This window comes from Rhinoraja longicauda, chromosome 2, assembly GCF_053455715.1.
Source record: "Rhinoraja longicauda isolate Sanriku21f chromosome 2, sRhiLon1.1, whole genome shotgun sequence".
In the NCBI taxonomy this organism is placed as follows: domain Eukaryota; kingdom Metazoa; phylum Chordata; class Chondrichthyes; order Rajiformes; family Arhynchobatidae; genus Rhinoraja; species Rhinoraja longicauda.
In genome coordinates, this window is record NC_135954.1 from 39,198,021 (window position 1) to 39,734,508 (window position 536,488).

At 41.3% G+C, this 536,488-nt stretch overlaps 5 protein-coding genes and 1 long non-coding RNA gene across 11 annotated transcripts; 3 read left to right on the forward strand and 3 right to left on the reverse strand.

Annotated features, from left to right (window-relative positions):
* The first annotated feature begins 31,004 nt into the window (after nt 1-31,004).
* LOC144609388 (uncharacterized) lies at nt 31,005-35,958 on the forward strand. Its single transcript, XR_013549311.1, has 3 exons — nt 31,005-31,124; nt 32,475-32,547; nt 35,882-35,958. It is a non-coding gene; the product is annotated as an uncharacterized LOC144609388 (long non-coding RNA).
* Nucleotides 35,959-42,563: 6,605 nt separating this feature from the next.
* On the forward strand, nt 42,564-60,934 carry abitram (actin binding transcription modulator). Its single transcript, XM_078417863.1, has 7 exons — nt 42,564-43,073; nt 46,598-46,649; nt 52,202-52,331; nt 56,554-56,630; nt 56,896-56,965; nt 57,990-58,176; nt 60,228-60,934. Exons 1-6 carry the CDS (start codon nt 42,773-42,775, stop codon nt 58,164-58,166), a joined length of 807 nt encoding a protein of 268 aa, XP_078273989.1. The 5' UTR covers nt 42,564-42,772; the 3' UTR covers nt 58,167-58,176; nt 60,228-60,934.
* Nucleotides 60,113-326,177, reverse strand: ctnnal1 (catenin (cadherin-associated protein), alpha-like 1). Of its 3 annotated transcripts, none has more exons than XM_078417840.1 (19): nt 325,907-326,177; nt 189,459-189,648; nt 174,661-174,848; nt 150,361-150,480; nt 135,374-135,463; nt 118,351-118,521; nt 110,402-110,602; nt 99,393-99,479; nt 97,489-97,647; nt 92,129-92,221; nt 89,051-89,201; nt 79,321-79,358; nt 77,098-77,145; nt 75,848-76,002; nt 73,723-73,771; nt 72,439-72,495; nt 71,576-71,695; nt 65,099-65,182; nt 60,113-62,551 (listed from the first exon to the last, which is right to left on the reverse strand). In XM_078417840.1, exons 1-19 carry the CDS (start codon nt 325,991-325,993, stop codon nt 62,387-62,389), a joined length of 2,253 nt encoding a protein of 750 aa, XP_078273966.1. In that variant the 5' UTR covers nt 325,994-326,177; the 3' UTR covers nt 60,113-62,386. The 3 variants fall into 3 exon arrangements, with proteins under 3 accessions (XP_078273966.1, XP_078273956.1, XP_078273975.1); XM_078417830.1 differs by having other exon boundaries at nt 77,098-77,148; XM_078417849.1 differs by lacking the exon at nt 118,351-118,521 and having other exon boundaries at nt 77,098-77,148.
* A 53,928-nt stretch (nt 326,178-380,105) lies between these two features.
* On the forward strand, nt 380,106-398,379 carry LOC144609395 (shugoshin 1-like). Of its 2 annotated transcripts, none has more exons than XM_078427862.1 (9): nt 380,106-380,247; nt 387,230-387,401; nt 387,487-387,665; nt 389,393-389,499; nt 391,891-392,012; nt 392,899-393,480; nt 394,452-394,553; nt 395,694-395,862; nt 398,213-398,379. In XM_078427862.1, the coding sequence occupies exons 2-9, from the start codon at nt 387,260-387,262 to the stop codon at nt 398,355-398,357; spliced, it is 1,548 nt and encodes a 515-aa protein (XP_078283988.1). In that variant the 5' UTR covers nt 380,106-380,247; nt 387,230-387,259; the 3' UTR covers nt 398,358-398,379. The 2 variants fall into 2 exon arrangements, with proteins under 2 accessions (XP_078283988.1, XP_078283997.1); XM_078427871.1 differs by lacking the exon at nt 380,106-380,247 and adding an exon at nt 380,447-380,562.
* Nucleotides 398,380-412,610: 14,231 nt separating this feature from the next.
* kat2b (K(lysine) acetyltransferase 2B) lies at nt 412,611-465,046 on the reverse strand. Its single transcript, XM_078422295.1, has 18 exons — nt 464,648-465,046; nt 463,438-463,564; nt 456,968-457,113; nt 450,833-450,922; nt 448,643-448,824; nt 442,038-442,229; nt 440,140-440,243; nt 439,120-439,257; nt 437,919-438,055; nt 437,136-437,344; nt 436,291-436,417; nt 433,320-433,430; nt 429,233-429,376; nt 427,501-427,615; nt 427,328-427,364; nt 420,220-420,283; nt 420,030-420,114; nt 412,611-417,596 (listed from the first exon to the last, which is right to left on the reverse strand). The coding sequence occupies exons 1-18, from the start codon at nt 465,044-465,046 to the stop codon at nt 417,403-417,405; spliced, it is 2,601 nt and encodes an 866-aa protein (XP_078278421.1). The 3' UTR covers nt 412,611-417,402.
* A 24,219-nt stretch (nt 465,047-489,265) lies between these two features.
* On the reverse strand, nt 489,266-518,536 carry rab5aa (RAB5A, member RAS oncogene family, a). 3 transcript variants are annotated; one of them, XM_078417877.1, is made up of 6 exons: nt 518,379-518,536; nt 507,244-507,476; nt 499,809-499,960; nt 498,800-498,922; nt 493,112-493,205; nt 489,266-490,616 (listed from the first exon to the last, which is right to left on the reverse strand). In XM_078417877.1, the coding sequence occupies exons 2-6, from the start codon at nt 507,407-507,409 to the stop codon at nt 490,501-490,503; spliced, it is 651 nt and encodes a 216-aa protein (XP_078274003.1). In that variant the 5' UTR covers nt 507,410-507,476; nt 518,379-518,536; the 3' UTR covers nt 489,266-490,500. The 3 variants fall into 3 exon arrangements, with proteins under 3 accessions (XP_078274003.1, XP_078274013.1, XP_078274023.1); XM_078417887.1 differs by lacking the exon at nt 518,379-518,536 and adding an exon at nt 517,827-518,074; XM_078417897.1 differs by lacking the exon at nt 489,266-490,616 and adding an exon at nt 492,621-492,685.
* Nucleotides 518,537-536,488: the final 17,952 nt, after the last annotated feature.

The window sequence follows — 536,488 nt, forward strand, 5'->3', positions numbered from 1 at the left end:
TGCCCTGAAATGGGGGGACTATGTATAAACACTGCTGTAATTTTTATATGGTGAAACCAAAATGTATAAAAATGGCCTTTATTGAAATCTGACAATGTGCACTTTAACTACATATGATTTTTTTCTATTACAAATCTCAAATTGTGGAGTACAGAGGCAAATAAATAAATGATGGGTCTTTGTCCCAAACATTATGGAGGGCACTGTATCTACCTGTGTTTACACATTTAATGATCTGTGTCCCTGTACTCCAAGGTCCATCTATTTCTCAATGTAGGTCATCCCCAGATTACAGCAGCATTCCATTCACGTAAACTATTTGTAAACTAAACAGTTTGCAAGTTAGAAATGCGGTCAAAACCAAGTTTTGCGGAAGAGGCCTGCAGCCCCACAGCAGACAGTAAATTCATTCTGCTTGTTTTTCCAAATACTCGATTGTATATATGGGCTCTACATAAGTTAGGTAATCATAAACTGGGGAGAACGTGCATTCTTTAAGACTTTATCATTCATAGTGTCGGCCCATTAATACTATTAACTTTCTTCGCAAGATTTTGTGTTCAGAAAACAGTCTCAGTTTCTCATCTCATTCCTGAAATGGTTCCAATAAATATTCTTTGCAACCTCTTTAAAGGCTGGAGCGATTGGGCTTGTATACACTGGAATTTAGAAGGATGAGGGGGGATCTTATTGAAACATATAAGATAATTAGGGGATTGGACACATTAGAGGCAGATAACATGTTCCCAATGTTGGGGGAGTCCAGAACAAGGGGCCACAGTTTAAGAATAAGGGGTAGGCCATTTAGAACGGAGATGAGGAAGAACTTTTTCAGTCAGAGGGTGGTGAAGGTGTGGAATTCTCTGCCTCAGAAGGCAGTGGAGGCCAGTTCGTTGGATGCTTTCAAGAGAGAGCTGGATAGAGCTCTTAAGGATAGCGGAGTGAGGGGGTATGGGGAGAAGGCAGGAACGGGGTACTGATTGAGAGTGATCAGCCATGATCGCATTGAATGGCGGTGCTGGCTCGAAGGGCTGAATGGCCTACTCCTGCACCTATTGTCTATTGTCTATAATACATATTGTCATAAATGTGTAACAAAAGATTGTTGTGTCACCCTTCTGCTTCATAGAAACCCCTGTCCAACAATATTTGCTTCTTTCCTAAGAAGGTAAGATGAGAAATTATGTTCCATATAACTGCATGCACTTACTCTTGCCTAGCAAACAACTGTCATGAATACCTAACAATCTAGATTATTATTTAATGAACTGATAATTGCAGCACTGTAATTTTTCAGTTTGTAAATGAAAGTATGACTAAATGAGTCACTCATCTTCCTCGCAATTTCAGATTCAGATACAAATATTTGTCAGAAAAATGCTGAACTGTGTTTGCATAAAAGAAGACCAAGATTAAAGCGGGATGAAGACAATACGTTCCCCAGCTCATCAGATACATCCTTACGAGCCTTCAAAGAACAAGTCATTGGTGTGGAAGGAGAAATTGGTAAGACGGTTATGCATAATCAAGATAAAGCTGTACTTCACCACTCTGTTTTATAAATACACACATGTAAACATTTTCTGGTTATATGTTTTTTTTAATATATTAAAACAATATGTAAAAAGAAATATGTTTTGATACAGAAGTCAGGCAACTACTGCACAAATTTTAACCAGAAAAAATCATATGTAAATTATTTTTGAAAAATGTTCTTCATTTTTCAAAAGATGGTTCCTTACTAATTCCTAAATCATTTTTAATTTCTTCACCATTGTCATTTTCTCCATTAATTCACAAAGTTTTAATCATACTTATTTTTAAATTCCACCTGTTTATTCTTGTCTCAGAAATTAGCATTTAGTGATACAATTTTTTTTAAAGTTAATAAAAATGGGGAATAATGGTAATATTTTGGACATGCATATACTTTAAAGATTGTGTGTACTATGTGGTATGGCCTTTAATACATTGTTGTGTCAACCACTGCTGGTCGTAGAATGTGATTTGTCATCAATAAAATAATTTTACTGAAAGTTCGAAGCATATATATAATAATCTACCAACACTAACATGCCAAAAGGAATGGGATATTGCTACTGAAGAAATCTCAAGGCAGTAACAAATGCTTGGAAAGAAAGGATGGGATTCTTTGCAAGCAGCAGTAATGTGAGCAAGTGGTTATGTGGTCGGAACTGCAGATACTGGTTTATTAAAAAAAGACACAAAGTGCTGGGCACAAAAAGACACAAGGACACTAAGCGGGTCAGGCAGCATCTCCGGAGAAATGTTACTCCAACTTTTGTGTATTTTTATGGTTTCACGTGGCTGATCTGCTGCTGATCTGGAAGTGCACAAGAGTTTGTAGCCATTTGCAGTACATTTTAGATGGGCAGAGAAATATTCCTGAGAACAAATGACAATGTTGATATTTGAAAGGGAAAGAGTAAGTAGAGCAACATAGCTATACTACAACTAGTGCCAGGATCAGAGACGTGCAAAGCATCAGTTAGTTTAATAGTGAGATAAATTGCAATGTCCTAGTGGATATGTGAAGGGCACTTGAGTTGAGTGCCTCCAGACTTTTCATGATCAGAGAAGGTGGCCAGTAAATATTTCATTAGCTTAAAGACATTGACTGAAATGTACCATTTTCAGACTATTTTAGATTGGATCCTGCATGGTGTTTGGTATGCAGGCTGTCAAACTAAGGAATGCAGTCAAAATTCTTTGACATGCTGGACCTGATGTTCAAAGAAGCATGCAGAATATAAATTAATCCTCTGCCATTTTCGCCACCTTCAACACCCTGATTAACTCATCCCCTCTCACCCAAACCACCCCATCCCCAGGTATCTTCTGCTGCAACCGCAGGACATGCAACACCTGTCCCTATGCCTCCCCCCTTCACTCTGTCCACGTGGGGGTGGGGTTGGGGAGGGGGGTATGAAATAAGAGGGACCATCGGGATTATATTGAATACTTTTGTAACTTTGTTGTAGCCCTATACTCTTCGAATAATTGTGCAAAGCAAATATTTTCATTGTACCAAGTACATGTGACAATAAAGTATCAATCAATCAGTCAATCAATCAATCAGTCAATCAATCAATCAGTCAATCAATCAATCAATCAATCAGTCAATCAATCAATCAATCAGTCAGTCAATCAATCAATCAATCAATCAAGTGGCTTTGGAGATAGTTGTAATCATCAACACCTCGACAGATTGTAGTGCAGTTTCCACAGAGTAGAAGACAGTGTATAGTGCCTCAATATTTAAGAAAGGGAGATAGAGAAAAATTGGAAGCTATTGACCAGTTGGATTAACATCATTCAAAAAAAAGTTCAAATGTTTCATTAAGGAAGTGGCCACAGGTTTAATATATATGCATTGTACAGTAGAAATAATTTATTCCGTTTATTGGTATCTGTTCAATTAGAATTTGTGTTCAAGAGTTTATAACAGAACATCATCATGAATAGATTTATAAAAAATCTTTTAATAAATATCTCATCCCAATCAGGAATTTAACTCATTGAAATCTTTCATTTCTAGTTCCAGTTTTCTTCCATGTTTACTCAGTCGGCCAGACTCTTCAGTGCCTAACAAGGGATCTCTTATCTCAAAGCCTCGTGGATCCAAAGTTTAAGTGGATTGGCCCAAATGGACTAATTACTAAAGGTTTTGCAGAAATGTTATTTTCATGTGTTTTATTAGCTATTACCATATAGCCTGTTACCATATAGCCTGAATAGCAAATGAGTAATGGTTTGTGTCCTGGACCAACACTGTCACTGCTTTTTGTGTGATTGAAACATAAGTTTTCAATTAATCTCCCCTTAACTCTTCGCATTTTGCTACTGTGATTACTTTCATCCAAGAGTGTGATTAAAGAACAATTGGGTTTAGGTTTAGGTGTATTATTGTTGCATGTACCAAGCTACAGAGAAAAGCTTTGTTTTGCATGCATACCAGCTCCTTTACATAGTTGGTGTGAATTTAAGTTGATGTCAGTGATACTGTTTCTAACACTGGAATGAAATAATGGCAAATAGTTCCCTAATAGCTTTTAATCAACACATTGAAAGTGGAGCAGGACATTTATACGTTCAGATCAGTGCAGCTGTTCATAATTTGTCCGTCTAACTGCATATACCCACCATTTCCCCATATATCTTAATATTTTTTTTTAAAAGAATCTCAGATTTAAATTTAATTTGTCATGTGTGAAAGTCAGTTTCAAATTTCTGTCACCGTCTGTGAGAGGATCTCTATTCTAATTTTGCTCCTGAAAATACCAACTCTAATTCTTACACCTTGCAGAAATAGTTTCTAACCATTAACACTCCTGAAAATAATGAAACTACCACTGTTAAACAGTGAAATTGTGTAATCATTAACATTACTATAATTTTTTAACAGTCATGGGAAGATGGCACTAGTAAGGAGATGTGACACTACCACAATTATGTAATGCCATTATTCAAGCAGTGAATCTCTCTATCAGCAAATAAATATCCCTTTAGTCTGAGGAGGGGTCTCGACCCGAAACGTCGCCCATTCCTTCTCTCCCGAGATGCTGCCTGACCTGCTGAGTTACTCCAGCATTTTGTGAATAAATCGATTTATACCAGCATCTGCAGTTATTTTCTTATATCCCTTTATGAATCCAGGAAGTCTCCACATTTACTATTCATATTTTTTTGATATTGTATTGAAGATATTTTAAATAAATCAAAATGCTATATTAAAAGTAAGAATAGAGTGGCGTATTTTAATATGGTTCAATGAAACGTGACCTTTAGCCAAAGACTTAATTGTATCTTAACATCCAATGTACACTATCATCCAGTAAAATTGGAAGTAAATTGGTACACACAAATACAAAATAAAATTGGTAAAATTTGATTAAATATTTTAAAAAACAAAATGCAATTAGATTTTTTATGGTATAGATTTTTCACAAATTCACAAGTCAGAATTAGGTCATTCGGCCCATCGAGTTTACTCCGCCATTCAATCATGGCTAATCTCTGCCTCCTAATCCCATTTCCCTGCCTTCTCCCCATAACCCTTGAGGTTCTAGTTCTAATCTAGAATTTGTCTATCCCTGACTTTAAAATATCCATTGACTTGGCCTGCACAGCTCTCTGTGGCAATGAGTTCCACAGATTAACCACCCTCTGACTAAACAAGTTCCTCGGCAACTCCTTTCTAAAAGAGTGCCCTTTAATTCTAGTTTCTATGGTTTGATTTAAAATGTCAAAGGACAAAGATAAGCATGCAATCAGAACATGATTATCTTCATTATGCGACTTTAGAAATTATGGGAAATAGGAAATAATATGCATATCATTTGAACAATGGATATCAGTGTGGGTATTTAAAAAATATTTGTGGAATTTATCTTAAGGAACTGGAAAGAATCTCCTTGCCCAGGGCAAGGAGAGACACCATCTCATCCAGGAAGAGGTCCGAGCAGGTGTGGAGGAAGAGCGTGTGAGCAGGACGGTGGGGCTCAGGCAGCAGGGAGCGTGGACAAGGTGGGAGAGCATATCACAGCGCAGGATTACCTGGTCAAACATCAGATTTCCAGCGCGTCCGGTTCCTTGTCCAAGCTGTCTACGATGCCCTACCAAGCCCAGCAAACCTCCACGTCTGGGGCAAGAGCGTGACACCTTCCTGCCCACTTTGCACTGGAAGGGGATCATTAGAACATCTCCTCGGCAGCTGCCCAAAGTCCTTTGGTGAAGGTCGCTATCGGTGGCACCACGACCGGGTGCTTAAGGTGGTTGCTGAGAGCATAGCCACTGCCATCTGTAGCAGCAAACACCACCATGCCCTGAAGAAATCAATCACCTTTGTCAAAGCTGGAGAGAAGCCTCGACCATAACCAAAAACAAGGGCGGGCCTCCTCTACACGGCCACTGACTGGCAGCTGCACGTCGATCTGGGCAAACAGCTGAAATTTCCTCAGCACATCACAGCAACATCACTCTGGCCAGACATGATCATCACCTCCGAAGTGACAAAACAACTGATCATTCTGGAGCTGACAGTGCCCTGGGAAGAGCGTATGGAAGAAGCAAATGAGAGGAAACGCGCAAAGTACCAGGAGCTGGTGGAGATGTGCCGGCACAGAGGTTGGAAGACACGCTATGAACCCATAGAGGTGGGCTGCAGAGGCTTTGCAGGACGCTCACTCTGCAAAGTCCTCAACCAATTGGGCATTACGGGGGTGGCAAAGAAGAGGGCCATTCAATCCGCAAGTGAAACTGCAGAGAAAGCCACTAGGTGGCTTTGGATTAAGAGGGCTGATCCGTGGGCAGTTGCTGCTGGGACGCAAGTCGGGGCCTGATTAACCTCGGCTGGGTCGCCTGGGCGAGGGTGTCCGATGTGAGACCAGAAACACCCGATGACCCCAGGTCACATCACTGAGGATGCGTCCCAGTGCATCCAGAAGATGTATCTTGCACAAGGAACTGGAAAGAATCTTATTTTAAAGTATTTTCACAGGAGATGTTACTTATATCCTTGTCGCTCTGCTATCGGGTATACTGGAAAAGACATTTGGAGTGGAAGTTGTCAGTGGACTGCCTGATCACCTTACAATCGATTTGCTGTGTCAGTGCAATGATTCTACTGTAGATAGCGGATCTGTGCCCAAGCACTGAAGACTGAAATTTACCCCATTGTAATACTGTATCAGTATAAATATGCACAGGTGCAGAATAAGCAATGCTGCTCAGTATAGCGCCACAAGCAAAAGATTATTTTATTTCAGACTACTGATGTACAAGTGAACTGCTGCAATGCAGTGCAATATAGTGACAGACATCTACTATAAACCCACTGACTCGCACAGCTATCTGGACCACACTTCTTCCCACCCTGTCTCCTGCAAAAAGTCTATCCCCTACTCCCAATTCCTCCGTCTACGCCGCATCTGCGCCCGGGATGAGGTGTTTCACACGAGGGCATCAGAGATGTCCTAATTCTTCAGGAAACGGGGCTTCCCCTCTTCCATAATAGATGAGGCTCTCACTAGGGTCTCTTCTACATCCCGCAACTCCACTCTTGCTCCCCCTCCCCCCCATTCGTAACAAGGACAGAATCCCCCTCGTTCTCACCTTTCACCCCACCAGCCAGCGTATCCAACAAATCATCCGCCAACATTTCCGTCACCTACAACGGGACCCCCCACTGGCCACATCTTCCCATCCCCTCCCCTTTCTGCGTTCCGCAGGGACCGCTCCCTCCGTATCTCCCTGGTCCACTCGTCCCTACCCAAACCACCCCATCCCCGGGCACTTTCCTCTGCAACCGCAGGAGATGCAACACCTATCCCTTTACCTCCCCTCTCAACTCCATCCAAGGACCCAAACAGTCTTTCCAGGTGAGACAGAGGTTCACCTGCACCTTCTCCAACCTCATCTATTGCATCCGCTGCTCTAGATGTCAACTTCTTTACATCGGCGAAACCAAACGCAGGCTCGGCAATCGTTTCGCTCAACACCTTCGCTCAGTCTGCCTTAACCAACCTGATCTCCCGGTGGCTGAGCACTTCAACTCCCCCTCCCACTCCCAGTCTGACCTTTCTGTCATGGACCTCCTCCAGTGCCATAGTGAGGCCCACCGGACATTGGAGGAATAGCACCTCATATTTCGCTTGGGCAGCTTGCAGCCCAGCGGTATGAACATTGACTTCTCCAACTTTAGATAGTTCCTTTGTCGCTCTCTTCCCCTCCCCCTTCCCAGTTCTCCCTCTATCTTCCTGTCTCCACCTATATCCTTCCTTTGTCCCGCCCCCCTGACATCAGTCTGAAGAAGGATCTCAACCCGAAATGTCACCCATTCCTTCTCTCCTGAGATGCTGCCTGACCTGCTGAGTTACTCCAGCATTTTGTGAATAAATGCCGCAATGCAGATGTTCCTGCTAGAATTATTTTTTAATCAAATCTTACAATTAGTTCTTGGCTACAATAAACTTGCAAAAGGTGATTTCTCACCAGTGGATTTCTTAATTTTCCAATATTCAAAATCTGAGATTTTTACTGCTGAACCACATTGCTGGAGTTGTTTCCTGAGTCTGCAGTCATCCAAGAAGGCAGCACACCACCATCTTCTCAAGGGCAGTAAGTGGATGGACAGTAAATGGTAGCATATCTGCAAATGTCTGGAAAAACAGATGTATTAATAAAATAGTTACCTGAATGTGAACATGCAGGGAATAGTCGAGCCGCACCGGGCGCTGGAAAGTCCCGCGGCCGTACCAGGCAATGGAAGGCCCCGCGGCTGAGCCGTACCGGGCGATGGAAGGCCCCGCGGTTGAGCCGTACCGGGCGCTGTTAAGTCCGATATTGGAGGATATTGGAGGAAACCAAAGCACCCAGAGGAAATTCATGCCGTCACAGGGAGAACATGCAAACTCCACACAGACAATGTCCAAGGCCAGGGGCAAACCCGGGTCCCTGGTACTGTGGGCAGCAGTTCTATCAGCTGCGCCACTGCGCTGTCCAAGTTGCATCTGATTCTGGTGTATAGCAGAACAAGACCCACAAACAAGAATGATAAAGGTTCAGATTAGGATGACGCGTTGAATGTTGCCAACATTTTCTATTTTTATTTATGATGTCTTGCAGTTTTCAGCAGCTGACTTTCCTCGGCTGAGCATTTAAAAACCTTAACCAAGTGCAATTAATTCAAATTTAGTAAACCTTGCCTGGCTCCCTTGAGGTTTTCTGTCTCCATTACAACAGACACCTCACTGAGATGCTCCATTAATAGAGGCAATTCCAAAAATGGGAATCCTTGTCAGGCTTTGTTGATAAATTAATCCATTTTCTCAGTGTTTAAAATAACTAATTGAAAATTTAATTAAAGACACAAATCTAAACAAAATGTTCTATGTTTAATATTTGTGTAGCATTTTACTTCATTGGAACAAGACAACTGAATATTACTCATAGATATTGAGGGAAACACACATACATTTTACATAGTCAGGTTGACCTGGATGGACTGGTTTCTCTTTGAACTGATGCTGCTTGACTTGCTGAGTTCTTCCAGCATTTTTACTTTTATCACATAAAGGGAATGGGTAGGATTATGAGGATTTTTTCTGTTCCAAAGTAAAACAATCTGTCTTTTATCTTTAGCAATGTAGTATGATAGATAATATCTACGGGTAGATAATATCTATCATCGGCAGCCTAAACTGAACTGTTGTTCGGAATTATCTAAGATTAACTCATTTTGTGGAACTGTTTATGATATCACACAATTTATTATATTAATGTGTAAAGTGATGGTTGTAACACTGCTGTTTTGATTTGATTTAGAATCTCAAAGATTTGTCATCACAAACAATGGAAACTTCTTGTTTGATACCATTTATGTAGTTGATTCTGGAAATTACACCTGCAACCTTACATACAGACTAGATCTGAAACAAGAAACAAGATTGGTCAGATATACAGTCTATGGTAGGCTTTGCACTTTTTCATAAATGTTGATATGATACAAATGTTTTCCTCCATCATTTACTCATTAAAATTAATTTTCAGAATGTGTAATTACTTATTAGATTCTATTGTGCCATGTTGCTGTACGTGAAAAATTGAAGCATTACTAATTAAACCATTTCTGGAACCCCATGCAATTATTAAAATAACTGTGCAGTTGTGAAAGTTTTCAAATCATGTATTAAGTATATATTTAAATAATGAGTTTGCATCCTTTATTTGTAGTATATAAGGTCCAGACACTAAGCAAATGTTGCCTTATTTTGTAACATCTGTGTTTTTCTGTTGATCTTATTTAATTTTAATTCTTCTCTATCTACTTGCTCTCTCGGATATATTGACTGTTTACTTTTGACACATTTCAGAGATATTCTCGATCTAGACAGCCAATGCAGTAATTTCAAGCCATGCTGTTTTTTATTTGAAGATGTTTAAAAAATAATTACAAACTCTTACTCCACTTCACTCTTCTAATGGAATTAGCTTACATGGGCATCTTGGTCGGCATGGACAATTTGGGCTGAAGAGCCTGTTTCATTACCTTATGACTCTATTACTCATAGTGCAATCACTGTAGTCGGATTTTTTTCCTCCTTTTGCTATCATCAGATATTACGGCCAGCTTCTCGTCTTTCTTATAAAGTCCCAACGCTGCTGTTGACGGAGGATAGTGGAACGATCTCGACACAAATAACCAACAACAAAGAGATCTCCACGACGATTCAGTTAGTTAGTCATTTATTTGAAGTTGCAATAACACATATTGGCGCATCTCTTGTCATTAACCTGTTATTGATTAGTTTGATAAAAATCTAATATCCTACCATTGATCCTTTGTGACTTATACGAACTACCAGACCTTATATCCATTAGGCACTTCTTGTATTTTCTTTGGGCACCAAAATCTTATTATTTTAGTAGGCTCTTATAGTTAAAATCCTTCTTGCCGACCTTCTTTCGGCAGGTTCTTCGCATGAACTGAAGCATTACATCAGTGCTGGAAGATCTCTGGCTCCGCCCAGACCATATACATAAGCATAGTGTTAACCTCTTAGTGTCCCAAATAATACAGCAGGATACAAAATGGCTCCTACATCAACATCTGTGCCTGAGTATCTTTTTTTCAGCTGTTGCTTTTCACACTTGGATCATGCAAGCACTAACTGGATAACTGGCTGGAAAGAACCAGTCAACCCCAGGATTGATCCTGACCACGGATGTTCAGAGTTTGTATGTTCTCCCCGTGACTGCGTAGGATTTTTCTGGGTCCTCCCACACTGCAAACATGAACAGTTTTGTAGATTAATTGATCGATGGTCAGCGCGGACCTGGTGGGCCGAAGGGCCTGATCCGTGCTGTATTCTAAACTAAACTAAACCCTTCAAGTCTACTCTACAATTTAGCAAGAATTATTGGTATTACCAATAATCTTGGTATTAGTATTATTTTACCATTGTTATGTGTGCTAAGAGACAGTGAAATCTTTACTTCGCGTGTTATCCAGGCAGTAAGGTTATGGGGTGAAGGCAGGAGAATGGGTTGAGAGGAAAAAATAGATCCCTATGATGGAACGGAGTCGATGGGCTGAATCATCAAATTCTACTCCTATATCTTATGGCCACAACATGCTAGATTGGAGCCTTGGGAATTCATTATCATATTGCATGGAAACAGCTGGATGCGGGGTTTGGTGTTGGTTACCTAAAACTGGAAAATTCAATCTTAAGGTATTGGTTGTAGGCTGCCCAATCGGAATATTAGGTGCTGTTCTTACAATTTGTGTGTGACTTCACTCTGGCAGTGGAGGAGGCTGACGCACGTGAATTGGAAAGGGATTTCAATGGCGAGCAACCATGAACTCTGGCTGGCCCTGGTGGACAGAGAACAAGAGATTGGCATAGCAATTGCCCTGTCTATTATCTCACCAAGAAGCCAACAAATGGATGAGGTTGAAAGAGGTGTAAGCAAACCGCTAACTCACCTGGCAGGGTTGCTAGGGACCCTGAATGGAGGTGAGGCAGTGTAGAGACAGTTGTTGCATCTCCTGCAGTTACAGAGGAAAGTGCCGAGGAAGGGGGAGGGCTGAGCAAACCAAGGAGTCATGAGTGAGTGGTCTCTGCAGAAACCAATGGGGCTGGGAAGAAGTGACTGATGGTGGGATTGTGTTGACACTGGTGGAAATGTCAGAGAATGATGTGTTGGATTCTTTGGCCGGTGGGGTAATAGGTGAAGGCCAGACTAACTCTGTCCTTGTTCTGTCAGGTGGGGTGGGAGGTGCAGGGGCTGAACTGCAGGAAACGTAGTAACGCAGGTGAGGGCTCCATCTGCAAATGTGGTTGGGGTCGGGGGGGAAGCCATGTTTATTGAAAAAAGGAAAACCATGTTCATTGTCTCGGATGTTTTAGAGTGGAAAGCCTCATCTTGATAACAGATACAGCAAATATGGAGACACTACGAGAAAGGGATGGTGGCCCATGCAAGAGGCAAGGTGTGAAAAAATGTAGTCAAGGTAGCTGTGGGAACCGGTGGTTGTAGAATGCAGTAGTTAAGAAAATTAATTTTGGACCTATTCTCTTCTCTCTCAGACTGAATACATAAATCATAGTTTATACCTAAGGATGCCGTTGAGATGAAGTAATTAAATAATCCTATGTCTTTGCTTAGTATAGCCTGCTTTTTGATTGGATCCATGGTGCTGTTCGAAGAAACTATTCCAAAACATACCATGAAATCCAAATTACGATGAGGAATCTTCAAACTGAAATGTCAACTCTGTAATATTTTTCAGAGATGTTGCCTAAGCTATGTGCTTCCATTATTGTTTAAAGCCATGCATTGTTTGCTAACCTTAACTGTCGTGTGCCAATTCACACTTTTCTTTTGTCATAATTCAGAAATTATTATCTTTGAGATTCAGCATCTTATTTTAGTGTTTAGCTCACTATTCTTCCTTGGCCCTGTCAATGTTGTTGGAACCTAGGTAGGCCCCCCTCGGTCATGGCTGACCATGGGTGATGCATCCTAGTTGTTGGCCATCCAAACCTTGGCTAGAGCAGCGTCGCTTATGGCTGAGGAGACCAATGCGGGAGTGACAGTCTCTGTCACAAAGGTCACATTTGTGTGTGGTCTCTGGTTTGTTGAAATTGCTGCGCTCCTTTCTGCATGCCCGCTTGTCTGCCGCTGCGTTCATCAGTTTCTCTTCCCCTGTTTTGAGATGTTGGTTCAGGGTGCCTCTCCACCTCGTGCAAGGCTCTGGAAGCATTTCATTAACAGAGTTGGAACGTGTAGGTAGTTTTTAGAGACAATATCTTGGTTCATTATTGTGGGCATTTGTCTCATTGTAACCTTAGAACCCACACAGCTGAAGCACGAAGGAAAAAGGGGATTCACATAGTTCTCTACTACAAAGAGGACCATATGCATGCCTGGTGCAATGATTTTGGATATCTGGTCTGGGCTGGAGATGAATGTTACGAGTAGGGTCTGAAGAAGGGTCTTGACCCGAAGCATCATCCATTTCTTCTCCAGAAATGCTGCCTGTCCCGCTGAGTTACTCCAGCTTTTTGTGTCTATCTAGGGTCCAGTTGATGCTGTGCATGTAGGTCCCAAGAGCCAAGAGGAGGAGAAGAAGCTGCTATTACCCTGGAGGTGTGTGTGTGTGTGTGTGTGTGTGTGTGTGTGTGTGTGTGTGTGGGGGTTGTAGTCCGGTGATAGTCCGGGGCTCTGAGGTCGGGCGGGAGCATGGACTACACCTTCCGGCAGGCAGTGCGGCAGTGGAGGCATGCACAAGATGGCAGAGCAGATGAGGAGGAGAAGTAGGAGAGCGGCTGCCATTGTTGTTGGAGTCATCGACGACACCGTCGGTTGAAGCGGGCACCGGAAGAGACGCGGGAGGTGGAGGAGAAGAAGCTGCTATTAGCCTGGAGGTGTGTGTGTGTGTGTGTGTGTGAACCGTGCTGCCCACTGCGGGTTGTAGTCCGGTGATGGTCGGGGGCGCTGGGGCTGGGCGGGAGCGGGGACTCGATGACGCCGTTGGTTGAAGCGGGGGCTGGAGGAGACGGAGGGGAACTCGGGCAGGTTCCGCCTCCCTCTGAGCTCCCATTGGTCAGATCCCGTCCCGCCCTCGACCCTCATTGGCTGGGCTGCTATTTGGTTCCTATTGTGATGTCGAACATGGCTGACGGGCAGGGTAAGTTGAAAAGGGATTTATTAAAGTTTAAAAAGTGATTTTTTAAAGTTTAAAAAGTGAAAAACATTTAAAATGTAACAAACATTTGAACCGCAGGACAATGGTGAATAAGGTGGGCCTAAAATTGTTGCGCTATCGTGTACCGTTTTGGCTGTATTTCGGAAAAATATATATCCACAAACAAGATGAGAGTTTTAGTAATATATTATCTGTTTTCATTATTACAGAGTCAAAGAGCATGGAAATAGGCCCTTTGACACTTGTTCATGCTGACTAAGTTGCCCCATCTAACCTAGTGCTATTTGCCTGCTTTTGTCCCATATCCCACTAAAACCTTTCCTATCCATGTGCTTGTCTGAGTGTCTTTTAAATTCTGTTATAGTGTGTGCCTCAACTACTGCCTCTGGCAACTCATTCCATATACCCACCACGCTCTGAGTGGAAACATTTGCCCCCCAAGGTTCTTATATAGCCAATCATTTTTGATTCCCCTAAAAGTCTGTGCATTCACCCTAACTATCCCCCTCATGATTTTATACACTTCTATAAAATTACCCCTCGGCCTTCTGCGCTCCAAGGAATAAATTCCTAGCCTGTCCAACTTCTCCCTATAGCTCAGCCCCTCAAATCCAGACAACACCTTCGTAATTCTTTTCTGCACTCTTTCTAGCTTAATGGCATCCTTCCTATAACAGGGTGATCAAAACAGAACATAGTATTCCAACTGTGGACTCACCAATTTCTTGTACAACAGTAAAATAACATCCAAACTTCTCTACTCAATACCTTGACTGATGAAGGTCATTATGCCAAAAGTCGGCTTGACCACCCTATCAAGGAACCATGTATCTGTACTCCTAGATTGCTCTGCTATACAACATTCTTCTAAGCCCTAACATTCACTGTGAAGATTCCGTGGTTTGATTTCCCAAATTACAACACCTCATACTTATCAGCATTTTACTCCATTAGCATTTCTACAGCCCACTTGCTCAGCTGATTAAAAGCCTAATTTTTGATAACCATTTTTGATACCACCCAGTTTAGTGTCATCTGCAAACAATCATGCCTTGTACATTCTCATCCTAATCGTTGAAAAACAACAAACAAAAAATTGTTGACAAACAACAATGGGCCAGCACCGATCCCTGAGGCACACCACTTGTCACAGGCCTCCAGTCTGAAAAACACCCATCCACCAGCTGCCTCTGCTTCCTTCCATGAAGCCAATTTTGTATCCAGTCAGCTAGCTCTCCCTGGATCGCATGCGATCTAATCTTCCGGAACAGTCTACCACGTGGAACCTTATCAAAGGTCTTGGTGAAGTCCATAGAGACAACAATCTATGACATTGTCCTTGTTAATCTTTCTGTTTTCCTTTTTTAAAAACAATCAAATTCATAAGACATACAAAACCGTGCTGTCTATTCCTAATCAGCCCTTGTCTATCCAAATGCATATATATTTTATCCCTCAGAAACCTCTCCAGTAACTTGCCTTTCACAGATATTAGGCTCACTGGTCCATAATTCCAAGGTTTTTCCTTGCAGCCCTTCTTAAATAAGACACATTAGCCACCCTCCAGTCATCTGGCACCTCATCCATGCCTAACAATAATTCACATATCTCAGCCAGGGCTTCTGCAATTTTATAAATTAATTAAAAATGTGTTGTATCATCAGGCAGATTACTAACAAATTTGTTGTTACTCATATATTTTTCAGTATATCACAATCCAAAAAAAAGTGTCCGCCTGGAAGCAGATTTCTACACAAATAAGTGCAATAACAACGAGATTACTAAGTTTGAAAAACAGTTGCAGAAGCAGTTAGAAGATACTGTCCAGGACTTGCAGTGCGAGGTGCACCACTGGAATTCTGCCTGCCACAGTATCAAACCCTCACAAACACCAATGAGCCATATATTTAATTTTCAATTCATTGGTAGGTAAACTTTATTTCAAATAAATGCACAGTTTCACCTACATACTTTATAAGACTTAAATTAGACTCAGTGAAAAACAAGAATGATTCTAGGAACGAGTGGGTTAGCATATGATGAGCTTTTGACAGCACTGGGCCTGTACTCGCTGTACTTGCTCGTTTAGAAGGTTGAGGGGGGACCTCAATGAAATTTACAGAATAATGAAAGGCATTGAGTGGATGTGGAAAGGATGTTCCCACTGGTGGAAGAGTCTAGGACCAGAGCCTCAGATCTCTCAATAGCCTCAGAATTAAAGGGCGCTTTTAGAAAGAAGGTGAGGAGGAACTTCTTTAGTCAGAGGGTAGTTAATCTGTGGAACTCATTGCTACAAAGAGCTGTGGAGGCCGTCAGTGGATATTTTTAAAGCAGAGATAGACAAATTCTTGATGAGAATGGGTGTCAAGGGTTATGGGGAGAAGGCAGTAATATAGGATTAGGAGGCAGAGATCAGCCATGATTGAATGGCGGAGTGGACTCGATGGGCTGAATGGCCTAATTCTGCTCCTATATCTTGTGAACTTGTGAAATATATAATAATTTTATTGTAATTGAAGCAATAATTTTCTCCTGCAATGTTACTTTTTTCCGTTATAAAGACGTGGCAGCATCGTCCAATACAGTTTCACACACTTGATGATTTGCAGACGCAGCTGCAAGCTACTTAGTCAAATGTCAACTATTAATATGGTCCAACATCAGTATATATTTCAAGTTCAAGAGTAAATAGCTGAATTTGTTCACAAGCAACATATTCACTTGCAGTAAATAATAACTAATTTAAGTAGAGTGATTTATGGATGAAATGGGTTTTCAATGGAAGGAAGCGACTAAATGTCAATTCTGGATGGCAGTCTGCATAATGATAAAGTGAGGCCATTAATAAAATTATCTGGGAAGGCAGCATGGTTGTACAACAGAACAATAACTTTCAAAGGAGCTCAGGAGTCTTTTTTGATAAAAATGGACACCACAAATATTTGGACAAGCAATCACAGCAATTCTTAAATGAAAGTGAAATTAAATTACCTACTTGAGAAAGCAAGCTCTCTCACCTCTAAGCAAAACATTATGCGTTGATGGCTTCACTTTAAGGTGTCCCATTATTCGATTAATAGTAAGACTCATAGGGAAATCTCGTACTTTTGTTTAGAAATGTGACCTTTGCAGGTATGAAGTATAATTGTGCTGAATCCAAGAATGCAGGGATCCCAGATCCCAGTGCAGGTATTAAGAGCTCTTGACACCTTGTGTGATCAACGAAGACGTCATTGGAATGCTGAAGTAGACATCAAATCTCTGAATATTGAATGGCGGTGCTGTCTCGAAGGGCCGAATAGCCTACTCCTGCACATATTTTTCTATATTTTTAATAAACATGTGGTGCTTTACCATTAAGTTAAAGTATGAATGTATTGTACCTGCACAACTTTAGCATGGAAGGAGGTTTTACCATAGATTAAAAAATGACAAGGGATTACAAGGAGTAGAATTAGCTGCAGAAAAGAGCATGCTGTTAAAATCCAAACAGCAAATCAATATTATGGCCTTTCAATAACAACTGGAAGTTAAATAACTTTTCTTGAGAACCTATGAGGGAATGTAAGAAAGCTGTTGACAAAGAGAACTGAGGAGAAGCATAATGGCCTTTTATGAATTGCTTTTTTTAAAAGCCTGCATTGAAACCTAAATAGAATGTTGTTTGGTTTTAAGCAAGATGCAGAGCAAAACGTGATGTGAAAAATACAATGTGTTCTTCTGGTTGAATACTTGTTGTATGAAATTGATTAAGAATAAATTAACGTTTAAATTGTGATTAATAAATCTAAAAAACGTTGATAGAAATAGTTTACCAATTTCCACGTTGTCAATGACTTGTTTCCTTTAATAATCTGCAAAATCTTACAACATCTTGTAAATCCTGTGAGACTTTTCGCAAACCTAACAGCTCATTTGAAAAATCACAGTCTGTGTAAATGGTGTGGAATCGTAAAATGTACCCACTGTGCTTGGCATTCTTTCCTGTGAGTCAGTAAAACATGGCATTAGACTCAAGCAATGAAGAGGTGTGGCACTGAGGGTCCATTGTTTGAATTGCTTTTCTTAGATGAGGCATTGAACTAAAACTCCTATTTGTTAAGGTGGATAAAAAGAATCTAACAACTTCAAAAAGGAATATGTGACCTTTTCCAGTCTATTCAACAACTTACTAAAATTAACATTTTCAAAAACAAATGAAAACCTAAATTCTAGAATGTAAATGGGTACTCAGCAGGTCAAGCAGCATCTGTGAAAAAAAAGAGTTAAGATTTCACATTGATGAACTTTCTTCAAAACTGGGAAATGTTTGTAAACATGTTTCAAGTTACAGAGATAGAGAGGATAGAGAGAACAAAGGGTAAGTCCTTGATAGGAGAATGTCTAAATGACACAAGTGATGATAGTGGCAAAGGCTTGTTGATAACAGATGATTTGTCCGAACGAGATGTAAACTAAAGGAGATGACTGAAATCAAAGAACATATTTTCTGTCTTGTAACCTGCAGGCATAGGCTCCTGTATTTGCAAATAAAGTTAATGTTCACTGTACTCAAGAAATATTTCCTTACGTCAATAGCATTTACAAAATTCTGAGAGTGTGAAAACCATGATAAACATAAAAGTTCTTAAAATCTTTTCATATAGCTAGTTTTTCCGAAACAGCTTATGGAACAGAATAATAATGCAACTAAATTGTTTTCTTTTTTGCCGTGGAGAACAAAACCCTTAAACGTAGATGAAAATTTCAGGCTGCAGAAATTACAGCGGGTAAAAAAAAATTATATTCCTAAATTATTTCCCACGTGCCCATTGTCGGGATACAGATTTCAGTATTTTTTAATGTTTAAATCAGAAAGCCAGGTACATTGGAAATTTAGCTGCACTTAATGCATATAATTCTGACCATCGATCTAATTAATCAGAAAATCATTTGTAAATACCTATGTTTTGAAATCTACACACAGTAACATATTTTGAAATGTTCATTATTTATGTAATCGTGCCACCTGTGTACTCCAATAGTTAGAGATACATCATGGAAACAGCCATTTTAGACACCCAAATTCAAGGCAGTTCTATGTTCTCCCACTTTCCCAACCATTCCCTACACACTAGGGGCAATTTACAGAGGTCAATTCACCTACAAACCTGTATGTCTTTGGAGAGTGGGAGGAAACTGGAGCACCTGGGGAAAACCCACGCGGTCACAGGGAGAACGTACAAATTCTGTACAGACAGCACCCTTAGTCAGGATCAAACCTGGGTTTCTGGTACTGTAAGGCAGCAGCTCTACTGTCGACCACTATGTTGTATTGCAAATTTTCTCCTGTTTGGAACAAATAATCATGTATATCTCAATATGATATTGTTACTTCCAGGATAAACCTACAATTTACAATTTACAATTTACAAATGGAATCAAGGGATATGGAGAGAAAGCAGGAATGGGGTACTGATTTTGGATGATCAGCCATGATCATATTGAATGGCAGTGCTGGCTTGAAGGGCCAAATGGTGTACTCTTGCACCCATTCTCTATGTTTCTATGTTTCTATTTACATATGATCATGAGGAAACAATGAAATATTGCAATTTGGACAATAATGCTAGTGACCCCGCAGTTAGATCATTGTTCTTTCTAGGGTGGTTCAATGTCTTTCGATTGCCCTGTTAAGGTGAAGCAATATACCTGTTTGAGAGAAAATGAAAATATATAATAAGATAAAAACATCTTTTCCAGTGTTTCCATTTGCACTTGGTTGGGCTGATCAGTGCAATGATACATATTGTGACCAGCAGTCTGAAGACCGTGTGAAAAAGGTAATATTATGTTCACCATGGAAGAAATTACCTCATAAAATGTGATTATAATTGCATCATTTACTGTAATAATCCTATTGTGTTAAATTTACCCAATAACATCTGAAAGATTAAAATGTGAGATATTTAATTGCACTTTTTATTAACTTTTAGTTTTCTCCCATATTAATCTTGCTGGCACCCACATGACCATGAACATTGAAATCACTCTTTTGTGCATTTATGCTGATAGTGTTTGAAATGAATGCTGTTCCAATTTTAAATGAGTTATTTAAAGCACAATGCAGGAGATGTTTTGCAAGAAGGATAGAAACTTTGAACTATCTTAGGCCAGGCTAAAATCTACAGGATCAGAAAACACAAATCAAATAAAAGATATACTGAAGGGAACCATTGCCAACTTTGTGCTTCTGCTAGGAAGTGATTTGGCTGCATATCATGCATTTTGAGCTTACTTCAATAAGATTTTCCAGATATTTTAATATACACTTTTGTCATTGATGCTCATCTTTTAACAGTGCCATTCTCCTTCCTAGATGTTCTTTATAGGTTGGTCATTACAGTCTCTATTTTTTAATGTATAACTCTGAATCTTACACTTAATATTTCTGCTCTTGAAGGGACACTAAGCTTTCTGATATCATGGATATTTTCCTGCAATAAATGGGATTTAAGGAAAAAGATTAATTCTTGGTCACTATTGAAGGTGGTGTTCCAAATGTTGGAATTAAATCAAATAAATGACAAACTATGAGAGTGATGTATATAAAAGCAAATAAATATACAAAAATATCACATTTCATTGATTGATAATACATGCAGTGTAAGAACAAGGAAAATCAGAGGTCTCAAGAAAATTTAGGCTGGAATAATGTGATCTTTCCTTACTTTGCATTAGATTGCATTTATTTTTATCAGCAACTACTATTGCAAAATGACTTGTTCAATATAAAGGAACTCACCAATGAAATACACCATACAGATCTGTTTTAAAGAAGTGTTTAAGAAATCAGAAATATTCTTCTTGTTATTTGAAATCATCTTGAGATGCAGTGTTCTTTAACTGTGTATTTAGATTGTTAATTCTTTGATACTGTGGATTTTGCCTAGATTCTTCAAGTTCCACAAAAGGTAAAATTGGGAAGAAGTCACAAAGATCTAGCTATTTCAAATTAACTTGCATTTACTATATGGATGAGAGAAAAAAATTTGAAAACAAAAATCATGTGTAACTTGCATTCCATATTGTACCCTTTCTTTTCATAGTAATACAGCAAGGAAACAATCCCTTTGCCCCAACTCCATGCTGACTAAAATGCCCATCTAAATTAATCCTGTCTGCCCATGTTTAAACCATATCCCTGTAAAACATTTATTTTCCAAGTATCTGCCCAAATGTCTTTTAAATGTTGTTATAGTACCTGCCTCACTTCCTCTGGCAGTTCGTTCCTTCTTTGTGGAAAAAGTTACCCCCGAGGTTCCTATCAAATCTTTCCCCTCTCACCTTAAATCTCTGCCCTTGATTCCCCAACCCTGGGAAAAGGGTTGCATTTACCCAGTCTAATCCCCTCATGACTATAAATTCACCCCTCAATCTCCTACACTCCAAGGATTAAATTCCCAGTCTCTCCAACGTCTTCCTGTAACTCAGCCCCTTGAATTCTGGCAATATCCGTGTAACTCTTTTCTGCACACTTTCCAGCTTTTTGGGATGGCTTAGTGTTAATCGGACAAATATTCCTTTCCAATTACAACCATTGTGAGTTCATCCAGGCACTACCAAATTATTATTGGTACATGATGTGAGTGCTGGAGAACAGATTCACTCAGTGTCAGTGGAGGCCCCTCAAATCACAGAAACAAAGTGAAGTTTTGTCAATTTGAATCTTCACTGATTTTAAAACCTACACCCAGATATTCTCTCAGTAGGATTCCAAATTTTCTGTAAAATGCAAAGCAAAGCTACAAACAATTTATGATAAATAGATGTATAGTTTTGTTGTACTTAGGTGGGTAAAGACATCCATAACATATCATCAGATTTATTCAGGTAACTTGGAGCATTCTACAAATTGGAATGAGATTGATCTGTTTACACTTTAGAGGACAGCGACTGCCATCAGAAAAGGGCACTTCTCTGTTATAGACGGAAGATGTGAAAGTAAATTATACCATTTGATTTGATTGCATTTGTATTCCTAATAATGATAATAATAATCCATGGAGAATTATAATTCCTCTTTCTCTCATTGTCTGTCGGGTTCTCTGTGATTTTCTCTTTCTCTTTGAGTGGTTTAGAAAACAGGAAAAAGAACAAAGCAGAAGAAATAATGGCCAATTAAAAAAAAATCCCCAGTGCAACTTGTGTGAGCAGCTCAATTTTAGTTTAGTTTAGAGGTACAGCGTAGAAATAGGCCCTTCGGCCCACCGTTACCACGAAGACCACAGCATTCACATTCGATGTGATCCCAATTTCTCATCCACACTTTACACACTAGGGGCAACTTGCAAAGGCCAATTAACCTACAAACCCATACGTCTTTGGGATATGGGAGGAAACTGGAGCACCTTGAAGAAATCCACACGGTCAAGGGGAGAATGTATGAATTCTATGCAAACTGCACACAACGTCACGATCAAACATGGGTCTCTGACACTGTGAGGCAGAAGCTCTACCGACTGTGCCACTGTGCAAACCAAATGTCATAATTACTTTAAAAATAACCATAACAGCAGTCTGTATGCAACTAATATAGCTAGAGATAGAACTTCTAATGGGTTTTTATCAATTTCTTTGTGTGCCCAAAAACCTGCGAGAAAATATCAGTCGTATCTTGTTTAGTGCTCAGGATATGCCCCCAAGAACAAGAGCACTGGTGAAATCCATACTAAAACAGGTCATCAAAGCATTATAAATGTAGAGAGATCTGCTACTGGCAACATTGCTGTGCCAGGAATCTGGCACAAACGTTTGCCCTTCCTAGTTTTCCGTGCATAAAAATGATTAAGTTCTATTGGTGACAATCATTGAGAATATAATCTTTGTGAAGTAAAATAACTTGTAAAGCAGCAAAAAAATGAAACTAGTTTATTTCATTCATGTAAAGTATGGTGTTCTATATGGTCCAATAAACCAATGAAAGAAGGGTGTGAACCTCACTGCTTAAGGTTTTAGTCAGGACTCAGTGACTGAATTCATTCAATTTAAATTTACTCACCAGGAATGAGAAAGTTAACCTATGATGAGCATTTGTCGGCACTGGGCCTGTACTCGCTGGAGTTTGGAAGAATGAGGGGGGACCTCATTGAAATATACAGAATGGTGAAAGGCTTGGATCGAGTGGATGTGGAGAGGATGCTTCGACTAGTGGGAGTCTAGGACTAGAGGCCATAGCCTCAGAATTAAAGGACGTTCTTTTAGTAAGGAGATGACAAGAAATGTCTTTAGTCAGAGGGTGGCGAATCTGTGGAATTCTTTACCACAGAAGTCTATGGAGTCAGTGGATATTTTTAAGGCAGAGATAGATAGATTCTTGATTAGTACAGGTGTCGGAGGTTATGGGGAGAATGGCGGAGTTGACTTGATGGGCCGAATTGCCTATTTCTACTCCTGTCACATGACATGACCTTAAAAGGCATTGTTAAATTTCTGTGTGAATGAAACTACTCTGTCTCCCTGGAAACTTCAGAGATCTTGTTTTAGCAACCCAATTTTATTATCATTCATTCCATTCATTCATTCATTCATTCATTCATTCATTCATTTCCATGAGTGAACCCGTGTATAACCTGGAGCAGAATCTTTTCAATTTAATATTGGTAATGAGGGAAGGCTGCAAGCTGACTGGCTTAAGTTTAACCCTCTGTTGCTTTTTCAGGCTGACCACAGTATTGTGTAATATTGGTGTCCAGTATCATTCTATTCCAACTACGTTAACCAAAAATATACCATCAACATTTTATTCTACGTTACTTCCCATCTGCTATCAACCTTAATTGGATGCTGTATCTGCTACCACAACATTTAAAATAATTCAGTTTACCTATGAGTCTGTCCATTCATCCACAGCCTAATTCCTTTTTTAACTTCCTTAAGCCTTGAATGTCACTCAGTGTCATCTATCCTTTCTCTCTATCCTGCTTTGTATACCTGCTTTCTCCACTCAGTATTTATTGTCAGAGCTAAGAGCCTTTTCCCCCAGAAATTTAATTCCCTTCTCCATACAATCTGAATTACTAAGCTAGCAAAAGCCTCTTCAAAGTTTGTTTCTTTGAGTTTGCCTTTGGTTACTTATTCTTCGTCTATTTTGATTTGTATAACATGACCAAGAGACATTACTACATTAAAGGGTTTACTTGAGGACAAATCTAGCCTTACACAGTCAGCCCATATGTGAATCCAAACACAAAAATTTGTTTTGACTTTGGTGCCACATACAACTTTGATTGACTTTTAACTATCCTCAAAAATAGCTTAACAAAACACTCAATGGAAGGTCAGTTATGAATGGATATTAAGTACTGATCTTCTCAACAAATCACACATTCTGTAAAATGAGTGATAAAAGCATTATTGTGTTTAGTTCTGTCATTTATCTATAGCACGTTTTTTTTGTTTTTTTAATTTTTTTTTTTTTAAATATTTTTTATTTTTGAAAAGCATATGTACAAATAGAAATAAGAAAAAAACACATTTGTTACAAAGTTCTTACATAGCTTCAATTTTTAAATTTTTGAAGAGAGAAAGTAAAAATAAAAATAAAAAACTATAAACTTGGGGAGAGAGAATAAGAGGGTTTAAAAAAAAGGATCTAACAATAAAAATTAAAGGGAGTAGATCCGGGAGACAATAACCACAGTTGTACATCCAACCCCTAACTCAAGTTTCAACTTTTAATTTAAATTTTTTATTTTAGTCCTGTGCCAAACCCATTTACTTTTCTAAAAATTCAATAAATGGAGACCATATTTTTAAAAATAACTCAGGTTTGTCGATTAAGGCAAACCTTATTTTTTCCAAATGCAGGGTCTCTGTCATTTCCGTAGTCCACATTTTAATTGTGGGGGTTATTGGTTTTTTCCAAAATTTAAGTATTAATTTTTTCGCAGTTATTAGACTGTAATCAAGAAAATGTACCTGACTTACTGTAAAATTTGTAGTATGTTCTGATAATCCTAATATAATTAATTTTGGGTCCATATCTAATTTTTTATTAATAACTTTAGAAACTATTTTAAAAATCTCCAACCAGAAGTTTTGCATTTTTATACAAGTTACAAAAATATGAGTTAAATTAGCTTCTTGAAATTGACATTTATCACAAATAGGAGAGATACTAGGAAAAATCCTATTTAATTTCGTCTTCGAATAATGTAATCTATGTATTATTTTAAATTGTATTAAGGAATGTCTAGTATTCAATGAACATTGATGTTTATGTTGTAAGCTTTCATCCCATATATCTTGCATTATAAATTGATTCAATTCGTCCTCCCATGCTCGTCTATAAGATTCTGATGACGGAATGTCAGTGTCAAGGAGAGTATTGTAAATAAAGGATATTAATTTATTTGAATTATAATGTCGATTCAGGCATACATCAAGTGTTTCTGGAACTCTAAACTTATATTCTTGCATGTGTGATTTTACATAATCTCTAAGTTGTAAATATCTAAAATAATTATTAACATGTAATCCGTACTTCTGCTGTAAATCCTGAAAAGAAAGAAAAGTTCCCTTATGATAAAGATCTCCCACCCTTTTAATTCCATAACTTTTCCATTGAGCAAAGCCTCTATCTAAGACAGACGGTTTAAAAGAAGGATTATTCGCAATAGGAAGGAAAACAGATAATTTACTCAATTTTAACGTAAGCTTTAATTGTTTCCAGGTACGGATAACACTGTGTATAATGGGATTACCTCCATATGTTTTTTTATTTAAATTTATTGGAGCTAAGAGGATCGCACCAATATCGAATGGTAAACAATCCTCTTTCTCCATCTTTAACCAATCCGGTTGTTGATCAGAATCATCCAACCAGCAGGTTATATTTTTAATATTAACCGCCCAATAATAAAATAAAAAGTTAGGTAAAGCAATTCCTCCATTAATTTTAGACTTACATAGATGTCTTTTATTTATTCTATGAGTCTTGTAGTCCCAGATAAAATTAGTAACAATTGAATCAATTTTAAAAAAAAACTTTTTTGGAAGATAGATCGGAATTGCTTGAAATAAGTATAGTAGCTGTGGAAGAAAGATCATCTTTATAGCATTACTACGACCAACTAATGATATAGGAAGTGTTTTCCAAAATTGGATATTTCTGTGTAATTTAGTGTAATTTAGTGAGTAAAGGAGGAAAATTTAATTTAAATAAAGAAGTATATTTCCTAGTCACGTAAATTCCAAGATATTTAAACTTTTCATAGGCAATTTTAAAAGGAAATTGTTGAAGTATGGCCGGATTATGCTCCATTATTGGCATAATTTCACTTTTATACCAGTTAATTCTATAACCTGAAAATGAACCAAATTGAGTTATGAGATTTAATAAATTCGGAATCCAAACACAAAAATTTGTTTTGACTTTGGTGCCACATACAACTTTGATTGACTTTTAACTATCCTCAAAAATAGCTTAACAAAACACTCAATGGAAGGTCAGTTATGAATGGATATTAAGTACTGATCTTCTCAACAAATCACACATTCTGTAAAATGAGTGATAAAAGCATTATTGTGTTTAGTTCTGTCATTTATCTATAGCACGTTTTTAAAGGTATGACTTTAGTTACCTTTTTGTTCACAGTGAAGCGGCGTGTTATATATTTACCTTTATTTATTCTGATTTGCAGTAAAGATTAATTACAGACAAGGGTTTCTAAGGGAACATATCTATGGATCTTTTCACAGAATCTTATATTAGATGCGTTCTCTAGTCAACAAGAAAGGAAGAAAACCCAACAGCGAGGGAATGTCTTGTACATGCAGTAAGGAAAGATCACATATTTTGGCTTCTAGCCTGGAGCCTCAAAGGGATGAGCCCCTCTCTGATTTTCCTGGTTGTATAGCTTACTTCAAACCATGGTCTGTAGACCTTAATCTTAAATTTGAAGAATGATGACCACAGTCAAGAAAGGTGGGTAATCAATCCTTTACACGTGTCATAAATAATGAAATATTTGCACATTGAGCTATTTTTGAAATGCTAGTGAAACTTACATCAAAGCTATTGATACAGAAAGAATCAAGCTGAAGTTGTCTGGGTTCTAGGATAGCCAGGCAATATTGTGTACTATATTGGCTCTTAGCAGGATGCATGGTTTTATCTTTGTAACATGGAGTATACAGCACAGAAGCAGGCCATTCGCTCACCCAGTCTCTGCTGGCTTTCTCTGCTCCATTCAGACCACCCTTCCTTCCCATAAAAATTCAATCAGCATTCCCCAAAAGTCTCTTCTCATATACTAGTTTCCCCTCACCTGCATTTATTTTGTAAGGAGGACCACAACAATCATCAAGGAAACAGATCAGGGTCGTGAGAGCTAGGAATTAAAACGTGAGAATGAAAGACAAGTGGGAAGATTATTCTGGTATCAGAATGGGATTCTGAAATAATTGTTGTTTTCCAGTTGCAATTTTTTCATTTTGAGATGCTATCTGTTATGCAAATAATCTGAACCATATCAGAAATGCAATAAATAGACTGAGGTGTTTGAACAATTACCCTTAAAGGGCTTCTGCTCCAATTTAACTAGTGGTTCATTTCTGAATTGAAGAGCAACTCAGAAGAAACAACAGAACAGCCTCCTTATTTAAAAAGAGAATGCTGGAAATGTTCAAGAACACAAGAAAATGGAAGCAGGAGGAGGCCACGAGGACTTCAAGCATGGCCTGCCATTCAACTTGATCATGGCTGACTTGCCCCAAGCCTCAACTCCTCTTCTGTGCTTGTTCCACATTCCCTTCAATCCCACGATCTTACAAAGATTTATCTACCTCGTCATGATCTAACCACCTGCAAGACAGAAGGGATAGAGAATTCCAGACATTCACCACCCTCCACAAGAGTTTAAAAAAACGCACACCTATGTTTTAAATGACCACTGCCTCATTTTGTAACCCTGTTCCTTTGATCAAGATTCTCCTACTATTGGAAACATCTCAACATCTATCCTGTTATGCTGCTTTGGGATTTTATAGGGATTACAATAATTTTCATTCTCCAAACAAAGAATAGTGATCCAACATTTTTAGTTGTTTGTGATAGGATAACGCCCGCTTCCTCAGAATTAGCCAAATTAATCTCTGCTGGTCTGCTTCAAATGCTAGTGAATCCTTTCTTAAATAAGAGGACCAAAATTGAACACAGTGATCTAGGTGTGGCCTCACCGACATCCTGTACAATTGTAACAATACGTCTCTATTTTTTAATCTCAACTCTCTAATAATAAAGGTAAATATGCCATGAGCATTTGAAATTAGTTCAAATGGAACAAAAGCTGTGAGAACAAAAGCTATGAAAACAAAACCTATGAGCTGAGGGTAGTTAAAGAGTGGGAATGCAGGCAAAGGAACATGAAAAGATTCATAGGACTATGGATCAGGCTGCCTTCATTGCCTCCATTCCATTCTTTGCCCCCATTAACCCATTATTCAGATGAGGTCAACAATTTATCCATGGGGAAACCATACTAATCACCCTTTTAGGGATATTTCCACTGTCACATCTATCTCTCCTCCACCTCTCTGTAACTTTCTCCCATTCTGGTGAAGGGTGTACAACCTAAAATGTTCACACTGTTTTTCATTCCCCAGATGCTGTTTGCTCAGGGTTTTATTTCAGTTTTCTAGCAATTTTAGATCTACAGCCATTTTACTTTCTTACTCATTATGACACCAAACATGGTCATTTGGCTGTTGATGTTCCTGTTGGCTTCCATCAGGTCAATCCCATTTTTTCATTCCCTTTCATTTCCTTGCAGCTTATTTCCTACTTTTTAATTTTTCCCCACTTATTGACATTAAGAGGCAATTTACAGGAGTCAGTTAACCTATCACCACATCTTTGAGATGTGGCAGGAAACAGAAGTATCTGGTGGAAACCTACATGATCATGGAAACCATACAGACAGACCTTGGAGCTGTAAGATAGCAGCACTAACTGCACACACCCACTCAATGTGGGTAACTTTCTATACTGGATGAGGGAAAGGATGTTTTTTTGGCCTGAAAGTACTTATATCATCCACAATATGCAATAGCTATAAGAGAAGGTACATATAAGCAACCCCTCTCCTTCCCCCTCCCATCCCCCCTCCCCCCCCCCCCATCAGTTTTGGACAATATCCATTTTAAGAGGAGAGATTTGCATGGGCAATGCAGGGATCTTTAAAATGATTACTTCAAAAATCTAAACATTCTAAGACCATACCCAGTTCAGGAAAGAGTTATTGGAGCCACTTTCTCATGCCTATTTTATTCATGAGAAGATGTCTAACGTCTGTTGCTTTACAGTATTTATATCAGAAAATCTGTTAGTCATGTTATTCAAGCAAATAATGTCTGTGGAAGATGCCGTTACTAAGAAAATGAGTGAGAGATATATTAGGTATATCATTAACATTATAATATCATAGGTTTATTTTTGCTCTTCAACAGGCATACATGCGAATCAAGTCTTTCATTGAGGACCATCCTTTGAAAAGAAAGTTCCAAAATATTGACTACATTGCTAACTCTCTAAATGGTGTGAAAGTAGATCACTGCAAACCAGGATTTGGCAAAAATATTATAACAAGTATTCACTGTGAAGGGTGCTGTGGTAAGTAATAGTTCAACAAATAGAATCATAACATTAGGCAGCAGAGCAGGCCCTTCGGCCCAGCTCATCCACACCAATCAGTGGGCAACCTTCTGTATTAACCCTACCATCCAGCAGCTGGCCCATAGTCTATACCTAAGTGATTTAAATGCTCAACTAAACATTTCTTAAATGCTGTCAGAGACCCAGCTTCTTGCAGGCATTTTTTCCATTTTTTACCACTCTCTGGGTAAAGAAGGTGGTATCACCTCCAAATCTCTTCCTCCTTACCCAAAACTATATCTTCTAGTTTTATTTATCTCTGACAAGGGGAAAAGTTTCCTGTGCCCCAGTTCATCATGGGTACTAACCTCCCCACCATCGAAAGGATCTACAGGAGGTACTACCTCAAAAAAGCAGCCAGCATCATCAGAGATCCACACCACTCTGGCCACATTCTCATTTCACTCCTACCTTTGGGAAGAAGGTAGAGGAGTCTGAAAACCATGACCACCAAGTTCAAGAGTAGCTTCTTCCCAACAACTATTAGGCTCTTGAACACTACACAATATTAACTTCACCTATGAACTATAGACTGCCTATATTTATAGCGTTTACATGCCTGTTAAGCTGCTGCAAGTAAGAATTTAATTGTGCCATTATCGGTACACATGACAATTAAACACTCTTGAGTGGTGACTCAGACACAACGGCCTACTCTTCTTCTATTTATTGCCTATTTTATTGTGAGTTCTAGACCTTTTTCAGCATAAGAACACTGTTAGCTCTAAGTTTCTTACACCATACAAAACTGAACACATTCTCATATTTTCATGGGGTAAGTATGCTGGAACTTTATTTAGCTGCAGTATGGGAGCAGCTTGCATGTGGTTTAAAGAGAGAGGATGCAGACTCACTAAACAGTGACCAGTTCAATTCCTACAGACATTCAACTTTTTTAATTTCAGCTTGTGTATTATTATTGCAGCGTATTTCAGCTTCAGGTCCATATTAACATCTTCCTGTTAATCTAATCTGAATCCAGGTTCTATCCCTTAATTTTTATGAAAGTAATTTTCTTGTATCTTTCAAAATAGTTCTGATTCAATTTCCCTATGGATATCACTATTGACCCAATTTCATGTAATTTTGCCCTACACTTTTTAATCCAAGAGCCTACAGCAAATGTTCAAGCTGAACTACTACTAATCATGCTGCAAAAAAATAGATTCTGGGCTGAATCTTAACTGTCAGTATGTTTCCAATGGTAAAATGAGCCGTTGAGTTGATCATTTGGCCATAGTTGAATGTGACCCTGTCAGTTTTGATAGCTGGGCCTCATTAAAATCTCAGTAGCCAAAATGTAAACACTTAGCCTGCTCACTCTCAATACTTCAAAGAACCTGGTACATAATTAGTGAATATGTTATTTCTTGTAGCCTGTTTAGGAGGACGGTAAAGTGTTTTTTTAAAAATGTGAATGTTCAAAATATGTAAATATAGCAGGTGATTCTTATGTCAATTAATATTGAATTTTACACTGTGGTTTTGATGCATTTTTGCTCTACTCTTGCTATTTGTTCTCCCCATAAACAGTGGCATGTCCACCTGGACACTTCAGTGCAAGACAAGACACAATCTGCACTCCCTGTGCCTTTGGTTCATTTAATAGGCATTATGGAAAGACTGAATGCACGAACTGCCCACATGATGAAGCTACCAATAGAAGTGGTGCAACTTCTCAACAGGAATGTCATTGTAAGTTTGTTTTGTTAATTATTCATAAAAAGTGTTTTTCCAATTCGTTGGTTGAACAATATGTTTGGTCGTATTTACTTGGCGCTGCACATCTGTCATCTTGTTGTGCCCACACGGTCACAGGGAGAATGTACAAACTCCATATAGACAGCCCATAGTCAAGATCGAACCCGGGTTTCTGTAAGTCAGCAACTCTGGCACCACTTCCTCTGGCAGCTCATTCCATATACCCACCACATTCCGTGTGAAAAACCCTATCCCGTCGTTTATTTTTAAATCTTTTCCCTCTCACCTTAAATCTATGCCCTCTAGGTTTACATTCCTCTTTCCTTAGAAAATATTCCTCTTTCCTTGGAAAATATCCTCTGCCTCTCATGACTCCATCACCAAGACAATTTTGCATTCAATTGCGAACCTCACCCTGGATTCCATGTGATCTAATCTTCGAGGCCAGTCAAGATTGCAGGGAATCATCAAAAGCCTTGCTAAGTCCATGTTGAGAATGACTACTGCCCTGCCATCATAAATCCTCTTGGTCACCTTTTCAAAAGTCTCGTTCAATTCATGAGAAAAAAAAATCCACACACAAGGCAGTGCTGACTACTACCCCCAATCAGCTCTTGCCTTTCCAAATGCAGATGGACCTTGTCTTTCAGAATCCCCTGTGGTAACTTTCCCACCACCAATGTTAGGCTCATCAGCCTGCATCCTTGAAGCCCTTTTATAAAGCCACAACATGAGCAACCCTTTAGTCTCCCAGTATCTCACTCTGAGATGAATCATATATCTCAGCCAACATTCCTGCAATTTCTTCCCTTGGTTCCTGCAACATTCTTGGAGCACTTATTCACGTCCTTGGGATTTATCCCGCCTTATCCGATGCATTTGGGGTGCCATAGAAAAGCTAAAGCATGGTGCTAAAAGAAACAAAGTACTTTTCTAATTCACTCTGGTGTGCATAATGAAAATAGTGTAATCTTTCTGATATTTAAAGAATCTCCACAGGGTTTTTACCAATTTGAAAATAAGAAACCGTGCAGGTTAATTGTTAATTTCACATTTAAGATCATAAGGTCATAAGTGATAGGAGCAGAATTAGGCCATTGGGCCCATCAAGTCTACTTCGCTATTCAATCATGGCAGATCTATCTCTCCCTTAACACCCATACTAATCAAGAATCTATCTATGCGTTAAAAATATCCATTGATCCACATCCATTTAACTCAGCATTAGAGGAAAATCCAATAAAAAAGTTGTCAATTGTGCATTACAACATTCTCAGAGTTTCATTCTTAGATTGGTAAAGAGTGTTTCAAGACATTATAATCAAAATCATCTTTGTCTTTCAGGGATTATATACCCATGGATATTACCTGTGGCCTCTTCAATAGGAACTTGCATCTTATTTATAACCATTTGGATGTAAGTATTAGTCATTTCTAAAACACCAGAAATGTTTTAAGTGTGTTGTTTATAATTATTGAGAGGAGGGACATGAGCATGATTGGACCTTCATTGATCTTCTCAGTCACCATCTTAAAAATCACATACAGAACAAATATAGCACAGCAGGAGGATGTTTGGCAGGTCAAATCCATCAAGTACAGTCGAGCTAGTCTGCACCTCTTCCCTTTCCCTGGATTCTTTCCTTTCAGCTATTTATCCAATTTGCTTTTGAATGTTACAATTCCATTTCTCTTCACTACTACCCGGGCAGTGTATTTTAAACCTTAACCACATGCGGCGTCAGTCTTGGTTCTTTTGCCGAACACATTTATTCTTGTCGCTTAGTTCTTGACCTTATTGCCAATTGGAATAATTTCCCTCTAACTGGTCTATTTAAGCCCATCATGTTTTTAAATATCTCTAACAAATCCCTTTGCAACCTGCTGTCTTATCAGAAAAACAAGTCCAAATTCTCCACTCTTGTTTGAGTGTATTTTTTCAGAGGATATGGATAACTGGCAATTCCAGCCTTTATTTTTCATCCCTAACTGTTATTGAACCGAGGAGGCTGTTACCTTTGGGGGGTACCTTTGTGAGGAAAATGAGTGAGCCAAATAGGTTTCAATTATCATCCAATAGTATCCTAATTAATTTTATTGTGAGTAACTTTTCTCTCTTCATTCTTTTTACGTTAGTCATTTGAAGTTAACACAACTTCAATTATTTTAGTGAAGCTGAACATCTTCCCCAATGCTCAAGTTGTTGCTGAATCAGTGTAAAGGATCAAATGTTATTTTGAATCTAATATTTTATCTAATTCTAGGGACTTGTTTGCAACCACAAATACTTCTTCCTCCCCTCTCTCTCTCTCTCTCTCTCTCTCTCTCTCTCTCTCTCTCTCTCTCTCTCTCTCTCTCTTCATGTTTCTACATACTTTATACAATGTATGGGACAGAATACATATATTACCAAAGAAAGGCACTAATAAAGTATGGTATTTAAAACAAGTAGAGGGAGAATGAAGGGGGTAGAGAGGTCAAGGATTTGAAAGTCTGTAACAGATTGCTATAGCTATTTAGCGAGAGGGAATGAGAAAGTACATACAGATAAGGGTTAGCTCAATGAGAGAGGAAGAGAGGGGGAGGTGGAGAGGATAAGGGGAGTGAGAGAAAGTTTGAGAGCCTGCAGTCTAGAAACAGGATATCCGGACTGTATCTCTAAAATTTAATGTCTAAAGACCACAAGAAATTGCAAGACAGTTATAGATGCGGCCCAGTTATAGATGCAGCCCTAAACAGACTTCCTACGATTGACACACTGTCTCGGAAAAGCAGCTAACATAATCAAAGACTTGTTCCATCCCAGTCATTCCTTCTTCCTCTCCCTGTTTCCTTCCGGCAGAAGGTACAGAAGATTGAAAGTATGCACCATCAGACTGAAGAACAGCTTCCTCCCCTCTGTTATCAGGCTTCTAAATAGTCCTTCCATGATCTAGGGTACAGTCCGATTCACCTCCCCATTGCGGACATTAAACTTTGTCTATGGAATTGATGTGCTACAGTGCTCAGATCTATATTCTGCACTTTGTATCTTCCTCTTCACCTATTGTACTTGAGTTTGACTTGATTGTATTTTGTATAGTATTATCTGACCTGACAATACAAAGCTTTTTGCCGTACACATTACAATAATAAACCTGAACCTACATCAAAGAAGCAGGCCGTTTGACCCACCATGTTAATGCGAATAATCAAGAGCCTTCTAATCCCTGTCCTTCTTTACCTTGGTGATTTAAATGCTCATTGTGAGTGCAACTGTCTTCACCAGCCACTGAAAAAGTTATTTGGAAGGGACCAGCCCTTCAAAACCTCTTATCCCTTATTGCAAACCTCTGCTCTCTTATTCACTATATCCTTTTTTGATAGTATTTTGTTGAGTTCAGTGATCTGTGAATCTACTATTTCTAGCTTTTCAGCACGTTTAGAATACTCAGATCTATTGTTTGTTAGCTGAAACTTGATTGGCTCACACTTAATTCAAATCTATTTGCCTGTTTTGTAAACTTGAGTTGCGTTTAGTTTATTGTCATGTGTACCATTGTACAGTGAAAGGCTTTTGTTGCATGCTAACCAGTCAGTGGAAAGACAATACATAAGTACAATCAAGCCACCACAGTGTACAAATACATGATAAAAGGAATAACATAAATAATGTTTAGTGCAAGATAAAGTCCTGTAAAGTTCAATCAAAGATAGTTCGAGGGTCTCCAATGAGGTAAATAGTAGTTCAGGGCTGTTCTCTAGTTGTTGGTAGGATGGTTCAGTTGCCTGATAATCGTTGGGAAGGAACTGTCCCTGAATCTGGACATGTGCGTTTTCACACTTCGATACCTCTTGCTTGATGGTAGAAGAGGGAGTGGCCATTGTGCGACTCATCCTTGATTATGCTAGTGGCCTTGCCGAGGCAGCATGAGGTGTAAATGGAGTCAATGGAAGGGAGGTTGGTTTGGGTGATGGTCTGGACAGTGTCCACAATTCTCTGCAATTTATTAATGCCAACTTGCCTACACCATATCTATCTTTATGCTTTCAGCTAACTTCAATATGTGAGTCTCCATAGGTTTAACTTATCTATACACTAAAGCTCTTGTTTGTCTGTTCCTGAACTACAACCAAAACGGTACACGATAGCACAACAAATTGAGGCCCACCTTACTCACCATCGTCCCATTTGGTGCTAATGGAAGAAGTTTCATTGAAATCAGTGTTGTATTTTTAAAGTTATTCACATTTTAAAGTTTAAATCTATCTCCTGGAGAGGGAAGGAGGAGGGAGGATAAGGGGGGTCGAGGGGGGGGAGGAGGGTGGGAAGGGCGGGGAAGGGAGGGGGGTAGGGGATGGGGGGAGGGGAGGGGGGAGTGGGGAGGAGAGGGTGCTGCACTAATGCAGGAGAGGTTTGGGCCCAACATGTCCACTTGGTCTAGTTTATTAATAAAAATAGTGAATAGTTAGTCTGCACCAACCATCAATTCAACACTAATCCTACATTAATCCCATTGTTTTATTATCCCCACATTACCATTGACTCCCACCAAATTGTACCATCCGCTGCACACGAGGGGCAATTTACTGTGACCAATTAATTTACCAACTGTACACTTTTGGAACATGCTGGGATGTTCAGCTGTACAGATAGCATACGTGAACAATAAAGCAGAGTTTATGTTTCAGATTGGCAACACTTCATTAGAACTTGAGTTTTGACATCTTTTGTTCTGTAATCTTTTAAGATATTTATGTGCACTTTACAGATTATGCCAGAAGTATCGAAAGGCACGTGTGAAGGGAAAATATGTTCAGGTGAAAGATGAAGAAGTAAAAGAAGAGGTGAAATCACTGGCAAATATTATTAAAAGTGTTGACCTACTGGAACAGAAACGCAAATTAAGGCCATCTGAATTTATTGTTAGGCACTCACCAGAACATCGAGTGGGATTCTCAGATGATCAATGCATTGATCTACTTAGTGATACCGACACTGAAACAGGCAAGACTTTTGACTCTTTAGAGTCTGATGAAACTACGTGCCTGGAAAGCAGTGTGGAGGAATGCGGATCTATATACACATCAGATGATTCTTGCTTTATGTCAAGAAGTTCAACTCCGCAAAAACTGGAAGCAGTCTTCAGGCATGGAAGGTAGTAGTGTTCGTGAATTTTGTGCCAAAATCTGTACAAAATGTGGTCCCACATAGATAATCTGTAATTTGTAGACCCTGTTGCACATTGTTCTTTGAGTATATACTGTAGATAATGCTAAAAGAAAAATCTAAGACTGGAAGTCGTATCATCTTAAAGTATCTATTTAAATGCTTAATTCATCAACATGAAAAAAATGGTTTAAATTATATACTTATGGAAATATAAACAAGGGAATAAAGTTCATATATTCTGATATAGCAAAGGTTGTTTTTCTTACTGTAATAACATTATTGTTGATGAGATAATCCTGGTTGCTTAATTTGTATTGGTTAATGTATTGACAGTTCAACAGTTTTCCTGAGATTAATATGTGAGATTGAGCACTCTCAGGAACTTTAAGGGTTGCTCATTGAATTTTGAGTTTGAAATGGTTAGTCTATGTTGCATTATGCTCATGCTTTAGAATTACATATCTTTTTCAAACAAAAATATATTTTTTGAAAATAATGGAAGCAAAATGGTGTGATACTATGATAAAAGAATCAAATGTGTTTTATGATATCAGTCCTTTCAATATCATAGGCAAAGTTAAATGAGGAACATTATATGATACTTTTGAACTTCATATTCTTTGACATATACTTTTATGATTTTTTGCAAGTTAAAATCAATCTAAATATGATAGAAATGGAAAAAATTGTGTGCATCATAGGAATGAATGGCGATGTACTGAATTGGGCTTGAAAATTCTTACGTTTCCAGAGGGGGGTGGGGTGGGGGTGTGTGGGTGGGGGTGTGTGTGTGTGTCATGACAAGGACAAACCACTATTTCTTACCATAATTAAAATTTCTCTATCACCCATTCTTAAAGCATAGCTTTTTCATATTAAATACGCTTTTAAGAATGTTCAGCATTAAATCTTACATATTTAAATTCTATCCTATTGTTCTCTAGATGGTGATATTGAGTGATAGCAATGGTGTAAAAATTCAGTGAGGAACTACCAACATTACAACAAATTGTGGAAGAAATTAATTTAGAGGGAAATTAAAGGAAAATGAAAAGCGGAGACTTCGCATGTTTCCTTCAAGAGACTTTATTGCATGATATCATGGAGAGATGGCGGCAGCTAACTGCTCACCAGTTCTCTGACTTCACAGCAGAATTAGCCGATAGTTATACTCTGCAGTAAACAACTTTTGTTTTTTGGTAGATACAACTATACGAAAATACACTTTGTCCTGTTATTACATGGGTACCAATTATTTCATGAGTCATAACATACTTTTTATCTATGTTAATCTTATTCAATAACAGATGGTTAATACAAGTCAAACATAATACATTATTCTATCTCACCTTCCAAGCAGACCACGCCACTATCCCTTCTGCGAGCCGATCATAAACCCCTATTTACTGTAATGTATCTAGGCTACTAGCGGTAGGGGGCGTGGGTGGTCTACTGTAACTCGCTGCTGAGAAAACAAGCTTCCTTATCTCCGTTCATTATTTCATGTTTACATTCACTATCCACCATTTAACACATTCCCAGACAAGAGCTAATCTGTCTAATCTCACTTTGCTAATTCCCATTAAACTCTTCTACACCTGGTCAACGAGAGATGCCAATTGCCACGTTCATATACCCTTTCGTTACCTTGTTCAATTCCAATCAGAATGTAGTGAGAAAGGATTTTTATATATTCTTCCACACACAGTCGGTGAAAGGTTCTTAATTCTCATTCTTCATAGTTAAATTTACACTGAAATATTTGTGAATAATTTAGTATTGTAAAAAGAAAAATACTATTTGAATTAGGATAAATAAACCAAATATTGAATATTATTTATATCACAAAGCTTTAATAGGTGTTATATATTCAATTGTAAATGTTTTTGGTAAGGACTCGTCCTCACGTATGGGCAAATTAGATTGACATTCCTGAGAGGCATTGGGCTATTTAGCAGTTGGTATTGAATTAAAAGAATTTTATAATATCAGTTTTTGGTCTTCCTTTTTCACTATTAGACACAGCTCAATACAGAGATTGGAACGGGACTACTGTAATAGATAGAAATACCAACTTTTGTCTTTTCATCCTTTGTTCGGCCGACCTTTGTTCAACCATCTGCCTATCATAAACCTCCCTCACCCGTATCCACCTTTCACTTCTCTGGCTTTGTCCTACTCCCCCCTCCCTTTCAGCCTTCACCCGTCCACCTCACAATCACTTTGAAGAAGGGTACCAATCCGAAACGTCACCTATCCATGTGTTCCAGAGATGTTGATTAACCTACTGAGTTACTTAGTGTTTTTTTTGTAAACCAACATCTGCAGTTCCTTGTAGAAAAAATGTCTGAAGAAGGGTCCTGACCAGAAACATTACCCAAGCATGTTCTCCAGGGATGCTGCCTGATCCACTGAGTTACTCCAGCACTTTGTGTCTTAACTGCAGTTCCTTGTTTCTCGAATACAGATCCATGTGGTGATTGAATTTGATCAGTGTGGTACAGTAGTCTGTGAAGCCTTCAACCACTGCATTAGATTCAGAAGATTAAATCTGGGACAGACTAATTTGGGGTAGTTTGGAATATAAACAATAGCCAAGTTTAGAGGTTTTATGCCATGGTGTAAATTCTTACTTCCCTGCACTCTATGTTTCCATCAGCAATATTGTTCTATGGAGACATCTGAAAATAAACAAAAATAATTTAAAATATGTGTTTGCATCCATGCATTATGCTCCTACCATCAAGAAGTGATAGATTCAGTCAGCACAGGAGAGCACTCCATCCATTGAGATCTTCCAACTGATTAGATCTTTACAATTACTGATTCTCTTTCTCTTTCATCATTTCCCTGTGCAATCTTTCTTTGCACGTTTGTAAGCGGCGATTGAATCTGCTACCAACACCCCATGTCATATTTCATAATGGCCTAGGCCATTCAGCCCATCATTTATGTCAGCTCCTACAGAAATTTACTTTATTTGGTACACATTCCAAAAGTCTTCAAACATCATAAAGTTTCACTATCTTCTTCTTGCGTTTGAGGCAGCAGAATTTATGTAACGCCCTTCAGGCACTGTAGCCAGTGCAATGTGCTGTTGTCGAGGGCCATGAAGTCTACCCCTCCACCAGGGGGGCGGAGGACAGAGCAGTCGAAAATGACGTGATGCGCTGTTTGCTGGTCTGCTCCACACACGCAGGCTGCTGATGGACGCAACCCCCACCGATGCATGTTGGCGTTGAACCGGACGACCCCTGTGCGGAGCCGGTTCTGGGCGACCCACTCTTTGCGGGGCATGTCCGAGCCGGGTGGGGCTGTGGTGTTCGGTGCGACAGTGAATTAAGGAGGTCGCGAAGTCTGTTCCCAGCTGGTTCTCCATGCTCCTGGTATGTTGAAACCGGAGCCACAGAGGGTCGCTGCATGACGGGAGAAGGGGCGACGAGATGACAGGCTTTGAGGTCCCAGTAGCTGTGAATCCTGGGCGAGGTGGTGCAAAGGATGTTTGGCATCCGATGGGACCTTGCACACCAGCTTATGAGTGAAGAACTCTCTGCGAAGCTTGGCGGATGCGATACCTGCGAGCACCGGCAGGAGATCCGTCGGAGTAGGGCGTAGGCAGCCAGTGATGATACGCATTGTGTTGTTGAGGGTGGCATCTAGTGTGCTAGTATGAGCGCTGCGGCACCATGCTGGGGCGGCGTACTCAGCGGCGCTGTACACGAGTGCAAGAGCACTGGTTCGGAGAGTAGATGTACTGGCACCCCATGACGATCCAGCCAGGAGGTTGTTCCGTGCCAAGACTTTAGCACGGAGAGCTTCAAGGTGTTGCTTCAAGGTGTAGGTGTTCCTACAAGCAACGGAAATGGGTTGTAGGGGTGACCCATTGAGGGTGACAGTTAGCTGACGTTGAGCTTCCTTGTTGTTCAGGTGAAAGGCCGTTGTGGTGGTTTCTGCCACACTCAGTTTTAGTCTCCAGGTCTTAAGGTAGCCTGCGACAAGTTCCATATCCGTCGCGAGCACATCCTCCACATTTGACCAACTCCTGTCCGAGTGCAGTAGGGCCAGGTCACCTGCGTATCCGTACTGGCGCGAGGTTGTGCGTGGCAGATCGCTGATATAGAGATTGAAGAGCATGGGGGCCTTGTACCGAGCCTTGGGGGACTCCGTTTCTTAGGCGTCGCAGTCGGCTAGATTGTCCGTCGCTGGTCTTGAGTACAAAACTGCGGTTGGCAAGAAACCGCACTAAATGACGGTCAGGGATGGTTTGGGGGAGCTTCAAGATTAGGCCCTGGGGCTCATGTTGTCGACCTCCCCGTGGTATGCCCTGTCAACTGACCTCAGTCAGGCGAACGACAACAGACAGCAGAAGCAGAAGCAACAACTGCTTGCAGCCCAAATGCAACCTCAGTCGCTGCAGCGGGCACCTACGGATGTTGAACCAGATGGCATCACCCTGCTGCAGCTGAATGCGGAAGGCCTCACCAAGGCAAAGACCACCATCATTGAACATCTGCTACAGACCCACAAAGTCACTGCAATCCTGCTCCAAAAGACTCACAAAAGTGACAGCTCCCATCTGAAGATCCCTGGTTATACCCTGGCCGCCTACACCGAGAGCAACACCCACGGTATTGCCACTTTTGTAAGGAACACAGCAAAATGGAAAGCGATTGCAGCGTCCCCTCCTGACTCCGACGTGGAATGGGCGGCAACGCAAGTCGCAGGTGTCACTGTCATCAATGTATACAAGCCACCTTCTACCAGGCTCCACAAAGACTCCCTGCATGTACGCTGGAGACTTTAATTGCCACAGCACCACCTGGGGCTACCATTCAACTAACTCAGATGGCGCTGCACTAGAAGACTGGACCTCAGCTACTGGCGTTCAACTCCTTGCCAATGAAAATTATAAACTGACTCTTTGGACTCATTAGTTTGGTCAAGCATAAAGCTGCTGACAAGTACATCTTCCATGTTCATCAGCATTGCAAATGTTTTATGGGAGAAAATGTAATTTGCCTTAGCATCTCATTACTCGATCCATTCTATTTTAAAGGTTCCAGCATCTCTTTCCTTAAACAACAGTTTTTAAGTTTATTTTGTACCATTTCAAACTCTGTCTAATTTACTTCTCTTGTCCAAACTGTTTTCTAACTAGACTGCAATCACTCTTACCATTCTGCTTTATATGTTTTAATGTCGAGTTTGGAAATTGGATTGAAAAAATTAAGCCATATTTCGTCCTTTGCTATTTAACTGTTGGATTAGTATCAAAACAGAAACATTGTAATTTTGGGTTAGGCATTAGATATCCATTGCCACCATTTACTTCAATTTATTTTTTAAACAGGTGGGACTGCAGTTAGTTAAGTTCTCCGTTTCAATCCTTGCCTGACCTGCTATCTGTATGTCAAGTCAAGTCAAGTCAAGTTTATTTGTCACATACACGATGTGCAGTGAAATGAAAGTGGCAATGCCTGCGGATTGTGCACAATGGAGTTTGCCCATTCTCACTGTGACCATGTGGGTTTACACTGAATTTTCTAGCTACTTCTCACTTCCCATAGACGAGCTGGTAGATTAGTTGGCTATTGTAAATTGTCCGGGGGGGGGGGGGGGGGGGGGAGTGTAATAATAAAAGAATCAAAGGGAAATTCATAAGCATAAAAAAAAGTTGTGGAGCTGTAGGAGAAAGCGATGGGGAAAGGGACTGGTCTTTGCTCTGCATAAGTTGCATTTTGAGCTGAACGACCCCGTGTCATTTTGAGTAAACAAGTCAAAGCTCTCACGAGTTTGTGCAATAAGGCTCCATATTTGAGTTTTCCTCTTTGATAATGTTCAGTGAGGATTAATATTGGCCAGGATACTTGGGGTGACTATCTGGCATGTCTTTGAATAATCTAACATGTATCCAAATCTCTGATGCCTAACTCCCCCGTATTTCACCTACAATGGCCAACCCAGGGTTTGAAAACCTCCATAATTTAACCCCCCAGGGCCTCATCTATCCGAATCTGAAATCTTACACAGGCCTGGCACCTTCCTAGCTTTTTCACTCGGCGCATATATATATATATATATAGAACATCAGGACACGGATTTCAGGAATGGGGCAGGAGATTGAGAGGGGGTCTGGGGCAGTTCAGAGAATGGATGAAACATGTTCCTCGCTGCAGGAGGCGGAGGGGGGTTTAATTTAGATGAGTAAAGGAAAACACCAGTCGGACGGTGCAAGATTGGATTAATATTGATAGATCCAACATCTGGAGTTTTCTAATTTTCAGTTCGGTTCATGATGGCCAGTACAAACTGGCTGAAAGGGTTTGGTCCCGGGTTGTCGCCTATTCCTTGTCTCCGCCTGGCCCGCTGAGTTGCTACAGCTTTTTGTGTCTGTCTTGGGCTGAAAGGCCTGTTTCCGTGCCGCAAAACTCTTAAATTATCCGCGCAACACAAAAGGTGCAACTCGAGCAGCGAAGGTAATTGAGTCGTGATGCAGGGTCCCGGGTCGGGTCGGGCCGGGCCGCTGACCTCCTCGGGCGCCGGCCTGCTGACCTCCTCGGGCGCCGGCCTCCTGCCGCAGCTTCACATCCACACCGGTGGCGAAAAGGCGGCCCGACCCGGCCCTGCCCCGGCCGTCATCAGGGCACCGGCCCCCGGGCGTCATCAGGGCACCGGCCCTGCCCCGGGCGTCACCTGGACACCGCCCCGTCATTTCCGGCGTGAGATGGCGGCGACGAGGACGTGTCCGCCGTCAGTGGTCGATCGTTACTTCACCCGTTGGTACAAGACAGGTAGGCGGCAGCGCGGCTCTCGGCTGCGTGTACTGGCAGATGAGATCCATGGCATGGCGATGCCAATCAAAGATAATAGAGCGGAGCAAGATGAACCACTCATTCGAAATCGCCTATACCGAAGTGTAGTCCGCAAAGGAGCACGTCCGCCATTTTAGTAAGCAAAACCCGCCGACGCTCTACCTCTCGCAGTGTAATCAATTGTGAGGGAACGGTATGTGTGATGATACCATTAAAATGCAGAATATATCTCATCTATCAAATCACATTTTTTTGTTATTTTAATTTTTAAATGTTTTTTTCCTGCTTAATTTCTTACTGTTTCTGCCCATTATTTCCCTCCCGTTCTACCTCCCCAGCCCCCTCTTTTGGGCAGTTTCCCATGTTGTTCAAACACACTGCACAAATTTAACGTATGTGTGTGTGAGAGGCAAGATAGAGATAAATAGATCTCAAAGTTCCTTCTCATGGATCATGGATCAGAAGCAACTTTGATTTAAAGCAACGCTCTATTTCTCTCTTCATCTTATTTTTCACATGATTTACATAAACCATAAAGGCGATTCGACCTTTGTGGTTTATGTATGTACACACACACACCCACATACATCTCTAGTTTATTTCTTGTGATTTCCTCTAATTATTTGTTTAGCAACCATTTTCTTTCAATATCTATCTCTCTCTATATATATATGCCATGTGCTGAGAAGTATGTGCATGACATATGTATATCAGTCACGCACACACTTCTCAGCACATGGGTCTCCCTCATGATCACTGTTCTCTCACATACATTTCATTAGGGCCTACCCATACACATTCACAATAAGTGACATCAAACGTATTTCCAGAAATCCTAATATTGTAAATAAAATAGCTATGAACACATGTCAAGATATTTTTTCATTCTATATTAGTGTAATAAAATGTAATGCATACATACCTACACTGATACAGAAGTGCTAGCTTTAGACATGAATAATGTACATTGCTACCATAGTTTAGTTTTGAATTTAACATATAATTGAGGGGCAACATGCAATATAGTGCTAACCCTCACTTTTGTGAAAAATGAATTACATGCATTAACACGATCCTTACCCACTTCCCCACTACCCTACAACCTGCAAAAATCACATATTTAAATTAAACCGATAAGTTGGTCAAATAACATAGGCTTGTTTTTTTTGTGATTTATGGATTTTTCAAATGTGAATATCTCATAATGACACATTTGTGGGTCAGCAGTACATCGCACCAACCCCCTTCAATTTTACACCATTCAAAAATGAACTTCATAAACAAGGATAACACTTTTTATTTCTGTCATTCATGGTAAGATTTACATCATTTTGTGTGCAAGATATACAGGGTTGCACTGTTTCGCATATCAGCTTCCCAATGAAAAGATCAGGTCCTGATTTATACCAGCTCTTCACCTTCCCCCCTGAAACATCTGAAGAAGGGTCCCAACCTGAAGCATCACCCATCCTTTTTCTCTAGAGATGCTGCCTGACCTGGTGATTTACTCCACCACTGTCTATTTGAATTGGATTCATGCTTCTGTACTACGTCAGGCAGCATTGGTCATTTCAGTGGCAGTCAAGGGTTTTTAACTAATCAATTCACCAATTCAAATTTTCTTGGCTCTAAGTATTAAGTTGAATGTCTTTTCAATTATATTGTGGATACAGTAGAGTTCTATTGTTTGCAAATGCCTAATCTCTGCTTCCATTAATTTTTTTAAATAAAACAAAAAGAGACAGCTCGTGGAGATGAAATTAAAATTAACAGAGAAAGCAAAGAACAGTTCATTAAATATGCTTAATTGGCCAGATACAGACAGAGTGGATCTCTAGTGCAAATATTCAATCAGTAACATCCAAAGTTTAAAGATCACGAAGCAGCAACTCTTCAAGAAATAGTTATAAATGTCAACTATCAACTTATCCAAGTTGAACAAAAGTAATTGTTTGCAAACATTTTATATACGAAGAAATCACAGAGTTGTGAACACTGCCCAGTCCAGCACACAGAATCTGCCTACTAAAATGGCGCTGAAATTTACCCATGACCTACGGTTTTTAGAGTCGAGTGGTCTATCTTGCTCCTCTAGGATCTTTGATGCCAATGGAAAAATGCGAAGTTACGGAGAGGAGGGGGGAAATGGGGGTGTCAAGAGTGTTTTATTGTCATATATATCCCAGATAGAACAATGAAATTCTTACTTGCTGCAGCACAACAGAATATGTAAACATAGTTCACTGCAAACAATATGATAAACGAGAGGGAAAAAAAATTCAGTGTGTATATATACACAGGGAGAGGGGTTGTTCTCCAAACCCGTCATTTGGACAGGTACATGGATAGGAAAGTTTTAGAGGGATATGGACAAGGCAGAGGCAAATGGGATTAGCCTGGATGGGGCATCATGGTGGATATGGATGTGTTGTGCCAAAAGATCTGTTTTCGTGCTGTATGACTATCAATGGCACTGTGAGGTCCATTGATTAGTGGTACAGCATCAAGTTCTGAGAAGACTTATAGGCTTGTGTTGTGCTTACTGCCTATTCTCTAAAGTACAGCAAAAATAGGAAAAGGAAAGGTACGAGAAAAGATTAGCTGCCAACATAAATGGGAATCCAAAAGTGTTCGAAAGGTATATCATTATTAAAAGGCTAAAAAGTGTAGAAGAGTGAGGTTGATCAAGGACAAAAATGGACAAAGATATTAACTTTGTCTCTGTTTTCACCAGTTTCTAAAATAATGAGGAGATTGCCAACATTAGATATCATTAAAGGTGATCGCACAGTTATTAGAAAAGATAGCTGAACTTAAAAGTAGCGAAGTCGTTATAATGTGTTGCTTTTGAGTGGTATAAGAGGTAATCGGGGGAGCACAGATCATAAAATCTTCCAATGTCCTTTGAATTGGAGGACTGCAAAGAATGAAATGTCTTTCTTGTTCAAAAGGAAATAAGTGTACAATCCAGTTAGTTTAATGTAGTATTAGGAAAGCTGGAAATACTGATCTGGGACAGAATTTAAGCAAATTATCACAGATGATGAGCAGTAATTATGGAGTGCAACTGAGATTGAGAAAAAAATATTTTTGATGCAACCTGTATATTGGAATCTGAACAGTTAGCACAAATGGTGGAGGTAGGTATAAATTATGTTTATGATTAACCCGTGAATAGTTATCAAAGGTGACAGCAGTTGGGCAAATGGGTCAATGGAGTTTAATGCCGTAAATGTAAGCTGTTGCATTTTGGGAAGTCATACCAGGGCAGGACCTTCACAGTAAATGGCAGGGCCTTTGAATGAATGGCAGACTTTTTTTAAGGCAAGAAAAACAAGTAGTTTGTAGAGAAATAAAGTTATGGGTAGCAGAAATAATGAACAAAGTGAAGTTTCGAGTATTTATAAAGGGATTTTTCTTTTAACAGTCATCTGAGATTGCCTTAATGAGTCATTATGAAATTATTGTTTTATTTTTAAGAATAATTCTGGTTGATCTTTCAGATGTAAAAGGAAAGCCCTGTGAAGATCATTGTATCTTGCAACATTCCAATAGGTAAGTTTAAATGGTGCTTTATCTTTGATGGAGCATTGTGGAATGTTTTGCACTGCAACAATTGTTAATGTCTTCAATAGAGCAAACTATGACACTTAAGAGTCATACAGCATGGAAACAGACCCTTCACCCCAACTTATCCACGCTGACCAAAATGTCCCATCTAAGCTTATTCCATTTACCCATATTTGGCCCACATCTCTCTAAACCTTACCCATTATGTACCCGTCTAAATGTTCTTATTGCACCTGTCTCATCTGCTTCCTCGGATAGCTCGTTCCATAATGCCTCTATGTGGAAAAAGCTGCCCATCAAGTTCCTATTAAATCTTTCTCCTCTTGCCTTAAACCTATGCTCTCTAGATCTTGATTCCAATAACCTGGGCAAAAGACATTTTGTATTCACCTTATCTATTCCCCTCAGAGGCGTGGTTTTATATGCCTCTATAATCACCCCCCAGTCTCCTACACTCCAAGGATTAAAGTCCTAGCCTGCTCAACCTCCCCCTACAGCTCAGACCCTCGAATCCTGGCAACATCCTCGTAAATCTTATCTGCAGATTTTTCCGTTTATATTGTATCAATTTCTTCAACATGAGATCGAGGAAGGAGGGTTGGTTTAAACTGAACGTATTTTAACCGCAAGGGTCCTGACGGGTAAGGCAGATGAGCTTGGGGCATGGATAAGTACAAGCGACTGGGACGTTGTAGCCATGACTGAAACCTGGTTAAGGGATGGGCAGGACTGGCAGCTCAATGTTCTGGGGTACAGGAGCTTCAGGAGAGCAAGGGATGAGGGAAAAAGAGGAGGGGGGGGGGGCGGGGGGTTGCATTGTTGGTTAAGGAAGATGTCACGGCTGTGTTCGGAGGTAATTATGGACGGTTCGTCTAGTGAGGCTTTATGGGTGAAGCTGAGGAACAAGAAAGGGATGCTCACCTTGTTGGGGGTGTACTACAGACCCCCGAATAGCCAACAGGAATTAGAAGAACAAATGTGCCGGGAGATTGCAGACAGGTGCAGGTCAAATAAGTTTGTTGTAGTAGGGGATTTTAACTTTCCCAATTTAGACTGGGAAAATCATAGCGTGAAGGATTTAGATGGGGTGCAATTCCTCAAAAGTTCAGGAGAGTTTTCTTAAGCAGTATGTGGAGGCTCCCACACGTGAGAGGGTAACACTGGATCTAGTATTGGGGAAATTGGAAAGGGCAAGTTAATGAAGTGTGTGTGGAGGAGCCTTTTGGGACCAGTGACCACAGTTGAATTAGGTTTAAGATAGTTATGGATAGGGACAGAGAGGGTCCACAAGTTAAAATGCTCAACTGGGGTAAGGCCAACTTTAAGGGTATGAGAGAAGGTTTCGCTCAAGTTGACTGGAGCAGGTTATTTGAGGGGAAAGGGACATCGGCCAAGTGGGATGTTTTTAAAAGTGTAATGGAAGCTCAGGATGTGTACGTCCCTGTTAGAGTGAAGGGCAAAGCAGGCAAACGTAAGGAAGCTTTGTTGACGAGGGAAATTGAGACGTTAGTCAAAAACAAGAAGGATGCATGGAACAGGTACAGGGAGTTGGGATCAAGTGCATCAGTGGAGGAGTTTCGGGAACTAAGGAGTAAACTAAAAAAGGAAATCAGAAGATCAAAAAAGGGTCAGGAGATAGCTGTAGCAGGTAGCATTAAGGACAATCCCAAAAGATTTTATTAATACTTAAGGGGGAAAAGGGTAACTAGAGAAAAAGTGGGACCTCTCAGGAATCAAAGCGGTCACCTCTGTGTGGAGCCACAGGAGATGGGCAAGGTCCAAAATGAGTATTTCTCCTCTGTATTTACCGAGGAGAAAGACAGTAGGACAGAGGGAATTGGAGCAGTTACTGGAAGTGACGTGAGCAGTCAGGGTTACCGTCGAAGAAGTACTGAAGGTACTGTTGTGTTTGAAGGTAGACAAATCTCCAGGGCCTGATCAGATATATCCGAGGACATTGTGGGAAACTAGAGAGGAAATTGCAAGAGCCCTGGTTGAAATTTGCGAGTCATCCTTAAATACAGGAGAGGTGCCGGAAGACTGGAGGGTGGCAAATGTTGTGCCTTTTTTCAAGAAGGGCTGCAGGGAAAATGCTGGGAACTATAGGCCGGTGAGCTTAACATCTGTAGTTGGTAAGTTACTGGAGAGTATCATGAGGGATAGGATAGACATACATTTTGGGACGTCGAACAAGGGCAGGACCTACACAGTAAATCGTAGGCCTCTGGGAAGTGTTGTAGAGTAGAGAGATCTAGGAGAACAGGTGCATGGCTTCTTGAAGGTCGAGTCGCAGGTAGATAAGGTGGTCAAAACGGCTTTTGGCATTTTGGCCTTCATCAGTCAGAGTATTGAGTACAGAAGTTGGGAGGTCATATTGCAGTTATATAAAACGTTGGTGAGACTGCATTTAGAATATTGTGTTCAGTTCTGGGCACCATGTTTTAGGAAAGATATTGTCAAGCTTGAAAGGGTTCAGAAAAGATTTACGAGGATGTTGCCAGGTCTACCAGGTGTGAGCTATAGGGAGAGGTTGAGTAGGCTGGGTCTCTTTTCCGTAGAGCACAGGAGGATGAGGGGAGATCTTATAGAGGTATACAAAATCATGAGAGGAATAGATTGGGTAGATGCACAATGTCTTTTGCCCAGAGTAGGGGAATCGAGGGCCAGAGGACATAGGCTCAAGGTGAAGGGGAAAGGATTTAATAGGAATCCGAGGGGTAACTTTTTCACACAAAGGGTGGTGGGTATATGGAGCAAGCTGCCAGAAGAGGTAGTTGAGGCTGGGACTATCCCATCATTTAAGAAACGGTTAGACAGGTACATGGATAGGCCAGGTTTGGAGGGATATGGACCAAGTGCAGGCAAGTGGGACTAGGGTAGCTGGGACATTGTTGGCCGGTGTGGGCGAGTTGGGCAGAAGGGCCTGTTTCCACACTGCATCACTCTATGTCTAAGCCATCTGAGTGTTTTCAATTTTTTAAGTTGTTCCTTGCAATGTTGCAGTCTTCACAAAAGTTGAGTTAAGAAAGGATGTGGTGACTTTAGAGAGAGTGCAACAGTTTTACCAGTATTCTGGCCTGGATTAGTTGGTATTAGCTAGGAGAGGTTGGACAATTTTGGATTGTTTTTTCCGGAGTGTCGGAGGCTGCGGGGAGACCTAAAATATATATTTTTAATTGAGAGGAATAGATAGGATAGGCAGTCAGAACCTTTTTCTGAGAATAGAAAAATCAAATCCTGGAGACAATAACTTTAATGTGAGAGGGGGAAAGTTTAAAGGAGATGTGTGGGGCAAGTTTTTTTAAAATACAGAGTTGTGGGTGCTTAGAGTGAGCTGCCAGGGGTGGTAGTGGAAGCAAATGTGATATTGACAATTAAGAAGCTTTTAGATAGGCACTTGAATATACAGAGAATGGAGGAAATGGATCATGTAGAATTACCATAGATTAGATGATGAATATTGCAATGTATTACAACTTGGTTTGGCAACAGCTCAGCCCAAGACCGCAACACCTTAGCCCAGTCTATCACATCAACCAGCCTCCCCATCCCACCCCATCCATTTCCACCTGATTGCTTTATGTTCACAAGGAATAGGAGTAGATTTCGGCCATTTGGCCCATCAAGTCTACTCCGCCATTCAATCATGGCTGATCTATCTCTCTCTCCTGCCATCTCCCCATAACCTCTGACCTGTGTTCAGTAGTCTGTTAGAGTGGTAGAAGCTGTTCCTGAATCTGCTGGAACATGTATTCAAGTTTGGTATCTTCTTGATGTTGCCTCGGGAAAGCAGCCAACATAAACAAGGACCATTTCCCCCCAGTCATTCCCTCTCCTCTCCAGTTGATACCAAACTTGAATACATGTATCAGCAGATTCAGGACCGGCTTCTACCACTCTAATAGACTACTGAACAGTCCTATCATAAGCTTAGTTTTAGTTTAAGCTAAGGGTGTCGTCTTAATCTCTCAACCTACCTCAAAGCACTTATTTTATTTTATCTGCACTCTCTCTGTAGATGTAAGGCTAAAACATTATATTCTGCACTCTGGTGTTTTTCTCTTGGCACTACCTGTTGTCCTTGTGTACGGTTTGATTGCGCTATTGTTCTGTGATTTGACTGAATAACGTGCAAACAAAGCTTTTCAATGTATCTTAATGCACGTGACAATGATAATCAATACTAATGCAGCTGCTCCTCAACTTACGATGGGGTTACGTTCCAAGAAACCCACCGCAAACCAAAAATACCGTAAGTCGAAATGCATTTAATACACCTGATCACGTGGCCGGAAGCGAGCTGCGGCTGCCATTTGCACCATTGCAAAGTCGAAATATCGTAAGTCGGGGAGCATCTGTACCAATGTGCAGGCAGGCGGGATTAATTTAATTTAGCATCATATTCAGCACAGATATTGTGGGATGAAGAGCCTGTTCCTGTGATGCATACTTTTATGTTCTTAAATAACGACAAGATGTGATAGCAAATTGCTTGAAGGAAATGTTGTACATTGCAACCTTGCTTTTTGAAAATGCATAGAACTGGGTAAAGTTGTCTTCATTAGTACCCGCAGTTACACTTGCTACTATGTGCTACATGGTTCTTGGTCAGTCACAAAAGCCAAATTTTGGTTTTTATCAACGTTCATGTTTAAACATTTTTGGACAAGCCAAAATTGTCCACCAATGAGTATTTGTCTAACACAAGCTATTGACTTCAGTCTCTACTACAAACTCTATTGCCAAGTTATAAACTCTGGCAATTGCCTTAAACTGGAAAAAAGCTTATTTACAGCTTTCTCCAACTTGAGCTTTGGGTACAGGACTGCATTATGACCATCACTATTTTCCACTTCCATAACATCATCTAACTCCAACCCTGGCATGGGTCACCTTGGCTAAAATCTTCACCAATGCTCATGTTACCCGCATACTTGACTATTCCAAAGCATCTCTTTGCTTGTGTAAAGGTGAGGTCGTCCAACGCTTCCTTCTATATCCATACTTGTAGCAAATCCCATTTAATCCTTGCCCCTGTATTTGTTGACCCACATCAGAACCTATCTATTCTTATGTTATTTAAAAAATATCTTGTTGGTCTTGCCCTTTTCTTTATATTCATGCTTATATATGCTATATGCACCTGGAATATTTAGACTCCTACATTTCTGGCCATTTATTTATCCCTGAATGTCATTGCTTCATACATAGATTCAGCTGCTAACAACCGAAAGGTTGTAATTCCTTCCCCATAAACCCTTCCATTTATCTCTTTTCTTAAATATAAGTCGAATAACACAATGATTTGAGCAAGCCTTTGTTCATTTCCCATTATAATTCAGTGTCAATTTTGTTAAAGTTATTGTAAAATCCCAGAAAGTTTGTCCCAGCTGCAAAATGGGGAACGAGAGAGAGATATCATTGAAATGACACTAAATGGGATAAATGTTAATGTTGTTACAATTGGCAAATAAAGTTAATTTGGAATTCTACTTTCTATAAGATTCCGATGAAAATCTATTTTTCCTTTGCAACAGGATATGCGTTATTACTGTGGCAGAATCTCACCCTGTGTTACAGAGTGCAAAAAAAATAAAAAGTGTTAGTTACCAAATCAGTGCCAACTGCAGCCGATTACAAAACAAGGTCTCAGGAAAGTCTAAGCGGGTAAGTTAAATGCACATTCTATTTGAATCTCCAGGTAGTCTGGCGTGCTGACCCGCACTGATGACCCCTTCTCCCGTCTCCAACGGACCCCCTCCACTTTTACCCCCCAGTATGGCCTACTACCCCCACTAGAACTTTTTATTTCAAACTGCCGGCGTGACATCGGCCGCCTCAAATTTTCCACCCCCCTGACTAACTCTAACCTCTCCCCTCCTGAACGTGCAGCCCTCAACTCACTCTGCAACAACCCGGACTTAATAATTAAACCCGCTGACAAGGGAGGGGCTGTGGTAGTCTGGCGTGCTGACCTCTACCGCACCGAGGCCAGACGACAACTATCAGACACCTCTTCCTACCTATCCCTGGACCATGACCCCACCGATGAACACCAGACCTTCATCAGCAGCACCATCACCGACCTCACCAACTCCGGCGAACTACCCCTCAGTGCCTCCAATCTCATAGTTCCCCAGCCCCGCACGGCCCGATTCTACCTCCTACCCAAAATCCACAAACACAATTGTCCCGGCAGACCCATTGTCTCTGCCTGCTCATGCCCCACCGAACTTATCTCTACCTACCTCGACTCCATCCTATCCCCCCTGGTCAAATCCCTCCCCACCTACGTCCAAGACACCTCACACGCTCTCCATCTCCTGGATAACTTCCGGTTCCCAGGCCCCCACTCCCTCATTTTCACCATGGATGTCCAGTCACTCTACACTTCCATCCCCCACAAGGATGGTCTCGAAGCCCTCCGTTTCTTCCTCGACCGTAGAACCAGCCAATCCCCATCGACCAACACTCTCCTCCGCCTAGCAGAGCTGGTTCTTACCCTCAACAACTTCTCCTTTGACTCCTCCCACTTCCTCCAAACCAGAGGCGTAGCTATGGGCACTCGCATGGGCCCTAGCTACGCCTGCCTCTTTGTCGGGTACGTCGAACAATCCCTGTTCCAGACGTACACTGGCCCCATCCCCGAACTCTACCTCCGCTACATCGACGACTGCATTGGTGCTACCTCTTGCACCCATGCAGAACTCACTGACTTTATACACTTCACCTCCAATTTCCATCCTGCCCTTAAATATACCTGGACTATCTCTGACATCTCCCTCCCGTTTCTGGACCTCACCATCTCCATCACAGGAGAAAAATTAGTGACGGACATTTATTACAAGCCCACCGACTCGCACAGCTATCTGGACTACACTTCTTCCCACCCGGTCCCCTGCAAAAAGTGTATCCCCTACTCCCAATTCCTCCGTCTACGCCGCATCTGTGCCCGGGATGAGGTGTTTCAGACTAGGGCTTCCGAGATGTCCTCGTTTTTCAGAAAACGGGGCTTCCCCTCCTCCATTATAGATGAGGCTCTCACTAGGGTCTCTTCTACATCCCGCAGCTCCGCTCTTGCTCCCCATCCCCCCACTCGCAACAAGGACAGGATCCCCCTCGTTCTCACCTTCCACCCCACCAGCCAGCGGATCCAACATATCATCCACCAACATTTCCATCACCTACAACAGGACCCCACCACTGGCCATATCTTCCCATCCCCTCCCCTCTCTGCATTCCGCAGAGACCGTTCCCTCCGCAACTCCCTGGTCCACTCGTCCCTTCCTACCCAAACCACCCTAACCCCGGGCACTTTCCCTTGCAACCGCACGAGATGCAACACCTGTCCCTTTACCTCCCCCCTCAACTCCATCAAAGGACCCAAACATTCTTTCCAGGTGAGACAGAGGTTCACCTGCACCTCCTCCAACCTCATCTATTGCATCCGCTGCTCTAGATGTCAACTCATCTATATCGGCGAAACCAAGCGCAGGCTCGGCGATCGCTTCGCTGAACACCTGCGCTCGGTCCGCATTAACGCCACTGATCTCCCGGTGGCCCAGCACTTCAACTCCCCCTCCCATTCCCAGTCTGACCTCTCTGTCATGGGCCTCCTCCAGTGCCATAGTGAGGCCCGCCGGAAATTGGAGGAGCAGCACCTCATATTTCGCCTGGGCAGTTTGCGGCCCGGTGGTATGAACGTTGACTTCTCCAACTTCAGATAGCTCCTCTGTCCCTCCCTTCCCCTCCTCCTTCCCAGATCTCCCTCTATCTTCCTGTCTCCACCTATATCCTTCCTTTGTCCCACCCCCGACATCAGTCTGAAGAAGGGTCTCGACCCGAAACGTCACCCATTCCTTCTCTCCCGAGATGCTGCCTGACCTGCTGAGTTACTCCAGCATTTTGTGAATAAATCGATTTGTACCAGCATCTGCAGTTATTTTCTTATACTATTTGAATCTCCTCTCCTTTGCTGAAAAATGTAATGAATGTAACACGAAAATTGTCACTGTGCAATTTCAATTTTTGTAGATACAATATTAACTATTTTGCAGATACCGTTACTATTTGCTACTGATATTACTTCTAACTTTAGTGTAACGTAAAGGTAGAGACAATTTTTGTTAATGACAATTATTTTTCAACGTTTGAAAGATTGTCTAAAAGGCTGCCCAATTAAAAGTTGGAGGAAAAATAAGCTTTATTTACAAACAGGGCAACTTAGAGCTGTTTGTGGTCTATTTGCTGCATAGTTCTCTCCAACATCCCACCATTTACTGAGTAAGTCCTGCCTTGGTTTAACTTCCCAAAATGTACCACCTCCCACATGCAAGGGTTGGTATCCAACACAGAAACAGACCCTTTGGCTCAACTCATCCATGTCAACCAAGATGTCTATCTGTGTTAGTCCTGTTTCCCTGCATTTGGCTGTTATTAAACTTTTTCTAACCATGTACCTGTCCAAACTTCTTTAATACCGGACTCTACAACTTCCTCTGATAGCTGGTTCTATATACCTACTATCCTCTGGAAGAATGTGTAGGAAAGAATTGCAGATGCTGGTTTAAATCGAAGGTAGACACAATGCTGGAGTAACTCAGCGGGACAGGCAGCATCTCTGGAGAGAAGGAATGGGTGACGTTTTGGGTCGAGACCCTTCTTCAGACTGAAGAAGTTGTCCTTTAGGCTCCTTTTAAATCTTTGCCCTCTAGTTTCAGACTTCCATTGAGACTTCCCAATAACTTCCCATGATCCTTTTCTGCAACCTTCCCAGTTTATTGGCCGACATCCTACAGCTGGGCGACCAAAGCTGCACACAGTACTCTAAGTGCAGTCTCACCAACGACTTGTACACTAACGACTTGTACACTAACAAACTTCCATACTTCATGCTCTGCTCATCCAATCTACCTGTGTCACCATTTTCAGTGAACTATATCCCTGTACCCCTAGTTCTTTCTGTTCTATAACACTCTCCAGGGCCTTATCATTTACTGTGTAAGTCCTGCTCTGGTTTAACTTGCACAAGTGCTACACCTCTAACTTGGCCGAGTTAAATTCCATCTGGGCCCACTTCCCCACGATCAAGATTCATTTGTCATCTTGGATACCACCTTCACTGTTCACTACATCACCAATTTTACATCAAACTTACTAACCATGTTAAATCATTAATATAGATGACAAACAGCAATGGACCCAGCACTGATTCCTGCAGCACATCATTGCTCACAGGTCGTCAATCTGAAAAACAACCCTCTACTAACTACTCCAACTCCTCATGCAAAACCAATTTTTGTATCCATTTGGCTTGCTCAACCTGGATCCAATGTAATTTCATCTTCCAAATCCCATCCTGCCCATCCCCCCATCTCCCTCCAGAGGCGTTCTCGCTCAATTCCCCCTCCCTCTGGCAGCTTTCCCGCCCACCCAATTGCCAATGGTGGAAGATTAAATCCAGAGACAAACAGAGCCCCAAATGGAGAACTTTCAGTGAGCTCTTTCGGTGGAAGGTCTCGGTTTTGGATTTAATTATTCAAAATTGATTTTGGCAATTACCAACCACTGAGATTTGCTCCTTGCTATCCGTTTCACATAGAATTTATAAAGATAAGTAGTGTGCAAACAGGGCCCTACGGTCTGCATCAACCATCAACCAACGAATTACACTAATGCTATGCTAATCCCATTCATTATTCTCCACACATTCTCATTAACTTCCTCCAGAGTATTATTCACCGACACCAGGAGCAATTTATAATTGCTAATTAACTATAACATTTTAAGTTATTGTTAGGCAATTATCAATTAAATGGAATAGAATAATTTTTGGAATTGATACCAGATTTCTCTCTGTGATTGCAAATTATTTGTGCTTAATTTTCAGGGTGGACAGTTTCTGACAGGACTTGCCCCATTGTGCAGGATAATGTGTGAAAATGGTGAGGAGTACACAATATATAGGTATGTTTTTTTAGAAGATTTATGATAATGAATTCATTTGATACTGTAAATGTCACAGTGGAATTATATGTTTTGTCAAATAATTGCCAATTATCTATATTTGTGTCACATGATCTTGAATAGCTTTCATTCCTAAATCCCGTGATAAAGCCGGTGAAGTGCCAGTATTAGCATTGCTAAGCTCTCTTAGTACCTCTTAATCAGAGAGCTACAATAGGAGCTGTACAAAGTGTTCCACAGTTAACAAAGTACCTTTTTATTATAGCTGTATCAGGGGACGTTTATTGGAAGTAAATGAAAATATTCTCCAGAACCCCAGCCTTCTACAAGAAAAGGTAAAGTGGAATTGTGCAGACTAAGTTCCTGCTTAATTTTATTGAATACTAGCCCATTCCCACACCCCCCATTCTCTCCTCCCCCAACCACAATCTTACTCTCCCCACACCCCTCCTTTCCCCACGACCTCCCCTTTTCCCAGTACCCCTATTTCCCCCATCACCAAGCCCCCTCCGGACGACCCCTGTTGTCCCCTTCCCCAGTCCCCATTCTCAGACCCCGCCACCATTCTCTCTCCCCCACCCCCCCTTTCCCCAGCACCCCTTTCCCCTACTCTCTCCAGCACCAACAGGTCCGGGGGGGGGGCATCAGTGAAAGCTCCGGGGGGGAGGGGGAGCGCATTAGTGAAAGGTCCGGGGGTGGTGGAGGGCGGGGGTGCGCATCAGTGAAAGGTCCGGGGGGGGAAGCGCATCAGTGAAAGGTCCGGGGGGGGGGGGGGGGGGGGAATAGCGGGGAGAGGGTCTCCCGGGTGTGGGAGAGAGGAGAGAAGCAAAGGGAGAGAGGAGAGGGGAGCCCATACGCACCACGCTGAAAGCCTTCAATAAATCAGCAGGAGGGGGGTTGCACGAGCTCTTGTCACATGGGCATTTTGACGTCACACGCTGAAGGCCATGGAAAAAACGGCTGGAATTTTTTATTTATTACTAAAACCTCTGTAACTTAAAAAATACACGACCGAATCAAATAAAAATATCATTTTCCAGCAGCGTTCAGCGTGGTGATTAAGGCGGTGCAAAAATCGTGGCGCTACGGTTCACCGTTTTTGCCGAAATCAGCCGAAATAACTGAGAGAAAAAAAGTTTTGGCCTTTAAACCTCTGTAACTTAAAAAATATAGGACCGAATTAAATAAAAACATCATTTTCGGCAACCGTCCAGCGGTGTGATTAGGCGGTGCAAAAATCGTGGCGCTACGGTTCACCGTTTTGCCGTAATCAGCCGAAATCACTGTTACAAACATATATACTCTTCTGAGTTTTAGTATATTAAGATAAGATGACACTTTTTCTTTCCTAATTTTTAGCCCTCCACAGAAGGATACATTGCCATTGTGCTACCCAAGTTTGAAGAAAGCAAAAGCATAACCCTAGATTTAATTAGCCAGGAGATGTATGATGACATTATTTTGAAGAGAGACATTTTGGCAGCAGAACAGTTAAATACTGACACCAGTGATGCAGTAACCCTCAGTGTAGTTTGAACAACTGAAGGTATATACTTTTTTTGTGTAACTGAAAAATGAAACTTATTGCTTTCCATCATGTGATAGAATTGTACACTGTGATTCACTGTGTCATAGCATAGTGTGGTCTTTGCAGAAAAATGCTTACCTTTTATATAATGCAGCTGCCACTGATTTAGTTTAAAGCATAACATGCTTCGTATAAGTTCCCATTGATTCCAAATACAGAAATTTAGTTCCATTGTATGTTTAATATGAATTGCTGCATGGTTGCTCATTTAAATAGGGAAAATAAACTAAAAGTAGTGCAATGAGACACAAGGCATTGCAAATACTGGAATTTTGAATAAAACCCAGTGCCAGAGTAACTTAGTGGGTCAGATAGCACTTCTGGAGAACATGGATAAGGTTGGTCCGGGACCTTCTGAAGATGGGTTCTGACCCGAAGTGTCACCTATCCAGAGATGCTGCGTGATCCGCTGAGTTACTCCATTACTTTGTGTTTTACTTAACAGTTGTACAATATAGGTTTATTATTGAAGCCAGTGTATAAAACATGATATACAGTAAAACTTTATCTGGCTTATCAACACTTGACACACCAGGTTATGTTTGCAAGTTGCACTTGCAGGTACTCATACCAGGGCCTCAGGCTTGCCAGGCTTAATGAAAGTCTAATGAAGAGTTGAGAAAAAATATCAAGGTAGTGAGGGAAAAGCTTCTAGTTTAGCACCACCATGCAGAATCAGAGTTTCACAAAAGTATAATTTATAGTGCACTATAGGTTTCGCCTTTGAGTCCAGGAAAGCTGCTCAGGATTTAACAATATACATTTGCCAATTGTGCTTATTTTCTTCACAGACCAGACAGCACACTAGTCTGGTCTGTGAAAAAAAGTGACCACAATTGGCCAAGGTATATTATTAAAATACTGAGCAGCAAATGCAAACTATTCAATTTGGTATTCTAAAAATGATGTGCCCTTGATTCCAGTTTATTTTAGTCTTGAATATGTGAAAGTAACCATGAATGTCAAACCCATCTGGTACACCAATGAACTTTGGATAAGGAGGACAGCGAGCTTTCAGTCAACTGGTCGCCAGGTTAATGTAGCCCCACATTAACCTGGCTGATTCTCTGAAACAATCTACTGGAGGAACTTGGCAAGTTGAGCAACATTTGTGGAGGGAGGGTGGGGGACTGTTTATGTTTTAGGTCCTGATGCAGCTTTTACCCTGAAACATTGGCAGTTCCTTTCACCTCCCAGTCCCCTGCCCCACTGATGCTGCTCAATCTGCTGACTTCCTTCAAAGATAGTTGAATTCAATATTGAGTTGGATAGAAAAATAACTGCAGATGCTGGTACAAATCGAAGGTATCACAAAATGCTGGAGTAACTCAGCGGGTCAGGCAGCATCGCTGGAGAGAAAGACTGAGCATCTTCAGTCTGAAGAAGGGTCTTGACCCGAAACATCACCCATTCCTTCTCTCCAGAGATGCTGCCTGACCCGCTGACTTACTCCAGCATTTTGTGATACCTTCAACAGGTTGGATGGTGCATAAATGCAAGATGAGGTGCTGTCCCTCAATCTTGCATGGAGTGTCATTTTAACAGTGCAATTGGATGAAATCCAAGTAGTTAGCTAGATAAGATTAGTTGCTTGCCTCTGTTTCTTAGAGTTTCTAGTCTGATTTTTACTTTTTGTAGTTATAAACACAGGAATTATACAATTTGGAGAAATTATCATGGGCTAACGTTATTTGAACATCTGCGCGATTGGCTGATTTTGAAACAATAAGCTGTAAAATTCCTTTTAAATGCTCTATTTCAATGTTAGCTTTAAAAAAAGAATTTGACCCTATATGCATGATTCTTGATGTAGATCTGGGTAAAATGTTTGAAAATTGAAATCCAAAAATAGGGACTAATGATTGGTCAGATTTACTCTTTATTTCATTGTGAAACAAATTCTGTGCATGTGAATGCAATAAGGTAGCAATAAAGAATGCAATACATTAAAAATTACATGACATTGAAAAATGTTTTTTTTTTTCCATATTCTCTTTTTCTGCACTTAGGTCACCATTTTGATTCTGAGTTGCAAGGAGAGACTGGGGTGCTTTCCCCTGGAACATAGGAGGCTGAGGGGTGACCTTGTAGAGGTATATAAAATCATGCAAAGACAAAGTGGATGTTGTCTTTTTATAAGAATGGTGGAGTTTAAAATTAGAGGGCATAGGTGAGAGAGGAATTATTTAAAGGGGACAGGAGGGACAACTTTTACCATGCAGAGGGTGGTGGGTGAGTTGTCAGAGCAAGTGATAAAGGTGGGTACAATTACAATATTTAAAAGACATTTGGACATATGGATAGGAATATTTTGGAGAGATACGAAGCAAATGGTACAACTCTGATAGGCATTACCTAGTCGGCATGAATAATTTGGCTGAAGGGCCTGTTTCCATGTTGTATAACTGAATCTATAAAAGTAAAATAGAGCATGACAATAAAAATTGGCAAGAATTTCATGAAAGGCTTGGTGTTAATGTGTCAAATACTTATCTGCTTAATTTATAGGCGATGTGTAGGTCCAGCATAAAATTAAAAAAATCCAAAACTTGGAATAACAAACTCTTTAGTAGCGCATACTAAAGCTGGTCTGATGAATTCCTAGACATTTGATATGTAGACGGCAGAAAATCCTTGCTAACATGGGAAATGCATTTTAGTGATTATTATCGTGTGTCGAGCTGCACCTTAAAATTGTTTTGAGTAACCAGGTTTGTCCCTTACATCCTCAAAGGATTTTATAGCTCCAGTTTTAAAAATAGGAAGTGCTGAAAATAATCACCAGCTCTGCAACTGTGGCAGAGGAGTTCCAGTAAAGCTACACCAGGTATGAGGATTAAGAATGGCAATTTTTTTATGGACCAATTGTGACATCCTGCAAACATCAATATGATAAAACCATCACAAAGATAAATTGTGAAAAACTATTAAGCTTCAAATAATAATATTAAGTATCACAAAATGAGGCATAGGGCTTATTGTTAGGCATATGATAAGATAAATAATGTTTAATTAATTTATCACCAATAAGACATCTCTCTGTACGTGAAGTCCATTGAACAATACACAATGTAATGATGATTAACGAATTAGAATTTTATTTTTAAAAATATAACTTTGCATGTTAATTGTCAGAGAAATGTAAAAAAACTGCCTTTACAGGTAATACAAATCCAGTCCAAGTACTGTATTCAATACTTCCAGCAATCCATACATCAACATTCAAACCCCACTGCACTACAGTATTATCACCAGAAAAAGTGAAATTAGTTACAGTGTTCATGTGCGAAGAGCAGATTTGAGGGACACAACACAAAAACTCGTGATCTGCTTGATGTATTAATGTAGATTTTAAAGCATTATCCAGAATTTTTAAGTTTGAAGAGGTTGGGAGGGGAAAATACGAGATCTAAAACTTAGAAAACTTGAGCATAAATAGCAATCTGATTATGTTTGGATAAATTTTACTGGGAGGAAGACTACAGGTGCTCCTCAACTTACGATGGGGTTACGTTCCGATAAACCCATCGTAAACCGGAATTATTGTAAGTTGAAATGCATTTAATACACCTGATCACTCGGCCGGAAGCAAGCTGCGGCTCGCTGCCGTTGCCCAGCTTTTGCACCATCGTAAAGTCGAAATATCGTAAGTCGGGGAGCATCTGTATCTTCTTCCAGAAAATTTACACTTAGCAGCAGAAGAAAGGACAGTGGCGAAGTGAATGATAAAATATGTTGCAATAACTTGACTGCGAATATAATTTTGGTTTAATTAATTTAGACAGCAGTAACACATGGCTGTCCTATCCAGTTTTGTTCTTGCACATTTGTGACCGTAGCAGCATCAAATAATTAATCACATCAGTAAAATATTCACAAGAGATTTAGACATTAGCAGGACAAGGTAAAAATCCAGCAGTAATACACTTCAAAGATACCTAACCAAATTATCTATTCTCTCGGTATTACTTCAGATGACTACCGAATTGGAAAAAAGTTTAATATAGATCTTAAAACATTTGTATCCATGTTAGGGACATGGCTGCTATTTATATCCACATTAAGTACTATAAATGCAACAGACATTGATTACTGTGTACTATGCACTGACAGACTTTACAGTACACCTGACAATGTATGTGTTGCAACTACACTAGATCTTTCCTCTTCATTGGCTCTCTAAGAACGTCAAGTTTGCCATGTGTCTTTCCAGAGATTTCACGCCAAATGTATCTGTGTTCTTCCCCTCTAAGGTTTCACCATTTGCAATTGTCTGCAGTTGGTTACCTCTCCAGCTGTGGGGTGAGCCCATAAATGTCTGATCTACTGTACACTGTAAAAGATAAACCATATTAGAACCACACATACAGAACATATTATTGAATGTGAAACATACAAAATCACATTTAACATAAGAGACAGAGTGATACAGTGTGGAAATAGGCCCTTTGGCCCACACTGGCCAACAATGTCCTAGCCACACTGGTCCCACTTGCATGCGCCTGGTCCATATCCCTCCAAACCTGTCCTATGCATGTACCTGTCTAACTGTTTCTTAAACGATGGGATAGTCCCAGCCTCCACTACCTCCTCTGGCAGCTTGTTTCATACATCCACCACCCTCTGTGTGAAAAAGTTACCCCTTGGATTCCTATTAAATCTTTTCCCCTTCAGCTTGAACCTATGTCCTCTGGCCCTCAATTCCCCTACTCTGGGCAAGAGACTCTGTGCATCTACCCGATCTATTCCACTCATAATTTTGTACACCTCTATAAGATCACCCTTCATCCTCCTGCGCTCCATGGAATAGAGACCCAGCCTACTCAACCTCCCCCTATAGCTCACCCTCTAGGCCTGGCAACATCCTCGTGAATCTTTTCTGAATCTTTCAAGCTTGACAATATCTTTCCGATAACATGGTGCCCAGAACTGAACACAGTATTCTAAATGCGGTCTCACCAACGTCTTATACAACTGCAACATGACCTCCCAAATTCTCTACTCAGTAATCTGACTGATGAAGGCCAAAGTGCCAAAAGCCTTTTTGACCAATTTATCTACATGCGACTCAACCTTCAATGAGATTTTTCCAATTGACAGTTGAATTTTTCAAAATGATCTCATCTTGGTTATACATAGCCATTTTATTATGTTTGATCTAATAAAGGTGTAATGTTTTGCATTTACACAGTTAGCAGCTTAATTTTTCCTTTATTCATTCTCGTTGGATCAAGATTATGTTCTTCACTCGTCCTGGCAAAATTTCTCTATTGTAGATTATTTTCTAAATGGGGAGAGAATCCAGAAATCGAAGGTGCAAAGGGACTTGGGAGTGCTGGTGCAGGACTCCCAAAAAGTTAATTTGCAAGTCGAATTGGTAGTAAGGAAAGTAAATTAATTTATATCACGATGACTGGAATACAAAAACAGAGATGTAATGCTGAGGCTCTAGGGCACTGGTCAAGCCGCATTTGGAGTACTGTGAGCAAATCTGGGCCCCATATCTGAGAAAGGATGGACTGACTCCAGAGAGGGTCCAGAGAAGGTTTACAATAATGATTCGGAATGAGTGGGTTAGCATATGATGAGCTTTTGACAACACTGGGCCTCTACTCGCTGGAGTTGAGAAGGTTGAGGGGGGACCTCATTTAAATTTACAAAAGAATGAAACGAATAGATAGAGTGGATGTGGAAAGGATGTTTCCACTGGTGGGAGCGTCTAGGACCACAGGTCATAGCCTCAGAATTAGAGCGAGCTCTTTTAGAAAGGAGGTGAGGAGGAACTTGGTTAGTGAGAGATAATTAATTTGTGGAACTCATTGCCACAGAGGGCCGTGGAGGCCAAGTCAGTGGATATTTTTAAGGCAGAGATAGACAAATTCTTGATTAGAACGGGCGTCAAGGGGAGAAGGCAAGAAAAAGGGATTGAGAGGCAGAGGATAGCCATAATTGAATGGCAGAGTGGACTCGATGGGCCGATTGGCCGAATTCTACTATAACTTGCGAACTTGTATCAGCAGTTGTGTGTAATCAAATAATCAATGCAGTTTAATTGTCTGCTAATCTGTTTTGCAGTGGTGGTCATGGATTATATTTATATAGGCTATTCTTATCAATTACTGAATGACTATTTGTCTATAATTGTGCTTTAAAAATAAATATTTACCTAAAGAATAGCCAATTAATCAATTTTGATGGTGAACAGGAAGTTGGAGCTATTATTGAACCTAATAATCTGAACCTGAACTAATGTTTATGATATATCTTTATTGAACATAGAATATCATATTCCATCACAACATTAACGTTTCCTCAAACAAATATTGAAATAATTGCCAAATCTTGAATTCATTCAGTTAATCTGTTATCTGATAATTAGATGTGCAATGTTACACTTAATGCTGGAATAACTCAACGGTCCAAGCAGCATCTTCTGTAGAACTTGGATAGGTAACATTTCGGTTCAGGACTTGTCCAAAGAAGGGTCCCGACCTGAAACATCACCTTTCAATGTTCTCCAGAGATGCTGTTTGACCCACTGAGTTACTGCAGCACTTTGGGTCCTTTTGTGTGAACCAGCAACTGCTGTTCCCTGTTTCTGCAATGTTACACTTACAACCAGATTTTGAAAATAATTTATGGCTTCTCCTCTTGCCTGATGGATGTTTACAAAAATGCCAGCAAATTTTCATACTTGACAACTGTTTATAATATGGCCACAAATGAAGAGTTGGATCTGACTGAGGTAACTACTACTTCTTTCAAGAATAGGCAGGTGCTAGATTCCTCTAGTGAAACAGGACTTTCCAAAATATTTGTTATTTTTATGAAACGATTAATTTCAGAATTCACTATATAACCTTGGTTAGGATATTCTTACCTTTTTTAACAGTTTGTAACAAAGAGAAAGAGCTTTCATCAATACAGTCATCATGTTTATAGTTTCCTGAATGATAGTGTCAACCTAGAAAGGGAGAGGTGTTGCAGAATTATTGCACACTGAATATTACAACTTCTGTAATTAAAATGTTAAACAGTTTACCCATCAATTGCATTACTGCCCGTCATATCCAAATTTTTGCAATGCAATTTACTAATTGTAACTTTAATGTTCAGATTTGCATTGATTACTGTACATCGCCTATTGCAGTTCCTTGCCAAAACTATGCCAAAAACACCTTCTAAACCCATGGTCTCTGCCACAATGAAGGTAAAGGATAGCAGGTGCATGGGAAAATCACTATGTTCCCTGACGTCACCACCTCTACAAGTAGAAGGTAGGCACAAAATACTGGAGTAACTCAGCGGGTCAGGCAGCATCTCAGGAGAGAAGGAATGGGTGACGTTTTGGGTCGACACCCTTCTTCAGACCTCTACAAGTAGAGTATTCTGTGCATTTCTGGTTGCTCTATTGCAAGAAAGAAGGTGGAGGTTTTTGCTCTATGTAAGCTGGTCCCATTTGGCCCATTTCCCTCAAAACCTTTCCGATCCATGTACTTGTCCATGTGTTTTCTAAATGCTGTTAAAGTCCTGCCTCAACTACCTCTTCTGGCAGCTTGTTCCATATACCCACCACCTTCTGAAAAAATTACTCTTCAAGTTCCAATTAGATCTTGCCCCTCTCATCTTAAACCCATGTCCTCTGGCTCTTGATTAGACAATAGACAATAGGTGCAGGAGGAGGCCATTCGGCCCTTCGAGCCAGCACCACCATTCAATGTGATCATGGCTGATCATTCTCAATCAGTACCCTGTTCCTGCCTTCTCCCTATACCCCCTGATTCTCCTACCCTGGGTAAAAGATCTGTGCATTCACCCTTTCTATTCTTCTCTTGAATTTTTACACCTCATAGAGTCATAGAGTCCTACAGCACAGAAAGAGGCCCTTCGGCCCATCGTGTCCGTGCCGCCCGCTACCAAACTCAGTCTAATTTTAATCCCATTTTCCCGCATTTGGACCGTAGCCCTGAATGTTGTAGTATTTCAAGTGCCCATCCAAATGCCTCTTAAACGTTGTGAGTGTTCCCGCCTCCACCACCACCCCAGGCAGCGAGTTCCAGACTCCAACCACCCTCTGGGTGAAAAAGTTCTTTCTCACATCCCCCCGAAACCTCCCTCCCCTTACCCTGTATCTATGTCCCCTCGTTGTTGAACCTTCCACCAGTGGAAGAAGTTCCCCGCCATCTACCTTATCTATGCCCCTCATGATCTTGTACACCTAGATCATGTCCCCTCTCAGCCTTCTCTGCTCCAGGGAAAACAACCCCAGTCTGCTCAGTCTCTCCTCATAGCCGAGGCCCTTCATCCCTGGCAGCATCCTGGTGAATCTCCTCTGCACCCTCTCCAAAGCTATCACATCCTTTCTATAATGTGGTGACCAGAACTGTACACAATACTCCAGCTGCGGCCTCACCAGTGTTCTGTACAATTCCATCATTACCCCCCTACTTTTATATTCGATGCCCAGGCTAATGAAGACCAGTAACCCATATGCCTTTTTGACCACCCTGTCCACCTGTCCTGCTGCCTTCAAGGACTTGTGTACCTGTACTCCAAGGTCCCTCTGTACCCCTGTCTTCCCTAGGGTCCTTCCATTCATGGTGTACTCCCTCTCCGTTATTCCTGCCAAAGTGCATCACCTCGCACTTTTCAGGATTAAATTCCATCTGCCACTGCTCCGCCCATCTAACCATCTCATCTATATCTTCCTGCAGCTTGCAGATCCCTTCCTCGCTATTCACCACCCCCCCTAACTTTGTGTTATCTGCAAACTTGCTGATCATGCCCTGTACGTTGACATCCAGATCATTAATGTAGATTATAAACAGTAAGGGACCCAACACCGATCCCTGCGGCACCCCACTGGACACCGGCCTCCAGTCACAGAAGCAACCTTCTACCATCACCCTCTGCCTTCTGTCACTAAGCCAGTTTTTTATCCATTTTGCCAAGGTGCCCTGGATCCCATGGGCTCTTACCTTCTTGACTAGTCTCCTGTGTGGGACCTTGTCAAAAGCCTTACTGAAATCCATGTATACCACATCCACTGCACTACCCCCATCTACCTCCTTGGTCACCCCTTCAAAAAATTCAATCAAGTTAGTCAGACACGACCTTCCATTAACAAAGCCATGTTGACTATCCTTAATTAACCCTCGATCCTCCAAGTGAAGACTGATTCTGTCCCTCATAATCTTTTCTAGCAGCTTCCCCACCACCGATGTCAGACTCACCGGCCTGTAGTTCCCAGGTTTATCCCTACTGCCCTTTTTAAATAATGGCACCACATTAGCTATCTTCCAGTCCTCCAGTACATCCCCTGTTGCAAGAGAGGCTCTGAAATTTGTGCCAGAGTCCCAGCAATCTCCTCCCTTGCCTCTCTCAGCATCCTGGGATACATCTCGTCAGGGCCCGGATACTTATCCACTTTTAAGCCTGCCAGAGCCTCCAGCACAGCCTCCCTGTCAATAGCAATATGCTCAAGAACATCGCAACCCTCCTGCTCCATTTCTAAGTCCGCATCGGCCTCCTCCCTCGTAAAAACAGATGCAAAAAATTCATTTAAAACATCTCCTACATCCTCTGGCTCCACACACAGCTTTCCACTATGGTCCCTGATGGGCCCCACTCTTTCCCTCGTTATCCTCTTACCCTTGATATTCTTATAGAACACTTTGGGGTTTTCTTTTATTTTGCCCGCTAGTGCTATCTCATGGCCCCTTTTTGCTCTCCTAATTTCTTTTTTTAAGAACCGCCCTACACCTTCTGTATTCCTCTAATGATGCCTGTGCCTTAAGTTCTTTATGCCTTCCAAAAGCCCCCTTTTTTTTCCGAATCAATCCTACTATATCGTTCGACATCCAAGGTTCTTTGGACTTGTTTGTCCCACCCTTAAACTTTAGGGGAACATGCTTCCTCTGTACTTTTTGAATTATTCCTTTGAATGACTCCCACTGTTCTGATGCGGTCCTCCCCACGAGAAGCTGATCCCAGTCCACCAGGGCCAACTTTTGCCGTATCAGATTAAAATCGGCCTTGCCCCAATTTAGAAATTTTCCCTCTGGTCCCTCTTTATCCTTTTCCATTACCACCTTAAATATCACTGAATTGTGATCACTGTCACCAAAGTGCTCTGCTACTGATACTTCAGCCACCTGTCCGGCTTCATTTCCCAAGATTAAGTCCAATACCGCCCCCTCCCTTGTTGGACTTTCAACATATTGGCTCAAAAAGCCCTCCTGGATGACCCTTAGGAACTCTGCACCCTCTGGGCCCTTGACACTTTGGCTATCCCAATCAATATTCGGGAAGTTGAAATCCCCTACTATTACTACCCTGTTGTTTTCACACACCCCCGAGATTTGCCTACAAATATGTTCTTCTATTTCCCTCTGACTGTTTGGGGGTCTGTAGTATACACCCAGTAAGGTGCATGCCCCTTTTCTATTTCTCAATTCCACCCAAATAGCCTCATTTGAGGAACCCGCTAATATGTCATCCCTTCCTACAGCAGAAATAGATTCTTTGATTAATACTGCAACACCCCCTCCCCTTTTTCCCTGCTCTCTGTCTCTCCTGAAGATTCTATATCCTGGAATATTGAGCTGCCAGTCCTGCCCTTCCTTCAACCATGTTTCCGTAATGGCAACAATGTCGTACTCCCATGTGTTCAGTAACACCTTCAATTCATCCCCCTTGCTTCCAATACTCCTTGCATTAAAATAAATGCCGTTTAGACTTGCCCTACCCCATTGTGCTGGGGCATTCTTGTTCTGCCTCGCAATCTGACCAGTTTTTTCCTCTATATTTTCCTTCTCCTCACCCCCTATACTAGCTCCATGCTGTATCCCAACCCCCTACCAAATTAGTTTAAACCCACCCCAACAGTGCTAGCAAACCTCCCCGCCAGGATATTGTTAAGGTGGAGACCGTCCGTCCGGCCTATACAGTTCCCACCTTTCCCAGAAACAGGCCCAATTATCCAGAAAAACGAATCCCTCCCCCCTGCTCCAACTCCTGAGCCACACATTAAGCTGCTCTATCCTCCTATTTCTATACTCACTAGCTCGTGGCACAGGGAGTAATCCAGAGATTACAACCTTAGAGGTCCTGCACTTCAATCCTCTACCTAGCTCCCTAAATTCTTGTTTCAGCACCTCATCCCTCGTTTTACCAATGTCGTTGGTTCCAATGTGTACAATGACCTCTGACTGGTTCCCCTCCCCCTTCAGGATGCCCTGCAGCCGTTCCATGACATCCTTGACCCTGGCACCTGGGAGCAAACTACCATCCGGGTCTCCCGACTGCGTCCACAGAATCGCCTATCTGACCCCCTCACTATAGAGCCCCCTATCACTATCGCTCTCTTCTTCCTTTCCCAACCCTTCTGAGCAACAGGGCCAGACTCCGTGCCAGAGGCCCGGGCGCCGTCGCTGCCCCCAGGTAGGCTGTACTCCCCAACAGTACCTAAACAGGAGTATTTATTGCCATGGGGTACATCCACTGGGGTACTCTCTAGTCCCTGCCTCTGCTCCTTGCCCCCCCTAACCGTGACCCACTTGTCTACCTCCCGTGGTCTTGGAGTGACCACCTCTCTATAACTCCTCTCTATAACCTCCTCACTCTCCCTGACCAGACGGAGGTCATCAATCTGCCGCTCCAGGTTCCTAATATGGTCCCTTAGGAGCCCCATCTCGTCGCACCTGGCGCAGATGTGGATGTCTGGAAGACTATCAGACTCCCAGATTCCCCACATCCGACACCCAGAACAATAAACTGCCCTGGCACTCATACTCCCCCTTAACTGGGAACGTTGCAGAGTGGTCCGCTCCAACCGCTCCTGGGCCGCTGTAAGAACAAAGCCCCGTGCTCGGTTTCCAAAAACTACTGCCCGGACGCTACTCCAACCGCCCCAACTGCCCACCCAAAAGAACTGAGTGATCTCCTGGGAGAGGCGAAAAACCAGATTAAAAAACCCAGGCCAATTTGGGGGGAAAATCCGGGAAATTCCTCTCCGACCCTATTATTCGACGCTCATACAATAGGAAGAGTGTGATTGCATTTGGAGAAGGTGCAGAGGGAATTCATCAGATGTTGCTTAGAAAGAAGTGTTTTTGTAACTCTTGATAAGCTGTAGTTATGAGTAGAAGAATTTAAGGGAGATCCTGCTACAGACGTACAAAAGTAAAATAGGGCATGGATGGAGTCTAAAGTGAGAAACATTTTCACATAGCTGAGGTGTCTAAGACTACAGGGTATATAGGTTTAGAGTAAGGAAAAGAGATTGAGGGGATCTGAGAAACTATTTATTTTGCATAGATGGTGATTGGAATTTAATGCACATTAGTTGATGGGATAAAGAAGATAGAGACTCTCAGAACATACAAGTACCATCAAGTTGAGCACTTGAATTACCAAGTCGGGGTTACAAAGCAAGTGATTGTGAATGGGATCAATATGGATGGGTACTTGATGGGATGAACGGACCATTTCAATGCTCCTTGGATCAATGGTTTGGCGTTATTTATGGCTCGATATCCTGAATTGGGTGCTAAATTACCTGGTCTGGCCCTAATCAATTTGCTTTCTTTCCTGACAGATTACAACATCTTGGTCAAAGGATGAGACTTTAGAGGAATATATTAAGGAAACAAGCATTTGCAAATGGAGGGAAATTCTATAATTTGGGTTCTGGTACAATACAGACATAATAGTAGAATAATTAAAATGCACAAGCGGTTAGGAGTGCAAATAACTCAGCAAGAACAAAAGCTGTAGAGCCATGCCTAAGCAAGGATTTAAAATAAGAATGAGTTTTTTAAATAAATGTGTTCTCTGCAAACAATCGAATGATAGTGAACATCATCATCATGCGGTTTGGATGCAGTTCAAATGTCATAGTCCTTGGAACTTGCAGAGAATAGAATAGTGCCTTCCATAGAAGATAAAGATCAGAGCACTTGTGGTATGTTGTAAATGTAAAGTATCTGAAACATTTAACAACACAAGAGGACACTGGGTTCACACCAGTCCCCATTGATTCCTTCTTGCGCATGCCTGTTAACTCTATTTGATTCTTTTTTTACCATTAACCTACACTAAAGGTAATATATTGGAGCAAATTTAACCACTAGTCACATCTTTTGGGACAAGGCAGGAAACACATAATCTTGGTGAAAACATGCAAGCTCCTCAGCGTCAGAATCTGTGGTCACGAGTGAAGCTGAAATCCCAGAGCTTTGAGGCAGCAGCATTAACTGTGTACAGGGGCACCCATACTTGTGAAATTTTATAGATACTTCTTTGCACACCAAACATGACCCTTCCATGCATCATTTTCTATGTAAAAAGAACAGACCTTGGTAAAGGTGGCGGCTTTGCCATGAACAGGGGTTCTGCAGGTCATGTGTAGTTGCTGACAGAGAGCAGGCAACCTCTCAGCTTCCACCAGCAATGATGATTTCTCATCCTCTTCCAGCTGAGGAGATAAAAACACATTTAGTTCAGGCTCTTTATAACAATCAGAATACAATACAGGGGAATGTTTTTGAACTCATTACTATCAGAATTAAATATTTGAATATTGACATTTACATGAAATACTTAAGATGTTGAAGAACCTTCCAGCTGCAGTCTTATTGAATAAACTTCAGTTTCTACAGATTAGATTTTACAGCTAATAAACACCCAGGCGGAGTTGATCAAATGAAAATCAAGAATAGCTGCCCATGATAATTTTCTTCTGCATTTTTCCATAGATTATACGTGCACATAAATAAGAATATGCTGTATGCCTCATAGTAAATTTATCAGACAAGTCATCGAAAGTGAATTAACATGATTTAAAATACTGGATTCTAATGAATTTTAAAGAGAAAATGTTCACATGCAAGTTTATTAGTCAAATTACTCCACAGGGAATGAATACCAGCAGGATTTTGGTAAATTGGTACAGAACTGTTCATCTTATTTTCCAGCTTTTAAAAATATTTTAATGTAAAATATTTAAAGTGCATTTATGTAACAACAAAATTAGGAAAATGAAAGAAATGCCAATTTATATAGAAAATGTTGACTATAATATTCTGGTATGATAAAGGTGAACACCTGAATTAATTACCTGTTTTACTTAAAAGTTTAACTGGAACTGAAATTTTGACCAGTGCAGAAATATTTTGTATTAGGTAAAACTTGAGTAATTTCTATAATCCATTAATGTACCTGAATTGAGAATGAATGTAGTGATGAATGCAGTCTGAGACCTTCTTCAGCAAAGATCTATGAGGAACACAAAATATTTGCAAATTATTCACACAATCTTCCACAAAATGTAATGTTTGCATTGGTGTTATACATGTATTTTCAGGGGCACATTTTTTTTTAGGTGTCCTTGAAATTGTTCATTGAGAATGACAAGAGTTTTACATTTTCATACAAACTTATCGTGTTTGTGATTACCAGCTAGAAACATTTTCAATAAAGACAAGAAACTACAATTTTAATCATAATGAGTCTGCAGACAATAGTTTAAAATGGAGTAGCTATTACGATCAATGTTAATCTGATCTGATTTTCTGGTGGATTTAATTCTATGGCCAGAACTAGTGTCGAGGATCTTGCAGCTTCATTTATTCTCATTGCACTCACATTTTGACCAATGTGACTGTTCATATTCCTACTTCCATGCCTTTGGTGGTATAAATCAGGTACAGCCATTTTCAGTAACAAAGGTATCATTGTTGTATTACTCTTTTTGCCAAGGACTTGGTGCATGATAATAGCAGCTAACTACTCGTTACATTGCTGCCACAGAAGAGATATGCAGTACAGTACTTAGTGGTTACTCCTGCTTTTTCCTCAATACAATTATACATCATGTATGTAACAAAATGAGTGCAGAAAACTTTTCTGATCACCAAACCTTAACATTAATCCAAATGTAACAGTTCATCACAAAACTTCTGCTTTTCTATTATATTTCCAAATGATGGCTACCAGTATATTGTTCAAATCCCATGGTTACCAGCTTTTAGAAAACATAAGTCGCTCTACTAAAAATGCTTTATAAGCAATTATTCATAATGACAGTTTTAACATGTAATGTGGAAACAGGGAACTGCAGATTCTGGTTTACATTAAAAAAGGATACAAAGTGCTGGAGTAACTCAGCAAGCCAGACAGCATACCTAGAGAACATTGATAGATGACAATTTGGGTGGAAAAACGTCACCTTCAGACTTATTTTGCAAAACAGTTAAGGATACCTCAGTGTTCCAGTATTCAGATACAAGTGTAACATTTGTTGGAACAAGCGGGGAATATGGGATATAAACCATGTGCAGCCAGGTGACTAGTTGAAATTGGCATCATGGTTGACACTGACATTGTGGGCCGAAGGACCTGTACCTATGCTAAAAATGGCTGCCTCTTACTTAATCCATCCCAGGTTGGAAGGAAGGTTTGAAGTTTATTCAAGAAAGATAAGACAGCAATTAGCATCCTTACTTCAGCTTGGTGAAACAAATCCTGTGTGGTTTTCAAAAGGCCTTCCCCTCTGAAATAATAAGAAAAATGTTAAATATAAAAGTAACATTCTTAGAATGTATTTTAAATGTAATTATTTTAACTAATTTAAAATGTCAACATAAGATGACTAAAACAATGTATAATGATGAAAGAGCTTATAAAATTGACTAAGATTGTTAAAACAATGCATGAATGAGGTTATATTACAGAGCGGTCGGTAGGGATCAGCCTTGCAAGTTCCTGATTTCAGCTGTGTTGGAAGAAGGAAATGACAAAGGGTGAAAACTATTATAGACTGGAAGTGCAAAAGAAAAGTCAGAAAAATTTACCCTGAATTACTATTATCCAGCAGTGGAGATCAGCAAGAGTTAGGTGAAAGTTGACTTCCTGATGACTGAGAAGTGGTGTATCACAGTGGGAGATCTAAAAATATTAAAAGGCTGTCTAGATTTAATAGATGTATAATATATGTAATAAAGATCTTTCTGATGTGAATAAATTAAAACAATCCCACTCTTTATGGCAATTATCCTATTAAGCTTAAAGTAAAATTGGATTTATAATGGTGGGAATTGATGTTGGTTTAATAATGGTGCTGAAAAAACGCTGCTCACACAAGCAAAAAAACTGCAGATGCTGGAAATCAGAAATAAATACAGAAAATGCTGGAAGCACTCAAAGGGTCAGGCAGAATTTTTGGTTCTGACAAAATGTCTTCAATCTAAAACGTTGATTCATTTTTCCACAGATGCTGCCTGATCCGAGTGCATCCATCATTTTCTGCTTTTATTAAGCATTCAAATCAGATGTTACACTGATTCAATGGTACCTACCCATACCCTTAACCGGTTATCTATAATGCATTATCTCACACTTATTAGGATTAATTCACAAAATGCTGGAGTAACTCAGCAGGTCAGGCAGCATCTCAGGAGAGAAGGAATGGGTGACGTTTCGGGTCGAGACCCTTCTTCAGACTCTTATTAGGATTAAAGTCCATCTGCCATTGCCCGGCACAATTTAGCAGATGATCAACATCATTCTGTAGTCCAAGACTGTCCTTATCCACAGCACCATCATTTTTTATGTACACTGCAAACTTATTAATCAAACCTCCCACATTCACATCCAAGTCATTAATGTTTATAACAAACAACAATGCTTCCAAAACAGATTGCTATGAGATGCCTACTCGTTACAGCGTTGATGTGTGACAGATGGACTGCGTGTGTGTTTGTATTTGCCTAAACCCCGTAAATAGACATGATTTTATCTTTAATCAGACTTTACTGTACTTTAGCTTGTGCTCAACACTATTCCCTTTACCCTCTATTCCCTTTACACTGTGGATGGCTCAATTGTGATCATGTTTAGTCTTTCCGCTCACTGAATAGCACGCAACAAAAAGTTTTTCACTGTACCTCAGTACACATGACAATAAACTTATCTAAACCTGCCTGTGTCTTATGTTTTTTGTCAAAGAACAACAGTAAAACTGTAAAAAGCTATTTGGTCAAGGAATGTATAAATAATGTGACAGTCTGATATAGCTGGAAGGTGCAATGCAAGCCTGAACCCATTGAAGGTTCAGAAAAGGACCAGCTACATTCTAGGAACATCACAGCTGAATGCAATGATCAGCAACATGACTGAGCAAGTGTTAGAAACTAGTATGTCAAACCTGTTTATACATAAGAAATGTTAGTGCATTCTGGGAGTCTCAGACTGAAGCAGGATGTGCCATCTTTGCCAGTTGTCAAATACAGATCAAGTTCCCTAAACGGGAACTACCAGAGACCTGGCACTAGTAGAAGGTAGTAATGGGAAAACCGCACAGCTATTGCCTTCAATCCACATCCATACATTTAAAATAACGTCAGGCATTTTTTTCCTTCAGCGACATTTCATTATAGGATTTCCTAATTTCTACATCATTAGGTTTTATGATTAATCTTATAATAATTTGTAATCTTATATGTTCACTAAAGATCAGCTGAGAATGCATGAATTATCTCCAACTAATTAATTTTTTCATTCAGTTGTTGCAAGATATTAATCTATTTTTAATAAACCAACAACACTTGTATGGGGTTGTCAATATTACCTTGTGAAAAGATACATCGAATATGCCATACTAGACATACTCTGTGCCTGCCGAAGAATCTCATTCTCTTGGTCCTCCCATCGTTCTGTTTCTGCGTCTACATCTGACGTGTGCAATCGCAGCTCCAACCCTAATTTTGCTATCTTTGCCTGTTCCTATATTTAAAACAAAAATATTTTCATTCCAGAGGTCATTAGGCACCAAGTGGGTTTAATTAAATATGAACAGAATAAATAGGACTGGAAAGTACTGCAGGTCCTCCAGGTTTACAGCAGACTTCTCTTCAAGAGAACCTCATAACCTGAACAATTTGCAAGTTGGAAATATGGCCACAAATGGAGTTCCACATGGCACTAAATGCTTACAGAAGTAGGCTGTTCCATAGGAATACAGAGACGAGATTTTAAATCTCCTTTTGCCGTTCTTAATAACCAAGCTGATATTAACAAATTTAGCCCAAGCTAATAACGATATTCTGTTAAAAGATTTTATTGCAGATGAGGTTTTAAATGCTGTTGATAGTTTTAAGAAGAACACTTCTGCTGGCCCAGATGGGGTGTCTGAATAGAATTTACAAAATGGACATGTTAACTAGAATTTATTCTTTCTGGATGCAATGTGGCAAATTCCAGCAAGTGTCAAGAACAGTCATGTGCAGCCCTGCAGCAGCCAGCAAATCTATCCCTCCCGTCTCCCAAACGCTCATCAAATGCACAAGCTGTACATAGTACAGCACAGGAACGAACCCCTTGGCCCTCAATGTTTGTGTCGAACATGCCTAGTTAAACTGATCTCAATTACCTGTACCTTATCCATACGCTTCTATTCCCTGCACTTCCATGTGTCAATCTGAAAGCCTCTTAAACGCCACTATCATATCTTCCTCCACTACCTCCCACGGCAAAGAATTCCAGGACTCCACCATTCTGAATAAAAAAACTTGCCTACTCTCACCTTATGCCCTCTGGTGGTGGACATTTCTACCCTGAAAAAAACAATCTGACTGTCTACCCTATGCTTCTCATAGTCGATAAGTCGAACATTGGTAAACGGGTGATGTCTTGTACATACTGATTTCAACTAGCATAGCTAATACATTGTATCTGTACAGAGGACACCATTCAGGTTAATGCCTGTCTGCTGGTTGAAAGAGGCTGCCCAATTGGTCACACTCGCCTGCTCTTTCCCCACAGTCCTTTGAATTCCTACACAATCAATGTCTAAGACAAAAACAAAGCTGTAACTCTTACCTCAGCATCTAGTTTGACTGCTTTAACTACCTTCATATTTGTAGAGTGCTTCTGTTTCAAAAGACAAAAATATAAAAAGCATAAAAATACACCATTCTATTTTTAAAAGAGTGCAACATATGACCAGAACAATATTAAATTTACTATGATTAGTCTTCATGTGATTTCTTGGTAAATTTCTTCGTCTTAAACTATGCAAAACATTTAATCTGGTGATTAATTCCATCAGAGTCGTGTCTGGGTTTTGCGGGATTCCAGAGTAATACTTTGTACGCTTTCATAAAAGAATGTCAAACCTGAAAATGTATTAGGTGCATATCGTGCTTGAAAATAATTTGTCTATCGTGCGGTTTGGATGAATTTGGACAAATTATGTTAGAGGGAAACAACTGACAAAAATCTAAGCAGGCAAGGTTAGGAGGCTGGCAGGCTACGCAAGTTGGTGAATCTGTGGAATTCTTTGCCACAGAAGGCTGTGGAGGCCAAGTCAGTGGATATTTTTAAGGCAGAGATAGATAGATTCTTGATAAGTACAGGTGTCTGGTTATGTCGAGAAGGCAGGAGAATGGGGTTAGGAGGGAGAGATAGGTCAGTCATGATTGAATGGCAGAGTAGACATGATGGGCCAAATGGCCTAATTCTGCTCATTATGACCTTATAAGCTAAGAATTCATTCAAGTTCTATGAAATTTATTATCTCATCCCATCACCATTAAATCTCATTGTGATACAGAAGCATTTTACTTGATATCAGTTAATCTTCCCTGGCACTATTCACAGGTTGTTTGAAGCTTTGTTGCCAAGTTAGTCTATCCCTTTAACATCACTGCCTAATAATGATGTCTGGAGAAATAACTTTAATAGCTGCGAACTAGTCAGGTTCTAATGGTTGTTGCTGGAGGTTTCTTAGTTGGCACTTAATTTGCTCCGCTTAGTAGCTCTACTTTATCTCAAGCAGAATAAGTAGGGTAATTCTGTTCTGTTTTACTTGAGTTCACTGAAGTCACATCTGAGTGAGGGAGCCAATTTCAAAACCTACGATTATAGAATTACTGAGTCATGTGTTTTATGCTATTTTACCTAAAACAAACTTGAGATATGCCATCTATATACAAAACTCTGTTTGTATGTTCCTGAACTACAGCCAAAAGGTACATGATAGCGCGACAATTTTAGGCCCACCTTACTCACCGTCATCCCTTTGGTGCTAATGGAAGAAGTTTCATTGAAATCGGTGTTATATTTTTAAAGTTATTCACATTTTAAAGTTGAAATCTATCAGTTGAAATCTATCTCCTAGGGAGGGGGGAGGGAGGATAAGGTGGGTTGAGGGGGATGGAGTGGGGGGGGGAGAGGAGGAGGAGGAGAGGGGGTGGGGGAGGGGGGAAGAGGGAGGGGGAGAGGGGAGGGGAGGGAGGGGGGGAGAGGGTGCTGCACCAATGCAGGAGAGGTTTAGGCCCAACGGTAGCGCAGCGGTAGAGTTGCTGCTTTACAGCGAATGCAGCGCCGGAGACTCAGGTTCGATCCTGACTACGGGTGCTGCACTGTAAGGAGTTTGTATGTTCTCCCCGTGACCTGCGTGGGTGTTCTCCGAGATCTTCGGTTTCCTCCCACACTCCAAAGACGTACAGGTATGTAGGTTAATTGGCTGGGTAAATGTAAAAATTGTCCCTAGTGGGTGTAGGATAGTGTTAATGTACGGGGATCGCTGGGCGGCACGGACTTGGTGGGCCGAAAAGGCCTGTTTCCGGCTGTATATATATGATATATGATATGATGATGGTCTAGCTTGTAAATAAACGTCACTCATATATGGGCTACCCTGAGAATTGCACTGCCATGACAACCTGGTCACCTCCCACATGATCTCCAGTATTCCTCACATTTTGCGGTTGATCAGTTATTGATTTTGGACACAGTATCTCACGTATTTCACAGATAAGTGCATAAATGCAATTAATTGAAAAACCCTTGCTTTCAGAAACCACAATTAACTGCAAGAAAAGGTAACAAGTTTTTCAGAGAAGCCGAAACCCAAAGTTAGGCAGATGTGTGGGCAATTTTGAACATTACACAACTATTGCATAAAAGGATCTGATGATTTGCAATCGTCTATTTTATGTTACGACACAGTCTAAATTATCTAATTGTGTGTGATGCCTGAAAGTGAATTTTAAGCTAAAACCTTATCTTAACTCTAAAACTTTAACTTTGTAAACTCACCCCTGGTCTTGGTAGTGAAAGGTATGCACGCTTCTCTCCTAGAAAACATAAGCCAATAAACAAATGTGAATGAGACAAATTATATGCAAAGAAATGCATCCACATTTTCAGTTATTTTTGCTAAATCTTAACTTTTAACACCTTTCAAGTAGTAAATATTCATTACAGAGCATTTTTTTATTGCAACAAAAACAGTTTTGCCTATTACTTATAATCAGAATCAGAATATTTTTCTTTAAATCTAAATCTAATTTTCTTTAAATCTAATGTGCAAATCTTTAAAATAAATTGCACTTTTTAAATGTGTTCTGTCAAATATCACCCATCTGTAATTTCTTTCTCTAAAACATATAGTTTCAGATGGGTGAACAGTGTGAAAATTGGATGGGAAATACATTCTATAAATGTGGTAGCCCAAAGCACACTGTTTAACATAACCAACTTTTCTCAGAGCATTAAAAGTAACACCACTGGACATGTTCGAGACTGAACACAAGCACCTAAAACTGCATCTGCCAAAATGGACTTGTAATTGTCAGGTAGTATGGCAACAGTGCAGTATAATGACCTAACTTAGAACTAATTGAAGGCTATGAGGTTGCAGACTGACTTGGACAGGTTGTGTGAGTGGGCGGATGCATGGCGGATGCAGTTTAATGTGGATAAGTGTGAGGTTATCCACTTTGGTGGTAAGAATAAGAAGGCAGATTATTATCTGAATGGTGTGAAGTTAGGAAAAGGGGACGTACAATGAGATCTGGGTGTCCTAGTGCATCGGTCACTGAAAGGAAGCATGCTGGTACAGCAGGCAGTGAAGAAAGCCATTGGAATGTTGGCCTTCATAACAAGAGTAGTTGAGTATAGGAGCAAAGAGGTCTTTCTGCAGTTGTATAGGGCCCTAGTGAGACCGCACCTGGAGTACCGTGTGCAGTTTTGGTCAATAGACAATAGGTGCAGGAGTAGGCCATTCAGCCCTTCGAGCCAGCACCGCCACTCAATGCGATCATGGCTGATCACTCTCAATCAGTACCCCGTTCCTGCCTTCTCCCCATACTCCCTCACTCCGCTATCCTTAAGAGCTCTATCCAGCTCTCTCTTGAAAGCATCCAACGAACTGGCCTCCACTGCCTTCTGAGGCAGAGAATTCCACACCTTCACCACTCTCTGACTGAAAAAGTTCTTCCTCATCTCCGTTCTAAATGGCCTACCCCTTATTCTTAAACTGTGGCCCCTTGTTCTGGACTCCCCCAACATTGGGAACATGTTTCCTGCCTCTAATGTGTCCAATCCCCTAATTATCTTATATGTTTCAATAAGATCCCCCCTCATCCTTCTAGATTCCAGTGTATACAAGCCCAATCGCTCCAGCCTTTCAACATACGACAGTCCCACCATTCCGGGAATTAACCTAGTGAACCTACGCTGCACGCCCTCCATAGCAAGAATATCCTTCCTCAAATTTGGAGACCAAAACTGCACACAGTACTCCAGGTGCGGTCTCACCAGGGCCCGGTACAACTGTAGAAGGACCTCTTTGCTCCTATACTCAACTCCTCTTGTTACGAAGGCCAACATTCCATTGGCTTTCTTCACTGCCTGCTGTACTTGCATGCTTCCTTTCATTGACTGATGCACTAGGACACCCAGATCTCGTTGAACTCCCCCTCCTCCTAACCTGACACCATTCAGATAATAATCTGCCTTTCTATTCTTACTTCCAAAGTGAATAACCTCACACTTATCTACATTAAACTGCATCTGCCATGTATCCGCCCACTCACACAACCTGTCCAAGTCACCCTGCAGCCTTATTGCATCTTCCTCACAATTCACACTACCCCCCAGCTTAGTATCATCTGCAAATTTGCTAATGGTACTTTTAATCCCTTCGTCTAAGTCATTAATGTATATTGTAAATAGCTGGGGTCCCAGCACCGAACCTTGCGGTACCCCACTGGTCACTGCCTGCCATTCCGAAAGGGCCCCATTTATCCCCATTCTTTGCTTTCTGTCTGTCAACCAATTTTCTATCCATGTCAGTACCCTACCCCCAATACCATGTGCCCTAATTTTGCCCACTAATCTCCTATGTGGGACCTTGTCGAAGGCTTTCTGAAAGTCGAGGTACACCACATCCACTGACTCTCCCCTGTCAATTTTCCTAGTTACATCCTCAAAAAATTGCAGTAGATTTGTCAAGCATGATTTCCCCTTCGTAAATCCATGCTGACTCGGAATGATCCCGTTACTGCTATCCAAATGCTCAGCAATTTCGTCTTTTATAATTGACTCCAGCATCTTCCCCACCACTGATGTCAGTGGTCTCCAAATTTGAGGAAGGATATTCTTGCTATTGAGGGCGTGCAGCGTAGGTTTACTAGGTTAATTCCCGGAATGGCAGAACTGTCATATGTTGAAAGACTGGAGCAGCTAGGCTTGTATACACTGGAATTTAGAAGGATGAGAGAGGATCATATCGAAACATATAAGATTATTAAGGGGTTGGACACGTTAGAGGCAGGAAACATGTCGGGGGAGTCCAGAACCAGGGACCACAATTTAAGAATCTCCATTTAGAACGGAGATGAGGAAAAACTTTTTCAGTCAGAGAGTTGTAAATCTGTGGAATTCACTGCCTCAGAAGGTAGTGGAGGCCAATTCTCTGAATGCATTCAAGAGAGAGCTAGATAGAGCTCTTAAGGATAGTGGAGTCAGAGGATATGGGGAGAAGGCAGGAACGGGGTACTGATTGAGAATGATCAGCCATGATCACATTGAATGGTGGTGCTGGCTCGAAGGGCCGAATGGCCTACTCCTGCACCTATTCTCTATTATCACAAAATGCTGGAGTAACTCAGCAGGTCAGGCAGCATGTAGGAGAGAGGGAATGGGTGATGTTTCGGGTCGAGACCCTTCTTCAGACTGATGTCAGGGGGGCGGGACAAAGAAAGGATATAGGTGGAGACAGGAAGAACTAAAATACCACAGTAATAAATGTTTCCTCATTCACATTATTTTCTTTTGGAGTCAAAGTCATACAGAATGGAAACAGGCCCTTCGGCCTGACTTGTCCACACCGACCAAGATACCCAAACCAAGCTGGTCCCATTTACCCAAGTTTGGCCCATATCCCTCGAAATCTTTTCTATCCATATATCTGTCCAAATGTATTTAAATGTTGAAAAAAGGAACTACTGATGTTGGTTTACACAAAAGGACACAAAGTGCTGAAGTAACTCAGCGGGTCAGGCAGCATCTCTGGAGAATATGGATAGGTGACATTTTGGGTCGGGACCCTTCTTCAGGTTTAGTTATTCCAGCACTTTGTGCCCTTTTTTAGATGTTGTTATTTTGACAGTGCTGCAAATGTGTACTGAAAATCCCCCTTGTTAACCCAACCAGAATAATGTTACAAAGCAATTTCCAAACATTTTCTTTGTCCATCACATTGTGTTCCTGATGCCGTTGCATTACAGTACACAGTTTGCAAAGAAAGAACTGGGTCTCCATCTTGGAAAGGAAATATTTTGCTGACACACAGAAAAGCACCAGATTGTATAAAAAACCATAAAGAAAGTTTGTTATTTAAATCGGGATTATTTATTATCAAAATTTTGACAACCAGCTAAATCGAAGCTATGGTCAAGAAAGCACACCAGCGCCTCTATTTAGAATGCTGAGGAAGTTCGGTATGTCCCCAACAACTCTCACCAACTTCTACATCTTATCAGAAAACATCTTATCAGGACGCATTGCTGCCTGGTTTGAAAACGACTCCATCCAAGACCACAAGAAATTGCAGAGATTTGTGGATGTAGCCCAGACTATCGCACAAACCAGCCTCCCTTCCATTGACCTCATCTACACTTCACTTTTCAACATAATCAAGCACCAGTCTCACCCCAATCACTCTGTCTTCATCCCACTCCCATCAGGTAAGATGTACGGTAGTTTGAAAAAGCATACCTCTCGATTCAGTTTCTTCCCAGCTGTTATCAGGCAATTGAATGGTCCTCTCATCAACTAGAGTGTGGGCCTGACCTCCCATCTACCTAATTGGAGACCTTCGAATGATCTTCAATCAGATTTCAATGTTATATCTTGCACTAAATGTTGTACCCTTTATCCGTGCATGGTGGAAAGCTTGATTGTCTTGATTCAATTCAATTATACTTTATTGTCACATATACCTAGGTACTGTGAATTTCTTTGTTTTGCATACAACCCAGTAAAATTATGCAGCAAATCTCACCTAGGCAGTACAGAGTCGCCACATTTCTGGCACCGACAAAGTGACAAAAGGTTCATTAAACAGTCTTATCTTCCACTCGCAGCGGCGAGCCAGGCCTGCCGGCACACATGGCCAGAGGCAGTCCCCCGCCGATCTCCCCTTCATCTTCAATAGCACGCAAATACCTCAGCACACGTGACAATAATAAACTAAACTAAACTTGCCAGGCTTTGTCCCTCTTTTAGCTTTCTCCCCACAACTACAATCAGTCTGAAGAAGGTCCTGATGCGAAACGTCACCCATACATGTTCTTCAGAGATGCTGTCTGACCAGCTCATTGCTTAATTTTTTTGAATCATCTTGGGAACTCCAAAACCATTGTGTGCCACAAAACTTTTCTGAAGACTATTTCAAAATCGTATTGTACAACAAGATGCCAGTCAAATTGTGCATAATCAAGTCCCAATAATCAGAAAAATAATGAACAGGACACAGGTAGAATAGGCATTATTACGGCATGCTTCTTCAAAGTAGACAAAGTCTAAAGCAGGGTCTCGACCCGAAACATCACCCATTCCTTCTCTCCAGAGATGCTGCCTGTCCCACTGGGTTACTCCAGCTTTTTGTGTCTATCTTCATTATTAAGGCATATAGGTAAGATATAGTTGATATATGAAATTGGGGAGCAGATGGGCTCCAGAAGGAATAGTAATTGAGGTGCATTAGACATCTTTGATTTGTTATGGTTGAAAAAGGAAGAGATCTTAATGGAGTTTCTTTCGTCCCTTTTCAGCACGATTCCTAGTTAAGTGCTAATAATAACCATCGGATGGTTCCAGTAGATGGAGATGTTGCACTGTGAAAAATGTACACAGCAACACTCATTTGCAGTGGCTCTATTCTTCATCCTGAGGCTATCTTTACTTTGTTCACAACAAACTGAGCATCACATGAATATTCCCATCATCTACAGCAAAGTTTGCCATACATATTATTATACAGCATTCAACATTTCAAGATAAGATCCCTTAAAATACTGAGCAGCAGATATGTGGAATTACCTTTGAATCAATTCAATACCACACAGTAAACACAGAATGACAATTACTGCTTAGCAGCTAAAACCTCTCATATAATGCCAATGTGTTTTTTGACAAAAGTATTTTTACTGTATTAAACACTAGGTATTGCTACAGTTCTGATCCATTACACCAGGTACAGCACTACTAATTAAATTAAGTACTTCAGTGCAAATTTTCACAATTCTCAAAATCTGGTATAATTGTCCTGACTTTTTGCACCTCTTAAAATGTGCACACCTATAGATATTAATTGCAATATTCAGACTAATTGTATGGATACAGGGATCTTATCATGTTTATGTGAAAATGCATAATGCATTTAAGTAGAATAAGCACATTTAGAGTGAAAGAATAATTTTGACATGAATGTGGCAGAAAAGTCATTTCATCTAAAGTTTTCTACTGAAGGACACAAAGTGTTGGAGTAACTCAGCAGGTCAGGCTGGAAAACATGGCGAGGTCATGTCTCAGATCGGGACCCTTCCACAGACAGTCTAAAGAAATGTCCTGACCCGAAATGTCACCTACCCATTTTCCCCAGCACTTTGGGTCCTTTTGGATAAACCAGCATATGCAGATCTTTGTTTGTAAAGTTTTATTCTGGTCTTGCACATATTAAAATTGTATTCTAAAATATATTCTGTGGAAGCCATCATTACTGAGATTCCAATATGCTCAAGAAAATAACAAACTTCAATTAAATAGTTACATCAATTTCAGAGAGCTTTGATACTGCCCTTGAAGGGTGGAACTCTTTTCACAATTAGAGATATAGCAAGTGTCATCTTGTTACTTTTTCAACAGAACAAATCAATCATCAAAAGCAACGCCACAAGAATCAAGAAGAGAGTTGTGGTTGAAACTCAACTTGGTCTGTGCCAACTACGAGCTACATTTAGTATTGGGCTTCAGATAAGCAGGACAAAAATGTGATAAATCTCCAAAGAATGGAATGAAGCTGGTTTCAGGCTGATGTCTCCACATAAAAATTAGTTAGAGCCAAAATAATGTTCTGTACACTTGTAGTCTAAGTTCGGCATGCAGATCACAAGTAAAACCAGGAACAACATTCAGGAAAAATGCTAATTTTCTCCATTCCTTATACGAGAAGGGATTAAAAATATATAAATATCATATTGGTGGGGTGGGGTGGCTGGTTATTGGCTCTAAATATTGTTAGCTCCTCAGTGAAAACTGTTGGTGCCAAATCAAAAGTTGCAGGCAAAAGAAGGCATTGCATGTACACCGTGGGATGCAAGATTAATTGAATTACACAACATCACAAGTGGGCTCACAGCATGGATGGTGAGATGTTATCATTCACGGGTAGTCTCAAACGAGTGGACAGAATTTCAAGCGCTGGTTACTTAAAACTGAGGCACAACTTTTTTTTTCCCCTTGCAGAGAATACACCAGGAATTATCGACCTCGGAGAGATGAGGAGATTGAATCATTAAAAGTATTTAAAGTGGAAGCAGATACCTTTTAGAAAGATAGGAAGATTAAGGGCTATGGGGATCCAGCACAAAGGAGGAATTGTCGCCTGGCGTTGATCAGCCATGCTCACATGGAAAGGCAGGACAGGACTGAGGGGGCCAAAGGTGATCTGATCTTGCTTCTATCTTCTTGTGCACCATTCGTATCAACCTCAACGTACAAAGTTAAGCCAGATGTTGTCATCATTATTTCAATTTGGTAGTAGCATGTGCCCTTATTACAGAATTATAATTAATCCCTCAGTACGATATAAAAATCTATGCCACTCCCTGGCCACTCCCTCCCCCCCCCCCCCCCCCCCCCTCTCCCATCAGACAAAAGGTATAGAAGTGTGAAAACGCACACCTCCAGATTCAGGGACAATTTCTTCCCAACTGCTATCAGGCAACTGAATCATCCTACCACAACCAGAGAGCAGTGTTGAACTACTATCTACCTCTTTGGTGATCCTCGGACCACCCTTGATCGGACTTTGCTGGCTCTACCTTGCACTAAACGTTATTCCCTTATCATGTACCTTTACACTGTAAATGGCTTGATTGTAATCATGTACTGCCTTTCTACTGACTGGATAGCACGCAACACACGCCTTTCACGGTACACATGACAATAAACTAAACTGAACTGCTTTGAAAAATACAAACAATAGATATAAAAACTGTGGCTTATTTCAGACTCCAACCGACCACTCCCCCCGATGCGAAGCCTTGCAAATACAGTGCCCTCCATCAGGTTTCGGACAAAGAGCCATCATTTATTTAATTGCCTCTGTACTCCACATTTTGAGATTTGTAATAGAAAAAATCACATGTGGTTAAAGTGAACATTGTTAGATTTTAATAAAAGCCATTTTTATACATTTTGGTTTCACCATGTAGAAATTACAGCAATGTTTATACACAGTTCCCCCATTTCAGGGCACCATAATGTTTGGGATACAGCAATGTCATGTAAATGAAAGTAGTCATGTTTAGTACTTTGCTGCATATCCTTTGCATACAATGACTGCTTGAAGTCTGCGATTCATGGACATCACCAGTTGCTAGGTGTCTTCTCTGGTGATGCTCTGCCAGGCCTGTATTGCAGCCATCTTTAGCTTATACTTGTTTTGGGGGCTAGTCCCTTTCAGTTTTCTCCTCAGTATATGTCATGTTCAATTGGGTTCAGATCGGGTGATTGACTTGGCCTCTCAAGAATTGACCATTTTTTAGCTTTGAAAAACTCCTTTGTTGCTTTAGCAGTATGTTTGGGATCATTGTCTTGCTGTAGAATGAACCGCCGGCCAATGGGGTTTGAGGCATTTGTTTGAACTTGAGCAGATAGGACGTGTCTACACACTTCAGAATTCATTATGCTACTACCATCAGCAGTTGTATTATCAATGAAGATAAATGAACCAGTACCTTCAGCAGCCATACATGCCCAGGCCATATCACCCCCACCACCGTGTTTCACAGATGAGGTGGTATGCTTTGGATCTTGGGTAGTTCCTTCTCTCCTCCATACTTTGCTCTTGCCATCACTCTGATATAAGTTAATCTTCGTCTCCTCTGCCCACATGACCTTTTTCCAGAACTGTGGTTGCTCTTTTAAGTACTTCTTGGCAAACTGTAACCTGGCCATTCCATTTTTGCGGCTAACCAGTGGTTTGTATCTTGCAATGTAGTCTCTGTATTTCTGTTCATGAAGTCTTCTACGGACAGTGGTCATTGACAAATCCACACCTGACTCTTGAAGAGTGTTTCTGGTCTGTCAGACAAGTGTTTGGGGATTTTTCTTTATTATAGAGAGAATTCTTCTGTCATCAGCTGTGGAGGTCTTCCTTGGCCTGCCAGTCCCTTTGCAATTAGTAAGCTCACCAGTGCTCTCTTTCTTCTTAATGGTGTTCCAAACAGTTGATTTTGGTAAGCCTAAGGTTTGGCTGATGTCCCTAACAGTTTTATTCTTGTTTCTCAGTCTCATAATGACTTATTTGACTTTCATTGGCACAACTTTGGTCCTGATGTTGGTAAACAGCAATAAAAGTTTCCAAATGTGATGGAAAGACTGGAGGAAAGACTTGGTGCTGAGAGCTCTCTTATACCTGCATTAAGGAGGCAATTAAACACACCTGAGCAATTACAAAGACTTGTGAAGCCATGTGTCCCAAACATTATGGTGCCCTGAAATGGGGGGACTATGCAAACACTGTAATTTCTACACGGTGAAACCAAAAGGTATAAAAATGGCCTTTAAGAAAATCTGACAATGTGCACTTTAACCACATGTGATTTTTTTCCATTACAAATCTCAAATTGTGGAGTACAGAGGCAAATAAATAAATGATGGGTCTTTGTCCCAAACATTATGGAGGGCACTGTAGTTAACCAGTGCCACGTGTATAGATTAAAAGGCTCCAAGATGTCAATATTTGTAAGTCAGTTTAGTTATATGCTATTTACTACTATCATCTAATACTAATATTACAATTCTTCTCTGTTGTTCATCCATATAGTCATCCAGCGTGGAAACAGGCCCTTTGGCCCAACTTGCCTATGCCAACCAACATGCCACATCTATACTAGTCTCACCTGCCTGAGTTTGGCCCATATCCCTCTCAATCCATCCTATCCATGTACCTGTTTTTTAAACATTGTGATAGTACCTGCCTCATCTAACTCCTCTGGCAGTTCGTTCAAAATGCCCACCACCTATTGTGTAAATAGGTTGCCCCTAGTTCCTATTAAATCTTTCCCCCCTGAACTTAAACCTCTGTCCCCTGGTTCTTGATTTCTCTACTCTAAAAGACTGTGCATTTACCATATCTATTCCTCTCATGACCTCGTACATAGCCCTACCTTATTTTTTCCTCAGAATCCACAGTGCATAGAACTTTAATCCAATTCTAATACAAAGAATATTTAAACCTCAGATTATTTACCTCTTCGTCCTTCAAACACATCATTAATTTCCTTCAGCAGGATGGACATATCATTCAGTTGTGACTCCCAGGCCTCACAAAAGACTTCCAGATTCTCTTTGGCAATCTTACTTGAAGGGTGAAGACCCAAGGTCTGTGCAGCCGAAATGATCTGAGACAAAGCAGAATAATTCACTTGACAGTACAAAGGAAATCTATTATTGACCAGGTATTATTAAAGATGTAAAAATAGTAAGCATTAGAACATTGCATGTCAAAGATTCCTGCATTCGCATGGTAAATAAAGTGTGCTCAGATCTGCATCATAGCTGTGGACTGAATTCAGAAGGCACCTTAATGTGGCAATCATAATGTATTACTATGTGGTGTGAAATTAAAGCAAACATTAACATAGATAATAAAACATTACAATCTATGTTATGAAGCAGTACTATTCTGCTTCACCTCAACGCCCATCCCTTCACTGACTGAATAACACCAATCTCATCCTATAAGGAACTATTAAGCAAAATGTAGCCACTTCATTAAAAGCAATATTAATTGTTCTCATTAGTTGGTCTTCTTTCATACATCTTCTGATTACTCATTACTTATACTGAAGCAATGTGAATAAATGTTAGGAATACATTGCCTATTCACCACAATCCCTTACAATTGACCTCCCAGAGTCCCCCATGGTAGGCTGATTCAGAAGATTAAGATGCACGAGATTAATAATGACTTCGTCGTATGAATTTGGGCTTGTTAATTAATTTGTAACCAACAAGTTAACTAGGGTTGCACGCCAGGAAGACTGTCAAAGTATACAGTGCCATAAAGATCAGCTACAGAATGGGTGGAGAAATGGTGGATGAACTTTAATCCGAGAAATTGTGAGGGGGGTCAAATGCACTTTGGGAGGTCAATTGTAAGGGGAAAATATACAATTAATGGCATGGCCCTTAATAGCATTGATGTACAGAGGGATATTTGGGTTCAAGTCCATAACTCCCTGAAAGTGGCAACACAGTAGATAGAGTGGTAAACAAGGCATATGGTCTGAAGAAGGGTCTCGACCCGAAACGTCACCCATTCCTTCTCTCCAGAGATGTTGCCTGTCCCGTTGAGTTACTCCAGCTTTTTGTGTCCATCAAGGCATATGGTGTGGTTGCTTTCATAGGTTGGGGCATTGAGTACAAGAGTCAGGAAGTCATAATGTAGCTTTATAGGACTTTGATTAGGCTACATTTGGGGCATTGTGTGCAGTTCTGGATGTCCCATTACAGGAAGGATGTGAAGGCTGTGGAAAGAGTACAGAGGACGTTTAGCAAAATGATGCCTGGATTAGGGGGTATTTGCTTTAAGGAAAGATTGGACAGACTGGGTTGTTTTTTTCTGGAATGCCAGAGGTTGTGGGGAGACCTGATAAAAGCATATAAAATTATGAGTCATAGATTTGGTGAACAGTAAAAATCTTTTTCCAAGGATGGTAAAATCAAATACTAGAGGGCAAAGCTTTAAAGTGGGAGGGACAAAGTTTAAAGGAGATGCGCAAATTCTTTTTACACAGAGGGTGGTAAGTGCCTGGGGTGGTGGTTGAAGCAAATATGTTAGTGACATTTAAAAAACTTTGGGAAAGACATATGGATATGCAGATAATGGAGGGATATGGGTTACGTGCAAGTAGATAAGTGATGGTCTAAGCATCATTTTCGGCACAGACATTGTAGGCCAAAGGATCTGTTCTTGTGCGAATCTGTTCAATGTTCTTTGTAAATGTGGTGTCTGGAAAAAAGCGGAAGGCTTAAATGCATGCTTTACAATATATATATTTTTTGAGGGTGTAACTAGGAAAATGGACAAGGGAGAGCTGGTGGATGTAGTGTACCCGGACTTTCAGAAAGCCTTTGATAAGATCCCACATAGGAGATTAGTGGGCAAGATTAGAGTACATGGTATTGGGGGAAGGGTGCTGACATGGATAGAAAATTGGTTGGCAGACAGGAAACAAAGAGTAGGGATTAAAATGGCAGGCAGTGACTAGTGGGGTACCGCAAGGCTCCGTGCTGGGACCGCAGCTATTTACAATATACATTAAAGACTTTGATGAAGGGATTAAAAGTAACATTAGCAAATTTGCAGATGGCACAAAGCTGGGTGGCAGTGTGAACTGTGAGGAGGATGCTATGAGGTGGTAAGAACAGGAAGGCAGATTATTATCTGAATGGTGTCAAGTTAGGAAATGGGGAAGTACAAAGAGATCTGGGTGTCCTTGTTCATCAGTCATTTAAAGTTAGCATGCAGGTACAGCAGCCAGTGAAGAAAGCTGATGGCATGTTGGCCTTTATGACAAGAGGAGTTGAGTATAGGAGCAAAGAGGTCCTTCTGCAGTTGTACAGAGCCCTAGTGAGACCGCACCTGGAGTACTGTGTGCAGTTTTGGTCTCCAAATCTGAGGAAGGACATTCTTGCTATTGAGGGAGTGCAGTGTAGGTTCACTAGGTTAATTCCCGGAATGGCAGGACTGCCGTATGTTGAAAGACTGGAGCGACTAGGCTTGTATACACTGGAATGAGAGGGGATCTTATCGAAACATATAAGATTATTAAGGGATTGGACACGTGAGAGGCAGGAAACACGTTCCCAATGTTGGGGGAGTCCAGAACCAGGGGGCACAGTTTAAGAATAAGGGGTAGGCCATTTAGAATGGAGATGAGGAAAAACTTTTTCAGTCAGAGAGTTGTAAATCTGTGGAATTCTCTGCCTCAGAAGGCAGTGGAGGCCAATTCTCTGGATGCTTTCAAGAGAGAGCTAGATAGAGCTCTTAATGATAGCGGAGTCAGGGGGTATGGGGAGAAGGCAGGAACGGGGGGTACTGATTGTGAATGATCAGCCATGATCACATTGAATGGCGTTGCTGGCTCGAAGGGCCGAATGGCCTACTCCTGCACCTATTGTCTATATGGTCAAAATTAGAAACTAAAACAAATTCTGAACTAAACTAAAGATGTAAATCCAAGTTCTCAAATCAAACAACATGCATATCACCCAAAATTACCACGTCATTACTGGAAAATGATGAACAGTAAAGAACTCATACCTGTGGAACAATGACCTGAAATGTTTCTTCTGCATGTAAACAAGTAATTTCCAAGGGTTCAGTTCCTGAAACGTGTCGCAGTAATCGAGAAGTCTGCATGGTTTGAGGTGGAGGAGGAGGGGGAAGGTGAGGTGGTGGAAGAAAGTACAATGACATAAGACTTCATGTTCAAATCCCTCCACAGGTTTCACTAAATCCAGCTCTGATAACCACAAATGATCCATTCATTAAAAAAAAATGGTTTCACAATGAGAATCTATGCTATTAGCTGATATAGTTAATTAGAGATATTGATATTTTGTTGCAGATAGTTGAGATGGTTTCTTTTGTTGTTGTTTTAGCTAATATAAAATGAATGCTTATTTTCAGTAGAAAGCAGTAAGATGGATGCTTGTGGCAGAAATGTTATCCTTGGGAATGGAATGTGTTTGTCCCTTTATGAATGTAGATTCTCAACATCATTAATAGTGATACAGTATGGAAACAGGCCCTTCGGCCCAGAATGCCCACACCGGCCAACTAGTCCCACCCACCAGCATTTGGCCCATATCCCTCCAAACCTGTCTAACTGTTTCTTATATATTGGGATAGTTCCTGCCTCCTCTGGCAGCTTGTTCCATACATCCACCACCCTTTGTGTGAAAAAGTTACTATTAAATTCCTATTAAATCTTTTCGCCTTCACCTTAAACCTATATCCTCTGGTCCTCGATTCACCTAGTCTGGGCAAGAGACTCTGCATCTATCCAATCTATTCCTCTCATGATCTTGTTCATCACTATAAGATCACCCTTCATCCTCCTGTGCTCCAAAGAATAGAGTCCCAGCCTACTCAACATCTACCCATAGCTCGGACCTTCTAGTCCTGGCAACCTCCTCGTCAACCTTCTCTGTACACTTTCCAGCTTGACATCTTTCCTATAACACGATGCCCAGAACTGACCACAATACTCCAAATGTGGCCTCACCAACATCTTATACAACAGCAATATTGCCTCCTAACTCAATACTCTGGCTGATGAAGGGCAATGTACCAAAAGCCTTTTTGACCACCCGATTTCCTGCGACTCCACTTTTAGAGAACAATGCACCTGCACTCCTAGATCCCTCTGCTCCACAACACTACCCAGAGTCCTACCATTCACTGTGTAGGTCCTGCCCATGTTAGACTTCCCAAAATGCAACACCTCACGTTTTTCTGCATTAAATTCCACCTACCGTTCCTCAGCCCACTTGGCCAATTGATCAAGATCCTGCTGCAATTTTTCACAACCATCTTCACTAGCTGCAAAACCACCCCCTTTTGTATAATCTGAAAACGTGCTAATCTTAATGCTTGGACTTTTTCCACACAACATAAATGCTTCAAATTTAATGGAAAAGTGCATTACATAACTGAACCAGTATGTTAAGGTTCATAATTTCCAATCCTACAATGGCATCTTGTAAAACTGCATTTAATAAGTGTTAAATTTATTGGCTGGCACCCAAAAGAGAGAAAACTGCCAGGACATTAAATTCACTATTATCCACAAAAGTGAACCACCACCCTTCTCCTGCCAGATGTACACAATAGCTTGGACCAGATATTTTGTTCTTAATGCCCTCCGAGTTAGCCAGCAAGCAGCTAAGTTCTGGACATAATTACTTTTGGCGTTACATGCATTGTGAAAATACTTTAATTTTAAAAGATACATTATTTTTAAATGTTGTCATCACGCTAAATCTTTTTTTTCTCTAAGTGCGAGATGTTGCATTTTGCGAAGTCAAACCAGAGTGGGACCTTCAGTGAATGGCAGGGCCCTTAGAAGTTTTTTTTTAAAGAGCAGAGGGATCTAGGAATATAAGTGCATAGTTTCCTGGAAGTAGCATCACAGTGGTTAGAAGGCTTTTAGTACACTGGCCTTCATCAGTCAGGGAATTGAAAATAGATATTGGGAGGTTATATTACAGTTGTACAAGACGCTGGTGAGCTGTGGAGACGATGTGGAGTATTGTGTTCAGTCTTAGTTACCTTGCTGTAGGAAGGATATTGTTAAGCTGGAAAGAGTGCAGAGAAGATTCACAGGGATGTTGTCAGGACTTGAGGGGTTGAGTTATAGGGAGAGGTTGGTCAGGCTAGAACCTTATTCCTTGGAGCGCTGAAGTCTGAGGGGTGATCTTATAGAGGTGTATAAAATCATGAGGGCAATACATGGGGTGAATGCACAGTGTCTTTTACCCAGAGTAAGGGAATCAAGAACCCGAGGACATAGGTTTAAGGTGAAGGGAAAGATTTAATAGGAATCCGAGGGGAAACCTCTTTGCACTAATGGTGGTGGGTACAAGATGTAGAGGAGGTGGTTGAGGCAGGAACTATAAAGAAATTTAAAAGGAATTGGGACAGGTACATGGATAGGAAAAGTTTAAGAAGATAGATATGTGTCAGAGACGGGCAGTTGGGACGAGCATAGATGGGGCATTTGGTCGGCATGGGCATATTGGGCCAAAAAGTACAACTCTACGTGCAGCAACAACATTATGGGTCTTAGGACCCTGCTGTTGTGAATTTGGTTAATGATGTCAAAAACACATTTGATGCTCAAGAATCACATCGTTGCCTCACTACAGCTAATCATCTAATACGTACCCTCCTGCAGTGCTTAAGATTTCCCTGTCTGTCTTTTGATCAAAGGCTGGCTCCTTTTTACCACCCAGTGCAGACTCTACTTAGTGTACATTGTAAAAATGGATTCTAGACCAACAGATAAAATTACAGGATCCAGCTACAGTAATTTATATGTGTTCTGGAATTATACAGCACAAGAAGAGGGATGACTTTAATAGCTGGCGTCAGGGATCAGCAATTATTAATGGAGTTGAATTTTGAGGTTTCAGGGAGTCTTGTAAAGGGGCATGTTCCAGGACTCTGTTTTTAATGATTCTGCATTGATGGAAGGGAGAAGAACAAAGAAAGCCTATTCCCACACTGACCTTTCTACCCTGACCCTCCTCCATGGCCAGGGTGAGGACACATAGAAACATGGAAGAACAACACCTCATATTCTGCTTGGGTAGCTTGCAACCCAATGGTATGAGCATTGAATTGTACAGTTTTGGGTATCTCATTTCAATCTGTGGTAGAGCTGCTGCCTTACAGTGCCAAAGACCCAGGTTCAATCCTGACTATGGGTGCTGTCTGTACGAAGCATGTACATTCTCTCTGTGACCATATGGGTTTTCTCTGGTTTCTGCCCACACTCCAAAAACATACAGGTTTGTAGGTTAATTGGCTCTGGTAAAATTGTAAATTGTCCCTAGTGTGTAGGATAGTGTTAGTGTATGGGATGATTGCAGGTTGGCGCGGACATGGTAGGCCAAAGGGCCCATTTCCGCGCTGTATCTCCAAAATCTAAAACTGATGAAATGCTTTGCATTGGCTAAAACTTTTCAGTCCTAGCAATACCCTGGTACATCATTTATTATCCAGGTAGGTAGTTAATAGCCTGACAGATGGCATTGAAATTGTCACGAAGAATCAGTTGGTTCCCCATTTAATTTAGTTTCGTTTATTATTGCCACGTGTACCGAGGTACACTGAAAAGCTTTTGTTTGCATCCTATCCAGAAAAGACTACACATGAATACAATCAAGCCGTCCACAGCGCACAGATAAAGGGTACAACATTTAGTGAAAAGATATAACATTGACGTCTCATAAAGTCTGATAAAGGTAGTTCAAAGGTCTCCAATGAGGTGGATGGAACTTGTCAGGTCAGGGCCATTGGAACTTAAGATGGGGATTTCTCAAAACTGGGTTGGAATTGACTCTCTCTCTCGCACACACGCACACACACACACGCACACACATACCATTATTTTGTGCAAAATTTCCGAAAATATAAATATTAGATGAAATCAGGAGGTGACGAATGGAGCAAAAATGTAAACATTTGGGTGTGAGGGGCTGTTCCTCAGATATAAATTCTATGCAATTTTGTGCTGCAAGTGACATCTACAACACAGGCTCCCAACATCGGACATGATGGGATCAAGAGTGTAAATACAAGCTACTCAGTGGGCCAGGTTGCAACTGCAGAGGAAAATTCAATGTTCACAATGTCGGGTTATAGGGTACCAGACTGAATATTGGGTGCCATTCCTGTAGGTTGCGATTGGCCTCACCCTGAGAGTGGAGGAGATCAAGGACACGCGGCCATCTTGAGCTCCGGGTTGCAAGCCATTTCAACTCCCCTCCCCATTCCCTCGCCAACCTGTCTGTTGTTGGCTTCCTCCAATGCCAACGCGAGGTCAATATCTGCTGTCCTTTTCTCTCACCTCCTGATCCATCGAGGTCCTCCCCTTCTTTTAAATCCTCCCCCCTATGCCCAGCCACCTGTTACTTTGTTTCTTTCCACTCCACCAACTAGTTCCTCCTGCCTGTCACCCACATACTCAGTCCATTTGGTCCCCTATCCCCTTCTCTCCCCCCACTGTTTCCATCTGCTCTTATCCAGTTCCACTCATCACTTCCTTTTGTATCAAATTCCATAATCTGTCCCCCTTTGTTTTTTCATTAATCATCTCCCAGCCTTTGTCCCTATCTCCATCTATGCCACCCAACCCCTCCCCCCTCCCTCCACCCACCAACTCCAGCAGTTTGCATCTGCCCATCAACCTCTCCTCTCTTGGATCCACTATCAATGGTTCGTTATTACTTGCTAGCAGTTGACTCATTTTACTCCGTCCCCTTTTCCACTTTATACTGGATATCTTCCATTTACACTCAGTCCTGATACAAGGTATGAACATGAAACATTGAATATTCCTTTGCCTCTACAGATGTTGCCTGCCTGCTGAGTAACTTCTTGTTTGACCTCTGCAATAATTGCATGCATGTGAAGACTTGCCACAAAACAGTGACTATTTTTCAGGTTGTTTCAATAACCTGGTATCATTTTACAAGTAATATCTCTGAGATTATTCAATGGTAAATATTTACCCAACAGAAACCGTTATGGTACTGATATACTCACAATGTTCCCTGGCAGATTCTTTGACTTCTGGGTTACAGCTGAAAATATTACTTCACTGTTTCCTGCATGTGTTTGTTCACTCACTCCAGAAAAAAACGAATGTTAACATTCAAAAACTCTTTAAGTGATGCAGTCCTAATTTTAAAAAAGCAGCACCAGCTTCTCAAAGGATATAAATGCTATCACTAATTAAATCCAAAAAGGAAAATCAGATGATCTTGGGAAAATGTGGGATTTGTCAGAACCAGGAATCCCAGTGCAGAGGCTAAGATCCATAACACATTCCACAGATTTATTCCACATGCATTTTCAGTACTTTCAGACAACAAACATGTTTCAACCCCCACCTCAGAGAGCTGTTCCTTCTGTTCAGACAATTTGCTGGTACCTTCTGCTAGTGCCTCCAAATTCCCTTCAACCCCTGCTGCCTTCAGGGCTTTGAGGACAATGTGCTCTGCGTAACATTTTAGAAGCTCCCCTGCTGACTCCACAGCAGTGTTTTGAAGCTGAGGAACAAAACTTGAAGGATTAATGCACACCTATGCAATAAAAAGACATATAGCACGAGCTGAGCAAAATAAAAACATTTTATTATTAGAATTAGAATTTTTCAATTGTCATCTAATTTTAAACAATCTTGATTATGGATATTAGGTTTCAAATTAATCTTATCCAAACATAAACAATGGAAATACTGGGGGATCTCATCAAGACGATGCTATCGAGATTAGCGAGCTGACAGGTTTGGTTTTCCAAACCTGGGATTTCCATGTTCCTTGTGCACAATACAAACCAGGCTAATAAATTTGAGGGTATTAGCTGTAAGGTGAGGTTGGACAGACTTGGATTGGTTTCTCTGGAATGCCGAAGGTTGAGGGTGGACCCGATAGATAGTATATCACATTATGAGAGGCATAGTTAGGGTAGACAGAACAATTTTCCCCAGGATGAAAATATCAAAGACTCGAGAGCATACAATAAGGTGAGAGGGGTATACTTCAAAGGAGATGGGGAGCCATGCGCGCGGCAGGAGTGTTCCGGGGAACAACCGCGCCGCCAACTGGAACTCGCCCCGGTAGGCCTCCCAGGGGGCTGTGGTGAAGCCAGGCGGTGAGGCCTGGCTGGGCCGAAGGAGCCTCAGTGGTGGCGGCGATGGGAGCCTCGGCGACGGCAACAGGAGCCTCGGCTGCGGTGGGGCCTCGGCAGCGGTGGGAGCCACGATGGCAGTGTGGGCCTCTGTGGCAGTGGGGGCCTCAGTGGCAGCGTGGGCCTCGCGGTCGACCTGCAGATGAGCGGTCGATGAGCGTGAGGGGGGGGGGGGGGGGGGGGAAGACAATGGGGATCTGGCGTGGGGGGACCATCGTGAAAAACAATGGAGGACCCGGTGTGGGGGACCGCCGTGGGGAACGGTGGGAGAACAAAGGGGTCCCGGTGTGGGGGAAGGGAGGGGCACTCTAGTTTAGAATCCTCTGCCATGGGGATAAGTCTGTGTTCATTTGTTTGTTTGTCCATGTGTTCCGGTGAGGGCGCTGTGCACAAGGCAGCTAGCCAACAGTCGCTTGTCTTTTTCTTTTTGTTTTCACTTTTAATTTCAGGTTTTTGTGTACCATTGTGTGTTGTGACTGTTGGCAGACCAATTTCCTTCTGGGGATAAATAACGTTTTATCATATCGTATGTAAGTTTCTCTTTGACACAGAGGTGGTGGGTGCCTAGAACATCTTACTCGGAGTAATGAAGGAGGCAGATAAAATTGTGGTGGTTAAGAGACTTTTGGATATGCATGTGAATATGCAGGGAATAGGGGGATAGGGATTATATTCTGACAGATTATATTACTTTATCTTGGATCATGTTTGGCACAGACATTGTGTAGCCTGTAATCGTCCATGTTATCAGCAGGATTTGGGATAATAGTTCTACGAACAATTGCTACATACAGTTCATTTAAGAGAAAGAACTATACACAAAGTTCAGCTAACCAGGAAATAAATGCATTTTTCTTTACTTAAATCTAAATGGTTAAAAGCACAATTTTACATTTTAACATCAAGAACCACAGCAGCTCAGCATGATTTTACTCTGGTTATCAGCTTGACCTCTGATCAGTTTCAGCAGTGTGAACAAATATTCCGCTGGCATTTTCAACCACAATTGAAAATTATATGAGATTACATCTTAAATCTCAGGTTTAGGAGCAGAGCTTACAGCTCCTATTGGTTTTGGCTTACTTCAGAACGATTTATCACTTACCTCTCTCCTCAATTCACTCATACACTGTCTTGTCTTAATAATGGCCAGCTCCATATCTTCTGTGGCTTCTTTGGCTTTCAGGCATTGCTGTTTGAAGAGGATAGGGCATGTTGAAAGACGATCAAAATTAAACCACTCTTTCTGTACATAGCTTAAAGTGAGCTGAATACTGTCAACATTTTATCAGATTCTTTGCTTTACTGAGAACTTCTATTCCTCCCCACATTCAGTAGAAAGGTTTGGTGAAGATAATAGATTTCATTCTTCAAACTCAAGTTTCTTCATAACACGCTACAAAATAAAGAAACCGCCAACCCACTAGAAAAGTTTTCATAAAGCTGCAGCCTAGAAAACAGGATCCATCATTTGGCATTCTGATTCCCTTACATCCAAGCGACACCATTATGCATCATTCCTGCTTAGCTGCCTGGAGGACGCATTTTAATGCACTTACTCATCAAACATAAATCCTCTAATATGGCAGCCTTCTGCCAAATAGTCATTAATACATGAATTCAGAATATTTTCAATAATAATGCAATACTAAGAAAGACAGGATGTTGACATATTTAAACCTTAACCACATGACTTTGGAAGTTAAAGACTTTATTCTTAAGTGTTCCACACCGTCATTAGATCAGCTACAGAGCACCACTTATATCAATGGCATGTAGACAGATTTGCCATTTACATCCCTGTGAAGCACTGAGGCTCAGGAAAAGTACTACAATCAAACAGTAGGAATAGTAATGAATATTTAAGAATAATCTGACTCTTTAGGTTATTCATTTTCCACAGTTTACCACATGTATAGTAGAAAGAGATAATTTAAAACTTTAATTAGACTTTATAACAGCTCTGCCAAACTGTCTGTCTGCTCCCAACTGCAACGGATTTAAAATTAGAATATGTTTTAATCATAGATCTTTGCGACACCTTTCCATTTTCCAATGATAGATATTCTAACTATTTATGTTTCATCACCATATTTATCCAATGTTTTGATTGCAGAGAACACAAAAATGTACCGGAACCTCATTCTTAATACAAAAGGGTTGCTCTCCCCTCCACCATTTCTATGCAGCAGAAATTATCTATCTAAATATTACTAAAACTCTCATCTTGTTTGTTTGTATATTTGTTCGTTCGTAAATATATTTATACCCGAAATACAGCCAAAACGGTACACGATAGCGCAACAATTTTAGGCCCACCTTACTCACCATTTGCCTGCGGTTCAACTGGTTGTTATGTTTTAAACTTTAAAAATCACTTTTTAAACATTAATAAATCCTTTTTCCACTTGCCCTGCTTGTCAGCCGCGTCTGCGCAGTAATACGTCACAATAGGAACCCAATGGGTCCGCACCTGCGCAGTTGGGGCCCGTTGATCTAATACAGATGCTCCCCAAAACTTACGATGCTTCAACTTACGATATTTCGACTTTGCGTTGGTGTAAACAGCAGTGGTGGGGGGGGGGGGGGGGGAAGGAGAAGAGGGGGGTTAAGGGGGGATGGTGGGTGAGTGGGGGGAGAGGAGTGGGGGAGTGGGGAAGGGGGGGAGGGGAGGGTGCTAGACCAATGCAGGAGAAGGTTGGGCCCAACTAGTCCACCCTTTACTGGAAATAATATAAAACCTAAAACAAATTTAAAAACTGTAGTGTATATAATGGTTACTGTAACTTTAAGAACTGAGTATGAGAATGGTATAATTTGTGTCATGTGGTATATTCTATATCTTATCAGTCTCGTGAATATGTGTGAGTATGTGCAGTGTACTTTTGTGAAATAAAGGAGACCCACAGTGGCAACAGCGTGTACTGAAAGCCTGTGCTTGTTTCTATCTACATGTCTCCAATACTTCTCCAGAGTACGCTTTCAGCTGAATGTCTGTTTCTGTGATAGGCATATTGTAAAACATGGATTCATAGGTGTCTTTGCTTATAATTGTGCAATCAGCAGCGGTATCAATATGCATAGTAATGTATTGATTGTTCACTTTGACCCTTGTCTGGAAGTCTTTCTTTCCAGACCCACTTTTCGTAGTGTAGATGCCGTACAGTCCAAGTTCATTACTCTCTGACTGTTCTTCGAGGTTGTGAATCCCACGCATTTGGTTTTGCTTTGTCCTGTGATGGTGCTCTGCTTGCTGATGCAATATGGCCTTTCTTTTGACAGGTGTAGCACGTAGAGTCCTTGAACTGGCACTTATTTGCTTTGTGTTGACCATTGCATCGATAGCGGGTATCTGCGCCTTTCCCAGAACTTTGCTGTGAAGTCCTTTCCCCTGTCTTGTCAAGCGTGTTTTGGAACTGCCTTTTGACTGTTGACTGTGCCAGCATGTGTTGGTCGAAATTCATGTGCACTTTGACATGCCATCCTCATGGCCAAAGCAGTTTTGCATGCCAAATCAAAGAAGGGCTGGTCCATCCAGCATTCCACATACAAATCTATCAAGCAAAGCTTGATCCAGAAATGTTGCAGTGTAGAGACAATTTCTTCCATGAGATAATGTACTCACCCACAGTCTCACCAGACTTCTGGTTTCTTGTGCGAAATTTGTAACTTTCTGCAATCTCTATGGGCTTAGGGTTGAAGTGAGCATCAAGTTTTGAAAGAATAGTCCAAAATGAAACATTCCTTGCTTTCTCTGGGGCTCAGATGTTGGTGAGAGTTTCATAAACTTCAGGACCAATTTCAGTTAATAGAATGGCTTTCTTTTGTTCCTGGATGGCCTTGTTTTGTGCTCTTACCTACACTTGATCATCATCCTCTGTTTCTTCAGCTTCAATATGTAATTTGCAATAAAAAACATTTCCATTCGCTCACAGTACGAGGTAGAGGTTTCACGGTTCTTGTCGAAAGTCCCTCGTCGGCCTATGTATCCCAAGGACACCAACTTGCGCCGTAGACACAACACAAAGATAGCCTGACAAACTGTAGCCAATTTGTACAGCTGCCGTTTTAAACCACAGTCCCATGCATAGAAGGATCTGTGGCCTATCGTGTCCAGTTCGCAAACAGCTGCAACACAGCTCCGTATTTGCTGTTTAAAATGTTAAACAATGCTGCATATTGCAAAACAGTCCTGCAATGTATTTAAAGGTTGAGTTCACAAACTCTATCCCATCCTTGTCGCCATTGTAAGATTTTACGGCTTCAGCATGTTAATAGAAACAAGCACGGGTTTTCAGTACACGCTGTTGCCAGATCAAATGGGTTTCTATCTCCAGAACCAAGCAACAACTATTGGCAAATATATGCCACAGTTAATTCCTTCACAAATTGTGAAAAAAAAATGTAGGATTATCTGGTTAAATATTCAGACTAAAGCAAATAGCCCCAACTTCCCTGGGAATGGTGAACCATCTGTGCACACTGCTCACCAATCCACTAAAGCTATTCCTTACCCTCAACTAAATACCCCGAGCAAGAAGTGTAGGAAAGAACTGCAGATGCTGGTTTAAATCGAAGGTAGACACAAAATGCTGGAGTAACTCAGCAGGACAGGCAGTATCTCTGAACTGTTACCCATTCCTTCTCTCATTCCTTCTGACCCGAACTGTCACCCATTCCTTCTCTCCAGAGATTCTGCCTGTTCCGCTGAGTTACTCCAGCATTTTGTGTCTACCCTGAGCAAGAAACCAGCACTGATTCGACTGGTGAAGCCTTGCCTGAATGCAGGCTCTTCTGTTTGTGAGTTTCACAGAATGCCTTGACAGCCAGTACGGTCATGATCTGGGCTGAAACAGCTTTCCAAGAACTTGAAATGATTGTGACATCCATGGTTCAAAAACTCATAAAAATGAAGCATACTACCTTAACCATACGACCAACCTGCAGGAGAAGCTCATGATGTCCTTCTATCGCTGCTCCATCGAGAGTGTGCTGGCATACTGTATAACCACATGGTATGCCAGCTGCTCAGAAAAGGACAGGAAGGCCCTTCAGAGGGTCATCACGACGGCCCAGAAGATCATCGGCTGCTCACTGCCCTCCCTGGAGCACCTGTTCAGCCTACGCTGCCTCAGTAGAGCAGGCAAAATAATAAAAGATCCATCCCACCCCGGCCACCGTCTGTTTGTTCATCTGCCCTCTGGTCGACGTTTCAGGTCGATCAAATCCCGAACAAACAGACTTAAGAACAGTTTTTACCCCAGGGCCATACGAGAACTGAACACTACTTTCTGCACTAGGCAACACTGTTAAAACTTTTGTACTTAATATAATTGTATTTATTGTTTTTGCATTTATTGCATATATGTTTTTACGCACCGTCAGGATTGGATATTTTTTTTATTTCGTTGTACTCGTTGCAATGACAATAAATGAATATTATTATTATTATTATTAAATGTTTAAAATTACTCAAAAATTAATATGTGTAATATTTAAAACCACTGGAAAATCCAAAAGCAATTAAATAAATTTAAGCTAGCTCAAGCCAAAAATGTAGATTAAACTTGCTTCTTTTCCTCCAAGTCATTCTCTCCCTTGAAATGAGTGGAGTTGCTGAACCTAGCACAGATTCAGTGTGCAAATCTCATGTGTTTACTGCTGGGAAACTGCCCAATGCTCCTCCACTGGGTTCCACAAGAAGCGTGTCCTGCATGTTGGAGCACACACGCATGGATCCCAAACATTGACAGTTATGTTGAGACCGGTGGGGCATTGCACACAGATCTTCTGTCATCTTCTCTACAGTATATTCACCCTGTGAAAACCTACAAGATGTCCTAATCAACTCGTCTCCCGTTCTTCTGAGCTCTGTTGGATACAAACCTCGTCTGTCCAACCTTCCCTCATAAGGCAAACCAGTTATACTCCCTGATGTCAATCTGATAAATCTTCTCTAAACTGCTTCCAGAATGTTCATAATTCTTTCAATAAGGAGGCCTCTCCTATACACAGTACTCCAAATATGTTTGCAAAAAATGGCAAAATGAAGCTGAACCTCACTACTTACATAATAATACACAACTTTATCTATTTGAATCCTCTAACAGTAAATGCTTTCCATATTACTTGCTACACCTACTGTATCTTTTGTAATTCATGCATCAGGATGTTTTGATCCCTCTGCACCTCTGAGCTCTGCAACCTCTCATTATTTAAAGAATGCATTTCTTCTTTATTTTTTCTGCTATGAGGACCATTTACTATTTCCCCGCATCTCATGCTATTGCCAGATCGTTGCCTATTCGCAAAACCTATTTATACCCCAAGGCCTCCCATTACCCTCTTCGCAACTTACTTTCCAACTTGCTTTTATGCCATCAGCAAATTTAGCTACAAATATCTGCAAAGAACTCTGATAAATTGGCCAAACATGATTTTCCTTTCATAAGACGTCACCTTTGCCTGATGATAGCAGAGCACTTAGAGAATGTCAAGGTAATGTTTACAATAAAGCTTCTCACATTTCCCTTCTGTCAAGATGTTATTCCAACTGTGTAGACGTGCACCGGATTCCACCCACACTCCAAACACATATAGGTTTGAAGGTTAATTGGCTTCGGTAAAAAAAAAATTGAAAATTCTCCCTAGTGTGTAGGATCATGCTAGTGTACGGGGATTGCTGGTCGGCGTAGATCTGGTTGGCTAAAGGGCCTGTTTTTGCACTGTATCAGTAAACTAAACTCATCAAGGTTACCTTTGCCCATCAGTCTAATTGTAGATCAAAATTCCTCATGATTACTGCCATACCCTTCTGACAAGCTCATGTCATTGCTTTCTTGATACATACCTTACATGTGACTACTGGCAGGTGGGACTAGTGTGGATTGGGCTTGTTGGTCGTCGTGGGCAAGTTGAGCTGAAGGGCCTGTTACCATGTTTACCGTCATTGGATATGTACACCACTCGCAAGATGAAAGTTTTGTATTTATTATTTGTCATCCCATCCCATCCAATCCAAACCAATTCTACATCCTGATTTTTTAACTCAGGTCAACCTTCCTATTGACTTAGACCATTATTGATTTTAAAAAAAATCAGTTTTGCAGTTCATTGATTCTTATCCATCTGTAGAAAATTATATTCCTTGAAGCCACAATCAGGCAAATGCTGCCTTAATGTGTTCAGGGAAGCAACCACAAGCCTCGATGAGTACACAGACACTGTGACATCCTATGTCAGCTTTTGCGAGGACAGTTGCATTCCCACGAAGACCCGGATCTGGTTCAACAACGACCGATCTACACAGACATTTTCAACCAGTCCCTGCAAACCTGCACTGCCCCTGCCTGCTTCAAGGTCTCCACTATTGTCCCTGTACACAAAAAGACAAGGATCACTGGTCTTAATGACTACAGGCCTGTCGCACTTACCTCTGTAGTCATGAAGACCTTTGAAAGACTTGTGCTGGCCCAGCTGAAAAACATCACAAACCCCCTGCTGGACCCCCTGCAGTTTGCATACAGGGCCAATAGATCGGTGGACGACGCAGTCAATCTAGGCCTGCACTTCATCCTCCAGCACCTAGACCACAAGGGGACCTATGCCAGGATTCTGTTTGTAGACTTTAGCTCTGCTTTTAATGTGGCAATTGGCATCTTTCGTGGATCAGGTGCAGAAGAAGATCATGGGAATTTGGCAAAATAAGTTTCAGATGCATTATTCCTTCTAGAATTGACATTATACCTGTTTTTCTCTTGTCTGGGAATGCGACAGAGATAAGGAAACCTGTTTCTCAGTGGAAAGTTACTGACAGTTACTCAGTGGAAAGTTAACCCTGGAATGTCAATAGCTGGTGTGATCAAAAACAGCATAGCAATAGCTGGGTAGACCACCCGCGCCGCCTACCGCTAGTAGTGTGGAAACGTTGCAGTAAATAGGGGCTTATGATTGGCTCGGAGAGGGAGCAGTGGCGCAGTCTGCTTGAAAGATGAGATAGAATAATGTCAAGAGGCCCTTGCATTATGTTTGAATTGTATTAATCAACTGCTGTTGAATAAGATTGACATAAACAAAAAGTATGTTATGACTAATGAAATAATTGGTACCCATGTAGTCGATAGTCTTGACCCGAAACGTCACCCATTCCTTCTCTCCCGAGATGCTGCCTGACCTGCTGAGTTACTCCAGCATTTTGTGAATAAATATAGTCGATAGTAATAACAGGATAATTGTATCTCACAAAATAAAGTTGTTTACTGCACAGTATAACTGTCGGCTACATCTGCTGTGAAGTCAGAGAACTGGTGAGCAGTTAACTGTGGCCATCTCTCCATGATATCATGCAATAAAGTCTCTTGAAGCGCAACTCGAAGTCTCCGCTTTTCCTTTAATTTCCCTCTAAGTTAATTTCTTCCACAAGTTGCTTGTCTTTAGCGCTCAGATGGTGGAAGCCACCACCACTGAGGATGGGAATATTAAAGGGTCTCCTCCCCTTCCCATTAGTTGTTTAATTGTCTGTCCCTATGTGTGACAGGAAGTGATAGAGCTTTGATCTGATCTGTTACTGAGCCTTTTGTGTGATGATTTTGCTCTGAGTATTCACATCATACTTTGTTGCAATTTCACAGGGCTGGCACCTCCTTATTTGATTAGTTTAGTTTAGTTTTATTATTGTCACAAGTGCCAAGATATAATGAAAAACCTTTTGCCATATGCTGTCCAGTCAAAGAAAAAACTATATATGCCTGCAATCAACCCTTCCACAGTGTACAGATACAGGATAAAGGGTAGAACATTAAGTGCAGGACAAAGTCGATAAAGTCCAAATAAAAATATTTCAAAGGTCTCCAATGAGGTGGATGGGAGGTCAGGGGCACACTTTAACTCGTGAGGGGACTGTTCAGTTGCTTGATAACAGCTGGGAAGAAACTGTTACTGAATGTGACAATCCAAGTTAGATAGATCCGGACAAAAGATGCTGTCTATACGGAGCTTGTACAATCTCCCTGTGACCGTTTGGGTTTTCTCTGGTTCTCTCCCACATTCCAAAGATGTACAGGTTTGTCGGTTAATTGGCTGCTGTAGATTTTCCTTAGTGTGTAGGATAGAACTAGTGTATGGTTGGTTGTTGGTTGGCGTGGACTTGGTGGGCCGAAGAACTTGTTTGCACGTTGTATCTCTAAATAAACTAAATCTGGAGGTAGACACAAAATGCTGGAGAAACTCAGCGGGACAGGCAGCATCACTGGACAGAAGGAATGACCTCCAGCCGTATGGGAGAAGGGAGATGCGTGGTGAGATTGATCCTTGATTATGCTGGTGGCCTTGCCGAGACAGCATGAAATATAGATGGAGTCAATGGAAGGGTTGTGATAGTCTGGGCTATTTTCACAACTCTCTGCAATGTCTTGTGGAGAGCTTGTGCTGCTCCCAGGATGCTCTCTGCTCTCTTCAATAAACCAGAATAGGTTTCATCTGTAAGAGGCGGGTTGATGACAATGAGGTTTAGTAGTATAAGAAGATAACTGCAGATGCTGGTACAAATCGAAGGTTTTTATTCACAAAATGCTGGAGTAACTCAGCAGGTCAGGAAGGTCGACCCGAAACGTCACCCATTCCTTCTCTCCCGAGATGCTGCCTGACCTGCTGAGTTACTCCAGCATTTTGTGAATACAAAAATGAGCTTGGGTTGTGGTGTTTTGGGGGCTCTCTTCCTGGAGTGGTGGACCTCTGCTTGTGAAATGGGCTGTTTGCTGCTGGTCTTCAGATAATGTCATTCTGCCATGGTACGCTGCCTAGTTCGGAGTTGTAGTAAGTGCAGGTTGACCCAGGTTGTCGTAGCTTGTCGTAGTCCCTGTCGTAGTGGACGTCCTAGGTCGAGAAGACTGGGTCGCCGGTTGTCAGCAGCTTGCCGTCGCCTAGGTGGTAGGTTGTCGTAGCTTGTCGTGGACATTGTCGTAGACATTGTCGTAGACATTGTCGTAGGGTAAAAAAAATTAATAGTTTTTCGGCGATCTGCTACAACTTTGACAGTCGCCGGCAGTCGCTTTAAAAATCGCGTAACTGGGACAGGCCCTTTAGTCTGATGATTCCAATCTTACTAAAGGTTTAAGGATACAGATTAAACAACATATTATTCCAATACTAACAAGTTGAAAGAGGAACTTTTTTCCTCGATTCTAGGTTTTAATTTTCTACAGTTTATAATTCACACAGCATTAAAGAGATAAGAACAGATGGAACTGTTTTCCTTTGGCAGCTGATATGCTGTCAAAATATAAAAAACCTCGAAGTTCTTGTTAACTGTTTAAATTAAATACATATACAGGAAAATCATGACTGTTATCCATTAATTCAATCCACTAACAGAAACGGCTTACTTTGCCAAGCATGGTTCTATAATCTTCAAAGCTGAACTTTCTCGATAAGCACAGCTGAGGCTATGATGTTTGTAATCCCACACGTAATTATGCTAAATTGAAGAGTTTATATTTTGTTATATATATTATTTACTTGGCCAATTTTCAGTTGATGATCATTAAGCCGCATCTTGACTATATTGGAATAGGATAATAAAGTGACTACTTTGTGACCAAACAAACTGGGATACCACAACACCCTATGTTCACATTCAACTCGAATATATAAACTGGTTGGATGCTTTCCAAAAATTCACACTTGGAGCCATGGAAGAACAAGATTGTCAATAGAAAATGAACAAGTTAAAAAAGTCTGAGGAAAATATGAATGTCATTCTGGTAGAATTGAAACCAAACATCAATGGAATAGCATTTAGCTAATTTGTGCAAGAATGATTGTTATTCTCGCCAGATGCGAGTAGAAATAGTCTTCCGTTCCATGGTGGTAACTTCAAATACCAAACATAATAAAAAAGATTCCCAAACAGTTCAGTGGTTCTTTTCGCATGTGTAAATACTTTGGGAGTACTATTTACCGCATTTACTGATCTGTATATTGCAGTAACCAATTTATGTTCTTGCTTAAAAAATTAGATCAAGACTTCAGCATCTGATATTAACTGCCAGTGCAGAAGAGACGATTTAGTCCACAAACCCTGAGGTATGATTTTAAATGGAATGTACAGTTAATTGGAAATCTTAATAGTCATTTAATTTTATAGTGCACAGGAGCAATTCGACATGACTGATTCAATGATCATTTAACATTTGATTGGCTCAAATCAGTTAGAATTCAATGGAATTCTCAACAAATCATCAGAGATTTATGTGGTACTTGAATAATTATCCACATTAACTTATTGACCTTTGTTGTCAAATGTTCAACAAGCTACAATTATATTTTTTCTCATCTAGATACCATTCTCCACCACAGAAAACTGAAATATGAAGTCTAAATGGTCAGGGAACAAAGTTTTGCTCTCTGTAGCGAGAATTATTTCATTGTTTTGCAATGAATTCTCCTGAATGATCCGAATAGCATAAATAACCTGAGCATGAATGAATTTGATCAATTCTTGGCAAGATCAATCATAAGCAATATTCTCTTCTCCATTCCCAGGTGTCCGTTCCTGCACAGAAATATCAATGTACATTTTTCAAAAAATTCTCAACGAGAGCAGTTTTGCAGCCTCCTCCTGCTCGGCAGCTTACTAACTTTGGGACATATCAACTTCTCAGTTGGACTAAAAGATCTTCCACCAGTACTCATCCTTGTAGCAAAGCTTTTCAAGATCCAATCATACTTAAAATAATCTTCTCCATCGCTTTCTGTGATGATTTCAGATTGATAACGCCTCAACCAAAGAAACAGGGTTTTTTTCTGAATCAATCTGTTAAAATTATTTACAATTTTAGAGATCTTTGTTAAACATTCTATTTACCTTCTCCACATCAATGGAAGTATTCTCAGAGTCCAAAGTTTCTTCCCATAATCATGGTCTTCCTTTAAATATCATTTTGGTGAACCCACTCTATATTATTGTTTTATAGTCATTTCTACTTTGGGAGCCTAAAACTGCAATGACCCAATTGTGCAAGAAACTCCATATATTGTGCACCCAAAGGACAAAGAAAACATAACCAGATTAAATTGGGAAAAGTATTCAAGCTTTATACATAAACAAAATCTTACTGCCTGTTTCCACACAGCGACCAGCTGCTCCAGCTCCACTCGGGTCTGCCTCGATAGTTCCAATATGTGTTCTCTGTGTTCATGGCTTGTATATGCAGAGTCTGTGAAGTCTTCTGTATGCTCCAGGATTATTTCTAGCATTGTCGTCAGGTTTTCCTTTGCAATTCCTTGTAAATTGTCTCGTAAACTTTCCACCTTCATCTTAACAAGAAAGGTTAATTAATAATGTGAATGGTAATGCATTGAGACTTAGCATGCGCTAACTCAAGTTTACTAATCTTCTGCCTCGTGGATCGTAGTTTCTTTCAAGACACAGTCTTCTGCCGGGATTAGGGAACCCTGCACATTGGTGAGGTGCAGGACCTCTTGCCAGTGTGAGTGGCTAGCTTTAAGGTCTTACTGCTAGTCCATAATAAGCCCCACCATTGCCCAGGTGGCTGGCATGTAGTTTAGTTTAGAGATACTTCATGGAAACAGACCCTTTGGCTCACTAGTTCCATCCTACACACTAAGGACAATTTACAGAGGGCCAATTAACCCGCAAACACACGTCTTTGGAATGTGGGAGGAAACCAGAGCACCCAGAGGAAACCCACGAGGTCACAGGGAGAACGTGCAAACTCCACACAGACAGCACCCATGGTCAAGATCGGAGCCGAGTCTCTGGCGCTGTGAGGTAGCATCTCTATCGTTGCACCAGTACCACCCTGTTCAACCTATTGTTTCAACTGTTTTCCAATATTAGTGTTTGACATTCACAAATCACTAAAGATGTGTCAAAAATATATTGATTTTTTTTAAATGCTGAAAGAATAACAATATACACATATATACAATTAAATCTTTTAAAATTAAAATGACCTTTGGTAACTTTTCTCCCAGCAGCTGATTTCTGTCAATCTTTAGAATAAGCTTAATGCAATAGCTCCGGGTTATTTTTCTGTGGGTTGAACCAGCAGATATACTAGCCTGAGAGCTGGAAGATCTGTGGAAGTTCCATGAGAGCACTATCCAAGTAGCTCAGAGATTCTGCAGCCAGTGCCATGCTGAGCAGAAGGCTGCAACACAGATTGGGCTTGAGAGCTGCCCAGTTAAGTTTTGATATTGGTTTATTTTTGTCAAGTGTACGGAGAAATAGTAAAAAGCTGTGTTTGCGTGCTATCCAGTCAAATCATACCATACACGAGTGCAATCAAACCATGCACATAGAACAGGTAGAGCAACATACCAGACGGAAGAATAAAGTGTTACAACATTATAGCCTCACAGTTACAGAGAAAGTCCAGATTTAAAAAAAATGTAAGGTGGGCAAACCTGCCTGCAAATGCACTGTGGATATCAGTGCAGGACTTGCCCTTTGAGAAACATACAGCATATTTAATTGGAAATGTTGAAATAAAACACAGACACCTTTGGATGTGATAAATTCATGACCACTTAACCGCAGGTCAGTTAAAAGTCAATAGAATTATTAGCCAACCTTCTATGGCCTTCACTGCAAGAGGTTTTGAATCGAGGAGGAAGAATGTTGCACTACAATGCTACATGAATATAGACACTTGGTGAGACCACACCTAGATATTTGTGGAGTGTGGCATGGCTCCGGTCTGTATGAAAGATTACACTTGCTAAAAGATGAAATTGGGTTGATCGGGGCTGAATATATTTCAGAGTAGAATGAAAGAAGATCCCATGATTGTATGATTCTATGATTGTAAGAGAAAGCTAGAGGTAGTGAGGTTATGCTTACAAATGACAGGGCAATATATGTTACCAGATTGAGGCAGAAAACAAGACTAAACGAGGTATAGAAAATAGACAATAGGTGCAGGAGGAGGCCATTCGGCCCTTTGAGCCAGCACCGCCATTCAATGTGATCATGGCTGATCATTTTCAAACAGTACCCTGTTCCTGCCTTCTCCCCATACCCCCTGACTCCGCTATCCTTAAGAGCTCTATCCAGCTCTCCCTTGAATGCATTCAGAGAATAGGCCTCCACTGCCTTCTGAGGCAGAGAATTCCACAGATTCACAACTCTCTGACTGAAAAAGTTTTTCCTCATCTCAGTTCTAAATGGCCTACCCCTTATTCTTAAACTGTGGCCCCTTGTTCTGGACAAAAGCTACTAAAAGAGGCAGGTTTAAGCAGGCATGTAACATTCTTAAAGCAAGCGATCATGGTTCATATTGGCATTAACAGCAGAGGTAAGAAAAGAGATGGGATTCTGCAAAGGGAAGTTAGGGAGAAAGTTAAAAGTAGGGGCTCCTGAGGTGTAATCTCACGATTACCCCCCTTGCACTGGTCGGTATAGAAACAGGAAAATAGGGCTAATGAATGGGTGGCTAAGCTGCTAATGTATGTGGGAGGGGGGGAGGGCTTCAGGCTTGATGATGATTGTGTCTCTTCTGGCCTGACCTGGAGGGGGACCAGTATGACTGCAGGGAGGTTTACTGGTTACTACTCAGAAGCATTTGAACTAAAGAGGCAGGGGAGGGGGTGCACCCAGAATAACAGTGCAGCAGGAGGAGAGGCAGATTCATATGTAGAAAATAGAATAGACAAGTCCAGTGGGAAGAGCAGGCTAAGACTGGAAGGAAAACAAGAGAGGGCTGGTAGGCTTATCTGCATTTCCTTTAATGCAAGGAGCCTCACAGATAAGACAGATGAGCTGAGAGAGTGAATCATTGCGTGGCATTATGATATTGCTGCAATCATGGAAACATGGTTGAGGGGCAGGATTGGCAGCTCAATATTTTAGGGTATACAAGTTTCAGGTATGACAAAAACGGGTGCAAGAGTGGGGGTGGTATGGTACAACCTACCAGAGAGAGCATTATAGGGGACTGGATATGCTGGAGGTCGCAGCCATTGAAGCTATATGGTAAAAACCTAGCGATAAAGAAAGGGGTGGTGCCTTTGATTGGGCTAAATTATTGGCCTCCCTAAGGTCAGTGGGAATTAGAAGAACAAATATATAGGCAGATACAAAAGGCTCTAAAAGCAACAGGGTTGTAGTAGTAGTGGATTTTGACTGGGATTTCTGTAGTGCAAGGGGGTCAAATGGGGAGATATTCAAGAAAGTTTATTGAAGCTCTATGCAGGGAGGCCTACTAGGGAGGGGCCTGTACTTGACATCTTAGGAAATCAGGACAGGCAAACGATTGAAGTGTCTGTGATGGAACACTTTGAGAACAGTGATCAACTGATCATAGATAGTTAAGATTCATGGTAGTAATGGAAAAGGATAAAGTTTCGATCGTCTTCAAATTGTGGCCCTAAAGGCAGATTTCCATCGTGTAAGACAGGATCTAGGAGGAGAGGTTTACTGAGAGCAGTTGTTAGAGGGGGAAACAACATCTGCTTCGTGGGAAGTGTTTAAAAGCAAGTTTGTAGGAGTTCAGAGTCAGGATGCCTGGTAAGCATGAAAAACAAATGATAAATATGGGGATGCTTAATTAGTGAAGAATATTTAATGTTTAGTCGGAGAAAATAATAAAATGTACCAAGGTACCAAGGTAGAGAATCGACCATGCTGGTATTGAAAGGCAAGCAAGCTCTGAAGACTGAATGACATATTCCTACTTATCTTTTTACATTTCTAGTCAGGATTTGTGTAGCATTACAATACTCATTGCCTTTACTATTATCAAATACTTATCGTGCTCCAATTACATTTCCCTGCCCAATAGCTATTCTTCATCATATACAGAGATATAAAACAGAAATATTCAGTGAATAGATTTCCACACATTCTTTAGAACCATTTCATTGCTCCAGGGCAATGACCCATGAATGATCTGAATGAGATAGCTAATCTCTATACGAACACTATTAGATTACTTTTTAGTCCTCAATACAACATGTTAATATACTAGACATACTTTGCCTAGTTTTCTCCATTATAAGTAAAATAATGGTTCATTTTATACTTAATTTAAATCTGGGTTAGATAAGAGATGGAATCGTTTTCCTGAAACTGCTTGGCACAGTTTAACATGCTATATCTGATAGGAAAGAGATTCAATCAAAATCAAGTTGACTGTATGAATATTCTGTCGCTCAACCTTTAATAAAAATAGGTTTGGAAATTTTTGAACTAGCTCTCTTTGAATACAGACTCACTCATTAAACTGCTCATAATTTGGCACTAAATTAGTAGTTTCAGTCAAGTAGGTCGTAAAGATGACAGATGTACTTAGGAAGTGGTCTTCTGAGAATAAATTATACCATATCCAGCCATCCTTAATACATATATGAAAACAGCTTCAGATTTGGTCAAATTGTCTATTATTAATTAGGATGTGTTTATAAGCACAAATCAATAACATCTTTCATCTGTGAATCATAGTACACAGGAACATACTGTTCTGCTAGTGAAGTCTGTACTATTGTTTATCGTCATGACTCATCCAATCTTCCTCCCACCCTCATACGCCTAAAAAATACCACGTTTAAAATCCATTGTCAAACAAGCTGGTTGATATTAAAAGATTTTACATAGAATTGGCTTTAACAATAGCTTGGAGTATGTTTGGCTGACTTACTTCCTCTAATACAACACTGACTGCACTTCCAAAGTATTTCATTGGATTTAAACACTTTGCAACATTTTAAAATCAATTATTGTCAACTTGTTCCTGACCCACAACATTATTGGATATTGGGTGGAGTTAGTAGCAAAGGGTCTAGAGAGGAGTCCTACTTACACAGAACATTGAGTTTGATAATTTTGTGAGAGGGGACCTTTAAAGGCTTTATGGTTCATTTTCTTTATAAAATGTAGTTACATTTTGCATTTGTATTAAAACCTAGCTGGGTTAAGTTAAAGTAACTGTTAGTATGTAGTTTGCTCTGCAATGAAATGTGCCTTTGTCATCTGTCCATTTCCCTCCACATATGCTGCCTGACCTGTTGAGTTACTCAAGCACTTTGTTTTTACATTAGGTAGACTCTATATAGTAGAGTATACAATTGGTCTCACACAAAACTACAAAATTTGGATCAGTACGAAAACAATAAAGGGTTTGAATCTAAGAGAGATTTAGAAACATAGAAACATAGAAAATAGGTGCAGGAGGAGGCCATTTGGCCCTTCGAGCCAGCACCGCCATTCATTGTGATCATGGATGATCATCCACAATCAGTACCAGTGCCTGCCTTCTCCCCAAATCCCTTGATCCCACTAGCCTCTAGAGATCTATCGAACTCTCTTTTAAATTCATCCAGTGAATTGGCCTCCACTGCCTTCTGTGGCAGAGAAATCCACAAATTCACAACTCTGGGTAAAAAAGTTTATTCTCACCTCAGTTTTAAATGGCCTCCCCTTTATTCTTAGACTGTGGCCCCTGGTTCTGGACTCCCCCAACATTGGGAACATTTTTTCTGCATTTTTTCTGCATCCTTCTAAACTCCAGTGAATACAAGCTCAGTTTTCCTAATCTTTCCTCATATGACAGTCCCACCATCCCAGGGATTAACCTCGTGAACCTACGCTGCACTGCCTCAATAGCAAGGATGTCCTTCCTCAAATTAGGGGACCAAAACTGCACTCAATACTCCAGATGTTGTCTCACCAGGGCCCTATACAACTGCAGAAGGACATCTTTGCTCCTATACTCAAATCCTCTTGTTATGAAGGCCAACATGCCATTAGCTTTCTTCACTGCCTGCTGTACCTGCACGCTTACCTTCAGTGTCTGGTGTACAAGGACACCAAGGTCTCGTTGCACTTACCCTTTACCTAATCTGACACCACTGAGATAATAATCTGCCTCCTTTTTTTCGCCGCCAAAGTGGATAACCTCACATTTATCTACATTATTATATTGCATCTGCAATGCATCTGCCCACTCACTCAAACTGTCCAAGTCACCCTGCAACCTCCTAACATCCTCTTCGCAGTTCACACTGCCACTCAGCTTTGTGTCATCTGCAAATTTGCTAGTATTGCTTCTAATTCCATCATCCAAATCATTAATATATATTGTAAATATTTGCGGCCCCAGCACCGAGCCTTGCGGCCCTCCGCTCGCCACTGCCTGCCATTCTGAAAAGGACCCGTTTATTCCTACTCTTTGCTTCCTGTCTGCCAATCAACTCTCTATCCATGTCAATACCCTACCCCCAACACTATGGGCTCTAATTTTGCTCACTAATCTCCCGTGTGAGGAAGGATATTCTTGCTATTGAGGGAGTGCAGCGTAGGTTCACGAGGTTAATTCCCGGAATAGCGGGACTGTCGTACGTTGAAAGAGTGGAGCGACTGGGCTTGTATACTCTGGAATTTAGAAGGATGAGAGGAGATCTTATTGAAACATATAAAATTAAGGGATTAGACATGCTAGAGGCAGGAAACATGTTCCCGATGTTGGGGGAGTCCCGAACCAGGGGCCACAGTTTAAGAATAAGCGGTGGGACATTTAGAACGGAAATGAGGAAAAACATTTTCACTCAGAGAGTTGTGAAACTGTGGAACTCTCTGCCTCAGAAGGCAATGGAGGCCAATTCCCTGGATGCTTTCAAGAGAGAGTTAGATAGAGCTCTTAATGATAGCGGAGTCAAGGGATATGGGGAAAAGACAGGAACGGGGTACTGATTGTCGATGATCAGCCATGATCACGGTGCTTGGCTGTGCTGGCTCGAAGGGCCGAATGGCCTACTCCTGCACTTATTGTCTGTTGTGTGGGACTTTATCAAAGGCTTTCTGAAAGTCTAGATACACTCCACTGGCTCTCCTTCATCCATTTGCAATTATTTCTACCGTAGCCTTAAGCTACAATGTATTTACCAGCTGTAGTCTAATTTCAATTTCAGGATGTGAACTTAATAGTGACACAAAACTGCAGGTTGTGTTTCTGATCAATATACATTTTTAACACCTCCACATTTTTGACAAACAATCCCAAAGGCAATGAACTAAACTATTCTCTAAGGTAGCCACATGTTTGCACATTTTATTGCAGAGTAAACCACATAGCAACGGCTATTTTTAATTGCAGAGGGGGATCTTATTGAAACATATAAGATAATTAGGGGATTGGACACATTAGAGGCAGATAACATGTTCCCAATGTTGGGGGAGTCCAGAACAAGGGGCCACAGTTTGAGAATAAGGGGTAGGCCATTTAGAACGGAGATGAGGAAGAACTTTTTCAGTCAGAGGGTGGTGAAGGTGTGGAATTCTCTGCCTCAGAAGGCAGTGGAGGCCAGTTCGTTGGATGCTTTCAAGAGAGAGCTGGATAGAGCTCTTAAGGATAGCGGAGTGAGGGGGTATGGGGAGAAGGCAGGAACGGGGTACTGATTGAGAGTGATCAGCCATGATCGCATTGAATGGCGGTGCTGGCTCGAAGGGCTGAATGGCCTACTCCTGCACCTATTGTCTATTGTCTATTGTCTATTAGCTTCTCTGCAGTTCTTTTAGCTCAGCAATGTTTATTTCAAAACAGAAACAAGAGATTTCAAGCAATAATAAATTGAAGTCATTTTAACAAATTGCATAAAATTTAAAGTGCAACTATCCACTATTTCATCAGGTACATCAACCTCTGAGAAACAACTTGGTTATCATCGTTGTGAAAATGATGCACAGTTGAAAGTCAAATAAGTACATTAAGCATTTGTCCAGTAAGATCAGAAACTGCAATAATGATTTGGAGTCACGAAACTACACCTTGATCAAAACACAAAGTGCCTGAGGAACTCAGCAGGTCAGCCAGCATCTGTGGAGGAATGCACAGGCAATATTTTGGGTTGGGGCCTTTTTTCAAACTGGAATGTAAAGAAGAGTCCTGACCTGAAATGTCGCATGCCCATTTCCTCCAGAGATGCTGCCTGACCCCTGAGTTCTTCCAGCACTGTGTGTTTTGAATAAGACTCTTGCATCTTTGCTCCATTTAGTTGGCACAAAGAGCCTGCAATTTATAATCTTCATTTGGGATTATCTTTCTTACTTTAAATTCATTGATGTCAGCGTAGATGCTCGTGGGATGGATTTTGTGTTCACCATTTGATCTTGAATCAGTGACAATTTCTATCACTTGGTCTAAGGCCAACCTCATGCGATGGAAAACACCAGCCTTGTTTATTCTTGCTGAATCACAATCTGGATGCCGAAGGCAAGTCTAGGAAATATAACATTGCATTAATATCAAATACTCACACTGGCATCATTCTGAGTCCATGTTGCATGCATCTCTGGATTGTGGGTTTTACTGTACTCCTATACTTATTTTGAATCATTTCCGTATCATTTTAGAATTCTATAATGCTCATGTCATAAGTAATAAGTAATAGGAGCAGAATTAGGCCGTCCAGCCCATCAATCATGGCTGATCTATCTCTCCTAACCCCATTCTCTTGCCTTCTCTGTATAACCTCTGACACCTGCACTAATCAAGAATCTATTTATCTCTGCCTTAAAAAATATCCATTCACTTGGCCTCCATGTGATTTACACACCAGTTTTAAATGACAATGTTCTTTAGTTTAGCTTAGTGATACAACGCGGAAACAGGCCCTTTCGGCCCACCGGGTCCGCGCTGACCAGCGATCCCCGCATATTAACACTATCCTATACCCACTAGCGATAATTTTTACATTTGCCCAGCCAATTAACCTACATACCTGTACGTCTTTGGAGTGTGGGAGGAAACCGAAGATCTCGGAGAAAACCCACGCAGGTCACGGGGAGAACGTACAAATAGACAGCCCCCCTAGTCGGGATCAAACCCGGGTCTCCGGCGCTGCATTCGTTGTAAGGCAGCAACTCTACCACTGCGCCTCTTCTGTTTACATATTTTAGATTTCTTCCATGATGCATGTTGAGATGTGCTTCACAGTAAATTCTCATTTTGTGTACATTTTCAACCACTTTCATAATCACAACAAAAAAAACATTCTCCTCTTCATGGGTGCCAGGTAATTCCACTATATCATTCCATGCAACTGTTTAACATAACATTCCTGCTTTTGAGGTGAAAAAATATCCCAGAGTGACTATACAATAAATAATATACACCTTGAAGATATTTTGTATGATTGTTGAAATGATTCCTGTATAAAGTGCAGAAACAAGGAACAACAGATGCCGCCTGACCCGCTGAGTTACACCAGCACTTTATGTCTTCCATTATAAAGTGTTCTTGGTTCTGAATGTAGATTGTATGCAGGTTAAAGGATTTTTCAACCAAATGCATTAATTGCTACACAAGAGGCCGGTATTGTTGATTTCTTATTGTATTCCTTATAAGGGCACAATTTAAAAAAGTACATCAAAACAATGTAGGTATTTATGGAGCATGAACAAAAATTGGAAACTATGTATCCTTTGTTAGATTCTGAACAGTACAACTGTAATTCCCAAAACACTTCAGCCCATATAATATGCTTCAGGCTGCACATTTGTCTTGGGCTTCATATATTGTCCTGCTTTTCTGTTTAAAGCTAATGAACCAAAGTGCCAACTGGGAGCAACCGAGGACAAGTGAACACACAGTTGAATGCACTAAAGGTTCTAAGGTAGTGAAGACGTGCAAGAATTGGAAATTATTTTCCTGAATCAGAGGAAGGCAGATTCCAATATGGCAAAAGTGGAGGGAGAAACTACTTGCAGGTCTGCACATGTGGCCGAATGCGTCAGGTAGAAATGATCAGGTGAGGCTTTGATGTATTCCCTTACGAATGAAAGGCAAGGACAACAAAGCAGAATCAGAATCAGTATAACCTTTATTGTCATCCAAAAAAACATGTCTTTTGGACGAGATTTTGTCACCCACAGTCCAACAACAAGAGCAATAAAAATAAGCAATAACACACACAATCACAAACCAACACAAAACAAAAAGAAACATCCATCACAGTGAGTCTCCTCCAGTCACCTCCTCACTGTGATGGAAGGCCAGAATGTCTTTTCTCTTCCCCTGCCGTCTTCTCCCGCGGTCAGGCTGTTGAACTTGCCATGTTCCAGGCCGCGCTGGACGGTGAAAGGTCCGCAGCGGGCCGACCCAAGCCCCGCAATCCAGGGCGGGCGAAGACGCTGCCGCTGCACGTCAGGGCGGTCGTGGCTCCCGACATTAAACCCCCCCCGCCGGGCAGAGAAAATCCCGTGGCCTATTCCAGGCCGCGCCAGACGGTGAAAGGTCCGAGGTGGGCCGACCCAAGCCCCGCGATTCGGGGCGGGCGAAGACGCTGCCGCTGCCGGAGCTCCCGATGTCGGCCCCCACCCAGGGCAGGGCCTGCGGGCTTCCGATATCCAGGCAGCCCACACCGAAGAAGCCTTCGGAGCCTCCGAAGGCGAGTCGCAGCCGCTCCCGCGGCGCCACCACAGCCTCCGAAGGCAGCCAGCTCCACAGATGGTAAGTCCGGTCCGCGGGCTCTGCGAACCAGAGCCCAGGTGGTCCCAGCTGGAGGTCGCCAGCTCCAGGTGTTTGGCCGATGGTAGGCCGCAGCAGGAACGGAGACACGACCCAGAAAAAAGGTCGGGTCTCCGTTCGGAAGAGACAATTTTACAGTTTCCCCCCCCCCAAACATAGTACACAACCAGGGACATTGGGCCTATTAAAAATTAAGATGGCCATCTGTGTGAAGCTGCAAGACAGAGATAAAGATTTAAATGGTTTAGTTTAGTTTATTGTCACGTGTACTGAGGTACAGTGAAAAGCTTTTTGTTGGGTGCTAGCCAGTCAACAGAAAGACAATACATGATTACAATCGAGCTGAACACAGTGTACAGACATTGGATAAAGGGAAAGTAAGAAATACTGATGTTGCAGTAGAGGTTTCAAAAAGGTGGAGCGATTGTAATGAATGATTACAGATCTGCTTCTGGGACCAGCACGCAGAGAATCGCATGGGTGCTATGATTCTTCTCATCTCAGGTGAAGAACATTGTATGAGGCGAATTTTGGGGGAGGGGGGGCTAAGAGTGGAATTTTATAACAAGTAATCATTGAAAAGTAAGAGGTAGTCGATGTCTCAGGTGGCTGAAAGGTGGCTAAAACTTTGGTGCAGAATGAGATTGCTGAGGTTCTGTCAGTAATGTTATTATCTTCTCTGACCACAGGTCAGATGCTAAATAACTTGAGGACAGTGAATGTGAAATATGTATTCTAGATAAACCAGGTAATTACAGGCCAGTGAATCAAACGTCAAAGATAGGGAAATAGTTGGAAAAATGTTTGATGATACAAAATTCATTTGCACTTGGAGAAGTAGGGATTAATCAGGGATACTCAGCAAAATGTTGTTAAAGGGACCACCTATCTGGATTGTTGACTATTTAGCATTACAAAGTAATTTAATTAATTTAATTGTTTAGTGCAAATATTTTTAGCATTTTAGTTATAAAAGAGCAGCAATTTTAATTGTTCCCAAATGGCAAAAATCATTCACAAACTTTCAAGCTCAGTGAGTTGGACATCAGCCTTGTCAGCTTAGTACCATTTTGGCTCCGTATGATCGGAATGCTGCCGTGTGGCATGGTGCCACACTGGGCTTCTGGGAGCCAGTCTTCTGGTGGGAGACCAGGCCCTAGAAGATACAATGTTCCCAAGGTCAGGCAACTAGAAGCTCAGGGTCAGCAGAAGATTTGGCCCTGTTATATCGGTGTAGAACTGCTGGTTATCGGTAGGTTGAGCTGCAGTGCCTTTGAAGAGCTGAAACCTTTTTGGTGCATCCTGAAAAACGGAGAAATGAGTAGGGAGCATTGAAGTCATCTACGGAAAGTGTTATAGTGCTTCTGGTTTCATCCCCAATCCTCCTCCTCCTGTCAGCATTGCTGCAACATGATAGTGCTTTGAAAATGGTTGTCAAAAACTAGTCTTACTCTGCTTCATGAAATGACAGGCATCAGAGCAATAACTTCTAGACTGACAAACCACCTGGACTTTTGCCAAATAGCCTAACTGAGGAGTTGTAACAGCTGCTAGTTCAGCATTTTGTGGTGTTCTTTCATTGAAAAATAACCCAGTGATCACACTCAAAACCCGCAAATTCCAAATGCCCGAATTAGCTTAATGAAAAACAAATTGAAGCAAGTTGCCTTTCCAGAGGAGAGAAACGTAGGTAGTTGGAGAAATTATTGTTCAACTATTGGCAATTTTAATTAACAGGTATTGGCTGCAGGCTTTCTGTAAGATCATAAGATCATGTGTTCGGAGCAGAATTAGGACATTCGGCCCATCAAGTCTACTCCGCCATTCAATCATGGCTGATCTATCTCTCCTTCCTAACCCCAATCTCCTCCTTCTCCCCATAACTTCTGACACCCGTACTAATCAAGAAGCTATCTATCTCTGCCTTAAATATATCCACTGACTTAGCTTCCACAGCCTTCTGTGGCAAAAAGTTCCACAGATTCACCATGTTGTTTATTTCGTCCCTCCAGAAGAGGTGACAGGGCGGCACAGTGGCGCAGTGGGTTGAGTCGCTGCCTTACAATGCCAGAGAACTGGGTTCGATCCTGACCTCGCCTTTGTGAAGTTTGCACATTCTCCCCATGACCGTGGGTTTCCTCCGGGCGCTCTGGTTTCCTCCCACATCCCAAAGACTTCCTTCCATGGAGCCAATTGGTTAATTGGCCTCTGTAAATTGCCCCAAGTGTAGGGAGTGGATGAGAAATTGGGATAACTAGTGTGATGGTCGGCGTGTACTAGGTGAGTGTGTACTCCATGCTGTATCTCTAAACTGAAATGGGATTGATGACAATGAGCAAAAAATACAGCATGGACATGAATGGCTGAAGGGCAGGGTTTTCATGTCATATAACTCAATGATTCTTGGAGGTGATGGAAGTAAAGCAAAGCAAGACTTGCATTTATATTGCATTCTTTAAGGTCTCTGAATATTCCAAGGCACGTTACAACCAATGTAATGCAGCCAGTTTGTACACAGCATGGACCAAACATCATGATAATAATCAACGATCTAAATTTTCTTGAACAAATGTAAGTGTGTAGACCATTGGGGTAATTAAACATCATTCTCAAATAGTGTCATAGTCATAGAGTGATACAGTGTGGAAACAGGACCTTCGGCCCAACTTGCCCACACTGGCCAACAATGTCCCAGCTACACTAGTCCCACGTGCCTGCACTTGGTCCATATCCCTCCAAACCTGTCCTATCCATGTACCTGTCTAACTGTTTCTTAAACGATGGAATAGTCCCAGCCTCAACCACCTCCTCTGGCAGCTTGTTCCATACACCCACCACCCTTTGTGTGAAAATGTTACCCCTCAGATTCCTGTTAAATCTTTTCCCCTTCACCTTGAACCTATGTCCTCAGGTCCTCAATTCCCCTACTCTGGGCAAAAGACTGTGCATCTACCCCATCTATTCCTCTCATGATCTTATACATCTCTATAAGATCCCCCCTCATCCTCCTGTGCTCCATTCAATAGAGACCCAGCCTACTCAACCTCTCCCTATAGCTCACACCCTCTAGTCCTGGCAACATCTTCGTAAACCTTTTCTGAACCCTTTCAAGCTTGACAATATCTTTCCTTCAACATGGTGCCCAGAACGTAACACAATATTCTAAATGCGGTCTCACCAACATCTTATACAACTGCAACATGACCTCCCAACTTCTATACTCAATACTCTGACTGATGAAGGCCAAAGTGCCAAAAGCCTTTTTGGCCACCTTAACTAACTGCGACTCGACCTTCAAGGAACCATGCACCTGTACTCCTAGATCCCTCTGCTCTACAACACTACCCAGAGGCCTACCATTTACTGTGTAGGTCCTGCCCTTGTTCAACATCCTAAGGACGACTTGTAAATTTCAATCAGGGCTCCCACAATTTTCGCTCTAGTTTCCCACAATGTCCTCGGAAATATCTGATCAGGCCTTGGAGATTTGTCTACCTTCAAACACGACAGTACCTACAGTACTTCTTCTACAGTAATCCTGACTGCTCTCAAAACACTTCCAGTGACTGCTCCAATTTCCTCCGTCCTACTGTCTTTCTCCTCGGTAAATACAGAGGAGAAATATTCATTTAGGACCTTGCCCATCTCCTGTGGCTCCACACAGAGGTGACCGCTTTGATTCCTGAGAGGTCCCACTCTCTCTCTAGTTACCCTTTCCCCCTTATGTATTTATTACATCTTTTGGGATTGTCTTTAATGCTACCCGCCAGAGCTATCTCCTGGCCCCTTTTTGCCCTTCTGATTTTCTTTTTTAGTTTACTCCTTAACTCCCGAAACTCCTCCAGGGAAGCACTTGATCCCAGCTGCCTATACCTGTCCCATGCATTCTTCTTGTTTTTGACTAACTTCTCAATTTCCCTCATCAGCCAAGCTTCCTTAAGTTTACCTGCTTTGCCCTTCACTCTAACGGGGACGTACACATCCTGAGCTTTCTTCAGTACACTTTTAAAAACATCCCACTTGGCCGATGTCCCTTTCCCCTCAAATAACCTGCTCCAGTCAACTTGAGCGAGACCTTCTCTCATACCCTTAAAGTTGGCCTTACCCCAGTTGAGCATTTTAACATGTGGACCCTCTCTGTCTCTATCCATAACTATCTTAAACCTAATTGAACTGTGGTCACTGGTCCCAAAAGGCTCCTCCACACACACTTCATCAACTTGCCCTTCCCAATTTCCCAATACTCGATCCAACATTGCCCTCTCACGTCATGGGGCCTCCACATACTGCTAAAGAAAACTCTCCTGAACACTTCTGAGGAATTGCACCCCATCTGAATCCTTCACACTATGATTTTCCCAGTCTATATTGGGAAAGTTAAAATCCCCTACTACAACAACCTTATTTGACCTGCACCTGTCTGCAATCTCCCGGCACATTTGTTTTTCTAATTGCCGTTGACTATTCGGGGGTCTGTAGTACATCCCCCAACAAGGTGATCATCCCTTTCTTGTTCCTCAGCTCCACCCATATAGCCTCACTTGACGAACCGTCCGTAATGTCACCTCTGAACACAGCCGTGACATCCTCCTTAACCAACAATGCAACCTCCTCTTTTTCCTCTACCCCTCTCTCTCCTGAAGCTCCTGTCATTGGTTTACTTAAATCCAGTGGTTCACTGAAATCCAATGCACAAAGCACAAAGGAACCCAGATGATCATCTCATCCAAAAGATGCACTTCCGATAATATAGCACTTCCTCCATAATGCACTGGACAGCCAGCCTTTATATATTTTTTTGTGCTAAATTCTAGGAGGATGACCCATTACCTTCTGACTCAGATGAGAAGTAGGTATCAAATGATCTGGCTAACAAACCAAAATAATGAAAACAAAAAGGAAAAATTGCTAACTGCTTATCCAATTTCATTCCTTGCAAACTTATGATTTAGATAAGTTTTCCATTTACATAAAATGTTAGCATATTCCTGTAGTAATTTGATCACTGTCCTCAAATTCTCCCTCCTCCAGCACTGGACATCTGTTGTACTATTTTGAAGTCGCCTGCGCTGTATCGTGTTGCCTCATTTTGGTAAAGGTTATTGGAGCTGGACTTTAGACTTTAGAGATACAGTGTGGAAACTGGCCCTTGAGCCCACAGAGACTGCGTCAACCAGCGATCAACCCGTACATTAACACTAGGGACAATTTACAATTTTACTGAAGCCGATTAACCTGGAAAGCTGTATGTCTTTGGAGTGTGGGAGGAAACCGGAGCACCCAGCGAAAACCTACATGGTCACAGAAAGAACGTACAAACTCCATACAGACAGCCCCCTTAGTCAGGATCAAACCCAGGTGTCTGGCATTGAAAGGCAGCAAGTCTACGCTGTGCTACTCCAGTGGCATGCAGAGAATACAAATTCACAAAGAACATAAAGCATAACAGAATAAATTTAGGAGCAAAACCTTTAGGAGCAGAACATTGTGGAACCAAACTAAACTCGCCATGAAATAATTTCATATTATCAAAGTGAAGCCTTATCTGAACTGATTTTGATCAACTACATAAAGCCATGAACATTGAATTGAAACGAGAAGCACAAAAACGGAAATTATATTTTTTGCAGCATATTATGATATTAAATTATATTAGTGACCAGAAGCAAGTGAAAATTTAAGGGGTAGTCAGATAACCATATTTCAGCCACTTCACAAAATAAACAGACGGATATGACAGGCTTCTCATATGAAATTTGATAACTGCGATTGTCAACTACACAGCAAAGTATTTCAGTGAACTCTGTGGCCTGCCTTAAATCAGGAACAGGACACCAAGACGGAACTTAGATTTATATTAAAACTAGACTGAGGTGGACCCATTGGGTCCAAATCTCTCCTGCGGGCCTCGACTGGGGCAACCCTCCCCCAACTGACGATCCTGTGGGCCTGGCAACCCCCTCCAACTGACGAAGCCCGTTGCCGGGTGGGGATGTCCCCCGGGGTCGTGGGCGGGCGAGGGGGGACAGCGAAGGGGAGAGGGTGCCACTCACCTCGGCCCCGTGCCGCCAGCGCTGTAGCCAGAGTGAGCCGTGGACCCAAAGCCTCTCCTGCATTGGTCTAGCACCCTCCCCTCCCCCACTCACCCACTCCATCCCCTCTCAACCCCCCTTGTCCCCCCTCCTCCCCCACTCCATCTCCCCTCATCCCCCCTCCCCCTCCCACCCCCCTCTGCCCCCCTCCCCTCCCCTCATGATCATGTTCAGGTGGCCAATCAGTAATGTTGGGAGCTTGCATCTTCAGAACTATCAGAATAACTTTCTTCCACATTGGAAAGTCATTACTATCACATGGTTAGAATCCTAAAGCACAAGAAACAGGGTGATTATTATACAGTCATCATTATCACTCAAGAACATTGCTCTGGTGACAAGAGTGAAAAATTGCTGTAAAGGCTCCAGAATTTTCTTCAGAATCTTCTCTTGAGCACTAACGTTTTGAAGAAAATCATATTTCATATACAAAATCCTCCAGTTGGAAACAAAAGTAATTTTCTTCAGTTCCAATCACCTTCAGCTCAAGAGTTACTTTCTTAGTATAATGGAAGCTTCCATCACCTACTCACAATAATTCTGCTTCTCCAGAGTTTGAACATCAGCAACAGGATTGTTATTTTGTCTGTTTGAGAGAGTTCTGACTCAATAGGTCCAAAAAACGAAGGTTTATATGTCATTTAAGAGATGGTTTGATTGGCCTGGTCATCAGTATCATGAGCGCGAGAGAGATGAAAGTTCTCCAAATGTTTTTAAAGTTTTTCAACAGTACAGCATTATGATCTTGGAGTTAAATAGAATATCCTCTTTATTCCCCATTATAATATTAAGATGTGATAGATCATTGTCAATAACAAATACAGATTATTACGTAATGAATATGACGTGATATGAAATAATGGGACCTTTCAACCCACACCTTTCACTTAAGCTGGTTTCATCAATTCTGAACAATTCGTTGCCTAAAACATTTTGCTGTTTAATAAATTAAAATGTACCCGATTATTTACATACTTTTGATTGTTACAGTGAGAGAAAGTCTATTCATAATGATGCTCCTGCACCATTGCCAAGTGTTTTTCTTCAAAGGAAATTCAAATGTAAACTAATGCTTCACTTGGCTGTTCTATCCTACATATGCAGAAATAACTTTATCAATATCTGTCTCAACAATTACCTTTCATTACTTCATATTTTGATTGCATCCTATTCATTATCTTAAGTAACGCCATTCTGCCATTTGTTTCTGGCAATTGGAAAAACAACTTACTGTTTTGGAATCTATAACTTTTACTTAATTTAACAGATTACCCTATCATACAAAAAAAGTTCATTTTAATTTATTTATTCACGTTATTTGAACAATACTGGCAAGGTTGGCATTTACTGTCCTACCCCTGTTATATTATACCACCTGATGTTCCTCATTTCTCAAGATCCAGCGATTTACCAATATTAACATGTTGTTTTCAACCACAGGTCTAAATCATCTATGAGAAACTTATTTTTAATATTTTAATTTAAAAGACACTGGGTTTTAGGAAGAGTAAAGATTAAACGTGACAAGGCTTTCCATTCCTATTAACCATTTCCCTTTCTAGAACCAATTACTTTTATTACAACTCTGTTACATTGAAGAATTCTTCCAAGCTCCAAAGATAAGATATAATTATTGTGACTAGCAGAAGCCCTGGTGACAACCTGTCAAATACTCAGCTGGTAACATCCATCAACTTGAGCTACCAGAACTGTTCATTGCTAGCAGCTTCGTGTTGAACAATTTATTGTTAATTTACGGGTTTTACTAATGTCCCCAAGAGTCTCAGGAGCTTCTCAGAGAATTTATGTTTGCAGATGACAGGAAAATAGACAGTGAAGATGGTTATCAAGAATTACGGGGGGATCTTGTCCAGCTGGCAAGTGGTCCGAGGAATGGCAAATGGAGTTTAATTCAGAAAAGTGTGAGGCGTTGTGCAAAATCAAACGATGGACAGACCTTCACTGTGAATGGTAGGACACTTTGGAGTGTTGTAGTGTAGAGGGATCTAGGAGGTGAAATATCTAGTTCCCTGAAAATGGCATCACAGGTGGATAAGGTGGTGAAGGCAGCTTCTGGCATGCTGACCCTCTTCAGTCTGGATATTGAGTGTACAAGTTGGAACATTATGTTACAATTGTACAAATTGTTGGTAAGAACGCACTTGGAATATTGTGTTCAGCTTTGGTCACCCTGCTGTAGGAGAGATGCCATGAAGCTGGAAAGAAAGCAGAGAAGATTTATAACAATGCTGTCAGCATTCGAGGGCCTAAGCTACAGAGAGAGGTTGGGTAGGCCAGGACTTTTTTCCTTGGCGTGCAGGTGGCTGAGGGGTAAACTTAGAGGTGTATAAAATCGTGAGGGGAATAGATAGGTCGAATGCAGAGTCTTTTCCCCAGAGTAGAGAAATCAAGAACTAGTGGACACAGGTTTAGTGAGAGGGGAAAAGATTTAATAATAATTTGAAGGGCAGATTTTTCACACAAAGGGTGATGAATATATGGAATGAGCTGCCAAATAAAGCAGTTGAGGCAGGTACAATAACAACATTTGAAAAGTATTTGAACAGGTACATGGATAGGAAAGGTTCAGATGGATATGGACCAGGTGCAGGCTAATGCAACTAGCTTAGACGTGGCATCTTGGTTGGCATGGACACGTTGGGCTGAAAGGCCAGTTTTCATGTTTACAACTCTAAGATGCTAATTCAGAGTGATTTTTTTCTGTGCTTTTCAGTCTTCCTGCAATTGACCACACCACTGTTTTTGGAATGGTGTGCACAAGGTTAAGGGAGAATTCATGGGCCTGATGCTTTTTTCACCACAGACAGATATATCCCTCTTCATTCTGTCTAATGTGTCCAAGGTTGAACGACTCCATCAATAGTTCCATGACTGGCCATAAACATTTACTGGATGCCCACCTGCTGACTAATCTGAAGGAAGTCTTGCAATCAACATGAAATAGCCTACTTCTCTAATAAGCCAATGGAGATCAAAAGCATTATCCAACACAGTGCTGGCAGGTGACTTTCTGAATAAAGGTGTCAAATTAATAAATCAATTACTTGGTTACAGTGGTGTAGCTAACGTTGATTAGCATTGCAACCATCACTTGTCAGGGTGTTATTTTCCTTGAAAGAACCTGCACTGCTTTTCAAAACACTGATAATAAAAATACATCTTTCCATTTCATTGAGTAAAATTATTAACAAATCAAAAGCAACTAATATAAATTACTTTTCTAATCAAATCTGCTGATTTGAAATATTTAAATTATTTTATTTGTTTTTTTTAAATCAACACATGATTTCTAAATTCCAAAAGAATAATTTACGTTGGCTATTGAGGTCCAGGTATTGAACTTCATTCATTCCATTTATCCTCACATTGCATGCAATTAATTTCCATCTTCTCCAACAAGTGTCCAAATTCACTCAATTCTAGTCTAGTTTTTAACCTCTAGTATTGAATTTAATTTTCTTCTTCACTCAAACTGGGTCACCACAAATAATAAGCATAATACCACTGTCGTACCATAATTTACATTTCAAATCATTTAGATTCACATCACACAATTTACATTTCATAGATGTTTCAGTAGATCTATAAATCTATTCAGAACAATTTAACACATATGCTGTCTTGATGGACTGGGCTACATCCACAATTTTCTGCAATTTCTTGAAGTCTTGGATAGAGCAGTTGCCAAACTACACTGTAATGCATCCTGATAGGATGCTGAATAAAGAACAAAAGACTATGTGGGGCAGCAAGGTTGGTGTGAAAATGGTAAGAGGAGCTTATGTGGGAGGAGAAAGAAGCGAGAGGAATTCAATGAACTAAAAGAGAGAAAGAATGATTAATGGAGATAGGTATTTAAAAAGCACCAGAGGATACCATGCTAATCAATGTACGTGCTGGAGTAACACAGAACGAGTACCTTGCTTCAAGACACTGTGTGATAATCTGGGAGAATCTTAATTTAGAGACAATGTCATCAACAGGTCCATCGAGGTCATGACAACAACCAAAACGCTCGTATTAAATGAGAGGGTGACAGAGGCCTTGTTGCAGATGAAAGGGAATTCCATCAAAAGATGTAGTTGGTAGCTGATCTGATAGAGTCTATTGAGGTGGATAAATCCCTGGTGCCTGACGTAGTGCATCCAGGATGTTGTGGGGTCCAAGGAAATACATTTTTAGAGCTCAGGCAGAGTACTTTGTATCGTCCTTTGGTAGGGGTGAGATATTGGAAAAGAGGAGAATGGCTAAGGTGGTGGCTTTATTTGAGAAAGGCTGCTAGGAAAAGCCGGAGAATTGCAGCGTATGAGCCCAACATGGTGCAGAAGTTACTGGAGGGGATTGTGAGAGACAGGATTTATTTGGATTTAGGATAGTCAGCCTAGCTTTGTGCATGTAATTGAGGTTTTGGAAAAGACGACCACAGGATTGACGAGGTCACTTTGCAATACCTTTGACAAGGTCCCACATAGTACACTGTTCAGGAAGGTGAGATCACATAGGATCCACAGAGAAATCGGCAATTGGATACAAAGCTGGCTTGGAGGAAGGTGACAAAGGGTAACTGCGGAGAGATATTTTTTAGATTTGATACAGTGAACATTGGGGCCTGTGGCAAGAAAGGAAAAGTGGGAAGAAAATACGACTTCAATTGTGATAAGGACATTGAATGCTTTGAAAGGTGTTGGAGTCACTGACTTGTGCAGATCCAGTGTCCTCCATAATTTTTGGGACAAAGAACCATCATTTATTTATTTGCCTCTGTACTCCACAATTTGAGATTTGTAATAGAAAAAATCACGTGTGGTTTAAGTGCACATTGTCAAATTCTATTAAAGAGTATTTTTATACATTTTGGTTTCACCATGTAGCTGTGTTTATACATAGTCCCCCCATTTCAGGGGGCACCATAATGTTTGGGACACATGGCTTCACAGCTGTTTGTAATTGCTCAGGTGTGTTTAAATGCCTCCTTAATACAGGTATAAGAGAGCTCTCGGCATCTGGTCTTTCCTCCAAACTTTCCATCACCTTTGGAAACTTTTATTGCTGTTTATCAACATGAGGACCAAACTTGTGCCAATGAAAGTCAAAGAAGCCATTATGAGACAAGAATAAAACTGTTAGAGACATCAGCCAAACCTTAGGCTTACCAAAATCAACTGTTTGGACCATCCAAAATCCAAATCCAAAATCCAAAATAGCTTTATTTGTCATTCGATCCGAACGAGATTACTTAGCCAGCAGTACAAAAAACACAAGACACAACCCCAACACAAACATCCATCACAGTGACTCCAAACACCCCCTCACTGTGATGGAGGCCAAAAACTTCCCCTCTCTCTTCCCCCCATGCCCCTCCCACGTACAGACAACTCGACCCCTACCGAGGCGACCGACCCGCACAGCCCCCGCAAGGAGGTGGAAAGTCCACGCGGCCGAGCCGCACCGGGCGATGGAAAGTCCCGTGGCCGCGCCGCGCTGGAAAGTCCCGTGGCCGAGCCGCGCCGGGCGCTGTTCAGTCCCGCGGCCGCGCCGCACCGGGCGATGGAAGGCCGCGCGGCCGAGCCGCACCGGGCACTGTTCAGTCCCGCGGCCGCGCCGCACCGGGCGATGGAAGGCCCCGCGGCCGAGCCGCACCGGGCGCTGGAAGGCCCCGCGGCCGAGCCGCACCGGGCACTGTTCAGTCCCGCGGCCGAGCCGCGCCGGGCGATGGAAGGCCCTGCGGCCGAGCCGCACCGGGCACTGTTCAGTCCCGCGGCCGCGCCGCACCGGGCACTGTTCAGTCCCGTGGCCGAGCCGCACCGGGCGATGGAAGGCCCCGCGGCCAAGCCTCGCCCCGAGGAAGAGACCTAAAAAAAGAAAGATTTCCCCCACTCCCCCCCCCCCCACACATACACAACCAAAAACAAAACACCCCAACACCAACACACAAACAAAAAAAGGACAAAGGACAAACAGACTGCCAGAGAGCCGCAGCCGTTAAGAAGAAACAGAGCTTACTAATTGCAAAGGGACTAGAAGACCAAGGAAGACCTCCACAGCTGATGACAGAAGAATTCTCTCTATACTAAAGAAAAATCCCCAAACACCTGTCCAACAGAGCAGAAACACTTCAGGAGTCAGGTGTGGATTTGTCAATGATCACTGTCCACAGAAGACTTCATGAACAGAAATACAGAGGCTACACTGCAAGATGCAAACTGCTGGTTAGCCGCAAAAATAGGATGGCCAGGTTAGTTTGCCAAGAAGTACTTAAAAGAGCAACCACAGTTCTGGAAAAAAGGTCTTGTGGACAGAGGAGACGAAGATGAACTTATATCAGAGTGATTGCAAAGCAAAGTATTGAGGAGAGAAGGAACTGCCCAAGATCTAAAGCATACCACCTCATCTGTGAAACACGGTGGTGGGGGTGTTATGGTCTGGGCATGTATGGCTGCTGAAGGTACTGGCTCACTTATCATCATTGATGATACAGCTGCTGATGGTAGTAGCATGATGAATTCTAAAGTGCATAAACACATCCTATCTGCTCAAGTTCAAACAAATGGCTTAAAACTCATTGGCCAGCGGTTCATTCTACAGCAAGACAATGATCCCATTCATACTGCTAAAGCAACAAAGGAGTTTTTCAAAGCTAAAAAAGGTCAATTCTTGAGTGGTCGTCAATCACATGATCTGAACCCAATTGAGCATGCCTTTTATATGCTGAAGAGAAAACTGAAGGGAACTAGCCCCCAAAACAATCATAAGCTAAAGATGGCTGCAATACAGGCTTGGCAGAGCATCACCAGAGAAGACACCCGTCATTCGTCAAGAAGTCATTGCGTACAAAGGGTATTCAACAAAATACTAAACATGACTACTTTCACTTACATGACATTACTGTGTCCCAAACGTTATGGTGCGTGGAAATATGGGGGGGGGGGGGAGACACTATGTATAAACCCTGTTGTCATTTCTACATGGTGAAACCAAAATGTATAAAAATGGCCTTTATTAAAATCTGACAATGTGCACTTTAACCACATGTGATTTTTTTCTACTACAAATCTCAAATTGTAGAGTACAGAAACAAATAAATAAATGATTTATTTATCCCAAACATTATGGAGGGCACTGTATATCACGGCAGATGTACGGCCAAAGGCATGAGAGTTTCAAAATATAATTTTAACAAACTCAGGGAAAAAGAATCCCCTCCCACATCGATGGGATGGATGCAACAGCGTGGAAAGAAGTGAGCGTGGTGGGAAAGACAAGAACAAAAGATTGCAGCTGGAATAGTCTAAAGGGCTCTGTACTAGAAAAAATTGATCCAAATGTTTTGCCTGGAGAGGGTATTGGTGGCTGCTACGTTTGTACACAATTCTGTGTGGCCGCTGAACAGATGGACTTGACAACAGATGATGGTTTCCATGTTTGTACAGCTGAGATACAAGCTGAACAAGAGCATGCTAGCTGCTCAATCACTCAGTGCATTCTTATAGTGACTGAAAAAGGCAAAAAGGAAAACAAAAGGGTAATTGAAGAAGTACAAGAAGCCTCTTCAACGAGAACAAAAATTGGTTGAAGGTTATAATGTAGCATGTCATGAGGATAATGAGAGAAATGAAGCAGGACGAGTTGCAACTTTTAGCCCCAAGGACAAATTTACACAAAACATTATACTAAATAATCTATTCACCAGGACTTCAACGGCATTCAAGAGGTTTTCTCAGAATTAATACTGATAACCAAGGAAACAGTGCTCTTCCAGAAACCAGCGACTGCCTGAAAACAGCATTCTGCTGAGTTTGAGTCTGAAGGAAGAGCTAAATGTGCGGTTAGACAAATTGCTCAATAAAACTAAGCTAAAAATCCTTAAAAAGCACTAATTACCAGAAAGCGAAGGCCACGTTACGGGGTCTAATGAAAGGTAGTGCAGCTGGGATCAATGATATTTGTGGCAGATTCCTAAAGGTTCCCGCCACAAGAGAGGGTGAACTCCAGCAATGGACCAGCAGAGTTAGGAGAGGCAATGTGCATGCTATATCTTTATGGATCTCTGTGGTCTACTTTCTGCTAGGTCAGGAGCAAGAGCCAACATTGCCGATTCCAAAATCCCGAGATTAACACTATTTCTTTCAGAAACAGACCAAACTTCAGAATTTCCAATAATCTGATTTTTGATTCCATACTATAGTCAACTAGATCTTAAGCAAAATAGTGTTGTATGTAACAATTAAAAAAAAGTAAAGTTCTTCCTGTCTTTTATTAAGTGAGCAGCCTATTTATCAACCGGACGGCAATTTGTGTAGTGTGTCTGGTGCCAAGTGAAATGACACCATAAACTGTCACAATTACCATTATAAGTGGAAGCTTCCTGCCAAAATGATTCCATTACCACATCTCATTAAACTTCAATGATTTAAAATAATCAAATATAAACAATCAGAAATGAGCACTGAAAGTTGTTCTTGGGCTGATATTACCCAAAGGATAGTTACCTTTGAGGCTGTGAGAAGCATCATGGTACATTTCTCCAGTATTGCCCTGGCAGCTGCCATCCTCGCTTTCTTATTTTCATCCTTCAAATCCTGAAAAACAATAGGACAAATGCAACATGTACACAATTAATGTTAACTTAATAGGTCCGATGCAATTAGTTGCCTTATCTATGCTGCAAGACTTTGGAAATCATAGATGGAAACCCAGGGCAGCGACCTTTATTGTAATGTATAAAATTGGCAAAGAACAACTGCCTTTTTATTTATTCCTTGAAATATACATGATGTTGGAAAACCCAAGATTTATTTCCCATCCTCACGACCAATGAAGTGATTATAAAGGATATTTCAGACTAATTTTGTCCAAGTTGTCATGGGACTGAAGTCATCATAAAACCAGAGTGGCCAAAACCAAAGTAATTCCTTCCCTCAAGGCCATTGCAATCTTGCAGCAATCCAGAAAGTTAATTGTCACTTATTTTCTTAAACTAGGTTTTCATTTTATTTTTTGGATTCAACTTAACAGAAAATGCTGGAACATCTCAGAAAGTGAGACTGCATCTGTAGAGAAACAGAATTAATGTTTCAAGTCAAAAACATTCATCTGAATTCTGAAAATGGTGCGGAAAAAAGCAAGTTTAAAGTTAAAGAAAAGGGGAGGAAGAAAGAACTAAGGGTAAGGTCTGTGACAGAGTGGAAAGCAGCACGATTAAATAATGCAAAGGGTGAAAGTGACAAGGTAGCAAAAGCATTGGGATTAAAATGCAGTACAATTATCTGAAATTACCAAAAGAATTAGGAGAAATATTGAACTCTGGAAATAAAATTGTTAGAATGAAGATTATTTGAAATTGTTATCTTCAATATGGAGTCTGGAAGTCTGCTACATGCTCAGTATTAGTTGAGATATGTTCCTCATGCTTCTTCAGAACAGTGCAGCAAAGCAGAGATCCGAGGGGCAAAACCGGGAGTGAGATTGTGATAAATACGGTTTCAAAACTCCAAGGACAGTTTCTCACTTGGCAACAGGATGCTCAAAATCATATTTTCAGACTGAAGCATCTGCAAAGCAATCACCTAACCTGTATTTGCTCCCTTCAAAGTAGAAGGGACCATGTTGTGGGCACGGAGTAGACAGTACGTAATCAACAGTAGCCCAGGTAAACCATCATTTCATATGGAACACTAGATAACAGAAAAGGAGAAGATGAGGGCAGGCATCTCTTGCAGTTGCAAAAGAACGTGCCATAGAAAGAGGACAGAAGAATGCCATATGTCATACGGGAACGAATAGTCCCATTGGGATGCTGAAGGAAGAGAGGGGAACATATGCCTCGTAACATCAGATAGTTGAATAAAATAGTCTTTGTCCAGACTAGATATTTCCAAACCTGAGATATGACGACTGATCACAGGCTTCACTTGGTTCATGGTACGCAAGAGAACTTTGGTCCTTGGTCCTGTAATGTTCAGCCTTCTCATCAAACTTTCTGTGCAAAAGGTAGATGAACTTCCATGATCCAAAAATGCATATGTTTGCAACACTGTACTCCCCTTGTGGCTCTTCACTTGTACTGGTACAATGAGAAGATGCATGTTTCATCACCGGCCCCAATATGACCACATTTGAGATGAGAGAACAGCATCACTTGCAATTGGTTTTTCATTCTGTTCTGTATGTTCTGGTTTCTTTTCTTTGTCCTTTTGTTCAATGTGACATATTTCAGGATGATTTTGGTTGCACACCATCAGAAGCCAAACGACTCTTGCAGTCTTTGCTCATGTGACTTCAAGTTCAAGTTCAAAAGTTCAAAAACACTTTATTTGTCCCCGTGGGGCAATTTACAAGCCACGTGGAGTAGTACAAAAACTATTGGGGGAGGGGGGGGGGGATTAGCAGGGTGAGCAGCAGGACAGGGGTGGTTGGGAGTTGAGGAGCTGAACAACCTTGGGGACAAAGGTTGCCCTTCTCATCTGTGTCCTTTGACTTTGTCTATTCATTGTCTATTTATCTTGCTCTCAACATGAATATATTATACAGTGGATTTAATGTAATAATACAAATGTGTTTTTTAAAAAATATTCTGTACAATAAAACTAATTTCATTGGATCCCATGATGAAATTCAAAGTTTAATAATGGACCAAAACTGTTCAGTTATGCTTTTTCATCCTTGTCATTTTCCCCTTTTACTTACCTTTTAGCTATCCAGAACCACCGAGTTTTGGTCACATGCTTGCATAAACAACAATCCACGTGCAGTATTTAAATATGAAACTTTCATAACTCGATACTCCTCAACATATATGTACATGCAGGCATACATATACACAGACTTAAATGTTGCAACTGAATTATGCCCATTCCAACCCAAAGGCATTGAGACCAATTGTGACCTTGTGTCCTGATTGAGATAAAATTATTCCACAAGTCGCAAGAAATTTCTATAGAAAGAATGAATTGGTATCCATTGGATTAACTCAATAACTGACAGTGAAAGATTCTTGTTACTACAATTTCAAAACAACTGCAGATGGAACTGGCAACTAGATTTTAAAAAATATTTAGAAACAAAATTTAAATACACAAACAAAAAATCTCAACAAAGAGTACATGAAAGTTATTTGCCTTGGTGTAATATGTTTAGAACACAGGTTTACTTCAAGCATATAACTGAGGAATGAAGAATACATCGCTGGTTGCAGGAGAACAATGAAATATGCATGAAACAAGTGGCAGTTCAGTATTAGATTTCCTAATATCTGTGTTCCTTTCCAAAATAATGCAAACTGCAATGCACTTAATGCTGGTAATAATAGCAGTTCAAAAATCCAAGGACACTTTTTCACTTTAAGTTATCAGTTTAAAGCCAACAGATTAGTAATTGAGAAGCAAAAGACCAAAACAACATTCCAAATTGCTGAGACACTGATAAGTAAATAATAAATTTAGATGGTTATATAAATTCTTTGAACTATGTCAAAGGAAACTGAAGTTTAAATAGCCTGATTAAAATTTTATTTGAAAAGGAAGAGTTGTCAAACAATATCAGAGAACAAACATCGAGTATCATAAAATTACAGGTAAGGATCAATCAAACTGTTCAGGATGTCTGCATTTGGATGTGCCCAAAACTGCTGGCACTATATGTTGGCAATGCACTGCTGGCTAACCCATCAAATTCCAGGCCAATGTCATTCAGAACTTGCATATCTGTTTACAATACTGCCAACAATAATATAGACTGACTGCAAAACTCGAAGTGTATAAAGTGAAAACACATGATTAAAAAGAGATTATTTGTTCCCACACAGCAACCAGTGCTGATAAACTCATTTGCACAAAAAAAGATTAAGGAAATGAATGAGTGAGCCATTCAATGGCGAAATGTTTCTGGATAAAGTCTATATTTAGATTTTACATGTTTACTAAATTATATTGATAGTTAAAATTCAATGAAATTTACCCCAGATTTTTATCTTCTTCAGGATATTAAATAAAATTGGGCAGTTTCATGATAAGAAAGCTGGACATTGACTGTCAGAAATCATATTAAAACAAGTTATAGTTTCACGTTATATCACGTTATCTCAGTAAGAAGTCCACAGCTAATTTGGATATATCAAAGAAGTATCTAACGGGCCTGTCCCACCTCGGCGATTTTTAAGGCGACTGCCGGCCGGCGTCTAGGCTGTCGCCGCACGGTCGCCGGTGTGTCGCGGGCATGGTCGTGAGTAGTCTCCAATGAGTCGTAGCTTTTCTCGGGTCGTCGTGTAAATTTCTCTCTGCTCGAACATTTTGGGCGACAGCTGGCTTGACGCCAATGATCGTAGCTTGTCATATCCTGTCGTGGGAGCTGTCGTAGGTTGTTGCCAGGTTGTCGCCAGGTGACTTTGGTTGTCGCCGGTGCTGATCCACCTTTTATAAGAATTTTGTTTGTTTGAATAAAGTTAATTTTGGACATTTTGACCAACGATTGATGTTTGAAGTTATTGTATTTCAGAGTAGTTTCTCATGGCATCTCTTTCAAATATTTTAATTTCATTTATTTTGACCAATAAAATAAACACAAACACAAGCATTGCACTGCATTGAAAAGCGAACCCTTTTCATTTATATTGATATTGCACTGCATTGGGTCTCTTCAGGGACAAGGGCTTCAACCACACAGACCTCTTCTTGGGCTTCCCCTTCCCTAATCTTCATGTCCTTGTGTCTTGCAGAATTTTAAGCATGATGGCCGCTGCAAGCAGAGGGGCCTGCATTTGATGTAAGAGCAATGCCATCATATGTTGCTTCCTGGCAGTCATGATGCTGAATGATCGAAGACCCTACCCAAACCCATTTCTGCACCAAAATTACATGAAATAGCGACCGTTGTCATCAGTTGTGACCTGACAGGGCCGTACCTTGTCGAGGGTGAAGGTAGGTTGACTTCGGTTGTCGTAGTCGCTGTCGTAGGTGGACGTCCTAGGTCGCGACGACTGGGTCGCCGGTTGTCGGCAGCTTGCTGCACGCCCTCAATAGCAAGAATATCCTTCCTACAAATTTGGAGACCAAAACTGCACACAGTAGTCCAGGTGCGGTCTCACTAGGACCCTATACAACTGCCGAAGGACCTCTTTGCTCTTATACTCAACTCCTCTTGTTATGAAGGCCAACATTCCATTGGCTTTCTTCACTGCCTGCTGTACCTGCATGCTTCCTTTCAGTGACTGATGCACTAGGACACCCAGATCTCGTTATACGTCCCCTTTTCCTAACTTGGCACCATTCAGATAATAATCCGCCTTCTTATTCTTACTACCAAAGTGGATAACCTCACACTTATCCACATTAAACTGCATCTGCCATGCATCCGCCCACTCACACAACCTGTCCAAGTCACCCTGCAACCTCATAGCATCTTCCTTACAGCTCACACTACCACCCAGCTTTGTATCATCTGCAAATTTGCTAATGGTGCTTTTAATCCTTTCATCCAAGTCATTAAAGTATATTGTAAATAGCTGCGGACCCAGCACCGAGCCTTGCGGTACCCCACTAGTCACTGCCTGCCATTTATCCCCACTCTTTGCTTTCTGTCTGCCAACCAATTTTCTATCCATGCCAGTACCCTACCCAATCAATAGTCAATAGTAATTTATTTGTCACATACACATAAATGTGTAGTGAAATGAAAAATTACCCGCAGTTCAACAATAAGACCAATAAGAATAATCAATAAAAATGCAATAACACATACAATCATAAACTAACACCAAACAAAATAAACATCCATCACAGTGAGTCTCCTCCAGTCACCTCCTCACTGTGATGGAAGGCCAGAATGTCTTTTTCTCTTCCCCTGCCGTCTTCTCCCGCGGTCAGGCTGTTGGAGTTGCCACATCGGGGCGGTCGTGGCTTCCGAAATTGAAGCCCCCGCCGGCGGAAAAAAACCCGTGGCCTATTTCAGGCCGCGCCGGACGGTGAAAGGTCCGCGGCGGGCCGACCCAAGCCCCGCGATTCGGGGCGGGCGAAGACGCTGCCGCTGCCGGAGCTCCCGATGTCAGCCCCCACCCAGGGGCCTGCGGGCTTCCGACGTCCAGGCCCACGCCGAAGCCTCCGGAGACGAGTCGCAGCCGCTCCCGCAGCCTCCGAAGGCAGCCAGCGCCGCAGGTGGTGAGTCCGGGCCGTGGGCTCTGCGAACCAGAGCCCAGGTGGTCCCAGCCGGAGGCCGCCAGCTCCAGGTGCATGGCCGATGGTAGGCCGCAGCGGGAACGGAGACAAGACACAGAAACAAAGGTCGCGTCTCCGCTCAGGAGAGAGAATTTTACAGTTCCCACTCCACCCCACCCCCCCCCCCCCACATAACATACAAACACTACACCATATTTAAACTACAATTCAGACAAAAACAACAAAAAACACAAAAGACAAACGGACTGCAGGCAAGCCGCAGCTGCGAGGGCAGAGCTACCCCCAATACCATGTGCTCTAATTTTGCCCACTAATCTCCTATGTGGGACCTTGTTGAAGGCTTTCTGAAAGTCGAGGTACACCACATCCGCCGGCTCTCCCCTGTCAATTTTCCCAGTTACATCCTCAAAAAATTGCAGATCAGTCAAGCATGATTTCCCCTTCGTAAATCCATGCTGACTCGGAACGATCCTGTTACTGCTGTTTACATTGTTTGCAGTCCAAAGGCTTTCCTCAACACAGTCGAGTACTTTTATATTATTTAGAATCTTTTTTATCATGCCTCCTATTATTTTGGTCTAATATATATTACATAATATTACAGAATATTGCCTAGTAGTGAGTCCGTTGGGAAGTCCATAGATACCAGCCTTTCATTTGTGAAAACACGAGCCAACCAATACCCATTGCTTCGTGTTCCCGAAACAACTTTGAATCTAAATAGCCAAACTTCCTTAGATTCCATGGGCTTCAGCTTTCTTTGAACAGCTCACTGTCAAAAGCCTTGCAAAAAACCAGGTGCTCAGGCAGCATCTGTGAAAGGAAATGGGCAGGCTTTGGGTCAGCAAATGCTGCCTGACCTGCTGAGTTCCTCCAGCACTGCCTTTTCTTCAAGATTCCAGCATCTACGATTTCTTGCGTCTCATGGTGAAGTTGACATAGACTATATCAAGTGCAGTGCCCTCATCAACGTTCCTTGTTACCACTTCAGAAGATTACATTGAGAGCCAGAAACTACTGTCCCTGAATAAATCTTTGCTGACTGCTTCAAATTTACCTGTATCTTTCTAACTGCTTTTGTACTAACCCTGAATAATGGAATTCTGTTTTTTCCCCCACTATTGACGTCTCACACATAACTGGCCTGCATTTTGTTTACCATTTTCATGTTAAAGAAAATCACAATGTGAGTGGTTCTCCAATCCTTTCGGTTCAGTCCAATAATTGAGGAGGATTAAAAAACAGTTTTCTTCCATTTTTTCCAATAGTTAAGGGAATAAGGCCAGCAAATTATAATTTTCACAGATAATAAAACACCTTAATACTTCCTCTTTTATTATGTTCATCCCATTCTAAACTTCACAAACTTACAGTTTACATCTCGACTTCACATACTTAAACTTCACGCCTCAACTTTCTGCCCCACAGACACTAAAATCAATGAGGATAGATAACAACACCCCTCCACAATAATTCTCAACATTGGCGCCCCACAAGGATACGTTCTCAGTTCCCTACTGCCTACACATTCATGATTGTGCAGCTAAATTCGGTTCTAATTTCATTTACAAGTTTGCAGATGACACCACTGTTGTGGGCTGGATCATGTACAATGATAAGACATAGGAAGGAGCTGGAGAGCTTAGTAATGTGGTGACAGGACAACAGCATCTCCCTCAACATCAACAAGACAAAAGACCTAGTTATCAACTCAGGAAATGTGGTGGAGTACATGCATCAATGGTACAAAAGTGGAAATGGTTGAGATCTTTTTGGTGTTAATATTACCAGTTGGGGACAAACATGTGATGGCTATGATGGCACAGCAACACATCTACTTCTTTAGGAAACCAAGGAAATTCAGCATGTCTCCTATGACTCGTACAAACCTCTATAGATGTACCATAGATGGCATACTGTCGGATTACACCACAGCTTGGATTGGGAACAGCTCTGCCAAGACCACAAGAAATTGCAGAGTAGTAGATGTAGCCCAGTCCATCACAAACACCAGACTTACCACCATTGATTCCATCTACACTTCACATGACCTGCCTAAGGCAGCCAACATAGTCAAATATTTGTCCCATCCCGGTAATTTCTCCTTCTCCCTGCTTGAAAACAGCACCAGATTCAGCTTCTCCTTGGTTATCAGGCTTCTGAACAATCCTTTCATAAGCTAGAGTACTGTTCAGTTCACCTCCAGGGCAATGGGTATTGAACTTTGTATATGGAACTATTGCGCTACAAATGCACTTTGCAACTTACCCTTTGCTCTACCAATAGTACTCGAGTTTGATGTGACTGTATTACCTAATCAGATTGGATAACATACAAAACAAAGCTTTTCACTGTACCTTGGTACACCTGGCAATAATAAATCTAAACCTAAATGCAGTATTCGCATTGTCCATCTCTTTGTAAATTTCAGTCACAAATTATTCATTGAAACCTACATATTTGATCTCCACACATAAGTTGCCCTTTTGGTCTCTCGTGGGCCTATCCCTTTCCATTGTTGTCTTATCCTTTATGCACTTAAAAAACATGTTAAAAGTTTTTTAAAAACATGTTAAATGTTATTTAATTACACACCCTCTCTTAATTATTTTCCTAATTACAAACCTATCTGCTGTGCTGCCACTGCAAGTGATAATTTCATTGTTCCTTTTCGGGACATATGACAATAAAACAGTTCACTGTTGAATTTCCCTTGTTAGTTCACTTCTATATTCCTCTCATGTTTCTGCTGCTTTAAGCTCATGGAGTGTGATGTAAGCTTCCCTTTTTAGGTTACATCTCTCCCTCTATGTACTTTGTATTCTTTAAGCTTTGGATTAGTCATCTCCACTCTTTATCTTTGTGAAAACATGTTTTCTGTAAACTCTTTGAATCTCCTTCTGAAATAGCTTCCATTGCTCTACACTGATTTACCTTCAAGTAGCTGTTTCCAGTCAGATTTGTTGAAGTACATCTCAGCCTCATTCCTGAAAAACTAAATTTACAATTCACCTCCTTTATTGGAGTTGCAACACACTGGATAAAAACAATGCAATTTAGAAATGATGCACCCTGCATACATTTTACATTGGTCAAGCCACCGTTAATAATAGGTTAACTGAAATCCAACACTATTACTACCATGGTGCAATCATTTGTCTGAAACGTGCCTTAAAATTGGCTCCATGTCCCACCCTCTATGTTTTAATTGTTTTACATGCAGAATTAAAATTAAGTCTACATGTCAGTTTTCCTGATCACAACAATCCAATCAGTAAATTTGTCTGGAATACAACGTGCCGGAGAAACTCTGCAGTATCTCTGGAGAACATGGATAGGTGATTAGTTTAGTTTAGTTTAGAGATACAGCGCGGAACCAGGTCCTTCGGCCCACCGGGTCCGCACTGAACAGCGATCTCCTACACACACTAGGGATAATTTTTACATTTACCAGCTAATTAACCTGTACGTCTTTGGAGTGTGGGAGGAAACCGAAGATCTTGGAGAAAACCCACGCATAGGTCACGGGGAGAACGTACAAACTCCTTACAGACAACACCCATAGTTGGGATCTAACCCGGGTCTACGGCGCTGCATTCACTGTAAGGCAGCAACTCTATCGCTTCGCCACCATGTTTTGGGTTGGGACCTTTCTTCAGACTGATTGTAGTCGGGAGGGGGGAGAAAGCTGGAAAAGAGGTGGGGACGGGTTACAACCTTGCAAGGGATAGGTGGATACAGATGAGGGAGTTTACATAGGCAAATAGGTGGATACAGATGAGGGAGTTTACATAGGCAAATAGGTGGACAAACAGATGAAAAGAAGACAAAAGGGGACTAACAGAGATATGTGCCTGCTTGAACCAACTAACACAACAACATAACACCGTTACGTAATTATGCTTGTACTCACTACAATGTCAATCAATTATATTGCATTTTGGCATCGTTTTTCTTTTCATTGACACGTTTTTTATTTGGAACTTTTTAATAACACCCAGAAGAGTAATTTAAGAAAATATTATTACAAAATGTGGGATGCGCAGCACACTTCACAACTGTATAGTTAAATTAATCAACCTTAAGAGCTCCAAACAGGACATTAATTTCCTGTCCCTCCACATGAACACATGCAACAGTAACGAATGACAGTTACTTTGAAGGTGCCAAATCAATCATCTCACAATTCTACAAAATAAATCAGTATCAATATGCTGGTGGCATTCCAATGCACATTCAATCACTTCAGCTGTCCTGACTTAATAATGAATGTTTGTGGTAATACATAATTCATTACTATGTATTGCTGCACGTGACCTTGTCTCACACCTGCCTTATTTTAAATGTTTTGCCTTTCCTCCTGCAATACTTGTTTAAGCAGTTGCCATGCAACGTGTCCATTTAACTTGTTAAATGAATCATTTATACAAAAAGAAGCACTTTAAGATACGAAGAATGCAGTCATCTGTAAATGTTGCCCACTGTGTCATCTAAGGTTTGCTTTTCAATGTAATATGATTGGAATGTTTCATTTTCTCCCTATAGCATTAATATTTTCTCCAAGATTACTCGCAATAGTGAGCAGTTCAATTATAGTTTGAATGCCTAGCTGTAAGGAATACACCCTTTATATTTTCTGAATTTTATATTCTCATATTTGTTGTTCTTGAGACAAAATGCACAAAAACTGGTTCCAGTGGGACTACTGCCCTCTACGATGCTCACAGCCCTATTTTCCTGTGATACGTATTGTGTTTGGATCAAACTTTTCCCACATTCAACTTATCCGAACAGAATCCAAGCTGTTGTTCTGAAATAATTTGAACATATTCTCCAAATCAACTGAGCTAAATAGGGGTTCAATTGTAGAATTGAACTAGACACAAACCGATATATATCAGCACACTTCAAAGCAAAGTAATCTAAAAGTTTACTTAATTGCCTAGAAACCAATGTTTAATTTTCACCACCTTTAATCACACTTAATTTTCATCAAACTTGCATTGAGCTTATTAGATAACAAAAAATCTCTTAGGCACAGATCTTCTGCAATGCAGAACTTTTTATGTTTCATGAATGGCTTGGAAACTTGTACAATAGGAAGGATCAAATGTAATTGTAAATTTAAAGAGAAAATTCTGGAAACACTCCGTGTGGAAAGTAAAATGTGTCAATGACTTTCTAGAATCTTTCTGATAAACTTCATTTCAACTTTATTTCAAATTGCCAATATTCAAACGTTTAAAGCAATTTATCCACAAAGTTATATCCGATTGTTTTTCTTAACATGATTTACAAAATGACAACATTAAATGGACCAGGTTAATGCAGGTGCAAATAAGGGATTGGACTATAACTGCGTGTGGGAGAAAGGAAAAATAACCTATTCTGAAGCAGAGTGGGAGGAAATTTGTGTGGAGAACAATCAGGCATAACTGACTGGCGTTTGTGTTGTAAACTCAAAACAATCCACCACATCATTGGTAAGCAGTTAGCACCAAGTGAATTTTAGTGAAGAGTCCCAAAATACACTGAATGCGTCTGACTCATTAGCAAAGCACTTTGGAAATGTCAGCATCTACTGATTATTTGTGGCTCTGAAAGTAGGATGAAGTGGTTGGCCAACTGCTGTTGATATCGTTGTTATTCACCACATTAAACATATTCACATAGAGGTTCTGCTATGGATACAATTGATAACCACAGAGCAGAGCATGCTCAGAACTTCATTTGGGAGACGATTGAAATTATGTGCAAGTTTCCAATCAAGTATTTTGCATAACCTTAAACAACCTTTCATTATTCTGCAGACACAAAGAACTGCAGATGCTGAAATCTTGCCTAGAATGCAAACTGCTGGAGCATCTCTGGAGGACAAATATTCTGCACGATTTCTTTACGATCCTTCCATGATATTCTTCCATGATTCTGCCCAGTTGGACAATGCTTTATCCCAATTATGTTTTTTTAAAATCTTTCAAGCAATTGAAAGTGGTTGCCTGATGAGTATTCATTATCAGAGCTGAAACGGGGGGAGGGGGGGGGGGGGGGTTACAATTACAGATTGGAATGGGGGGGCAGGGTCATGTTTCCAGAAAATCGTCCATATCACGATTTTCAAAAATACAAAAATGACACCTTCAATCCATGCGCCAAAAAATGCAAGTTGAAAATAAAATAAAAGTTAACACAAATTCTGTGAGGACAAATTTTTATTCTGTAAATCATATTTTTTTAGTTGTGATTTGTGAATTCCCTAAGGGCAATTTTCCATTATATAAACTTGTGCAACACTGGAGTTCCCTTAATAATTGTTTGAATAAATGTGTGTCGACCTGAATTTAAATGACATTATATTGAACTATTTCCTAATTTCTCTGATTTAGCCAGATTTAAAAAAAAAAAAAAATTAAATTCTATAAACCTTCCTTTGTATGTAAATGAGTTCAATTAGCAGAAACACTTTGCTGATTAATTATGCTCATGACTGTTGAAGGTCAATGAAACCCAGCCTCAGGGCATTACTGTGGTAATTCCTCAGGGCATTGTTTGAAACCCAATCTTCTTTAGCTGCACCATTAAAAACCTTCCCTCCACAATTAGATCAGAAGAACTGTACAGCACAGGAACAGGCCCTTCGGCTGAGAATGGCTGTGTCAAACATGATGCCAAGTAAAACTAATCAACTTTGCCTGCATGTGATCCACATTCCTCTATTCCCTGCATAACCATGTGCCTATCCCAAGGGCCCCTCAACTGCCACCAGCATATCCGCCTCCACCAGCACTCCCAGCAATGCATTCCAGGCACCCTAAAAAAAAACCTGCCCCACACATCTCCCTCAAACCTTGACCCTCTCAACCTAAAGCCACATCCTCCAGTCCCTGACACCTCCACCTTACCAGGGTAGATCCACCCTAGTAAAAAGGCTCTACACGCCTACCCTATCCATGCCTCTCATACGTTTACACACCGTGATAGGCAAGAAATGATGGCTTCCCCATCAGCACTCCCCCATCCCCTCCCTTAAATATGTCGATGAGGGAGCTAAAGATGGTTTGACTCAGGACCCTTCCTGGAGGAATGCTTGTCAGTGACGCCTTGGGCCAGGACCGCTGACCCACTCTTAGCCTGCTGTAGATGATGGATTTCCTCCCCCACCCTCCTAGAGGTATGCAGTGGAAAGCACACTGACTGGTTGCATCACAGCCTGTTTCGACAACACAAACGGGATGTTAACTGATAATTGGATAAAGTTCAATTTCATGCAGAACAGCTCATAAAATAAAGACAGTCTTTGCATGTATGCTGCAAATCTGTGATGCAGACATAGGGTGAGAAGTTGCAAGTAGCAACGGTGTCACATAAGCAGTAATCAACAAACATCTCCAACAAGACTCCAAGCACCATATCTTGACATTCAATAACATTGCTGTTATGTTCTCCAGAGATGCTGCCTGTGACCCGTTGAGTTACTCCAGCATGTTGCTTCATTTTTTGTAAACCAGCATCTGCAGTTCCTTGTATCTCCAACATTACTGTCATTATGTGCCTCACCATCAAAATATTGGTGGGTCATCACTCACCAGACGAGCCACTATGAATGTCACAACTGCAAGATTAAGTTGGAGATAGGGCTTTCTGCATTTCATGACTCATAAGTGCCTTTCCACCATCCACAAGGTATGTTTGGAGCATAATGCAGTGAACTTTATGTGCCTGGAAGAATGCAATTCCAACAACTTTCAAGAAACCGTAGATCATCCAGGGAAAAGCTGCCATTGCAATTTGGACAGCATCCATCACACTAAAATCTCATAATTTCCATGACCATAGTGTATGCCACTTATAAAATGCACTGCAGAAATTCACCATAGTTTCCTTAACAGCACCTCCCAAACTTGACTTCTACCAGAAAAAAGAACGAGGGCAGCAAACCTGGAGCAGACTCTGCTGCCAATCCTTCATTGAGTCACTCATAACCCAACAGTAATCTGGAAGTACTTTACCCGAAGGACTACAGTGGTTAAAAGAGATGGCTTATCCCTGCAGGGATAATTTTGCAAAAGAGCACAAATTCTAGCATAGTCAGTGATGCAAACATCTCCCAAATGAGTAAATAAAAACTTTGATCTGGAGCATTGGCAGTTCTCTGGACAGAACTAGCCTACAGTAATTTTTTTTTAATGACAAAAATACAACTATTGCTGGACACAATGAGGATTGAAAATTTCCTAATCTGTTAAAACAATTTGGCTGAATTTATATGAAATGCAATGGTATGATTGCAATATTATCTAGTTTAAATTGGATTCTGCTAGTGCACATTTGCAGAAATCACTATGGAGAATATCACGAAAATGTAGACTATGTATCAGTACATTAAACAGATCCTATGGCTGATTTACCTTTACCTTGAAAGTTCCATTGGCCGTGCTCTAACAAATATGGCAGTCACTGTTGCAAGAGTCTGTTTCATAGATCCATTCGTATAACTGAAATCAACTGTTCAAGTTGAATGAGCATAGATAGTGGTGACTGGAGACATAGTGATTAAATTAGGCTTCAATTTTTCCAGAAGAGGATCTCTCATCAAAATAAATTAAATGTATTCCAACAGCTTTGGTGTGGCTCAGTTATTAACACTCATAAAGAAGCCTTTATATGGTTTCAACATCGTGCCACACATGCAGGTTTTCAAAAAATAGTTCATGTTCATAGCTTCTAAGCTATAAAAGCAAGAGAATAACTAACATCTTTCAATAATTTTTCTCTGGACTCAAGTAACAGAAATGTGTTTTTTTTTAAAATATGAAAAATCTTAAACTATTTAAAATCCAAAACTGCAGTTAGCATAACATATGAACACACTTAACAAAAGAGGAAGAAATACATGGGCAATACATTTAAATTACAACTCACTCATAAGAAGAATATACTGGAGAGGTTTCCAGCAGATAATTTGATGGTTACCAGTTAGGTGGCATGGGTACAGTTCAGAACTGTTGTGAATGGAGAAACTCTCTCAGAAAAATTCCCATCCATTTTAAAGGTTTTGGACCAAGCCATGTTAAAAATGAAGACTATATGTATTCAGGGCAAAAATTGGCCAGGATGCAAAGAATTTGGCTGAACTGCAACAGCTGATGAAAAACAATGGGAAAAGAAATTCAACACAAATTATCATTTGTACTTTTATAGTGCTTTCATTGCATTAAAACACTTTAAATCATCTGAGAATTGAAAAAGGTTCAATAAAATATCAACAAATCAGCTGCCTTTCTTATTGCAATGCATTTATAACCTACATTTTGTCTGTCTCCCGTCAAATGGGCAAATTCTACCATCTCGTTTCCAAACTGACTGAAGATCTGTACAAACTCCTGAAAGCTGCTAACTTTTTCCAAATGTTCCAAAGTTGCAAGAACCTGTAAGAAGACAAAAAATAAATAAAAATTACTATATAAAGACACCATGACATGCTAAGCAAGTTAAAATTAGAATAAGACAATCTTACCCTGAATACTATACTAGCACCTCAGCACATAGCCCTGAAATCATCATTTAGAGATGTGACCCCCATAGGAACAGTTACCCACACAAAATGAAATCAGAACTCGAGGACATTAGTGTTTACTAATCCATTCAATGCTTTGCCTAACAAAAGATAAGCTTATTCCAGAATTGTTCTGGTGAGGAACCTTCCTCACAATCATCTCACACAGCACAGCCTCCAATTCAGCACCCACAAAATTGGTTCATTTCTTGCCTCTTCATTGATTTGTTCTCCTTTCATTTACATTCTTTCTCTGAGCCAGGGAAAAGGCCAAGACTGGCCCATCATCTGCTAAAAGCAAACCAAACACTTGAGAATTTCAATGTTTGATTCAAGTTTCATATTACTACAGCTCATCCTACATCTGTTGCCATCTGAGGAACTGATTTCAAAATATGAGGTGGAAAATAAACACATCCTTCTAAAACTTACCAGTTTTAGCTTGATTAAGTGCAAAGCAACTGAAAATTTTGATTACTCCCAGTCTCAGCAAGGAGCCAATTTCTAAACAACTACTTTTGCAATTCATTTTAAATTCATATTAAATTCTGAGCACATTTTAATGAAGAATGAGCAGATAGTAATGTGGACAACAAGGAATTACTAAGTGACAGCTTGAAGGAACTGAATACATATAGTCAATAAGCAGTCATTAAACAATATGTCACAATTATTGTGTCATTTTTAAATAAGGATAATTTTAGCTCTCCGGCTTTGTTGGGCTCAGGTTCTGTTTAAGACAGCATATCTCATATTTACAGAGCTGGATTATCAAGTTCTGTTTATTCATGATTAGTTTGAGAGAAAATTAGTGCAAAATTTTAATAAATCACAACTTTACACAATGATTTCTACACCTCTGGTTAAAATATAAAATGCTGTTTCTTGAAACCTTTAACTGAAAATGGCAAAGAAAAAAAGGAAAATCACATATTTGCCAAAATATTTAACAATTATCCATGGAGGTTTTGCTGCAATGTGACGCATTATCCCAAATTAATACACTCTGTCCTGGCAGTATAAAAAAAAACTGAGTCTGACATCAAATCATTTTTTCTACTCCCAGGGCAGAGTGTATCAAAGTCTCTGGATAGAAAAACGTAATTTGTTGCAAACCGCATACTGATCCAATTTTATGGGAAGCGCAGTTTTCTGTGGGCATTTTAGAAAGCAGGAATGACTAACATAAAAACTGATAAAGAGGAAGAGGACAGAAATAGAGTTAATCCAGCAACAAATAAAAACTTTAAGTACATCTACAATTATATAAAAATGTGCCTGAATCAAAATAAGAGTTCTCCTGGAACCAAAGACAGGATAAACCATAAGGGGCAGTAAAATAAACAGATTAAAATTCTGAAAGGTAACAGCAAAAGGAGTGAATTAAATGAATGAATTCCAAAGTTCCTTAGATTCTGGAACCATCCAAATGGTTTGCATGGCAGCAAATATGACAACTAACCAAAGAGGGAGACAGAACATAGCCTGATTACAGTTGAAGAAAAAAACCTGAAGGATCCATCACTAAAAGTATGATAACAAGATGTCTGTAAGTCATAAAAACATATTACCGTGCCCAATAATTTTATTAAATGGAAAAAAAGTGCTCAAACCTTTCAGTGCTTTTTGGGAAATTATTAGATATGCAGAAACCAGTGAATGTAATTTGAAGGTAAAACATTAGCTTGGACAGAACATTATAAGGAAAGAAAACAGGACAACTAAACAGAAGGTAGACACGAAATGCTGGAGTAACTCAGCGGGTCAGGCAGCATCTCTGGAGAGAAGGAATGGGTGACGTTTCGGGTCGAGACCCTTCTTCAGACTGATGTCATGGGATGGGGCGGGACAAAGATAGGATGTTGTAGGAGGCAGGAAGACTGGTGGGAGAACTGTGAAGGGGGAGGGGATAGAGAGGGAAAGCAGAGACTATCTGAAGTTAGTCAATGTTGATACCGCTGGGGTGTAAACTACCCAAGCGAATTATGAGGTGCTGTTCCTCCAATTTGCGCTGGGTCTTACTCTGGCAATGGAGGAGGCTAGGACAGAAAGGGAATGGGAGGTGGAGTCAAAGTGTTGAGCCACCGGAAAATCAGGTTGGTTGAGACGGACTGAGCAGAGGTGTTCAGCGAAACGTTCGCCGAGCTTGGTCTCGCCAATGTAGAGAAATTGACACCTGGAAGAGCAGATACAGTAGATGAGGTTGGAGGAGGTGCAGGTGAACCTCTGCTTCACCTGCGAAGACTGTTTGGGTCTTTGGATGGAGTCAAGGGGGGAGGTAAAGAGACAGGAGTTGCATCTCCTGCAGTTGCAGGGGAAAGTACCTGAGGAGGGGTGGTTTGCGTGGGAAGGGACGAGTGGACCAGGGAGTTTCGGTGGGAACGGTCCCTGCGGAAAGGAGAAAGGGGTGGAGATGGGAAGATGTGGCCAGTAGTGGGATCCCGTTGAAGGTGGCGGAAATGTTGAAGGATAATATGTTGTATTCGACGGCTGATGGGGTGGAAGGTGAGGACAAGGGGGACTCTGTCCTTGTTACGAATAGGGGGAGGGGGAGCAAGAGCGGAGCTTCGGGATATTGAGGAGACCCTAGTGAGAGCCTCATCTATAACAGAAGAGGAACCCCCATTCCCTAAAGAATGAGGACATCATCGATGTCCTTGTATGGAACACCTCATCCTGGGCGCAGATGCGGAGTAGACGGAAGAATTGGGAGTAGGGGATAGAGTTTTTTACTGGAAACAGGGTGGGAAGAAGTGTAGTCAAGATAACTATGGGAGTCAGTAGGTTTGTAGTAGATGTCGGTCACTAATCTGTCTCCTGTGATGGAGATGGTGAGACCCAGAAACGGTAGGGAGATGTCGGAGATGGTCCAAGTATATTTAAGAGGATAGAAATTAGTGTTGAAATTGATGAAGTCAGTGAATTCTGCATGGGTACAGGCAGTAGCACCAATGCCGTCGTCAATGTAGCAAAGGTAGAGTTCGGGGATAGGGCCAGTGTACGCCTCGACCAAGGATTGTTCAACGTACCCTACAAAGAGGCAGGCATAGCTAGGGCCCATGCGAGTGCCCATAGCTACGCCTTGGATTTGGAGGAAGTGGGAGGAGTGGAAGAAGTTGTTAAGGGTAATGACCAGCTCTGCTAGGCGGAGGAGAGTATTGGTAGATGGAAATTGGCTGGTTCTGCGGTCAAGGAAGAAACGGAGGGCTTTAAGACCATCCTGGTGGAGGATGGAGGTGTAGAGTGATTGGACATCCAGAGTAAAGATGAGGGAGTGGGGGCCTGGTAAATGGAAGTTATTGAGGAGATGGAGAGTATGTGAGGTGGCTTGGACATAGGTGGGGAGGGATTGGACCAGGGGGGATAGGATGGAATCGAGGTAGGTGGAAATTAATTCAGTGGGACATGAACAGGCAAAAACAATGGGTCTGCCAGGACAATTCTGTTTGTGGATTTTGGGGAGAAGATAAAATCGGGCTGTGTGGGCCTGGGGAACAATAAGGTTGGAGGCTTTAGAGGGCAGAGAGCCGGAAGTGATGAGATCAGTAATGGATAACTAAACAGATATTTCTCAAGTTGGCAGCCCTGTTGTACACAAACTCTGGACTGGGCTCTTGGACGTTTACTATCTATAATAATAACAGATGGAAAAAAATGTGAGATATTATTTCTGATCCTACAAATCTAGGTAAGAAACTGATCTGTGATGATAATGCAAAGATTCTGCACAGATGCCTTCATAACGAGAGGATTTGCCTTCATAACGAGAGGATTTCAGTATAGGAGTAAAGAGGTTCTTCTGCAGTTGTATAGGGTGAGATCACATCTGGAGTATTGTGTACAGTTTTGGTCTCCTAATTTGAGGAAGGACATCCTCGTAATTGAGGCAGTGCAGCGTAGGTTCGCGAGATTGATCCCTGGGATGGCGGGACTGTCATATGAGGAAAGATTGAAAAGAGTGGGCTTGTATTCACTGGAGCTTAGAAGGATGAGAGGGGATCTTATAGAGACATATAAAATTATAAAGGGACTGGACAAGCTAGATGCAGGAAAAATGTTCCCAATGTTGGGGGAGTCCAGAACCAGGGGCCACAGTCTTGGAATAAAGGGGAGGCCATTTAAAACTGAGGTGAGAAGGAACTTTTTCACTCAGAGAGTTGTGAATTTGTGGAATTTGCTGCCACAGAGGGCAGTGGAGGCCAAATCACTGGATGAATTTAAGAGAGAGTTCGATAGAGCTCTGGGGGCTAGTGGAATCAAGGGATATGGGGAGAAATTGGGCACAGGATTACTGATTGTGGATGATCAGCCATGATCACAATGAATGGCAGTGCTGGCTCGAAGGGCCGAATGGCCTCCTCCTGCACCTATTTTCTATGTTTCTATGGAGGCAGACATAATAAATGGCAAGAAAGTGCAGATAGAGCTTTATATAGGATAGGAAAACGGGACATTATGCACTTCTTAGTAATTGCAGCCCCAGGGACAAGACCCCAGTTTATGCTGAACTCCATCGGAAATTACTTCTGTAATTTATTCATGGTTCTATTTAGCACTTTTACTGGATGCTGAAAAGTGGATTTTTTTTTACAATGACTTCATCTGTCCATAACATGGGGAACACTGTGGCAGAGCTAGCAGAGCTAGCAGAGCTGCTGTTTCTCAGCTCCAGCATTCTAGGTTCAATCCTGGCAACAGGTTCTTCTGTGTGGAGTTCGCATGATCTCTCTGTTATTGCATGGGTTTCCTCCCATGCACCAAAAATATGGGTTGGTAGGTTAATTGGCTACTGTAAATTTTTCCAAACGTAAACCTGAGTTATAAAATCTAGTGGGGGGGGGGGGGGGGTTCTGAAGGGAGTATGGAGGCAAGGAATGGATTGGAGTATGGGCCAGGAATGGATTGGAGAATATAAAAGGTTGTAAGATGTGTAACTGGTGCTTGATGGTCTGTATAGACTTGGTGGATCAAATAGCCCATTTCCATGCTGTGACTTAAGATTAAAATGCCAACACATTCCCATACACCCTTTGGAAAAAGCAAGAATCACATAGCATCAGAGTGCCAAGCACATTTTGATCGTTGGTCCGCAAGTAATCATTTTAATTGCGTCTAATGTACATGAGACGGTTGCTCCACATACATCTGGAAAACTAACTAGAACAAAGGCTATTTTAGATCTTGTACTGTGAAAAGGGATACATTTACAATCTTGTACATAAGAGGACTTTAGGCAATGACTAACATTTAAAGAATTAATAGTTTATTAATAGATATATATCCCTTTAAGGCTGAAAAATCCAATAAAAAAGTGGCCAACTGGGCAAACCTGAAAAGTTCAAGATGCAAAGGGAAAAAGTTCAAAGGAAAAGGTTTTAGATTTTAAAATTCAGCAAAGGACCAAGACATTGATAACGAGTGGGAAAGTATAACGAGAGAGAAGGTTAATAAGAAACATAAAATCAGATTGTAAAAGCTTATGTTAATATGGTAAAGATCAACAAAGGTTTACTTAAGACATTCAGATTGTGAAGAAAATAAACCATAGTGTAATATCTGAATCTGGGCGGTTGAATATAAAATTAGGGAAGTCATTGAAGACAAGAGTCACGACCATGTTGCAGCTGTATTAAACTTTGGGTAATTGTGTATTAAAGTATTGTGTGTATTTCTGGCTGCTGCACTCCAGGAGCGATGTGGAGGTTTTGCAGAGGGAGCAGAAGAGGTTCACTCGGATGCTGCCTGGATAAGAGAGTATTAAGGACAGAGTGAATAAGTTATTTCTTGCATAGGTGACGGAGAGGATTGATATGGGCAGGACTGTAGATGTTTAACAAACATTTTCACAATGTGCCGTACGGTAGACTTGTCCGGAAGCTTAGATCACATGGGATACAAGGTGAGCTAAACAATTGGATACAAAATGGGCCCCGTTGAAGAAATCAAAGTGTGGTAGTGGAGGGGTATTATTCAGATTGGAGGGCTGTAACCAGTGAGGTACTACAAAGATTAGTGCTGGGCCCACTGCTTAAAGTCTACATTAACAATGATGTTAACATGCTGAGTATGTTTGCAGATGACACCAAAATTGATGGTGCAATGGACAGTGAAGAGGGTTATCTATGTTTACTACAGGAACGTTATGTTGCAATTATAAAAGTCATTGGTACAATAAGGTCATAAGGAATAGGAGTAGAATTAGGTCATTCGGCCCATAAAGTCTATTCCTCCATTCATTCATGGCTGATCTATCTCTCCCTCCTAAGCACATTCTCCTGCCTTTTCCCCATAACCCCTGACACCTCTAATAATCAAGAATCTATCCATCTCTGCCTTAAAAATATCTATTTACTTGGCCTCCACAGCCTTCTGTGGCAAAGAATTCACCACCCTCTGACTGAAGAAAATTTTCATTTCCTTCCTAAAAGAACGTCCTTTAATTCTGAGGCTATGACCTCTAGTCCTAGACTCTCCCACTAGTGGAAACATCCTCTCCACATTCACTCTATCCAAACCTATCACTATTCTGTATGTTTCAACGAGAATACTTGGAGAACTGTGAAGAACTATAGAGCATTTGAAAAACTGTACAGTTCTGGATGCTCAAACGCAAAAATAACTGCAAAGAGATTTTTTTGAGGAAACATTTTGGTCATCATGATGACCTCTGAAACGGAAACATATATCCAATTTTAAAGTATCTGCTCTCAACTGAACAACTAGTGCTCATTTTCCTCAGAACCTGCACTTCAGGATCACGCTCAGTTGCCTTCATGAACACGCTAAACCGAAGCACAGAGGCCCTGGGACAAAATCCAGATACAGTCAGAATCTTTTTCCCAGGGTGAAATGTCAAAGATTAATTTTTCTTTTTGTTTTACAGAGAGTGGTGGGTGCCTGGAATGCGCTGCCAGGGGTGATGGTGAAATCAGATGCGATGGAGGCATTTAAAAGGCTTTTAGACAGGCATGTGGATATGAAGGCAATGGAAGGATATGTGATTGCATGAAGGGGAATGAGATTAGTTTAACTTGACATCGTGCTTGGCATAGACATTGTGGGCCAAAGGGCCTGTTCTTGTGCTGTACTGCTCTATGTATGTGCGATACAGGTGAACTCTACTTCTTCTTAAATATTCACTTGGGATCAGGGTGGCTTACACTAATTTTACTCAGTGGAATTGAGGCCAGTGTGGGAACCACAGATGATCACACATATGGGATGAGTGGTGGCTGACTGGGAGAGCGGGTGCATAGTTTGTTAGGTAGATTGCTTCTTCTGACACTAACATGGGCCCATGTTAGCTCCCAATGTATAGCCTCAAGGTTCTCAATACCATCCCAAATGCTCTTTCTCTTCAAGTCGTTATGGGCCACAGATTCCCTGGAGATGTTGCATTTCTTCAAGACAGCTTTGAGCACATCATTGAATTATTTCCTTCATCTGCCTGGTAGCAATTGAGCCCCCTTTTACTGAAATTGGTGTCACCTGCCCAACATAATGCACTGAGTTTTTAACTAGGGCCTCAATGCAAGGGAATAAAAAGATTTACAAACTGCAGATGCTGGTAATCTGAAATATAAACTGAAATTACTGGAAAATCTCAGCAGCACAAGTAACAAATGTGGAAAGAGAAACAGAGTTATTGTTTCAGGTCAAAGATCTTTTATCAGAATGTGTAGGAAGGAACTGCAGATGCTGGTTTACACCGAAGATAGACACAAAATGCTGGAGTAACTCAGCAGGACAGGCAGCATCTGAAGAAGGGTCTGAAGAGGGGTCTCGACCCGAAACATCACCCATTCCTTCTATCCAGAGATTCTACCTGTCCTGCAGAGTTACTCCAGCATTTTGTGTCTATCTTTTGGAGTCATAGAGTGATACAGTGTGGAAACAGGCTCTTCGGCCCAATTTGCCAACACCGGCCAACATGTCCCAGCAACAAGAGTCCCACCTGCCAGTGCTTGGTCCATACCCCTCCAAACCTGTCCTATCCATGTACCTGTTTAACTGTTCCTTAAACATTGGGATAGGCCCAGCCTCAACTACCTCCTTCGGCAGCTTGGTCCATACAACCACCACCCTTTGTGTGAAAAAGTTACCCCTCAGATTCCTATTAAATCTTTTCCCCTTCACCTTGAACCTATGTCGATTCCCCTACTCTGGGCAAGAAAATCTGTGCATCTACCCGATCTATTCCCCCCATGATTTTATACACCTCTATATGATCACCCCTCATCCTCCTGCGTCCCAAGGAATAGAGACCCAGCCTACTCAACTTCTCCCGATAGCTCACACCCTCTAGTTCTGGCCACATCCTCGTAAATCTTCTCTGAACCCTTTCAAGCTTGACAATATCTTTCATATAACATGGTATAACATATAACATATAACATATAACTGAACACAGTATTCAAAATGCGGTCTCACTAACGTCTTATACAACCGCAACATGACCTCCCAAGTTTTATTCTTAATACGCTGACTGATGAAGGCCAATGTGTCAAAAGCCTTTTTGACCTGCGACAAGACCTTCAAGGAACCATGCACCTGCTCTCCTAGATCCCTCTGCTCTACAACACTCCCCAGACCTACCATTCACTGTGTAAGTCCTGCCCTTGTTAGATGCCCCAAAATTCAACACCTCACTTTTCTCTGTATTAAATTCCATCAACCATTCCTCAGCCCACCTGGCCAATCGATCAAGATCCTGCTGCAATCTTTCACAACCATCTTCACTATCTGCAAAACCACCCACTTTTGAATCATCAGCAAACTTGCTAATCTTGCCCTGTATGTTCTCATCCAAATCATTGATGTAGATGACAAACAGAAATGGGACCATTGCCACCCCCCCCCCCCCCCCCTCAAGGCACTCAACAGCCTTGATATCACGCACATATGGGGATGGGCTATACAAATATAAACCCTGCAGCTCATTTTGAGAGATTTTAAATGTCTCACAAATATATGCACAGCCAATTAGTTTCCATGATGATGACAGGAAAGCAGTGAATCAGGGTAGCTGTGATAATGAGCAGTTCACACTGTTCAAACAGTAAATAACCCAAATTCATTTTTTTAACATTGGAGTTAACATAAAATGCAAATAATTAAATATGAGCACAACAGAAATTAAATTTTAAAGAGTACTGTCACTCAGTTATCATGGGTGACTCTAATCTACATATAGATTGGGCTAACCAAATTGGTAACAACACTGAGGAGGAGGATTTCCTGGAGTGTGTACAGGATGGTTTTCTAAGCCAATATGTAAAGGAACCAACTAGAGGGCAGGCCACCCGAGACTGGGTATTGTGTAATGAGGAAGGATTAGCTAGCAATCTTGTTGTGCAAAGCCCCTTGGGTAACAGTGACCATAATATGGAAGAATTCTGCATTAAGATGGAGAGTGACACAGTTAATTCAGGGACAAGGCTCCTGAACTTAAAGAAAGGTAACTTTGACAGCATGAGATGGGAATTGGCTAGGATAGACTGGCAAATGATACTTAAAGGGTTGACGGTGGATATGCAATGGCAAAGATTCAAAGATCACATGGATGAATTACAACAATTGTTCATCCCTGTCGGGCGTAAAAATAAAATAGGGAAGGCAGCTCAACCGTGGCTAACGAGGGAAATTAGGGAAAGTGTTAAATCCAAGGAACAGGCATATAAATTGGTCAGAGGAAGCAGCAAACTGGAGGACTGGGAGAAAATTAGAATTCAACAGAGGAGGACAAAGGGGTTAATTAAGAGGGGGAAAATAGAGCATGAAAGAAAGCTTGCGGGTAATATAAAAACTGACTGTATAAGCTTCTATAGATATGTGAAGAGGAAAAGATTAGCGAAGGCAAATGTAGGTCCCTTACAGTCAGAGACAGATGAATTTATAATGAAAAACAGGGAAATTGCAGACTAGTTAAACTAGTACTTTGGTTCTGTCTTCACTAAGGAAGACACAAACAATCTCCCAGAAATACTAGGGGACCGAGGATCTAGTGTGAGGGAGGAACTGAAGGGCATCCACATTAGTCAGGAAATGGTGTTAGGTAAACTGTTGGGACTGAAGACAGATGAATCCCCAGGGCCTGATGGTCTGCATCCCAGAGTACTCACTAGGTGGCCCTAGAAATCGTGGATGCATTGGTGATCATTTTCCAATGTTCTATAGACTCTGGATCAGTTCCTGTGGACTGGAGGGTAGCTAATGTAACCCCACTTTTTAAGAAAGGAGGGAGAGAGAAAACAGGGAATTATAGACCAATTAGCCTGACATCAGTAGTGGGGAAGATGCCTGAGTCAATTATTAAAGATGTAATAGCAGCACATTTGGAAAGCAGTGACAGGATCAGTCAAAGTCAGCATTGATTTATGAAGGGAAATCTTCTGGAATTTATTGAGGGTGTAACAAGTAGAATGGGTAAGGGAGAGCTAGTGGATGTGGTGTATCTGGACTTTTAAAAAGCCTTTGACAAGGTCCCACACACGAGATTAGTGTTCAAAATTAGAGCACATGGTATGAGGGGTAGGGTATTGACATGGATAGAGAACTGGTTGGCAGACAGGAAGCAAAGAGTAGGAATTAACAGGTTATTTTCAGAATGGCAAGCAGTGACTAGTGGGATGCAGCATAATGTGGATAAATGTGAGGTTATCCACTTTGGTGGCAAGAAACAGAAGGCAGATTATTATCTGAATGGTGTCAGATTAGGAAAAGGGGAGGTGCAACGAGACCTGGGTATCCTTGTATATCAGTCACTGAATGTAAGCATGCAGGTACAGCAGGCAGTGAAGAAAGCAAATGGCATGTTGGCCATTATAGCGAGAGGATTTGAGTATATTGTTAGCAAGGAAGTCCTACTGCAGTTGTACAGGGCCCTGGTGGGACTACACCTGGAGTATTGTGTGCAGTTTTGGTCTCCTAATTTGAGGAAGGACATTCTTGCTATTGAGGGAGTGAAACATAGGTTCCCCAGGTTAATTCCCGGGATGGTGGGACTGACATATAATGAAAGAATGGATCGACTGGGCTTATATTCACTGGAATTTAGAAGGATGAGAGGGGATCTTATAGAAACATATACCGGGGCGTGTTAAATTCCCTGCTAGTTAAAATTCCCCGCTGTTTATTTTGACTTTTTTTTTTTTACAGACATGCTAGAGCGACGCCCCCGATGAGCTCCGGCAGTACTGCACCTCTGCTCAGGAGAATTTGAACTAGGTTGACAGGGATTGGGTTCCATTGCAGTTGTCAGGCTGGTGGGAGGCAGGAAGTCGTTGCAGAAGTCAGGATAGGCAGGGGCTTGGCAGGGAGCAAGCAAAGCTGGCTGGATTAAATTACATTTATTTCAATGCAAAGCCCTGATGGGTAAGGCGGTTGAAGGCGTGGATTGGTATGTGCACAATCTCCCATGCATTAAACCAGGCTGACTATCCCAAGTCAATCCCTACCTTTCCAAATGCATGTATATCATATCCCTCAGAATCTTCTCTAATAACTTTCCCAACACAGAAGTTAGGCTTTACTGGTCTATGTTCCAGTTTTTTCTTTGCAGCCCTTCTTAAATAGTGACACAACATTTGCTATGCTCCAATCGTCTGACACGACACCCGAGGCAGTTTCCCAGATTGGAATCTCAGCAAGACAGGGTTTGCGGCTGAACTCCAGTGGCAGAGTGACTTGAAAAATTTGGCCTTGCAAAACAATCGGCAAGTCCCAATCTTTCACGTTGCACAGTGCAAGCACTGGAAATCTAGGACTTACTCCAGTTGCACTGGCTGAATGCCAATGATTTTAAGCAAGCTTCTGCCTATTAACTGGACACAAAGACCTTAATGAGCAAAATAATGGGCAGTAGAAGGGGAAGAAAATTCCAAATTAGCTCAATATTTATGATGAATGAGGTGTGCAAGAACCAGAGGAGCTTTGGTTGAGTAATTTTCTGGATCAAGAACAAGAACGGGATCTCAGGTGACAAGTGTGTGCCTCGTTGAGAGTTTAAACTAGTAATACCCATGCTTGAAGTTCAGGTTTATTTTTAAACTAAAGGGAACATTAACTGGATAAAGAATCAGGAGTATTCTCTTCTCCCATTTAGTTAATGCCCCTATCTCCATATTTAAGATACTATATTAATTCAATTAATCACACACAACCTAGAGGACAATAAGCACCATTTTAAAACTGGGAATGTGGGGGGGGGGGTGTTATGTATGCAGCTAATTAGTTTCCATGATGACAGAAAAGCAGTGAATCAGAATAGCTGCAATAATGAGCACTTCACATTGCTCAAGCAACTAAGCCGGAAAATAATTAGTTTAGATTTCAATTAGTTCGGCAATCCAGCTGTTCTCTGAAAAATCCTGAAAATATTTCTTAACAACAAGTAGATCCTGATGCAACACGTAATGGAACCATCATTTTAGACTGCACAATGGCAAAGAACATGTCCGTGAGTTTCTAATCTGTGAAGTTGTGAGCAAGATGATCTCAATGGAAATGTTCATTCCACTGTTCTGACATGAAACGTTGTGTTTAACATACATAGGCAATTGCCAGCTGTGATTATGAGAGAATTGTTACTCGTGGTGAGAAAACAAAAACCAATGAGGAACAAGACAAACACAAGCAGCAGATGGATTGCAAGGTTGATAAGTGTGAAGTGATGCATTTTGTTAAAAAAAGACAACAGTAGAAATTATACACAAAATGATAAGAGAGTCATTGCTGCAGAAGAGTAAAAGGATTTGGATGTACAAATGGACAGGACTTGAAAGACCGCACCTCTGGTTGATAAGACAATTATAAAATAAGTTAAACTTTTTGACCTATTGCGCTATAATTTTAAAACCAAGAGATAATGATAGCCTATGTTTAAAACAAAGTCAGAATACTACAGGAGCCCATGGTACAGATGGGTATCGAGTTTCTAAAGATGCACATTCATCATTATATTACCTAGTACAAGAAAAGACAAAGAGGAATGATTTGAAAAGATAGAAGAGCTGAAATCAATACACATTACAAGCTGCAGTAAGAAATGTTTGAAATTATGAAAACATGAGTTAGGGCAGATGGAAGCCATAGATGCAGGATGAAATAGATCAGAGGAGAGTAAATCAGCTTTTCTTTTACAACCGTGGCTAGGCAATTGATTTTCAGGCATAATCACACATGCAGAAACAGTCAATGTCTGTCTAAGGTTTATTCGAAAAAGTGCAGGAAAGGACTGAAGAGTTATGAACAAATACGACTCCTTGCGTGAAATGCGGCAACAAGCTGTGTTAATTCTGTAATATCTATCCAGCCTTGTATAAAACAATGAACAGGCCATATTAAATCCCTGATCAATAAACAGTGGGTAAACCGACACAGCTACCTTGTCCAGCAGATTGGAAATTTCATCCAGCGATTTTGGGCGCCATGATTATTGCACTACATTGGTTACACGCACTTCCACATTTCAGACTGTTCCAACGTGTTCTGCCCTAGTTTTTACTGCTTCCCAACTCCACCCAATCTGATTCTGCTTCATCATTTCAGAGTTGTGAATTTGATCCTTCACCTCTCCTGCTTCTATATCATTCTTTAATGGTCAGGAAACCCTCCATCTTTCTATTCTGTTAATCTCTTTTAAGATAAATTTTCTGCAATGTTTATTTCCCAATCCTGTTGAATCACATCTCTAAACTTTCAATTTACCTGTTGCTATTTATTTCTATTTGTGCCCTTAACTCACATACTTTGCTAGGCGCATTCTGATAACAAATCTTCAAATTGTTGGTGTTTTTGTAACATTTTCCCCTTATCTGGCTCTTAATTGAAAGTATTCTCAAATATTTATATGATCTGTCCTTTTCTATCATTAACCAGGTCATCCCTCTACACGATCAATCTTCTCAGGTTTCCCCTCATGAGAACCCTCCACCGAACTAGTTGATTTTAAATATTTTCCAGAGCCCCAAGTTATTCCATTGCCTAAAACACTGGTCCCACCCAACAGAAAATAACCCTCTCCCCAGTTCCACTAACCCAAGTGTAAGTTTGCATGCATTCAGGTAGTAATCCAAAAATTATTAACTGTATGGCTCTGATTATTAAATTTTGACCTAGCCTTTCACACTTAGCACAACCTCCTCTTCTCAATGCACCCAAAATGGTACCCAAAATGGCGGTGCTGCCCTAGCAGCTGCGGCTTACCTGCGGTCCGTTTGTCTTTGTGTTTTGTTGGTTTTTTTTTGTCTTAATTGTCGATGTGATGTCATGTTTTTGTGTTTGAGTACTATGTGTGTGTGTGTGGGGGGGAGGGGGGAACTGTAAAATTGTAAATTTGTCCTTTCCGAACGGAGACCCGACCTTTGTTTTCTGGGTCGGGTCTCCGTTCCTGCTGCGGCCTACCATCGGCCCAACTCCTGGAGCTGGCGGCCTCCATGGCTCTGGTTCGCATAGCCCGCGGACCGGACTCACCATCAGCAGAGCCGGCCGTCTTCGGAGGCTGCGACTCGCCTTAGGCTCGGGCCGCGTGGATGCCGACATCGGGAGCTCCGGCAGCGGCAGCGTGTTCACCCGCCCCGGATTGCGGGGCTTGGGTCGGCCCGCTGCGGACATTTCACCGTCCGGCGCGGCCTGAAATAGGCCGCGGGATTTTTCTCTGCTGGGCGGGGGCTTCAATGTCGGGAGCCACAACCGCCCCGCCGTGCAGCGGCAGCGTGTTCGCCCGCCCCGGATCGCGAGGCTTGGGTCGGCCCAATGCGGACCTTCCACCGTCCGGCGCGGCCTGCCGCGGGAGAAGACGGCAGGGGAAGGGAAAAGACATTCTGGCCCTCCATCACAGTGAGGAGGGGACTGGAGGCGACTCACTGTGATGGATGTTTCTTTTTTTTGTGTGTTGGTTGGGGTTGTATAATTTGCTTATTTTATTGCTTTTACTGTTGGACTGTGGGTGACTAAATTTCGTCTGACTGTGGGTGACTAAATTGTAAATTTGTCCTTCCGAACGGTGACCCGACCTTTGTTTTCTGGGTCGGGTCTCCGTTCCTGCTGCGGCCTACCATCGGCCCAACTCCTGGAGCTGGCGGCCTCCAGGGCTCTGGTTCGCAGAGCCCGCGGACCGGACTCACCATCAGCGGAGCCGGCCGTCTTCGGAGGCTGCGACTCGCCTTAGGCTCGGGCCACGTGGATGCTGACATCGGGAGCTCCGGCAGCGGCAGCGTGTTCACCCGCCCCGGATTGCGGGGCTTGGGTCGGCCCGCTGCGGACATTTCACCGTCCGGCGCGGCCTGAAATAGGCCGTGGGATTTTTTTCTGCTGGGCGGGGGCTTCAATGTCGGGACAAATAAAGATATCTTGAATCTTGAATATCATTGGTTCGCACAGACTACAACAATTTGTTCTTAATATAGAAACATAGAAAATAGGTGCAGGAGGAGGCCATTCGGCCCTTCGAGCCAGCACCGCCATTCATTGTGATCATGGCTGATCGTCCCCAATCAATAACCCATGTCTGCCTTCTCCCCACATCCCTTGATTCCACTAGCCCCTAGAGCTCTATCTAACTCACTCTTAAATCTATCCAGTGATCCATCCAGGGGGTGAGGGGGGTGAGGGGGGGGGGGGGGGGGGAGGTGCACCAATGCAGGTTTGGGGACAATAGGTCCACTTGGTCTAGTAATAAATAAATATCAATACCAACCAATAGTGGGATTTACTACACTGTGCCTCAGCAGAGCCCACTGACATGTTCTAAGATATCCCAAGTGGATGACTCTGCAATTGTGGGCTGCATCAGTGAGGGGGGGGGGGGGGGGGGGGGGGGGGAGGAAGCTGAATACAGAGGTGTAGTCAATGACTTTGTTGAGTGGTGTGGGCTGAATCACTTGCAGCTCAACACCAGCGAGACCAAGGGGTTAGCAGTGGACGTTAGGAGGAGAGGAACACCCCTTTCTCCATCAATGGTGTGGATGTGCAGTTTACCAGGGAGTACAAATGCCTTGGAGTGTACCTGGACAGTAAACTGGACTGGCCCAGGAACGCTGAGGCCCCGACTGGTCCAGGAACACTGAGGCCCTGTACAAGAAGGGACTGAGCTGGCTGTACTTTTTGAGAAGGCTCCGCTCCTTCAACATCTGCAGCAAGATGCTGCAGATCTTCTACCAATTGGTGGTAGCCAGTGCCGTCTTCTTCGCTGGGGCAGCAGCGTGAAGGCCGTGGACGCCAACAGGATTCAGCAAATGATCAAGAAGACTGGCTCCGTCCTGGAGGCGGAGTTGAGTTCACAGGAGGTAGTCTTCGAGGGGAGGATGCTCCTCAAACTGTGGAGCATCTTGGGCAATACAGCTCATTCCCTCCAAGCCACATTAGTCAACCCGAGGAGTGAGGAGTACCTTCATCAACAGACTGGTTCCACCATTCCCCGTGGATTGTCACCTTGTCGTGGTGGAGAAGCTTGTTTGGTCCTGAGAGCGATGCCATCTGGACCTAGGCTCCTGGTAGGGTCACCCATGGCGGTAAGTTCGAGGGGGGAGGTCCCTGACAAAGAGCAATCCAACCAAGACCTCAATGGTGGAACAGGCGGAGGATAATGACTGGCTTAAGTGGAGCGTCACAACGGCTGGGAAGGCGGATGAAGGCTGCAGCAGAAAAGGGTCCCCGGTCGTCTTGGACTCCATGCCACTGGATCCTGACCCAGATCTGTCAAGGACCATGTTGTGGCTGTCTGTGCACCAGTCTCCCCACGTTAAACAAAGTCACGCACAGGCATCCTCTATGGAGAGGACAGTCATACTCACTTCGAGTGACCGCCGATGATGATGGTTCCACCAAGATGAAGTACAGACCATCACAAGAGATCCTTCTTCCCTGTGGCTATCAAGCTATACAACCCCTCCCCCTTCTGTCGCGGTGTAGACTGACTCCCCTCCCTTCCCCCACCCCCACTCCACCCCCAAATCTTTGCACATCCACAATCCTTTCCACTTGTCACTTTAATTTCATGTTTCATGTATCGTGCTTTATGGCTGTTGGCAGATCAATTTTCCTCCTGGGATAAATAAAGTTCTATCGTATCGTATCGTTCTTTGTCAGCTAGCTTCGGTTAACTGGTTCTGGATGATTAAGACTAGTTATCCATGTTTATCCTTGTTTATCCTTCAAATGAAATTCAAAGCAAATGAAATCTACAGGCTTAAGAAAATCCAACATTTAAAACCAAATTAATAAATAAGTATAGAAATAGACATTTAATAAATAGAAATTATTAGATTAATATTTAATAATCTTCCTCACTAAAGCCTACTCTCTAGAGGTAGTATATGTTATTTGCAACACAGTGTAGTTGGTAAGGAGGAGGTTTCCTTGCCCATGTTTGACCCATGCCATGAGACTTCATGAGGCTGGTGTCAACAATGAGGACTTGCACTTGTTTGCTCTGGACCATCTTTGACAGGGACGATCCTGCTCATGGGTACATTTATCATGTTGGTGAATGACTAGTCTCTGGGACAGCTCTCGACTAATTCCGAGATGCATGACAATGTCTGATGCCTATATTGGGAGGGCTGGGCTTGGGGGAACTTTGTGGTGTCTATATCAGATATCTAGGTCAAAGCCAGGTGGTCCTTCTGGTGCAACTAAGCAGCTTGATGGGGCACTTCAGAAAGCAGCTGAGAGTCAACCACATTGGTGGCTCTGGAGTCAGTACATGGACAGACAGGCAAGAATCCGTTTTTCTTTTCCTGAATGGCATGAGTGAACCTGACGCATTTTTGTGACTTTTCCGTTGCTATTGTGATCATCATTATTAGTGAATTGTTTTCAAGTAATTCCAGATTATTAACTGAATTTAAATTGCACAACTGTGGTGGTTGGTCTGAGTTCAATAGACAATAGAAAATAGACAATAGGTGCAGGAGTAGGCCATTCGGTCCTTCGAGCCAGCACCGCCATTCAATGTGATCCTGGCTGATCATTCTCAATCAGTACCCCGTTCCTGCCTTCTCCCCATACCCCTTGACTCCGCTATCCTTGAGAGCTCTATGCATTCAGAGAATTGGCCTCCACTGCCTTCTGAGGCAGAAAATTCCACAGATTTACAACTCTGTGACTGAAAAGGTTTTTCCTCATCTCCGTTCTAAATGGTCAACCCCTTATTCTTAAACTGTGGCCCCTGGTTCTGGACTCCCCCAACATTGGGAACATGTTTCCTGCCTCTAACGTGTCCAACCCCTTAATAATCTTATATGTTTCGATAAGATCCCCTCTCATCCTTCTAAATTCCAGTGTATACAAGCCTAGTCGCTCCAGTCTTTCAACATACAACAATCCCGCCATTCTGGGAATTAACCTAGTAAACCTACGCTGCACGCCCTCAATAGCAAGAGTATCCTTCCTCAAATTTGGAGACCAAAACTGCACACAGTACTCCAGGTGCGGTCTCACTAGGGCCCTGTACAACTGTAGGTCTCTGGATTTTTCATCTAGGCTTCTCGGTTACTAGTTTGGTAATTGATGCGTTGCACCACTATCTTATACATGAAAAGCATGTTTCTTTCCCACAGAATTGAGAATGCCACAGGGTAGGAATTTAGACCGTACAGAGTTACATCTTCTCACATCAGAGTGAAGAGAAAATGATTAGGTGCTGAAATTACAATGTGTCGTTTCATTTAGCTGCGGATTTCATGACATTGGAAGGCAACTGCCCACATATTCTTCAACTCTCACTATCAGCAGTACCATACAACCATTTGAGCGTGCTGTTTAATTTTTTAGACTTGTAAACTAATTACTGTAACAGAGACAAATTAAAAATTCACGAAAGAATGTCAACAACCAGGTATATATCTAAATTACCTTTACATTCCATTCAGTTACATCTGAGAGAAATTCTTTGCCAACATAGACCTATCCTATTATTAATACCTCAAGTGGGAAATTAGCATTTTCACATGCAGTAAAAGCAGTGAATTTCCAGAATGTATTTACAACTGTTTTCCAGGTAAATTATTTTTGTACTGAAGTGGATACAGGAAATGAAAAAGCCTATAATGAGTAAGGAAGCAGAATTAGTTATTAATCTGTGCTATGAAAATACTTTGCAAATTGTGACCTTAAGAACTGTGAGGAATGAACTAATAGAGAAAATGAATGATTTTGATAAGAGATGATATGGATAGAATGGTGCTGCATAATTAGAGACCAGTATACCAGATATTTATCAAGGGATTCAATCGGGAATCTGGAAGATAGATACAAAGTGCTGGAGTAACTCAGCGGGTCAGGCAACATCTCTGGAGAAATGGAACGGCGACATTTTACACCAGGACCCTTCTTCAGACTGATTGTTATAGGGGGCAGAAAGCTGGAATAAAGGTGGGGCCAGACAAAATAGAGCACAAACACCAACATGGACTGGTTGGCCCAAATGGCCTTTTGTTTCGCTGTTTATACAATTAATGTTATCTGCTAATAAAGTCTTACACAAATGCAAAAGAAAATTCCTTGGAGTGCAGGGGGGTGAGGGGCGATCTTCTTGAGGTATACCAAAGCATGAGAGGAATATATTGGGTAAATGCACAGAGAGTCTTTTGACCAGAGTATGGAAATTGAGAACAAGAGGACATGGTTTTAAGGTGAGGGGGAAAAGTTTTAATAGAAATCTGAGGGGTAACGTTTTTACACAAAGGGTTTTGGGTGTATGGAACGAGCTGTCTGAGGAGGTATCACAAAATGCTGGAGTAACTCAGCAGGTCAGGCAGCATCTAGGAGAGAGGGAATGGGTGACGTTTCGGGTCGAGACCCTTCAAGTTGAGCAGATGCTTAAGAAACATTTGGACAGGTACAGTACATGGATAGGACAGGTTTAGAGAGATATGGGCAAAATGTAGGCAGGTGAGACTCGTGTAGATGGGGCATGTGGTGAGTGTGAGCAAGTTGGATTGAAGGGCTTGTTTTCACGCTGTATGACTATGGCTCTGAGTTACTTCAGCATTTTGTGTCTTTTTTTTGTAAACCAGTATCTGCAGTTTCTTGTCTTCTTTATTCCCTGTTATATTCATATCTACAATTATTTGCAATGGACGCACAAGCCACTTTGCCACTTTTTTTAACCCGATGTTACCTATAATTTACCTTTCAGATTGTTTTCTCCTTATTCTATTCTGCAGCTCTTACAAATTTGCAGTTTATTTGTTACTTTTTATAACTGTCCTACGCTACTGGATATCCGCATTTGGAGTAATGTGAGCAGTTTTGGGCCCCATATCTGAGGAAGGATGTGCTGGTGTTGCAGAGGATCCAGAGGTGGTTTATGAGAATGATCCCAGGTATAATTGCGTTAACATATGATGAGCGTTTGATAGCATTGGGCCTGTACTTGCTGGTGTTTAGAAGGATGAGGGGGGACCTCATTGAAACTTACCAAATAGTGAAAGGCCTGGATAGAGTGGATGTGGAGTGGATGTTTCCACGAGTGGGAGAGTCTAGGACCAGAGACCTTGGACTCAGAACAAAAGGATATAGGTTTATAAAGGAGATGAGGATGAATTTCTTTAGTCAGAGAGTGGTGAATCTGTGGAATTCATTGGGGAGGCCAAGTCACTGCGTATTTTTTAGACACATATTGACCAATTCTTGATTAGTCAGGGTGTCAGGGGTTATGGGGAGTAGGCAGGAGAATGGGGTTAAGAGGGAAAGATTAATCAGCCATAATTGAATGGCGGAGTAGACTTAATGGCCAAAATTCAGCTCCTATAACGTGAACATAATGAAGTCCAAGTCTGCTCGACCTCTCCCCAAAGCTCAGAACCCGAATCCTGGCAACATCTTCGCAAATCTTCTCTGCACCCTTTCCAGCTTGACAGCATACTTCCTATAAAATGGCAACCAAAACTGAACACAATACTCCCAATGTGGCCCCACCAACCTCATATAACTACAACATGACCTTCCAACTTGTATACTCAATACTCTCACTGATGAAAGCTAATGTGCCGAAAGCCTTTTTGACCACCCTAGTTATCTGTGATGGCACTTTCAAGGAACTATGTACCTACATTCCCAGATCCCTCTGCTATACAACACTCCCCAGAGCATGACCATTCATTGTGTAGGTCCTGCCCATGTTAGGCCGCAAAATGAAACACCTCACATTTCTCTGTATTAAATTCCATCAGCCCACCTGTCCAACCGATCAAGATCCTGCTGCAATTTTTGACAACCATCTTCTCTATCTACAATATGACCCATTTTAGTGTCATCTGCAAATTTGCTAATCATGTCATGTCCAAATCATTGGGCCCAGAATCGAACCCTGAGGCACACCACTTGTTGTAGACCTCCAGTCAGAAAAATAATCTTCCACTATCAATTATCCTCTGCTTCCTTCCTTGAAGCCAATTTTCTATCCATTCAGCTATCTCTCCTTGGATGCCATGCGATCGAACCTCCCAGAGCAGCCTACTATACAGAGCATTGTCGAATGTGCTGCTCAAATATACACAACGTCTACAGCTCTGACACAACATCTACTGTCAGGCAACATCTCTGGAGAAGATGGATAGGGAATGACGAACATTTTTTGAAAAATAGCAGATGCTGGAAATCTGAAATAGAATAGAAAATACTGGAAACACTCAACAGGTCAGGCAGGATTTGTGGCATGATAAAGTCAAGTTAATGCTTTAAATTGAATCCCTTCTTCAGAACTGGAAAAGAGAGTGGGTGTGGTTGGTGGTGGGGACAGACTTTCAAGATAAGGGGCTGGTCATTTAAATTGGTATAAAGAAATTTCTTCTTGCGGAGGTTCGTAAATCTCTGGATTTCTGTGCCCCCAGTAATGGATGATAGATTATTTGAAGTATTTAAAATAAAGGAAGATACATTTTATGAAGATCAGTTGTTGTAGGCCCAGGGGATCTGACACAGAGAAGGAATCGTCCTGAGGTAGATCAGCTATTTATCTTATTGAGTGGCTTATTCAGTAACTTATTATTTTCCCTCTTTAGCTGCCCCTATTAACTGTTCAACGGTATAACTCTACAAATTTTCTTCATACCTCATTTCCTCTGGCCTCATCTTATTAGAGACATTTCTTTACCCCATCCATTTCTTCCCTATTTTTCTGCAACTTAAAACTAACTTATTTCTCTCTTTCCCAGTTCTAATAAAAGGTCTTTAACCCTAAATATTAACTCTGTCTCCCTTTCCACAGACTATAAGGAAATGGCAGACTTGTTAAACAAACATTTTGCATCTATTTTCACAGGAAGGAAAAAGTGCAAAATACCAGTGATTTACGATGAACAGAAATCTAGGAAATCTAATTGTTTTCCATCCTGGGTAATAAAATAAATATATAAGGAAACTGCAGATACATTCATCAATTTTTCCAAAGCTCTTCAGACTGAAATATTGCAAACACTGGCACTTTATTTACAGATCAGTCAATTTAACTGGAATCTATGATAATGATAACTACTGGAACTTATTATCCAGACCCACTGGCCAAGTACATGGACAAATATCAGTTAATCAAGGCAAGTCAGTATGAACTTCTGAAAAATATGTCATGCCTGGCTAATCAAGTTATTTTTTTCTAAAGCTGGCACTTACACATTGGATTAAAAAATAATCTATAGATGTACATGTAAATTTACAAAGTCTCATTTAAGATGTTTTCCCAAAACTTAAAGTATTACAGATTTGAAATTAATTTTGTTACACAGGATTGTGGAAAGACAGAAAATGATGGTGATATTTTCCATAAATATAAGGGCAGATTCCACATACATACTTTGCATTTCCTTGAGTTTTCTTAAATCAAGATTTGTTTGAAATGATTACATAGATACTTATATTATTTTGTGGTATACATTAAAATTGATTTACTCCAATGGGAAAATTCGGTGCAGAAGGATGGAATCTAAATATTAGTTAAGTGCTTTGGAGTGAAATCCAGAAAAAAAATCAGGAAGGGTGGGAGAATTGTAGCATTGTTCCCAACATCCCCATAGTTTGTGAATGCAGAGTCAATTTACTGAATCATTATTTTAAAGTTTTTGTTGTGCAATGGCTGGTAAGGGAATTAAGAGTAAAATTGAATAATTGGATAATTCTGCCACAATACAAATGAACGGTGGAACATTCAACATGCTGAATTGCCCATTCATCATCCTCCTCTCCAGAGTATATTTTATTTGACTTGAACACTAAATGTTATGCAAGAAGCTATAAAAGGCTTCAGTGGTGGTTTTCAGGCATCGGTATTGTACTTGGCAATTTATCACAATTTCTCCATTCCAAAATTCCTTTTGAAAGCACAAACTGAGTACAGTAACTAATTATATTTGTTTTCGGTTGCATTTATGTAGCTGATTTTTTTACGTTTGGAAATGTTTTGGAAAAAGGTCTCAAAGTTGCTTCACCGGATAATTTACTAAGACTTCAGTTGTCCTTAAAATGTCAAATCTTGTGTTTCCTATAGTTATATTTTCAAATAACAAGCAAAGTAAACAGGCATCGTGCTTAGCCATGGCCAGCAGGCTGCTGAAGCCATTTCAACATTCTTGGCCTGGGGAGAAACAATTTTTCTAAAATATGATAAAACAAAATAAGAATTAAAACTAACAGCTTCTGAACTTGTCCAGCCATCTTGCCAAATGTGGCCATTTTGTACTTGCTTACTTGGCCAATGAGGCTGCATTACATCACTGGCACTCAGCCGATGAGAGTGCAATATACAAGGGCCCTTTATAGAGCTGATTCAATCAGCACTCTCATTCTCAAGAGCGTTTCTCAAGTGCAATACCTTCGTGGCCAGTTTTGTGTAATATTAATTTCCATTCTAACTATGGAAAATGCAACACTACCTGTAATATTTAAAAAGAAAAAGCACTACTTTCATCAAAACCAGATGTATTATTTTGAAAAGGGGCACACTATTCATTACATACTAAGTTACCAATTTCTTCACTTAATAATTCAGACTCACATTTAGATTTTGCACATGGGACTTTTCGATGTAAAGCACTTGATTTAAATAGTTACAAACCTTGCTTCTAGAGTTGATTATTTGCTTTATGACGACCCTGTCGGCAAGCACCAATACTTTAGTAACAGAAGACAGCAGTAATCGTGCAGCTTTTATCATTCCAGTCTTATCTGTGTAAACTGTAGCCCTTGCATCTGATTCTGGCTGGTCAAAGGAGCCCACATCAGTCAACTGTGCAATGCTCTCCCCTATAAAGTGACAGAAAAATAAAATAAAACATGCTTAAATATATTACGATGTTAAAACATCAGGTTTAAAACCTATTTAAGTGAAAAATGCATTTACTTATCAAAACAATTCTCATATACACTTTAATCCAGTAATTTACAAAATGAAGCAGACTACTTCAAATATGCACTATGTTTATGACCTTTTCATGTGGAAGAAACAAGTTAATTGAAAATCTAAAAGTTATTGTTTAATGTAAGAGACGTTAATCATAATCTTAAATTTTGTTCTTATTTGCATCGAACATACCTGTATCAGCAAATGTTGACAGTTTGATATAATAATTTATTCCTGCCTCACAGATGAGATTTAAGTAACAAACTGGAAGGAAAGAGACAAAAAGTTGCCAATTTATGGAAGGTAAATACCCTGAATAATTGTTAATAAAAGTACTAGTAAGGGAAGTCAAACATTCATATAATGCACAAACACCACACCATTTTTTTCTCTCGTCTTTTGCATTAGACGGTGTCATAGAGATGCACTGCACAGAAACAGGCCCTTCAGCCCATCTTTCCCACTTCGAACAAAATGCCCCATCTAAGCTAGTGCCATTTGCTCACATTTAGGCTATATCCTTGAAACCTTTCCTATTCATGTACCTGTTCAAATGTTTGTTTAGATGTTGTTATTTTGTTGTTGTTGTTGTTACACTTGCCTTATCTACTTCCTCTGGCAGCTGGATCAGCTTGATCCACTCAAGCCCTAGGCTGCTGTCAGACCTGCTGCGGCCCATTCCACTGACACATTGACCTGCGACCGTGCCATCCCTCACCTCACACAGTCACTGTTCAACCTCCGCGCCCCGATACACCTCCTGCAGCCGACCTCACAGCACCCAGAGTGCCTCCGAGGGTGCAGGAGGTTAGACCCCAGCCCGCTGACCAGCACCATTCATTTCCTGTGTCCACTGCCACCACTGCCAAGTTGAACTGAATGATGCCAAGACTTAAGGGCAGAGTTTTAGGGAGAGGTTGGTCTTTATCCCTTAGAGTGTAGGAGACTGAGGAGTGACCTTATAGAGGAATATAAAATGATGGGATAGATGAGGTGACTGCAAATGGTCACTTACACAGGATAGGGGAGTCAAGAACCAGAGGAAATAGGTTTAAGGTGAGAGAGCAAAGATTTTGAAGAAACCTGTTCACACCAGAAACCCGAATTAATGCGTTTTTTACGTTTCCCAAAGATTTTCTCCTATCCAACTAAAAATATTTTGTTTAGGAACCAGAATGCACCAGGGTTTGACCTTGAATATCTAATTTTATTTTATTTCCAGTTTCATTTTGCCATATTTCTTGAAATATCTTCCACAATCAATTGCCTCCCATTAGTGCACAAACCACCAAATTATCCAATGGTAACATTTGGGTGTCCAAGGCATAAACTTCAAACTGGCAATGTTTGTTCAACTCTGGGATGTGCTTAGATACTCCAGATCTACAGCACTCCATCCACTGGTCCTCAAACAAACCTCTAGCAACCACCAACAAAACATAGCAAGTCACTCGTTTTAAGTTTTATATGAAATCAGGTAGCACAGGCATTCAAATGACATCTGAAACAGGCAAATTTTGCAGGGATTAAAATAGCAAACACCATGGGGGCACTTAATAATATTGCAAACATAAAACACAACTTCCAATGATCCATGAGCCACCTCCTTCAGGCTCGTATTACAGTCCTGCTAATTGTATATCTCATGGTGATGTTACTATCAGCAGCTTTGATGACCCTATGATCCTCCCAATACTTTCTCCAGTAAGCTCTCAAATAAATACACTTCCACAAGATCAATCTTTAAAGAAAAACGGTTCCATTCTTTTCTTATTTGTTTAATGGCTTCGTTTTCTATTATGGTTTATAAATTCTGCATTTAACTTAAGCTTAATACATTGCTTTCAGTTCTGTATTTTGCTTTAACCTAGATTCTGCCTTTAGTAAAAAAGCAAGCAAGTTCAATGTCTTCACATGGACAGCTTCAGCTATTTATCTCAATCTGCGAAAGTTAAGATTGGTGCAAAACAACATGGACAGTAAAAAAGACTGAGCAAGGTTTTGTCATTAAAACAACTGAAATGGAAAAAAGATGTTCAAATTTAGAAATACCAAGCAGTACAATACAATATTGTATAGAAATACAATACCTGTTTTTCAGCTATGATTAATTTGGGTACTCACATGGACAACACATTGACATATGTGTCAAACAATATTTGTCCTTCACTTTTATGAATGCACAAAAAGAAGTTCCAATTGGAGATTTAGGGTGGCCCTAACCTCATGGGCTAACCTTCTATTGATATTAGTCCAAAGCAGACACATCCAGCCTTATCAGCAAAAAATAATGTTATGTAAATCAATTTTCCATGTTCTTTAAACACTGGTTTCAAAAGTCATTTTGCCTAAAGCGACCCAGCTTGTGAAACCAGCTGCACCAAGAGAGTGATATCATGAAGAGCATCAGTTCAAGGATGTTCTTCACACTGAGCTGTATTTTGTTCCACTGCAGTGGCACTAATGGGTACATTACATGTTTTTTTCATCTATAAAAACTTCATGCAGAAATCGGCAAGTGCATACTAACAGAATGGGTAAACAGCTCAGTATGTTTTTATAAACACTTATTCTCAGTTACTCAAAATCTAGTATTCAGAAGAAATGCTGGGCATCAATTACAGTGGTTATTTTTGCATTAAACCCACTTTCAGTTCATATTTTGATAAGACACAACAAGCAATATATCTGGACTCTTAGAGCATTCCCGTCAATTCTAATTTTCCTGCTGGCACATCTTTGGGTTGTGGGAGGAAACCAAAGCCCTCAGTCGCAGGGAGAACAAGCAAACTCCACACGTAGCACCTGTGATCAGAATCGAACCAGAGTCACTGGAGCTACAACTGCGGTGCCCATATGCCAGCATACTAATAAAACTGCACCAGATTTACACTCTAATTTAACATTGATTACTGCCTGCGAAAATATTTAAACAGGAAACACAGAAAACAAAATTAATTTCAATTCAAATAAATAGCATAATTTCAAGATCAATTTGTGCCCAGTTTCCTGATTTCATTAGAAATGTTCAATGGATCGATGGTAATTTATTGGCACATGTACCCAAGTACAGTGAAACTCTTTTTTTTTGCATATAATTAGTTCAGTGACAATCCTACTATACTTCAGGTACAATCATACTAAGGACAAGAGTATAAGGCAGTAGGCCACACCAAGACAATAACACAAGTCACCACGTTTCAGGCACCACCTTGTTTATTGATGGGTGTGTGCCTGATACTTAAATATGTTCACCAAATTTACAATCGCCAATCATGGTCTGAAGAAGGTGTCCTGACTAGACACATCAATCATCCTTTTTCGCCAGAGATGCTACCTGACCCACTGAATTACTCTAGAACTTTGTGTCCATCTTTGCAATGGCCTTCTTTAAAGTTCTAACGCAGCTAGGTGTAGCCAGCCATGCTCACCAGCTTTTGCCCAAGACATCCACTCTGAGCAAACGGGTGAGTACATCGATATATCTCTGACAGCAGGAAGGTGGAAAGGAGCATCGCCAAAAGAAGGCCAAAACAGCTGGGAGTGGTACTGTCAAATAGGTTGTCTCCCTCCACCATTGATCCTAATCCTCAAAATAATAATAATAATAATAATAATATTCATTTATTGTCATTGCAACGAGTACAACGAAATTAAAAAATAGCCAATCCTGACGGTGCGTACAAACATATATGCAATAAATGCAAAAACAAATAAATACATAAATACAATTAAATACAATTATGTTAAGTACAAAGATTTTTTAGTGTTGCCTAGTGCAAAGGTAGTGTTCAGTTCTCGTATGGCCCTGGGGTAAAAACTGTTCTTAAGTCTGTTTGTTCGGGATTTTATCGACCTGAAACGTCGACCAGAGGGCAGATGAACAAACAGACGGTGGCCGGGGTGGGATGGATCTTTTATTATTTTGCCTGCTCTACTGAGGCAGCGTAGGCTGAACAGGTGCTCCAGGGAGGGCAGTGAGCAGCCGATGATTTTCTGGGCCGTCGTGATGACCCTCTGAAGGGCCTTCCTGTCCTTTTCTGAGCAGCTGGCATACCATGTGGTTATACAGTATGCCAGCACACTCTCGATGGAGCAGCGATAGAAGGACAACATGAGCTTCTCCTGCAGGTTGGTTTTCCTGAGGATCCTCAGGAAGTGGAGTCTCTGCTGTGCCTTCTTTACTGTGGTGATGGTGTTGGTAGACCAGGTGAGATCCTCTGCGATGTGCGTACCCAGGAACCTGAAAGCTGGTACCCTTTCCACACAGACCCCATTGATGTAGAGTGGGTCGTAATCTCCACTGGTTTTCCTAAAGTCAATTATAAGTTCCTTTGTTTTGGAGGAGTTCAGGACCAGATTGTTCACTGAACACCATGCTGCCAGCCTTTGGATTTCATCCCTATAGGCTGTCTCATCTCCTTCTGAGATGAGTCCAACCACAGTCGTGTCATCCGCGAACTTGATGATGGTGTTGGTGGGATGGGTGGGGGCGCAGTCGTGAGTGTAGAGGGAGTAAAGGATGGGGCTCAACACACAGCCCTGTGGTGAGCCGGTGCTCAGTGTAATGGTGGAGGAGAGGTGAGGGCCTATTTTGACTGTCTGGGGGCGGTTGGTCAGAAAGTCCTTGATCCATTTGCAGATGGTTTGGGAAAATCCAAGGTCGGAAAGTTTGGTGACCAGTCTGCTCGGGATGACCGTGTTAAAGGCAGAGCTGAAGTCGAGGAAGAGCATCCTCACATAGCTCCCCTGGTGTTCAAGGTGGGTCAGTGCAGTGTGAAGAGCAGTGTCGATGGCATCCCCTGTAGACCTATTTGCTCTGTAGGCAAACTGGTGTGGGTCATATCTTAACATATGGGAACATATTGCATTGGGAAAGGGGGAAAGCAGGCAGGAGCAGAGGGAATAACAGGTCAAGGATCAAAGAAACACCGGGGCCAGGAATAGCCAGGCATTTGGACTGAGTATGTGGCCACAGTGTGATATAGAGTGGGTATGGCTGCACTTCTCTTACATGATTGCAATGGGGACTGGTGTTCAGATGCAGTGCAGTGAGAACAAAGCCAAGGGTGTTGCGTGAATGGGGTCAGGTGTGCAGACAGAAGCTGGGGCTGAAGCAGGAATGTAGAAAGATGTGTCGGAGAGAGAGCGAAATGCAAGGGTTGAGAAAAAGTATTTTTGTGGGAAGGTAGGAAGAGGACAGAGCAGGAGGATGGTGGGATACTCAAGGGAAGAGACCCAAAGATGGAAACTGAAAATATTAGGACTCTTGGGCTGTACTAATCCCTGCCATTCTACATGGTTCTGAGACATGGACTACCTCCACAAGACATGGAAAAGGGCCAATGTTGTTTCTACAAAGTCCTCTTAACTGGAAGGATAAGCAAATGAAGGACAGCATCCTTTTCCAAACTGACATCCTCAGTATCAAGGCCACAACTGCACTCTGTCGGTTCCACTGGGCAAGCTCGTTATTTGCATGCCAGACAGTTGCTTCTCAAAACTGTCTATTCTGAGCTCTGTCACAGGAAAAAATTACTGTGGTAAAGCTTGTAAGACCCACATTGGTCTCTTCAGTATACACAGAATCATAACAACCAGAGTGAGAACAAGACATGTCTGATTCCGAGGGACTGTGTCTAAACAGGTTAAATAGAACATTGAACAGTACAGCATAGGAACAGGCCCTTCGGCCCACAATGCCTATGCTGATCATGATGCCAAGACCAAATCTTATCTGCCTGGGCATAATTCATATCCTTCCATTCCCTATATATCCATGTACCTATCCAAAAGCCTCTTAAATGCTGCTATCATTTCTGTCTCCACCACCACCACCACCCCTGGAAGAGCGTTCCAGGCACTCAACACTCTCTGGCTAAAAATGTTGTTGCACATCTCCTTTAAACTTTGCCCCTTTCACCTTAAAGCTGTGCCTTCTCTCCTATTTGATATTTCCATCCTGGGTAATAGGTTCTGACTGTCTACCCTATCAATGCCCCTCATAATTTTACATACTTCTATCAGGTCACCCCGCATTCCAGAGAAGACAATCAAAGTCTGTCCAACCTCTCCCTGTAGCCAATACCTTCTAATCCAGACATCATTCTGGTAAACCTCCTCTGCACCCTTCAAAAAGCCTCCATATCCTTCCTGTATTGGGTCGATTTGAACTGCCCACAATACTCCATATGCCGCCTAAACAAAATCCTATAAAGCTTCATCATGATGCTCTGACTCTTATACTCAAGGCCCCGACCAATGAAGGCAAGCACAGCACATGCGTTCTTTACCACTCTATCTACTTATGCTGCCACTTGCAGGGAATTAATGTCTTAGACCCCTTGATTCTTCTGTACATGTTGTACAATGTTGTAAAAAATCCTGCCATTAATTGTATATTTTCCACGTACAATCGACTTTCAAAGTGCAACACCTAAATCGAAAGCATTAAAATAAAATGCAAATACAGACAGCTAATGCACTTCAGAATCTGATATTTTTGTTATTTTATAACTTCGGCAGTAATTATTCTGTTTTTTAAATTTTCAAATTGGATGTTTACTCTGCGGGTCAGAATCAACAATAGAAGTATTATTCATTTAGGTTTCTCAATTGCATATAAATCCTCCAAGCTAATCAACTTAATTAAAATGCTATTAGCTCATTTGCACAATAGTGTCATACAGAGTTATCGTAAAATAATGCTTTATAGCCAATGATAATAAAACCATCATTAAATTCTCCCAGTTGCATACATTTCTAATTGATATTTAGCCCGCATGCATCATAATGAAAATTCCATTCTTTATTTAGACCAGAGATACAGCGTGAAAACAGGCCCTCTGGCCCACTGAGTAGGTACTGAATCCACGCCAACCAGAGATCACCACGTACACGAGCACCATTCTACACACTACGGACAATTAAACTTTACAGAAGCAAAGTAACCTACAACCCTGTACATCTTTGGAGTGTGGGAGGAATCCAGAGCACCCGGAGACAACCCACGTGGTCACAGGGAGAACGTACAAACTCCATGCAAACAGCACCCGTAGTCAGGATCGAACACAGGCCTCTGGTGCTGGAAGGCAGCAATTCTACCGGATACCACTGTACCACCTGTATTGTATTCTCTTCCTAAACCACAAAACCTCTTTGAAACCACAGAAATATGCTTCATTTCTGAATTTCTCTTTGAAGTTGAGATGGTTACAAATTAAGAGAACTACAAAGAAACAATGAAATAAAAGAAGAACAATGTTCCCACAGGGTCTTCCTCAACAATCCAAGATGTAGACTGATGCCACACAATGTCCTTAAATATTTATATTGCTGGAATGAGATTTGAGTGCACTCTTTGGACATAGAAGTGACTGAAGTTTTGTCAAACCAAGAACGAGCACAGCAATATAAAATATTGCATTACATGCAAAATTATAGTATTTTAATGTATAATTTGCAAATCATACCTGGCACACTTAACAGATTATCAAATAAATCAAAAAGGTCAACTCAATGGTCATTTTGCGATTTCAAATTGATTCATAATGGGACACTACAATTACCTTAGTGTGCGGTTGCGAAGAGGCAAATAAAGGCCAAAAGTGCAGTTTCTGAATACTAATCACTGAAACCAATGGAAAAGCATGTCTCACGCATATACTAATATCTCCAAGTTTGCGGATGGCACAAAGCTGGAACATCTCCAAGTTTACAGATGACATAAAGTTGGGTGGAAATGTGTGGCTGTGGGGCTGTGGATAGGTTGGGTGAGTGGACAGATGCATGGCAGATGCAGTATAATGTGGATAAATGTGAGGTTATCCACTTTGGTGGCACGACAGGAAGGCAGATTATTATCTGAATGGTGTCAGATTAGGAAAAGGGGAGGTGCAACGAGACTTGGGTGTGTTTGTACATCAGTCACTGAAAGTAAGTATGTAGGCACAGCAGGCAGTGAGGAAAGCTAATGGCCTTCATTGTTGGCCTTCATTGCGAGAGGATTTGAATTTAGAAGCAAGGAGGTCCTACGGCAGTTGTACAGGTCCCTGGTGAGACCGCACCTGGAGTATTGTGTACTATTTTGGTCTCCTAATTTGAGGAAGGACATTCTTGTTATTGAGGGAGTGCAGTGTGGGTTCACCAGATTAATTCCCAGGATGGTGGGACTGACATATGATGAAAGAATGGGTCAACTGGGCTTGTATTCACTGGAATTTAGAAGGATGAGAGGGGATCTTATAGAAACCAATAAATTCTTAAAGGATTGGACAGGCTAGATGCAGTAAAAATGTTCCCGATGTTGGGGGAGTCCAGAACCAAGGAATCAAGGGATATGGGGAAAAAGCAGGAACAGGGTACTGATTTTAGATGATCAGCCATGATCATACTGAATAGTCGAAGGGCCGAATGACCTACTCCTGCACCTATTTTCTATGTTTCTAACACCAATCTTGAGGATACTCGAGATGTCCCTTCCAGTTAAGTAGCTTGATGGCACACGTGGCCACACTCTCAAATACACAAAGGTTTCTAGTTGAGCACCATAATTCATTTCAAGTTCCTATAGAACTGTACTATGAACTGTACCATTTAAACAGAAATGTTATAACAGTTGGGTATCTGTCTACTGACCCGCAGGTGAGATTTTCAAATGGCACAGACTCAATCGTCTACTGTGTGATAAAATGTAATTATAATTCATGGGCAACACTGAGTTAATGATTTCTGTTTTCTGGGTGTATGTTTTGACAGAAACATCAATGAAATAACAATGCTGTGGAATTTTGAAAAAAAAGCTTAGTGTTTATGAGATAAAAAGTCTAATTTCCTCCTTATTTTATTGCAGATTATTAATTTCTAAAACAAATGTTACAATCTTAAAAGTGAACCAAAAAAAACTACCATGTTCTGGCATCAGATGGTATTCATCCCTCAACCAGTAACCACAGCAACAGATCGTAAAACAACCCTTCATGGCAATCAGGAAAATTACCTTTGTTAAAAACAGAGGATAAAGGATAAGAGAGCACACTACTTTATTTGTTCAAGCTAGAAGGGCAGTCAAAAGAAATCCTGGAGTGCTAAGATCCAGAGTGTCCCTCAGGAAATCCTGTCTTCAAAGACTGGAAAATCGAGTACAAACTCACATAGAAAGCAAAAGAAGAAGTTTCACAAAGTGATCATCTCAATGATAGATTTATAAAAAAATGCACTTACACAGCATCCTTCAAAGTAAAAAACAAGATGAAAGGTAATAAAATGTAATAAAACAGTTTTATGAAATGTGTGCACTAGTCTTGCAAAGATCACAGGAGCAATTAAATGTCAAGGTACAATTAGAGATTCTGCATTGGCAAATAAATAAAACAAATTAGAAGGGTCTCGACCCGAAACGTCACCCATTTCTTCTCTCCAGAGATGCTGCCTGCTCCACTGAGTTACTCCAGCTTTTTGTGTCTATCTTCAGCTTAAACCAGCATTTGTGTTTCGTTTTTATACATAATTATAATTAAATCTATCATCGATGTTGTTCATTTATCTGGAAACCAACAAGCTGGCTGTTTCTTTTACTATGAAAATTAAAATAGGCATTGACCCTGTAGTTCATGCCCACAATTTGCAAATAAATTCAATCACCAACATGCCTTTCCACATTTCTCACTGAACTCTGTAGCAAAATGTGGCATCAAAATGTCCTTAAGATGGCTCCAGCTTACTTCTAATTGAAACATTGATTATTTGACCGGAATGATTTGGCTCTTGAGACTCAGTATCTTATTCTTTGTTTTCACCTTTGTTGTCACAATCTTAAGATTGTATGGCAGGAAAATTGAGGCACCTTCTCCTTCATGCCTACTATAAAATGTTCTATGATCCAACTGAATATAATGCTACTTTTTTGACAGAGCCTCCTGCCAGCTTAACAGCAGGTTAAAAATGGACTTGCACGATCCAACAAGTTCTGCAACAAGTGGGCAACATAGCATTTAGCTCTCCACAAATTCAGATTCCACCAAGCAGCTAAATTTAAAAAAATAATCTATCTAATTTAGCAGATTATTTTATTAAATTTTGTTTCAATCGAAAGAAAAAACCCCTTTAATTTAATATTAATATCCAGATGCACAGGAGAATCAAATGCTTCCATTAAAAGATTAAACATGCTAAAAAAGCATTAATCTCCCAGGCTCCTGATCAAAAAGATTGTGTAGATTCAATTGTGCATTTCTGACATTCTTAAAAGGAGAAGCCAAAAATAACAATAACCTGGGGAAATGATTACAAACACATGTCAAGTGCTATTTAATGCAAGAATTAAAATCTAGCTCAGAAGTTGAACTGTATTTCCCTTGTAGTCTGGTGACAACACTGTATTTATTTCAATTGCCGTTCAAACCTTTCTCAACGTTAATCAGCTCTGAGCTCCAGCAGCTGCCCTATCATCGATGCTTCAGGAATCAATTTCACTGCAACACATAGCTAATCTGTTGCGCTACATATGCAGACTACGAAGATAGATCCGAAATGTCACCTTTGATCAACAATTCAAAACAAATTTTAACTATGGATGTGCTGAAAGGTCACTTCCCAGTACAGGTAACATTATCTGTGTCCAACTGAGCACAGCTGCTGATGGCGGAAATTGCAAATTGCTTGTCCAGACATTAAAGGCTGTGCGAGATTTCTGAGCGTGCAAAATGCCAGCAACAAAGCAAATTTTTAATTTCAATTCATAGAGAAATGCTTGGCTTCAATCATGTTCATATTAATTAAAAGCATAGGATTCTTCAGATAAACGGTTGGTAATTCATCATAAATACAGCTGCAAATAAAATGGGTAACATTACTATTTCAGTTTAACAGCTCTATTTGGTTATTCTCCTTCAATTTCTGAAGTAATGGATTTGGCACCTGCTGTACCATTGCCTGATTTTAAGTCTGCATTTGTCTTTTTTAAATTCAGTTCATGAATGATGAACATTTCAAAAGCATTTTCATTTAAATCAGAAATATGACTGACATCAGTTAATGTGTTGGAGGTTCTGACAACCCCAAATTTCGTGGATTTCTGCACATACTAAAACTAACACCAAAAGAAAATAATTGCGCATTTGTATTCTGGAGATGCAAGAATTAAAATTTGGGCTACAAAATTAAAATTGTACCAAAATTAAAATTGGACCACTTTTAAATAACAGTAAAAAGAAATCATGTTTAAGAAAAAAAATGATTGAAATAGCACATATCAATCAGGCAAAGTATTTAAACCAATACTATGACTGTATGATGCTGTAATATGATACTATTCCGATATTAGCATTGACAATGAAATTAACAGGGTTTCTAGGCTGTTCATCATTCCAGTGCTGCTTAGAGCAATTTATTCTAAACCAAACCCAAGTTTGGAAGGACAAAATTAAATGATTCATTTATTTTTCCATTGTTCAAACTTACACCACGATATTTTTTCTGACGCTTCTCTCCTGACATAGAACTTCAGCAGTAGAGAGTGCACACAGTTCACTGGAAGGGTAGCCATACAAAACCATGTCAATGATGCACATAACGACTCCTTCGGTCGCCTAACAATCCTATATCTCCCTAGACATGACGAAAACATTTAACATTAGGTGTTCTATGAAAATGGTAATAAGAAAAAAAGGCAAAATATTAATGTAGACGTGTTGTTGACTAAATCAAATAAAATTATAAAAGCGACCAATTCAAAGATTCAGTAGATGGTAGCAAAAGCTGTCAATCAGTAACCAATCCTTACACCCCCCTCTCCCCTCAAAAAAAATGAAGCCCATACCAGGAAGCACCAAAATTTTGATCAAGTGCGTGCATGAATCAAATACTCTTTAAGACACTATTTGTATCTATAATACAGATGAAACAAAAATATATTTATATATAAACAAGGGCAGGAAACAACCATCAAGCTTGCTCTCATCAGACATGGGCGGGAGTGAGTTGGAAAGGAAAAGAGATAGGAAGATTGATCAAATGTGAAGAAACAAATGTTGACAAAAGAGATTCATATACTGTAATACAAGATAAAGACTTTATTACGATACAATAGAACTTTATTTATCCCAGGAGGGAAATTGATCTGCCAAGAGTCATAAAAACACAAAATACATGAAACATGAAATTAAAGTGAAGGGTGGAAAGGATTGGGGATGTGCAAAGATTGGGGGGGGGGGGCAGGGGGGAAGGGAGTCAGTCTCAGTCTACCCCCGCGACAGAATGGGTAAGATTGTACAGTTTGATATTCTCAGGGAAGAAGGATCTCCTGTGGCGTTCTGTGCTGCATCTTGGTGGAACCAGTCTCAGGTTGACCAGTGTGCCATGGAGGGGGTGAGCTGTATTGTCCAAGATGCTCCGCAGTTTGAGGAGCATCCTCCCCTCCAAGACCACCTCCCATAAATCCAACTCCGCCGCCAGGACGCAGCCAGCCTTCCTGATGAGCTTGTTGATCCTATTGGTGTCCGTGGCCTTTGCCCTGCTGTCCTAGAACACTGCAGCGAAGAAGATGGCACTGGTTACCACCGATTGGTAGAACATCTACAGCATCATACTGCAGACATTGAATGAGCGGAGCCTCTTTAAAAAGTACAGCTGGCTCTGTTCTTTCTTGTACACGGCCCCAGTGTTCCTGGACCAGTCCAATTTACTGTCCAAGTACACGCCAAGGTATTTGTACTCCCTGGTAAACTGCACATCGCTGGGGAAAGGGGAAAGGGGACAGGGGTGTTCCTCTCCTCCTAAAGTCCACCACTAACTCCTTAGCCCACACCATTGAACAAAGTAATTGACTACACCTCTGTATTCAGCTTCCCCTCATTGATGCAGCCCACAACTGCAGAGTCATCTGAAAACGTCTGTAGGTAGCAGGTGTCCGAGTTATATCTGAAGTCTGAGGTGTAGATAGTGAACAGGAAGGGAGAGAAGACCGTCCCCTGTGGGGCCCCTGTGTTGCTCACTACCATGTCCAAGACAGTTCTGTAGCCTGACATATTGTGGTTGTCCAGTCAGGTAGTTGATGATCCAGGACACCAATGGAGCATCCAACCGCATCTTCGTCAGTTTGCTCCCTCGCAGTGCAGGCCGGATGATGTTAAAAGCACTGGAGGAGTAAAAAAACATGATTCTCACAATGTTTCCCTGCTTATCCAGGTGAGCTTAGGAATGATGGATCAGGTGGATGATGGCGTCCTCAACCCCCATCTTTGTTTGGCAAGCGAAATGCAGGGGGTCCAGATAGGGTTTAACCAGGGGTCGCAGGTGAGTGAGCACCAGTCTCCCCAGGGACTTCATTGATGTGTGAAGTCAGCGCCACCGGTCTGTAGTCATTGGAGGAGCTGGGGTGCGTATTATAGGATTATGGTGAAATAGAATGGGGCATACAGAAAGTAGGGAGAAAGTACGTGTTTAGTATCATTATGCAGGTATGTCCAAAAACACTTAATTCACAATGGATTCATTTTTGGTTCTACCAAATGCAGCAGCTATTCTGTTTTGCAAACAACAAATCAGATCAATAATCAACTCATCTTTTCTTAGTGAAACATTTAATAGGAGAGAAACAATGAAATTTCCCCTAGCTTTTACAAATAATGCAGTTTAATCATTAATATCTGTCTGAACAAATAAGCTGAAACTTGGAATCTCTTCTAAGAAATCTTGGTTAACGTATCGTTGTGTTCAGAAGGATTCTGGAGTGACAACCTAGAATAAATATTAGATGACAAAATGAAGTTGTTTGTTGTTAAAGAATTCACTATGGCATGTAAAATCATGTTCTGTGACAGCCATTATCCAGCTCTATATAAATAAAAGCATGGGGCAAATACAGTTTCCAAATGAGATTAAAAATTACACAAGGTATCATTATGTCATATGAAATTGGGAGTATACAAACCCATAGTACGATTGCAAGAAAATTTCACATTCCCACCATGACCCATTTACCTTAATCCTGGTAACAACAACATCGAATATTGGATTGACTTAGAGAAGAATTCACTTTTGGAGGGGAGGCAAGATTGGAAAGGGGATGATTTGATGCTAAAACGAAACTGGCCCTGAAAATAAGGCATCAATTTTTATTTATTTTTTATTTTTTTGACATCATTTTTGGCACCTGATTTTAACTCAAAATTCTTTTGGCTTATTAGTCCTGGAAGCAGAAGGTGGTAACTCTGCCTTCCTTGATGAACAAAGAAACACGGAAAAGATACAGCTAGATTTAAGTGTAAGTAAATAGATGATTATAATGGGTAAATTCAATCAAGGGATGCAAAGAAAGAGAAATGAAGAAAAAGATTAGTTTGTGAAAGGGGAAAAAGGCAACAAAATGGAAAGGAGATTAAACAAGATGACACTAAAAGAGTTTCTCTGCAAGTTGATGACTTACATGCTCACATTATTAATGGCTCCGTTTTATTTCTTTCTCTTTAAATTATGTATGATAGAATTTGGTGTGGACCACAGGATAAACGTACCTGCTCGCCTTGTCTCCTGACAGGCAAAGTACATTTCTTCTTTTAACTCTTCATTTTCACTTGCTATGGCTTCACCAACAGCGACAAATCTTCCAACAGCCAAACTCACTGCTTGCCCGACCCGTTGAATTGCTCTCCAAGTTTTCTCAGATTTCTTTGGTTTTTCTTTGTGATTGATAAGTGTTGTGATCTACAACCAATGAAAAAGAAGATTGAAGCAATTAGGTTCTAAAATCTCCTACAGATATAATAAATTATTGTAATTATTTATCTGGATCAATAGCACAGATTAAAAGTTGAAGTTGAAAAATCCATATTGGGAATGGCAGTGTGGAGGCTTGAAGCATCACCTTACTCTGAATGATTTATGCAAAATCAGATACACTTCTAATCATTCCTTTACTGAATGCAAAGTGTTAAAATATTAAAATTATCAACTTGATAATAGAAGCAATGAAATCTAAATAGTGGAACAACGATGCGCATTGGCAGTGGTATACATGGTGTACCTCACAACGTTGCAGGGATTTAACTTCTTCACGATAAAGTATTTTTCAAACTTCTATCGATTTGATTAACAAATGCTGAAATTATTTTTTCACCCACAGATCCTACCTTTTCTTCTCCCCACTCCAACCCCTCTCTCTGCAACTTAAAATGTGTATCTCTATTTACAATTTTAAAATATTATCAATCCAGCACATAATCCTGCTCCTAAGATGTCGACTGAACATGTTGCGGATTATTCCCAGCATTTTCTGTTTTATTGGAAGAAATTGATCTCAACCACAAAGGCTAAGCTGTTTCATCTCTCTCCCATTTAGGGGCGTGGCTGTGTTCTGCAGCTGCGGCTCACCGGCAGTCTCTCCGTTTTTTTTGTTGTTTTTTTTTGTCATTGTCGATGTTAAATGTACGTTTTGTTTTATTTTTAATTCTGTGTATGTAGGGGGGTGGTGGGGGGGGTTGGGGGAAACCTTTTTTAAATCTCCTCCTCAACGGAGATGCGACCTTTACCGTGTCGTATCTCCGTTCGCGCTACGGCCTAACATCGTGGAGTCGGCGGCCTCCAGCTGGGATCGACCTCGAAGACTCCGGTCGCAGGGCCTGGACTTACCATCTCGGAGGCTTCGGCCGTGGGCCCTGCAGACCGCAACATCGGGAGCTCGCAGGTCCCTGGCTGGCGACCGGCTTTTGGGAGCTCCAGCCGTAGCAGCTTCGACCGCCCCGAAGCGCGAGGTACGATCAACCCGCCCGCAGGCCCTTCATCGCCCTGCGTGGCCCGGCCGCAGCACTTTACATCGCCCGGTGGGGGCTCAGGACTTTCATCGCCCTGCGTGGCTCGGCCGCGGCATTTTCCATCGCCCGGTGGGGGCCCAGGACTTTCATCGGCCTGCTCGGCTCGGCCCTGGGACTTTCCATCGCCCGGTGGGGGCTTCAAGGGGTTGGGAGCCTCGATCGCCTCGTGGCGCCACGGGAGAAGAATGAGGAGGAGATAAGACTTTGCCTTCCATCACAGTGAGGGTATGCCTAGAGCAATCACTGTGATGGCTGTTTTGTGTAAAAAATTGTATCTGTGTGTCTTGTGCTCTTTAATGTCTACTGCCGGACCCTGACGTGAGAGGACGCTGGCGTTGATTATTCGCCGCTTTTCCGTCAGGATAGTTTGTCTGTTTGTTTCTATGTTAATTGTATTTGTAAAGCGCTTTGAGCATGTGATAAGGCGCTATATAAAATAAATATATTATTATTATTATTATTATTTAAAGTTATTGAATCTGTTCAAAATGCAGGAAGATAGTGCAGAAACCATGTTTTCAGTTTTCTTTTGTATAAAATTATTGAGTTTATAAAATTAGCAAAACCAATAACGCAGTGGCACAATAGTTTTATGAAGGAGTTTACAATGATTTAAGAGGAAGGAAATATTTACTGACAAAAAAAGGATGTATAAACTGTCCAAAGTATGTAAACTGTCTAAAGCATGCAAACAAAGAGATTCAACATAGCACTAAATACTTTATGAATTGCTACTGATACACTGCAGAAAATAACTTGACTGGTTGACTGCATCAAGGCCTCATAAAGCAATTTCAACACACAGGAACACTATAGGCTGCAGAGTGTGGTGGAGTCAGCCCCTCCATCACCTCCACACACCTTCTAAAGCATCTACATAAGGTGCTGTCTAAAAAAGGCAGTCTGTCATCGAGGATACCCATCACCCGGGCCATGCTCTATTCTCACTGCTATCATTGGGCAGGAGGTATGGAAGTCCCACACTACCAGGCTCAGGAATAGCTATTTTTCTACTACTATCAGGTCCTTGAATCAAGTTGACAACCTAAATCCTACCTTGGCAACAGAACACTATGGATCAGCTCTTGCACCACCATGGACTTGCTTTGTTCTAATTTATGCAGTCTTTTTCTTTTCATGTTCATATATGGTTCATGTATGTTTCATGTTTTATGCATTGCCTAAGTCTACGTGCTTCTGATGTTGCTACAAGTAGGTTTTTCACTGTACTTGTACATCACGTACTTGCGACATGACAATACATTCCACTTGAAGCAACTTGACTTAATAGATCTTGGCAAAAAGGGTATAGCGTTAGAAACTTCATGCAGCATTAGATCTCATCAATTCTCCAGTTCTCATTTGCATTTGTTCTCACCATATCTCAATGTATTGTTTACGAGGAGTCTTTTTTAAACAATGATCAGGTCGCAAATTAATGATAAAAATCATCACTGCATAACCAACTTTATATATACATTATTTTATGTGTGCCTGCTGACGTGCCATCCTTCCTCCCAAATATTCCAACACAACTTGGTTTGATTAGTTTTTAGACATTACTTATCTCTATCATCTAGTTATGATAGACAAACTGCAGCTGAAATACAAAGTATTTTTAGCATTTTTTTTTGTTTTCAGATTACTAGCAACTGGCCCTTGTTATCTACTGGCTGGAAAAAAATTAGAGAACATTGGTTCAGTTGCAGTACTCCACTGAGTCTGAAGGATCCCGACCCGAAACGTTGCCTATCCATGTTCCCCAAAGATGCTGTTTGACGCGCTGAGTGACTCCAGCACTTTGTGACTTTTTGTAAACCAGTATCTGCAGTTCCGGGTGTCTGCAATGCTCCACTATCTAGTTAACCGAAGATAGACACAAAAAGCTGGAGTAACTCAACGGGTCAGGCAGCATCTCTGGAGAAAAGGAATAAGTGACATTTTGGATCAAGACCCTTCTTCAGACCCTCATGACTTGTTTCACACATACTAAGATGAACATCTTTCTATCATACAGTGAATCATATTGGATTACTTTCTTGCTGATTAGTCTTTCATTTAAGATCTTAAAATTGCTGCAGAATTGTGAAACAGGATTAATGCTCCAAAAAAAACAATTTAATGTTACTATCCCAATAACTTTATACTTTTGTACATCTTTAACATTAACAATATTCAGTGTTTGAAGCATTGTAATGAGAACCTAGAAGGTTTACAAAGCATAGAAGTCTTCTTTTTTTTTTAAATGGCTGTTCACAAAAATAATTGCAAAGACAAATTATTACTCATAGGGATCAGCAAAAGAGGATAATGTGTGGGGTGTAATGACAGGAGTCATTTAGATATATTTTATATATATATTATATATATATACATATATATATAATATATATATATATAAATATGAAACAAAATGATCCTCAGTCTCTGTTGCGGCCAATTTCACCTCCAACACCATTAACTGAAGATCAACAAAACATGCCTGGGGCGAAGAAAGGTGGAGGACGTGGACAAGCTTTACTCCGCCTCAGAAAACAGTTAAACAAATGGTAACATTAAAACAAATTGAATCGAGCGTTTTCTGTGTTGAAATATTGCCTCAACAGTCTGACAAGTCAAAAATTGAACTGACATCTTCGAAAGGCCATAGAATGCAGAAACAAAGCAAACAAAACATACACGTTTCAGAAATGCCCTCTCCACTAGCTCTTCACCTTATCTCTGCATTTTGAAACATCCAATTAGAAGATTGGTGCCCTTTTAGAAGCAGATCTGAATAAAGGCCAACTCAAACTTCCTAACATGAAAGAATGTATCATCAGCAAATACTGGAGTTCTACAAGATAGAAAAAAAATGCCAGCTCCTCTTAATAGAGTAAAATAATACCAATAATAAGATAATGTAAATACAATTTAGCAATCATTTTCAGGCATCACATGAAGGAAGGATTGGAGATTATCCTAATTTTAATCAACTTTTTACGGCAATTCAGTACAATTGTTATTCTGCTAAACACTTTAACATTTGTTAGTAATCTAATAATGGAAAACAGTGTGATCGACTATTTCAAGACTTAAGCCTGAAGCCTTTTTGCTTACAGAACAAAGTTAATATGTTGACCGTGAAAATGTGCCAACTGAGCCTTTAAAAAGAAAACATTAATTTGTAATTGCTTGTTATCTAGCTTTCATTTATTTATAATTGCAGTTTTTTAACGGGTATTTTTAATTAAGTATTACGAAAATGTTTCCTTTTTTTTTTAAAGGTCGCTCAAGCTGGAGAATTTAACACATGATATGGACATCTTTGAGATGATTTTTTTTTAGACAATTCTGGTCTTCTGATATGTTTTACCCTAAAAGCTCTGATCAGCAACCTCAAGTGTGTTAGAATATTTTCAATCCATTATTATGCTTATGCTTCCGATCTTAATTTGCATATGGATACAATTGTTTTAAGTGCCTTTATTGCAGGGTGAGGACAGAGGGAAAATTTATACAAGGCAATATGCTCTCTGGTTAGTTTAATTTAGAGATACTGCGGGAAAACAGGCCCATCTGCCCACCAAGTCCATGTCGACCATTAACTTTTTATAGCAATTCAGTACAATTGTTATTCTGCTAAACACTTTAACATTTGTTAGTAATCTAATAATGGAAATCCATATCACTAAGTTATCTCACTTTCCACTCCCTACACAATAAGGCCAATTGAATCTTTCAGTATATAATTCCTGTCCTGCCTTGCCCTTGCAAACAAATCCAGAACTTCACCAGAAATAAAAGTTGGCATCAGCAAAAGTAATTATAAAGTTTTTAAAATGTTGTTAAACTCAGTTGGCTCAGTAACATTCGGAAACCAAATCCAATGTCTCCTATTACTCCCTTGTCTTCATATTTCATTGGACGGATATAATTGCTGCAAATCAAAGTGGCAGGGGTTTATTTACAACAGATGATTAACTATTTAAATTATTAATCTAGAGCCTCCCAGTGCAAACTGAGCATTCCAAACTATTTGCAAAATCATGATACTGCCTGATACGCAGTTGCACGGTGTACCTATTGTCCAGTAGTATCACGATGTAAGTACACAACCGCTACCAAGAGACCAACATGTTCCATAATTAACCATAACGCTCAGTTTCTGGAGTGAACTGGCCTTGCAAGCTGTGCTGTGGTACTGAACTGCAATGAAAAGAACCTGATATATTTCATATGACAGCCTTATAATGTCAAAGAGTCAGAGTCACACAGCAAGGAAACAGGACCATCAGGCCGACTCGCCCATGCCGAGCAAGTTACCCATCGACTTCTCTACTATGACGAGACGGAGTAGACGAAGGAAATAGAGGGTTTTAAGACAACAGCCTCACCATCAACAAGTGCAAAACAAACAAGGTGATCATTGGTTTCAGGTAGCAGGGTGAGTACTCGCCCCAGTTGCACCACACAGATCCTCCAGTGTAGAGATCATATTGTGAGTACAACACACAATACACTAAATTGGAAATATTGCGAGCGAATTGCTGCTTCACTTGGAAGGATTGTTTAGGTTCCGAGATGGTGAAAAAAGATGAAATAGAAGCGACTGTTGCAATTCCCACATTTACATAAGAAGGGGGAGGTGAAAAAATGGTGCTAATGGTACTTTATTGTCAAAGGTAGTAAAACTCTTACTATACATAGACACAATCAAACTTAAGTTTGCATTGATGGTGCCAAAGTAGAGATGGTTGAAAAATTCAAATTCCTCTGAGTCAATATCACCAACAACTTCTCCCGGACCACCCATATTGAAGCAACGACCAAGAATGCCTCTGGTCCTTAGAAGGCTTGGGAAATTTGGCATGTTCCCCTCCAACTCTCATCAACTTCTACAGATGCACCATAGCAAGCATTTTATCCGGATTCATCACAGCTTGGTTTGGGAACAGCTCCATCTAGGACTGAAAGAAATTGCAGCGAATTGTGGACCCAGCCCAGGCCATCACATAAACCAACCTACATTCTATTGCTTCCATTTAATACCTCACGCTGCCTCGGCAAGGCCAGCAGCACAATCAAGAACGAGTCGCTCCCTGGTCACACCCTCTTCTCCCCTCTCCCATCAGGTGAAAGCTATAGAAGTGTGAAAACGCACGCCACCAGATTCTACGACAGTTTCTTCCCAGCTGATATCAGGCAACTGAATTATCCTACCACAACCAGAGAGCAGTGCTGAACTACTATCTACCTCTGATGTCCCTTGGTCTATCCTTGACCAGACTTTGCTGGCTTTACCTTGCAATAAACGTAATTCCCTTATTATGTATTTACACAATGTAAATGGATTGATTGTAATCATGTATTGTCTTTCTGCTGACTGGTTAGCACACAACAAAAAGTTTTTCACTGACAATAAACTAAACTGAACTTAAGTACAAGAATGAAAGATAGTAGATTCCACTGAAGCAGTATACAGGAGTCGCCACGTTTCCACCACCATCTTGTATCCTTCAAGTTCAGAATTATTAAAAGTGTTAGAGTCTTAACTTGTCATAAAGTCCATTATCCTGGTGGCGGAACTGGGTTGGGGTTGCAGAATTGGTCCAGCCTGGCAATGTTGATACCTTTCATCACCATTCCGTGCTGCTGCAGGCCATGGCCGATCCTCGTACTCAGCCACTTGGAACGGTGCCTGATCTAATCGAGTCCCAGGCTGTTGAAGGCAGCACTCCACTGACTCCTTGATCCAGGCACATCGACCCATGAATGCATCCCTCGCCTCACATGGCCACCACTCAGTCTCCATGTCCCGGTCCACCTACTGCGTACTACCTTGGAACACCCACAGCACGTCTGAGGGTGTGATAGGTAAGACCCCAGCCACCACACAGGCAATGTTCTTTTCCTCCATCCTCTGAAGAGTGATCCAAGGAGTCAAGTGGGGCAAAGGATCCTTCCAAATGATGAAAGAGACAGGGGCTAAGGAAAAGTTTCAAAGGTATGCTCAAAGATTCCCCGGAGATATGTAAACATCTTTACTGACTCACAGAACCACTGAACCAAAATGGAAGAGGAGCATTGAGGGCAGTTTAGAGAACCTTGAGGCCATGCATGAGAGCATTAGCACACAGAGGCTCCAGGTAAGGGCAATAGGATAATTAGACAACCAGTAAGAGACTTGATCAGCTATTAAGCAAGACCTTTTACCTCAATGCCGTCTTCGTGTAATTTTTACAAAGGTTGAGATTGAGAGATAATGTCACACGTTTTTGATTAACCACGATACAAAAGATGAGGTGGTGGTGGTCATTATGCAAGTTAGGTGGATAAAGCTCCAGGACCTGATCAAGTGTAACTCTGAATAATGTGGAAAGTTAGGAAACATATTGCTAGGGTTTGCTGCATTTGCTGCATCATCTTTAGCCGTGGGTGAGATATCAGAAGACTGGAGGGTGGCTAATGGTGCCTTTATTTAGAGGGTCTGCAAGGATGAGCCACAGAGCTACAGGCTAGTGAGCCTAACATCTGTGGTAGGAAAATTACTGGAGGTGTTCCGAAGGACAGATCTTACAACATTTGGAAAGGTAAGGAGTAATTAGGGATGATCTGCATGGTTTTGTCGGTGAGAAATTATGTCCCACAAATTTGAATGTTTTTTTAAAAAGAGGAGACAATTAGGACTGATGAGGACAGGGCAGTGGAACCATGTTTGCGTGGGTTTTAATGAGGCCTTTGATAAAGTCCCACGTTAGTCTGGAAGATAATATCACATGGAATCCAGGATGAGCTAGCCAATTGCATACAAAATTAGCTTGGTGGAAGGAGTCAGAGGGTGGTAGTGGAGGATTTTTTTTTCAGACTGGAGGCCTCTGACCAGTGGTGTGCCACAAGAATCAATGATATCCACTGTTGTTTGTCATCTAGAAAAGCAATTTGGATGACAAAACTGTCAACATGGTTAACAAAGTTTGCAGATGACACCAACATTACATACACAGTACTGTGTACTGTGGAGAGGGTTATCTAATATTAGAATAATATATTCCTTTATTCAATCAGGGAAGTGGGCCAAATAATAGCAGATGAAATTTAACTCAGACAAGTGCGAGGTGTTAAACTTTGCAAATTAAACCAGGTTAGGATTTACACATTTAAGGTAGGGCCATGGAGATTGTTATAGAACAGAGAGACCTAGAGGTAAAGGTACAGAGTTTCCAGAAATTAGAGACATGGTAGATAGTATTGAAGAGGCATTTTGCATGCTTGCCTTTTTCAGTCAGGTCAATAACTACAAGAGTTGGGGCATCATGTTCCAACAGTATAAGTCATCAGTGAGACCACATTTAGAGTCTTGTATGCAATTCTGGTCACCCGGCTATAGGGAGGACATCATTAAGATGCAGAAGAGTTTTGCGAGGTTGTTACTCATACTGGAGGGCTTGAGTTATAAGAGGCTGGATAGGCTGGGATATTTTACCCTGGAGTGTAGGAGGCTGATGGGTGACTTTATAGAGGTATATAAAATCATGAGGAGCATTAATAAGGTGGATGGTCACAGTCTTTCTCTAGGGTAGGGGAGTCTGAAATAGGGTTATAATGAGAGGGAATGGTATCAATGGAGATGAAGGGCAATCTTTTCGCACACAGAAGGTAGCCGATATATGGAACAAGCTGCCAGAGTAAGCTTTAGAGCGGGTACAATTACAATGTTGAAAATATATTTAGACAGTAACATGAATAGGAATAGTTTTAGAGGGATATAGCCCAAATACATACAAATATAACAATCTCAGATAGACAACTTGGTCAGCAAAAAGGGACCTTTTCCCTGCTGTGTGACTATGACTCTTGGCACGTAAATGTGTGACACTTGACACATAACACATTAGATGTCGTGAAAGAATCCAATTATGCTTCTGTTCATTTCCCTACAAATGAAAAATAATTCAACTGGAGCATTTTTTTAAACTTTAAATAATATTTTCTCCTCTCATTGTAACCAATGCAGAGATTCTACAGACGTGTGTACGTGTGCGTGTTCGTTTAGTCATAAAAACTCGAGCGCAACAGAAAGATTCAACCTGCATGTTGCTCAAATTACTTAACTTTTGCAGGAAAATTCCTCCCATAGTTAATACTTCAATTGTCCAATATCCTTTGATCGCACAGTAAAAGAAGTTAAGAGATTAAGCAGATTATAAAATCATTCAGAACACATTGAAAACAGTGGAGCCAACAAATCTGGCAAATGTCACTCATTGTAAGTGACAAATTGCTTTTTTGCTTTACAATGTAATTCCTTCTTACAAAATTAATTCCATTGAACGAATATAGATCAATATGTTTAATTGTATTTTCACTGCAGCTATTCATAAATATTTAACCTATTTTTTTTATATGAGGGATTCCACGTTTGCTGGGAACAGATTTCAGCATGAAGAAATGAATAAGAAAAAAATGTATCCAACAATACTTTTTATTCACAAAATGCTGGAGTAACTCAGCAGGTCAGGCAGCATCTCGGGAGAGAAGGAATGGGTGACGTTTCGGGTCGAGACCCTTCTTCAGACAATACTGATATCCAACAATACTGTTACTTCCAACAAGTCATTTACCATGGTCAATATAAACCCATTCTCTCTTCACAAAAAATGATCAGATGTTACCAAAGTAATGGTGAAATGATATCATATTATTTCATACATTTATAAAAATGCAATAAACAATATTTCACTAATATAGCTGGAGCAAAAATTCTGAAAACTAAACTCTAAGCAGCAGGAATAACAGAATAGGTTTGCAGTTGTATTTGTCTATCATGATTGATATGTTCTAACAACAGGAGATCGTAACCAGGATGTTCAGTGCCATATCAATCGTTTGCAGAGCAATATGCCAACCATTTTGGTTGTGGGATTGTTACCTACTATTTCAGTGGTACCCAAAGCTAAAGATATTGACTGCTACCAATTAGCTTCACAAAAGGACTTTTTAAAAAGGTATTATGCCACCGCGAAGAACTGGAAGGAAAAGAGATAATCTTTGGTCATGGGAACAGTGAAGAACCGAGCAGTAGGAGAACAGTTGATCTTCATGGGAATGGCAGTGTATAGGCCAAGATTTAAAGTGGAAGATCAAATATCAGAGTCTAGTTAAGGACGAAATCAATTGTAGAGTCATACAGCACAGTAACAGGATTTTCAGCCCAACTTGCTCATGCTGACCAAGATGCCCCATCTACGCTAATCCCACCTGCCCATGTTTGGCCCCACACCATCTAAACTTTTCCTATCCATGTAGCTGTCCAAATACCTTTTAACAAAAGTCAGGGCTGAGAGACAGAGAGAAAGAAGTGTCAGTCAGTGAATGTGTTAAGAGACCACTTCAGATTTTCAGGTTCGGCAAGGCCTGCTCTAAACTGTGCATCTATCAAAACACAGCACTGTTAATACCTGGTGGAGCTGACTGTGTGTAACAAGAGATGTGCTTTGGAAAAATGTGACCCAGATTCTCCTGGCATATACTGAAGAGGATACAGAAAGATGCAATTACATGCACATCTGACAACGAAAACATCCGATCAGCATAAGATTGATTTGCTACAATAAACGCCAGGGCTGATTTCTGATCTGCAAATCAGTGTAACCAAACTTGGGACAAATTAATTTTCAGTGGTGCAACACAAAACAGATACAATACAACCACATTTCTCAACTTGCCTTAGTTATCGGCAGTCAGCAAATACGGAAATAAATTTCCTGGTGGATAGATTTGTCTGGACAATCATGTTTATAGATATCCAAATCTTTGAACATGATCATAGTCTAAATCAGGGGTCGACAACCTACAGACCGGGGGTTGGATCCGGCCCCTAACCTGAAATTAGCCGGCATGCAGACCCTAAGACAAAATATTATATCAACCCGGCACGCAGGCATATTTTTTTTTCTGGTTATTTACTAATACATCTGATTCCTAGATTAAGATTCACGAGATATGGTTTTATTAAGGCGTCTGTCTCTAAAAGTTGCATAACACACACACAACACTTATCCGAGAATAGTTCACACACACGCAGCCGATTCCACATCAGAACACCCGTCGACTCACGCTCTCCCGGTCCGTACCCTCCCACATGCTCTTGCATCCTCCCGTCCTTACCCTCCCTCCATTCCGCTCAATGGCCAATCACAGCATGGTTTGCAGACGAGATATGGGGCAGCGAACGAAGCGTTAGGAAGGGCATGAAAAGACGAGAGATCGAGTCCAGAAATACTATGGGGCGATGGTGCTTTCATGTTACTTTTAGCAAAATCTGGTACAATGCCAATAAATTTAAGATGATTCTAACATTAGTTATACTGTTATAGTAATAGTATAGCAGGAGTCTTTCGAGCGAAAAACAAAATCAAGTGTCACACTAACTGCTATGAGACAGACAGATAAACAGACAGACAGAGGTGTGGGTAGGTTCAATATCAGTGTCTCAAACTAACTGATAGATAGAATAGAATAGTTAGAATAGAATAGAATAGTTCCTTTATTGTCATTGTAACATGAGCCATGTACAACGAAATTGTAAAATGTCAGCCAGTCAGTGCACCATTCAAACATTTCTAAAAGCTAACGATACATACAAGGTAAAATATTTTAAAAAAGATAAACAACTAAAATAAATATCATGAAAATAGCACGCATAAACACCCAACCCTACATCCTTCTGTCGATTTCACAGTCTCTTATTATGTATCGCCCCTGCGTTCCTTGGCGGCTACATTTAGTGCCTTTATAGCAGTGGGGTAAAAACTATTTTTAAGTCTGTTTGTCCTTGTCCTTGTAGATCTGTACCGTCTGCCTGACGGTAACAGTTCAAACAGGGAGTGTCCGGGGTGGGAAATGTCCTTTATAATACTCTGGGATTTTTTGATGCAGCGGGAACTGTGTAAGTCCTCCAAGGTAAGTAGAGGGCAGCCGACAATCCTCTGGGCGTTGTCAATGGCCCTCTGGAGCGCTTTCCTCTGAGCCGCTGTGCAGCTGGTGTACCATACGCATACACAGTATGTTAGGATGCTCTCAATGTAGCACCGATAAAAGGACAACAGCAGTCTCTGAGTGATGTTATTCTTCCTGAGCACCCTCAGGAAGTGCAGTCTCTGCTGGACCTTTTTCAGCAGCGCAGAGGTGTTCACGCTCCACGTCAGGTCCTCCTCAATATGGATTCCCAGGAAGCGGAAATCCGCCACCCTCTCCACACAGTCCCCTCTGATAGTTAATGGTACCATGTCCGTTTTATTCTTTCTGAAGTCTATTATTATTTCCTTTGTCTTTAAGGTGTTGAGGAGCAGGTTATTTTCTCCACACCACACTGTCAGCTGCTCCGCCTCATCCCGGTAGGCGTACTCGTCCCCCCCGGTGATGAGTCCCACCACCGTAGTGTCATCCGCAAATTTGACAATGGTGTTGCTGTGGTGGGCGGGGGTGCAGTCATGTGTATAGATGGTGTAGAGCAGGGGGCTCAGCACGCAGCCCTGTGGAGAGCCGGTACTGAGGCTGAGGGCCGTGGATGTGTGATGGCCCACTCTGACTCTCTGGCTGCGAGCTGACAGGAAGCTATTTATCCACATGCAGGTGGAGTGTGGAAGTCCCAAGTCCCCAGTCCCAAGTCCCCAGTCCCAAGTCCCCCAGTTTGTCCACCAGTTTATGGGGAAGGATGGTATTAAAGGCAGAGCTGTAGTCCACAAAGAGCATCCGCACGTAGCTCCCCGGCTGCTCCAGGTGGAACAGTGCAGCATGGAGGGCTGTGGCTATAGCGTCCTCTGTGGATCTATTCGCTCTGTACGCAAACTGGTGGGGGTCAAAGCTTCGGGGCAGGAGTGATGTGATATGACCCCGGACCAGTTTTTCAAAACACTTCATCACCACTGGTGTGAGTGCGACTGGCCGGTAGTCGTTGAGGCTGGAAATGTGGGGTTTTTTGGGCAAGGGGACTATGATTGCGGACTTCAGACAGGATGGAACAGTGGACTGGGCCAGAGACTGGTTGAAAATCCTCGTACAGACTCCAGCCAGCTGGTCAGCGCAGTCCTTCAGCATCCATGATGTGTTCAGTAGACATAATATTGCTTAAATATATAAATATAAGTCAAAGTTTAGTTAGTATGTATTATTATTACCTCCATTTATTAACTATGATGCTAGATGTGGCCCGCCATCCGCTCACATACATGGGCCCTGGCCCCTATGCACAACAAGGTTGCTGACCCCTGGTCGAAATCAAAGCCATTAGAACAACAGTGGACACAAAGAACTGTGGATGCCAGAATCTTGAGCAAAAAACAGAAAGTACTGGAGCGACTCAGCGGGCAGACAGCATTTCTGGAGAACATGGAGAGATGACATTTCAGGCGGGATTTATTCACAAAATGCTGGAGAAAGCTGGGAGAGGTGGGTGCGGAACAAATCCAGGTAAGTGATAGGTGAGGAAGGTTGATTGGCAGATGGATGCACAAAGGCCAGAGATGAGAAGGAGACAAAAAGCTGTGAGCCAAGCTTTATTAGGTTATTATTATTAATTATTGTCACCTATACAGAGGTACAGTGAAATGCTTTTCTGTTGCGTGCTATCCAGGCAGCGAAAGGACTTTACAAGATTACAATGGATGTAGGTGGAAGGGGTTGGGGATGGGGGAGGGGGGGGGGATGGGGGGGTGGAATAGTGGGAGAAATAGGTGTGCATCCTGGTGCACATTAGAAAAACAAATGGGATTTTATGAGTTCTGGGGAGAATGAATACAAACGGCATCAGGTCGTGACAACCATGGAAAACAGTGTCTCAGTTCCATCTGGAATTCCACACTTTGGGCGGCTTGCCAAGGAATCTGAAGAATGTCCAGGCAGATGACATATGACATGAGAGGTGTGAGCAATGAGGAAAGGCCAGTGCAATAGCTGCTTTCTTTCAAAATGAACAGAGATTTAGCAGAGATTTTCAATGTTCAAAGAAATAGTCCAGATAATGCGATAATTCCTACTGTACAGTTAATTGAAGGCAGAAGGTCATAATCTCAGGATAAGCACGATTTACAAAAAGAGGGAGAGTGGAAAAAGGGGGAGAATTTGGAAAACTAACCTGATTAAAGCAGATGCAGGTAGAGTATAACGGCGTTCATGCATGTTAAAAGAGCCATGCTCCTGAATTTCTAAAACTTGATAAATGAATCTTAAGACTGAAAGGGGAAATATCTGCACAATGATTGCACAGCGATCTGGACAATAAATTACTTTGAAGTTATTGAAAACCAAAGCAGATATTTTGTGCACAGCAAGAAGATGAAAATTAGATAGTTTCTGGCCAAGAGGATTGGGAGGATCTAATGGCTTTGTTTCGAATGGAGCTGTGCTTGTTTTATAGGGGAAAAAAACAGCTGCCGCAAATGTCCCAGGCAGAACACATAGACACATTCACATTCAGATGTGTTTATTGTTATGTACACCAGGGTGAAATTAAATTCCTTATTCACATTAAGCTCACCAAGTAAAGTACATACGTACAATGATGATAAATACAACAATAAATACGTTCTGAACCAGAATTCCATGCTGCCATCTTAGAATTACATTTAGGGTGAATGAAGTACTCAACATGGTTTGATGTTCCTCTATTGGTCATAGAGACATAGAAAATAGGTGCAGGAAGAGGCCATTTGGCTCTTTGAGCCAGCACCGCCATTCATTGTGATCATGGCTGATCATCTACAATCAGTAACCTGTGCCTGCCCATATCCCTTGATTCCACTAGCCCCTAGAGCTCTATCTAACTCTCTTTTAAATTCATTCAGTGAATTGGCCCCCACTGCCTTCTGTGCCAGAGAATTCCACAAATTCACAACTCTCTGGGTGAAAAAGTTATTTCTCACCTCAGTTTTAAATGGCCTCCCCTTTATTCTTAAGACTGTGTCCCCCTGATTCTGGATTCCCCCAACATTGGGAACATTTTTCCTGCATCTAGCTTGTCTAGTCCTTTTATGATTTTATACGTCTCTATAAGATCACCTCTCATCCTTCTAAACTCCAGTGAATACAAGCCTAGTCTTTCCAATCTTTCCTCATATTACAATCCCTCCATCCCAAGGATTAACCTCTTGAACCTACGCTGCACTGCCTCAATAGCAAGGACATCCTTCCCCAAATTAGGAGACCAAAACTGCACACAATACTCCAGATGTATGTAGGTATGTAGGTTAATTGGCTGGGTAAATGTAAAAATTGTCCCTAGTGGGTGTAGGATAGTGTTAATGTACGGGGATCGCTGGGCGGCACGGACTTGGTGGGCCGAAAAGGCCTGTTTCCGGCTGTATATATATGATATGATGATATGCTATGATGTGTCTCACCAAGGCCCTATACAACTGCAGGAGGACTTCTTTGCTCCTGTACTCAAATCATATTGTTATGAAGGCCAACATGCCTTTAGCTTTCGTCACTGCCTGCTGTACCTGCACCTTACTTTCAGTGACTGGTGTACAAGGACACCATGGTCTCGTTGCACTGCCCCTTTACCTAATCTGACACCATTGAGATAATAATCTGCCTCCATATTTTTGCCGCCAGTCTGCAGTGAACAGACCCATTGCTTTCAGTAAAATGCCACGGTTAAAATTGACAAAACTCTACACAAAATACTGGATAACTCAGTGGGTCAGGCAGCATCTTTTAGACTTTAGACTTTAAAGATATAGAGTGGAAACAGACCCTTCAGCCAACCAATTCCATGCCAGTCACCCCATATACAAGCACTATCCTACACTGTAGGGACAATTTTTAAGAGTTTACCAAAGTCAATTAGCCTACAAACCCGAACATCTTTAGAATGTGGGAGGAAACATGACCACCCAGAAAAAACCTACACAGTCACAGGGAAAACGTACAAACTCCGTACAAACAGCAGCCGTAGTCCGGATCGAACTTCAATCTCTGGCACTGTACGACAGCAACTCTGCCATTGTGCCACTGTGCCACCCAATCTCTGGAGAAAATGGATAGGTGACATTTTGGGTCGGGAACCCTCTTCAGACTGATTGAAGGGGGAGGAATTGGAAGCAAGGAAAGACCAGGACAAATCCAGGAGAGTGTTTGTATAAATTACATAAAATTAGAGAATTCAACGTTCATACTGCTGGGTGTAAGAAGTTAGCGAAAATTTTCAAACACACCCCTCCCCCTCCTCCAATTAAAAGCCAGCTACCCAGTTCACAACGATGCATCCCTCTTGGGATCACACCAACCCTAGTCAACAATCAGCCTATCAGAACTCCCCTGCCTGATGTCATCTGTTGCCGGCCCTGATTTGTCCTGGTTTAGGATTAGGAGCTTGCAGTCCCTAGCCTACTACATATAATCAGTCTGAAGAAGGGTCCCAAACCAAAACATCACCTTGTGGCGGCGCCCGGGGGCTAGGCCACTCCCTTGGTCATTCCACTCGGCACTCTGTGGACGGGAGGGATTAGGTCACCTCCTGGGTCAGTTCCCTTGGGTCAGGTGGTCTGGGACTATAAAAGGTTTTGTGTGTGTCGACTCACGAGTTCTTGAGTGCGGTGTGTGTGCCTTGCGAAATAAAGTATAGCTACTACTCACCTGGCGTCTGGCCTGATTTCCGCGGTGACCGCACCCACTACAACCTATCTATTTTCTGTAGAGATGCTGCCTGACCTGCTGAGTTACTCCAGTATTTTATGTCAATCTTTGGTATGAACCAGCATCTGTAGTTCATTTTTATTAAACTTTCTACACTCTTGGCTTGAGCAAACAGTCTCTTCAAATAGTGCATTGGTTTTTTTTCAACATCCAATGGAACCAGTGGAATGGGTAGACTTGATTTGGTACAAAAAGTTGGCAACAACAAAGCAATATGTTTTTACTGTGTGATGAAAACTAATTTCCTTGGGTTTCGACATAGATTCTAAAGTCATATCCTTCTTATTTAGAAGCTAGTATATTATCACTTTCCAGTTGAGAAGCTGGAATTGCGTATTTGCTTATGTGCAATGCATACCCAAGGCGTAAATTCCACACAAAAAAAACCTTATCAAATGTTCATTACTATGAATGTTAACCAACTACAAATTCATACTTAAATTTTAAAAACCTCACAATTATATTAAAGCAGTGACCACGTCCAGAGGAAGGAAAACTAATTTAGTTGCTTCAAAGGAATTTCCTTTAGCAAATTACATGCTTTACACATGTTTAAAATCACTTCATTTTGTCTTTTGCTAACTGTAGTCAAATTAAAAGTACATAAAGTAAGTGCAAAGTGTGAGCGAATGTTGCAAAAGGGATCATTTTAACATTGAAACCAATCAGACTCTGTCATTTCCACCCACAGAAGGCTGGGTCTCATCACTTTTGATGAACTCATGAGAAACAGATAGGTTAAGATACATGACACACTGTAAACTCTCATCTACACGGTCAAGAAATCTATCAACAGTAGACACCAGTCACTTCAGGGTGAGAATCTGAACATCAGTTTTTTCAGTTTTCACCAAAACAAGTTGACAGCACAGAATCTTTTTGTGAGGACCTAGCTTTAGGAAATTTGGAAATGATCAGACACTCCAAGGTACAGCAAGAACTCCTGATGATTCACAAGACAGTATACATGCTGGAAATGCACGCTGCCTGTCACTCTGACTCACTGTCAAACCCACACAATGCAACACTGCAGGGGCTGCTCATTCAACAAACCCAATTGTTAATCCATGCCACATCAAGATGTACCAGATCACCTAATTGCCCAATTAACTAAACGACTCGGAAAGAGAAAAAGTTTCTTTAATCACTATTAAAGCAGAAATCCATTCTAATTGCAGCTGGTCTTTTATAATTAACAAAGTAATTTGTAAAATTTCCAGTACCATACTAATGTTTATATATATTTAAAATATATATGAATATATATATATTTTTTTTTTAAATAGGTTTTGGAGGTACTTACACTTCTTTAGGAAGTGTTGACTTCAACAATGCAGGGGTAAAAGTGGGTGGCAACAAGTTCATGAAGGCCAATTTATAAATAGCAAGGTGTTATTGAAGTGCTCTGACAGTTGTCATATTATTTCTGTTTCATGGTGCTTTCAAGTTGAGTCAAGTGGGAAGAAATGTGATAGTTTTATTTTCAAACAGCAAGTTTCTGAACAAGATCTCAGTTCAATAAAACTTGCGTAAATAAACAAAAATAACAACATGCATAACTATTTTGAACTAACTAATATCTTTGTTTCAATAACATTATTATCATTACCACCATTCTCATGACAACACAAAAAGCTGGAGTAACTCAGAGGGATGGGCAGCATCTCTGGAGAGAAGGAATGGGTCGAGACCCTTCTTCAGACTGATTTGACTCGTTGGCTTTCCTGTCAACCTCATGACCATCACCCCACTCTCTGCAACTGCTTATTAAGACCTTGATAAGCCAGAAAGGGGATTTTTCATGGATTTAGCCCCTGATGTATTCAATTATTCAGGCACCGCTTAAATCATAAAACAAGACACGTCAAATTAAGATCTTGCAAAGGAAACTGACAGAATCTTCATTCAATTAAACAGAAGAAAACAAAAGCAGGAAGGCTCCTTTGCAGACATATATGCTGCAACTCAACAAAATACCCTACATCATCCCCAAGCCTGATCGTGATATCCATCACACCTTTGTAATGTGTGACCCTTCAACAACCCTCTCATCCTTAACAAATTTACATTTTTATTTTGCATTCCTTTTATGTTCCAGCAGACATCGCTTCTTCAGACAAGGTATCTCATTCTGCAGCAACCTCCCTCAGCACATCAAGCTTACAACCTCTTTTGCGAACTTCAAATGCTTGCTTATGGTGCTATTTAGCTCGTTTTTCTCTACCACTATTTACTCCTCCCATCACCTACTCAACATTGAAACATCATCCTTAGCTGTAGGTTGGTTTACATGATGAGTACAAAAGCTGTTTTGAAGAATCTTCATTGTGTTGTTAATACGTTAATTTTTGAAATAATCCATACATGACGTGAAAACATTCCAGATCATTGTGTTATACTGTTATAGATCTCTTTAAATCAAATCTAGGTACAGAAGACATCATACTGTAATTTAAATGAGCTTTTTCTCGCAAGTTCCCCAGTCTAATTCTATTGCTGAGTGCCCTTAAGTAATTGCCTTTTCATGTGTGTGTTTCATTTTTTTTAAATGGTTGATTACCTCAGTCTTGAGTGGTCATTTATTTTCAAGTTTTCCACATCCTAAGAACCTGTTCTGTGAAAACTTTCCTTTGGTCACCATGTTAATACTACTATGCCATCCACCTACATTTTCAGCCAAATAAATTATCGATTAAAATATTTATTTTCTTATCTACAATTTTGGAGTTTGCATTATATCTTCCAGAGCGGGGCTACTGAAAAATACAAATATAGTCAGTCATTTTATTTCTCCATTAAAACTATTGAGTTCTATCAATCTGAAAGAAAATCATTCGAGAATATTCAGAAGTCTGAAGAAGGGTCTCGACCCGAAACGTCACCCATTCCTTCTCTCCAGAGATGCTGCCTGTCCCGCTGAGTTACTCCAGCATTTGTGTCTACCATACTTGAGAATACATATGCTAAGGTTTTACTGGTCTGCATATTTCTTTAAGTGCAGTTGTCAATTCATGAGCAATGCAGCATCAAGTTTGGACATGGCTAATTAAAGGTCTTCAGTACACAACACCTGCAGCTGTCATCTACTGCAGAAACTCTTCAGCATCTTACATCTTGCAACCTCATACATCCACTTTCCCATAACTTAAGCTTATTATAGCAATGCTAACTTACACCACAATGACCTTGCCACAATTGGACATTAAATAATTGAAGTTGGTGTTTTTGAGGCAAAATTACCCAAAATATTTAGCAGGAAAATATAGGTTCAGAAGAGTTGGTTTTGAACATATCATGGAAACAAATCTAAGCACAGTCTTAGACTTGCCATATAAAACAGGATTAAACCTAAAACAATGGTTTAGGTTTATTATTGTCATGTGTACCAAGGTACAGTGAAATAGTTTGTTTGGCAATAAAAAAGGGTTAAAAGCTAAGCACCTGGATTTTAAAGTACAAGGCAAAATGCAGGTTTTCCATCAATAATGACATTGTGCTTCTCCCAATCTGAAATGTTGTATGGTACTTCCTTTGCAGCACAGGTTAGAGATATAAAGGAATGAGAATACTGAATACTCCCACCACTTCCCTATTATCAAAATAAAAAATAATTAACTTTTCACAGCACTTTCTACACCTTCCAATCAGAATATTGTGCACTGGTTTTACTACAAAAGCAGCCCTAGAATTCAGTAATGAATGGGTAAACTACAAACAAGTTTAGAGCTGCTGTAGCTCACTCACTCTTCCCCTCCCACAACCTAATTAATACCATCTTGGAAACGGTGACAACCTGGTACAGAGCTGCTGGAGAGAAGTAAAATCTCATCTGCATGACTAACAGTGGAATTTCTGGAATTCTTAAGCCATTCCATTTGGCTTGTTTTGTGAATGCTAGTGGGTATGTTTCACTGCCAAAGAAAGAGATTGGCAACCATGCCATACTATTCAACCTGAAGCTGATTTTCTGACCCCATCTGCTCCCCCAAAGAATCTTTGCCTAAGTCCATGTACTGTTTAAACTTGAATGTTTGCTGTGCAATTCTAAACTGATTTACAATGGTCACCTTCCCTTTGTAAATCAAACGTGTAGAGAAATCTGCTGCTCATCCTACACCAAGTCTTTGGTACCATTATTTCAGTTTCTGCTAAATCAACAAACTCTCAGTCATAAAATGCAGGAGTAACTCAACGGGACAGGCAGCATCTCTGGAGAGAAAGAAAGGGTGACGTTTCGGGTTGAGACCCTTCTTCAGACAAAGGGCCTCGACCCAAGACGTCACACATTCCTTCTCTCCAGAGATGTCCCGCTGAGTGACTCCAGCATTTTGTGTCCACCTTCAATTTAAACCAGCATCTGCAGTTCTTTCTTACAAACTCTCACTCATCCAATTACTTAAATCCAATAAATAAATATCCTCATTCATTTTGTCTCCAAATCCAACTTCTTACCTCCTTTATAATCACTTGTGTATCATGCATTCTCTTTGCAGCATCATTGATGTTCATACCTTTACTGGGCTTGGTGTAACACTGTGAAATTTATTTTCTAAATCTCTCCCTCTCCCGTCCTTCCTTAAATATTTTCCTTAAGATCCTTAATGTTGACAACATTTTGGATGTTGAAATGAAATTCGCAGTATGAAGTGCACATTTCAAATGATCAATCCTGGAGCCCCACATAGCCAGAGTCATTGCCTGTATTCAAGGCCAAGGAGGGCAGATTTTGATTTACTGGGAAGTTAAGAGTTACAGGACCTATGTAAAAAAATGAACCAGAGGCCAAGATCAGATCCAACATGAATGCCAGAGCAGATGCTAGGGGATGTTTGGCTATCCTCTGCTCTTATTTCTTATGTTTTGGTCATTTCTGCTCATTTCCTGCTATTAATTCAGTATCTATTTTCTCCTCTCTTTCCAAAGTCTTAAATCATATCTTAGTAAATGCTGTCTTCTGCAGACAGTTACCTTTATAGGCAATCTCAAAGGTGTTTCCTCAAATGACCTACTTATGGAGTTCCATCCTGCAAAGAATAACTAAACTCATCACATTACACAGAGGACAGACACAAAATTCTGGAGTAATTCAGCGCGGGATTGGCAGCATCTCTGGAGAGAGGATATGGATGACATTTTGGGTCGAGACCTTTCTTCAGACTTATTGCATTACACATGTATCTTGAGGAAAAAACATGAATCCTTCAACCTCTAAACCATCTAATAACTTTTTCAAAAGTAGTTTTTCCAATTAAATCCAGGGAAGCCAAAACCATTATTTTCCAATACCAAAATCTCTGTTCCACAGACAGCCGTGTTTTTCTCCTTTACTTTTGATAGGTGGTCCCTCATGGTTGAGGATGATGCTTCCAGTCCAGGTCCCTGTTTTCTTTTTAGGTGTGTGAAGTCAATCGAAGACATTGCCATGTAGAAGGCTGGAGGTCCTTGCAGGTGGCTGGGTAGTTTGGGAGATGATATACTCCTTCGTCCATTTACACTGGGGCTCCGTGAGCTCCTAAGGAATGGACAAGGTTTGCAGTGTTATCTCAAGTACTACTCCATTTTGTGTGGTCATGGACCAGTAATTCCACAAATCAGTGATGATGTTAGCATTGTCGAAGAAGCATTTGAATTATTTCTTCTGTTTAAATGGAAATCACTTCTGATGACTGGGCTCAGAATCGAGTGACTGCTTTAGAATTCCAGTGTTGGACACGAAACGCGAGGTCTGTCCATTAGAGCTGAGTGAATGTAATCAGGGCCCCAACACTGGGGAAGTCGGCCTGGAAGAGGATAACAACAATGGATCACTTAACTTGCCAGTGAATTTGGAGGAATTTATAGAGGCAGAATTTTGATAGCTCACCAGTACTTTGAGCTGCGAACTGTGGTAATTGATAAATTCTAAGCATCTACAGAGGTACAGACCAATACTTCCCAGTAGACCACAAGCTATATTTTTCAAGATCTTGATCTTCAAAACACCACCTCAGACAACCAAAGGATATTCTGATGTACCGAAGGCAATGGAGTTTTTCATCATTAATGTCTTGTTGAGCAGAGGCTCACATGATATGGGAAATAGTTCATTCTTTGCAAGATCATGTTGACAGGCTCTGAAGTGTATTACAAGTCAAATGTTTTCAATCGCTGACACTCAAGTGCTAGCGGGTATCAGTGAAAAGCATAGCCCTGATTGATTTTACTATTGCCGTCAAGAACTGCAGAAATAAATACAGAAAGTTGGTGGAGGTGGGTATAGACAAATACAATTAGCCACACTTTTATTAAAAATAGAGAGTAAATATTTGGGTGTAGTCAGCAAATTTTCTTGTCAAGGGAATATGAAGCTGTTCACAAAGCTAAATCTAGTACGTATGAATCTGAAGTATGTTTGATTACAAGTTAAAACAAGTATTCCTCTATCCTGCAAAATTGTAGCTCTATACATACTTTTGCAATTTTAAACAGTGTCATAAAATACAACGATGTATAGCTAGAGTTCAAACAAAGGTAGAGCTTTTGGATTTGCAAAGATTAAAGCTTGCATTTGTGCTGTACATTTCATGGGGCGGCACTGTGGCGCATTGGACAGCACAGTAGTGCAGTGGAAGAGTTGCCGCCTTACAATTCCAGAGACCCGGGTTCGATCCTGACTACAGGTGCTGTCTGTACGGAGTTTGTATGTTTTCCCTATGACCACGTGGGCTTTTTCCGGGTGTTCCGGTTTCCTCCCATTTAAAAAAAACATGCAGGTTTGCAGGTTAATTGGCTTCTGTAAATTATCCCTAGTGTGTAGGATCGAACTAGTGTATGGGTGATTGCTGGTTGGCATGAACCAAGTGCTGTATTACTAAACTATACTAAACCTCATGACATTCCATGGCACTTCACAGTTAGTGAAATGATCTTGAAATGTTATGATTTTTAGGATGCCAAGAAACAGTGGAACACGCAAGGTTCCACAAACAAGAAATAAATAGCTACTCCAACAATTTTAGTGGTACCAACTGAAGGCTAAATATAAGCCTGTACGCCGGGGAGAACAGCCTACTCTTTGACTGCTACTACCGAGATGGTATTTCTTTATTTACACTTAGTTGAGAGCATTTGTGAATTTAGTGCAACTCACATTTATCTGTTCACTTCACCATTTGTCATTTAGTTGTGAAGAGGGAATAAGTAATGGGATCAGTTTCTAAATGCATTGTTTTTGACGCTTTGCACAATTTTGCACAAAAAATGTATAAAATCCGATCCAGCAACTCATTTTGTTGAATTGATCTATTTGAAAAATATATTCAAGAATGCGTTTGCATGTTATGGACTCACAAAACCTTTATATGTTCAAGTGAATATTCAGGACTAAAGTAGCCATTTACAATACGATAAAACTTTATTCATCCCAAGAGGGAAATTGGTCTGCCAACAGTCATAAAACACAAGAAGATACATGAAACATGAAATTAAGTGACGAGTGGAAAGTCCCAGATTATGGATGTGCAAAGATTTGGGAGGGGGGCAAAGGGGAGTCAGTCGACCCCACGACAGAAGGGGGCAGAGTTGTACAGTTTGATAGCTATAGGGAAAAGGGATCTTCTGTGGCATTCTGTGCTGCATCTTGGTGGAACCCGTCTGTTGCTGAAGGTGCTCCTCAGGTTGACCAGTGTGACATGGTAGGGGTGAGCTGTATTGTCCAAAATGCTCTGCAGTTTGAGGAGCATCCTCCCCTCCAACACCACCTCCAATGAATCCAACTCCACTCCCAGGACAGAGCCAGCCTTCCTAATGAGCTTGTTGATTCTGTCGTCGTCCACGACCTTTGTCCTGCTACCCCAGCACACAGAGTAGAAAAAGACCAACCATTGTTTTAAACATCCACAGCCAAGGTCTGTGAATGCAACATCCAAAGTTTAGGCCCTCACAGATTTATCGCTTATGGTAGATTTGTGAAAGAAAAAATAATGCCATATTAATACTATATAAATCTTGTATGCAAATATAATTTAGTGAATGGCAGTGTACATGTAAGTTTGCAAATGTTACAAATAGAATACATTTAAGGGGGGAAAAAACTATACAGAAGAGGAAAAAGTAATGGAGAGGACAGAACATTAAGAACATCAAGACACACCCATCTATAAATTTGCTGCAGTAGTAACACTGTTAAAAATATCATCATCCTGTCATTGTCACTGGTTCAAAATCTTGGAATCCCCTAACAGTAATGCAGATTTACCTTTAAAACAAGAACTCCAGTTATTCCAATTGGCAGATCACCACCCTGTTCTCAAACATGGGCAATAAATGTTAGCATTTATAGGGTCAAAACATTCTTCTGTCCATATCTGACTCATGTTGAGTCTTGTTCACCAATCTCTTGTGTTCATTGGCTAACACCATCTCCCATTTCTGCAACAGCTCAAATATGACAATAGCATCTTTTAAAAATCTGTTCCTTAAATTTTTTTAATCTTCAGCAAAGCTTTCAAATAACTGTTAAGGTTTCAAAATCAAATTCGGAACAATGCTCCAATGCATCACAGTGGAACATTTTAATATACTAACAGCAGTATTAAATGTAAGACAACAACATGCAAACATTTTGCTTCTGTTATAATATTGTTCCCAGGCCCGGCTTGCCTGCCGTGGACCAGGAACCCACCCGGAAGGTCCAGCTCGCCCGCCCAGACAGGAAAGTCGGACGGAGGGCCGGTGAGATCAGCTGCGGGAGTGAGTGTGCTGCCTCGATGGAGGAGTGCGCTGCTGGAGGCCCTTCAACAGTCTGGCGTTCAGCTGGATTGGCTGCAAGAGGCTGAGCACGTAGATGGATGCGTCCTGCGGCGGTGAAACAGCGGCAGAGGAGGGGCAGAAGACACCAGTTACGCTTCACCAGACCGAACCAGCAATGCTGCCAGGACAACAGGACTTCATGGTCAGGTCAAGAAGCCTGCATTTACAACAGGGACTTGAAAATGCTGCCAAATCTGGTGACTCTGTATACTGTCTCTGTACTGCGGAACTACTACCACACACTTGTACTGAAGGTATTCACAAAATGCTGGAGTAACTCAGCGGGTCAGGCAGCATCCCTGGAGAGAAGGAACGGGCGATGTTTCGGGTCAAGACTCAAATGTTACTCCAGCATTTTGTGTCTACTTTCGATTTAAACCAGCATCTGCAGTTTTTTTCCTACACACTTGTACTGTATCTAAGATGCTTTTCTAAGATGTATCTAAGTGCTTATGTATAGTGATACTGAACTGTATACAAAAACGAATTTCACTGTACATATAACATATAACATATAACAACTACAGCATGGAAACAGGCCTGTCCGGCCCTACCAGTCCACGCCGACCATTCTCCCTGACCTAGTCTCATCTACCTGCACTCAGACCATAACCCTCTAATCCCCTCCTATCCATATACCTATCCAATTTACTCTTAAATAATAAAATCGAGCCAGCCTCCACCACTTCCACCGGAAGCCCATTCCATACAGCCACCACCCTCTGAGTAAAGAAGTTACCCCTCATGTTACCCCTAAACTTTTGTCCCTCAATTCTGAAGCTATGTCCCCTTGTTGGAATCTTCCCCACTCTCAAAGGGAAAAGCCTACCCACGTCAACTCTGTCCGTCCCTCTCAAAATTTTAAAAACCTCTATCAAGTCCCCCCTCAACCTTCTACGCTCCAAAGAATAAAGACCCAACCTGTTCAACCTCTCTCTGTAGCCCAAGTGCTGAAACCCAGGCAACATTCTAGTAAATCTCCTCTGTACCCTCTCCATTTTGTCGACATCCTTCCTATAATTTGGCGACCAGAACTGCACACCATACTCCAGATTCGGCCTCACCAATGCCCTGTACAATTTTAACATTACTTCTATACTCGATGCTCTGATTTATAAAGGCAAGCATACCAAACGCCTTCTTCACCACCCTATCCACATGAGATTCCACCTTCAGGGAACAATGCACAGTTATTCCCAGATCCCTCTGTTCCACTGCATTCCTCAAATCCTGCATTCCTCAATTCCCTACCATTTACCCTGTACGTCCTATTTTGATTTGTCCTACCAAAATGCAGCACCTCACACTTATCAGCATTAAACTCCATCTGCCATCTTTCAGCCAACCCTTCCAAAAGGCCCAAGTCTCTCTGTAGACTTTGAAACTCTACTTCATTATTAACTACACCACCTATCTTAGTATCATCTGCATATTTACTAATCCAATTTGCCACACCATCATCCAGATCATTAATGTAAATGACAAACAACAGTGGATCCAACACAGATCCTTGGGGTACTCCACTAGACACTGGCCTCCAACCTGACATACAATTGTCAACCATTACCCTCTGGTATCTCCCATTCAGCCATTGTTGAATCCATCTTGCAACCTCACTATTAACACCCAACGATTTAACCTTCTTAATCAACCTTCCATGTGGAACCTTGTCAAATGCCTTACTGTATACCTTGGTATATGTGACAATAAAGTACCATTGAACCATTAATATGAACACTAAAGTGGTATTTCCATATATTTTCATTACCTGTAGCTTCATATATTTTAATTGTAATTTCATTTTATATTGAGAGATGACTTTTCCAGCACTGAACATAAAAATGGTAATTGAAATAAAAAGCTGTGAAAGGCAGCTGACAAGTAAACAGGTGAGATTAGCTTAGAAATGGCATGTTAATGAGTGATTTTATCGTTGTTATGATCAATTCTGTATTCATAATATACTTGTCTTTTTTTCTTTCCCAATAAGCCACTGGGCATTGAGCACCAGGGGGATTTTACCAATAAACTAACCAGATTCAAATGGGTTTTTTTTTAAATGTGTGCGAGTTAGTTATGTAGTTGCCTTTTACAAGTTCTGTAGCAAAACATGTATGAACTAAAACATCTCTTACAGAGTATGCTGCGATCTTACCAGAGGGCATCTTAACTAATCAACAATGTTTATTTTGCTTATAATATTACATCATTGCTTTATATGCCATCATCTATTGCATCTACTCAATGGAATGTACTTCAAAATTGTATGAATAGGAAGTAAACACAGTACAAAGCGTTCTCAAGACAGACTTTAAATGCAGTTCAAGCATATCATGCCACATATAGTTGGAATGTTTGGCAATTAAGGCAGCCAAATCACTTACCATCTCAGCTAATAATATAGTCCCAATAATGACTTACAATTCAGTAATAGCACAAGTCTGTAAATCATTTAGCTTACTAGTTTGCGAACAAATTTAACCACACAGATTGTTGCATCTTGAGGCCACATGTCTGCTTATTCAGAAACAAATTCTCGCTCAGTTGTGAAGCTGGGGTTGAAAGTGGGGTCGGGTAAAGGAATTGTTTCCCACAACAGGGCTGTTCAGTTGCATCCTCACCCAGCTGAAGAGGAGCATTGTCATTCAAGTCTCATTCCAAAAACTTGAACGCAAAAGCCTTGGATGACACTTCAGTGCAGTACTGCACTGGAAAAGGTGCCACCTTTTGGATAAGGCAATAAACTAATTCTCCATATTCCTTTGTGGGTGGTTGCAAAGGTCCTGTGGCAATATTCTGAAGAGATGGTTTAGTTTTCTACAATGACCTGGCCCATGTTTACCTCTTAATCAGTGCCACCAAAATAGATTCCCAGAATATTACATTGTTTAGGACTAAGCTGTACACACATTAGTGGGTATCTTTCCAACATTACAACAGTGTCTAACTTTAAAAGTATTATTCTTTAGGCACCTCAGACAAATCTTCAGTTTTTTTCCAATTAATCTGAGTGTTAAGAATATTTCTTGGACTCAATATTTCTTTTTCAATATCAGCAACCATTTAAGGCACTTAATATCTGAAAAGCATTTCAAAATCTTTTTCCAGGAACATACCCACTATCCTCTGTGTTACCCCTCTTTTCCCCCTCACCTTAAACCTATGTCCTCTGGTTCTTGATTCCCCCACTCTGGGCACGAGACTCTGTGCTTCTACTCGATCTATTCCTCTCATGATTTTGTACACCTCTAAAAGATCACCCCTAATCCTCCTGCACTCCTGTTGTGCGAATAGAGTCTCGCCTGCTCAACCTCTCCCGATAACCCAGGCCCTTGAGTCCTGGTAACATCCTCATAAATCTTCTCTGCACCTTTTCCAGCTTCTTTCCTATAACATGGTGCCCAGAATGAACACGATACTCTAAATGCAGCCTCACTAAATGCAGTCTAATATAACTGCAACATGACCTCCCAACTTCTATACTTGTATTATTTGTTCTTACAACAAAAATAACACTGAACACTAAACATAAATTTAAAGAATTGCAGCAAAATGATTGAAAGTAAAATTTGATTCTGCACAGATGATTTGCTAGGACAGATGAGACTTTGTAGCAAAGCATATAATAATAATAATAATAATAATATTCATTTATTGTCATTGCAACGAGTACAACGAAATTAAAAAAATAGCCAATCCTGACGGTGCGTACAAACATATATGCAATAAATGCAAAAACAAATAAATACATAAATACAATTAAATACAATTATATTAAGTACAAGATTTTTTAACGGTGTTGCCTAGTGCAAAGGTAGTGTTCAGTTCTCGTATGGCCCTGGGGTAAAAACTGTTCTTAAGTCTGTTTGTTCGGGATTTGATCGACCTGAAACGTCGACCAGAGGGCAGATGAACAAACAGACGGTGGCCGGGGTGGGATGGATCTTTTATTATTTTGCCTGCTCTACTGAGGCAGCGTAGGCTGAACAGGTGCTCCAGGGAGGGCAGTGAGCAGCCGATGATCTTCTGGGCCGTCGTGATGACCCTCTGAAGGGCCTTCCTGTCCTTTTCTGAGCAGCTGGCATACCATGTGGTTATACAGTATGCCAGCACACTCTCGATGGAGCAACGATAGAAGGACAACATGAGCTTCTCCTGCAGGTTGGTTTTCCTGAGGATCCTCAGGAAGTGGAGTCTCTGCTGTGCCTTCTTTACTGTGGTGATGGATCAAAGAAAGACCAAGTTACGACTGCAGACATAAAGGATTTTTATTTTGAACACAGACTCAGTGCTCTGATGGAAAACTGGATTAGAAGATCAAAGTTGGCTCACAATCAATGTCTCATTGAGTCATATAGAGTGATACAGTGTGGAAACGGGCCCTTCGGCTCCTTCAAAACAAATTCAGACACTACATTAAATATACAAGTTGGCATTCAGCATCTCTAAAGAAAAAAAGGTAGGCTAATGGTTGAAATGTATGCTTCACCAAAAAGTTCCACAGCCTAAAATATGAAGCCAAAGCAAAGTACTTGGGCAACAATAGCCAAAGATGTGCTTTTTGTATTGAAGGATAGGTACATTTTGAGGGATGGAGGAAAGCCAGAATATTTTGAGATTGTCAATGCTGACAAACATGGCGAGTTAGCAGAAGTTTGCTAACAAGGATGTGATTCAAGAGATTATTGAGAGTATGCAGTGAGCGACATGAATTCATAAGTCATGAAGGTCGAAAAACCAGATACTTTAAGGAAACGGGGTCTAAATCAGGAAATTCATGACAGCAAATGCATCTTGCACTCAGATTAAAATTTAGTATATCTATTCTAGACTTAATTGATTTTACTGCTCCTCCAGAGAGTAGATCTCACATCACCCCTGCAGCAAACTGCAATCTCTGTTTTCTGACCCGACAGGATCTTGTCTCCTTGGTAACTCACATATCCCTACTCCACCTACCTCTTCCTTCTGGATTTTATTGCAAGCTATAACAAAAACAGTTTTGAAATACCATATTGAAACTGATTGCCCAAATTCTTTTTTAACAGATATAGATCACATACAAAACACCACAACATTATTTTTGTTTTACAATTTATAATAATAAATATTGATAATTGAATCAATCAAAAGGCTTTAGGTTCCATTTCTGGCCCGACTGCCCGTTTCTCATAATTCATGACCAAGAGGTCAATTGGTTGTTTAAAACTTCAACTTTCTTATCATTCCTGGCAAATGTTGCAATAGTAATATAAATTAACATTATTGATTGTCTCATCCCTTTAAACACAACTGCAAACATCAGCAAATGGTTGGTATTTCCAAAATGATCCACCTCTGTAATTCACAACTTAATAAGTACTCGTGTTTAGGACAACAGCCTTCTTTTCAAAAGCTAGAAAAAGCATAGCTAGGCACTCATATTAAACTCATACGGCATTCAAATTTGTCCAATACTAAAAATATTACTATTCATTGAAACATTACTCAAATCTGTGCAGACTCCCATTTAAGTCAGAGCCATCACTGAATTCATTAGAAAGGCCAGGGGAGCTGGGAGACAATAAAAGCAGCTGAAAACACGGCCCCAAGTTTAGAAACAAATAACTTCAAAAACAAAAGATAGACACAAAAAGCTGGAGTAACTCATCGAGACAGGCAGCATCTCTGGAGAGAAGGAATGGGTGACGTTTCGGGCCGAGACCCTTCTTCAGACTAAAAATTTTTTAAACTTCAAAAACAACCTCATAGAAACATGGAAAATAGGTGCAGGAGGCCATTCGGCCCTTCGCGCCAGCACCGCCATTCATTGTGATCATGGCTGATCGTCCCCAATCAATAACCCGCACCTGCCTTCTCCCCATATCCCTCGATTCCACTAGCCCCTAGAGCTCTATCTAACTCTCTCTTAAATCCATCCAGTGATTTGGCTTCCACTGCCCTCTGTGGCAGAGAATTCCACAAATTCACAACTCTCTGGGTGAAAAAGTTTTTTCTCACCTCAGTTTTAAATGGCCTCCCCTTTATTCTAAGACTGTGTCCCCTGGTTCTGGACTCGCCCAACATTGGGAAATTTTTTCCTGCATCTAGCTTGTCCAGTCCTTTTATAATTTTATATGTTTCTATCAGATCCCCTCTCATCCTTCTAAACTCCAGTGAATACAAGCCTAGTCTTTTCAATCTTTCCTTATATGACAGTCCCGCCATCCCAGGGATCAATCTCGTGAACCTACGCTGCACTGCCTCAATTTCAAGGATGTCCATCCTTAAATTAGGAGACCAAAACTGTACACAATACTCCAGATGTGGTCTTACCAGGGCCCTATACAACTGCAGAAGAACCTCTTTACTCCTATACTGAAATCCTCTTGTTATGAAGGCCAACACTCCGTTAGCTATCTTCACTTCCTGCTGTACCTGCACGCCAACTTTCAGTGACTGGTGTACAAGGACACCCAGGTCTCGCTGCGCCTCCCCCTTACCTAACCTAACCTAACTCCATTGAGAAAATAATCTGCCTCCTTGGTTTTGCCGCCAAAGTGGATAACCTCACATTTATCTATATTATACTGTATCTGCAACGCATCTGCCCACTCACTCAAACTGTCCAGGTCACCATGCAACCTTCTAACATCCTCTTCACAGTTCACACTACCACCCAGCTTTGTGTCATCCGCAAACTTGCTAGTGTTACTTCTAATTCCCTCTTCCAAATCATTAATATATATGGTAAACAGTTGCGGCCCCAACACCGAGCCTTGCGGCACTCCCCTCGCCACTGCCTGCCATACTGAAAAGTACCCGTTTACTCCTACTCTTTGCTTCCTGTCTGCCAACCAATTTTCTATTCATGTCAACACCTTACCCCCAATATCATGTGCTCTAATTTTAGTCACCAATCTCCCCTGCGGGACCTTATCAAAGGCTTTCTGAAAGTCTAGATACACTACATCCAATGGTTCCCCTTCATCAATTTTACTTGTCAAATCCTCAAAAAATTCCAGAAGATTAGTCAAGCATGATTTTCCTTTCATAAATCCATGCTGACTTGGACTTATCCTTTTACTGCTATCCAAATGTACCGTTATTACCTCTTTAATAATTGACTCCAACATTTTTCCCACCACCAAAGTCAGGCTAACTGGTCTGTAATTCCCCGTTTTCTCTCTCTCGCTCCTTTCTTAAAAAGTGGGATAACATTAGCTATCCTCCAATCCTCAGGAACTGATCCTGTATCTATTGAACATTGGAAAATGATCACCAATGCGTCCACTATTTCTAGAGCCACCTCCCTGAGGACCCTGGGATGCAGACCATCAGGCCCAGGGGATTTATCTTCCTTCTGTCCTATTAGTCTACACAATACAATTTCTCGCCTAATGAAAATTTCTTTCAGTTCCTCTATCCCCCTAGATCCTCTGCCCTCCAATACATCTGGGAGATTGTTTGTGTCTTCCTTAGTGAAGACAGATCTGAAGTACCTGTTCAACTCTTCTGCCATTTCCTTGTTACCCATAATAATTTTACCCGTGTCTGCCTTCAAGGGACCCACATTTGATTTTGCTACTCTTTTTCTCTTAACATATCTAAAGAATCTTTTACTGTTCTTCTTTATATTCTTGGCCAGCTTCCCCTCGTACTTCATCTTTTCAGCCGTATTGCCCGTTTTGTTACCTTCTGTTGTCCTATGAAAGTTTCCCAATCCTCTGGCTTCCGGCTACTCTTTGCTGTGTTATACAACTTTTCTTTTAGTTTTATTCCATCCTAACTTCCCTTGTCAGCCACGGTTGCCTCCTACTCCCCTTAGAATCTTTCTTCCTTTTTGGAATGAAATGATCCTGCGTCTTCCGGATTATGCCCAGAAATTCCTGCCGTTGCTGTTCCACCATCATTCCTGCTAGGATCCCTTTCCAGTCTACCTTGGCTAGCTCCTCTCTCATGCCTTCATAGTCCCCTTTCTTCAACTGCAACACTGACACTTCCGATTTAACCTTCTCCTTCTCAAATTGCAGTTTAAAACTAATTACATTATGATCACTACCTCGAGTTCTCTTATCAAACCTCATTTTAACTTAATTGCTAATGTTGCAGATAATCAAAATAATTGGTTAGAAAAAGTGCTTCATGGTGAAGAATTGTTCAGCTTACTCTTCCTCTCCAGAATTGGAGAAACTGTTTCCAGTAAAAGCAAAATCTAAAATAAGATAATCTAGCAACAAATTGAACACACAAAATATTTAGAAGATGCAGGTATAGAAGTTTCATCAAGCAGAGTGAAAAGGATCTGGAAAAAAATGAAGCTGAAATATTAATTAAGATTAGATTGGAAGGTGAATGAAGGATAAATGGTATGGGAACATTATGGGTAAATATGCCTAGGACTCATTCGGGTCCTTCTTTTATCATAACTTCTATAATGATAGTCAGCCTAGACTCAACTAATAAAGTCAAATCCACAGATGTGCTTGCTTTCTGAGAAAATTATGCTAGTGGGAAACATTTTCCAGGTTTTATTTTGGGATAAATATGTGGAAATAAAGTCAAACAAGGTGCATTATATTTAAAATGAGGATTCTGAAGATATCGACGATGAATACAACATCCTTCTCAAAACAGCTCATCCTGCAACCTAATATACGGTGTGATCCATTTATTATTCTCTGATGCTAAAGTAGTTATTTTTAGATTTTTCCATTAATTTTTCAGATGCTTTCACTTTTGGAATGAAATTTCAAACAGATATATAGAAAATATTAACCTTTTGACAAGTAATTCAGGTCAATATCAGGAAAGCTCAGATTTGCACATTATAGTGAATACCAAAAGTCAGCAATATTTGTATCTTCATTCATGCAATGACATTTATTTTGATTGAGTCGCCACATTTTAAGTACTGTGATGCAAATGACTGAATTACCAACAGTGATAATACCTCCTGCAGTAGTCAAACAAAATAATTTTATGACTATTAGAGTGATAAGCTAAGGCTAAGAAGAGAAAATGAAAAATCTAAACAATGATGCTCACATCCATAGCCTGATGACTAATAAACTTGCCTTTCTTAAAATATGAAATATGCCTTAATGTAAAGGGAAAGAAAAATTAATATGTTGAGCTTGGTATTAGAAATACCACTTTTCAAGTATTTTTTAATGTTTTGATCTTCTCTGGTGTTGCTCAAAACGAAGCAGACCCTTTGGCCCAACTCGTCCATACCGACCAAAGTGCCCCATCAGTCCCATTTGATTGCAATTGGTTCATATCCCTCCCTCTAAACATTTTTTATCCATGAACCTGTCCAGTAGTCATGTTGAGATAGTTATCTGATCAATGGACTAATGGGGGCAATTAGAGAGGGAGAAAATGAACAAAAGTTATGAAATGATGGAAAAATGTGGACCTCCCTTCCAGCTTTCTCCCCCACCCCCCTCCATAATCAGTCTGAAGTAGGATCCTGACCCGAAACGTCACATACTCATTTCACTGCCTGTCCCACTGAGTTACTCCAGACTTTGTGACTTGTTTTGTAAACCAGAACCTGCAGTTCTTTGTTTCTCCTCTTCATCCCTGAATGTGACCCCACTGGAAAATAACGTGGTGAAGAAAGCACCACATTGCCATCTTCAGCCTGGATCTTATTAAAAACATGATCTTATAAAACCTTAAATAGGCGACAACTGGAGTAATATGCTTAGTTTAAGTTGTCACTTCACAAGAAGGATGCATGTCCACAGAGAGATGCTGTGGAGATTCACTAGGATATCAGAGACACGAGAAACTGCAGGTGCTGGTGTACAAAACAAAGACACAAAGTGCTGGAGTAACTCAGCAGGTCAGGCAGCATCTCTGGAGAAAATGGATAAATGACGCACAGAAGGAACTACAGATGCTGGTGCCAAAGGGTCCCGACCCAAAACATTCACTCCAGTACTTTGTGTTATTGCTTTCACCGGGATATTGGCTGGACTGGACCATTTCAGTTGTGAAGAGTGGCTGTAGAGGTTGGGTTTGCTTTCCTCAGAGCAGAGGATGATCAGTGGGTGGGGAGGGGGGGGGGGGGGGGGTGATGGTTGCAATCTGGAATGTACCGCCTGAGAAGATGAAAGGAGCAGAATTAGTCTACTCCGTCTTCAAGTCTACTCCGCCATTCAATCATGGCTAATCTATCTCTCCCTCCTAACCCCATTCTCCTGCCTTCTCCCCATAATCCCTGACACCCGTACTAATCAAGAATCTATCTATCTCTGCCTTAAAAATATCCATTGATGGCCTCCACAGCCTTCCATGGCAAAGAATTCCACAGATTCACCACCCTCTGATTAAAGATTTCTTACTTTAATAAGAATCTAGATGGGCAGTTGAATTGCCAATGCCTAGAAGATTACAGTCCAAGTGTTGGTAAATGGGATTAATAAAGACAGGTACTTGGCGATCGGGAGTCATAAAGGCATAGACTCACACAGTGTGGAAACAATCTCTTTGTCCCAACTTCCCCACATCGACTAACATGTCCCATCTATTTTAATACCACCTGCCTGCGTTTGGCCCTTATCATTCTAAACCTATCTTGTCCATGTCCTGTCCAAATGTTTTCAATTGTTGTAATAATACCTGCATCAACTACTTCCTCTAGCGATGCGTTCCATCCTTTCTATGAAAAGGTTGCCCTTCAGGTTTCTATTAAATCTTTCTTCCCTCACCTTAAATCTGTGTCCCCCATGGTGGGCCAAACTGCTTGTTTATGTGCTGTGTGACTCAACAGTTTTGTACATATGACCAAAGGAGCCCCATCTTCATATTGAGGATATCTGCTACTGAATAAGTTCTACAGCTTCACGCATAATATTAATGGAACACTGTCGGCCATTGGCAGAATTCAATTCCACAATAAACTGTGCCCTCTTGGACTGCCATTTGCCTCATTCTAACACACAGTTAAGTCACAGTCACAGTCATACAGAACAGAAAGGGGTCCTTCGGCCCAGCTTCTTCACGTCAACTGACATGCCCTATCCAAATCTAGTTCCATTTGCCCGAAGCTGGCCCATACCCTCTAAACCTTTACTATTTGTGTACCTGTCAAAATGTCTTTTAAATGTTTAAATGTTGTTACTGTACCCACTTCAACTATTTCCTCCGGCAGCTCGTTGCATATACCAACCACCTTGTGTGCAAAAGTTGCCTCTCAACTTCTTATTAAATCTTTCCCCTCTGACCTTTGACCTATACCCTCTCCTACCCTGGGATAACGACTGTGCATTCACCCCATCTATTCCCCCTATGATTTTAATACCTCTATAAGATCACACCTCAAAATCTTGTTCTCCAAGGAAAAAAAGTCCTGCCAAACCTTTCCCTATCTCAGCCACTCTAGTCCTGGCAACATCTTGATTATTCTTTCCTTTATGTACCCTTTCCAGCTTAATAGCATCATTTCCTAGATGATGGTGACCAAAACTAAACACAATACTATAAGTGCTGCCTCACCAACATCTTGTACAATTGCAATATAATGTCCCAACTTCCATACTCTATCTCAGAGTATCAATGACGGATGAAAACCAGCATGCCAAAAATCTTCTTCACCACCCTATCTACGTGCAACACCACTTTCAAGGATCTATGTATAGGTGTTCCTAGATCCCTCATCCCTATCAAAATGCCATGGTGCCAAACCTAGTTCAATGAATGTAGAATGAATGAAGGAATACTAAAATAAGCAACATTCAACACAGAACTGCATGCATGAAGCAACAACAGATGACAGAGAACAAGGATATGTTACAGTTAATAAGGAATCAACGTTTAATAGCCGAAATAGTGGTGGACAGTACACCACAAATCGTAGATTTCATGAGCATTCATAACTTTAATAACAGCAAAACCTAATTTTGTATCAGTGCAAAAATTAAGGTTGAACCATTTCAACCATCTTCTGTTAGATGTGCCAAGTGAATAATCCCTCAGATATTATTTCCAAGATCCCTATCATCCAATTCACTTCACTTGATATCAGTGAACAGTTGAGCATCCTGAATATTGCAAAGGCTGATTGAAAAGGCAGTATGTAAATTCTAAGACTAAAGATATTGGCTCAAGAACTTGCCATCCCTCCATCTACATTGTTACATTAAAATTGCAATGCTAATATTTGCCTAACAAATGTAACGTATTGCCCAAGTAACCTATCCACACAAAAGTACATCACATCTAATAACAGTACAGTATTTACTGCCTCAGTTAATTGTCAACCAACAACAAAGCAATAAATCAAAGGGAATTTTATAGCATTCATGTGTATATGACAATAAACTAATCTAATCTAATGATGGACGGTGTCATGAACAGTATTATCAAGCAGTTCCTGCTCACCAAAAAGATGGAGAAGGAAATCCAGAGCCCGAAGGCACAGATGCCATGGATGAACTGATTAAGTTGAGAATGCACAGCACATATCTCAGAGGGTTGTGGGCTTGGAGTTAGTTACAGAGATCAAGAGGTACAAGCTCCTTGCTGGACTGCCATATGGAAAATTGACATCTCTCAAATATGGACATCAAGTTAATGAATAGCCTGGGTCAGTCAGGTTGAAATGTAGTCGATTGTCAGAATGGAAGTTGCAGTGAGAAACGAGGCTAATGGATCTGGTGTCTTTGGTATCCTCAATACATAGCAGGAAATAAAAATTCTGCTCATCGAGCACTGCATGTCAAGCGAGAAATCTGTTTAGAGCTACTGGAAAGGTCAAGAGAACATATTACCAAGTATCATCAGCATTCATTCCATGTCAAAGAAGACAATCAAACTAGTCAGTGGGGACTGGACAAAAAGTATTTGCTACCATATGACATTTTATCTAATCTTGTACCACCTTTTAAAATACTGATAAAGTTGTGGGCTGATCTGCAAGAAACCAATTGCCTCAACACTGTGTTTGAATTCAACTCTTGCTCTTCGTCATGAGTGTACAATTAAGGCAAATCATTCCGAAATGTAATTGTGTTCTACTAGGTTATGGGAATCTTAGTCAGGACCTATTTTCCTTTCAGAGACATCAGTAACCATGTGGGACAGATTTAGGATAATTGACACAAAGGTAAGTGAAGAGTTGTGAAAAATATATATTTCACACAATGAGGGTCTGGAACAATCTGCATGAAAAGGTGGTGGAGGCAGAAACCCTGACCACTTTTAATAAGAAAGATAATTTGCAGGACTGTAGAACAAGAATTTGGAAGCAGAATTAACTTAAATTCAAATTGCCTCCTCCTGCAACATGAATTTCTAGAATAAATTACTGTTCTGCAGTATTGTGTCATTACTGTAACAATGGTAGAATTGCGTTTTGATTGTATTTGATAAAATATTTCTTCAATTCCCATCATTTAATCCTTCAGTGATCCTTCAGTGTTGTCTGTGATACCCTGTTGTGCACTACATGGCCATTACATTCATCTACATAACTACTTTGCTTCTAAATGAAACGGTGATATTTGTTTGTGAGAAACATTATATAAAAATCTTGCATTCACTTTGATAAGCACATTGATCTTATAAAAATCCAAACTAGATTACAAAAATCAAATAAATAAATGCATTGTTTCCAAAGATTATGCAGGGATGTATGTTCTAACTAGATGACCTTATTGTTTGTAATCATCATTAGCAGGCAATAGGATATGATACGATATGATAGGGCTTTATTCTTCAACTGAACTTCAACTTCTTAGTACTTTAACCGAAAGACAATCGATGCACAAAAGTTCAACAATATCAATAATTATTTCAAAACTTTTGATGTGACTATTCACTTAACTCTCATATAACGTAGTTGGAATAAATGTGTAGCCAATTTCTGAGCCAAGAGATTTTAGCTAGATTTCCAGCAATTAAATTTGGTGCATTTTTTCCACTAATATTTTCATGCTTGCAAATTTCAATCTCACACATTCCATTCCCTGGACAGCAGACATAAAAATGGGCTGCACACATACACTACTGAAGCAAAAATATTCTGCTGTGCATTAGCTTCAGCTGTTAGCAAATAGAATATGATGTTGGTATTTCCTTTCATGGTGTTGTTCATGTTTCATAGTGCATCCTTAAACAGCATGCACCTAACATTTTATTAATCTTCAGTTTCAAGTGGATGGGTTTAGAGCTAATAGCCAACATCTTACAAGATTCAGTTCCCTTTCCAGCAGCTCATGGCTGAGTCACAGCACGAAGCTATTTGATCACCACATGCATGCTCTTAATATAAAATGTCCTAGTTTTATAATTTCCTTCTCAAATTTCCAACAGGGAAGATAATTAGTAAATATGAAAGCCAGTAGACATAGATTATTTATGGATAATTATGCTCTAAACCAACATACACGTATGATTGCTGTGTTTGCAAAAATATAATATCTGCATATATATAAGAAACTGCAACTCTGTGTGATTTAACCTTTACATTCCCAAATATAGCAAAAAGCAATTACTATATATTTTTGAGAAAATAATGCATTGTGAAAAGAATCTTATTCTGGGGGATCGGACCAACAAACGCATTTCAATGGGAAGAAAGAGAAATTTGCTGCACAAAAGCTGGCTTCATAAAATTCTAAATCTTCTCAATGCACGCTAGCTACACTTTATAGACAATAGACAATAGGTGCAGGAGTAGGCCATTCAGCCCTTCGAGCCAGCACCGCCATTCAATGCGATCATGGCTGATCACTCTCAATCAGTACCCCGTTCCTGCCTTCTCCCCATACCCCCTCACTCCGCTATCCTTAAGAGCTCTATCCAGCTCTCTCTTGAAAGCATCCAACGAACTGGCCTCCACTGCCTTCTGAGGCAGAGAATTCCACACCTTCACCACTCTCTGACTGAAAAAGTTCTTCCTCATCTCCGTTCTAAATGGCCTACCCCTTATTCTTAAACTGTGGCCCCTTGTTCTGGACTCCCCCAACATTGGGAACATGTTTCCTGCCTCTAATGTGTCCAATCCCCTAATTATCTTATATGTTTCAATAAGATCCCCCCTCATCCTTCTAAATTCCAGTGTATACAAGCCTAATTGCTCCAGCCTTTCAACATACGACAGTCCCGCCATTCCGGGAATTAACCTAGTGAACCTACGCTGCACGCCCTCAATAGCAAGAATATCCTTCCACAAATTTGGAGACCAAAACTGCACACAGTACTCCAGGTGCGGTCTCACCAGGGCCCGGTACAACTGTAGAAGGACCTCTTTGCTCCTATACTCAACTCCTCTTGTTATGAAGGCCAACATTCCATTGGCTTTCTTCACTGCCTGCTGTACCTGCATGTTTCTAATCAAAATGATCACCCATCTCGAGTTGATCTTCCTCGTTCAACTTTCACATGGAATTGCTCTTGAAATATCTTTGGACCCTCCTAACACAGCAGTTTAAGGTTCCCAATCCAAATCTAAAATATATGGGCTGGTTCACGTTTCTCGTCCCAGGGTCTGGAATAGAAATCGGTTCTCACGGATCAAGTTATAAAGAGCGTCTCAGTGACATACAAAAATATTCTTCCAGGAAAGGATAGCTGGAATCCCCACAGATACTTACCCACATCCAAGTTAGTCTAATTGCAAAGTACAGTTCTACTAAATTTGGATCTGGTTTGCCTTTCACAGCAATACTTCTGTTTGTAGCAGATAATAGTCAGTTACCTTTGTGGGTAATAAGCAATTAAAGTCAATAAAAAGACAAGATTTTTCTTTAAATTACGATGTTTATTTTATGGACTCAGCTCTCCACCTCCGCAAATTGGCCTGAGTGTTTTATTCAATGTAAAATATAGAATATTTTCTAAAAATGTTAATACAAAAATCAAAGCTAAATGTCATAACAAGCATGATGTTTTGAGAACACAACATAATTTTGAGCTTCTTTTCCAAAATACATGGAATGTGTTTAATGTGATCCTAAATTATTATTTATTATGCACTAGTAATTTCTACTGTCATTCGATTATAGAAAGACAACTCAATGATGTATGGTGCAAGGATACCAACACTGATGAGATTATTCTCTGCAACAATTTATTTTCTAGATAAAATCCAACGATAATCGAAGTACGATTGGCAAGAACAAATAAAAATCATGTTTTCACTTTAAGAAAATGTTACATATCTAAGCCATCTTTTTATCACAGTGAGTGTTATCTGGGAACCAATTGAAACATAGGGCATGACAAAAAGGCTTGGTGTCCTACCCCCTCAACCAAAAGCATGGACAGATAACCACGTACAACATACACTTTAACCAGCAATAGACTACAGTACTTTAAAATTTGCACACTGTTTTGAAAGATGATGGTTAAATGCTGCATGAAATAGCATATTGATTTGCGTGTCATTAATTGAATTTGTTCTACCTTGTAAATGAGCTGTATGGATGCTTTGCACAAAGGAAGATAAAAAACATTCAAGCCCCAGTAGAGAAGTCAAATTTTATTAACTAATATGGTTTGTTCTGAAACGAACTGTGGTCTTGGGCACTGACGCATTGAAGTGAAATATTATTATAAGAGGAACTGGATAGAAGTTGTTATTACCAAATATCACTGAACATCAACACTAAAAAAACATAACATCCAAATGCAAACAGAGGTCTGAATCATATTTGTTTATAATTCACAACAGAGTACTGACAGGAAAAGGATATGTAGAAAATTGATGAGCATTGAAAGAGAAATGGCTGGCAGAGAAGTGGTGCTTCTTGCCAAAACACAGCAGTATTTATTTTAAATGTTACTCCAGTGCAATTCAAAACATCAGTTAATGAAGAAATACTGTAAATATCTACTGTGACCAGATTTATAGATCTCTCACTTTTGGAGTGGAAATTGTTTACATGTTGGTCCTAATTGTAAAATCGGAAGGAAAGCATGAGAAAAAACTGATGTTGAAATTATCAAGACAGGAACAGGTGGGACCAACAGTAAAAACATTGGCTTTCTCATTTGAAAAGCAGCATAATCTGACATACTTCATAGTTCTCAGCACTTCATCGTGTATCTTGTACTGCACAGATTACATCCTGTCTCCTGTCTCACCAGAAACAACACTAATTTTCCATCTGTGCCCTCTGGTACAACAACAGATCCTATCAGTCTACAGACTGACAACTTAAATGAAATAATAAAATAATGGACTGAATCATGTTGACTGTAGCCTGCAGTTCAAAAAGGAATTGGCGACAGTCGGCTATTTAACCCAAAGTCGCATGCACTTATTGACAGTCCCCAGCACTGCCCTGGGATAATCTGTCCTCCAACCCTGCACTGTCTAGACCTGGAAATGGAACTGAGATCCTGTTGATTTCAACTGGGGTCTTATGCCATCAGATTATCAGACAAAGGGGAAGGATTTTTTAATAATTATTTGGCATTTTATGATACAATGTTTGTTTTAATTACATTTGTTTTTAAATTAATCTAACTTATTTCAAGTGCAGTAACTTCATATGTTATAACATCAAAAATATTGGAAAATTGCTAATGCCCATGACAGCATTGACAGAAGGCAAAGCTGAGGGGAAGAGTTTGTATGGGCATCAGCACTGTGCTGTGAAAGGCCCAGTTACTGCATGGACTTCATTCCTGGAGTCTCTCCTAGGCAATCCCTTGTGATTAACAATAACTAGCCTCCACGTGCGATGAGGTTGAGGGTTCTGAGATGACTGCCGAGATTAATGTGTGAACCAGAGAATCTTCTGCAGATTGAGCCAAAAGTGCACACCAAAGTAACACAGCCATTCCAAACTGCTCCTTTATTCAATAGAATCATGGCTGATCCATTCATAACTTCAAAACTGCTTTTCCACTCTTTCCCCACATTATAATCACCCCGTTCCATACCCCATGAAGCGAAGGCCATCATTCTATTAGCTTTCCAAATTATTCATTGCATCAGCATGCCAACTCCTGGTGTTTTATTTACCAGGACCTCCAGATCCATTTATTGTCTGTTCAAATAATAATTTGCTTTTACTTTTTACTCTTTCCAGTTGACAATCCCACATTTACCGCATCTAAACTGTTTGTTGGCTCACTTTGCAGATTTTGCCACCTTACAACTGCCCAACCCACCTATTTGTGTATCAGTAGCAAATTTGGATATCATACACTTGACCCTTTCACAAAATCATTAATAACGTTTGGAAATCATTGAGGCTTCCAGCACTGATCCACACAAATTCCAATCTCCTGACATTCTGCTAGTTAACCAATACTGATAATCTGTTAGTAATCTGTTATTCCCTACCCAGTGTGCTTTTGTTCTATGCACTAACCTTTTAAGTGGCATCTTAGCAAATAGGTTCTGGAAGTCCAAGTACACTACATTTACTGATTTCCTCACTATTCTCCCTGTTTGATAGATTCTCAACAAACTTTAGCCAACTTGGGAAGTTTGGTAGATTATAATGAATGCAGCTTTCATCCCTGCAGCCACTTCTTTTAAAATGCTAGGATGCAAACAATCAGGTCCAATGACTTGTTGCCCTTCACTTACATTAGCTTGAAGTTTCTCTCTTGATTATCTATAATGAATTGTTACTGCGATGTTTTTAGTGTTTTCCAATGGCAGATCCTAATAATCTTATCTTTGCAAAACTACTGCTGACTCAATCCAAATCCAAGCCAAAGAGAAAGTTAACAGGGTGATGAATCTCAGAAATTATCTACCCCAGACTTTATGCAGGATAGATCATTGGGGGATTTAAAGAAGTAGATAATTTTTGAGAGATCGATGAATTGAGGGCTATGGGGAACTGGTGCAGAAGAGGAGGCAAGGCCATGGTCATACTGAGTGGAGGTGGGGTGTGGGGTGGGAGGGAGAGGGTTATGAACAGTAAGGAAGGTTACACACCTTGGGGACAGTGGAAGTTTACGAGTTACATCAAACAAAAGGTCATTTGATGAGAATAAAATGAGGCCCTAATTTAATTAGTAGGCATCAATTTAATTTAATTTCAAGTAATTAGAGGAGGTCTTGGCAGGAGAGATCGAATTGGTAGCATACCCCTCATGCACTAAGTAGTAAAGCAGGGACATTGTAACTGTTGCTGGTGACACTGTACAGGATATGTATCCAACTGCAGTTGTTATTTTATCTCCTTATGATATTAGGGATAGATAGAATCATTGGGCTGCCTCATCCGCAATACTGAGACGTACATACAGTGGTTGTCATTTTCACACTGCAGGTGAAAGGAATAGAAACTGCCAGCCAAGTGAAATAAGACGATCAGTGCGTGCGGCCATCCTATTCTTAAAAATAAAAACTGCTTTATATCGCTGGGACAGATAACTTATCAGGAAAGCAGCAGCAAGCAAGTTCATAGAGCCACGGGTGGCTCTGTTACACAGGTGGGGAGGAAAAAGACTGGAAGAGCTTATAGTGATTAGATATTGAATTCTAAGTTCCAGGCAAGCAATTCTGCAGCTCGAAGATCAATTTCAGGATGGCAATTTCCTTCCTGCTACTCAGATTTAGGATATCTCATGGTGGCTGCGTGGCATTCTGGAGGACAAGAGCGAACAGCCAGTTGTTTGGAAAGGCCACCAGTAAAACCAAGGACCAGCCTCACCCCGATCACTCCCTCCTCTCCCCTCTCCCATCAGGCAAGATGTACAGAAGTTTGAAAATGCATACCTCCAGATTCAGGAAGTTTCTTCCCAGCTGATATCAAGCAACTGACCCGTCCTCTCACCAACCAGAGAGTGGTCCTGAACTTCCAGCTACCTCATTGGAGACCCTCGGACTATCTTTAATCAGACTTTATCTTGAATCAGACTTTATCTTGCACTAAACATCATAAGCTTTATCCTGTTGCTGTACACTGTGGACAGCTTGATTGTAATCATGTACAGTCTTTTCGCTGACTGGATAGCACGCAACAAAAAGCTTTTCACAGTACCTGAATACACGTGACAATAATTAAACTAAACCAAACCAAACCATGATACAGGTTAATAAAAGTGGATGAGTCCTACACACCAAATGTAGGACCCCAAAATGTTGTAACCAATACTAACACTGCCACATACCAGTCAGAGCAGAAATAGAAGGGTAAATAGATGACAGGGGGATGGTGTAAAGATAAAGGATTTAAATCCCTTGGACAATGAAACAGATACTTGGGGAAGTGGGACCAGTGCAAGCTGTATGGGCTGCACCTGGGCAAGGCTGGGAAATGTTGTCTGGATGTGACTTGCAATTAAAAATATTTTATTGCAATCTTATTGTGCAAGGCCCCATGAAGAGGAGGGACAATAATATAATGGAATCTTTCATTAAGAGAGAAATGACATAGTTGATTCTGAAACCAAGATTCTGAATTCAAATAAAGGAAGCTGTGATGGTAACAAGCCAGGGTTCTTTTTGATGAACATTATTAATGGGGTTGATGATGGATTACAGCTAACATTTAAGGAACACATATGGATGAACTACAATGATCATTTACTCTTCACTAGAACAAAAACAATAAAGGGTGGCTCAACTATAGCTAACCTGGGAAATCAATATTAGATCCAAGGAGGAGACCAACAAAAACAGAAACCAAGAGGAATGTGAATAGCTTGGAACTTAGCAAGGAACCAAGGGATTAATTAAGAGGGGAGAAATAGATTGAGAGTAACCTTGCCAGGAACATTAAAACGGAATCAAAAGCTTCTTTAGATACGTGAAGAGAAAACAATTAGTAAAACTAAATGTAGTTTCCTTACAGTCAGAAACCAAAGGGTTTATAATAGGGAACAAATAAATGGCAGACAACGGTGCACATATAGAATGAGATGCCAGAATAAGTGGTTGAGCCAGGTTCAATAACAACATTTAAAAGACATGAACAGGAAAGAGTAGTTTAGAGAGACATGGACCAAATGCAGGCAAATAGGACTGGCTTAGAAACAGGCTCTTGCTCAGTAGAGATAGGTTGGGACAAAGGGCCTGTGTCTGTGCTATATTAGTTTATGAATCTGACTCTAAATAAATCTTCCAGCTACCTATTTGTACACAATAATCACTATCCCCTCCCCCCAACTCGCATTTCCTTCCCCTCCACCGCAATTTGTGCTATATCTGGTGTAAGATTATTCTAGTTACTTTGATTTGGATCTTTGGAACTCCACCATTACCACAACACTTACAATTGTTAACATATTTTCACACATAAAACATTGCAGGTGGTTTAAACATAGATTATCTGATGACTCTTATCAGGACATTAAGATGTCAGCAGAGGTTTGGTCAAAAAAGAGAGATAGGTTTCATTTAGAGTATCAGAGGATGGCAAAAGAAGTGCAGTGGCAAAGCCAAAGAGGCTCAGTGATAGGATTCCAGAAGTGGTCAAAATAATGAGGCACCAAAACTTTGCCAATAATTTTTCTTTACACCGAAAAAAAATTCCCAAGCCAATTGAAGCAAGTTTTTAGTTATGTCCTCTTCTCCTCTATTTCTATCCATTTGCCTACCTGTTTTACGTCTTTTTTGACATTAAAACAAAAATATGTTCTGGTTATTATAATAGCAATTAGCGCCACAATACAAATTTAACAAATGGCAATTTGTTCATTTCTGGTCCTGAAGAAAAAGTTAAGAATATTTCTGAATAGCAAGTGTATGTGCAAAATTTTGAAGAGTCATGAAAGATGATTTTTTTTCTGTAAATAGAGATGAGGCACCATTAAAGGCAATTCCATTGTCCAGTTCTAAAGGGAAAAAATGCATATCTACCTAAATAAATTATCTTACTTAGGCAATTCTTTTCAATGGTGCCATTGTGGAATAACAAAAAACAATAATTAAAAAAACCCACCAAATATGGGAAAAATTCAAATATTAACAATATGACCACCACCCCTCACACCACAAGAAATGTAGATTTTTACTTCAAGTGGTAGTTGAAAATAGGATTAATACTCCTATTTAGAAATTTGTATCTACAGCTTTGGGCAAAATCAGATCATCAAGAACAAAAATTGAATACAAGTACAAAAACAGTTTGTCCATTTCAACATTGAAGTATTGCTTCACATTGGTATCCTTTGCTTCAGTAAATACAAAGTATTTATTCATGTTTCTTTATAATATAACCATAGAATATCATGGGAGGAAAGAGAGGCAAAGACAGTTCACCAATAGCATTTGTTTCCCTCTCCCCGGTAAATGTGTTACCAAAATGATGCTAGTAGTATTTCAGACCACTATTTTGGTATTAAAGATCTCTCACCCATATACAAATTGACATATTATTATTTAACTCTTGTTCCTACCCATGTGAAAGGGAGCTGTGGCATTTTATCTATTCACATTAGGTTCCATAAATATTCCTTAGGTGCAAAATATTCCTTAGGTGCAAAATTAGAACTGAGATGAGGAAAAACTTTTTCAGTCAGAGAGTTGTGAATCTGTGGAATTCTTTGCCTCAGAAGGCAGTGGAGGCCAATTCTCTGAATGCATTCAAGAGAGAGCTGGATAGAGCTCTTAAGGATAGCGGAGTCAGGGGGTATGGGGAGAAGGCAGGAATGGGGTACTGATTGAGAATGATCAGCCATGATCACATTGAATGGCGGTGCTGGCTCGAAGGGCCGAATGGCCTCCTCCTGCACCTATTGTCTATTGTCTATAATACATGTTGGCTGCAATTTAAAGGCAGGACCCCAGGATATCAAAGTTCTTTATTGTCGGTGAAATACATTATGATGAGCAGTCTCTTGGAATATTAGAAAAGTGGCAACGATCAATAGATTACTTCCATTGAAATAGACAGAGGTAAAATTATTAGTCAGGGTATTAGGAATGTCTTTGAACTTGTCATGGGATCATTTACATCCACCCAAGTGTGCATACGGAAACTAGTTTTAAGATCTAACCATGAAGGCCTCAAGTAACACATCACTGCCCAAATGCAGTATTAGATTCCAGTCTAGAACTTTACACTCAAGATTCTGGTGTTGGGCTTGAACCCAAAATTCGCAATTTAAGAGGGAAAGCCACCATGAACAATTGAAACTACAGCAGTCATAAAGTGTCCAATTCTGTAGATACAGATTCAACAAAGATGCAAGCTATTCTGGACAGAGTGATTATCATCCATCTGAACAGTATAACCTTGCTTTTTGTGTGCAAGCACCACTCTAAATTTGTGCTGCATTTACAGTATTATGTCCATATATCAGACAAAATACTGCAAATGCATTGCAAATTTAGAATTTCTAGGTACACTGTGGACCAATCGATTCAACTTTAACAAATCAAAATCATTTGAGGTACAATAAATTTGAAGTACAGTGAAGAATTTGATGATTTATTTCCAGCTTTCGAGACAATTGAGTTGTAATGAAATCAGAGGGAAAACTGACCTGAGAATTTGTTGACCAATGGTGTGAATGAGCCTCATTAATTACCTTGCCACTAATATCATTATGTTGTTTTGGAAACTCTGCAATTTCATTAGTTCATGTCATCATGGAGTATTGGTAGCTCCAAGCTAGTTTCATTACTTAGGCAAAGTAGTCACATTAAGCAACTCTGACATATTGGATTTAAAAAGAGGCGGTGGTGGATCCTATTAAAATTGTAATAGAATGTTTAATGAGTCCTGCAATAAAGAACAATGCAACAATTAATGAACGCAAGTAAAATTATTCTTACCAGCTGTGAGGAAAAGTATTTCTGATGTGCAATATTTCTTCATCTTGCGTTCGGCAACTGTAGAATCTTGCTAAAGCCGTTACATAAATACTGTCGGAGATGTTAAGCTCTTTTGCATGTGCATTTTACTTTTAGCTTGTTAAACAGTTATTTTATGAAGGAGTAATAGCTCATTCTTCAGTTTAGTTTTGATTAAGTGCCAAAGGTTGGTATAACTTTGAGTACGTGATGAAGCAAAAGATCTGAAACAAATGCCAATCCTAAAAATCTATCTATGCAGGATGCAAGAAATATATCCCTTTTTTTAGATGCTCCAATGCAATTTGAAAAAGTGCCCTTAGAATGGTTATCAAATGTAACCCCTTTTAAATAGCTTTGAGGCCAGTCATTCTACATGCATGAGCCGGTATTTCAGTTTACAAGTGATCCAGATCACAATAACGACTGCTTTGTTGAAGCACGGACCATGTCGATCTGTTTCTCTGCAAAATCTACATATAATTGTGAGCTCATACAATTTAAGTACACGTTAAGGTATTTGATAAGGTTCCTCATGGTAGGCTGACCTATGTGATTAAGATGGATAGGACTTGCTGGTCTTGATTCAGAACTGAGCTACCCATAGAAGATAAAAGATAGTGATGGAAGGGTGTTGTTCTGGCTGGTGGTTGTGACCAGTGGATCAGTGTCGGGATCCCTGTTGTTTATGACATACATAAATGACAATGATGAAAATGTAGATTGGTTGATTAGTAAGTTTGCAGACAACACGAAGATTCAAACAGTGAAGAAGCTGTCAAAGATTGCAGAAGGATACAGAACAGTTACAGAAATGGGCAGAGAAGTGGGCAGATGGAGTTTAACCTAAGCAAGTGTGAGGTGTTGCACTTTGCGAGGTCAAATGCCAGAGGAACATATACTGTTAATGGCAGGACCCTTAACAGCATTGATGTACAGAGAGATCTTGGACTAGAGCCCATAATTCCCTGAAAGTAGCAACACAAGTAGATAGAGAGGTAAAGAAGGTGCATGATATGTTTGCCTTCATCAGTTGAGTTGTCGAGTATGAAATTCAGGAAGTCATGTTGTAGCTTTATAAAATATGGTGAGGTCACATTTGGAATATTATGTGCAGTTTTGGACCCCCCCATTACAAGAAGGATGTGGAGACTTTGATGAGGGTGCAGGATACTGCCTGGATTAGAGGATATTGCCGATAAGAAAAGGTTAGACAAACTTTGAATTTTAGAAGTATATATAAATTAACCTTTTTCCCTGGCTGAAAATGTCAAATACTAGAGGGTGCTGGTTTAAGATGAGAGGGGGATGTTTAAAGGAGATATGATTGGAAAGTTTTGTTTTTTTTAAATCAGTGTGGTAAGTACCTTGAATGCACTGCCAGGGGTAATGGTGAAAACAGAAGCGATAATGGTGTTTAAGAGGCTTTTAGATGGGCACATGAATATGAAACAAACGCAGGGATATGGTTCACATTCAGGCAGAACGGATGTTTAATTCGGCATCATGTTCAGCATTGATATTGCGGTCCAAAGGGCCTGTTCTTGTGTTGTACTGTTCTATGTGCTATTTAATTTTATGCATTGGATTTTATGTTGCCCAAGGTACTGGAAACTCCCAAAAGGTATTTTGGCTTGAGGTATTGGTTTATTATTGTCACATGCACCGAGACCCAGTGAAAAGCTTTGTTTCTGTGCTGTCCAGTCAAATCATACCATATATGAGTATAATTAAACCATGCGTAAGCACAGCTGGTAGTGTAAAGGGAAAAGTACCAGAGTATTATCGTGTTGCAGAGTTATAGCTTTACAGGTATAGAGAAAGGGGAATTGGGAAGGAAGTAGCTGTTGCTTATCAGGGCTCAGCCAACTGGTCACGAGGAGGAGTATATTATCCTGCTGGTTCGGCAAGACTGCTGCTGCATTGTGCATCACTCCACACTCCCCCTCCAACTGCCTCGATAATAGGAGAGATTACCCTCAGTAATGGCCCTCTTTCAATTCCTCCTGTCTGGCCGCTGGCCACTAAATCTAACCAACTGCTATGTAGGATGTGAACTTTAAGAAACTATGCTCAGCATTTTGCAGTGTGCCTTCTTGTCAGACCACGACCATTGTATTTAACATATTCAACTGATAAAAGTATTGATTGAAAAATGCATTGCTACCCATCTGCATGCTCACTTTACTTCCGAGTTATCTAATTTTTACTTTGTGTTTTTTGCTTGGTGAGGAGTGCAAGTCTGCATCCTGTGCTATTGCTGATTTAAATCTTAAGTGGTAAAAATAACCACTTTTTGCATATTCTAAGCTTGTGATTTTGCTTAACAAGGTCCAAATGAAACTCCTGTGAATAGCAAGTCCTGCAGGAAGAAGCACAAAGTGCAGTAAGTCAGGTATTCACAATTAATTACTCTTTATTGTCGAGATTTAGAACCAGACCAGGATACATAATTGAAAGCTATCAAGCAGCATAAACCTTTGCTTTAGGTTAAGGCAATAATTAGTGTAAGCAAATCAGGACAGTTAATGGCTCATAAGCTAATTATTTCCTGATTTTTCTCCCAGGTATCTGAAGGGCATGCCTTAAATTAGATTACTTAAAATCATTTATGATAAGATCTATTAGGGCCAAACATTTGGGCAAGACTGTTACAACATGACATAACTTGCGATTGATGTTTGAAATGGAAACAATCTAATTGTGATGGATATGATAACTAAATACCTCAAACAGCATTCCACAAAAAAAACTGATGCTTAATCTATTGGTCTTGATTAATTAATTATGGAGTACTAGAATTCTTCCTTGCCAGGGACAGACTAAAGTCTTAACAGATTGGATGTGTAAGAAGGGACTGCAGATGCTGGTTTAAACCAAAGATAGACACAAAAAGCTGGAGTAACTCACCGGGACAGGCAGCATCTCTGGAGACCCACGGGTCTCGACCCGAAACGTCACCCATTCCTCCTGAGTTACTCCAGCTTTTTGTGTCTATTAATAGATTGGTTGTTGATTTTAAGTCACCAATGCCATTCTCCAACATCACACACCAGACAAGTTCCCTGTTTTACTCTGATAGCTAAATCCTAAGTGGTAGAAAGAACCACCCATTCCACATACCAATCCTATTTCATACTATCGTTAAAGTTTGTTCAGAAGTTTCCCACAGTTTGGGAAAGGTTTAATTAGCCGTTCCAAGGGTCCTGACAATTAATTTCTTCTGTTGCTGTTCACAATATGTTGATGCAATGGTGGAGTTTGTGCTGATAATGGAGCATAGATTAAAAAGTAGAAAGCCCTGGCACAATGGTCACGGTTGAGGAGAGAAGAGCACTCAAACAGGATATATCCTTGACAGGTGATTAAGGAGAAATTATCACAAATTCAACCACTCCAAACTGCCATCACTTCACAGAAAATGTCTGCAACAGAAATTTGGAACCTCAATTTCGAGTCACAGCAAGGACAGCATTATTATTTTTTGAGGAGGTGACTAGTAAAATTGATGAAGGCAGAGCAGCAGACATGGTTGACATGGACCTTAGTAAGGCTTTTGACAAAGGCCATCATATTGGGCAAACTAGATCCAAAGTTGGCTTGGTAACAGGAGGTCGTGGTGGATGAGTGTTTTTCTGATTGGAAGTCGGTGTACTACAGGGATCTGTGATAGGACCTTAGTGTTGTTTGTGATAGTTGTTTGTATATAAATGACCCGGATGCAAATGTAGGTGGAATGATTATAAAGTTTGCAGGCAGCACAAAAGATTGGCAGTCAGAGACAGCAACAGAAATTGTGGAGTGGTGGGGGCCTAGAACACACTACCAGGGGTGGTGGTGGAGGCAGATATAACTGTCGTGTTTAAGAAGCTTTTAGATAGTGACATGAAAGTGCAGGGAATTGAGGGATATGGATCATGTTCAAGCAGATGGGGTTAGTTTAACTAGGCATCGTGCTTGGCACAAACATTGTGGGCCAAAGAGCCCATTCCTGTTCCTGTGCTGCACTATTCTACCTTCAATGGTCCAAGTGTGAGGTAATGCATCTTGGGAGGTCAAATTGTGGTAGGATATGTAGAGTAGACCTTATAAGCATTGATGTTGACAGAGACCTTGTTGTGTGTAGTCCATGTTCATAGTTCTCTGAAAGTGGTGACACAGATAGATAAGGTGGTGAAAAAGGTATATGGCATGTTTACCTTGGTTGGCCAAGGCCAACAACCTCTTCCCAGAGATGATGATGGGTATAGGGAATGAGCTGCCAGAGGATGTAGTTGAGGAAGGTGCTATAACAACGTGCTGGAGTAACTCTTGAGAACATTGATAGGTGTCGTTTTGGGTTGAGACCCTTTCTTCAGTCGGACCTGCTGAGTTACTCCAGCATTTTATGTCACGTAGGTGTTCGGAATGGAGGCTGGCTTTATTCTCATTGAAATATCGAAGGATGAGGGGTGACCTTATGGAGATTTATAAAATTGTGAAGTGCATAAATAGGATAGATGGTTGAAACCTTTTTTTAGAGAGTAGGGGAAATGTGGAACTAGAGAGCACAGGATTTAGATGAGAGGGTAGAAATTTAAAAGAGATCTGAGGGGTACGTTTTTCCACAAAAAGAGTAGTGAATATCTGGAATGAGCTGCCAGAGGCTCTAAGAGGCAGATATAATTACAATGTGTAAAAGATATTTAGACAGGTATTTGGATAGAAAATGTGCAGAAGGATGCCAAAGACGGCTGTGGAGGCCAAGTCAATGGATATTTTTAAACGAGGAGATTGACAGATTATTGATTAGTAAGGTTGTCAGGGGTTACAGGGAGAAGGCAGGAGAAGGGGTTGAGAGGAAGAGGTAGATCAGCCATGATTGAATGGCGGAGTAGACTTGATGGGCTGAATGGCCTAATTCTGCTCTTCGAATTTATGAAGGATACAGACCTAATGTGATCAAATGGGATTAGCATAGATAGGCATCACGTTTAGCATAGACAAGGTGGTCTGAAAGGGCCTGTTTCTGTTCTGTATTATTCTCCGATCATCCGTGGGCTGCCCAGGTAATCATGATTCTTAATTTTAATGTTTCTGGCTCATCAAGCAGCTGCTGTAAATATAAGCCAAGTCTGCAATGCACTGCCTTTCCTAATCATTGCCATAATCTAAAGCAGAATTGTACTGCTTGGTAGCCACTAAATTTTGTCATTCAATTCTGTATTCAAGGTCTGTTTCTAAACAAACAATAAAAAGTAATTAATGGGGAACAGCACACTTATTACACTTTGTTCTCCTTCCCAGTACTTTTTACTCATGGTAGACAACAAAAAACAGTCTGACCTTCCCTAGTCAAGGGTAAAATACTTAATTCCCTCATGCCAGAGACAAGCAAGAGTAATTTTTTCTCCATGTTGCAGGGTGCCATTGATTGCGCATGTTTGCTCATCAGTCAAGCTCTGCCACTACAGAAAGAGACTCCACAGCCTCAGTACACAGTTGTTGAACAACCATAGTTCAGACAACAATCACAGAGCTCCCATCCTGTGGCAGTGCACTATTCCATCTGTTTTTGAAGCAGTATAAATATCAAAAACTGTCTAATGGGTGACAGAGATTATTGCTTCCTAGCTTGGTGCAAACATTTCTGACCCACGATAAGGGCCATGCTACCTAAATAAACATTACACAATGAGCTCATATCACCCCTGTTCTGAGGGAGCAGCACAACACCCAGCTGTTCAGGCATGATCTGTGCATTTTGGGATGAATCCCTGGCATCACCTATCAAGCAGAAAATGTGCAATAGCTTAAACACAAAACGATGAAGGATAAAGTGTTAATTCACTTGGCCGTTCTCAAATGAATGGGTTGTGACCCCATCAAACCTCATTATTCATAACGGTGCTACACTCTTTACTTTTCCCTGTTTACCAACATCACTTGTACTGTTTCAGGCAGCAAAAGAGTAAATAAAAACATGAGAAAATGCACCATCAAATTCAGCTTTATAATTTAATTCAAAAATACACTCAAAATAAAACTGATAATTTGTGTGCCTTTCCTCAATAACTGTCTTCCATGTGCCTTTACCCCTGCTGATATCCCCAGTGGCTGTAACATGGAGGGTGGAAGGTTTCTCCATCAAGGAAGCTTGTCTGTTGTGTACAATTATGAGCAATGGTGCATCCTGATCCACAATCTTATGAATCATTACCGAGATCCACATGGGGTTTCTCGTCGTGTGAGAGTGCTGTTATGGGGAGATGGACCAAACTCCATTCAAAAACTCTCACAGAACAGTAACATGCATTTTAATATCACTCACCTCACAAGAAACTTGTGTCCCAACAAAGGCTTCTTTAGTTTCACAATATTTTCATGTAACGAAGGTTGCAACTTGCAAGATTCTCTAAAATCTCAAGTCAAATCAAATCAAAAAGCACATTGTTTTTAGAAGTGTAGAAACAAAGAACTTCAGATGCTGGTTAATACACAAAAGTACGCAAAGTGCTCGTGACTCAGCAGGTCAGGCAGCATCTCTTCAGCACTTTGTGTCCTTTTTGTTTTTTGAAATGTTCAGTGGCTTGTGTAGTACACATGGACAGCAAAACATAGTTAACAAGGCAAAGCTATGGACCGTCAAGTATCAAACCTCAATTACCCTCAATTGTCATAAGTTGCAATTATCATCTGGGCAATAATATTAACTGTGGGGGTGGCACAGTGGCACATCTGCTGCCTCACAGAACCTGACCTCGGGCACATTCTGCGTGGATTTGCACATTCGCCCCAAGACCGTTTCCTCCAGGTGCTCTGGTTTCCTCCCGCATCCCAAAGACGTGCGCAATTGTAGATTAATTGGCCGCTGTATTTGCCCCTGGTGTGTAGGGAGTGGATGCGAAAGTGGAATTACACTCACCAGTGTGAATTGGGAATCAATAGTCAGCATGGACAGTGGGCCAAAGGGCCTGCTTTCATGTTGTATCTCCAAACTAAACTTCCACTTTCACTCTCAAATCAACTTTGATTTTAATTTCTTGTTTCCAACACTTGTATTATTTTCATATTAAAACATACAGAATTGGAGCAAAGTCTTGATTTACAAAGAAATTTTAGCATATACATCATGTATTATTCATGTTGAACAATGTTTCGCTTGTTGATCAGAGATGGAGTGATAGAATGGCCACATTTCTCTCGATGATTTATGCCCAAATAATTTTATTTTATGACTAGTTTGAAGAGTACCCACAGCAGGAAGGTAAACAACTTACAACTGTCGAGATGATTAAAATCCCATTTTATCAAATTGTTTCAATCTAGAAAAATTTGTCTGAAAAGTTAAAGTAGAAATATCATTCTATAACTTTCTCATTTAATGTCACAGATTGCATCTGAACACTTTGAATGCAGTTTGTGAATGGACAGAAGTTATTATCAACTTAAGAAAGCCTTTCAGATCAGCAAGTTAATGCCAACTCTTGGAGCAAATCTTTCACCCCACACAATTCCCTCCAACTAATTCTCCTACACATGCCTGGTAACACTCCATGATTCTCTCACCAGCCACCTCCTCTCGGGGTAATTTACAGTAGTCAAATAGCCTAACAATCGGCATGTCTTAGGATGTGGGGATACATTTAAGCACAGGGAAAAAAAACTCCACAAATTCAACACAAACAAAAGTCTAGGCAAGAATTGATCCCTGGTAGCCAGAACTCTGAGAAAGCTACACTAGCTGCAGCAACAATGTGACACCCCATACAAAGAGGATATTGAATAGACACTTATATTTTCTTTAGAAAAATAGCTTGTGCTTGATCATTGAACAACTTAACATTGAACCAGATAACAAATAACAAGATAAAGCACTTCCTCAAAAACACAATTACAAAAAAGTATGAGGGCCAACTCCTACAGATGCACCACTGAAAGCATTTTAACAAGATGCATCACAGCTTGGTTTGGGAACAAATCCATCTAAGACCGTAAGAAATTGCAGCGAATTGTGGATGCAGCCCAGACCATCACACAAACAAACCTCCCTTCCATTGACACCATTTATGCCTCATGCTGCCTCGCCAAGGCCAGCAGCATAACCAATGACGAGTCACACCTTGACCACTTTTCTCCCCTTTCCCATCAGGCGAAAGGTATAGAAGTGTGAGAATGCACACCTCCAGATTCAGGGACAGTTTCTTCCCAGCTGTTATCAGGCAACTGTATCGTCCTACCACAACTAGAGAGCAGTCCTGAACTATTATCTACCTCATTGATGACCCTCAGACTATCTTTGATCGGACTTTACTGGCTTCACCTTACACAAACGTTATTCCCTTATCGTGTATCCATACATTGTAAATGGCTCAATTAAACATAGAAACATAGAAAATAGGTGCAGGAGGAGGCCATTTGGCCCTTCGAGCCAGCACCGCCATTCATTGTGATCATGGCTGATCATCCACAATCAGTAACCTGTGCCTGCCTTCTCCCCATACCCCTTCATTCCACTAACCCCTAGACATCTATCTAACTCTCTTTTAAATCCATCCAGTGAATTGGCCTCCACTGCCTTCTGTGGCAGAGAATTCCACAAATTCACAACTCTCTGGATGAAAACGTTTCTTCTCACCTCAGTTTTAAATGGCCTCCCCTTTATACTTGGACTGTGGCCCCTGGTTCTGGACTCCCCCAACATTGGGAACATTTTTCCTGCATCTAACTTGTACAGTCCTTTAATAATTTTTTTTGTCTCTATAAGATCCTCTCTCATCCTTCTAAACTCCAGTGAATACAAGCCTAGTCTTTCCAATCTTTCCTCATATGACAGTTTCACCATCCTGGGGATTAACCTCGTGAACCTAAGCTGCATTGCCTCAATAGCAAGGATGTCCTTCCTCAAATTAGGAGACCAAAACTGCACACAATACTCCAGATGTGGTCTCACCAAGGCCCTATACAACTGCAGAAGGACCTCTTTACTCCTATACTCAAATCCTCTTGTTATGAAGGCTAACATGCTCTTCGCTTTCTTCACTGTCTGCTGTATCTGCACGCTTACTTTCAGTGACTGGTGTACAAGGACACCCAGGTCTCGCTGCACTTCCCCTTTACCTAATCTGACACCATTGAGATAATAATCTGCTTCCTTGTTTTTGCCACCAAAGTGGATAACCTCACATTTATCTACATTATACTGCATCTGCCATACATCTGCCCACTCACTCAACCTATCCAAGTCACCCTGTAACATCCTCTTCGCAGTTCACACTGCCACCCACCTTTGTGTCATCTGCAAACTTGCTAGTGTTACTGCCATCATCCAAATCATTAATATATATTGTAAATAGTTGCGGCCCCAGCACCGAGCCTTGCTGCACTCCACTCGCCACTGTCTGCCATTCTGAAAAGGACCCGTTTATTCCTACTCTTTGCTTCCTGTCTGCCAACCAATTCTCTATCCATGTCAACACCCTACCCCCAATACCATGCACTCTAATTTTGCAGACCAACGCCCTTGTGGGACCTTATCAAAAGCTTTCTGAAAGTCTAGATACACTACATCCACTGGCTCCCCTTCATCCATTTTATTTGTCACGTTCTCAAAAAATTCCAGAAGATTAGTCAAGCAAGATTTCCCCTTCATAAATCCATGCTGACTTGGACCAATCCTTTTACTGCTATCCAAATGCACCGTTATTACCTCTTTAATAATTGACTCCAGCATCTTCCCCACCACCGATGTCAGGCTAACTGGTCTATAATTCCCCGTTTTCTCTCTCGCTCCATTCTTGAAAAGTGGGATAACATTAGCTACCCTCCAATCCACAGGAACTGATCCTGAATCTATAGAACATTGGAAAATGATCACCAATGCATCCACTATTTCTACAGCCACCTCCTTGAGTACTCTGGGATGCAGACCATCAGGCCCTGGGGATTTATCAGCATTCAGTCCTATCAGTTTACCCAATACTATTTCTCGCTTAATGCAAATTTCTTTCAGTTCCTCTGTCTCCCTAGATCCCATGTCCTCTAGTACATCTTGGAGATTGTTTGTGTCTTCCTCTCCAGCTTACCCTAGTACTTCATCTTTTCAGCCCCTATTGCCCTTTTTGTTACCTTCTGTTGTCCTTTGAAAGTTTCCCAATCCTCTGGCTTCCCACTACTCTTTGCCATGTTATACACCTTTTCTTTTAGTTTTATTCCATCCCTAATTTCCCGTGTCAGCCACGGTTGCCTCTTACTCCCCTTAGACTCTTTCTTCCTCTTTGGAATGAAATGATCCTGCATCTTCTGGATTATGTCCAGAAATTCCTGCCATTGCTGTTCCACCGTCATTCCTGCTAGGATCCTTTTCCAGTCTACCTTGGCCAGCTCCTCTCTCAGGCCTTTGTTCAACTGCAACACTGACATTTCTGATTTAACCTTCTCCCTTTCAAATTGCAGATTAAAACATCACATTATGGTCACTACCTCCGAGCGGTTCCTTTACCTTAAGTTCCCTTATTAAATCTGGTTCATTGGCCAACACTAAATCCAGAATTGCCTTCTCTCTGGTAGGCTCCAGTACAAGCTGCTCTAAGAATCCATCTCGGAGGCACTCTACAAAATCCCTTTCTTGGAGTCCAGAACCAACCTGATTTTCCCCATCTACCTGCATATTGAAAAGCCCCCATAACCACAGTATTATCACCTTTGTTACATGCCAGTTTTAACTCCTGCTGTAATTTACACCCTATATCCAGGCTACTGTTTGGGGGCCTGGTGATAACCCCCATTAGTGTCTTCTTACATTTACAATTCTTCAATTCTATCCACAGTGACCATTGTAATCATGTATTGTCTTTCCGCTGACTGGTTAGCACGCGACAGCTTTTCACTGTACCTCGGTACACGTGACAGTGAACAATACTGAAACTGTCCACTTCAAATGGATACATGCATTCTAATTGAAAAGCACATTATAATCAGATCTAAATAGTCCCTTACTGAATTTATGAAAAAATTTGAATCAAACTGCTTTCAATGTACAATTCCAGAACCATTCTTATTAGGGACTGAAGAAGGGTCATGACCCAAAATGTCACCTATCCATGTCCTCCAGAGATGCTGCCTAGCCCACTGAGTTATTCCAGCACTTTGCGACTTGTTTTAAGGAAATCTATCTTAAGGGCATTGGTAAACCAGCAGAGTCATTAATGACAATTGTGGCATCTGTTTGGTCGTCACTTAATTCCTGATGTACTTAATAATTTGAATTTAAATTTATTTGTTACCAATGAAGGATTTAAATTCCTGTTCATTAGGTCCGGAGTTTAAATTTCTGATTGAAAATGTAACCACTGTGCTATTACATTTTATCATTATTGATGTTACCATGAACACCATTCTAATTTATGTTCTTTAATCAAGTACAATGCACATTTATCCCACTTGGGCAAAGATCGTTGCCCTCCCTTCTTCAGAATATTTTTATTTCTCAATTGCTCGACTTCACATTCTTTCAATAGATTTAATGAAACTTTTTTTAAAAACTCAGTGCACAACAGGCTAGCTCATTGCATTTTCTTTTCAGTAATTCCGCCTTGATTAAACTCTTTCACATTCCAACTTATCGGTCCCTGATTCAAAGCAGGCAAAAACTCAAAGCATGCAGACATGTTGCAGCAGTTTCCCATTGATATCACACACGGCAGATCATTAAAACTACATTTTTTGAAAAAATGTTTCCGTGAACTCTTCCTCCCACAACCTCTACCAACTCATCAAGTAGAAGCAATGTTTTGCGTTCCACTAAACAACAACGATAAAGGAGGGAAGAATTAGCAGTGATATATCACCACATACGGCCTCAAAACAGCGTACTATGTTTACATATCTGTTGTGGAGCTGCCGGTAAGAATTCCATTGTTCCATTTCAGGACGTATGACAATAAACACACTTTTCTTTTGAAAGCATGCTAATCAGGTAGAATGGCTACTGCAATAATACATGGAACAGTACCGCACAAGAAGTGGTCCCCTGGCCCACAATGTCTGTGCAAACCATGATGCCCAATCCAACTCTTATCTGCCTGCATATAATCCATATCCCTCCATTCCCTACACATCCATGTGCCTATCCAGAAATCCCTTAAATGCCACTGTCAATAGACAATAGACAATAGGTGCAGGAGTAGGCCATTCAGCCCTGCAAGCCAGCACCGCCATTCATTGCGATCATGGCTGATCACTCTCAATCAGTACCCCGTTCCTGCCTTCTCCCCATACCCCCTCACTCCGCTATCCTTAAGAGCTCTATCCAGCTCTCTCTTGAAAGCATCCAACGAACTGGCCTCCACTGCCTTCTGAGGCAGAGAATTCCACACCTTCACCACTCTCTGACTGAAAAAGTTCTTCCTCATCTCCGTTCTAAATGGCCTACCCCTTATTCTTAAACTGTGGCCACTTGTTCTGGACTCCCCCAACATTGGGAACATGTTTCCTGCCTCTAATGTGTCCAATCCCCTAATTATCTTATATGTTTCAATAAGATCCCCCCTCATCCTTCTAAATTCCAGTGTATACAAGGCCTCACTCTTTAAAAAACTTGCCCTGGACATATCCTTTAAAGTTTAAAAATAGAAACATAGAAAATAGGTGCACGAGGAGGCCATTTGGCCCTTCGAGCCAGCACCGCCATTCATTGTGATCATGGCTGATCATCTACAATCAGTAACCTGTGCCTGCCTTCTCCCCATATCCTTTGATTCCACTAGCCCCTAGAGCTCTATCTAACTCTCTTTTAAATTAATCCAGTGAATTGGCCTCCACTGCCTTCTGTGGCAAAGAATTCCACAAATTCACAACTCTCTGGGTGAAAAAGTTCCTTCTCAATAGCCTCCCCTTTATTCTTAGACTGTGTCCCCTGGTTCTGGACTCCCCCAACATTGGGAACATTTATCCTGCATCTAGTTTGTCTAGTCCTTTTATAATTTTATACGTCTCTATAAGATCCCCTCTCATCCTTCTAAACTCCAGTGACTACAAGCCTAGTCTTTTCAATCTTTCCTCATATGACAGTCCCTCCATCCCAGGGATTAATCTCGTGAACCAACACTGCACTGCCTCAATAGCAAGGACGTTCTTCCTCAAACTCTGCTCCTCTCACTTTAAAGCTATGCCCTCTAGTATTTGAAATGTTCATCCTGAGAAAAAGATTCCGACTGTCTACCCTATCTATGCCTCTCATGAAGTTTGTATACTTCCATCAGATCTCCTGTCAAACTCCAGTATTCCAGAGAAAACAATTCAAGTCTGTCCAACCTCTCACTGTATCTAATCTCCCAACCCAGGCATCACCTCTGAACCCTTTCCAAAACCTCCACATCCTTTCTGTAATGGGGTGACCAGAACTGCATGCAAAAGTCTAAATGCAGCCCAACCAAAATCCTATAAAGCTACATCATGACTTCCTGACTCTTATAATCCATGGCCCAATGACGGCATGCATACCAGATGCCTTCTTTACCACTCTATTTACTTGCAATGACACATTCAAGTAGTTATGGAATTGGATCCCAAATTCTCTTTGTACATTAATGCTGTTAAGGGTCATGCAATTAATTGTATATTTTCCTCTTACATTCAACTTTCCAAACTGCAACACCTCACACTTGCTCGGATTAAACGGCATCTGCCATTTCTCCACTAATAAAAAGCAAATGGATAACCACCAGGAGAAGCTGGTCAATGTGTTGATTGAGGCTTATTACAGTCGTAATAATGAGAACCATGAGCCTGATATCGACAAGGAATCCCTTACACCCACCTCACAAGACAGACCTCCTCCTGTCCCTATAAAGTTTGTTCAGGCTAAATTAAGTGTCCTAGTGCCACATGGTTAAAGTACCGAAAGCCACAATTCCTAACAGAACACTCTTTCAGTAAATTTACAACTTTGGGAAGAAACAGAGCAAAAAAATCTGGTCAAAAAATCAATAATCTGTCTATTTTAAAAGTAGCCATTTAAATGCACACTCTAGCATTCAAAGCACCTCGCTGTGATGACAATGCGAGAAAATGAACCCACATTCTCATTCTTCCACAGTGCTATGGGCAACGTCTTCCCAATATGCCAATTAGCTGCCTCCGATAAATAAATTGCAATATGTTCATCTGATTATTTCTTTCTACAGCACACTAATTTCAGGTCTGCAACATAAACTTGCCACAGATAAGTTCAGTGATATTTTGAACATGAATACATGAACATGTTATATACCAAAATAGACACGAGGTGCTGGAGTAACTCAGCGAGTCAGGCAGCATCTCTGGAGGACATGAATAGGTGATATTTTGGGTTGAGACTCTTCTTCAGACTGATTGTACAAGGAGGGAGAAATCTGGAAGGGAGGTGCGGGCTGGATAATGCCAGGCAAGGAGATACAAATGAGGGGGTTTGTTTGGCAGATGCTTGGACAAAGGCCAAAGATGAAATGACAAAGTGCTGTGAGATAAGGTGATAAGGAGAGAGAGGCATGAAATGTAAACCCAGAGGAAGGGAAAAAAGTCTCACGGGAACAGTGCCGAGAAGGGATTGTGGGTTAATGGGTGCACATCCAAATAGGGGTGTAGGGAAGAGAGGGAGGAAAAAAGAGTGCGGGAGAGGGGGGGGGGGTATTTGTTGGTTAGTTACCTAAAATTGAGGAATTCAATATTCATACCATTGGGTTGTAAGCTACCCAACCGGAATATGAAACGATGTTTCTCCTGTTTGGCAATGGGGGAGGCCCAGGACAGGAAGGTTGGTATGGGAATGGGAGGTGGAGTAAAAATTGTATTTCCAGCTGGCCTGAAGGTCCCGACCCGAAACGTCGCCTCTCCATGTTCTCCAGAGATGCTGCCTGACCCGCTCAGTTACTCTCACATCTGCAGTTCCTTGTGTCTACGTATCACTTGCCTGGCTTTGTCATGCCCCACCCCTCTTTCAGCTTTCACCCTCCTACTACATTCAGAAGAAGGGTCTTGAGTCAAAACATCACCTATTCATGTCCTCCAGAGATATTACCCAACCCGCTGAATTACTCCAACACCATGTGTCTAGTTCTGTAAACCAACATCTGCAGTCCCTTGGCTCTCCAGTTTATAGATTAATTTCTGGCATGTTAAAATCATGTTAAATCTTGAAAATGTATTACAAATGGCAAACAAGGACAATTGACAACTAGTGCAAGTTATTTATGGGTTTTTTCTTATCAAAGGGCTTTCATTTTAACATGTTATGTAAAGTTATCCCTCCTCATCCAAGTGCTATTTAGAGATTGTGAGTGCAATCATGCTATGAAAAGGAAAGCCCTCGGACTGGTTGCTAAAATCAGATGAAAGATAGCTACATTCATAGAGCAGATTTATTATGGATGAGTTAGTGATATTAACTTATTTTTTAAAATTAGCCAACAGCTATTCTGCTACAGATGCCATCATTAAGTCAGGACATTTTATAGTTTAGCAACTGTATATCAAATAGTTAAGGACCTCCTGTTCAGTATTAATCAAGCCTGACTAGAATGGTTTGTTGAACATCTCTCAGATGTACCTGTTAAATATTGCTATCATATCTGCTTCACCACGACCCCAGGCAATGCATTCCAGGTACCCAACGCTCTATGTGTAAATAAAAAAAACACCTCAAATCTCCTTTAAACTTTAAATCTTCAAGCTATTTCGTCTGGAGTTTGAAATTTCTACCCTGGGTAAAAGATTCCTGTTGTTTGTCTCTCATGCCTCTCATAATTTTATAAACTACTATAAGGTCTCTCCTCAGCTTCTGACACTCCAGAGTCGAATCTCTCCTTATAGATAATACTCTCTAATCCAGGCAACATCCTGTTGAACCTCTTCTGTACCCTCTCCTAAGCCTCCACATCCTTCCTGTAATGTGGTGACCAGAACTGCATGCAATACTCCAAATGTGTGCTACGCCATAGTTTTATACAGCTGCAACTGACTTTTATACTCAGCATCCTGACTGATAAAAACAATTATGCCATACACTGCCTTACCATCCTATCCATTTGTGTTTGCCACTTTCAGGGAGCAATGGACGAGCATCACAAGATCTCTATGTACATTGGCGAACCTAAAGGTCCTACCATTTACTGGGCATTTCCTTTTATATTTGACTTCCTAAAGTGCAACTCGTCACACATCCATCAGCCACATTTCTCTCCATCTGCCACTCCCTTCTCACATTTCCAATTGGTCTCATTCCTGCTGAAACTGATGGTCTTCTTCACTATCCACAACATTTCAAAGCGAGTGTGATCAAGAGCAGAAAAGGAACAGAAATGTGCTGATGCAAGAGACTGCAGATGCTGAAATAAGAATAAAAAACAAAATGGAGCAACTCAGCGGGTTGGGCAGCAACTATGGAGGGAAATAGAGAAATAGGCAGACACCCTTTCACGACAGAACCCTTCTTCAAGACAAGACATTAACATGCATGTGAAATCTTATCTTTATTGGGTAGAGATATTCTACTCTCACTCAAAGATTTCAAAATAAGAACTTAGCCATGTGACAGCCACTTTTTTTATTTTAAAAGTGACAATAAACTAAACTAAAAAAAAATCAAATTTTCTTTACCCAACTAATTTATCATAATCTTGCAGTACTATTTCTAAACTGCGATATTCTTGCCTCATCTCCCAACCATACATTTTCTGTCCTTTATTCATGCAGAAATGTTGATGCAATCATCAGCTAAGTGCTGATTTGCTGAGCTGACAGAACTCCGCACAACTAGATACGAAGGTTAAATATATCATCTGAGATGTCACCAGCGTTGAATTTACAAGAGTTATTTTCTCTTAACAAGACACTTAAACTGTCACCCTATCTGCATGGTCAAATGGTTCAGAAGGGCGTTGAGGATCTCATTGCAGAGATCAAGAAGTTTACTTGGCACCCTGTCCATTTTTTCTTTCTTCAAACAATACTACCAAAAGAAAGCTTGGATTGATCAGTTTGTGTTTTAAGTAATTCTTTCCAAGATTATGTCACACCACTTCAAAACATTTAATGTTAAAAAATACACAGTTGGTTAGCAAGTCGTAAATGTCGCCATGAACTTATTTTCCCACATGGAAGATGACTGCTGGCCCATAGCAGGTGTCAAATGTATCCCGCCAAACTCCCACTGGCTCATTCATATACACAGACTGTACATGAGTTGGTCTTTGTAAGCTGGGAAGGACCTTGTTTTCATGATCACTTGTGTAAACTAAATATTATGGGAGTACTAAAATATGAAATAACTACAGGTATTCATGGATAGAATCTGCTGCTAATTAATGCATCCAGTAATGTGCTAGGGACCTCACTGCATTACTGAAACTTTTAAGGAAATTCATACATACAAAGTTTTGAAAGTTACTTTCTCATCACTACAACAAAGGTCAGAAAATCTCATCCACACTGTAATAAAGATCTTTTTTTGCAGACATACTGTCAAAATTGTCTTCCATATATAGAGCCACAAATACTTGCAGTACCTTTTAAAAAGCAACAATAAAGAATTCTCTCCAGCATTTTTTTAACTTTCTGAACTCATTACAAATAATACCAGATAAATTGTCGAAAACAGTGGTAATGGTAAAAACATGATCACACAGGTCAAAAAGCACAAATAAAATTGAATACATTTCACCGGCATTAAATTGTCAACAGTAGGCATTCAAGTGGTAATACACAGGAAATATGGGCTTTTAGTTGGTCTTAAGCACAGTAACAGATGGGAGTATAAAGTCAACAAGCACTTGCAGCAATGGTCAATTAAACTCTTCAATTTCTCTACAGTGACATTTGCCATTTGGCTCATGCTAAGCAAACACATTAGTTTTAAACTAGATGAGCAGCTTGAAGTTTCAACTTATTAAAAAATCGTTCAAATTAAGTCTTAAAATATCTAATGCTCTCCGCAGTCCTACTCTAGCATCAACCCCTCACAGAGGCCTGGTTAGATTGCTCTGTGGACCGTATATTTGAATTGCTCACAATCAACACCTGCTGCACAAGTGACCAAGTGCAACTGAGACCTGAAAATACATTAATGTCTGGTAATCTGAACTGATTCCATCCATAATGTACAGGAAATAACTTAACCCTCTGTGCAAAAGATCAAACAAATCATGGCATGATCATTTTCAAAAATGCACTAGAATTTTAATTATCCACCTTAAATATCTATTATATTTGTAGCCAGCAGGGATTCAGTGGCATGAGCACATCGCCTTTCCGAGAACACAGGGACTGGATATACTACAATGCTCAGTTTTCCTTTTGGGAGGTCTGGGATACTTTAGAAAAATATGCAATTATTGTGTCAGTAGTAGCTTCTAGAATAGTTTGGCTTTGTTTAACACAACATAATTTATGCACTTACCTAGAAATACCTACTTCCCTTTTTTGATCTAGTTAAAGCATATTGCCAGACCTGACATAGACCAATGGTTCTCAAAAAACCCTTAAATATTATTTTCATGCCTGTAAAAGGTATATTTTTTTATTAAGATCTCTCAGTTTTATTTCAAACATGCTTCTGAAAATATTATGTACTCTCACTACCGCATTGTTTCTTCAAAGCCTTTGGCCTTATATCACATGACCTTCCTTAACCTTCTATAGTACATAGCATCTGCATGTTTCAGCTACATTGCTTGCAAATCTTGCACCTCGAAATCCTTGTTTGTCCAAACTTCAATTTCTTGCCCGATGGACTGTTCTCAATTTCCATCCATGGCCACATACCTTAAGTCACCACATGCTTTATCTCAACGTCTCAATAATCCACCCTGAATTAGTATTTTCCTTTGTTTCACTGGACCTGTAATTTGGAATCCTGAACTGCCAGTGTTTGTTAGTTAGAGATTTCTTGGCATCCTCCAAGCCTATCTGCCCAAATCAGCTTGTAGAGGACCAGTGTACCTTAAAGCATGAACAACTCCCCTACCTCTTGCTGGTCAAGGCCATGATCCTTTTAAAAACCAAGTGGTTCAATTCATTCCGAGATATGGAAAGAAATAAAGTTATCAAGCAAGCTCTGAGGATATCAGATTAGATATCTGATATGAGGATACCAGATTATTGGTCTGTTCTACAACGTCTCCAGTAGTCAATTTCCATCGTTGAAGATAATAGATAATGAATGGATATTTCTATGAGTTCTAGCTGGCAAAGGATCTCAGGAACATGAAACGGAACCTGATTAGTCACTTTGCAGAGAAGGAGAAGCAATTAAGTTCATTTTATAAATGTGAACATCTGCAACAGCTATGTCATATTCATCAGCTGCCATTGTACCAAACACCCACTTATCCATTATGTGAGAAGATTTGCTAAATGTGGATAAAGCATGTGTATTCATGTTAAGCGATACGGAATTTCCATTACTGACCTTGAAACAAATAAATTAATCACATTTGTAGATAGCTACCAGTATCATGTATTGTATAATGGAAACAATGTGTAAATCAATCGTAATTTTAACCAATTATCTCGAGTAAATGACTCATGCTATTGTGTTTCTGCGTGCACATTTTATGACAAAACAAAGGTCCTTTGTTCTTCTGTTATACATGATGTTCTGATCCAGTTACGTTCCTACTTAAATTTTTCATGAGGTCTCAGAACTATTCAAAACTGTTGGTTAAGGCCTTGCTCTCCAGTAAAATAACATTCTTATCAAGGTTAGTACGAGAAGCATGTAATCAAGTCTATAAATATTTCAGTCTAACATTAAAGCTTCTACCAGGCAAAAAAATGTTGCAATTGTAAATCAATTCAACCCTTATTTGGCAAGCCAAAACTAAATACTCATAAATATCTTATACAATAGAACTAGGGTCCTGTGGTAACCTAGAGATAGTACAAAGAGTTTCAAAGGGTAAGTCCACAGAATTCGGTCCCAGACAATATAGCTATCAAATCTATCCATCAAAACTGGAGTACACTGTGATTTTGTGCTCAATTATCCCCAGAGTGCCCTCTCTTCCAGTGAATAAAGTAGAAAAGGCAGAAGTTTGAAGAATGTTTGGAAATCCATTTGTAAATTATTGCAGAAAAATATCCTTAAAGCTTAATAAGAGATGATCACTAAGGACTCATCTATGGTTTGGATTGTATAATCATTATGCATTAAAGTAAATGTAAAAGTTTCCATCTCAACAACCCCTCTTTATTTCTTCAAATGTTCTTTGCTTTCATAGAACACAGAATAGTACAGCACAGGAACAGGCCCTTTGGCCCACAATATTTGTGTCAAACATAATGCCGTGTTAAACTGATCTCATCTGTCTGTACAGGATCCATATCCCTCTATGTCCTGAACATCCATGTGCCTATCTAAAAGCCTCTTAAATGCCACTCTCATATCTTCCTCCACCACCACCACTGGCAAAGAGTTCTGGGCCCCCACTATGCTCTGTGTAAAAAAAACTTGCCCCGCACATCTCCATTAAACTTTCCCTCTCTCAACTTATCGCCATGCCCTCTAGTGTTGGACATTACCACCCTGGGAAAATGATTCTGATTATCTATTATATCTATACCTCATAATTGTATACTCTCTCAAGTCTCCCCTCAACCCTCATTCTCAGGGTATTGCTATTGCTGACAAAGCCAACACATTACCCTGGACGTGATGAGCATCTTGGGACAATGAGGTCATGTGGTGAAACTGCTCCCATAGTGCTTAAGCAGTAAGTTTCATAACATTTGGCTAAAGAAAATGCAGGAACAACAATGAATGTTCACATATGTAACTGGAAGTTCTGAACGATGATTGTACTTCCATAAATATAGTCATTAAGCGTGGAAACTGGCCCTTCGGCCCAACTTGCCCACGCCGACCAACATGGCCCAACTACACTAGTCCCACTTGTGTACATTTGGCCCATATCCCTCTAAACTTGTCCTATCCATGTACCTCCTCTGGCAGCTTGTTCCATACACCCACCTCTTGTGTGAAAAAATTACTCCTCAGATTTCCAGTAAATCTTTTCCCCTTCACTTTTAACCTATGTCCTCTGGTTCTCGATTCTCCTACTGTGGGCAAGGAATTCTGTGAGTCTACCCGATCTATTTTATACACCTCAATGAGATCAGATCATGCCACATGCTTTCCTCTAGCTGCTGGAATGTCAGGTTTCTGAGCTGCTATCAAACATGCCTTGATGAGTTGTTGCAGTGTGGCCATAGTACATTAGCTGGTTCAAAAAAATTATATCTGGACTTACAGATGAAGTGACAGTCAAGTGGTGTGCTTAGTTTAGATGAGCCCATGCATTACCCTAACAATTCACACATGCAGCCTGTGCTCAAGTACAAGTTTCAGTCAAGAGTGCTTGTTACTTCAGTCAAGTACAGCAACTGCATCCTCCTCTCACCCAATGTTCACAGAAGTGTACTTTTGAAACAGGAGTCACCAGAAAGCAAATCAAGGATAAAAGTCCTGATTCTTATTTCCATATTATAACTTAAGGCTCCCAATGTCAACCTCATTAAATTGGAATTAAAAAGACGAGCTTCAACACAGCGATAGGAATGGATCTGGTAACTTCTTGTGCAGATAGTAACAGAATTATTACTGATGAAAGTGAAGCTGAAGCATAGCATAGCATAGCATAGTTATATTCACAGCAGCAGCAGTGTCACTTGCAAATTAAAGCAACATCTGACTAAAAATAAAGTGGTATTTTTTAAAACAATAAAAGGTCTTATTGCCTAGCTGAATACCAGAGGAACACCCAAACTTCAACTCCTGGATTATTTACAAGCATCTTTGACCAGCATAGATTCCGCTTTCTATATTCTTCAAGAACTCTATCCATACATTAAGATTCTAATATCTGATAATTTCACTGTACAAGGGATTACAGTCAAATACATTTTGCAGCATAAAGTATTTCAGTTGTGCACTCTTTAAGAAGAGTCCTCAATGGGAACCCAAAAGCTTAATTGTGTGCCTGTCTCTTATTTTGTACCAAATGTAGAATCCTTGTAGAAGGATGAGAGGGGATCTTATCGAAACATATAAGATTATTAAGGGGTTGGACACGCTAGAGGCAGGAAACATGTTCCCAATGTTGGGGGAGTCCAGAACCAGGGGCCACAGTTTAAAAATAAGGGGTAGGCCATTTAGAACGGAGATGAGGAAAAACTTTTTCACTCAAAGAGTTGTAATTCTGTGAAATTCTCTGCCTCAGAGGGCAGTGGAGGCCAATTCTCTGAATGCATTCAAGAGAGAGCTAGATAGAGTTCTTAAGGATAGCGGAGTCAGGGGGTATGGGGAGAAGGCAGGAACGGGGTACTAATTGAGAATGATCAGTCATGATCACATTGAATGGTGGTTCTGGCTCGAAGGGCCGAATGGCCTACTCATGCACCTATTGTCTATTGTCTAAATTAAGCAGTGTTGCAATTATACTACAAAGGTTTATTCCATGCCCTAAACCGCATATATGCCTGCTCTCTCCAAGTTCCCAGTGTGAACAGACATTTCCTGAAGTTGATATATAGCTTCCATGCTACAACTCTTCAAAACTCTATTTCATCTAGTGCCATTATAGTTTATTTCTTCGTTCTCAAAACAATCCGCTGCAAAGGTGATATAGCCGTCTCCACCAAAAGCATTTCGTAACTTTCTTTGGCCAAAGAGCAGGATGTTCCTTTATTCTTGCTTTGGAAATGAAGCAGCCAAGACTGCGAAGTGGACTCACAGAAGGCAAATTGTTTAATTGCTTGCAAAGAGGTGCTGTCATGGTAGCGACTTGCTTGCAATTGAGTAATTCTGCTCTGAAAGTGATGTGATCAGCTTTGAAATTAAAGAAATTTATCTTTGGAAACAATGCAGATGCGTGAAAGGAAAAATGACTTCAAATGTTCACGCATTTTAATTTAAATGAATTATAATTGCCATTTGCAGCGCAACTAAAATCTTAAGGAAAAAAAATGTGAATTATCGTTTGCTTTTATAATTTAACAATCCACCAAGTCACATACACATATAGTTTGCAATGTACAATTTCCAAGACCAATATTTTTCACAGGTTAAAACTGGTAAGTAATAAATGGGCAGTTCTTCATTTTCAAAACAGAATTTAATAAGTTTCTACCAAGTTTGTTTTATGCTCTGAATATGAATTCTATATTTTTTGAACAATTAGAAGAAAATTTAATATAAACTAATACAATCACTATTTTGGATCATCAGCAGACACTAAAGCAGTACAAACATGCATACCTACTTTACATTCTCTTGTTGTTTAAAGACTGCACATTTTGGACAGGAATGATTTATACCAAAGCCAAATCCCAATATTCATGTCAGGAAAACAAGGACTTTGTTATAGCTGCATCATAAGGACCTATATGTAGGAAATAACTACAGATGTTGGTTTAAATCGGTTTAATCACAAGGACCTATGTCTATTTGAAAGATGTGGCCCACAATTCTTGGACCACATCTCTCATACATTGAACATCTGTAATATGCACAAAATGATTTGAATACAGAGGTAATGTTTAAATTGCTGAAACAGTCAGAAGACCTCAAGATGATAAAAAAATTCCACCTTAACCAATGGTTTCAATTTCACTTCTCCTTCAGGACTCTGAAATTTTTGAGATCCATGTCAATGACTAAGCAAGCATCTGATCATTTTCCAATCATGGAGCAAGATGCATAAACAAAAGCGAAAAGATGGCATGAATCTCACTTTGCCACTTCAGTGAAGCCATGTACTGAGTATCACAAGCTCACTGGGAGGAAAAAGTAACCACCTTCCTCCATAAAAATTGATTTTAAATTTATCCAAAAACATGATATATAGTTGAGATTCATTGTTTTTGATAGGATGGACAAAACAAGAAGTTTATTATGTGCAGCCAAGACCAGAATCATCTCATTTCATAATAAAGAATGTGACTTTGGCTTATGCTACCTGTGCCAGCTGGGGGGTTTCTTGTCCATGTCCTCTGGTCTTTACAAATGCTCTTCCTTTTTTTCAATTATTTATTTACTGCTTTAGAAAAACCTATTAAAAATCATGTTTTCATTATTTATTCTGGAAGGTCTGCAAGAACATGTAACACTGCAAATCGAAATAACTCGTCATTGATTTCAGAAAGTGATGTGGAAGTACACATCCCAGACTTCATCAATGGTGTTGAGGTAGAGAAGGTCAAAAGCTTCAAGTTTCAAGATATAAATATCATCACAACGTGTTTTGGTCCAACCATATTGGCACTGTGGTCAGGAAACCATATCAATGCCTCTACTTCCTCAGAAGTCGAAGGAAATATTGCACGTATTCAATGTCTCTTGCCAATTTCTACAGAGGTATCATAGAAAGTATCCTATGAGATCATGCCAGAACTTGCTTTGGCAACTGCTCTGCCCAAGACCACAGGGAATTCCAGAGAGATGTGACTTCAGCCCAGTCTATCACACAAACCAGCCTCCCCACACCCTGCCCACCATCGACTCCATCTATACTTCACTCTACCCATGGAAAACATACAACATAATCAAGGACCACCGACTCCTCATTTCCTAATCTTCCCTCCTCTCTCGTTGAGCAGAAGATACAAACGTTTGAAAGCACATACCACCATGTTCAAGAACTGCTTCTTCCCTGCTAAGGATGTATTCCAAATTTTTCACTTTACCTTGTAATAGCCATTGCACTGGGTTTTTTTTATCTTCACTTTTTCTGCAGCTGTGACATTATACTCTGCACTCTGTTTCCTTTCTCTTTTTACACTGTTTATTGCCTACGGTTTCATTGTACTCATGTATGGTACATGTCACAATAATAAACCAATACCAAAGAAGATGCAACACCCAAACATGAAATTAATTCTCCCTTCACCTTTTTGTGATGAAATTCACCTATGTCTGTGTAGGAGCCATTTTGCAGTTATCAGTTATTTTTGCTTATTGATATCATTACCTTGTATTCTGCTGTAGTTTGGACACTATAGAGTTACGTAGGGGCTGGGCGGGCGGAGGGGCTGGGCGGAGCCAGAGTACGGGCAGTTGGGTACGTGCTGGCACAGAGTTCATGAGCCGGGAGGTGCTGACAGAGGGTCAGCTAGAAGCTCCGCCAAAAGATTTATCAGCCATGATGTAATTGTCTGTAAGTTTTATTAACAAGAAGATTAATACGAACTGTGTCGAAGTTATATCTGGCAATTCGTAACGATCGCATAGACTGTGGTAAGATATGGAATTTCACCTAGCAATTAATAACCAGTCGATGACAAGAGATATGCCAATATGTTTATTGCACCTTCAAATAAAGAAGACTAACTATTAAACGTCTGGGAGGATCTCTGTTATTAGTTGTTCGAGTTATTACACTTATCGCTGACCCGGTCTATGCAAGTGGCAGCTTGGGAGCTAATTGAGATAGACGAGAAGCTGGCCGCTACAGTCTGTTTTCTCAAGCTGATGCAAAAGATTCCATAATAATGTCTCAGAGACTAGGACTATCCATGTCAAAGCGCAAGCCTCTTTCAATCCCACAAATAATCATTGAATTATATTATCTGAGCATCATGCTACAGTTTGAGAGAAGTTAATATTTATGTTCCTTTTATCAAAACTGGTTGCTCTCTCCTTAGCTGTTGCCTGACCTGCTGTGTCTTTCCTGCATTCTGTTGATAATGCAGCTTAAAGCTGGGAGGAGCTGTCAAAGACCAGAGGAGATGAACGAAAATTATCCTGAACCACAAATAGTATATTGTGATTGGAGAATTCAGAGAGGGGGACTGTGAAAGTCAAGAATATGGTATCATTATAAGGAGGCATTATGTGTCTTAGCAAGCTTCAAGGTGAGTAAAGAAGGCCCAGGGCCTGGTGAGATTTATCCCATCCGGCACTTCACCTGTGGCTGGCAAAGATTTAAAAATCTTGTAATAGCCATCTGCTCCCAATCTTCACTAACCACCGGTGAAGTGCCAAAGGACCAGATAACAGCAAATGTGGTGCCTTTATTCAAGATGGTCAGCAGGGATAAGTCAGGTAATTTTTAGAGGTACAGGCCTATGGGTCTAACATCAGCGGTAGAGAAATTATTGGAAAAACAATCTTGAGAATCAGGATACTATTTTCACAAAGCTGAAGGTAGAGCAGCATTTCTCAGGCAAGAAGTTTTGGATTCCTGTTATGCCGTGCTTATTCAGGCCCTTCCCTGAAATCACTGCAGTATTTCTGTATAAACATTAATATAAAATGTATTAGCTTTTTCCATGAATTTGGTAGTAAATTACAGCACCAAATTTAAACAAATACCAAAAGAAAGAGGCTTTAATTTCTGGAAAACACATTCCAACATCATCAAGTGACCAAAAGCATATTCCAACACTGCTTGGTATAGTCTTTTCGCTGAATGGATAGCACGCAACAAAATATCTTTTCACTGTACCTCGGTGCTCGTGACAATAATAAACTAAACTAGCAAAGGAAGAAAATAGAACATCAAAATAATGGAACTAATGCAGCATCTTGGGGCAGCATGAGAATTCAGTAACTGGTCAAGAGTTCCATGTTCAAATTTTTTTTAATGGATTTTGCAGGGTTTCAAGTATCCTGATCCGTATGTTTCCACATTGCTTAATTTCAATGCTTAAAGTGAGACTGGGGTTTATTTAATTTAGCAACAATTACAATTGCATAAAGACAACTGGCTGATTGATTTTGATTTGAAACAATGAACAAATATAACATTGTAAATAAAATGCAGAACATTTTTTTCTATGTTTAATATTCTCCACCATTATTACACAAAGAAAACAGGTGCCTGGAGCATGAAACATTGTTATAATTCAATACTAGGGTGGAGATGAAATTCAAACAAAGATAGAATGTATAATGCCCATAACCAGTAACTGAACCCTGGGAGCCTTTTCACTTACTTCCAGGCACTTATTTATACGATACAATACGGATTAGAAAATGTTCTTGTCATTTTGCATTAAGCAAAATAAATGAATGGTTTAAAAGTTCACAAAGAACCCCAGGTACAAATACCAACTATTATGCAAGCCCCAAGGAGTGCCAGCAAGCATTACAAAATCTGTATTATTACATTTCAGCAGACATCTACATTTTATTCATCTTAATTTAAATGCCAAGAGGATTCCTATTCATAAAAAAGAAATTGTTTCACCTCGAGCTGCAATAAGTTTGAGTTCCTACAATTTGATTTTCAGAACTCATGTATATTTTCCTCAGCAGTCAAGTGTTCAGTAAAGTACAACACCCATGCAGGAATCTCTGCCCTCACAATGAAACCTTTGTCCCTTTTCTGCACCAACACAACACTTCGAGCAGCATGAAGGAAAAGGAAAGGATATTTTCATCCAAGTCTAAAGAGCAATTAGAACATACTCCTGAACAAAAACCATTAAAGTATTGATTACTATCTTATAATTAATGTCTGATTGTGAATGGACATAGATATTCACATGAAACAATGTTTTCATCAATTCATCAGATATTACATGAAATATATATTTTTTTTAATAAGTTTCTGGGACTACATAAAAGAAATTACATTTGCAGGTCAAGTGCTTTGGAACAGAAAACTAAGTTTAGATGCAAATCTGGAAGACATTTTGAATGTGTATTTTTTAAAGTACTTGCACTGTACCTAAATCCAGTATAACTGCGGCACACCAGCATCTGAACTCAGCTGCAGTTCAGTTTATGCAGTTGACTTAGACGCTGGCTCCAACATTTTACTGGCATAAAGGCACACCTCCAGGTTTCATCTCTCCCCACCCCCACCTCCCACATTTTTATTTGGAGACATGCCAGCACCTTAACAAAGAGGAAACTAAAGTTGTCATGTGCTGCTATAATTGAAAAGGTGGAATGCAAGGGGAGACCATCAGGCCCATTACATTAATGCTGATCACAAACAAAACACCTGGCCCAATCTTACCTTCCCACACCAGGTGAATAGCTTTGCAGGGCCTCTCTTCAAGTACATGCCCAAGCACTTTAAAACATGGTGAGGGTTTATACCTCTACTAGTATTCTCATAGTGAGTTCCAGATATCAAACACCTTCTAGGTAAAAATATTTTCGATCATTTCACATCTAATCTCCCTGGTTTTTGACTCTTTTGTCAAAGGGAAAAGATATTTCCTATTTTATCTCGGCCTCGCACTGTAATCAAGTCCCCTTGCAGCTTTCTCCATTCCAAAGAAACCAAATCAACCCAGCCAATCCGATCTTTGCATGTAACTACAATTTTCCAGTCCAAGTTACATCCTTGTAAATCTCCTTGGCACAATCCAGTCTAATCTTTCTTGTGTCATGGGGGTTAGAACAGTACACAATACTCAAGATTTGATCCAACACATACAATATGTAATTCTAAAGTAACCTGTTTGTGACTTTGCCTCCTGTAATAGAGAAAATCATGTTGATTTCCCTTTTAAACAACTTTATCTAAATGTCCTGCTATCTGCAAAAATATTTACTTTTCAAGAAATGTTTTGAGAGGATTATCTTTAATCGGACTTTACCTTGCATCAAACGTTATTCCCTTTATCCTATCTCTGTACACTGTGGATGGCTCGATTGTAATTATGTATAGTCGATCCGCTAACTGGATAGCACTCAACAAAAAAGTTTTTTATTGTACCTCAGTACATGTGACAATAACAAAACTAAACTAAACCATAGACATATAGCCCAAGTTTCCTCCAATCCACCACATGCCCCAATCCCAATATCCTTCCAGTTACTGTATATTTCCCTATCTCAATACCGCAGCCTAATATGGTCCAGTTAGTTGTGGATCATTTGAGCTATGGCATTTTCCAAGTATATTTTTCCTTTTTGGGAAAAGGAAAGATATTAAAAGTTTAGTGAAAAATATAGCTTGATTGAATGTTGGCACTTCTTGGGATTTAAGAAATGATTGTCTATATGCAAAACAAAATAAAAACACATCCAAAGAGTAACAACCTTAAAATTCAAAACCAGTGAAATAGGAACACAATGTAATTAATGTTAGGAGCTTAATTAGTTTGCCATCGGGTACACAACATTTTATAATTCAATTAATGATCTTTCAATAGATTACATCAGCTTTTCAATACTCTTCTGTGATTTCACCAGCAGATGGTTGTTGGTGGATATGGAGTTTCAAGTACTGGCATCAAGAAAAGATTTAACACTTCTCCCTCAGTCGTGATTAATTACTCAGGAGTAATAAGCTTTTAAGAAAACAAGTGATTAAACAAATCCTTTGCAATGCCTCCACTGTTCAGAGACTTTATCCTATTATCCGGTTCTTAAATATATTTGTGGTTCCTATTCACGAGACTATCTAACCATTCAAACCATGTCAAGTCAGTGATACAATTATTTTACACGGGCATGAATTTAATTAAATAAACATGAATCAGGAAAACACCGTTACAGTTCTAAAACGGGGCATTGATGGCCTCATTATTGGAAAATTGACTACTTGCCACCTAGACTATAGAGTACATCCTTCATAGCTACACATTGATTTAACAACTACCTGCATATCAGTGGGGCCCAGAAGCATAGCTGGTAGAGCTGCTGACTCACAACTACAAACCTACTGACCCCCACAGCTATCTTGACTACACGTCTTCCCACCTGTCTCCTGTAAAAAGTCTATCCCCTACTCCCAATTCCTCCGTCTAAGCCACATCTGTGCCCAGGATGAGGTGTTTCATACTAGGGCATCAGAGATGTCCTCATTCTTTAGGAAACGGGGCTTCCCCTCTTCCATTATAGATGAGGCTCTCACTAGGGTCTCCTCTATATTCCACAGCTCTGCTCTTGCTCCCCCTCTCCCCATTCGTAACAAGGATAGAGTGCCCCTTGTCCTCACCATCCACCCCATCAGCCAGCGTATACAACTAATTATCCTCCAACATTTCCGTCACCTCCAATGGGATCCCACTACTGGCCACATCTTCCCATCTCCTCCCCTTTCTGCTTTCCGCAGAGACCGTTCCCTCCGTAACTCCCTGGTCCACTTGTCCCTTCCCACCCAAACCACCCCCCCCCCCCCCCCCCCCCGGTACTTTACCCTGCAACCGCAGGGGATGCAACACCTGTCCCTTTACCTCCCCCCTCGACTCCATCCAAGGACCCAAACAGTCTTTCCAGGTGAGGCAGAGGTTCACCTGCACCTCCTCCAACCTCATCTATTGTATCCGCTATTCCAGATGTCAACTTGTGTACATCGGCGAGACCAAATGCAGGCTCAGCGATCATTTCACTCAACACCTTCACTCAGTCCGCCTTAACCAACCTGATCTCCCGGTGGCTCAGCACTTCAACTCCCCCTCCCACTCCCAGTCTGACCTTTCTGTCATGGGCCTCCTCCATTGTCATAGTAAGGCCCACCGCAAATTGGAGGAACAGCACCTCATATTTCGCTTGGGCAGCTTACATCCAAGCGGTATGAACATTGACTTCTCTAACTTCAGATAGTTCCTCTGTCCTTCTCTTTTCCCTCCCCCTTCCCAGTTCTTCCTCTGTCTTCCTGTCTCCAACTACATCCTATCTTTGTCCCGCCCCCTCCCCTGACATCAGTCTGAAGAAGGGTCTCGACCCGAAACGTCACCCATTCCGTCTCTCCTGAGATGGTGCCTGACATGCTGAGTTACTCCAGCATTTTGTGATACCTTCGATTTGTACCAGCATCTGCAGTTATTTTCCTACACTCCAGCAAGCAGGGTTCAATCCTAACTTCTGCATCTTTGACTGTGTGGATTTTCTCTGGTTTCTCGTTTCCTCCCATATCCCAGAAGTATACGGGATTGCCCTTTGTAAACTGTCCCTAGTGTGTGGATGAATCTGGTGGGGGAGGGGAGTGGAAGGTGGGGTAGTTGAAGGCAAGGTGAGAAGAAGCTTGGAATGGAGTAGCATTAGTGTAAGAGGGTGCTTACTGGTTTGTATGGCATAGTTGGGTAGGCTGAAGAGTCTGTTTTCATGCTGTATTTCTCCATGACCCAATGATTCCTGACGCTGAATTTATCAAGAGAAGTCGTGATGAGATATAGATGAAAGGAGGAAACTGAGAAGTTTACGGTGGACAATAATGGATCCTTTGGGCGATACCAGTATGTATCAATGTCGGTGAGGAAAGGGATGCTGGGATCTGTCGGCGAATGTGTCTGCAATTAATTGGCCCAAAGTGGAGAGGTGTCAGAGAAGGTTGGCATTTTGCAGTCAGGAGAATAATGAAGGCAGTAAAATTGCTTGGACAGTGGGTTAACATTTATTTTTGATACTGAGCTAATAGAGATCAGGAAGAGAAGTTGCAGTTTGATGCAAAGAAGTTAAAGCCATCTGGGGGTTGGACCATGGACAAGGTGAGCTTGCACATGACACACAAGGAGATAGGTGAGGAAATAGGGAAAGGTACATGGCTGGGAGTTTGATAGATGCATTCAAATCAGGGCAGGGAATTTGATGATAAATGCCTGCAGGACCGGGTCTTATAACTTTGATTACATAAACCCAGGAGTCCTTAACTTTCTTGGCAACAGTGGATGTCATGACTTTCAAGACACTTTTTATTTATTTGCTTTATAAGGAACTTTTAGCTAATTTTCAATTGAATAAAATATTTACTACATCTTAGTTTTAATTGTTCACTTTCAATAGCTTTTAAATGCCTTTATATGTTAGATGGATTTCGATACTAAAACTTCAAAAACAGAGGGAATATATTTTGACTTTTTGAACATAGTACAGGGAATAACATTTTAACAATAGAAATGAGGAAGAAATAAAATTCCTGTGCCAATGGCCCATGTTAATTTGAGCAGAAAAAAACAATTTAGGATATTTGAAAGTGTGAAATTATATATTTCTAATAGATTACTTAATTTTCTTTATTAAAAGCATCAACATCTGCCAAAGATACAGTTCAATGGTGCAGTCCTTAACCAAAGCTCTGAAGCTGGCTTACTTGACAGGAGGCAAAAGTGCGTTACTACATAGATTCACGTTTGGGATAATTTCTCTCACTGTAACCAAATCCAGCATTCAAGATGAAAGTTCATTGGTATGAATCCAATGGTAATTAAGAATACTGACTTTTTTCAACAACATCACTCAACCCAGAATTGTAATGGGCACAATTGTTTAAGGTTTCCTCTACCTACAACTGCATGCCGGGTCCACGAAATAGGCATCCATGTTGCAGAATCAAGCCAAAGCCTATGAAGTACCAGAAAACCTTAAAGGTAATTAGAGTCCAGATCAGATTCAATTCTCTGTGAAATTAGTCCAACAACTTTGTTTCAGCTTATTCTCTAACTGCAAAAGGTTCATTCTTTCTACCTGAATCATGTAGAAACATATTTTTGCCTAAATCTTAATTCCTACAGAGTAACCGTTGATGTACGATACATGCAGTCTCGTCAGTTAATACACCATATTCTGCTATTATAGGATTGGAGAGATCCACAGAAGATTAACCAATGTAATGCTTTGAACTTCACGGAAAAGTCTAAATCTAATGCCACATCATTTCAAACACTCATTCTTTGGAAAATCAGGTCTAAAATTTAGGTTTAATATTTCTTCTCTATCTTGAAATAAAAGCAAGAGTTCCAAGACTGGAATTTTTTTTCAGTTCCAATTCTAACCATCCTGGATCTAACCTGAGAAAAAGCACATCCAATTTCTATCTACAGTGCCCTCCATAATGTTTGGGACAAAGACCCATAATTTATTTATTTGCCTCTGTACTCCACAATTTGTGATTTGTAATAGAAAAAAATCACATGTGGTTAAAGTGCATATTGTCAGATTTGAATAAAGGCCATTTTATACATTTTGGTTTCACCATGTAGAAATAACAGCAGTGTTTATACATAGTCCCCCCATTTCAGGGCACCATAATGTTTGGGACACAGCAATGTCATGTAAATGAAAGTAGTCATGTTTAGTATTTTGTTACATATCCTTTGCATGCAATGACTGCTTGAAGTCTGCGATTCATGGACATCGCCAGTTGCTGAGTGTCTTCATTGGTGATGCTCTGCCAGGCCTGTATTGCAGCCATTTTTAGCTTATGCTTGTTTTGGGGGCTAGTCCCCTTCAGTTTTCTCTTCAGCATATAAAAGGCATGCTCAATTGGGTTCAGATCGGGTGATTGATTTGCCACTCAAGAATTGGCCAAACTCCTTTGTTGCTTTGCTGTAGAATGAACCGTCGACCAATGAGTTTTGAGGCATTTGTTTGAACTTGAGCAGATAGGATGTGTCTTTACACTTCAGAATTCATTATGCTACTACCATCAGCAGTTGTATCATCAATGAAGATAAGTGAGCCAGTACTTTCAGCAGCCATACATGCCCAGGCCATAACACCCCCACTACTGTGCTTCACAGGTGAGGTGGTATGCTTTGGGTCTTGGGCAGTTCCTTCTCTTCTCCATACTTTGCTCTTGCCATCACTCTGATATAAGTTAATCTTCGTCTCATCTGTCCACAAGACTTTTTTTCCAGAACTGTGGTTGCTCTTTTAAGTACTTCTTTGCAAACTGTAACCTGGCCATCCTATTTTTGCAGCTAACCAGTGGTTCGCATCTTGCAGTGTAGCCTCTGCATGTGTTCATGAAGTCTTCTGCCGACAGTGGTCATTGACAAATCCGCACCTGACCCCTGAAGAGTGTTTCTGATCAGTCAGACAGGTGTTTGGGGATTTTTCTTTATTATAGAGAGAATTCTTCTGTCATCAGCTGTCATCTTCTGTCATTACTGGCCTGCCAGTCACTTTGTGATTAATAAGCTCACCAGTGCTCTCTTTCTTCTTAATGATGTTCAAAACAGTTGATTTTGGTACGCCTAAGGTTTGGCTGATGTCTCTAACAGTTTTATTCTTGTTTCTCAGTCTCATAATAGCTTTTTTGATTTTCATTGGCACAACTTTGGTCCTCATGTTGATAAACAGTGATAAAAGATTCCAAATGTGATGGAAAGACCGGAGGAAAGACTAGGTGCTGAGGGTTCTCTTCTAACTGCATTAAGGAGGCATTTAAACACACCTGAGCAATTACAAACCCCTGTGAAACCATGTGACCAAAACATTATGGTGCCCTGAAATGGGGGGGTCTATGTATAACCACAGCTGTAATTTCTACATGGTGAAACCAAAATGTATAAAAATGGCCTTTAATAAAATCTGACAATGTGCACTTTAACCACATGTGATTTTTTTTCCATTACAAATCTCAAATTGTGGAGTTCAGAGGCAAATAAATGATGGGTCTTTTTCCCAAACATTATGGAGGGCACTATGTGAGACTGTCTAGTCTCATTGTTTACTGCGTGTTTTTTTATCTGACTCACCATGACCTACCATTTACTGCCTCCAGTAATACAAGGTGATAATGATTCGGAATGCTGAATATGAGACAGCACCAGTTCTGAAAACATCCAAACATTCCAGACAAGGTATACAATGTCCTTCATCTGTTGACTGCCAGGGTCCACAGAAATGTACCAAAAAAAAGATCACACAGAAAAACCATACACAATAAGGAAAATCTGAAAATTGCAATAGCCACACTAACCTTGAATGGAACACAATCTAAAAAAATGAGTTACCCAAGAAATGTTTCAATACATAAAATCAAGATGTTGTGATATTGTACCACACACAAGGTCAATGGGGTTGGACCATATAGAACAGTTTTCTAAATGAGGACAAAAGCCATTGTTCCACAGTCTCCCACCAAAGCATAGTGTGGTCACAGACTATTGAGTGTGTCATAGAGTATTGAGAGTATTGAGTCAAAATGTGTCAAGCAGCTTATCGAAGGTGGAAGCACTGCTACACAACAATGGTATGGAATGGGGATGATGGCAATCACTAGCTGTAAAAGTTAAAGAAGAAAATTATCAGAACTCCCAGGTAATGGCCCAAAAAAGATTGGTTGCTTCATTTTATACTGAATTAGATCTCCAGTTAAATCATATGCACGTAAGGTCTAGATCAAATATGGGAACACAATTTGAACAAAACTTTACAATCACTTCTCCCAATTAAGTTTTTGATAAATAAGATTGATATCACACGTAAACGCAGCATTATGCAAGAGTCGAATGTATCCATCACACATGGCCCATATTGTACCTCGGTGTAAATTATGTTTAGTGATTGATTTAGAGCATAGTAACCGGATGATACATAAAATTCTGACCGTTTCAGGATAATAACACTTAAAATTTTATTACTGAATTGTCCAATTTACATATATATATATTTTACTCCCACCATCTCTTGTACATGGAAAATCAAGTTGCCAGGAAATTTTGATTTCAGATTTTATGAAAGCGCATAGAATGCTGCAACCATTCAAGAAGTAAATATGAATATAATTCTTGAACCAGATATATAATATTAAGGAGGGCACTGAAAATGATTAAGATGACTTAGGTCAACCACCATTAATTCTATTTTCCCTTACAAATAAATTTTGAATAGTATGAAAATATTTAGGATATGATAGTTATATGACTGAGAATTTCAAATCTCCAACTTGATCAGGATTTGCCAATAAAGGCATCACATTAACCAAAATGATAGCTTCAGGGACAGGCACAAACATTTAAAGATAACTGCGCTCAAAACATGTACACTTGATGTTAGATTTTGGACAATTAATGCTGAAAATACACTTGAACATTTGTAGGCTTTATATGATATTGTACATTTAATTTTAGAGCCAAAGGTTGAATCCCTGTTGTTATCAAAATAATAACAAGCATACCTCTAAAAGTTAACTTTCAGCCCCCGATTGTGAAGAAACTTGAGCAGCCTAACCAGCTGCAATGTGGCGCGACAGTGAGCTGCTGCCTCACAGCTCCACAAACCAGGGCTTGATCCTCACTTTGGGTGTTGTCTATGTAGAATTTGCACATTTTCCCTGAGAGATGCATGGGTTTCCTCTGTGTGCTCTGGTTTCCCCCTCCCCTCATCCCAAAGACATACAGGTATACCTCTGTAAAAATTCCCCCTAATGTGAAGGGCCTGAATGAGAAAATGGGGCAACATAAAACTAGTGTGTGAACGGGTGATTGGTGGTCAATGTGGATTCAGTGGGACGAAGAGCGTGATCCCATGATGTATCTCTAAACTAAATTGTAACTGTGTTCTTACACATGCAAATCACAACAAAAACCATAGGCTAGAAATTGGAACCATTTGCTCAGGCAGTGGGTAAATAGCATTTTGTACCTGTTGTGAAGCGATTGTGCCAATTTCCTGTTGAAACCACAATCAGCATGGATTTATGAAGGGGAAATACTGCTTGACTAATCTTCGGGAATTTTTTGAGGATGTGACAAATAAAATGGATGAAGGAGAGCCAGTGGATGTAGTGTATCTGGACTTTCAGAAAGCTTTTGATAAGGTCCCACACAGGACATTAGTGGGCAAAATTAGAACACATGGTATTGGGGGTAGGGTATTGACATGGATAGAGAATGGGCTAGTAGACAGGAAACAAAGAGTAGGAATAAATGGGTCCCTGTCAAAATGGCAGGCAGTGGCGAGTGGAGTGCTGCAAGGCTCGGTGCTGGAGCCGCAACTATTTACAATATTTCATTAATGATTTGGATGATGGAATTAAAACTAACACTAGCAAATGTGCAGATGACACAAAGCTGGGTGGCAGTGTGAACTGCGAAGAGGATGCTAGGAGGTTGCAGGGTGACTTGGACAGGTTGAGTGAGTGTGCAAGATGCATGGCAGATGCAGTATAAAGTAGATAAATGTGAGGTTATCCACTTTGGCGGCAAGAACAAGGAGGCAGATTATTATCTGAATGGTGTCAGATTAGGAAAAAGGGAAGTGCAGCGAGACCTGGGTGTCCTTGTACACCAGTCACTGAAAGTAAACATGCAGGTACAGCAGGCAGTGAAGAAAACTAATGGCATGTTGGCCTTAATAACAAGAGGATTTGAGTATGGGAGTAAAGAGGTCCTTCTGCAGTTGTATAGGGCCCCGGTGAGACCACATCTGGAGTATTGTGTGCAGTTTTGATCTCCTAATTCGAGGAAGGGAATCCTTGCTATTGAGGCAGTGCAGTGTAGGTTCACGAGGTTAATCCCCGGGATGGCGGGACAGTCATATGAGGAAAGATTGAAAAGACTGGGCTTGTATTCACTGGAATTTAGAAGGATGAGAGGGGATCTTATAGAGACGTATAAAACTATAAAAGGTCTGCACAAGCTAGATGCAGGGAAAATGTTCTCAATGTTGGGGGAGTCCAGAACCAGGGGCCACAGTCTAAGAATAAAGGGGAGGCCATTTAAAACTGAGATGAGAAAAAACTTTTTCACCCAGAGAGTTGTGAATTTGTGGAATTCTCTGCCACAGAAGGCAGTGGATGCCAATTCACTGGATGAATTTAAAAGAGCGTTAGATCGAACTCTAGGGGCTAGCGGAATCAAGAGGGATGGGGAGAAGGCAGGCAGGATTAATAGACTTGGTTGTATGGATTCGGAACCAGCTTACTGATAGAAAACAGAGGGAGGACATTATTCAAGCTGGAGGCCTAAGACCAATGGAGTTCCGCAGGGTTCTGTGCTGGGCTCGCTGATGTTAGTGATATATAAAAATGATTTAGACCTAAATGTGGACGGATTGGTTAATAAGTTTGCAGATGACACCAAGATTATTGGGGTTGCGGATTGTGAGGAAGGCTGTCAAAGTATGTAGTGGGACATAGATCAATAAACAGAAATGGGCAGAGAAATAGTGGATAGAGTTTAATCTGAGCAAGTGCAGGGTGTTGTACTTTGGGACCATGAATGTAAGGGGAAAATATACAATTAATGGCATGATGTGCAGAGGGATCTCCGGTCCAAGTCTAAAGCTCCCTAAAAGTGACAACACAAGGAGATAGGTCACCATACATCGGGGCATTGAGTATAAGAGTCAAGATGTCATGATGCAGCTTTATAGGAGTTTGATTAAACCACATTTGGAAGTTTGTGTACAGTTCTGGTCATCCCATTGCAGGAAAGGCATGGAGGCTTTGGAAATGGTGCAGAGATTTACCAGAATGTTACCTGGATTAGAAACATAGAAAATAGGTGCAGGAGTAGGCCATTTAGGTCTTCGAGCCAGCACCTCCACTCAATATGATCATGGCTGATCATCCAGAATCAGTATACTCATCAGACTGACTAATGTGAATTTCCTTCAGTTCCTCTGTCATGCTAGATCCTCCGTCCCCTAGGATTTCTGGGAGATTGGTTCTGTCTTCACTAAGGAAGACACAAACAAAGTACTTGTTTAACTGGTTTGCCATTTCCCCATTTCCCAATATAAATTCACCTGTTTCTGACTGTAAGGGACCAACATCTGTTTTCACTAATCTTTTCCTCTTCAAATATCTAAAGAAGCTTTTGCACTCAGCTTTTATATTCCCTGCAAGCTTTCTTTCATGCTTTATCCCCCCCCTCTTAATTAACACCTTTGTCCTCCTCTGTTGAATTCTAAATTTCTCCCAGTTCTCCAGTTTGCTGCTTCCTCTGGCCAATTTATATGCCTCTTCCTTGGATTTAACACTTTCCCTAATTTCCCTCATTAGCCACTGTTTTATTTTTACGCCAGACAGGGATGAACAATTGTTGTAATTCATCCATGCGATCTATAAATTTTTGCCATTGCATATCCACCGTCAACCCTTTAAGTATCATTTGCCAGTCTCTCCTAGCTAATTCCCATCTCATACCATCAGTACCTTTCTTTAAGTTCAGGATCCTCGTCTCTGAATTAACTGTCACTCTCCATCTTAATGCAGAATTCCACCATATTATGGTCACTGTTGCCCAAGGGGCTTTGCACAACAAGATTGTTAACTGATCCTTCCTCATTACACAATACTCAGTCAAGGATGACCTGCCCTCTAGTTCCTCCACATATTGGCTTAGAAAACCATCCCGTATACACTCCAGGAAATTCTCCTCCTCAGTGTTGTTACCAATTTCGGTAGCCCAATCTACATGTAGATTAAAGTCACCTATGATAACTGCTGTATTTTTGCCACATGCATCTCTAATTTCCTATTTAATGCAAATATTAGAGGATATTAGCTACAGGGAGAGATTGGACAGACGTGAGTTGTGTTCTCTGAAATGCTGGAGGTTGTGGCGAGACCTAGGGAAAAGTATACAGGTGCCCCTCAGCTTCCAATGGGGTTCCAAAAGTATTGTAAGTCAAAATGCATTGTAATACACGCGATCACGTGGCCGGAAGCGAGCGGCAGGTAGCTGTCGTTTGCACCATCGCAAAAAGAACAAAACAAATACTAAGCTTTTAAGTGGGAGGGGAAATGTTTAAAAAAGATATGCGGGGCAATAATGACTTATAAGAAGCTTTTGAATAGGCATATGGATTTGCAGATAGTGGAAGGGTATGGATTATGCACAGGTAGATAAGATATGGTCTTGGCATTATGTTCAACATGGACATTGTGAGTCGAAAGTCCTTTTCTTGCGTTGTACTGTCACGTGTGAGAATTCTAAAACAAACACATAAAACGCTAAAAGAACTCAACAGTTACGGTGGTATACATGGAGAGAATTAGAGTCAATCAGAAAAATTATGAGAACACGCATGTTTTAATGGAGACGCAGAAGACTGCAAATGCTGGAATCTTGACTAAAAAAAAACTGCTGGAGGAACTTAGCAGGTCAGGCAGTATCCGTGAAGAAAAATATCTGAAGCAGGGTCCCAGCCCAAAATATAGTCAGAGTCCAAGGAAGGGTCCTGACCCAAAACATTGTCTGTTCATTTCTCTCCATAAATGCTGCCTAACATTTTTTGTTCAAGCATGTATTAAATTGCAGACAGGGAGAGATGCAGATGGTAATTTGTGTATTTTTAGGTTTGTACTATTTTGTCCTTGGTCGGAGTGGAAGGATTGGGTGCAGGAGCTCAGACTCAGAAACACAACACAATACAATACAGGAGGGACAGCAGTCTGAAGCAGTGGCTTCCAATCTTCCCATCTCCATCCCTTTCCGCCTTCCGCAGAGACCGTTCCCTCTGCAACTCCCTGGTTAACTCGTCGCTTCCCACCCAAATCACCCCCTCCCCAGGTACCTTCCCCTGCAACCGCAAGAGATGCAGCACCCGTCCCTATACCTCCTTCCTTGACTCTGTCCAGGGACACCGACAGTCCTTTCAGGTTAGGCAGAGGTTCCTCCTCCTCCTCTAACCTCATCTACTGTATCCGTTGTTCAAGATGTGGACTCATACACCGGCGAGACCAAACGTAGACTGGGCGATCGTTTCGCTGAACACCTTCGCTCAGTCCGCCTAAACCTACCTGATATCCCGGTTGCTAAACACTTTAATTCTCCTTCCCATTCCCACACTGACCTTTCTAGGTCTCTTCCATTGTCAGAGTGAGGCTAAACGCAAATTGGAGAGGAACAGCATCTCATATTTCGCTTGGGCAACTTACAGCCCAGTGGTATGAAAATTGATTTCTCTAACTTCAAGTAACCCCAGCATTCATTCTCACTCCATCTCTCCCCCACCCAAGTTTCACCAGCTTCTCGTTTTCACCCAACAAACAGCTAACAATGGCCTGTTTCCTTTATCATCGTTACTTTTTTGCAAATCCTTCATTCATTGTTCTTTATCTCTCTACATCATCTATATCTCTCGTTCCCCTTTTCCCTGACTATTCTGAAAAAGGGTCTTGACCCAAAACCTCATCCATTCCTTCTCTCCAGAGATGCTGCCTGTCTCACTGAGTTACTCCAGCATTTTGTGTCTATCTTCGGTTTAAACCAGCATCTCCAGTTCCGTCCTACACACTTCAAAATTACTGACTGAATAAGCCAAATAAGAACGGAAGATAAACAGATGAAAATTAATTGTGGGCAAGAGGACATCAGATAGAAAAGGCAGTATACATACACGGAGAGAATTGAAACATCTAAAATATGAAGTGGAAAGATCCTAAATGTCTTGGCACACTCACTGTGTCAAAGCAATGCACTGCAGAAATCAACAGAATCAACATTGTTTTCCATCAAGTCACCGAAATGTGAGGTTATCCACTTTGGTGGTAAGAATGGGAAGGCAGATTATTATCTGAATGGTGTCAAGTTAGGAAAAGGGGACGTACAACGAGATCTGGGTGTCCTAGTACATCAGTCACTGAAAGGAAGCGTGCAGGTACAGCAGGCAGTGAAGAAAGCCAATGGAATGTTGGCCTTCATAACAAGAGGAGTTGAGTATAGGAGAAAAGGGGTCCTTCTGCAGTTGTACAGGGCCCTAGTGAGACCGCACCTGGAGTACTGTGTGCAGTTTTGGTCTACAAATTTGAGAAAGGATATTCTTGCAATTGAGGGCGTGCAGCGTAGATTCACTCGGTTAATTCCCGGAATGGCAGGACTGTCGTATGTTGAAGGACTGGAGCGACTAGGCTTGTATACACTGGAATTTCGAAAGATGAGAGGGGATCTTATTGAAACATATAAGATTATTAAAGGATTAGACACGTTAGAGGGAGGAAACATGTTCCCAATGTTGGGAGAGTCCGGAACCAGGGGCCACAGTTTAAGAATAAGGGGTAGGCCATTTAGAACGGAGATGAGGAAAAACTTTTTCAGTCAGAGAGTTGTAAAGCTGTGGAATTCTCTGCGTCAGAAGGCAGTGGAGGCCAATTCTCTGGATGCTTTCAAGAGAGAGCTAGATAGAGCTCTTAAGGATAGTGGAGTCAGGGGGTATGGGGAGAAGGCAGGAACGGGGTACTGATTGAGAATGATCAGCCATGATCACATTGAATGGTGGTGCTGGCTCGAAGGGCCGAATGGCCTACTCCTGCACCTATTGTCTATTGAAATAGCTGTTAACAAAGGATATTACCCAACCCATATAGTAGTGTCAGACCACAACATGAAATCGGTCATCAAATCTGGACAATCTGGGGAAAAATATTACTCACAAAGTCATACTTCTAAGAAATTAGATTGTTTAATTTAGAGATACAGTGTAGAAATAGGCCTTCAACCCACCGAGTCCATGCACACCAGTGATCCCCATACTCTAGCACTATCCTACACACTAAGGACAACTTACCAAAGCCAATTAACCTACAAACCTGTATGTCTTTGCAGTGTTGGAGGAAACCGGAACACCCGAGGACAACCCAAGCGGTCACGTGGAGAACATATATACTCCGTACAGACACCCCCCTTAGTCAGAAACAAACCCGGGTCACTGGTGCTATGAGGCAGCAACTCTATTTTTAAATACTTTATTAAGTGCATTTTATAGCATTGCACCTAATGAACATCAATGATTCGAAACAATTTCACATTTTGCAAATGAAAAACTATGGCCCTGATCATGCTGGATTCAGCTGCTGCTTGGAATTGCAGCTCACCCACACACATCCAGATCAGAGGCAAAGCGGCAGTCTCCTGACCCTCTGCACCCGTGTTGGTGCACGGACGTCTCAGCAACATGTAGGCTTCAGGCTGTGTGCTGGTGAGGAACCCCCACTCACCAGCAGCTAAAACACTGACCGGAAGATGGGGTGGAGCCGTTCGGCAATTTTTAAGGCAACTGCCGCGACTAGGCTGTCGCCGCACATTTGCCGGTGTGCCGCCGGCATGGTCGTGAGTAGTCTCCAATGAGTCGTAGCAGTTCTCGGGTCTTCGTGGAAATTTTATTCTGTTCAAATTTTTTCGGCAACAGCTGGCTTGGCACCAATGATCGTAGCTTGTTGTAATGTATCCTGTCGTGGGCGCTGTCGTGGGTTGTCGCAAGGTGAATTTGGATGTCGCCGGTGCTGATCCACCTTTTATAAGAATTTTGTTTGTTTGAATAAAGTAAATTTTGGACATTTTGACCAAAGACTGATGTTTGAAGTTATTGTATTTCAGAGTTGTTACTCATGGCATCTCTTTCAAATATTTTAATTTCATTTATTTTGACCAATAAAACAAAATAAAACAAAATCAAATAATTTAATTTCAGATGCTGGTTAAACCGAAGACAGACACAAAAAGCTGTACTCAGGCAGCAGGTCAGGCAGCATCTCTGGAGAAAAGGAATGAGTGACTTTTGAAGAAGGGTCTCGACCCGAAACTCCACCGATTCCTTTTCTCCAGAGATGCTGCCTGGCGCGTTGAATTACTCCAGCTTTTGTGTCTCTCAGGTGTATAGGTTAATAGGCTTCAGTAAAATTGTAAATTGTCCCTAGTATGTAGGATAGTGCCAGTGTATGGGATGATCGCTGGTCGGCGCGGACTCCGTGAGCCGAAGGGTCTGTTTCCATACTGTATCTCTGAAGTCTACTTGTCCCAAAATGACCACTTTGCGTAAAGCGGGAAATCTCCATTCTTTCATGGGTCAGGAAAGTATCGCGAATGAGCACCTGGTGTGGATCGACGTTGCTGTCGAATAGTTTTTTCTCATGCGTGTTTGTCATGCAAAGCGGCCGAGCAGAGCACGGCAGTCACTTGTGTAGGTGTCTAAATGATCTTGGCCTATATCCGCCCTCGGGAAATGAAACAAAGACATGCTGCATCCGAGTGATAATTCTATACGCCCACAATTGTCAAATGGATGAATATTGTGTGAAATGGGAACTGTGTTTTCTCCTACAATCCTCGTGCCTTTTTTGTGAGATATACTGACCAGTACCATTATCTTATCGTGGGTCACCGGTTGTCAAGCTACGACAACCGGCGACCCACGATAAGATAATGGTACTGGTCGCCTAGGTGGAAGGTTGTCGTAGCTTGTCGTAGACATTGTCGTGGTCATTGTCGTAGACATTGTCGTAGGGTTAAAAAACATCTCCGGTTTTTCGGCGATCTGCTACGACTTTGACAGTCGCCGGCAGTTGCCTTAAAAATCGCTGAAGTGGGACTGTCTCCCACTACATTTAAGATACAGGATAAGGGAATATCGTTTAGTGCAAGATAAAGTCTGATTTAAGATAGTCTGAGGATCTCCAATGAGGTAGATGGGAGGTCAGGACTGCTCTCTAGTTGGTGGTAGGATGGTTCAGTTGCCTGATAACAGTCGGGAAGAAACTGTCCCTGAATCTGGAGGTGTGCGTGTTCACAGATTTCATTACTACTGGTGTCAGGGTTATGGGGAGAAGGCAGGAGAATGGGGTTAAGAGGGAGATGGATCAGCCATGATTGAATGGTTGATTTTTCACCCAGAGTTGTGAATCTGTGGAATTCTCTGCCACAGAAGGCAGTGGAGGCCAATTCACTAGATGTTTTCAAAAGAGAGTTAGATGTAGTTCTTAGGGCTAACGGAATCAAGGGGTATGGGGAGAAAGCAGGAATGGGGGAACGGGGGACTGATTCTGGATGATCAGCCATGATTATATTGAATGACGGTGCTGGCTCAAAGGGCCGAATGGCCTACTCCTGCACCTATTTTCTATATTTCTGTCAAAGCCGTGAACCACTTTAACACTTTTATTTTTAAATTGCACTGACATTTCAAAGGTAGTAAAATTGATGGAATTAGTTGAAGTAAAAATGAAAGACGAAAAGAAGTTCATCAGGACGTATCTTTAATAACCTATAATTTTTTTCAGTTTAGGCCTGTTTAGTTTGGAGATTGAGCATGGAAACAGGCCCATTGGCCCACCAAGTTCATGCCTGTCACCCATTCACATTAGTTCTATATTATCCGACTTTCTCATCGATTCATTTGACCTACAAACCTTCACTCTTTGGGATGTGGGAGGAAACCGAAGCACCTGGAGGAATCCCGCGCAGTCGTAAGGAGAACGTACAAACTCCACACAGACAGCACCCGAGGTCAGGATCAAACCCACGTGACACTGTCAGGCAGCAGCTCTATTAGCTGTGCCACTGTGTTGCCCAAAGTGAAAACATTAAAATTATTCATTTCTCTTCCTTATTCTGGGCACTGACAAACTTCATGCTGATCAAAAACATATTTTACTGGCCTCCAGGTTTGATCAGGGTAGAGTCAGAGAGTCGGGTGTCCAGTGTAATGCAGAAAATCCCGCAAAGACTGGGCTCCACCACCAGACCTCATGTGGAGATAAGTAACAGAGGTATGCAACATCCAGAACACAATTCCTTGGGAATTCCTAAATACTACCTCTCGCCACACCCAGGAAGATTCATCTCAATGCATTAACAACAACGTTAATTAAAAGACAAATTCAACTTTGATCACAAGGTTTTCGGGAGTGCTCATCATCATTATTATTTAGTATAGTTTAGTAATACAGCGCGAAACAGGCCCTTTGGCCCACCTGGTTCACGCCAACCAGCAATCCCCGCATATTAACACTACCCTACACCCACTGGGGACAATAAGTTCGGAAAAGGGGACATACAAGTTAGGAAAAGGGGACGTACAATGAGATCTGGGTGTCCTAGTGCATCAGTCACTGAAAGGAAGCATGCAGGTACAGCAGGCAGTGAAGAAAGCCAATGGAATGTTGGTCTTCATAACAAGAGGAGTTGAGTATAGGAGCAAAGAGGTCCTTCTGCATTTGAACAGGGCCCTAGTGAGACCGCACCTGGAGTACTGTGTGCAATTTTGGTCTCCAAATTTGAGGAAGGATATTCTTGCTATTGAGGGCGTGCAGCGTAGGTTTACTAGGTTAATTCCCGGAATGGCGGGACTGTCATATGTTGAAAGACTGGAGTGACTAGGCTTCTATACACTGGAATTTAGAAGGATGAGAGGGGATCTTATCGAAACGTATAAGATTATTAAGTGGTTGGACACGTTAGAGGCAGGAAACATGTTCCCAATGTTGGGGGAGTCCAGAACCAGGGGCCACAGTTTAAGAATAAGGGGTAGGCCATTTAGAACGGAGACGAGGATAAATGTTTTCAGTCAGAGAGTTGTGAATCTGTGGAATTCTCTGCTTCAGATGGCAGTGGGGGCCAATTCTCTGAATGCATTCAAGAGAGAGCTAGATAAAGCTCTTAAGGATAGCGGAGTCAGGGGGTATGGGGAGAAGGCAGGAACGGGGTACTAATTGAGAATGATCAGCCATGATCACATTGAATTGTGGTGCTGGCTCGAAGGGCTAAATGGCCTACTCCTGCACCTATTGTCTATTGTCTAATCTTTACATTTACCAAGCCAATTAACCTACAAACCTGTATGTCCTTGGAATGTGTGAGGAAACTGAAGATCTCGGAGAAAACCCATGCAGGTCATGGGGAGAAGGTACAAACTCCGTACAGGCAGTAGTCGGGATCGAACCCTGGTCTCTGGCACTACATTCACTGGAAGGCAGCAACTCTACCGCTGTGCCACCATGCCACCCTTAATTATTATTTCACAAATTGCTGAGTAGCTCAAATGTTCGAACAAGGAACTGCAGATGCTGGTTTACAAAAAAAGACACAAGGTGCTGGAGTAACTCAGTGGGTCAGATAGCATCTCGGGAGCAGTAAAATGTAGAAACAAGGAACTACAGATTCTGCTTTTAAAAAATGTTTGTTGCTTTACCATCTTGTATTTTTAAACCTCTTTTTAAAAAAAACAGATTTTGCAAGCGGATGATTACTGGTGACTTACACATGTGATAACTGTGTGGTTCAGTATTAGGCAATGGAATATTTGTGGTTTAGCAACAAATGTGCTGGGGTCTGCTCAGGAAGCCAAGGAAACACCCAAGTTTGGTAACATTGGTGTTGGAATGTGAAGGTCGCTTTACTGAGTAATGAAGTCTTGAACACCGATGTCAAGATGCATTAAGTGAAAGCTTACCTTTACAACAATATCTGAAGTGGCGAGATTAACAGAACCCTCGTCAAATAAATAAATAATATTGAAGCTATTGAACCACACGTGTTTATGGAGTTAGATCACTCATCAGCCGGGAACGAATTAGTTAGAAAAGTTCAGAAGAAACAAATGAACTATCCTTTCTCCTCCTAACCACGAGTTCTAGGATCTAGCGTAATTAGGGGAAGAGGAAACATGGCTTCCTCCCACTGTATCCTGCACTTCTGCTCTCACCTCACCTCCCTCCAGACTGGAGAGTGATAGAGATGCATTCATCCTTACTTTTCATCCCACCAGCCTCACTAATAATTCCACCCAGCCCACTATTACCATGTTTCTGTACCCTCCCCATATATCCAACGTCCATTGTCGTCTCCCATTTGCCTCAATCCGCCTGTTTAGTTCCATCTTCACCTTCCTTTCCTATCAGATTCCAGAAACGTTTATTCTCCACTTATCTCCAGGCCTCCATTTATCATTTCTACCCTTCCTTCCCTCACCTGACCCAATCAACCCCTCCTCACATGTATTCATATATTGCTTGCTAACTTTTGCCCCACCTCTATCCCCCACCTTTTTATACTGGCTACCTCCGCTCTATTCTTTCAGTCAAGATGAAGGGCCACAATCTGAAACATTGACTGTTCCTTTCCCTCCATAGATGCAGCCTGACTCACTGAGTTCCCCCGTAGCGTTACTGGATTGGATTGAATTGAATTGAATGATATAGCATGGATACAGGCCCTTCAGCCCACCGAGACGGTGCTGACCATCGATCATCCGTAAACACGTTCTACGTTATCCCACCTTGGCATCCACTCCCAACACACTGGGGCAATTTACAGAGGCCAATTAACCTACAAACTTCTATATCTATATCTTTGCAATGTGGGAGGAAATTTCAGCATCTGTGCAGTCACAAGGTAAATGTGAAAACTCCACAGACAGTAAACATAGAAGGTATCACGAAATGCTGAAGTAACTCAGCGGGTCAGGCAGCATCTCTGGAGAGAAGGAATGGGTGACGGATATATCCTTCCTTTGTCCCGCCCCCCCTGACATCAGTCTGAAGAAGGATCTCGACCCGAAACGTCACCCATTCCTTCTCTCCAGAGATGCTGCCTGACCCGCTGAGTTACTCCAGCATTTTGTGATACCTTCGATTTGTACCAGCATCTGCAGTTATTTTCCTACACTCCAGCATAGAAACATACACTAGAAACATAGAAAATAGGTGCAGGAGTAGGCCATTCAGCACTTCGAGCCGATCATCCAAAATCAATACCCCGTTCCTGCTTTCTCCCCATATCCCTTGATTCTGTTAGTGTCGGCCCTAAGAGCTATATCCTGTTTCTGTACCCTCCCCCATCTGCCCAACGTCTATCCTGTACCAAAGGCAAGGATCAAACCTGGGTCTCTGGCGCTGTGAGACAGCAGCTCTACCAACTGTGCCACTGCGCCGCCCACTACTGTTTTTCCCACCAATTTTGGTATTATCTGCAAACTTACTAACCATTCCAATGACATTCTCATCTAGATCATCAATATAGATGACAGAGGACCCATCAAAAATCCCTGCAGCACACTGCTGATCACAGGCCTCCAGATTGAAAAACAATCTGCCACTACCAGCCTCAGACTCCTTCCACCAGGCTAATATTGTATTGTGGCGAGTCCAGAAGCGGGTGAGTGTTGAAGACGGAGTTTATTTGCATGGGCAAAAACCCCGTAACAAACGCAATACTCACAACTGTAGACAACCAACGTATACGTCCTCACTGGACGGAGTTCAACACTAGACTGCTTGTCGCTCCCGCGCTGGCACACCTCGTGACATCGTTAGCCAATCCGAGGGTTCGAACTCCCAGCCAATCCCTATGTCCCTACAGTATTCAATTTGATAGATCACACTGGATTCCATGTGATCTATCTTTCTGAACCAGTCTACCATGCAGGTCCTGGACAAAGGCATGGCTAAAAGACAAAATAGACAACGTCCACCACCGTGCCCTCATCAATACTCTTGGTGACCCCTTCAATCAAATTAGTAAGACATGATTTCCCCCATACAAAGCCATACTAAATATCTATAATCAGTCTTTGTCTTTCCAAGTGCTGGTAGATACTTCCCCACTGCTGGTGTTAGGCTCACTGGCTTGTCCTTGCACCCTTCTACGAAGGCACATTAGTCACCCTCCAAGCTTCTTGTACCTCACCTATGGCTAAAGATGACACAAATGTCTCAGCCAGGTAGCACTCTGCCACTTGACAATGCAGGCCCAAGAACTTTGGAGGGCATGACAGCTGGATTTCATTGCCAGTGGATCTGAGGCACATCAGCGATAATGTTATCACTGACTAGAAAGCAAAGATTTTTTGTTTGGGGAAGGGAGACTGATGACCCAAAGGTGAAGAGATAATCGTGTTTCTAGCTTCAAATAAAACGGGCCCAGGCAGCAATGTTATTAAAACATGGCCTTTCTTAAAATGGTCAATGATGGGTTTAGTGCAGGTGAAGTCAAAGGTCCCTAAACGAATAGTCAAATGCTGTTTGACTACAGAGTTACACCAGCACTTGTGTTTTGCTCCATTTTCCAGATATTGCCCTGAAGGACCATTGGAAGAGAAATTACATCATTTTATGCACATCTGATTCAGGAACTACATCTTTGGCACAAGGGTAAATCATGACCACTGGCAAAATGTTATTCCACTCCTGAATTTTTAATTGTATTCATAATCATAATGTTGGGATTGGGAGAGGAAATGGCTGTGAGATTAAAAAATACTCCAGCCAATTTTACATAAAACAAATATGTTTAGTTCCTATTATCACTAAGTTAGAAAGACATTCAAGATTTCATATTTCGACCCAAAGAGTCTATGCCAGCTCACAGTGAAATACCATTCCTCCACTAATTTTTCCTATTACCTATTCTCCCCACACTTCCATCAACTCCAAAGTGATTCTACTACATACGAACAAAACACATAGAACAGTGCAGCACAGGAATGGGACCTTCAGCCCACAATGTTTGTGCCAGATAATGATGCCAAGTTCAGCTGATCTCATCTTCCTGTGCATGATCCATATCCCTCTATTTCCAGCACTGCCATGTGACTATCTAAAAGCCTCTTAAACACCATTATTGTATCTGCCACCACCACCACCCCAGACAATGTGTTCTTGACCCGCACTACTCTTTGTGCAAAAAAAATTGCCCTGTGCATCTCCATTAAACTTTCTCCCTCTCATCTCATAGCTATATCCTCTCGTGATGCACATTTCCACCCTGTGAGAAAGGATCAGATGGTCTACCCTATTTTGCCTCTCATAACTTTACATACTTCTATCAAGTCTCCACTCAACCTCTGACATTCCCGAGAAAACAATCCAAGGCTATCCAACTTCCCTCTGTAACTAAAATCCTCCAATCCAGGCAGCATTCTGATAAACCCCCTCTGCACCCTCTCCAAAGCTGACACGTCAGTCCTGTAATGGGGCAACCAGAAATGAATGCAATATTCCAAATTTGGCCCAACAAAAGACCTATAGACCTGCACCATGACTTCCTGGAGGGGCAATTTGCAGTAGCTAACTAACATATCATCCAAATAATTGTACTGGCAGATTACATCAAAGGAGGCTATTTTAGTTAAACCAGTCTAAGGCAGCTCACAAAGCAATTCAGTTCTCCACTCATAATTTTTGTAAAACAGAATGGATCACTCCTAGCCAGTTAACTTTGAACCCAGAATGCCAACGGGAAATCACATGGTCACAGAGAGAACCTGGAAATTCTATACCAACAGCACCATAGGTAGCAGCTCAACCAACTGCGTCATTGTGCTGTCCCTGTAGTAACCCCTTTGAATGTCTGTCTTTGTCGAAATAATGCACGGCCGAGGGCTTTTATAATATGGATATTTTTTAACTTAATTGCATGAAACAACCAAACACAAATATTAATGCAGCTGCATGTAATCTTTAACAAAAAGGCAGGATTGGGGATATAAAATATGGAAGCAATCAGATCATTGGTTGAAAATGTAATACGATCTATAAATCAAGATAATCAGGCATTTACTAATTGTGAGAGTTGGTCAACAGAGATTGGGTACCATATATTTCAAAGCAGCAAAAAATGGGATGCAAGGTAATGTTGAATTTTAACAAACATTTTAGATTAAACAGGTTATGCTTATGGAATATGCCTGAAATAACTAACTCCATTTGACAGCATCCTTATATAAATTTCAATTATAACTCTGAGAAGAATGCATGTGGTTAAAAGCATTCAACTTTCTAAAGGAATAAGAAACTTTAATTAAAAGCATTAATGACATAGGGCTCCACAAAATTATATTAAAGGGAAAGTATTATTTCTAGGCAAAAGCAATCCATGACAAACACAATTTATCAGTGCATTCTGTTTCAAAGCTAGACCTTTTGTTTGTGTCTCTACATCTTCATCGGGCTCAATTTAAAGTACTTTTATATTGTCCTTCATGTAATAAATTTTCTTAAAGCAGGGCATTTATGTTCTGGCTTCTGGGAGGTAACATTAAATTCACTCTCTAAACTTACTGCAAATAGACTCCCTGCAATTTAATATTCGAAACAGGAATTCAAGAGGTATAAAACAGAAACAGAAAATGCAGGAAATACTCAACGGATCAGATCGCATCTTTGGGATGAGAAACAGTATTAATGTTTCAGATTGAAGACCTTTGTCAGAACTGGGAGACAAAAAATGTTTTAGATTTGCAGTGTCTGCCTTCCTTTTAATTTTCAATTCAACAGGTGTATTTAATAGCCGAAATGCCAGGATTAGATCTTCCTGAAATTAAATAATTACTGAACAGGCCACACACAGAATGTTTACAGTTCCAGCCAGTGATCAACATTATGGTAGTTAATCTTGTAATTCAGAAGTTTGGACAAATAGTCTGGAGACATTATTTCAAATCCCATGAGAGCAGCTGGGTAATTTAACATCAGTTAATTAAATAACCTGTAATTAAATTTAGAAATAAAATTTTAGTAATGGTAACATGAATATATTGCATTATTATATAAAAATAAACCATTGTCTTTCAGGGAAGGAAATCTGCCATTTGGCCTATGTGTATGTCCTACATGTGTTGCCTAACAAAGAACACAGAACAGTACAGCGTAGGAACAGGCTCTTCAGCCCACAATGTCTGTGCCAAACATGCCAAAATAAACTGATCTCGTATGTCCATGATCCATATCCATTCATTCCTCCATATCCATGTGGCTACCTAAAAGCCTCTTAAATGCATTGGAAATAGGTTGGCAGATGATTTCTTGCCTTTCTCACGTGCAGAATGTAGCCCATCTTTTCATGCCTTTAAATGAAGTCAATGAAGACTTGAAGCTCAGCCTCTGCACATGCATATGCATATGTGCAAGCATCACCTGCATGTTGTACACTGACAATTACCAAGTTAGGTCCTTCCCAGAAAAATAGGATACATTCAATTTGGTTAAATATTAACAATCCAGAGATATTAACAAGCCATAATCTATATTTAAATATTTGTATAGTGCATGTTCTCAAAAATGACATGCTTCACTTCTGATTTTCATGAATGTAGGGAAACATCACATTCATAATAGATGAATGGCTCTACATTTCATAAAGTACAGTAAATGGCAGAACCATTGGAAAATTGATGAACAGAGTAATGTTAGATTGCAATCCCATTGCCCCCTAAACGTTTCGACACAAGTAAATAAGATGCTAAACAAGGCATATGATATGCTTAGGAAAGAACTGCAGATGCTGGTTTAAATCGAAGGTAGACACAAAATGCTGGAGTAACTCAGCAGGACAGCATGGTGGCGCAGCAGTAGAGTTGCTGCCTTACAGCGAATGCAGCGCTGGAGACCCGGGTTCGATCCTGACTACGGGTGCTGTCTGTACGGAGTTTGCACATTCTCCCAGTGACCTGTGTAGGTTTTCTCCAAGATCTTCGGTTTCCTCCCACACTCCAAAGACGTGCAGGTATGTAGGTTAATTAGCTTGGTAAATGTACAAATTGACCCTAGTGAGTGCAGGAGAGTGTTAATGTGTGGGGATCGCTGGTCTGTGCGGACACGATGGGCCAAAAGGGCCTGTTTCCCGGCTGTATCTCTAAAACTAAAACTATAAAGACAGGCAGCATCTCAGGAGAGAAGGAATGGGTGACGTTTCAAGTCTGAAGAAGGGTCTCAACCCGAAACGTCACCCATTCCTTCTCTCCAGAGATGCTGCCTGTCCCGCTGAGTTACCATATAGTATGCTTACATCATTAGATGGGGTGTTGAATATAAAAGTCAGGAAGACATGTGCTAGGTGCCTGGAATACACTTCCAAGGGTGTGGAGGGGGTTGTGGTGGTGGAAGCAGACAGAATAGTAATGTTTAAGAGGCATTTAGACAACCCCATGACACAGAGGGGTAGGAGGGATATAGATCATGTGCAGACAGATGGGGTTAGTTTAATTTGGCATCATGGTCGGCGTAGGTGTAGGCAGCTGGGATGAAGTGAATCCCTTGAGGAATATAAGAAATGCAGGGGTTCATTTGAGATAGAAATCAGGAGGGTTTAAAAAGGACAAGATACCTCTCTCATTCAAAATAAAGGAACATCTTAAGATATTCTCCAGGAATAAGCACAAAAGGGTAATAACGTTCTATTCCAGAGGAGCAAGCAGAAAAAACTAAGCCGACACTTCAGGGCAGTATATTGGAATGCTGCACTGTTAGAAACGTCACCATAAATCCAATCTTGTCTAAAGTCTCAAGTGGGAGTAATATTCATTGCAATATTTTAAAGAAATCTTTGCTGGTGTCTAACTCAATATTTATCCCTGCTTATTCCTCTTTGTAACCACAACACAACTTCTCGTTATCATTTTGCTACCTTTAGGAACTTGATGCAACTTGGCCACATGACTACAGAGGATTCAGATGTAACACATGAGCTGTAAAGCACTGTGCAAGGCATGATAAAAACGCCACGTATTTTCCTCCCGGATGGTTGGAAATGGATTAACCAGACGCAAATGGATTAACGAACAAAAACACACACAATTCTTGTTTTGTTCTTGGACAAAAACATAATTGATTCTCTCCTGGCACTTTAAATGGCATTGAACGGATGTATTTTTAAAGATAGAACTTGTTTATACCTAAAGATTATCCAGAGAAATCAATCTGACCAAATTTTGCATTAGAAGAATAAGCGAGTTCGGTATCTCGATAAACACAAGGAATCATGGGATTTGTCAAAGGTCATTCGGGATAAACGATGAGCGTTGTTAGTGAACTTATTGGCTGATGTACACTGAAACAATGGTTGATAAATGATTAAATGAAATGAAAGAAATTAAGAGTTGTATGAACTTCAGTACATTTACTGATTGAGTGCTGGATTTCAGTTCATATCAAATCTGGTTGAACATAAAGTTGAACTTCTAATCAAAATGATCTGCAAGTGCAACAACATCTCATTTACACACCAATGGAGGCAGTAAATTAGATGATCGCTCACCCCAAGCTTTTGAAAAGAATGTGATCATGTCGTTTGGGGCAATTTCAACCAATAGTTTCACAGTATTGTGTTTTTTGTAGTTGGACCATGTCAAAGCCTGCAACTCTAGATGCCTTGGTCGTTCAAGAGAGAGCTGGAGCATTCAAGAGAGAGCTGGATAGAGCTCTTAAGGATAGCGGAGTCAGGGGGTATGGGGAGAAGGCAGGAACGGGATACTGATTGAGAATGATTAGCCATGATCACATTGAATGGCGGTGCTGGCTCGAAGGGCCGAATGGCCTCCTCCTGCACCTATTGTCTATTGTTCTATAAATATCTTTGTGCAGTCGAGAATGCATCTCAGTGCTGGGCATTTATTTATTATCTGTTTCGGCTGCGTGGACCTTATCAAATCACGATCTGTAAGCATGTCCACAAGTTACAATGGACAAGAAAATGGTTCAAGTATATTGAACTAATTTATACAATCACAAAATTGAAAATTAGAATGTCAAATACTGATTAAAATTATCCAATGTAATGGGAATCAGAAGCGACATGATTAGTCAGGAGACTCATGACTAAGTTTTGTACTACACAACTTTACTTACAAATGTACATGCAGAACTCATTCAGAAGTCAATACACGTGGACTCGTATAGTAAGAGGTGAAAACCCCACAAATACTTTTCAAATTATCAATTGATAGTTATAGAAATCATACATTTCATATCATTCTCTCCCCCCCCCCCCTCCAAAACAAAAACAATTAAAAATGGTTGTTATTAATCGTCACGATCTCGCTCACTCACCAAAGCGGGCCAGCAAACGATCAATTAAACCATCAAAATCATTGTAGTTTTGTACAAATGAACCATAAATACACCTAGTTAATAGTTTTGAAAGCAGTATTTTCTTACCTCGAAGAAGCAAAACTGGAAAATACGTATGAAAGTCAGGTCTGCATACACTCAGTAGCTCAGCTGGCGAGAATGTTTATCCCGAATGACCCATGACCTGGGCATGCACAGTTGTAACTCCGAACTCGCTTATTTCAAGGCATATTTTCGATCAGCAGGCTTAATGATGAAGAGAATATTGATCCACGTTGTAGATTTCCTTTAAATTTCCTCATTCAAATAATGTTTTATCCAATATCATAATTGAAAGCTCTCAGTGGATCTTGCATGATGTTATTTATTGTTGAAGAAATTTGCTTTGCTATGAGAAGTGTACCATATAAAAAGCAACAAGAGAATAATTTACATATTATTTCTGCAAACTTTAGTTTTACTTTTCAGTTTAGTTTAGAGATACAGCATGGAAACAGACCCTTCGGCCCATCAAGTCAATGTCAACAATCAATCACCCATTCACACTAGTTCTATGTTATCCCACTTTCACGTCCACTCCCTACACACTTGGCGTAACTTATGGAGGCTAATTAAAACCTCAATAGACCCGCACATTTTTAGGATGTGGGTGGAAACCGGAGCACATTGGAGGAAACCCATGCACTCACAGGGAGAACGAGCCAACTCCACACAGACAGCACCCGAGGTCAGGGTCAAACCCATGTCTCTGGAACAGCGAGGCAGCAGCTCTATTAGCTGCGCCACTAGGTCACCATAAAATGTTTGCATTTTTAATTCAGTTTTAAAGTTACTTCAGTTTTAAAGCCACTTCGTGGAATATCGAACAGTACAGCACAGGAACCACAGGCCCTTTGGCCCACAATGTTTGTGCCAAACATGATGCAGCTGTGGACACGTGTTTCCTCAACACCTTATCAAAGACAAGAGGGAAGCAGAAACCCGGAGAGTGAACAAGGAACGAGAGGCTGATGCAAACATAATCAGAATGGTCTGGAAGAGAAGTGGTAGTGAACTTAATTACTATTCAAACCAAAAGGATGGGATGGGAGAAGAGGTTGGTTATAAATGATGTTATATAGAAAGAAAGCAGACGGTCATATGGTAACTTGGGCTTGCTCCTCATGGTAACTCATGGCTGATCCCATCTTGGTCTGAGCTCCACCTTGTGTCTGGTCTTCACAAACCTCAGCCGTCTACCCCCCCCCCCCCCCAACCCCCCCCCCCCCACCCACCCAATCCCTGCAGTATATCTTAGTTTTTAAGATGATTAGGAGGGTCAACCATTTGAATTTTAGAGAGTGGTAGGTGCCTGTAACACGCTGCCAGAGGTAGTAATGGAGGCAGATATGTTGGTTGTGTTTAAGAGACTTTTAGATAGGCACATTGATATGCAAGGAGTGGAAGGATATGGATCACATGCAGGCAGAGGAGATTAGTTTAACTACGCATCATGTTCAGCACAGACATTAAGGGCCAAAATGATTGTTTATGTTCTATGTTCTATGAATGGCACTGGTGAGATGCCATAAACCTCAGGACCATAGTAATTACTGTTTAGGGTGTGCATAACTAATTTGAAGTTAACATAGCTTTCTTCGTGCAGACAGTAACAAATTTTCAAACAATAACAAACAAGACAAAAAAATACAGAATAATCCAGAAAATGAATGGGACAGAAGCCAATAATAAGAAATATGAGCAAAGACAGGAAGAGAGAAAGTGACATCAAAACTCTCAAAATTGTAATATAAAGATCTTAGGATTCATATGGGGCAGTAAATGAAAAAACGTTGTATTAATGCAGTAATCATTGTAAGAAAGACTAACAATATCTCAATATACATACGTACACAGAGTCAGAACACAATTCCAGTGGCAAACATAAAATAACTGGATAGATGTTTGAGGAACCTAGAGGCTTGTAAAATAATGGCACAGAATTTGCCATCCATCGGCTTTTGTACCAGAATATGCCAAGATAGTGAAGTTTCCAATAAAAAAAGACATATTTTGAGAAGATGAACATCAAAAAATATAAAATATTACATGCAAAGAAATTCAAGACTAGGTATGGATTACAGATATAAAAACACAGATATATTACTTAAAGTAACCATATAACCATATAACAATTACAGCACGGAAACAGGCCCGTTCGGCCCTACCAGTCCACGCCGACCACTTTCTCTGACCTAGTCTCATCTACCTGCTCTCAGACCATAACCCTCCAATCCCCTCCCATCCATATACCTATCCAATTTACTCTTAAATGATAAAATCGAGCCTGCCTCCACCACTTCCACCGGAAGCTCATTCCACACAGCCACCACCCTCTGAGTAAAGAAGTTACCCCTCATGTTACCCCTAAACGTTTGTCCCTTAATTCTGAAGTTATGTCCCCTTGTTGGAATCTTCCCCACTCTCAAAGGGAAAAGCCTACCCACGTCAACTCTGCCCATCCCTCTTAAAATTTAAAAAACCTCTATCAAGTCCCCCCTCAACCTTCTACGCTCCAAAGAATAAAGACCCAACCTGTTCAACCTCTCTCTGTAGCTTAAGTGCTGAAACCCAGGCAACATTCTAGTAAATCTCCTCTGTACCCTCTCTATTTTGTCGACATCCTTCCTATAATTTGGCGACCAGAACTGCACACCATACTCCAGATTCGGCCTCACCAATGCCCTGTACAATTTTAACATTACATCCCAACTTCTATATTCGATGCTCTGATTTATAAAGGCAAGCATACCAAACGCCTTCTTCACCACCTTATCCACATGAGATTCCACCTTCAGGGAACAATGCACAGTTATTCCCAGATCCCTCTGTTCCACTGCATTCCTCAATTCCCTACCATTTACCCTGTACGTCCTATTTTGATTTGTCCTACCAAAATGCAGCACCTCACACTTATCAAAGTAAATACTATTATGATCACTACAGTATTTTTTTAATCAAAAATGGTTTTAATGGCTCTAATAATCTACTCAGAAAAACAACTGCACCAGTACTAACACAGTACATAACATCAGACCTTTTTGCCTTTGCCAAGGTGGATTAAACAAAAAAATCTAAAAAGAGAAAAAAGTCTGAATACTGCTGAATTCAATTGATACATTAACAGGCATCCAAGAATGATTCAGCGGCCACAACTCTCCATGGTTATAAATGATTCACCAACCAAAGAGGAATTTCCATCGCATGCCATTTTAAGTGAGCAACCCATTGCTTGGAAACTTTGTCCTCATTTTGCAAAGAGTTTTCAGCAGTTTCAACTGTTGTGGGGAAAAAAAACCCTATAAGACACTGTATGCCACAGTCTGGCATGAAATTAACAAACTTCCTCAGACAGTGCTGCCAAGGGACTTGATGCATTTAATCCAATGTAGTGTGGGTCCTTTTAAGTTTAGGATGGGACTTGTTTTTGGCTTGCAGTACAGAGCAATGTGGTTCAGAGGAGCTCAAGGTTGAAACTATTCTATTCCCCATCATAGCAAACCCAAAGGAATAAAGAAAAATGAAAAAGAAAATATAAAAATACAATATTTACAATATTTGATCAAAATATTAATATTTGTTTTGTTTAAAGAGGGTGCTTTGACCTTCAGAGAAAGAACATTCATATGTAATTCTTTAAATCTTTCCACAATCCAAATCTGCTGTATGTAGTATAGGATTAAAATAATAAACATTAACTATTTAAAATGTAGTTTTTAAAACTAAGTCCAGCCAAGGCGGAGGGACAGGTCTTGCAATTGAGCACACAGGAAGTACAACGCGCTCTGCAAAGGGTCAACCCACGCAAAGCTGCAGGCCCGGATGGAGTTCAAGGAAGGGGACTTAGGGACTGTGCTGAACAGTTGGCTGAGGCATTCACCAGGATCTTTAACCTGTCGTTATCTCTGGCTAAGGTCTCCAAGTGCCTGAAGTCGGCTATCATAGTTCCGGTGCCGAAAAAAGCAAAGATCACCAACCTGAACGACTACCGTCCGGTTGCCCTAATACCGATAATCATGAAGTGCTTTGAAAGGCTGGTCGCAACTCGGCTGCGGGACTTAACACCGCCCGGTGCGGCTTGGCTGCGGGACTTTTCACCGCTGGTGCGGATCGGCTGCGGGACTTAACACCGCCCGGTGCGGCTCGGCTGCGGGACTTTTCACCGCTGGTGCGGCTTGGCTGCGGGACTTAGCTGCGCAAGGCTTGGTCGCGGGCCTTTCATCGCCCGGTTCGGCCGCGAGACGTTTCAGCGCCCGGTGCGGGGACTGTGCGGGTCGGTCGGGGACGAGCTGTCTGTCCGTGGGCGTGGGGAAGAGAGGGGAAGTTTTGTTGCCTCCATCACAGTGAGGGGGTGTTTGGAGTCACTGTGATGGACGTTTGTGTTGGGGTTATGTGTCTTGTGTTCTTTTTTTTTCTATGACTGCTATGTAGTTTCGTTCGGTACTTCGGTACCGAACGACAAATAAAGCTCTGTTATACCTGTTATACCTCTCACACATCAAATCCAGCATCCCCGACTCACTGGACCCACATCAATTTGCATACAGGGCAAACAGATCCACAGAGGACGCCATCTCCCTGGATCTTCACACTGTCCTGACTCACCTGGAGAGACAGTTCATGTACGTGAGGATGCTATTCATTGACTATAGCTCTGCCTTCAACACGGTCATCCCCACCAAGCTCATCCCCAAACTCCACCAGCTAGGCCTCAGCTCGTCGTTATGCGACTGGATCCTTATAGAAACATATAAAATTCTTAAGGGGTTGGAGAGGCTAGATGCGGGAAGATTGTTCCCGATGTTGGGGGAATCCAGAACCAGGGGTCACAGCTTAAGGATAAAGGGGAAGTCTTTTAGGACCGAGATGAGAAAACATTTCTTCACACAGAGAGTGGTGAGTCTGTGGAATTCTCTGCCACAGAAGGTAGTTGAGGCCAGTTCATTGGCTATATTTAAGAGGGAGTTAGATGTGGCCCTTTTTGCTAAAGGGATCAGGGGGTATGGAGAGAAGGCAGGTACAGGCTACTGAGCTGGATGATCAGCCATGATCATATTGAATGGCGGTGCGGGCTCGAAGGGCCGAATGGCCTACTCCTGCACCTATTTTCTATGTTTCTATGTTTCTATCCTGGACTTCCTCCTGGAGCGACCGCAGGCAGTGAGAATGGGCCCGCACCTGTCCTCCACTATCACCCTGAGTACCGGCACATCACAGGGCTGTGTTCTGAGCCCCATGCTCGACTCCCTATTCACACACGACTGTGTTCCTGCATTCGACACCAACTGTCAAGTTTGCAGACGACACAACGGTGATCGAACTGATCACCAACGGTGATGAAACAAACTACAGAGCGGAGGTGCAGAACCTGGCGGACTGGTGCTCTGATAACAACCTGTCCCTAAATACCACCAAGACCAAGGAGCTGATTATCAACTTCCGTAGGTCACACAACGGGGAATACGCCCCGATCCTTATCAATGGGGGTCAGTGTGGAGAGAGTGTCCAGCTTCAAGTTTCTGGGCACTCACATTTCGGAGGACCTAACATGGTCCACTAACACTGCTGTGCTGGTCAAGAAGGCACAGCAACGACTGTTCTACCTAAGAACACTGAAAAAGTCTGGTCTACCCCAGCAGCTGCACCATAGAGAGCATCCTAACACATGGCATCTCTGTGTGGTATCTCAGCTGCACGGAGGCAGAGAGGAAAGCTCTTCAGCGGGTAGTCCATAGAGCTCAGACGACTATCGGAACACAGCTACCAGCCTTGGAGGGCATCTACAACACACGATGCCTCAGAAAAGCCACCAGCATTCACAAAGACTCCTCACACCCCTGCAATAGTCTGTTCTACCATCGGGAAGACGCTACAAGACATTCTATGCCCACACCTCCAGACTCAGGAACAGCTTCATCCCCAAGGCCATAGCTGTTATGAACCGGTCCTGCTGAGTCGGATGGTCACATCGCACAGTGAACCGGCACAGATCTACTTGCACTTTATTCTGTTTTAAAACTGTTCTAATTTGTTTCACTGAGTTGTTTAAATTAATACTGATTAGCTAATTGATTTATTGCATCGTATGGGAGGCGCATTCCCAATCTCGTTGTACCCCTGTACAATGACAATAAAGATATATTGTATTGTATTGTATTGAGTATAAGGTTTCAATAACCAAATGACAAAGCAAATTTAGCAGTTTGTGGAAAATCAAATAGACAGTCTCTTGCATAGTTTCATGCCTAGAGTAGGTGAATCGAGGACCAGATGACATAGGTTTATGGTGAAGGGGAAAAGATTTAACAGGAATCTGAAGGATAACTTTTTCATACAAAGGGTGGTGGGTGTATGGAACAAGCTGCCAGAGGAAGTAGTTGAGGCAGTGACTAACCCAACATTTAAGAAACAGCTAGACAGGTACATGGATAGGACAGGTTTGGAGGGATATGGACCAAATGCAGGCAGGTGGGACTAGTGTAGATGGGACATGTGGCTGGTGTGGGCCTGTTTCCACACTTTATCACTCTATGACTCTATAACAACTAAAAGGCCCTGGTGACTAAGAGTTTAACTGCTTTGCTTCTACCACATTCATTTAACATTTGTCTTCTCTCTTGTTTACAATTCAACAAGTGAAGGCAAATAAATAGTAACACGGAACTCTAGGTGTTGGTTTTAAAAGAAAAGACAAGTGCGGGAGTAACTAAGCAGTTTAGGTAGCATCTCTGGAGAACATGGATTGGTGACGTTTCAGATTGGGACCTTTCTTGAGACTGAAGAAGGGTCCCGACCCAAAACGTTACCTATCGATAGGTAACTGAGCAAACAAGTAGCTCACCGAGCTAACGTTTGATCCATGGGCCAATAGAATAAAGCATTATGCCAGTTTTGCCTATTTTTAAAAATATATTATCTGTGCTGGATTAAATAACTATTTTTCTTAAATTCTCATGATTTAGAGTTTAGTTTAGAGGTTAGAGACACAGTGTGGAAACAGGCCCTCAGGCCCGAATCCGCGCCAACCAGCGATCTCCATACTACCAGTACTATCCTACACACTAAAGACCATTTACAATTTTTACCGAAGCCAAAATTAACCTCCATTTGTATGTTTTGGGAGTGTGGGAGGAAACGGGAGCACCCGGGAAAAACCCACAAACTCTGCACAGATAGCACTTGAAGTCACGATCGAAACCAGGTGTCAGGCAGCAACTGTACCACTGCGCCACTGCACTGAATTATCTCATCTGCTCAACAGATAAATGCAAAAGTATGGTACATCCAACTAAGAACTAGGAAGTTCAGAGATTTGGTCTTATTGTGTGCTGAGTAAGCAGATCTCAGCTGTCGCAATCACAGCAGTAACAGTGGGGCTCTGCATTGTCGGGCCACTTAAATACAATTAGTGGAAAGCATGAAGTGCACCCCAGCATGAAGCACTACTTTCATATAAAAGCCAAGAGGAAAAACAAACAGTACAATTTATTACAACACATTAAGTTAGTGAATTCCTGGGAATACCGATTTGCACTCAGTCCTGGAAAATGACACAAAATCTGACAAATAAACCTCTTTAAAAGTATATTAATCATTCCTACCTAGCATCATTGAGATTTTAAAATGCTGTCAATCTGTTCATGGATAAATTAGATTTGCAATGAGATTACATTGTAAAGAGAACATATTTGAACAACGCCAGAATGTTGGTTGTTCTAAAACTTTGGGGGAAAAAATAAAGCAGATTAACACTCCCACCAAAGCTCAGTTTGAAATTTCTACATTCTCCGGGCCGATTCCATGTCTGATTAGGAAGACTGCAATGTTAACAAGTTTCCACAAATTGCAATGCCTACTCAATCCCAACTTTATTTATTTCACACGTTGAGAGGCCAACAACCTCTGTAGTCAATTAAATTATTTTAATCAAGAGGTTCATGTAGGTCACAGACTTGGGAATCTTGGTGCAGTATTTTCTTTTGGCAATTCACAATACAACGCAGTGTTATTCCTGTGTAGAAACAAAATATGGAATGAGAGAAGTCCATCCAGGTTAAACAATCATTTTGTTTCAACACAAATGTTTTTTAGTTTGGTCCAAAATAAATGAATCGGGGTATTGAAATTACTTTTTCAATATAAAACAGACAATATCATTGTAAATCAGATTCCAATGCGCCAATTAACCCATTTTATTGCAACGTTAGTTTTGATACTTAGTCACATGTTAGCATAATCCTTTTAATAATGTTTCAAAAGATTATAACAACCTTGTGATCCTATCAAAACTCTCATTTCAAAAATACCATTTTAGAATCAGATCAGTTCAGATTAAGATTTAAATCAGTTTTTTGTCACATACACCAGCCTGACAAAAAATTCCTTGTTCGCAGGAAGCCGATAGAGTACATATAAATGATGAAAGACACTGCATTAAATACAACAAACGCAAAACAGCAGAATAGTGCAAAGATTGTAGTTTAATCTGAAGTAGTGCAAAAAAAATACTAAAGTGCAATAACGAAATAGGTAGAGTCAAGAGTAAGAGTGTGTGAACAGAATATTCCCGGGGACAGAAAGAGGTGACTGGTTCGATAGCAGTGGGGAATAACTATTCTTGCATCCGAATATACAGACTTTCAAGCTCCTGCATCGTTTCCCAAGAAGAGAGAAAAGGAATGGCCAGGGTTGCAGACTTCCTTGACAATTAAGGTTTTTATTCACAAAATGCTGGAGTAACTCAGCAGGTCAGGCAGCATCTCGGGAGAGAAGGAATGGGTGACGTTTCGGGTCGAGATCCTTCTTCAGACCCTCCTTGACAATTAGCTTGAATGGGCTTTTCACATTCCATATTTTCAATTCGCACAAGAATACATTGTGCTGTATTGTGAGCCTCTCAACTTTTGAAATAAAGTTGATTTGGGGTCAGTGTTCATGATGATACTTCCAGCCTTTCTGATGGTGTATGCAGTGAGGATGGACTGGATGAGAAAAGTGACAAGATGTGCTGAGCCATGTCAACCACTTTCTGCAGGTACAGGCAGTTAAGGGCAGAACAGATACCATGTTAGGTTGAAACATATTCTATCAGAATGCCTTCTATAGCGCATCTGTGGATGGTCGAGAGATCTTCAAGGACATGCTGAATCTTCTCATACACCAAAGAAAATATATGCATAGATGCATTTTGTTGATCACCGCATCAGAGAAAGGGACCAAGCAAGGTAGGTTGCTGGTGATATGGGTTCCCAGGAACCTGAAGCTGTCGAATGAACACCATCCTGACAGAAATGTTCTTATTGTCAAGGTGATCGAGAAATGAATGTGGCGCAAGAGAAGTGGCATCCTCTGCAGACCTATTTCTCCTGTACACATATTGCTAGAAGTCAAGATTTTCCAGAAGACTGGTGCAGATGTGGCCCATTACCAGTCTTTCAGAGCATTTCATCATGATTAATATTAGAGGTACTGGGCAGGAGTCATTGAGAGGTCACTTTACCTTTCTGGGAATTGGAATGATGGAGGTTTCCTTAAAGCAGATGGGGATATCTGATTCAGATAAAGTAAATGTAGGAAGGAACTGCAGATGCTGGTTTACACCGAAGATGGTCACAAAAAGATAGACACAAAAAAAAATCTGCAGGTCAGGCAGCATCTCTGGAGAAAAGGAATGGGTGACATTTCAATAGACAATAGACAATAGACAATAGGTGCAGGAGTAGGCCATTCAGCCCTTCGAGCCAGCACCGCCATTCAATGCGATCATGGCTGATCACTCTCAATCAGTACCCCGTTCCTGCCTTCTCCCCATACCCCTCACTCCGCTATCCTTAAGAGCTCTATCCAGCTCTCTCTTGAAAGCATCCAATGAACTGGCCTCCACTGCCTTCTGAGGCAGAGAATTCCACACCTTCACCACTCTCTGACTGAAAAAGTTCTTCCTCATCTCCGTTCTAAATGGCCTACCCCTTATTCTTAAACTGTGGCCCATTTCGAAGGGCTACATTTCGGGCCAAGACCCTTCATCAGGTAAGTTCAGACCCTATAAAGGTAGGTTGAGATAAGGAATGTACTTCTACAGGTTGAATACCGATTTTCCGGCAACTGATGGTCTGCCCACCCCTATAATCCGGACTAAATTACGAGAGCTCAGTTGAAATTCCATGAGCGGCCACAGATGGCTTTGCGAATGGCAAGTGTTCTTTTGGGTATTGTCCCGCCGTTGTGAAAGAATCAACTCTGCGCACAATCTTCTCACCTAACTGATTCGAAAAGACAATACATTAAACTCTCATTTTAATGGAGCCCTTATAACAGTCTGAAGAAGGGTCTCGACCCGAAACGTCACCCATTCCTTCTCGCCAGAGATGCTGCCCGTCCCGCTGAGTTACTCCAGCAGTCTACCTTCAATTTAAAGCAGCATCTGCAGTTCTTTCCTACCCTTATAACAGATGTTGGATATAGCGGGCAGACCTGCCGACCCATCACTAGCTCCCACCGTCTCCCTCGCCATTTAGAGCCCTGACTTCCAACCCCACTCCCATCTCACAAGGTGCACCAGTAAGCCCTTCTTCACCCACCTAAAAGACACAAAGTGCTGGAGTAATTCAATGGATCAGGATCTCTGGAGAACACTGATAGGTGACATCAGGACCCTTCCTCAGACTGCTTCAGTCAGCTGAGTTATTCATTCCAGCACTTTGTGTTGTTTCACTTTAAAACTAGACATCAAAGCCACAGTTTAAGAATAAGGGGTAGGCCATTTAGAACTGAGATGAGGAAAAACTTTTTCAGTCAGAGAGTTGTGAATCTGTAGAATTCTCTGCCTCAGAAGGCAGTGGAGGCCAATTCTCTGTGCATTCAAGAGAGAGCTGGATAGAGCTCTTAAGGATAGTGGAGTCAGGGGGTATGGGGAGAAGGCAGGAACGGGGTACTGATTGAGAATGATCAGCCATGATCACATTGAATGGCAGTGCTGGCTCGAAGGGCCGAATGGCCTCCTCCTGCACCTATTGTCTATTGTCTATTGAAGCTGCCAGTCTGCACCAGCTAGTTCTTCTCCCGGGTTCACACGGCTGTTGTGGCTCACATAGTAGCCTCTGGGCACAGCGCGTTCTTCGGTGTGCCCCACACCAACAGAACGCACTCAGTCACCATGGGGCGCCTTCCTTCTCACCTGTTGTTGCTTCCAAGGTGGAGTATGTCAGCGACTCTGCTAGAGGAGCAAGATGGAGGAGAAAGACAGCACTGTCCCCAGGGGCTACAATGGGAGCCGCAATTACAGCCGTGTCACCGAACCATGCAGTGGGCGAAGAAGGGCTCACTGGTGCACCTGACGAGCCAGAAGTGGGGTTGGAAGCCTGGGCTCTAAATGGCCGAGGTGATGGTTGGTGCTGGGGATGGGTCAGCAGGTCATTCCATTCACATTCAGTTTACGTTTTATATTTGTTTTATTTAAGTTTCTGGCACCCCATGAAGTTTTTCAAACACAGGAGGGGTGTCATTAGTGGGCTTGGGGTGTATTGTTGTTTCATTATCACGTAACCTCTATTGGTCCAGGAAAATGGATAATCCAGAAAGGTTCCGGAACTGAGGGTGCTGGAAAATTGGTGTTCAACCTGTCTCAAACATGTACACACAATTCAGAATATCAACGAAGTACAGGTGCGGAAACATGGGAAGCTAGCCTACTTTTAAATTATAACTTCTGGCAATTCCATGCTTTTAATCTAATTTGTGACATTAAGCTCATAATCTGCCTTATAATTTTCTCTTAAAGCTTACAAGATATTTAAGCCTTGCTTCTGAGATAATGCTCACTTCTCTATATCAGTTCTCAAATTCAAATTCGAGACCAGCTAAATGTTAAATCAAAAGACCTGCTGCCTCTCAGATGAATGTCATAGGTTTCATGGCAGTAAATGAAAACCAAGGCCAACCCCAATGTTTTGATCAATATTAATCACCGATAATAGCATCATACAAAAAAACAAATTATTCGATCAATAATTTCAACAAGGGTTTATAAACCCGACTTGTGCAAAAATAAGCTACCATTACCTACAATAGTGATTACACATTACAAGACACATTGATAAATTCTCAGATCATCAAAAGTGCTGTGCAAAATCAAGTTTGTTCTTTCAACTTGGTATCCATAGTGCACACAGGTATATTGTTTTTTATTCACAATAATAAAAACCTGTGAATAAAAACCTTCGATTTGTACCAGCATTGTGAATAAAAACCTTCGATTTGTACCAGCATCTGCAGTTATCTTCTTATACATTGTTTTTTACATCTATTCATCCATGCAACATCTGATCATTATTATTGAATACGTTCTCTACATTTTGAAGTGTTGCCACTGTCAAAATTTATAAACACAAAGCTGCAGTGAAATATTTTTGTTTTGAATAAGACTAGAATTGCAGTAAAGCATAAGGGAAGGCATCAAAAAAATTGTCTAATTGAAATCTGGCAAGAGATCCCTCTGTTTATATAGATTTTACTTTTATCTACCATCCTCGAGTTGTGCCCAGAGAGAGAAAATTCTGAATTACATTGTATTTCATGGTCGCAGGCCAATCATTAGGAGACAGTGAATTAAGTTTATGGCATGAGTAGCACATCAAATGTGAGTTTATGGCATACTTGGGTTTATATGCAATTTTTACACATATGCTGAATAAATCTAACAAAAATCTAATGTTGATTGCTACTAGTGACACTGGCAGCTTTAGAAGCACCTTGCTAGCCTATTATTCACTTAAGGTTAAGCTATGGATGCAGAAGTCAAAAGTGAATTCATACACACATATAATTCACCTCAATGAATATCACTTTTCCTGGATACATGCCAGTCAAAGGAAGACTTCCTTCAAGAGGGCCTACCTTAATTCATTTCTACCTCACTAAATGTGATAAAAAAGTTGTTTATTTTATAACTACTTCATTGTCACATGTATAAGTAATCAATAGTTCGGGTGGCACAGTGGCACAGCTGGTGCCTCACAGTGCCAGAGACCCGGATTCGATCTTATCCTTGGGTGCTGTCTTTGTGGAGTTTGCATGTTCTCTCTGTTACTGCATGGGTTTCCTCCAGTATCCTCCCACACCCCAGACATGTAAATTATCCCTCGTGTGCAGGGTGTGGGTGAGAAATTGGGATAACATAGAACTAGTGTGAAAAGGTGAACGATAGCAGTGTGGACTCAGAGTGTGGCGTAGGGCCTGTTACCATGTTGTATCTTACAAGTTCTATTTGCACCATTTATTCCATGGGTGAGATGTTTTAAACTATTCTTTTTTTTAAGACAAAGTACCACACTGGACATGGATTACATTTCTACGAAGTGCAAAGGAATTCCTGATTATAATTCACTTTAAACATTATTGAAATTTCACACTTGATCCTTTAGGAAGATACAGGGTGGGAAAGATTTGCATTTAGCATTTAATTTTCTAAATAACTGACAATTTTTCAACTGCATTTACAGTGTTTTGAAATCAAATTAATTTAAAGTGATTTTAAAAAGGGATGTAAAACAGAAAGATGCAAATGTTCCCAAAATCAAGCTGCATATGTGGGGACAGAAACCAATTTAACATTTTGGGTTGTTGATTGATCATCAGAACCAGAAAAAGTTAACAGATAAAACAAGTTGCAGAGATAGGAGGGGGCAGGGGGGGGAATTGGAGAAGTTTCTGATACGGTGCAAAATTGATTAACAACGATGGGGTGGAGTGGTAAAGGCTAGTGCTCAATAAAATGTATGCCTATGCCTGAGGGAAATATAAACGGAAGATGATGAGTGAAATCTGAAATTACAAGAACAGAGATTGAAATAACTCCCGGTAACAAGACTAGAATGGCTCATAATCTAGAAGTGCACAGTGTGGAAAGTCTGAGATAGAACAGAAATCCTGAATTTAAATCTTACATAAGCATTCAGATCACTGCATGATTTTTAAGTTAAGGTGTAAAATAAAATTAAGGAAACTAAGTGAGAAAATTGTGAAAGAACTGATGAATTTAACCAGTAAATAAATCAGGGTGCTTGATAAAACTGAATATAAGAACACAGTGTCAGCAGATTCATTAAGGCATGTTTACAATAGTTTCTAGAAAGCACATCACTTAAATCAGCAATGTTATAGATCCCATTTTTAAACCGTATTTGAGATATTTTACAGGAACTCGGGCGGTCATGCAAGATCTCAACCAAAACATTGACCTGCAGAGATGCTGCCTGACCTGCTGAGTTTCTCCAGCAGTTTGTTTTTTTGCTCCAGATTGCATCTGCAGTCTCCAGTGTCTCCATTTGAAATCACTTTGTTATGATTGAGCAGTTTCAATATTATAGAAACATAGAAAATAGGTGCAGGAGGAGGCCATTTGGCCCTTCGAGCCAGCACCGCCATTCATTGTGATCATGGCTGATCATCCACAATCAGTAACCTGTGCCCAACTTCTCCCCATATCCCTTGATTCCACTAGCCTCCAGAGCTCTATCTAACTCTCTCTTAAATTCATCCAGTGATTTGGCCTCCACTGCCCTCTGTGGCAGAGAATTCCACAAATTCACAACTCTCTGGGTGAAAAAGTTCCTTCTCACATCAGTTTTAAATGGCCTCCCCTTTATTCTAAGACTGTGGCCCCTGGTTCTGGACTCCCCCAACATTGGGAACATTTTTCCTGCATCTAGCTTGTCCAGTCCTTTTATAATTTTATATGACTCTTTAAGATCCCCTCTCATCCTTCTAACCTCCAGTGAATGAATACAAGCCTAGTCTTTTCAATCATTCCTCATATGACAGTCCCGCCATCCCAGGGATCAATCTCGTGAACCTACGCTGCACTGCCTCAATTACAAGGATGTCCTTCCTCAAATTAGGAGACCAAAACTGTACACAATACTCCAGGTGTGGTCTTACCAGGGCCCTATACAACTGCAGAAGAACCTCTTTACTCCTATACTGAAATCCTCTCGTTATCAAGGCCAACATGCCATTAGCTTTCTTCACTGCCTGCGGTACCTGCACGCCACCTTTCAGTGACTGGTGTACAAGGACACCCAGGCCTCGCTGCACTTCCCCCTTACCTAACCTAACACCATTGAGATAATAATCTGCCTCCTTGTTTTTGCCGCCAAAGTGGATAACCTCACATTTATCTATATTATACTGACAATTATACTCTTAGACTCTTATTCAAAGGTCAGATTATTCAATTTTACCCTTTGAGCATTTCCTCAGAAAATGAGAAACAAAGAAATGCATTTGATGCAAATCAGCTCTGCAGTTGGAACATGTATTTACTCTCATGATTTATGCTGCGCTCTGGCTGACCTCCTGCCAGACCTTCATTGCTCAGATTAATTAGTGAAAGGTCAGTATTTAATGTTTTATGATGACTAACTGATATCACCATGGAAGAACTTGTTTATCTATTCACTAAATCTAAACTCCATCCATGATCAACATACAGACCTTGAATTCTGACAAGCTTAGCCTAATAGATGTTGGTTAATGGTACTTTTATCGTCACATGTGCAAAGTGCAAATGCACAGTGAAATTCTTTACTTACAAACAGCCCAATAGAATATTGCCATATCCAAGCATATACCCGATTAGCAAATTGTACAGAAATAGTTTACTGGTCCCACATGCAAAAGGCACCAAGTTGAATTATAACTGGCAAATTAAATTAATGGTAGATAAGTGGAAGAATTTTATTTTCATATTTTGAACAAGACCATGTATTCCTTGGAGAATAGGTGTATGTGTGAAGTCAATGCAGAAATCACTGCAACTAATGACAAAGGTGAATAAGGACACCAAATATTATCACCGTGGTTCACTTCTCGAGAGACTTCCGAGGAGGGAAATAAGCCCAATCTGGAATAGAACCTCAGCACTGTGAAGGTGTTTTAGTCTCCCTGTTATCGCATTGAATAGAAAAGTTGAAAATAGTAAAATATCAGAATATTAGAACAGAGAGGTCATTGCAAACATAGAAGACTGCAGGGATGGGAAGGAGTGTGGTGAGCTGGCAATCATCACAGCTGCATACATGTTTAATAGGATAGACCTAGAGAATAGGTTTCTACTTTTGGACCAGGCCAGACCTGAAGCAGAGTCTATAAATGCAAGATGCTTGCTAAAATCCAAAGATGAAATCCAGGAGAACAGTGGTTGGAACATTGACTGTGGCATTACTGCGAATGGCATTATGCATTCTAGGTGTTATTTGAATAGCGAATGTACTTGGTAAGAATTGGTTATTAAATTTAAGTCATGACTTATAAGAACAATATCAGGAAATATTTAAATGGCTTACAAGATATGTTTCTCCCCAGACTTCGGGCTGATGAAGACAGAAAGCCTGAAGAATGTTGCATTTAATAATTTGTTGATATATTATTAACAGAATTGTATTCAATTTTTCACTGTGAAAAATATACAGATGAGTACGTGGATACATTAAAATTAAACTGTAAACAAAGTTTGAGAATCAGCCAAACTCAGAAGTGGGACTTCATGTAAATTTTTAGATTACATTTTCCAGTATTGCAACAAACTCCCTGAAACAAGCAAATGTCAGTGAGAAAATGAACAAGGATAACCAACACGTTTGCGCACTTTATCACCAATCTATGCTGAATTAGCTGATTAATTGAGCCTATTAGTGCATTGGACTAAACCTGGCAGTACTGTTGTGTAAACCAGAATGAGGAAGCTCCCAATTTTAATTTCTCACCTCTGACTTCACAACACATCAAGGCCTTCCCATCCATTCACATCTTTAGTAATCTAGTTTACAAATCAATCAATTTTGTGCTTTCAGAGTCAGGCAGCGTCTGTGGGGAGAAATAGACAGCCAATGATTCGGGTCTAGTGTAGATGAAGGTTCTTGGCCTGTAACGTCAACCGTCCATTTCCCCCCCACAAATGTTGCATGGTCCCAAGTTCCTCCACTACCCACCTTTTGTGCCCCAGATTCCAGCACCTGCAATTTCACATACCTCCCTGTTACAGTCATAATATTGTTTTTGACTTTTGTTAGAAGGAAGCTTGAGAAATTACATGGAACAAATATTTTTTTTTAGTTTTGAGAAGAAAGCAAAGTCTATTTGATCCAGCTGTCAACAAAACATGCAAAATCATATTCTTTAATTTGACTTAAAAGAAGAGGCATCATGCAGAAATCAGGAAGTGAGAAAAAGTTTTATTCGGGAAGAGATTCTAAAAGCAAATCAACAACTTGAGTGGTCTTCTGTTCACCATAATACTCTTGTATGGATAGTTTGCGAGTCATTTGCAAGGACAGATGTAAGTATCTCTGAGGACATGCATTTTCTTGGATGGATGCAAATGGTAGGAGCAGTTGAGAGATATAAAGAGATGTGGGTAATAAAATTTACAAATAAGTGGTGTGATCAGGAATGATCTTGTCAGTGATGGAGTGCATGGTGTCCAGTAATGCTATAAGGAGGCCAAGGTCAATGACTAGCGGTTATGAATTTGAATGGGAAAATTAGGTAGTGAATTTCCAATACATTGTACTGCAGGATAAGGAAGATTAAAATCAGAGGGCAGAAAGAGCAAAGAACTGAGGATAAAGTGAAAGCTGGTTGCAGCAAGAATGTAGGCAAAGATTTCAATGGGGGGGGGGAGATAATTGAGAACATTTGCAAATGATAACAAAACTTTATTTAAATATTTTTTTTTGAGGATCTGGACATTTCAGGCAAAGTCAACATTTATTGCCTATCCTCATTTAGTCTACAGAGGAGCTGGTGAGATGCTGTCTTGAAGCAATGCTGTCTTTCTGTGCTATTTGAGAGTTCCAGGATTGCCAACATTGCCAAGTTAAACTAATCTCCTCTGTCTGCACATGTTCCTTATGCCTCCATTCCCCGCATATCCAGTTACAATGAAGGAACGACATGGTACTTCTGAATCAGGATGGGTGAGACTTGGAGGGGACCTGCAGGCAGTGGTGTTCTCTATGCCGAACAATCCCTTGGAAGCAGCCTGGCAACAGCACCTCAGTGAACTAACTTATTGCAGTAAATTGGTGTCAAAAGAATCAAAATCTCATTTAATATAAGTGCACCACTAGCCAGTGGAATTAAAACAGAAAATACTGGAAACAACTCAGGTGAAGCAGCATCTGTGAAGAGTGGACCAAGGATTATTGTTCCACGTCAAGGCCCTTTCCACTGTTCTGAGGGGCATGTACCAAGAGACGAAAGTAAACAGTCAAGAGTGTTTAATTGTCAAATGTACCGACAACAGAACAATGAAAATCTTACTTGCAGCAGCATAAAAGGCCTGTGAACACAGTATTCATAATAGATAACATATAATAAACAAAAAAAGTTTAATAAATTAATAACCCCAAAACAAGTACAAAAAAGCCAGAAGTCAACACTAGTTAGTAAACATTCAATGCAATCAGTTTAAGTGGGCAAATCAGCAATGTTAGCAAATCAAACATTCCAGAAATAAATTTATTTTCATCCTTGGATATATCTGCAGGAATAGCAACATTATTGAGGAATTTGAAGGATCACTCCTACTGTACCATAGAACATAAACAGAACATGAAACAGAGCAGCACAGGAACAGGCCCTTTGGCCCACAATATCTACACCAAACAAGTTGCCAAGCTAAACTAATCTCCTCTGTTTGCACATGTCCCATATGCTTCTATTATCCTCATATGCATGAGCCTATCTAAAAGCCTCTTTAAAAACAACACTATTTCACCAAGAATAATTTTCACTTTTCTTCTCCTATAGAGCCATATAAAACCCAACCATGCATAATCAGAGCAATGCCTCTCCTTTAAATTGGTGGTCAGTCATATATGCAATCAATGAGAGGAACATTTAAAAAAAACATTTAGAAAGGTACATGTATAAGACATGTTTAGAGGGGTATGGGCCAAACGCAGGCAGGTGGGACTAGATGGGACATGTTAGTCGGTGTGGACAAGTTGGGCTGAAGGGCCTGTTTCCATGCTGTATAACTCTATGACTATAACAGCATTTAAAAGATCCTTAGACAGGTAATGGATGGGAACAATCTAGAGGGATGTGGGCCAAACGTGGGCAAATAGAACTAGCTTAGATGGGGCACCTTGATCTGCATGTATGAGTTGGGAGGAAGGGCCCGTTTCTGTGCTGTATGACTGTGATTCAACAGATGATAACCTTTCCACTCCATTCTCCACCCACAATTTAATTATCTAGACACCACCATCCCATTTCCAACAGATGTAGCCAAAGGTAATTTTTCCCGTGGAGTTCCAGCATCCAGCTCTCACCCCTCTCCCCCCTCCTCCCTTTTTTACCGCTGCTACTCATTATATTCAGCAAACAATATATATTTGCTTTGCATCAGAAAGACTGACATAGAATAGATACGGAGCTAAGAGGCTACCTGTAGCCATTAATGATTAAGTAATATACTGTCAACATTAATCAAAACATTATGCGCTTTGAACAACAAACTGGACATCACAAATGTGTGGTGCATCTTATTTTCTTTAAATACGCCAAAGCCTTTTCAAGTCACGGCATATGCTCATCAGAGATTTCAGTGGAAAATATTTCATTTAAATTCAGAATCTAGCCTTTCTGAAATGTACATTCGACACACAGATCCATTACAACAATAACTCAAATTCATATATGATCTTGAAAGATTTAAATACCAATATGCTTTAAATGAGCTTAATCAAACAAGGATACTGAGCCTCATAAGGAGTTATTAGAGATGACAAGAAGCTTTATTTAAAGGAAACAGGTTTTAAGAAGCATGTAAAGGATGGAAAGAGAGGAAGTGAAGTGGTTTTAGAAGGGAATTTTAGACCTTGGTAAATGAAAAGGCAACCAGAAGGGATTAAATTACTTAAAGAGGAAAGAGGTAATGAGAATAAATTAGAAAGAAACATTACAGACAGGTTGCAAGAGCTTCTATAACTATGTGAAAAAGTGAGATAAACATGAATCCTATGGACACAATTACAGTATAAATTGCATTGTGGAATAACTGAGGCACTGATCAAATATTGCAAGTTCATTTCAATTGCAGAAAGCATAATGAATCAGCAGAAATGGAGAAGTAAGAGTGAGAAAAGTGGGGCATTTAAAGTAATTAAAATCACAAAAAAGAAATACGAAATAAATTAAGGGGTCCCAAATTAGATAAGCCCTCTGGATGTTAAGAGTTCTGAAGAGATTTTTTAATATCAAAAGTAAATTTTATTCAGAATAAAAAAATATATTCAAAACAAGAACAATGCAAAATCTATTCATACATTGAAGTGATCTGTGCTGGGACCTCTGCTATTTGTGATAGATATAAATGACCTGGATGTAATGTAGATGGGTTGGTGAGTAAATTTGCTGACGACACCAAAATTGGAGGAGTTGCAGTGTGTAAGGGTGTCAAAAGGTACAGTGAGATATAGATCAGCTGCAGAAATGGGCGGAGAAAAGGCAGATTAAGTTTTACCTGAGCAAGTGTGAAGTGTTGCACTTTGAGAGGTTGAATGCGAGGGGAAAGAATATAGTTCATGGTGAGACCCTCAACAGCATTGATGTGCAGAGGGATCTTAGAATCTAAGTTCATAGCTCGCAGAAGGAGGCAGCACAAGTAGATAGGGTGGTTAAGAAGGTGTATCGTATGCTTGCCTTCTTTGCTAGGAACATTGAGTATAAGAGTCAGGAAGATCATGATGCAGCTCTTGGACTTTGGTCCTGTATTTCTTTTCTGTTCAATTTTAACTACTAGAAAACTAAAGCAACCTAAAGATAACTATTGAACAAATAGCAAAAACATAAAAGATGCCCGTGGTGTTCAGTACACAGGAGTAAAAAGCCTTTGAAACCAATTGACAACACCTTATGGACTGCTCAGACTTGAAATGAATGATTCCCGTCTTCTAACTTCATTAAATAAAATTTAAACATCTTAACAACTGATTCTAGTGATGCAAGGCATAGCGAATTATGCTTCCAGCAGGTGATTTGAGAGCAGAAACACTGACACTCCAATAAGCAGCTTATTTTTAGTTTGGGCTATACCAGAAACACTGCATTCCAGACCTAATTACAGTACGGCAATTAGACATGGAAATGGACGAGAGGTATGAGCTGCAGCCCTGACAATCAAAGCTGCATCTGACCACATATGGTACCAATGATTCCTCATAATCTTTGGGGCACCAGAAAAATGAATTCAGCGGTCTGGCTCATGGAAGCGAATCACTGACTGGAACACTGGTAATGGATATTGACAGGAGAGAAAACGCTGGTAATACTCAGAAGGTCAAGCCATATCTCTGGGAAGAGAAATAGAGTCAACCTCTCAGGCTGACGACCTGTCAGTAAAACTGGGAACAAGAACAAGCTGTTTCTGAGAGGGTAAAATCATGATGACTCAGAGAAAAGTTTGGTTATTTAGTCAATGAGTAAATGGGACACCTAGAGAGAGTGAGAGCATAAATACAAAATAAGAGTTGCAAAATGCATGGCATGAAGGCATGCCCAGCAGGTCAGGCCTGGCTTGAAAAAAAGATTAAAAAACACAAACAAGCTGAGCAAATTGCACAGAGGTATGACTGATACAGTCAGAGAAATCAAGGTGACCTGAAGTTAGAAACATAGACATAGAAAATAGGAGTAGGCCATTCGGCCCTTTGAGCCTGCACCGCCATTCAATATGATCATGGCTGATCATCCAACTCAGTATCCCATACCTGCCTTCTCTCCATACCCCCTGATCCCTTTAGCCACAAGGACCACATCTAACTCCCTCTTAAATATAGCCAATGAACTGGCCTCAACTACCTTCTGTGGCAGAGAATTCCACAGATTCACCACTCTCTGTGTGAAAAAAAACGTTCTCATCTCGGTCCTAAAAGACTTCCCCCTTATCCTTAAACTGTGACCCCTTGTTCTGGACTTTCCCAACATCGGGAACAATCTTCCTGCATCTAGCCTGTCCAACCCCTTAAGAATTTTGTAAGTTTCTATAAGATCCCCCCTCAATCTTCTAAATTCCAGCGAGTACAAGCCTAGTCTATCCAGTCTTTCTTCATATGGAAGTCCTGCCATCCCAGGAATCAATCTGGTGAACCTTCTCTGTACTCCCGCTATGGCAAGAATGTCTTTCCTCAGATTAGGAGACCAAAACTGTACGCAATACTCCAGGTGTGGTCTCACCAATGCCCTGTACAACTGCAGCAGAATCTCCCTGCTCCTATACTCAAATCCCCTCGCTATGAATGCCAACATACCATTCGCTTTCTTCACTGCCTGCTGCACCTGCATGCCTACTTTCAATGACTGGTGTACCACGACACCCAGGTCTCGTTGCATCTCCCCTTCTCCTAATCGGCCACCATTCAGATAATAGTCTGCTTTCCTGTTCTTGCCACATAAGTGGATAGCCTCACATTTATCCACATTATACTGCATCTGCCATGCATTTGCCCACTCACCTAACCTATCCAAGTCACGTTGCAGCCTCCTAGCATCCTCCTCACAGCTAACACTGCCCCCCAGCTTCGTGTGTACAATTCAAGGAAGAATGTGATTCAGGTAGTGAGTGTGCAGAAAAGATTCACAGGAACATTGTCTGGACTGGAGGGCTTGAATTATAAAGAGAGATTGGATGGGCTGGAACTGTTTTCCCTGGAGCAACGGGTAGGGGAATTTAAAACTAGAGGGCATAGACTGTAGAGGAGATCACATTCTGGACACTAAATGCAGTACACTAGATTGAAGAAGTGAAAGTAAATTGCTGCTTCACCTGGAAAGACTGTCTCAATCCCTGGATGAAAATATGGAAAGAAATGAAAGGACAAGTGGCGTTTCAGATGTGGTTGCATGGGACGGGGGTGGTGGTGGGAACCAGGGAGTCATAAAAGAAATGTGAAATGCAGAAAAGAGTGGTGAGAGGAAGATGTTTCTTGTGGTGGAATCTCTTTGAACATGGCAGAAATTGCGTCGAATGATTTGTTGAATGTGGAGGGGTGAACAGCGAGGACCAGGAATAAGAGTGGATGAGACCAGAGGGATTAAGGGATGAGATACGATCAGTGGCTTTGCTAGAGGGGAGGTTATGGTTCATGAACCCATCTGTATGGAAAGTCTCATCAGTGGAGCAAATATGACGGACACAGAGAAACTGGGTGACCATGGCCTGATGTATGATGGTGGATTAATGATCCAAAGGGAGGTATGAGGTGATGTCTGAGATGTCTGGCTGCTGCAAGATAAAGGTCAGTTAGCCAGACCACACCTGCAACACATCGGTCAGCAGTTTTGATGGCCATATTAGGGTTAGCTCTCAGTGAATGGACTGGTGCAAGTTCAGAAGGGAGTAGGTTCAAACACGAGGGGTCTTTCTCCTTCATCTCCACTCACTTTCTTCAGATCATATTTTTGTGCACTTGCAAGGGCCCAAGCAATAGCAGTCCTTTTGTGGGATATATGGAACAGTCTTTATTTCAGTCCTATCCGGGCCCATTCCTTCAAATACTGCTTTTTTTCCGGTATAATGATGACTGCATTGGTACTGCCTGCTAAACACTCATGCAGAACCGCTCAATTTCATTACTTTTCCTGTCAACTTCCCTCCAGCCCTTGTCTTCACTTAATAATAATAATAATAATGCATTTTAATTATATAGCGCTTTTCATATACTCAGACGCTTTACAGAGATTTAGAGAACATAGGGAAATGAATAAATAGATAAATAAGTAAATAAGTAAACGAACAGAGAAAGGAGACAGAAGGTGAGGTGACCTTCAGTGGTTGAAGGCAGTACTGAACAGGTGATTATCCTTTTTCTGGATCTCAATCCATCTCAAGTCATGGGCTAGCTACTAACATCAATGCAAATTAATTCTTACTATAATGACAGAACAAGGATAGAGTTCCCAAGGTCTTCATCTTCTACCCCGCCAGCTTTCGCATTGGGAAGATTGCTCAATGCAGTTTCCGGCACCTTCTATGAGATTCCACTTTCAGATGCAAAGATGGTGCCAAAGCCAGGCAACTTTCTGCTTGCTGGTCCCAGAAACGGATCTTCAATCATTCATTACAAACGCTCCACTCTTTTAAACCTCTACTCCAACAGCAATATTTCTTACTTTAACTATGCTCTTCTTAATCTCCTCTCAGATCTGTCCATTCTCCAACTCCCAGGATGAAAAGACACAGGCAACTGAACCATCCTATCACCAACTAGAGAGCAGTCCTGAGCTACCATCTCTCTCATTTGAGACTCTCCGACTACCTTTAATCAGATTTTACTGGACTTTATCTTGCACTAAATGTTTTTTCCTTTATCCAGTATCTGTACACTGTGGACAGCCTGATTGTAATCATGTTTAGTCCTTCCACTGACTGGATAACACATCTGTGGGGAGAAGGCAGGAGAATGGGGTTAGGAGGGAGAGATAGATCAGCTATGATTGACTAGCAGAGTAGACAAAGGGCCGAATGGCCTAATTCTACTCCTATTCCTTATGACTTCAACAAAAACTTCACTGTATCTTGGTACACGTGACAAGAAACTAAAATAAAGATACGTTTTCCCATCTCCTCCCTATCTGGCATTTTGCAGGGTCCGTTTCCTTTGTGACTCCCTGTTTCACTCCACTTCTAACGGTATTTTCCAGTGCAACCACAGGTGATACAACACTTGTCCTTTCACCTATTTCCTTAACACCATCCAGGGACCCAAACAGTCTTTCCACATGAAACAGTGATTGACTTGCACTTCTTCCAATCTAGTGTATTGCCCTTGGTCTCTTATCCAATGAAAAAAACAAACACAGATTGGGTGATTGCTTTTCAGGACACCCCTGTTCAATCCACACAGTAACAAAGAGTTTCCAGTTACCTGCCACTTAAATTCCTCATCCTACTCTGATTTATCAATTTGTGTCACAGTGAGGCCCAACACAAGCTTAAGGAACAGCACCTCATTTTTCATCTGGGCATGTTGCAGAGTTCTGGACTCAATATTGCACAACTTCAGGTAACTTGATCTCTGTCTGCATCTGTCATCCTTTTGCAATATTAAGTCAGTTTGGGTTTTTTTTCATTTTCCCTAGTTTCTCAATGGAATGGAAGACTTATCAAACCTGACTTGCCAGGTATTTCTTCCTACTCTGCATTGTGCAATTCTTACATTCTTTCATCTATGTTCTTAGTTTACATTCTCACTCCCTAACTGTTCCCTTTCATTCATTGACCACATAATCTTGTTTACACCTTATATCCATAGTCACCACTATAGTCACCCTGGTTTCATGCTAGAGGCATCCACTGGCCCTACCACCCCTGTAGTTTAACAAGCTTCTTTTGCCCCCCTCCCAGTTCTGAAAAAGGCTCTTTCATCTGAAACGTGGACTCTGTTTCTCTTCCCATGGATGTGCCCTGACCTGCTGAGTATTTCCAGCATTTTCTATTTTTGCTTTATATTTCCAGCATCTGCAGATTATTTTTGGATTTTTGCAACATATCGGTAGTAAAGCTATTTACTCCCAACTCTACAATGTGCATTGATTTTAGCAGTTCAGATAATAGAAAAGATTATGCCTACTTACAGAAGAAGCTGAAACACAAAAATAAGATGGTATTTATGTCATGCACGGTGCTGGCAACAATATTCTCCAATATCAAAAAATAATGAAATCAATAACAGAACATAAACACAAGCTACCATTGAAACCCAGGTATCATCCCTAGCTGGAGGTTTGAGTGGATCAGTCACACAAACAAATCAGGCAGAGGCAGCTTTAAAACAAACTAGACCAATTGGACCCATTGGGCCCAAACCTACATTGGTGCAGCACCCTCTCCTGCCCTCCTGCCCCTCCCTCTCAACCCCCTTATCCTCCTTCCTTCCTCCCTCTCCCCACCCCTTCCCTCCCTCCTCCCTCCCTAGGAGATAGTTAAACTTTAAAATGTGAATAACTTGAAAAATATAACACCGATTTCAATGAAACTTCTTCCATCAGCACCAAAGGGACGACGGTGAGTAAGGTGGGCCTAAAATTGTCGCACTATCGTGTACCGTTTTGGCTGTAGTTCAGGAACAAACAAACAAACAAATGAGAGTTTTAGTGTATAGATGTCTCAAACCACAGATGCTCATGGAGGCAGATAAAATAATGGCATTTTACGGGACTTTTGGATAGGCGGGGAATGGAGGCGTATGAATTATGTCCAGGCAAAAAGTGTTGGGCTTGACGTCATGTTCGGCATAGACATAGTGGGCCGAAGAACCTGTTCCTGTGCTGTTCTATGTTCTACGAACTGAGTCTACCAGAACCCGATAGTAGTATATAAAATTATGAAAAGCAGACAGGGTAGACAGTCAGAAACTGACGCTAGCATTTATTTCAAGAGGAATAGAATACAAAAACAGGGATGTAATGCTGAGGCTCTATTAGGCGCTGGTCAGGCCGCATTTGGAGTATTGTGAGCAATTGTGTTCCCCATATCTGAGGAAGAACGTGCTGACGCTGGAGGGTCCAGAGGATTATCCCAGAAATAAGTGGGTTAACACAGGATGAACGTTTGACGGCACTGGGCCTCTACTCACTGAGGTTTAGAAGGATGAGGGGGATTTCATTGAAACTTACCGAATAGTGAAAGGTGTGGATAGAGTGGATGTGGAGAGTATGTTTCCACTCGTGGAGGAGTCCAGGACCAAAGGTCATACCCTCAGAATTACCCAGGTTACATTATAACGTTAGAGGCAGGAAACATGTTCCCAATGTTGGGGGAGTCCAGAACAAGGGGCCACAGTTTAAGAATAAGGGGTAGGCCATTTAGAACTGAGATGAGGAAAAACTTTTTCAGTCAGAGAGTTGTGAATCTGTGGAATTCTCTGCCTCAGAAGGCAGTGGAGGCCAATTCTCTGAATGCATTCAAGAGAGAGCTGGATAGAGCTCTTAAGGATAGCAGAGTCAGGGAGTATGGGGAGAAGGCAGGAACGGGGTACTGATTGAGAATGATCAGCCATGATCACATTGAATGGCGGTGCTGGCGCGAAGGGCCGAATGGCCTCCTCCTGCACCTATTGTCTATTGTCTATTGTCTATAACTTCTTAATAGCACCATTACTAAATTGTTATCACAAACATTATCTTTTACCAAAGGTTCAAGTCCTATCCTTTGTCAAAAGGTATTAACTGAAAACAGTTACATCAGGATATTTTACAAATGCAATAATTCGCTTACAAGCTATTTTGTTTCTGCATTTAAGACCTGCTCAATCACAAATATCACGACACCCAACTTTTTTTCTATATAATCCTTAGAGCAAGTCAAATGTTAGTACTTTATCCACTGTAACTAGAATAAGGGGTATGCCATTTAGAACGGAGATGAGGAAAAACTTTTTCACTCAGAGAGTTGTGAAGCTGTGGAACTCTCTGCCTCAGAAGGCAGTGAAGACCAATTCCCTGGATGCTTTCAAGAGAGAGTTAGATAGAGCTCTTAATGATAGCAGAGTCACGGGATATGGGGAGAAGGTAGGAATGGGGTACTGATTGTGGATGATCAGCCACGAATCACAGTGAATGGCAATGCTGGCTCGAAGGGCCGAATGGCCTGCTCCTGCACCTATTGTCTATTGTATCTCCACCAGAACCCCCCCCCCCCTCTATGCCTTAATTCGGTTGCATCAAATACAACAGAATTTTCAAATAACAAATAGCCACCACCTTAATAAGCAGGTTTACTTTCATAGCTTGCGAAATGAAGACACTTTCTTCAGTGGTTTGCCCAAATGTCAGGTATTCAAATACGTAATCTCATAATTCAGACACAAAAGGGCTGTCAACTAAACCAAGTTGAACCACGAGTGTTAAGGCCCGTGAAGTTCTTTTTAAAAAATGCTCAGTTTGAGATTTTATGCAAAGATTTAATTTGTTAATTTTGTATATGACTCCATGATTAACCTTCCTTCGTCTATTATTGGCCATTACAAAAAAAATCTACTCTGAAATTTATTTTTAAATAAAAATATTTTAAAAAGTCACTAATGCAGTAACTAATGCTAATCACACATAAGTTGCTCAGTTGAGACAGAACAATGCACAACGTAGTGCACAGCAGACCACTCAGCCCATTCTATCTGCATTGGATTTCCATAAGATCTAAGTATTTAGACTCATTCCTCTGCCCTTTTCCTGTAATTCTGCATTTTCAAATGCATCTTATGTTTGTTTATGTGTACTTTCATAAGCAAAGTATGAAAGACATTTATATCAAAAACATTATTGTAAAATAAAAGCAGTTACATCCAATTACGTTAGATGTAACAAATCAATATTAATCAATTTGATTGTCAACAATATTCAAAGCCTATGCCATCAATTGAGTGACATTTTTAGAATCTTAATTTAATATCATCTTTCATTTACAGAAATATTACATATTTAACAACTTAGTGGAAATGGGAAAAATATTATTAAATTAATTTCAATATTTTCTAAACTTCTGACATGGATTAAATGAAAATGGTCCCTTGTACATTTCAAAAATAACTTATTTGGATAGAGCATTTTGTGGACATAATGCTTGATATTTGTATGCACACATACATTTTGAAATGGGTTTGACTCTGCTAATATGAACAGCAAAATACTCATGATAACTATAGAACAAGAAGCACATTATTTTTATACTTAAATGAATGGCCTCTGAGGGAAATTGAAAAGCAAGTATAGAATGGCCAAAGAACACCTCAGGAATTGTTAGCAATGCCAGTGCACAAGAATTATTAATACGATTTTGTTTCAAGTTTTCAAACATTGATAGGATGTGAAAAGCACATCACAGCAGAAAACCTATAATCTAGCTTTGTGGTACATTTTAAAGAGTGAAATATCCAGTCGCACTCAAGCCATTGTGGCCATGCTGGTGATATTCCAGCTATTAGCAATAACAAGTCCTCAAACATCAAAAAGCTGAACTTCCTCAATCAAGAGAAATCTAGTTTATGTGGAAAATCAATCTCAATAGATATTATTAAAACAAAGTTTGTTAATTGTACAATTGCTATGCTCAATTAATGCTTAATCATGCTTAAACAATACATAACAGTAGAAAGTTTGTGATATTGCAAATTAACAGAGCAAATTTGACTGCAATGGAAATTGCTCGTAGTAATTTGCCAATGATATTGTCAACTTAAAAGAAACTATATTTGAAAAAACACAGTTCAATAGAAAAGATTGGAGGGCTTAAGTAGCCAACAATGATCAAAACATTTGAATTATTTAAACTGATAATTATATTTATTTCCCCCAACTCATCCCGCCACTTAGGTATTCAATAGAGATTCAAAGATTTCCTTAAAATACAATTAACCCTCTGTTCATGAAAATGCAGTCTCCAGATGGTTTTTTTAAAATTTGGCCATAATTTGATGTGTATCTAACAACACTGTCCAGTGAGCTTGGTCTTGTAGACTTAATTTTTTTAAATTATTTCTTAGCAATTTTCAGATAATGTCTTATCGAGGGAAGCTGGGCACGTAGGAACCAAGTGAACAGTGCAAGCAACTGTATCTCATTAAGTAATCAGATTAAGTTGTGAAATTAATGCAAACCTCAAGGAAATGTAAACTTCAGTGTGGAAATTCAATGTCAATGTACAGTTTATAGAAAAAGAACAGAAAAGGGATTAATAAAAGAGGAAGTATTGAAATATAGTTTGAAATTTCAAATTTTTAAATCTGAAGGAATGAGAAAGCAAACTAAAACTGCATAATGTTCAGTTTAGAGTGGTTTCCAGGCAATATTTAACACTTAGCATGTCATTAAAATGTCATTCTGCTAAGTGAATACAACTTTTTGTATTGTTTACTCCATGCCTACCGTACAGGTACAGTATTATTTACTGGACGGAATGCATGCCAATAATGAAATGAACAGCAAGACTCAGTGGTAGGGCTTGAAAGGGAAATTTTGTAAATTCCAAATTTAATCACATATCTGTCCTTGCCTGAAGTTGGCAGAGCATTTTTTCCAGGATGGCAAATAATATATACCTATGGTGATACGATAGGGCATTTAGGATGCTTTTAGAAAGGCACGTGGAATTGATGGTATGCATCACGTGCAAGCAGATATTAGGTTAACTTGGCATCATGTTACGTACCGATTTTGTGAGCGGAAGGGGCTGTTTCTGCGCTGTTCTATGTACTGTTCTGTGTACGTTCTAAACATTCCTGCACATTATTAAACATTTTAGAGGAATTATATTTTTTAAAGATAAAACTCCATCAGTTCTGCAGGTATCACTGTGTATTGTTTATAACTCATATGTCATGATTTATTATCTCCTTAGATTATTCCTCAGATCTACCTTCCCTGTATTCATCCGAAATAAATATGTATTTTGCAAGGAACATAAATATTCCTACCAAATTAATTTAGAAGAATCCAAAAGAATGTAAAAATTTGGGGAATGGTTTTGCACATTTCTAACATTGACAATATTTTTATTTAATTAACATCCCAGCTCTTTCTCCTTAACTGCTCAAATATGACCGTTGGATTATCCAATTCGCTCAGAGTCGGAAGCTAAAGTATAGCATGGGCAAAAGGTTTAAATTGAGGAAGCAGGCGTTTTGAATATTGGTTCCCTACTTAAAACACCTGCTGAGACTCGAGCGATCGAGACTCCCTAAAACCTCGCAACTATCACTTTCTTTGTTGCCGGTGTCAGTTTCATAGTTTTAAGTTAGCAAGCACTCTAACTAAAAGTCAGAAAGATCCTTAATGCAAACCAGAAAACCTCTAGCGGACTGTGCGATTAATAAACTTGGACCACTTGCAATTAAGAAACTCTTCTCGGTATAGTATAGCAGGAAATAAACCTTCCTGTTCTCCTGCGAAAGTCGCACTGCCCTCTCTGAAAGTAAGTTACGGAGCACGAACTTTGGAATAAAACGGCGGCTCCAGTCTGTGCAGCGCCTCCCTCTCTCCAAACCAAGTGTTTCAAGTCCCCTGTGGGGCAGCAATAAACCCTCGCGTGTGGCCCTGCTCTCTCTCTCACTCACTCTCTCACTCTCTCACTCTGCCGCCTGCAAGGTGACTGTGAAGCGGGGTCTCTGTGTGAATGCTGCTTGTGCTAGAGAGGCAAGTGGTGTGTGGGACCCGGGACTGACTGGGGACAATGGGAATGGGACTGTCACTTTCACCCTATCTCTCGCAACCTTGTACAACTTATGTCGCGGCAAGGTCCTTTTGCTAAGTCGGGGGTTAAAGATGTTTAAAGTCTAATTTCACCCAATACCTGGTCTTGTGAGGAGCCCACGCCACTGCTGCCCTATTCCATGCCCGGGTGGTGGGCAAGGGTCCTCTGATGTGGCTCTCTACTGGAGGGTCGGGATACTCACCTCAGCCCGGGGGTGTGGGGGGTGTGAGGGTGTTCTCCACTCTATGTGGGATCCCAGGCCATCCTTTGGTGAGCTGGAGGGAAGAGAAGCCCCTCGCCCTCATCGGGGATCCCACCCTGATCCCCTTCCCCCTCACCCTTGGACTCCACTCTGCCTGTCGCTGAGATTGCTCCCTTGACTCTGTGTGTGTATATGTGTATGAGAGTGAGAGAGAGAGAGAGAGAGAGACTCCCCTTCTCTCCCACTCTGCACCGTGCCGTTGTCCCCCAAACGTACCTGGGTCACCAGGGGGATGAGGGTCTGCTCCACCGACCGGGTTTTAATCTCCAGTCCTGTATCGGCGTTGCAGTACGAAGAAGCCATGATGCCCCGGTGCCGCTGGTGTTGCAGAGGCAGAGGCAGTGCCGAGTGCGTCTCTCGCTCTCCCGGCGCCTGACACTCAGTGAGAGGAGGGCGGGAGGGAGGGAGGGAGGGAGTTGTGTCTCTTTCCGGCGGTAGGAGGGATTCAGGAATGTGAGTGTGGGTGGTTGAAGGGGGGGGTGGTGTTTGTGTTTTGTCCTTTTATGCATCCTCTCTGATTACAGTGTGTGCTCTAATTAAACCTGTGTGGGGTTTGTTTTTTTAAAACGCGGACATTAAAGTTAACTTCCTTCGCGCAGCCTCTCTGATCACTGCAATGTTGCAGCGGGAAGGGGCGCGATGCCGATGCCGATGGCGCGGAGACGAGTGGCTCCGGCTCGTGGTGCGGATCAGAGAGTCCCTGATCCTGGAAGCTCCAGGGGGGGGGGGGGTGTGGGGCGCGAGCGAGTGCGGAGCAACTCAGTCAGCATCGCGCCGGCTGCAAATGCAACGCTCGCATGCTCAACTTTAGCACCGTAAAGTTGTGCCGTTAACATTGCTGGAAGAAAAAAGGGGGCAACAAACAACCAGCAAAAAAAAAATGTGCAACTCATTGGTTCAGTCGCCGCTGCCAGCAACCTTGGCGGGTTGCAGCGAAAGGTTACCCGCCGCCCCAGTCGGTTTGGAGAGCAGAATTTCAATAGCCCGCGCCTTTTCATTTCCTGCCGGGAATGTGGTTTCAAGCGTTCAGCACCTTGAGCATTTGTGGTTGGGTTAGCTGTGTTTTGATTTACATTGTTGTGAGTTTGTGTGTGCGAGGTTTACGGTAGGTGTCAGTGTCACCGCGTGCCGTGAATCCATTTCTACCTTCACATCTTGCGCTTTTATTTTTTTCACCAGAGACATACATAATAGGGTTTTAAACTTTGTATCATTATGTATTGACATTTTATTATACGCCTATCCTTCCATCCATACTCTACCTTATGCATCACCAAGACGACGATTTTGCCGACAAATTTCAGAGTCACTGAAGGGAGTATGAATTCAAATTATTTCGGCAGCGCCGAATTCGCCGCCACAGTGCAAATAAATAACGCAGGGGTTGTTCTTCGGACTCGTTCTTAATTTTTTAATTACTATCTGGATTTGGGTTGCATTCAATGCAGATTGATGAAATTTGAAAAGTATATTGTAATATAATGTTCAGTCGGTCACGGAACTGTAAAATTAGTTAAACAATGTCAGAAATTATGCATAAAAATCATGAAATCAGGTGGAAATAAGATAACATTGTACATTAGAGAAAATTAGGTATATATTCATAGACGCAAGGAATTGCAGATGCTGGTTTACAAATAAACACAAAGTGCTTAAGTAACTCAGCAGGGCATGCAGCATGCAGCATGCATCAGCATGGACAGGTGAAGTTTCGAGTCGGGACCCTTCAGACTGATTGTAGTCGGGGGAGAAAGGGAGGTGGGTGGGGCAAAGTCTGGCAAATGTAAGGTGGATACAGGCGAGGAGGAACCGATAAGTGGACAAAGGCTAGAGACGAACAGGCAAAAGGGTGCCAGATAAGGAAAGGAGAGCGAAGGGTGACACCAAAATAAGGGATACTGGTGGAAGGGGAAAAGAAGAAGGATAGTGGGTGTAATGAGTGAGGCACATGGGAGGGAGGGAAAAGGGAAGTGTGTTACCTAAACTGGAGAATTCAATGTTTACACCATCCCAAGTGGAATATCATATCATATCATATATATACAGCCGGAAACAGGCCTTTTCGGCCCACCAAGTCCATGCCGCCCAGCGATCCCCGTACATTAACACTATCCTACACCCACTAGGGACAATGTTTACATTTACCCAGCCAATTAACCTACATACACACCTGTACGTCTTTGGAGTAGAATGGGGTGCTGTTCCTCCAATTTTGTGTGTAGCATCATTTGGGTAATGAAAAAGGCCAAGGATAGAAGGATCGGTATGGGAAGGAGAATTAGAATGGTTAGCAACATGGGAGATAGAGCAAACCTTGATGGACAGAGTGTGCGTCCGATGGAATGGTCGCCTCATCTACACTTGGTCTCGCCGATGTAAAGGAAGCCACAACAGGAGCACTAAATATAGTAGATGGACAATAGGTGCAGGAGGAGGCCATTCGGCCCTTCACGCCAGCACCGCCATTCAATGTGATCATGGCTGATCATCCACAATCAGTACCCAGTTCCTGCCCTCTCCCCATGAGGTTTGACGAGGTGCACGTGAACACATCTTACCTGGAAGGACTGCCCGTGATGCATTGATGGGGATGAGGGAGGAAGTATAGGGACAGATGTCACATCTCCTGTGGTTGTAGGGGAAAGTACCTGGGGAGGAGGCCGGTTGGGTGGGAAGGGGTGAGTGAACCAAGGAGTTGCGAAAAGAGTGGTCTCTGCTGATACGGGTGGGGAAGATGTGACTGCTATAGTGGGATAAAGTGGCACCTGTGTGACAAGTAGATCATGTTCTTATGTGGAAGCAGGATGTGAAACCAGATATGAACTCAGTAAATGGATAGAACTGTGCCTTGCAAAGTTCCTTGCAGGGTAACCTCCAAACAGTTTAAAATTGGGAGACACGAGGAATTGCAGATGCTGGAATCTTGAGCAAAACATAAAGATCTGGAGGAACTCAGCAGGTCAGACAGCATTTCTGAAGGGACCCTTCAAAACAATTTTGTTTTGTTTAAACTCTGATGATTGCAAGAGAGACAGGGAGTCAGTAGCTATAAAACCACCAAAGAAAATGGCTTCAGTCTTCCCAAAAGTTAATTGCCAATGCATCCGAGGGCTGCATAAATCTAATGCATAAGCATCTTTACTTTGTATTTCAGTCCTTTACGTCCAAGAGATTGAAATATTCCATTATTTTTTTAACTTTTAAAGCCAATCATTTCACTTTCAGTTATTTGTATATCTTGCAGACATCTTGTGTTGCTTCATTTTTTTCTTATCTCTTCCAACCTTTCTTACTTGGATCCAAAGTAATTGCCACATACCTCCTGACATTCAACCACATCTTGGTTTTGCCTATTCACTCATTGCAACTTCCCTATGCTATCTACACAAGTTGCTGTAGTGGCTGTTTAAGTCTTATGTTTAATTTTTATGTGGTTATATATCGTGTTGCCTTTTTGTATGACTGTTGGCAAATCAAATTCCTTGTACATTTACATACTTGGCTAATAATAAATTAATTACAATTATATTTTTATGAATAAAAAATATTTTTGAAATCCAAAAAATCAATCTAGTATTTCTTTTCTGTACCATAAACCTCTAGCGTCAACACTGACCCATATATTCTGATATTATTTATATTCTAATTTGAAACATTCTTATTTCATATTAAAAATTCGGGCATTTTAAAAAATCTGTACCATATTTTCACATTACCTCATATTACTCATTTCCTTAGGTACTGAGATCCTTTGTTTCTTTAATGTCTCTTGTTTCTCGTGAGTTCTTGGCATAGATGATTAATTTTATGTCACCTACAATTTCCTAGCATAACTCAATTTCTTTTTTGGGTAAATATTACTAAAGTCTATGCCTACAATCTCAAATCCACATGTGATGATTAACCACCAGCAAGTTTTCACCTTTCTGTTTTCACATAATATTCTAAGTGGAGATCATCTTCCCAATTGGTTTGCTACTTCTCATCCAATGCCTACCATTTCTAACGTGAAGCATCTTGACAACGAGAAGACACAAAGATTTGGGAAAAACTAACTTCAAATCAGAAGTCAGAAATGTGGAAATGTTCAATGGGGAGCAAAGAAGGGGCAGACCAATTAAACACATAATTTGGTTCTGACTTTACAAAGGGTATTAAAAGCCAATAAATTTTCATGGCCTAATAATCCACATTCCAAAGTACTAAGGGAATAGTTCTAGAAAAATAAAATGGATGCATTCCTGGTCATTTTCCAAGTTCTAGAGAACCTGGAACAGGTCCAACGAATTGGAGAGGAACTAATGTGATGGGGGAGAAAACAAGAACGGGCTGATGAATTTGGATGATCAGTCATGATCAACTCAAGTGGCAGAGAACCATACAGAACTGCCTAGCCTCCAGCTGATTTTCTCTGTTACTAAGGGAAAGTTTATAACATAGGGGGTGCTATATATACGCAAAGTGATAAATTTAAAAGTTTTAATCCATGGTTAGACACAAAAATCTGGAGTAACTCAGCGGGACAGGCAACATCTCTGGAGAGGAGGAATGGGTGTCGTTTCAGGTCCAGACCCTTCAGACTGATTAGGGATAATCGAAATGAGAGATATAGATGCTGATGTGGAGAGATAAAGGACAATGAATGAAAGGCTTGCAAAAAAGTAACAATAAAGGAAACAGGCCATTGTAAGCTGTTTGTCGGGTGAAAATGAGAAGCTAGTGCGACGGGTGGGGGAGGGATAGAGAGAGGGAATGCCAGGTCTACCCGAAGTGAGAGAAATCCATATCATACCACTGGGCTGTAAGCTGCCCAAGCAAAATATGAGATGCTGTACCTCCAATTTAGCTTCACTCTGACAATGGAGGACAGAAAGGTCTGTGTAGGAATGGGAAGGAGAATTAAAGTGTCCAGCAACCGGGAGATCAGGTTGGTTCACGCGGGCTGAGCAAAGGTGTTCCGTGAAACGATTGCCCAGTCTGCGTTTGATCTCGCCGATGTATAAGAGTCCACATCTTGAACAATGGACACAGTAGATAAGGTTGGAGGAGGTGCAAGTGAACCTCTGCCTGAAAGGACTGTCGGGGTCCCTGGACAGAGTCGTGGGAGGAGGTATAGCGACAGGTGTTGCAAATTCTGCAGTTGCAGGGGAGGGGGCGTTTGGGTGGGAAGGGATGAGTTAACCAGGGAGTTGCGGAATGTGGAAAGGGATGTAGATGGGAAAATGTGGCTAGTGGTGGGATCCCGTTGGAGGTGGCGAAAATTTCAGAGGATTATGTGTTGTTTGCGACAGCTGATGGGGTGGAAGGTAAGGACTAGAGGGATTCTGCCTCTTTTGCTACTAGGGGGAGGGGGAGCAAGGGCGGAGCTGCTGGGTACCGAGGAGACACGAGTGAGGGCCTCATTTATGATGGGAGACAGGAACCCCTGTTCCTTAAAGAATGACATCACGGGTGTTCTAGTATGAAACACCTCATCTTGGGCGCAGATGTGGCGTAGACGGAGGAATTGGGAGTAGGGGATAGAGTCTTTGCAGGAAGCAGGGTGTGAAGAAGTGTAGTCGAGATCGTTAATCCTTGGTAATTGCTTAATAATAATAATAATATATTCCTTTATTCGTCCCACACCAGGGAAATTTACAGTGTTACAGCAGCAAGACATTATAAATAAAAGTAAAGACAAGGATAAATTGTCATCAGTATTCTGTGTGTTCTTAACTGTTACTGTTGACTCGTCTGCTGGGAGCAGTGCTGGTTGAGCAGTCTCACAGCAGCCGGAAGGAAGGACCTCCTATATCTCTCCTTCATGCACTTGGGGTGAAGGAGTCTGTCACTGAAGGAGCTACTCAGTGCAGTGACAGGGTCCTGCATGGGGTGGGAGTCGTTGTCCAGCAGCGATGTTAACTTTGCCATCATCCACCTCTCTCCCACCACCTGCACTGAGTCGAGGGGGCCCAGGACAGAGATGGCCTTCCTGACCAGCTTGTCGAGTCTCTTCCCTTCCGCCACTGAGATGCTGCTGCTCCAGCAGACCACTCCATAGAAAATGGCTGATGCAACCACCATGTGGTAGAAGGTCCTTCCTTAGGAGTGCCCCCTTAATGGATGAGCACCTCAGCATTTACTGCAACCAAACATAAACCATTTCAACTATTCAGTAATACAGTGCCATGGCAACAAATGAATATATTTTTAAAAGTCCGCGGTCTTCAAAATATTTGTGGTGTCAGCATGAAGTTGGATTATTGGCTTGGGAAAAGGCATGATATCAAAGAAAAATACAAAGTTGAAGAAAAAATGATCTGGCACTTAGGTTAAAGCAGTAAGTGAACTACAGAAGAAAATATTAATTCCTGCACGAATTTTAAGTGGTTTGTTACACCAAAATAAAGTTATTAATCACACATTTTCAAATAGTTAATGTTTATCATCAATCATAATTAATGCTTATTTAACTAACATTTTTATTCCTTACATAAAAAGTCAATATACACATTTTCACCTGATGATGCTCCTCAGTATAATCTTGGTCAGTAATAAGAAACTTACCACAGAGAGCAGTTATTTATAATAATACACTAATGGCAAATATCAATTGGAACAACATATTAGTGAGTTAAAGATTTTGGATAATAGAGAATTAATTACAGATCAAATAATAAAACTGATCGGAACAGACTTTGATTTTTACTCTGGGTATCCGTATAAAATAAAAAATGATAAAGAACATAAATGTAGCTGCCAATCAGTTACTAATTACATAAAATGAAATTATTGTATAAAAATAAGGGTAAAATGTCTTGACTAAAACAGGAAAAAATGAGAGGTAATTTATTTAAATTTTAGTTTTGTTTTCCTCTCTACTGGTTGTATTTGTGGCATTCAGTTCTTATTTCAAAGTTATGTTTGTTTGTTTATGTTGATCAAATCGTAGCTCATTTACCATTCTTCACCTAAATACTACATTGGTCTTCATGCCAGTGGGTAGCATCACAGACAAGTTATTTAAAGTCTTCCCTTTAATTTACTACATACTAATACTGTGCAAGCTGTTTTGAGATTTAATTCCCATTCATCACTGAACTTTGCTTGTTCAAGTTATTTCTCCCATATTATTTTTACTGTGTTTCTATTTCAAGTCGACATGAAAAAGAGAGGAAATCTTCTAAAATATAGTTACCTCGTTCTCAATTGTCTATTTAAAAGAGATGACAAGGATTTTCTTTCCTCTGAGTATCCTGAATCTTTGGAATTTTCTACCTTAAGAAGTTGATACGGTTGAATCCTTGATGCGGTCTTTAAATCGATTTACAAAGGTATTTACAAACATGCTGCTGCAACAAAGAATTTCACTGTTCTGTTTTAGCACAAATGACAATTAAAAACTCTTGACTCTCTTGAATCAGTGGCGAAGAGATTAGCTCAAAGATTGGACTGATGAATGCATTTACTCATAAATTTCTACGGCCTGTCCCTGAATAACAAATGGGTTCAATTTTTACACGTTAACAAGCTGATTTTGTCTGTAAGCCAGAAAATACATAAAAGTAAACTCAATAGGTTACTGATGAAGTATCGCTGACCTGAAACAATAACTTTGTTTCTCTCCGCATATATGCTTTTGAGCATTTCTAGTATTTTTCTGGATTACGTTTGGCATTTTCCTTCACCCCAGGATAGCTGTGGGATGTATTAAAATCGCTCCCTGTACTTTCAGCAGAAGGACAAGAGCAGAAGGCCACTGATTCATTTAACCCTCATTACTAATTTTGCATGTTTCAAATTTCTGTAAAATTAGTAGCATATTACCATGCAGTGCATTTGGCATTAAATGGCTACATACAACAAATATGCAAGGTAACTCAATCATTGCACTGAATATATCCACTGGTGTATTGAATTTCAAAGGGGTATTTTCACTTACTCCAGACCCTAATATCAGAGTCGAATGACCTCAGTCAAGTGGAACTTCTGATCTTACGCACGTGATCATTTGACTTATTTAAAGGCCTTGATATCACAGAGGATCCATGTTTCCTTGATGACTGCAACTAAATTAATTTTCAGTTGGAAATTGTCAATTCTTTTTGAAGCAGCATTACTTGAATCCAGCAATTATAAAAAGCAAAGAATAAACAAACTGCATGTGATTTAAAAAGCAGTGCACGGAGAAGTATGATACAAATATTAGATGGATTAGGTATCATCATGTCATTAGTGCATGTAAAATAGTGTTCTAAGCTTAACGATAAGCAAAACCCTTTTCCAATGCAAAGGCCATCTGATGACAGATCATTGACCTGTAACATCAGCACTGTTTTATTTACTCCACAGACAGATGTTGCCCGATCTGCTGGGTATTTCCAGTATTTTCTGTAATTGTATAGGTTTACAAATGATTATCCATTTATATGGTTTGTATGAACATAAACATTCAAGTAATGACAATGCTTTAAATTCAGCATCTGTCCAAATTAATTAGAGTTATAGAGTTGTTCTGTTCAGAAACAGGATCTTTGGCCCACCATGTCCTTGACCTTTTTGTCCATCTACAATAATCTAATTTCACTACACTGGGTACACATCCTTCTACTCCTTGCCAACTTAAATGCCTGCCTGAATGTCTCTTAACTCCACCCCCTCCTCTGGAAGCATGTTCCAAATATCACACTCTCTTCGTAAAATACTTTTCCTTCAAATCCACTTTAAAACACCTTCCACTCATGTTAAACATGTCCTCTTGTTCTTGATACACCTAATAAAAAATACTATCTACTATATGGCTCTTACAATTTTATAAATCTTTTTTCAGGGCAACTCACAGTCATCTTCATTCCAGGGAAAACAAACCCTTGAATCTTTGTTTCATTCGAAACACTCCCTACTTGGAAGCGTTTGGAGGGGCTTAAACATCAGAGTAGGGATTTTTATGCTACTGCCAACTGGAAACTAATACAAATCAGAACAATAGATAATAAAAGCAGTGGAAATAGTAGGTCATAATTCAGTGAAGGTAGAGTCAGGTGAAAATTCAAACATCCAAGCACACACAAGATGGTAACTAGCATTTGGAAAGTACAGGCATTCAGGAAAATTCTCTGCTGCTATTTTCTAAGTCTATCCAATCATTCCCCTTTTCTAAAGTGCTCCAATCCAGACAACATCCTGGTGAATCTCCTCTGCACTCTCTCCAGCATAACCACGTCCTTCTTATTGTATGGCAACCAGAATGGCAAACGACTCTTCAAGTGTGATCTAACCAGTCTTTTATAAGTTGAAACATACATCCCAGGTTTTTATATTCTATGCCCGGACATATGAAGGCAGACATGCCTTATTCTTTCTTCACCGCTTTCATCTGTCTGTAGAGTAAATAAAACAGTGTTGATGTTGCAGGTCAATGATCTTTCATCCTTTGCATTGGAAAAGGATTTGGCTTATTGTTCAGCTGAGAACACTATTATACATACACTAATGACATGATGATACCTAATCCATCTAATATTTGTATCTCATACTTTCTCCATTCCTTCATCATCAATCTACCTGCAATGCCACATTCAGGAAACTATGGACATGAACCTCAAGGTCCTCTGTTGATTAGTATGCCTCACTGTCCATTTTACTGCATATTTTCCACACCAACTTGACTTCTCAAAGTGCATCACCTCGCATTTGTCAAGATTAATTCCATCTGCCAATGCCCCACCCAACTTTCCATTTGATCTATGTGTTGCTGTAGCCTTAATCAATCTAGCTCACTATCAGCAACACCACTTTGTGCCTTCTGCAAACTTACAAATCATACCTTCTATATTCACATCCAAGTCGTTGAAAATTTGCATTAGAACTAATCCAAAAGCTTGTTCTGACAAGGTTGTGTTTCAAGCTATTTAATTATTATTTGAAGTGTGTTATGTGAAAAGGAGCTAAATGAGACACATGATCTAATCGGAATGAATAGTAAAGAAGACCAGCTGTCAGACAGCAAAGGTTGTAACCAATATCTCTCATTACTGAGGAAGAAACCTAAATAATTTAGGTTTGGTACATTGTTTATCCCTTTGCAAATTGCCAATTCAAAGCCAGGTTGTACAATGTACAAGATCTTAGATATTTTTCTCTGTAGAAATGCCTGGTACAAATATATATCTGTTCATAATAAATTTATCTAGTAAAACAACAATGAGATGACACATTTCCGGTTCATCAGACCTCTACTATCTTAGGTATACTTTACATTTTAAATTTTTTTTGGAAAGAAAAATGATTATGTATCAACCTTTTAAAGCACTGGTTGAATAGTTTCTCTCCATTATAAAACCTCACCCGCCCCATGCTTTCTTTTGAGTGCAAATCAAAATCCTCTGGCTCTGTGTTTCATATTGATATTGATATGATAACAAAATAATAAAAGCTTGTCTTCTGAGTGAGATCATAATCTGCACATAATGTTATAAACAACAGGTAATTAAAGCGATTGAATCCTTCCCTTGTTCTGACATGACTACAATATAAATTCTGTTTACTGGAATGAGTGTGATACTAGCCATCTTGAATGAGAAACATATTTATTAGTTCCTATCTTCTACTTGGAAGGTGACAGGGGGAAGGGGAAAGGAAGAAATGGATGCACTCTTGGTGGGGCACAGGGAGGAGAGGGGGAGAGCGGAAGTGTGCGGAGAAGGGTGTTGGTGTTTGCAGACAGTTACCTAAAATTGGGAAATTCCATGTTCATGCTGTTGGGTTATACGCTACATTAGCAAAATATGAGATGCTGGGAGAGGGGGCGGGGGTGGGGGGCTGGTGTTTGTGGGAAGTTACCTAAAATTGGAAAATTCCATGTTCATGCTGTTGGGTATACGCTACCTAAGCAAAGTATGAGGTGCTGATGCTCCAGTTTGCCTGTGGTCTCACACTGACAATAGAGGAGGCCCAGGACAGAAATCCCAGTACGGGAATGAGAAGGGGAGTTCAAATGGATTACCAGCCTTGGTGGTCCGAACACAAGTGTTCAGCAAGAGAGTCACGTAGTCTATATTTTCTCTCGCTGATTTAAGGGAGGCTACACTGGAAGTTCTGAATACAGTAGAAACATAGAAACATAGAAAATAGGTGCAGGAGAAGGCCATTCGGCCCTTCGGGCCAGCACCGCCATTCAATGTGATCATGGCTGATCAGCCAAAATCAATACCCCGTTCCTGCTTTTTCCCCATATCCTTAGATTCTGTTAGCCCTAAGAGTTAAGTCTCTCTTGAAAAAATCCAGTGAATTGGCCTCCACTGCCTTCTGTAGCAGAGAATTCCACAAATTCACAACTCTCTGGGTGAAACAACCCAGTGAATTGGCCTCCACTACCTTCTTTAGCAGAGAATTCCACAAATTCACAACTCTCTGGGTGAAAAAGTTTTTTCTCATCTCAGTCCTAAATGGCCTACCCTTTCTTCTTAAACTGTGACCCCTGGTTCTGGACTCCCCCGACATCGGGAACATTTTTGCTGCGTCTAGTCTGTCCAATCCCTTAAGAATTTTATATGTTTCCATAAGATCCCCTCTCATCCTTCTAAATTCCATTGAATACAAGCCCAGCTGACCCTTTCTTTCATCATATGTCAGTCCCGCTAACCAGGGAATTAACTTTTTGAATCTACGCTGCACTCCCACAATAGCAAGAATGTTCTTCCTCTAATTAGGAGACCAAAACTGCACACAATACTCCAGGTGTGGTCTCACCAGGGCTTTGCACAACTGCAGTAGGACCTCCTTGCTCCTATACTCAAATCCTCAGTGGATGAGCTGAGAGGAAGTGCTTGTGAACCTTGTCTCATCTGGAAGGTCTACTAGAGTCTCTGGATGAATGTGATTGCAGGGAAAAGTACCTGGGCAGCAAGTGGTTTATGTGGGAAGGGATGAGTGAACCACAAAGATGTGGAGAGAATGGTTTCTGTGGAAAACAGGAAGGGATAGGATGGGAAGATGTCAAAACGATTGCATTGATTAGAAAGGCGGCAAATGTAATATCCTCAAACTCTTTGACAATAGACGCAGGAGTAGGCTATTCGGCCCTTCGAGCCAGCACCACCATTCAATGTGATCATGGCTGATCATTCTCAATCAGTACCCCGTTCCTGCCTTCTCCCCATACCCCCTGACTCCGCTATCCTTAAGAGCTCTATCTAGCTCTCTCTTGAATGCATTCAAAAGGGGGCGTGGCTGTGTTCTGCAGCTGCGGCTCACCGGCAGTCTCTCTGTCTTTTTTTTGTTTTTTGTCTATTGTCATCGTTAAATGTACGTTTTGTTCTATTTTTAACTCTGTGTATGTGGGGGGGTGGTGGGGGGGTTGGGGGAAACCTTTTTTTCTAATCTCTTCCTCAACGGAGATGCGACCTTTACCGTGTCGTATCTCCGTTCGCGCTACGGCCTAACATCGTGGAGTTGGCGGCCTCCAGCTGGGATCGACCTTGAAGACTCCGGTCGCAGGGCCTGGACTTACCATCTCGGAGGCTTCGGCCGTGGGCCCTGCAGACCGCAACATCGGGAGTTCGCAGGTCCCTGGCTGGCGACCGGTTTTTGGGAGCTCCAGCCGTAGCAGCTTCGACCGCCCCGAAGCGCGAGGTACGATCGACCCCCTCGCAGGCCCTTCATCACCCTGCGTGGCTCGGCCGCAGCACTTTCCATCGCCCGGTGGGGGCTCAGGACTTTCATCGACCTGCTCGGCTCGGCCCTGGGACTTTCCATCGCCCAGTGGGGGCTCAGGACTTTCATTGGCCTGCTCGGCTCGGCCCTGGGACTTTCCATCGCCCGGTGGGGGCTTCAAAAAGTTGGGAGCCTCGATCACCTCGTGTCACCACGGGAGAAGAATGAGGAGGAGATAAGACTTTGCCTTCCATCACAGTGAGGGTATGCCTAGAGCAATCACTGTGATGACTGTTTGTGTAAAAATTGTAATTGTGTGTCCTGTGCTTTTTGTTGTCTACTGCCGGACCCTGACTTGAGAGGACGCTGGCGTTGTTTATTCGCCGCTTTTCCGTTAGGATAGTTTGTCTGTTTGTTTTTATGTTGATTGTCTTTGTAAAGCGCTTTGAGCACCCGATAAGGCGCTATATAAAATAAATGAATTATTAATTATTATTATTATTCAGAGAATTGGCCTCCACTGCCTTCTGAGGCAGTGAATTCCACAGATTTACAACTCTCTGACTGAAAAAGTTTTTCCTCATCTCCGTTCTAAATGGCCTACCCCTTATTCTTAAACTGTGGCCCCTGGTTCTGGACTCCCCCAACATTGGGAACATGTTTCCTGCCTCTCACGTGTCCAACCCCTTAATAATCTCATATGTTTCGATAAGATTCCCTCTCATCCTTCTAAATTCCAGTGTATACAAGCCTAGTCGCTCCAGTCTTTCAACATATGACAGTCCCGCCATTCCGGGAATTAACCTAGTAAACCTACGCTGCACGCCCTCAACAGCAAGATTATCCTCCTTCAAATTTGGAGATCAAAACTGCACACAGTACTCCAGGTGCGGTCTCACTAGGGCCCTGTACAACTGCAGAAGGACCTCTTTGCTCCTCTACTCAACTCCTCTTGTTATGAAGGCCAACATTCCATTGGCTTTCTTCACTGCCTGCTGTACCTGCATGCTTCCTTTCAGTGACTGATGCACTAGGACACCCAGATCTCGTTGTACGTCCTCTTTTCCTAACTTGACACCATTTAGATAATAATCTGCCTTCCTATTCTTACCACCAAAGTGGATAACCTCACACTTATCCACATTAAACTGCATCTGCCATGCATCCGCCCACTCAAACAACCTGTCCAAATCACCCTGCAACCTCATAGCATCTTCCTCACAGTTCACACTACCACCCAGCTTTGTATCATCTGCAAATTTGCTAATGGTACTTTTAATCCCTTCATCCAAGTCATTAATTTATATTGTAAATAGCTGCGGTCCCAGCACCGAGCCTTGAGGTACCTCACTAGTCACTGCCTGCCATTCTGTTCAGGTGTTCAATTAATCCTTACAGTATTTTTTATTATTCATGGAATGTCCATTATTAATGTTTCTTTCAGCAGGCATATATGAATGTTCCCCATCGCTTGGTCTTACTTTCACCACTTTCATTCTATTACTGTTTATCTTGTTGAAATCCTTTTACATTCCAACCTTTGTTTTCATTCTTTAATACTTATGTTAGTTATTCCAAGCCCAACCCCACCCAACATCATCACCACAGATCAATGTTACCTCCCGAACATTTAAGATTTGTGCCAGGGACAAGATATTTCAAATTCAACAACTCAGAATTGGCAAAAGAAAACTCATGGTCTACTATACAGCAGTGACCGCTGACCTTTTATGTTTCTAAAACCTGATTAACCTACAGCAGGCATCTTAAAGCACTGGAAACATACCAACTACAATGTTTCCATAAAATCCTCCAAATTCTCCAGAAGAATATGCAAATCAACATCAGTACCCTCTCCCAAGCCAACATTTTGTGTAATGCGGCTTACGTTACACTCAGTTGCATTCTCCCACAATGTCAGCAAGATGTATTGCTAATTATCGACTTCAGGAAGAATGGTGGAGCCAATGAAGCCAAAATGGAAATTGTTGAAAGCTTCAGGTTCCATGACGTTAATATTACTAATAATCTGTCATGGACAAACCACATTGATGTGACAGCCAAGGCGGTACTCCAATGCTTCTACTTCCTGAAGAGACTAAAAGGGCCTGTCCCACTTAGGCGATTTTTTAGGTGACTACAGGTGACTAGGCTGTCGCTACATGGTCGCCGGGGTGTCGCCTGTATGGTCGTGAGTTGTCTGCAAAGAGTCTTCCTGGTCGCCGCTGGATTTTCAGAATGTTCAAAAAATTTCAGCGACAGTGGGTTTGACGCCAATGAGCGTAGCTTGACGTATCCTGACGTAGGAGCTGTCATAGGTTGTCGCCAGGTGACGTAGGTTGTCGCCGATGCTGACTTCTGTGAATTCCAAGTGTGGACTTGATCTGATCACCCATCAGTGTATGTGTCCATAAATGATGTTAGGTTTTGTATGTTTTTGCACTTGTATTCTGTTTAAAGTTTGAATTTTAAAGTTTGAAGTTTATTGAAATTTATTGAAGGTTATTACAATATTTTTGTATGCACTGTTGTATGTTCTTATCAACCTTTTAAAGAAAATTGTGTGTTTCAATATCAATAAAGGAAATTCTTGACATTTTGACGGAAAATTGATGTATGAAGTTATTGTATTTCAGAGTAGTTTCACATGGCATCACTTTCAAATAGTCATGATGCAGAATGATTGGAAACCCTACCGTACACCCCCTTTTATAGGGAAACTGGGTGAAACGTGAATTGTCTTCTGTTATCTTCAGTCTTCAGGGTCGTAGCTTGTCGTAGCTTGTCGCGAGTGGACGTAGGTTGACTTCGGTTGTCGCCTCTATGGTGGTAGGTTGTTGTAGGTGTCATCGTAGGTTGTCGTAGGTGCGGTCATAGGTGGACGTCCTACTCGCGACGATTGGGTCGCCGGTTATTGGTAGCTTGATGTCGACTAGGTGGTAGGTTGTTGTAGCTTGTCATAGACATTGGCGTGGGGGGGTCCAGTCACCGTTTTTTCGGCGACTTGCTACGACTATGGCAGTCACTGGCAGGCGCCTAAAAAATCGCCTAAGTGGGATAGGCCCTTAAGGAAATTCAGCAAGTCTCCTGTAATTCTTACAAACTTCTTCAGATGCACCATAAAGCACACTGTTTGAGAACAGCTCTGCCCAAGACCCCAAGAAATTGCACAGAATTATAGATGCAATCCAGTCCATCACACAGACCAGACTCTCCAGCAACGATTCCATCTACACTCCCCGCTACCTCAAAAAAACAGCCAAAGACTTGTCCCATCCTGGTCATTCCTTCTTCTCTCTGCTCCAGTCGGACAGAAGGTACAGTTGCCTGAGAGCGCACACCACCAGATTCAGGAACAGCTTCTTCCCCTCTGTTACCAGGCTTCAGAACAATCCTTTTATAAGTTATCATACCGTTCAAATGTCAATGCCATTGGATTGTAAACATCCCAGGTTCAATATGAATGTTAATCCTCTAGTTGTGTTGGGTTGCCCCCTGGCAGTGGAGAGGTCTGAGGATCGAGAGGTCAGGGTGGGAATAGTTCGGGAAAGTAGCATACATTAGGGAGCAGATAACAGTGTACGGATAGTCCCTCCTGTTTCTATGCACCACTGCACAATTCACCCAGAGGCTCCCCTCAGCCCCTAGCAACTAGTTTCATCTGCCATTCATCTTCTTGACAATGGTTCCCATTGTTACTTTCCTTGCACATCAGACCCCTGCACTGATAACTTTTTTGTCCCTGCTTCTCACCCTTCATCAACTGTGTCCTCCTGAACACTCCCCTCCCACCACCTAGCTCTATCTACCTACAAACCGACTGACCCCCACAGCTACCTAGTTGATAAATCCCCAGGGCCAGATGGTCTGCATCCCAGGGTACTCAGGGAGGTGGGTCTAAAAATAGTGGACGCATTGGTGATCATTTTCCAATGTTCAATAGATTCAGGATACATTCCAGTGGATTGGAGGGTAGCTAATGTTATCCCACTTTTCAAGAAAGGAGCGAGAGAGAAAATGGGGAATTACAGACCAGTTAGCCCGACATCAGTGGTGGGGAAGATGCTGGAGTCAATTATTAAAAAGGTAATAACGGTGTATTTTGATAGCAGTAAAAGGTAAGTCCAGCTCAGCATGGATTTTGAAGTGGATGTTATGCTTGACTAATCTTCTGGAATTTTTTGAGGATGTGACAAGTAAAATGGATGAAGGGGAGCCAGTGGATGTAGTGTATCTGGACTTTCAGAAAGCCTTTGATAAGGTCCCACATGGGAGATGGTGAGCAAAATTAGAGCACAAGGTATTGGGGGTAGTGTTGACATGGATAGAGAGTTGGTTGGCAGACAGGAAGCAAAGAATAGGAGTAAACAGGTCCTTTTCAGAATGGCAGGAAGTGGCGAGTGGAGTGCCGCAAGGCTCGGTGTTGGGGCCGCAACTATTCACCATACATATTAATGATTTGGAGGAAGGAATTAGAAGTAACACTAGCATGTTTGCAGATGACACAAAGCTGGGTGGCAGTGTGAACTGCAAAGAGGATGTTAGGAGGTTGCAGGGTGACCTGGACAGGTTGAGTAAGTGGGCAGATGCATGGCAGATGCAGTATAATGTAGATAAATGTGATGTTATCCACTTTGGCGGCAAAAACAAGGAGGCAGATTATTATCTCAATGGTGTCAAGTTAGGTAAGGGGAAAGTGCAGCGAGACCTGGGTGTCCTTGTACACCAGTCACTGAAAGTTGGCATGCAGGTACAGCAGGCAGTGAAGAAAACTAATGGCATGTTGGCCTTCATAACGAGAGGATTTCAGTATAGGAATAAAGTGGTTCTTCTGCAGTTGTATAGGGCCCTGGTAAGACCACATCTAGAGTCCCATCAGTCTACCCAATACTATTTTTCGCCTAATGCAAATTTCTTTCAGTTCCTCTATGCCCCTAGATCCTCTGTCCTCCAGTACATCTGGGAGATTGTTTGTGTCTTCCTTAGTGAAGACAGATCCGAAGTACCTGTTCAACTCTTCTGCCATTTCCTTGTTATAATAATTTCACCCGTGTCTGCCTTCAAGGGACCCACATTTGTCTTTGCTAATCTTTTTTCTCTTAACATATCTAAAAAAGCTTTTACTGTCCTTCTTTATATTCTTGGCTAGCTTCCCCTCATACTTCATTTTTTCAGCTCGTATTGCCCGTTTTGTTACCTTCTGTTGTCCTTTGAAAGTTTCCCAATCCTCTGGCTTCCTGCTACTCTTTGCTGTGTTATACATCTTTTCTTTTAGTTTAATTCCATCCCTAACTTCCCTTGTCAGCCCCGTTTGCCTCCTACTCCCCTTAGAATCTTTCTTCCGCTTTGGAATGAAATGGCCCTGCAACTTCCGGATTATGCCCAGAAATTCCTGCCATTGCTGTTCCACCATCATTCCTGCTAGGATCCCTTTCCAGTCAACCTTGGCCTGCTCCTCTCTCATGCCTTCATGGTCCCCTTTGTTCATCTGTTCTCTGATGAGCCTTTCCATTCCAGGATACCTGAGACTTCCTCTTTCTTCAGGAAATGTCCACCTCAACTTCCCAAGGTGTGGATGGAGTCCTTACTCATTTCTCCTTTGTTTCCCACAGTTCTGACGTTTCCGGTCAGGATGGAAGAAGGTCTGAAGAAGGGTCCCGACCCGAAACGTCACCTGTCCGTGTTCTCCAGAGATGCTGCCTGACCCGCTGAGTTACTGCAGTATCTTGTGCCTTTCTTTAATATTTCAGATTGGTAAATTTCAACAAAGCACTGAAAGACCAATTGACTTTAGTTTAGTTTAATTTAGTTTAGAGATGCAGTGTGGTACCAGGCCCTTCGGCGATCCCCAAACACTAGCACTATCCTACACTAGGGACAATTTACAATCTTTACCGAATCCAATTTACTTACAGGCCTGTTGTCTTTGGAATGTGGAAACAGGAGCACCAGGGGAAATCCCACATGGTCATGGGGAGAACATACAAACTCTGTTAGCACCCTGAGTCAGAATAGAATCTGGGTCTCTGGCGGTGGCCGCAACTCTACCACTATGCTACTGTGCCACCCCTATTGATTTGAAATTGGCTAGGAATGTTAACTCTGCTGTCTGACCTACTGAATATTTTCCACATTTTCCCTTTTTAATTTAAGACAACTAAATGTTTTTCTGTTCATCTTTGCTGCTCTACATCTATTTCCAGATTTGACAGAAATAAAGATTAGGGAAGAATATTTCATGTCATTTAGGCACAATGATATTTATTTGTAGAATCTTGGCTTATTGCCCATTTCATTGTCAGCAAACTGTTTGATGCATCTTTGGCATCATTTACAGACTTTGCACAAAGCTTGTAATCAAGCTGATCTCCCATCATCATTGATCAATACTGACATTCTCAGCTGTTCTAGGTACTAAAATGCAAGTCAATTGGTGCACGCAAGGGCATCAGTGGTTTGCCAGGCCAAATGGAATTCAACTAATGTGACATTTAAATTTACATCTTTCAAATGAAGTGAAATGTGACAGATGCATTTTGAACCACCTCTTCACCCCAACCCCAATGATTAAATTCAAATCAATATGGCAAACTAAAACCACTCCATAATTTAAAATATGTAAATGATCTGGAACTGGCATTCTTACATGATGACTGACAAGCATTATGGGAAAGAGTATTTTTTGGCAGCGGGGGTGTTATTAGAATAGTGCAGCAGAGGAAAATTGAGAAAACTAGGAGGTGTAAACTGCAAAACAAGGTACTGGCAGAAAAGAGGCAAATGAATTAAGAAAGCAAAGAAGAAGAGATTTAGTTTCCAAATGCATATGTTGATTGAGGTATCAGTTTTTGCAATCCCACATGGTACAGGGCTCAGCAAAGCTGAAAGGAAAAAAATGACCCACTCCGTGCAACATAGTTAAGGGGCACTAATTTTCCTATAAAACTACAAGGTTAGCAGGAAGCTGCAATTGAAAACAACATAAGGTATCAATTTCCAAGCCTGTGATGGACTGGGCAATGTTTACCACTCTGCAGTGTACAGGCAATCAAGAGAAGAGCATTTGTCATTTCAGGCTAAGATGCATCTCATCAATATAGTTTCTACAGTGAGAAATGTTTTTACATTTTGAGAAAGTCATCATGGACATGCTGAATCTTCTCAGATGCCAAAGAACGTGAATATGCTGTTGTGATTTCTCCTTCACCACATCAGTGAAGGGACCAGGTTACGTTGCCAATGATATAGATACCTAGGAACTTGAAGCTGTCAATCACCTCTAAAGCAACTCCATTGATAAGGACATGATGGTGTTCACCCTCTTACTTCTTTAGATTCACAACAAACTATTTTGCCTTGCTGACGCCATGGGTTAAGGTTGTTCTCTTTCCTCTACTGTCTCCCATCGTTGTTGTTGACAACACTTGGCTACACAGTCATGAGTGTATAGGGAGTAAGAAAGGCAGGGAGACTTAATAGCTAAAGGCAAGGCACTGTACCCTGGTTAAATTTGGGATGCTAAGTTTGGATTACATCAGGACTAATCAGACCTGGGGTTCATTAAACCTTGATGGATATCTGGAGGAAAGGGAGGAATGAATGTTACTGGCCTACAAATCATGGGAGCATTTAATTGAATGTTATGTCATGGAGTGTCATATCAAACCAGAATCAATAGAAATGAACAGGAAAATTCTCCACTGGCTGAAATCTAAACCAAAAAAAAATCACAGAAATTATGATGTTTGCGATTGTTGGAGTCCCCAAATCGACTGAGTTCCTCCAGGCTATATCCTAGCCCATCCATTTCAGCTGCTTCAGCGACAACTTTTCTTCCATTACAAGGTCAGAAATATGGGTGTACAAATAGAGTAGAGTTCTCCAAATATTACTTGCCTCCTGTCCTAAAGCATTCCTACCCACTGCAAGGCACTAACCAATGGCAGTGATTAAATATTTTTGCCTTTCCAGCTGAATGGTGTTGCAATAATGCTCAAGCAGTTTGTCACCATTCAGACTGAAGCTGTCTTGATGACTCATCCGTCACCTTGAATCTTCTCTCACCCCAAAACTAACAAGTGGCAACTGCAGTGCATATTATCTACACGAAGGAATTCACCGTTACTTCATCCCACAAGCTCTACCATACAAACTTGAAGAATAAGATAAGGGAAAAGGAACAATGCCATCTACAAGTTACCCTCCCAGTCACAAGTATTTTTATTTGTACAAATATTGTTATTCCTTCATTGTCACTGGACTTTCTCACCTCACCTTTCTGTGGTTTGCAGCTAGAGGTCGTTGATTTGAAAGTAATTGAGAAAAGACCCAAAAGGAAAATAAGGTGAAATACAATTGCAGAAAAAGTTGTTAACATCTGGAATGTATTACCAAGAATATTCCACAGGAACTTCTAGAAGGCAATTGGATATGGCCATGAAGAGGATCAATTAGCAGTTATTGGTAATAAAGTGGGCTGTCAGACTAAATGGGCAGAATCAGAAGAGACCTAATTGTATAAAATTCTATGACTCAATTGTCATAGTATTCTGATATAAATGTCATCTTTTATTTAAAAGTTTTTTAACATTGTCTCAACAAAGCTCCCAATGTAGTTTAGCAAATGGTGTCGTGATAAACGAATTTGGAGTTTGGTGGCATGATGATATAGATTGCAATATAGTTTGTTAGAGTTGTTCAGAATTGTTTGCAGTGAAATGTTACAGAAAACAGCAGCTGCTAATGGTTTAATTAACCCTCTCCCACTGAGAACGACTGAGAATGGTCATCACATTATTTCCAAAGAGCAGTCACAGATGGCTTCCAACAGATTTTCTTTGTAATTTTTTTAACAACCAATTACATTGTAACTTCACGTTGACATGATTATAAACTATAGCTTTGAGCCATTTGTCAAAATTAGTTAATGCGGTTTGAGAGTTTTCGTTTACGGTGTTGAAAATAAAGAACGCTGTAGATTCTGGAATAAGAATATCCACATTGTCAAATAACCAATGGACAATATTAATAAAACTGTACAATGTGTTCTCTGTCTCTGTTCAGTCCATAAACTATCTAATTTACAAAAACTGTGAGTCTCTTGGCGAGTTGTAAATTTGATTGTTTCATTTTCTGAAACATTTAACTCGAACAAACATTCATAACCAAAATCAAACAATCAAAATCTACTACATTTTTTTACAACTTCAAGTTTGAAATTTAATTTCACGCTAAGTAGAATCTTCTTCCTCTATAATCTACTACCTCCTGCCAAAATGCAATATAAGTATACAAGGCATATTTGTTTGAATTGATTTCAAGAATATTTTTAATAACTGTTTTGAATCATGCAGCTTTCTGCCATTCTTCATTATGCCACTGATGAATAAGCTGTATTAAAAATGTGCTGTTTGCTGCAGGAAATATTTTTTGGATGGAGACAATAGAATTAAATTCTTAATAAAAAGCATTTCTAAAACAAATGGTGTTAACATTTTCTGTCAGTTACCTTTCATCAAAACTTGGAGAATACAATAGTTTTGATTTGAATACAGCTTATGTGGTGAGTTATTAGTAGCATTTTATATTTAAAATATCAGACACAATTAGCAAAAGCTCTATTTTATAGAATCAATCCAATCACTATTTAAAATATTGGATTCAGGTCATCTGTGTGTCCATGTCATCATTCAGTTTCCTGACTGATAATTGGATTTTATTGATCTTTGGTAATTAAGAGACCAATACCCCTTCACAGTTCTCCAAATAACAAGTGAATTATGTGATTCATTCCTTCGATGTTTGCCAGCCATTTATGATCACAACATCTACAGTGGGGAATTATCAGTGCACAAAAATATGCCAGCCTTCCAACAATGTTCCGATTTAACTTACGCATGAATTAAGTGGGAGAGCCAGAAAATAGACTGGAGTCTGACCTCTGATTTTTGCTGCAAGATCCCAAGACTTGAATCTTATTTACGTGGTTAGTAAATGCATTCTCTTTCACACTTTCATGGATAGCAGCAGTTTCTGTGGTTTGGACTGCTGGACTCCTCAGAGGCATCCATTATGGAACAAGCACCAATTGCTAATTAGGTGGCTTCACACTGGCCTTGTGTGCTCTGGTGTGATACCGTCTTAACACCTACCATTTGGATTACTGGTTTGGGGAGCTAAAAACATTTCTAAATATCGTCTTTTAATTACATTTATTTCTAGACTCAACTGATTTTTGTTTACCTCACCTTCCCTATACTACTCCAACACTCCAAATTACAGAAGTGCTATTAAGCCCATTATTTTAATATCATAACTAATTATTTTAAATGTACTTGTTGGTACAATAAATATTCTAATTTATTACTATCATTCTGTCTTAGAGCCATCTTGCCCGCCACATGTGAACTTGCAATTATATTGTTCTCATTACATTTTTAATTCCAGGCACTTTTCTTATTTCAAAATTAAATGTTTTATATCAGAAACCCTGGATGACGAGAGACGTCCAAAACTTCTTAAAAACTGCAACACCGCCTTCAGGTCAGGTGACCGAGCCCAGTACAGCACCGCGAGAGCTGACCTGAAGAGAGGCATAAAGGAGGCCAAGGTGACCTACAAGAGGAGGATCGAGGACCACCTGTCACACAACGACCCACGAAGAGTGTGGCAAGGGTTACAGCACATAACCAACTATAAAGGCAGTACCAACTGTAAATGCCGACACGGAGGAGCTTAATCGTTTTTTCGCCCGGTTTGAGGCTAATAGGCCTACTGCTGACTCGCTGCCGCCACCCGCCTCTCACACCCACACACTCACACTACAGGAACAGGATGTGAGGCGTGTGCTGAGGTCGGTAAATCCAAGCAAGGCTGCTGGACCTGATGGAGTACCGAGTAAAGTACTCCAGGCATGTGCTGACCAACTCGCTGGGGTCTTCACAAAGATTTTTAACATCTCTCTGTCACAAGCTATTATACCACCCTGCTTAAAGTCAGCCACTATCATTCCTATTCCCAAAATTATAGACCGATTGCGCTTACACCAGTGATTATGAAGTGCTTCGAGAAACTCGTCTTGCATCACATTAGAACCAGTCTACCTTCCTCCTTCGACCCATATCAGTTTGCCTATAGAGATAACAGATCGACTGAAGACGCCGTAGCCATAGCAACTCACACCGCACTGACCCACTTGGAACATCGGGAAAGCTATGTGAGGATGTTATTCATTGATTATCGCTCAGCATTCAATACAATGATTCCGGACATTTTAATCAACAAATTGATTGGCCTAGGCCTCTCACCCTCCATCTGTACATGGATCAAAGACTTTCTCACAAACCGCCCACAGAGAGTTAAAACCAGCCCCTACATCTCCTCCTCCATCACAGTAAGCACTGACGCATCTCAAGGCTGTGTGCTGTCCACTCCTTTACTCCTTATACACCTATGACTGTACACCCGCCCACCCGTCCAACACGATTATTAAATTTGCTGACGACACAACTGTCGTCGGGCTTATCTTAGGGGGGGACGAATCAGTATACAGGGATGAGATACAGCGACTGTCAGAGTGGTGTTCGGTAAATAACCTGACACTGAACACAACCAAGACAAAGGAGCTAATACTTGATTTCAGGAGGAAACGGGACGCGGACCAGGCCCCGCTCTGCATAAATGGGGCGTGGGTGGAGAGGGTGCAGACCTTTAAATTCCTCAGAGTCCTCATACCTGAGGACCTCTCCTGGTCGGCCAACACCACTGCAACTGTCAAGAGAGCACAACAGAGACTCCACTTCCTGAGAGTGCTCAGGAGGCACAACACCAGGAAGGAGCTGCTGGTGGCCTTCTATCGGGCGACTATTGAGAGTCTGCTGACATATTGCATGTCAGTGTGGTATGCCAGCTGCTCTGCTGAAAATAAGAAAACGCTCCAAAGAGTGGTAAAAACAGCAGAGAGAATCACCGGCTGCCCACTGCCCTTTATGGAGGATATTGCCATCTCACGCCACCTCAGCAGAGCCACTAACATCATTAAAGACTCCACACACCCCGGTCGGTCACCACCTGTTTGAACTGTTGCCCTCTGGCAGGCATTATAGGTCAGCCAAAACACGCACCTCCAGACTAAGAGACAGTTTCTTCCCCAAAGCAATCTGCACACTCAATATGAAAAGCTACTGAATAATACTCATGCTGCACTCTTCCATGCTGCTACCTATCTCGCATCTTACCTTACTATCACCATTGTTTATTGATATATTGCAATATTGATTATTTATTTATCTTAAGCCCGAGTTAAATAACATTGTTTTTAAATTGTGTCCTGTGCTTTTCTTTGCCTTCCATCACAGTGAGGGTGTGCCTGGAGCAATCACTGTGATGGTTGTCTGTGTTAAATTGTCATTGTGTGTCTTGTGTTCTTTATTGTTTACTGTCAACCATTTACTGTTTATTGTTTATTGTCAACCATTTACGCCGGACCCTGACTTGAGAGGACGCTGGCACTATTTGTTCGCCGCTTCTCCGTCTGGATAAATCTTTTGTTTGTTTGTTTGTTTTTATGTCTTGTTTGCTCTGTAAAGCGTCTTTGAGTTTCCTGAAAAGCGCTATATAAATTAAATATATTATTATTATTATTATTATTATTATTATTATTATTATGTTAGTATATTATACACCAATGGAGTGGCAATAATAATTTCTTTGTATGCAGTGCTTTCAACGACAAATAAAGGCATTTATTTTATCACAACATCCATTTATTACCCAGTAATCATTGTATGCCCAATTTATTACATTGTCCTATGAGGAGCACAGTTCAACCTAGATTTTTAAAAATCATTATATCAACAGCTATTTGAAGATTCACAAACTAACTTTTGAAAAAATCAGCAAATATTTTATTTCGTGACCTGGACGTTTGATTTGTGAGTTTACCACTCTTTCTTAATGATGTATTTATGTGTGTCATGGAACCATAAGGCACCCAATATATGTGCTCAAGTAGTATTATTTAATGATAAGCAAAGTAGAGTAAATATTTCAACGAATTAACATTTATTCCAGAGTTAGACATAGAAAATAGGTGCAGGTGGAGGCCATTTGGCCCTTCGAGCCAGCACCGCCATTCATTGTGATCATGGCTGATCATCCACAATCAGTAACCTGTGCCCAACTTCTCCCCATATCCCTTGATTCCCAAAACTGTTAATCTCTTTCATGTTTTGCTTACAGTCACAGCATGGAGGACTTTCCTTGTTAATCATTAGCAGCACAAAATAAGTTACATAAATAAAGCTATTTGCATTTTTGGCAAGTTTCATCTTAGGTTTAGGTACAGCGATTGTATTGGATGATATTTCAATATGCAGAAAAGGAAAATGTTAGATAACATATTACAGATATTCTATGGTTGTAAAATTAAACAAAGTAAATATAAATATTTCTAATGTAATTTTTTTTCTTAGTGACCCTGTTTGCAATTTGCATACCAAATTTGTTCAAAAAATGTAAATGTCAACCTTGACAAGAGTGCACTAAGAATGTCAGAAGTTCGTACTGTGTAAAAAAAAACTTTTTTTTTAAGCAGGTGTAAAAGATCACTTTGATTTTAATTCCCATTGGATATCTCCAATGCCCTCTTCAGAATTTATGAAGAAACACCATTTTACAAAACAATGCAGTGAAATTAACGTAATAGAGCAGGAGAGATGGGCAGGAAGAAGGAATGGATAAGAGTGGTTTTCTGAAAGGGGATGGGCCTAAGAATAGTATTTCACCATGTTTGTTGTGGGCTCTATTATGGGAATGAACGTACAGTAAGGCAGCTAAGCATGGGTGGCTAGGGTGGAACTTCTCTTTCAGATCATGGCCTCCAGACAATGCTAGCAAAATATTGCCAACTGAGTCCACTCTAATCCAGCTCCTTGCATTCAAGCTCCTGAAAACTACAGGGATTCACAAGGAACTGCAGATGCAGGAATTCTAAGTAAAAAACAAAGTACTAACTATGTAATTCATGGGAAAATTCTCGAGAGGTTACTTGGACCATGTTATTAAATGACCATGTTATTTGGTTGAAAGTATAATCAGCCAAACACATTCAGAGAACAAAATCCACTGAATATTTGTTTCTTATTTGTCTACTGTTAATGGAACTTGTAAGAACAAAATGTTTACATGTTTTATGAATCAGACAATCAACTATCCATATAAAATTGTTTACACATTTCACAGGTGAAATGAAACAACATACAATAAAAGTATCCGAAGGATAACAAAAGGATAATGGGAAACATTGTTATAAATTGTTAACTATGGCAATAAAAGAGCTCCTTGCTTTTCTATCATGCAGTTGTCACACTTTCAGAAGAAGCCAATAAGCAGAATTAGAGGGTTAGAAGGTTAATTCTCTATGACTAGGAATTTAAAAATGTGGATGCATCATATCTTGTTATATAAGGATAAGGGGGTGGAGTGGGGGTTAGGGGCAGGGGAAAGGAGGGGGAGGGGGAAGAGGAGAGGGTGCTGCACCAATGCAGGAGAGGTTTGGGCCCAACGTGTTCACTTGGTCTAGTGATCTTATATATTTCTATCATGTTTCCATTCAGCCTCCTGCACTCCAAGGAATAAAGTCCAAGTCTGCCCAATATCACCCTAAGCTCAAGCACTCAAGTCCTGGCAATATTCTCGTAAATCTTCCTTGCACTTTTTTTTAGCTTAACGACATCCATCCTATAGCAGGGTGACCAAAACTGAACACAATACTTCAATTGCCGCCTCACCAACATCTTGTGCAAATGTAATATAACACCCCTATCTTCTAAACTCAATACGCTGACTGATGAAGGCCAATGTACTGAAAGCTTTCTTGACTCCCCTATCTATCTGTGTTGGCACTTTCAAGGAAAAATGTAACTGGAACTCCTATATCCCCCTGCCATACAATGCTCCCCAGGGCTCTGTCATTCAGTGTGAAGATTCTGCCCTGGTTTGACCTCAAAATGCAACATCTCACTTATGTGCATTAAACTCGATTTCAAATTCCTCAGCGCACTTGCCCAGCTGATCACATCCGCTATAATTTTTGATAGCGATCTTCACTATCTGCAATAGCATCCACTTTAGTGCCATCATGACTTACTATCATGCCTTTGCATTCTCATCCAAATCGCTGATATAAACCACAAACAGCAATAGGCCCAACACCGATCCCTGAGGCACCCCACTAATCCCAGGCCTCCAGTCTGAAAAACAACCTTCCACCATCAGCTCTGCTTCCTTCCATGAAGCCAATTCTGTATCCAGTTGACTAACTCTCCCTGGATCCCATGTGCTCTAACCTTCCAGAGCATCTACCATGCGGAACCTTATCAAATGCCTAACTAAAGTCCATATACACAACGTCCACAGCTTTGCCCTCGTCAACCATTTTGGTTACTTCTTCAAAATATTCAATCAGTTTCTAAGAGTCTCCCGTGTACAAAACCAAACTAACTATCCCATATCAGCCCCTGTTCATCAAAATGGCTAAATATCCTATCCCTCAGAATCCCCTCTAGTAATTTGCCTACCACAGATGTTAGTTCCACTAGTCTGTAACTCCCAGGCTTTTCCTCGCAGCCCTTCAGTAACAGAGGCATATCATTAGTTACCCTCCAGTCTTCTGGCACCTTACCAGTGTCTAATGCTGATTCATGTATCCCTGTCCGGGCTCCTGCAATTTATATTCTAGCTTCCCACTGTGTCCCCGGATATATCTGATCAGGCCCGGAAGATTTATCTACCTTCATACGCCTTAGGATGTCGCAATAGGGACTGTCCTCAAGACATCTCCATTGACTGTCCCAAGTTCCCTAGTCTTCATGTCTTTTTCCATAGTAAAAACAGGAGAAATACATTAAAGAACTTGGCAATGTCCCCCAGCTCCACACAGAGTACACTGCTTTGGTTTTGAGGGGCCCTATTCTCTCTCTGGTTACCCTCTTTCCCTTAATATACTCACCATTTTCACCTCATGACTTCCTTCTTACGTATGCTCCCCAGTTCCCGAAACTCCACCAGGTCTAAACTTGATTCTAACTGCCACTTGCCAAGTTTTGTCTAGCCCCCGCCTTTCTTTTCCAGTTTTCTCCCCCTTACTACAATGAGTGAGGAAAGGTCCTGACCCAAAACGTCCATTTTCCTCTGTCCATTTTCTCCATAAATACTGCCTGACTCTCTGAGTTCCTTCAGCACTTTGTGTTTTGCTCATGATTCCAACATTGGCAGTTCCTTATGTTTCCATTTCAATATATTTATATTGCAAACATTTCTATAACACACATATACTGTGCACCTGCCCACATACCTGGTCGCATTTACATTTTTGCAATTATACTAAAACGACTTTGTTATATTAGAGGCTAGATGGTAAAGATAGATGATAGATAGATGATACTCTGGGATAGATGATATCCTGAGACCATCACTCAGATCCCCAACACAGACATAATTTTGTTATAGGCTCTGGCTCAGTACCTCTGACTCAGTCTATAATATAACATACGAAATAGTAAACACAGGAATTGGCCCTTTGGCCCACAATGAATACGCGAACATTATGCTTACCAACTATTATCTGTCTGTACATAATCCACCTCCCTCCATATTCTGCATATCCATCTACATCCAAACATCTCTTAAAAGCCACTACCGTATCTGTCTCCACCATAATTGTTGCCATTGTTTTGAATCTTTACATTTCAATTCTCTTTATATGAGCTTGTACATTTTAACTTTCTCCAGATAAACTAGTTTTTTAAAAATATTTTGTATCATCATATTCAAAACTCCAAATAAATAATTAATAATATCCCTAGCCCATAAATCCCTAGCCCTTTTACCCACTGCTGAAATGGAAGAAGTAAATGAGAATTGTAAATAAAATGCACGGTGGTGTTTCAGCACACTTATAAAGAAGTGAATAAATGGCTCGGGGTACATATCAAACATAGTTTCTATTCTAAAATATGCAATAAATAGCTACACAGACCTCCTCACTTTCAAGTTAAAATTTGTTCCTGAAACAGTTTATCAATACAACAGCATTACTATTCACATGACAGAATTTAATATCCTGTTTGTTTCATAACGAAGAAGATAATGTCTGTTTTGTTTGATGAGCAATATTTAAGGCATTCTGATAGGTTTACACAATATGGCAAATATCTCCTTCATTATCTCATAGATGAAGTAATCTTGTTCGACAATGTTTTTGAAGTATGCTGAAATTGTAGTCAGTTTTATTTAATGAAGCCTTGGCATTCATTATTCTGTAAATAACTAGCATGTCTTTGGCAAGCCAATATCACATTATTTGACCTTTGATGTTTTAACTGCATATTTTTCACCTCTATCACATGCCCTCAGATAAACCGTTTGATAATCAAGCACATGAATCCTCAAGAACAACGTCTTCACAATTTCTAGTTCTTTTTAATATTCTAAGGTGATTTACAAAAGCTTACAAAATGTTTCCACTCAAGGTTCTCCTTGCTTTCTCTTCCAAATGATAAATACAATATGTTGAAATTCACCATATTTGTAAAGAACAAAATTATGCATTTAGTGATTGTGCACAAAGAATGTTTTAAACATGCTATAACATCTATATAGATTAACTAGACCAAGTGGTCCGTTGGGCCCAAACCTCTCCTGCATTGGTGCAGCACCCTCTCCTCCCCTCCTCCCCCCTCCCCTCTCCCTCCCCTCCCCTCCCCCTCCCCCTCATCCTCCCACCTCTCCCTCCCTCCTCCCCACCCCTCTCCCTCCCTCCCTCCTCCCTCCCTAGGAGATAGATTTAAACTTTAAAATGTGAATAACTTTTAAAATATAACACCGATTTCAATGAAACTTTTTCCATTAGCACCAAAGGGACGACGGTGAGTAAGGTGGGCCTAAGATTGTTGCGCTATCGTGTACCGTTTTGGCTGTAGTTCAGGAACAAACAAACAAACAAACGAGAGTTTTAGTATATAGATTATATACTAAATGGCATTATTTGTTTAAATATCTGATCATATGTTTGTTGCACCTGTCAAATTAATAATGAATCAAATAGATCTTTTTTTTTTCTCCGTGTGACTCTGGAAGCAAAAATAATATGAAGTGTGGATGAAGCATTGTCTAGAGATTTTAGGTTGCAGAGAAGGGAAGCATAGGGGTTGGCTGAGAGAACAAAAGGAATGCTGATGAGAGGTTGTTACCAAGAGAGACTGAATAATATGTGCTAGGGCCAGCTGAGAGAGGGTGAAAGTGGATTGCGAACCACAGCGGATTTGTCTGATGAATCTGTAATTAAAGGGAGATGAATTATCGCAGAGGCAAAAGAAATAAAAGACAAACCATGGAGCTCAGAAATGCCAAATCAAGTCAAGATGGGTTTATTGACAGGACAGATAGATACAGGTACAATGACAATCTTGCTTGCAACACAATCACTGCACATACTCAGAAAACACACACAACAAAACAGTGATAAAGTGGGTAGCGTTGTAGAGCAGAGGGATCTAGGAGTACGGGTGCATGGTTCCTTGAAGGTCGAGTTGCAGGTAGATAAGGTGGTCAAAAAGGCTTTTGGCACTTTGGCCATCAGACAGAGTATTGAGTATAGAAATTGGAAGGTCACGTTACAGTTGTATAAGACGTTGGTGAGACCGCATTTAGAATATTGTGTTCAGTTCTGGGCACCATGTTATAGGAAAGATATTGTCAAACTTGAAAGAGTTCAGAAAAGATTTACGAGAATGTTGCCAGGACTTGAGGGTGTGAGCTATAGGGAGAAGTTGAGTAGTAGGCTTGGTATCCATTCCATGGAGCGCAGGAGGATGGGGGGTGATCTTATATAGGCATACAAAATCATGAGAGGAATAGATCGGGTAGATGCACAGTCTCTTGCCCAGAGTAGGGGACTCAAGGACCAGAGGACATAGGTTCAAGGTGAAGGGGAAAAGAGTTAATAGGAATCCGAGGGGTAACTTTTTCACACAAAGGGTGGTGGATGTATGCCAGAGGAGGTAGCTGAGGCTGGGACGACTATCCCATCATTTAAGAAACAGTTAGACAGGTACATGGATAGGACAGTTTTGAAGGGATATAGACCAAGCGCAGGCAAGTGGGACTAGTGTAGCTGGGACATTGTTGGCCGGTGTGGGCAAGTTGGGCCGAAGGGCCTGTTTCCACACTGTATTACTCTTTGACTCTATGGCTCTAAAGAAAAAAAAGGCATTAGTGCAAAAACACAATTAGATAACAAGTCCACGGTTGTCCATGAAGTGGTCCGCAGAGTCCCGTGGCCGAGGCAGGATTAGGGTTGTGCAGGTTGGTTAAATACCTAATAGCTGTAGGAACCTAGCTGTTCCTGAACATGGTGGTATGGGACTTCAGCCTCTTGTACCTCCTGGCCAATGGTAGCAGGGAGAAGAGGGTAAGGCTGGGGATCCTTGATGATAGCTGTCACCTTTTTGATGCAGTGCCTTGTGTAGATATTTTCGATCGGGAAGGCAAGGGGGGGGGGGGGGGGTTGGGGGGGGGGGACTGTGCCAATGAAGGATTGGGCTGAGTTCACTGCTCTGTGGTCAAGCAATGTCTGTGGAGAGAAAAAACTGAGTTACTGTTGCAGGTTGAAGATCTTTCATCTGGTTAACTGAAATTGCATTCAATGCTGAGTCCTGAAAGTTCTAATGTGAACAGTTGGAAAATGAGCTTAAAGAGTCATGGGGTCATTGGATTGTGCAGCACAAAAACATGTCCTTCAGACCAGCATGTCCATGCCAACCTTTTTGCCCATCTACACTAATCCTATTTGCCTGCATTAGGTCTGCATCTTTCAATACCTTGCCTATTCATGAGAAGGTCCAAATGTCTTTTAAATATGGTAAATCTCCCACATCCTCTGACAGCAAGTTCCAGATGTCAATCGCCCTCTGTGTAAAATTCTTTCCCCTCATATCTTCATTAAAATTCCTTCCTCAAAGACTAGGCCCTCTTGTTTCAGATATCCTTCCAATGATAAAATTATGTGCTTATCTACCCTATCTACGCTTATTATTTTATATGCCTCCATTAGTTTGGGGGGGGCGGGGATTGGACCAATGTTCTTGCTCTGCTTAGAGCTGGCATAGCCTCAAATAGCTCAAGCGATTGTTTTTTTGACGTTAATTTAAGTAAAATGCCAATTCTTGTTATATTTCTATGAATGCAGTCTGATTTGCAGCATATTTGCAGCATTTTATCTTGGTTAAATCAATCTGCTTGTTGCTTTTCACATAGTGTGTTTTGTTTTAATGCAGCAGAAGTATTTTAGTAGGCATGTTTGCACTTGCTCTGAAATTTATCATTTCTGTGAAAACAACCACTCATTGTTTGAGACAGGATACACAACATACAACATAATATAATCATTCTCTATGTTCAACTTTTGACTTAATGCTTCCTGACAGCATATCAAAAATACTTATCAGCATAAAGTAACAACATGGCACACTCTGTAGTGATAATCTGCTACACCCAGAACAATTAACAAAATCGAAGCTTTAAAATAGTTGTTTCTATCCCATTGAAGTTAATGAGTTAGCGTGTGTACTAAAGCTGTCAAAGCAATAAAACCATGTGCTGCCTTTCCTCAGGATGACATTCCTCAAAGAGAAATATCCAGCAAGAGAAAGAAAGTAATGTTTAAACTATTGCCTGAGCAATCCAGAAATCATGACTGATGAGACTGGCATCTAGATGAAGCATATGTACAATATGGCAGTCACTGGATGTACAATGACTGGTTTGTCTTCTGACCCTCAAAAACCTTTTCCATTATCTACAACTCTTGAGTTAGAAGTATTATGGAATTATTACCCAATGACTGAAGACAGACACAAAAAGCTGGAGTAACTCAGCGGGACAGGCAGCATCTCTGGAGAGAAATAATGGGTGATGTTTTGGGTCGAGACCCTTCTTCATGTCTGGACAGGTGCAATGTGAAACAAATTCAGTATCATCCAAGATAACAGTCTGATCGATCAGCACCTTTGCAATTGCCAGTGCCCATTCATGTCTCCTCAATCAATGTTAGAGAAGCACGTAAATGCAATGTCAAGTAAAAGTTCAGATTGCTTATTTTAGATAGCACATTCTGCCAAGAGGACGTACTTAATTGAAAAAAAATATGGATGTCGTTTAATATTTTGTCTTGTGACACATTTTTAAACATATGACAACTAAATGGTGAATTACTCCCCAAATGCTGCTGAGTAGTACAGGATTTTTACTCAGTGACCCTGAATGAAGAACTATTTTCAAGTCAGGATGTTATGAGGGTGCACCTTTTAGAGTCATAGATTGATACAGTGTGGGAACAGGCTCTTTGGCCCAACTTGCCCACATCGGCCAACATGTCCCAGCTACACTGGGCCCACCTGCCCGCATTTGGTCCATATCCCTCCAAACCTGTCCTAACCATGTACCTGTCTAACTGTTTCTTAAATGTTGGGATAGTCCCTGCCTCAACTACTGCCTCTGGCAGCTTGGTCCATATACCCACCACCTTTTGTCTGAAAAGGTTACCCCTCAGATTCCTATTAAATCTTTTCCCCTTCACCTTAAACCTCTGGTCCTCGATTCACCTACTCTGGGCAAGAGACTTTGTGCATCTACCCAATCTATTCCTCTCATGATTTTATACACCTCAATAAGATCACCCCTCATTCTCCTGCACTTCAAGGAATAGAGTCCCAGCCTAGTCAACCTCTGCCTATAGGTCAGACATTCTAGTCCTGGCAATATCCCCGTAAATCTTCTCTGTATCCTTTCCAGCTTGACAACATCTTTCCTCTGACATGGTGCCCAGAACTGAACACAATAAATGCGGCCTCATCAACGTCTTATACAATTCAACATGACATCCCAACCTCTATACTCAATACTCTGACTGAATTTTAGATTTTTTTTTAGATTTAGATTTAGAGATACAGGGCGGAAACAGGCCCTTCGGCCCACCGAGTCCGTGCCGCCCAGCGATCCCCGCACATTAACACTACCCTACACACACTAGGAACATTTTTTACATTTTACCCAGTCAATTAACCTACATACCTGTACGTCTTTGGAGAAGGCCAATGTGCCAAACGCCTACTTGATAACACACTTTCCAGCCACAGTGTCATAGTGCAAGAAGGACTTTGTGTTTAAAGTAATAGAGGCAATGTCAATCAAAGGGAGTCTTTTGTACTGGATTGCGTCAAGCCGTTGAGTGTTGTTGAAATTACACTCATCCAGGCAAATGGGAAATGCACACCGCCAAAAGCTGTAACTTCAATGTCTGACTTGCATTTATTTTTTAATTATTCATTCTAGAGATGTGGGCTTCACGAGTTGAGTCGGCATTTAATTGCCCATCTCTAATTGCCCTTGAGAAAGTGCTGGTAAGATGGAAGCAGAGATAGTTCGTATAAAGAAGGAGAGTGAGTAATAAAAGGCAGATAGAGCCTGATGAGGGGAGGGGACATTGACGGTGAAGACAACTGCTGATAGGTGATAAGCAGAAACACAATGGTTTCCAGTGCTGGAATCTGAGAAGTAAGGAAGGTGATAACGGGAACCATGAGGGGAGAGATGAATGGCAGATGGAACCAGAACCAGATGGGGGAGTGGGCAGAAAAGACCTGTGAGTGAAATGTGTGTGAAGTAGGTGGATGGAAGCAGGAGGAGGAGGGGGACAAAAATGGGTGATAGGGGGTAGAAGTGGGGTGCAGGAAATTGGAGAAAACATGGGAGCACTGGGGAAGGACCAGGAGGAGATAGAGAGGGAGGAAATAGACAGGAGGGTGGGTTACCTAAAATTCCAAAGTCAATGTTCATACCATTGGGTTGTAGACTACCTAGATGGAATATGAGGTGGGTTGACCCACTGAATTTCTCTAGCAGATTGTTTGTTGTTCCTTTGTGCGAATAATAATTCCAACCAGCGATGGATTTTCCATTGACTCACATTAAATGCAGTTTAGCCAGAGCTCCTTGATGCCATATTTGATCAGATGCTGTTTTGACAAAGTCAAGGGCAGTCACTCTCACTTCACCTCTGGAGTTCAACTCTTTTATTCATGTTTGGACCAATGAAGTCAGGAACTGAGTGACGTTGACAGAGTCCAAAATTAGCTTCAGTGAGCAGATTGTCGTTAAGTAAGTACTACCTGTTAGCACAATCAATAATCTCTTCCATCATTTTGCTGATGTAGTGTAGACTAAAGGAGCGGTAATTGGCTGGGTTGGATTTGTCCTGCTTCATGTGGAAAAGTTGTACGTAGGCAATTTTCTATATAGTCAAGTAGATGCTAGTGTTGTAGCTGTACTGGAACTGCTTGGACAAGGTTGCTGCAAGTTCTGGAGCACAGGTTACCAAAATATTACCTTTGATGTACTTAATGTCTTGAGCTGTTTCTTGATATTATGTGGAGTGAATCGAATTTTGCTGAAGACTGGCATCTATCTGGGGAGCAATGGCAAATGTTGAGATGGCTCATTCTTCCATTACAATCAAACTAAGGGATTAAAACTGGTTCAATGTGGAGTGCAGAAGGGCACTAACTAAAAGTGAGTGCCAACCTGGCGAACTCTATGAGTTGACATAGAGTGCTGGAGTAGCTCAGCAGGTCAGGCAGCATCTCAAGAGAACATAGATAGGTGACGTTTTGGGTCAGGACCCTTGTTTCTGCATCACACATGATCTAACCAACATGCAACAGACAGAACGAAGCAATACCACTGTGGATCAGATCAAGACTCCATAATCCTGCAACATCTAGAAATTTCTGGCGGTGGACAATTGGGCAGGTAATGGGAGGAGGATGTTCTGAAAACATCCTCAATTATGGCACACCCAGTATATAGGTGCTAAAGTCAAATCTAAGGAATTCATAATGATATTCTGCCAGTGCAAAATAGGTAATGCACCTTTCTCCTAAGATGCCAACCACCACAAAAGCCAATTTTTAGCCAATTTTCTCCATATGGTATCAAGAATCCCATGAGAACAATAAATACTGCAAAGGCTCTGGATTAGACAACAGCCCAGCCGCAGTACTAAATACTCATATTCCAGAGCCCACTTTGCCTCTAGCAAAACTTTCCAGTGCATCTACAGCCCTGATATCTACCTGACAATGTGGAGAGTTGCCAAAGTGCATCCTGTTCGCAAAATGCAGGAGACATTAAATCCAGCTGATTAAAAACAAAATGCTGCAAATATTCAGCAGGTCAGGCAGCATATATGGAGAGAGAAACAGTGTAAGAAAGAACTGCAGATGCTGGTTTAAATCGAAGGTAGACACAAAATGCTGGAGTAACTCAGCGGGACAGGCAGCATCTCTGGATAGAAAGAATGGGTGTCTGAAGAAGGGTCTCGACCCGAAACATCACCCATTCCTTCTCTCCAGAGATGCTACGTGTCCCGCTGAGTTACTCCAGCATTTTTTGTCCACCTTGGAGAGAGAAACAGTTGTTTTTTCGTTCAGTCACATTTTTTTCAAAGGCCAAGTAATCAGCATTGGTGAACAGTAGTTGACAGTGCTATCAAGAATTAAAACATATTCTTTATTTAGGAATTGGTATTGCTAGCAAAATCTGCATTAATTATTCTTGAACCGAGTAGCTTGTGAGACTTTTCAGAGGACCTAGCAAACCAACTACAGTATATTGGTGTCATAAAATGCTGGAGTAACTCAGCGGGGCAGGCAGCATCTCTGGAGAGAAGGAATGGGTGACCGTTCGGGTCGAGACCCTTCTTCAGACTGATGCCGGGGGAGGGGGGAGGGCAAAGAAAGGATACAGGTGGAGACAGGAAGACAGTGGGAAAACTGGGAAGGGGGAGGGGAAGAGAGGGACAGAGGAGCTATCTAAAGTTAGAGAAGTCAATGTTCATACCGCTGGGCTGTAAGCTGTAAGTTCCAACCTCATCTATTGAATCCGCTGTTCCAGATGTCAACTTCTCTACATCGGCGAGACCAAACGCAGGCTCGGCAATCGTTTCGCTCAACACCTTCGCTCAGTCCGCCTTAACCAACCTGATCTCCCAGTGGCTGAGCACTTCAACTCCCACTCCCAGTCTGACCTTTCTGTCATGGGCCTCCTCCAGTGTCATAGTGAGGGCCACCGCAAATTGGAGGAACAGCACCTCATATTTCGCTTGGGCAGCTTCCAGCCCAGCGGTATGAACATTGACTTCTCTAACTTTAGATAGCTCCTCTGTCCCTCTCTTCCCCTCCCCAGTTCTCCCACTGTCTCCCTGCCTCCACCTATATCTTTCTTTGGCCCGCGCCCCCACATCAGTCTGAAGAAGGATCTCGACCCGAAATGTCACCCATTCCTTCTCTCCAGAAATTCTGCCTGACCCGCTGAGTTACTCCAGCATTTTGTGATACCTTCGATTTGTACCAGCATGCATTTATTTTCCTACACAGTGTATTGTTTTGGAGTCACACACAGACCAGATACCTATGGCAGATTCTGCCCCACCTCCACTTCCAACTCTGCTTCTGAAAGACATGTGAACCAAATGGGATATTCACAAAATCTGATGGTGTTGTGGACATCGTTGCTAATGACTGGCAAGTAACATTAATTCCACAAAAATGCCAGGAAATTATCATCTCCATCAGAATATATGTTTAACCATCAAACCTACACCTATTCTTAAATTATCTACACACCGGTACCCAAATTAGATTTCACAAAAATTACTCCTCTCCAGAACCCTTCATAAATATAGTCCAAACAAAAAATGAACTCCAAACTGAATGTCAGAGATGAGGTGAGAATGGCATCATTGTGTCCTTCTAAAACTGAAGTCAGTAGGAATCTGGAAGAAAGCACTGCAATTGTTATTATCATACCTTGAATAAAGGAAGATGGTTGTGACTTTTCAAGTTCAATCAAGTCCCAAGACCTCACTGCAGAAATACTTCATGACTGCTCCTAAGCAAAATCAACTTAGCTGTCTCGTTTTTTGACCTTTCTTACAGCATAAGATCAAAAATGGTGAGATAATTGCAGTATTCAACTTCATTTAAAACTCCTCAGCAAATGAAGTATTCATGTGTGCCTACATGCAATAAGAGCCAGACAATACGAAGCATGTGGCACTCTCATCATGCAAGTGCCAGTCAATGGCCATCTCCATTAAAAAATGGGGATGGCCACCTAACTTCAACATTCAGTGAAATTCTATGTTTTTGATGGACGTCCCCTCCATCAATATCCTGAGGGTCATGGTTGAGCAGAAAATCAAATGGATTAGCCATTTGTGACAATATTGTGTTGTGACAACAAGAGCAAATCAAAGGCTGGGTATCCGGTGAAGAATGACGCACGTTATGATACCCCAAACAATTTCTACCATCTACAAGGCATAGATCACAGGCATGATAGGGCACAACCATTTGCCTGGTGAATCTAGTGCCATCAACACTCCAGAAGCTGTAGACCATCTGCGGAGAGTCAGTCTGCTAGACTAACACCCCATTCTACACCCTAAACATTTATTTTTCTGTAACTCCCAAAATGTGCCTGCCTTGTTTTGCAATTTGCATTTGCAAGTGCTCTTCAGGTAATTGCCAAGACCTCTTCAACAATACATCCAAATTTGCAACCTCTTTCAACAGGGTCACAGGAGGCATGAATGAATGAATGAATGAATGAATGAATGAATGAATGAATGAATGAATGAATGAATGAATGAATGAATGAATAAGTTTATTGGCGAAGTATGTGCATATACAAGGAATGTGCCTTGGTGCTTCGCTCACAAATGACAACACAAACATACAGTTAACAATAAGGATACAACATTACAGTCTAAACATGTGGGTGAAAATAAACCAGAGCAAAAAAGAGACTACAGACTTTGGTTATTGAGTAGAACTATCACTCGTGGAAAAAAGCTGTTTTTATGTCTGGCTGTGGTTGCTTTGACAGTCCGGAGTCGCCTTCCAGAGGGAAGTGCTTCGAAGAGTTTGTGGCCAGGGTGAGAGGGGTCAGAGATGATCTTGCCCGCTCGTTTCCTGGCCCTTGCAGTGTACAGTTCGTCAATGGGGGTAAGGTTGCAGCCAACTGTGGTAACATTACTAATTGCAGTTGCTCCCTAAGCTTTAATCCTGGAAGTCTCCATTACAGACATACTGTATCTTGACCAGAAGGACTGCAGTAGTTCAATGCAATGGTTCACCACTATCTGCTCAAGGACAATTAGGGATGGGATTAAATGCCAGCTCTTTTGGGGATGCCCACATCATGAAAAATGAATAAATAGAAAAAAGATTTGATTATATTCCTGTTGGTGCCTTATAGATTGAAATGATCAATCTATACCTCACATGAAGGTTGAGGATATTCTACAGTTCAGCAGGCTTAAAGTGCCAAATATCTACTAACTCTCCTTCGTTTCCTAGTCTCGTAACCCTAAACCTAGAAATATTTTCAGCTTAACATACTAAAAGCATTACCACCAAAATAAAGAAGATGAACGATACACTGCAAAAAAGTTGTACTCGTTTATAGTAAGGACTAATTGATTGCTGGTGAATCTACCATGAACAATAACTTCTGTAGACTTCTGATGCTACCTAAAGGCTTTTCAGTGTTACTGCAGGTGTAAGTGAAATGTAAGGCAAGCTGTGTAGAACTGAGTTTTTCCATAACGATGCTCAATTTAATTGAATTATAATTGATGTCTCTGAATCAATTCCACTTGTCCTAGTTAATTCACTGAAACATAGGTCAATACTAGACCCTTTATTAGTAGTATGTCACATACTTGTTAAAAATGTTCTCTTGGGTGAATTTTAATATTTTGTCCTTACTGCATACGTTACTCTGCCAGATCCATTTGATGTTAAATTGTTGAGAATCCCCACTAGTTTTTTTTTTAGTTTAGTTTATTGCCACGTGTATTGAGGTACAGTAAAACCTTTTTTGTTGCGTGCTATCCAGTCAGCGGAAAGACTATACACGATTACAATTAAGCCATCCATAGTGTACAAATTCCTTCATTATTTTTGTACTGCTTAGAAACTTGCTGCACACTTGTTCTTCGATCTTCCCTTTAAGGACCTGTAATTTATGTCAAGCAATCTGACTGCTATTTTTCATATTCTTAAGTTCAACCTACATGTTCTCATTTGTTGACGGATTTTGTCACATACATCTTCGGTGTAAACCAGCATCTGTGGTTCCTTCCAACACATGTTCTCATTTGTTGATGCTTTTAGAAAGTTATCTCTCTTCACAGCTATTATTGTTTTCTTAACTGATACTACAACCCTTCATCTTTTAATCCCGATATCAAACTAAGCCAGTTGCCTTGCAATCAAGATCCCACTTGAATATATGTGCCTCTATTCATTACTTTTATTTCCGAGACTCACTGCATTAAATTATAGACAATTAACCAAAATTAACATACTGAAGAAAATTAGGAGGAAATTAATCCTGGTGTCCTGGTCTCAAACCAATATCAGGCTTATGGGAACTTGGTGTTTCCAAGCTGACTGCCTCATTTTCTATAATATAATCGTGATTATACGTCTAAAGTAGGTCATTGCTGCGGATTAACATGGCAATGTACTATACAAAAGCAAATCTTTTTTTTAGAAAAAGGACAATGGAACAAAAGGACGTCAGACAGAAAATCAAAGGCAGAGAATCATACATGTTGGCCCAATTTCCCCGCCGACCAAGATGTCTATCCAAACTCCTCCCATTTGCCTGCATTTGGCCTACATCCCTCGAAACCTTTCCTATCCATATCCATGTACCTGTGTAAAGGTTTTTTTAAATTGTAATTGTATCCACCTCTACAGCTTCTTTTGTGTGTAGCAAGTTTCCAAAAGCCCTCTAGTCCTGGTAGCAACCTCTTGAATCTTTTTAACCCTCTACAGCATCCTTCCTATAACTAGGCTATCAGAAATGCATACAATTTTGCCAGTGTGGTCTCACCAAGAATTTGTACAGTTGCAACATTATATTCCAACTCCTGTACTCTGTCCTGAATGATGAAGGCAAGTTGGTCAAATGTGCTTTCACCACCCCGTCTAGCTTTTAGGGAACTATGTACCTGTACTCCTAGTTGTGTAGGAAAATAACTGCAGATGGTGGTACAAATCGAAGGTATCACAAAATGCTGGAGTAACAGCGGGTCAGGCAGCATCTCTGGAGAGAAGGAATGGGTGACTTTTCGGGTTGAGACCCTTCAGACTGATGTCAGGGAGGGGCGGGACAAAGAAAGGATATAGGTGGAGACAGGAAGACAGTGGGAGAACTGGGAAGGGGGAGGGGAAGAGAGGGACAGAGGAACTATCTAAAGTTAGAGAAGTCAATGTTCATACTGCTGGGCTGTAAGCTGCCCAGGCGAAATATGAGGTGCTGTTCCTCCAATTTGTGGTGTGCAAATTGTTACTCCAGCATTTTGTGATACCTACCTGTACTCCTAGGTAATCTCTGTTCTAAATCACTCCAGAGCCATATAACTAACTGTGAAGTGGTGCCTTTGTTTTATTACCACATTGCAACGCCATGTATTGGAGGCCAGATGTCTTGGTGACCCTGTCCGAGGGCAGAGGGAAGTTGGCGTGTGCAACCAGAAACTTCGAGTTTAGGGTGGAGCAAAGAGCCCTGCAGTCATCGGTTCGACTCCCCGAGGGAGCCACACTGGCATGTGGGTAGGATAGCCAGGGTATTTCCAATGTCGACAGAAAAAGTAACATAATGGGAGACCGAGACAAAAACATGAATAGGGAAGTTGGGTCATGGGATTGAGAGGTGCCATACCACCACCTAATGACAGTAAACTTGAAACTACAGCCTGAAAGCAAAATAAAAATGATGATATATTTTTTCATATTAATAAATTGGCGAATAGAAAGTAAGCAAACCAAAGAATAATTTAATCTTGGTATACTATCATAATTGCTTACTCATATTAATCTCAGGGTAAATCTATTGCTGATTATAAATCAGAGGCTAAAAAGGCAAAGTCAGGATTCAGGATTCAGGATATCTTTATTTGTCATCCAAAAAACAAGTCTTTTGGACGAGATTTCATCACCCAACAATAAGAGCAATAAAATAAGCAAATTACACAACCCCAACCAACACAAAACACAAAAAAAAAAGAAACATCCATCACAGTGAGTCTCCTCCAGTCCCCTCCTCACTGTGATGGAAGGCCAGAATGTCTTTTCTCTTCCCCTGCCATTTTCTCCCGCAGTCAGGCTGTTGAGGTTACCACGTTCCAGGCCGCGCCGGACGTCCACCAGCAATGAGTAAACAGAGACACTAAATTTTAAGTTTAGTCCAAATAAAAAAAATACTTACTCTTCTAGAAACACAGAAAAGGTCATTTGGCCCACCTTGTTCCTGCTGACCAAGTTAACTAGTTCCATTTGCCTGCATTTAGCCCACAGCTGACACATTGATGTAATCATAAAGAAACCCTGCCAATCTCTCAACTTCCTTAAAAGATTCAGGAGAGTTGGTATGTCGACAAATACTCCCTTGATCCTCGACAGTTTTAGAGAACATATTGACTGGTTGTATCATGGTCTGGTTCAGCAACTTGAATACCCAGGAACGAAGTAGTGAACACTGCCCAGCCCATCACAGGTACTAATATCCCACCATCAAAAGAATCCGTAAGAGGCGCCATCACAAAGAAGTAACCAACATCATCAAGGACTCACATGCCCTGGGTTTCACTAATTTCACTTCTACCATTAGAAAGAAGGTAGAGGAGCCTGAAAATTGTAACATCCAGGTTCAGGAACAGCTATTTCCCAACAACCATCAGGCTACTGAACACAACTAACTCCAACTAAATTCCGAACAACGAACTGCACTAGGGACTTTGAGCTTTGTTTAGTTTTTGCATTATATTAAGGTTTTTTTATAGAGCTTTTTTGTTTGTTTGTCATGTTATCTATTGAGTACTGAGTTTACAAACCTGTTGTGCTGCTGCAAGTAAGAATTTCATTGTTCAATTTTGGGAGATATGACAATAAAACACGCTCTCTCCTTACTATCACTTCATGCACCATCTATGCACTGAGAAATAGAGTTAATATTTCACATTAATGACCCTTCAACAAAACTGAGTAGAATTATAAATCACGTATTTCAACTTCTAGTTCACAAAACCAAAGGGACAGTTGGTTGTAGGAATGCAGACCAAGAAGAAACTGAATGGCACAAATGCTAGTGGTGTCAGGAATGAGAGGGAGGTGATCATACGAAACAGTAACTGGAATAAGTCATTTGGCCCTTCGAGACTGCTCTGCTGTTCATCAAGAATATGGCTGATTTTCTACCTGAAATCTAGTTTGCCGTACTGTCCTCAAATACCTTGATTCTCATAATATTCAGTAACCAATTAATGTCTTTGGTGGAGTTGAGGACAGTGAAAGCAGCTGTGGAAGGATGCAGCAGGACAATAGATCAGTTACAGTTCTGGGTGGAGAAATGGTGTTTAATCTGGGAAAGTTTCAGATGTGTATTTTGGAAGGTCAATAGACAATAGACAATAGACAATAGGTGCAGGAGTAGGCCATTCAGCCCTTCGAGCCAGCACCGCCATTCAATGCGATCATGGCTGATCACTATCAATCAGTACCCCGTTCCTGCCTTCTCCCCATACCCCCTCACTCCGCTATCCTTAAGAGCTCTATCCAGCTCTCTCTTGAAAGCATCCAACGAACTGGCCTCCACTGCCTTCTGAGGCAGAGAATTCCACACCTTCACCACTCTCTGACTGAAAAAGTTCTTCCTCATCTCCGTTCTAAATGGCCTACCCCTTATTCTTAAACTGTGGGAAATGGTAATCTCTTAATTCTCTGCATAATTGCAGCCGCAAACACAAATGCCATCTGTGAAAGTTGGAATTGCACTTTCAACTTTATTCATTCACAGAAAACGGACATCATTGGCTTTGCCAGCATTTATTGTCCATTCCTAATTATCCTTGAGCTGAGGTGACAATTAAGCATCAACCAATAGATTTACCCTGAGATTAATATGAGTAAGCAATTATGATAGTATACCAAGATTAAATTATTCTTTGGTTTGCTTACTTTCTATTCGCCAATTTATTAATATGAAAAAATATATCATCATTTTTATTTTGCTTTCAGGCTGTAGTTTCAAGTTTACTGTCATTAGGTGGTGGTATGGCACCTCTCAATCCCATGACCCAACTTCCCTATTCATGTTTTTGTCTCGGTCTCCCATTATGTTACTTTTTCTGTCGACATTGGAAATACCCTGGCTATCCTACCCACATGCCAGTGTGGCTCCCTCGGGGAGTCGAACCGATGACTGCAGGGCTCTTTGCTCCACCCTAAACTCGAAGTTTCTGGTTGCACACGCCAACTTCCCTCTGCCCTCGGACAGGGTCACCAAGACATCTGGCCTCCAATACATGGCGTTGCAATGTGGTAATAAAACAAAGGCACCACTTCACAGTTAGTTATATGGCTCTGGAGTGATTTAGAACAGAGATTACCTAGGAGGATCCCTGTTATATATATTTGCTCGAGTCATTATGCTTATCGCTCACCCAGTCTATGCAAGTGACAGCTTGGGAGCTAATTGATTGACGAGAGCTGGCCGCTACATCGCGTAAAATTCCTTCTTAAGCTGAAGTGATCAGCTTGAATCCACTCCTTCGGAAAGTTCAGGGAACGTGCCTTCGCAATAGACGAAGTGTGAGATCTTATCTGAACTGGAGTGATTCATCGTGAAATCTGCCTAAGCTGGAACGATTTATTGGAATTTACTCTTCGGAAAGTTCACAAAGCATGACTTCGCAAGAGACGAAGGCTACAAACGTTTACTGACCAGGGAGAGATTTATTGCCAAAAGCTGAAGCATTATATCTGTCTCTGAGTTATTTGAAGAGAATTAGCTCTTGAATAGAGACTGGGGAAAAAACAGCAGAAATCGTAGTCTGCTTTAAATTGTTTTTTCTATATGAGAAAACAAAGCTGTTTTCGAATGATCAAGAGCTTGGAATGCGGACAGCGTAGCAACGACCTTGGGAGTCCCTGGTTACCAAGTCTTGGTGACATACCAGGCGATAAGGAGAAAAGAAAGCAGATCTGGCTTACGTTAACAAGCTCAGAATGTCTGAAATTAAATCTGATGTTCAGTCACAAGGTAGTGATAGTGGAGCACGGCCTAAAGTGGAAAAAAGGGCCATTAAGCTTACTCAAATTGGCAAAGACATGGCTTATGAAAGCAATGAGAAGCTGAAGAAACATAAATATAAGATGGCTGTGAAGACCATGGAAAATCAGGAAAGAAGGCAGAGGTGGAGCTCAATCTGGATCAACTTAACCACCTCAAGGATGAAATCTACAGCATCTATGAAACATTGAGAGAGCTACAGTTAACACCAGAAGACCAGGATGAGCAAGACAAATGGATGCGGCAGGTGGTCGAAAATCTCGATGGATTTATTCAAGATGTTGTTGAATGGCTAAGCCAAGTAGGTCATGAGGCTGCACCCTCCAATGTTGATGGCGCCTTATGCCAGGGTGGCGATGATGTAGACTCCATCGGACCTGGAGATAGTGCTTCAAATATTTCGAACTCTAAGTTGAGCATCAAATCTCGTGCATCTTCGACGCTTTCTGATCATAAGGAGGCTGAGGTGGAACTGGCTGTTCTTGCAGGGCAAGCTGCGTTCATGGTACAGAAGCACGAGATTGAGAAGCTAGTAGGCCAAATGGAGGAAGATAAGAGGCAAGAAGAAGCATGGAGGAGAAGACAACTGCTAGAAGAAGAAGAACGGAGGAAAAGACAATTAGATTACAAGAAGAGGAGTGATCAATTGAAAAGAGAGAAAGAACAATTGGAGTTGGAGTCTAAAATGGCAGCAGCCAAGACAAAACTCAGTGTACTTAGCGCTCCAAGATCAAGAAGCAGCTCGATAGTATCCGATAGGATGAGTTCTTATCCAGGACAAGGAGCGGCCCAAATCCAGGTGCCAGTTGGACGGGAACCATCCGCGACTGAACCCTGGCATGAATTGGAGCCACAGGTTGTTAGACCGAAGCAAACAACTTTATGGGAATATTGATGAGGCCAAAACACCAGCAGCTGCTAAAGGCCCTACCTCCAGTAAGTCAAGAGAGAAGCCGAGGATGACCAAAAGCAGTTTTGCTATGGCTGCCGAACCCATGGAAGAACAGGCCCAAGGGAACCTGACAACTAAAGGAGAGAAAGCTGACTCACCTATCAGCAAGCAGCAAGATCCTTGTCTGTTCTGCAACATGAGGGGTCACACACTGGAGAAGTGTCGGCAGATCAAAAAGAAGGAACTAAAGGAGAGAAGAGAATTTATAAAGGAGAATAGAATTTGTTTTGGATGTTTGAAAGAAGGTCATATGAGTAGAAAGTGCAAGAATCGTTTGACTTGTGCTGTATGCAAAGGATAGCATCCTGAGATACTTAATTTTGAACAGAAGGTCAAAGAAGGGAAACCCGAGTAGCCAGCCAAGGAAAAGGCGAGCCAGAGTGATGCCACTCCTCTTTCTCCGATGTGTGGACATATCGGGGCCGGTGAAGAAACTTGCATCCTCTCAACCGTACCAGTGCAAGTGAAGAGCTACAATGGGAGCACGGTGTTGCAAACGTGTGCTTTCTTGGATGGTGGAAGTTCAGTTACTTTCTGCACCGGAGGCCTGGTAAGAAGGCTGAAGGTCTCAGGACAAAAGAAGAGGTTTACCCTGCATACCATGAATCAAAAGAAGTCTATAACCAGTTGTGTTATTTCAGGTTTGGAAATATCTGGTCTGGACGGCAATGATTTTGTTCAACTACCAGACATGCTTACCAGTACGACCATTCCTGTTTCACGGTTAAGCATTCCTACACAGGAAGATCTGGAGTAATGGCCTTATTTGAAGAATATCAAGATAACTGAAATAGCCTGGTATTGACTTACTCATTGGAGCTAATGCTTCCAAGGTATTGGAACCTTGGGAAGTGGTCCACAGCAAAGAGGATAGACCGTTTGCCATGAAAACCTTGTTGGGATGGGTTGTTTGTAGTCCACTGAGAGAGGACCATGACAACAGCGTTGGAAAAGGCTTTCCTACAGCGGTTGTTAATCGAATATCCGTTGTTAATCTGGAGGAACTTCTGGTCAAACAATACAACCATGACTTCAATGAAGAATCCAGCAAGGCCAAGAAAGAAATGTCAAGAGAAGAGGTAAAGTTCATGGATATTATGAATTGTTCGGCAAGGATGACAAATGGACATTATTGTCTGGACTTACCTTTCAAGCAGGAGAATACCAGCATGCCTAAAAATCGTTGCATTGCAGAGCAGCGTGTCCAGAGTTTGAAACGCAAGTTTAATAAGGATGAAATGTTTTGCAGTGAATACATATCTTTCTTCACGGAAATGATCGATAGTGGTTATGCTGAAAGGGTATCAATGGACCAGCTGAATCGCAATGATGGGAAACTCTGGTACATCCCTCATCACGGGATGTATCACTCGAAGAAAGGAACCATAAGAGCGGTCTTTGACTGTGCAGCAGTCTTTAAGGGGACATCACTTAACTGCCAGCTGTTACAAGGTCCAGACCTAACTAACTCACTCATTGGAGTCCTCATCAGATTCAGGCAAGAGTCAGTTGCTTTGATGGCGGATATTAAAGCAATGTTTCATCAGGTCAAGGTATCGGAAAAGCATGTTGACTATCTGCGATTTCTGTGGAGGCCCGACGGTGATGTGCAGCAAGATCTTGTGGAATACCGGATGAAGGTGCATCTTTTTGGAGCCGTGTCATCACCAAGTTGTGCAAACTTTGCATTGAGAAAGACTGCTGAGGACAACGGAGCACACTTTTCGGAAGAGGTGGTAGACACGGTGAAGAGCAACTTCTATGTGGATGACTGTTTGAAGTCCATGCCTTCGGAACTAGAAGTAGTCCAGATGGTAAAAGACCTGACTGACATCTGCCACATGGGAGGATTTACGCTATCGAAGTGGATCAGTAATAGCCGTGCTGTACTAGCATCCATTCCTCAAGCAAGTAGAGCTAAAGAGATCAAGGAGTTGGACTTGGAGCAGGACAATCTGCCGTTGGAGAGAGCACTAGGATTGTACTGGTGCATGGAAACCGATGGGTTCAAGTTCAAAATTGATGTACAGGAACGACCATGCAACAGACGTGGCATCCTGTCAGTAGTTGGCTCTATTTACGATCCTCTAGGATTTCTGGTACCATTTACTCTACCTGCTATGCAGGAATTCTGCAAGGAGAAGCTTGGTAGGGATGACGATATACCCCAAACTTTCCATCAGAAGTGGACAGGATGGCTGACGGATCTTGATTACGTCTGCTACTGGAAGCTTATACTTGACTTAACATGGACTGATGATTTTGTTGATTGAATAAATACTGTAATAGATTAGACACCAATGTATAGTGCATGCTTTGATTATGTATGGAGTTTTTTTTTCTTTGGCTCCTCTTTTTTTTTGTATTAGTATTTGCTGCGCTATACACTTATAACAATTAGGGGCCGGTGTGTAGGAGCCATTTTGCCTTTATTAGTTATTTTTACTTATTATTATTATTACCTTGTATCCTGCTGTAGTTTGGACACTATAGAGTTAATGCAATGCTTAGGTAGGGGCTGGGCGGAGCTAGAATGCGGGCAGTTGGGTACGTGCTGGCAGAGTGTGTGAGCCGGGAGGTACTGACAGAGGTTCAGCCAAAGGCTCCGCCAAAAGATTCATTAGCCAAGATGTAATCGGTTGTAGATCTTATTGACGAGAAGATTAATACAGATTCCGCCGAAGTTATATCTGGCAATTCGTATCGATCGCATAGACTGTGGTAAGATAAGGAATTTTACCTAACAAATCAATAACCAGTCGATGACAAGAGATTTGCCAATAAGTTTATTGCACCTTCAAAATAAAGACTAACTATTAAAACGTCAAGGAGGATCTCTGTTATATATATTTGCTCGGGTCATTATGCTTATCACTCACCTGGTCTATGCAAGTGGCAGCTTGGGAGCTAATTGATAGACGAGAAACTGGCCACTACAGTCAGAATATTTTACCCAAAGCGGAAATGTCAAATACTAGAGGGTATCGCTTTTAGGTGAGAGTGGGAAAGGTAAGAGTAGGCAAGGGAACTCTGTTTTTCCTTCCGCAGATGGTGCCTGACTCACTGAGTATTTTCATTATTTTTTATTTTAATCAATGAAAGCTGTAAATAGTCCAACAGTATAGAGCAAATGTAACAGTAAAACACCATTTAACATGGATAATCAAAGGCCTCATAAATTAAATAACTTGTCTTTGCATAGAGGCTGGCTGAATTTTCCCAGCATTTTCTGTTTTCATTTCTAATTCCAGCATTTATGATTTTATTTATTCTTTGACACACCATAAAAGATATAAAGGAATTTGTAAAAATATCACCACAAAAATTAGATATTCTGAATTACTGTGAAAAATAACAAAAATAACAAAAATATCCCAAGCACCATCATTGGGCATATGATATGATACGGTAGAACTTTATTTATCCCAGGAGGGAAATTGATCTGCCATCAGTTATAAAAACACAAAATAAATGAAACATGAAATTAAAGTGACGTGGAAAGGATTGGGGATGTGCAAAGATCGGGGAATCAGTCTCAGTCTACCCCACGACAGAGTTTGAGGAACTCTGCAGTTTAAGGAGCATTCTCCCCTCCAAGACCACCTCCCATGAATACAATTCCGCCCCAGGACGGATCCAACCTTCCTGATGAGTTTGTATACCAGCCGATCAGAAATAAAATTCAACCAATACTGAAAAATATTAATAAAAGTTCTCACTTTCTTTGGTGTACAATCATGAGTTTCTGCTATACTCTTCTTTCCGGGTAGTCCCCCTGGGTTGAGGATGACTTGCATTAACTGAAGTTCTGTGTGTTGGGAAGTGACTGGTGGGAGCTGTGAAATCTGCAGACTTTGTCACGAGTAGTATTATTACTCGTGACAAGGTAGGATGTGATCTGCCGCACTCTTACAATTTTCGCTGGGCTTCCACATGTTCTCGGAGACTCAATGTTCTCAATACCATCCTAGTTACTCCTCTTTTGATCAGTCAGATTTTTTTTCAAATATCTGAGAATATTCCACTTTCTCAAGGAAGCCTAGTGTATTCAATTTCCTGTCCTCCTGCCATGACAGATCGCAGAGCAGTGTCTTTGTCAGGAGTCTGATATCATGTAACGCAAACACTAGGGCCTGCCCATTGGAGCAAGGCATATATAATTAAAGTCTTGATACTGTTTTTTTAAGTTTAGTTTACGGTCACATGTATCGAGGTAAAGTGAGATGATGGTTGGTATGTTGGTTTGGAAGAGGTCAATGCCTTTGATTTGATATTGCTAATGAAAGGTTAGCAGGGTGGATAAATACCTCTGCAATGCTTTGTTTATGGTGTCTGCTGTTGGTAGGACCAATATCAGAACAGGAAGGAATGGATGATAACTGTCCACAACACAATACGTTTTCTGCCATATCCTTTCTCAGATAGCCAGAGGCTGTGCTGGTGCATTGGAGGCAACCATGCGCTGATAACTGATAACTTCCGAGGTTTGAATAACCCAAGTAAACTGGGACAAGCCAATGTTGTGCCACAAATCTGACCGTATGTTGCACAAAGGGCTCGAAGGGCCGAAGGGCCGAATGGCCTCCTCCTGCACCTATTGTCTATAAACTTGCAGTTTGTATCAAAATAGGAAGGGAGGAGGAATGAAGGGGACTGGCTTAAAATTGTAGAGTATGTTGTACAAAATGTAAAGAGAAACTGCAGTGCCGTATGCAGAAAGAGTGAAAGAAAATCCAAGCTCTTCAAGTTTAGTTTAGTTTATCTCCACATGTACCAAGGTACAGTGAAAAGCTTTTGTTGCACGGTATCCAGTCAGTAGAAGCCCTTTGTCCCGACCCCCTGACATCAGTCTGAAGAAGGGTCTCGACCCGAAACGTCACCCATTCCTTCTCTCCCGAGATGCTGCCTGACCTGCTGAGTTACTCCAGCATTTTGTGAATAAATCGATTTGTACCAGCATCTGCAGTTATTTTCTTATACTACTTGTTGCTCCACTGCGAATTCTCCTCAAGGTATGTCCATTTTGAAGAAGTTTTCCTCCTCTCTTCGACGAGAGTTTAGCAACATGCTCTCTCGCTGCTCCCCCTCTGTGATTTCTCCTGCCCTCCTACTCTATGACCACATCTTGACCCAGACTCGCTACCACAGCCACATCTGGCCTTTGTCCCGCCCCCCTGACATCAGTCTGAAGAAGGGTCTCGACCTGAAACGTCACCCATTCCTTCTCTCCCGAGATGCTGCCTGACCTGCTGAGTTACTCCAGCATTTTGTGAATAAGTAGAAAGACAATAAATGATTACAGTTGAGTCATTTACAGTGATAAGGGAATAATGTTTAATGCAAGATAAAGCCAGCAAAGTCCAAACAAGGACATTCCGATGGTCACCAAGGAGGTAGATTGTTCAGCACTGTTCTCTGGTTGTGCTAGGATGATTCAGTTGCCTGATAACAGCTGGGAAGAAACTATCCCTGAATCTGGGGAGTTACATAGGATATCTCAGAAGCCTCCTTGAGGAAAATATGTTCTTACAGTAAAAAAAAAGGTTCTTCCATAAATGAGCCAACAGTGGAAGCATTCGGCTCCATGCAATCTTGCAGTAAGTCGATCTGGAGGCCCAGATGGTATATCTGGAGGAGTAATAAAGTCTTGTGCTACTCAGCTTGCTCCAGTGCTCACCACAATATTCAACCTCTCCTTGGCAAAGTCCGTGGTCCCTGCATGCTTCAAAAGATCCATCATTGTACCGGTGCCAAAGAATGCCTCTCCAGCATGTTTAAATGACTACCGACCGGTGGCCCTCACCTCGGTTGTCATGAAATGCTTTGAGAGGCTAGTCAAGAAGCACATCTGCGCCCTCCTTCCTCGCAACATGGACCCACTACAGTTCGCATACCGTCCGAACAGGTCCACGGATGATGCGGTCTCCTAGGTTCTACACACCGCTCTCTCTCATCTGGACAGCCAGGGGGGCTATGTGAGGATGCTGTTCATTGACTTTAGTTCAGCATTCAACACAATAGTCCCCAGCAGACTGGTTGAGAAGCTGCTGAAACTGGGGCTTAGCACCCCTCTGTGTGCCTGGGTCCTGGACTTTCTCACTGCCAGGCCCCAAGTGGTCAGGATGGGGGAACACACATCTAGCTCCCTCACCCTGAACATAGGATCCCCCCAGGGCTGCGTCCTTAGCCCCCTACTGTACTCCCTGTACACACATGACTGTGGGGCCAGGTTCAGCTCAAACTCCATCATCAAGTTTGCTGATGACACTGTGGTGGTGGGCCGGATCTCCAACAACGATGAGAAGGCCTACCGGGAGGAGGTGGCTGATCTGGCACTCTGGTGTCAGGACAATAGCCTCCTCTTGAATGTCACTAAAACAAAGGAGCTGATTGTGGACTTCAGAAGGGCTAAACATCCAAGGACGTACACGCCACTGGAGATAAATGGGTCTACTGTGGATAGGGTGAGCAGTTTTAAATACTTGGGAGTCCGCATCACAGAGGATCTGACGTGGGCAACGCACATTGCCGCACTGGTGGGTAAGGCTAAGCAGCGCCTTTACCACCTTAGACAATTGAGGAAATTCAGAGTGTCTCTGAGGATCCTTCATTGCTTCTACTCTGGGGCTGTAGAGAGCATCCTGTCCGGCAACATTACAGTCTGGTTTGGGAACAGCTCTGCCCAGGACAGGATGGCCCTGCAGAGAATAGTGCGTTCGGCAGAACGCACCATGGGAACTACACTCATCCCCCTGCAGGACCTATACATCAGGAGGTGCAGATCCAGAGCAAGCAAGATCATGAGGGACCCCTGCCACCCCAGTAACGGACTTTTCCAGATGCTACGATCAGGCAAACGCCTCCGCTGTCACGCTGCGAAAACGGAGAGGATGAGACGGAGCTTCTTCCCACAGGCCATCAGGACAGCACGGTAGCGCAGCGGTAGAGTTGCTGCTTTACAGCGAATGCAGCGCCGGAGACTCAGGTTCGATCCTGACTACGGGTGCTGCACTGTAAGGAGTTTGTACGTTCTCCCCGTGACCTGCGTGGGTTTTCTCCGAGATCTTCGGTTTCCTCCCACACTGCAAAGACGTACAGGTATGTAGGTTAATTGGCTGGGTAAATGTAAAAATTGTCCCTAGTGGGTGTAGGATAGTGTTAATGTACGGGGATCGCTGGGCGGCACGGACTTGGAGGGCCGAAAAGGCCTGTTTCTGGCTGTATATATATGATATGATAGGACTGTCAACTTTTATAACCCCAGAGACTAAATTTTTGTCGACACTAATAGTAACTTATTAACTTTATTTATATGCTGTAACTGTAATTCTTTTTTGTGCACAACCCGCAGGCATTGCCACTTTCATTTCACTGCACATCGTATGTGTATGTGACAAATAAATTTGAATGAATGAATGAAATGAATGAATGAATTCCAACATCGACGTCTGGAGACTGGAGATTGACTGCGCTCTGGACGTCGCGACGTGTGACGTCATGCGCTCGGCTCACGGAGACCCAATCAGCTGTGGCCGCAGCGGAGCGAGCGGTGACGCCGCGCACTCGGCTCAGGGAGAGCCAGTAGGATGCGGCCATGGCCGAGTTTAAATCGTTTGTTTGGAACGTGTGGCGGTTGAGGGACGAGGGCGCGTGAGTGTGGAGAGTAACGGCCGAGGTCCGGCGCTTCACAGGCTGATCCGTCTTTCTTGTAAGTCCCTTTCTCTTCCCACTACTCCCAAGGGAACGTTATCGGGCGTTGATTACTTTGAGCGCCATAGTTTAACTATTAATTGATTTAACAAGCTTTCAGCAAACTGATCGTCTTAGTGAAGAGGAGCGAGTGTGTAGCGGGGCTTGGACCGTACGGTTCACGGGCGAGCGGACAGTTTTCTTTCGTGGAAGCCCACTTCGGCAAACAAAAGAAAAGGCAAACACCACCCGCGTAAATGCTGAACTCCAGCACCCCGAGAGTTTAAATAAAAACGGAGGTATCTACTGGGGTGACTGCGACGCACGACATCGGGTCAGTACCTCCACGAGTTCTGGTTTCTGGTTGATTACTGCGCAAACACCTCATAAGTGGATGTCTCGCGCAGGTCGGCGTGAGTACAGTAGTGATTAAATTTTGAAGTGGGCCTTTCTGACCAAGTTGAGGAGATCTAGTTGCTCAATCCCCTTTTTAAATGACTGAACATCGGGAGCGGCACGTGTGTTGGGTGGTAGCATATCCCATTCCCTTAACGTTCACTGACAGTGCCAGTGACATTTCATCTTGAGAGGGCAGTTGTGTAGGAAAATAACTGCAGATGCTGGTACAAATCGAAGGTATCACAAAATGCTGGAGTAACTCAACAGGTCAGGCAGCATCTCTGGAGAGAAGGGATGGGTGACGTTTCGAGTCGAGACCCTTCTTCAGACTGAAGTCAGGGGGCCGGGACAAAGAAAGGATATAGGTGGAGACAGGAAGACAGAGGGAGAGCTGGGAAGGGATGGGGAAGAGAGGGACAGAGGAACTATCTAAAGTTAGAGAAGTCAATGTTCATACTGCTGGGCTGTAAGCTGCCCAAGCAAAATATGAGGTGCTGTTCCTCCAATTTGCGGTGGGCCTCACTATGTCATGACACTGAAGGAGGCCCATGACAGAAAGGTCAGAGTGGGAGGGGGAGTTGAAGTGCTCAGCCACTGGGAGATCAGGTTGGTTAAGGTGGACTGAGCGAAGGTGTTGAGCAAAATGATCGCCGAGCCTGCGTTTGGTCTCGCTGATGTAGAGAAGTTGACATCTGGAACAGCGAATACAATAGATGAGGTTGGAGGAGGTGCAGGTGAACCTCTGCCTCACCTGGAAAGACTGTTTGGGTCCTTGGATGGAGTGGGGGGGGGGGGGGGAGGGGAGGTAAAGGGACAGGTGTTGCATCTCTTGTGGTTGCAGGGGAAAGTGCCTGGGGAGGGGGTGGTTTGGGGTATGAAGGGACGGGTGGACCAGGGAGAAGGTTTCTGCGGAAAGCAGAAAGGGGAGGAAATGGGAAGATGTGGCCTGTAGTGGGATCCTGTTGGAGGTGATGGAAATGTTGGAGGATAATTTGTTGGATATGTTGGCTGATGGGGTGGAAGGTGAGGGGGACTCTGTCCTTGTTACGAATGGGGGGGAGGGGGAGTAAGAATGGAGCTGTGGGATATAGAGGAGGCCCTAGTGAGAGCCTCATCTGTAATGGTGGAGGGGAAGCCCTGTTTCCTAAAGAATGAGGACATCTCTGATGCCCTACTGTGAAACTCCTCATCCTGGTCGTAGATGCGGCATAGACGGAGGAATTGGGAGTAAGGGATAGACTTTTTGCAGGAGACGGGGTGGGAAGAAGTGTAGTCCAGATAACTGGGAGTCAGTGGGTTTGTAGTAGATGTCGGTCACTAGTCTGTCTCCTGTGATGGAGATGGTGAGATCCAGAAACGTAGGGAGATGTCGGAGATGGTCCAAGTATATTTAAGAGCGGGATGGAAATTAGTGGTGAAATGTATAAAGTCAGTGAGTTCTGCATGGGTACAAGAGGAATCGGGGACTGACCGTATTGTACAACGAGGAGCCGGTGTGAACACGAGTCAGAACAGAACTACATGTAACGCTAAAAAGCACGGACTGACCATCGAGCCTACGCCACTGTTCAATATGTCACTTTTTTCCAGTCGGCTTCTCATCGTGTTACTATTCTACATTGCGGTGAAAGGTCGTTGATCCCAACGGTTACTCTCTTTACAGATGTAAGATATTACAGCTTCAGCATGTAGATGGAAACAAGCATAGGTTTTCAGCACACGTTGTTGCCAGTGTTAGGGGACAAGGACCCATCATTTATTTATTTGCCTCCACTCCGATTTGAGATTTGTAATAGAAAAAAATCATGTGGTTAAAGTGCACATTGTTAGATTTTAATAGAGACCATTTTTATACATTTTGCTTTCACCATGTAGAAATTCCAGCAGTGTTTATACATAGTCCCCCCCCATTTCAGGGCACCAGAATGTTTGGGACACAGCAATGTCATGCAAATGAAAGTAGTCATGTTTAGTATTTTGTTGCATATCCTTTGCATGCAATGACTGCTTGAAGTCTACGATTCATGGACATCACCAGTTGCTGGGTGTCTTCTCTGTGATGCTTTGCCAGGCCTGTATTGCAGCCATCTTTAGGTTATGCTTGTTTTGGGGGCTAGTTCCCCTCAGTTTTCTCTTCAACATATAAAAGGCATGCTCGATTGGGTTCAGATCGGGTGATGGAATTGGCCACTAAAGAATTTACCCTTTTTTAGCTTTGAAAAACTCCTTTGTTGCTTTAGCAATATGTTTGGGATCATGTGTATCGAAGGTAGACACAAATGCTGGAGTAACTCAGTGGGTCAGGCAGCATCTCAGGAGAGAAGGAATGGGTGACGTTTTGGGTCAAGACCCTTCTTCAGACTGATGTCAGGGGAGGGGGCGGGACAAAGATAGGATGTAGTCAGAGACAGGAAGACTAGTAGGAGAACTGGGAAGAGAGAGGGGAAGCAGGGACCACTTGAAGTGGGACAAGTCAATGTTCATACCGCTGGGGCGTAAACTACCCAAGCAAATTGCTGTTCCTCCAATTTGCGCTGGGCCTCACTCTGACAATGGAGGAGGCCCAGGACAGAAAGGTCAGATTGGGAATGGGAGGGGGAGTGGAAGTGCTGAGCCACCGGGAGATCAGGTTGGTTGATAGATAGATAGCTTTATTTGTCATCCAAATTGGACTAAATTATGTCACCCACAGTCCAACAACAAAAGCATTAAAATAGGCATTAAAATTACACAACCCCAAAAACACACAAAAGAAGAAACATCCATCAAGAAAACATCCATCACAGTGAGTCTCCTCCAGTCCTCTCCTCACTGTGATGGAAGGCCACAATGTCTTTTGAGACGGACTGAGTGGAGGTGTTCAGCGAAACGATCGCCGAGCCTGCGCGTGGTCTCGCTGATGTAGACACGTTGACATCTGGAACAGCGGATACAATAGATAAGGTTGAAGGACGTGCAGGTCAACCTCTGCATCACCTGGAAAGACTTTCGGTCCTTGGATGGAGTTGAGGGGAAGGTAAAGGTACAGGTGTTGCCTCTCGTGCGGTTGCTGAGGAAAGTAGCTGGGGAGGGGGTGGTTTGGGTGGGAAGGGACGAGTGGGCCAGGGAGTTTCGGAGGGAACGGTCTCTGCGGAAAGCAGAAAGGAGTGGACATGGGAAAATGTAGCCAGTGGTGGCATCCCGTTGGAGGTGGTGGAAATGTTGGAGGATAATTTGTTGTATGCGATGGCTGATGGAGTGGAAGGTGAGGACAAGGGGGACTCTGTCCTTGTTATGAATAGGGGGAGGGGGAGCAAGAGCAGAGCTGTGGGATATTAAGGAGACCCTAGTGAGAGCCTCATCTTTTATAGACAATAGGTGCAGGAGTAGGCCATTCAGCCCTTGTAGCCAGCACTGCCATTCAATGTGATCATGGCTGATTATTTACAATCAGTACCCCGTTCCAGCCTTCTTCCCATAACCCCTGACTCTGCTATCATTAAGAGCTCAATCTAGCTCTCTCTTGAAAGTATCCAGCGAATTGGCCTCCACTGCCTTCTGAGGCAGAGAATTCCACAGATTTACAACTCTGACTGAAAAAGTTTTTCCCCATCTTCGTTTTAAATGGCCTAATTCTTAAACTGTGGCCCCTGGTTCTGAACTCCCCCAACATTGGGAACATGTTTCCTGCCTCTAATGTTACCAATCCCTTAATAATCTTAATGGAAGAGGGGATCTCCCGTTCCTAACGAATGAGGACATCTCCGATGCCCTAGTATGGAACACCTCATCCTGGGCGCAGATGCGGCGTTGACGGAGGAATTGGGAGTAGGGGGTAAGAGTTTTTACAGGAAACAGGGTGGGAAGAATTGTAGTCGGGATAGTTATGGGAGTTAGTGGGTTTGTAGTAGATGTTGGTCACTGAACATTATCTTGCTGAAGAATGAATCACCGTCCAATGAGTTTTGAGGCATTTGTTTGAACGAGCAGATATGATGTGTCTATACACTTCAGAATTCATTATGCTACTACCATCAGCAGTTGTATCATCAATGAAGATAAGTGAGCCAGTACCTACAGTAGCCATACATGCCCACGCCATAACACCCCCACCAATATGTTTCATAGATGAGGGTGGTATGCTTTGGATCTTGGGCAGTTCCTTCTCTCCTCCATACTTTGCTCTTGCCATCATTGATATAAGCTAATCTTTGTCTCATCTGTCCACAAGACCTTTTTCCAGAACTGTTGTTCCTCATTTAAGTACCACATGGCAAACTAACCTAGACATCCTATTTTTGCAGCTAACCAGTGGTTTGCATCTTGCAGTATAGCTTCTGTATTTCTGTTCATGAAGTCTTCTGTGGACAATGCTCTTTGACAAATCCACACCTGACTCCTGAAGAGTGTTTTTGATGTGTAGGACAGGTGTTTGGGGATTTTTCTTATTATAGAGAGAATTCTTCTGTCATCAGCTCTGGAGGTCTTCCTTGGCCTGCTAGTTGCTTTGTGATCAGTAAGCTCACCATGCTCTTTCTTCTTAACGACCCAAACAGATGATTTTGGTAAGCCTAAGGTTTGGCTGATGTCTCTAACAGTTTTATTCTTGTTTCTCAGTCTCATAATTTCTTTGATTTTCATTGGCACGACTTTGGTCCTCGTGTTGATAAACAGCAATAAAAGTTTCCAAAGGTGATTGAAAGACTGGAGGAAAGATTAGGTGCTGAGGGCTCTTGTATCTGCATTAAGGGGGCATTTAAACACACTTGAGCAATTACAAACACCTGTGAAGATTTCTGACCATCCACACAAGTTTGTATACTTGTTTTAGCACTGTCCTTTTGAGTTTCAGCAGCAATTTCAACTGCTGTGACTGGAAAGTCATTGTCCACTGCTTCTGTGATGTAGATAGCACCTTCAGTGCACACATCTGATTCTTCATGAGGCAAACGTGACAATGCATTAGCGATAGTATTTTCTTTTTAGCTGTAGTCATACTGTAACAGGAACTGCCCAACACTGCATTCTTGAGGCTGCCATTGTCGGTATTGCTGACTGAGGACCAAGAATAGCGGGAAGTGGCTTATGATCAGTAACCAGATTTCAGCTTCCACTTTACTTTTCAGCGAATATGGCACTGGTCGCGGTCTGCAGTAGACAGTTGATTGTTGACTTTAGAAGAGGAAGGCCACAAACCCATCTTCATTGATTAGTCGGTGGTGGAGTCAAAAACTTCAAGTTCCTGGGGGTGCGTATCTTTGAAGATCTGTCCTGGACCTAGCATATTGGTACAATCAAACAAACCCTATCAATGCCTCCACTTTCTTAGAAGATGAGGAGATTCAGTATGCCAATGAATACTCTCGAACGTATACAGGTATATGGTAGAAAGCATATTGTCTGGTTTCATCGCGGCCAGGTTTGTCAACTCATTCAGAAACAAAGGAGATTACAAAATGTGGTGGACACTGCCCGGTCTATCATGGGTACTGACCTCCCCACCATCGAAAGGATCTATAAGAGGTGCTACTTCAAAAAGGCAGCCAGCATCACTAAGGACCCACAGCACCCTGGCCACGCTAGAAGAGAGATATACAATAATTAAGGGTGGCAGGTGGGGATCAGTCTTTAGGATTTAAAATACACAGAGTGGTACGTATATGGAACTAGCTATGGAGGTGGGTGAAATTAAAATGTTTTAAAGGCATTTGCACAAGTACATGGACAGAAAAGGTTTAGAGGAATATACGGACAAAACAGGAAGAGACATTGTGATCAATATTGAGTTGGGCCAAAGGGCTGTTTCTGTTTTGCATAACTTAGTAACTCTTTAAATATAATCTAAAACAAAAAAGCTAAAACTGCTCAATATGTTTAGCAGCATTTGAGTGAAGAGGAATGGTTTTCATTTGAGATTGATGAGGTTTTCTGTTTTTAGGTCAAATAGGACTGCTGGAGTGCTCGAAGGGATGGCTTGATTTGGAAGCTATAGACTTTCCCCACAGTCGTTCAAGTCAAAAGTGTTTAATTGTTATATGCACGTGGACTAGAGCAATAAAATCATTGCTGCAGCTTTACAGGCGCAATAATGCAACAGCACAAATCATTTATTGTACTATTGATATATTTATCATAGATTTGGTCAACAGACTATAATAGTGCAGGCCGAAGTTCGTAGTGCAACCTTACACAGTAAATAGTAGTACCCTTCTGTGCCATACTTTAAGTGTCTGTCTCTTAAATATACTAATGGTATCTGATTCCATCCCCAACTCTGGCAGTGTTTCATCAACCATTCTGTCCCCCTGAAAATGTGGTGCCTAGGCTGGGCTTTAGGCGGTCGATCCCAACTTAATTGGGACTTCCACGCTGATCGGCGGATTGAATTTGGCCCTTGCAACCGGGGCTCTGGAATTCTGGCCGATCTGTTCCCATAGTTGACTTCCGTGGCCTGCTTTGCCCCCTAAAGGTCGTGACTTCTGGTTTGGCAAAGCGGATAATACGCCAGGGCTCTGGAACCAATGGTGCCAGAAAATCGGTGGACCGGTAGCAAAAGTGCAAAGAACAAACTTTTCTCGCCATTTTTCTTACAACTTCAATAATGTTTAATATCTCTTTTGTAGCGAAAAACTATTAAAGGATTAAGAAAGAAGATGGCTTTTGAAAACTGTCAAAAGATGTCATTCCAAGAAAATCTGGAAGCTATTAAAGAACGAATGAAAGAAAAACGAAATCAGAATCAGGCCAAATTCAACAGATCTAAACAGTGTTCAAAAGTTAGTTCCAAAGTACTGAGTAAGTATTGAATTATATTTCTATGAAAATTTCATTTTCAGTTTCTTCCAGCACTTTTAAAACTTTTTTAAAAAACATTTTACAGATAAGAGCTCTTTCACTAAAAGTATCCAAGCAAACAATCAAAGCCTAGCTTTGTCTCTACAAGCAGAAAAGAAGAAACTGAGGGTTGCATCTGATATCATTTTGGCCTTGAAAAAAGAACGACAAGCAATGATGTTCTACATTCTTATGCTAAAAAAACAGCTTGGAGGTCAAGTTGAGGTATCCAACCAAATCCAAACTTATTCATTTTTAATTTGTCGTCATTAATTAATAATAAATGCCTTTAAGTTCTACTGTATCATGTTATGGAAACTATTTTAAAGTCTTGGATTTTTTTTCTCAGTGTAGTTTATGAATGTTGGCTCTGAAATGATTACGAAGCACCAAAATAAAAATGAGCAAATGAATGATCAGTACGATTTTTAATGTTTGAAAAGCTTGTAGCTTTGGTGAAGGGAAGTTAGTGTTTCAATCTTCTAAAAAGTATGACCACATCCTTGCTGCTTGTGAGTGGTCAGTGGCAAAATTGCTTGACTGCGAAGCTCAAAGATGTGGAGACCTTCAGGCCACAGTCTTCTGCACTTTTTAGTTTAGTTTATTGTCACGTGTACAATGAAAAGCTTTTTTTTTTGTGTGCTAACCAGTCAGCAGAAAGACAATATATGATTACAAATGGTCCGTTTACAGTATATTTTGCTAACCCTTGGGTGAAGATTTTTTTTCTCATTCCTGTCCTCTGTGATGGTCTTGTGTAAATTCATAGATCTTGTATTCCATTGCCAGGCATTTCGGTTTTGTAAATGGGGAGTAACATTTGAAAATATTACATTTGTTGAAACTGATAAATGTTCCATTTGTTCATCCAAGTTAGATGTGTTGATAACAATTCGAAATATTTAATAGACAATATGTGCAGGAGTAGGCCATTCGGCCCTTTGAGCCAGCACCGCCATTCAATGTGATTATGGCTGATCATTCTCAATCAGTACCCCGTTCCTGCCTTCTCCTCATACCCCCTGACTCCGCTATCCTTAAGAGCTCTATCTAGCTCTCTCGTGAATGCATTCAGAGAATTGGCCTCCACTGCCTTCTGAGGCAGAGAATTCCACAGATTCCCAACTCTCTGACTGAAAAAGTTTTTCCTTATCTCCATTCTAAATGGCCTACCCCTTATTCTTAAACTGTGGCCCCTGGTTCTGGACTCACCCAACATTGGGAACATGTTTCCTGCCTCTAACGTGTCCAACCCCTTAATAATCTTATACGTTTCGATAAGATCACCTCTCATCCTTCTAAATTCCAGTGTATAGAAGCCTAGTCGCTCCAGTCTTTCAACATATGACAGTCCAGCCATTCCAGGAATTAACCTAGTAAACTTACGCTGCACGCCCTCAATAGCAAGAATATCCTTCCTCAAATTTGGAGACCAAAACTGCACACAGTACTCCAGGTGCGGTCTCACTAGGGCCCTGTACAATTGCAGAAGGACCTCTTTGCTCCTCTTGTTATGAAGGTCAACATTCCATTGCCTTTCTTCACTGCCTGCTGTACCTGCATGCTTCTTTCCCAGATCTCGTTGTACGTCCCCTTTTCCTAACTTGACACCATTCAGATAATAATCTGCCTTCCTATTCTTACCACCAAAGTGGATAACCTCACACTTATCCACATTAAACTGCATCTGCCATGCATCCGCCCACTCACACAACCTGTCCAAGTCACCCTGCAACCTCATAGCATCTTCCTCACAGTTCACATTGCCACCCAGCTTTGTATCATCTGCAAATTTGCTAATGGTACTTTTAATCCCTTCATCCGTCATTGATGTATATTGTAAATAGCTGAGTTAGACACATTTTCAAGTAAATAGCTTGAGTTAGACACATTTTCAGCAAAGCAGAAAGAATGAAGAACCATTGTAATACACAGTGTTATGTTTGTTACAGAATTTGAGATTAATCCCTGATCCTGTAGGAGAAAATCTAAGCATCTTGGAACAGGATTTGGTGCATAGTTTACCATATTGTTCGTTTCCCATTGAACCTGTCATTCAGTAAGTATGTTTTGAAATATTAGAATTGGGTGTGGGATGGAGAATTTAAATATCAGGTGACTGGAAGCTTGACTCCACTATCAATGTTGACAACAGTACCTACTATATTTCATTTAAGGACTCCATTCCATGCCCCTAGTTTCTGTATTTCCGTTGTTCATGTCCTTTTGACGATAGTGGCTTTCCTTCTTCCATAGTTGATGAATTCCCTCACCACAAATCATTTATTATCTATTATCTCTTGTCTCTTCTTCCTGGCTGAGGAAAAGGTTCCAGTGATCTTCACCGTCCACCTCGGCAACCCTTGCACTCAAGACATCTTTGCATTTTCTGGCAACTTCAAAAGGATTCCATCCCAGATGCACCTTTGCTTTCAACAAACATCTCCAACAAACACTTCCTGAGGGAAATGTGACGTAATACCTGCTTTTGTTAATATAGCCTTTTTATAACTACAGTACCCTCCATAATTAGGACAAAGACCCATCATTTATTTATTTGTCTCTGTACTCCCACAATTTTTGATTTGTAATAGGACAAAATCACATGTGGTTAAAGTGCACAATGTCAAATTTTAAAGGCCATTTTTATATATTTTGGTTTCACCATGTAGAAATGACAGTAGTGTTTATACATAGTCCCCCCATTTCAGGGCACCATAATGTTTAGGACACATGGCTTCACAGGCATTTGTAATTGCTCAGGTGTATTTAATTGCCTCCTTAATGCAGTTATAAGCGAGCTCTCAGCACCTAGTCTTTCCTCCAGTCTTTCCATCACCTTTGGAAACTTTTATTGTTGTTTATCAACATGAGAACCAAAGTTGTGCTAATGACAGTCAAAGAAGCCATTATGAGACTGAGAAACAAGAATAAAACTTAGAGACATCAGCCAAACCTTAGGCTTGCCAAAATCAACTGTTTGGATCATTAAGAAGAAAGGGAGCATGGTGAGCTTACTAATCACAAAGAGACTAGCAGGCCAAGGAAGACCGCCACAGCTGATGACTGAAGAATTCTCTCCATAATAAAGAAAAATCCCCAAACACCTGTCCGACAGATCAGAAATACTCTTCAGGAGTCGGGTGTGGATTTGTCAATGACCACTGTCTGCAGTGGACTTCATGGACAGAAATACAGAGGCTGCACTGCAAGATGAGGGCGGCACGGTAGCGCAGCGGTAGAGTTGCTGCTTTACAGCGAATGCAGCGCCGGAGACTCAGGTTCGATCCTGACTACGGGTACTGCACTGTAAGGAGTTTGTACGTTCTCCCCGTGACCTGCGTGGGTTTTCTCCGAGATCTTCGGTTTCCTCCCACACTCCAAAGACGTACAGGTATGTAGGTTAATTGGCTGGGTAAATGTAAAAATTGTCCCTAGTGGGTGTAGGATAGTGTTAATGTACGGGGATCGCTGGGCGGCACGGACTTGGAGGGCCGAAAAGGCCTGTTTCCGGCTGTATATATATGATATGATACGATATGATATGTAAACCACTGGTTAGCCGCAAAAATAGGATGGCCGGGTTACAGTTTGCCAAGAAGTACTTAAAAGAGCAATCACAGTTCTGGAAAAAGGTCTTGTGGACAGATGAGACGAAGATTAACTTGTATCAGAGTGATGGCAAGAGCAAAGTATGGAGGAGAGAAGGAACTACCCAAGATCCTCATCTCATCTGTGAAACACGGTGGTGAGGGTTTAATGGCCTGGGCATGTATGGCCGCTGAAGCTACTGGCTCACTTATCTTCATTGATGGTACAACTGCTGATGGTAGTAGCATAATGAATTCTGAAGTGTATAGACACAGCCTATCTGCTCAATTTCAAACAAATGCCTCAAAACTCATTGTCTTGCTGTAGAATGAACTGCCAGCCAATCCTCCCAAACATACTGCTAAAGCAACAAAGGAGATTTTCAAAGCTAAAATGGTAAATTCTTGAGTGGCCATCTGATCTGAACCCAATTGAGCATGCCTTTTATATGCTGAAGAGAAAACTGAAGGGGACCAGCCCCCAAACCAAACATAAGCTAAAGATGGCTGCAATACAGGCTTGGCAGAGCATCACCAGAGAAGACATCCAGCAACTGGTGATGTCCATGAATCGCAGACTTCAAGCAGTCATTGCATGCAAAGGATATGCAACAAAATACTAAACATGACTACTTTCATTTGCATGACATTGCTGTGTCCCAAACATTTCTATTAAAATCTCAAATTGTGGAGTACAGAGGCAAATAAATAAACGTTGGGTCTTTGTCCCAAATATTATGGAGGGCACTGTAGTTTGAATTATTTTGAAAACATCTGGACAAATTATCTTGTTTTGTATACAAGTGTAAAAAATATATACCTTTTTGTGTAATGTCTTTCTTTTTAATGGCTTTTTTCAGGGATGTTGCAAAGGATATTCCATTGGAAAACTCCAGAGCTGATTGCAACACACCTGCAGAGAACCTAACTGTATTACCCAGTCTAGAGGACATACAACCTACTTCAGTAAATATATCAAGTGGTAAGACTATGCACAATAAATCTTAAGGATGAGAAGAAAATACTCTCAAATCAAGAAAAAGTTCCCTCCATGATGTTCCAGTACTCTTGGCAGGAGTACCTGTCGTATTTGTGTGTTACATGATTTGCCTGGATAACATGCAAGATTTTTCCACTCTATCTTGGCATATGTGACAATAATAAACTAATACCAACCCTACATCATCACCACTCTGGGTATTCTATGTAGTTTGGCTCTAGCAATAAATTTTGGGTGGTCTGGTTCACTTAGAATACCTAATAATTCATTGTATATTTATCATTGATGCTTCTAATGTGCCAGTAAAGCTGAAGCAAATAAGAATTTTGTGTAAGAAGGAACTGCAGATGCTTGTTTAAACTGAAGATTGAAGACACAAAAAGCTGGAGTAACTCAGTGGGACAGGCGGGACTGACGAAGGGTTTCCACCTGAAGCGCCACCCATTCCTTCTCTCCGGAGATGCTGCCTGACCCGCTGAGTTACTCCAGCATTTGGTGTCTATCTTCGCAAATAAGAATTTCATTGTTCCAGTTCAAATTTAGTGCATATGACATAAACACTCTTGATTCTTAATTTAAAGCAGTTTATTGGCCTTAAACCAACTTGCCATGATTTTGATCATTCATGGAAAATGTTGGTATCAGTTTCAGCTTATAGGTCCAATGCATATTTGACCTGGGAAGTGTGACAAACCTGGATTCAATACTGCAAAATCAATTTCTGCAGCGAACAAAAGTGAACTTTGCGATGTTTTTTAAAAAAAATTCCAATTGTATAGGTCTGTTTCCCAAATGTATTTGCTATTTAAACAAAAGGATATTAATCTGACTTTGATTTCTAAGTATTTCACTTTTTGTTTTCAAAAAGGGAGAAGATCTACATGTCATCTCAGTCCAGACTCTGATAGCAATGCAGTAACTTCATTCGATGTATATATTGAAGGACTCGGGTTGCCAAAGGGGGTTTCAAGGAGGAGGCGAACTGGGAGGAAAACCTCCCGTTGCCTTGAACACTTGGACACTTTTCACATTTCTGAAAATGACTCTGAAATGTCTTGGGCAAATGAAGAAGAAAAGTTTGCAAGGCTTAGACCCCGAACAAGCAGCAGAGATCAAAGTCAAAACACAAGATGCATCACGAAAGAAAGACAAAATTCCCTGGATTGCAGTGATACTTATAATTTTGATAATGAAGAGTGCATTCACCTTACACCTTTTCGCAGGAAAGATGAATCAATTGCAGTTGGGAATGTGGACAATACCTGTTCAGAAGATGAGTCAGATGATAGCCTTTATATACCCCCTGCTGATAAAAGACGTAGAAAATCGAATTATAATCAAGCTAAAAATGAAGGGACAACAGCTTTAACCACCAGCTCCAGATCAAGCAGAACACTCCAAAAAAGGGTGCACAAAGATAGTGAAGTTATTAAAGAGGAGCAGATCAATGGCAAGTATAAGTGAAATTGTCATTTTGATCGGTTGTTTAACACAGTTATTTGAAAGCCTTGCTCTGGTTCTGTCGACCTATTTTTCTGATAACTACTTATTCCCTGGCTACAATACTGGGTAGGAGCTAGATATCCACAGCATTAGGCCCTTGCTTTGTGTACAATATATATTCCAAGATTCCACTGAACTGGAAGTGCACTGCATTGAAACAACCTCCTTGCTGATTTCTGCATTAATATCCTAGTGCTCCTGCTTCATTTTTCTTCTATTCATACAAAGTGGACACCCATTAAGGGTGATATGGGCAGGAAAAGGCTGTTGTAAATTTGGAGCTATTCGTATGTGCCTTGGTACTGTGTTATGAGGAAATCCAATAACTAGTTACCTGGTACTGGTCAATGGTGTTTTTTTTGTATTTTGATTTCCTTTCCTTGAAGGATAATATAAAGTAGTTTGAAGCATTCACAGATTTGTAAATAACTGTAATCAAGTGTTTAGACAATCTCAAAGTGGTTTGTGTACTTGGCTGCCTTTTGTACCAGCTGATAATTGGTCAAGAGAGCTTTCAACTTACTGCAATGCTTGTGATAGGGGAGAAAGGCCAGCTCTTTCCTGGTGTGATTATCTAAACAGATGCTGGGCCAGGATTTAGTTTTGAAGTTCTCACTTTAATCCACTGCCATACTTACAATAGACTTGCACCCAAATAGAGAGCATTCCTGCTTTAAAGTCATGGTATCAATTGACCAGTGGCTTTTTCCCATCCAAGAGAGCAAGGAATGCAATCTGCTTTAATTGTCTTATTCCTGGAGTACATTTTCATAAATATTCCTTTTACAATGTCAGCTTTTTAACTGAAACTCTTGAAATGGTATTGACATTAATTATTTGAATGTCTTTATTTTACGGATAATAAGTTGTACAGGGTAACAGTGAAAGTAAGTGGTTCTAATTTATTTTATTCAATAGGTATACCCAATGAATATGAAGGTTGTAAAAAGACTGAAAAGGATGTGCAGTTGCATATTGAGTCTGGCAGTACACCAAGAAACATTTCTGTCAAACCTCAAGGTGTGAAGAATTTTCTAAATTCTGAAGGAAGCTGTATTGTTGAATAACTCAAACCTGTACTGAAGAAATGTTTATTACTGGAACGAGAAGGGGAGAAAATTGAAGATGGTGGGATGGCTAAGGAAACACATAAATTCTTAAAGGGACAGGGTGTGGATTTTATGTATCAAATTGTATTAGCTCGAGTAGGCGGCACTCACATGGTGGTAGAGTTGCTGTCTCACAATATCATATCATATATATACAGCCGGAAACAGGCCTTTTTCGGCTCTCCAAGTCCATGCCGCCTAGTGATCCCCGTACATTAACACGATCCTACACCCACTAGGGACAATTTTTACATTTACCCAGCCAATTAACCTGCATACCTGTACGTCTTTGGAGTGTGGGAGGAAACCGAAGATCTCGGAGAAAACCCAGGTCACGGGGAGAACGTACAAACTCCTTACAGTGCAGCACCCGTAGTCAGGATCGAACCTGAGTCTCTGACGCTGCATTCGCTGTAAAGCAGCAACTCTACCGCTGCGCTACCGTGCCGCGACTGGTTCGATCCTGACAGACTGGTTCGATCCTGACTACAGGTGCTGTCTGTGTGGAGTTTGTACGTTCTCCCTGTGACCGCATGGGTTTTCTCTGGGTGCTCTGGTTTCCTCTCACATTCCAAAGATGTGCAGGTTAATTTGCTTTGGTAAAATTATCCCTAATGTGTAGGATAGAACTATTGTACGGGTGATTGTTGGTCAGCATGCACTCAGTAGGCCAAAGGGCTTGTTTCCATACGGTATCTCTAAACTAAATTAGACTAGCGTGAAAGGAAATTATACCGATAGCAAATAAATGCTCTGTTGGATTTATTTCCTGTACTGGTTAGTATCATTTTAGTTTGAGGATATTTATTGAACTTTTAATTTATATAAGAAAATTAATGAGAATTTTAAACTTTGGTGTTGGGATACTAATTAATCAAAATGATTTAAAACAAAATATACTAACAATTCCTTATCAACAATGCTCATTTCTGGTAAATGGATTTTTTTTAAATCACTAATGTCCATTGGGAAACTATGCCTAGAGCACAGCTGTATTTAAAAATAAATATTTTTAAGATGTTTTATTCATGCAAACTTTTTTTCTCAACAGTGAAAGGCTTTGGAAGTCGTTTCAGTTTGAGCGATGTTACCAATTGTTCATCACTGCCCGCTGAAAACATGAAAAATATGGTAGAAAAAACAAATACGATTTCACCCAAGGCTGCTCATAAGCGGCGCTGCACCATCCTTATAAATTACAAGGAACCAAGTCTCCATTTGTAAGTTATGCTTATCCTTGTATATCCAAAAAGTTACTTCGGAACAGGTAGCCTTTGTGCGAAGGCACCTCCAAGCTCTTATTGTAGAATTGTGCACTCCAATTCCACTTTAGGAACCTTTTCCACACATTCTTAAGTTCCTACTAATGAAATGGCTTTTGTTCTTTTATTACCATTTTTTATTCTTTGTAATTATCTGCCCCTTTTTACTTATTCACTTAATAAATCTTAAAGCTTGTGACCAGGCGGCTACTTGACTTGGCAGGGAAAGAAAAATTCTTTCCATTCTCCTTATTTTAAAAGACAATGGTGTCTAATTACTTTGAGGAAGCCACGTGGATTTTTTTTTCTCTGCTTCCCAATTTCAAAAGTAACTTAAGTGATTTTCTAGTTCTTGGTAAAAATCGCATAATCAATTAGACCTGTGTAATACAATAATAATAATAATAATACATTACATTTATATAGCGCTTTTCTAACATTCAAAGACGCTTTACAAGGTTTACTAAGACATAAAAGAAAATAAGTAGATAAATGAGTTAACGAAGAGAAAAGGAAAAAGAAGGAGAGGTAACGGTCAGTGATTGAAGGCAGTGCTGAACAGATGAGACTTCAGTGATGTTTTGAATGTTGATCATGTAATTTATATTGTGGAAATGTGCATTGTAGCTGAAATATGTATCTTTATTTGAACTTCTAGCCGAGATTCGTTAGAAGACTGCACGAGGATGCAAATAATGAATGCAGATTTGATTTTCTCATCTTGAGTAACATTGAACTAATTAGATTCAATTGATTAAACTCGCAAGGGAAGGTATCACAAAATGCTGGGATTAACTCAGCGGGTCAGGCAGCATCTCAGAGAAGGAATGGGTGACATTTTGGATCGAGACCCTTCTTCAGACTCCAGCATTTTGTGATAGCTTCGATTTGTACCAGCATCTGCAGTTATTTTCCTAAACTTGCAAGGGAGATTAAAATATGGAACAAGAGCTTCCATTTAATCCTTATCTGTGTCTTTGTTATCCATGCACTTGACCAATTCAAAACCACCTAGGCTGACCTAGCACCTTCCATAAATACAATCACTTCCAAATTCCACCTGTGTTCCAGTTCACATGAACACCATAATTGATAATTCTGAGCTCACAAAGCAACATTCACTCCTGGTTTTGCAGAGTGACAGTCTGTAAAAATGTCTTCCTAGTTTGCAAATTCCACTGTGCTGTAATCAAGTGTAGTCCTAAAAGTCTCAAATTCCTATCTTCCAGTTCTCATCTTGTGGGTGCCCAAGTTTAATCACTCTTCTATCCGCGATGTAGTGGCCAGCTTCTCGTCTATATCAATTAGCTCCCAAGCTGCCACTTGCATAGCGATAAGCACAATGACTCAAACAATAATAACAGAGATCATCCTTGACGTTTAATAGTTAGTCTTCTTTATTTGAAGGTGCAATAAACATATTGGCATATCTCTTGTCATCGACTGGTTATTAATTGCTAGGTAAAATTCCATATCTTACCACAGTCTATGCGATCGTTACTGGTTGCCAGATATTACTTCAACAGTTTGTATTAATCTTCTAGTTAATAAAACTTGCAGGCAATTTATCATGGCTGATAAATCTTTTGGCGGAGCTTCTAGCTGACCCTCTGTCAGCACCTCCCAGCTCACCCACTCTGCCAGCACGTACCCAACTGCCTGTACTCTGGCTCCGCTCAGCCCCTATGTAAGCATTGCATTAACTCTATAGTGTCCAAACTACAGCAGAATACAAGGTAATAATATCAATAAGCAAAAATAACTAATAACCGCAAAATGGCTCCTACACTCAATAAAGCTCTCAGCCAGCACTCTCTTTCCACCAATCTCCCCTTTATTTCCTTTTACAATTTTGAACATCTTCCCTCATGATTTGAAATATTTAATAAATGCAGTTGCAATGGAAACTGGTTTGAAGCAAATGTTACTGTATGTTGAACTTCCTCACTTTCCTGTTGATTAATCCACAAAGTAGATTGCCCTGGGGAGTAGAATGATGTTTGCCAACTTGCATCAGTCTTGAGCTCCTCTGGATCAGTTTGGATACCAAAAAAGCACAATTACCAACTTGAGTAGTTGTGCTGTCTATTTCAGATATTTGTGATCATGTTGAATTCATCAAGTTTTGTGCTGTGTTGCTTGTAGATCTATCCACATCTATAAAATCTAATGTCCATCCAAACCCCATAACAAATGAAATTCTTGCATCAACAGTAACAAAATTGGTTATGGAAGTGGCCAGCATTATTAAACATGAAGAACTAACACAGACATAAGGATTAATTGAGTTTTTTTATCTGTCAAACAGGAAATTGCGAAGAGGGGACAAATACACTGACACGCAATTTTTGAATTCGCCAATATTCAAACTGAAAAAAACTGATGGATCGAGGCGCAAATCTGAGAAAAAACAATCTTTAAGTTGTTACGACGAAGTTTTTGTCGGCAGCTGATAGTTTCCACTAAATATGAACTGTGAGATCATGTTTAGATTTGTAATTTATAATATTAATTTTGGTTAATGTTTTTTTTCAGACTTATTAAAATTAATAGTATTATTTCCTGTTAAACAACCTTTCTTGTCACGCATTGTTTTTGCTTTATCATTTTATCTCTCTTTTGAATGGACTGACTATATTCTGCAGATATCAATAGGTGGTGACAGTGTTTGGCCTTCATTGGAAAGGGTATTAAGTACAAAAGTTGGGACTTTCTGATACATCTGGTCTGAGCACACTGTACTCTGCAATTCTGGTCGTCCAATTATAAGAAGGATACCATTGAGTTGGAGAGGGTGCAGAAGAGATTAACCAGGATGCCACTTAGATTAGGTGGTTGAGTTGTAGGGAGAGGCTGGATAGGCTTGGACTTTTTTCTTTGGAGCTGAGGGGTGACCTTATTGAAATGTTAAAAGTCAATTGGTGTGTATAAAGTGAATGTCCAGTCTTTGTCCCTGCGTAGAGGATTCTAAAACTAGAACGTATGGCCTTATGGTGAGAGGGTTAAAATTTCACGGAGGGTAATCTGTGTCAGAAATAAGCTGCCAGAGGAAGTTATAGAAGCAGATACAATTATGACATACAAAAGACATTTTGACATATATGGATTGAAAGGGTTTAGAGGGATATGGGCCAAATGCAGGCAAATAGGACGAGCCCAGAATGCCAATTTGGTTGGCAAGATGTTGGACCAAAGGGCCTGTTTCTTTGCACTGAGAACTCAATGTCTCCCCAAACAACTGGAAGTGGCAAGATACTTCTCTGAAAGTTTTTAACCAGTGGGTAACAAGCTAGCCAAACAATTGTTACTTTAACCCATCACCTCCATGCCTTTCCTATCTTGGCTGAGGATCACTATTCTGGTTCGAAGTGAATCCCTAAAATTCTACCATGAGTTTCAAAGTGGAGGAAAATGCCAGAATCCAGTTGCAAAGTACAGTTGTTCTGCTACAGTGCAATAATTACATTCCTAAGTAAACTTGCAGGAGAGAATTGTGTTATTTTTTTTTTTTAATTGTCAATAAGGAAAAGGGATTAGAACCTAGTGTTTCAGACTTGCATTAAAAGTCTCTTCTCTCCCTCCCCCTCCCCCCCCCCCCCCCAGCATCATTTTCAAAAACATAGAATATTTTAATACCCATGTTTACTTTTGTTACTGCACCTAAAGGCTTTGTTACATTGTTAAGAAAGTATAATTGCACAAGTTGTCAATGGAAGCAGTAAAACGTAAATCAGAAATGAGGTATCTACCTGGTGAAGCTGCTTCATTTGGGCGCAGGTAATAACATTTCTCATCGCCCCTGTATAGGATCAAAACTGGAGTTCTGCCATACCTAGTTGTGAATAGTGGTAGCTAATTAAAACAATAAAAAGATTCAGAACATTTCATTCTCTGATGGCATAGGAGTATAAGAGTAAAGCATTTTGCAGTCCTGTTCACTCAGTCAACAGTGCAAACAAGACATTGATGCAAAAAAACAAAGTCCATGGTAGTGCAAGAGTCCATGTTGCCAAGGTAGGATTTGGGTGGTACCGATTGATTTAAGAACCTGACATAGTCATAGGAAAGTAGCTCTTGCTGAATCTGGTGGAATGGAATGTCATACGTTTGTACGCGCTGCCTGACAGCAACAATGAGAAGAAGGCCTTAACCAGATGGTGAGATCCACATTGCTGCCTTGAAGCAGTGCCTCGTGTAAATGCTTTTGATGGTGGGAAGAGCTGTGCCCATGACAGGCCAGGCCTTCTCTGCTGCCTGATGTGTTCCTGTGCATTTGAATTGCAGTGCCAGGCCATGATGCAACCTGTCAGAATACTTTTTCCATGCATCTGTAAAAGTTTGTTAAAAGTATTCTGTGTTATACGAAATCTCTTTAAACATCTAAGAAAATAGAGATCCTTGTGTGCATTCTTCATGATTACATCTATGTGCTTGGCCTAGGACAGGTCCCTGAGATATTGACGCCCCAGGAATTTGAAGCTGCCAAAACTCTCCACCACTGACCCACCAATAAATACTGACGCCCAATATCCTGATTGAAGACAACAATTAGTTCCTTGGTTTTGTTGACATAAAGGGGGAGGTTTTTGTTGCAGCATAACTCAACTTAGTGTTCTCTCCTGTACACTGGCTTATTGTCACCTGTGAATTGACCAATAACAATAGTGTCAGTAAATTTATAGATGGGATTGCAGCTATGCTTAGCCACGCACAGTGAGTAGAGCAGAGGGCTAAGCTCTTAGCTTTGAGGTGTACTTCTTTTGATATTCAGTAAAAATGAGATGTGGGTCTGCTGAAAAGGAGTACAAAGATTTAGTTGCAAAGGGATGCACAGAATATTATCCCATTTTACTTCTGCACATTCCTTTTGTATTTGATCTATATAATGGCGAATTTGAAGGTATCTATAGAAATCATCATTATTCAAACCAAATTGCCTCTTCAGATTCTCAAAGCTGTTCATAGACCCCTTATGTAAAAATGTGCAATATGATGTCAAACCTTGAGAACTCCATCTTTTAAAACTAGTGTCCTGTCTTTTTGGTACAAAATCTGGATCAAACGTGCACCATCTCAAAACCTTCACAGCATCCCTCAGATGATTTTGGGTAACGACCTTATTCCATACCTTAAGTGATAATCGAATCCATGAGTTTCCCAAATTAATTAACTTATTTGTTAACGCCTGAATCGGAAATTCCTCTGTTATAGCAATCTCAATCTCCTTCCATCTAGCACAATAGTCGGGGTTGCACCAATAAATTAATGTTCTCAGCTGAGCAGCTGCATAATAGTCTTTCAAGCACGGGAGTGCAACCCCACCTTTATTTTTGGTCAGTTGTAACCCCTGGTATCTGATTCTTGGTCTTTGTCCCTGCCAAATATACCTCGAGATATGTTTATCCCATTCTTGAAATTGTTGGTCTGATATATCTAGTGGAAGTGATTGAAAGAGATACAACAGCCTCGGTAACATAACCATTTTGACCGATTCAATACGAGATCCAAAATTAAGATAAGGTATTAGGTCCCACCTCCTAATGTCTTCCCTGATCTTATTGTTTAATGGGAGGTAGTTAAGCAAGTGCAGTTTAGTCAGATCTATTGGAATGTTTATTCCCAGATATCTCATGGATTCAGCATCCCACCTCAAGTTAAACTTTTCCCTTACTTTTACTGAGGGGCTATATTTGAAACTAAGAATTTGTGTTTTTATGACATTTAACTTATAGCCAGAGTAGGATCCATATAACATATAACAACTACAGCATGGAAACAGGCCTGTCCGGCCCTACCAGTCCACGCCGACCATTCTCCCTGACCTAGTCTCATCTACCTGCACTCAGACCATAACCCTCTAATCCCCTCCTATCCATATACCTATCCAATTTACTCTTAAATAATAAAATCGAGCCAGCCTCCACCACTTCCACCGGAAGCCCATTCCATATAGCCACCACCCTCTGAGTAAAGAAGTTACCCCTCATGTTACCCCTAAACCTTTGTCCCTCAATTCTGAAGCTATGTCCCCTTGTTGGAATCTTCCCCACTCTCAAAGGGAAAAGCCTACCCACGTCAACTCTGTCCGTCCCTCTCAAAATTTTAAAAACCTCTATCAAGTCCCCCCTCAACCTTCTACGCTCCAAAGAATAAAGACCCAACCTGTTCAACCTCTCTCTGTAGCCTAAGTGCTGAAACCCAGGCAACATTCTAGTAAATCTCCTCTGTACCCTCTCCATTTTGTCGACATCCTTCCTATAATTTGGCGACCAGAACTGCACACCATACTCCAGATTCGGCCTCACCAATGCCCTGTACAATTTTAACATTACATCCCAACTTCTATACTCGATGCTCTGATTTATAAAGGCAAGCATATCAAACGCCTTCTTCACCACCCTATCCACATGAGATTCCACCTTCAGGGAACAATGCACAGTTATTCCCAGATCCCTCTGTTCCACTGCATTCCTCAATTCCCTACCATTTACCCTGTACGTCCTATTTTGATTTGTCCTACCAAAATGCAGCACCTCACACTTATCAGCATTAAACTCCATCTGCCATCTTTCAGCCCACCCTTCCAAAAGGCCCAAGTCTCTCTGTAGACTTTGAAAATCTACCTCACTATCAACTACACCACCTATCTTAGTATCATCTGCATATTTACTAATCCAATTTGCCACACCATCATCCAGATCATTAATGTAAATGACAAACAACAGTGGACCCAACACAGATCCTTGGGGTACTCCACTAGACACTGGCCTCCAACCTGACATACAATTGTCAACCGTTACCCTCTGGTATCTCCCATTCAGCCATTGTTGAATCCATCTTGCAACCTCACTATTAATACCCAACGATTTAACCTTCTTAATCAACCTTCCATGTGGAACCTTGTCAAATGCCTTACTGAAGTCCATATAGACAACATCCACAGCCTTGCCCTTATCAATTTCCCTGGTAACCTCTTCAAAAAATTCAAGAAGATTAGTCAAACATGACCTTCCAGGCACAAATCCATGTTGACTGTTTCTAATCAGGCCTTGATTATCCAAATAATTATATATATTGTCCCTAAGTATCTTTTCCATTAATTTTCCCACCACAGACGTCAAACTAATAGGTCTATAATTGCTAGGTTTACTTTTAGAACCTTTTTTAAACAAAGGCACAACATGCGCAATGCGCCAATCTTCCGGCACCATCCCCGTTTCTAATGACGTTTGAAATATTTCCGTCATAGCCCCTGCTATTTCTGCACTAACTTCCCTCAATGTCCTAGGGAATATCCTATCAGGACCTGGAGACTTATCCACTTTTATATTTTTCAAAAGTGTCCGTACCTCCTCTTCTTTAATCCTCCTAATTTCCATCACTACTCTACTTGTTTCGCTTGCCTCACATAATTCAATATCCTTCTCCTCGGTAAATACCGAAGAAAAGAAATTGTTTAATATCTCCCCCATTTCTTCCGGCTCAGCACATAGCTGTCCACTCTGACTCTCTAATGGACCAATTTTATCCCTCACTATCCTTTTGCTATTGACATATCTGTAGAACCCCTTGGGGTTTACTTTTACATTACTTGCCAAAGCAGCCTCATATCTTTTTTTCGCTTTTTTAATTTCCTTCTTAAGATTCCTTTTACATTCTTTATATTCCTCAAGAACCTCATTTACTCCCTGCCGCTTATATTTATTGTATATCTCCCTCTTTTTCCGAACCGTGTCCAATTTCCCTGGAAAACCACGGCTCTTTCAAATTATTATTCTTTCCTTTCCACCGAACAGGGATATAAAGACTCTGTACTCTCAAAATTTCACCTTTAAATATCCTCCATTTCTCTATTATATCCTTTTCATAAAACAAAAATTTCCATTTCACTCCTTTTAAATCCTTTCTCATCTCCTCAAAATTAGCCTTTCTCCAATCCAAAATCTCAACCCTCGGTCCAGATTTGACCTTCTCCATAATGATATTGAAACTAATGGCATTGTGATCACTAGACCCAAAGTGCTCCTCAACACATACCTCCGTCACCTGACCCATCTCATTTCCTAACAGGAGGTCCAACACTGCCCCTTCTCTGGTAGGCACCTCTACGTATTGCTGCAAAAAACTATCCTGCACACATTTTACAAACTCCAAACCATCCAGCCCTTTAACAGAATGTGATTCCCAGTCTATATACGGAAAATTGAAATCACCCACAATCACTACTCTGTGCTTACTACTAATATCTGCTATCTCCTTACATATTTGCTCTTCCAATTCTCGTTCCCTATTTGGCAGTCTATAATACACCCCTATAAATGTTGCTAAACCTTTCTCAATTCTGAGTTCCACCCAAACAGCCTCCCTAATCGAGCCTTCTAGTCTGTCCTGCCAAAGCACTGCTGTGATATCCTCCCTGACAAGCAATGCAACACCCCCGCCTCTTGCCCCTCCGATTCTATCACATCTGAAACAATGAAATCCTGGAATATTTAATTGCCAATTGCAACCCTCCTGCAACCATGTTTCACTGATCGCCACAACATCATACTTCCAGATGTCAATCCAGGCTCTAAGCTCATCCACCTTTCTTACAATGCTCCTAGCATTAAAATATACACATTTAAGGGACCCATCATTTCTTATTCTCAATTTATTTCTTTTCCCTTCTTTCTCTCCTACATATTGGGTCTGAGTGTTTCCCTTTTCTGCCTCCTGCCTCACACACTGCCTGTTAGCTATCTGTGTTTGAGTCCCTCCCCCCAACCGTACTAGTTTAAAGTCTCCGCAATTATTTTAGCAAATCTCCCCGCCAGGATATTGGTTCCCCTCAGGTTCAGATGCAACCCGTCCTTTTTGTACAGGTCATACTTCCCCCAGAAGAGGTCCCAATGATCCAGAAACTTGAAACCCTGCTCCCTGCACCAGTTCCTCAGCCACGTATTTATCCTCCACCTCACTCCATTCCTATTCTCACTATCGCGTGGCACAGGCAGTAAGCCTGAGATTTTCCATGTTTCTATTATTGCTTTGGAAGTCCTTTTTTTTAAACTCTCTTCCTAGCCCCCTAAATTCTCCTTTCAGGACCTCTTCCCTTATCCTACCTATATTGTTGGTACCTATATGTACCACGACCTCTGGCTCCTCTCCCTCCCCTTTCAGGATATCCTGGACACGCTCAGACACATCCCGGACACCGGCACCAGGGAGGCAAACCACCATCCGGGTCTCCCGACTGCGTCCACAGAAACGCCTATCTGACCCCCTCACTATAGAGTCCCCTATTACTATCGCTCTCCTCTTCCTTTCCCTACCCTTCTGAGCAACAGGGCCGGACTCCTTGCCAGAGGCCCGGGCACCGTCGCTGCCCCCAGGTAGGCTGTCCCCCCCCAACAGTACTTAAACAGGAGTACTTATTTCCAAGGGGTACAGCCACCGGGGTACTCCCTAGTCCCTGCCTCTGCTCCTTGCCCCCCCTAACAGTGACCCACTTGTCTACCTCCCGTGGTCTATGAGTGACCACCTCTCTGTAACTCCTATCTATAACCTCCTCACTCTCCCTGATCAGACGGAGGTCATCAATCTGCCGCTCCAGGTTCCTAATACGGTCCCTTAGGAGCCCCATCTCATCGCACCTGGCGCAGATGTGGATGTCTGGAAGACTATCAGACTCTCAGATTCCCCACATCCGACACCCAGAACAAAAAACTGCCCTGGCACTCATACTCCCCAAACAAAGCCCCGTGCTCGGTTACTAAACCTACCGCCCGGCCGCTGCTCCAACCGCTCCAACCGCCCACCCCAAAGAACTGAGTGATCTCCTGGGAGAGGCGAAAAACCGGATAAAAAACCCAGGCCAATTTGGGAAAAAAAAATCCGGGAAATTCCTCTCCGACCCCAAGCTAGGCAATCGAAATTTGTCCGGGAGATCACACAGGTCTTACTCCTTACTATCCCAACACAATCCCCACACAATACTTCCCAAGCAACACAGCTTGGTGCTGCTACTGCTGCTTGCTGCTACTTGCTGCAGCTGCTGCTGATTGCTGCTACTGCTGCTGATTGCTGCTTCTGCAATGGAATCAGGAATGTTTTCTGATTGTTTTCATATTGTTCCAAAACATAAAATAACTGTAACAAAGACTGTTCAGGGTCTGACAAATACACCAATACGTCATCGGCAAATAAGGAAATCTTTGTTCCCCTCCTTTCATTACTATTCCTTTGATATTATTATTCTGGATAATCCACTGACTCAAAGGTTCGATAAAAACCGCAAATAAAAGGGGGCTGATTGGACATCCCTGTCTTGTTCCTCTTTCTAGCAAAAATGGTTTTGAAACTACTCCGTTAATTTTAATTCTTGCACTTGGGCTATCATAAAGAGCCTGTATTGTTTTAATAAAAGTATTGTGAAATCCAAATCTATCTAAAGCTCCAAGCAAAAAATACCAATTTACACAATCAAAAGCTTTTTCAGCATCTAACCCCACTAGGACTGCTTCTAAGTTAAATTTTGTTATGTGGTCAATTATGTGCAATGTCCTTCTAATGTTGTCTTGGGTTTGTCTCACTCGAACAAACCCTGTCTGATCCAGGCTAATAATTTGTGGTAGCAAACACTCTAATCGTTTGGCTAGTATGTGAGTAAAAATTTTGTAATCCTGGTTGAGTACGCTCACTGGCCTAAAATTACTGCATACAGATTTATCTTTTCCCTCTTTCGGAATCAATGAGATTACTGCCTCCTTCCAGGAGGGGGTATTACGTTCTCTTTGAGAACCCAATTGAAAGTACGTTGTAACGTAGGGACCAATGAGTCCACCATTACCCGGTACCATTCTGAAGGGAACCCGTCTGGGCCCGGGGCCTTATTTGGTTTAAGATGTACTATAGCAGACCTAACTTCTTTCTCTGTTATTTCAGCTACAAGGGACTTACTCTGTTCACTGGTCAATTTTGGCAAATGAATCTCCTTAAAGAAATCCTCCATTTTCTCCCCACTGATTTGAGGTTGTAAATATAATCTTTTGAAATATATATCAAAACAATTTTGTATTTCCTTCAATTTATAGTGTGTAAAATTAGTTACAGGGTGTTTTATTTTATGAATTGTATTCTCTGCCTGTTGTTTTTTTAGTTTATAGGCTAATAATTTACTGGCTTTTCCTCCCCCATCATAATATTTCTGTTTTACAAAAATCAACTTTTTTTCTATATCTTTTGTATAAATATCATTTATTTCATTCTTCTTCTTCACAAGTAGTTCTCGGATTTTTTGATCATTTGTATCCTTATGGTTTTGTTCCAGTTGTTTCAGTTCCACTTGCAGCCGCTCTAACTTTTCATGTCTATCTTTCTTTATGTATCCTATTATCTTGCCCCGAAGCACCGCTTTACATGCATCCCACAGTATCAGAGGTGAAACTTCATCATTGTCATTTAGTTCCAGATACTCTGTAATATCGTTCTTAATCTGTTCTTTCATATGAGTCAGTACATATGTATTTAATCTCCATAAAGTGTCTCTTTGATACCGATCAAGAAGTAGTTTTAAATACACAGGACTATGATCTGAAAGGTCCATGCTCCCCACCTCACAGCTTACAACCCTATGAAGGTATTTTCCAAAGGTAAGAAAATAATCAATCCCAGAATATGCCAAATGTGGATTAGAAAAATATGTGTAGTCTCGTTTTGACAAATTTAGTTCTCTCCATACATCAATTAATCCAATATCATTCATTGCCAAATTAATTTTTTTATTTATCAATTTCGGCTGAGCTATATGAACATTTGAAGAGTCCAGTTTAGGATTTAATCTAACATTAAGATCCCCCCCACAGATTAATACTCCCTGGGTTTCAGATATTATCAAATCAAACACTTGTTTAAAAAATTTCCAATCCGAGTTGGGAGGAGCATAAATATTTAACAGAGTAACCAATGAGCCGCCTAAATTACCTCTCATGAAGATATATCTCCCCTCTGGATCTCTCTTTTCAAAGGTGGGATCAAAACTTATATTGCTAGAGATTAATATTGCCACCCCCCTCCTATGACCAGCACTATATGATGAGGAGTACTGATGTTTAAAGCCCAGTCGTTTTAGTTTAGCATGCTGTTTCAGACAGGTGTGTTTCTTGTAGAAAGGCCACCTCGACTCTATCTCTCTTTATTTTGGTTAATATCTTGCTTCTCTTAATAGGATTGATAAGGCCATTCACATTATGTTACTATTTTAACTGCTTGCATTTAGTGTCCAATAAGTAGAAGAAATAAAAGTATATAAACCATACCAGCTCCAGTATCCATGCACGAAACAGCCCCCAAAAACCAACTACAGAACAAAAACACAATAATAACACTAAAGTAAATAAACGGACTTCCAACTGTGGGGTCCTGATTTTGACCCTATTAAAGCCCTGATGGTGAGAGGGCTTTGAGGTGTTGCCTCTCCCCCTGACAGGTGGGAGAGGGCCGTCTTCTAACGGTGGCTCTTCAGTTCCAAAGCTGTCCATCTACCCGGCTACCCGGTTAGAAGAGTCCACCCGACATATACGTAATATCCGTGTTCATAGCCTATACCATGCTCGTTTAATGTAACGAGTAAAAACAAGGCCTTAAAGTTTGTCCTCCGATGGGAGACGGGTCTTGAAACTCCCCAACATCAAAACTCGACTCACCCGCTTCCTTTGGTCACCTCTGCCGTTCGAACCTTTCGGTTCAGTCATTATCCCAAGTCCTGGCGTCTAAAAGCCTGTAACTTTTCCTTGAAATCCACTTTCCTGACCGTTCTCTCCCGGTTCCCCGGTCTCCCGGCACTACGCCAAGTGAGATGCTGGATCCGCTCCAAAAGGGACTCCGGGTGTTTGATGACCGACACCGGGCGTCCCCTCTCCGCCATATCCTCCGTCGCCTCCTCCGCCGATCCATATACCACTGTTCCCTCCTGGTAGAAAACTCTTAACTTGGCCGGAAATGGAGTTTGAAATCTGATTTTCTTCTCCTTCAGGATTCTTTTCGCTTCGGTGTATTCCCTCCGTTTTTTTAACACATCTGGCGCATAATCGTGATCCAGGTTAACTCTCTTCTCGAGGTATTGAAATCCTCTATTCTGCCAGGCCAGTCTTTTTTATTTTATTTTTTATTTAATTTAAATTTTAACAAAACAAATACATGTATGAACTCATAGTACGCGATGGTACCTACATTATAAATTCGATTATACATTTAAATTCGATTATACCTGTATTGTTCTGTATTATGTCCCCACCCACAACCCCCCTCCCCCCAGTTAGAAAAAAGAGGAAAAAGGAGAAGAAGAAAGATAAAGAAATAAAAATTTTAAAAAAAGGAAAGAAAGAAGAAAGAAGGGAACCTGGAGACAAGAAGGAAACACTTCCGGCTAATTTCTTATTAAATTCTTTTTAGGGGTATCAAAACAATCCTGAAATTAAATATTTCCAATTCTTAATCCTAGTTTTAAAGTGAATGGGTTCCAAAGTTTCAAAAAGAAATCATATTTATCTCTCAGATTATAAGTAGCTTTTTCTAATGGGATACAACTACGTATTTCTGCATACCATCTTGCAATTCTTATTTCATTGTGATCTTTCCAAGTGACCGCCACACATTTTTTTTTTTTTTTATTTTTTTTTTGCTATACCTATACCTTTACCAAATAATTTTTTTCAAGAATTGAATAAAATTGTGAGAAATTTTCTTTGGAAAGGTAAAATGCCAAGAGTGTCTATGGAAAAATTAACATGGAAATTTGAATTAGGTGGACTGCAATTACCAAATTTTAAAAATTACTATCTGGCAGCACAAATGAATTTTATTTCATCCTTTTATCAAGAGGGTGGAAAAACAGCATGGGTTAAAATTGAAATGGATAAAATAAAAGAACTATGCCCAGAAGAATTTATCTATAAATGGGAAGCGAAGCTATTAGTTAAGGATTAAGAGTCACCTTTGCTAAAACATTTAATTAATATATTGTTGAAAACAGTTAAAGCTAATGATAAAAGATTTTTTCTAACAGCTAAAACTCCATTAGTAAAAAATAGATTACTGCCGTTTGCTTGGAATAATCAAATATTACAAGTCTGGGAACAGAAGGGTATTAAACATATGGGAGATTGCTACGAAGGAAATAATTTTTTGACATTTTCTCAATTGAGAAACAAATATCAAATTCCAGGGAATAGTATTTTTTTCTATTATCAATTACAATCTTATTTAAGGGAAAAGTTAGGTAATTCAATGTTTTTATTTCAAATTAAAGGAATTGAATCCCTGATTCAGGGCAAGGGAACTAAAAAAATTATATCTTCAATGTATAAATTGTTACAAAAATCTAGTCCAAAGACAGGAATTCAAAAATCAAGACAAAGATGGGAAACAGATCTGAATATTAGCATTGATGAACCAAGTTGGGAAAGATTGTGTTTAGAAAGTATGAAAAATACTATTAATGTGAGATATAGTTTAGTACAATACAATTTTTTACATCAACTATATTTAACTCCGAAAAAATTAAACAATTTAAATCCAAATTTACCTGAAATTTGTTTTAGATGCAACCAGGATGTGGGTACTTTTTTACACTCCACATGGGCATGTCCTAAGGTAACTCCTTTTTGGAAAGACCTAAAAAACTTTTTGGTGAATAAGACCATACCATTGGATTCAAGGTTGTTTTTATTGGGAGATACTAAAGAAATATTACCAAGATTAATTTTAGATAAATATCAGGAAAGATTTCTGCCAGGCCAGTCTAAGCAGCTCCTCTTTCATCCTGTAACTTAACAACTTGGCCACCATGGACCTCGGTCGGGCATCCCCGGGCGGCTTCGACATCAGAGCTCGGAGCGCTCTCTCTACCCGTAGTTTAAAGGCGGCCGGGAGCCCCAGTCCTTCCCGCAACAAACTTTCCACAAAATCCACCATTGACGGGGAGTTCTCCTCTGCTCCCTCTTTAACTCCATGAATTCGGATATTTTCACGTCTGGAGCGGCTCTCTATATCCGTCAATTTGGCATCTAGGTATATTTGGAGTTGCAGCAGCTCCGTCACCACGTCCTCTGCCACCTGTAGCCTGTTTTCAGTCGCGTCAATCCTCTCTTCCGCCTCCCCGATTCTGGTGTTCGTCTTAGTAATTTCTTCCCGAATTCCGTTCAGCTGCTCACTATTGTCCTTTCTAACTCTCTCAACTCTTTCAATATGAGGCTGAGGTCCGCTCTCTCTCGTTCCTTTTCTGGGTGCATTTGCTTATCATCGTCCTCCCTTGCACTGCTAGCTGAGGAGGCTCGGCTAGCCCCTTCCCCCTCACCATCGAAAAACTCCATCTGCGTCGACTTTTTACTCTTTCCTCTAGGCATAATCCTGACCCACAATATTTACTAAACTGCAACAAAAATTTTGGAAATATTCGAGTTGTAGTGGGTAAATATTAACTCAAAATGTCGGGAGCTCTTACCCTAATCTGCCATCTCGTGGCTCGTTCAACCGGAAGTCCTGATGCTCTTTTCAAGCAGGTGAGAGCTTCAGACCAAGAAGAGAGGGATTGAATATGTCCTTGAATACTTCAGCCAGTTGCTCTGCATAGATACCAGGTTTTAAGACCTGGACAAGGTAGGCTGGCTGGGCTGCACAATTTGCATGGATTCACCCTCATGCGAATTAATGCACCATTGCCACATCAGCAACTCTGTTTTGCCCTGGAGGAGGTTTAGTTTAGAGAGGAGATGCAGCGTGGAAACAGGCCCTTTGGCCCACCGAGTCCACACCGACCAGTGATCCCCGCACATGAACACTACCCTACACAAATGAGGGACATTTTTACGTTTATAACAAGCCAATTAACCTACAAACCTGTACGTCTTTGGAGTGGGAGATCACAGAGAAAACCCACACAGGTCAAGGGAAGAACCTATGAACTCCGTATAGACAAGCACCTGTAATCAGGATCAAATCTGGACAATTTCCAGCTACATTGTTGCTTACAAAACATCACAAGGGTTTTCTTTAACTTTCTAATTCACCAATATTTGAAAGTCTTTCATTCAAATGTTTCTCAAATTATTTAATATTTTACAATCTTTGGATAGTTGCATGGAACAGATTCAATCTATATATATTCATTTCTAATCTCAATTTGTTCATGTTTCAAGTAATTTCATCTCATGAACATAACAAATCTTACCCACGGTGTCATCAGTGCCATCTTCTGTAAACATTTAAGATCTAGGAGCAGCATTTGGTCCTTATTCTGCTGTTAATCAAGATCATGGCTGATTTTCTACCGCACTTGTATTTCCTGGCCTAATCCCACATACTTTCACTCTCTTAATATCAATGTATATTAATCTGTTTTTAATCAACTCCGTTTGTGATGCTTTGCAGCCCTGTGGAATAGAGAATTGATGGTATAATATTCCACAATGCCAGTGTGAAGATCACAACTGGAAAAGTAAAATACAAAATAATATTCCCGATATCAAATTCTACCAGTTGTATTGGTGAGTGAGAAGAGAAACTAGGTACAAGTATGCTACAATCAAGTAGATCATTCAAAAATTACACTTTATTTTTTAGTACAATATATTAATTTTACAAAAGGACATTTACGAGATAAGCAGTAAATATAAAAAATTTCAAAACCTCAAAAGTGAAGTTTAAAGTATTGCACAAAATCTACTATTCCTCTAAAAATGAAAAAAGATAAATTTTAGAAAAATTCATAATAAGTTAGTCATTTGTTTGTTTACATCCTAATTTTGCATTACTGAACAAACATTTTTTAAATAGAAAAAACAGTGGAACATTTTAAGTTACTTTGCTTCTGCTACTGAATAAAAAGCTTGCTGTTTAATCATCTAAGTTACGTTGAGTATGTTCCAACCATTAATAATGGTATTCAAATTACTGGAGGAGGACAGAAGCCTCACAGGCTTGGATCACAGCATCTTAAGTCTTAGTTTGCTTTGGAATCTTGACTAGATTACATTCAATTGATGTGAGCATTAAACACCAATTTTAAGAATATTATACACATGACTACAATCCACTGGCCCGATGGGTGGTTGTAGAATGTAACAAAACATTTGACAAATTTAACACATCTTCAAATAATATTTCTGGAATATTCATCCTCTTGTATAACAACAGGATGCCACAGCCATTTTAGTAACAAAGTGCTTTCAGAAATTCTATCCATAACCTTATTTTCTTTTTAATACATTGTTATTTCTAGGTGTTCCACAAGCACAATCAGCAGTTGAGGCATATCTTTTTAAACCTTTTGATGATCACTAATTTCATATTCATGGGACAGATCCACAACAAAAAGAAAATTGGATTCTGCATTTAACCACACAAAAACAATTTGCATTTGTACATTTTACCCAGAGATTTTTCACCTCTAAAGAACAAACCAAAATGGTTTGGAATAAAACAATACATTGATAATGCATAGCAAAATATGAAGAAACATGATACATCTGCATTGACCAGGAATTCAACATTTAGCAAAAACAGGCTATATTTTGTTTCAATTTCCAAACTAAACTAATGGAAAAATTGTGATCTACAGCAAAAGTTCAAATTTGAATTTGTGTTTGACCAGAATTGTATATCCACTGTAAAAAGAACACAGTATTTTAAGCACAGTATATCAGTAGTTACTGCTAGAGTGCATTATTCTATCGTTTTAATGAAAATAGGATCCAATGAAATTTGAGAGCTCTTTAGTATAATTGCAATATCTTTTCCTAAAATATAACTCAATCTAAATGAGGACGTGCATGGCTTTCAATTAAGAAACTACATTGTTGCTGACAAAAAGAGGTATTAAATACACTGAAGATCATGTTAGTCATTGTATATGTTCAATGAAATATTTGTAGAGAGCTAGTCCTGTTCCATATCATCTTGATAAAGATGTGAATCTTCCATCAAATGTATTGAAGTGAACTAAATGGTTCATGTGCTTATCTGGGACAATAGTCATTTAGCCATGGTTTTCTTATTTTCTTATGTACATTATTTACTACTTCAGTGATGAAAGACAACTAATAACTTTATATTTAAAAATGGATTTTGGTCTTTTCTAGCTTTTCATTGTACTTGTGTTAACAATTTGGCTGTTGCTTGACTCATGCATAAATCAGGAAAATAACCATGACTACTGAATACTTTGGAAATTATGTTCTGACCTAAGTAATGTGTAGAGGACATAACCATGTTGCACAACGTTTGCAACCTTCACCTTCTCCTCCCCACTAACGCATCAACCTCTTCCTTTCCAGACTGACCTTCTGGTAAGTTTAGGGAAGTCAATTAGGCCAGAGGCGTGTAATCTATTGATTCTCTCTATTCCATGTATTTTTATGTAATCATCATTGATTCTTTTCTGGATTTTGTGAAGATTTACAATGGGCCACTTGGCACTCATGCCTCATTGATGTATACATTTTCAATCAGAACACTAAGGTGCATTCTTATCAGCAGAAACACCAGTAAATATAATCTAGAATATCAAGTTATATTTTACACGCAGCACACACAACTTTGTGTTTTATGCCTAGATGGCACAGTACTTCAGAATATGGCTATTCTGTTCCATTGAACAGAAGTATACAGTTCTGTAGATTTTCTTTTCCTTTCAATGTTAAAAGGCATTTATAAATAATGTAAGTAATTAAAATAATTTGGATAAAGTGATGTAAAGTTAACTGAATTAAGAATTCACCAGTATTTTAAGTCATTTTGCAATAAATTCATTTTATCAGCCAAAATAAGTTTTTTTTGTGCCAGATATTTATTGTAATGATTTAAAAGGCAGATATTGCATCCATCGTTTTCCTCTTCCTCTTAAAAATCACAGAATTGAAGTTTCATGGCAATTCCAAAAGATTTGATTGTGGGAAAAAAAAAATTCTAAAATAGATAATAAAAATAAAATAGGTTCTAAAACTCTCCATATCTGATAGAATAATGCTCCAGTTCTGATGAAAAATGAAGTTCTTAACAAAATTCAATCCTCACTAAACAATATTATAGCCTAGATTATGAAATAAAGCCCCTCTCTCTCTCTCTGATGAGACACATTTAAACAGTAATATGAAACTAATCGAGTCATATGGCATGGAAACAGGCCTTTCGGTCCAACTTGCCCACGTCATCCAACATGCCCCAACTACAGGTCCCACCTGCCCGCATTTTGCCCATATCCCTCTAAACCTGTCCCATTCATGTACTTGTCCAAATTCTCTTAAATTTTACCTGCTTCAACTACCTCCTCTGGCAGCGTGTTCCAAACTAACCGCAAGCTTATGTGGCAAACAGGCCTGGCTTTTGATTTGTAGAGTGGGGATACGTCATGGAGCAGTAAAAACCAGGGCCAGTGATATGAATTTTGGGAGAATATTCTGCTCATCAATGAGCACAATACCCACACTGCATCTGAACTCCTCTTCTGCTACACTACCAGATAATACTAGAGTAGACTTTGTGCAGTATTATCCTAAAATGACAAACAGTCCTGTTCATTTCCTAAGACCCTGATTTCCATTTTGCATTGGCCTACAACTTGTTTCAGGTAGCTGTATGGTCCACTTAGTCGTTGGCTTAGTGATAAATTTGAGTAGTTACAACAGTGTTAGAAACAGGCCAATAAGTTTTTCTGCATCATTTCTGGATAACTTGCAGCCATTTCCACTGGGCTTTAAAATCTCTCAAACTATACATGGAATATACTACCGGAATTGCCTGATTTTTAAATATTCAGGATAAGGAAAGGCAAGGTAAAGGAGAACAGGGGCATAATTTTTGGGAGTTAACTATAGTGTGTTAAAGTTCAATTTCCAATTATTTGTTTTAAATGCAGATGCATATGTCCGACCAATTATCACCATTGTTTCAGAAGGCTGCCAACATTGGCAAACATTTTTTACATCTGTACTAAGTTGCGTGGATCCTTAAACAGAGCTATTTGTATAAATTAAAAAATAATTATTTTAAATATTCCAGGTAGTTTCATTGGTATCCTGCTGTTTCATAAACTGATAACTTGGAGATAAAGACAAGGAAATACAACTCCACAGACAAATTCTGAAATATATCCATCTCTTTGCTCAAAGGTCGCTGTGCTCGGCAAACTGTTATGAGATATGCAAAATGGATTTCCTTGACTTAGAGTTTGAGAACTCCATATTCTGGAAATTTAATCTTCTGATATAAATTTAAAACATCTTAACAACTTAAAATGTACACTCTCCAACTTAAACCGTATACCTTTTATGTGAACACAAAACGTTCTCAATTACATTATCCAAGTTGAGAATATACGGTCTTAAATCACAGATTTTTTTTTTGATACTCATAGAAATCATAAACCGCACTTCTGCAAACCAAATTATTCAGAAATTGATGCAAGTATTTTGATTGAAGAAGATACCTCCCCTAGAAGAGCATGTCCAAGAGCCATGGTTGAACAGTCTGCGGTTTTATTTGGAGTTTAAGTATCTGAAGCTTTTTGGGATAGAGGTTTATCCCCTGTTATGTGTGCTGAACTTGTAATGTTTTCATACTTGAAACTTCAGATCTGAAATTCAATTTCATTACCTTAAATTAAGGTAACAATTTTTGAAAGGAAATTGCAAAGCATGTGTGTTACTAGATCACAGAATTTAGCATGAGGAATGAAGGTCAAAATTCCACCCCACAGCTTTACGGCACAGAGTAATAGAAAACTCTCAGCAACGTGTCAAGCCAGAACCATTCCATTTGTCAGGGTCTTTATGGCAGAGTTACAGTGTTCAGTAAGTTCAATGGGAGAAAATTCCTACCTCTTTCCCAAAGGGGATCTGATGATCTTGCCTATCAGATCACTTCAGTGAGGTAGGTCAATAATCATATGCTTTGAGAGCATTGAAGACCTGTTTGGTAAAATAATGATTTACTGAATTGAATTTGCTTCTAATAGTACTTTGCAATTTCTTGTTACTACCTCATCTCAATGGCAGGAATGTAAATTAATTATTAACTAACTGACAAGTGTGGATTTGAATATAAATAACCAAAACAGCAAATATGGTAAGGGAGCACTTTCAAATTTATGAGCACTCTACCAGCAGCCTTTAATCCAGCATGGTAACGTGCTATACCCTACCCAACAGTGGTTTCACTAAAGGGACACATGGAGTTTCAGTGATCAAATCAAATATTTAACACTCAATATATGAACATGTATTCACATACCTCTGCTTCAAACTCTGTCTATCAGTAGGAGTTTCCCGGACCTCAATGCAACAATGTGAAATTCTTCTGAGACCTCTTAACTTGCAGCAGATCCAATATGTTTTCAATAGCAACGAGCTGAGTTAAGAATTTCCCAACAGCCAGTTTCTAGAGTTATAGGTAAGCATTGTAATCGGCCTTCTATACATTATACAACTATTTTAGGCTTAGAAGATCACCAAAAACTTAAATTTATTTGTCTATCAGTCCAGCTTCTTTAATTTTACTGTAAAAGATTTTCTCCAAGATATTGGCACACTTGAAGTATTCACTTTCTGGAGAATTGTACTCTCGACAGTTTGTAAAGATTCGCTGCATATCTGCCATAAATAATTTTTTTGTCACGTAATAGCGGTTCTTGACACGTTCACTCATTGTTTTCAGATCTGCAAATGAATCAAACCAGAAAAATGCTCAAGGAAGACATTATCACAATGCATAATCTAATGAGACTCAATTGTGTAAGCAGTACGTGACCAAAACTATATACCTTTAACAAGATTTCCTGGTGGATGAATGATGAATTAATTTTTGTTTGCAAGTGCCCAACACAAGAGCAATTGGATGTCAAGTGCACTCAGTGCACATATTTAATTTAATTGACATCAATGTGCAGAGATAAATATAGCCAGCAGGCAAAATGCTTGCAATTATTGCTAGCAACCAAAAATCAATTTCAACCCTCTTCATCCTTCAGTCATGTTCCAAATCTTACAATAAAGGCTAACATAATATTTGATGTCCTAATTGCTTGCTCTACTCGTATGTAATTTAATGTAAGTCATGGACAAGAACCTTCAACTTCACTGACCTCTTCTCTCACCTCCCAAAAAAAGTTCCAATATTCCTTCCAAAGGGACTTTCACAATTTCCACATTAGACTCCATCTGCCACTATCTTGCCAAGTCATTCAATATCCCTTTTTGTCCTCTCAGCAATTTATGTTCTTAACTAGCTTTGCATCATCTGCAAATTACTTTATTTTCTCAAAGGTATGCGTGTTGCTGGCAAGGCTAACTTTAATGGCCAACCAAAAATGCCCTCAAAAGGGGAATGAAAAGCAAATTCTTAAACCACTAGTCCAAATAGTGAAGATACTCCCACAACCTGCTGGACAAGCCTTTCAAGGATTTAGACTCGGTGACAATGAAGGGACACTGATGGTCTAAATTAGAGTGAAATGAGACGTGGAAGGGAACCTTCAGGTGGCGGTCAGCAGACATGTCTGAAGTTCTGGAACTTGTGCTGGAAGCTGCTATCAAGGCAAGATATGCCAATACGTTTTGAAGATGCTGCACACTGCAACCACAATGCATTGCTAATGGAACTGAGAATAATCAGGCTTGTGCATAATGGTGCTAATCAAATCAGTTGCTTTGTCCATAATAGTGTCAACACTTGTTGGAGCTCGTCTGAAACAGACAACTGGAGAGTATTTCATCACACCTCCGATGTGTTGTGGATGGTAGAAAGGGTAAGGTGAATTGCTTGCAACAGAATATCCGGCCTTCTCTTCCAGCCATGCTATTTAGAGACATGGAGTCATATAGTATGAAAATTATCTAATTAAATTTCTGATCAATGGTAATGCCCTGGTTGTGATATTGGGGGGATTGAATTATACTATTGATTGCCAAGAATAGATGGTTAAAAATTTGCTTGTTGGAGATGGTCATTGCCTTGCATTTGTACAGCACAAATGTTACCCGTCACTTATTAGCAAATGTGTGAATGTTGCCCTGATCTTTGTGCAGGTGAACTGTGAAGCAAATTAAACACTGCAATAATCAGCAAACCACCCTGGTTCCAACCACATGATATTGGTGAAGTAGCTGAGAATGTTTCGTCCAGACCTCTAGTCTGTAAAGGTCATGCAGGGTGAAATGATTGACTTCCACTAACCACAATTGCCTTTCCTCAGTACAAAGTAAAGCATCAGCCTGAAGCAAGCTTTCACCTCAATTTCCATTAATTTCAATTTTAGTAGGATTCCTTATTATCATACTCGATCAAAGGTTTGGTATCACCCTCACCATGCTTCTGAAATTCATCTCTCTTCCTTCCCCCCCCCCCCCCCCCCCCACCCTGTTGGGACTATGACAGTATTAAGGCCTACAACCTAATGATCATGGTCGAAACTAAACTCTGCATCAGAGAACTGGTCTGCTGCATATTAGTGTCTAAGGTGCCTGTTGAGATTCTAAGTGGCTGAATTGGGTATGTCTTGTTTCTTGTGGGCAGGGCACACATTGGAAATTTTCCAGATGTCAGTTGGCTACCCGTGTTCAAACTCTGCTTGAACAGGGTAGCTTAAGGCAGAGTTGGTTCAGGAGGACAAGTCTACAACAATACAGCTGGGGCATTGTCAGGGCACACAGCCTTTTCTGTAAGGACTGAGCTTCCATGCAGTTATTAGTGAACCCAACAGGTTATGCAATAGCATTACTGCTGGAAAACTGGAGGGAAAACTGTGCCTAACCAGGGCAGGACCTACCCAGCGAATGGTTGGGCTCTGGGAAGTGTTGTAGAGCAGAGGGGTCTAAGAGTGCAGGACAAAGTGGTATCACAGGTAGATAGGGTGGTCAAAAAGGCTATCAGCACAATGGCTTTCATCAAAGTTTTGAGTATAGAATTTGAAAGGTCATGTTACAGTTGCAGTGGAGGGGAGAGTAATGAGTTTGTGCTGCATGTTGTGTCTGAATGGACAGGATAGATAAGCCCACTGATCTATACTCGGTTGTATTTTTTATAAACCTTTTTTATAAGCATTAATTAGCAGCCCAGGTTATTTGTAATTTCAAAAAAAAAATCTTACACACCCATTGGAAAGCGAATAACTTCATAATAACCAGGGGCGTCAGTTTTCTTAACTGGTTCCATGAATGGCCAAGCACTTTGGTGACTCTGTTAATTATAATATGACATTAAACAATTCATATTTTTAATTTCATACGGAAAAAAAAAGATAAAGCATGAAGGTAGGGTTTTAAGATGAAACTTGGTCTCTACCTTTACTTGCTGCAGAATGTTTCTTAACGTATTGTGAAGCTGTTCAGGGTCTTTTGAATCTTTTCTGAAACAAAATTTTACATTCATTACATTTTGAGTGAGGAGACAAAGATAGAAAACTTATCCTTTAATAATAATAATCTGAAGAAGGGTCTCGACCCGAAACGTCACCCATTCCTTCTCTCCTAGATGCTGCCTGACCTGCTGAGTTACTCCAGCATTTTGTGATACCTTCGATTTGTACCAGCATCTGCAGTTATTATCCTACTTTAATATTTAGACAATAGACAATAGGTGCAGGAGTAGGCCATTCGGCCCTTTGAGCCAGTACCGCCATTCAATGTGATCATGGCTGATCATTCTCAATCAGTACCCCGTTCCTGCCTTCTCCCCATACCCCCTGACTCCGCTATCCTTAAGAGCTCTATCTAGCTCTCTCTTGAATGCATTCAGAGAATTGGCCTCCACTGCCTTCTGAGGCAGAGAATTCCACAGATTCACAACTCTCTGACTGAAAAAGTTTTTCCTCATCTTAATTGTCTTCAGCATAGAAGTGGAAAGAAGCAGTGCTATTGACCAAGAAATCATCTCTATGAGCCTGAATCAAAATACCATGTCACGACATAGCAAAGACCGAAGGGATAATTTTTCAAATATGTGCTCGCAGTGGGTACCATAGTCGACATTGAAAAGATTATGATTGTGCAATTTTTTGTTACATATCTCAGTAGAAGTTCCTTACGATGAGCATATATTTTAAACCTCCTGAACAAAATACTAGACACAAAATGGACAGGCAGCATCTCTGGAGAGAATGGGTGACGTTTCGAGTCAAGACCCTTCTTCAGAGACTCGACTCAAAATGGTCTGAAAAAGGGTCTCGACCCAAAACATCACCCATTCCTTCTCTCCAGAGATGCTGCCTGTCCCGCAGAGTTACTCCAGCATTTTGTGTCTATCTTCGCTTTAAACCAGCACCTGCAGTTCCTTCTTGAACAATATGCTCCAATTCCTGAAATCAAGACAATAGACAATAGGTGCAGGAGTAGGCCATTCGGCCCTGTGAGCCAGCACCGCTATTCAATGTGATCATGGATGATTATTCACAATCAGTACCCCGTTCTTGCCCTCTCCCCATACCCCCTGACTCCGCTATAATTAAGAGCTCTATCTAACTCTCTCTTGAAAGCATCCAGAGAATCGGCCTCCACTGCCTTCTGAGGCAGAGAATTCCACAGATTTACAACTCTCCGAGTGAAAAAGATTTTCCTTATCCCCGTTCTATAAGGCCTACGACTTATTCTTAAACTGTGGCCGCTGGTTCTGGACTCCTCCTCTAGCGTGTCTAATCCCTTAATAATCTAAAATGTTTCAATAAGATCCCCTCTCATCTTTCTGGCACCTCACCTGGCCAATTGATGAAAATAAAATCATCAACATGTATTACTTTCCTTCCGTTCAGATGATCCAGTTTTCCAAATCACGCGTGTTCTACTAAAGTGGGTAGTATTGTAGATAGTAAAAATGGTTGTCAAAAATTGCACCAGGATCTTAAGCGGTTGGGCAGGTGAGCTGAGGAATGGTTGATGGAGTTTAATGCAGAGAAGTGTAAGGTGTATTTTGCGAAGTCTAACCTGGGCAGGACCTATCCAGTAAATGGTAAGGTGGTATAGGGTAGATAAATGGCTCTGGGGAGTGTTACTCGCTGTGGGCTTGTACTCGCTGGAATTTAGAAGACTGAGGGGGGATCTTATAGAAACATATAAAATTCTTAAGGGGTTGGAGAGGCTAGATGCGGGAAGATTGTTCCCGATGTTGGGGGAGTCCAGAACCAGGGGTCACAGCTTAAGGATAAGGGGGAAGTCTTTTAGGACCGAGATGAGAAAACATTTCTTCACACAGAGAGTGGTGAGTCTGTGGAATTCTCTGCCACAGAAGGTAGTTGAGGCCAGTTCATTGGCTATATTTAAGAGGGAGTTAGATGTGGCCCTTTTTGCTAAAGGGATCAGGGGGTATGGAGAGAAGGCAGGTACAGGCTACTGAGCTGGATGATCAGCCATGATCATATTGAATGGCGGTGCAGGATCGAAGGGCCGAATGGCCTACTCCTGCACCTATTTTCTATGTTTCTATAGAGCAGAGGGATCTAGGAGTGCAGGTACATAGTTCCTTGAAAGTGGCATCACAGGTAGATAAGGTGGTCAAGAAGGCTTTCAGCACATTGGCCTTCATCGGTCAGAGTATTGAGGAGAGAATTTGGAAGGTTTACACTTGCACAAGACCTTGGTGAGCCCACATATGGAGTTCAGTTTTTGTCACCCTGTTATTGGAAAGATGTTGTTACTTGGTAAGGGTACAGGGAAGATTTATGAGGATGTTGAGGACTGGAGGGCCTGTGCTACAGGGAGAGGTTGAGAAGGCTAGGGCTTCATTCCTTGGAGCACAGGAGGATGATGGGTGATATTATAGAGGTGTATAAGATCATGAGAGGAATAGAGGTAAATGCACAGAATCAAAAACCAGAGGACACAAGTTTGAGGTGAGGGGGGTAAAGATTTAATAGGAACCTGACGCACAACTTTTTATTTTACACAAAGGGTGGTAGGTATATAGAACGAGCTGCTGGAGGAGGTAGTTGAGGCAGGTACAATCTCACAATGTTTCATAAACATTTGGACAAGTACATAGATGGGATAGATTTAAAGGGATATGGGCCAATTCCAGGCAGGCAGGACTAGTGTAGTTTGGGCATGTTGGTTGGCATGGTCTAGTTAGGCCGAAGGGCCTGCTTCCACGCTGTAATTTTGTGATATCCAAAATCAATGGTTTTTAGTGCATTAATGGATGGCTGGTGTGCCTGTAGGAAACTGTCAGCTAGCCATATTGTGGTTGCAGTGTCTTATACTCCTTGCTACTATAGAGTCAGGAATGTACTTGCCGGTCAGCTGCAAGCATGTCTGACCTCTTTGTCCCTGGATACGTCCAAGGGCATGCCACAAGTTGCTGAGTCAAAGGGTTGGATCTAATTTGTATTCAGCCTGTCACCTTCATTGTTACTGGACAGAGTTGACAGATCTATCCCTATTTATTTGAATAAGGTCACCAATTTTATTTTAAAAAGATAAGTTCAGGTGAGGGTATTGATCACTATTTCAAAGTATTATCAGCTGTTTCACGTGCTTTGTTCGAAGATAGACACAAAATGCTGGAGTAACTCAGCGGGACAGGCAGCATCGCTGGTGAGAAGGAATGGGTGACGTTTCGGGTCGAGACCTTTCCTCAGACTGTAGGAGGGTCTCAACCCGAAACATCACCCATTCCTTCTCTCCAGTGATGCCGCCTGTTCTGCTGAGTTACTCCAGCATTTTGTCTATCTTCGATTCAAAGCAGTGTCTGCAGTTCTTTCCTACACATCATGTGTTTTGGTTGCAAGTTTCACGTATGGAATCCTGCAACCTAGTCACTGGCCCATTGGATCTTCAGGAACAGGTGCAGCACAGAGGACATAAGTTAGGAAGGGGGGACGTACAATGAGATCTGGGTGTCCTAGTGCATCAGTCACTGAAAGGAAGCATGCAGGTACAGCAGGCAGTGAAGAAAGCCAATGGAATGTTGGCCTTCATAAGAGGAGTTGAGTATAGGAGCAAAGAGGTCCTTCTGCAGTTGTACAGGGCCCTAGTGAGACCGCACCTGGAGTACTGTGTGCAGTTTTGGTCTCCAAATTTGAGGAAGGATATTCTTGCTATTGAGGGCGTGCAGCGTAGGTTTACTAGGTTAATTCCCGGAATGGCGGGACTGTCATATGTTGAAAGACTGGAGCGACTAGACTTGTATACACTGGAATTTAGAAGGATGAGAGGGGATCTTATCGAAACATATAAGATTATTAAGGGGTTGGACACGTTAGAGGCAGGAAACATGTTCCCAATGTTGGGGGAGTCCAGAACCAGGGGCCACAGTTTAAGAATAAGGGGTAGGCCATTTAGAACGGAGATGAGGAAAAACTTTTTCAGTCACGGAGTTGTAAATCTGTGGAATTCTCTGCCTCAGAAGGCAGTGGAGGCCAGTTCTCGGAATGCATTCAAGAGAGAGCTAGATAGAGCTCTTAAGGATAGCGGAGTCAGGGGGTATGGGGAGAAGGCAGGAACGGGGTACTGATTGAGAATGATCAGCCATGATCACATTGAATGGTGGTGCTGGCTCGAAGGGCCGAATGGCCTACTCCTGCACCTATTGTCTATTGACATTAGGAGTCATGCAGTCACAAATATTTAATTAACTGTGGAGCTAGTATGGATGATGCGGGCTAGGATCAGCACAATCCAATCAATTACCATCTCAATGAAATGATGACTAATCCATGCTTATAAAATGGATGGACATTTGGGAGTCCAAATCACAAACAGTTGTCAAACTAATGCCTTCATTTTGAAGCTTAAGACATTCAATTAAAAAGAGCACTGAAGCCCAGAAATAATCTCACTGAATGACAGTCATCTTGAGGTGTCCCCTCCAAATGAAGCTCGGAAATAATCTCATCGAATGGCAAAGTCATCTTGAGGGGTCTTCTGACCTACTTGTTTTGCAATATTTTGATATTCGTATGTTTTAAAAAAAGCTGCAGTGGACAATCCCCTAATTCAACTGTCCGAGTTCGCTGCAGCACAGATAAATAGATTTATATGACAAAATAGTTTGAATATAATTGTGTTCCCTTTCAGTAATTTGTCAATTTTATTAAACTGATGCCTTAGGATCATCAGCAATGTCTTCTACAAGATGCAGACTTTAGCTATATTTAATGTCCATCCCTAATTTTCCTTGAATTGAACAGCTTGTTTAATTAGTGTGCGGCCCTGCAGATTCCAACTTAACCTGGATACTACACGGCATAACCATCGGAGAATAGCCCACCTTCAACAGGCTGAAATTGTCCAGAAATTGAACTGGGACAATCATGGTAATATGATCGCTATTTAAACAAGTCGCATATCTCCTTACTTTCCAAAAGCTTTGGACTTTAGCTTATTGTCATGTGAACCCAGGTACAGTGAAAAGCTTTTGTTGTGTACTAACCAGTCAGTGGAAAGACAATACATGATTATAATTGATCAATTTGTACAAATACATGATAAAGGGAATAGCGTGAATAACGCTCTTCCAACTTGTACAACACACAAGTCAGGAGACTCAAAGACTAATAACCTCTTTCCCCCCATGGAATACAACTCCAGCAGCGCTCAAGAAAGTCAACATCGTCCAGGACAAGGCAGCTGTTTGATCGGCACCCAGTCCACAGAGAAACATTCACTCCCTCTGTTATCAGTGCAGACAGATGGAAAGTATTCCATCACACTCCTGTTTTGTGCCTTGTACACGGTGGAATCGTCGTGGAGTGTCATGAGATGAGTCGCTCGGCATTGGATATCTTGCTTCTGTCCTGTTCTTGTAGCTCTATTATTTCTGGACAGAGGCAATGTAACCCATCCCACCCTTCCCCCTCACAATATTGATGGTGAGACATGACGATGAGAATGCCATTGGGACTTTGTGGGAAGGCAGTGATACTCGCCTTGGAGATGGTAAATGCCTAACACATTTGTGTCACAAAAGCTATTTGCCACTTACTAGCCTAGACCTAAATGTTGCTCAGACTGCTTTATTAGCTGAAGGGTCACAAATGGAATTCAACACTGCAATCATGACAAATGGGCATCCCTACTTTAATTAATTGAAGCTATCGATGAAGCAACTTAACATATTTGGGCTAAGGACGATAGCCTGAGGAAATGAAGCAGTGATGGTAGAAAACTGACAACCACATGACCATATGTCATTGCCTTAGGTATGACTCCAACCACTGGACTATTTTCCCCTTGGTAAAACTAAAGTAAATGGGCGTCCAAACACTCTGACACCATTCTTGGTCAGTGAAATTACTTGCTAAGGTTACACCCCAAACGTGTGGCCTGTCCCACCAAAGACGACACAGCCAGTATGTGAGTGGACCACCATTATGTTTGGTGTTGGAATAATGTGTGGAACACGATTGCTGATTGTATCTATGTATGGTACATCTGATCTGTTTGAATAGCATGAAGTACAAAGCTTTTCACTGTACCTCGCTACATGTGACAATAATAAACCCAAACCCAAAAAGGTTGTCACAGTGGCACAGTTTAATGGAGCCGCTGCCACACTGCTCCAGCAATCCATGTTCAATCCTGACTCCTGGATTTTGTGGAGTCTGTGTGAAGTTTGTATGTTCTCTCTAGTGTATCCTCATATGAACCTCCTTCACCTCAAAGACACGTGGGATGGTAGTTACATTGCTTCTAGTGTGTGAGGAGTAGAAACCATCTGATGGGAATGTGGGGAGAATTTTTTATTAATGGTTTAGGGTAGGATTGGTGTAAAATGGTGGCTGATGGTCGGTGCAGACTTGGTGGGCTGAAAGTCCTGTCACCCTGTTACATCTCTCTATAACTATTTGTGTTTTCATCCTTTTAACATGGAAGAGGCTGTGGGGAAGTTTAGAAACTACTTCAAGCAAACCCTGACAGCTTGCTGCAGTTCAAGGTAATGAAAGCACACATCACTTTTGTGGTGTGGTGGATGGGTGCTGTTTAAGCAAACTGCTTTATCCTATTGGGTATCAGTTTAAAATCTACTGCTGCAGTTACAGCCAACAGAGCAAGTAGAAAGTCTTCTATCACTCTCCTGCCTTGAGCCTTTCTAATAGGAAGGCTTTAAACAGAGCCAGGCAGTGAAGCATTCACTGACAGTACAGTGCAGTATACAGACAGTACAGAATACTCATCCTCCGACTTGTTCTTGGAGTCTTGTGCCAGTGGCTATAGATAATATATTAAGTTTAAAGTCAACGTTTGGGTGAACAGAACACCAGGTTTTTACAGTGTCTCATAGTTTAGTTAAGTGACTGACTGGACCGAAGAGTGGTTGACATAAAAAACAATACATATAGACACAAAGAAATTGGCTTTGCACTGACTGGTGGTCAACAAAGGACATTTTATTTCATCCTTTGCCCAATCTATTTTAAAGCTCACTTGCTGCACAGTCACATTTTTCTTTTAAACAGACTTACCTTCTTTCTTTTCCGCTAGGTTTCCAACCAGATTCCTCTGTTGATAAATTAAATCACATTCAGCTCTTGTCCACTAAAATCATGTTCAATTTAAAAATTGGTATCGGGTAACATATTCAGGTTTCATTATAAAGAATGGCCAAAATATTGAAAACCTGTACAAGGCTGCTTACTTATTCCAGGTATACTTTCAATGGGAATTTGGCGCACCCCTTCTTTAAAGCAGGAGAGTCCTGGGTACACCTTTCGGATCTGTGCTTGTTTTCTTTCTATCAACTTTTTAATGATCTTAAGGAAAAGGAAAGTATGCAATAATTAGGGATAAAAAAGAAAACAAAAACAAATTCTTCAATCACTGTGCTACACAGAACAGATTAAGGAAAACATTCAACAGTCATAAAATAAAAAGAAACTGCTGACAATATCAGAAGGTCCACAGGATAATATCAGCAGGTACAGATAGGGCCCTAGTGAGACCGCACCTGGAGTACTGTGTGCAGTTTTGGTCTCCAAATTTGAGGAAGGATATTCTTGCTATTGAGGGCATGCAGCATAGGTTTACTAGGTTAATTCCCGGAATGGCGGGACTGTCATATGTTGACAGACTGGAGCGACTAGGCTTGTATACACTGGAATTTAGAAGGATGAGAGGGGATCTTATCGAAACATATAAGATTATTAAGGGGTTGGACATGCTAGAGGCAAGAAACATGTTCCCAATGTTGGGGGAGTCCAGAACAAGGGGCCACAGTTTAAGAATAAGAAGTAGGCCATTTAGAACGGAGATGAGGAAAAACTTTTTCAGTCAGAGAGCTGTGGATCTGTGGAATTCTCTGCCTCAAAAGGCAGTGGAGGCCAATTCTCTGAATGCATTCAAGAGAGAGCTAGATAGAGCTCTTAAGGATAGCGGAGTTAGGGGGTATGGGGAGAAAGCAGGAATGGGGTGCTGATTGAGAATGATCAGCCATGATCACATTGAATGGCAGTGCTGGCTTGAAGGACCGAATGGCCTACTCCTGCACCTATAGTCTATTGTCTATTGATTCTGTAAGTATGAAAGTCAAGCCAATGCGATGGGTGCTGTATTTTTTTGGAATACATGCTAAATTGGGGGGTGGCATAGGAAAATGATAGGAAAAGAGACAATAAGAAATACTAGTCACCAAGAGGAAAGTAAATGTTTGTCAAGACACAGGAACTGCAGATGCTGGAGTCTTGAATAAAACAAAGTTTTGGCGAAACTCAGCAGGTCAGGCAGTTTTTTGGGGTCAGCACCCTTTTTCAGACTAAGTGATCGAATTGTTTTGGCCACGATTCAAACTGCAGGGAAATGCCAAAGATATCTGACAATGTCTCGGTGCTGGTGGAATATAGTCAAGAATATTACTGGGGGTGGAGGTAGGGAACGTCATTGGTGTGAAAGTGAAGGATTTAGAAACAAAAAGTCAGACATACATGATTAAGATCTCTGAAGGGAACACCTTTTTGAGAACAAAGGATATTTCAGAAGCCGCAGGAGACGGGGTCTATGGGAAGATGAGATAGAAACTGGACAAAAAGGAATCAGTGCCTTTACAGGGAAAAAATAATATTGTATTGGGTACATAGAACGGTGGTTCATACAACATTATTGGGAAATATAGTCCGTCAGTCACCTGCATTTAAACATTTTTGGTCAAAGAATCTAATACAAAAAAAAGCAATATTTGTTATTCCGACTTGAATTTAATCCAATGAATATTACACTTCCCCTAGTACAGCAATACTAATTAGAACTAATTTCATTTTTTGCATAAATACAGTTTCATATCCTGGAAGTAAACTTGACAGCTTGACTTCCAACCTTAGGCACAGTTGAGGAAATGGTAGAAAATAAAACATCAGCACAGTAAAGCAAGCATTCACCTCTTTCTGCTTCTTTATGATCACAGAGAATTCAGTGTATGGGATCCGTGGATTGAGCTCACACCCCATCAGAGTCGCTCCTTCATAGTCCTTAATGTATCCAACATACCTCACCTTTGGAACTTTTATATCCTTTGAGAATCCCTGAAAGAATACAGAATCTCTTTTTTGTTTCTCTTTTTGCATTTTACGTTTGAAGTTAAATATAAAATAAATTCCCAAAAGCCCTTTTGCATTCAATGCACAAAGTTATTTAGAAAATGAATTCTCAAAAACAAAATCACATTTAATAGTTTAACCTTTCCTTGAGCGTATACCCATCAACACATTCTGTAAATTATTTACAGGAAAGACCAGTTGCTCAGATACAAAATAATTAAATTGGTTGGACTTTAGTTGCAGTTATTTAATTGATAAGTATCATTTACAAAATGTAACCAGACAGTAAGATTTACCTGTCCTAAACAATTAGAGGATATCAAAGGTATTTATTCACAAATGCTGGAGTAACTCAGCAGGTCAGGCAGCATCTCAGGAGAGAAGGGTGACGTTTCGGGTCGAGACCCTTCTTCAGTCTGAAGAAGGGTCTCGACCCGAAACGTCACCCATTCCTTCTCTCCTGAGAATTTTGCAAGCTGCCATTTGCCTCATTCATAAGTGGTGATTAACAATGATGCCCAGTGAAGCACATGCAGCCTGCAACAGTTAATCAGCAGGTCCATTTTTTAAAATAAAAATAGCCCATTGAATATAATGAAAGTGCAGCATATTTAGTTTTGAGAATCACACTGAAAGTAGAAAGTAAATTTCTCTTCAGTCAATACCACATGATTAATAATGGAAAAGCAAATTCCTGCAGATTTTGTAAATCTAGATAGAAACAAATACACCTAGAAAAAACTCAGACAGCATCTGTGGGAGAAAAAGGTGCTAACATTTCAAGTTCTGGCTAACTTAATGTTCATTCTAATGCTGCCTGACCCACTGGATATTTCAGTAATTTCCTGTTTTTCTAACAGAATCACAATCAATTGTTATACAAAGCAGTGAAGCTTTAATCGGTATTGACTTTTGGTACTAAATACATTAATGTATAATCTGAGTGCAGACTGGTGTCACACAAGGCTGCTTCATTGTCCCAATACTTTGCTCAATCTTGCTTAATGCACTGCTGCACCTCACCTCCAACAAGCTTCCTGATTAAATGGAGCTACTCTACAGAACCCCGAGATGTTCCAATCCAGAACCAACATCATCCCAACTCCAGTCATCAAGCTACTTACTGTATGTAGACAATCTTTGCATGTGCATGTTTGCAGGCTGAGATCCAAGTTAACGAAGCATACAAGAAGATGGGCCTCATGGTTTACATCCAAACAACACAGATTCTCCACCGACCTACCTCTGCTACCCTCCAGCATTAGAAGTTCATGACAAGAATCTGGAAAATGTGAACCATTTCTCATAGCTCAGGAATCAGCTCTCAATAAATGCAGGCATCGATAATCAAATCCATCACTATGCTAGCCTTTGGTTTAAAAAAAAATCATCTCAGCAAACTTAAAATCAACAAAAAAACGAATTATCTATCAAACAGCAGTGATTCCTCCCTCCTCCATGTTTCTGGATCATGCAATAACTAAAGCAGGAACCTCAAAGTACTGGGGAGCCACCACTTCTACAGGCAGATATGAACTAATGTCAATATCCTCTCCCACATCAACATTACCAGCACCAAGGCTGTGAGCTACATCAGGTGGACTACATTATTCATATGCCTGGCACCTTGCTCTCGAAATGGACACTCATTTCTGAGCTCCATCACGGCAAGAGATTACCAAGTAGATAGAGAAATTGGGTTAAGGATTTTTTCAAATCCTTCTTGAACAAAATTGTCGCAAAGCCAGCAAACTTTGGGACTCCCTGACTGTGACTGCACAAAATGAGAACATATTTGAGATTGAATGGAGCAATCAAAAGTCCAGTGAAAATGGCTGATGGTGTGAACCAGTTCCCAAGCTACACACATGCCCTTCCCGTCAGCAATTCCTGGCCAAGTGTGGCAGAGTCTACTATTCCAAAATGGCCTTGTCAGACCCTACAGAATTGGAGAGGAAGCAAGTTATCCTGCACGGTGGCACAGTGGTAGAGTTGCTGCCTTGCAGCACCAGACACCCAGGTTTGATCCTGACTATGGTGCTGCCTGTACGGAGTTGGTACGTTCTCCCTGTGACCACATAGATTTTCCTGGGTGCTCTGGTTTCCTTCCACACTCCAAACATTATACAGGTTTGTAGGTTGACACAAAATGCTGGAGTAACTCAGCGGGACAGGCAGCATCTCTGGAGAGAAGGAATGGGTGACGTTTCGGGTCGAGACCCTTCTTCAGATTTGTAGGTTTGTAGGTTAATTGGCTTTGGTAAAGATTGTAAATTGTCCCTAGTGTGTAGGAGAGTGTTAGTGTACGGGGATGGTAAAGTGGTATTGAGATCAGCCATGATTATCCTGAATGGCAAAGCTGGCTCAAAGGGCCAGATGAACGAATTCTGCTCCAAGTTGCTGCGTTTCATCTTCCCCTTCAGTCTCTTAAGATGTCAGGCTACTTGTCTGTCTTAACAACCAGAAATGTATTAAGTTTGGAAAGACCAAAGCTGTTGCTTTTCGTGCCAATCACAAACTCTGCTCCTGGGATACTGAGTTCATCTCTCTCTCTGGCAAATGTCAGTATTGATCGCACTCTTCGTCGTTCATGTCATGTCGGAGGTTAACCTTGGAATACATTTCCACATCACTTGACTGGCATGACTTGCTTTACTCTATGACCTTGAAGCCAAACAAACAGCTGGTGTCCTCGCCTACATTATTCCATTCACCAATCACAGTTAAGCAAGATTCTATTTTATGGTGATAATAACCTACCCTCATATTCTCTTTTCCACTTCAGTGTCTATGTCAATTTAAAAGTTATTTTTCTTGATTTGAATTCCCTCTGTGCTCTCAAGGCCTCATCTCTCTAACATCCTCCAACCACCAAAGTATTTGTGTTGCTCCAATACAGGTGTCATGATCGTCTCTAACTGTAATGGTTTTACTGTTGGACAAGGCCCATGACCTGGAATTGCCTTCTTTCATCTCTCAGAGGACACGGAGTCACTTCTTCACCGGAACCTTTTTGCCTAACCTTGTGGTTATCTAGCCTCATAATTTTCTTTCTACTTTAGTGCCAGCCTTTACTTCATAATGCTCCTCTAAACCATATAGAGGCATTTTGCTATGTTATATGAATGGCACCTTGTGATTTGCGGTTTCTGTTCATCGAAATAGCTGCACTGATACGACATGTTACTTTATATTTCTGAATGGTAATCATACAAAATGCTGGATGTTAATTCCTGGCATGGCCCAAGTGGTCCAAAGGCAGAACACCAAAACCTGTTGTCATTGGAAGACCGGGGTCATTTTGACAGCCCGACCACCTGACCATGTTCGTGACAGGTGAAATATTCCACATGGGAACTTCATTCCACTAAACTACCAAAAAACTACTAAACTACCAAAATATTGTGAGACATGAATCTTAATCAGTAATTTGACAGGTACAGCCACATTAATTAAAAACGTGGGAAGTTGGCATGTTAGTGGATCGGTGTTTGAGGGGGCATGGGAAAGATTCCTAATCTACAATATTTCAGTGGAACTCGGGAATAGCATGTCTGCTCTCCTGGCCCAACAGTAATGATTTCACATGCATTAGCAGGATCCCACTTGCTTTTAGGGTTAAGACCCGAGAAAGAATCCAAGCAAGAAACAGATGTTAAGTTCACCTCAGTTACACAGTTTCATTAAATTTGCTGAGAATGTTTCACTTCATAACTTACATGAGACATTGATATGCAATTGTCATTTTAATTAATGATATTGCAAAATACATATGAGAAAGTCTGGGAACTGCACTAACTGCATGAAAATCTATTAAAAAAAATTATGAAACCTGCAATTTAGGTTTTGCATCGGTGATCACTGAAGATTTGTAGTACACAGTACTTCCAAGATCCCCTAAGAATATAAAGACCACAAAGGTACCTACCTGTTTTTTGAAATAGCCAATTGCATATTCATCTGCGTAAGTGAGAAAGTTTAAAATGTTATGTTTGATGTGATATTCCTTGAGGTGATTCATTAGATGGGTCCCATAACCCTGCAGAAACAAATATTTGACCATTTGGTAAGGAACTACATTCTATCCTTGAGGTGACATTAATAATTTATTTATTTAAACATTAATTGACATTTCCATTGAACTTCCTGTGCACTGAAACACAACTCATAGTTACATAGAAACATGGAACATAGAAAATAGGTGCAGGAGTAGACCATTCGGCCCTTCAAGCCAGAACCGCCATTCAATATGATCATGGTTGATCATCTCAAATCAGTACCCCGTACCTGTTTTTTCCCCCATATCCCTCGATTCCTTTAGCCCCAAGAGCTAAATCTAACTCTCTCTTGAAAACATCCAGTGAATTGGCCTCCACTGCCTTCTGTGGCAGAGAATTCCAGATTCACAACTCTGGGTGAAAATGTTTTTCCTCATCTCAGTCCTAAATGGTCTACCCCTTATTCTTAAACTGTGACCCCTGGTTCTGGACTCCCCCAACATCGGGAATATTTTTCCTGCATCTAGCCTGTTCAATCCATTAAGAATTTAATGTTTCCATAAGATCCCCTCTCATCCTTCTAAATTCCAGTGAATACAAGCCCAGTCGATCCATTCTTTCATCATGTCAGTCCCGCCATCCTGGGAATTAACCTGGTGAACCTACGCTGCACTCTCTCAATAGCAATAATGTCCGTCCTCAAATTAGGAGACCAAAATTGCACACAATACTCCAGATGCAGTCTCATCAGGGCCCTGTACAACTGCAGTAGGACCTCCTTGCTCCGAAACTCAAATCCTCTCTCAATGAAGGCCAACATGCCATTAGCTTTCATTGCCTGCTGTACCTGCATGCTTACTTCCACTGACTGATGTAAAAGCACACCCAGGTCTCGTTGCACCTCCCCTTTTCCTAATCTGACACCATTCAGACAATGTGTAGGAAAGAACTACAGATGCTGGTTTAAATCGAAGGTAGACACAAAATGCTGGACCCTTCTTAAGGGTCTCAACCCTGAAACGTCACCCATTCCTTCTCTCCAGAGATGCTGCCTGACTCACTTCAGATAATAATCTGCCTTCCTGTTCTTGCCACCAAAGTGGATAACCTCACATTTATCTACATTATACTGCATCTGCCCACTCACTCAACCTATCCACCCTGCAGCCTCATAGCATCCTCATTGCAGCTCACACTGCCACCCAGCTTTGTTTCATCTGCAAACTTGGAGATGTCACATTTAATTCCCTCGTCTAAATCGTTAATATGTATTATAAATAACTGGGGTCCCAGCACTGGGCCTTGTGGCACCCCATTAATCATTGCCTGCCATTCTCTTTACAACAGAAATAATTTAATATTTCCATATTTCAATTTTAAAGATGCCTATCAAGGTTCGGTCAGTGAAGAATGTGGCTCATGAATTTGATGTTGCATAATTACAGTGGTCTGCACCCCTGTTTGCAGCACCACTGATTGCTCAGTTTGTAACGTCAGATCTTGACCCAACCATTCAAGTAAGGTCCAATTTCTGGTCTCTGCAAAATGAGCTGATTGCATCTTTAGTGGCATGAGAGAGTACGCTTGTCTCACCACTCTTTGTCTTGAATGGGAGTGGGTGGACTGGGGCAGATTATCCTTGCTTCTTGCTTTCAAATACTTACTAATGGCCCCTTCTGGAAAGTTTATATGTTGATTGAAGGCAAATTATTGATCCGATTCCCCCTATTCCTTATGACCTTATGATTGGAAAATGGTTCCACGACAGGACGCAGGGAAGGTAAAGAGGGCAGGTATTCTAATTGTCAAAATATGACTACTGTGCTTGTGCAAGGTCTGTGTTGGGACCACATCTGTCTATTGTACTATGAAGAGATGTTACTAACTTAAATTAATAGCCAAACCCATGCCAATCGGATTTCAATGCATGCATACGAGTGGACATCTTTTTAGATTTAAAACTATATTACCAAGAGGAAGGTGGCATGGGCTCAAAGAGTCAACTGACCTTTTATACTGCAACAAATCTGTGGGCATTGATTTAAAAAAAGCATGAATTGTATGATCAAAACACAAAGTGCTGGAGGAACTCAGTGGGTAAAGGAGCATCTGTGGAGGGAATGGACAAACAAGGTTTCAGGTCAGAAGCCTTCTTCAGACATGGAATAGTTGGGGATGGGGGGAAGCTGGAAAAGAGAGATGGGGCAGACAAAGTCTGACAATTGATTGATGGATACAGGTGAGGAGGGATTGATTGGCAAATGAGTGAAATAAGAGACAAAGGCTAGAGGTCAAAAGGAGGAGAAAAAAGGGCATTAGCTAAGGAGAGGAGCAAAATGTATAGCTGGAGGGAGGGGTTTGGGTGGAAAGGGACAGAGGGGAGGGGAAAGAGGGGGGTAAAAGGGAAATTGGGTATGGGAGATCAGTTTACAATGAAGGGAACTTCCCTTTTCAAGGTTCGTCAGTGAAGAATGGGGCTCATGAATTTGATGTTGCATAATTACAGTGGTCTGCACCCTTGGTTGCTCAGTTTGTAACGTCAGATCTTGACCCAACCATTCAAGCAAGGTCCAATTTCTGGTCTCATGCTGGGTGACTGGGGTTGGGGGATGGTGGGAGCAGCATGGGAAAGGTAGGGGATTGTGGGGTTATTACTTGAAATTGGAGAATTCAATTGGAGAATTCTGTTGGTTTGCAAGCTAGCTAAGTAAAATATGAGGTACTGTTTCTCCAATTTGCATGTGACTTCACTGTCCATTGCCAGAGCAAGGCCACAATCAAACTGGAATTATATAGTCCCAGATCTCGACTATTTTAAAATATTTTAGACAGAAGAGACCATTTATTTTAATTTTTTGTTCATTGATAAACAAAATAGTTATTTTTAATATTCATACCTACCTTAACTTGTTCATTTGAGGTTACAGCACAGAACACAATCTCTGTAAAACCCTGTGTTGCAAACATCCGGAAACAGATACCACCAATCACACGACCATCCTTGATCAAAGCAAGGGTCTTGTGTTTCCTGCAAACATATAACCAAATAATGTCGGAATTAAACATCAGTCAACTCAATCGTTTTACAGCCTTTATGATTTGCCAATATTCCTCACAGCAAGTGATCAAGTTGCAAGGCTTTTTTTTTTCTCTGTTCTGATACTTATTTCTGAAGATCCAGATGCTGATCAGACAAAAGTAAAGTGTTAGTTTCAGGGATAGCCATGAACACCCCGGTACCTCTCACCCTGGCCAACTCCCTCCCTCCCCCAGCATCAATAGAACAACACAGCCTCCTCCCTCCCCACAAATCTTTTCTCCAAACCATCTAGTCCTTTCTGCCCACCCTACAATCTTCTACCTTGATCACCAAATTCTTCTCCACCCTCTGAGTATCCCCTCTGATCATCTCCCTCCCCAATCCCATCTTTCATTCACCTTTTCGACTTCTTCCCTTCAACATTCTGGCCACTATCCCCCCCCCCCCTGCAATTTTCTCCTCACACGAACGCTTCACTGCACAATGGTGAGTAGAGTTAGAGGAAAAGCTTAAGGCGAGGTTTGTGTGTGACTGTGGGTGCACTGCTGGGAATTGCCAGTCCTAACACACACACTTTGGGCATTTGTGCACAGAATAAAAACTAAACCTTGCTTCAATGCTCTAAATGGGCATTGGACTATTACTCACTCACCGCATTCGCAACAGTTAGCATCAGTTGTAAGCCATGGAGAAAACTGGAACTCACGGGTCAAAGACAAGCCGGGTGATGTATTCCTTCGGCATCCTTGGTAACTGATGGGAAAACACATTCTGCAGTCCTACTAGCCACATCATCATTTTTTTGTTTGGTTTTTGGGTCAGAGAGTTTCCTACAACATGGAACTCGATAACACCTCTTCTTTCTTCAAGCCTTGCCGCCTCATCTCTGGCTGCGTGTGCAGATAGCAAGCTGGTCTTGTGAAGGACAGAACACTAGTTACGATACATTACAATCTAATAAAAGTCAATTTTTTACTTCAGTAAAATAGAGCATCACTTCACTAGATCATATAGAACAAAAGCAAAGTCATAACTAAATTAGAAATTATATTTTTATTATGGCATATACAGGCCAAAATCTCAAGCTTAAAACGACATAATTATCAACCTGTTCTGCTATCTTCGGAATCCTTGGACATATAAATGAAGGACCCCATGTACTCCTCAGTACTCCTTAGGGTCCATCATTCTTTGTTTATATCCTACCCTTATTAGTCCTCCCAAAATACATCAACTTACATTTTTTTCAGGATTAAATTCCTTCAGCCATGTCTCTGGCCATCCTACAATTCATGATGTAGTCACTTTTTTGAAAAATTCAATCGATTAATCATTTTATGAATACTGACAGAGAAGGTTAAAAGGGAAATTGACATAAATATTTTCTTTTAAATAAACTGACTTAACAAAATAACAACGTAGTGATGATGAACTACAGGTCATGCAGCTCCCAGCAAGAATTCATACAAATAGGTTGAGACGCACGTACCTCTGGACCTAACATAGCAGCTGGATCTGTGATAGTTGACATTACTTCATTCACCAGCTCCAGAGGGATATCCCCCAAAACTCTTAGTCTTTTTGCATCATCCATATTATAAGATTCTGTCATTTTTCTCTTTTCTCCTTTTGAAAAAAAGTCAATTTGGTCAGAAATTCTATTGATCTTAATAGAAAACCCAGAAATATTTTTCCAATAAATGATAAATATAATCAAGGTAACAAATTACCAGAACATTAATTCCGAAATTTGGAGATCGGGGAGGGAGGGTTGGATAAATATTTCACCCTCTTTTACAATGGTATGAATGTTAATTTTCTACCCACTGATGGACTGTAGAGATAAAATGGGAGCAGGTGCTCCATCCCTAGACCTCTGCAAACACCACTTTATGTCAACCAGTAGAAAGCACAAAATGACAATTCAAAAGAAAGAAAAGGTTTTTCCCCAGTAATTCCTCTTGTCGAAACAGCCAATATTGTAAAATTAAATGCTAAATATAAATCAGATCTACATATGCCAATGTTGTTATTTATCCAACCTTACAAGAGTACAGTGAATTCAAAGCCTAGATATGCAAGAGACTGGGAAATAATGGAAGACACTAATTAGGCAATCTCTTCCAATACTTCTTTCTTGACAGCTGAATATATAACTAAGTAGATAACCCATTCACAGGTTTAGAGTTGGGTAATGTAACTGAGTTGATCCTCCTTTTACTTATCTACCCTCTTCTGCAATGCAACTACGGTCAGATACACTGTATTGCTAGACTTCCTTGATGGTCTAAAGGAGCATCCTGACCCGAAACATTGTCTATCCATGTTCTCCAGAGATGCTGCCTGACCTGCAGAGTTACTTCAGCATATTGGGGTTTTTTTGTAAACCAACATCTGCAGTTCCTTGTCTCAATGAAAAAATACTATCAGCCAGGATTAATGGTACTGGTGTCAAAGGCTGAATCCGTTTTTAATTCATGAAAATGTTACCCAAGTGGAAGCCAGAGAATAGTCATGTTGTTAGCTGCTAGTAATAAAAATGGGTTTGATGAGTTACACACAAAGCACAAATTATTGGTAGAATAATCTTTACTGGCAGACTCCTAGCAATGTGAATACAAAATGCTCAAACAGTACTCCATGGTAATTTGTACAAAATATTGAAGTCGGTTTTCAAAAGACTGTCTTACCGAACATTTGCTCAGAGCCAGAAGTCATTTTCTTCCTCCAGATAGGACTTAAATTTCCACAGTTGGTTTGATCAATGCTGCCAGAAGCTGGGTTTGATCCGTACCCAAATGTCTTGGTGGTTGCAACCATGGGAGCAACTACAATTTCAAACACATGAAAAGCTAACATAATTAAATAATGGATGTTTTGATGATTCTCACTCATGTTTAGTACAATAATCTGCTCAGAACTTGTATAACTTTTATAACTTATCTGTGTTTGTCATAAAACTAGAAAAGTACAGAGAGGGGTAAAGAGGACATAAGGCATATTTACCTTCATTAGTCGGGGCATTGAGTATAAATGTCAGGAAGTCATGTTGCAGTCGAATTAAACTTTGGTTAGGCCACATTTGGAGTGTCGTATGTAGTCTGGTCACGGCATTACAGGAAGGATATGGAAACTATGGAGAGGGTTCAGAAGAGGTTCACCAGGATGTTGCCTGGATTATAAAGTATTAGCAAAAAGGAAAGGTTGGACAGACGGATTATTTTCTTTGCAGCATCAGAGGCCAAGGGGAGACTTTTAGAAATACATAAAATTATGGGAGGCATAGATAAGGTACTTTTCCCATGATGGAAAGATTAAAAGTAGATTTACAAAGCCAATGCTTTTTTTTAATTTTAAATCACACACAATGAAAATGGTGGGTGCCTGACATATGCTGCCAGGGGAGGTGGTGGAATCAGATAGCAACATTTAACTGGCACTTACACAGTCACGTGAACATGCAGGGAGTGGAGGGATATGGACGATGTGCAGACAGATGGGATTTGTTTAAACTGGCAACATCATAATCACAGACATAGGACCTGTTCTTGTACTGCACTGTTCTATGCCCTAAAGCAAACAAGATGTACCCGAGCTAAAAACAAACACCCAAAATACTTTACAAAACTTTCTAATTTTCCTTTCCTGTAAATGCTTTCTCATTTTCTAACTTCTGAATTAGTTTTCAAGAACTTTTGACCACCAGTTACCTGGTTGCATTCCTATCTGGATGTTACCAGATGATATCATGTAGTCTGAATCCCATATCGGAGAGTTGTGGCAATATACTTCTTCCTCCAACATAGAAAGGAATCTGTAACATTAAATAATGCAGAGGTACTTCCTTTGTTATAGTATGTTAATATTTATAGATAAATAAATTCCCATTTGACAGTTTGCAATCAATATCCATACCATTTGTTAATCTGACCCTTTCTATTTTTTTCAGTTATTATCTTTGGTGAAAAGGGAAGGTTGATAGATTGTAGACTGCAGATATCTCCACAGATGAAGATACTTCCTTTCTTGATTAACGTGATAAAATAATGATAAATAGTGATAATTTAGACATTTAATTTCATCGTTTTGAAATGAAAGAGGTCTTCCTGGATCCGGTCATTATCACAAACTAAATTACACACCATAAGGGCCTTGGAACAGATGACACATGAATTAGAATTGAAATTAGATGGAAAAGCCTATACAATTAGGGTTTTTTAAAACTTTTAAACTTTAACTTTAAGAGTCCTTAGAATCTGCAATGAGTTATTAGTTATGATAGGAACTCTATAGTTCTGAGTTTTCCAACATCCATGATTATTCTACAGGAGATGTCACATGTCAAGCACAGCATCTGGAAGGCTCTAAAAAGTACCAGCTTTATCTGAATATCTAAATAAAATAACACTTAAAAGAATTCGAGTGGGATTATTTAAATCCCACTTTTACTATATGGCTAAATTTCCACACAAACCTAAATGGTGTCATACCCTGTCAATTTATTCAGCTTGGAGCCAATTTAGAATCAAGGTCAAGCTTCTGTATTTTAAATGATCTTTCAATAAATATGATCAATAGAGACTCAGACTAATGGAAGCACTACTTCCTACTTCTAAGCCTCAAACTTAAAATCCTAATCTTTCTGTTTACATCTATTCTGGCCTCACTCCTCTTGTTATTTCATGTCTTCTTCACTCACTCACCATTGGCAACTGACTTCAGAAAGGCTTTGGACTATACAATTTTTCTGTAACTATACATGTTAATTTGCACTTTATAAATTGTAATGTGGTCATTGCACGCAAGGACAGTATTTATCGCCCACCCTCAATTGCCCTTGACACTGAGCCACATTCTTGAACCACACCAGACCTGCCAATGGCCCTCCCAAAGCAGTAGCCTAACTACTTATCGCCCACTGCTGTAAACAGCCTAAACCACAAACACAATGTTCTGGTTAAGTGCACTTGCTTACACTGATTGAAAGACACAGCATGGAAACAGGCCCTTTGCCCACCCAGTCCACTCCAACCATTGATCACCCATTCACATTAGTTCACATACTAGGGGTAATTTACACACACCAATTTACTTACAAACCCGCAAGTTTTATGGGATGGAGGTGTACTTTTTCTTGACTTCATTCAAGGCAAAACGAGTGTACTTTCTTCTTGATAGTTTTCCTTGTAATCTTGCATTTTTGAATGGCATAAAGAAGCATAAGCCACTCCAAATCCAATTTCTCTGTCAGATTTAAGTTTCTTTAAAAGTTTCCAAATCCATGACTTTTGGACAATGTTTCATTTTCAGCAAAGACTATATTTCAAAGGTACTTCGATGCTATTTGAAGACTTTGGAGTTCTCTAAATCCACAAATGTCAACACAAAATGACTTGTGTTTATAAATCTAGTTCAGTGTTGCAAATGCTATCCTTCATCAGATTGTATACAAACTAGTATTAAGAAGTTTCTTAGCTGAATCATTTAAATGGAACAATTTGCTAAAAGCATGCTTACCATTGATTCTAATTCAAATAGATACAGAAAATTAAATAATCGATAAGGAGGATTTTCAGAAAACAAGACCGAGTAATTTAAAAATACTTACTTTGGAAAATGTGTTAGAATTAATGTTTGTTTCTCTAAAGGTAGCTTATCTTTCTCTTGCCTGGATTTTTCCAGTAACTGCCGCCTCATGACAGTAAAAACAGAGCGAAGCAATATTCTTCCAAAAACCTGGGTGGTTTCATGTCGTGGAAGACTATCACAGAACTGTGGTACATTACAATAACACAGCCATCTGAAAAGAATTAACAGACTCAGTCAAGTTCAGAGAGTATGTACCACATAAAATGTTCACTTTTCCACTCACTAATAGTGAAAGCATAAACCGATTTAAAAATGGTGAAATAGTTAGATATCTTTCCCCAAATTAATTTTTAATACAGATGATTTATAAATTGCTTATAACTAAATGTCGTACTGCTTTCTGCATTTCTGGTGGATAAATGGTAGGCAGATACTGGCATACTGGTCTCAACAATCTCTGTTTTGTACTGTATGCTAGTAATTAACTGAGGGCAGAAGTTCTCTGCTGAAGAAATCTTTGTGGTAAAATACAAGAGTTGCTAGTTGTTGGTGTAGTAGTAGTTGCTAGGTGTGTAAGATTATTTCAGCCTCATCCAGACAAAAGGATTCTCTTTTTAGTTTGGAATTCATTTTCAAAAAAATCCAGAATTATAGCCTCCACCCCATTAGTCAATATAATTTAGTCATCCTGTTAGTAATTGTCAATTTAACTTTTTAAAAGATCGTCGAATCCCTCGCCCTATGATCAAAATGCAATACAAACAATTATTTAAGGTTTTGTTTCCATTCTCCTGGCTACATGTTATACTTTTAACATTAGTTCTGATCAATTTTTTGATTCTGCATTGTCCAAATTCCTCTTTTGCTGCAGTAGTTGCAATAGTGCTACAACTACTTTCCTCTTGGAAAAACCCTTTTATTCCGACAGACCACACTAATATTGTAGCTCAAAGTGCAGGTCAGAGGTAGAGGAGCCTGAAGCAAGTGTCATACTATGTAGATTGATTCTTGATTAGTACTGGTATCAGGGGTTTTGGGGAGAAGGCAAAGAGTGTGGGGTTAGGAGAGAGAGATAGAACAGCCATGATTCAATGGCAGAGTAGACTTGATGGGCCGAATGGCATAATTCTACTCCTATCACTTATGACCTTATGACTTCCTTTACCAGGCACAAGTCAGGGGCATGATGGAATACTCACCACTTGGCTGGATTGTCCAATCAATCCCACAGTTAAATTCCTCTTGGCCTTTAATCTTTACAGTAGAGGATCATTTCAAGATTGCAAATGTAAACATTGGGTATGGACTGCCCAAGATATGCAACAGTATGGACAAAATAAACAAGTGTTTTATTTTAGTCTCATTGAGGAATTTCCTTTCCAACAGTATGATACAATCCAAATGTCATCATTATTTTCAAGAGACATTTAGACAAGCACTTGAATGTGCAGGACACAGAACGATACACAGCTAATGCAGGCAAAAGTTCAGCATGGATGTCACAGGCCTAAGGGCCCATTTCTATGCTGTATAATTCTTATGGCTATGTCATTTGATAAACTAGCAGGATTGGTAAAGAGCAAAAGGTCGCATTCATACCATTTACACTTCCTAATTTCTCACCCAAAAATACTGCAGAAAAAAATGAGGAATGTTCTGCTCATCACAATGTTAGATTATTCTACTATTATTATTCGCAGCCAGTTGTCAACATTTTAACAAAGTCTTTTGATACTTTGTTTTTAACAAAGTCTTTCTGATAATGCACAAAGAAGACATAACACTTCAAATTAGGCCCCAGCTGATGGCATCTTCAAATTATTACAGGTATCATCTGTGCAGGGGGTATATTGAAGTGCTGACATGAAGCACAGTAATCATCCAGCATACTCCTGGTATGTTGAAGCAGCACTCATGAGAGATGGATGAATGCAGTTGAACATTTTGTCATTCTCCGTTTTCTTTCTTTGGTGAAAATGTGTGATTCATCCCTCGCCCTCACTTAATTCATTTGTAAGCTATTCTCTCTCACATGCCCATCAACCCCAACAAGGCATTGCAGGAGGCAAGTGAATACAAGGTAGTAAGCACAAAGATGGCACCAAATGTTCTGCTTCCCATTCCTGTCACCATACTGTGGCCTCCCTTCATAAGATAACAAGTTTCTTTCTTGAGAGGGGTTTGGCATTCAAAGAATTTTGTATCTCAATGAAGTGCATAAAATTCTTAAAAGGATTGAGGATAGATGTGAAGCTGATACTTTCCGCCAGTTTACAGGAAAGAGGAGACAACTAGCGTACTCCTGCTTCTATATTTCTTTCCTACAGTAGGGCTCCTTCAACTGCAATAATTAGGCAAAGCCCTGTTGTTAAGAAGACACAAAATAATATCACAGTTAGAAACAGCCAACGCAGGTGTGATAGAACAATTGACTACAATAAATGCAAATACTTTGAGCCAAATCTATGATCAATGAGTGTGCAAAAAAAGAAACTTCCAGACGAAGGCAAGGGGTATAAAAGAGTTCCTGCAGATAGTTTGGGTATGGTTTGAAAATATCTGCAGATCATTTGAATTTCCATCTATATTATTCTCAGTCAGTAGTACACTTTACTTTTCTGTCTGTACTGGTCTGAAGGATCTCGACCCGAAATGTCACCTATTCCTTTTCTCCTGAGATGCTGCCTGACTCGCTGAGTTACTCCAGTGTTTTGTGTCTATCTATACTGTTAGAAAACTGTTTTAACCAAAGATTTTGCAGACCATAGATTATTACTTGCTCTGCTTCAATTGCTGTTGCTATAAGTGGCGTTTATGCTGGTATTAATTGATTGCCTGACTGAGCTATGCTGTTTGTATACTTGCTAAAAATAACAATGCCACTGATCAACAGAGGGCAATATGATTAATCCAAGTTAAGAAATTTAAATAGAAAGAGAGACCTAATATCAACAAATATATTTGATGACATAGACAAATTTAGTTTACATGAACATATCAACATTGCCATTAGGAAACTATCTGCTACCCATGTGGCTACGTATAATTGTGACAAATACCAGGAGCTCAAACCTGTAGAAGCAGGTTAGGGGTAGAGAGAGTGCAAGATTGAAATTAAATAGGAACATAGGACAGCATTGATCATGCAGGAAAAAATATTGCAAGTTAAAATCAAAGAAAAACAATGTTTTAAAAAGCAATATTTGGAAGGAAAAGGGATAATAAGGAAAGATTAGATCTTATTTAAAGACCAAAACAATATCTTGAGGGGGAAGACACAAGTATAGTTCTAAGTATAGTATCGGTAGTAAGGAAGGCAAATCCAATGCTAGCATTTATTTCAAGAGGACTAAAATCCAAAACCAGGAATGTAATGCTGAGGCTGTATAAGGTGCTGGTCAGGCCGCAATTGGAGTATTGTGAGCAATTTTGGAAGCCATATCTGAGGAAGGACGTGCTGGGTCTGGAGAGGGTCCAGAGGTTTACAAGAATGATCACAGGAATGAGAGGGTTAACACGTGATGAGCATCGACGGCACTGGGCCTGTACTCGCTGTGGTTTAGAGGGATGAGGGGGGAATCTCATTGAAACTTACAGAATAGTGAAAGACTTGGATAGAGTGGGTGTGGAGAGGATTTTTCCACCAATGGGAGAGTCTTGGACCAGAAGTCATTGCCTCAGAATTAAAGGATGCTCCTTTAGGAAGACGAGGAGGAATTTCTTTAATCAGAGGGTGGTGAATCAGTGGAAATCATTGCCACAGAAGGCTGCGGAGGCCGTCAAAGGATATTTTAAAGCCAGAGATAGATAGATTCTCGATTAGTATGGGTGTCAGGGGTTATGGGGAGAATGGGGCTAGGAGGGAGAGATATATCAGCCAATATTGAACAGCGGGTAGACTTGATGGGCCGAAGGGCCTAATTCTGCTCTTATCACTTATGACCTTAAGTAGGTAATTTACAGTAAATTCCATAATGTATATTAAGAACTTGGATCTCAATGCAGATGTCGCAATGAAGAAGTTTGGTGTTGATAAGAAGCTTGGTGATGATACCAAGATTGGCAGTGTGGTTGGTGGTGAGGAAGAAAGTTCAGTGCAGCAGCAAGCATCAGTGGATTGGGTTAGTGTACACATAGAGTTCCTTGTAGTGAAGCGTGAGACTGTTTAGAGAGGGTCAATAAAAAGTGGGAACAGATAGCAAATGATAAAGGAAAAATACTGAGAAATGTGGAGAAACAGAGACTAATGGAATACTTGCCTTTATTACCAAAAGGCATGGAAAGCAGGCACAGAAGATCATGCTAAAACGTCATAAAACCACAATTAGACCACAACAGGAGTACTCTGCACACATCAAGCTACCACATCACAGGAAGGAAAGGATAGAACTTAAAAATGTACAGAGGGAGCTTACTTGGCAGGGTGTGAAAGTTAAAGTTACAAAGTTATGAAGAAAGACTGAGCATGTTAGGGTTCTTTTGAAACAAATGAGATTAAGACTGTGGTGTACAAAATGATGAACAATCTATACATAGGGAACTGAAAGAACCTATCACCTTTGGGATATCTAACAAGTCTTAAGTAAGTTGTGAGCATTAACTGGAGCTTATAGATTTAGACCCAATTATAAGCATCTATCAAATGCCTCCATCTGTTCTTTATATAAATAAACCAACTTAAGCCCACGTGGAAATCCAACAGCAGGGATCAATGTTAGTACATTGTTTGTTTCATTTGTTTGCTAATTGCATTGATGTAAATGCAGGTTGATCTTTGTTTTGCTGGTGGGATTTGAATCTTTTTGGAAACCAGGTTTCAGGGTTCTGTTTTGGAACTTTGACTATTTTCTTTGTTCAGATTTGGAGATTCAATAGATGTGTCAGATAAATCAGCAATATGAAAAATTAATTCTGTTTCCACAGGTATTGCCTGACAAGGCGAGTATCTCAATGAACAGGTATTATTTCACTATAAAAACAAAAAAATGTTGGATATACTCAGCAGGGTCCGGCAGCATCCTTTGAGAGAGAAAAGGTGTTCATGTTCAATGTCAGAAATGGTATTAACTGCATCAATCAGAGAAGTGCCAGGAAATGCAAGTCAACTGAGAATGAATATTGCATACAGTCATCATTTTCTTCAAAGAGCAAAAGAATTACAGTCCAGCATCCCTGTGTTCAACCGTTCATAGAAACAGCCATATCACAGACTTTAATTATTAAAAACCTTTAGTAACACCAAGTAGTAACACCAACACCAACAGATGCACCATAGAAAGCATTTTATCAGGATGCAACACAGCTTGGTTTGACAATAGACAATAGGTGCAGGAGGAGGCCTTTCGGCCTTTTGAGCAAGCACCGCCATTCAATGTGATCATGGCTGATCATTCACAATCAGTACCCCGTTCCTGCCTTCTCCCCATACCCCCCGACTCTGCTATCTTTAAGAGCTCTATCTAGCTCTCTTTTGAAAGTACCCAGAGAATTGGCCTCCACTGCCTTCTGAGGCAGAGAATTCCACAGATTTACAACTCTCTGACTGAAAAGGTTTTTCCTCATCTCCGTTCTAAATGGCCTACCCCTTATTCTTAAACTGTGGCCCCTGGTTCTGGACTCCTCCAACATTGGGAACATGTTTCCTGCCTCTAACCTGTCCAATCCCTTAATAATCTTATATGTTTCAATAAGATCCCCTCTCATCCTTCTAAATTCCAGTGTATACAAGCCTAGTCACTCCAGTCTTTCAACATACGACAGTCCCGCCATTCCGGGAATTAACCTAGTGAACCTACGCTGCACGCCCTCCATAGCAAGAACAATTTGGGAACAGCTCCATCAAAGACCGCAAGAAATTGCAGCAAATTGTGGACGCAGCCCAGACCATCACACAAACCAACCTCCCTTCCATTTACTCCATTTATACCTCATGCAGCCTCAGCAAGACCAGCAGCATAATCAAGGACGAGTTACACCCTGGTCACTCCCTCTTCTCCCCTTTCCCATCAGGCAAAAGGTTTCGAAGTGTGAAAACGCAGATACGGGGACAGTTTCTTCCCAGCTGTTATCAGACAACTGAATCATCCTACCACAACCAGAGAGCAGTCCTGAACTATTATCTACCTCATGACTGACCCTCGGATTATCCTTGATCGACTTTGCTGGCTTTACCTTGCACTAAACGTTATTCCCTCATCATGTATCTGTACATTGTAAATGGCTCGATTGTAATCATGTATTGTCTTTCCGCTGACTGGATATCACACAACAAAAGCTTTTCACTATACGTCGGTGCACGTGACAATAAACTAAACCGAAATAGTCACAGATACAAATTAAAACATCACTCCATATTTGTACCCTCAAGAGGTTCACTTCACATAGCATTAAAATAGTGGAAATTTACATCTCAATGACTGGGTTCAAGTGAAATTTGTAATTATTCAGCCCTTGCTCCTCTCCCTCTCATAACCTTTGACTACAGGTACAGTCCCTAAAGCTATCAATAACCGATTCCATTCAGTACATCTATTGTATCACATTATTAAAAAACTGTTTTTTCAACTAAAGGCTCCCAACTACAGAAAGAACCTACATGCCTTCTCCTACTGTAGATAGTTATACCTTGTATAATTAACCTTGTATCCAGCACCATCATCATTTGGTGCCCGAAGTCTTCTTTGTGAAGGTGTTTCCAACTGCCAGTAGTTGATTCGGTTCAAAAACATGTTGGACAGTTCACAAATTGTTTGTCTTTCCTTTGGTGGAAGGTGACTAAATTTATACTGCACAAAATTAGTAACTCCCTAGGTAAAAATGAGAAAACATAAATAGCAAGTTAAAAGAAAAAGCTCATTATTACATGTTGAGTGCTAAAACATGTCAGTGGGTGTGTTTCATAAATACCTCTGTACACTCAACAACAATAAACCAACCGACCAATAATAGAGGAGAGACATTGGTCTTTGAATGCTGGCACTGCACACTTCTAGGTGTGTCACCTACGTTGTTCTCACACTTGCACGCTAAAATAGCACCAAAAATGCTTCAGACAAACTATTATCCCTTTTTAAGTGCTCCTCTAGAATATTTCCACTCCAATTCTATGGGTTCTGGGGTGACTGATTAGGCCACTGTAGTCATTGCAGATTTTCCCACTGGCCAGGCTGGAGGTGCTTGACTGGGCAGGTGAGTGGATAGCTGGGGAGGTGCGGGACACACTCTGCTGCTTACGCTAGGCTTCTCTGTGCTCTCTAGGCATGGAATGGTGCACTGATGCTCATATTCGAGTGTCTACCGGTATAATTTAAAGCTCTGAGAGAAAGTGATAAGTAATTCCTGAACCATGAGACTTCAGCCATCACTGTGTCCAAATATGATTTTTATGCAATTTCTGACTCTTAAGGAACAAGGAAGTGAGAAAATGCAAAACAATATAATTAAAAATGAAACTCAACGTGTTTCACGCATAACAACTTCTGCTTAGACAATGATCTCATCTCAAATAAATACCATAGCTCCATGTTTATAAAATGTATATATTGTTTACTTTCTTGGGTTATTTATATTTGATGATCTATCCACGTTAGGACATGGATTCTTTACAAGGTCACAAATTTAATAATTCTATTAACGGTTTAAAGTATCTTTGCATTAATCTCCACTGTTCAGCCATAACATAGAAGCATAGAAAATAGGTGCAGGAGTAGGCCATTCGGCCCTTCGAGCCAGCACCGCCATTCAATATGATCATGGCTGATCATCCAGCTCAGTAACCTGTACCTGCCTTCTCTCCATTCCCCCTGATCCCTTTAGCAAAAAGGGCCACATCTAACTCCCTCTTAAATATAGCCAATGAACTGGCCTCAACTACCTTCTGTGGCAGAGAATTCCACAGACTCACCACTCTCTGTGTGAAGAAATGTTTTCTCAACGGACTTTCCTTCACAGGTAACATCATAAATTGAAACAGGGGTGGGCCACATGGCCTACAGGGGTAGGCCTTCTTAACCTTGATTCTCTTAACATTCTCCAAATTCAACCTGCATCTATTCTTTCTTTCATATTGCAACACACTTGGATGAATGCATGCTGACTCCCAAGGATGCAATTCTATCTGTCCCATTCTCCCTCTCCTTATTAGCCCATCTAACCAAGTCTCTCTCATTTTACGCATTTGATAATCAAACTGTCTTTTGATTATTTTGACATTTATCTATATTAACATCTAATTAGCAGTAACTAATTTACCAGTACATCTTGGGAACGTTGGAGGAAAGCAGGACATGTACAGAAAGCACCTGTGGTTGTGAGTTTAGCACTAATTGTAGGCAGCGAGGCAGGCTGGGAGACCAGCCTCAGAGTGCTGTACCTACAAACCACCCCAGGGTCATTAGTGCACCTCTTTTAATCAGCACCAGGTAATTGCGTTTGTATTCTGGGCCTGAGAAAGAGGTGGGGAGATGGCTTCCTTAACAAGAATGCGAGGGTTGCACATACATCTTTGCATCAGACCACACCAGCCACATTTATGCTATCGTAAGGAGGAACAAGGCATGCATGAGGAATTCATCAGCAAATGGTATTAGAGAAAAGTTTAAATGACAATTAAAAGAAAATAAAGATCAAAAGAATCATCCATTGTGCTCTTCAGTAACATTTTCTTGCATTAAAATTCAATGGGAAATGGTTCTTCCATTTATCATTTCCGAAAAAAATTCAATAGTCATGTTTTAGAACTAAGCTGTCTTTCCAATATACAAAGGGCACAGTTAGAGCCACAGACTGCAGTTTGTAAATAACTTCTTTCTTTACCTGTTCAATACTGGGTTTCTCAAAAGGTGGACTTCCTAATGGTCCTTCCACCAGAGGGTTTCCCATTTGTAAAATACATTTTCTCAAAAGCTGAAAATGTAATTGAGAAGAGGCATGAATCCAGAAAAGAAAATATACACAAAAGAAGATACCCTCAAACTTTGAGTCCCTTCAATATCAGAGGGAATGCGAAATATTCAAGAAAATATAATCAAGGCCAGATAACAGCAAGAATGGAAAAGAAGGGCATTTGAAGCCACAGAAGGCACAAATATCAAAAAATATTAATGCAGAGCCTTACAAAATAAATAAACCCTTTTTTTAAATATCACTATTCAGTCAGTAAATAGATCATGTGCTGAGGTGCCAATCCCTACAGCACTGGAAGATCGCAGGTTTACTTCTGCAGCGTACAGAGTTAAGCATAATGAGTTTGTTCGGAAACCAAAGTGCCACATTCATGCGCAAAGCACAAAGTGCTGGAGGAACTCAGCGGATCAGGCCACATCTGAGAGGGGAACGGATACACGACTTTTTGTGTCGGGAACCTTCCTCAGACTGATAATAGTAAGGGAGAGAAAGCTGGGAAAAAAGAGGTGGGGGGTGGCACAAATCCTGCTATACTTAACGCTAATGTTGATGCGCAGTTGATTCAACATTGCTATAAAATGACATTATTGAGTCGATTCATGCTTGATTAATTAAAATATTTTAAAAATAGAAACATTGAACTGAGATTATTGATTGTTTCCGACACATATAAATGTGCAAACTAATTTAAATCCACCAAATAACCCATTTTACTCCTTTTCAACTTGCCCTTCTTCACTGATCTCACTCATCCTGTTCCACTGAAAACTTATTAATCTGGTCCCACTTCAGTTACATTTCCATTCTTCATTACTCCCATGGTCTCCATTTGGCTCTCTCAGCCTGAATTATTTCAGAGGGAACATGGAAAAATACTTTATTTTTATTTAAGCTCCAGCTATCAATCAAAATGTGTTATTATCCTCTGGGGATACATGTGCAGATTGCATAAAAAGGAATAGTGGCTCTGTGTAATTGTTTAATGGTATCCATGCAAGTACAATCCAGTGCTGCAGAAAGCAAAATCAAGATTAAATACAGATGTCAGCAGAGGCAAAATATTTTTTCATGCAAGAAAGAACATTTAAGGAAATATTCTAAAACACTCATGAATAATAAAAACTAAATATTGGCAACGAGTACTAACACACAGCTGCAATCCTAAACTCTAAAATTAAAGCCAGTGAAATGAAAACCTTTTTTTAAACTAAAAGGCACTAATTTTAAAAGGCCCCCTGACAGAAATGAAACATTTGTATCATTAACCTGCCATTTATAATTTCTCTGGCCAGAGCTAAAAGTAAAAACTGAGCTTTGAAGTACTGAGTTTAGTTAGGTACAGTGTTTACATATAATTTACAAATAGAAAACGTTATGAAAGAAACAATATTTTTTTTGCTAAGTCTGTATTTTATTTAAGAATATATACTTCACATTTATCACAAATGTTGGTTTGTACTATCAAATTATTAATAAACTTGGCAGAGAAAAGAATTTTCAAAAAATAATTTCAGACTTGATCAGAACTCCATTTTTAAATAAACAGTGGCGAATTATCAACTTTTGCTCTTTTAAACATCCATTTTTTCTTTGCAATCCCCTGAGATTTTTACTTTTGATAACCATTTTCTGATTGCAAACAAGTTATAATTTGTAGATAAGTTATAATGCAAATGCCTTCCCTAATCTTAACCCATCTGCTTTTACCCTTCCAATTTTGTTCACCCCATTTATCATTTCCTTTTCATTCCCACTCACAACGCAAAATGTTTTGAGGCTTTCATACGTCCCTCAGGCCTAGTCTATGGTAACCCTTTCAAAACAGCCCAGCAATCATGTTAATTTTGAAACCACTCATTTTGCTTTGGTATCTAGTAAATAGATTGTCTTCTGTCAAAACAAAATTATCAGTTCATAGCTCAGCAGTAGAAAACAATTAAAGATCAGTTTTTGAACCTGTTTCAGTGGTAGTGGACATGATAAATGAAGTAGAAACAGAAGGAACAATGAAGAAAACTAGAAACAATGATCTGACTAAAGTAATATAAATAAAAAGAAAAGTATAGCGAACTGAATGGGACTAAAACTGACAAATTTCACTTCACACCTTTATCTTAGAGTTCTGGTCTGGTGCTAGTGAATGCATTACTGGCTTTCTTCCAAAATATGTAGATTCTGGAACAGATTAAGTGGATTGGAATGTAGCAACTGCAACATCTGCATTCAAAGAGGGAGGAAGGAAAGACCAATTAGCCTGCCATATGAACATGGAGAGAAATTGCTGGAATCCATTATTAATGCTGTCATGACAGGCACCCTACAAAATAGTAAATGACTAGCAGAGTGAAAAGGTGTTTGATCAAATCCGATTATCTTTGTGAAGATGTAACGAGCAAACTAGCAATGTTTGAAAAATGGGAAACCAGTGGATATGGTATATCTGATTCTCAAAAGTATTTGATAAAATGATACACCATAGAGTATTTTACATAACAAGTGCTAACAGGGTTGGGAGTAATATATTAGCAAAGAAAATGGATCCGTTAAGCAGAAAAGGTGACATTGATAAATATTGGGGCACAAAGGAAGTCAAGTGTCATGGAGATTTCCAGCCTTGCTGCAATCCCCCTCCCCCCACACCTGAAATCCATGTATTTTACATTCCACACCCACAAATTTTGGTGTTTTCTGTCTATCTTCTCATCTTCAATTAATCCATTAGACAAAATTGTGCTGCCTGTGTAATAATAACGACACCTATTCACTCATCTCTATATTCACCCACACATATTGATTTCTTAAGACATCAAATTCTCATTCTTACACATAAATCCCTTCCTAACCTTGCCCTCTTTAGTTCTGTACCACTCTGAGATCTCTGGATTCTCCCAACTTTGATCTTTTGAGTTTCCTCCACCAGTGTTTGTTACAGAATTCGCTGCAGGAGGAAATCAGAACCAGTGGAGGAAGGAGGAACTGGCAGATGATAAAAAAGTAAAATAAAATTATAGATAACAATTGCCTGTAGGTCTGAAGTCATAGAACAAAGTAACAAGTAATTGAAATAAAATGTACTGCAGTACCACTTAGTGCAACATTCCTGGAAGGTAAAGCATTCAGATGCAAAATAATTTGACTTAAGATTGGGTGGATCAAAAGGTAAGTTTACTAACAACATTACAATTGACAGTACTATCTCAGCCATGCAAAAAATATTTGTCTCCTAAAATAATTTTGAATGTAATGGTTAAATATCAGGCATAATATTTAAGAAAAATGTACACGTGCACAAATAAACAATCCATTAGATGTCCCACTCAAATAACATTCAATTTTCTATGGTATGCTTTGGGGACTCCAGATCAAATAAAATAGGGTTCAAAGGCAGGGGATTATTGTGTATGTTCAGATTATCTGGTTCCCATTGTAATGATAAATTCCTACACTTACAGTAAAAATGAAAGATTAAAATGTATATGTGCAATTGTACTGTCCTATCAGCATTGTGTGTGTGGTGGGGGGGGAGGGTGGGAGATGAATGTACATAATTTGTTGTCATTATAAACATGTCCACTGAATTCTAAAAGAAAAGTTTGTTGGAGAATCATGCTCCTCAATAAGGCCAAGAAATTAGCACACAACATACACACTAGTGCACTATTTTGATTGTCTGGAAAACCAGATGGAAATCCTTAAAATATAATTATGCGTTGTGAATCTGCATTGGCAAGTTTTGTCACGGTGTATGTTGCTGGATCATCATCTAATGTGAAGTAAATGCACAATGAAAGTAGGTGACAAAAGATGGGCTGCTGAGTGAGGAGCTGTAAGATTTTGTCAGATCAAGCCATAAACATATTTAACTTTAGCTGTAATCAGATTCTAAATTTAAAAATATTAAAAGAAATAGAGCTTGTGATTTGCTTCTGAATAAACTTCTCAAATGAATATTGTATAGAACTGGATTCCTAAATCTAAAATGGCATCTGTAAATATTCTAATTAGTCACAGACCTTCTACCAATTGTACGGAAAAAGAAAATCAGAGTTCACCATTTGATCATTATTCAAAGATTTGTGCTGATAATCTAAGTGTATGAACGAGCAAGAGAATGTTTGCCTAGAGAAGCCATGTTTTTCACTAGTTAAACATGCGTGATAAAACAACCTGCTACATTGCATAAACCAGCTATAGAACAGCACTCAAGCGTTAGAAATGGCTGTGCAAAAGACACTTTGTGATCCATCATGCATGACATTCTCTTACTATAGATTTATAAAATCATCTAAATCTCATTCAGGTCAAAAAATGCAGGAGCTTCCTCTATATTGTTTGTCTTTAGAAAATGTACAGTACAAATTATTTATTTAATTTAGTTCAGTCTAGAGATACAGCATGGAAACAGGCCCTTCGACCGATCGAGTCCACACTGACCATCGATCACCCATTTGTACGAGTTCTGGTATCCTACTTTCTCATCCTACTCCCTACACACGAGGGGCCATTTTTACAGAGACCAGTTAATGGAGAACCCCTCACATTTTGGGGATGTGGGAGGAAACCGGAGCATTCAGAGGAAACCCACACCGTCAGAGAGAACATGCAAACTGCACTCGGATAGCCCCCAAGGTCAGGATCAAACCTGGGTCTCAGGCGTTGTGAGGTAGCAGCTCTACCAGTGCCACCCATTTTTAGTACGGGTTTAAAGCAATTTAAATCAATTTCCTGATGTGTTCCACAATCTTTCAACTGAACGCTAGCTAGTCCTGCCCACAAAGAAGGCCACAGCCCCATATCAAACCAGTCATCATGGCAAGTTTTCAATACTCACGCCCATCACTGAAGATTATTAAAATTAATCTTGTTTTGATGATAAAATCAATTTACAACTTCATTAATAAAATTGTACCAGGATTGACATTTATGTTATTTAGGAATCGATTTCAATGCAGACTTGTTAAAATTATGGAATGTGAAGCTACCCTTATTGGGCTGATTTGTGGATGAATTAATGTTCTGTAATTTTCAAAATTGGGTTTGACCACAATTAAATTTGGGAATGTATAATTTTGAAAACAATTTTCAATTGTCAACTCAATTGTCATAACTTCTTAAATGGATATCCCTTCCCATGTGCACTCATGTTAAATGTTGGTTTTGGCAGATCATAATTATATTAAATTGTTCAGTATTCAAACTGTTCTTTTTCTATGTATTGTGTGCAGTTTTGGTCTCCAAATTTGAGGAAGGATATTCTTGCTATTGAGGGCGTGCAGCGTAGGTTCACTAGGTTAATTCCCAGAATGGCGGGACTGTCGTATGTTGAAAGGCTGGAGCAATTAGGCTTGTATACACTGGAATTTAGAAGGATGAGGGGGGATCTTATTGAAACATACAAGATAATTAGGGGATTGGACACATTAGAGGCAGGAAACATGTTCCCAATGTTGGGGGAGTCCAGAACAAGGGGCCACAGTTTAAGAATAAGGGGTAGGCCATTTAGAACGGAGATGAGGAAGAACTTTTTCAGTCAGAGAGTGGTGAAGGTGTGGAATTCTCTGCCTCAGAAGGCAGTGGAGGCCAGTTCGTTGGATGCTTTCAAGAGAGAGCTGGATAGAGCTCTTAAGGATAGCGGAGTGAGGGGGTATGGGGAGAAGGCAGGAACGGGGTACTGATTGAGAGTGATCAGCCATGATCGCATTGAATGGCGGTGCTGGCTCGAAGGGCTGAATGGCCTACTCCTGCACCTATTTTCTATTGTCTATTGTATACCAAAACAATTTATCATAGTGATCTTAAAAATGTTCTTACGTAGATTACCTGTAAGACAGAACAGAACCTGACAATGATTTTAAGTGCATTTAAATGCATATCATTAAAACTGGAATCAAACTTTTTATTGCCTTGCCTGTGGCTAGAACATGTGGTCCTGTGATTTCAATCAGGTGGAATTCATTTAACAGCTTATGCAAATAAAAAACAGCTGCTTACTTGTCAAAGATTCAAAATGAATAGGATGATTACGTTATCTATTCTTATACCTACTTTGAACAAGTAAAAGTAAACTTGTTTTGTGTCTGCATCTTCTTCTTTGTGGACACAGGTAAATAAGTATTCCACATCCAGTACTATTCCAAGAAGCCTATTCATTTCTTCCTCCGATACATTTTGCAAGTGGGAAACGTGATCAGCTAAAAAAAGGTTAAAACATTGCTTTTGACTTCAGCTTAAACAGAATTAACTAAAAGTTAAAATACTGGTTGTGCAAATCCCCATACCTTCTTGAAAATCACTACACAATTCAAGAAAATTATGCAAACCAAGTTAAATATTCTTTTAAATATTTTTTTAGCATAAATTGCATATTTACAACAGAGGATTAGTTTAGTCTTTCTGTGTCGGACAGTTTTGTTCTTGGTGAGACCATTCAGATTCTCAAGTGTTGATGACACAAATTTTTCTTGACTGACATTTTATCATCATCGGTGGTCACTCGAAACAAGTATGACTGTCCTTTTAGGACGCCTGTGCGTGACTTTGTTTAACGTGGGGAGACTCTGGTGCACAGACAGCCACCACACGGTCCTTGACAGATCTGGGTCAGGATCCAGTGGCATGGAGTCCAGGACGACTGGGGATCCTTTTCTGCTGCAGCCTTCATCTGCCTTCCCAGCCGTTGTGACGCTCCCCTAAAGTCAGGCATCATCCTCCGCCTGTTCCACCGTTGAGGTCCAAGACTAACATTTATTTACATGATGACTCATAATCCTTGACCATCCAGGCCACACATTGTGAAAGGATATTTTGCAAAAAACTTTAAAATTGTCAAATTTCCTGCCAAAGTAAATTTATTTTCTGCAAATCAAATATGGAAATAAAAATGTACAATCAAGCCCGGAAATTCAGGAAGGAACTCCAGATGATGGTTTAAATTGAAGATAGACACAAAATGCTGGAGTAAGGGTCTGAAAAAAGGCTCTCAACCCAAAATGTCACCCATCCAGAGATGCTGCCTGACCCGCTGAGTTACTCCACCATTTTGTGTCCATCTCAAGAAATATTTAGTTGTCCCATCTGCAAAATTACCAAGAGGACAAGAGAGAGATAGCAGTCAAAATAGGCCATAAACACAGATAAAATTTCCCGATGCCTGCCAGAGTAGTACCATGAAGTGTCCTGCCGAATATCAAACTTAGTAATATTGGAGTAGGAATCAACTGGCTTTAATGAGGTCCCAACAGGTGGAAACTTTGTTACTGTTTCAAAACAGGGCAAGGAAAAGGTTCAAGAATAATAATCAGGAAATGATGTGGTAATCTGATTTTTTAGACCCTGGTTCAACAGAGGGCAAAAGGTCAAAGACTACCCACTGCCAAATGAAACCAGGAACTATCTTGCAAGGTAGGAATGGTTCAAGGACAGATGAAATTGTGGTCAGATAGATGCAGTCATACAGCAGTGTTGGTAATTGGGATAGTAATTTTGTTTATTTTCTTTTTACACTTCCCAGCTAGTCCAGTTTAGAGATTCTGTCTAATTCTACAGATAGCAAAACATCATCTAAGAATTCAGTTTATTCACAAAATGCTGGAGTAACTCAGCAGGTCAGGCAGCATCTCGGGAGAGAAGGAATGGGTGACGTTTCGGGTCGAGGGTCTCGACCCGAAACGTCACCCATTCCTTCTCTCCCGAGATGCTGCCTAACCTGCTGAGTTACTCCAGCATTTTGTGAATAAATCGATTTGTACCAGCATCTGCAGTTATTTTCTTATATCTAAGAATTCAGATTATTTTGCAAATAAAGGCTAGGCAAGAGGATTTTACGCTGTCAACATTTGAATTGCTGGAGAGTCTTAATGTTATGCAAACTAGAACTAAACCATTTCACACTGAATAACAAAAAATGATTTCCTTTATAGTTAAAATTGAAATGTTAAGTTTTAAGGGATATTTAATTTGGTTAAATTCTAGACCAGTTTTGTTTGAAATCCTATCCCACTATCATTTTCCATGTAAACCTGCTGTTTTATTAACCTGGGCTTCTCCTTGACCAATTAGTGAACATGTGATGGTCTGATTCATTAATTCTCTACAGAAGGTTTCAGTGGTGCTTTGTTTCTTATCTGTAGATTGAAGGTCGATTTGATAATGTCATCTATAATATCACTGTTCTCCTCCCATGTCCAATGAACCATTATGTTACCATATGAACTTAGCACAATAAGAATAGAGAAAGCAGCAAAAATCATTGAAATATCAGAAGAAGCTGACATTTCATGGATGTAATGGCAGGGATGTAATGCTGAGGCTTTATAAGGCACAGGTCACAAATGAAATGACGAGGTAGTTAGAAACTGCGGGGGGTGGGGGAAGGGGGAAAAATTGCAGAAATCAGGCTAGGCTATATGATAGGATTTTAAAATATTTCAAACTCTAGTGAAATGAACAGGACCTATGCATTTATACTTTGTACTTCCCCAGCAACTATTTCTGCGATGACTATTACTGGTGCCCCAAGGCAATCTGTTACTGGAACTCACATACCAGATATAATTTGACATTAAAAGCTTACAGCAATTATTGCAAGGAAAGAAAATTGAGCAGCAAGGGCCAGAGATTGCCATTGGTAATATGATGTAGTTCAAACAAGTGTTGGAATCATGCGAGTGCAGCCATCATGACCACTTTTCAAATTATTTGTCGCGTTCTGTAATTCTCCCATTTCTGTCAAGAAACATCCAATGACAAATTTCCAGTACTTTACATATAGCATAGAAACAGAGGACATGAAAAATATATATTTTGATAATGCAGAAAGAAACTCGGTTTGCTATTCAAATTGCTAGGGTAACTCAGGGCATGAGGCAGCATCTCTGGAGGGAATGCACAGGGGACGTTTAGAGTCGGGATACTCCTTCAGCCTCCCCTGGTTAGGCCTGTGCTGGGAGGCCTGGAAACAGAACTGGAAGACACGAGGCTGTAGTAGCGAGTCTGGATCAGCACGTGGTCAAACAGCAGAAGTGCAGTAAGAATCACAGAAGGGGAGCGATGGGAGAGGGTCTTACAGAACCCCCAACAGAGAAAGGAGAACTTCTTCAAAGAAGGCATACTTTGTGGAGACTTCACAGTGGAGCAGTAACAAGGCACAGAGAACTTCAGATGCTGGAATCTTGAGTAAAACAGAGTGCTGGCATAACTCAGCAGGCCAGGCAGCATGTCTGGGGGGGGGGGGGGATGAACAGGCGATATTTTGGGTTGGGGCCCCTCTTCAGATGTGGAATGATAACTCTGTTTCCCTCCCAGCCAGGTACTCAATGGCTATCTGAGTATTCCTAGTATCTGCTGTATTTTGCTGTTGTAATATGATATTTCACTACCTTCTTTTGTTATTTTACATTGCTACCCCAAAATACAACTTTTGTGGGGACACCCATTATGTAGCAAACATTTACGGAACCAATTTAGGGTAAATGAACAGATGAAACTTCAATATCCTTGTTGATCCTTTCATGAATTGAAACCATCTGTTCAAGCACGGTTAGACTGGCAATGTGAGCGTGTAATTTGTAAACCAACATAAATTTTCTCAATCAAAATGCAAATATCACACAAAACAAAAAATGCCTGGAAGCACTCAGCAATGTACAATCAGATCTATGGTGAGAAGAAAAAAGGGAATTTGTTAAATTGATGATCAGGTCTTGATGATGATAATGTACCCTGACAAAAGACATGTGCCAGACAAAAGAAACAGTGCATCATCTTTCACCTGGGTATGTTAATCCCCTCAGGACATTATAATTAAACTTAACAAATGTAGGTAATCCCCTTTTATTTCTTCGCTCTCTACAGACATGGCTTTCTGTACCAATTTAAATCCTTTTTCTTTTTCAGGTCACCCACTGCCAGTCTTTTGTTCCCTTGACAACTTTGGTCTGTTCTCTATCACAGACATCCCCATTGCTCTCTCTGCTTCCCTCTCTCCGATACTGCTTGTTTTCTCGAGCAAAACACTAAGTGCTGGAGGAACTCAGCAGGACCGGGCAGCATCTGTGGAGGGAATGGCCAGGTGATGTTTCATGTCGGGACCCTTCTTCAGACTAAGAGTCGCCTATTCATTTCCTACACAGATGCTGCTGGGCCTGCTAAACTCCTCCAGCACTGTGGTTTGATCAAGATTCAGCATCTGCCGTTCCTTGTGTCTTTGCATAATTTCTTACTTTTCCAGTTTTAAAGTAGGGTCCTTTGACTGAAGCATTTTCTCTGTTCTTCTCCCCACTGATGCTGCTTGTCCTGATGAGTGCTTCCAGCAATTTGTGCTTTTGTTTCAGATTTTCAGCAACTGCAGGATTTTGTTCGAAGTGTACTGAATGTACATTTAATTTAGAGAACTCTTTCATGACATTAATAATTTTGGATGTCATAATGCAGTCTCCTCTGCAATAGAGAAACTAAATGCAGATTTGGTGATTGTTCTGTGGAGAACCAGTTTAGTCATAGGAGCGATTAAAAGCTTCCTGTTACCTTCTACTTTAATTTTCCATTTAACTCTAACTCTGATCTACCTGTCTACAGCCCTCTGCACTGTTATGATAATGCCCAATGTAAGCTTGAGGATCAGCATCTCATCTTCTATCTTGGCATGTTTCAGTCTTCTGGTTTCACTATCAAATTCTACAACCTCAATTAACTCTCTTTCTCTAATTATATCAGAACCTGTCACTCGGTCTGCTAAAGCAACAAGCAAACTGGAGGATCAACACCTCATATTCCATTCGGGCAGCTTGCAAACCAACGGATGAAAATTGAATTGTCCAATTTTAGGTAACCCCCCCCCCCCGCCCCCCCCACAACTCCCCTCCTCTCATTCTCCCACCCACCATATGCCCCTCCTAGATTCCTAACTATTTCTCCCCTCCCGTACCCCTTCCTTCCTGCATCTTCGCAATTTACAACTTTTCAACCCTGTCCCACACCCTCTGCTTTTATCTTTAGCCTTTGTCCAACCATCTGCTTATCAAACCCAGAGACCTGGGTTCAATCCTGACTATGGGTACAGAGTTTGTCGCTTTTCTCCGGGGAACGCCGGTTTCCTCCTACACTCCAAAGACATACAGGCTTGTAGTCTAATAGGCTTGGTATAATTGTAAATTGTTCCTAGTGTGTGCAGGATAGTGTCAATGTATAGGGATCGCCGGTCGGCGCCGACTCAGTGGGCTGAAGGGCCTGTTTCCACGTTGTCTCCGTAAACTAAACTAACCATATCCCAAAACTTTGTATTACACATCTTTTCACAGTCGTTTTCTGTATTCGTACTCTGTAACAGCCCTCATCTCCCAACTATTGCTGCATTTATTTTCTTTCTAACTGCTCCCATAAACCATCAAGCAGATGGCCTCTACAACTTACCCTCATAGCAACTCTGACCTCATACTATCAGAGATATTCACTTTGCCCTTTCCATCCCTCCTTTAACTTCTCTACGAGTTAAATTATTTGCTTTAACTTGTTATCATTTCTCTCTTTCCTTGTCCTGATGAATGCTTTTAATTGAAAACATTAATTTAGTTTATTTTCCACAGATGCTGCATGACCTGTTGGACATTTTCTATTTTTTTCATTTCAGATTTGCAGCTTTCTTAATTTTAATTTAATTGAGTTGTTCTTGATATTCTCCAGCACATTTGGTAACTTATTAATCATTGCTAACTGAATATACAAGACAAATATTAAAAAATTACTTTCAGCTGGAACTCTATTTTTTCCTGCAAGGTGTTCTTGAATTGACTCCTGATTACAACAATTTATTCATGGGATGTGAATGCCACTGGCTCCCCCAGACTGTGTTGCCCTTCCCCAATCGTCCTCAATGCTGATGGCTTGCTGGATTACTTTAAAGGACTGGTACGTGTGAATAATAGTGCAGGCTCTGGAGTTATATATGCGCCAAACTGAGTAAGAACCACAGACTTCCTTCCCCAGGGTCATTAGTGCATCAGTACACTCAACCAATTAGTGACATTTTGTGTATAATTTAACTAATGTAAATTTCCTAGCCAACATGGTACGATTTCCACTCATAGCTTCAGTCCAGTAGAGTAACCATTAACTTGACCCTTACTTGCAGAATTTGTTTATATCCTGGTGTTTTTAGATGAAGTGTTTTGAACTATCAGCTTCAGTATTAGTTTCCTGAGGAATAACTAAAACTAAAAACATCGAGAAATTCACCCATAACTAATTAAGAAACTTTTAAAAAATCAAATCAATCAAATTTGGAGTACAGAACATAGGACCAGAGGTCAGCAATACGATACAAACGTGTCCACAGTTATGCTTTTAAAAATACACTACATCATTTAATCTCTTGAATTTATGGTGAATTTTCCAATAACAGTGATAAACTAAAGATTTGTTAAACTGAAATTCCTAAATCGGTGTAGATAAACGTGCGACTTCAGACTGCACAACACATTATTAGCCTAAGAGTGTACAAGAGGAAGTATCGTACCTACCTAGTGTGTGGCCACAACTCCGGCAAGGTTCTGCAAGACTAACAGCTGTCTGCTGGACGTTTACTCTTGGAGGTGTGGGAGGGGGATTTCGATTCTTCCAACCATTGCATTTGCAGGATTCTTCGGCCTAGAAAGATTAGCAACATGTGACATTCATAGGACAGATGCAAGAGTTCCTCTTTGGTGCTTTAATGTTGTATATAAAGGTTGTGTTCACAAAACCCATATGACTAAACCATGACAATGACAACAAACTAGTGGCTAGTTATTATCCTGCTGGTGATGAAAAATCAGAGGACCTTCAGAATGGAACTGCTCATAATTTTATTTTACTCAAACCAACATGATATCTCTATGGTACGATGACTATAGTTACAAAACCAGTAACCCCTCCCCCTATATTCTGTTTACAGACCACAAAAAAAACCCTCCTGTGAACTCTGGTAAAGTGATTAAAGTTTTGTACATATTTCTCTTTTATTTTGTTTCTGACCCTGACAAAAAGAGAAGGAAAGTGTGTTCTTCACTCAGTATCTTTTCCAATCTCTGTCCCTGTCACTTCACAATTTACAATCGAGCACCTGTTACTCTTGTATGTGTACATGCAACTCATAAAATAAATCAAATGGCTACTCCGATGTTAATCATCTCAACCTACCTTAAGGGACTTATGTATTGAAAAAAAAATAAAGTCTCAAGACTTTTGTAAATTAATCACAGGCACAGCACAGAGGATAAATGTTTTCATCCAACTGACCAAATATTTAAAAAACGTAACCATTTCAAAGATGGGTTGTTCCACATTTCTGCGGGAATTGAAATTGCTACTTATTTGGCAATGTATCAAAAGTCAAACTGAAATAAAAAAAGTTCCTCACTCACATTATCTACACTACATCACAGTATTTCCTGCTGCCTTGGGAGATAATTGCGCGATCACCGTAGCATTATGTTCCTAAAATAAAACTGTCATCAGTTTGCAGAAAATGACACAGCATGTAACGATCCTCACACTGTTTACAACACACAAGCGCTAGACTAGAAAAACAAACCCGCCCCCTGTTGGAAAACAATCCGACCTGACACACATACACATTCGGTCAAAACAAAATTAATTCTGACATGTCACTTCATTCGAGAGCTTTTTAAAAAAACCTTAAAAAAACACCGAGTTAGTTTGATTGGTGCGAACGCTTCTTGTTGTTACTACCTTGCAGGCGGAGTAAACGCCGAGTTTCTCCAGTTTCTTTGTCCGGGGATAGCCGCGGAGCTGCGCCTTCCTCAGTGCGATCCTGTCCCGCTGCTGCTGCTGCTGCTGGTTGCCCGGGCAGGCGGAGCTGGCGGAGCTGGCGGAGCGGCCGCTCTCCGTCCCTGTCCCCGTCCCCGGGGTGCAGACCAGCGGCGGCGCGGACACAGGAGCAGCCGGGGAGACGGACACGGGCGGCACTGCCACTGCCACTGGGTCCGTGCAGCCGCCGCCGCCCGCGCCCCCCGCGCCGCCCGCGCCCCCCGCTCCAACACACCCCGCCGGGAATCCCTGCTGCTGCTGTTGCTGCTGCTGCTGCTGCTGTAGCGCTCCCTCGCCCGCGCCAACGCCACTCTCCGCCATGGCTCCCACTACGTGCAGAGGAGAGCAGTGTGTTGTGCTCTTTTTTTAAGGAAGTGATCCGCGCTGGAATGGTGACCACAGCCGCGGTGGCAGCTCACTCACTCACTCACTTACTCCTGTACATGACCCAGAGCTGCGAGCACCCCACCACCAGGGGCGGTGCAGAGCACAAAGCTGTCTGTCACACAGGCGCACATCGGGCTCCTTCACTAGTTATTTTCGTCCATTTATTATTATAATTAAAGGAAATGCGTTTCCCGGACACATAAAAAAAAAACCACACAATGAAAAGCCAAGGGGGTAGTGAAAATCGAGGGAAAGTTTGTAATTAATATATATTTTTTAACGTGGTTGCAAGCAGGAAGCAGCAGGCCAAACCGAGATCGGTTTACACTGTCGTCCTATGTTTTGCTGCAACTGAACTCAGTTCTTCACTCATTTATCTTTGCTTATCTTCCACCAGCTCAAAATTACACCTCTCCATCCCCAGGCTGTTTGCCGTTCACGTCTTACAAAAAAAAGTCTTGCAATTGTACAGAGTCTCTCATGGTCTTGTCCACTGGAAGTTGAGAATGTGGCAAGTAGGAAAGATGAGGGGGAAATCAGTAGAACTCGATAAGTTCCCACACAGTATTCTGAATAAAGTCTGAGTAAATGGATTTGAGGGACAATGTACAAGCGTAGAGGACGTGCTAACATGGATAATGTACTAATTAACAAAAAGAAAAGTGTGCGGATAAACTTTCTCTGGTTGACAGACTGCGATGAATGGGGTACCAGCTTTGACCCCAGGTATTCAAGATTTGTATCAATGGTTTGTTTGGGGGACCATATGTGATGGTTACAAGATTGCTGATGACAGAGGATTGGGAGTTCTGTAGCTACAAAGATATAAAGAATATTTATGGGACAGAAGCAAGCTAAGTGAGTGGGTGTGAACATGGCAGATAAAATATCTGAAAAAAAGTGAGGTCTTCCATTTCAGTGCGCAAAACAGAGAAGCAGGGTATTTTTTTTTAAAGGTTAGCAGATTGGGAAATCCTCATATTGAAAAAAGTCTGAAAGCTAACATGCAGATGAAGCATGCAATTCTAGAGGGTAACTAGCATCTATGCCTTTATTGTACGAGGATTTGAGCACAGGAGTAAAGATGTCTTATGACAATCATATAGGATTATGGGACCTACACAATTTTGATCTGCTGACGTGAAAGACAGACTTGCCATGGAGGAAGTGTATCTAAGATTCACTAGACTGGTTCCTGTAATTGCAGGCTTGCTCATTATTTAAGGCGAGATGGAGTAGGTTAGGCCTGTCTGCTCTAGAGTTTGGAAGAATAGCAATTGATGTCGCTGAAACTTACAAAGCATGATACAGGGGAGGCAGAAAGTTTGATTCCATGGCCGAGAATAACTCTGGTATGAAGAAGGGTCTCGACCCGAAATGTCACCCATTCCTTCTCTCCTGAGATGCTGTCTAACCTGCTGAGTTACTCCAGCATTTTGTGAATACATAACTCTGGTAATGCTCAGCTCTAGGTATAATAGTTGAGTTTATCTGTAAATGGTGTACTCTGCAAGGTTGGAGTCTCATTTAAACAAGATTAGATCCCATTGAATAATTGGAACTAGACAAAAATGAGGCAACTCTCAATAATAAACATATATTTTCTTCTGTGGGGTCCAATGAAGCAAAGACAGTGTGATTTTGTCTCCTCACAGTTTATTGCAATTGGGCGCTCAAACAGAACCTTGCTACTGGTTGTCACCTTGATCTGATAAGCACACCCGAGGTGAAATATCCAACAATCATCTACCAAGTCTAAGTATTAATGTGCCTGTCAATGACGTTGTCTTATAGGCTACTATTCCCAGTTCTGCCATACCCAAAATATATAGTGACTAGGAGGCTTTTATTTCCAATCAGACATTTCTTCTTCTTTGTACAATACCTAATTTCCTTTAAATTCCTCAATGTTTATACTCCTTTTAGTTAATATATTTCCTTCCTTCATCAGCTTCTAACAAACCGCATCCCGTGATTTCAATATTCATTCCCCCTTTTCCTTTGTACTCACTCCCTTGGTGCGTCTCTCCACACAATGTTCTTTCCTTATCTCAATAATCAACCTTGTCGTCTCCAGCCATTTCTACAGACTCTCGGCATGGCAATATCTCTTTTTTTATTCATTAATAACTCTCCTTTACTGTGCATCAAGTTATAAATTCACCTGGAATTTGCACTAAACATACAATGTTACAATAGCTGCACGGTGCCTCTCTTCAAACTTTGGAAATTGAATACAATGCTCAGCCACTGACATTCTGTACGTCGAGTGCAGACTCGTAGAGCCCAGACGCACATGGACGTACGTGCCTCGTCGGGCAATCGTCTACCCAAGAGACAGAACAAGTGCATTCAGCTGATCCAAATGTGAGGCGGTGAATTAAACAGGCACCGACTACTCATCGTGTACATTTAAACCAGCATCTGCAGTTTTTTTCCCTGCAATTTAAAAAAAATTGGCTACAGGTACTGTTAAATATTAGCTGACAACGAATCGGTCTTGTTAGCGGTTTTGGTCTTTAATAATTCTAATGGAGTATTCCGCAAAACATTTGAACATTTGTGCATTCAGCTGTTTTTCTTTTAATAGATTGGAAAGTAAACCTCCTCCCCTCCCCCTCTCCCGCCGCTAATTTCATTTCTTCTTACTTGTATTTGTTATTTTTGCACTTCGTTCACATCCTGTCGTCTTTTGTCTTTTGTCTTCCACCTATGCCGATGGTAGCGTGACTCCATTGCATTGCTCGCCGCTTGCAGCTCCACTCTGAAGTTTAAGTCCTGCCACCGCACCTTCGTGACGCGCTCATCAATCGAAATGAACCGCTTGCGCCCGGGGCGGGCGCGTCAACACAAGGCGCTACTGCTCAATCTGCACCCACCGCTTACTCTGCACTCACCGGCGCTACTGCTCAATCTGCACCCACCGCTTACTCTGCACTCACCGGCGCTACTGCTCAATCTGCACCCACCGCGGCACCGCCCCTTCTGAGAGAGAAGTTGGAAAAGTCATGGCCAATGTCAATGGGGGAAATCCCCCCCCCCCCCAGAAAGCAGGGCATTCCTTCTGGATGCAAAGCATCCTTTTGCATTTTGTCGGAATAGATATGTTCCGGGGCGAGGAATGCTTCAGTCGTGTGTGTGTGGGACTGTAAATGCAACAACCGGAGCAAAGTGATGGGGAAAAAGACACAAAGTGCTGGAGTAACTCGACGGTCAGGCAGAATCTGTGGAGGTGACGTTCCTCCAGAGATGCTGCCTGATCCGCCGAGTTTCTCCAGCACTGTGGGTCTTTTTTCCCGTAAAGCAGCATCTGCAGTTCCCTGTGTGTACAAGGTGGTGGTCAGCATCTGCAGTTCCTTGACCCTGTGTGTACTAGGTGGTAGTCAGCATCTGCAGTTCCCTGACCCTGTGTGTACAAGGTGGTGGGTGGGGTCGGTGGTAGAAGGTCTACCGGGCAGTTCACTTCCAAAGCTCGGCGGTTCGGCTTCTAGAATAGCTGACAATGGTCCTGCACTCCAGTAATTGTCCTACGAGGCACCTCCGTGTGTTCCGCCTTCCACCAGCTCCTTATAAAGCGCGGGACACTCGCTCGAGGAACTCAACGAGTCTGACTGTGCAGGGAAAAGGACGGACGGACGACGTTTCGGATCCGCACCCGGACCCCCTCCTTCTGACTCCTAAACTTCGATCTTGCAGTAGGTGGACTGTTGCAGCTCTCACCGCAGGCAGCCTCCGGTGCACGACAGAAGCAAGTGAGCACAGCCTGGAGGGTAACTGGTGCAAGTAGATGAAAAGGAAATTGTGGGCGCCTCTTTTTGTTTAAAATGAATCGCTGCCGTGTAGTTTTTGACGCTGCTGGCGCAGTGTAGCAACGCCAGCAGGAAACATGCTGAATGGGCAATTGGCGGGGTTGTGCCTCCTTCTATCTATTCTGCAGTTGATGGAGTTGTGCCTCCTTCTATTTATTCTGGATCGAAGAGGACTTGCTTCCACTCTAGTTTTGTTGACTTTGAAGTGACCGATGAAGCCAGAGTGGGGAACCGCGGATAGCTGGGGCAGGGAAGCCTGGCCGCGCTTGAGGGTGACTAGTTCTGCAACGTGAACAAATGCTCCTTCGCCCCATGACGCAGCGTTCGGTGGCTGCCTCCTGATGCATGAGCTGGTTGCGACTAATGACACCATCCCGAATGCTCTTTCACTTTGCGCCACCTTAAGCTAAAAATTCCCAAGAGTGAGAGGGTCTTAAGTTTAAAGAAGATGTGCGGGTTGTTTTATTTTGTTTTTGCGTGGTGGGAGCTTGGAATTCGCTGCCAGGAGTGGTGGTGGTGGAGGCAGATATGATTTGTGGTGTTCAAGAGGCTTATATGGGATACATGGACAGGCAGGAAATGGAGGGATATGGATCATGTACGGGCAGATGAGATTAGTCTAATCTGAGGTATTTATTCACAAAATGCTGGAGTAACTCAGCAGGTCAGGTCAGGTCAGGCAGCATCTCAGGAGAGAAGGAATGGGTGACGTTTCGGGTCGAGACCCTTCTTCAGAAGGAATGGGTGACGATTCAGGTCGAGACCTTTCTTCACACTGAAGAAGGGTCTCGACCCGAAACGTCACCTGTAGGAGCCATTTATGCTTAATTCAATTACTGTCGTTGTGTTGTGGCTATGTTTTAATGTTTCTAGTTTATGTCCTTTTTGCCTGCTTGTGGGTGTGACTTAATGCGTAATGGGGAGTGTCTAGATGGGAGGAGGCTAGCGTGTCGACAGAGGCTGTGGGTCAGTTTAGACTCGGAGGATGGTGAGCATACAGTTCTTTACCACACGCTGGTACCATACGCTTGTATCAGCTATATTTGTAAGAACCATACGGTAATAACTGCAAGATTTCTAAGATATTGTTTGAAGAAGAAACAGTTGATAAAGTACGGAAACTGATGAATTACTCTTTGATTTGTGCTACTTTAATAAAACCAATTAATGAAGAAAAGAAGTTTGGAAGATTCGTTTTGTCATCAGTCTGAAGAAGGGAATCGACTCAATGTCGCCTATTCCTTTTCTCCTGAGATGCTGCCTGACCTGCTGAGTTACTCCAGCATTTTGTGAATAAATACCTTCGATTTGTACCAGCAGCTGCAGTTATTTTCTTAGTTTAACCTGACATCATGTTCAGCATGGACAGTGAGCCGAAGGGCCTGTTCCTGTGCTGTGTGTTGTGGGTATGTTCCATTTTTTGAGGAATTAAATCTTGAATCTTTTCATGTAATATATTCGTGTGACGAAATAGACTGCCGGTTTCTTGGGTTTGATGTAGGATGTGGGATTGCTGTAGTTTGCCCAATGGATTTGACTAGGGCCTAGGGTAGTAACTAGAGCCTCAAGGCTGGGAATCATATCATATCATATATATACAGCCGGAAACAGGCCTTTTCGGCCCTCCAAGTCCGTGCCGCCCAGTGATCCCCGTACATTAACACTATCCTACACCCACTAGGGACAATTTTTACATTTTACCCAGCCAATTAACCTACATACCTGCACGTCTTTGGAGTGTGGGAGGAAACCGAAGATCTCGGAGAAAACCCACGCAGGTCACGGGGAGAACGTACAAACTCCTTACAGTGCAGCACCCGTAGTCAGGATCGAACCTGAGACTCAGGCGTTGCATTCGCTGTAAAGCAGCAACTCTACCGCTGCACTACCGTGCCGTGTTGGCCTGGGAGAGGATGCTGATCTTGGTTTGCTTATCCTTCCAGTTAATTTGGGGTCAGGGACTACAGTTGCCTGCAGACAAGTTTTCTACCAGGTCATGAACCCTTGATCTTCAAAAGTCCCTTCAATAGGCCAAAGGTTTTGCTGGCACAATGAAGACAATGGTGAAAGGTGGTTCCCGGGATATGAAAAGTGGCCTTGCTTTTCAAGCCTCGCTGTGAACATTTATTGTTGGGGAGGAGGCACAGTGATGCATTGGGAGAAGGTTGATAGAAGATCTTTGTCATCATTTCATATCCTTTAGCAAATGACTGAGTGATGGCTTGAAGCCTGTCCACTGAAAACATGCAAATGCAAACTCCATATACATACTGCTGGCTCCTGGGGTTGAAGTAAGCTTGGTTGTGGAGTATGGTTGCTATGTGATGAAAGATTTCCCATTAGTTCTGAAGATTAGCATCCCCCCCCACAACCCTCCCCCCAAATCATCTGGAATAGTCAGTGCTCGCAAGAAGAAGATCCTTGGAGACCTCCTCAACTACAACTCTGTTTGATGCGAGTGTCATTGACTGCATCCCATAGCAAATTATTTGGTCCAGCCTCGACACCTGCCTGACCAACCAGGCCATCTCCCAACTAAAAAAATACCAAGTCAATACAAAAAAAACTACAGATGCTGGAAATGTGACAGAAAAATACAAAATGCTGGAACACTCAGTAAGCCAGGCAGCATCAGGAAAGAGAAATGGAGTTAATATTCCAGGCTGAGGACACTTTGTCAGAATTATCAGGAAAAATTGTCATGGTTTGGGGGCAGAAAGTTTCTCTGTTGTTGTTCTATAACTTTGCTGTAAAGGTTTTCACTCATGAAATCATAATCTCAATAACCGCATCCTGGATGAGGACAATAGACAATAGACAATAGGTGCAGGAGTAGGCCATTCAGCCCTTCGAGCCAGCACCGCCATTCAATGCGATCATGGCTGATCACTCTCAATCAGTACCCCGTTCCTGCCTTCTTCCCATACCCCCTCACTCCGCTATCCTTAAGAGCTCTATCCAGCTCTCTCTTGAAAGCATCCAACAAACTGGCCTCCACTGCCTTCTGAGGCAGAGAATTCCACACCTTCACCACTCTCTGACTGAAAAAGTTCTTCCTCATCTCCGTTCTAAATGGCCTACCCCTTATTCTTAAACTGTGGCCCCTTGTTCTGGACTCCCCCAACATTGGGAACATGTTTCTTGCCTCTAATGTGTCCAATCCCCTAATTATCTTATATGTTTCAATAAGATCCCCCTTCATCCTTCTAAATTCCAGTGTATACAAGCCTAATTGCTCCAGCCTTTCAACATACGACAGTCCCGCCATTCCGGGAATTAACCTAGTGAACCTACGCAGATATAACTCTGGACCTCTGAAGAAGGGTCTCGACCTGAAACATCACCCATTTCTTCTCTCCTGAGATGCTGCCTGACCTGCTGAGTTACTCCAGCATTTTGTGAATAAATACCTTCGATTTGTACCAGCATCTGCAGTTATTTTCTTATACCTCTGGACCTCAGAGGATATATCTCAATAACCACATCCTGGAAGAGGATATACCTCTGAACCTCAGAGGAGCCATAATTAACATTTTCTTCAAGTAGGAAAACAATTCAGATTATGGTAGAAGCAATGAGATCTCCCTGCTGTCTTCCACAGGGAAAGTTGTCAGCCGAGTCCTCCTCCAACTACCTTCTGCTACACTCTCTAAAGATGTTCCTAAAATTGCCTCTAGAGGACATCGGACATGTTCTCCACCAAGTGATGACTCCAAGAAAAATGCAGGACACCTTGCATAGCCTTTTTCAACTGCACCAAAGCTTCTCATTCCTCAATCCAGAGGGACAGTGGAGTACTCTACTAAAATTGGTTGTCCACAGAAACTCAAAATTATTTTATGTTTGCTCCGTTATGGCAACCACAGTCAATGATCCTAATCAACGCTTGTCAACACAGCCAATAGAGATGATAACCACAGTGAAGACTGCTGTCAAGCAAGGCTGTTTCATTGTCCAGCCATGCTGCAAAGTTCCGATTCAGGGACAGCTGTCAACATGAGATGTTCATTCCATGAACTATGCAAAGGAAAGCTGACCTCAGTAACAGGATATATCCCTTCCTTTCTACTCATCAAACTTGCACTATTTAAAGAGATACTTGATAACTAGTAACAGTTTAGATGGCAGCAGGTTTGTACGGGTTTGAAGATAAAGTCCCTATGACTGACAGTTCTGCTGGTGATTGCTTTGCAGTATACAAGGCACACCTGTGACCAATATGGAAAGTTTTTTTTAAAATAGTGCAGCTTAGTTGGGGGATTACCATTTTCTGCCATTAAATCCAGTTTTATCTTACATGAGTCAAACATTGCACTGTTGAATATGATGTATGGGAGGCCTTTCTGTGAAAGAAGTTGGGCTTTAGTGAGCATCTAATATGAAAGAATGAAGAGTTCAAAAGTGCATTTGCAAATTGTACAGGAGGAGACAAGGAAGCTGGGTTCAGCTCATAATGGTCTATCCATAAAAAGCCTGAGCCATATTGTGCAGAAATGGACCCTTCTGCCCACCTACTTCCTGCACTCGGTCTGTAGCCTATTATGCCTTGGTGATTCAAGTGCTTGTACAGAACCTTTTAAATGTTGTGCCTGCCTCCACCATATTTTCAGGCAGTGCGTTCCAGATTCCAACTACCCTCTGGGTGAAGAAATTATTTCTCAGGTCTCATCCAAATCTCTTACTTTTCATCTTCAATTTATGCTCTCTGGTCAGACACCTCTACCATGGGGAAAAGTCTCTGCCTATCCACCCCATCGACGTGTCGTAAAATTTGATATATCTCTGTCAGGTCCCTCCTTAACCTCCTCTGCTCCAAGGAAAACAAACCCTGCCTACCCGTCTTACAACTGAGGAATTCCATCTCAGTAACCATCCTGATAAATCTCTCTTGTGGCCACTTTAGTATAATCATGCCCCTCCTACCAAGTGGCAACCAGAACTGTACACAATATTAAAGCTGTAGCCTACCTAACATTTAATAAAGTTGTACCAAGACTTCCCTGCTCTTATAATCTATGATCCAGTTAATGAAGATAAATATCCCATGATTACCACATTATCTACCTGTGCTGCCACCTTGAAATGATTTGTTCATAAGTTCATAAATTCCAGGAGCAGAATTCGGCCCATCAAGTCCACTCCGCTACTCAATCATGGCTGACCTATCTTCCCCTGTCAACCCCATTCTCCTGCCTTCTCCCCTTAACCCCTGACACCCGCACTGATCAACCGACCAACAATCACCCATACCACAAGCTCTATCCTACACTCTAGGGGCAATTTTCTGAAACCAATCAACCTGTAAGTCTTTGGGATTTGGGAGGAAACCAGAGCACCCCAGACAGAGGTGAGACGGAGAACATGCAAACTCCGTACAGACAGCGCCTGAGGTCAGGATCGAACCCGGGTCTCTGGCGCTCTAAGACTTGCACACCGTGGCCTCTTTATTCATCCATACTCTCCAGGGACATCCCATTCATATATGTCTAATGTTTTTAGAGAGTGTTCAGGGATCATGCACTTGACCAAAGGGAAATATGATGGGTTCTTCTTGGAAGCCTGAAATCTTCTACCTAGTGCAGCAGAACCGCAGCAGAGACCTGTTACTGGACTGCTCTGGACACAATGCCATTTAATTTCCTTCTCACTTTCCGGTTGCAGGCAGCTGCAGATATATCAGCCACAACTCCACTGCTGCTTCTGGAGATGATAGAAACTCTTTACTCGGGCAAGTATAGGGGTGGTGGAGAGTAGCAGCAGGTGCATGCAGTTTAGTTGAAAAGTGCAGTGAATTATACACAGGCACACTAAGGATAATACACCAGACCCCCAATTTGTACCAGAACTGAAAATAATTAAGGACACCTGCAACATCATTTTGCTGAATGTCATGCTTCCAGGAAACTCCTATGATTCCTTCATCCAGATGTAGTCAGGGATGTCTTCTCCACAGACCAACCAATGGGTCTTTGGAGATGACACATACTGACTTCAGACAGATGTCCAACAACATTTGGTCCATGCAGACTATAGTGGGGACCATAACTGGGGTTCTAAAGTCGAGGTATTGATACCTAGACTGATTTGGCAGTGGGCTTCAACACACCCCAGAGATGATTCCTCGGTGTGTCTTGCCCTCCAAAGTATGGCTATTATGCAGACAAAGAGATGGCAGAAAATGAGGGAGATCAAGAGGGCAAAGGTTAGATAACCTTCCTGGAAATGCTTTAAAGAATCTGCCCGTCAATTCCACCAAGGAGCCTGAGCATAATCAACATGAATAACAACATCTGTGTGGCAAGATCTGGACAATATTCAGGATTGGGCTGATAAGGTCAAATCTAATTTGTGCCTCTGAAGTTTCAAGTACCATTCATCTCCATAAAGTATCTGTCCAGTTACTACTGTCTCCGACAGGAGACAGGGTTGGGCTTTAGTGAGTATCTTGCAGTGCACTTGGGTTCTGTGCTTGCACAGCATCAGAAATTAGAATTGTGTGGAAGCTGAGAGAATTGGATGTGAGCCTTCGAGCAGTGGTCTGTGAGGATGTGGTGGAGCACTTGAATGTTATGTCCAAGCCCTTTTCGAAAGAGATTGTTGGTGGAAACAGATAAAGGGTGGAAACAGATAAAGTGTAGTGCATTTAGAGGTGTCTAAGACCTGTTAACCAGTAATGATTGCAATTTTTCCATATTTATTCTCCTATCATGACCACACATGTGAAACAATAAAATGGACCGACTCTCGACGTTGACCTGTTGTTCTTTTGCACTGGTGATTAACTGTGTGCCAGAATAACTGTGTGCCTATGGGTTGAGAGCTCTCCTTTCCCCCCTCATTGACCTGGACTTCTTACGGCTGCTTTGGAAGATAAAGATGTTTCCCCCCCTGTTCTATCATCTCTTGAAACCATCTAATTAGTACACAAATGACTTCCGCCTCTAGCTGCAAGCACATCTCACCTTCCTTTTAAGTGCTAAAATGGCATGAAACGACTCAGACAAGTAGTATAATTAGATCTGTGGTTATTTTGTTAAGGCCTTTAAAAATGTTTAGAACTTGATGATTAATGAGGTTAAACCATTAACTTGCTCCAGATTAAATGAATACTAACAAATTATGCATCTTTATCTGTGAGCCTTTTTGTTTTAGTTACGTGATCCAAATCCCTTTTCAGCTCACTGAAATTTTCTCTCTTCTCGTTAACCAGTAATGATTGCAATTTTTCCATTATCTCTCGTCATTGCCCACAATAATTCAAGTAAAAACAAATTTCCAAAGATTATCTTTTAATAGATTTATGGATAGAATTATTGTATGGAATTCTGATTTTAGCAGGTCTCAGAATGACTTCTTGCAAACAATTTTCTTAATCATTCTAAAATGTCCTGGACATTTTGTATCTTGCGATAAGACCACTCACTGTGTTTTCATGCCTTTAGGTAACAACACAGCATTTGTTTCTCCCTTAATCAACCATCTTACTTAAGCTGAATCCCGATGTAATCATTCTCACCTGAGCCTACCAGAGATGTCCTTCACACTGCTCCTTCACATTGTCTGATGACAATGCCTGAATAGAGTTTAAGCAATGGAGCAAAGGGACTATCCTGAAATACCCCGGTCATCTTTTCTCAAATTTATCAAACATTCAGAGGTACTTAAAATATTAAACCTGAAGTAAATTATGGAAATATAAAAAAACAATAAAATGTTAACAACTCAAATGCATTAATTAAAACGTGTAAGCATAACTAGAATGTTAAAAAAAACTAAAAATAAATATGCACATTTTAAATTATCTACCTTCCACTGAAATATAATCCCCACTTAAATCAAAAGGCTCCCTGATGTTCCACCAGGTCTAACTTAGTATGGGAATAGAAAGGTGATTCCTGGAATAGAGGTTGAGGAATCCCAGTAAGACTGGGGTTGCCATGCGATTCCCTGTAAATTCCAACAGTGAACCATAGTGACAGAGGTGGTGCCATCTCCAGACCTTCTCTGATCTACACCATACCTGAAATGCCACCTGTTCCATCGGAATCACCAACGCCTGTGAACATAATTGGCCGCGGTACTGGGAACTCCTACAAAGTAATTCTTTTTCTATTGGTGCATTACTTTTAACGGTATAGGTAAACATACCTTTCCGGAACCAATCTCAACCTTCAACTGGATCTGCTGTTGTTATTCTTTTTGATGTTGGCTCCTCCCAAATATTGAACGCCTTTGTCACGAGTTGCAAGTATTGGGTTAGCCTCATTAATTGTATTTGAAATAATTCCCATTTCATTTTTATCTTAATTATTGAGAAAACAAAATCTGTCGAACACTAAATCGGAACTGAAAATACCGGAGTAATTAAGTTAACTCATGTGGAGACGGTAACTAAACTTTTCACCGGTTCTGGTATTTTCGGTTCTCACTTCAGATTTTCAGCAGGCACAACATTTTGCTTATGGTTTCCTGGCATTGGGCTTTTCCGGACATAATAAAGAGCAGCGGGAGTCGGTTATTCGGTCCCTCGGGTATTTTCTGCCATTCATTCTTTTACCTAGGCGCCTTTCCTGCAGATTCCCACAATTTTTTTTAAAAAAAACATAATTGTAATGCTGCTCTAATTGCACTGCACACAGAGAGTGGTGAGTCTGTGGAATTCTCTGCCACAGAAGGTAGTTGAGGCCAGTTCATTGGCTGTATTTAAGAGGGAGTTAGATGTGGCCCTTGTGGCTAAAGGGATCAGGGGGTATGGAGAGAAGGCAGGTACAGGCTACTGAGTTGGATGATCAGCCATGATCATATTGAATGGCGGTGCAGGCTCGAAGGGCCGAATGGCCTACTCCTGCACCTGTTTTCTATGTATCTATAAATGATTGCAATATAACCTTTTTCGTTTTGTGTTTTGCTTGGTACATGACTGTCTTGTCTTTCTTGCAGCATCCTGGCGATGACTTTAAAAGAAGCAGCGGGATTCCGTTTGGTCATGCGGTTGGTTGTCCCTAGTCTTTACTTCACTCAGGCTTTGAAACGAGGTCGTCCGTCGGGAATAAGCTTGTCGACCACATCTGAAGACATGGGGGAGTCACAATGCACCACGTTGACTGTGCCATGCCTGGTCTGTGACAAGTTGCTGCATGCACGGAGTGTCCGTCACCACCGCGCCCTGCACCGCACCCTCACCACATTGCAGTACAGAGCAGGCAAAGTGCCCGTCAGCCTGCTGTCCCTGAGGATCCGCCGGCGGGGCATCATCTCCAAGAAGGCGCGATCCAAAAAATGGAACTGTCTGGAGCTGGAGAAGATCGACTTCGCCTACGAGATGGCGAGGTCCCAGAGGTTGTCGACCTGGCCGTTTCTGCGTGAGCCGCCCATCGTGTGCACTGAAGAGCCAGAGCTGCCGTTCACAATGCCCTGGAGACCCTGCATCAAACCCCTCGGGGTGTGCCAGGACATGAACCCTCTGTGGAAGTCACAGATGGAGGACGTCTATGTGTTTATGGACAGTTACGGCGGCCAGAGCGGCAGGTGGTTCATCGGCCTCTTCGACGGCTTCCACGGGTCCACTGCAGCGCAGTTTGTATCCAAAGATTTGCCCCTCCTGATCCTGCAGCAGCTCAACATGGCCGGGTCTCCCTACGAGTTGTCCGAGGAAGAACATGCCTATCTCTCCGGGTACAACACGATCTTCCCCCGAGGCGCTGAAGAGAAATTGCTCATCTCGCCGATTTATTCAGCGGCTGCAGAAAGCCAAGGGCCGAAACACAGCCTCTGTGGACCGATCCACATGGCATTCGCCAAAGCTTTCTGGAAAATGGACAGAATATTGCGGCTAGGGCGAAATGAAAGGTCCAAAGTCCGGTGGAGCGGCTGTACAGCCACCACATGTCTATTCGAACCATCTGTCTCCGAAACCCAGGGCACAACTGGGGCGACCGACGGCAACGTTGGCGATGGGTCAGACAGCGATTCAAGTGAGATCGGGACGCTGCACATTGCCAATGCAGGTGAGCGGATAAAAAACAGCCAGCAGGTAGCGCTTACATTTTTAGTTAAGGAGGAGGATTTTTAACACAACATTTAAGTTTCTCTTGCAATTGATCAAATGATTTGCAATTTCTATACCAACGTTCTTTGTCTAACTCATTAAAAATCATTCAGAAAAATATACGAGAGGTTTACTTTGAAATGGAATTGGCACATTCTACTGTCGCCAACACATTTTTATTCTGCTCGATTTTCACTGATGATACTGTACATACTCATTTAACACGAAAGCGGATTCCGTATTATATTCAAAGTCTTTGCACGAAAATAAGGCAACATTAAAATTAAATTGCAGCAAAAACAGCAGATACAGTATTAACAATCCGATACAGAAAAAAGCCGCACAGATTGAGAATCACCAATTGGAAGAGAAAGGGAGTTGCTGTTTCGGGTTCTGAAGAACTGGAAAATTGGAAAGGCAATGGTATTTCAAGTTGCAGAGAGGGAATGGTGGAGAGAAAATGGGCTGCAGGCAGTTGGATTACCACCAGGAAAGGTAAAAGTAATAGAAATATAGTGCAGGCCTCTCCTGTGGGCCATTCCCCTCAGTAACAGAAATATCACTTTGGATACTGTTGGGGTTGATGACATTTAAGAGGGCAGCAGTAGCAGCCAGGACTGTGGCACCATGAACAGTGGGGCAAAGAATGGGAAACGGTGTTCAATCCAGGTATAAGTGCAGGAAGTAGCATTTTGGAAAGTCAAACTAGCATAGGACTTCCACAGTCAATAGTAGAGTCCTGGGGAATGTTGTAGGTATCACAGGTAGACAGGGTGGTGAAGAAGGCATTTGTCACATTGGCCTTCATGACTCAAGGCATTGACTATAGCATTTGGGGCATCATATTCCAGCAAGCTCTGGACACGTCCCAAAGTCCTGCCATACAGTGAAGCTCCTCCGGTCACTGCAATTTATTTTATATGTCTACCAGAGTTTGACTTCCAGTGATCTACCTTTGGAAATGAAAGAACAGGCAGGCAAGATTCATACCGTATCCCCAGTTAGTGGCAATGTGATTGGCATCAAATATATGCCAGTAATTATTCCTAGTGCCGACCTCACTATGTAATTTAATGTAAATGCACTCCTAAATTGATGGATCAGAATTGAACATTGAAAGTAATTAAAGTTAGACTAAAACCATGAACAATTCTAAAGGTATATAAATACTGCACAGACTAGGGAGTAGGTATTTATTTGATCAGTCGGTAATAATTCTGATTTATGCAACTGTTTCTTGAACTGGATATTTATCTTTTTGCAGGCGACGTGCATGCAATCTTATGTAAAAATGGAAAAGGTTACCGTTTGACTGGCAACCACAGCACTTCAAACCGTAAAGAACGTAAACGTATTCGTCAGACTGGTGGAACAATCAGCAAAAATGAACAATACGGCCTTGTAGAAGGAATCACCCAGTCAACACGAGGACTTGGATACCATGGAGACCCCAAACTTAAAACATCCCTTGTACCAATACCATATACCATCTCTATCCCTATAGACTCCTCATGCCAGTTTCTTGTTTTGGCTTCAAGTGGATTTTGGAAAGCACTCAATAAGCATGAAGCAGTTTCAATTGCATTGCAAATGCTTTCATTTTATAGTGGATCTTTTCACAGACGCACTAAAGACATTGATTCATTAGATACCATAATTCAAAGTGAGCAAAACATTGATTTCGGGCACTCCATCCTACATTTGCTTGATGAGTTTAATCAGCAAGGGCATAATGATGCTGTAATATCCACTGAGCATTTATTTCAGGAGCTTTTAAATAACAAGAAATATAATATTAAAAGGGAACAAATTAAACATTTACTCAAAGAACACTCAATCAGGGATGTTCATAATAATGTTTGGAAAACCATAGATCATTTACTTCAGGATGTTGTAATGAACGAGGAATCCAGCTATCACATTGAACGTGGAAGTGCTGACTCTCTATCAAAGGCACAACATAGTGGCAACATACCTACGAAAAGTTTATTTCGGAATTCAGGTAACGAACTCCAAACAACTCCGACGAAATTTCGACCAGAAATGGAAGTTAAGGACAAAGGTCCCATTGAAAAGTTGTCCGAGGAAACATCAACAAAGCTGGAATATATTGTCGACAACGGAACCTCAGATGTTAATTTTGCTGAGAACATTTCACCCACTGAGAACAAAACAAAGCAGAAATCAAGTAATGTGCAAATTGAAGCAACTTTGCCAGAAACAATTAACACTGAAACTTATACTATGAATCAGGGAGGGAACATTCAAGTAACAAGTCAGGAAACAGAACTTCAGTATGAAACGATAGCAAAAACCATCAGCGAAAGATTAGTCCGAACAGCTAAACTTGCAGGAGCTTGTGATAACATAACAGTTCTAATATTGTTGTTTCCAGGATGTACAAAGACATTTTCGTAGAACAGCAAAAATAAGCTGAAACAATCTAGAAATGTCTTTTTGTTAAACCAAAATTTAGCTCTACCCTATTATAAAGCTGCTCACAGCTGGATACATTTGTTAATTTCAGATTTATACACAAAAACTCTCTTCCATCCACAATTTCAATCTATTCAGAATCCAGAGAGCAGCAGTAGCTAAGTTGGTAAATAGATTACCACTATTTATGGCAAAACTGGAGACGAGTGGGTCATTCCACCATCAGTATGCTTGAAGGCTGCATATATGTAGGCGTCCAGAATTGATTTTAAACTTGTAATCTTTATTTCATTATCCTCCATTCAGTTTTTAAGAAACCACTGTGCTTTAACTTGAAATAGTGCTGTAATTTCAGTCATAAGTACTATTGCTGTTTTAATGGAGATATTTTAAATAGATTTTGTACATTGCTTGTATTGTTTAAATACATTTTGATGAGTAAATTGTCTCTTTGTTATGAAGCATATTTTCATTAAGTCCCACTCTACGTTTAGATCATTTCCTGATGCTCCAAACAGTCCTTTGTAATGACACAGGCCCTAAATATATAGCAGATTCGATCCATCTACAACTGTCTGATACCACAAACTCTCCATTCATGTTGCCTCATCTGCCAAGCATTTCCAACATGGTCCACCCTCATATCTGAATATGTTTGAATTAGGACAAATAATCCATCAAAATTAGAAATGCGTAGAACAGATTGTACAGATGTAACTCAGTGGGTCAGGCAGCATCCCTTGAGGACATAGATAGGTGACATTTCAGACCAAGACCCTTCTTCAGGCTGATAGTAGTGGGGGGGGGGGGGACAAAGCTGGAAAAAAGGCGAGATATCGTCATGCTTTGTCCTGCCCTCACCTCTGTAGACTCCAGCAGTTCTTAATATCTCCAAGATGAGAAATGCGCCAGCTGATTTTAACAAGGGGTCTGTTGATATGTTCTGAGACCAGCTTTCCAGCCATCAGCCAGAAACACTGTCAGCCTAGCCAGTGGGTGCAAGGGGAAATTATCAGAAGCCCATAGCCTGAGATCCAGGACTGGAGCATAAGCCCATGTTTGCAATGAAGCTGCAAGTTCAGATACTTGAACTTGGAGGGGGTGGAAAGAGAAAACAAGGGTTTTTAGTCAGAGGTCAAAACTTACCAAAAGCAGGGAAAAGTGAGTGAAATGGTGGGGAAAAGGACAAAGACTTCCATTTCACTTCTGCCATGGGAGCTGCACTTCTCTTGGTCACCTTGGGAGGTGCAATTCCCTTAAAGTCATAGTTATACGGCACAGAAACAGGCCCTTTGGCCCAACCTGTCCATGCTAAGCAAAATGCCCCATTAATGCGAGTGCTACTTGCTTGTGTTTAGCCCAAATCGCTCTAAACGTTTCCTAGTCATGAAAAACCCAACCCTTGGCTGAAAACGAATGATAAAAGGGTAAATCATTAGTTTTCTTTTGCAATTGGTGATTCCCCTTTTGACACAGTAACTGGGCAATTCTGAACTAGTTAACTTGTAATTTGCAGCTTAAATAACATTAACCAATTAACAATACCATTAAGCTCTATCTGACTTTTCCAGGCCTTCATCAATGGCCCAATTTCAGAATTTAAAAATGATGGCAACTATTTTTAGACGACTACTGAAGATTCTGTCCGATGAGTTGAGAATGGTCTTGTTCAAAATCATAAAGATATGGGATCAAAGAAAGCTCAGATTACTTGTATTGACTGCTTGAAGGAATTACTGGAGGACCTCCTTCAACTATGGAACCTTTGCAAGGATTTCAAGGATAAGGGATGAATAAAAAAAAGTGTCTAGGGAATAAAAACTTAAGCTACTGTAAAGTTTAGTTCATTATTGTCACTTTTACTAAGGCGCAGTCAAAGAAGTCTACATGATTACAATCAAGTTGAGTACTGTGCAGATAAATTCTTGCTACTGAGGGCATGCAGCATAGGTTTACTAGGTTAATTCCCGGAATGGCGGGACTGTCATATGTTGAAAGACTGGAGTGACTAGGCTTGTATACACTGGAATTTAGAAGGATGAGAGGAGATCTTATCGAAACATATAAGATTATTAAGGGGTTGGACACGTTAGAGGCAGGAAACATGTTCCCAATGTTGGGGGAATCCAGAACAAGGGGCCACAGTTTAAGAATAAGGGGTAGGCCATTTAGAACTGAGATGAGGAAAAACGTTTTCAGTCAGAGAGTTGTGAATCTGTGGAATTCTCTGCCTCAGAAGGCAGTGGAGGCCAATTCTCTGAATGCATTCAAGAGAGAGCTAGATAGAGCTCTTAAGGATAGCAGAGTCAGGGGGTATGGGGAGAAGGCAGGAACGGGGTACTGATTGAGAACGATCAGCCATGATCACATTGAATGGCGGTGCTGGCTCAAAGGGCCGAATGGCCTCCTCCTGCACCTATTGTCTATAAAGGGTACAACATTTAGTACAAGATAAAGTCTGATTAAATATGGTTTAAAAATCTCCAATGAAGTGAATGGGAGGTCAGGACTGCACTCCAGCTGGCAAGAAGATGATTGGGTTTCCCGTTAACAGCCGGGGAGAGACTGTCCCTGAATCGAGAGCAGGGGCCTCCAAACTTTTCAGCATGCGGGCCACATTATATATTTGGCACATTTTTGTGGGCCATAGCAAAAAATAAAGAAGTGTGAGTTTTATAAATTTAATGAACTTAAAAAAGTTTAGACTAGGTTACGTTCGATTAGATTAGGAAAGGTTAAACTAGGTTAGGTTAGATTAGGTTAGTTTACATTAGGTTTATATAGCAACAAATAAATAATATTCATTTTTTTGTAAAAGCTAGAAATATATATACCGTAGGTATACAATTATTTATAAAACAGAAAAAAATACAGTGACCACCACTGGGAGAGAGGGGTAGAGAGGGGGGGGAAGGGGAGAGTGTTGGGGGGGGGTAGAGTTGCGGTAGAGGGAGCAGCGGGTGAGACCGGGAGCGCGGGGAGGGAGAGGGTGTCAGAGGGTCCAGTGAAGGAACGCTGCCACTTGTGGGGGCCGCTCCCTCCCTCTCTCCCTCCCTCTCTCCCTCCCTTTCCCCTCTCCCTCTCTCCCAGAGCCAGCGAGATCCGCAGTAAAATAAGAACAAACACAAGTGTAGTTGTTGTTCAGAACGCTCACATCCCCACGGTGAGCGGCGAGGAGGGAAGTTTCACTTGTGTTTGTTCGTATTTCGCTGCGTTCGAGGGAGACGGGGCCGGAGAAAAGAGTGGAGCAGCGGCGCAGATCTCGCTGGCTCTGGGAAAGAGGGAGGGACCAGCACCTGCTGACACCCTCCCCCTCCCCCGCTACCCCCCCCTCTCTTTCCCCAGGTTGAGCGGCGGCGAGGAGGAAAGTTTCGAGGAGGCGCTGCGATCTCTCGCCTTGTCCCGGCTCTGGGTCAGTGGCAATCCGCTCTCCGGCGAACCTTCGCCGGGCGCTTCTGCCTCCAGTCCCCGCTGTCGAAGAGCTTGCTGCGGGCCGGATAACATCTCGTGGCCGTCCGGATGTGGCCCGCGGGCCACAGTTTGGAGATCCCTGATTTAGAGGCATGTTTTCAAAATTCTGCATCACTTGAATGATGAATGAATATAACTTTGTCATTCAAAACTATATACCAGACGAGTGCATATTTGAACGAAATTCCGTTGCAGCTGGCTCACAATGTAACACCAAATAATAAAAATTGATTAAAGAAAAATAAATAAATAAGTAACTCACATATAAAATAATGGCGGCAGATCATTGTGAATTCAAGGGTCTGATGGCTCGGGGGAAGAAGCTATTGCAGAACCTGGCTGTTCTGCTCCGTTTGCTGCAGTACCTTTGACCAGAGGGCAGCAGGGTGAACAGTCCATGATGGAGATGCGTGGGGTCTTTAATAATGTTTTGATGGACGCTTCAAGCTCTTGCTTGATGGGGTGAAACTGGTCCTTGATTATACAATACAATATATCTTTATTGGTGGCCTCGTCGAGGCAGCATGAAGTGAAAGGAAGGGAAGAAGGGTCTCAACCCGAAACGTCACCCATTCCTTGTCTCCCGAGATGCTGCCTGACCTGCTGAGTTACTCCAGCATTTTGTGAATAAATCGATTTGTACCAGCATCTGCAGTTATTTTCTTATACAGCTGGTCTATGGGATGGCCTGGGCTATGTCCACAACTCTGCGATTTCTTGTAGTTTTGGATGGAGTTGTTCCCAAACCAAGCTGTGTTACATCCCAATAAAATGTTTTCTATGGCATATCTGTAGAAGTTGGTGAAGGTTGTTTGGGACATGCCGAATATCCTAAATCTTCCAAGGAAATAGACGTTGGTGTACTTTCTTGGCAATAGCTTTGTAAAACCATAGGTTGGTAAAATTTCTAAACTTAGACTTCAAACATACAATATATCAAAAAACATTTAAAACTAATACTAGACCAAGTGGACCCGTTGGGCCCAAACCTCTCCTGTATTGGTGCAGCACTCCCACCCTCCCCCCGCTCCATCCCCCTCAACCTCCCTCCGTCCTTCCCTAGGAGATAGATTTAACCTTTAAAATGTGAATAATTAAAAAATATAACACCGATTTCAATGAAACTTCTCCCATTAGCACCAAAGGGAAGATGGTAAGGTGGGCCTAAAATTGTCGCGCTATCGCATACAATTTTGGCTGCAGTTCAGGAACAAACAAACAAGAGTTTTAGTATATAGATTTTCTATAAATTGGGCTACGTGATGGATGGAATTCTGACATTAATAATACACATCTATATACTAAAACTCTTGTTTGTTTGATCCTGAACAACAGCCAAGAGGGTACACGATAGCGCGACAATTTTAGGCCCACGTTACTCGCCTGTCGTCCCATGGTCCTATAGAAGTTTCATTGAAATCGGTGTTATATTTTTACGCAACCTCCGTTAGGCGGCTTCACGGGGAGAGATAAGGGGGATGAGTGGGGAAGGGGAGTGGAGAGAGGGCAGGGGGAGAGGTGGGGGCTTGAGAGAGGGGAGTGGGGGAGGAGAGGGCGTTGCACCAATGCAGGAGAGGTTTGGGCCCAACGGGTCCACTTGGTTTGGTATAATGATAAATTTCCCCAACTGCTTCATGGGTGCATTGTCAAACAAAATATACCAAGCCACATAGGGCGGCACAGTGGCGCAACGGTAGAGTTGCTGCTTTACAGCGAATGCAGCGCCGGAGACTCAGGTTCGATCCTGACTACGGGTGCTGTACTGTAAGGAGTTTGTACGTTCTCCCCGTGACCTGCATGGGTTTTCTCCGAGATCTTCGGTTTCCTCCCACACTCCAAAGACGTACAGGTATGTAGGTTAATTTGACTGGGTAAATGTAAAAATTGTCCCGAGTGTGTGTAGGATAGTGTTAATGTGCGGGGATCGCTGGGCGGCGCGGACTTGGTGGGCCGAAAAGGCCTGTTTCCGCGCTGTCTCTGAAATATGAAAAAAAAAATGAAATAAGTTATTAGACAGGTGAAAAGTTGTATTTACTTTGACGCGAGGCTTAGAAAAATGCAATTATCTACAGTGTACTGCTGAGGTGTAAGCTCCTAGTGTTTAGAAATACCATTGGCTTGGCATGTTTTCAGCACTCCCTGGCTCTCCATTCCCATGCTCCTTTCAAACTTATCAGGGCTGTTTTCCACTTAATTTAGTTTAGTTCCAGCAGAGAAACAGTCCCATTGGCACACCAAGTCCACGCCAAATATTGATCACCCATTTATACTAGCTCTATGGTAAACCACTTTCACATCAGCTCCCTTCATACCTGGGCATTTTAGAGGCCAAATAACCTACAAACCTCCATTTTGGGATGTGGGGAAAATTGGAGCACCCAGTGGAAACCCACATCGACACAGTGAGAATGTGCAAACTCCATACAGACAGCAGCCAAGGTCAGAGTCAAACCCAGGTCTTTGGCACTGTGAGGCATCAGCTCTACTTTGCGCCACTGTGCATACTTTAAACTCATCTGGTTTACTGGAAAGCTTACATTGCTGTGTTAATTTATAAAAAGCATATTCAATGCTAATTCAGAATTAATAGTAATATCCAATGACGTGGAAAATCTGTTGGTTTAGCTCCAAAGTCCCAAGACTGCTAGAATATTAAGTTTTATATAATGCAAAATTTAGGATAGACAATTTGTGCTCAGAAAACATTCACAAACAGCAAGTGATATTATTGATAATAAATAGCTCAGCTGCTCATTAGAACACCGCCATAGAATCTATTCTCTCCACTGCCAGGCTTCAGTTTTATATTTAATCTGAAAGATACCACTGGATATGCTGCATATTCTTGATCACAGTGAATGACTTAATCAAAGTGATTAATTTGAAAGAGCGTCATAAAGCAGAGAAGACGTACAGGTATGTAGGTTAATTGGCTGGGTAAATATAAAAATTGTCCCTAGTGGGTGTAGGATAGTGTTAATGTACGGGGATCACTGGGCGGCACGGACTTGGAGGGCCGAAAAGGCCTGTTTCCGGCTGTAGATACATGATATGATATGATAAGAGAATTTTAGCTAAAGAATTGTAGAGCTAAATCACTCCAGTTGAAATTGGACTACGCCTTCTGCTTATTGTAGTTCCAGCTTGATTTTTAATGCCTTTATTCAAGAATACCTGGCAACCAAACATAATGGTAAAGCAACCTGCAATTTCACCAAGAATGAAAACTACCATCCAAAACTTGTATTGAGTCGCATACTGCAATCTCTAACCTAGAAGGTCATAGATGTGATTATTCAGCACATTTAAAGCTAAGAATTTTGAATTATAGGGAATATCAAGGGGATCACATAGAAAAGTGGCCAAAGATAAGACCAGCCACAATATTAAATAGTGGAGTATGGCCTATTTAAGTTACTATTTATGCTCATTGTTGTCAGAGACTTCAGCTAGTGTGCTTCTGCAAACTGTAAATTGTTGAATTATTGTATATGCTTTCGTTCCTCTTGCCACTTTAAAAATCAACTGCATTGAATTTTAATGCAATTGCTCTTTTTGTGTTCTTAAACAAGAAATATGGGAAATGCACTGATCAGGCTGGAAAATTGACACCAGTTCAAGTATCCAATGTTATTTTTGTTCTGGTCAAAAGGTCCTGAGATGCTGGACTTCAGAAAGGAACATGTATGATACAGGGATGGCCTACAAACTTCATAACTGATGATGTATTTCCTGTTACTTAAAAAAAGTTTCACGTGTAGAATGCCTGAAAATTTTCCAAACTTAAAATAAATTCTGGAATTGCTCAGCAGGCCACGCTTAATTTGTCAAAGTTTGAACCGAGTCGACAATAGACAATAGGTGCAGGAGTAGGCCATTCGGCCCTTCCAGCCAGCACCGCCATTCAATGTGATCATGGCTGATCATTCACAATCAGTACCCCGTTCCTGCCTTCGCCCCATACACCCCCCCCCCTAACTTTAACTCTATCTAGCTCTCTCTTTAAAGCATTCAGAGAATTGGCCTCCACTGCCTTCTGAGGCAGAGAATTCCACAGAATTACAACTCTGAGTCAAACTCACTGAAACAGAATTTTAAATTTGCTCTTTCAAATCCATTGTGATGATGATATATTGCCTTTACATTTAGCTTGAGACCCTTCTTCAGACACGAAACGTCACCCTTCTTCAGACACGAAACGTCACCCATTCCATCTCCAGCCATGCTGAGTTACCCTAGCATTTTGTGTCTACCTTCGATTTAAACCAGCATCTGTAGTTCTTTTTTCCACTTTACATTTAGTTGTCTAGTTATATCAAACTTGAAATGAGCCATTGATGTTTGAAGATTTAATATTTCTAACATTCCAGTTCATAAATCCCTCAATGATTTAACACCAACATTTTGAATATATTTATTTACACATTTTAAACAAACTGATTAGACACATCCAATTTCTAACAGGTGAATAAATACAAAAAACCGCGACTGTTAATTTTTAGTCTGAAATTGCATTACATGGATTGAGCCAAAGGAGGAAGAGTTTGTGTCAGATTAGCGCTGCAGACTCGATTATTGCATTTTTAAAAAATCATTAGTTTGCCCAATGTCAAATGCAAAGCCATTACCCTTTCTCCTTTTGCTAGGCATTTCATTCTAATGCAATGGCATAATTTTTTACATGTTGTGCTATTGGTTTATTAGTTATTTCACCTCTTAGAAGATATCAACAGTACTGCAAACTAACTACAAAAAACTGTGCATAACAATGGGAAAAGAAAACATTCTGTAACAAAAAATACACATTTAGAAATGGTGGGGGAAAAAAAACCCAAAGATTACATGGTCATTACTTACAGTACATACAATTGTAGAGTGCCCTATGCCATATTTATATCATAATTATAAAGTTTATAACCTTTCTATAGCAAATCTTGTGATCTGCTTAATTAGTTTGGTATTTAATGATTTTTTTTCAAATACGGGTTTCCTACCAGAGCAGTCCGATAAGTTTATGTAAATGCAGACCACGTCATAATACCTTATTTACAAGAAAACGGATCAGAGTAATTTCAAAGTAATGATTGAGGGAATATACGGAAAAAATGTTAGTGCAAGGGGTGGTGCAATTTTTACACAACCTGCCACAACACAGTTCAATTCAATTCCATTTGCAAACCAGATTTCAGAAGGAAACTTAATATTTCAAAAATTATTTCCAATAAATAATTTTAGATTTAGGTTTTAATTATATACTGTACATCCAAAGTAAACACACTTAAGCATTAACCAAATGGTCATTGCTTGGTTAGCAATTGGATACAGTTAATGGCAGAAATTCTAATTGTTACATTGGAGTGAATTACCAATTTAAGCAGGCTTTTAAGATTTCATTAGTCCGTCCCGACAGATGGCAAACATTATGCTTGTTCTGAGCACTGCATGCCAAATGAAGAAAATACTATTTTGCAATTTAAAAGTTAAGAGATTAATTTTGTATTAGAAATTTAACTACATTCCCCACTAAGAATTGGAATTGAGAGCAATCTGTTAAGTTAGGGTTTTCCATTACAAAGCAGTAGTGAAATGGACACTGGGGAGACAGAATTGCATTAGAAACAAGCCTAGTTACTACAGCACTGGGTCTTGGTCTGTTGGGTAGGTTCATGAAGATCTACGCCTCTGCTTCTTCCACTGTTTGGTCCTGTATTTTGAGGCTCATTCTTGGGCAATTTCTTTGCTGCAAGGAGCAAGTTATAGGTTAAAATGTTGCCATTCACTTTTCATTCAAAAGTATCTAAATATATTACTTTCTCTGCTTTAAAAAACACTTGTTTTGTATCATAATTTTGATATCAGAAAATGAGTTTTTATGTCTAGAATTTTAATTCTTGGATTATTAAACTGCATTGCACAAAAAGAACATTTTTTTCCCCTTTATTTTTGAAATAGAGTCATGGGTGCCCTTCTCAGAAGTCTATCAAAGATTTCCTAATTTCCCATGCAGGGAATGCCCATCCCCACTGCCCAGTTGGGAGATAAGGCCATGATCCATGGACCAGATGAAAGCCTTTGAAGAACTGCAAGAGCAGATAAAAGTACAGTCAACATTTGCCCTTGTTGTCCCGTGTGGATCTTTCTACAGCATCAGCAGTGGTCCCCAGTTGGCCATGTTGTGAAGCACACACCACACCACCATGGAGCCTCTGTAACTGGTATATTCTGTCACTACTGGACTGATGCAGGAACTAAAGATAGACACAAAAAAGCTGCAGTAACTCAGCGGGGCAGGCAGCATCTCTGGAGAAGGAATGGGTGACGTTTCAGGTGGAGACCCTTCTTCATACCTGAAATGTCACCCATTCCTTCTCTCCAGTGATGCTGCCTGCCCCACTGAGTTACTCCAGCGTTTTGAGTCTATCGTCAGTTTGAACCAGCATCTGCAGTTCCTTCTTACACAAAGCAGGAACTAAGCCGATTTGAAAATAAAAGAGCATTTCCCACAAGAATTCTGGTACTTTTGCTGTTCTTGCTGTACCATCTGGTGTGGTAGAAGTACAAATGATTTAATGTACTAAATATAGAATAGCCTTTGTCACCTAAGATCCATCCCACTGGACAATACTGACAGCACTTTCAAAAGAGGATGAAAATGTAACATGCTTCCTGGAAAGCACAGTATTCACTATGATTAAATTCTTCTGATAATTACCCAAACACCAAAGTAAAAGCCTTTCCCATTAAAGAAAATGTTAATGAGAGTTTTCTAATGGTGCATGAGCGCATCCAAAGCAGTCTGCACTTGTGAAAGGCCAGCAGTGGCTCATCACTACTTGGTATCAAAAATCAAAGTAGACCAATTAATTTCTCAGACGTTAGATGCAGCCAAATTGGATCAGGTGGCGGTTAAGCAGAGTCAATGTGATCTTTAACTTAATGGAAAGTGAGCTCATGGTAAAAAGAGTGGCCAAATGTCTTCCCAAAGCAATTCATAAATTCTTCTAATAAATTATTCATCATAGAATGTCAGGTTGTCCGTCCGTCCGTCCATCCATCCATCCCTAAAACTTTCATCTTGTTTGTTCCCCAGTTTGTTTGTTTGTTTGTTTGTCCTTGTCCCGTATGTTTCTCTGTGCAGTTTTCATCCGGAAAAAAATAGTACACGATAGTGCGACAATTTTAGGCCCAAACTACTCACCATTTGTTACATTTAAAAAACAATTTACATCATAAACTTTAACAAATGCGCCCCCCCCTTCCCCGGGAGGACCAGCGGGAGGACTGGCGCCCATCCCAGCTTGCCCCTGCGCCTGACCTTCCTCACGTGGTGCAGCGTGGCAGAGGGTCCAACAAGATGGCCGTTGGTGCCGTTCGCTGCCGAGCGCTGCAGGAGACGTTTCGGGTCCACATCACTGTCTATATCTCTCGTTTCCCTTATCCCCAACCAGTCTGAAGAAGGGATTCGACCTGAAACGTCACCCATTCCTTCTCTCCAGAGATGCTGCCTGTCCCGCTGAGTTACTCCAGATTTTTGTGTCTATCTTCGGTTTAAACCAGCATCTGCAGTTCCTTCTTACACATTAATGTAAACAAGATGTGCTCACAGTTTTGCAGAGGCCAACCCACACAGTAGATGAATCGAATGTCAGGCATCATTTTCTATTTGCACATAGCAAACAGGGCATTTGAATTCAAAATGTACATGCCATTCTTCCACCACACACCTGGACCACAGCAGGCTCCTTTGGCAGATGTTTTCTTAGACCCCCCGGCTGCCTTTAGGCTGTAGTGACTTGCACTCGTCAGGACCTAAATATTAGCGTTTATACTCGGGTCATTGCTAGATTTCCTCTACCCCCCCCCCATAAAACTATTTATTTTCTTATTTCCACTACCCCTCTTCTTGTGTCCCAGGTTCCTTGCATGCTCGTTGAATCCAGTTCCAATGAAAGACCATTGATCTAAATCATTAACTATGACTTCATCTACAGAGATGTTATTTGACCCAAGGTGTTTTCACCCCCCAGAATTTTAGTTTTATTTCACATATCCAACAATTTCCATTTAGTTGAATTGTAGTTTGTCAATATCTCGTACAAAGTGAATTAGTTTTAAATGCACTATCTGAAAACATATGTAGAAGGCCCTTAATGCAAAAAAAAGGAAATCTTTCAAATTCATGCTAAAGCCCAATTATAAATGATAAAATATTGCTTTTAAAAGGATAAAGCTTACCTATTGCCAAAAATATTTCATTCACATTCATTGAAGTCTTTGCAGATGTCTCCATGAATAATAAGCTGTTGTCATCTGCATAGGACTGTGCTTCCTATAAGACAATATAGAAAGCAGTTTTCATGAGGCTTGTTTGGACAACTCTTTTGTCATTTTCCTTCACTAAATATTTCAGTTGTATGGTCTTCAGGAATTATTTGAGAATGTTATTCTTGTAAATAAAAGATATTATAGTTCCACAAAGTTAAAAGGAGATTTAATATAATACTAGATGGGTGTGCACCCGTTGGGTGCAAATCTCTGTTGCAGGCGGTACTGCGGGCGCGGCAACCCCCATTGGGTGCAAACCTCTCCTGCGGGCCCAGCAACCCTACCGTTCCGTGGACCCATTGGCGGGCGGGGAGTGTCCCCCGGGGCCGTGGGCGGGCGAGGGGGGACAGGGAAGGGTAGAGAGAGTCACTCATGTCAACCCCGGGCATCGATCGCGTCAGCCAGTGCGAGCCTTGGACCCGAAACCGGTCCTGCAGCAGTCGGCAGCAACGGGCATTTTGTTGGAACCTCTGCCACTGCTCTGCACCATGGGTGGAACATCAGGCACGGGGCACGCCAGGACAGGCGCCATTCCTCCCAGCGGGGGGAGGGGGGGGGGGCATTTGTTAAAGTTTATGAAGTAAATAGTTTCTACTAAGTAACAAAAGTCGATTTATTGAGACCGCGGGGGAATGGTGAGTAGGGTGGGCCTGAAATGGTGGCGCTATTGTGTACCGTTTTTTCCTGGTTGAAAACTGCACATAGGGGAACAAACATACAGGGGAAGGGAACAAACAAGATGAGAGTTTTAATAATATACTAGACCAAGTGGACCCATTGGGCCCATTCCTCGTTAGGTTCCCATCGTTACATGGGAAAATCACGTTTGTTCTTTAAAATAAATGGCATTTTTTCCCCCTTAAAAATAAAATAAATCTTATCTGGAATGTTTTTGCTTTTTATGGTTAAAATCCTCTTTGGCAGATCCTCGAGACTGTGCCCACATTCAGCAGCAGCATCAGCTCGACTGCGACAGCAGATGCTTTGAGCGGGAAGAAACTGCTCCCCCCACGTGGGACCCACACAATGAAGATGGCTATCAATGATAGTGCCCTGGGGAGTGATGCAGAGAGTGGCTTTAGGAGCACAGGTATACAGTTCCCTGAAAGTGGCATCACAAGTAGACAAGGTAGGAAAGAACAAATTTGATTCTTTGGTCTTCATCAGAGTATTGAGTATAGTTGGGATATTATGTTAGTTGTATAAGATGTTGGTGAAGCTACATTTGGGGTAGTGCGTTCAGCGTTAAGTCATCCTGCTATAGAAAATATGTCATCAAACTGGAAAAAGTGCAGAGAAGATTTATGAGTCCGTTGCCAGGACGCATGGGCCTGAGCTAGAGGGAGAGGTTGAACAGGCAAGGACTTTGCTTGCAGTACAAGATGCTCAGGGGTGATTTTGAACTGATAGTGGAAGTAGTTGAGGCAGGTACAGTAAAAACATTTAAAAGACATTTGGACAGATATATGGATAGGAAAGGACGAGACGGATATGGATCGAATGTAATCAAATGGGACTAGCTGAGATGGGGATCTTGTTCGGCATGGACAAATTGGGCCAAAGGGCCTATTTCTCAACTGTATGACTATGACATTTGAATGAGGATTCATCAAGTGCTTTCGTGGTTACTATTGGATTAACTGGCTATACGTCCAAGTTTGAATACATCACCAGAGCTCATATAATATATTTTTCTTCTTGCGTTTGAGGCAGCAGAAATTATGTAACGCCCTCCAGGCACTGTAGCCAGTGCAATGTGCTGTTGTCGAGGGCCACGAGGTCTACCCCTCCACCAGGGGGACGGAGGACAGTGCAGTCGAAAATGACGTGCTGCGCTGTTTGCTGGTCTGCTCCACACACGCAGGCTGCTGATGGACGCAACCCCCAACGATGCATGTTGGCGTTGAACCGGCCGACCCCTGTGCGGAGCCGGTTCAGGGCGACCCACTCTTTGCGGGGCATGTCCGAGCCGTGTGGGGCTGTGGTGTTCGGTGCGACAGTGAATTGAGGAGGTTGCGAAGACTGTTCCCAGCTGTTCTCCATGCTCCAAGTACGTTGAAACCGGAGCCACAGAGGGTCGCTGCATGACGGGTGAAAGGCTGACGAGATGACAGGCGTTGAGATCCCAGTTGCTGTGAATCCTGGGCGAGGTGGTGCAAAGGATGTTTGGTGTCCAATGGGGCCTTGCACACCAGCTTATTAGTGAAGAACTCTCTGCGAAGCTTGGCAGGTGCGATACCTGCGAGCATGACGATCCGGCCAAGCAACGCAGAAGGTTGTTCCGTGCCGAGACTTTAGCACGGAGAGCTTCAAGGTGTTACTTGTAGGTCAACTGCCGATCTAGTTTCACCCCGAGGTATGTAGGAAATGGGTTGTAGGGTAGGGGTGACGGTTAGCTGGTGTTGAGCTTCCTTGTTGTTCAGGTGAAAGGCCGTTGTGGTGGTTTTTGCCACTCTCAGTTTTAGTCTCCAGGTCTTAAGGTAGCCTGCGACAAGTTCCATATCCACCGAGAGCACATCCCCAACATTTGACCAACTCCTGTCCAAGTGCAGTAGGGCCAAGTCATCTGTGTATTCATACTGGCGCGAGGTTGTGGGTGGCAGATCACTGATATAGAGGTTGAAGAGCATGGGGGCCAGTACTGAGCCGTGGGGAACTCCGTTTCTTAGGCGTCGTAGTCCGTCGCTGGTCTTGGATTGTTCGTCGCTGGTCTTGAGTACAAAACTGCGGTTGGCAAGGAACCGCACTAAATGACGGTCAGGGATGGTGCAGAGGAGCTTCAAGATCAGGCCCTGGTGCCACACTGTATCATAGGTGACAGTGAGGTCCACCCATGTGATGCCTGCCTTGTGACCCTTTTCGAAACTGTCTTAGATGTCATTGGTCAGCTTGACCTTTTGGTGGGTGGTGCAGCATCCACGCCGAAATCCGGCTTGTTCTGCGGGTAGTTGAGGGGCTCATGTTGTCGACCTCCCCGTGGTGAGCCCTGTCAACTGACCTCAGTCAGGCGAACGACAACAAACAGAGACAGCAGCAGCAGAAGATATAATATATAAAACACTGTCAAGGTATGTGGATTCACAAAAAACACAAATTCAACTCAGCATTTACTGCTCTGTATCTTCCCAATATTTGTCTGTGGCACCTCAGAGAAACACCATCTCCTAATGCTCTATATAGGCATTAATGCACAGGTCTTGTCAAGCTCATTCCAATACCAATGGAACATGTGACAACACATGAACACCAACTTTAATGAGGCTAACATTCCTAATTTAACATTAGCACAAGTTGTGACTTGGTCTGACAAGAAGAAATTCATGGAAAACAGGTCAATGGTGATATGGGTTGTTGAGGATTAACTCAAAGATGATTGAAAGTGAAGTCCAAATGACACTGCCCTCTTGGGAAGTCTAGGCCTTAATACGATACAATAGAACTTTATTTATCCCAGGTGGGAAATCTGCCAAGTGTCATAAAACACAAAATTAAAGTGACGACTGGAAAGGATTGGCGATGATTGGGGGGTGATGATGAATAAAAGATTGGGGGGGGGGGGGGGGGGGAAGGAGAGAGAATCAGTCTACCCCACAACAGAAAGGGGAGGAGTTGTACTGCTTGATAGCCACAGGTAAGGATCTCCTGTGGCATTCTGTACTGAATCTTGGTGGAATCAGTCTATTGCTGAAGGTACTCTTCAGGTTGACCAGTGTGTCATGGATGATTTGAGGAGCATCCCCCCCTCCAAGATTACCGCACATGAATCCAACTCCGCCCCCAGGACGAAGCCAGCCTTCCTGATGAGTTTGTTAATCCTACTGGCGTCCGCAGCCACCGCCCTGCTGCCTCAGCAAACATCAGCAAAGACGATGGCACTGGCTATCACCGATTGGTAGAACATCTGCAGCATCTTACTGCAGACATTGAAGGAGCAGAGGCTTCTCAAAAAGTACAGCTGGCTCTGTCCCTTCTTGTACAGGCCCTCAGCGTTCCTAGACCAGACCAGTCCATTAATGATCATCTCTCCACCACAGGGTCAGAAGGGATTGTTAATTAGCAGTTGTACTGAACCACCAATTCCATTCCCAGTTCCTTAATAATGAAACAGTTCATTTTGACATGCAGAAAAAAACATACATCTGTATGCCAATTAATGATTCATAACTATTTGTAGAAGCTTGAATTGTTACAACACCAAAGGAGACCATTTGGCCCTTCACGTCCACACCTGCTCTCTCTAATGGAACAACCTGCTAGCTCCACTCCTTCAACTGAAACTGGGCTAATTTTTAATCATACATTCATCCAATTCCTTCCTGAAGACCACAATGGAATCATGTACTACTATATCTGCAGGCAACTCATTCTAGCTTCCAACCATTTGTTGTACAACGTTTTCTTTGTCAATCGTAATTGTCTTCTTTATCTTACATTAGTGAGTTCTAGTCCTTGACCCTTCTACCAATAGGACTAGCCTCTAAACCCCATTGTTCCATAAATTTCTAACAAATTTCCCTCATCAAAATAGTCGGATGCTTCTAGTTACATTCTCAAACACAGACTTTTTAAGCATGATTTTTCTTTCATAAACCCAAGCTGATTTTGTCCACTCCCATTAAAGCTCACCAAGAGATCTGAAGGACAAGCTCAAAAGTAAAGGAATACTCTACTTCCTTGGATGTTTCAGGCACATTTACAATGCCCTCCAAACTCTAATTAAAGCAGATATTCAGAAATGTATCAGCATTTCACAAAATCAGAATCTCTACCACCTAAAAGGTCAGGGATGTGTGTCCAACTCAGGTCGGCAATGTTTCTAGGTATCAGTATTGGTTTATTGTTGTCATGCATACAGAGATACTGAAAATATTTGTTTTACATGCTAACCTATCAAATCATACAAGTGTATAATCAAATCCTACGGAAGCACAAAGTAGTGCAAAGAGAGAAAAAAGTGCACACTAGTGTTACTGCTACAAAGAATGCAGATTAAAAAAAGCCCACAATGAGGTAGATTGGGAGTTAAGCACCAGATATTTAGCCTATGAGAAGACTATTCAATAACCCAATAACAGAAGCTCTTCCAGGATATGATGGTACACACTTTCAAGCTTGTGGACCTTCGGCCCAACTGGGATTTAAGTGGTAATCGATTATGTTACACGCTTTCCCAAGTCAGCATGAAGTGTAGATGGAGTTGATAGGGGAAGTTTGGTTTACAATTGAAACCAACACCAACAGAACAGTTAGGCACAAAAAGCTGGAGTAACTCAGTGGGTCAGACAGCATCCATGGAGAAAAGGAATAGGTGTCTTTTTGGGTCAAGACCCTTCTTCAATGGGGAAAAAGAAACGAGAGTTATAGAACAAGTGAATGAAAGATATCCCCCAGCGAAATATGAGATGCTGTTCCTCCAATTTGGGTTTGGCCTCACTCTGACAATGGAGGCGGCCTAGGACAGAAAGGTCAGTGTGGGAATGGGAATACCATTGAATATTGAATTGTGGTATGAATACTGATTTCTCTAACTACAGCTTTCAAATGTTCTTTTAATACAAAAAAAATGCATTGTAATGTTTTTTAAAATCTTTTACATACCTGAAACTCAACAGTTCTCTTGTTAGCAAGATCAGCTTTATTCCCTGCCAAAGCTATTACAATGTTCGGACTTGCTTGCCTCTGTAGCTCCTTAACCCAATTCTTGGCGCGTGCAAAAGTGTCCTACAAGGAAATAACAAACATGCAAGAGTTTTTACAAGTATCCCACACAAAATGTTTGTCCACTGAAAATTATTATTAATTGCAAATTCCAATTAGATATTTGGTAAAATCAAGTGTTATCCCACAGCCATCTCAGAATATACATGAAATGGCTTAACCATGCTCGATTGCTCTTCACTGCCAGGTGAGGGGGAGGTGGTGGTAAAGAGAGTTGGAGGGGAAGAATGAGGTAGAAGGGAGGACAGGGGGAGAGAGAGGTGGAGGTAAGCGGGAGGAAAGATGAGGGCAATGAAAGGAGAGAATAATATTCACTGTTTGAAGAGATCACATTTGCTATAGGGAAGGTTCTAACTGTAAGGAAAATTTACTCCCTTCAAGTGGTAATGGGTAAAAAAAATAGAATATGTAAAAAAATGAAAGACCACAGGAATTAATTTTAAGCTGTAAAGCAGAAGGAGCATTACTTTAGCTGAATATCTTCCCTTCCCTCATAGCAACAGCCATACTTGCCATTTCTTTAACACCTACACATCACCCAATTTATTTCAAATTCTCCAAACAGATATCCTATTCAGCTTTCAGGTCTGAATTTCAATTGTCCTTGGCTATCACAAAGAAATACCAACTCATTTAACATAACTCCATACCAATTTAATGGGTGCTCTAGTTTTTTTTAAACAAAAAATTGTAGCACTATAAAACATAGTGCAACCTCCAACCCCACAAAAGACCAATAAAAGTGTATTTTATTATGTGTAAAACAAACAGCTTTCTATGCTGGTCCGGTATCTGGAGAGAAATAAATGTTAAATTTTGTTTACTTTTGTTTTCACATAAAATCAATGGAACATCATCAAAATAAATAATGTTGCATTATTTCACTTACGTCATTTGTAATATCATAAACTACGATGGCGGCCTGTGCTCCTCGGTAATACATGGGGGCCAAGCTGTGATATCTTTCTTGCCCTGCTGTGTCCCATATTTCAAATTTTACAGTTGTGTCATCGAGGCAGACAGTCTGAGTTAAAAAAGCAGCTGAAAGAAAAATAATTATGTGTATGGCGTGCTGCAATTAAGAATGATCATTTCCACAAAACAACGGGAAAAACATTTGTTTTACATAAGAGTTTTTAATTAACACAAAGGTAGACCCAAAATGCTGGAGTAACTCAGTGGGTCAGGCAGCATCCCTGGAGAGAAGGAATGGGTGACGTTTTGGGTCGAGACCCTTCTTCAGAATTTACACTTGGATATGATCTTACATGGAAAAAGGATGGCATTCTGCAATTGGCCTTCAAGAAAATAGCGGCAGTTGACTAAAAAATACTAATATCAACCAAATAGATTTCCAAATGTTGAAATCGTAACTGAAGTAAATACTTTCAGCAAAGCATCTCTGACCCCAAATTAGCAGAATGCATAGAAAACATAGAAAATAGGTGCAGGAAGAGGTCATTTGGTCCTTCGAGCCAGCACCACTGGCAAATGAAGTTTAATTTCTGAGTATCCTTTAATTTTAGGTTTCGTTTAAGTATTGGTTGGGATGCTGCAAGTTTTAAAGTCAGGGCAATTTTGCTCATTTTAATCGATCATATAGACCACCTCCATAAATATTTCGTAAACAAAGGAATAACTTTGACCACTCTTCAGATCCCGCAATCTCATCTCTTGCATCCCTAAATACAAAGTATTCCTTTGGATCACAAAGATTTGTCCGGAGCAGATAATAAAGTACATGTCTTCAAGATTAGAGACAGTTATAAATGTTATTGTATCAATTCATCTTACAAAATAGAAGTTTAGCAATTCCAAATACAGCATCATTTTTAGCAATATTGTCAAGGCAATAGCACAATCAGGAATGGGCTACAAGACTCCTTTCCTAACCAGTTCCCTTTGACATCAGAGAACAGAACAGTTCAGCGCAGGAACATGCCCCTCAGTCCACAATGTCTGTGCTGAACATGATGCCAAGTTAAACTAATCTACTCTGCCTGCATGTGATCCATATCCTTCCATTTCTTGGATATCCATGTTGCTATCCAAAAACCTGAAACACCAGCATCCATGAAGCCTAGTTGAACTCATCTCATCTGCTTGAACATGATCCATATCCTTCTATTCCCTACGTTTCCATGTGCCTATCTCAAAACTTTTAAAATACCACTATCGTTTCCACCACCATTCCAGGCAATGTGTTCCAGGCCCCCATTGATCAATATCCTTCCATTTCCTGCATATCCATATTGCTATCCAAAAAAATGAAACATCACCATCCATTTGCACCACTTCTCTCATGTCTCCCCTCAACCTCCAGTGCCCCCAGAGAAAACAATCCAATCTTGTCCAACTTCTCCTTATACCTAATACCCTCTCAAAGTTATCATATCTTTCCTGCAGAGGGTGATCAGAACTGCACAAAATACTCCAAAAGTATTTTTGATCTAACAAAAGTTTTTTTAAATACACTACCAGAACACTCAGTCTTCGGGTGTAGAAAATTTCTAATTCAACAATAACGGTGATATTTACAGAATGATTCTATCTTTGATTATCATTATCCATTTACTTTTATTCAAGATCCACATAGAAAATGCAAGCTATAGCTGCCATATATGTTATTAAGCGTATATGTTAAGCACTGGGCATATATTCGCTGGAGTTTAGAAGAATGAGGGGGGGTCTCATTGAAGCGTACAGAATAGTGAAAGGCTTGGATAGTCGATGTGGAGAGGATATTTCCATTAGTGGGAGAGTCGAGGACTAGAGGTCATAGCTCCAGAATTAAAAGACGTTCTTTTAGGAAGATGAGGAGGAATTTCTTTAGTCAGAGGGTGGTGAATCTGTGGAATTCTTTACCTCACAAGGCTGTGGAGGCAAATTTAGTGGATATATTTAAGGCAGAGAAAGAAAGATTCTTGATTAGCAAGGGTGTCAGTTATGGGGAGAAGGTAGGAGAATGGGGCTAGGAGGGAGAGATAGATCAGCCATTATTGAATGGCAGAGTAGACAATGGGCCGAATGGCCTCATTCTACTATCACGTGATCTTATGATTATTACAGGGGAATGAGTGGAGCTTTAGTCAATTTTAAAGAACACCCAGACGGTCTGGGAAGGTAGACTGGAGAAACTGATACTAGCAAAGGAGCAACAGCATCTCCACTGGCCATAGGATATAATCACAGTATGACAATACACCTCATACTAAACATACTTTGCATGTTTCCTCTATACATTCTTGCCCTATCCCAATCACCCTCAGTATTGCTACATGGCATGTAATAGCCCCCTAGCATTTCAGTTGTCTGTCACTGTTGAGGTTACATCCAGAATCCCCTTGAATCACCTCCTCCCACTGGCCAGAGCACCATTCGTTGAATTGAGATGGATTCCATCCATCAGGAAACACAATGGACATTTGTGTTAATGTTGAGAACAATACCAGGAGTACCATCAACCATCAATACATGGTCCCTTGGACCTCAAAATTCAGTAACTAGAAAACATTTGCACGTCCAATCGATAGTAAGGAAGGCAAATTCAATGCTAGCATTTATATCAAGCGGACTGGGATATAAAAACAGAGATATAATGCCGAGACTCTATAAGGTGCTGGTCAGGCCAAACCAGGAGTACTGTGAGCAAATTTGGGCCCCATATCTGATAGAAACATATAAACAGAGAAAATAGGTGCAGGAGGAGGCCATTTGGCCCTTCGAGCCAGCACCACCATTCAATGTGATCATGGCTGATCATTCTCAATCAGTACCCCATTCCTGCCTTCTCCCCATACCCCCTGACTCCGCTAACCTCCGCTATCCATGTCAATACCCTACCCCCAATACCATGTGCTCTAATTTCGCTCACCAATCTCCCGTGTGGGACCTTACCATTGGGCAGGTGCATGGAAGATGCAGTATAATGTAGATAAATATGAGGTTATCCACTTTGGCGGAAAAAACAAGGAAGCAGATTATTATCTCAATGGTGTCAGATTATGAAAAAGGGAAGTGCAACGAGACCTGGGTGTCCTTGTTCGCCAGTCACTGTAAGTAAACATGCAGGTACAGCAGGCAGTGAAGAAAGCTAATGGCATGTTGGCCTACATAAGGAGAGGATTTGAGTATAGGAGCAAAGAGGTCATTCTGCAGTTGTATCGGATGAGACCACATCTGGAGTATTGTGTGCAGTTTTGGTCTCCTAATTTAAGGAAGGATATCCTTGCTATTGAGGCAGTGTTGAGTAGGTACCTTACCCATTGTGATCATGGCTGATCACCCACAATCAGTAACCCATGCATGCCATCTCCCCATATCCTTAACTCTCTTTTAAATTCATCCAGTGAATTGGCCTCTACTGCCTTCTGTGGCAGAGAATTCCACAAATTCACAACTCTCTGAGTGAAAAAGTTTTTTCTCATCTCGGTTTTAAATGCCCTCCCCTTTATTCTTAGACTGCGGCCCCTGGTTCTAGACTCCCCCAACATTGGGAACATTTTTACTGCAGCTAGCTTATCCAGTCTTTTTTATAATTTTATACGTTTCTATAAGATCCCCTCTCATCCTTCTAAATTCCAGTGAATACAAGCCCAGTCTTTCCTCACAGGACAGTCCCGCCACCCCGGGGATTAACCTCATGAACCTACTCAACACTGCCTCAATAGCAAGGATATCCTTCCTTAAATTAGGAGACCAAAACTGCACACAATACTCCAGATGTGGTCTCATCCGATACAACTGCAGAAAGACCTCTTTGCTCCTATACTCAAATCCTCTCCTTATGTAGGCCAACATGCCATTAGCTTTCTTCACTGCCTGCTGTACCTGCATGTTTACACAGTGACTGGCGAACAAGGACACCCAGGTCTCGTTGCACTTCCCTTTTTCATAATCTGACACCATTGAGATAATAATCTGCTTCCTTGTTCTTTCCGCCAAAGTGGATAACCTCATATTTATCTACATTATACTGCATCTTCCATGCACCTGCCCACTCACTCAACCTGTCCAAGTCACCCTGCAACCTCTTCGCAGTTCACACTGCCACCCAGCTTTGTGTCATCTGCAAATTTGCTAGAGTTACATTTAATTCCATCATCTAAATCATTAATATATATTGTAAATAGTTGCAGACCCAGCAATGAGCCTTGCGGCACTCCACTCGCCACTGCCTGCCATTCTGACAGGGACCTGTTTATTCCTAGTCTTTGTTTCCTGTCTGCCAACCTGCAACCGCAGGAGATGCAACACCTGTCCCTTTACGTCCCCCCTCAAATCCATCCAAGGACCCAAACAGTCTTTCCAGGTGAGACAGAGGTTCACCTGCAACTCCTCCAACCTCATCTATTGCATCCGCTGCTCTAGATGTCAACTTCTTTACATCGGCGAAACCAAACTGACCTTTCTGTCATGGGCCTCCTCCATTGCCATAGTGAGGCCCACTGGAAATTGGAGGAACAGCACCTCATATTTCGCCTGGGCAGCTTGCAGCCCAGCGGTATGAACATTGACTTCTCCAACTTTAGATAGTTCCTCTGTCCCTCTCTTTCCCTCCCCCTTCCCAGATCTCCCATTGTCTTCCTGTCTCCACCTATTTCCTTCCTTTGTCCCACCCCGACATCAGTCTGAAGGTCTCAACCCGAAACGTCACCCATTCCTTCTCTCCTGAGATGCTGCCTGACCTGCTGAGTTACTCCAGCATTTTGTGAATAATTCTCTATCCATGTCAATACCCTTCCCCTATACCATGTACTCTAATTTTGCCTACTAATCTCCTGTGTGGGTCCTTATCAAAGGCTTTCTGAAAGTCCGGATATGCTACATCCACTGGCTCTCCTTTATCCATTTTACTTGTGACATTCTCAATGTGCTGGCTCGGGAGAGGGTCCAGATGTAGTTTACATGAATGATTCCAGGAATGAGTGGGTTAGCATATGATTAGCGTTTGACAGCACTGGGCCTTTCCTCGCTTGGGTTTGGAAGGGTGAGGGGGCATTAAAACTTTTAGAATAATGAAAGGCATAGCTACAATGGATGTGGTAAGTTTCCACTGGTGGGAGAGTCTTCACGTTATATACTAATGATTTGGATAAGGGGATTGAAGCTTTATGGCCAGGACCAGAGGTCATAGCCTCAGAATTAAAGGGCGCTCTTTAGGATGGGGAGGAACTTCTTTAGTCAGAGGGTAGTTAATCTGTGGAACTCATTGCCACAGAGGGCTGTGGAGGCCACGTCAGTGGGTATTTTTAAGGCAGAGATGGACAAGTTCTAGATTAGAATGGGTGTCACGGGTTTTGGGGAGAAAGCAGGGAAATGGCATTAGGTGGCAGAGATCAGCCATAATTGAATGGCGGAGTAGACTCAATGAGCCGAATAGCCTAATTCTACTCCTATAACATTAACTTTTCATCACTGGCTTTTATCCAACCATCTGCCAATCAAAGGCCGCTCTCTCCCGTATCCACCTATCACTTGTCAGGCTTTCTCCTGCCCCCATCTCTATCCCAGCCCTCGCCCCCAACAATAGTCTGATGAAGGGTGCCGACCCAAAATGTCTCCTAACCATATTCTCCAAAGATGCTGCCTCACTCGCTGAGTTACTCCAGCACATAGTGTCTTTTTTTCCTAAACCCAGCATCTTCAGTTTCTTGTGTCTTGATATACTCGAGATTTGATGGCTAACATCTCATTTTGAGATGTTGACTCATTCTAGACACACCAGCCAGGAGTTTGAGATAAAAGATTTTGCTGTTCTATACCCAATCTTCAGGATAACCTGACTCCTGATTTGGATAGGCAAGGATATTCTGCACATGTACCACTGTGGTCATCCAGATCAACAACAAAGATGAGGCGAAGTACACTGCTATTAGACCACTGAACCAATCACCTCTTCACACCCTCTTCCAGCTTGTGCTGCCATACTCCAAATTCTCCCTCATTTGGATATTCCATGACTGTACTTTATTATAGATACATTTCCATGCAATTTCTTGACCGTATCAATATTTAGCAAAGCATATATCAGTTCCAGACTTGGGTGCATCATTGTAAAAAAAAAAATTAAATCCTAAAATTTAGATAAAATGTACAATTTTGCAGAGAATCAGAGTTTTAAACTGGATGTTAAATTGCAATCCCAAGTAATATTAGAGCTTTGGCAAGGGTGTTCTGATTTTGTTGGGAATCGAAAAAAAAGTTTGAAAATGTTTAAATAATTGCTTCACTATAAAATTGAAATACAATATTCTTAAGGGCAGTAATGAGGACAAAAGAAGTAAGTTCAGTCAGAAGAGGATAATTTAAGAAAAGTGAGAACAGGAAACGACTTTCAACGTCATCAACACCATAAAAGACAGCAATGAAAGATGGAAAGTGCTTAATTGTAACAAAGTCAATTATGCATGGGCTACCAAGCTAAAAATACAAATGGTTGCATTAGGTAGAAGATAAAATCATATATTTTTTTCTAGTTTAAGGTATTAGTATAGAGAATAGAGGATTAGGTTTCATGGCAATGAGTGTTGATTAACAGTAAGTGAGAGAATCCACTTTAGAGGCAATAGTGAGAAATCAAGAAAAGAGGAAGAAACAGATTATGCGGGATTGAGGGTCTGAAGCCAGAGGTGGAAGAACATGGGGAAATTAAATCAGTAATAGTTTGAGAGTCAATAGCTTGTTTAGAAGTGCGGTAATGATAACACTGATGGATTTAATGATGGACTAGACAGTTAGATAGAGCTCTAGGGGCTAGTGGAATCAAGGGATATGGGGAGAAGGCAGGCATGGGTTATTGATTGGGGACGATCAGCCATGATCACAAAGAATGGCGGTGCTGGCTCGAAGGGCCGAATGGCCTCCTCCTGCACCTATTTTCTATGTTTAACACCACTTTCACAAGCGTTCACAGGAAATGCGAAATCTACCCTTTCTCTCTTGCAATTCTGGATCCCAAACAGTTCTTCCAAGTAAAGTGGCAAATCCCATCTAGAATAAATTAACTCAGAACTGGTGTTTCAAAAGCAAGAAAGATTCCTGCACAAAAGCATCAGTACATTAGCAAGGAAATATAATTATGTCACTTCAGCTGCTTAGTGTACATTTGGCTTCCTCCCACTCCATAAAAACCTTCATTCAATAATATACATTTTGATGGCCGAGGAAATTCTCACTTTTTGAAATTCCCAAACGAAAGTAACATGAAAATGTTAATTTGTGAAAGAGGGTAGAAAACAATGTATAATTACACAGTACACAATGCAAATACTGATAGATTTTAGTACAATTGTTAAAACAAAAGAGGTTAAAACAAAACTTACCACCAATAGTACTCTCTTGGTATTCATGGAACTGCCCCTTCACAAAGCGAAGCACTAAACTGGATTTTCCAACAGCAGACTCTCCGAGTAGAACAAGCTTGAACTGGCAGATTTTGTTAGAAGCAGCTGGTCCATTGGGTCTCACCACACCTCCCCGATTTGCCATGTCCTAATTAGTCCCCAGAACCGCTTATTACAAACTTGTATTCAATCTACGTCCAATTGGTTTCAGGCTAAAAAAGACAAAACTTTGTGAATTTATAGCAAACATTCAACTAATGTAACATTATTTCACATACCATTATAGGGGTTTTTCTGGATCAAGATTTTAAAAAGTTGTCCCAATCCTGCAGCAAAATTACTCATACAGAAAGGTACAAACACTTAATTAATCTGAAAATCCAAACAAACACAAATGTACAACAGTTTACCCGTGATCTGCAAAGAATTAAATTGTAAATAGGCTTTGATGAGGACAGCCCCCCCCCCCCCCCCAGAACAATGAATAATACAGATAAAATCCAAGCCTATTGAAAATAACTGCATGAGGAAAAGCAACACTACTGTACCATTTTATTAAAGGTCATTTCCCCACTATCAAGAATTTCTTCTTTTTATTTCTCGAAAGATAACTTGATTTGTTATCAGTGACAGTCCATTTCCTTCTTCCAAATGGTCAAAGATCCACTTATAACTTATTTTGATTACTTAACATAGAACAGTACAACACAGGAACAGGCCCTCCAGCCTACAATATCTGTGCTGAACATGATACAAAGACCAACTGTTATCCGCCCGCACATAGTCTAGATACCTCCATTTCCTTCATATTCATGTGCCAATGCAAAAGTCTGTTAGATACCACTATTATATCTGCCTCCACCACCATCTCAGCAGCTTGTTCCAGGCACTCACCACCTTCAAGAAATTGCCACGCATATCTCCTTCAGACTTTGCATTCACCTTAATGGTATGTCCTTTACTATTTGATATTTCCATCCAAGGGAAAAAGGTTCTATTATATTTATGCCCCTCATAATTGTATACAATTCTACCAGGTGTCCTCTCAACCTTTGGCATTCCAGAGAAAACAACCAAAGCCTGTCCAACCTCTCCTTGTAGCTATATCGCCTAATCCAGGCATTATTTTTGGGAAACCTCCTCTGCACCCTTTCCAAAGCCTCCACATCCTTCCTATATAGGGGCGACCAGAACTGCATGCAATACTCCAGGTGCGGCCTAACCAAAGTCTTATAAAGCTGCATCTGTAGTTCCTGAAGCTAATTGAAGAGCAAAGACAAAAATTAAAGACATCTCAAAAGCTAAATAAAAATAGTAAAGTGTATAAAGGAAAAATCAGGTAATTTCCAATTAGTATGCGCGACAACTATCTCTTACATGGAAGGTGGTTCTAAAAACTGGTCTGGAGATTCCAATTGTTCAATTAGTAGATGCACCATCTTGTGCAGTAGAGGACTACTGTTCCTGACTGAGTTATTTGACAAATCCATTCTCAACAATGATAATGAAAATCTGACCACTAGCAAGTCTATCCTCTCTCACACACAATGCAACCTCCCTTGTCCCTCCCCCACCCCCCCCAAAAATGAATAAATTACAGCAACTTTTAAACCATTTTATGTCAAAACATGTCATTCATTTAGAAAAGTGCAGAGGAAGTCTGTGGGCCAGGCGACATCTCAATTGCACTAGGAACTTTGAGCAATATTGTGCCTTTACGCTATTTAAAAAAAACATTTTCCTGTTAATTATGTGATAGCTACTGAGTACTATGTAACTATGTGCTGCTGCAAGTAGTAATTTCATTTTTTTCAGGTCATGTGACAATAAAACATTTGACACCCCCTTCTTCAGTCCTATTCTGAAACCCCGTCTGTCCATTTACCTCCACAAAAGCTACTTAACTCACTGAGATCCTCCAACAATTTTTACTGAAGCCAATTAACCTACAAATCTGTACTTCTTTGGAGCGTAGGAAGGAATTGGAGCATCCTGACAAAACCCATGCGGTCACAGGGAAAACATGCGAACTCCGTACAGAGGGCACCTGCGGTCAGGATTGAGCCCGCGTCTCTGGTGCTGTAAGGCAGCGACTCTACCACAGCGATTCTATGCCACCCGCATATATCCAATGACATTTACAAACTTCTACACGTGCACCATAGAATCCACACTGTTGGGTTGCATTACAGCTAGGTTTGGGAACAGCTCTGCCCAAGAGTACAAGAAATTGCAGAGAGTTGTCGATGTATCCTGGTCCATCACCCACACCAGACTTCCCACTGTTGATTCCATCTACACTTCAAACTGCCTCAGAAAAGCAGCTGACATAACCTCTCATTTTCTTCAAGTTGAACTTGTCCTCACCCTCAACAACTTATCCTTTGACTCCCCTCACTTTCTTCGTTAAAGGAGACATGTGCCTGCCTTTTTGTTGGTTATGACAAACAGTCCTTGTTCAAACGTACATTGGGAACATCCCTCAACTCTTTCTCTACTACGTTGACGACTGCATCGGGAGTGCCTCCTGCAACTGTCATTAACTTTAACACCAACTTCCACCCAGCCCTGAAATTCACTTGGACTATCTTTGACACCCTTTTGCGCTCTCTCTCGCCATCACAGGGGACTAATGTGTACACAAGCATATCAACACCCTCGCACCCTGCCTCTTACAAAGATGCTCTCCACTATCCTCAATTTCTCTATCTTTGCCACATCTAATCCCAAGATTAGGCTTTCCATTCTGACAGCAGAGATGTTCTCTTTCTTTGGTAAAAATTGGTTCCCCCCCTCCCCATGTTTTAAATGAATCCTTGACTCGCATCTCGTCTGATTTACTCTCGCTCCTCCTCTCCCCAGACAGAACAAGCATATAGTTCCCCTGGTTCTCACATTTCACCCCCGCCAGCCTCTGCATACAACACATCGTTCTAAGACATTTCCACCATCTCCATTGGTTACATCTCCCCATCCCATTTTTGCCTTCCGCAGAGACCACTCCCTGTGCAACACCTTGGTTCACTTATCCCGTACCACCCAAACCACCCCTGAAAGGTACTTTCCTCTGCAAATGCAGCTGTAAAACCTGTCCCTATACCTCATCGCTCACCTCCATCCAGGAACCCCAGCACTCCCTCCGCTATTCTCATGTACTGCCTCTACTGTTCCCGATGTGGCCTCCTTTACATTGGTGCAGACAGAGATGCTGCCTGACCTGCTGAGTTACTCCAGCACAGTTTTTTTCCCAACATAATGAATAATGAATGAATAAAAATGTTAATGGCCCATATGTATACATACACATAATTTACCTTGGTGCTTTGCTCGCAAAAGGATAAAAACATGATATACAGCAGACAATTTAAAAACAAAACATTATAATTCAAATATGTGAAAATAAAGTACCGAAGTAAAAAGGGGCTACAGACTTTTGGCGGTTGAGTAGAGCTACTGCTTGTGGAAAATTGCTGTTTTTATGTCTGGATGTGGCGGCTTTGATAGCCTGGAGTCGCCTCCCAGAGGGAAGTTCATGGCCAGGGTGAGGGGGGGTCAGAGATGATCTTACCCACTTGCTTCTTGGCTCTTGCAGTGTACAGTTCGTCAATGGGGGGGGGGGGGGAAAGAATTTTGCATCCAACAACTTTCTCGGCTGATCAAACGATGCGCTGCAGCCTCCGGATTTCATGCTTGGTGGCTGAGCCAAACCAGACCATGATGGAGAAGGTGAGGACGGACTCTATGATGGTAGTGTAAAACTGGACCAAAGGTTTAAATCAAAGACTTGCCCCCACACCGGCCATTCCTACTTCTTCAGGCCCATGTTCGGCTGAAGGTACAGAAGCTTGACAGCATGCTCCACCACACGCAGGAACAGCTTTTTCTGCTCTGTTAAAAGGCATTAATGGTCCTTCCATAAATTAGGATACTGTTTGATTCACATTGTGGACAATGGACTTTGTTAATGGAACTAACCTGCTACAATGCTGATAGGGTTAGCTTCAAGTACATCCTCTGGCAGATCGTTCCGCACACCCACTACCCTTTGTGTAAAAAAGTTACCTCTCAGGTTCCCATGAAATCTGTCCCCCCTCACCTTAAACCCATGTCCTCTGATTCTTGATTTCTGTAATCTGGGCAAAAGATTCTGCGCATTTACCTAATCTATTCCAGATGTATAATTTGGTACACTGTCCTGCGCTCCGAGGAATATAATCCGAGCCTACTCAACCTCTCCCTGTAGCTCAGGACATCGAGTCCTGGCAACATCCTGGTAAATTTTCTCTGCACCTTTTCCAGCTCGACATCTTTGCTATAACATGGTGCCCAAAACTGAACATAATACTTTAAATGTGGCCTCACCAACGTCTTAAAAGACAACATAACCTCCCAACCTCTGTACTCAGTACTATGACTGAAGGCCAATGTGCCAAAAGTCTTTTTTGACCACCCTATCTACCTGTGACACCACTTTCAAAGAACTATATTTCTGCACACCTAGATTCCTCTGCTCAACAACATTCCACAGCGCCCTACCATTCACTGTGTATGTCCTGCCGTTGTTAGACTTCCCAAAGTGCAAAACCTCAAATTTAACTGCATTAAATTCCATCAACCATTCCCAAGCCCATCTGATCAAGATCCTGCTGCTATTTTTGACAACCATCTTCACTATCTACAGACCACCCACTTTAGTGTCAACTGCAAACTTGCTAATCATGCCTTGTATTTTCTAAATGACCATGTTCTCATCCAAGTCATTAATATAGATGACAAACAGCAAGTCCCAGCACCAAACCCTGGGACACACCTAATGTTAGAGGCCCCCAGTCTGAAAAACATCCTTCTACCATCATCCTCTGCTTCCTTCAATTAAAATAATTGTAACTCTTGAGTAACTTTCTGACCACAGACGTTGGGCCCACTGAATTGCAGTTCCCAAGCTTTTCCCTGCAGCCATTCACCAGTCTTTCCAATCTTTCCCCATATGACAGTCCCACCATCCCGGGTATTAACCTCGTGAACCTACGCTGCACTGCCTCAATAGCAAGGATGTCCTTCCTCAAATTAGGAGACCAAAACTGCACAGAATACTCCAGATGTGGTCTCACCAGGGCCCCGTACAACTGCAGAGGGACTTTACTCCTTAACTCAAATCCTCCCCTTATGAAGGCCAACGTGCGATTAGCTTCCTTCACTGCCTGCTGTGCCTGCATGTTTACTTTCAATATTCTAATTTAGTATAAATGCACTTTCAAATTTATTTTACTCACCATTGAGAGATTTAAGGGCTTTATCTGCATGCTTTCTGTTCATAAAGGCAACAAAACCACAATTTCGGAGTCAAGCTCATTCGTCCTCCGTTCCAAGCTACATAGTTTTTACACTTGCCAAAGGTCTAAATTTCCCAAACTCCTTGCAAAGCATCTCTTCGCCCATTTGAAGGGTCTCGACCCGAAACATCACCCATTCCTTCTCTCCAGAGATGCTGCCGGTCCGGCTGAATTACTCCAGCATTTTGTGTCTACCTTTGATTTAATCCAGCATCTGCAGTTCTTTCTTACTCCAAAACATAGGACAAAGTTTACTTCCAAACAAAACAATCTTAAGGATCAGTTAGATGCACAAATGCAACCCACATGTTCCAGCATTTTTTATTTCCAATATTGACAATTCACAATATTTTGCTCATCTCAAGTGACTTGAATGAATAAACCTATTTTAAAACCTTATCAGATTAAACCTGACCATTAAATTTTTTAGCATCCGCAAGTGAAGACAATGTACAGAATTATGTTGTGCTAGCAAAGGTAAATATCAATGTTCAATATTTGTACTGCAGTTGGCTATTCTGATTACTTGAAAGCTTTCATCTCTCCACAAACATGAAGGGAAAAATCCTAGTTTCAGCACACTTAAAACATAAATATATTAGCATTTTAATATAATTTAAATTAAGTTTAGCTAGTTTCCAGACAAATTTGTAGATTAAAAGTGAAGAATTTTGATGTACAACAAGTTTTACACAACAGAAGCCAAGAGTCACAATAGCTTTAGTAATACGCCATATTATTGTTATGTGGATAACTTGCAGACAAAAGACTGACATAATGTAGGTCAGAGAGCACTACTGTTGAAGGTATTATCTTTCAAATGAAATAATGCCATGTGACCTTTTAGTCAGAGAGATAAAGTTCAAGGACATGCAATTTGGCCCACCAAGTCCACGCCAACCATCATCCACCCATTTACAGTAATCCTACATTAATCCCATGTTTTAATTTACGTCAAATATTGATCAATATAGGAGCAGGAATAGGCCATTCGGCCCTTTGAGCCAGCACCGTCATTCAATATGATCATGGCTGATCATCCAAAATCAGAACCCCAGTCCTGCTTTTCCCCCATATCCCTTGATTACGTTAGCCCCAAGAGTTAAATTTAACTCTTGAAAACATCCAGTGAATTGGCCCCCATTGCCTTCTGTGGCAGAGAATTCCACAGATTCACAACTCTCTGGGTGAAAAGGTTTTTCCTCATAGTCCTAAATGACCTACCCCTTATTCATAAACTGTGACCCCTGGTTCTTGACTCCCCAACATCTGGAAAATTTTCCCTGCATCTAGCCTGTCCAACCCCTTAAGAATTTTATGTTTCTACTAGACCAAGTGGACAAGTTGGGTTCAAACCTCTCCTGCATTGGGTGCAGCACTCCCTCCTCCCCTTCACCACCCCCCCACCCACTCCCCCCGACCCCTCACCCATCGCTTTCATCCCTCCCCCATCATCCCCCCTTCCTCCCTCCCCTCCCCTCCCCTCTCAGCCCAACCGTGGACCTATTGCCGGGCGGGGAGTGCCCCTATGGCCGTGGGCGGGCAAGGGGGGACAGGGAAAAGGCAGTGACCTCGTCCCCGTTTCTCCTGCGGAGCCGAAGCATCTCCTGCAGCTCGGCTGCAATCTGTGGGGGGTGGGGAGCTGGCGATGGCACAGACCAGATGCCGGGCAGGGAGCGTCTCCCGGGGCCTTGGGTGGACGAGAGTGGATAGGAAGAAGGCACTGACCTCGGCCCCATTTCTCCGGCTGCTCGCGACGACCATCTTGTTGGACCCTCTACTGCCGCCTCAGCAGCGCGCTGCACCATGGGAGGAATGTCAGGTGCGGGGCACGCTGGCATGGGCGCTGGTCCTCCCGGGGGGGAGCACATTTATTAAAGTTTATGAGGTAAATTGTTTTAAAAAAGTAACAAAAGTGAGTTTATTCACACCAAAGGGGAATGGTGAGTAGGGTGGGCCTAAAATTGTTGCATTGTCCTGTACCGTTTTGCCTTTGTAGAGGGCATGGTACACACATAAACATATACACACAAACAAACCGAGAGCTTTAGTGATATATATAGACAGATAAGATTCCCTCTCATCCTCAATTCCAGTGAATACAAGCCCAGTCGACCCATTCTTTCATTATGTCAGTCCCGCCACCCTGGGAAATTAACCTGGTGAACCGACGCTGCACTCCTCAAATTAGGAGACCAAAACTGCACATAATAAATACTCCAGGTGTGGTCTCACCAAGACCCTGTACAACTGCAGTAGGCCCTCCTTGCTCCTAAACTCAAATCCTCTTGCAATGAAGGCCAACATGCCATTAGCTTTCTTCACTGCCTGCTGTAACTGCATGCTTACTTTCAGTGGCTGATGTACAAGGACACCCAGGTTTCATTGCACCTACCCTTTTCCTAATCTGACACCATTCATCTTGTTCTTGCCACCAAAGTGGATAACCTCACATTTATCCACATTATACTGCATCTGCCATGCATCTGCCCACTCACCCAACCTAACCAAGTCACCCTGCAGCCTCATTGCGTGCACCTCACAGCTCACACTGCCACCCAGCTTTGTGTAATCCGCAAACTGGGTAGAGGAATTATCTTGTATCCTGGCTATTTATTCCCCCAATAAGTACCACAAAAACAAGTTAACTGTCATCAAAACATTTTTGTTTCTTGCAACATGACTGCTTTACTTCCAACATTAGGGCAACACAGCAGCACCACTGGTAGAGCTGCTGCATCACGGTGCTAGAGAACCGGGTTTGATCCTGATCTTGGGCGCTATCTGTGTGGAGTTTGCACGTTTAATTTGTCATGTGTACCGAGGTACAGTGAAAACCAGCGGAAAGACTATATAATTACAATCGAGCCATACAAGTCCAGTAAAGTCCGATTAAAGATTGTGTGAGGGTCACAGTGTACAGACACACGATAAAGGGAATAATAAGTCCAATGAAAGATAGTGTGAATAGCCTCCAATGAAGTATAGTAGATTGCACCTCAGGAACGCTCTCCAGTTGCCTGAAAACAGCTATGAAGAAACTATCAGTTTCACATGCATTTTCGCACCTCTTGCCTGATGGGAGAGGGGGAGTGACCTGCCCTTGATTATGCTGATGGCCTTGCCAAGGCAGCATGAAGTGTAAATGTAGTAAATGGAAGGGAGGTTGTCTGGGCTGTTTAGTTTATTGTCATGTGTACCGAGGTACAGTGAAAAACAGTAGAAAGACTACATGATTACAGACACATGTTAAAGGGAATAATATTTAGTGCAACAATAAAGTCCAGTGAAAGTTAGTGTGAGGGCTTCCAATGAGGTAGATGGTAGTTCAGGACCGTTCTCTAGTTGTTGTTAGGATGGCTTAGTTGCCTGCTAACAGCTGTGAAGAAACTATCAGTTTCACAAGCATTTTCACACTTCTGCACCTCTTGCCTGATTTGGAGTGGGGGCGTGCGCGGTGAGACGACCTTGATTATGCGGATGGCCTTGTGAAGCATGAAGTGTAACTGTAATCAATGGAACGGAGGTTGTTTGCGTGATAGTCTGGGCCGCACCCACAATTCACTTGCATTCTTGGATGGAGCTGTTCCCAAATCATGCTATGATGCATCCTGATAAAATACATTCTACAGAACATCTGTAGAAGTTGGGGACATGCCGAACTTCCTTACCCTGCTAAGGAAGTAGAGGTGTTGTTGTGTTTGCTTGGCCTTTGCTTCGATATGGGTAATCCACGACAAGTTACTGGTGATATTTACTCCTAGAAATGTCGTCCTGTGACCGACTGAACCTCCTCCCATTTCTTCTCACATCCCACTGACGCGCGGGTTTGTAGATTAATTAGCTTCTGTAAATTGCTCCCAGTATGTATGGAACGAGAAGGTGGAATAACAGAAGCAGTGTGAACAGAGGAATGGACTTAGTAGGCTGAAGGGACTCTTCCCATGTGGTATTTCTAAACTAATTAGCGCATTGACTACATTTTGAGAAATGTAAGACAATAACTGCAGATGCTGGTACAAATCGACGGTATTTATTCACAAAATGTTGGAGTAACTCAGCAGGTCAGGCAGCATCTCAGGAGAGAAGGGATGGGCGACATTTCGGGTCGAGACCCTTCTTCAGACTGAGAAATGTTCACTTTGAGAAATGCTCACTCTGCCTCAGGATCATTAATTATTCTAGATAAACTTTACAAAACTAAAGTCTGAATGTTTATTAATTTTGAACAAACATCAATTTCCTTTACGGGACAAGTTACCAACCATGCATAGACAGTGTAGATGCAAAAATGGTTGGAATGGACATGGAAGGCTGAAGGACCAGTTTTTATGCCGTACTTAACTGGCTTCATGTTAAAAGATATTTTAACAAACGATATCTACTTTAACAAAGTCAGTACATTTCTGTAAGTTTTAAATTGTATTCTCTATTCAACAACTTTGAGCATATGTTATTCCTTAAATTATATACGTCCTCGTTCAAAATCAAATCCCAGCGGTCTAATCAGGTGCTCAGTAAAGAGCCTATTCCAAAGGTCAACCGGGAGCACCCATTTCCTCAAATGTAAAACAATTGTCACCATACATTTTTAAATCTGTACATTAGTTTCCACAAGTAAAACAACTAAAATATCCGTTTGGAAATGGAAAACCATTGTAGTAGTGTAACAATTTTCATTCTTCTACTCCTAATTCCACAGTGAAGTGTTGAAGAGTAAATCCCTGTACCAAACAATCAGTGCATTGAGGAAGTTATGGGGATACACAGGATCACAAAAAAAAGGAGACGGTAGTTGACGTGACTATTTTGAACTTCCAAGTCGTTCCAACCAACCCAATTATTAGGAATAAATTAAGGAATTATAATGAAGTGGCCTTAGTTTTACGACTATAACATACATAATACCCGTTTCCGCATTTTCAGATGTCGAGCGTTCCTTATTGTATAATAGCAGACAGAACACATTAATCCGAAGTTTTCAATTAATATTGCATGCAAACATCTCCATGCCGACATTGACATTTTCAACAGAATGCATAGAATTGAGCTAATTCAGACAATTTCACTTCAGTACATTCAGGCATTTAATTTATTCATTTGAAGGATGCGGACGTCATTTTCGCTTTGATAAGATTTTTTTTAAATCTCCCAGATAACTCAATTCGGTTTAAAATAGCCAAACGATTATACCGCTTATATATTTTTGTGTGTCGTACTTTAACTTACTTGTTTACGTTCTGTTTAATCCCTGGCGTTTAATTAATGAACAACATGCACCGAAACGACAACATTTGAGACTGAACCTCTGCCTGGCCAACTGGATCAGAAACACCGTTCTCTCCCCTCTTCCTCCTGGCAGCCGAAGTTGTTTTAATTAATTAATTAATGACTTAAAAAAAGCCAGACTCTGGCTCCAGTTGCGCCGCTGACGTCATTCCTGACTTGCAACAAAAACACTCGGGCCTAAGGCGGCGGCCCTGACTCACTCACCCACTCACCGCTGGGCCGCCGGCAGCATCCACCCCACTCACCAGTAACACCCTCCCCCGGTCACCCAGCCGCCCCTGCGCCCCACACTGACCCCCACTCTCCGAGCCCGCCCCTCTCCACCGACGAGTCTACGCAGCCGGGAGACGCCATCTTGGGTTTTCAGATGCAGCGAGTTTAACGCGAGCCTGGCTCCGGCTCCTCTCCACCCCCATCTAACACAACGTACACAAACCCACTGCCCGGCTGGCAGTAACACCTTAAACGACAGCCTCCCTGCTGGGAACTTACCAGCTGAAGGAGGCGTCCGTCCGTGCGGGCGGCCGGCCGCTCCCTCCCTCCCTCCAGCCGAGGACTATGACATTAATGGGCGTCCAGCGACTGCCCGAGCGCAGCGCCGCGCCGCACAACGCCAGCGCCGCTGCCGCCGCCTGCACCGGAACTCATTCACACGCCGCATCACCGCCGCCGCGTCAGTGTCAGCTTCCGCCAGGCCCTACACACGCCCAGCGGCTGCGCCTCTGCCCATCCCCCACCCTCTCCTGCAGCAGGGCAGAGTCGCCCCAAGAGAGCAACAAACGGGACTACAAAGTGCACGCGGTATTTCTGGACGTTCTCCAAAGATGCTGCGTTACCCTCTGAGTTACTCCAGCACTTTGTGAAAACCAACATCTTATAGAAGTTGGGATAGAAGGGGAACTTAGAAAAACATAAAAAATTCTTAAAGGATTGGACAGGCTAGATGCAGGAAAAATGTTCCCGATGTTGGGGGAGACCAGAACGAGGGGTCACACTTTAAGAATAAGGGATAGGCCATTTAGGATTGAGATGAGCAAAAACGTTTTCACCCAGAGTGGTGAATCTGTGTAAATCTCTGCCACAGAAGGCAGTGGAGGCCAATTCACTGGATGTTTTCAAGAGAGTTAGATTTAGCTCTTAGGGCTAAAGGAATCAAGGGATATGGGGAAAAAGCAGGAATGGGGTACTGATTTTTTGATGATTAGCCATGATCATATTGAATGGCAGTGCTGGCTCAAATGGCCTATTCCTGCACCTATTTTCTATCTGCAGTTCCTTAATAGACACAAAATGCTGGAGTAAATCAGCAGGGCAGGCACCATCTCTGGAGAGAAGGAATGGGTGATGTTTCGGGTCGAGACCCTTCAAACATTTCATATGCAGCTCCTTTGTTCTATAGTGAAAGGAGCAAAAGGTTTGGGAGATCAGAACAAAAGCTTGCTTGAAACTCCAGTGCCTGGTTATCAGATTTCCCGAACAATTGAATATTATTCTAAGATCGGTACAAAAAGCTGGAGCAACTTAGCAGGTCAGACAGCATCTCCAGAGAAAAGGAATAGGCGACATTGAGTCGATGCCCTTCTTCAGACTGAGAGGGGAGAGGAAACCGATAGATATGAAAATGTACATAGAACAAATTAATAACAGAAATGCAAAAAGGCAGATCAAAGCCAGCAATGATGATCAAAGAAAGGTGGAGCCCAGAATGGTCCAATGTTGGCTGTGGGGAAGGTGTTAACGAGTAATACAAACAGTGAAACTCAGCAGGACGACCATGAACTACAACCAATGACGGTACGACGACGGGTTGGGGCAGGACCGAGAGAGAGAGAGAGAGAGGGGGGGGGGGGGATGCAAGAGAAGTTATTATTCATACTGCTGGGTTGTAAGCTGCCCAAGCAAAATATGAGATGCTGTTCTGCCAAGTTGCATTTGGCCTTACTCCGACAGTGGAGGAGGCCCAGGACAGAAAGGTCAGTATGGGAACAGAAAGGGGAGTTAAAGTATTTGGGAACCAGGCGATCACGTAGGCTAAGGCAGACTGAACGAAGGTGTATAGGGCTGGACAGAGTCGAGATTAACCCAGTTCTTAATTCAAAACATTAAGTGCTGGAATAATTCTTGAGTTGACCTTTTGGGTCGAGTCCCTGTATCAGGATCTAAAAGTTGACAATTGCTCCACCCTAACGCCCCTTCCCGATCCTGCTCAACCCACTTAGTTCCCCCATAGTCTTTCTTACTGCAGAAGCACTGTTAAAAAGTGATTTTAATTGAACAGTTCTTTTATAAAACATGTTAAAACGTAACATTTTTGCAATTTTTGTCGCATTTTCCTTTTTATAATGCAGCCCAACTGAAGTTAATTAAATTGACTTTGCATGTCAGAGAAAAGGTCAAGTATAATGTTGCATAGTTGATAAATATAATTATATTTATAATTTAGGAGAGAAAGAGAGCTCCACTTGCAATTTAGTAACCTGGACAATTGATAGAAATATTTAGTTTTGTTTATAATTATTGCCATGTGTACCATACAGCTTCTTTTATTGCACATAATCCAGTCAGATAAAAAAACTTTCAATTCCATGTTACTTTATTGTCACATGTACCTAGGTACAGTGAAACGCTTTGTTTTGCACACAACCTAGTAAAATCATACCACAGACCTTACCTTGTCAGTACACAAGAGTCACCACGTTTCTGGCACCGCAAAGTTGCTAAAGTTCAAAAACAGTCCTATCTTCTGCCTGCTGCCGCACATGGCGGCCGCGGCCCCCTGCCGGGTCCCCCCAATGTGCTCGACGGTCCACCTTGCTCTCGACGATTGTTCACAGGTCACTCCTTGCTCTCAGTGGCCCAGGTCCCGTCCATGTGGGTGGCTCGGGGCCAAGTTCGGAGTCTGTGGTGGGCGAGCCGGGCCTATTGGGTGGGTCCTTTACCCTCGGTGAACGGGTCCTCGGTCCATGGCGGGAGAGCTGGACTTGCCGTGGGCTTGGCTGTGACTTGCCAGGATACTCCCAGCACGTGGCTTGTGGGAAGCTGTCCACAGTGTACAGGATAAAGGAAATAACATTTAGTGCAAGATAAAGTTTAGTAAACTCAAAGATAATCTGTGAGTCTCCAATGAGATAGATGGCAACTTAGAATCACTCTCTAGTTGGTGATAGGATGGGTCAGTTGCCTGATAACAGCTGTGAAGAAACCATCCCTAAATCTGGATGTATGGGTTTTCAAACTTCTGTACCTCATTCCTGATGGGAGAAGAGAGAGTGACTGGGGGAGACTGGTCCTCGGTTTTGCTGCCAGCCTTGAGGAGGCAGCATGAAGTGTAGATCGAGTCAATGGAAAGGAGGTTGGTATGCTTGATGGACTGGGCTGCGCAGACAACTCTGCAATTTCTTAGTCTTGCATGGTTGCCCTCGATATAAAAGGGCATCATTGCACTTGTTAGACTAATTATTTTGAGAATCTGTACGTTAACTTTATTTGTTTCTTGCGATGTTCATTCCCATCTCCCTCCCAATATTTAATGGTCCCACTGTTTTTAAATTACATTTCACTTTACTCTACTTCATACCAAAGGCCAAATCTCACATTTCTTCTCATTATATTGCATCTTAGAGTCATTGAGTGATAGTTTGGAAACAGGCCCTTCAGCTTAACTTGCCCACACCGGCCATCAGTGTCCCACCTGCCCACTTTTGGTCCATATCCCTCCAAACCTGTCCTATCCATGTACCTGTCTAACTGTTTCTTAAACTACATCCTCTGGCAGCTTGTTCTATACACCCATCACCCTTTGTGTGAAAAAGTTACCTCTCGGATTCCTATTAAATCTTTTCCCCTTTGCCTTAAACCCATGTTTAAGCAAACAGCTTCTTTCCTGCAGTCGTTACCTTACTTAACTCTGCGCTTCGGTGATTGCTGCCATCCCACCCCCCACCCCCCACCCCCACCGGCACTCCTCCCATCAGTGACTGATCTCGCCTTCGACAAGGTCCCACATAGGAGATTAGTGGGCAAAATTAGAGCACATGGTATTGGGGGTAGGGTACTGACATGGATAGAAAATTGGTTGACAGACAGAAAGCAAAGAGTGGGGATAAATGGGTCCCTTTCGGAATAGCAGGCAGTGACCAGTGGGGTACCGCAAGGTTCGGTGCTGGGACCCCAGCTATTTACGATATACATTAATGACTTAGATGAAGGGATTAAAAGTCCCATTAGCAAATTTGCAGATGATACTAAGCTGGGGGGTAGTGTGAATTGTGAGGAAGATGCAATAAGGCTGCAGGATGACTTGGACAGGTTGTGTGAGTGGGCGGATACATGGCAGATGCAGTTTAATGTAGATGAGTGTGAGGTTATTCACTTTGGAAGTAAGAATAGAAAGGCAGATTATTATCTGAATGGTGTCAAGTTAGGAAGAGGGGATGTTCAACGAGATCTGGGGGTCCTAGTGCATCAGTCACTGAAAGGAAGCATGCAGGTACAGCAGGCAGTGAAGAAAGCCAATGGAATGTTGGCCTTCATAACAAGAGGAGTTGAGTATAGGAGCAAAGAGGTCCTTCTACAGTTGTACCGAGCCCTGGTGAGACCGTACCTGGAGTTCTGTGTGCAGTTTTGGTCTCCAAATTTGAGGAAGGATATTCTTGCTATTGAGGGCGTGCAGCGTAGGTTCACTAGGTTAATTCCCGGAATGGCGGGACTGTCGTATGTTGAAAGGCTGGAGCAATTAGGCTTGAGGGGGGATCTTATTGAAACATATAAGATAATTAGGGGATTGGACACATTAGAGGCAGGAAACATGTTCCCAGAACAAGGGGCCACAGTTTAAGAATAAGGGGTAGGCCATTTAGAACGGAGATGAGGAAGAACTTTTTCAGTCAGAGAGTGGTGAAGGTGTGGAATTCTCTGCCTCAGAAGGCAGTGGAGGCCAGTTCGTTGGATGCTTTCAAGAGAGAGCTGGATAGAGCTCTTAAGGATAGCGGAGTGAGGGGGTATGGGGAGAAGGCAGGAACGGGGTACTGATTGAGAGTGATCAGCCATGATCGCATTGAATGGCGGTGCTGGCTCGAAGGGCTGAATGGCCTACTCCTGCATCTATTGTCTATTGTCTCACCGGAATTTCCACTACCGCTACTGTGCATATATGTATATATTATATGTTTTACTATTCCATCACATGCACTCTGGTTAAGATGCTAACTGCATTTCGTTGTCTCTGTACTTGTACACTGCACAATGACAATAAAGTTTGTATTGTATGTCCTTGATTCAAGGTTTCAAGGTCAATTAAGGTACAGTGAAATTCGAATTACAGTGATTTCGATTTACCTACTGTGGGCAAGAGATTCTGTGCATCTACCCGATCTATTCCTCATGATTTTATACACCTCTATCTTACTGCCCATTCATTTAATTGTCTATATTCCTTTGTAGACACTTTGTATTTTTTTCACACATTTCCTTCCCACCCGTTGTTGCATCACGAGGACACTTGGAACAACAGATTTCATCCGAGTTATTGATGTAGATTGAAAATAATTGATGTCCCAGTATTCATCTCTATGATCCTTCACTATTTAGTTTGCCATCCAAGCACAGTCTGTTCATCAAAACACACAACATCCATTGACCACCTCTTTTAATCTTTCCTGCCAGTTACATCTTCTTTGATCCCTAATAAATATGTTCATTTTCCCTCATCATGAAACCAGAGTGCTTTTTTGTGACTTTTGACCTATTGTGGCTTTTACCTTTCCATTTAACTTTCTAGCACAAAGTTGGACAACTATGACAAAAATACAGAGAAAAATATTAAGGAAGTTATTAATTTGGATAGAACAAAAAAACACTGAGTAAATTCATTTGATAAAGACCTGTAAATACACTGATGAGCCAAAACATTATGACCACATGCTGTTGGCCCTCCGTGTGCTGCCAAAACAGCGCCGATCCGCCGAGGCATTGACTACAAGACCCCTGAAGGTGTCCTGTGGTGTCTGGCACCAAAACATTAGCAGCAGATCCTTCAAGTCCTGTAAGTTGCGAGGTGGAGCCGCCGTGGATCAGACTTGTCAATCCAGCACATCCCACAGATGCTCAATTGGATTGAGATCTGGAAAATTTGGAGGCCAGGGCAACACCGAGAACACTTCATTATGTTCCTCAAACCATTCCCGAACAATGTGTGCAATGTGGCAGGGCGCATTATCCTGCTGAAAGAGGCCACTGCCATCAGGGAATACCATTGCCATGAAGGGGTATACCTGGTCTGCAACGATGTTTAGGTAGGTGACACTTGTTAAATTGACATCCACATGAATGGCCGGACCCCGGGTTTCCCAGCAGAACATTGCCCAGAGCATCACACTCTCTCCAAAGGCTTGTCGTCTTCTCACAGTGCATCCTGGTGCCATCATTTCCCCAGGTAAATGGCGCACACGTACACAGCCATCCACGTGATCTAAAAGAAAACGGGACTCATCGGACCAGGCGATTTTCTTCCACTGCTTCAAGGTCCAGTTCCAACGCTCCCATGCCCAATGTAGGCGTTTTCGATGGTGGACAGGGGTCATTATGGGCACTTTATGCAGTCCCATACACAGCAGGGTGCGATGCACAGTGCATTGTGATACATTCCTCTCGTGTCAACCATCACAATTTTCTGTGACTTGTGCCACAGTAGACCTTCTGTCAGTTCGGACCAGAGGGGAAAGCCTTCATTACCCTCGCACATCGATGAGCCTTGGGCGCCCAACACCCTGTTGCCGATTTGTGGTTTGTCCCTCCTTGGACCAATGTCGGTAGGTACTCACCACTGCTGACCGGGAGCACCCCACAAGCCTTGCCGTTTCAAAGATGACCTGACCCAGTCATCTGGCCATAACAATTTGGCCTTTGTCAAAGTTCCTCAGGTCTTCACTCTTGCCCATTTCTCCTGCATCCAACACGTCAACTTCCAGAACTGACTGTTCACTTGCTGCCTAATATATCCCACCCCTTGACAGGTGCCATTGTAACAAGATAATCAATATTATTCACTTCACCTGTTAGGTCATAATGTTTTGGCTCATCAGTGTATATCCATATTGTAATCCTGCCATATACCCTGTCATATCCAGGGATGGAGTGCCCTTTCAAGTCTAGAAGGTTGGAAAAAAATCTGCAAGGGTAAGAAAACCGTTGTGATTAGTACCTATTACCCTTTCTTGGTTGATCAGTTAGTATTCCTCCCTTTTAAACACCTGATGAAAAAAGCAGTAAAAAACGCAGTGCAGAGAATAGTAGGTTTTAATATCCATATGGCTGAGTAGCATCACCACTCAAAGGAAAGAGTGACTGGAATGAATCTCTAGCAAACAGCAGGAACACCTACAGAAAACATACTTGAAGTTATACTCACCAATCTACTTGCCCTAAATGCAACTGTCCATGACAATATTGGCAAAGATATGACATTGTAGAAGTTACACAATTCTCTCACTTGGAGCATTGTGAAGGTTAGATCATTCAAAATTATAGAGCCATAGGCTAGATAAGATCCTGGCTAGGTGGCATGCATCCAAAAAGAAGTGTCTCAAAATGTGGAATATATGAATATATCCACTTCTCAGGAGCTGTCTGCTTGGAAAGATTAACATCCATCGGCCCAACTTATCCATTCCAACCAATTGGCATTCAGGGCTAGTGCCATTTGTCTGCATTTGCCCTTAGCCCTCTAAACCCTTCTCATCCATATATCTCTCCAAATGCCTTTTGAAAATCATAAATGTATCACATGTAGCATTTTCTGGCAGATCATTCCAGATATGGATTACCCTTCAAGTATAAAAGTTAGCCCCGAGGTCCCTCTTAAATCTTTCTCCTCTCATCTTAAGCCTATGCTTTTTAGTTTTAGAATCCTCTACCCTGGAAAAAAGGCTGAGTATTCTCTTTATTTATGCCCCTCGTAATTTTGTATACCTCAATACAATTCAAGCCCACAAGCTAGACATCATCCTGGTGTCTCCAGCACCCATTCCAATTTAATGACATCCTTCCTGTAGCTGGGTGACCAGGATTGCCTCACCAAAATCTTGTAAGCTACATCATGATGTCCCAACTTTTGTACTCCAGACCCACCCCAAAGGCAAGCACATCAACAACCTTCTTCACTTAACTACTGCACAATCACCACACCCCTTGTCAGAATTGCCTCCCATGAAGAGGCTGACTTGCTCCTTAGAGTTGTGAACACGGTTCTCAAATGAGTCGAAATACGATACGATAGAACTTTATTTATCCCGGGAGGGAAATTGATCTGCCAACAGCCATAAAACCCACAAAATACATGAAACACAAAATTAAAGTGACAAGTGGAAAGGCTTGGGGGATGTGCATGATTGGGGGGGAGGGGAATTAGTCTCAGTCTACCCCAAGACATAAGGGGGAGGAGTTGCAAAGTTTGATGGCCACAGGGAAGAAGGATTTCCTGTGGAGTTCTATCCTGCATCTTGGTGGAACCAGTCTGTTGCTGAAGGTACTCCTCAGGTTGACCTGTGTGTTATGGAGGGGTGGAGCCTGGTCAGTAAACTGGACTGGTCCAGGATGCTCCACAGTTTGAGGAGCATCCCCCCTCCAAGACCACCTCCCATGAATCCAACCACGAAGACAGAGCCAGCCTTCCTGATGAGTTTGTTGATCCTATTTGTGTCTGCAGCCTTCACCCTGCTGCCCCAGCACATGGCAGCGAAGAAGATGGCACTGACTACCACCGATTGGTAGAACATCTGCAGCATCTTACTGCAGACGTTGAAGGAGTGGAGCCTTCTCAAAAAGTACAACCAGCTCTGTCCCTTCTTGTACAGGGCCTCAGCATTCCTGGACCAGTCCAGTTCACTGTCCAGGCTCCACTCCAAAGTATTGTACTCACTGGTAAACCTCACATCCACACCATTGATGGAGACAGGGGACAGGGGTGTTCCTCTCTTCCTAAAGTCCACCACCAACTCCTTAGTCTTGTCAGTGCTGAGCTGCAGGCGATTCAGGCAACACCACTCAACAAAATGGTCCATTAGTATAGCCTTCCAGACAAAGGACGATAACTTGTCTGCCTCTTTAAACAGGATGACCATTAATTTCCTGGCAGCATTACAACATGTCACTGATCTCCACCATATTGGGCTGCTGCAGACTGATAAGAGTGATATGGGAGTGGCCCAGAGAGGGATAACAGTGAAAGATTGTGAAAATTAAAATAAGCACACAAATTGTTTATCTCTCACCAACTAGTATCTGACATGCCTCACTTCCAATGGCTAGCAGAGAGAAGAGTTTTTGCCAAAGTCTACTAAGGCTCTAGTGTGTAGATTCCTCTACATTTTTGTCTCCTGAGACAAGTAACAAAGATACTCCAAAGACGTAGGATAGTGTTAGTGTGCAGGGGTCGCTGGGCGGCGCGGACCCGGTGGGCCGAAGGGCCTGTTTCTGCGCTGTATCTCTAAATCTAAATCTAAACATCTTTCATCAATGGTGTACAACACTTAACTAACAGCTGTACTGATACAACAATGTATCACGACTTTGAACATATGGTACACACGAAGAAGCAAAGCATCCATGATTTATTTAATTTCAAGCAACTCCTCAATTCCTTTCCCCCCACCCCAACCCTAGTTACCCTACTAGTTCCACTGTTTGCATCCTTGTATCTCTGTCCTTAGCACATCTTCCCCAGCCAACAATAGGCCATTATAGACTCCGCCCTTCTGAGAGCTCCTGTTGCTGGCCCTGTTTTGTTCCGGCCTTCTCCATCTTTCAGTCTGAAGGGTCTCGACCCGAAACATCACCCATTCCTTCTCTCCTGAGATGCTGCCTAACCTGCTGAGTTATTCCAGCATTTTGCGAATAAATACCTTTAATTTGTACCAGCATCTGCAGTTATTTTCTTACACAATCCTCTTGATGATCTCTTCAAAAAAAACATCAGCTTTGAGAGACCCGATTTCCCCACACATTAACAAGGATCTAGGAGAACTTTTTTTAAAACTTGAAATGTTCAAAGGACAGACTTGATTACGCGAGGTTTCCTTGTTCATATTCTCACTTTAACTCTCCAGCTATCTACTGGATAACCTAATTTTTAGCTCATCATGTTATGTTTGTCAGAGGTCAATTATCCCAGTCCCAGACCTGAAGAAGGGTCGATTCAAAACATCACCCATTCCTTCTCTCCAGAGATGCTGCCTGTCTCGCTGAGTTACTCCAGCTTTTTGTGTCGATCTTTGGTTTAAACCAGCATCTGCAGTTTCTTCCTACACATCCCAGACATCCCATCATTGATTCCATCTCATGTCTCAAGATTTCCTACCTTAACAACTACCGTCCAGTGGCCTTGACATCCACCATCATAAAATGTTTTGAGAGGCTAGATATGGAATGCATTAAATCCATTCTACCAAGCGGCTTTGACCTACTGCAGTTCACCTACCACCACAACATGGGGGATGGCCCAAGACTCATCCCTGAAACACCTGGATAAGAGACACCCTACGTCAGACTCCCATTCATAGACTACAGCTCTGCCTTTAAAACATTATACTATCCAAGTTCATCACCAAAGTCGCAGGACTTGGAGTCAGCACTCATCTCTGAAATTGGATCCTCAACTTCCTGACCAACAGAATCCAATCAGTGAGGATAGGAGACAAATCATTCTCTACAATAATCCTCAACACTGGTGCTCCACAAGGATACATTCTCATCCCTCTTATTTACTTGTACTCCCATGACTGCGCACCCATGCACAAATCTAATTCAATTTACAAATTCGTAGACAACACCACCATTGTGGGCTGGATATCGAATAATGATGAGACAGAGTACAGGAAGGAGATTGAGAACCTTGTGTCCTGGTGTCGAGGCAATAACCTTTCCCTCAATGTCAGCAAGACAAAGCAGATAGTGAAGACTTCAAGAAGCGACAGTTTTCATTACACATAGCCTAGTTTACATTGTCTGCACTGAAGTAAAGATGATTGAAAACTTCAAATTCCTAGGAGTAAATATCAGCAACAACTTCTCCTAGACCACCCATATTGAAGCATGGCCAAGAAAGCACACCAATGACTCTACTTCCTGAGAACGCTTAGGAAGTTCGGTGTGTCCCCAACAGCTCTCACCAACTTCCACAGATGCGCCCTAGAAAGCATTCTAACGGATGCATCACAGCTTGATTGACACCATGCTCCATCCAAGATCACAAGATATTTCAGAGAATTGTGGATGCAGCCCAGGCCATCAACAAGCCAACCTCCCTTCCATTGACTCGATTTATACCTCATGCTGCCTTAGCAAGGCCAGCAGCATAATCATGGAGGAGTCGCACCCTGGCCACACCCTCTTCTCCCCTCTGTCAAAAGATTTCGAAGTGCCTTTCCAGCTGTTGTCAGGCAATTGAACCATCCTACCACAACTAAAGAGTAGTCCTGAACTACTATCTACCTCATTGGAGGCCCTCAAACTATCTTTGATCGGACTTTACCTTACACTAATCGTTATTCCTTTATCGTATATCTGTGCACTGTGAATGGCTCAACTGTAAACATAGAAACATAGAAAATAGGTGCAGGAGGAGGCCATTTGGCCCTTCGAGCCAGCCCCGCCATTCATTGTGATCATGGCTGATCATCCACAATCAGTAACCTGTGCCCAACTTCTCCCCATATCCCTTGATTCTGCTAGCCCCTAGAGCTCTATCTAATTCTCTCTTAAATTCATCCAGTGATTTGGCCTCCACTGCCCTTTGTGGCAGAGAATTCCACAAATTCACAACTCTCTGGGTGAAAAGGTTGCTTCTCACAGTTTGGCCTCCCCTTTATTCGAAGACTGTGGCCCCTGGTTCTGGACTCGCCCAACATTGGGAACATTTTTCCTGCATCTAGCTAGTCCAGTCCTTTTATAATTTTATATGTCTCTGTAAGCGTCTTTGAGTATATGAAAAGCACTATATAAATGTAATGTATTATTATTATTATTATTATTAAGATCCCCAGCTCGCCGTCTAAAAACAGCACCGAAGGGGCGCTGGCTAGCGAGGCTGGAGGGGGATCCACCACCAGGGATGTGCACACATTCTCGGTGTCCGAGCATGAGGTGAGGTGGGCTCTGACGCGTGTGAACACGAGGAAAGCTGGAGGCCCAGATGGTATATCTGGGCGAGTACTAAAGTCTTGTGCTACTCAGCTTGCTCCAGTGCTCACCACAATATTCAACCTCTCCTTGGCAAAGTCCGTGGTCCCTGCATGCTTCAAAAGATCCATCATTGTACCGGTGCCAAAGAATGCCTCTCCAGCGTGTTTAAATGACTACCGACCGGTGGCCATCACCTCGGTTGTCATGAAATGCTTTGAGTGGCTAGTCAAGAAACACATCTGCGCCCTCCTTCCTCGCAACATGGACCCACTACAGTTCGCATACCGTCCGAACAGGTCCACGGATGATGCGGTCTCCCAGGTTCTACACACCGCTCTCTCTCATCTGGACAGCCAGGGGGGCTATGTGAGGATGCTGTTCATTGACTTTAGTTCAGCATTCAACACAATAGTCCCCAGCAGACTGGTTGAGAAGCTGCTGGAACTGGGGCTTAGCACACCTCTGTGTGCCTGGGTCCTGGACTTTCTCACTGCCAGGCCCCAAGTGGTCAGGATGGGGGAACACACATCTAGCTCCCTCACCCTGAACATAGGATCCCCCCAGGGCTGCGTCCTTAGCCCCCTACTGTACTCCCTGTACACACATGACTGTGGGGCCAGGTTCAGCTCAAACTCCATCATCAAGTTTGCTGATGACACTGTGGTGGTGGGCCGGATCTCCAACAACGATGAGAAGGCCTACCGGGAGGAGGTGGCTGATCTGGCACTCTGGTGTCAGGACAATAGCCTCCTCTTGAATGTCACTAAAACAAAGGAGCTGATTGTGGACTTCAGAAGGGCTAAACATCCAAGGACGTACACGCCACTGGAGATAAATGGGTCTATTGTGGATAGGGTGAGCAGTTTTAAATACTTGGGAGTCCACATCGCAGAGGATCTGACGTGGGCAACGCACATTGCCGCACTGGTGGGTAAGGCTAAGCAGCGCCTTTACCACCTTAGACAACTGAGGAAATTCAGAGTGTCTCTGAGGATCCTTCATTGCTTCTACTCTGGGGCTGTAGAGAGCATCCTGTCCGGCAACATTACAGTCTGGTTTGGGAACAGCTCTGCCCAGGACATGATGGCCCTGCAAAGAGTAGTGCGTTCGACAGAACGCACCATGGGAACTACACTCGTCCCCCTGCAGGACCTATACATCAGGAGGTGCAGATCCAGAGCAAGCAAGATCATGAGGGACCCCTGCCACCCCAGTAACGGACTGTTCCAGATGCTACGATCAGGCAAACGCCTCCGCTGTCACGCTGTGAAAACGGAGAGGATGAGACGGAGCTTCTTCCCACAGGCCATCAGGACTGTCAACTTTTATAACCCCAGAGACTAAATTTTTGTCGACACTAATAGTAACTTATTAACTTTATTTATATGCTGTAACTGTAATTCTTTTTGTGCACAACCCGCAGGCATTGCCACTTTCATTTCACTGCACATCGTGTATGTGTATGTGACAAATAAATTTGACTTGACTTGACATCCGTCTAAACTCCAGTGAATACAAGCCTAGTCCTTTCAATCTTTCCCCATATGACAGTCCCGCCACCCCAGGGTTCAATCTCGTGAACCTACGCTGCACTGCCTCAATTACAAGGATGTCCTTCCTCAAATTAGGAGACCAAAACTGTACACAATACTCCAGATGTGGTCTTACCAGGGCCCTATACAACTGCAGAAGAACCTCTTTACTCCTATACTGAAATCCTCTCGTTATGAAGGCCAACATGCCATTAGCTTTCTTCACTGCCTGCTGTACCTGCACGCCAACTTTCAGTGACTGGTGTACAAGGACACCCAGGTCTCGCTGCACTACCCCCTTACCTAACCTGACACCATTGAGAGAATAATGTGCCTCCTTGTTTTTGCCGTCAAAATGGATAAGCTCACATTTATCTATATTATACTGCATCTGCCACGCATCTGCACACTCACTCAACTTGTCCAGGTCACCCTGCAACCTCCTAGCATCCTCCGCAGTTCACACTGCCACCCAGCTTTGTGTCTTCCGCAAACCTGCTAGTGTTACTTCTAATTCCTTCATCCAAATCATTAATATATATGGTAAACAGTTGCGGCCCCAACACCGAGCCTTGTGGCACTCCACTCGCCACTGCCTGCCATTCTGAAAAGGACCTGTTTACTCCTACTCTTTGCTTCCTGTCTGCCAACCAATTCTCTATCTAGTAATCATGTAATAATAATAATAATAATACATTTTATTTATATAGCGCTTTTCATATACTCAAAGACGCTTTACAGAGATTTTGAGAACATAGGGAAATGAATAAATAGATAAATAAGTAAATAAATAAATGAATAGAGAAAGGAGACAGAAGGTGAGGTGACTTTCAGTGGTTGAAGGCAGTACTGAACAGGTGAGACTTCAGCGATGTTTTGAATGTGGTGAGTGTGGAGAAGTCTCTAATGGTTTGGGGTAATGAGTTCCATAGGGTGGGAGCAGCGATGGAGAAAGCCCTGTCCCCCCAGGATCTGAGTTTGGTCCGGATGTGGGGGGATAGGAGATTGGCAGCGGCAGAGCGGAGGGTGCAGGTGGGAGTGTGCCTGTGGAGGAGGTCGGTCAGGTAGGATGGGGCCAGGTTATGGAGGGCTTTGTAGGTTATGAGGAGGATTTTGTACTGGGTACTGTCTTTCCGCTGACTGGTTAGCACGCAACAAAAGCTTTTTACTGTACCTAGACACACACAGCAATAAACTATAAACTAAACTAAAATGAAATTACACTTCTCGCTGCCCCAGAAAAGCAGCCAACATAATCAAAGGCTTGTCCCACCCCAGTCATTCCTCCTTCTCCCATCCGACAACAGATCCAGAAGTTTCAAAGTGCAAACCACCAGACTCAGGAACAGCTTCTACCCATCCATTATGTGGCCTCTGGACAGTCCTTCCAAAAGCTAAGGTACTGTTCCATTGAGGACATTGGACTTTGTCTGAGGAACATGCGCTGCAATGCCGAGAACTATATTCTATACTCTGATTTTCCCTTTTCTTTTTCTATCGTAATTAAGATGGAACTGCTTGTATCCATGTATATCTGATTTTTTTGGATAGAATACAAAACACAGGTTTTCGTTGTACCTTGGTACACGTGACAATAATAAAACTAATGCTGACACAAAAAGCTGGAGTAACTCAGCGGGACAGGCAGCATCTCTGGAGAGAAGGAAAGTGTGACGTTTCGGGTCGAGACCCTTCCTCAGACTGGTTAGGGATAAGGGAAACAAGAGATATAGACGGTGAAGTGGAGAGATATAGAACAACGAATTAAAGATATGTAAAAAAGTAACGATGATAAAGGAAACAGGCCATTATAACCTGTTTGTAGGGTGAAAATGAGAAGCTATTGCGAAATGGGTGGGGGAGGGATAGAGAGAGAAGGAATGCCAGGGCTACCTGAAGTGAGATAAATCAAAATTCATCCCACTGGGCTGTAAGCGAAATATGAGATGCTGTTCCTCCAATTTGCATTTAGCCTCACTCTGACAATGGAGACCGAGGACAGAAAGGTCTGTGTAGGAGAATTTAAGTGTCCAGCAACCGGGAGATCAGGTTGGTTCACGCGGGCTGAGCGAAGGTGTTCCGTGAAACGATCGCCCACTCTGCATTTGGTCTCGCCAATGTATAGGAGTCCACATCTTGAACAACGGATACAGTAGATTGGAGGAGGTGCAAGTGAATCTCTGCCTAACCTGAAAGGACTGTCCGGGTCCCTGGAAAGAGTCGAGGGAGGTATAGCGACAGGTGTTGCATCTTCTTCGGTTGCAGGGGAAGGTACCTGGGGAGGGGGTGGTTTGGGTGGGAAGGGATGAGTTAACTAGGGAGTTGCAGAGGGAACGGTCTCTGTGGAAGGCAAAAAGGGATGGAGATGGGAAAATGTGTGTAGTGGTGGGATCCCGTTGGAGGTGGCGGAGATTTCGGAGGATTATGTGTTGTTTGTGACGGCTGATGGGGTGGAAGGTAAGGACTAGGGGGACTCTGTCTCTGTTGCAACCTTGGGGAGGGGGAGCAAGGGCATAGCTGTGGGGTGTCGAGAAGACACAAGTGAGGACCTCATCTATGATGGGAGAGGGGAACCCCCATTCCCTAATGAGGACATCACAGATGTTCTAGCATGGAACACCTCATCTTGGGCGCAGATGTGGCGTAGACGGAGGAATTGGGAGTAGGGGGATAGAGCAGGGTGGGATAGTTGTGGGAGTCAGTGGATTTGTAATAGACGTCAGTCAATAGTTCATTTCCTGTGATGGAGACTGTGAGATTAAGAAAGGGGAGGGAGGTGTCGCAGATGGTCCGTAAATTTGAGTACAGGATGAAAACTGGTGGTAAAGTTGATGAAGTCCATGAGTTCTGTATGGGTGCAGGAGGTAGCACTATTGCAGTCATCAATGTAATGGAGATAGAGTTTGGGGCTAGGGCCATACCCTACAAAGAGGCAGGCATAGTTGGGGCCCATGCTGGTGCCCACAGCGCCATCTTGAACGGAGGAAGTGGGAAGAGTCAAAGGAGAAGTTGTTGAGGGTGAGGACCAGCTCCACTAGGCGGCGTAGAGTGTTCGTAGAGGGAAATTGGATGGCTCTGCAGTTGAGGAAGAAACGGAGGGCTTTAAGTCCTTCCTGGTAGGGGATGGTGGTGCAGAGTGACAGAATGTCCATAGTAAAGATGAGGGAGTGGGGCTCAGGAAGCAGAAGTCATTAAAGAGACGAAGGGCATGTGACGAATCTTGGACATGGGTCAGGAGAGATTGGACGGGGGGGGGGAGATGGGGATGGGGATGGGGGGGGATGGGGATGGGGATGGGGGGGGATGGGGATGGGGGGGGGATGGGGATGGGGGGGGATGGGGATGGGGGGGGGATGGGGATGGGGGGGGGGATGGGGATGGGGGGGGATGGGGATGGGGGGGGATGGGGTTGGGGGGGGGGGGTGGGGATGGGGGGGGGGGGGTGGGGATGGGGGGGGATAGGATGGAGAGGGATAGGATGGAGTCGAGATACGTGGAAATCATTGGGTCTGCCGGGGCAGTTGTGTTTGTAAATTTTGGGGAGAATGTAAAACCGGCTGTGGGGGGGCTGGGAAACGATAAGGTTGGAGGCTGTGGAAGGCAGACAGCCAGAAGTGATGAAATCAGTAATGGAGTTTGAGATTAAGGCCTGGTGTTCATCTGTGAGATCATGGTCCAAGGAGGATAAGTAGGAAGAGGTGTCTGAGAGTTGTCTCCTGGCCTCAGCCAGGTAGAAGTCAGCGCACCAGACTACCATATATTCCCTTAAATATACCTGGACTATCTCTGACATCTCCCTCCCGTTTCTGGACCTCACCACCTCCATCACAGGAGAAAAACTAGTGACGGACATTTATTACAAGCCCACCGACTCGCACAGCTATCTGGACTACACTTCTTCCCACCCGGTCCCCTGCAAAAAGTCTATCCCCTACTCCCAATTCCTCCGTCTACGCCGCATCTGCGCCCGGGATGAGGTGTTTCAGACTAGGGCTTCCGAGATGTCCTCGTTTTTCAGAAAACGGGGCTTCCCCTCCTCCATTATAGATGAGGCTCTCACTAGGGTCTCTTCTACATCCCGCAGCTCCGCTCTTGCTCCCCATCCCCCCACTCGCAACAAGAGCAGGATCCCCCTCGTTCTCACCTTCCACCCCACCAGCCAGCGGATCCAACATATCATCCACCAACATTTCCGTCACCTACAACAGGACCCCACCACTGGCCATATCTTCCCATCCCATCCCCTCCCCTCTCTGCATTCCGCAGAGACCGTTCCCTCCGCAACTCCCTGGTCCACTCGTCCCTTCCTACCCAAACCACCCTAACCCCGGGCACTTTCCCTTGCAACCGCACGAGATGCAACACCTGTCCCTTTACCTCCCCCCTCAACTCCATCAAAGGACCCAAACATTCTTTCCAGGTGAGACAGAGGTTCACCTGCACCTCCTCCAACCTCATCTATTGCATCCGCTGCTCTAGATGTCAACTTATCTATATCGGCGAAACCAAGCGCAGGCTCGGCGATCGCTTTGCTGAACACCTGCGCTCGGTCCGCATTAACGCAACTGATCTCCCGGTGGCCCAGCACTTTAACTCCCCCTCCCATTCCCAGTCTGACCTCTCTGTCATGGGCCTCCTCCAGTGCCATAGTGAGGCCCGCCGGAAATTGGAGGAGCAGCACCTCATATTTCGCCTGGGCAGTTTGCGGCCCGGTGGTATGAACGTCGACTTCTCCAACTTTAGATAGCTCCTCTGTCCCTCCCTTCCCCTCCTCCTTCCCAGATCTCCCTCTATCTTCCTGTCTCCACCTATATCCTTCCTTTGTCCCACCCCCGACATCAGTCTGAAGAAGGGTCTCGACCCGAAACGTCACCCATTCCTTCTCTCCCGAGA

What these genes read in the sequence shown, in the direction of transcription:
- ctnnal1 (XM_078417830.1), bottom strand. Translation starts at nt 325,993, where the DNA reads ATGGCTTCTTCGTACTGCAACGCCGATACAGGACTGGAGATTAAAACC. An exon ending in TGAGTGAATTGAGGAGAGAG is followed by an intron (nt 97,648 to 99,392) that starts GTAAGTGATAAA and finishes TTTGTTCCTCAG; the next exon opens with CTTCAAAACACTGCTGTGGA. An exon ending in TTCAGGTCATTGTTCCACAG is followed by an intron (nt 89,202 to 92,128) that starts GTATGAGTTCTT and finishes GCTTTGTCTCAG; the next exon opens with ATCATTTCGGCTGCACAGAC.
- rab5aa (XM_078417877.1), bottom strand. Translation starts at nt 507,409, where the DNA reads ATGGCAAATCGGGGAGGTGTGGTGAGACCCAATGGACCAGCTGCTTCT. An exon ending in CCAAGAGAGTACTATTGGTG is followed by an intron (nt 499,961 to 507,243) that starts GTAAGTTTTGTT and finishes TTTTTCTTTCAG; the next exon opens with CTGCTTTTTTAACTCAGACT. An exon ending in AGAGAACTGTTGAGTTTCAG is followed by an intron (nt 493,206 to 498,799) that starts GTATGTAAAAGA and finishes ATTGTCTTATAG; the next exon opens with GAAGCACAGTCCTATGCAGA.
- LOC144609395 (XM_078427862.1), top strand. Translation starts at nt 387,260, where the DNA reads ATGGCTTTTGAAAACTGTCAAAAGATGTCATTCCAAGAAAATCTGGAA. An exon ending in CCCATTGAACCTGTCATTCA is followed by an intron (nt 389,500 to 391,890) that starts GTAAGTATGTTT and finishes GGCTTTTTTCAG; the next exon opens with GGATGTTGCAAAGGATATTC. An exon ending in TTCAGTAAATATATCAAGTG is followed by an intron (nt 392,013 to 392,898) that starts GTAAGACTATGC and finishes GTTTTCAAAAAG; the next exon opens with GGAGAAGATCTACATGTCAT.
- kat2b (XM_078422295.1), bottom strand. Translation starts at nt 465,046, where the DNA reads ATGGCGGAGAGTGGCGTTGGCGCGGGCGAGGGAGCGCTACAGCAGCAG. An exon ending in ACCCGGCTTGTCTTTGACCC is followed by an intron (nt 436,418 to 437,135) that starts GTGAGTTCCAGT and finishes ATATGTTTGCAG; the next exon opens with GAAACACAAGACCCTTGCTT. An exon ending in TCATAAAGAAGCAGAAAGAG is followed by an intron (nt 427,616 to 429,232) that starts GTGAATGCTTGC and finishes CTTTTCCTTAAG; the next exon opens with ATCATTAAAAAGTTGATAGA.
- abitram (XM_078417863.1), top strand. Translation starts at nt 42,773, where the DNA reads ATGCAGGGTCCCGGGTCGGGTCGGGCCGGGCCGCTGACCTCCTCGGGC. An exon ending in ATCTTGCAACATTCCAATAG is followed by an intron (nt 46,650 to 52,201) that starts GTAAGTTTAAAT and finishes CCTTTGCAACAG; the next exon opens with GATATGCGTTATTACTGTGG. An exon ending in TCTCAGGAAAGTCTAAGCGG is followed by an intron (nt 52,332 to 56,553) that starts GTAAGTTAAATG and finishes CTTAATTTTCAG; the next exon opens with GGTGGACAGTTTCTGACAGG.